The following is a 472,067-nucleotide window of genomic DNA, read 5'->3' as shown; positions in this document are numbered from 1 at the left end:
TCACCTCGGTCTGCCTGTCTTTACATGCCTGTTTGCATCTCCATTCTTCTGGTTATCCTCACTGCACTATAATAGACTGCATCCGGCCACAGATTTGAATATTGGAACCATCTGTGAAAAAACAGTTTCAAAATTACAAATGCAACAGAAATAGAATTTGTTCATAAATCTGAGGCAGCTCCAGTGCATTTCTAGTTCCATTAATTTCCAGTTTACAAATAAATTCCTTCCTTCTCCTTTTCCTCACTCAGTGTTTGATTTTGTTGGGCTGTGACTGTTCAACCATGACTCTCAGAGCAGTGCTGTGGCTGTTCTGCTCAGCAGTCAACAATTGCTCGGTTGTGTGGTTAAAAAGTGCCTCGTTGCCCGTCTTTTTTCCTGTCTGTTTGGAACACTGGAAGTAAGAAATTCAAATACGGCTGGAAATAGGTGGGCAAAGTTCATGCAGCCCTCCCCAGCATCCCTTAATCCCCCATATGTAGAGAGCATCAACCACCTAACAATTTCTGATGAAATAGGCCCCTTGGGCCTTCTGAGGGGTTCAAGGGTAATATCACTATATTTTTGCCCTCACCAATGTGTTTTAGGCCAGGGCTGGTTTTGTTGAAAACTGGATCACTTCAGGGTTTAAAAATCCTTCATGCCCAACCTAAAACAGGTGTTGGGACTGGAAAGATGATAGGGGAAAGAGAAATTCCTAGTTCTGCTGATACTGGATACCCTTCTGGATTGTGGCCATAAAGTCAAGGGGAAAGAGCAAGGCTGGCAGAAAGAGCAATCAGAGAAGTTTCTGAAGAAGAATAAAAGGGAAAGCAAGGTGATACAGAGGCACAATTTAGATTACTGAATGCCAGTAGAAGTGTGGAAGCCTTCAGCATTTTCTGACATTCACTCAACATTGCTATTGAGAAGTAAAATCAGGAATTTGTTATCAACTATCCAGATGGAGAAAGTCTTGGAAATGCTAAATCATATTTGGTCCAATGAAGTGTCATGTGTTTTATATACACCTGCATAAGATGTCAAAACTCTCATTTTAAGATCTCAGAAGACCTGGGTTCAAATCCTGATTTGGCTACGGAAACTCAATTCAAGGTGGTAGTGGTGATGTCAAGTCTGGGATTCTGACACCTCAACATCTCCCTAAGCACTCTACAGAACTTTATAGACCTCTAGGGAAAAATTTTAAGCCTTTGTTCATCACAGTTGGTATTTCTCTCAGTTAAGGGTTAATTTGAGAATGAAACCAGACAACCATTTCTAATCATATAAAATCATATAAAAAGCTAATTATATAAAAATCGGAGTATCAGATTATTGTTAGAATTATTTATTTATTTATTTATTTATTGGACTTATATACCGCCCCATAGCGCTACAAGCACTCTCCGGGCGGTTTACAATTTAATTATACAGGCTAAACATTGCCCCCCCAGCAAGCTGGGTACTCATTTTACCGACCTCGGAAGGATGGAAGGCTGAGTCAACCTTGAGCCGGTTACCTGGGATTTGAACCCCAGGTCGTGAGCACAGTTTTAGCTGCAGTACAGCGTTTTAACCACTGCGCCACGAGGCTCATTTTGGTTTATAATTATTGGTTTATAACTGGATATTTATTATGATCCTGCTTCTTTGTTTCATAAGCACAAAAATAAAATCCCAAATATTCAAAAGTTTTACAACTACAGAAAACATAGACACAAATGCTTTAAAAATTATCTGTACAACTTTTGAAAAGCTATAGGTGCGATTCCCATCCAGTATTCTTGCTGAACTATCCAGCAGTTGGCCTTGTTCAAGTTGTATTGCTGTTGATAGAAAGAAGGTTTGTTTGCTGCATTGCATCTTTACCTGTGAATCTCATGTCTGGACCAGTAGGATCCTTTGACATGCCTCTGGCAATGGAGGATCTGGGGCGAACAATGCAGCTGCTTTTGTGTTCTATTTTGTATTGTATGATGGACACCTAGAATATTTCACAAGCGCAGCATGGTTTAAATGTTACAAAATAAATACATAAAAACAACCGTGGAAGCATTAAATAAAAACTCTTTTATTTTGAAATGAATCAGGACCAGAGACTGCAGTTTCATAAAATAGACCATGATTTATGTTTGGCCCTCAGAGAACTTCTTTGCAAATGATTAGGGGTACTGACATTTAGAATGTAGGGTGAAATGTATGAAGCACTGCCTTAATACTGTACAGGGCTCTCTGTAGCTATCCAGGCATGATGGCTGATCCAACATATTAATAATCATGTGCCAACAAGTCAATTCTGACTATGGCAACCCTTTCCATGGTTTCCAAGGCAGAGAATTATACAGAAGTGGTTTACCATTCCCTTCTTCTGGGGCTATCCTGGGACTACGCAACTTACCCAAGGCCACACAGGCTGGGTCTACTCTTCTAAGCACAGATGGGAATTGAATGTTCAACCAATCCAAAATATCTTATTTTAATAGCAGACAGGCTTGTGCGTTTGAAAATGACAAATCCCATATAAACAATGAGAGACATTGTGGGATCATAATAAATATCCAGTTATAAACCAATGTACCTACCTGATGCTGAACACCTTATGGCAAAACCGTGAACAACTTTTTGTTACAACTGCAGCTACCAGCAAACCCTACAGACAGAAGAAGGAAGGAAGGAAGGTCAGTAGTGAAGTACAATGTTTGAATCTTAGATGAAACCAAGACAGAAGATTTGAGTTTTATTCAGAATATGGTACACATGCAGAAAGTAAAAGCATGCAATTCAGTACAAATTCAGTTTTCAGAAGTAAACTAAAACTCTAATTTAAAATGTCCATGACCACTGTTAAGTTTCATATTTCAGTTTGGAACTTAAATCATCCAAACGCCATCTAGATTATAGGATAACAGTCCAGGAAGGACTTCTTGATAAATTGTATCTATCAAGTATTACTACTTTAACCTGGCATTAAATTTGGTGCTTTGTGTCTTTCAGAAAATTTCCATACAAATTTGATAATATTTATACAATGGACCCTCGACTTACAGACGGCTCGACTTACAGACTTTTCGAGCTACAGACTTCTCTGGCTGCAAAATTTAAATTTGACTTGCAGCCGGAGAATCGACTTACAGACCAGAAAAAAACCAAAATGGAACAAAAATAGAATAAAAACTGCCAGTTGTGGGATTAATCAGTTTTCAATGCATTGTAGGTCAATGGAGATTCGACCTACAGACTTTTCGACTTACAGCCATCATTCCAATACGGATTAATTCCTTAAGTAGAGGGTCCACTGTAAAGTAAAAATAGTAAGACACAGGCTTCCCAATGTTTCTGGAATCTTTCTTCACAGGTAATTCAGCTTTTGAAACAGTGTGCACAAAAGCAAAGGTAGCTGTGTTGATCCATACAAGGAAAATAAAACTCCAAAATCAAGAGGTGAGCAAGACCAACTACACTTACTCAACAAAATGCAAGCTTCCAAGTTGCCTAGACCTCTTCATCAGGCTGACATTATTTAAAATATGGATAGAGGGAGTGAATAATAGTAGCCCAAAATCAGACTAATCCTCTTAAGCCACAAAGTCTGCGGTTAAACTAAGTCCGATGATGGACATGAATCTCTATGAGCCACTGCTAGAGCTATAGTTGTCACATGACATCTAAGCCGGGGTGAAAAGAATATGGTGGATGGATTCCCAGCACCTGGAAATACAAGACTGGTGGTATTTCAGGTCTCTCCCTTTCCTCCTTAGGCAAATCACATAGCTTCCTGATACAACATACAGCACAAATGCATAGAAATGACACAGTCGTTATATAAAGAAGGAAATTAAATTTTAGTTGATGCACTAGGACATCCCCAGATGTTCTTGGACTAAAACTCTTTACCACTAGCTGTGCTGACCAGGATTTCTGGAAGTTGTAGTCCAAGAACATCTGGGAAGCCAAGCTTGAGAACCACTGCAGCCTGAGAGATTCACCCAGCGTATTCAAAAGGCAGAGTCCACTTTGCAGTCCATCTAGGCAGCAAAAGGGCTCATTGGTCTTCCTATCCATCCCTTTGATGAGCATGGAGCGCTCAATATGTGACTCTCAGCCTAGTTCCAAAAGCCCTCAGCAACCTCAGGTCTCTGGCAAGAGTGAACTGTCCTTCCCCTCAGCAGTCTATTTGAGTGGGGCAGTTGATGGGAGGGAGAGCAAGCAAAAGGGGAAAGTGGGTCGCCTAAAGGGAGCAGTTGGGAGGTGCTTCTGCACTGCTGATTCAGCTCTGTCAACTCATGATATGTAGCCTCAAGCTCTGAGAAATTATCCCAGAAGAAAAACGTAGCTTTTATCAGGGTTGGGGTGGAAGCTCCTTACCCTGGCTTTGGAAACTTTAGTACAGGAAACATGAAGCTCAATCTGCAGGTTTTTTTTTTTAAAAGGAGCTAGTTCAGAAGAAGAACACAGAAGCAATCAAAACAAAGCAATGCAATGGGGAGATATTGGATCCTCTCCTTGCCTAATGTTTCCTGCTGTACATTGCATCTGGAAGCTTATCTCTCTTTCCTCCCTGCCTACGTATTCCATTACACATATCTAAACTATGTGTTTGTTCACATCTAGAATTCTATGGGGGAGGGGTAGAAACTGATGGGAAGGTGATTTGGAGTGGGAAAACAGCTGATCAGAAAAGAGCTAAGCACTCCCTTCCTCCTTCCATATATCTTACCATCAATAGTTCTCTTTCAAAGGATTTTTTTTTCCTGGAGAGAAAAACCATGCCAGGACTTTGTATGTGGTTGCATGAACTGCATGTAGATAACAACATGTGGTATGCAGACCTATCAATGGAATTTGATTTACGACTTTCATTAGTCACAAAATTAGCCATGGGTTTTGAAATATGTTTCACTGAAAGGAAGCCAGATTGATAGTGGTGTGTCTCAAATCACACCATATCCTTAAGTTTCTGCATGAGACAGAAGGTTTTGGTATTGTAAGCAATTTGTAAGAGCAAAAGGGCCTGATTAATGGAGTTACTCTCTGTCAGGGATTATGGCCAATCAGTGTGGAACCTTTGTTAGCCCCCACTGAAGACAAAATCAGCATTGCTGCTTAGCACATCTGATTTACCCATCCTCACTGACTATTGTTTGGATATTGGTCTTGTTTGCTCATCCCAGCCTCTCCTGTTCTCTGTAGGCAATGGCCACAGGTAGCCTTGGAATCCCAACTCAACAACATGCTGGTGTAGGAGATTAGGAAGAGCAAATGTCTCTTGTGCTAGCAGAAATCCACTTTTGCCAGCAGAAATGCCCTGGGACTGACAGAACACTTTCCTGCCAGCTGATCTTAGAGATCTGTCAGCAGAAGAGCTGAGAAAGGGATGGAATGAGGGAGGAACAAGGTTGTGCCAGATTCCTGCCCCCTCAGCCCCGGTGCACAGGTCCTTTATTCACATTTCCCAAAAGTCAGTTTTTAATTTCTGAACAGCTAGGTCTTCAAAGCTGGTCATTTTAAGATTCAGCTTCAGAGCTGTTAATCTTCTGATACATCAAGCAGTTCTCTCCCCGATTGTATCTTTCACTGGGACTCAGGTTATCTTCTCTTGACTGTCTTGCACAATGCCCTATATATCACTTGAGCTCTTCAGAAAGAGACCTCCACCCTTCCCACTGCTATCAGTTAAGAATAAGCCTGAGATAAAACAAGCAGATCATGATAAACAAACGTTCCCTATTAGAGAAGTTTACTAGGAAACTTTTTGGTCCAGTCTCCTTTCCATGGTGGAAATACGTTTGTGCAATTGTGTAAACACTTGGGTAGTGTCACAGGGGTGGGTGGGGGGACAATGATCCATAAAGAATGAACATCCTCAAAATTATGAGCTTTCTAGCAGAGATGATCTGGGATTCACTAGGCTGTTTCTGCTTATTTATTCAAATACATTTAGGTGAAACTGTTGCTTAAAATATCATGCTTTAACATCTTAACAGCTAGTATAGCTCAATCGGTAGAAGCACCTGGTTGTGGAGCTAGGGGTTAGGAATTTGGATCTCCAGTTTGCCTCCCAAGAGAAAACCAGCCCAAATCTCCTGATGTATTTGTGGTTTATGAGTTACATGCCCTGCCACCTTTGTGGCTGTATGAAAACTGCACAGTCCCAGAGTGCCACCAGAAGAAGTGACTGGCAAACCACTTCTGAGTACTCTGTGTCTAGAAAACCGCAAGAGGGTTACCATAAGTCAAAATCAACTTGCTAGCACACTATTCTTATTCTTATCTTATATCTGAGAGCAGAATGTTCCATTATATCAGTTATGAAATGCATTAAAAACTTCTATGCTTTATAGATCAATTGAGACTTGACACCTTGTCTCTGAGCCCGAGGCATATATTTATCAAACGAGTACGTTTCAGAAGGACCGATTATGAGGGTGGGTTTTTTTTTTTATTTGTTCAAATATTCTATTGCATATTTAGACTTTTTTTGTCCAGGTCCAAATGGATGGGAAGAGTCTTTGTCCTTGTTCCAATCAGATGACAATGGATGCAAGTGTCTCAACATGAATGGACTAGATAAAGAGAGTTACAAAAGCAGATACAAAATTAGGAGGGAATGGCGTCAAGAAATTAATTGGCTGAAAACAATAAGAATAAGAGAGATGCAGACTAGAGGAGGATTAAAAGTAATGACTAAAGTTATATCCCCCTGGGTAATTTTTTTAAAAAGCAAAGATATTGTGAAAGAATTTAGTCTGGCAGCATAAGTCACCTGTTGAAGCAAAAGTGTGACTGAGTTCCAGGACCCCGCTCCAGAATGGATCACACAGGTAATCTGTATAAATCAGGGGTCTCAAACTCAATTTACCTGGGGGCCGCTAGAGGCAGAGCCTGGGTGAGGCTGGGCCGCATCAGATTTTCCGCCAAGCGGAGCAAGAGCCCGAGGAAGCCGCCCAGGAGTTTCCTTAGCCAACAGACAGGTGGGCTGGCTGGCAGGCTGCAGTTCCGGATGGAGGGGGCAAGAGGTGCTGTCTTGGGAGAGAGCTGGCGAGCGAGGTGAGGCTTATTTTTACTCTTGACAGCAGAGGACATGTGGGTGCTTTGGGGGGCAGGCAAGGGGCAGGCAAGGTGGGGGCCGCAAATGATCATTTGGCGGGCCGCAAATGGCCCCCGGGACGCATGTTTGAGACCCCTGGTATAAATATAATGCTGGAGCATCATGTATTTTGTTCAAATTCTAGCTATGGTCCAAAATTAATATGTGCGCAGAAATGTGTTTTTGTGTGCATAGCCCTGGACCAGAGTCAGAATGTTTCAAAGCTCCTTGCTATATTATCTGTTCTTCACTATACATTTGAGGAAGACCCAGGTAATGGGGTAGTTAATTTTGGAAATGATGTGGAGCGGAGTCTATCAGATGAACTGGTGGACATGTGCAGTATATCTGCACTGCATAGTTATAGCCACTGTAATTGCCATGGCTCCATCCTGTGGAATCCTGACATTTGTACTTGGTGAGGGATTGAGACTTCTCTGCTAGAGCATGCTAGGGTATTCCTCTGAAAGGAAACAAAGAATTCTAAGTATTTCAGCAAATTTCAGACCCCAGGATTCTGGAGGATGGAGCCATGGCAGTTGAAGTGGTATCAAAGTGTTGTAATTACGCAGTGTAGGTAGTAAGGATAATATATAAACACAGTATGTTTAATGTGTATTTCATTAAATAGAGGGCATGGATAAGGAAAACTACACTGGAAAAACTAAATGATAAGGGTAAGTTGAACTGAAAGAAAAAAGTAATCTGGTGTAAGAAGTTAAGAGGACCTTCATGAAAACAAGCAAATGGGGAAAAACTTTATCTAGCTTAACTATAAATACGTATATAGGGTGGAATACATTGCCAAACACTGTGTGAATTAGTCTTCTACTGGGGATTGTAAGGTTCAAGCCAAATAAGGCAGAGCTCCCCTAAATTGCTTCTTTGGACAAAGATTCTTGCAGGAATAATTGACTTAATTCTTGTTGCTTTGCACAGTAAGTTGCACCAGAGTACACCCATTCAGCCAGTGGTACTTTTCTGAGTCAACTCCTCCATATGTTCCTTTGATTCAGATGGGCATACTTCATTTGTGACTTACTATGTTAAGCAACAGAATTTTATATGTGATGCTTGCCACGTAGATCAGCCCAACGATGCAGAGAGTCTCTGTATCTACATAAAGGCACCTAGAAAGGAAGTCTAATTGAATCCCAGGAAGCCAGTCGGTGATAATCTCAGAGCTTGGAAATAATGTGCTAGATTTAATGTGTTAATTTTAAAATATTTTCTTTTGTGTTAATAGGAGGATAAGCCAACTAATACATCGAAAGAATAAATCTTTTGAAAATAAAGTGTTTTTAACCTGTTTTAATAGTAAAATGTTATCTGGAGTTCTTTTTGTTGTTCATTTAAATTTTGTGTACCTTACCATGGTTCCTGGCAGTTCATTAATGAAAGCAGACCGTATCTTGGTTGCATGGTCAGATGCATGACCAGGCACATGACCAAGATGAGCCAAGACACCACATCAATTAGCCAGAATTACCCACGGCAAAATATCTGTGAAGATTCACAGTCATCCAAGTGAGGTTATCTGGACATTGAGTCATGGCAACCGGAGTTCTTTCTGACCTGGTTATTAGGTTGAAACTAAAAAAGTTACTTAGATGAGTAGAGAAATGTTTCAAACTAATATCCTAATCAGAAAGAAGTCCAGTTGTCATGACTCCATGTCCAGATACCCACAGCAAGTCATGCAATCATTATCTGAACACCAGAAGAATTTTGGCCAGTATTTTTAAAAGAGTAGATTCTTTCCTTGTGTTTAACTCAAAAGTAATGATGCTCAGCATGGTAAATCTAACTTGTTATTCTGAAACTTTGAGGTGATCCTTCCTTAAAATCTAACATACCCTACTATTTAAGGATTTTTAATATAAGACACTAAGTTCAACTTCTGTATACAGTATAAGATTTTGTGTACAGGAATTAATCTCAAGATATCTCTAGTGTTGTGGGTGTAATTTGGTGCTCATAAACAATTGCATCCACTGTAAACCACAGGTACTGCCAGTGGCTTCTGATGCCTAACAGCTTGTTAATTCACTCAGCAAATTACTGTTCAATTCATTGTGGTTACAGAATTACAGGCTCAATTTATTAGAGGTCACTGGTGAAAATCAGGTGCTAAATGAGCTTTGGATGGGAGCATTTTAATTTAATTTAATGTCCAGTGGAACAGAGCCATTTCAGACTCCTTACTGCTGATCACTCTGCTCAGGTTATTTGGAGGGTCTGTATTCTTTACTCCTGTTCTACCATTACTCTTCAACTTCTCCAATTGGGAGGATTTGGATTTGTTAGTATCCATGCTTATATATTCATGATCCTAGAGGATTTCAGGTGTAAATACAAGAATTTATCTGTTACAAAAATATATCTGGTCATTTCTCCTGAGAACTAAGGATAGCATTCAGGAGGTAATACCATTTTCTTCATGAAATAGTGCTGCAGGAAGGCTAGACTAATCAAGGATCAGCCAGTAGACACCATAGGCCTGGGTGGGGATATGAACCCAGGTCTTGAAACTCAAACATACCAACAGCACAAAACTGGCACAGATACTAGATTACCTTTGAAGCCTATTTAACAAAGCTCACATTTGTTACTCAGAATAATTAGCCCACATTGTTCAAAGTGGGGGATCATACCATAAGAATCTGCCTTCCTACCACTATCTCCTTCATGAGGTCTCAGTTGAAGAATAAAAGCAGTCTCATTTACTAGGAGTCAAACAATTGTGCTATTGCAGCAAAGGGAACTCATTCCTATCTCAGATTAGTTCAATAGCAAGTTCACAGCCTCACCAACAATGGAAGCTAAAGATGGTAAAACATACTGTACTTATGATTACTCTGGCGGTGACATGGGACCTGCAACAAAAGGTGGAGTGTGCATGTTCTGGTTTTCCTCCCCACCATCAAAGTCATGTACTCTAGGACTGTGCACAGGTCCCTTGTTTTGGTTCATAGGTCAAATCAGGGCTTCCCATTATATCCTGGTTCCACTTCTTGCTATTTGATTTGATCTAATTTAATTTGTGCTTCAGGTCTGAGTCTATTTGTAAATGAAATCAAAGATTAGAAAACAAATTGATTATACCTTTTTTGTTTCTTAATTGATGCACAGTATATCACAGAAGTGAGTACACCCCCTCACATTTCATAAATATTTTAGTATATCTTTCATGTGACAACACTGAAGAAATGACACTTGGCTAAAATGTAAAGCAGTGAGTATAGAGCTTGTATAACAGTGTAAATGTGCTGTCCCCTCAAAATAACGCAACACACAGCCATTAATGTCTAAACCACTGGCAACAAAAGTGAGCACACCCCTAAGTGACAATGTCCAAACTGGGCACAAAGTGTAAATATTTTGTGTGTCCATCATTATTTTCCAGCACTGCCTTAACCTTCTTGGGCTTAGAGTTCACCAGAGCTTCACAGGTTGCCACTGGAGTCCTCTTCCACTCCTCCATGACGACAACACAGAGCTGGTGGATGTTAGAGACCTTGTTAACCTCCACCTTCCATTTCAGGATGTCCCGCAGATGCTCAATAGGGTTTAGGTCTGGAGACATGCTTGGCCAGTCCATCACCTTTACCCCTGGCTTCTTTAGCAAGGCAGTGGTTGTTTTGAAGGTGTGTTTGGGGTGATTATCATGTTGGAATACTGCCCTGCGGCCCAGTCTCTGAAGCGAGGGGATCATGCTCTGCTTCAGTATGCCACCGTACATGTTGGCATTCATGGTTCCTTCAATGAACTGTAGCTCCCCAGTGCCGTTAGCACTCGTGCAGCCCCAGACCATGACACTCCCACCACCATGTTTGACTGTAGGCATGACACACTTGTCTACTCCTCACGTGGTTGCTGCCACACACACTTGACACCATCTGAACCAAATACGTTTATCTTGGTCTCATTGGTCCACATGACATGGTTCCAGAAATACATGCCCTTCGTCTGCCTGTCTGCAGCAAACTGTATGCAGGCTTTCTTGTACATCATCTTTAGAAGAGGCTTCCTTCTGGAATGACAGCCCTGGAGACCAGTTTGATGCAGTGTGCAGTGTATGGTCTGAGCACTGACAGGCTGACCCTCTACCCCTTCAACCTCTGCAGTAATGCTGGCAGCACTCATACGTCTCTTTCCCAAAGCCAACCTCTGGGTATGACGCTGAGCACGGGCACTCAACTTTTTTGGTTGACCATGCCGAGGCCTGTTCTGAGTGGAACATGTCCTATTAAACCAGTGTATCGTCTTGGCCACCATGTTGCAGCTCAATTTCAGAGTTTTGGCAATCTTCTTATAGCCTAGGCCATCTTTATGTAGAGCAACAATTCATTTTTTCAGATTCTCAGATAGTTCATTACCATGAGGTGCCATGTGGAACTTCCAGTGACCAGCCTGAGAAAGTGAGAGCAACAACACCTGCTCCCCCGTCACACCTGAGACTTGTGACACTAATGGGTCTCATGACACCAGGGAGGGAAAATGACTACTTGGGCTCAATTTAGACATTGTCACTTAGAGGGGTGTACTCACTTTTGTTGCCAGCGGGTTAGACATGAAAGGCTGTGTGTTGCGTTATTTTGAGGGGACAGCTCATTTACCCTGTTGTACAAGCTGTATACTCACTGCTTTGTGTTGTAGCCAAGTGTCATTCCTTCAGTGTTGTCACATGAAAAGATGTACTAAAATATTTATGAAATGTGAGGGGGTGTACTCACTTCTGTAATATATGGTATATGAAATTTGGAGACATGGTAGACACTAAAGAGTGGAACCAACCTCCCAAAGGTGTCTACGTACAAGGCACATGTACGTAGACAACCGAAAATCTAGGAGGCTGAGGAAATTTGTGCCCCATCCAATTTTATTTGTGCTCTAATCCAAACTGATTTGTAAACTCACTTTGCTTCACTCCAGAATCAAATGTGTTAATTCAACTCTAATCAGGACTTCATACAAATCAGTCAAAATCTGGTGGACCCGATTCAATATATGTGATTTATCTGAACCTGATATACAACCCTAATGTACTCTGAAGATTCTTACTGAAGATTCCGCATAGGCCCTGTGCCAGTGAACTGGATCTTCAGGGTGGAAAGTATCTGGTATGGTGAGAGTTGGATTTCGGAAGGTTTTAGTATAAGCACTTTGGGTTCTAGGTGCCTCTGGCACAGTGGTTCCAACCTTGGGTTTCCAGACATTCTTGGACTGCACTCCCAGAAGCCCTTGTCAGCACAGCTAGTGGTGAAAGGTTCTAGGATTTGTAGTCCAAGAATGTCTGGGGACCCAAGGTTAGAAACCACTACCACTAATATCAATAAGAATTGATATTATTATTATTATTATTATTATTATTATTATTATTATTATTATTATTATTATTATTATTATTATTATTATTATTATTATTATTATTATTATTATTATTATTATAATACTACCCTTCTAACCTAATTGGTTACTTTATGCAGGTAACATGAATAATAAAAACATAACAGAAACATTACCTAATCATTGGCAACATAAAATAAATAAAAGTTAAATTAAATAATTGAACAAGAGATTTAGAACATGTAAACCATTATTGTGAAAATTAAGAAAGGCAGTAATTAAATCAAACGCTAATGCACTCAAGCCTTAGTCTGATGCATTCTGAAAGGTCTGGATAAACAAAAATATTTTAAATAGCTTTTTAAAGGACGTTACAGAGGGGGCAAGGCAGATTTCAAGTGGTTCAAGATTTCAAGATCATTCCAAAGGCAGGGTGCAACCGCAGATAAGGCCCATATTCTTGTTCTTGTTTTCCGGACTTCCCTTGGGGGTCAGCATCCTCTGCCAGCCAGCTTGCACAGTGTGTGTAGTATGGGCAGTCCCTGTTGGGACTAGGTGTTCTGCCATGTACTGAAGGCACAAACCATTTAGGGCTTTATAGGTCAATATACCATGACCTTGAAGGTGATGCAGAAATGGACAGCCAGCCAGTATAGCTTGGCCAGAGTTGGGTAGATATGATGGTGTTTATTTATTCCTTTCACTAGTCTGACTGCTGTATTCTCTACCTGTTGAAGATTCTGCATCAGCCTCAGGAGTATCCCCAAGTAGAGTGCATTGCAGTAATCTATTCCTGAGATTACCAGTGTGTGAACCGATGTGGTGACGAACCTGGTATCAAGGAAGGGATGCAGTTATGCAATGCGCCTGAGATAGAAATAGATGGACTGAACCACAGATGCTACCTGAGATTCCATTAATAGTGCTGGGTCCAGTAAAATGCTCAAACTATTAACCTCTTCTTTCGTGGAGATAGTAGCCCTCCTCAAAGAAAAAGTTAGGGAAGCACCCAATCCACAAGCAGCAGGATTCAATTTCAACCTGTTGGCCCCTATCCATTTCAGAACTGTTTCTAGGCAGTGCTCAAAGGACAGGACAACACCCACTACAGAAAGGTGAAGAGAGAGATAGAGTTGGGTGTCATCCACATATTAGTGACACGGAACTCCAGATCTCTGAATGATCTCCCCTAACAGTCTCATGTAGATGTTTAATAGCAGGGGGAAAGATTATCGGTCCCTGTTATGGATGACACAGATTCAGTCAGCTTTTCTTTCTTTTGTGTTTGAATCCTCAGTCACTGAAGGCTAAGTTCATGACATTTAACTCCTAAGATCATTGACAAACAAGCTGAACCCTTAAAAATGTCAGGTCTATCAATTCCCATACCCATCATCAAATTAGATGGACTTCTTCCATAAGCAAAGCAGAGACCTACGAGTCATAAGATTGTCACTAGTACAGTGGAAACATCTAAAGCAGTGGTGTCCAACCTTGGCCCTCCAGATGTTCTTGGACTACAACTCCCAGAAGCCTTCACCACCACCTCTGCTGGCCAGGATTTCTGGGAGTTGAAGTCCAAAGACATCTGGAGGGCCAAGGTTGGACACCACTGATCTAAAGCATATGGGCATTGTCATAAAGCTTCCACTCCCCATCTAACAGTATGGGATGTCAGGTTCTACTATCATACCTTCTAATCAGAAGAGACTTGCCCAAGTTAATGACTATTTGAACAATCCTTTGAAGACCAGAAACATAGCAAATTCACCTAGGGGGAAGCAAGAGGTGGGGGGCTGCCCTCTGAGGAATTGCCAAGTTGTTTAAATTTTCCTACAGACCTTCATGAGAGCAATCCCTCTTCCTGCTGTTGCTAAGCAGTTGCAGTCATAGAACAAGGTCTATCCTCTATTTCTTCACATGCCAAAATCTATGAAAATGTCACTCTCTAACAGATGGGGTTGGTGGTGCAATAGGTCACCAAATACCAGCTTGAAGAGGCATTTTTTTGACGGCGGGGAAAGAAACATGCGAGGGAGGAACACTCCACCCCTTCTGGGAATGTTAAAATGAGCATAGGGAAGGCAAAATATAGAAACAATATACATCACAATATACAGGACAATGCAGAGATGCTCCCGGAATTCTGTTTGAAGCCATGGAGAAAGGCTACCTAGAACCTTGGAGTTTCTCTCACTACAAAAATATTTGTGACGTGTTAAATGCATCACAGACATTTGAGTATCTCAAAGTCATTTGTGAAAATTGGTTTTCACTTTGAAGGCAACCGTTTTTGTGGAACTGTTCTGGGATCGTGGGGGCAATTCTTGCTTGTTATACATTCCATGGTTTTGGATTCCCATATACAGCTATGCCACCATTATCAGTACCAAGGTTGTCGATCCTGAAGATGCCTAAATTATCAGCACCAATTTCTTTGCCATTCTCTTTGGAAGTGCTGTCAATATGGTATGGAAAAGGCAATTTTTGCTGCCTGCTCTGCCGTTCTGAGGGAACTGCTCCCACAAATATTGCCAGAGCTTAGATTTCCAAAGACTGAGGTAAAACCCTTACAGATCAATCAGGGTTGGGACTGGTGGGCTTCCACTAAGCAAAACGCGTAGTGTATTTTGGGCAGTGGGAGCCATACTCCCGCCATAGGAAGAGCACTTTTTAAACAGGACATGAGAGGTCATGCAGTTGGGCAAGGCCCACCAAATGGTAAAAAAGAAATATGATTGTAATTAAATAAAAGATACAAAAAATAGATGAAACAAAATGGTGCCACAGGGAAAATCACTAACAAAAAATACAACAAAACTAAGTGATAGTGATCTGAGTTCAGCAAACATTCCAAGATGCTAATGCTCTGATGGACAAAAAGAAATTGAAGAGAGTCTACTATGGTGACATGCACTGTGGGGAGGGTGGGCAGGGCTCCTGCTAAAATAGAAGGGGAAGGAGCTTAGCTGTAGAATATTCCAAGAATTGGCTCTGCACAGGCACAAACTCAATTGTGTAATTCACAGAGACCATGCTGAAGAACAGGGTGCATGAAATGGCAGTGCCACAAGGAAGCCATGCATTCCTTTTCTTGCAGTAGAGATGTCAACAGAAAAGATAAGTACCCACAGGGGTGTTAACAGGCTGGAGAAGCATGTGTAGGCCTTTAGGGAGGACATAGATGGTAGTGTCACTTGTGGGATGTATATACACAACTGTTGACTTGTGTGGATGGAGATTCAGCTGTACTCCTAAGTATAGGTTTCAGATCAGACAATGCCACCACAAACCCTTCTGAGCTGGAATAATTCATAATGAAAGTTATCTGGTGATGAATATCCATATCAAATTATCCAGGTGTCTTGGAACACAAGTAGAGACAAGAGTGACAGAGTCAATATATGACAATACTCAGAAGTGTATCTAATAAAGTAGTTTGGTTTTACATACCCTCAAAATAAAAATAAAATTATACACTGACACCTTAGGTTTCTACACAGCAACACTAAAAGTCCTAGTCTTATTCTTACTCTATATGCCAGAAGCCATAATGATCCAGGCTCCTAGTTATCTGCATGATTTATGGCTTCAGCTGAATTATAAATAACTTGTGCAACTTGTTCTACATTCTGGATTGTTTTTAGGACATCATCATATTCATATTCTCTGTTTCGGTAATGCTAGAATATCTGGAAAAGGTGTTTGGGCTCCCTAACACACTGTTTCAAGACCCTGAGTTATTATGATGAGTTATCAGAGCTATCAGCAGACACAGTATTTTAAAGAACATAGGAGATCTTCCTCAGGAAACTTACAATCTAGAATTCAACACAAAGTTAACAACAAAAGAATGAAGATAAAATGGAGGCTGTAGTAAATATGGGAATAAATGATTTTTTTAAAAGAATATACAATCTACACAGCTGTTTCAGTAGGATATGGATGATTGGGGATTTTGCCACAGGCTTCATGGAAAAGGACTTCATGGGTTTTAAAGAAATGATTGGAAGTAAGTGAGAGAAGTGATAATACAAAAGTGAAGACCTGGGCAGCTCATGGATCAAGCATGGGAGTGTCTCTTTTCCAAAATTTGGCAGAGCACCCTTGTGCTCCAAACACAAGCCATCCATGATAAAGAGATAAGGGGAACAAGGATATGAAGAGCTATGAAGATATGGAGGAAGTGTTTGTGTTGGGTCCATGGAAAAAGGAAACCAGATGTAGAAATTTAAGGAGCACCACACAATCACAGTAATGACAGCAGGGGGAGATTTGAGCAACAGAATACTCTGTAGATATAAGGAGACACAAAAATATGATGTGGTACAACAGAAGCTCACAGAAGAGAAAATCTCAAGTCTAGGCAAAAGATAGCCAGGTTGTGTTTCTGTTGAGGGAACAGGGAGCAAGAGACTGGACAACCCAGAGAAATTCTGAAAACTACTAAATTACTAAAACCTAGAGATGTGCATCCTGACCTGGTTCATGTCCAAATATGGGCAGAATATTTGGTTCCTGTTTGTGTGTTAATGTATCTCCAGGAAAATTCTCATTCTGGTAAATGGTAAAATGCAAAATGTTATTACTTGGTCAGGAATTGTACCGCACCCCCAGAATTATTTCTGGGAGAATTATTTGCAGGGAACACAAGAAAAAGAGCAGCAAAAGACAGCTGTTATGAATTTTGGCAATGACCCCAAACACCAAAAACAAAACAGAAATGGGTGAGGAAAAGCCATGAAGTGAATTTCTGACATATATACTCAAAGTCATATGGGATTGTAGGCATTTATATGAACACTTACTAGTAGTAGTGCAATCGTCATCGTTTAGTCGTTTAGTCATGTCCGACTCGTCGTGACCCCATGGACCAGAGCACGCCAGGCCCTCCTATCTTCCACTGCCTCCCGGAGTTGTGTCAAATTCATTCTGGTAGCTTCGATGACACTGTCCAACCATCTCATCCTCTGTTGTCCCCTTCTCCTCTTGCCTTCACACTTTCCTAACATCACGGTCTTTTCCAAGGAGTCTTCTCTTCTCATGAGATGGCCAAAGTACTGGAGCCTCGGCTTCAGGATCTGTCCTTCCAGTGAGCACTCAGGGTTGATATCCTTTAGAATGGATAGGTTTCTTCTCCTTGCAGTCCAGGGGACTCTCAAGAGTCTCCTCAAGCACCACAATTCAAAGGCATCAATTCTTCGGTGGTCAGCTTTCTTTATGGTCCAGCTCTCACTTTCATACATGACTACAGGGAAAACCATAGCTTTTACTATTCGGACTTTTATCAGCAAGGTGATGTCTCTGCTTTTTAAGATGCTGTCAAGGTTTGTCATCACTTTCCTTCCAAGAAGCAGGTGTCTTTTAATTTCGTGGCTGCTGTCTCCATCTGCAGTGATCATGGAAGCCAAGCTATGCCTCCATATCTTCCCCTTCTATTTCCCAGGAGATGATAGGACCAGTGGCCATGATCTTAGTTTTTTTTTATGTTGAGCTTCAGACCGTTTTTTGCACTCTGCTCTTTCACCCTCATTAAAAGATTCCTTAATTCCTCCTCACTTTCTGCCATCAGACTGGTATCATCTTCATATCGGAGGTTGTTGATATTTCTTCTGGCATTCTTAATTCCAGGATTCCTCCAGTCCAGCCTTCCGCATGATGTATCCTGCATATAAGTTACAATATACAGCCTTGTCATACTCCTTTCCCAATTTTGAACCAATCAGTTGTTCCATATCCAGTTCTAACTGTTGCTTCCTGTCCCACTTATAGATTTCTCAGGAGATAGATAAGGTGGTCAGGCACTCCCATTTCTTTAAGGACTTGCCGTAGTTTGCTGTGGTCCACATAGTCAAAGGCTTTTGCATAGTCAATGAAGCAGAAGTAGATATTTTTCTAGAACTCTCTGGCTTTCTCCATAATCCAGCACATGTTAGTGCAATAGGTTATAATAAAATGAAGCAAGAGAACAAAATATGAAAACACAAGTCCCAGGCTGCCTATATATAGTATGCCAAAGACTTCTCTTCACATTGCAGCGAAGCCAAACGGGAGAGAGCTGCTGCAAGGGACTATATGACCCAGTAACCTCATTCAGATACCTCTCCAATATTTCAGTGATTACAATGCAAGCACATTTCTTGGACTTCAGCGAAAAATCTGTTGGCTTCCTTCTCCTCTGCCTCTTCCCTATAAGACAATGGTTGTTGTGAGTTTTCTGGGCTGTTTGGCTGTGTTGTTAAGGTTTCTCTTCCTAACATTTCACCAGTCTCTGTGGCCAGCATCTTCAGAGGACAAGAGTGAGACAGAGTTTAAAAACCTTAAGAACATGGCCAAACAGCCCAGAAAGCCCACAACAACTATTGGATCCTGGCCATGAAAGCCTCTGAGAAATACTTTTTAAGTTCATTTGTTTTACATGTTTGATGACAGCATAACTTTTTTTAATTTAACTTTAAAAAAAAACTCATGAAATTTCAGATTTAATAGGAGGGATCCATAGGGAGTACCACTCTAATCCCTGACCATCCCAGGCTCTTTGTTACACATCATCTTTTCCCCAGAATCACATAAATAGTGCAGATTCAGTTCATATTTATTCAGTGGAATACCACGCAAAGCCTTAGTATAAACAATGCTGGCAAACTTCTGTTATCTGTGAGTCCTTGATAAATTGGCTTTACATGGCAGCTTTTATTGAAAGCAAGCAAGATAAAACTCATTCCTAAGTATAAATTAACATTTATTGCATTATTGAACATCATACCCCATTTTCTATAACTGTATCCAGATGAGAAGAAAATTATTACATTTACTGTAGTTCACAGAAATCTTTTTGGAAATAAAATTCAGTCTATAGGACATAGAATGAGCACAGAGCCTTCTATGCAAAAGCACCTGACAGTGACAGCGCAGAAATGTTATTGTCTATTTTGTGTAAACCTCAAAAAAAAGAAGAAGAAGAAGAAGAAGCTGGTTTTATCATAGATAAAATAAATTAACCAATTCCCTGAGAATGATGAACAAATTAAACTCATCAGGACTAAAGCACAAAGATGTTACCTACATACCACTCCTTTAAATATATTATAGATAAATTAGAGTAGCAGGAATAAAATATCAGTGAAACAATGCCTTTAAAATCATAATGCAAATTAGTGTGGGTATCATATTACACACTGTCTGTGAAGTGAAAAACCTGTTAACACTCTTGGTTCTTAGCCTAGGTGAAGAAATATCCAAGCAAGGCTACAATAAGGAAAAAAGATTTTCATTTCATTTTTATGCCACATTTCTCCAGAATTGGGATCCAACTCTTACCAAAGAGTTTGAAAACAACAGAAAATCAAAATGCCATAAAATTGCACGCATTAAAATAGAAACAAATTTGCTGGCCAAAATCCTGTTGCACAATGAGAACAATGTTATAATCAGTGGCAAATTGCCACTGACTAAAAGCTTCCTTTGGCAATTTTAAGGTGTCTGTATTTTTTGGTGTGTGTATTGTTTAGGCAGGCCTTTCCCCCAGTTAATTCTTGATTCTCTCCCTTCCTTTCTCTATTGTTATATATTTTTGTTTGCTCTCCATCTTGTACAATTGTTTAATTGTGTAATAATTCTTTTTTATGTTTATCCATATATTTTGTGTTGTAAACCGCTTAGAGTGGTCACAATGACCAGATACTGTAGGTGAGATACAAATAGAAAGAAAGAAAGAAAGAAAGAAAGAAAGAAAGAAAGAAAGAAAGAAAGAAAGAATACATACATACATACACACACACACGCACGCACGCACGCACGCACGCACGCACGCACGCACGCACGCACGCACGCACGCACGCACGCACGCACGCATGCATGCATACATACATACATACATACATACATACATACATACATACATACATACATACATACATACATACATACATTTTGGATTGTGTACAGGTCATGTGCACCATGAAATTGCTAAAGGAAATCTTTAATTTTGACTTTTTTGGTGCTGCTGCCACTCCCACCACCATTGACACAATTTCCATTATGTATGCAGAACTATGCAACAGGATTTCAGCAAGTGAAACATCAGTACAACAAATAGTTGTGCAAATTAGTTTGAACTAGAAGGTTCTGGCAGTGATAAGTAACAAGAAATCTACTTTTTCTCCCTCAACAGTATATAAAAACATCCACAGTGCACCTGAAAAACTGTTGCCCATTTAAGTGGTATTCATTGCTATAGATATAAATAAAATGCCTGGAATAATGGTGATGCTGTGGTGTGCCCCAAACAACTACAGTGGACCCTCAACGTACAGACGGCTCAACTTATAGACTTTTCGAGTTACAGACTTCTCTGGCCGCAAAATTTAGATTCGACTTGCAGCCGGAGAATCGACTTACAGACCAGAAAAAACCCCAAAATGGAACAAAAATAGAATAAAAACTGCCAGTTATGGGATTAATTGGTTTTCAATGCATTGTAGGTCAATGGAGATTCGACCTACAGACTTTTTGACTTGCAGCCACCATTCCAATACGGATTAATTCCGTAAGTAGAGGGTCCACTGTATCTCAATCCCAAATTCAGTTTTATTATAAGTGACCATTATAAGTTAAGCATGAACTTCCTTATAAAGGGATTACCTGAAATTGAAAATGAATCGCTGGATAAGAAAACTGTTGAGAAATATATTACAAAGTGACTGAAGTTCAAATGTTTTTATTCAGTGTAAGAGGCTTAGAGACCCCAGTAGTGTAACAATGAATCCAGGACATAATTAAAAGGGAAGATCATGTAATTATAAGAAAAGCTTTACTGGCAATTCAGATTAATTTATTAATTTATTATAAGGGATTAGGAAACATCTATTCTGCTCCTAAGCATTCTAAATGAAGAGGTGTAGCTCTAACGAAATATTTTGATATTACAACAAAATAAATTCTAAAAATATCCAAGGGGAGATTTCCTTTCTTCATATAATGTAGAAATTATGACAGAACATAAGTTAATAGGGAGAGTCCAGGCGAAGATACAAGGGTTTTCTGACCTATTATTCCAATAAATATGACATGATAAATTATTATGTCTTGGCTTTACACATTTTATAAATGATTAGAACACTAAATATAGGCCCTATTATGGCTGATCATACTCCCATAACATCTGTGGCAACTCAATTGGTTTATTTTCCAAACGCAATTGTGAAGACTCAGATCAAAAAGAGGAAATTAACTGTATTCTTAGACTAGATGTATCAACTGATGTGCTATGGCACATCAGTCTGAAAGGGCACTGAATAAAAGAATGAATCTGAAAAGAAAAGAAAACCAAGTATGTCCAACTGTTTACAAAAATATAAGAATTGGAGACCCTGCAAGAAACAAAAAGTAAACAAATGCTTGAAGAATTCAAAGGTAAAAGAATAAATTGGACTCATTGAGAATTAAGTGAAATTAATGGACATGAAGTACATGAAAATATTACAAATTTAGGAAGAAAAATCTAAAGCTTCTAGTATAAAAATGGGAGAGTGGGGACTCTAAATAATTAGAAATTATAAACTTGCACAATTCTTTCCAAACTGTTTAATAAGATCTTGTAGGATGATACAACAACAACAACAACAATAATAATAATAATAAATCTTCACAAATCTTTCTAATAACTACTGTTCCTGGTACCATCACTATTTATTTGTTTGTTTGTTTGTTTGTTTGTTCAATTTATATCCCGCCCATCTGGTATATTCTACCACTCTGGGCGGCTTACAGAATATCAAAAATTTAAAAACATAAAAACATTAGCATACAACAATATCAAATAGTGCAGGAATAAATAAATAATAAATAGCAAAGCAAAAGAAATCAGTAGTTGACAGGAGGGAAGGCCTGGATGTACATCCATGTTTTCAGCTGGCATTTGAAAGTACCCAGCGTAGGGGTCTCGCAAATCTCCGGAGCAAGGTTGTTCCAAAGGCGAGGAGCCACCACCGAGAAGGCCCGGCTTCAAGTCTTTTCCCTCTGGGCCTCCCTCGGAGTCGGGCTCCTCAGCCTCACCTCCTGACTCATGCGGGTGATCCAAGTAGATGTTGGTGGGAGCAGGCGCTCTGCCAAGTATCGAGGTCCTAAACCGTTTAGGGCCTTATAGGTAAGCATTAGAACTTTGAATTCAACGCGGATACGGATGGGCAGCCAGTGCAGCTTGGCCAGAACAGGAGAAATATGTTGGTGTTTTCTCACTCCAGTAAGGAGTCTGGCTGCTGCATTCTGCACCACTTGAAGTTTCCGCATCAGCCTCAAAGGCAGCCCCACGTAGAGCGTGTTACTATTCCTACATTCAAGCTGGAAAAGATGCAGAAAATATATTTATTTGAAATATTTTTATCCCATCTTTCTCCTTAAAAGAAGCCAAGGCAGCTTACTTCATTAAAAGACAATATTTACAGCTAAAAATAACACTAAGTACAAAAAAACCCAGACAAATACCATATTAAAAAATTGTAGACAAAAGCAACACCAAAAATACATTCAGACCCGTAAAGCACAACACTCAATTTTAAAACGCCAGTCACTAAGGGAAGCATAGTCACATAGACACATATAGATTCTTAAGACAATGAACTAGGACTTGACATTTAAAATAGACTTTTCTGCCTCTTTCTTTTCTTTTCTTTTCTTGTTTTTTCTTTTCTCCCCCCCCCCCTTTTTTGGTTCCAATGGGATGGGAATGACGTTTGCCCTCTCCATGATAGTTTGAGTTACTTTAGCTCCAAAGAAGCAGTTATTTCATTCAAGAGATGTATGGAGAGCACAGGAGGGCTTTGCATTCTGTAGATCCATAACCTTTCCTGGCATGCCTTTTGAAATCCCACGGGACACCTATTTTTTGTGTTTCTTGCTGGTAGAGTTACAATGCTGGTGGTACATTGTTGAAAACCCAAAAACTGTGGATGTGTGTGCCACCTGTCTAAAAGAGTCTTGTGAGGTTGTGTCTTCCCCCTCCAAAGAAAAGAGGGAGATTTTTTTTTAAAAAAAATACAGCCCTAAAATGCTCTGCCAGGCACCACCAGCTTCCAAATATATACAATCCAAACAGAAAAAAATTAATAGTAAATATTGACTGGATTGCTGCCTTGTCGTGGAGAAGGGGCTTGAGCAACTCAGAGAAGCTATGGGCTATGCCGTGCAGGGCCACCCAAGACAGACAGGTCATAGTGGAGAGTTCCGACTAAACGCAATCCACCTGGAGTAGGAAATGGCAATTCCACTCCAGTATCTTTGCCAAGAAAACCCCATGATCAGAAACAAAAGGCTAAAAGATATGACGCTGGAAGATGGGCCCCTCAGGTCGGAAGGCGTCCAACATGCTACTGAGGAAGAGCGGAGGACAAGTACAAGTAGCTCCAGAGCTAATGAAGTGGTTGGGCCAAAGCCGAAAGGACACTCAGCTGTGGACATGCCTGGAAGTGAAAGAAAAGTCCAATGCTGCAAAGAAAAATATTGCATAGGAACCTGGAATGTAAGATCTATGAACCTTGGGAAGCTGGATGTGGTCAAACAGGAGATGGCAAGAATAAACATTGACATCCTGGGCGTCAGTGAACTAAAATGGACAGGAATGGGTGAATTCAACTCAGATGATTATCATGTCTACTATTGTGGGCAAGAATCCCGTAGAAAGAATGGAGTAGCCCTCATAGTCAACAAAAGAGTGGGTAAAGCTGTAATAGGATACAATCTCAAAAATGATAGAATGATGTCAATATGAATCCAAGGCAGACCATTCAACATCACAATAATCCAAGTTTATGCACCAACCAGCATTGCTGAGGAGACTGAAATTGACCAATTTTATGAAGATTTACAACACCTTCTAGAACTGACACCAAAGAAAGATGTTCTTCTCATTCTAGGGGACTGGAATGCCAAAGTAGGGAGTCAAGAGATAAAAGGAACAACAGGGAAGTTTGGCCTGGGAGTTCAAAACGAAGCAGGACAAAGGCTAATAGAGTTTTGCCAAGAGAACAAGCTGGTCATCACAAACACTCTTTTCCAACAACACAAGAGGCAACTCTACACATGGAAATCACCAGATGGGCAATATCGAAATCAGATTGATTATATTCTCTGCAGCCAAAGATGGAGAAGCTCTGTACAGCCAGCAAAATCAAGACCTGGAGCTGATTGTGGCTCTGATCATCAGCTTCTCATAGCAAAATTCAAGCTTAAACTGAAGAGAGTAGGAAAAACCACTGGGCTACTCAGGTATAATCAAAATCAAATCCCTTATGAATACACAGTGGAAGTGAAGAACAGATTTAAGGAACTTGATTTGGTGGACAGAGTGCCTGAAGAACTTTGGATAGAGGCTCGTAACATTGTACAGGAGGAAGCAACAAAAATCATCCCAAAGAAAAGGAAATGCAAGAAAGCAAAGTGGCTGTCCAAGGAAGCCTTACAAATAGCAGAGAGGAGAAGGGAAACAAAATGCAGGGGAGATAGGGAAAGTTACAGAAAATTGAATGCAGACTTCCAAAGAATAGCAAGGAGAGACAAGAGGGCCTTATTAAATGAACAATGCAAAGAAATAGAGGAAAATAACAGAAAAGGAAAAACCAGAGATCTGTTCAGGAAAATTGGAGATATTAGAGGAACATTTTGTGCAAAGATGAACATGATAAAGGACAAAAATGGGAGGGACCTAAAATAAGCAGAAGACATCAAGAAGAGGTGGCAAGAATACACAGAGGAATTATATCAGAAAGATTTGGATATCCCAGACAACCCAGACAATGTAGTTGCTGACCTAGAGCCAGACATCCTGGAGAGTGAAGTCAAGTGGGCCTTAGAAAGCCTGGCTAACAACAAGGCCAGTGGAGGTGATGGCATTCCAGCTGAACTATTTAAAATCTTAAAAGATGATGCTGTTAAGGTGCTACATTCAATATGCCAGCAAGTTTGGAAAACTCAACAGTGGCCAGAGGACTGGAAAAGATCAGTTTACATCCCAATCCCAAAGAAGGGAAGTGCCAAAGAATGCTCCAACTACCGCACAATTGCACTCATTTCACACGCCAGCAAGGTTATGCTCAAAATCATACAAGGTAGGCTTCAGCAGTATGTGGACCGAGAATTCCCAGAAGTACAAGCAGGATTCCGAAGGGACAGAAGAACTCGAGACCAAATTGCTAACATGCGCTGGATTATGGAGAAAGCCAGAGAGTTCCAGAAAAACATCTACTTCTGCTTCATTGACTACGCAAAAGCCTTTGACTGTTTGAACCACAACAAACTATGGCAAGTCCTTAAAGAAATGTCGTGCCTGACCACCTTATCCATCTCCTGAGAAACCTATATGTGGGACAGGAAGCAACAGTTAGAACTGGATATGGAACAACTGATTGGTTCAAAATTGGGAAAGGAGTACGACAAGGCTGTACTGTATATTGTCCAACGGCTTATAGTCAAAGCTATGGTTTTTCCTGTAGTGATGTATGGAAGTGAGAGCTGGACCATAAAAGAAAAGCTGACCGCCGAAGAATTGATGCTTTTGAACTGTGGTGCTGGAGGAGGCTCTTGAGAGTCCCCTGGACTGCAAGGAGAACAAACCTTTCAATTCTAAAGGAAATCAACCCTGAGTTCTCACTGGAAGGACAGATCCTGAAGCTGAGGCTCCAATACTTTGGCCATCTCATGAGAAGAGAAGACTCCTTGGAAAAGTCCCTGATGTTAGGAAAGTGTGACGGCAAGAGGAGAAGGGGACGACAGAGGATGAGATGGTTGGACAGTGTCATCGAAGCTGCCGGAATGAATTTGACACAACTCTGGGAGGCAGTGGAAGATAGGAGGGCCTGGCGTGCTCTGGTCCATGGGATCACGAAGAGTAACGTTGACATCACCTGTCCGTCACGGCTGAAGCTGTATGTCATCTGCCAATAGCGTGATGGAAGGTGGGACATAAGGGTTGGAGCTAGTGTATATAAGGGGAGTGAATGGTGTGAGTGCTTTAGATAGGGATGAGATAGGGACAAGATAGGGATGAGATAGGGTCTGAGATAGGGACCAGATAGGGTTATGCTAGTGAGATAGGGCTTGATGATATTGTGAAGTAAGAACTGTGCTATCTAGTGAGGCTCTGTGAGAGAGTGTGTGTGAGTGTTACTTTATTACAGTGATTGCCTTATTATTTTTCTTCAAGTGATTTACCATTCCTTTTGTTGTACTCAATAAACATAAGTTCTTTTATTTTGAAATCATACATTGGCCTGAAGTATTATTTGAGGGAATGGTTGGTGGCAGCGTGAATTAAGTGTGAGTGAGTGTGACGTAATAGCCCCTTTGAGACGCATGAGGAGGCTGTTACAGGAGGGCCTGGCGTGCTCTGGTCTATTGGGTCACGAAGAGTCGGACACGACTGAACGACTAAACAACAACGACCTTATACATAAAGATACTGCTTTTTCATATGGAGCCTCATGCTTAGCAATTGTGGGAGGAGAGAAAATTTAATCATGAACTATCTATGGAAAATTAGAAACATTAAAACTGAACAAGTAGGCTTATGTAAAATGTGAAACAGAAACATATTTATAAGCATTGATTCTTCTGTATGGATTATGCAAATGAGCAGCTACAGTCCCCAAGGAGACGGTTGACTCCCTCCATCTGTGGGTGGCAGGGAACGAGGCTGTTATCCTCTTTGGCAGACTGGCAGCTCTGGAGCAACTGCAGGCTCCTGCTCTCTCGGTTCCCCAGCCAACCCATCAGTGAGGCGCTTGGTCATCCAGGGCCCATTTCTGATGGATTTGAACTGCACACTTTTCAGTCCCAGCAGGCAATGGAATATGAATTACTTCCCACTAAGCACGTTCAGCAAAGTGAGCTGGAAGTTTCCCCACTCACACTGACTCTCTCACTGGGTCTTGACAGTCTTCTGAAGATAAAATAGCTTGTGATTGATGGTAGACATTGTTCTGGTTGAAATTTACCGTATTTTTCCATGTATAAGATGCCCCCATGTATAAGACACCCCCCCACTTTTCTAATCCAAAATTAAGAAATCTAAATGGGGCTTAGCAAGTGTAGGGGGAAAGAGATAAAAGTGCTGCAGAATCACTTTGATCCCTGATTTCCCATCCACTTGTTTTTGTTCTCTCACAGCTTACTTCCATGTATAAGACGACCCTCAATTTTTAGTCTAAAGATTTTAGACAAAAGTATAGTCTTATACATGGAAAAATATGGTATACCTTTGATTCCCTGAGACCACCTCAATGAAATGTTTGTTATTATCTGTTTATTAGGTTTATATGTTCCATTACAGCCTGGAGTGCAATACGTAGATCCAGTTTTGAGAAGGGGGTGGGGGCTTCATCCAGATCACCTTAGGAGATCCTGATTTGATGGTTAGAGAGACATGTCAGCTTGAGGGTGAAGGTGTCCTGGCCTCCTCCTCAAACAGCAGGGGGAAACACACAGTGCCAACTGCCCATGTGGCTCCCATTCACTGCCACGTGAGTTTTCCCGCAGCAGACTCACTTCCCGGCTGGTGGGGTGCCTGATGCATGGATCTATTGCCTGATGATATACGTGTTGTCCAGGCAAGCCAGTTTTAATGAAAATAGTTTTGGATCTACTGCTTGTTCCACAGAGATTTGTCTGGTCATGTTTCTAGCCTCATGGACACTCCCTAGCATCAGCCACCAGGATGGAAAAAAAGGTAGGATGCTCTTTCTTCAGCTTTTCTATGTATGAGACCTTTGTTTTATGTTCATCAACCAACATTAAGTATCCATATACAGTGGTACCTCGACTTACGAACTTAATCCGTATTGGAACGACGTTCGTACATCAAAAAGTTCATAAATCGAAGTACCATTTCCCATTGAAATGCATGGGAACGGAATTAATCCATTCCAGCATTTCAAAAGGCAAAAAAGCAAGGGGAAAGGGCTGGAAATTTGAATTTCCAGCCCTTTCCCCCTGCCTTTTTGGCTTCGGAGGTCTCAAAGGGCTTCCTCTGATGTCGGGGGAAAAGCCCTTTGAGACCTCCAAAGGTGCCGATCGCGGCGGCGGGGACCCTCAGGCTGGTCTCCCAGGGCTTACGCGCCACCATGGGACACCTCCCTAGGGATCCCTGCCACCACGATGGATGCCTTCGGAGCTCCCAAAGGGCTTCTTCCAATGTCGGGCAGAAAGCCCTTTGAGAGCTCCGAAGGCAAAAAGGCAGGGAGAAAGGGCTGGAAATTCGAATTTCCTCATGGACACTCCCTAGCATCAGCCACCAGGATGATAACAAAGGTAGGATGGGGCCTACCTGGCCAATGCATGCTCTTTCTTCAGCTTTTCTATGTATGAGACCTTTGTTTTATGTTCATCAACCAACATTAAGTATCCATATACTGTATATGTAAACCCTTTATGTATGTATGTATGTATGTATGTATGTATGTATGTATGTATGTATGTATGTATGTATGTATGTATGTATGTATGTATGTATGTATGCATGCATGCATGCATGCATGCATGCATGCATGCATGCATGCACGTACGCACGTACGCACGTACGCATGTACGCATGTACGCATGTACGCATGTATGCATATATGTGTGTGTATATACACGTATGTATGTACGTGTATCTAAAGGGTTTACATACTGTGGGATGCTCCATATGGAGTATTTTAAAAGTTATCTTCATTTCGCTACTTTTCAGGTCAGCAAATGCTGGTATGAGATAGTCAAAAAGTATTTTTTTCCCCAAGAAGATCCCAGGCTGTAAGTAACATTATGTATCACAAGCATTAGCCAGCTCTCTGAAAGGCTGTTACAGAGTCTGTAAGTCATTTACAATGAATAGGATATTCTTTTGAAACAGTAAAGGCATTCTAATGAAACAAATAACTCTGCACAGAGATCTTGGAAGCATTTTGCATTTGATAAGATGCCATGATGTATAGGGCTGCCCCAAGTGAGACACAAATAGGTAATTTCAAAAGAGATACCATGAGGATGGGTAAAATCACAGTATTTAATAGTGGAAAAGAACATCTGTTTACAGTGAGCAAACAGATGAAACCAAATTTAACTCTGCCCAGAAGGTAAAAGATCTATGAGCCAATATTCCTAATGTTCCTCCTTTGATCCCATAATCTTAGTTCCTACATGGCACCTGCTTTATGGAAGACAAGTCCTTTTCCCCAGATCCCATTGAAAGAAAGAAAGAAAGAAAGAAAGAAAGAAAGAAAGAAAGAAAGAAAGAAAGAAAGAAAGAAAGAAAGAAAGAAAGAAAGAAATCCATACACATATGCACATTCCTTCAGCCTAAAAGCCCTGATACTACCTTCCTACCTCTCTTTTCCTTTTCTTCCTTACCTTCTGATCATCAATCCCTTCCCCTTTCCATTTTTCTTCCCTTCCAATCTGACTCCTCAGTTGCTGTTGTGCTCAGTTAGAACAGTTCTCTCTTTTCTCACTGCTGCTATGATCCAATTAAAACTCTTCCCTTAGTTACTCTTAGTATTTTCAGGGGAGAAAGCAGCAAACAGTTCTAATGGGTTCCTCTCTTCTCTCTGCTGATTGGATCCATTAGAACCATTCCCTCCCCCAGTTTTTCTCTGCTTCTGTCATCCAATCAGAACATTAAGAGGGTCTGAGAAAGCTACGTGGACGAGACTGAAATAGGAAAGGCTCAGGACGGAGCAGCTTGAATCTGAATTTCAAGGTCCTGCTGGGGGGCTTTGCAATCAGAGGGGCAATGTCCTTGAAAAGGTGTGCTGATAGGCTACTATATTGGGGCCCTATATTGGGGACCTCGCTGTGTATTTCTGACAATGGTTGGGCTGCTACTATTAACACTGCGTTCAATGCAGGAATGTCAATGCTTTTATCCCCTTGCCTATATGAGCCCCCTTAATATGTAAGACGTCTCCTGTTCTAAAAGGCCTTGTTGGAAGGGTGTTGTGGTTTATCCTAAAGTGCTACATTTGTGTGAACCATGTTTGCAAGATACTATTTGGCTCAGCCTGCTACTCCAAACTCCTTGGAAAAGCACTAAGATACTATTTTGGGAAATGTGTTTCCAGTCAAGTCAGTTTGAGTAAAGCTATCTCAGAATCTCTCTGCTGAGAAATGACTGCATCTACTTCCTTTCCTGTTGCTCTCTCTCCACAAAAGAAGAGACTAAAAGCACCTCTGCTATACCAGGGAGCCACGCATTTGAAGACTATGCTGGCAAAGATCACGTGGAGCCAAAAATGTGGGCAGACCAGATGGGTTTTCTACAAAATAGCAGGTGAGGAGGGGAAATCATCACCAAAAGCCCAGATGAGAAGAATCTCTTCTCTATCTAGGAATGAATGGAAAAGCAAGGTTCGAAACTTTCATTCCAAGGTTGTGATCAAAACAACAGCATACTAAAATTACTGTTGAGAGCTACAACAGAGGGCGGAATCGTGGCCAATATTGTTCAGTATAATACTCATGAAAAAATGCTATTACATTGGTTAAGGCAGTAAGCTATTCTGCCTAAAAAGGGAGAATCCAAAACCCATTTTAATGCTATTTCACTCCAGTCACTCACACACTACTTTCAAAGGCTGGCAAAGACTCAAGCAGGGTTTATTTACAGTAGTAACTTGTTCATGATGGACGATTACATGCTGCTGCTGCCGTCAAAGACTCCCCTGAATGCTCAGGTGTAGATCATATAGCTCTTAGGTATCCCTGTGGAAAGAGGCAGACTCTCAAGAGGTACTCTTGTTTCTGAGGAGGCTCTTACTAATGAAAAGACCTTCCTTGAAGCCAAATGCTGGTCTCAAGCTGAACAATTGCCTTCATCTGTCTCCATGATTAAAGAATGGGATCAGGGTCCAGCATCCTTTTTTTCCCCCAGCTTGGCTTTGTCTTCACTACAGGTCTTCTAGCAGAATAAGGAAATGCTCTAGAGGTAGTCCAGGTAGTTTGATGGCTGATCCTACTTCCTAGTCCACTGGTTCTTAACCTTGGGTTACTCAGGAGTTTTGGACTGCAACTCCCAGAAGCCTTCACCACCAACTGTGCTGGCTGGGGTTTCTGGGAGTTGCAGTTCAAAAACATCCGAGTAACAAAGGTTAAGAACCACTGTCCTAGACTATGAAGTTGTTGGAGAGGGAAGAGATGACAAGGTCTCTTGTTGTCCTGAGACATCGAGCCCTTATTTTTATGTTGAACAAAAAAGAGAGTACACACATCCTGTCCATTTTGGACAATTAATAACAATGCTCAGTCTAGCCATTAACATTATGCCAACATACAGCTTATTTTCTTAGGTATGTTCCCAATTAGATATCATAAAATAAATCTACAAAGAACAACAGTAATAATCCTCCCTCACAATGTTTCACATTAAAAGAAGGCAGTAAAATGTGCAGAGAAATGTACACAAGCTTTGTACATATTAAACAATCTGTTTCAGGATCTATGTTAGGCTGTTTCATTTATTTTTCTCCTGGTGTATGAATGTTTTCCGTGTCAAATATCCGTGACAATGAAAGTATCAGCTAAATCAGCTTCACAAACACCAAATGTGATATTGAGAAAACGGGCTTATTTGTCAAAACGTTACCTAGACGATTAAACATTTACAAAAATAAATAAGGAAATAATAGCTCTGGCAAACCTTATTCAATTGAAACACAGCATGAGAACAGAGACTTTAAAAAACATAATGTCAAGCTATATCATTTTATCCAAAAGCAGGGAGCAGGCAAAGAAATCAAATCTCCTCTGACAGAAAAATGAAAAATTGTCGTTAGCAATATGCAGACAGCCCCCAATGCTAAGCTTAATGTAAATATTGTTACAAGAAATTGAAGCAGTACAAAATAATGTATTGTCATCTTATATTTCCTGTGACATAATAGAGCTTGTGTGAGTGTGGGTGCAAGAGACAGAATGGGAGAGAGAGAGAGAGAGAGAGAGAGAGGGAGTGCGAATTGGATCACACATCTGTGAGAAATTCTTGCCTCTTCTGCTTTGAAATCAGACTGATTCTGTCATTATGACTGCATGATCTTTTCACCCTCATAACATTCAAAGGAACATTTAAACCTTTTACTGAGGCAAACCATATAGCCTAGGACTGTTGACTCTGAATGACAGGAGCTGTCCAGGGATTCAGGAATGTTCCTTTCCTGAATTTATGTGGAAATTCTTGAGATTCGTTGGTAGAATCAGATTCAACCCTGCTTAACTTCCAGAATCAGACGGGATCAGATGTGTTTAGCTGTAAATTACTCAACAAGTGATGTATACAGAGTTATATCTCATACTGCTATTACACCATTTCTTGGGCTTTTTTTCTGTCTGCACTGGCATGGTCACACACACGCATGTGTGTGTGTGTGTGTGTGTGTGTGTGTGTGTGTGTGTGTGTTCAGTCTGTCTTGATCTAGCTAGTTGTGAATTCAGTTTTCTGCCACGGTTCCCAGGAAAACAGCCAGTGTATGTGGTCTTCCACTATCTCCAAGCACCCTCAGAGGAAGGGACTTCTGAGTATTCAATACCAAGAAAATTCTGGAAATGGTCACTATAAATTGAAATAATCTCGGCATCCTGACTATAAGTTGGAATCATCATAATGCATATCACTGAAAGCTATTTATGTGAAAGCAGCCACTTGATGTTGTGTGCCATCCAATATAGACTGACCCTGTGAATTAATGGGAACTACTGCCATAGGGAAACCACTCTGTTTCTCTATATTCTGTCCTACCAGTAGCTCTTGTTTAGAACATAGGTAAAGGTAGGTTCCCCTTGACATTTAGTCCAGTCGTGTCCGACTATAGGGCACGGTGCTTGTAGCGTTCAGCCCTGCCCTCACCTGTCCGTCACAGCTGGGCAGTGGAACAGCAGCCAATGAGGGGACGGAAGGTGGTGCTAACGGGGGAGGAGCTGGGATATAAAGGGGTGTGTATGGTGTTTGTGAGGGAGATTGAGATTTTGTGGGAGAGGAGTGTGTCTGTGGGCCTGTGAGCCACAAGTCAGTGTGAGAAGAGTCTGTGTATTTTAGTGAATGAGAAACCTTGATTTACAACTGGTGATTTACCTATTTTATTTTATTAATCAAATAAACAAGTTTAAGTTTTAATGAAACACATGATTCAGTGATTTATTGGTATTGAAACAGCAATACCTGGTGGCAGCTGTGACAAACCCAGACCTACTGGGATCTGCCACACGTTAACTAAGCTGCCACCAACCATTCCCTATAAGAAGTCACACAGACCAGGGATGGATTTTCAACAAATAAAAGAATAAGGTTTATTTAAAACAACACACAGGGAAAATAAAATGATCAGGTGAATAAGATATAGTAACGTGGCTTAGTCTCATTCATACATGCATACAGTTTGGTTCACACAGAACCCTTAACTTGAAGCACAGACCCTGAACCTATCAGTTCTGGCTAACCAACAGACACCTGAACCTATCAGGTTGGTACTCTGACACACAGTAGTACCCTGTCTGACACACAGACTCCCACACCAGCTTCTTCTTCCCAGCTGCTGCTTCGTCACATCTGCGTCTGCTAACTTCTCCACACACGCTTCACATATATATACAGTACAGCCCCTCCTCCTGATGTCCCGCCTTCCACTCCCCATAGGATGGAACTTTCCCTCCAAACCCATGACAGACAGGTAACATCAGTGCTGTATGTAACACCTCCCCTCTTTATAAGTTGTTTTGTAGGGGGAAAGCTAAAGTGCTTTTTCCCAAAAAACAACCTGGATAAAACACACAACAACAGTTATACATACAATATCATACTTACTTATACTTACATTCTAAGTTAACCATATCAATTAGGCATTTAAACATTTACCATATACATTACATCAATTTACCTTTATTCATACAAACCAAGTTCAAAAAACAGGTACATTTAACTTTTTGTCATCAATATATATACATAGTCCATGTTTCTTTCGCCGTCTTCATTCTTCAGGTCTTCTTGACAAGGCGTCAGCAACACAGTTCACTGACCCTCTGACCACCTTCACTTCAAAGTCATAGTCCTGCAAGTTTAAAGCCCACCTCATAAGTTTGCTATTGTGGGTTTTCATTGTCTTTAACCATTGCAGTGGTGAATGGTCAGTGCACAGAACAAAATGTCTTCCCCAGATGTAAGGCTTGGCCTTCTGGATCGCGTAGACTATGGCCAAACACTCCTTCTCCACGGTTGCCAAATGTCTCTCACCTTTTTGAAGTTTCCTACTCAGGTAGGACACTGGATGCTGGTCACCATTCTCATCCTCCTGGCAAAGAACTGCTCCTACCCCGCTGTTAGACGCATCGGTGTAGATGATGAACTCCCGGTCGAAGTCTGGAGCACGCAGCACTGGATAGTTGATGAGCACCTGCTTCAACCTCTGGAACGCCTCCTCACAGTCACTGGTCCACGGGATGCGGTCATCAGTCTTCTTCCGCGTCAGATCGGTCAGCGGAGCCGCAATCTCTCTAAACCTCGGGACGAACTTTCTGTAGTAGCCCACCAACCCAAGAAATGATTTGACTTTTTTCTTGGTGTTGGGTCTAGGCCAATCACGAACAGCTTCTATTTTGGCCTCCAGGGGTTTTATCACTCCTCCCCCTACCATGTGACCCAAGTATTTTATTTCTGGGTTACCCAGCTGCAGTTTGTTCTCTTTGCAGAGCCTAGGCCAAAGCACTTCCTCCCCTGGATTAAAGCGCCTCTCCCCGGCTCTCTGGACACACCAGGCTTTCTTTCTGACCTTTTGAGCTTGCAGGGTCTCTGCTGCTAGCTCTAGGTTTCTCTTTAGGTCACTCCTTAAGGTGTCTATATATGTCACACCGTCCTGTGGGTCATCCTGGGTGATCTGCTCCCAATCTTGCTTGATCAAATCAAGGGGCCCTTTCACCCTTCTCCCAAATAAAAGTTCAAATGGACTGAACCCGGTACTGGCTTGTGGCACTGATCGATACGCAAACAAAAGGGATTGCAGCTTCTGGTCCCAATTGTTTGGATTCTCTGCCAAGTAAGCCCTAATCATGCGCATTAGAGTCCCATTGAACTTCTAAGTTAACCCATTACTTTCAGGATGATAGGCAGTGGTTTCCTTGTGCTTAATTCCACAGATTTGCCATAAGCGTTTCATGAGCTTTGATGTGAACGATGCGCCCAAATCTGTGATTATTTCTGAGGCAAATCCCATCCTGGACATATACCCCACCAAGGCATCTGCCACTGTGTTAGTTTCAATGTTAGTTAAGGGTATGGCTTCGGGGTACCTCGTGGCATGGTCCACAATGGTGAGAATGAATCTGTTCCCCCTCTTTGTGGCCTTGGGCAAAGGTCCCACAATATCCACCCCTATGCATTTGAACGGAGTGTCAATCACAGGCAAAGGGCACAACTTTGCTTTGGTCCTGTCACGGCTATTCCCCTGCCCTTGACACACATCACATTGTTTACAGAACTCCCTGATCTGCTTCCCTATGTCAGGCCAGTAAAAATTCTGTGTGATTCTCTGCTGTGTTTTGTTCACCCCTAAGTGTGCAGCAAACATGTCAGAGTGCCCCCTTTGTAAGATCATGGGGCGATACTTTTCAGGTACCACTAGCTGACTTCTGATCCCATCTCCCCCTTTTGAGATATTCCTCAGGGTCTCTCTATATAAAATCCCCTTTTTCTCCAGAAATCTCACTGGGGTTTCAGGTGTTAGCTGGGCGTCAGTCACCTGTTCAAAACACTTTTGGAGAGTGGCGTCTGCCTTTTGCTCTTGTCCAAATCTGCTGTCTGTGGTTAAGGTTTCCACCACAGCTTCTGAACTCCCCTCTGCTTCCGTCTCGGGCTCATCATTACCCCCTTGAACTGTCCCCGTGGTGGCTTGTGAACGTGTAATCACTAGCACCCTTTTCACATGTTCAGCCAGGTCATTTCCCACGAGCACGGCTGCTGGCAGAGTCGATGAAATTGCTAGCCGCCAAACTCCCCTCCAGCCTTGAAAGTTCACCGGTACCTCCGCTACTGGCAGAGAGATCACCTGCCCCTCAATCCCTGCCACCTTCATGCTCTCATTTGGGATTACATACTCCCTAGGAATAATATCTGGATGGCACAGGGTCACCTGGGAACAAGTGTCCCGCAGCCCCCGATACTGATGGCCAAGTATTCCTACGTCCACCCCTGCTGTCTCAAACAACTGAGAATCTGTTCTCACGAGCAGGCAGCGCCTGACCTCTACAAGAGGACCATTTTCCTCAGCCTGCTCAGCAGATGTAGCTGTTCCAGATTGAGTAGCCATGGCAACAGGCTCCCTCAGTGACAATGAGCCTTGCTCTTTCTGGACACAGAACACAGCTTTTGGCTTGGTCCCACTCGAATCCTGAGGCACAATTCCTTTTAGCTGCTTTAATTTCTCACACTCTGAGATTAGATGGCCCTTTCCCTGACAGAAATAACATTTTCTGGTGTATTTTGAGTCTTTCTCAAAAGACTCGGTGTCATCAGTATGCTGATGATACTCAGCTCTACATCTCATTTCCACCTTCCGCAGGAGATGCCGTTCTGTCCCTCCAGTGCTGCCTGGGGACCGTACTGCAATGGATGCAGGAGAACGGGCTGAGGCTGAACCCGGACAAGACGGAGGTACTAAGGGTGGGCGCCCCCACAGTCGGGGGCTTGGGAAACTCCCTCTCTTTTGGGGGGGTGACCCTTCCTGCTAAGGATGGGGTCCGCAGCTTGGGGATCCATCTGGACCCCGCGCTCACTATGGAATCCCAGGTGGCGTCGGTGGTCCGAACCGCCTTCTACCATCTTAGGCGGGTAGCCCAGCTGCGGCCCTATCTCGATGTTGGGGCGCTCACCACTCTGGTGCATGCGCTCGTAATCTCAAGATTAGACTACTGTAATGCGCTCTACGTGGGGCTGCCTTTGAGGCTGTTGCGGAAACTTCAGGTGGTGCAGAATGCGGCGGCCAGACTCCTCAGCGGGGTGAAAAAATTCCAACACATCTCACCCACTCTGGCCGCATTGCATTGGCTGCCCATCAGATTCCGCATCGACTTCAAAGTGTTGACGCTTACGTACAAAGCCCTAAACGGTTTAGGGCCTCGATACTTGGCGGAACGCCTTCTACCACCAAGATCTACCCGTGTCACTCGCGCGAGCCAGGAGGTGAGGCTGAGGAGCCTAACGCCGAGGGAGGCCCGGAAAGAAAAGACAAGAAATCGGGCCTTCTCGGCGGTGGCTCCTCGCCTCTGGAACAACCTTCCCCCTGATATTCGCGCGGCCCCCTCGCTCGGTATTTTCAAAAAGCAATTAAAAACATTGATGTTTCGGCAGGCCTTCCCTCCTAATTAATTCCGATCCCCTTCTCTTTTCTTTCCTAATGTTTTAACCCAACGGTTGAAAGTTTTTATTATGTAACTCTTTTGTTTTTATAGTGTCACCCCATGTTGTAAGCCGCCTAGAGTGGTCTATCGACTAGATAGGCGGGATATAAATAAAATAAATAAAATAAATAAATAAATAAATCTTGTTTTGGTTTTCCCTCCAAAATCTGAGGTCTTGGTTTCATGTCTGAGGGCTTCCCTTCACCATGGGCCCCTCCCCCTTGCTGGCTTTTCCCTGGTCCCTGAGAGTACTTGCTGTAGGTTTCTTTAGGTTTCCCCATCGCTTTCCCCTCACCCAAGGGCTTTCTTATTTGGGAAATAAAATCTGCGATCTCTGCGGCTTCTGCCACAGATTTTGGTTTCCTTTCCCTCACCTGGAATTTCAGTTCCCCATGCAGGACTGAATAGAACTGTTCCAGCGCTATCAAATCTTTAAGCTGCTGAAAGGTCTCTGTCCCCTCCTGAGATAGCCATTTCTCAAGCAGCCTCACCAATTGGGCCCCCACTTGGGTAAAAGTCTGCTCTGGTTTCTTTGTGAGGGACCTGAATCTTTGCCTCAGCTGTTCCGCCTTTATCCCATGTCTGGCAAACACCAGTTTTTTAAACTCTGCAAAATCTTTCATCAGTTCCTCAGGCATCTCGGCATAGACTTCGGCCAGGCTACCACTGATTAAAGATCGCATGATGGTCATCTTCTCAGTTTCCCTCACTGAGAAGTCCACAAACGCTCTTTCCACTAAGGAAAAGAACACCTCAGGACAATCTCCCTTGTGGTACACAGGGAATTTCTTCAGGTCAGCTTTAGACAGTTGGCCTCCCTCAGAATCCCTATTGTTATTATTGTTCTGGTTCATCATTTCCAATTTTCTTAACTCATACGCCATCCTTTCTTTTTCCAGAGCAATTTTCTCTCTCTCTAATCTTTCTTCTCTTTCCATTTTCTCTAATTCAAATTGTCTTTGCCTTTCCCTTTCCCTTTCCTCCACTTCAAATTGCCTCATCCTCAGTTCATGCTGTTGGGCTATGAGCAATTTTCTGAGTTCTGGGTTCTGCTCTCCTGTGCTGTCACCTTGCACTGAGCCAAATTCATCCTCAGAACCTTGGTCAATCTGGGGGTCTTTCACTTCACCCATTTCTGCCATCTGGCTTCGAGTCAAGGGCATAATCCCCCCTCAGAACAGGCTGCTTTAAAAAGTCAAGCCTCAAAATAAAACGACCACTTTTTTTTTCTTTTGCCTCAGAACCAGCTTTCCCTATAGATTGCTGCTGTCCTTCAGCACTACTTGCAACTGTAGCGAGTTAGAGTCTACCCCCCTCTGCTGGGCCTCTCAGCTGGCAAGCTAGCTCACTTCTATTTCACAGTTTTGCCTCAGCTTTTTTCCCGCCAAAAACAGGCTGCCTCAGAGCACCCTAATCTAGTCTCCCCAGTTGGCACGTTCTTCCACTAGTGCACCTCCCCGTGAGGTACACCTAGAAGATTACCTACGCGCCTCAGATTGTCCCTGACTAGACCCCCCTTGCTCTGGGCACACTTGCCAAGGCTTTGCTGGACCGCTGGACAACTGGACCAGTCGTATCCCACACGCTGGACACCAATCAATGTGACAAACCCAGACCTACTGGGATCTGCCACACGTTAACTAAGCTGCCACCAACCATTCCCTATAAGAAGTCACACAGACCAGGGATGGATTTTCAACAAATAAAAGAATAAGGTTTATTTAAAACAACACACAGGGAAAATAAAATGATCAGGTGAATAAGATATAGTAACGTGGCTTAGTCTCATTCATACATGCATACAGTTTGGTTCACACAGAACCCTTAACTTGAAGCACAGACCCTGAACCTATCAGTTCTGGCTAACCAACAGACACCTGAACCTATCAGGTTGGTACTCTGACACACAGTAGTACCCTGTCTGACACACAGACTCCCACACCAGCTTCTTCTTCCCAGCTGCTGCTTCGTCACATCTGCGTCTGCTAACTTCTCCACACACGCTTCACATATATATACAGTACAGCCCCTCCTCCTGATGTCCCGCCTTCCACTCCCCATAGGATGGAACTTTCCCTCCAAACCCATGACAGACAGGTAACATCAGTGCTGTATGTAACAGCAGCTACCTGAGAAGAGGAGTGAGCACATACTGGAGGCCTGAGTTATTATAGGCTCCAGCGTGCCCGCTACAGCGCTCATACCCGTTTCCAAGCCATAGAGCCAGCGTTTGTCTGAAGACAGTTTCCATGGTCATGTGGCCAGCACGACTAGACATGGAATACCGTTTACCTTCCCACCGTGGTGGTACCTATTTATCTACTCGCATTTACATGCTTTCGAACTTCTAGGTTGGCAGGAGCTGAGACAAACAACGGGAGCTCACTTCGTCACATGGAGTCAATCTTACGACTGCTGGTCTTCTGACCCTGCATCACAGAAGCTTCTGCAGTTTAACCTGCAGCGCCACCACGTCCCATATTATAGAACATAGATTATATCAAAAATGTGGGACTTGCATTTCTTTCAGAATGAGACATAGATTTTCATTCTGCAGTCAAAGGTTTTACTGGACTCTGTCAAGAACAAACTTAGTTCCTTCAGAATCTTTTGCTATATTCCAGTAGGCAATGAGTATCTGCAAAGTGATATCTGGTGCATCTTCCTTCTGTGAATCCAACATTAACATCTGGCTTTTCTTGCTCTATGTATGGTAAAACTGTATAAATACACAATAAAGTGCTTGGGTACTACTCCACATATTAAATCACAACATATCTAGATTTCCTGTTTAATGTCCATGCAAGGGGGAGATGAAGCCAGTATCAGGTCTCTGACAAATGTGCCTTCATGATATATTAATATAGCTTAAGTGTACTTTTATAAATGCCATGAGTTGAGCAATCCTAAATAACCTGGATTCTACAATGAGGGTAGGGTTTTTTAAAAAATCTTGTTTCTATATTTAGCTTACTTTTCTTTGAGAAGTCTGAGGCAGTGTCATGATTTTCTCACTCTTTTATTTCCTTATGTACCGTTTCCATTTCTTTGTTTCCAGAACACACAGTGATAAAGTGGTGATCTGATAACCTGGAGATTTCAAAGGTCTCTAGATATAGCAAGAATCTAGCCTGCTTTAACAAACATAGTTTGTTCAAATAGCTGTGAAGTAAACCTAGCCTTGAGGTTAACCAATCAACAGGACCACTTACGCAAATGGGGTATCTACTCAGCACATGTGAATGTATCTACTCAGCACATGTAAATGCATCAAACGGATGACAATTACCCTTTAAGTAAAGTCCATTCCTATGACTAGGAAGAACAGCAATGAAGGAATTAGAAATGATAATCAAGCACAAGGATCTGTCACTGGAGATCAAGACCAGAATTATCTGCACTCTTGTATCCCAGCCCTCCATATATGGGTGTGAAATCTGGAAAGTAAAGAGAGGTGACAGGAATTTTTTTTATTATTATTCATTTGAAATCTGGTGCTGTAAGAGAGCTTTGTGGACTGTCAGAAAGAGAAAGAAGTGGGTTCTAGATCAAATCAAGCCCGAGTTATCTCTGGAGGCAAAAATGTTGAAACTGAGCCTGCTCTACTTTGGGCACATAATGAAAAGGCAACATTCTCTGGAAAGGACCATGATGTTTGGAAAAGCTGAAACCAGCAGGAAAAGAGGACAACCAAATATGAGATGGACTGACTCCCTAAAGGCTTGGGTTTACAAAAGCTGAGCAGGTCAGTTGAGGTCAGGACATTTTGGAGATCACTCATTCATAGAGTCGCCATGAGTTCGAGGTGACATGACAACATATACCAACAACAAAGTCAATAAATACATTATAGCCAAGCAGAAAGAACCTAGAGAAGTGAACTATTGCTTATGCTCAACTTCCCTTGGAATGACATACAGCTGTCCATGCGCCTGGAATCTAGTCACGATGTCCCCATGGCTGGTATGCATGCTATATCAATCTTCCACAGAGCGATTTACTGCAGAGTTTTTGGACCACAACTCGCATCCATATGGGAAGTGGCAGAGATCTCTGGAGTGATAGTCCAAATCAACTAAAGGGCACAATGTGAGAAGGCAAGATTCTCTATATTGGAGAAGTTGACTGATAACATAATACCATTGTCCACAATGTCCTGGATTTCTAGAGGCTGTACTGTATTCTCCAAAAGTGTCTGAGCACTTTGCTGATGATATTGTCAGATGGCCAGTGTGAGAACATTCATCATTTACTTGCATATGGGAGTGGGTGATCACATATTGACTGCAACAGTCACAGTGTAATGGAGGGGGGGGGGAATCTGCTTCTCAGAGTCCACCTCCACTAATCTGACTCTGTAGATATTTATCTGTATCTATATATGGTCCATAATTAATTTTGCTCTTATTTCTTTCCTTTTATGCTTACCCTCCAGTCTCTCAGCATGGAAAATCTATTGCTAAGTTTTTTTTAAAATCAAGGAAACTGTATTGCTTTGCCTTTTCTTTCTCTACGGCATACTTTATTGTTTGTTTCATTTTTAATTTGTAATCCAAGCCGAGATAAACAGGTTTTAGCCTTCAGCCAATTTAAAACTTAGCAATAAATGCAGCGGGGCACCCTGTACTGCAGTGCCTAATCTGGTGGCAGACAATGAACAAAACAACAACAGAGACAATCTTGCAAAAGCACTTTTAACTCAGAGTTCCCCTGTAAAAGAGCTTAACTTTGGCTGGATCTTGTGCATTGTCGATTATGTTCCAAACAGGACATTGGAAGTGTGCTACCAAACCTACATTCCAGGCTAAGGCTACATCGAGACAAGGCTCGAGATGCAGGCTCTCCTGAAAAAGAATTTTACTCTGGGCTCCAAAAGTCATTGTCTTCAGTTGGGGGCCCTCTGATGCTTTCCCATTATTTCTTTCATTTGTTTTCTTATTGGGGTGGAAAACAATTGTTTAGGAGGGGGGAAGCATAGTGGGGTGGTAGGAGAGCAAGCTGCACAATGCCTTCAGAAGGCTAGTGGTACAGTCCCTGTTTCTGGGAGCACCTTAAGCCACTGTTTACACTCCACTGCACAAAGACAATTCACTGCCAGGACCAAAAAAAAAAAAAAAAAAGAATTATGCTTCCTGCTGAAGATTGAGGAGATGATGCTCAGTAGTTCTGGTGATCTCCATGCTCAATATGATGTGTTAATTTTGGACGATGCAGGCCTCCTTACAGCTTGCTTTGCAGAAACCCTTCAAAACACATACAACTCCATCTACTATTGCCATCTAGTGGAAAGGTAAGAATGCCAATGGTTAATTTTGAGATGTCCTGCTAATGTTGATCCCTGACTGTCCAGAGGGATGCCTTATATTTTAAATACCATCTGAAAAGCACCCCAGACCCTTTTCTTTATGAGCACCTCCCACCTCTTTCTGTGGAAAATAGCTTTTCTGTTTCTCTAAATGTTGACTGGCAACCACACAGAAAGCTCCTTCCTGTCAAAGCATCTCCCATTTGTCAGGACTTTACAAAATTTGTATGTTATACAGTAAGATTATTTGCCAAAGTTGTACCTGTAGTGAGACTAGCAAATGCCATAAGGTGTGAAATAGATATGTATTTATAAACTGAAGTGGGGCTTACAATAAGGAGAAAATTGGGGCTTTGTGATTTATTTCTGCATCTCATGTTCCTGTATTTGCAAACACATATTGTTTTTGCTTTATACCGTGAGATGTTTGCTGTCCCAAACACTGGTGTCTATGCAGCAGCCTGAATTTCATGCCCTGCTGATTTTTGTAGAGCAAAGCCATCCTTATATTGCTGGCAATGCATATTTAAGCACACAAAACAACTGGAGTAATAAATTTATTTAAAAGGAAGAATAGATGCAAACCAGGGAATCTTGAGGACTACCTGAGTCCTATATACATTCCCAGAGTTAGCTGTAAAGTTAAATAGAGTGAAATATGTTGTTTTGTTATTTTCACCTCAGGTTACCACAGTAACATGACTGGCCATGAGTAGTGTGCACCTGACTGATTGTGGGTTTACTGTATGTGTGCAATGTGCACCATTTGCTGCTCATCCTTAGGTAGCCAGATGTCTTGAGTCATCCCTGCTTTTCCCCTCAGAATTGTTAGATCAGGTGGCTGAAAATAAACCCAACAGGGTGGTCCTACAGCATTTACTCAATAATTTGATGTGACATTTTCTTTCTCTTGCAGCAGCACATTGTATTATTTATATTCCATTTTTTTCAGATAAACACTTTCAAGGTTGCTTACAAAACAAAATCATCCTCATCAAGGTACTAAATCACAACCATGAGATTTTAGCGTTGTGCTGCAAGCAGAATAAACTTGTAATGACAACAATAGAAGCTTTGGCTTCAATCCTAAAACTAAAACATTTCCCTCATCTAAATTGCCAACATCTGTGTCGTCGTCCCTCCAACCTCTCCACAAGGTTAATGCTAGTCGCCTCTCCAAAAGAGGAAGCCCTTGAGGGGGACAAGGAGTTGGTAAGATTTCTTAAGAGAAACTTAGCATAGGGCCAAGACCCCACCCCCACCAAAGCAAAACAGACAACAGAATTAAACTAGCACAGTTCACTTTAAAAAGCATAGGTGACAATTTATCAATTCTTAATAAAGGATTACCAAGCAAACAGTCCAGATAAGCTCTTCCAAATGCAGGACAACATGTGATGACCCAGTCCCCACATGCCATCTGCCTGTCTTTGCATTATTATGTAAAAGGGACTGTGTATTTCCTTCAATTAACCCAATTTCCCTCCCACAATAAGATTTCCTTATTGTCTCAGCAAACAGATTTGCCAGTTAAGTCCGTTTTTACTTCCCAGTGACCAATCACAAACCAAGCATTCTAATGAAAGATACATAGGTGAGAGAAATCAAACTGACATTTCCATCATTTGAGAAGCACCACACTAAAAGGATGCAACACATATTATCTAATTTAACCCAAAATCAGTGCTACCGTCACATTATTTTTCTTTCCTTGTGTTTCCTCTCTTTTAGATTGTAATACAAAAGGTGATGAGGGAGGGACTGTCTAAGTCTTCTTTTTAGTAAGCCATTTCAGGAACCTATTTAAGTTGAAGAGCAAAAAAACAACAACCCACCAAAAAACAAAAAAAGAAACCTGGACACAATCACTATGAGAATTGTCTGTGATTTTTAAAGGGAAATCTGTTGGCTAATGGGAGAATACTGAAGGTGTTCCTCACCCAGGATGCTGTTTATTTTCAGGTCTGGTCCTGTCTGAGGATTGACGGGTCATGGAGCATTAATTGCTGCATTCTTGCACACAAGAACAGGAAAGGGGTTGATACGATTCTGGTACCATAGTTCTCTACACGCACCATCTGTTACAATTTTGAACGAAGCTTCTGAGGGAGAAAGATCAGAGAGAATGCCGTCTGGTGCTTAGCATACATAACGATACACTCTCAGATGAAGCAGATTGTGTGTTTTAAAGTCAATTTTTGATCATTTGCAGTTCACCCTGAGACGCCCCCACATTTGGTTCTTGATGTCCCTCATGCTCTGCTAAATCTTGCTGCACCAATGTTTCCATAGGAATGTGCCCATTTGCCAAACATTCTCATGAACATTTCATTACGCTTTTTGGCTCCAATTCAAATATGAAACACTACTTTCTAGCAATGTTTCCCTCAGAAATATGCAAAAAAGGTGACTTTCACATAGTAGCCTTTTATTGTTGTTGTTCTTGATTCAAGAAATTACTTCCATGCCCACAAGGTAAAATATTATATTTTCCCTCCGCCCCTCAATTTTGCCACTAAAGCAGATGTATGCTTTTCTATTGACACTAAAGGGATTTCCATTTACACGAAAGGGTTTTTAACTAAAAGAGCACAGTTGTTTCCTTTTTAGAAAAAAGACACTTATTTTTGTTGTTGTTTAATTGTTAAGTTGTGTCCGACTCTTCATGACCCCATGGACCAGAGCACGACAGGCCCTCCTGTCTTCCACTGCCTCCCGGAGTTGGGTCAAATTCATTCTGGTAGCTTCGATGACACTGTCCAAACATCTCACCCTCTATCATCCCCTTCTCCTCTTGCCTTCAAACTTTCCCAACATCAGGGTCTTTTCTATGGAGTCTTCTCTTCTCATGAGATGACCAAAGTATTGGAGCCTCAGCTTCAGGATCTGACCTTCCAGGGTTGATTTCCTTTAGAATGGATAGGTTTGTTCTCCTAGCAGTCCAGGCGACTCCTCAAGAGTCTCCTCCAGCACCACAATTCAAAAGCATCAATTCTTTGGCAGTCAGCCTTCTTTATGGTCCAGCTCTCACTTCCATACAAGGAAAAACCATAGCTTTGACTCTATGGACTTCTATTGGCAAGGTGATGTCTCTGCTTCTTAAGATATTGTCTAGGTTTGTCATCACATTCCTTCCAAGAAGCAGGTGTCTTTTAATTTCGTGGCTGCTGTCACCATCTGCAGGGATCATGGAGCCCAAGAAAGTAAAATCTGTCACTGCCTCCATATCTTACCCTTCTATTTGCCAGGAGGTGATGGGACCAGTGGCCATGATCTTAGTTTTTTTTATGTTGAGTTTCAGACCGTTTTTGCACTCTCCTCTTTCACCCTCATTACAAGGTTCTTTAGTTCCTCCTCACTTTCTGCCATCAGAGTGGTATCATCTACATATCAGAGGTTGTTGATATTTTTTCCAGCAATCTTAATTCTGGCTTGGGATTCCTCCAGTCCTGCCTTTTGCATGATGTATTCTGCATATAAGTTAAATAAACAGGGGGACAATATACAATACAGTCTTGTCGTACTTTCCCAATTTTGAACCAATCAATTGTTCCATATCCAGTTCTAACTGTTGCTTCCTGTCCCACATATAGATTTCTCAGGAGACAGATAAGGTGGTCAGGCACTCCCATTTCTTTAAGGACTTGCCACAGTTTGCTGTGGTCCACACAGTCAAAAGCTTTTTGTGAAGTAAATCTTTTTCTGGAACTTTCTGGCTTTTTCCATAATCCAGCGCATGTTAGCAATTTGGTTCTAGTTCCTCTGCCCATTCGAAATCTAGCTCGTACTTCTGGGAGTTCTCAGTCCACATACTGCTGAAGTCTACCTTGTAGGATTTTGAGCATAACTTTGTTAGTGTGTGAAATGAGTGCAATTGTACAGTAGTTGGAGCATTCTTTGGCGCTGCCCTTCTTTGGGACTGGGATGTAGACTGATCTTTTCCAATCCTCTGGCCACTGCTGAGTTTTCCAGACTTGCTGGCATATTGAATGTAGCACCTTAACAGCATCCTATTTTAAGATTTTAAATAGTTCAACAGGAATGCCATCACCTCCACTGGCCTTGTTGTTAGCCATGCTTTCTAAGGCCCACTTGACTTCACTCTCCAGGATGTCTGGCTCAAGGTCAGCAGCCACACTATCTGGGTTGTCCAGGATATCCGAATCTTTCTGGTATAATTCCTCTGTGTATTCTTGCCACCTCTTCTTGATGTCTTCTGCTTCTGTGAGGTCCCTTCCATTTTTGTCCTTTATCATGTCCACCTTTGCACAAAATGTTCCTTTAATATCTCCAATTTTCTTGAACAGATCTCTAGTTTTTCCCTTTCTATTATTTTCCTCTATATCTTTGCAGTGTTCATTTAAGAAGGCCCTCTTGTCTCTCCTTGCTATTTTTTGGAAGTCTGCATTCAATTTTGTGAAACTTTCCCTATCTCCCTTGCATTTTGTTTCCTTTCTCTTCTCCACTATTTGTAAGGCCTCGTTGGACAGCCACTTTGCTTCTTGCATTTCCTTTTCTTTGGGATGGTTTTTCTTGCTACTTCCTGTACAGTGTTACGAGCCTCCATTCATAGTTCTTCAGGCACTCTGTCCACTAAATCTAGTTCCTTAAATCTGTTATTCACTTCCACTGTGTATTCATAAGGGATTTGGTTTAGATTATACCTGACTAGCCCAGTGGTTTTTCCTAATTTCTTCAGTTTAAGCTTGAGTTATGCTATAAGAAGCTGACTATAAAGCTGAGTTCTCCATCTTTGGCTGCAGAGAACATAATCAAGCTGATTTTGGTATTGCCCATCTGGTGATGTCCATATGTAGAATTGCTTCTTGTGTTGTTGGAAAAGAGTGTTTGTGATGACCAGCTTCTTCTCTTGACAAAATTCTATTAGCTTTTGCCCTGCTTTGTTTTGAACTCAAAAGTCCAGGTTTACCTATTGTTCCTTTTATCTCTTGACACCCTACTTTAGCATTTCAGTCCCCTATAACGAAAAGACCATCTTTCTTTGGTGTCAGTTCCAGAAGGTGTTGTAAACGTTCACAGAACTGGTCAATTTCAGCCTCTTCAGCATGGGTGGTTGGTGCATAAACTTGGATGTTTAGTCGGACTTCCTGTCTCATAACTATATTTAGGATTGCAGCCTAATGGATTCATAATTGTTGGATGCTTTCTTGTCTCTGGCATAAGTTTACTCAAAAACATCCTGGCCAGAATCTTATTGATGTCCATGTAAAGTTTGTGTCATTTGTGGAAACTGATTGCAGCTAATTGACGAGGTGTAAGGGCATATCTGAGTCCCACGCCTTGTCATGAGCTTGACTATGCAACTGAGATTTCCCCCTGGCCCCCAACACCTTACTAATCAGCTGTGACAAGTTTCAGAAACCTTATGCAAATACCAATAAAATCACAACCTCTGACTATTAATTCCCCCCATAAGTGTGAAAACTAACTATGTATATTACAGAGAGCACATCATTAGAAGCTGAAATCACATCAGTGTTCTGCGAGCTATGATTCTCACATACTTTTGTGTAGGCAATTATACTTGCAAATGAAATTCATATTCACTCCCCATGAGCAATGACAAAGCAAGGCAAGTTAATTCACAGTTGTTGTGAAAGACATCATGCTGTAACAATCAGCCACAGTCAGTACTTCAAGAATTCTCTCATGTATGCACATTGTCTCTAGCTTGTAGCTTAACTAAGAGCTGTGACAAGAAGTAGATGGCATAATATATGCCCCAGTATAGGGAAGTGAAGTCATGGGCACAATAGAAGGCAGTGGTGTGAGAAAACCAGTGTTTCAAACACAATGGACTATGAGCATAAACATAAAAAGAAACTAAGATTTCTCAGTTAAGTGATGTGAGAAATTTCAAACTGGCAAAACTGCAGACGGTACAGGCCGGGTAGATGGGACTCGTTCAGCCCTGGAAGGCTGCCCATCTAGGAGAAGGAAAACTCCAATTTCAAACCCCCACTGAGTCACCGCCATCACCATCCATGTCATGAGGGAACAGGCCGGCTAGGTGGGACTCATTCAGCCTTGGAAGGCAACCCATCTAGGAGAAGGAAAACTCCTCCACTGCCTTGCAGCTATATCCACTAATGGAAAAGGCTTCAGGAGTTAACCTTGAGGGAAAATCCAGAGCCGGAGTCCCGGAGGCAGTTCGTGTCATTCTGTCAACTCCTGTGACATCGCTGAAACCAGTTGTGTTGGCTCTTGCCTTTCCATTGGACTATTTCAGTGACATGGAGAGGGGGGATTTGCTGACTGAGTAACAGCCTATCCTCCATATTATTTTGCCCAGGCTTCATGCCCTGGAGAGGACACTCCAGCTTAGCATACAGCGTCAAAACACTAGATGCTGTTCCAAGTCCTCCATACAGAGCACATTACCATAGTCTTTCGAGAATGAAGGATACCTATGATGATCTTTGCTAGCAACTGTTCTCTTTTCCTGTCTGCCCCAAACCTTTCTAAGTATAGTACAGTAAAGTGGGTTAGAATATTTAATATTATTTTACAGTTCAAAAATTAATTTAGTTAGCATCTTATATTTACAGCACAATCCTATACAAATATAAAAACATCCCATTGAATTGATTAGAGTTCATTCCCAGAATGGGGGACACAGAAGGAGCCTCCCCGAAGAATGTGAGGACTGTGAACACATCTGGGCATCCCCTGGGCAAGAACAGCACCCTGTCAGCTGATCCTTCTATTCCAGAATCATCCACCTGATTACTTCTGACATGAGTAAACAAATGGTTCCCATTTGGATGGCAGCCTTCATTTTAAATAAGAAGCCATTCTGGACTGCAGTTAGGAGATTATCATGTAGTTCAGCATTTGTCACACAGCAGATCTCAGCTAGATCTTCCTTTTTTATTATCTGGTCTCCTCTTAGATTCTCTGAACCTGAGTAATTGAAAAAGCCAGATTTTTCTCTAAGGTATATAAAAATAATGTGTTTTGAATCTGATGTGGGATGAACAAAAAGCTGTCAAGTCAAACTTGTCCTCTGAGTCATATTGTTCATTTAAGGACTCATTTAAATGAGAAGCTCTGTTTAAATATCAGTGGCCCAGCATGGTTATGAAAGTGGACAACACAATGGGGCTATTAAATTATAAGACAAATGACAGCATTTCTCTTAACATTTCTCTTTTATGATGTTCATATATTTAAAATAGCAAGCAAAAATAAAGCCATTCTTTCAGTAGAACTGGAATTTTCCAGCTCTGCTAAACATAATTTCCAGCTCTAAACATAACATAATAATGAAAGTATCACCTTTTAAGCCTAGTCAGTACCTAGATGGCATTTTGAGGTTGGTATGACGATTTGTAAGGGACGTGGTGTCGCTGCGGGCTAAACCGTAGAAACCTTTGTGTGCTGCAGGGTCAGAAGACCAGGAGTTGTAAGATCGAATCCACGTGACGGAGTGAGCTCCTGTCGCTTTGTCCCAGCTCCTCACCAACCTAGCAGTTCGAAAGCATGTAAATGCGAGTAGATAAATAGGTACCGTCTCGGTGGGCAGGTAAACAGTGTTCCGTGTCTACCTGAGCTGGCCACATGACAACGGAAACTGTCTTTGGACAAACACTGGCTCTACGGCTTGGAAACGGGGATGAGCACCGCTCCCTAGAGTCGAACACGAAGGGGAAATGTCAAGGGGAACCTTTACCTTCATGACAGTTTGTATGTTACCCTTGTGTCAACATCTCGTTCCATAAAATGATTGGACTTCCAGTCGTGTTATCAGGCAGGATCCAACAAGGTGATTGTAACAGTACTGTGTCAGTCAATGGAGTAGGGAAAGGGTGATCTTGCTCCACCTATGCACCTCATTGTCCCCCTAGTTGGGAAACTCTCCTGACCAGGTTTTCAGGCAGCAAAGATTTTGTACTGGGGGGGGAATGTTTGCTCTGACTCTGACCCCCCTTCAACATAAAATAGGCCACAGCAAAATCAGTAAAATTAGGTAGAATAGGATATCTTGATCTAAAATGTTATCTTAAACTCAATTCAATAGAGATACTGGATGTATGAAAAGCATATGTGCAGGATTCAAAACACAATCTAAAAGTCTTAACCCATATCCCAACTTTACATGCATGGTGTCTGGATGCAAGCCAAGCTTCTAAAACTGTTATCATGTGAATGCTTCACAGGTAGAGATACACTCTCACACTTTATTCTGCAACCACTCCATCTAATAAAGATAACAACACTCTCTTGCTTTCGCAGTCATATTGATGAGAGTTCCCATTGATGCTTTCACCCCTTGAAAATCCTCCTGCATTTTTCTAGTACTTTTTAACTGTTATGTTATGTGAAAGGGGCAAAAGAGCATACAGCTAGCACAATTGTTGATGCTCTTAATGCTAATATTCCTTTAAAAATATTATGAGTATGATTATTATTAATCATAGTAGTAGTAAGAAACAATTACTAATAAATAGGTGAAGAAGAAAAAGAAGATTAGAAAATGGAAGATAATAATACTAATAATAACAATGGTTATATAAATTATAAATATACAGTATAAAAAGAAGATCAGAAAATGGAAGATAATAATACTAATAATAACAATGGTTATATAAATTATAAATATACAGTATAATTAGAACATTAAAATGTTGCATGATGGAGTAGCTATAACTTCTCCTACTGTTAAAGAGAGATTAATACTCTGGCAAAAATGGGATTGAATTTTGTCCTGGAATTTTTCGTTCCAAAAATTAATTAACAGCTGGTTTTGAATACATTTATTATGATATGGATCATGTTCTCCTCTCATAAAGGAGAGCTCTTCTCCAAATTTGTGTAAAATATTTTGATTCTGAGTGCTTTGATACTTTCAGTATTGAGCAATAGTCAAGGAATACCTTACCACCTTGAACACATTCAAATCTCCAGGGCTGGATGAACTACATCCATGAGTACTGAAGGAATTGGCTGAAGAACTCTCAGAACCGCTGTCCATTATTTTATTTTATTTTTAAGTCATGAGAAATGAGTGAGGTGCCAGATGACTGGAGGAGGGCTAATGTTATCCCTGTCTTCAAAAGGGAGGAAACTAGAAACTACAGATCAGTCACCCTGATCCAAGGGAAAATTCTGGAACAAATTATAAAACGGTCACTATGCAAGTACCCAGAAAACAATGTAGCAAAATCTAGAAGCCAATGCAGATTTGTGAAGAAAAAATCTTGCTAGACTAATTTGTTCTCAGGTAACCCCCTTATAGAGAGAGGAAATGCTGTACATATAGTATATCTTGACTTCAGCAAAGCTTTTGACAAAGTGTCCCATGATATCCCGACTAGCAAGCTAATTACAGTAGATTTGGGCTGGATAGATCAAGTGTCAGATGGATGCACTATTGGCTTCACCAACTTGGAGGAGGTCACAAGTGGGGTGCCTCAAGGCTCAGTCCTGGGTCTGGTGCTCTTCAACATTTTTATTAATGACTTGGATGAGGGAGTGTAGGGAATGCTTGACAAATCTGTGAATGACACAAAATTGGGTGGAATAGCTAATATCCCAGAAGTCAGAAACAAAACTCAAAATTATCTTGATAGGCTGGAGCACTAGGCTGAAAACAACAGAATGAAATTTAACAGGGATAAGTGTAAAGTACTATACCTTGGAAAAAGAAATAAAGTGCACAGTTACAAGACTGGCTCTGCAATACTACAAGTGAGAAAGATCTTGGAATTGTTGTAGATCACGAGCTTAACATGAGCCAACAGTGTGATGTGGCTACAAAAAAGGCTAATGCTATTTTAGGCTGCATTAACAGAAATATAGTTTCCAAATCCCACAAGGTGCTAGTTCCCCTCTATTTAGCATTGGTTAGGTCTCATCTTGAGTACTGTGTCGACTTCTGAACACCAAACTTCAAGAAGGATGCTGACAATTGGAAGAAGTTCAGAGGTGGGCAACAAAGATTATCATAGGACTGGAAACCATGCCGTATGAGGAAAGACTGAAAGAAAGACTGGGCATGTTTAGCCTTAAGAAGACAGATATTTGAAAGGCTGTCATGGCTGTCATACAGAGAAGGGGCAGGATCTGTTCTTGATCATCCCAGAGTGCAGGCCATGCAACAATTGACTCAAGTTATAAGAAACCAGATTTCAGTTGAATATCAGAAAAAATTTCCTAACTGATATAGTAGTAAGACTGTGGAACCAATTGCCTCGAGAAGTGGTGAGTGCTCCAACACTGGAGGCATTCAAGAGAAACTTAGACAGATATCCTTTGATTTGTATTCCTGTATCAAGCAGCAGGTTGGATATGATGGCCTAATAAGCCCCTCCAACCTCACTTTTCCATGATTCGATGCTTTGTTTTCTTATGTTAGCTAGTCCATATCCCACTCATAGATGGATAGCAAAATTGAACCTGAAAATACTGACAAATGACATCAAACCATAAAAGTTATTAAAGAGTTGTAACTCATCTGCTTTAATATTATTCATGATCCATTCTTTGATTGTCAAACTGTTATTTGGCTGCTAAATGCAAAAAATATCCTTATTATGGGTTTAAATTGGTAACAGGCTAAAATCCTGTTGCAATTACGCAAATGGCATAAATTTTAGACATGAACTGATGCAAGTTAAGAAATTTTTATAGGTCTTATCTGTTGCATACTGAATTGAGTGACTTAGTGTGCAACACATAATGCCTACAGAGATTTCTTAACTTAGAACAATCTGCATCTAAATGTTACACCATTTTTGTAACTGTGGCACAGGATTTCAGCCTTTATTAAATGTTAATGCTGTCAGTGAGACACTTGAATATTTCTGGAAACTTAAGCCAAACTATTAAGAAAATTTTTAAGATGTCAATAACTTGACATTAACTAAAAGATTTAATGAATGCAGTCAAACAGAAACTGTTAATCTTTTTCTAAGGTAATTTTGTTAAATTTTAATTACCTTATCTGATTGAAAGCAGTCGGTGAAAGATGCCAATTTTGCAGCAAACAGTAGTATCTTAGTGTAGGGACTCTTTTATTATATCTATATAAAGATACTGCATTGAAGCTATAATGCTGCTTTAGACCATTATGAGACTGCTGCAATGGTTTAAAACTATTTTTAGAAACACATCTTTCAAGCCAAAGACAGTGGTTTTGAGAGCTCATAGTGGGACAGACAAATAGAAAATGTCCAAGACCTCCCAATCGTGTGAAAAGTCAGTCGCTTCAATGTGTATCTTACAGTGAAAGTAAATGTATTAGCACTAGGAGTCATAATTATAAAAAAAAACCCTGAAAATCCTCCCAATCCTCCCTCTGCCTACATAGAATCCTGCATGACTATCTGTTTTTCTGAACACTCTCCATTTCATTAAAATTAAACTGTAGTAACAAATATGAAAATGAGCTGCACTAGGAAATAGCTCTTTGGGCTACGACCAAGGCAATGTTGTGAACTGTACAAGGACAAGCTGGTCCCCAAATAGCTCTTGGCAGCAAACTTCTTCTTCCGCGCAGTCTCTGATGCGTCCCATTGGATGCTGGGAATGGTTTAAATGGGTGGAAGACTACAGCTTTTGCAGCAGCTGCCATTCCCATGTGCTGTCTAGGGGGGGCATCAGGATGGCTAATGGGTAGAGAAGGTTTATGGCAGAAAGAGCATGTCTGTCTGAATGACTCAGTAGTCTATATGTGCCCCCACAGAAGAAACAAAACCATGGCTTTGGTATACAAGCAGTATATCTGCTGCTTGTAATGGGAGGGAACGCAATTAAAACCGTCAAACATGGAGCACCATTGTAGCTATGCCAGTAGAAAGCACATTGTGCCCCACCAACATTAGACAAGGCTTTGGGGGCAAACAGTTTTAGACTCTGGCACTCTGGGCTACATCAGCCAGTGGGGATCCCATGGTACATGCTTGTACTATTTCTGAGTAGTAGAAATCCTGAGACATTAACATGAAGAATAGCTAAAATGGAGAATATAATTTTAGTCACAACTCAAGAAAGTTTCTAGCCAGCAAGTTCTTGAACTTCATTTAGGTGACAAAAAGAAGAAACCCCCTGTCTTCAAGGTTACAGAATCATAGTTACATAATTTTGTAAAGTAATGCAGGAAGGGCTCTCTCCCCCCCCCCCCCGATAACCTACAAAATATCAGTGGTCAGAGGAGAGATTCCTCTGACTGTATAGTGTAACAACTTCTAACTTACTAGTTTTGACTAACGATGAAGGCAAGTGTCATGATTGTGTAGGAGAATGAAGTGAGAGTCAGGAAATACATCTACCAGTGCAAGGCTTGCTTTAAGTTGATAGTTCTGGTGCTATCATCCCCTGACCCTTTGTAATAAGGGAATAACAGTACTCTGACACACTGTTGTAATGACTACCATTACTGTATTTGTAAAGTGCTGCAATTTCCTAAATAACTTTTTAAAAAGTTAGCTGGTCACCTAATTTTTGTTAATGCAGAGGATCCCACCTCCTCAATCCAATTTATAATTAATGCAGAAAATAAACTGAAGTTGATGGAACATCTATCAGATACTCATGAATACAATTACTTTCAGGTCAAGGATAAAGCAGGCTGCACTCTTCCAAGTTACCTCCAGGTTGGTGATACAACAGGGAGCACACACCCCCTCCAGCACAATCTGCTTCCCTATGGCTTTGGTTGTTGCAAATTTGGTAGCATTACGGCAAATTATTTCAAATTATTCTTTGAGTTCATGATCATTAAAATATTGCTATTGACTGTGGAATTTTTATTATGGACTCATGCTTCTTTCTCAAAGGCAAATGGGGTCTTAAATCATTTTCTCTTTTAAAGACAAGAATCTTTCTTCCAAGACTACTGTGGGTGAGGACAGAATATGGCAAAAACAGTACATTAGCAACTAAGATTATACTCAAGTACAACAGGAAACGCTATCCTCTCGATTTGATTGTTGCAAGAAAAGCTGCTAAGGGACGATTCACATATCAAACAGGAGAAGTATATGTGTGTACTATAAGACAGCAACACCCTGAGAGAGTGAATGTTTCTTGTGGAAGCTGTCGAATGAACTTTATGTAACATGGCTCTTAACCTTATGTTTGACTCAGACAACTGTTTATTTTGAGATATTTGTGGCACTATAACATTGTTTTTCTTTAAACATAAAATAACCGGTTAGTTAGTTGTGTGCTGTCAAGTCAGAAGCAACCTATAGCGACCCTAACTGAGGTGGTTGGATAGCTCAGTGGCTTAGGTATCTGGCTGCAGAGTTGGGAGATGTTGGGAGTGTGATTCCCTACTGTGACTCTTGTGAACAGAGGCAACCTGTGTGGCTTTGGGCAAGCTCTACAGTCCCAGGGCAACCCCAGAAGAAGAAAATCCTGAAAAAGGGGTTTCCTTAAGTCAGAATTGATGGCACCTGATTATTAACAGGGTCTTCAAGGTGAGATATTTAAGGTGTGGTTTTACCAGTTTTGCTCCCCTAGTTAGCTTCTATGGTGAAGTGGAGATTCGAATCCTCATCTCCAGAGCCCTAGTCTGTCACTACACTCACTACACCACATAGGATATCTACTGAATGAGTCACATAGCCACAAATTAAATTCCTGAATTTCCAGTGTTCTAAAACATAACTGGACACAGAGTAACTTTTAATTTGAACCGTGTGACATTTAAAGGTGAAAGAGAACATGAAGGTGAAGACGGGACTAACACTATATGAAATTTGAGCTTAAAGCAACAGGAAAAAATGGAACAATTTAAACAAAACCATTTCCCCAACTATGTAGAAAACCACCTTCTGTGTTCTTTATTGGAGTGGGTATGATTGAAATGCTTTTCTCCCCACTAGTTGTATGTTGAAGTAAATGACCTGTGAGGAGATTCCCCCGTGGCATAGAGGTGAAGAAACTGAGGTACAAATCAGAATGTTTCACTATGAATCAGAAAGTTCCAGCTCTTGCTTGTTGGAAGTCACCCAATTTAGCCTCATTTAGTGAGGATGACAGCAATACTGGTGTTCCCTAAAGGGCAATACCTGCCATGATGTGAGTGAAGTCCTTTTTAACCTTCCAAATGACTATTTAAGGCAGTGGCTTCCTAATATTTATCACCATGTTCCCCCTAGAAATCATGCCTCCCCACCTTCCTTTTACCATCATCTAAACCTCTTTTAGATGAGAGGGACATGTTGACACTGCGGGTTAAACTGCAGAAGCTTCTGTGCTGTACGGTCTGTAGATCTTCAGCTGTAAGATCGAATGCACGTGACGGAGTGAGCTCCCGTCAATAGTCCCAGCTCCCGCCAACCTAACGGTTCGAAAGTATGCAAATGCGAGTAGATAAAAAAGGACCACCTCGGTGGCAAGGTGACAGCATTCCGTGTCTAAGTCGCACTGGCCATGTGACCATGGAAGATTGTCTTCGGACAAACGCTGGCTCTATGGCTTGGAAACGGGGATGAGCACCACCCCCTAGAGTCGAACACGACTGGAAATAAATTGTCAAGGGGAACCTTTACTTTTACCTTAAGCCTCTTTTAACACAATAAAATATCAGCTCAAAGTTTAACACTAAAAATAAGCACACACTATTAACTTAATTTCCTTGTGTGGAATTTGTAAATGAAACATTTTGTACAAGCAGATGTAAGAAATAGTGGTGAACATCTCAGGATTCTCTCCCTCATTTCTTCTCTACCAGCCCCAGTTTGGGGAAATTTTTTTTCAAATTCTAAGGATTGTTCTTGGGAAAGCTACCAAATATGTAGTAGCTCAGTGTCTACCATGACTATTGAACAGCGGTTATAATGAGCTTTGCGGTCACTAGAGTCCTGGATACTTCTTGAAACATTTCTGAATGACACCTAAATTAGAGAGATGTTTGTCTAAATCCTTCAAAATTGTTATGCAGATACAACCAACGCACCCTCTAATTTTCAGCCCCACCTCTCTCTCTCTCTCGACTTTGCCCCTGTATGCATGTGAGACTCTGCCCCCCGTGCACAGGGTTCTGTCATGATCAGAACCAAAGGGGCTGGAAACTATTGCTGCATGGAGCAGGAGCAAAGCTGCATGAAGGGAGGCAGAGTCGCATGCGCCCTAGAGGGAACCTCAGATATGACCCAGACATCTTTGTGTTCTCTTTGGGAACAGGGAAGCCTTTTTGAAACAGAGTTCCAACTGGGTTCTGGGACTGTCTATAAATTGGATCCAGAACCTGTTTCAAAGGGAGCTACTAAAAGAACAAAGGCCTGAAGGAGATTGAGGATTTATGTATAAGCTATTAGATGCTTTTCTTCCTCCTTCCACATCTTTGCTGAGTCAACATTGTGTGTACCACCTTTACAATAAGAGATACCACAAAGCTATCCGGGCATTAGAGAAGAATGATATTTTAAGAATCTGAGTTATTTCACCAGTCTGAGAATCCTTGAAGCTGGGAGATGAGCTGCAACAGCACCTGCTGCTTCCTCTTCTTGCTTCCTCATGAAAGTGCAAGCACTGCTCATCCGTCCAACTACAGTGGCTACTGACCTTGCTTTGTTAAAAGGTAGTGGCAACAAAGAGAGAAGGGAAGGCGGGCTAAATATTCTTCAGGCTTCTTTCCTTAGTTCATCAGATATTCATGCTGCTGCAATGTACTGTACTGGGGTCATGACGAAGGAGGCAATTTCCATGTGTCTCTCAGGTCTGATCTGCAAAGAGACATGTGGTATGTGGAAGGTCTTCCTAGAGCATGTGATCAATGATGTTGTCAACATACAACCATCGAGTGAAGAGAAAGACTGAAATCGCTATGGATGTGGTCTTTCCTTTGAATAGCAAAGCTATATACCATTTGGGTTTGTGAGTTAAATGTCCACAGGGCCGTATGACATTTTACTTGCATTCTGTTGTATATTTCTGCTGCTGTTAATGCCAGCAACGTAACTTTCATCAATGAATTCCCACAAGCTAAGTCAGAATATGCATCTACAATTGCACACCAAGTCACTCAACTGGCGTGTGATAGGAAATGCCTACACCAGCTTCCTAACTTGTGGCAATTTGCTATGGAATCTTTTGGTCTTACACCAGTCAACATAACTAGCAAGGTTCCGGCTTTTTGGTTTCATGGATGATGACAAGGATCTTAAATTGCTTTTTTCATCTTAAAGACCAGTGCTGATGCAAAGAAAAAAAAATGGCACTAAGGGAGGCTCAAGTCCTGAATTTAGAAATCAAGAAAAGCCATTTATAGGCCATAATCTGAAAGCATGTGGTTACAGCCGTCTCAACAAATAATGTCACTGAAAAGTATTTCAGAGGAACTTGTGGAAATTGAAGGGCATCCCAGTGTGTCAATAATGCAACAAGTATTTTAAAGACATAAGCTCCCATTAATGAACTGGTGAACTTATTTATTCTTTACTTGCCATGCATCAACAAGTCAGTCATTATCAGGATCCAGATTCAACTGAACCCTAAATGCTCAGTCCCAGACCATTCAGGGCTTCAGCTCCTGCAGGATATCCTGATAAAAACCAAAGCTCGTCAAGGTCCTATTAAACAGGGTGGACAAATGTTTGAAGCTTCATATACTTTTATCGTATTATGGTAGAAACCCATATGCCTATTAACTATTCTGTGTTTCAAGTAACTGAACAATTATCAGATGACTTGATGAGGAAATACAGCCAAAGAAAAACAACAGGGTGTGCAAGATGAATATCGAACTGTGTACTGTTGCACAGCATATAGAACATTTATTTTTATAAATGATATTGAATGCAATTGAAAATACACTGATCTATTAGATGGTCAAAGGCAACCTGTTTAGTGTTGAACTGAGCATACACAGATTAACATAGAACAACATTCTTCAAATACACAGGGCTGAAGAACAGTTACTGTTAAACAGATCATTAACGTGATTTGGAACATAGCATGTCTGCAGTTCTCCAGCTATTTACTTAAAATATTTCCAGCACCCAGGTCCCAAAAGGAAAGTTCATTCTTCAACATATAGTAAATTTCAATTAAAATATGTATTCTGATCTAGTTTTCTCATTTGAAGCACTTTGCTGATTGAACAATTGATTTTAAAAGTCTGTTACTATAAGAACAGACATAGCCACAGCAGCAGTTATCACACGGAGAAACACTTGCTTTTTTAGTTAAATGGTTTAAATGCTTATTGATTATACCCCACCTAGTGCACAGGAGGAGGTGAAAATCCTTACTGCAAATTCTTAGACATCAAACCCTCACTCTCATTAGATTGCTTGTAAAAGAGTGGAAGCATTTATCTATGCAAGTTTATCCATACTGACAACTTATCTCCCTGTTAACTAGTAAGGAAATTTCATTTTTAAAAGGATTTAATTTCAAATTACTGTTGTACTCTTTCATGCTCTTTCTGGGCTGGAAACCATGGAAAAAATAACAGTGAGTGTAGCATGCAGGGTATTAACAGACATAGATTTTTCAGTTGCACGATAAAAGCCATATATTTTAAATAAACTATTCAGCTAATAGTGCTAGTGTTGGCTTCGGACAAAGTGTACAAAAAAAGAATCAAAGAATTTTAAAACATTGATATGATAAATAAGCATAGGATAAATTACACAGATCAAGTACCACTTATCTCAATGTCCATGCAATATCTGTTGATTAACTGACCTGTCTAGTGAGCTCATTATAAAAATTCTATCAGATGCAATTCTCTTTTTCTTTCTGAAGCAAATATAAGGATGGCACCAGCAAATTAATTTGACACAAGGGGCAAAGAGACAAAGGCTAGGAAATATAGGTTGAATATCTAAATACTGTACCTCTTCTTAATTAGCCTGATTAGGTTTGTCAAGAATGAGGCTGTATATCTTCATTCCAGAATTTCTTTCAGCCTTCAAAAAAAAATCTACCCACAGAATCTCACCTAAACCTATGAAGGTTAAAAACTCTTTCATTTTCTCTTTGACAGATCTCAGGAGTTTTACCTGCTAAGCCCAGACCTGAGATTCAGTTACACACTTACACCAAGACGAGAAGTAACTCTAGTCATATCAGACAACTAATTCACCCTGAGACTTTTCATGCAGGCCACTTTTCAGGTGACCTGGCTGCAAAACCGTAATATATTTCACATTTCTTGAAACTGGGTCACCTAAATAGGCATCCTAAGTGGAAACCAACAATAAACACCATCAAAATGAGATCAGGAGAATCTTCCCTGTAGTCCACCTGTAATGTTTGGCAGCTCCTGACCTATACATGTACTGTATATGGAGGTACTTAACAGAGCTGTACCTCACAAGGTGGTACAGATGGTAAGATCTGGCAGCACCATATGTGGGTCACGGTCACAGCAGCAGCCACTTTCATAAACTGCTATGATGGTATAAATTACAATAGTGTGTTAGCTTGTCATGGGCAAGGGTTGATTATTAAACTGGCATCTCAGGCCATGCTGGATAGGCTGTGAGTCCTCTCATGAGCTCCCACAGATAGCGATGCACGGCTTACATTGAGCACGGAATAGTAATGGACTATGGCCCACGGCAGTTTTACCATATTTTGTGGCAACCATTTTTGTTTTGGTCTTCCTTATCTGGCCCAACATACTATGGGCATGTGCTTTTAAGACTCTGGAGAATGTGTAACATTGGTCCTATAGAGGTGTAATGTGATAGCAATGTTATTCTTATATTTCTATTCTAGTTTTGCAAAGTGAATTTACCTATTGGCATTATAAATAAGGCAGTGTTAGAGCTAAAACTTTCTTTACTTCAACAACAATCAAGGAACAAAGACTGTGTACATCACAACTTCATCACAATACCACAATTTTCTCCAACCTAGTTTTTCTATATACAGTAGGATTCCCATATCCGTGGAACTGGTATCTGCATTTTCACTTATCCACTTTGTTGCAACCCTATATACAACATACAAGGGCATCCCATTGTAGCCTTGGTCCTGCCCCATTGTATGTTGTTTATAGGATTCTCTCATATTTGTGGTTTCAAGCACCCACAGTAGATAGTGGAACTGATCCCTGGGGATATGGGGATCTTACTGTACTTGATGCAGAATTAAAACTCCTTTGGCAGTAATACATATTTTCTATTTTTTAAAGATGTAATAAATATTATATATAATCTATAGATTCTATTTCATATTCATTTCATATGTGATAAATCTGCATTAGAAATATAAGCTAGAATCTATTTATTTTGGACATGTAGTGATTGGTATGAAAACTATTCCACATTTACATTACATCTGCTTATAATATATGACTACTTAATATATGTAAAAACAGCTCTTCAGTTAAAACTAAGTCTGTCTACAAAATATATCTTTGTTCACTAATTTAGTTTATTTTTTAAAAAATTCCCTTCATCATCCCAAATGTGAAACCATTTGTATTAGTAATTGTTGAACTGCTGAAGATGGAGTCACAGCTGATTTACCTAGTACATGACAATATATCCACTCCATTAAAGGGACACCCAATCACAGAAGAACTCAAAACTTCTCAACATGGTACTGGATAATAAAAAGACACGAACACAAAAACTAGACAGAATATCCAACTTTCTTTTAGGATTTCCTGTGCTGACCTGTTATTTTTAAATTTCTTGTCTCCCTACCTTTAATGCAGCCTGCAAGTACCAGCTCCTTTTTGCAAATAGTAGAAAGCTACTTAAATTTATTACCTTTAGTTAAAAGTATCTGGTTAGTTCACAAAACTGACACTCACTCTTTAAAGATATACTTAGTGTATTATCTAGAAATCCATCTAAAACCTTTCTTTAGAAAATCAATCACTAGCAGTCACCACAGTTCCGTATCTTCATATCTTAATGACATGTTAGATATATTTTCTTCTATCTGTCCATTAACTTCATTGGATGACTCTGAATTCCAGTATTTAAAGAGGTAGGGAAATTCTATTCACTTTCTCCACATCATTCATGATTTTATAAATATAGAGAGTGGCTGAAGTCCTGTTCATGGAAGCTATGGTATATATGGCTGTTGACATTCTCAGCAAGGACGATTATTTTGGAAATTAAAAATTTCCTCCTCCTGTCCTGACACCCTCACAGTTCCTGAAGAGTCACTTTCATCATCAGAAGTCCATGGGGGCTGTAAGACAGGAGGAGGAGATCTTTAATTACCGAAAATCACTGCTGCCAGGATGAGTTTACCAGAAGTTGTGATTTTCAGTAATTGAAGACTTTCTCCTCCCATCCCATGGTCTCCACACATTACTGACAATGAAAGGGACTACTCAGGACCCATGGGGGCCAGTATGTACCTACAGCACAATTGTGTGTACATGCCTGTTGAAAAGTAAGTCCCTTTGGGTTCGCTGGGGCTTATTCCCAGCTAAATAAAACCATGTTTTTCACTGCTGCTTGCAAGTCAACACAGGAATCACATTTGGAGATGGAAATTCATTACTTGAGGTTCAGAACCATGCTGGTAATTTTACAGTGTATAGATAGAAATGTGATGTTAAAAGTCGCTACATAGCCATTCTGGTGCACAACCATTTCTCATGGGGATGAACCTGTTGTTCTCAGGTTTGATGGCACTCGGAAGCCTATCCATCTGACCTAAAAAGAGTGACTGAGGTTCCACAACCCCTTGACTGCTTTGATTTTTCTAGGGCTGTACTTAGTCTGGAAATGGCCTGCACTGCCAGATTTTTACTGGCACTCATACTATGCTTTTGTCAATAGATTGAGAGCAGAATTAGATATCAGAGCAACATAAATGGTAGTTATACTATAGTATATTACCCCATCTTCTGTCTCTCCAGCGCTTATCATATAAGAGAATGTTCAATTAAACATTTATAGCATACCAAATAGATAAGGTAGAATCACCTCCTGGTTACTTGCTAAAACAAAGACTAAAATGAAAATTTGCACTGGGCTATTGAGTACCTAAATATATTGTGATAGTTTTTGAAGGGTAATGGGCATGTTCTTATACAATATGAATCCTTTCACTTGCATTGCAGAAACCAGTCCCATATAAAAAAATTAAAGAAGCACATCAACCCTTAACAGAACACAAGGAATGTTTTAAATTAGCACCTTAGTATGTAATATAGAGAAAATGGTATCATTTTATATTTGGGTTTTAGATCATTTTTAGTGGGCAATACAGTGGTGCCTCGCATAGCGATCGCTTCACATAGCGATGAAATCGCTTTGCGACAAAGATTTTGTGATCGCTTTGCGATGTCCCCTATGGGGGAATTTCGCTTTGTGATGATCGGTTCCCTGCTTGGGGAACCAATCATTGCAAAGCAATGCTTTTTAACAGCTGATCGGTGCCGCATGCTACCCCCCGCGCACATTCTTGGGTGCTGCACAGCTCGTGCATAAATAGGGGATGGCGGGAGGGGGAGCGGGGGTGCCTCGGGAGGAGGGAGGGAAGGAGGGGTGAAGGGCCTGGCCCCAATCCCCGCACGCACCCCTGGGGTGCCGAGCCAGAGAGCCGTCGCGGCGGGAGGCGCTGCAATGAGGTGCCCGCCTGGGGCTGGGCGGCAGCAGCTGGACGGGGTGGCGGCGCACCAGAGCCCCCCTCGTTGCCTGGGCTCCCGCTTGGGCTGCGCGTCTTCCTGCACGTGGGAGCGGGACACGGGGCGCGTGTGCTTGGCTGCTACCCGGGTCCCCCCGGGGGCCTGCCTTGTCCTCCCTGCCTGGCTTGGGTTGCAACGGGGGGGGGGGTGTGGGGTGGCAGGGATGCCCTGGGAGTCGCAGCCTTTGGACACACTGGAGGCGCTGCGGGGGTGGGGGCGGCGAAGGCCGGAGCATCTGGCCGGCAGGGCACCGGAGCCCAGCGGTTTCAAAATGGCCACCCGCTATTTTCTGGGACGGATTCCTTGCTTAAGAGGCACCAGAAATGGCAGCGCTATGGAGGATCTTTGCTCAACGGTGAGTTTTAAGCCCATAGGAACGCATTAATCGCATTTTAATGCATTTCTATGGACTTTTTATTTTCGCATTGCAACGTTTTCGTTTAGCAGCGATTTCGCTGGAACGAATTAATGTCGCAATGAGAGGCACCACTGTAATTTTTTTTTAAATTGCTCTTACTCAAATTTTAGTATCAAGTGTGTCACATACAGAATCACAACGCAGTAAGCTAAGAATGTTCAGTTTCTTGGTATACATTCATTGGCAAATTCTGTTGCTCCAACAATACAATACCAATTGATTTTTGGTAATTTATGTTTCTCATTAATGTTAGCACTCCAGAGACCGAGATATGTAAAATAAAAATCTCTTTCAACATTATCTCTTTCAACAATATACACCTTTCTTTCTATATGCTTTCTATAGCTTGTTGCAAGAGATTTGCAGCTTTGAAACTATGGACACAATTCGTACCATTGCTTTTGTATCTAAAAAAGAATATCTTATTGCAGAAAATTCAATGATAGACCTTATACTAAATTCTCTGTACTGTTTACTTAAAATTTTTTTATGGATTGCAAACATTAAGGAATGGAAAATGAAAAGGAACATATGCATAGGAAACATGGTCTGGCTGCTGATAATGAAATGGTGTGGAATCTCATTCAGCCTGACAGCTCAATGCATTTTCAAAGATATTATCATGGGCCAGACCCCAGAAGCAGGTGGAACAAAAGATGAGGGCAGAACCTAACACACAAGGAAATTTTAGCTTAAAGCTCCTATTGCCAGTAACAAGGGCTTTGGACAGACGTTTCCAATTTTAGAATGGGGGAGAATTGACCAGAAAAGACGGAAAATCACCAAATGAAAGTGTCTTGAGGAAAAAGGGTAGACTATCTAGGGCACTGCAAAGGGCCAGGGCCTCAGTTGCGCCAACATCCTGGTTAATACGATACACATAATTTGGAGACACTTTTTTAGAAACTCAGATTATTCTGCCAGTTATGCTCTCTCCATCTGCATACATATACACACACACATATACTCTATGTTTTTTGCAATAGCTCTCGAACATCTTATGACCACAATATATCACCTCTATGCAATAAATACCTAATGTACACAGAATATCTTCTGCATCTAATTCTACAACTTAATTAAATGAAAACATGTCATGTACAACAATTCTATGGACTGATTTGGCTGATATGCCTTAAATAGCAGTCCTCACCATCAGAGCCTAGATAATTATTTTTAAAAATCAATTCCCTTTACTTGATACGCTGGCAAAACTCTTTACCCACAATAACAGGAAAAAACCTATATCACGTGTGCTGCTTATTACTTCTCTATTACATTTAGTTACTTTTTTGGAAGGAACAACTTTTAGGATTAAGAACAAAATGTTATAAAATTGGAATAGGTTTTATCAAAAATGTAAAATTTGGAAGTAACAAAAAGTGTCTTTTCTGCACATAAAGTAACTGTTCCTACTTTGTTACCTTACTTTTGAAATGCAACTATGTTACACTCTTCTTACCCAAAAAGTAAAGAATTAGAGGTAACTATACTGCTTGTAACTCATTATTTCCAGCTTCCAAAACTTAGTTACAAGTAGAAAAGAAAAGCAGCACCAAACCAGCAACACCAAAAGAAAGATGTATATGCATGTTGAAGAGAGGTGAATTCTGCAGAAAGACATGTTCTAACAGAGTAACAGGATTTGTGTTCACGAGCTTCTTGGGCAGTGCCTCAGCAGCGCTAATAGTAACAAGCTCTAATTGCTACTAAGGGCAGTTGCTTTTCTTAATATGGTTGTGGATCAGGTCTTGTGTCTGTGTTATTTGTTCTCCAAGAAATTAAGCAACAGTTAAACAAGGGGATAATGTGTATATCTTACAACAGATGTTCACTTTCTAACATTTAAAACAGTTCCAATTTAAAATATCCCATGCAAAACAAGCATTGCAAGAATACTCTGAAATGTAAGCCATCTTATTTGGAAAAAGCAAAGTGTAAAAATAAAGAATGATTGCAAAAAAGGTGTGGTTCTTTGATTGGTTCATTAACAGACATCTCTGTCAACGTACTTCTCTTCTTTATTCCACATTTCGGTATTTGGTGAAGAGATTGTACAGTACTCTCAAGGTTGACTTTAAGTCGCAATTTACAATATCTAAATGGAGAAGAAAAAGAGACAGAAGATAAAATATTTGAATAAGATAATAAGGGATATACAACGTTAAAGGAAATGGCTTAAATATGGAAAAGCTGTAATCACACATCCATTGTTACAAGCAAAGGTTGAAATCCTATGTTGTTTAAGTTATTGAAAATCCAATTGACTTAAAAAAAGAATTTCAGCATTTGCTCCTGTGAATATACTCAAAAGTAGCTAAAGTCCTGAAGAACAGATGTGGTCTATTTAGTGTCCAATTGAAGGTCACTAATTTTCTATGATTGCAGTTTGCATCGGACTCCTGGGGGGGGGGGAGGAAAGGAAAGATAGATAAGCAAGATATACAAGGATTCAAGCATTTCCCAGACTGCTGTGTGCCCTGTTTGCCACAGTGGATCATGTTCTGCAGACCTACTATAGAAGCTCAGGAAAATTAGGAGACTCTATCAATTACCATTCTCTAAACTCTTTCTCAGCATTATCACAGGAGAGTTTTCTGATATTTCAAATGAATAAAGATCCCTTTGCTTCTTTGGGACAGTAAATTTTATCTTAATGAAAATACAGAAAACTGTTTCTGTGAGATTCCCAGATTGTATTTGCCATAATTTTTATACATTTTCAGCACATTATGATACAGTATCATCCAAATCTTTTGTGCTTTCTTTGTGATATATGCATGAATTGCCTATCCCATATACCAGAGTGAAATCTACCTATGATTCTTCAGTTGTGCAAACTGTTGAAGATCACAAAGTACATTCTAATTACACCACTACCTGAAATATCTATGCTGAGCTGTTCCAAAGAAACGTAATTTGAACAACGTGACGATGGGAATTGTAATGGTTACAGATGAATCAAACAGTAGCTGCCACCAAAAAGTTTCTCTGTGCATGCATGTGCAGGCACACCAGCTGAGCCCTGCACATGCACGCATGTGCAGGAACCCAGCCAGCCCCAGCTGAGCCCTGGAAGCCACGCCAGCCAGGAGTTGACATCCCTAACTTGGGAATCTGGCAACCCCCTTCTTTCCAGAAATAACAGCAAGACCCGCAAGGGAGACCAAAACTTAGTTACACATGGTTCAAATTCTGGGTATATAGTAGGAAGTCCGACAGGCTAGATAATAGACTTAGGACCACCATTACCCAAAAAAACACACAGAAGTGGAGTATTTTATTTATTTTATTAAGAAAAGAAAAAGACCAAACTGCAAAAAAAGAAAAATATTTTCAGATTAATAAGCCTATCAATAAGAAAGCTCCAAATTGTAATGATTACAAATGCAGAGTATGTAAGAATAGATATAAAGCACAGAGCTCACATTGACTCCAATTCAAATCTGTGTAGTAATATGCTCAAATCCCAAGACACATGGTCCCCCTTTGCTCTGATCTTAACCAGTCTTATACCTTCTTCCTCTTCACTCAAACCACACTCATCAACCAATCCCAGCAGGCTGTCCCCAGAACATCCAAGAAGACAGCCAGTTCTACATGTGCCCTCTGTGATTTCTCACTGGAAGGCAGATGCAATTTATGGCTTTCATTTCAGATGGTTCAAGGTGATCTTGGGCACCTCCCTATCTCTAGAAAAACACAGAGGACTCAACTCTGGAACTATCAGCATTCCATAAAAGTATAGCACTAACCTCCCTCCCATCAGCCCTCTTGGCATCTCCAAGATGGATCCAGTCTGGCCTTTCACAATAATGCCACACTTCATACCTATTTGTTGTTAGGCTTTTAAAAGTTTTCTTTAGAGATGGGCACAAACTGTGGTTCAGCCACAGGTGCTGTGTGCTCCCTCCTTGCCTCCTCCACACAATCACTCACATAACAGATGCCGTGTGCTTCCCTCCTCAGTCTTCTCTGCATGACTATCCACTCGCCGGCAGTGCTGCCCTGCTCCACCTCCCCATATGGATGGATAACAGTGTGGAGAAGGCAGAGAAAGGAAGCACCCTGGAGCCAGTGAGTGGGCAACTGCCTGGAGGAGGCAGAGGAGGCAGGACCCACAGTATACCTATGTGGGCGCTGTGCCAAACTGTTCATGCCCATCTCCTATCCATAAGCCTATTAAATGCAACAAGCCTTTTCAGAAATGTTGATCAATTGGAATGGATCAGTCCATTTTATATAACTGTGGATAGAACTGTGCTACGAATCAATTGAGCTGCAAATTCTGGTGAATTCTGTTTATACTGTACTATTTAAATGAGTTTAAATATTACAGTATAATACAGTATAATATAAAAAACAGAGAGTTTTCCCCCTTTTTTAAAAAATGCCCGAGTATTAGGAAATCTTAGAGAAGCATCATAGAATATACACATTATTGGGAGTAGAAAACTTGAAAAGACCGCAGTGTACTTGACACATCCAATACTTGCAGATTACTGCCTGTGAGCAAAGTTTATTGGCTGATTCTAGAACTGGAGTGGGGAGGGGTGGGAGAGAGGCTTTTACACAAGACTTGTGTAAAAGTCTTGGGTCTTGCAACACATTGAAACCATAGAGTGATTGTTGTTGTGGGTTTTCCGGGCTGTTTGGCCATGTTCTTCCTAACGTTTCACCAGTCTCTGTGGTTGGCATCTTCAGAGGACAGGAGTCAGAACTCTGTCTGTGCTCTGGTGCAGTTTGTTGGATAGTGATGGTTTGCCAAGTTTTATCTCCAAACATATTTAATGTTCTGAATGCATGAATATCTGGATGCAGCAGTATTTGGAAAAGCTTCATGTAGCTTCTAGGACTAGAACCCTAGTAATAGCTCTTTGCTATTCCAAAAAGGAATCATTTCAAAATGATATACAAAAGGAGGGTTTGTGGCCCAGAAACCTGCTTGTTCTTTCTAGGAGATAAAGGAAATCCTAGTTACTTTTATATCATTCATTGGGTAATTATTCTTAAAAACCATTCATCAAAGCAAGTAAAGTATTTGAAGGCTACTCTGCATTCACAGATAGATTATTAAGTTCCCTTTCAATACTCTCATCCTTGCTGGAAATTTTAATCATGGGCATTCTGCCCAACGTAACAGCATATAAAACAGATGTATTTTTCCATTCACATTGAGCAGGAAGTTCCATATTAATCTTTTCAATCATTGCATGTGATATGTCTTATATGCACACAAATACATAAACAAATGCTAAAATGCCCATATTGTTTGATTTACACTGGATAATAAACCAGCCATCCCTTTAAGCCGTAAATACCTGGGAAACTGAAATGCTATAATGATATTAACTATTCACAAGGGAGAGGGAATGAGAGTAATTCTCCATTCACTTTCTTGCTCTTAAATTCCCATTCTAACTTCAAAAATTTTGACTGGGGCCATGTGTTAAAAGTTACTTTGACAGACAGTAAACGACCGTACACACCAACATTAATGATCTGCTCAACTTTTTAAACAAAGTTGCATCATTATGCCCACAGGTTTTTTTCCCCAATATTATTTATTAAACAAACAAACAAAAACCCCAAAGTGGTTGAAGCAACTAATGTGGTTTAAACATATGTTAGAGCACTGGTTCTTAACCTTGGGTTACTCAGGAGTTTTGGACTGCAACTCCCAGAAACCTTCACCACCAACTGTGCTGGCTGGGGTTTCTGGGAGTTGCAGTTCAAAAACATCTGAGTAACAAAGGTTAAGAACCAGTGTGTTAGAGTACCAACACAAAATATTTCAGACCACAGATGGGCAACTTGCAGCCTTCAAGCTGCTTATGGCCCTTGGCTTTTCACTGTGCTTCCAGCTACATTTTCACCAGTTCATCAGCCCGCAACAAGATTATGGAGAAAAAAAGGCTACTTTTTTTGTCTGTTTTTTGTCTGCTGTTACAGATCACTAAGATCCCTGGAAGGAAGGAATAATTAACTTATCTTCATACACATCATCCCATCCTCACGCAGACTGTGTTCCCTGCATCCTGCCAAACAGCTATTTTGGGAGCTAGAGGAAACATGGTCTTTCTATCTCAGCAGGGGTGGAAAGGGGTATGACCTTTTGTCCCACACTGATGAGAAGTATATAATAGAGAAGTAACTGGTGGCATTCAAGAGAAATTTAGACAACCACTTGACTGATATCCTTTGATTTATATCCTTGCATTGAATAAAGGATTGGACTCAATGGCCTGATAGACCCCTTCCAACTTCATTATTCTATGATGCTATGATTCAGCTATGAATTTTATTCCACATTACCAGGATCAAAATCATTCCAACCCTTTCAACACTGGTCAGGCCAGAAGATCATAGGTAGGAAACTAATGCAGTCATTTTGTTGCAAGGAAAGAAACGTACATCAAATGTGTTCATATCTTCACCCACTCAGATGGTGAGGTAGGAGCAGCGGTTGGTGGACCTTGGATAATGCTGGGTATTGGAAATACTGGAGTAAGGGGGATTCATTCAAGTTGTTTCAGATGCAGTTTAAAACTAGGTTCTTGGAGCAGGCCCTCTTCCTTCTCCTTTTGTAATCAGATGGCACTATCCATGTTTACTTTTTTCCTCTCCTGCTTTTCACTCTTTCTGACAGCCTGGACTTTTCACACCCAGGCAAAGAGGCTTACCTTGTCAAACATCCCTTCTGCTGCATTGAAAGGAACAGTCCTTTTGATCATTTGCACACTTTGGCAATCGACAGGTTACTCACCTGTAATTACAATTCTTTGAGTGGACCTCTGTGATTCACACCCTGGGTAATCCGTGCATGCGCTGAGCCTCATCAAAATATTCTATAGCTTCTGCAGAGCTGGTGGAATTGTATACAGTACCTACTTCAGACGATGGAGAGGACCCAAGTATCTGTGGTGATGCTTTCCCATGCAGGTAAGTATTTCCAGAGCGCAGAAGGAGAAATGTGAGAGTGTGTTGAGATCTCGGCTGGCTGGATGTCAAACATGATGTTTAGGCTTGGGGTCATTGCACCTGATCATCGTCTGTTGACGTGGCTTGGCCCGGTAAGACTGGTGTTTGTAGTAAGGTGTGTAAGATGTTTGTCTCTGAGGTTGGGATTTCTGGTAAGAGTTGTAAAGGCGCCATCATTGAGTGCACTAAGGACATTGTTGGTATATATGGTAGACACCCCAACGTCTGGAAGCTAATCTTTTCTCTTGGACATTTTCAAGGATGTCATCTGTTTCAGCGTTAAAAAGACCTGCCCCGTCAAATGGGAGGTCTTCAATACGCGCACGCACATTTTCAGCAAAGCCAGAGGTTCTCAGCCAGGAAAAGCGTTGAAAAGCCACGGAGGGAGCCATGGATTTAGCTGTGGCATCAACAGTATGTCTGGCAGACAGCATTTGTTGTTTGGAAACCGATAGCCCTTCTTGTTGGAAGGTTTGTGCAAGGACCTTTTTGTCCTCGGGGAGTGCATCAATGAAGGTGGACATACTGTCCCAAAGAAAATGCTGGTAGGCACCCATGGCCCCTTGGTAACTGGCAACCTTCATGATAAAGGCAGCAGACGAATATAGCCATCTGCCCATGGAGTCAATCCACCTGTCTTTATTAGGTGGTATGAGGACTTGTCGATGTCGGGATTGAGATTGGGAAGCCTCCACAAAGATCGAATTGGGGGCTAGTTGTTTTAGTAGAAAAAATGCTCCCAAGTTATGCACTCAATAAAGGTTATCTCATATGTGTGGGCTCACCCTTGGATGAAGAAGGGCTCACATCTCATCAACCATCCCCATCGCAGTCGCCAGAATGGGAGCAGTGAGTTGACTGGCTCACATCCTCCCCTGCTAACCCTCAACAATCTGGCTCTCCTAGTGAATCCTCCCTGGTTGCATTGCCCAATGTCCAAGGAGCCGAAGCACAACTGGACACTGTGCCCTATTCTGTCCCAAGAGGCCTACCACATTGGCCTCCGACACGTAATCAAGGGCACCAACCACATAAGAGCATTCGCTTGCCCCCACGTGCAGCACCAATTCACGCTCAGCACCATCACTGTGCAACCATTTGCCCTGACCGGTGCCCAGCTGAAACGCCTGCCAAGCAACATCAATGAGTTGTTTTTGCCTGGTTCAGCAGCAGTGCCACAACAAGGGCCTCACTCATGGCAGCCCTCAGTGTCGAAACAATCTTACTATCATGATCATCAGGGACAACATAGCACCTATTACCAGCCGGCACCTAAGAAACCCAGAGCAGCCGATCAATACTCTTTGGCTCAGGGTACATTTGCAGCACCAGTAAGCCATTATTTTCCAGCCCATCAAGAAGATTGGGATCGATAATGTGGTTTTTTTTGCTACCACAGAAGCTCTAGAATATTCTGACAAGGCTCTGCATATGCACAGATTACCTAGGGTGTGATTCACAGAGGCCACAAAGAAGAGCTTCATTCTATTACTGCTACAGGGCTCTTGAGGAACAGTGGGGGGAACCATATGAACTTCCAGGTATCTTTGGTAAGGAGGAGGTGTCTTCATTTCATCAATTTGGCAACTCCCGCAAATTTCTTCATCCAAATCTGTCCATACTAAAGAGAAGTCATAAATCCCACTGCTTAAAATTGAATTTGGGGTTACCTAACTTCTTCTGAATAATCTACTCAGAACAAGTAGGAAGAATATTTAAATGTAGGAGTTGGCATTCACTTTATGTGTTTCTAGTAACGTTAAAAGCAACAAAAAAGGGAAATAATCATAATTTCATTACTTTCAAAAGCAACATTTATCCTGCGTGCCCTCTCCCTCTTAAATGTTTACTACTTCTGTGACTTTAAAACATTCCTTTTGATATTTCAGCTGCAGAATGCTCAAGCAAGTACCTTCTGCCCTTGGTTTTGGTTTTTCCAGCCCTCCATCTTGCATTAGCTCAAATGCAAATGACACATTGAGTACCTGGTGAGTCAATTAAGAGAGAGCAATTACTTACAGTTTTAAAGAAAACAGCATCTTGTCCAGAGAAAGCAACTGTTTTGTATAAACACATTTTAAAAAACACTTATCAAAATAACTTGTGTGAATGAGATTAATCCTGCAAATTATGCTTCTGAAGAAATTAGTTCATATTTGAATTCAAATACAGATTTCAACAACAAAATTACCTTTTGTTCAAAACTATCAGGAGTCAAGAAAAAGCTGTGGAGAGGCACAAAATAGCCTTCAAGAAGACCCATCAGGAGCACCAGGTAAACTCCATCTGCAAACTTCAAGATGACATATTTTTAGCACCATCTCTCAGTGATCTCCCACTGTTATGATCAAAGAACACACTGCCTAATTTAGAACAGATAAACAGCCATTAGAAATTTTATTTGTGATATGTATTTCTCTTGTTTTCTTGGTTTTGAATCATCTTTACCACATAGTAAGAGTGTTTGCATGTTTGACATAAATAAATCTTCTGTATTGCAGGATTACATGCGTTACACCTGGACTGAATTATTATCATGTGCCAAACACAGGACTACTTCTGAATAATCTTTGGAAACTAAAATTGGTCCAGAACGTAGCTGTATGAGTTCTAGTAGATACTCATTTATGGAATCATATTTCAACTATCCTGCAAGGGACGTATTGGTTACCAGGCTGTTTAATTCAAGGTTCTGGTTGTGATCTTTAATGTGTTAAATGGTTTACATTTGAGGCATCTAAGGGACTGCCTTCTTCCACACTAACCTGTCCATACTATGAGATCTTTGAGGGAAGCCACTTTATGTGTTCCAGTGTTTGTAGACGTATGTTTGTTGGGGACAAGAGGAAGTGTGTTCTCTGTGACTGCACCTAGAGTCTGGCACCCTCTTTGATATGTTTTATTGTTTTTTTATTTTTAGTTGTTGTAGGTTTTTCGGGCTGTTTGGCTGTGTTCTGAAGGTTTTTCTTTCTAACGTTTCCCCAGTCTCTGCGGCCGGCATCTTCAGAGGACAGGAGTTAGAACTCTGTGTTCTGGTGTAGTGTGGTTGAATATTTGTAGCTGTGGGATCAGCTGTTTGTCCTTTTCAGGAGATTGGGTGATTATGGTGATCAGGGTGTTTTTTGTTATAGGTGCATTGTTTTGATGGGGGGGGAAGATGATCTGTCACTGTGATTGATGGGTATCGTTAGCTAGTCTTTTGTGTGCATTGATCACTGGTCCTTGTGGCTGGGTAGAGTTTGTTGACTTTTGAGAATACATTTTTTTAGCTACCATGAACAATTAAGCACAGACAGACAGAGAGACAGACAGACAAGACAGACAGACAGGTAGATAGAGTGATGCCTCACAAGACAATGTTAATTCGTTCCGCGAAAATCGCTGTCTTGCGAAAACATCATCTTGCGAAATGCGTTTCCCCACTGGAATGCATTCAAATCTATTTAATGCGTTCCAATGGGGGAAAAATTTGTCATCTTACTAAAATCGCCCATAGGAAAACCGTTTTGCGAAGTGCGGACCCAGCTGTCAAAATTGCTGTCTTGCAAAAAACCATCCCTAAAAAAAACGTTTTGCGAGGCGCGGACCCAGCTGTTAAAATCGCCGTCTTGCGAAAAACCGTCCTGAAAAAAATCGTCTTGCAAAATCATCTAGCAAAAATCGCCCATAGGGAAAACTGTTTTGCAAAGCACTATAGTGCTCACAAAAACCCATAATCTTGCGGATTAACCGTTTTGCAAGGTAATTGTCTAGCGAGACACCACTGTAGATAGATAGATAGATAGATAGATAGATAGATAGATAGATAGATAGATAGATAGATAGATAGATAGATAGATAGATAGATAGATAGATAGATAGATAGACAGACAGACAGACAGACAGACAGACAGACAGACAGACAGACAGACAGACAGACAGACAGACAGACAGACAGACAGACAGAAGTAATACCAAATTGCAGATCAGAACAGGTTGTTGTTCATATGTATATTGCTTTACAATAATAAAAATATTTTCTTCATATTGTCTCAACAGCTTTGTAAAACAAGCCAGCTACTGTATTATTAATGACACATGGCAGATTTGAAAGGTGGAGCAGAGATACAACAGCTTGTCCATTTAGTCCATGGTAATATCTATAGTTAAGCCTAACTCAGACTCAGGCTCTTAGTCCTTCATTCTGTGTAAAATGACAAACATGGCTGGTTGTAATCCACCAGCAAGTTTAAAAAACAGGAGGTAAGCAGGAAGCACCACATGATTTGGGGGGGGGGGGAGTGGAAAAAAACACAAACAACAAGATACATCTCTTCTTGAGAATCCCCCTCAGGAACACAGCCACCTGAGGTTTAGAATCCAAGGCTGCTGGATGCTCCTGACTCTGCAAAACTAAATCTGTGATCATCTTCCCAAGTTTGCCACAGCCCCGTAATTGCTATCTGGCATTCTAGAATGGACAGAAAGTTAATCTGAAGGCAAAATGTTTTTTTTTCTCATCTTCCACATTAAGGGATTGTGCTTACTATATAACTGAGCTCAGAAAATTGTGTTTTAAAAGTAATCTGTCACAGATGCAATTCCAGGTCTGATAGTTAAGTTACCACTGTAGTTAGTTTTTAGAAGTAATGTTCCGGTTATTTTTCAAACAGAAACAAACATGTTTTTTTTAAAAATTACTTTGAATGTTACCATTTGGTGCCTTGTGATACCAAAAATGTTTTCCCATCCAACCTGTCACTCCTGTACCCACCACAGAGCACAAGGCAAGAGCATGAGAGGCAGCAGAAGTGAGCAACTGAATCATGTGATATTCTTTCTCCACTATAAAGCCACAGCCCCATAGCTGTGACTAAAAGTAACTAAAACCGGTACAGCTATACAAATGGAGTGAAGTTATCCCTTATTAAGTAGAATCATAATATAAAACAATTATATCTTTGTTACAGCAAAGCGTGCTGCTTATATAAAAAAGCATGCTGCTTATATACCACCCCATAGCACTTCAAGCACTCTCTGGGCGGTTTACAAGTTAATTACGCAGACTACACATTGCCCCCCCCCAGCGAGCTGAGTACTCATTTTACCGACCTTGGAAGGATAGAAGGCTGAGTCAACCTTCAGCCGGCTACCTGGGATTGAACCCCGGGTCATGAGCACAGTTTTAGCTGTAGTACAGCAGTTTAACCACTGTGCCATGAGGCTCATGTAGCTGATTGCATTCAGGAATGCATAGGGGAATACAGTGGGGTCTCTACTTAAGAACGTCTCTACTTAAGAACAATCCAACTTAAGAACAGCTCCATTTGCTAAATTTTGCTTCTACTTGAGAACAGAAATCCAAGATAAGAACAGGAAAAAAACCTTTCCTGCTCTTTTTTTAACCTTAGGTCATCTTAGGTTAAAAAAAAAACTCCCCTTAGCGGTAGAGTACGTATTAACCAGCTTTGCATTAGTTCCCAATGGACGAACGCACCTCTACATAACAAAAAAACAGCCAGAACGGATTAATTGGTTTTCAGTCCATTCCTATGGGAAATTTTGCTTCAACTTAAGAATGTTTCAACTTAAGAACACCATTCCAAAACGGATTAAGTTCTTAAGTAGAGGTTCCACTGTAGTTTCTATGGACGGAAAAGAGCAGATACGGATTAAATGATTTTCAATGCATTCCTATGGGAAATGCAGATTCAACATAAGAACTTTTCAACTTGAGAACCACCTTGCAATACGGATTAAGTTCTTAAGTAGAGACCCCACTGTAAGAATTAATCTCCAGGTACTCTTTACTTTCCAGCCATGTAAATGGGATACTTTGAAAGTGCTTGTGTGCCAAGAAGCGAGAACTGCATGACTAATTGTAGCTAACTGACAAGGTGCTGGATATGGCAGTCGTGTACTTGCGAAGTACACAACTGGAATGCAATCAGCTACGTGACCTACATGTAATTAGTATCCTGGTCAATTAACTGCAGCAGCATCCACGATTGCTCTTGCAAGAGTATAAATATCCAGTGAGATTCAAACTCCCCATGTGGTCTTCAAGTGCAATAGGAACGGCCGGGATCCAATGGTTGCTGTAGGTTTTTCAGGCTGTTTGGCTGTGTTCTTGAGGTTTTTCTTCCTAACGTTTCACCAGTCTCTGTGGCCGGCATCTTCAGAGGACAGGAACTAGAACTCTGTCTGTGTTCTGGTGTAGTATGTGGGATTGTTGAGTGATTTTTCCCCTTTTCTACACAGAAATTTCTTTGCACTTTTTAAAAATTGTATTCACAGTTCTCATGCATTTTCTCCATTGACTAGAGTAAAGTTTGCAGAGGTTTTCCAAGTATATAGATTTTAGCCATGCATATTTCGTAAGCCTACTCATGGATTTGTTTGCTTTTTATTTGCTTTTTATTTTACCAACACATGCTGCAAGGCTTTTTGGCTGCTGGCAGTCTTGGAAGACATGTAACAACATTTTCATAGGGAAAAGTGAGCTCAACAGATTTATTTTCCATCCCTTGTGGTAGCTATGGAGATAATACGGTAGCATCCTTTCATTTTTCCTCCGTGCAGTTTGTAAAATTGGGTGGTTCATTAATCAACTGCCTGCCAGGTACATTTTGAACAAAAATTGTTCTCAGTTTGTTGTGGAGAGGGGAAAGGTGTACAAACAAACAGTTCTTGCACACACACACTCTACTTTCCAGCCCCCCACGATAAAATCACTCTTTTTCAAAGACCATTTCCTTATGAACCCTCTAATTTTGCAGCCTGCAAAGAGAAAATAAAAGAGCTTTGACCTTTTGTCAAGCAAATTGCCCCTTAATGCCCAGTGACTGGTAGATGCCTTCTCTATGGGAGCAAAATGGTAAGGAAATAGCTGGAGATCTTTCTTGAGAGATTTGAATGAGAAAGATAACTCTGGAATGTCTGGAATTTGAAAGCTCTCAGAGCAGGGGGAAGGTAATGACCTCCTCCCTCCACTTCCAGTCAAAGCAGCACTGTAGAAAGAAACCTCACTGTGTGGGACAGAAAAAGACAGAAGCCGGAGCAGAGTCTTCGCTCTTGCACGGGTGGGGAGGATCCTAGTCTGCCTCTCTCAGTCCCTGGGAATTTGATACAACCCAACACATGTGCAGAGTGCAGGCCTCCACCCATGCTCTCCTAGCACATCTCCAAGGACAATAAAAATTATAATAATATGTTGTCAGGTCCATTCTGATTTCTGGAGACCCTTCTTCGGGTTTTAGGTAGTAAAATATTTAGAAGTCGTTTACTATTCCTTTCTTCCAGTTGTGCTCTGGGACTGTGAAGCTTTCCCAAGGCCACACAGACTGGCTTTTTTGTTTTGTTTTCAGGTCCCCTCTGAGGTTTTTGTGAAACCACACACTTTTTTGCTTGTTGGAATTGTTTTAGTTGTGCATTTAGAACTTCTCATTTTAGAAACTCGCACAGTTCCTGGACTCCTTTTCTTGTTAGGATCTCCTGCCATGGGACCTCACTTATCATTGTCCTGAGTTCATCAAAATTAGCATCAACGCCAGCTTCATAGCTAATCATTCACTTGGAGTATTTCCTTTTCCCTTTCTATTCCTCTTCCAAGGATGGATGAGAAAAGGATGGTAGGATGGATGAGAAAAGTATCTGGGTCCCGAAGTCCTTAAGTTTCTTCTTGAGAGCTTCAGAGTCTGATGTGATGTATTTTCCTCTATGAGACCAATCCACACAAAGACTGAAATGTATTTTTGTTGAACTACACTGTGTAAGGCTTATAACATCATCGACCATGACAAATTTTTAGATTTTTTAAAATTTCCATGGCTTGCCCATGATAGAATATCATCTTGCATTCTGAGCTCATACTATGCAAACATACTTCTCTGTGGTACATTTGTTATTCAAGCTAAATTGGCTACTGCCACTGTCAAACCAACCTGGTAATATATCGATACCACCTAACCTCCATGGAAATGGTATAAACAGGGGTGAGGTGGGTGAGAACATAAACAAATGTCGCCTCTTCTAAATGCAACTTCATAATCCTACCTGGGTTTCCAGTTCTGTAACTTCCAAATTCAGCTTATTCAAGTGTTTATTCACAAAAGTTATGAGGGTCTGAAAATTGAGAACACATGTAGGTGACTTTTTAGATCAGCAAATTCTAAAATTTGAAATATATGAAAATAAAAAACATATAAGCCATCAGCAGCCTCTCTGAGATCCAGAGGAGGCTGGGAGGAGGGAAGTGCAAATGTCTCTGGGAACAGTGTGATGAGAAGCACCTGGCAGGGAGGGAGAAGGTTCTGTTACCAGGTTTAAAGGAGGATAGGGAGGAAGGTTCAGGGTCTTCTGCTGGGTCTGGGACACAGCAGGGGACCCCACAGAGGAGGAGGAGGAGACTTAGAGCTCAGTGACGGAGGAGCTGGGGCCTATCTTTTGTGCAGGAGCAAGCGGACAACGCCTGGTAAGAGTTCCGGCAAGCAGCTTTCAGGCAGCTAGAGACCATGGCCAAGGAAAGTGGAACTACTGCCACCAGCCTTGGAGAAGGCTCCTGCTTTACCAGCTCCCTGGCACCTGAGATACCTGATAGGTTCTGCAGTGCCCTAAGCCACTCAGGTACTGGCAGGCCAAATGCCAGCACGAGAAAGAGAAGTTTCTCTGAGGAGCAGGGGTGCAGCCAATGCTCGCTGCCAGCTGCCTCCACCAGCCCTCATTGAAAGGCTCCAAGGCTGGTCCTGGACTGGGCTTGTTCCTCATCAAAACTTCACTGGCATCAGTGACAGGAGATGAGGCTAGTACTGAACTGACTGTTTCCAGGGGACTACTGCCAGAAACTGAGTCCCCCGGCGTGAGGGAGGGCAATGACAGGAAACCACTGTTGAAGGTACCAATGAAAGTAAGACGCTGCTCTACCTCCTGCTTCCATAATTTGGCCTGAGGGTTCCCACCGAATTATAGCACTAGGAGTTCATTTTTTCAAAAAGTCCGATCCTGAGTGCACATACTTGCACTTGCTTGATGTGTGCTCCAGAATCCCGGTGGAAATTCAGTAACTGCCAACTAGAAGTGACCGAATGGTATATTGTTTACATATCCCTCTCTGAACCACTCTATAACTGGGCTCTCATTAGTCTTAAAGCTGGAGATAGGAACTTGTGGCTTTCTATGTGTTGTTGGGATTCCTCCTCCTCCTAGCCAGCATAGTTACCCATGCACGAAGGAAAAGGGGTGATGGTATCCACCAACATTGGAAGGAAATACAAATTCCCCATTCTCAACCTAAACAAGTGATACTAACTACTGAAGCAAGCATTTGTGGGAACCACATAATTCACAATGTCCACTCTAGCACAACCTTCTCTCTTCAGGGATAACAGGAACTATAATCTGGAAAATGCTGGGTTCGGGATGCTTGCAGGTGTTTTATCATTAACATAAGAAGAGGACATACACACCATGCATAAGGTACAGAAGGAAAAAGAAATGCATTTTTGAACTAACGGCGAATCAGACATCCTCTTTGGCCACCGGGCAGGAAGGCGAGATGCAAAATTTTCAAATTATGCTACCTTGACTGACTTCCATCTGATATCCAGAATTTATTTGTATCAGGCAGCAACAAACATGCAGCAAACAAGATAACAGAACTGAACCATGTGAAATTCCATGGCAAATTTGAAGAATTTGTTTCACCTATATCCAGTCTATTTCTATGCTATTTAAGTAATATGTATCAGACAGAGGAACACAATCCCAACCTTTTTCACAACATTGAGCTTGTCTGGAGCATGGTCAAACAGTGTGTCAAAGGCATCTCGTTCTGAAATAGAGGAGATGACAGCAACTTATTACCTAAGGTACCACTGAAGAATGAGCAGTCCAGGTTTCAAGTAACTTAACTACACAATAACAGAAGAGTCTAACATCTTTAACAGAATCTTAAGCAGGAATTTAACAACTACCAACATTTCAGTCCCTGAGATTCTCTATTATATCAGATTTGCACTAAGGACTTAGAAGGAAGACATGGGAAATGAACTCAAAAGAACTATAACATAGTAGACATAGTCTGTCTTTCTTTAAGAGACACCTGTTCCCAAGGCGAACATCGAATGCTTTCAGAAAAAAATGTCACAAACCATTCCCTAGTTTGATGAGTATAGGGTTCCCAATTATTTGCTCTTTAGAAACTGCAAGTTGCTGTACAAAAAATTAGGAGGACTACCCCTGACCCATGGTAAAAGTAGTCCTTAAACAAAGTATCTCTTGTTCATCATGTACAGGACTACAGAACATTTTTAGTCAGTTCTGTACCATGGTGCTACTTCCTTACATATCCAGGTTCCATGGATAGTGTAGTCTATTCTATTCAGAGGAATGACATCCATGGGTAGATGGATGCTCAACTGATGTATTCTGGACATTCTCAAGTTAACAATAAGTCTGCACTCAGCTGGTTTTGAATTCAGTAAGGAACATTTAAAAAAAACCTCTGGAAAACACTAGAAACAAATGAGATTTACCGTGCCGTCCTGACAGTGCCCTGTAGAAAAAGAAATAAGGCAATTATACATGAATAAACTATTACAATAATTTAATGTATTTTATTCGAAGCCAAAAGGCTAATGTATACATGAAGTCACCTGGTCATATATATGGCTTTGAACTGATACCAAATGAAATGTAACCCTGCAGGACTTTCCATAACATACCAAAATTTCTACTGACCTCAAAAAAAGTGGATGCTTCATCAAAATTATAATTCCCCCCCACCCCTGGTCTGGCTAAAGCCTAATTAGAGGAGAAAAGGTGATAAATGAATCTCCCCTCTACTTAAGATGTAAAAAAGGTTTTGAAAAAAAGGTTCAGTTACTTGGTCTCAGTTTCAGGACACCTTTTCTAGGCTATAATTTGTTAAAATCAGACATCTAGATTTGGGGAAAAAATACTCAGGGCGTTCTTCATAACTCCAAATCAGATTTTTGAGAGGTATAGGAATCTTCAAGGTGGAGGGAAGATTAACCTTTTCCTTCCTCCCCACCCCAGTTCTACAGACATTAGTTCTATCCATAGAAAAATTTCATTTGATGTCACTTTTTGTCAAAAACTGCCTTCTCTTAGAACACCAGGTAATTAATATTAAATATGGGTAAATATTTGAAATTCAATTAGGCAATGAGGTTGACATACTCAGTGTTACCAGTTATTTCCTCCTGGATTTGTCGAGATTGAAGGATCCCTTCACGCTTCTGGGGAAAAAAAAGATATATGTAATATTTATACTGTATTATATAATAATTTACAAAATGTATAGCCCTGTACAATATTTGTGTGAAAATTCTGAATTGACTTTCATGATAAACATCTCTAAATCCAGCAATATTTTCCCTTCCTTCAATATAAGGGGAGTGCAAACTTATATTTAAATATGAGTAATAACAGATAGCCAAGTTTGTACTAGAAAAGTTTCTGGGATAAGAACTTGGTTCTACCTGCTTGGAGTCAGATTACTGTATATACATTTTTTCACTCAACTTTTGTAAGAGACACTGTATATTTTTCTGTTTAATAAGTCATCAAATGTGAGAACAAGCTACCAACTGAGTAGCATAATTTGTTATATTTGAAAAATGATACGAGAAGCACTATAACAGATGGCCAGAATTATCCATGCATTGGTAACATCCAGATCACCTGTTGTTTGAGAGGAATTTTGTGGCAAAACTTCCACCAGAATTAGAAATTAAATGTCACAGTATAAAATTTACAGGCCTGACCAGAACAAATGTCCTAATGAGCATCCATGATGTTCAGGTGTGTCAAAATGCTGAGTCACTGTGACTCAGGAGGGCTGGCTCAAAGATGATGCAACATCTGTGCTGATTGGACACAGCCAGAGGCATAAGTGTATATATGTGGACTGTGCAGAGAAGATGTATTCCTGCTCTTCCGATGAATTCATGGTATCATGCTGTCACTCTGTATACTTGTAAATATCCTGTAAATATACGTCTGGTGGTGGAAGAAGCTGATCGTGTTTGTGTGATTATTTTGCCACAAGGGCCTTGAAGTTACTCTGCTGAAACTTTTCCACCTGTTCATGCACTAACATTAAAAGTGATTGTTCTGCAGAAAGGTATCCAGCAGAAAAATGTGCATGCACCAATGTAGAAGGCAAAGCATTTCCTACTGGCTGAAGCCCTGTTGCTAAGTGCAAGAAAATGCATAACTTTCAGTCTATTCCTAGCTTGGGGGGGGGGAGAGAGACCCTGCCACATTTTGTGGGTGCGGCAGGCATACTGGCTTGGTTCACGTGCATGTGCGCCCAAGAATTGTGGTGAGATAGGTATGGGCTGAAAGTTACAGATTTTCTTATAATAAGCAACAGGATTTTGGCCATTCTTTATACCTGAGTGACAGGTTTTCACTTGTGCATATTTCAAAGAAGCCACATTTTGCATTAGGATCTATAGCACAAGACCAGACAAGTAACATACTGTACAAACAAGAAAAAAAGGACAGGAAAGGAAGAGAGAAGATGTGTCCTGCTAGAAGAAAAGGAAGCCAAGCATGACTGAAATATAGCACAATCAAATAACAAAACAAACTTGCCACAAGAACAAGAAACAACTAAATCTAATGAAAACATTTTTAAAAACAAGAACAGAACAAGCTCAAAGTGTTGGAATGGTAGGGTTAACAGTTTAGAATTACTGTACATAAAACTAGAAAGGGCATTACCATTGTGCTGAGTGAATGAACATTGGACTACAGATTGTTTAGCCCAGTGCTCCATCAGAACATTTAAAGCAGAAAGGAGCAAGTTCATGAAAGTAAGAATGTGAAATGTTAAGAATACCATCTCCAGAGAGGATTTCTTGAAAACTGCACTCAAAATTTACAAACTAAACTAAAGCCATTTTTTGAACATAAATACTGTATGGAAATGCATAAATATGGAAGTTAAGGTGCTGTACTATAAAACATGGTAACAGTGTACTAAGCTATACCTAAGGAAATACTTCTTTTGAGTCTTCCATATTGAAGAACTTCCTGCAGGAGAACCAACACATGCATTTCAAACTGATTGATTCTACACTTTCTCAGTTCGTGAGAAGTGCACAGAAACTTAGAGATACAGTATATATATATATAATTCGTACCTGGACCACCACAACTTGAATAGACACATGATCTGGCAGTCTGATTGGGGCCCGAAAGTATTGTGATAAGGCAACCAAAAGGTGCAGTATTGCAACTAGACTTTTAGCATGGACAGCTGAAATAAATTAAGAACTCAAGTTACATAAAAGAAAACTAAAATAAGTATTTATTTTTACATGAAGTGCCTCCTTCCATAGTTATGTGGGATATTTTATCCTTCCATGTCGTTCCCCACTAGAGACTGCTAAAAAGGTATTTTCCTTGAACTATTTCTCTTTCCTGCCATAAATCAACTAGTCCTACGAAAGCAACTTATATTCCTCAAGGTAGATTTTGTTGCCTGGATTCCATTGGCTTGAAAGATAGAAATCTAAGCTTGATTCAAAATGCAGTTTTTTTTTATTCAGCTGTATTAAGTGCTATCTATACACTCCTTCCATTTCTTTATCCTTGCTATTCTAGTGTCAATGTATGAACTATGCAAAGGGCATTTTTGTATTCATAACATGCACTTAATTCATTTTTAAGTGTCACAATGTCTGCAGAAAGATGAATGAGCCCATTTAGCTTGTACCCTTGAGCAATAACTTACTAAACTGAATGACTCAAACATTCCTCATGAACTTCTTAAGAGTTCTTGTTATTGTAGCTTATTCACAGCAGGTATTGTACAGTTAACTAACAAGATAGCAAGGTATTAAAAGGCTTACTGCAGGAAACTTTTAATCTATAACCAAACACCTAGCATCAAAGAAAACAATTTACAACTGTATTATAGAAGCAGTACAGGTATTGTTGCCTTCTTGTAACAGTATTACCATCAACTTTTCAGGCACAGTTCTACCACTTTCAGATTTAGCTATGTTATTAACCCATTGCTGCCTTTTAGACTGTTCACACATTGATACATAAGCAAAAGAACAGAAGAGCCAATAAACTGGCCTCTTTTTCCTAGTGGAAAAAGGGATCCTTCCATCAAGAAAGAATCATGAAGTCCAACATTCTGTTTAACATTTATCCCTTTTATTGCAGAGACTCTCTTACATATCTACTACAAACTTTACATGCTTCTTACAGGGTACGCATAACTAACTAACTAACTAACTAACTAACTAACTAACTAACTAACTAACTAACTAACTAACTAACTAACTAACTAACTAACTAACTAACTAACTAACTAACTTTTTAATTATATACAACCCCATTAGTGCTATGCATTATTCTGGGCAGTTTACATATGTTAAAAACTAATCATCATCATCATCATCATCAAACATCACTGAAGGAAAAAAACAGTAACCCATATGAGCTAGAACACAGAAAGACAAAGGCTCCCCAATTTCCGCCAATTACAAAATAAACTAGTAAAAGATCTACTGAATGATGCAAATGTTGTCATCAGAACAATCCCAACCAACACACTAAAGAAAACAAACCAGCTCATGTATAGCACAGCTACCATAATAACCAAGGAACTTGGTTACAAGCTGCAAAAAGACAAAAACAAACAAACAAACAAAAAACAAAAAATGAAAAAACCCACAAAACCCAGAAACTCCTGGCACCCCACAATGGAAAATTTGGCAGGAAAGAAAAATACACAAATTACGTGCATACATCAGCAACTTAAAACATTTGAAAGATTGAAAACTTAGACATGAAAAAGTAAAACCCAGACTATGCAAAATGACTTAAAAAGGAAAACAATAGTTGAAACTATGGAAGAATTAAAACAACGTGTAACAGTTATAGCAAAGAAAATTGAAATATATGATGGCCGCTTGAAATAATATAGAGAAAACACGCAATTTCAAAAGAACCAATGATAATTCTATACATCACTAGGAGAAAATGCAGAACAAAAGAAATTAGGCCCATGTAAAGATGATGCTCCAAAATTTTGGAAAGAAATGTGGGAAAGCACAACAAAACATAGCAAAAATGCTTCATGGATTAAAGACATTTGTGAAGAAACTCAGGGAAAACAAATGGATGATATTGTAATAACAACTAAAATTATTAAGAGGCAAGTAAAGGCTCTGAAAAACTGGAGTGCACCAGGTCCAGATGAGCTGTATAGATTTTGGTTAAAGCATCTAACAAAAGTCTCCATCAATGTACAGTAGTGCCTCACATAGTGACGTTAATTCGTTCCACAAAAATAGCTGCAGAACGAAAATGTCTCTATGCGACATTAAAAAACCAATAGAAATGCATTGAAACCCCTTCAATGCATTCCTATGGGCTTAAAACTCACCATTCAGCGAAGATCCTCCATAGCGCAGCCACTATCGCTGCCCGATAAGCAAGGAATCCATCCCTAAACACAGCAGGCGGCCATTTTGTTTACCCGGCAGTCATTTTGAAACCGCCGATTAGCTGTTAAAAAAATCATCGCTTTGCGATGATCGGTGCCCGAAGCAGGGAACCGATCATCGCAAAGTGAAATTCCCCCATAGGGAACATTGCAAAGCGATCGCTTTTGCAATCGCAAAAAAAGCGTCGCAAAGCGATTTTGTCATAAAAGCGATCGCTATACGAGGCACCACTGTATAGCAGTGCAATTTAACCACTTAATTCAAAATTCTACAACTGAAGACTGAATGACAACAGGCTGCACATTTCTGATAATAAAAGATCATCAAAAGGGCAACAACCCAGTAATTATCAACCAATTACATGCCTTCCAACAACATTCAAGTTCCTCACAGGAGTACTTGCAGGATCAATATATAATTACTTAACTGAGAGCTCCCTGTACAGTACCCAACTGAACAGAAAGGGAACTTTAAAAAGTCAAGAGGCACAAAAGATCAGCTGCTTATTTATAAAAATCATACTGAAGAATATAAAAAGATAAAAACAAACCTTAACATGGCCTGGATAGATTATAAAAAGGCATTTGATTCATCGCCACATATCCGCCTAAAAATGTTTGGGATTAGTAAAAACATTCAGAAGAAAACTCAAGAAAAAGACGGAAAAATGGGAAACCGTCTTAATGGCGCATGGTGAAGAAATTGGGAAACTTAGCATCAAAAGAGGAATATTTCAGGGGGATTCCTTGTCACCACTGCTGTTTAACATCTCACTAATCCCCATGTCAATAATTTTAAATAACAATGGATTGGGCTACCATATTTCAGAACAAGCAGGAAAAATCAATCATCTGTTATACATGGATGACTTAAAACCATATGCAAAAAGTTCCACAGAGATACAATCACTGCTAAACACAGTGCAAATATCTAGTGAAGATATCCAAATGAAATCTGGAATTGACAAATTTGCAGCTCTGGCTATACACCATGGCAAGATCCAAAAACTAGATGGAATAGAATTAAAAATGGCAATATTATAAAATCACTATGAAGTAATGAAAATTATAAATACCTTGGAATACTAGAAGCAGACAACATCATGCACACAAAAGTTCAAGAACTGACAGAAAGAGATATCAAAAGACTACAGAAAATCTTAAAATCAAAATTAAATCGTGGAAATAGAATTTAGGCCATAAACACATGGGCAGTTCCAGTCATTAGATACACAGCTGGAATAATAGATTGGACTCAAAATAAATTAGAAGAATTGGATCGAAAAAGACAGAAACGTATGAACATGCATCACAAACTACATCTAAAAAGTGATGTAGAGAGATTATAATTACCACAAAAAAATCGGAGATTGTGGATTACCGCAAATACAGCAGATAGTTGAGGAGGAAAAGAGAAGCCTAAATTATTATATCAGTACAAGCAGAGAAAAATTACTGAAAGCAGTGAAAATGGAGAATATTTTGAAAACGACAAAAACCAAGGTTCAATATAAGATACAACAACTGGAAAATAAATTAAACAGCTGGAAAAATAAACCACTACCAATAAGAAATATTGATAGAAAGCATGATAATAATTCAACATGGGCATGGCCAAAACTGGGGACCCTTAAGAAAGAAACTGAAGACTTGCTTTTTGCTGCACAAGAACAAGCACTCCAAACCAATGTGATGAAAGTTAAAATCCAAGGAATTAGTGCTAACAGCAAATGTTGACTCTGCCATGAAAAAGGTGAAACTGTGTCACACCTCATCTGTAAATGTCCAAAGACTGCACAGACTACAAAGTTAGACATAATAAGAGTGGAAAAGTTACTGCACTGGTCATTATGCAAAAAATATAACTTGCCAGCTTCCAAAAACCCATGGGAACATCAGGTAGAAAAGTTGTCAGAAAATGAAGAAGAAGACCTTGTGGGATTTCTGGATCCAAACGGGTAAAAACCTTGAATATAACACACCAGACACAGTAGTAATAGAACGAAGAAATGTCCGGATCACTGACATTGCAATTCCAGCAGAGGATGCACAAGTTGAAAATAAAGAATTGGAAAAACTAACAAAGTACAAAGACTTGGCAATCGAAACATCTCGTGTCTGGAAGAAACATATTTCAGTGGTCCCCATGGTCATTGGGGCTTTGGGAACAACATCAAAAAAACTTCACACAGTACGGTAAACAGTTGCAGATCTCAGAAATCACAGCATCAGAGCTACAAAAAACAGCAATATTAGAAACAGCATACATACTGCGCCAATATTTAACAGATACTTAGGTTTTTGTTTAAAAGTTGCATCTGTTATATAATACCGGTGAATTTTTTAATAATTTTGACTGTGCCTGGTGTTTGTAAACAACAACAACAACAACAACAACAACAACAACAACAACAACAACAACAACAACGTTAAAAACCACAAAAACTTCAAGAGGCATAAATTGTAAGAATAAATTTAAAAAATTAAACAGGATATCACCGTGAATGATATCCTCTCTGGAGACCCTCAAAGAAACTGTGAAGGAAGCCCTAAGAACCAGCAAGGAGAACCAGCAAGGATTTCTAATGGCTGCCACCTCTAACTGTAGCTGCTATTACTATCTGTTGTTTCATAGAGGGAGAGGGCAGGCGGCAGCAGATGCTGCCCCTCCTTGCTGCTGATTTCCTGCCTACCTGTCACAACACATTCTGAGTCTTTAAAATTGCACCCCAGAAACATGGGAGGGGAAAGAGTATATCTGTTGTTTTTTCTCTTCCTCAGAGTCTTTTAAAGCTAAGAATTTCTCTTCTTTGCTTAATTATGTCATATGCCACCTCACAGTGGATAGAGCACTATGGTTTACAAGTCAAAACTATAATAATCATAATTTTCTAGAAACAGGAAGTGACCCCTGGTTGGCTCAAGAAAGGCTTGTGGGAGGGGGGAGATGACAAATTTTCATCACAGTGGCTTCTGAGTGAACAGCTCTCCCCATTTTTTGTGTGGCTACAAACATTTAAGGGAGGGAAGTAGAGTCCAGAAGCCCCTGCAGAGTTGTACGTGGGGGGGGGGAGAGGCTGCACAGGGAAGCACATGCACCCCTGCTCAAGTTCCATAGGGAGATGTTACAAAAATAATGCAAGAATTTCCTCTCTCCACCTGTTGCAAAGTACATGTAAATGCTGCACTGACAGTTTTAAAACCTGTTATTTCAATTTGCATTTCATTAATTTTATTTGTCCATGGATTTTTAGTACTATTCTTTTGTTCATCTATTTTTTTTTCCAAAATGATTTTACATTTACATTGTTATATTTACTGTTTATACATTAACTGGTAAAATTTGCAAGCCAGTTTAATACTCTTGTAATAAATAAATAAATAAATAAATAAATAAATAAATAAATAAATAAATAAGAAAGAATTCCCTCACCCCCAAAAGAGTGAGGGAAATATGTCATTCCTTACCATGTGCATTCAGTACTGTGCATGCAATTCAGCCTTTTCAAAATCTAGTACAGTATTTGGTGCATGATTGCTTTACTAACCTGACACATGTAATTGCCTACAGTTCTGCTCAAAGCAATTCACAACTCTAGGTGTAAAATATATGCACACTTACACATTGTTGAATCTCTTTCAGGTTAAGAGTATAGGCCAGATTTTGTCTAATGTGCCTTATGTGGTGCAATGGGAAAATATAACTGCTAAAATAATCAGTAAGGAAGAATTCCACTATAAAATGCATAACTCACAGTCAACGTTCCACTTGATGCTCCTTGGGGGAAGTTTAAGAGTCTCATTGATCTTTTCAAGTACTGTCTGTAGCTTCTGCTTCTGAGCTATTTCAGACTGTGTGACTTCAGCAACATTGAGCTTCTCGCACTCAAGCTTTTCTGAAGCGATAATGGAAGAAAAAGCACCCAGAGTACACCACAACTCCATGTACCAAGTACAGTGTGAAGACATTCTGTTCCACATACCACAATGGATTTTGTGTATATAACTAATGGGGCATTTCAGAATTAGCTACACCCAATTTTTCAGGTCCAACTGGTCCTGAGCACATTTGGTTTTTGTTAGAGATTCGTATTCTTTTAACAAAGCAGAAAGATGTCATCTAACCCACCTTCCATCTACCCGGTATTTCTCTTTAAACACTACATATAGCATAATGGAGACACAATATTTGGTGCACACACCACCATCAGTACAATTTCAACTGTATTTGATAGATTGGTATTCAAGATATTTGAGATGAATTGGGATTAGAGCTGATTGTACTACCATTCAGATGTGTCCCTGTATATAAAAATGGAGTGAAGAGTCACAGGGGAAATTAAATCTTATTTCAAATTCCAGCTTGCAAGTTTTGTGATAAACTGAGCAATGCTTGGCTGAAATTCTGTTGCTTCATTATGTATGCAAAAGGCAAACAGAAGAATGTTCAGTGACTTCAAGCTGGCAATTAATGAGTTGGCACTAGGATTCTTAGGGAAAGCACATCCTTTGTTTGGCACATATTCAAGAATCCCAGCAGGGACACGTTAATTGCCACTTAGAAATGGCTTAGAAATGGCTGAAAGTTATGCTATTTGCCTTTCACATGTGTAACAAAGCAACAGGATTTCAGCCTCCGCTTTTAACACAGACTAACATAATGAGCAGTGTAAAGTACATAGGAATATAAACCAGTTACTCGTCACTCTTAACTATGCCACTCTCAGTAAAATGACAAAACTTTTCTGATAGTACACATAAAATTACCTCTTACCAAAGAGTTTCTGCAGTACTTGTCCATCATACAAGTCTTCGGCCAAGTCTTTTACAATTATTCGTTCTCCTACTAATACATCATTAATCCAGTCAATTAGCACCTGTGTAAGAGAGAAAGATCTAGCAATACTACACACACCCAATTATAAACATATATGGTATTAGAAACAATAGTAAAGGCTTAAAATTGTTCACCAAATGCAGAATGAATAAAGAAGCTCTGATACAAAGTTAGAAAGTTTAAAAAATCGATATACAGTGGTGCCTCCATTTACGAAGGTCCCTACTTACAACCAATTTGACTTACGACCAGCTCCAGCTACAAAATTTTGCTTCTACCTGGAAGCAGAGCTTCCACTTACGAGCAGAAAAAGGCAGGGGAAAAAGGTGGGGAATTCAAATTGCTAACTGTATGTGGCGAAAGAGGATGCTTCTTTGTAGCTCTTTCATCCCCATGGTTAGAATGAGTGTGATTGAGGAGGGACTGCCTGGCTTCTGCTTCACAGTGAGCATGTGTGTGTTTGCAGGGAGGCTTCGGACTGCCTGTTAGGTAAGGTAAGGTGCTATTTTCTGCTTTTAAAAACTGTTCTCTGTGTTTTTGCAACATGGTTTTAGGCTGGGGGTTATGTTTCTGTGCTTTGATGGGTCTTGGAGTTTTTTTTTGGGTTCCCCCGATTTCTGATGGATGTTGGGGGGTTAGGTTGCTTTTGGGGTCCCCCCCCATTTCTGATGGGTCCTGCATGCTTCCCTTGCTTTTTCCCTTGTTTTCTCTGCATTTCTGACCTTGTCTATCTGTTCTATGTGCATTGCCAATCTGCTCTGGTTTTTTTCTGTGCATTTGCAATGGGTCCTGCATGCTTGATTGCTTTTCTCTCCCCCCCCCTTTGGCTGGAAGGCATTAATTGCATTTCCAATTAATCTTGCAGTGATTTTTTTTGGTGATTTTTTTCGTTGGCCGTAACAGATAAATGGGGTTTCAATGCATTCCTATGGGAAATGGTGCTTCGACTTACTACCATTTCGACTTATGTCCATCTTCTGGAACCCTGTCAATGCGTTCCTATGGGGAAAAAACTCACCGCTATGCGGAAATCCTCCATGCGGCCGCCATTTTCGCTGCCCGGTATGCAAGGAAAGGGCGCGAAAACACTGCGGGTGGCCATTTTTTCCCCGGTGGCCATTTTGGAACCACCGATCAGCTGTTTGTAAAACATCGTTATGCGATAATCGGTATGCAAAACGCTTACCGATAATCACAAAGCGATTTTTACCAATTGAAAACATTGTTATGTGATCGCTTTTGCGATCACAAAAACCTCATCGCTATGCGGATTCGTCATTAAACGAACTGCTCGTTATGCGGGGCACCACTGCATTTTCTCCAATTAAGCCTATGATCCGTAGTCCAATTGTTTCAGAAGACAGGGAATAAGGTTTCATGGAGAAAAAGACATGCGGAAGTAGTGAAGGTAGAGGTTGCATCTGGTTCACTGGTTTAAACTAACAGTAAAAAAAATAAAATTAAAATAAACTGGTATTATCAAGACATCCTACTTTGTTTTTATAGAAGAATATTAAAGCATTATACAATTACCTTCATTAGCTCTTGCAGTTTAGGATCACTTCTTGAATTAGGATCTATCATGGTTCGGACTTCATTTTCCTCTTTTAAAAAAATGTGCAGATAAAACGAGATGTCCATTACAAAGCAGTTACACCAAAAACTTTTTTTTTACATCAATCATTTGGATTAAAGCTAAACTTTATTTAAAATTACCTAGCATAGTATCTTCAGGATCTAGTTCAAAAGGAATCGGACTGAGTGGCAAGTTAATGGCATTTATGCCTTCTTCTTGTAGTTCAGACACTGGGGAGGAAAAAAAAAAGAAGTTAATTCAGTGAGATTTCCCTTATTTTTCTCCTTGGTGGTATTTTTCACTGGGATGAGTTTCCAGGAGACCAGAACACCAATTTTAGAGAATATGTATTCATATGGAATTGTTTCTGTTCCAGTAACTTGCAGTCCTCTTAGATTAGCATATTCCATACCATGGAATGAATAGTCATCATTTCTCAACACAGTTCAATAACTTCAAAAACAAAACAAAATCCAATAGGTATATCTGGAACAACCTTACTTCAAAAAATGAGGCTAGGTGGATTATTTTGCATGCTAATTAAACTACTTGGATATGCTAACAAGCCTATGCAGCACCAAGCCTGGTCAAACAACATCCTTCTTACAGCTACAGAAGCCTGTTCTGCATGTTAATCGGCTAAAGGGTATTCTACGGAGAGGTACTGGAGATGGACCACAGGTCATGCCCCTGACACAGCCACATAGACCATGGGTGTCTGAATATAGATGATGCCTAAATGTGTATATTTATTTACTTGCAAGTTTTTATGTGCAGCTTTGTATGATCAGGCTCACAGACCTAATGGAAGTCTTTGCACCTACGGTAGCTTTGAGAACAGGGCTGAGGAAAAGATGCAATGCTCATCCTCATGCAGTCTTTTTATGCAAGTAATGCATGAAAAAAAGATTTCCATCTCTGTGTGTCAGAGGCAAAACATGACAATGACTAATAGGTAAAACTGCAGAGCTTAGAAAGAATACATTGGGTTAAATATGGTGGCATAAATTCATTGGCCATCTGGATAATGTCAGCTATACAGTGCCATATTCTAAGTTTAAATTTATAAGGCTGAAATCGCTATTTTCAATATATTATAAATGAAATGTAATTCATTTTACTATGCCTTTTATTAAGCAATGTAAGAGGAGGAAATGATGGTGACCTCATCCACATGGTTCCATTGCTGTGCCTCATGTCACTCTGCCTATTTATGTGTTTGTGTTCACTAGAAGAGCCTCGTGGTTAAAACGCTGTACTGCAGCTAAAACTGTGCTCACGACCTGGGGTTCAAATCCCAGGTAGCCGGCTCAAGGTTGACTCAGCCTTCCATCCTTCCGAGGTCGGTAAAATGAGTACCCAGCTTGCTGGGGGGGCAATGTGTAGCCTTTATAATTAAAATTGTAAACCGCCCGGAGAGTGCTTGTAGCGCTATGGGGCGGTATATAAGTCCAATAAATAAATAAATAATAAATAGATGGTCAAGCATAGGAGACATCAGATGACAGATTGAGGCAGAAAAGCAGTATCTGTATACAACACTGGATGCAAAGAGATTTGAGAATAGGAATGACAATAGGTGGGCAGAAATTTACAGCTGGAGAGAAGAGAAGAAGAATCATCAAGAGGAAGATGTAGGCGAGAAGAACTTCAAGAACAAACAGAAAATCCAGGGGAAGAAGGACAGAACAAGATGATGAGAGGCCTCAAGCTAGACAGCAATGCAAGTGATGTTAGGGCTACAAGGGCAGCAAGCTAATATTAATGCAAGTTCTGTTCATTATGCTTTACTTTTAGTTTTTTCTAATTTCCCTTTTTTCTATTTTGCTTTATTTTTGCTCTGTTAGAAACTGGAACTCTGAAAGTTCTCTCAGTACAGAAGGCAAAATTAAAAACAACATTCAACATTAAAAAAAGTTTTAGGGGTGGTGGAGTTCCCCTTTTTCATGTCAGATTTCAAGGCTTTCATACAATGTAACCATTATTTTCAGAGCTCCCTAATCATTAATGAAACTAATATAAAATAACAGAGCACAATGAACAAGCTTTGTAAAATTGTCCCTAATTTGGTGAAGCTGACCTAAAAAAAAAACAAAAACAAAAAGACTGTGTCTACTGAGTCATCCATTGTTGGCTGGGTTGAGTTCTTATTGAGAAAATGCAGAAATACACAGTCAGAAGTCTATTATACAAAATCTAAACAAGCCACATTTCCCCCTTGAATGATGTCCATGTAGAAGTCCCCCTGAAGTCACCAGGGTCCATAAGACAGGACAAATACTCCTGTACACAAGGCTGTTATTAGTTTAATTATTTTAATATATGCAGACATGTGCTCCACACTAAATTTTATTAGATTTCTTCATGTGTTATGATATCTATATATGCTGTGATTTTCACATTTGCTATCTTGAAGGCTTACAGTCATGCCAATCTACATTATCAGAGATGAGACAGGGAGGGGAGCCGCTGCTAATGATCCCTGCTGACCTGTTTTCCTCAGCAGCTGCAGTCAGCTATTTTAAAAGAAAGCAGCAGTTCCTACTTTCCCCTGGTAAAAGCTAATCTTTCCGGACTAGGCAAAGACAGCTGCTGATGGACTGAGCCAGATACTGTATATTCCCTTAATTATGTAAATATGATCTACATTTTAAACACATTGGCCATAATGCATTTGGGAGCTGCTTTTGACAATTTTGCACAAGCGTAACTTTGTGGATTTCTGTTTGCATTACAGTTGCTGGGGTGGAGCAGGCCTCCCTCATGAGTTCCAGACAGATTCGAGGAAAAGTGAACAGAAGATAATAAAGGCATTCTGTTTCTGTATCCATGAATCAAGATGCCAGGAAATGCACAATATTGTGCCCACATTGCCAGAAGGAATAAGGATCCCAAACTTTACATAGCAAAGGTCAGCCTGAATTTCGACTACACCCATGTCAGTAGTCAAAATGGTCTACAGCAGTGGTTCGCAACCTTAGGTCCCCAGATGTTCTTAGACTAAAACTCCCAGAAGCCTTCACCACTAGCTCTACTGGCCAGGATTTCTGGGAGTAGTAGTCCAAGAACATATGAGGACCCAAGGTTGGGAACCACTAGTCTACAGGAAGATAATAAAAGCCTTGTGTTTTTGTGTTCACTACCACTATCTCTAGGCATTTTGTTATCTAGAGCAGTGGTTCCCAACCTTCGGCCTCCAGATGTTCTTGAACTTCAACTCCCAAAAATCCTAGCCAGCAGAGGTGGTGGTGAAGGCTTCTGGGAGTTGTAGTCCAAGAACATATGAAGGCCTAAGGTTGGGGACCACTGATCTAGAGAGCTTGTCGGAAAACAGCCCTGACAACTAATTTGTGTTTGGGTGACAATGAAAACTAATGAAAACAAAAAGGAGTCAGGTTTTTGGATTTTCCTCTGCTTGGTGTATCTTTGTGAATGATAGTACGCACAAGACGCAAGAACTTTTTGTCAACTACAGTGGAATGCTTAGGTACTGCAATGGTGACTCCTATAGACCAGTGGTCCCCAGCCTTTTCAGAATCAAGGACCGGTTGGGCAGGGGTTTGTATGCGGGGGGACGGGGCACCCCCCCGTGCTTGTGGGTGGACGTGGCATGTTCGCAACTTGGAAGTTGCATGCTGAGTTGTTTTCCACAATATGGATTTTCCACTCTGAAGAGGTACTGGGATATGGTTCCTGGATATGTTTTATAGCTTGCTGCATCAGTCACATCTCTTTTATTTTATTTTAATGTCAACTTTTTCCCCACTGGGCTGCTATATCTGATAGGATGGGCGAATTTCATTGGGTTGTCCTACTCACAAGTTGCTGTTTCAGGTTGTTTTGTGGAATATCGATTTTCTGCCTGGAATGGGCACCAGAATGTGGTTTTTGGGGACATTTTTTACTTGCTGAATCTGTTCCTTTAAGTGACATGAAACATGAATTTTGGAGGGCTGTCCTACTTGGAAGCTGCTGTTCCAGCTTGCTTCATGCAATGTGACTTGTCTGCCTGGAACACTTAGCAGAATGTGGGCTTTGGGGATGTTTTGTGGCTTGTTGTAGTAAATAGCTGCTAGTCCTCTCTTGTCTCATGGGATGGCTAAATTTCATAGGGTTGTCTTGTTTGGAAGTTTATTCTCTCTGCTGATCTGTCCAATGTGAATTTACTGCCTGGAATGGGTATCGGAACACTCCATTCTGTTCTGGTTTTTACCTAGCCTCTCTAGTTTTGTCTATACAGTTTATGTTCCCTTGGCTAGAAGTCAAAGTATCAGAAAGACTCATCAACACGCCTGCTCTTTCAGTGGGGCAGGTGGGGTTAATCTATAATGTGAATTTCTTTTCTTCTGGGGATACAGCATCAAACACAACTTTTTATTGAAACTGAAGGTTTTTCTCAGTAACATTCAAAACAAGGCTCTGGATTCTATGTGTATCTAGCATGCATTAATTTTATTTTATTTCAAACATTTTCAAGCCATTTAGAACTACACCTTGCCAAAGCATCAGAGAATGAAAATGAGAGTCTAGGTACAATGTAGAGAGGATAACATCAGATCAAATGTCTAGAATCACCATATTTCTGTTCAGATAATTAAAATTTATTCAGGACAGCAGGTGAGGAGGAGAGGGGATGACAACAAACAGGTAATCTCTGCCCCCTTCATTAACATTCTTATCAATCTGTTCTAGAGAAACAATGAAGGGAGATGTCTTTTCTGTGGCAACTTTCCCTATGTCATAGAGTCCACAAATTTATTTAAGGCAATATATTCACGAAGGCTTTCACGGCTGGGATCTAATGGTTGTTGTGGGTTTTTTGGGCTCTTTGGCCGTGTTCTGAAGGTTGTTCTTCACCAGTCTCTGTGGCCGGCATCTTCAGAGGACAGCACTTTGTGCTCTGGTGTAGTTGGCTTGGGAGTGCAGTATTTATGGCAGTGAAATAGGCTTTTATCTTTTTCTGTAGATGGGTGATTAGTGTGTATTGTTGTGGGTGTATTGTGCTAAGGAGAAGAGATTAGCTGTTCCTGTGGTTGATGGGTGTCATTAGCTGGTCTTTTGTGTGTAGTGATCCCCTGTCCTTGTGGCTAGGTAGAGTTCGTTGACCTTTTGCACGCTGTATTTTTGAGAGCTGGGAGCCAAATTTTGTTGAGCTTCACACTTTCCTCTTTTTTGTTGAAACTGTGCTGGTGCTTGTGGATTTCAATGGCTTCCCTGTGCAGTCTGACGTAATGATTGCTGGTGTTGTCCAGTATTTTAGTATTTTGAAATAGAATTTCATGTCCAGTTTGTTTCAGGGCATGTTCAGCTACTGCAGATTTTTCTGGTTGTTTTAGTCTGCAGTGTCTCTCATGTTCTTTGATTCTGGTGTGGATGCTTCATTTTGTGGTTCCAATATATACCTTGCAGTTGAAATCCACAAGCACAGGAACAGATAATCTCTTCTCCTTAGCACAATACACCCACAACAATACACACTAATCACCCATCTACAGAAAAAGACAAAAGCCTATCTCACAGCCATAAATACCGCACTCCCAAGTCAACTACACCAGAGCACAGAGTGCTGTCCTCTGAAGATGCCGGCCACAGAGACTGGTGAAACGTTAGGAAGAACAACCTTCAGAACACGGCCAAAGAGCCCAAAAACCCACAACAACCATTATTTAAGGCACATGATAAGAGCTAAAGATATACCATATTTTTCTGTGTATAAAACGTCCCCATGTATAATACGCTCCCCACTTTTCTAACCCAAAATTAAGAAATCTAAGTGGGGCTTAGCAAATGTAGGGTAAAAAGGATCAAAGTGCTGCAAGATGGTTTTGATCCCTGCTTTCTCCCTTTCTGCTAAGCCCTTGTGGCTTAGCAAAAGGAGGGAGAAAGGGATCAAAGCAATTATTTTGATCCTTTTCCCCCTTATACAGCCACAGGATTACTTTGATCCTTTCGCCTCCTTTTGCTAAGCCCCATGGGACTTAGCAAGCAGAAGGAAAAGCAGGCATCAAAGCGATCCTACAGCACTTTGATCCCTGCTTTCCTTTTGCTAAGGCTTAGAAAGTGGAGGGGAAAGCAGGGATCACAGCTCTGCAGGATCACTTTGATCCCTGCTTTCCCCTCCACTTGTTTTTTCTCCTCCGTTTATTTCCATGTATAAGACATCCCTCAATTTTTAGTCTAAAGATATTAGACAAAAGTATAGTCTTATACATGGGAAAAATGTTAAAATGTGTTTCCCAAATCTCTTGGTCTTGTTTCTTTTCAGGAGGACTAAAAATAAATTCTTTGGCAACTCTGGCTGAAATTCTGTTGCTTGGCATAGTCACAGTCAGAGTTGGCCCACTGAATCAGTGGGGATGAGGTGAGTCAACCTCCATAAGTATCATTGGTTTAATGGGCCTTCTCTAGTTGCATTTTTAGTAAGCAAGGAGATTGCAGCCTCTATCTTAAAATTTGAGAAATTTTGTATGAATGAAAAGGCAACCAAAGTAATTAGGAAAAAGAAGATAAGACATATTCACTTGTGGCATAAATCCACAAAGGTACGTACACACTTAGCTTTGTTTAATGTATTACAAATACAGCGGTGTCTCGACTTACGATTATAATCCATTCCAGAAGATGGATGTAACTTGAAATATATATATTTGGTGATTTTTTTCCCTTCGGCTGGAACGGATTAATTGCATATATATAAAATCACTGCAAGACTCATTGGGAACGCGATTAATCCCTTCCAGCCGAAGGGGAAAAAAGCGAAAAAGAAAAGCAATAAAGTGTGCAAGACCCATCGCAAATGCACAGAAAACAAACGGAGAAGATCAGAAATGCACAGAGAACAAAGGAACCAGGTCGGAAATGCAAAGAGAACAAAGGAAAAAGCAAGGGAAGCATGCAAGACCCATTGGAACCCCCCCAAAAACACCAAACCCCCCAAGACCCATCGGAAGTGGGGGGGAGCCAACAAACAAACCCCCAAGACTCATCAGAAATTGAAAAAAACAATCCAAAAAGCACCCAACCCCCCCAAGACCCTTCGGAAATGGGGGGAAACCAACCAACCAACAAACCCCCCAAGATCCATCACAGACAGAAACATTACCCCCCAGCCCAAAACCATGCTGCAAAAACATCCAGAACAGTTTTTAAATAGCGGAAAACAGCACCTTACCTTACCAGGCAGCCTCCTTCAATCACACACTCTTTTAACTGCTGGGGCGAAAGAGCTACAAAGAAGCAGCCTCGTCACCACCTACAGTTAGAAATCTGAATTTCCTGCCTTCTTTCCCTGCCTTTTTCTGTTTGTAAGTGGAAGCTCTGGTCACAAGTAGAAGCAAAATTTTGCAGCTGGAGCTGATCATAACTCGAAATGGTCGTAAGTCGAGGCACCACTGTACATGAAATACCTCATATAAATGCATGATTTTAGAAACACAACCATTGTATCATGTGCATAAAGATTTTTTCTTGGAGAAGTAATGAAATTGCAGAACTAAGAATTAAACGTTTGATTGTGTAACTAGAAATTGAATATTGATGTCACCAAACGCATAAAGGTGTGTGTGCAGCCATGCAGCCATTTTTATAAGGTGATCCTTCAATGCAGTGTCTTCAGAGTGTAAACCTTACATTCTTCAGCAACAACTATGTACAATCTATTCATTCTCAAGATACATGAGAAATAAAAGAGGAAAATCCAAAAACGAACACAGATATGCTTACAATTAAAAATGTTTTTCAGGAAACCATCTGTATCAGAGCACTGTCCCTAATCCATTAACTACTGTCTCCAAGCCAATCACTTGTAAAAGTGAATATGCAAACAATGTGCATCAATCTGATGGCGATGCATTAGTAAACATTCTAAAAAGTACCTGCTTTTCTATGGCTGCTTCATCTTTCTCTTAAATAAAACATAACAAAAAAGGAAGGAAGACAAAACAACACAATCTAATTGCTTAATCTATAATACAAATTAAAGGCCTAATGCCTTGGACTTCTCTCAACTGCTCAGAGTTGTTCAGTGGAACAGTATTTACTGCCATCTGTCTAATCTATTACCTTTTCCCACTCTTCAGTTAAATGGAACCAATAAATATTACAAATTTGTTGATCAAAAGAGGACCATAACCAAAAGATGTCCCTTATACAATTATTTCTGTGGTTAGATTTCACAGAGGCAAACTGATTCATTCGGCTTTCACCATAGCCATGTTATCATTTCATCCGCACTACACCTACAATTTACCCCTATCTTCTCTCAAGAGGAAGAATACAAAGCCAACCATTTCCTCTTTGCACAGAAATGAGGCTGCAAATAGAAACTTAGAAGCAATTCCACTCCCAGCAGTGAAAACCCCATTTGCCTCAGAGGTGTCAAGTACGGATGCTCTGCTAAAATAGCAGAACAAACTGGAGATCCCAGAGGCTAGCAGTGAGGCAGTCACTACATTGCCTCTGAAATCTCACCAATCTACAGAAATCTCCTCACCATACAGAAGGTCTAAAGTAGCATGCTGCTGGTACCATTAAAATCATTAAAACAACTACGCAAGAAGAGAAGTTATAACAAGGTGGCTCCGCTGCATAGCGTCAGATAATCTGGAAAAGGTAAAACAAGCAGGATAAATGGTTTTGAGATAAATGGCTTGTGTCTAGGCTACTTGAAGGACTATATCTCCCCCTATAAGCCTTCTCAGTGCTTAAGATTGTCAGAGGAGGTCCCCCTCTCGGTCTCATTGCCAGTGCAGGCACAGCTGATGGAGACACAAGAGACGGCCTTCTCTGTGGCAGCTCCCAGGTTATAGAACGCTCTCCCTCGGGAGATCAGGCTGGCCTCCTGCCTTTTATCCTTTCGCCAACAGCTGAAGACCCACCCTTTCAGGCAAGTTTTTTTTTTAAAATCATGACGACTAAATCCCTGAATGTACTTTTTTAAAGTTAAAACAGTTTTAAACATTTTACCTGTTTTTAGTCATACAAAGGTATTTTAAGCAGCTTTATAGTTTAATTGTTTTTAATGTACAGTGGTGCCTCGACTTACAAACGTCCCTACTTATGACCATTTCCAGTTACGACCCGCTCCAGCTGCAAAATGTTGCTTCTACTTGCAACCGGAGCTTCCACTTAACAAACAGAAAAAGGCAGGGGAAAAAAGGCAGGAAATTCAAATTGCTAACTGTAGGTGGCAACGAGGCTGCTTCTTTGTAGCTCCTTCGCCCCAGCAGTTAGAGCAGGGGTCTCAAACTCAATTTACCTGGGGGCCGCTGGAGGCAGAGTCTGGGTGAGGCTGGGCCGCATCAGACTTTCTGCCAAGCGAAGCGATTTATACGATCTGAAGAGAAACCAGAGTACAGTGGTGCCCCGCATAGCGACGATAATCCGTTCCGAAAAAATCATTGCTATACGAATTCATCGCTATGCGGGGCAAAAAAAACCCCATAGGAACACATCAAAACATGTTTTATGCGTTCCTATTGGGAAAACACTCACCTTTAAGTGAAAATCCTCCATCCAGCCACATTTTCGGTGCCTCTAAAGCGAGGCAACACAGCGGGTGGCCATTTTGGAACCGCCAATCAGCTGTTCGGTGTTCTCTCTCTCTCTCTCTCTCTCTCTCTCCACCCCTTGCAGGTCCAGCCTGGGCAGGGAGACTGAGGCACCGCGCCACCACGGCCAGGGTGGCGGCGTGGTGCCTCAGTCTCCCTGCCCAGGCTGGAGTTGTGAGGGGGGGGAGAGAGGGTGTGTGCGCCGAAGTCAGCGGGGGGTTTGCGAAGCTGGCTTCCCCGCGATCTTTGCAACCCCCCCGCCCATCACCTGTGCTTTGGGCTGGCTCTGAGGCCCCACTGTATTTAACTCCCACCAAGCGAAGCAACAGCCTGAGGAAGCCACCCAGGAATTTCCTTAGCCCGGCTGGGGCTCCAAGGAGGAGGAGGAGGAGGAGGGGCGCGTGAGTGCTTGTCGCCAGCCACGACCCTCTCCAGCTCCTTCTTCACTATCACCATCAGCAGCAGCAGCAGGACGAAGAAGCAGAGAAGGGAGGGAGTGCTGGCGAGGTGGGGGAGAGCACAACATAATTTTTTTATTAAAAACCCTCACAGAATCGTCTTGCCATCAGTACCCGTGAAATTAAACAGGAGTGGGGGGCCCCACAGGTGCGCGCATGTGCATGCACACACACACATACACGCATACACACACACACAGAGGTCTGGCAACCTTCCTCTGAGGACCCCCCTCAAAAAAAGGCACACTCAGCAGCTGCAGCTACCCCCACCACAACAGAGGAGCAAACTTTGCAAGGCGAACCCAGGCAGCCTCCAGAGCCGATGCTCCCAAACCCAGTGCAATGCAATCACTGTGCTTCCTCAGCAGGAATACTGGCTGAAATCCTATTGCACGGCTCTGTGTGTGCAATGCAAAGCTGTGGCAATCAGGGGAAAGTGTGGCAGGCTGGAAGTACTGAATAAAGCACATCTGCATGCATGCTGCACAACAGGCAGCCAGGCTTTCATGGCAAAAGTGAGCCAAATAAGCAAACAAACAGCAAGCCAGACCGCCCTTTCACTCCTGCCTCATTCCTGTCCTCAGTCTGTTGTTAGATCAGTGATCATGTAAAGCTAATTAGAATGGGGGAGGGGCACAGAGCAGAATGCAGCATTTTTACACTGATGTTCCTCTAGGGAAGGTTTCTAAAAGTGCACAGCCCACTAGCCCTTCTTCCCTCTCTCTCTCACACACTCAACAAAATGTACTTCCCTTCTCACCTCCCTGGCATGGTTTCCAAATCCCTCCCACCCCCTCCAAATCAGCTCAATGAGAGCCAGCTAGTGCTCTTACTCTGCTTACTTGCCTCCCTCCCTAATTAAAAACAAAACAAAACAAAAGCTGCATCATCTAATTGCACAATCTGAACTGCCTGGGCACAACACCCACATAACTGTGGATTTCAGCCACAGCATCCAGATCAAGGTAAGTAATAGTGCCACTCTATTCTACTTTGGATAGACTTCACTTGGGAAACTGTGCCCAGGTCTGGACACCGCAAGGCCGAGTGGGGCGACCAATAGAGCAAAGGGTCTGGGAATCAAGCAAAGTGAAAGCTTGAGCTGGATATGTTTAACCTGGAGAAAATGAAACTGAGTTATGAGGGTCATCTTTAAATAATTGACAAGCCACTATATGCAAAAAAGAAGCAGCTTGTTTTCTAGAGTATGGCTCTAGAGTAGGACCTGAAGAAATGGATTCAGATTTCAACAAAAGGTGTTTTTTTTTTTTTAGTGAAACATCAGGCTGAACTTCTTGAGAACCAGAGCTGTCTGGCAGTAGAGTGTTGTGGTGGGCATGCCTTCATAAATCATGTGCTGTCAACTCAATTCTGACTTATGCCCACCCTTTTCAGGGTTTTCAAGGTAAAGAATACTCAGAAGTGGTTTACCATTTCTTTCTTCCGGGGGGGGGGGGGAGCACCCTGGGATTGTGCAGCTTGCCCAAAGCGACACAAGCTGGCTTTCTTCGCAGGAGGCACAGTGGGGAATAGAACTCTCAACCTCTGGCTCTGCGGCCAGATATCTAAACTACTAGAGGTTTTCAACAAATTTGGATGGCCACCACTTTAGCTGTGGAATTCCTGCTTTGGCAGAAGACGGAACTCCATGGCCCTTGTGGTGCCCGAAGGCATTCCCAATGCTATGATATCGATCACTTCTTCCAGTACGGAGTTACCGTCTCTGATAAAAGAAACAGATTTATACACTCCTTAAATATGTGACAGTAATCTGATTTCCAGCCTATTTGGTATTTTCTTTATTGAAGGAGAGCCCCAAATGGCCAGTTTTATTGCCCCATTTTCACATGGCCAAAGGGGAAGGATTTTATTCATTTAAAAATTAGGGTTGCATAATTTGTTGGGAGAGAGGGATGAGGGGAGCCTTTCTTTCCTCAGTGTCATTGTAAGTGCTTTGGTACTGCAAGCAGCGATGACAGAGTTGCATCCCTAATCTGGCAGCAGGCTGCCATTCTCCGCACACTAGTTTCCATGGATCCATTGTTGGGGTGGGAAAGCTGGCAGGAGCAACTGAGAAAAGAATATATATATATATATATACTGTATATATTTTAAAAATTATGCTGCTGCCTAATTTGATTCCTTTTTTAAAAAATTCCCACCTTTTGTCCTGCTTTTACTTTTTCTCTGAGGAAGCCTCTATAACATGCTGTAACTTCAAGTACTGCAAAGGAAGGGGGAGGATAGAGGGGGAAGTAGTATAAAGTACTCTTGGTAAAGATTCTGTACGATCATTGTCCGTTGTGCTTACAGTCTATGGACTAGTATATTTTATCTGCATTGTAGAGTCTGGCATTCAGCTTCTACCTGCCAATGGAAGAGAACCTCTGAGACTGGTTACTCGGGTCCCATAATCCATAGCCATCAAGGCCTATGATCAAAGAAGGTGAAAGCTTTAGGTCAACAAAATTTGGAATCATTGTTCTAGAGTAAATTACATTTAGATTGTAAGGATACAAACAAGTTCATTTCATTTACATGAAGAGTGGGCAAGGTGTGGCTCCTTAGGGTGTTTTTGCAGGCCCTGGTCCCATCAGAACATCTCCTGCACCTTGACCAAAAAAAACCAAACCAAACAAAAAATAAATATCCCCGATGAGTAAAATCCCAATAAGCATTTTTAAAAACCAATGAGTTCATTACATCGTCTGAGCAGTCTGTGCAATCCCTGGAGGCAAAAAACTGCAGCACCCCCCTCCCCACCTGCTGAAATTGCTTACCTCTCATGTAGGGCAAGTTCCATAGAAAGTAATGGGATGAAATCCCAAAGAGATTTAAAGAGAACAGTAGCCTAAATGTTAACTTTAGTTGACTTTCTGATAAGAAAAGACAAGCAAATAAATAATTATGTCAAAAATGGTTTATTTGAACCTTCCTTAACTTCTTGAGGATACTGCGACAGCAGACACAAAGATAAATAATTATTTATAGGCAGAGGCTGATTTGGCTAATTAGTGAATGATTTCACCATCACCATTATGACTGCCACCATCTAAGAACTGTAGAGTTGAGAGGATCATCAAGTCCAGTCCCTGACAAGGAGACATAGTGAGAAATTGAAGTCCCAACCTTAGGCTTCGCAGCCAGAGACCTAAACCACTGAGCTATTCAGCAGTTCTTTGGGAACAGAACAACTCTATCCAAGATTGCCCCATCAGTGCAAAAACCTTCAGGATCATTCTTTGAAACCTCCAAAACCTAACCAAATGGGTAAGTATGGGCTCACAGGGGATACGCGCTTGTGGTTTAAACACATAAATATCCTTAGTCTTCACTCCTAATTATGGTCAGCTTCAATGTGCCTCAACACATGCAATATTCTTTCATATAGCACCATACATTTATTTATTAATTTTAAGGTAACTATTCTGCTGAAGAATGTTGGACTTGAGTACTGTATTCCTTTGACAACGTGTAAGTAATTAAGTAAGATTCCCAGTGTGGTGTACTGGAGAGGATGAAAAACTAGAACCCCGGAGAACAGGGTTCAAATCCCCACTTGGCCATGGAAACTTACTGGTAAAACCACTCCTTAAATATCTTACTCACCTTGAAAGCCCAATTAGGGTTGCTATAAGTCAGTTCTGACTTGATGGCACAGAACACACACACAAACACAATTTTACAACTGAATAGGATAACAGATTTGCTGAGCCAAAGGTGAAACAAAACACCCGGTAGCTCCAAATTTCAGTTTGTTTGAAAACAGTGCCAAAGATGAAGTGGTGCTAATATTCGCTGTTTTTCACTGGCAAAGGCAACCTTATACAGAGCACTGACCCAAAGAAATACAGAATCGCTTTGGGCTAAATACAAGATAAGGAAACATAGCCTTACAGTCCTGCATATAGTTGTCAGCAGTCCCCTGGTTTCAATTATGTCATGCATATCTGGGTGAAGAATCAAGTGCTTCACTCGCATATAGGTAACCTTTAAAAAAAATTCTGGGTTGGATCTAGAGCTGCCCTTCTGCAAATGAAAAGGATTCCTTCCCTTTATGCAAATGTCTGATAGCCTAGATGCTCTGCTGGAGGAAAGAGAGGAGGAGACACAATGTAAGTGATTTCACCTTTCCCTTGCATTTTCCAATGCCATCATTCATGCCATTTTGCAGTCCCTATGCTCTCCTGAGTATCTTCACACAGGGCATGGAGATCACAAACAGAAGGAGAAATTGTGAATAATCACTTCCACCCTTCAACTCATGGGAAATCTGGATCCAACTGCTGTGGTAAACAAATCATTCAGAAATGAATTTCTATCTACATTATTTCACAGTAGTAGCAATACTGCAGAAAAACCTCAAATAACAGGAGTTCTGTCTTAAGAAGCACCAACTCTGAATGTCGTAAATATGAATTTACAAATGTATGCTATAAAATTCACCAGCATCTCCTGTGTTAAAACACACAGAACACATCTAGCTGTCCACAGTAAAGGCTCCTGAACACAATCAGGTATTCTCCCAGACACTCACATTAAGGAATGTGGATACAAATGCCAAAAAATAAAACATACATTGCAATAACGAGAGGTTATCTTTGTCCAGAACAAAGTTTTTCAGCTTTGGAATTGAAAGCCACTTTGTCTGAAAAAGGCTTTTTTTAAAATCATAAATATAAAAAATACATTTTCATGGGAGAGATTTTAGAGGGCTAGATAATGAAAAATACAGATTTTAAAGTTCATTCTGTATTATTGTATAGTTCAGATATTGCTGATCTGAGCTCACTATAATCAACTTTACAAATTTCAAAGGAATTTTTGGTATGCTCTCTGTTAATATGTCCATTACAAAACTATCAAACATTACACAGCCAGAATGGGAAATCTAATTAAAGTTGGAAAAAAAAAACCCCAAACCTGTCACTCAGATTAAATAAATAAATAAAATATAACAAATCAAATAAAGCCATTTCTGAAACATCTAAATGCTTAAGAGAGATAAAGATTCAAAGTAACAGTTATCAACATGAAACAAACCATTGCAAGGGTTATCACATCCCTTACCTTTGGGGCAAAAGGCTCCACATCCCATTGTACAGTAATGAAGCCCTCATTTTATCAGCTAACCAAAAAGGCTCCGACTTTAAAGCTCTCCCTTCTGCTGCTCTCTATAGCACTCTTATGCTTTCAAGACTGGTTCTTCACAGAATACTCAACCCACATTACAACTCTCATCTCAATGCAACGTAGAGAAACTGACTGACTGCCTATATAATTTAATATGATGCCACATGAGACTCACAGACCATCTGCAAAACAAACTAAGTTTGCCATTTTCATCTTGGCAAATGTCATCCTGGGAAGCTGAAGGTCTGGGCTTTTTCCGATTAGTCAACCCATTCAACCAAATGACAATTTGGCTCCTGGCCTCAATTGCCAACATAACTGCATAAACAGAAACCCTGACAGTCAAGATACAACTCCCAATAGTTTGGAGGTGTTTTGTTTGTTTGTTGCCGTAAAAGCTATCAGCAATGTGACTCTGCTGTCTCATGCTGTGCCTTACATTTCACGTGGGGGCATCATCACTGATCATCATTCAGAGGAGGCACATCCTTACGTTGCAAGATGTGGCTGGAGTTCTCAGTGCACGGATCCTCCACAAGTCACAGGTTCATTCTGCAGCTCGGTGTCAAAAAATTCCCCGGGATGTGTAGGGAGAGACTCTTTTGTCAGATAAGTTATATATATATATTGTGTGTTTACTCTTTTTTACACTTAGCACTTAGATGCAGGCTTTAAAACCCAGAAACTATTGAGCAAAGTGTTTTACATAACAGGCTGCAGAGCCAGAGGTTGGGAGTTTTCTCTCTCTCTCTCTCTCTCTCTCTCTCTCTCTCTCTCTCTCTCTCTCTCTCTCTCTCTCTCTCTCTCTCTCTCTCTCTCTCTCACACACACACACACACACACACACACACACACACACACACACACACACACACACACACACACACACACACACACACACACACACACACACACACACACACACACACACACACACACACACACACACACACACACACCCGTGCCTCCTTGACAGAGGCTGGTCTTGAGGGTCCATAGGCTCCCTTCCAGCTCTGCAGCTCTAAGGCGATGATGAGATCATGAGATGTAACAAATCAGTCAAACAAAAGAAATCAGTAATTTTCATCCCTCCCCATAAGAGAGATGATAAAAGTTTTAAAACCAAGAAAGCCACACACTAAATTTTTTATACAAGCAAGGATGCAGCATTAGCCACAATCCTCTGAGAAATCGGTACATTATCCAGAGAGTGGTTTTCCAAGCACACCAGAGGCAACTGGAAAAAAATAAAAATCTGGGGTTGACAATAAATAAATAATAACAGGGGCAATCAACCCTTCCATTCTTTCAAAGATTTTAAAAAATGTGAGCTTTGGTTAATGCATACAGCATATCCGGAGATCACTCCATAGCAGCTCTTTCCCTTCGGTGGTTCTTTACATCCCCACCCTTGACAGATGGCGTGGTGTGACATCTGATGGGGGCCCAAAATGAGCAAAAAGGACAGCGGCACAGCCATTCTCTTTTTGCACAGCACACATAAGGTCAGAAGCAGCGTGAGAAGGTTTTCTGATTCTATGCCCTGACTTTTCCATGTATCTCCATTCCCAAGCCATTTTCTGATGGGCTTTCTTTCTGGAGACACACTAACCACAAAAATACATATATACTACTGTAGTACAGTAGGGCCTACTTATCCGCAGGATCAGTATCCACTAATTCACTTACTGATGGTGTGAAATTATTAAAAATAGTAAAAGAAAAAATTATATATATATGGTCTATAAAAAGATGTTATCAGAACTGGCCACTAGAGGAAGACAGAGAGCACACTATGTGTAGCATTCACTACAGCGGACCCTCTACTTACAGAATTAATCCGTATTGGAATAGTGGCTGCAGGTCGAAAAGTCTGTAGGTCGAGTCTCCATTGACCCACAATGCATTAAAAACCAATTAATCCCATAACTGGCCGGTTTTGTTCCATTTTTGTTCCATTTTGGTTTTTTTCTGTTCTTTAGGTCGATTCTCTGTCTGCAAGTCGAACCTAAATTTTGCAGCCAGAGAAGTCTGTAACTCAAAAAGTCTGTAAGTCGAGGGTTCACTGTATTAAAATAGTGTTTGCTGTAATCCGTGTTTTTCAGCATTAGTGAGCGGCTTGGAACCAACTCTGTGGATATGAGGGTCCTACTATATAGAGAATAAAAGAGCCCAGCCAACCTAGCAGTTTGAAAGCATGCAAATGTGAATAGATAAATAGATACCACCACGGTGGGAAGGTAACAGTGTTCCATGTCTAGTCACGCTGGCCATTTGACCATGGAAACTGTCTTCGGACAAACGCTGGCTCTACGGCTTGGACATGGGGATTATAACCGCCCGCTAGAGTTGGACACGACTGGACTAAATGTCAAGGGGAACCTTTACCTTACAGAGCCCAGCAAAGAAACAATTTAATTAGGATTTTTTGATTATAACACCTTACATAGTACAGGATGACAAGATAAATTATGCAAGTATTTTCAAATTTAAGGTAAACAGACATGATGCCATGACATTGTGCGTGTTGTGTGTCATCAGGTTGGAAATAACTCACAACAATTCTACTAGAGTTTTCAAGGTAAGTGAGATATTTAAGAAATGGTTCTACTGTTTCAACCTCCATCCATAGTGAGCTTCTGTGGCCAGGTAGGATTTGAATCCAGCTCTCACAACTCCTAGTCTGTCACACTGTAATTAGCAGAGGAAAATCATTAAGGGTCAATTTTTGACACAGGACAGAACTTGTCATCCTCAGAGTTTATACATTAGCATGCTTTGTTTTGTGATTGTTTCTTAACAGCTCAAGCACAGGTCTGATTTCCTGAATGGGAAATACTGACTTTATCAGTCAGTCAAATATTTTATTTACTTTATTTATCCAGATCAAGCGTCCCTCCAGTCTAAATCTGGTGCTGTTAAATGCCAGATCTGTATCCAAGAAGCCCCAGATTATCCAAGACCTTATTCTGGAAGAGGATGCAGATCTGGCAAGCATAACTGAAACCTGGTTGGGTGGGGAAGGGGGAGCTCCCTTGACTATTGCCTGTACTCCCAGTTATGCAGTCCAACACCAGGGTAGACTGGAGGGGCGGGGGGGGGGGAGAGAATAGCCATTGTCTGTAAAAACACTCTAAAGTTTGTGAGGCGCTCTGCAGTGGAGAAGCCAGGTCTGGAGGCCCTCCTCGTGTTGATTGGGGCCAGGGATGGTATCGGGATCTTGCTGGGTTACCGTGCTCCCTTCAACCCAGCCATTTCCTTACCAAAGCTGGCAGACTTTGTCTCTGTGGCACTGTTGGAATCCCTGAGGCTTTTGGTCTTGGGAGATTTCAACATCCTTGTGAAGGCGGAGGTTTCTGGTACAGCTCTTGAGTTCTTGGAAACCAACATGTCCCAACATGTCAATGGCCCCACCGATGTGGGTGGTCACAAGCTAGACCTGGTGTTCTACCCTGAACAAACTGAGTGTGATCTGATGGTGACTGACCTTGTGTCAGTCCTCTTGTAATAGCCAGATCACTGCCTAATCAAATGCAACCTCTCAGTGACTCTCCCTCCCCGCAGGGAGCAAGTACCTATTTTAGTGGTTCACTCTCGAAGGTTACTGGATCCTATAGGACTCCAGGACAGGGATTCCGGCTGATCTGACTGGCGCTCCTGTTGAGGCTCTGGTTGATGGCTGGCTTGCTGTCGCCACCAGGGCTGTTGACACGATCACTCCGTTGCAGAGCTCGGCCAGTGCCCTGGTTTAACCAGCAGCTGCGAGCCATGAAGCAGACTAGGAGAAGGCTAGACTGCAACTGAAGATGGAACCCAATGGAATATAATCGGAAAGCTGTTAGGATCACGACTAACCACTACCTTACCAGGGTAAGGGCTGCTAGTTGAACTTACTTCGCTGTCTGGATAAGTGAAGCTTCAAACCAGCAGGGGGAACTTTTCTGTATCATCTGCGATCTATCCGGAGTTGGTCATAGTGATTGGCCTCCCACTAACATCTCACCTGACCGATTTGTAGCATTTTTAAAATCCAAAGTGGAGGCCATCCGCCAGGATCTTTTTCCTTTTTGGAAAAGAGTAGATCGAGCAGAGACATGCAGCGCTCCACCTTGCCCAATGAGATGCAATCATTTTCAGCCTGTGATCTCAGATAGAGTGCCTGATCGCTGTCATGCCACCACCTCCTCCCTTGACCCTTGCCCAGCCTGGCGAATCAAAGCAGCCAGGCATATAACATCAGAATGGGCCATGGCAATAAATAATGGGTCTCTCCAGGAGGGCAAGGGGAAATTTGCCTTCAAGGAGACACTCGTTAGGCCCATCAGGAGGAAACCAAGTTTGTTGGCAAACGATGTTGGCAATTATAGGCCTGTCGCCAATGTTTCTTCCCTCAGTAAAGTGGTAGGCAGGGTGGTGGCTGACCCGCTCCAGGCCCTTTTGAATGAAACCAACGCCTTGGATCCGTTCCAGTTGGGCTGACTTGTTCTAGTCAGGATAGGAAACTGAGGGGCCTAATGCCAAGGAGAGAAAGAACAAGAAACCGGGCCTTCTCAGCAGTGGTCCCTCGCCTTTGGAACAGTCTACTCGCAGAAATCTGCCTGGCTCCCTCACTGGGTGTTTTTAAGAGCAAACTTAAGACCTGGCTCTTTAGACAGGCCTTCTCTCCTGTCATCACCTATTCGTTGCTGTCTTGAATTATATTAATACTGTTGTTTTTATTTTAAATTGCTTTTACTTTTATGTACTGTTGTAGCCCTAAACGGTTTGGGACTTCAATATTTGGCAGACCGTCTTCTCCCACCCAGATCTACCCGAGTCACCCAACATAGCCAGCAGAGCGGCTGAGGGGTCTGACGCCGAGAGAGGCCTGGAAGGAAAAAACAAGAAACCGGGCCTTCTCAGCGATGGCTCCTCGGCTGTGGAACACCCTTCCAACAGAAATTCGGCTGGCACCCTCGCTGGGTGTTTTTAAAAGCCAGTTAAAAACTTGGTTATTCAAGCAGGCCTTCCCTCCAGTCAATTAAGTCTTTCTCCTTTTTTCGTTTCTTTGCTATTCCATCTTGGTAATCCTCTCTTTAAATTAATTGTTTTAAACTGAAATTGTAATTGTAATTTTATGATTTTATATATTTTTATACTGTTCTGTTTTATTTTGTAAGCCGCCCCGAGTAGACATGGTCTAGAGGGGCGGGGTAAAAAAATCAAATAAATAAATAAATAAATAAATAAATAAATAAATAAATAAATAAATAAATAAATAAATAAATAAATAAATAAAGAGCCACCCAGAGCAGACTTTGGTCTAGATGGGCGGGATATAAATTGAATAAATCATCATCATCATCATCCCCTTCCAACAGCAGACTATCTACAAAGTCTGTTTCTGCCTTTATAACATTCAAATCTTGCTTCTCACAGAATTATTTATACAGAACTTTATACAAGGGTAGAGCACTAGGATTCAACAAAACTGGGAGAGAGGAAATACCCCTCTTCATTATTGTCCCTAAAACCATCTGGAGGAAGCTGGGAACACCCCTCCCCAGCTATTTTCAAACAGCAGAGATGGTTGAAGGGGGGAGAAAAAGAAAGTTATGCTCTGACCAATGGCAGAATATTGGATTTAGCCCTTAGAAAGTATTTATTTAAGATATTTCTCCTGGTAACACCTCTTTTCCTAATGAAGAAATGCATAATATCTGTTATTGGTTTCATTTAGAATAAAGGAGGTCTTTGTCACAATCTTATTTCAAGCAGAAAAGAAAGTCGACAGAATTATTTGTATTCTGGTCTTCCCATCCTTTACAGGTTTTCTCAGTTTTACAGTTTTCAATTTAATGGAAGCAGGATTTTTACTTCCTTTTAGCAAGGAGAATAAGGGACATTTTATCTGGTGGCTTTGCCCCTCAGTTGAAGAAACAGATTAGAGGCAACATAATACTAATAGATTAATTTGTGAAAATGGGTAAATACTCTATTTGCCACATAACACATTTGGTCACATGACAAATAAATACAGAAATAGCACTGGAATGGTCAGTTAAAAGGTTTTGTTCACAGAGAAGGAGGAAATTTAATTAAACCATGACAATTACTGTCATTTTTTATTATATTATACCTTTCTAGAAATAATGCAGATGCGGAATTCTAAAGTTACCTGCATGTTTGATGTTAATAGGATAAATTATCTAGTGCATGAGAAAATCCAGACAGCATGCGCGCGGGGGGGGGGGGAATGCATTTTTGTCTAACATCGTAAGCTGCCTGCTTTACTTACTAATAGATCGTTGAAGTGATGATTACAGAACCAATACTTAAGAACTCTAACCTGTAGGTAAACCAATATCAAACATTTAGCATCTTAACTTTAAAAAAAAATTAGCGAGGAATTTTCTTTTCATAAATTATAGGTAAAGCAAAATAGAAACAATAAGTTAAAAAAGACAAAACATGGTGCATTCTTAAAGACTAACTTTTATATTTTTTTAATGTGAGTTTTCATGGACAACTCCACTTCATCAGACATAAGAGATCTTCATCAAGGTGCCAGAATCACATCACTTCTATGCATTTGATAAGATTCTTAGCCGCCCCGAGTAGACGCTGTCTGGGGGGGGCGGGGTATAAATTGAATGAATGAATGAATGAATGAATGAATGAATGAATGAATAAATAAATAAATAAATTCTCAGCTAAACTGGAGGCGGGGGGAAAGAAATGACATAACAAAGCAACCATTTCTTCTTTTAATCATCATAATTATCTTGGAACTGCAGAGCTGAAAGGACCATATGGATCAGAGTCCAGTCCTAGTCAAGGAGGCACAGTGGGGAATTCAACACCAGCCTCTGGCTCTGGAGGCAGATACCTAAACCACTGAGCTAGACTGTTGGTTACATAAGCAGATCTCAAAGTAGCGCAGGAAACTGCAACACCATCGCTGCAACGGCAAATCAGTGAGATTTATTTCTATTGGGTAAACACAGCGTGCTGTAGTAGTTAGACAATTAGTCATGAGACCCAAGTTCAAATCCCCATTGATCTTGGAAATTAACTAAGGGGTAGCAATGATAAACAACTTCCTAAATATTTCACATCACTTGGAAACCCTACTGTTGTCTTAAGTCAGAAGACACACATAGACCTAAGGCAAGACTGAAATGTTACTCTAACTGTCCAGAATTTTCATTTATAAGCATGTTCAGTGTCTTCACTCCTTCGAGTTTGTTACTGAGTATAGTGAAAAAAGACAGATGACAAAGTGTGATTTATGAAGCAAGACAATCAGTTAGCTACTACTTGATTAAAAGCCAGCAATATACTATTCAGCTCAAACTACAGTTGATTCCCATCCCTGATGGTGGTGATGATGATAGCTTACGATGAAGTCAGTTCTGAGTTATGCTCACCTTTCCCAGGATTTCCTAGGTATACAGTACTCAAGGTTGGTTTACCATTTTCTTCTTCTGGGGGTGCCTCCTTCCCTAGATTTGCTTAAAATAGGATGTAAAGAGAGAGAACTTCTTGGCAGACAGAGAGGAAGATGAGAAAAATGTTTCATTGGTAGGTACCATATTGTGAGGTGCCTGCTCTTACTATATGCAACATGACAAAATAATAGCTACAGAAAGAGAAATGTCATTTTATAGCACATTTCAGATCTGGGAGGCACTTCCATTATGAACTGTCAAAGTTATAACAGGAACTGTGTCTGCTACAGGTATTTTGTGTATGTGTGTTTGGACTGAAATTCCTGGAATTCTCCATGAAGGGCAACCCACAAATCCAAATCTGAACAGCTATAGTTTTTGCCACCCTACAAAGGCTTCTGAGTTATTTACCTACACATTCACTTCTTGTTGTTCATTTGTAAAAAAAAAAAGGGGGGGTGAGGGGCAGGGAGTACCTGCTCCAGTTCTGCCTGGAAATCTCTTCCATAAGATCCAAGAAACCAAAGGGAAACCTAATTCAAGATTAAGGATGCTGAATTATCAACAGAGAAGTATTTTATCTGATCAGGCTAAAACAAAAACAAAATGGCAACAACATAGTGAGGAACTATGCAGGAGAGAAGTGGGGGAAACAGATTTCTTTAATGAAAAATAGTTTGATGAATAACCGTCTGTTTTAGAAAGTGAACAGTAAGCAGCTCTCAAAGCACTTGGAAGAAATAAATCACAAAGGGTAGATAGGAAATCAATAACTATTTCACATTATAGGAGTCACCCAGAACCACCTTGAGTTCTCCTCTCCAGGAAAGACCAGAGCCACTGTAGAACAGTGCCTCAAATTCCCATCCCAGTGAGCTGGCCCAGAAGGACACTATGGTCAATGGCATTAAAAGCTGCTGAAATGACTATTGTTGATGATTTTAAGCAGGAAGTACAAAATATGAAAATCATGACTGTAGAGGAATTACATATCTTTAATGTTGACAATGAGGAAACCAAAATAAAGATTTTTTGGATCTTAGTTCAATCATCAATCCAAAACAGCAATTACAGCCAAAAAATCAGAAGAAAATTGAGACTTGAAAGGACCATTATGAAGGAAGTAGAAAAGATCCTCAAGTGTAAGATTGTGTCACTAGAGAACAAAGCTATGATCATTCATACTGTGATATTCTCAATTATAGTATACAGACATGAAAGCTGAATAGTGAAGAAAGTTAATGGGGGAAAAGCTCTATTGATTGAGAAATACAGTATTGGAGGAGAGCTTTACAGATATCCTGGACTGCTGGAAAGCCAAACAAGTGGTTGCTAGAGCAAATCAAGCCTGAACTCTATAGAAGCAACAATGACTAAACTGGGGCTATCACATTATGGGCACAACATGAGAAGACAAAACTCACAAAAAAAATATAGCAATGCTGGGGAAGGCTAAAGGCAGCAGGAAAAGATGAGGACGAAATAATGACAGGACTTTTGGAGGTCATTTATTTATACAGTTGCCATAAGTTAGAAGCAACTTGACAGGAAATAAAGATTACCACAAGAAAGCTGGGAAGGGCGCAACAAGGTAAGCAAAGCACTTTTCTTTGTATGGGTTATAACATGGGGGAGGAGGGGTTGGCTTAGGAAGAAAAGGTATGTAAAGAGGCACATGATGTGGGTATATAACATTATTCACAGTATAGAGAAATTGGACAGAATTACTGTATACCTTACAACATTAGAATCATCTGTTTTCACTGAATAGTGGGAGATTCAGGATAGATAAAAGATAAATAAGGAAAAGTGACTGCTGCCCTTTGGAGAAGCTTAAAAGAGGACTAAATGAATTCATAAAGGATGGGATTATCCCCATCCCCAGCCATGAAGCACATCTATTCTTGTAGGTACTGCATGTAATAGGACTGAGCCGGTCCTTTTCCGAGGGGCAGAGGCTGCTTTGCACCCCTGTCCTGCTTATGGACTTCCCATAGGCAACTAGCTGGACAGAGATTGGACAGAATGCTTCAACGGATGGCCCTTTAGTCTAAGAAACCATGTTTTTTTTCCTTACACTTTTAAGGCATTTTCAGATCTCAGGCAAAATCTGAAAGGCGGAAGAAAAATATACTGTTAATTCAACTTCAATTTGTGGTGATGATGGAACATAAGAAATTCTTTTCTGTTGTGTTTATTGAATTCTTACGTCTAAGGATCTGAACAGTGGTTATGGAAATGTCGTTTTATTAAGATGTTTCTTTTGACCTTGAGGAAGGCACAAAGTATTCTTTCAAACTGAAGTTGTTGTCTAAGAAATTGTTTAAATCTGTTTCCATGTCAATGGAAAATTCTGAGTTAGGAAAACAATGTGCCAAAGGCAGCCAGTCCACATCACTGTAGTGTAGAGGGAATGTGAAAGGCGAGAGACATGAAATAATTTTGTGAATTTAAGAGCATTTCTATGCTGCTTTTCAGATTTAAAAAATTGTCATATAGTTTACAGTAAAAGCAAATGCAGTAAAACATGTGAGGGGCAAAAAGGATACAATAAACCTAGGAAAAAAATAATGAAAACAAAAGCAAACCATTAACAACAGGGAAACTAGTAGGGTAGGAATTAGGATCTGTAATTTTCTAAGCTCTGTTTTCTTATGTAATTATGTAGACTACCTGAGTATTATCACTAAGTCAGGTGGTCTAGAAGCTCAATAGATAAAGAGAGAGAGATTTTCAGCAACAACAGCAATTTTAGACTCCTTCTGAATTATCACAAACTCTATTGGCTAGTACAGTTTAGTAGTTAGTAAGGATTCAAGTCAACATTAGTCTTGACTAAAACAGATCCATAAATTAATGGATTTTGTGTTACTTTTGATTAATGAGTTCCATTCATTTCAATGTACCTACTCTAAGCAGGACTAACACTGGATTTCCCCCTGTTTGTTTCAGTCTTAATATTTACTAGACACTAACACTGACTACCGTGGTTCCCCGAAAATAAGACAGGGTCTTATATTAATTTTTGCTCCAAAAAACACAATAGGGCTTATTTTCAGGGGAAGTTTATTTTTTTCGTGTACAACAATCTGCATTTATTCAAATACAGTCATGTCATCTTCTTCTGGTTGCTGCAAAATGGTGGAGGGCGGGGTTTCACTTAACTGTGGCTTATTTTGGGGGTAGGGCTTATATTTATCAGCATCATGAAAAATCATACTAGGGCTTATTTTCAGGTTACGTCTTATTTTCAGGGAAACGGTATGACTAGGTAAAATGTTCACTGCTTCTCTAGGTAAAATTTTCACTGCTTCTCTAGATCCACAGTAAGTTATTTACTGACGAACCATAGTTCCTATGCAATTTTATCAATTAGACCACATTATTTGTATGTTAGAGTGACCACTGCTCTTTAAATCATTTTAACAAAAATGATAAAATACCATTGAGGAGACAAATCATAATACCATAATGGAATTTGTTTTATCTTGCCTTTACCAACAAACCTCCTGATCCATTTATACAACTTATATTAACAATCTAACATTTTCCATGAGCATCCAAACTAGGAAAAGCTTGTTTTCTAAAAACATTTGGCAAACCAGCACTCTTTCTGTATGCATGTGCACACACACACGAACGACTGTGTGGCCACTACCAACACTGAAAACAGCCTTTTTGTGTTTTTTGTTATTGTTCTGCTGTGTACATTATCCTAAACCTTTCATCTTAGTAACGATCTGAGGCTGAATACCAAAGAACGTGTGTTTTTCTTAACAGACTAGCTAGAAGATACAGCCATCAGAGTTTCTCTAGGTAGTCTTTCACCCAGTGTGGTTTGATAATTCTGGACTGTAAGGAAACAGAACAGGAGGAAATTAATATAAAATATTATACGTATTAATATTTTTCCCATTTGAAGTAATGATGGAAAGAAGCAGGTATAAGTCACTGGACTTCTCATTTTTCAGAGGTCTAAGAAAACTTTTGAACTGTTAAGGAAATATATAGCCCAACCCATCTGCAAACAGTCAAAACAGTTAAGTACACTTTCCCCTTTTTAATGGCACAATCTGCTGCTATTTACATAACATGTAGCTTGTTATCCAGTGGAAATCAGAGAGCGCGAAGAGGTATGTTCCAAGTAGGATGTGCATATTCCACCTTATCCTTATTTTCCCAAAATATACAAAATCAAATCTACCATCTGGCATAGCTGGGTAAATATTTAAACAGTAATCTGAAGCACTGTAAATTGAAGAGGGAAAGCTGAGTACAGAGCAATTGAACCTTTACGGCTACATTCAGAAAGAGATTTAGAACACAGGTGTGTAATATCTCACGGTAAATCATTGTTCAACTTGCTCAATGCCAGTGCCATTTCTTTAAAAAAATGTTCCCCCATACAACTCCCAGCCTCTTAAATCATTACAGCTGTTGAAAACTAGCATTTTTCACATTATTCTCAGGAAGCTGCGCGGGGGGGGGGTTAGCCAATGAAGTGGAGGGGGAGATTTTGCAAAGGGCAAAAGAGGCACCTCTCACAGCACAAGTGGATGTCAGGTGATGCCACCTTTGTTGTGTCCCACCCCTTTTCAACAGGGGTCCCCGTGGTGCTTTACAGAGAGACCGTGAAATCACATCAGCATTTCAGAGGCATGCCTCCAGCAAAGCTTCATGTCTGAGAATCAAATCTCCAAACAAGCCCATTATTTGTTCCCAAAGGCAAATCACAAAACTAAGCAAATTAGTTTGCAAACGAATGTGTGGAAACCTCCTGCTGTGACAATCAGACACTTTCAGCACTTAAGGAAACTATCAGTTCTAATGTGTTTTCTGTAATTTATAGTTTGGATTGCCATGGTGACTGTCCCAAATGAGGAAAGGAAGGCAATGATATTTTGAGGCTGCGCCCGCTACATTAGAGGAGGAGGGCACAATTGGGATGCCTTTCCTTTTTTTAATCAAGTGGCAGATGGTGCAAGAGCAGCTTTCAACTGGAAGGGAAGGGACCTTGCAATCTAATGTTTCACCTACTGGGCAAATTTTTTAAAAAGGGGTGTATGTGGTTAATCTGGGTGAAAATTTAATGGTTAGAAAAGCTTCTGTGTGCATAAATCAAGTCTTCTATGTGCACTGGCATTAATAAAAATACCAAAATCAATTATTTGAGCAATACTCACATTCAGGTACAGATGTGGCTGGTGCCTTCAACTTTTCTTAGCATTATTGTCTTTTCCAATGAGTCTTGTCTTATGATGTGTCCAAAATACAAAAGCTTGTTTTGTCATTTTTGCTCCACAGACATTTCAGGCTTGATTTGCTCTAAGACCCATTTGTTTGTCTTTCTTGCAGTTCAGGTATCTGCAAAGCTCTTCTCCAGCACTATTACTTCAAATAAGTCAATTTTTTACCTGTCACATTTCTTAATTCCAACTTCCACACTAGTACATAATAACTGGGAATACAATAGTGTGGATTATCTTGGTCTCCAGTGACACATCTGATACCTGGATATAAACACAGCTTTAGAGGTGAATAGGCCTGTCACATTTAGCCAATTTCCCCCTTGGCAGAATGTTAGGATGGCCAAGAGTGGTTGTGGATGCGTTCCCCCTGGCCATAGCCACCCAACAGTACAGATTATCTTTTCTAATCCCTTCATGGCTGCGCTTCCAAGTCTCCTTCTGTTTTCTTGGCTGCAGCCTCCATTTCGATTGATGATTGAATTGAGGTATCCAAAATTCTTAACAATTCCAATTTCTTCATTGCCAACAGTAAAGTATTGTAGGTATTCTGCAATCTCAATTTTTGTCTTCTTAATGTACAACTGTAGTCTTAATTTTGCACTACCTACTTTCACTTTCAATAGAAGTCCTTCAAGTCATTGCATCTTTCTGCAAGCCAGATGGTGTCAGCAATTAATGTTTCCCCAATTTTCACTCTCCTTTCACTTAATCCAACTTTCTGTATGATATATTCTGCACAGAGACTAAACAGACAGGGAAATAAAATACAACTTTGTCTGATACCTTTGCCTTTGTGATAGCATCTCTTATTTTTTGGAATCCAGCTTGAACATCATGCATTTCTCCTACAATACAGGGTTTTTATTACAACACCTTGAGCACCAGTCTGCTTGCATGGGAAATTAATGCAATGTTCCTATAGTTATTGTATTCCTTGTTATCTCCTTTCTTAAGAATTAGAATGTATATTGAACATTTCCAGTCTATGGATCATAGCTCTGCTGTCCACATTTGTTGGAATATTCTTGTTAAGATTCAGTCTCTGTAGCTTGGAATATTTTTATCAGTATTCCATCTATCCCATGTGAGAATTCTTTGATGTTTTTAGGACAGACACTTTGACTAAAGCTTTTTTCACATTGGAAATACATGTAAGATTTCTTGCTGTTGATTTTTTGATGGCTTTTAAGATGTGTTGTGATTGAAGTTTCTTCCACACTATAAGCATCCTCCTATATGTGAATCCTTTGGTGCTTTTCAATAGTTCTGCTGTCACTGAAATTGTTTGCACACTTAGAGCATTTTTACAGGTTCTCCCCCATGTGAATCCTCTAAGAGTTCTTCTACAAATGAAGCTCTACCACAGTGATTTACTTCTTTCAAGTACTTTCAGAGCACTTTTCACTCCACTTTCTAAAACTGCAGGTTCTTCAACATTGGATTCCTCTTCTCCTGCTTCATTTCTGAACTCTGAACCAAATTCCTCGACATTTGGTTCTGCTTTATTTTGTGTTCCATTCACCTGTAATTATCAGCATGTCTTGTTTTGGCGTGTGATCAATTTCTTCCTGGATGTTTGGATAAAAACTTCCAATATCTTCTTCTTCTTCAGCATCTGTAGTTGGAGCACAGACTTGAATGATGGTCATGTTGATAGATTTTCCTAGTAGTTTGATTGATATTATTTGGTCATACCTTGCATTGTAGACCTTACCTGCTACATCTTGCACCAATATTAGAACCACTCCATTTCTACTGAACATGCCATTTCCAGAATAAAACTCTTTATAGTCTTGTGACTGAAAATGTCCCATGCCAGTCCACTTTAGTACACATAAACACCAAGTAGTACAATATTTAAACATTCTATTTCTTGCTTTACTGCTTCCAATTTGTCTTGATTCATAATCATCAAGTTCAATGTTCCAATTGTTATGCATCATCAGCCTTTTCTTTCACCTCTGTGCATGTTGGCCACTAGACATCCTTTCAGCTTTAATCTACAGTAATGCCTCAAGTTACGAACATCACAACTTACGACCAATTTGAGTTACGACCAGCTCCGGCTGCAAAATTTTGCTTCAACTTCCAACTGGAGCTTCGGGTTTCGATCGGAAAAAATGCAGGGAAAAAGGCGTGGAATTCAAACTGCTAACCGTTGGTGGTGAAGAGGCTGCATCTTTGCAGCTCTTTTGCCCCAGCGATTAGAGAGTGTGCGTTCAGAGGAGGCTTCGGACTGCCTGGTAAGGTGCTGCTTTCTGCTTTTTAAAAACTGCCTGTTCTGGGTGGGTTTTGCAGTGTGGTTTTTGAGCTGGGGCGGTTATGTTTCTGTGCTGTGATGGGTCTTGCAGTCTTTGTTTTTTTGGGGGGGTTGCATTTCTGATGGGTCTTGCAGAATTTGTTTGCTTTTTTGGGTTTTCCCCCCATTTCCGATGGGTCTTGCAGGGTTTGTTTGCTTTTTTGTTTTGTTTTTTCTTTTACATTTCCAAGGGGTCTTGCAGGGTTTGTTTGCTTTTTTGTTTTCTTTTTCTTTTTGCATTTCCAAGGGGTCTTTGTTGGGTTTTCTTGGTGATTCCCCCCCCCGGCTGGAATGGATTAATCATTTTTCAGTGCATTCCTATGGGAAATGGTGCTTCAACTTACAACCATTTTGAGTTACAACCATCTTATGGAACGGATTAAGTTCGTAAGTCAAGGCACCACTGTACTTTAATCATTAGCAACCGCGCTATGTGTACTTGTCCTTCCCTCTTCTGGCTGACAGAGTGTCTTCCAACCTGGGAGTCTCATCTTCCAACATTACCTCTTGTTTAACTTTGGACTCTCTCATCCCACAGTTTTCAAGATAAACGATATTCAACAGTGGTTTGCCATTGATATGACTTAACACTTACAAATAATACACATTACATGTGATTTAAATATTGCTGAATACTTAATACCTAGAAAATCCTATAGGGTTTTGTATAAGTCAAAAACAACGTGATGACACATACTTTAATTTTCTCCAAAAATTTGACTCAGGTTTGCTCACAAACATAACTAAAGAAAGAAAACCTAAAATACACTGCTGAATTAAAAGCAATTTAAAAGTATGTAAATAAAAAGCACCCCCACTCACTAAAACCCGCTATTTAAGCAATTAGGAAAAGTTCATGTGAATAAAAAATGGAGGGGCAGTGCCTGCTAGTGGATGGATAACAGGGATGGACAACAGCCTAGCCTTCCTATAGATGGTAGATTGGCTGACTTATTTGAGGTGCCTATTCTGCCTGAAGATTATTTCATGCTTTCCTGTTCTGGCGGAGCAACTGGGTGAATACAGAGAAAAATGTTTTAAGAGGTTTCAATTTACCAAAACTGATTCAAGATTTTCACCTTGGTAGCTTCAAATACAGGTTCATGCATTGGGTCTCTACTCCTAAGAGTCATACAAGTAGGAGCAGCTGTGTTTTGTGGCAGCAGCACCTGCATGCAAATACTGTGTAATGTCAGCAACAGAACACTAAAAGGGAGCACAGTCACAAGAAGGAAATGCAGTCTGACATTATCTATCAGTAAGAGGAAGGAAATGAAGGATAGAATGGAAAGTGATAAGAAACAAAAGGACTTTATAGAACAAAGTCCCCAGCCTTTCATTTGTAAATCTCGTTTATACCATTGTAAATGCTCTGTATTCAAGCTCAAGATCTGACCCAATCCAAGAAAAAAATACATTTTTATTCTGATACCTCTTTGAAGTTGCACCATGAATTCAGTAACACACAACTAAAAATAAGAAATGGTCTAACTAATTAATCTGGCACAAGCTTAGCTTCTGATAGCAATCAAAACTGTATTAATAGGGAGGGTATGATCTCTTCTATACAGGATTAAAAAAATTAGTAAACAATCTCTGCTTCATTATGAACTGTTCCTGAAGTCAATATATTTGGCTTTTCCTCCTATATGCTTTACAAGTGTCGTAGGGAAAGAGGTTTTTAAAAAAAAAACCAAAAAAAACACAACACACACACATACAAATCAAGTGTTATTCAGTCATCAAATATATATTATGAAAGAGTTTAAATGTAATGAAACATTGAAGTAAAAAGAATTACATTCGGTTTACGGAAATAAGAGCTTTAGTAATTTGGAGATCTAAAGTAAAGACTTAAAGAGGTAATGCTACAGAATTCTCAGGCTGCTTGCTCACATTTCTGTATTTATTTTTTATCTGTGAGATCAAGTGTGTTGGAAAAGGAGGCCTGGTAAGCATTGCCTCAGCCATCGTTCTTTGCTGAGTACATCTGTGGTCAATTTTCCACACTTTCTTCCATAAAAGGTAAACGAGGCACTGTACTTGCAACAGGATAATCTAAACAATATGAACAATGTTACTGTTAAGGACCATCTGGCTCATCCAGCACCGCTCTGGATTTTTAACTCCTTGAGGTAAAATAAGTTTAGGCAGCTGTTTTTTTGCTACCTGAAATCTACTTTTAAAATGAAGGGTTCACCACACACCAGGGATTTTTTTTAAAATATTCTTGTTCTATTCTGATAGGCTAGTCTCTTCAGCTTACTATAAACACCACTGATAGAAAAAAAATGATTACACAATGTTTCCTGAAAAGGCCTCTGCATTGTTTTTAACAGGACACTCCCATAATTCTAATTTCATATTGTTAACTGTCTATGGTTTTTTTTAAAAAAGTTTGGCATTTAATTTTAAAATGGTAATAAAATCATTTAAAATTGTTTTTCTTCTCTGCCTCTCCAAGAAAAGAGTAAAAGGATGCACACATGTGTGTACTTTTACACACTTACCCCCACATTTCGGTGGTTCATTAACTTTCAATCCCGCCCCCCCCCAATGACAAACTCCTGTGCCAATGGTGTCCCTTCCTCTCTCTTTGGAAAAAAGTGGCTCTGCTAGATTCCTCTGCCACAGGAGAAGAGTCAGCGGTGGAGGCAAGGAATAAGAAGGCGTTTTACAGAAGCAAACTTAGCTGCCTGCTACTGGGATCCAAGTCTATAGTGAGAGTTTTGAGCACAGTAATTCACAGGTGAGGCATGCGTGTAATATCCTGGCGTGGCTGGCACTCACGGTTGAGAAGGGGCACATATTATTACTAAAGAACAGTCTTACGGCTGATGTGGCAAGAAAAGGGTTAAAGTTATCACAGATGCAGCTGTGTAAACTTTGACTGCCAGGCTTAGCAAAACAGAGGAATTTGGCTCCTAAGTGTCTCTCCCTTCCCACATTTTAATTATTTTGTTAGAGAAAATTATGAAGTACTGCTGTAACCATTTCCTAACTTTTCTCCCCTCCATTCCCCCCCCCCCAAGTAACTTTGTTTTGGTGGAAACCAAACAAGGGTTAATTGAGAACTTATACATTTTCTCCTAATGTAAACAGCAGCACAAAGGCAAATTTTCATATTCATTGGGTTTCCGGCTTTAGTTCCCTATTGCCACATTAAATAGAAACACTGCCATATCTGATTTCTAGGCAGAATGCAGATGCTGCTAAGCCCTGACGTTCAACACCAATCTGTTTTTTAACCTACTTCCTGATCTCTGCAGTGCCACCTTCTGTCCCTTGCCCATGGCACTCAAAAGTGGTGTTAATGTTATCCACATCGAAACCATTCTCTTAAATTAACTGTTGTGTCAGACTGCAAATATCCAGAATTTTTTTCTCCCCTCCCCTTCCCTTTTTAGCCATGTTTTCCTTTTAACACATGTTAGGAAATATAATAATAAACTTAATGACTTTACAGTAATATCAATATGATTAACAAAGTCCAAAACTGGTATTTGTAGATTCAGTTGATTTTATGGTCTTTAAAGTACTAAGTAATAATACAAAAGGATATACATGTGAAGAGAGCCAGCATGGTACCATTTTTAAAGAGCTGGATTGGGATTCAGAAGACCAAGTTTCTGGTCCCCACGTTTTAGCCATGAAATTCACTGAGTGACTTTGAACTAATCACCATCACTCTCTCAACCTAGTCTACCTCTCAGGGATGTTGTGAGGACAAAAGCATGAAAGACAAGAGATTGCTGCCTTGAGATTGTTAAAGACAAAAAGCAATAACAACACAAACATTTGTTGCCAGGTTTGGAGGGTGTGTTTTATTAGAATGTCTGAAAGCTTATTTAGACCTCCTTTAACATGCTGCTATTTCATACTGCCCTTAGATCCAAACCTGATTAGTCAAATCCTACTGAAATCCATAGAAAACTCAGTCATAGCGAAATCTAATTAATTCCCCATGATTTCCACAGAACTGAAACACAGAATTGAGGAGGTGGAAGGGTTAACATTCCATGTTATGTCACGGGGTTCCTCAGGGCTCGAAACTGTCCTCCATGCTGTTCAACATCTACATGAAACCGCTGGGAGACGTCATCATGAGTTTTTGGTCTGAGAAGTCAGCAATATGCTGACGACACTCAGCTCTACCTCTCATTTTCCACGAATCCAGGTGAGGCAGTTTCTGTGCTGAACTCGTGTCTGGACCTGATAATGGACTGGATGAGGATTAATAAATTGAAACTCAATCCAGACAAGACTGAAGTGTTGTTAGTGGGTGCTTCGCCGGACAGGTTGGAGGGCTATTTCCCTGCCCTGAATGGGGTTACAACCTGGGGGTGCTCCTGGACCCCAGTCTAACTCTGGAAGCCCAGGTCGACTCGGTGGCCAGGGGCGCCTTCCTTCAGCTGTGGAAATTGTACCAGCTATGGCTCTACCTGGATGAGCAGAATCTCATGACAGTTACACACACACTGGTAACGTCTCGTACAGTGGTGCCTCACATTATGCCGTTAATTCGTTCCAGCGAAATCGCTGTAGAACGAAAATGTCGTAATGCAAAAAAAAAAAAGCCCATTGAAACGCATTAAAACCCGTTTAATGCGTTCCAAAGGGCTGGAAACTCACCATCCAGCAAAGATCCTCCATAGGGCAGCCATTTTTGCTGCCTGTGCAGCAAAAAGCAAAGTGTGCTGCTTATATACTGCCCCATAGTGCTTCAAGCACTCTCTGGGCGGTTTACAACTTAATTATGCAGGCCCCCCAGCGAGCTGGGTTCTCATTTTACCAACCTCGGAAGGATAGAAGGCTGAGTCAACCTTGAGCCGTCTACCTGGGATTGAACTCCAGGTCGTGAGCACGGTTTTGGCTGCAGTGCAGCGGTTTAACCACTGTGCAGCGAGGAATCCATCACAGAAAACAGCACGGAGCCATTCTGTTTACCCTGTGGCCATTTTGAAACCACCGATCAGCTGTTTTAAAATCATCGTTTTGCGAAGAATCAGTTCCCGAAGCAGGGAACCAATCATTGCAAAGTGAAAAAACCCATTCAGACCATCGTTTTGCGATCGTCGTAATGCAGTTTCAATATAAAGCGAGGCAATCGTAAAGCGAGGCACGACTGTATAGATTATTGCCATGCACTCTATGTGGGGCTGCCTTTGAAGACGGTCCGATGACTGCAACTGGTCCAGAATCGAGCTGCGTGGCTGGTGAGTGGTGTGGCCGCTAGGGAACACATCAAGCTGATTCTGTTTAAGTCACATTGGCTACCAGTTGCTGCCCGGGCCCAATTCAAAGTGCTTGTTTTGACATATAAAGCCCTAAACGGCTTGGGCCCTGGATACCTGAGGGACCGCCTCCTTCCATATGAGCCTACCCGGCAGTTAAGGCAGTTTATTGTGACAGCCTCCTCACATGTCACAAAGGAGGTGCCACGTCACACTCTCACACACACTTTATTCACGCTGCCACCAACCATTCCCTCAAATGACTCTTCAGACTAATAAATGATTTTGAAAATAAAAACTTGTGTTTATTGGTTATAACAAAAGGAATGGTAAATCACTTTAACAACTCAAATAATAAGGCAATCAATGTAATAAAGTATCACTCACTCACACACTCTCTCACAGACCCTCACTATATAGCACAGTTCTTCACAATAGGAACAAACCCTAACACCCTAACCGGTCCCTAACCAGTACCTATCTGGTCCCTATCTAAAGCACTCACACCCATTCACTCCCCTTATATACATTGGCTCCACCCCTTATGTCCCACCTTCTGTCACGCTATTGGCAGATGACATGCCACTACAGCAATGACGGACAGGTGGCTTCCAAGCTACCGTAACAAAGCCCTAAACAGCTTGGGCCCTGGATACCTGAAGGACCGCCTCCTTCCATATGAGCCTACCCGGCAGTTAAGATCTAGCCAGGGGGCCCTCCTGAAGGAGCCATCCCTCAAGGAGGTAAGAGGGACGGCTTGTAGACAAAGGGCCTTTTCGGCAGCTGCTCCCAGACTATGGAATGGTCTCCCAACTGAGATTCGTCTGGTGTCGATGCTGATGACATTTCGGCACCAGGTCAAAACCTTCCTGTTCCAGAAGGCTTTTAATTAAAATAACACCAACTGTGGGTCCTGATGGCAATTTTTAGAGTATGTATTTTAATTGTATTTTAATCGTTTTATCTTTTGTTGTATTTTAATTTTATTTTAATTGTTGTAAGCCAACCAGAGACCTTTGGGTAGAGTGGGTGGCATATAGGTTAAATAAATAATAATGATAATAATGATAATAATGATGATGACAACAACAACAAGAACAACAACAACAACCAAGGAGTCATAAAGTCCAACCCCTCACCAAAACAAGATATCCACAACTAAAATATGCCTGGCACCTAACCTTTGAAAGCCTCCGCTGAAGGAGAGTCCACTATGTTTTCAGACAGTCCATTCCACTGTGGAACAGCTCTTATTGTTCTTCCATATGTTTGAAACCTCATTTGAATTGAACCTTCTGTAGGTCCATAAAACAAGTTTCTCTCATCTTCCAAATTACAGGCCTTCAAATATTTGAAGATGCTTCTCAGTCTTCCCTTCTCTAGGCTAAGTGTACTCAACTCCTCCTCATAGCACTTGGTTTTCAGTTTGCCTTCTTGATCACCTTCTTTTGAACACTTTCCAGCTAGTCAATATGACTCTTAAACTGCAGAGACCAGAACGGGACACCATATTCCATGTGTGGTCTGCCAAAAGCAAAAACTGGTTCTGTTATTTCCTTTGATCGGGACATTACCTATATTCTTCTGATGCAACCCAGAATTATGTCCTTCCTTCCTCCCTCCCTCTTTTTGGCTGCTGCATCACCCTATTGACTCATGCTCAGGTTGTGGTATATGAAAATCCCTAGATCCTTTTCACATATACAACTACTAAGCCAAGGGGATGTGGCCAAAAGGCAAACAAGATGTCTGTTTAATCACTTGGCTTCACAAGTTCTTCACAAATATTAACAACCAGAAGAACAAAATGAATTGCAAACTGTGGAACCTTTGGAATGAAAAGAAAGGCCGGTATAAATTCAAAAAATAAATGAACAAAAACCCACCAAGAACATATTTTTCTCCACAGAAGCCAAACATAAAACTGAGAGGACAGTCACAAGAAGATGAAGCCAAAATGGCTCCAGCTGAGCCCAAGGGCAAGAAAAATTGAAAACTCCCAACAGACAATGGAAACAGCAAAAAAAAAGAAGAAGAAGAAGAGATATTCTACAACTCAAAGAGGAACTAAAGAAGATTGAAAATAAACATTCATCCCACTGAAGTTAAAAAAATAATAATAATAATAACTCACCAAGCTCGCTGATGCTGGCCAGTATCAAAAGAACAATGAAGTACTCATTCTGGGAATCGGTCATGAAACAAAAATGAGCTACAAATTACTAAAGGAACGACAAATTTGCACCAAATGCTGGAAAACAGAAATAGAAGAAACCTGAGACGTCATGGGTCCCAGGAGAATGAGTCTTGGTAAGACAACAGCCTCCTTCCTCATAAAATAATTAAGCAGCCCCCATGTGGTAAGGAGGTCTATTTTTTCAGTCTGCTGTGGCCATCTTAGATCCTGATTCTGTCCGCCAAAGTATTAGCTAGCCCCTCCCATCAGTGCCATCTGCATGTTTGATATGCATCCCCTCTATAAAACTGTTGAACAGTGTGTACTGGGCCCATGATGAATGTTGCAACACCTACCTTGTTGCTTCTTTCCAGAATGATGGGAATCACTGGCCAACACTTTTTGGCTATGGCCCCTCAATTATCTTATGCATCCATCCAACTGCAACAACCCACATTTTAACAGCATAGCCACAAGAAACCTTCTCAAAAGCCTTGATGAAATCAAGACACACTACGTTAACAGCAATCCCTTGATCCACCAACCTTATAACTCAGCCAAAAAGGAATGAGATAAGATTAGTCTGGTATTACTTGTTTTTGACAAACCCATATTGGCTCTTAATAATCATCATGGTCATTCATAACTGATCACAGACAAACTATGTAAATACCATGTTCCTGTAATAGATGTCAAGCTGATTTCTTTAGTATCTGCGCAGATCTTTTTTCTTCTCCACTTTTAAATATGGGCACATGTGTTTGCCTCCAGTTTTCAGTGACCTCAGTTGTTCTCCAAGAGTTCTCTAAGATTATCACAAGAAATTATTGAAGATTTCAGAGAGATTCTGAAATTATATCTGCAAATTCCTTTCATATTCTTGGATGCTGTTCATCTGGCCCAAAACACTAAGTGTTCCCTTACAAGTCTGAACATTAGAGTCCTGATTAGAAATGGGTTTGGAGGTTCGTACCAGTTCATATGCACACCACTAGAGATGCCGGATGTTCCCTTCCCTGGCTTGATCCTCCACTCACCAGCTAGTGTGCGCTCCTCTCCTCCTTTTCTTCAGCTATCTGACTCGTCTCCAGCAGGAGCACGTTCTTCCCTGCCCTGCCTCTTTGGTTGATCGCCCACTCAAAGAGACAGGACAAATGACAGAATCAGGATTTAAGATGTCTATAGGAGATTGAAAAGGAGACCTCCTTACTATTCCATACCACAGGTGCCACACATTCCCTTCCCTCACCTTCCCAGCCAATGACCCACTCATCAGTCAGAGCACACTCCTCTCCTCCTCCTCCTCCTCCTCCTCCTCCGCGACTGTTTGACCAGTCCCCAGCAGGAGCACAGGGTTGCCTGTCCTGCCTCCTTTACTGAGTGGTGATCAGCCAAGGATGTGGGGCTGGGAAGCCTGTGCTCCTCCCAGAGACAGGTCAGACAGATAAAGAGGAGCATGTGCTGGCTGGTGAGTGGGGTATCCAGCTGAGGCGGCTCTACTCCTGATTATCTCCCTACAAATAACTGGCTTGTGGCTACTCCTTTGTACTCTTCCTTTGTGATTTCTTCCCCCCCCCTTCAATTTTTCTACACAAATGCCCCTTTGACATTTTAAGCTCATGTGAATGTCATCCCATGTTTCTTTAAATGCCTCCTACTTTTCTGTCTCATGAGAATTCCTTCTGAGTTTATCTTTCTCAAAATACAGCGTACATATTGGATTACCCCCATCTTTTTTTCTCCTCAGTATAACTACTGTACCCCTATAGGGCATGGTTGGTTGAAAACATCTCTATTCCATCTTTCTCTCCCAAAGGACCCAAGGCGTTTTACATCATTAAAATAGTATTTAAAAGCTGGATGCTATTATTCCCACCTCAGTAGGCCATTCATTTCTCTGGTAAGGAACAGGTACATGATAGGTGGGTGACCTCTTGTCACGTCTCCCATCTTCTGAAGTAAAAGTTCCCATCAAGGCAGGTGGGGATTTCATTGGACTTTATTTCTGGCAGAGATACTAAAGTAGCTGAAGCCTCTCATTACTAGTATACCTCTTCTTTTACTTGCTCAGAATTAAGTATGAGTAACTTAGACTGGATACAAATGACAGAATGTGCCTCTGTACCAGAAAACGTAGCTTGCTCATAGTATAAGTATTCCTCTGACTATTATTTAATAAACCAAATAAGTGAGATATTTAACATGGAGTACAGTGGTGCCCCGCATGAGGATGATAATCCGTTCCATAGAAATCGCTGTTTAGTGAAATCATTGTCATGTGAAAAGCGTTTCCCCATTGGAATGCATTGAAACCCGTTTAATGTGTTCCAATGGGGAAAATAGTCGTCGTCCAGCAAAGATCGCCCATAGGGAAGCCATTTTGCGAGCGCCGATCAGCTGTTAAAATGGCTGTCTTGCAAAGCATGGGTCCCGAAAACACAGGGAAGCCATTTTGCGGAGCCACCGATCAGCTGTAGAAATCATCATCTTGCGAAGAAATGGTCCACGAAGCACGGACCAAATCGTCCAGCAAAAATCGCCCATTGGAATGACCTCATCGTCATGCGGATTCGTCATTTTACGTCTAGCGAGGTACCACTGTACTTAATATTTTGTTCTCAGTCAAAAGCTATACACTGTGTGGTGGGTATTCAGTCCTTGTTCCCTATGGACTGTACATATGTGCAGTCTGTGAAAGAGCCGTTCCCAAAGAGCTATGTGGGGGCTGCCTTATAGGCTTTTATTAATTCCTTGTCTGTGCTTCACAGCAAGATACAAGAATTTTAACCTTCGTGGTACCCCTATGTTGGCAATACTGTTTGTGTTACTGATGTTGGTGAAGTGGCGATACTTTGATGTTTTTGTGTGGATAATGCAGCACAGTATAGTTAGGGCATGTCTTCAGAATATCTCTCTTTGTATACTGTTTTCTGATTTTCTGGAATGTTTTCTTTGTGATTCTTATGCTTTATGATTCGGTAATTTCTGATACTTTATTTGTTTCAAAAATTGTATTAAAAGTCCACCTGTTGCATCTTTCATTAAATCAGGTCAGGCAACTTCTTCAAATTAGGAGGCCCAAATCCTTCACCCCTCAATCCACCAGGGGACACATCCAACTGCCTTTGTATTCATTACAGAGGCAGCAAACATTAACCTCCCTCTCTTATTTTTACTTTTAAAAGAAGTTGCACAACACTCTTTCCATCTTTCAAAAGTGAACAATGCCTTTGAAAGCCCAACATAAGTGCTGTTTTCATTGGAAAGAAGGTATGTGTGCATGGAGTGTGTGTGTGTTAATACAAACATGTTTACAATTTTAGCATCCTGGAAACTTCTATAGCCTCAGAAAGAAGGTTTGTGCACCATACAGGATTTCTAGAGTAGAACAAAGAGGAAAGGGTTAATTTCATCCCTATGGCAAGTAGGAAAGCATAGGGGGGGTCTTCAGGACTCCACAAAAACGGACTATGGACTGCATATTGCCCACCACTTCATTAATACTAGTATGCTGTAAAGAAAATTGTGACTCTGTTGTTGATAGTTTAGCTATCAGATTATTTAAGTAATCCTCTTCTTCCACAGAAATATCTGTAAAGCTTTTTAGCTTGTTTAGTGGAGGAGAGTGAAATTTGCAAAAGAGGAGTTTTACCTTTGTAATCAATTCTTGGCTACACTCTCTTAATGTTACAAACTGGATTATGCCTCCCCATCTTTTCAAAGCATATAATAACCTGCACTTTCATCTACCTCTTATCCAGTAAAGTAAAAGAGAAAGGGGGGAAACAACTTCCTAATTAGAAAGGGAGTGGAAAAGACTGTTGCAGACAAAGTGTTGCCGCTGACAGACTGCCTCCAAATTTGGATATTCATTATTTACGTTGAATGCATATTATGAAACCCTGAAGTGTACTACTGACTCATCCTCTTTAATTTTCAGTTTCCGATAAAAGGATCCATTAGTTTTTGGCAAGACTGAAGTTACACAGTATTGCACCAAAAGGACAGTAATAAAACTGCATTCTTCTCTTCTTTTTAAGCCACAAGTTTAATTGGAACAATACAGTATATGAAGATAGAGAAATGTACAGGGCAATCCTACACATGTCTGCTCAGAAGTCACTCTCTTGGGAACTCAAGGGGTCTGACTGCTAGATATGTATAGAATTGCAACCTAAGTTTGGGTTCTTGGCTATCTTCAAAAATCAAATTTGTCCAGCATATAACAAATAAAAGCAGTCTCTTTCAGGCATAATCCTCCAGGCAATCATAGTCACCGGAAGGAGAACAGTGAAGCCCACTGGTCTTGCCTTCACATTCCTGTTGTCCACTTATAAGGAAGAAAGGTCTGAAGTGGACAACAGGGATTTCTCCTATAATGAGTGATATATAAGTTTTGGAACTATCATGTCTTTGTCAATCAAGGATCAAACCACACATTAAAACAAATGTATATTTCCTCCTTTTACAAAGTTTCCCCCCATGCTGCAAATCCCTCAGTATTAATGTGCTTAAGACGTCAGTCATTCAAGCAAAGTCACACAATCTCCCAACTGAGCAGTTTGAAAACAGAAGCAAGCTAATTTTCCCAACGCATACCCTGTTTCCCCGAAAATAAGCCCCAGTTAAGTGAAACTCCACCCTCCACCATTGTGCAGCAACCAGAAGATGACATGACTGTGTTTGAATAAATGTAGATGGTTGTACCTGAAAAAAATAAAACATCCCCTGAAATAAGCCCTAATGTGTTTTTTGGAGCAAAAATTAATATTTTGGAGCAAAAATTAATATTTTGTCTTATTTTCAGGGAAACACGGTAGCAAAGCAAGTCCATGTTATAATAAAAAGTCTTCTCCTCTTAGGCTGCACAGCTTTTAGATGTGGAATCAGCATCTTGTTTAGTTTAGTCCTCATATAAAATTCCGAGTCAAATATGGGTAAGTACTGTTTCAGCAATTATCTATCCCTACTCTAATTCCCTTTATCTACGTGATCAAGTCATTCAATGAAATATGAAACCTAGGACAATTTCTGCTCTAATATGTGGATAGGACCACCTGTAAAAATACCTCATCAAAATACAAAAGCCACACAAATTTTGCAATAGGAAGTCAGCAAAATCTAGTTCACAGCTCATGCACATTTCCTGGACAATTTTATATGGATATTTCATTCCAACACAGATGTTTTTGATGGATATTCTTCCAAGGAACAACAACAACAAACGCTGCACTGGAATCGGTCCTTACAAGCATGACAGGTTTTATATACATTCACATTCAAGTGTGGCATATGTATTAGTTTTCTGAAGTGGTGCTGATATTTCAGATATGTCCTTTAAAAATACATCATCTGTTACATGGGCACAAAATGCTTTTCTCCCTGTAGCAAATTTCCTGTTCTTTACAATATGCCCAGAATAATGGTGTTACAAGAATTAACTTAGCTATTCTACAGGAGTTGGAAAAAAGGGGGGGAAAAACATATTACACAGAGGTCTTAAGATTTAGTGACTTCTCACAGTACTATCATTTTTCCTCAGAGCTTATTTTAATTTATAAGAAGAAAAATAAAATGTGGCCATCCATACTGACTTCCTAAAAATCTAGGCTGCAGCAACACATTGGAATAATGCATATAGTTCTGGGTGCAATCATCTCAACAACTAGGGGGAAACACAAGGTTTTAAACAGTAATGGACGGAGAATGAAAACATTCAGGTGGCCTACAGCTAAAAGTTCCAACAACGTACAGTGGGGGTCTTGACTTGAGAACTTAATCCGTATTGGAAGGCGGTTCTCAAGTCAAAAAATCTGTAAGTCAAGTCTCCATTGACTTACAGTGCATTGAAAACCGATTAATCCCGTAACAGGCCGTTTTTGTTCCATTTTGGTTTTTTTCTGGTCTGTAAGTCAAATCTCAGTCTGCAAGTCAAACCTAAATTTTGCGGCCAGAGAAGTCTGTAACTCAAAAAGTCTGTAAGTCAAGCCGTCTGTAAGTCAAGGGTCCACTGTAAGTGATTTTTTAATTGCAGTTGTGGCCAGATATATATTATGATCGAAAAACTCAGCATCCACATCAGAATCAACGAACATGAAAGATACTGCAAACTAAAACAACCAGAACAATCGGCAGTAGCTGAACATGCCCTGAAACAAGCTGGACATGAAATCCTGTTTCAAAATACTGTACAGAAGTACTGGACAACACAAGCAATCATTACGTTAGACTACACAGGGAAGCCATTGAAACCCACAAACACTAGCAGAGCTTCAACAAAAAAGAAGAAAGTCTAAAACTCAAGAAAGCCTGGCTCCCAGCACTGGAAAATACAGCTTGCGAAAGGTCAAAAACTCCACCCAGCCACATGGATCAGTGATCACTGCACACAAAACACTAACTAACGACACCCATCAATCACAGTGACAGTCCATCTCCCCCATCACAACAATACACCCATAACAAAAAACACCCTGATCACCATAATCACCCAATCTCCTAAAAAGTACAAAAAGCTGATTTCACAGCTACAAATACACAAATATCCTTCACCAGAACACAGACAGAGTTCTAACTCCTGTCCTCTAAAGATGCCGGCCACAGAGACTGGAAAAATGCTAGGAAGAAAAACCTTCAGAACATGGCCAAACAGCCCAAAAACCTACAACCACCATTTATTTTTTAATGTTGTAAAATTGGCAAGTGGTGTGGGACACTGGGATTTATAACAATAGTTTTCAATCACTAGTATATGTACTAGCAGTAGGACACAAATGTAATCTAGGTTGGGTGTAGGGTTTTTACATATAACAACAAAATGCTTATGAATACATACATGTTTTGGGGAAAAGTAGGCAATTTTGGTGAGAGTCAGTAACTCAGCAGACTTACTAGTGGCCTATGAGATACAAAAGGTTGAAAACCACTGGTTTCTAGAAGTATGCATGGTGATTTGGGAGGGGAAATAATAAATACTGAGGTGTGGAAGACTATATTGGATGAAAGAATACTAACATGTATATCTATCTACAAAGACAAAATAAATGTTCTACAAATTAGTTTGCAAATGGCATTTAATGTTGATAGGAAATATTCTAATTTATGTTGGAGATGTGATCAGAATGTAGTTACCATATTTTTCCGTTATAAAACAACGCTTCTCCCTAAAATAAATAGAAGAAAAATTGAGTGTCGTTTTATACATGGAAGGAAGCAGTCGCTTGGGCATCTCTTGCTCCATCGCCACCATTGCCCAATTGCCTCTTCCAGAGCTCACAGCTTGTCCCTTCTGGTGGCCGAGGCAGCAGCGGCAGCAGGAGGAGGCGGAGACGAAGGAGTATTCACACATGCTCGGGCGCCTCTTGCTGCTGCCTCCTCCACCCACCCAATCACTGCCTGCAGTGGGACCGATGGGCTCAGCTCACGTCGCCACCTTGTCCCCTCCAGGTGGTGGGGGCAGCAGGACTCAGAGGTGGAGGCAAACAAGCACTTGCATGCACTTGGGCACCTCTTCCTGCTGCCACCGCCAGATCACCTATCCATAGGAAATTCAAGACAGATAAGAATATTCTTCTCCACACATTGTATTAACCTTTTATAGAACTTGCTACCACAAAAAGGTAGAGGATACTAGCTTACATGGTTTTAGAAGTAAATTATACAAACCCAGTCTATCCTAATTTACTAGTAATTATGGTTATATGGAACCTCTATGTTCAGAGGAAGATCGCTCTTATATTATCAGTTGCTGGGTGCAAGAATGCCCTTCATACCATACTGTGACTGGAATATGGCTGTCAGCAGGCTTTTGGTCTAAGAAAACAGTGTTCTTCTGTTCAGGTGCCAACACGCCTACCTCCTGAGAGACAAGAGTGCCTACTGGTTGAATGCTCTATAACGTCTGTCCAGTATACTGAAGCAAATCACATCTGTGTCAGTCCATATGTTTTGTGGAGAGCTGCCAGGGTGTGACTCAATACATGACTGGCAAAATAGTTCAAAATGGCACAGCTCTGTTTATACAGTAGGTGGTAGCAGCTAGTGATTCATATCATATTTTAGGCTGGTTTAGTTCCAGTATGAATGCTGAGAGCTAGGCTTACTTAATTACCTACTCTTCCTATATATCATGTTAAGGATTCTCTAAATAGCTCAAGGGGCATCACATCCGACCTACTCTTTGTGCCAAATTCAAAGAGCTCTGAATTCTCTCTTGTCTTCTTCATGTTACAAGCAGCAGACATAAGTACCTATGGATCACGGGACATGACAAACAAGTCAACAGGTGATTTGTAATTCATTTTAATCAGAATAATATAAAACCAAATACCCAGTCTCCTTTCTTTCTTACTACTTCCTGCATTATGTGCTGATCATTCCTGGAACTCTTGAGTACTATTTGTTAACTGTAGAGTATGATTAACATACAGGTGCACAGCAGTAAAACAGGTTTCTTCTTGCTTAAAATGAAAGAAAAATAAAAGACTTCTAAGTAAGTGTGTTTCACACTGGACTATGAAGGAAAGGCATTTCCTTGATCTTCTTGCTATCTTGGGAACACAAAATTTACTCACATCTGCAAATTAAATTACATGGAAGGCTTAGTGTAGTTTAAAGTTTAGGCTACATTCTACTGAATGAAGGGTTAGCGCAAAAAAAAAAAAGATCTTTAATCTACAATATTAGTTCCTTTGACAAAATAACAGCTAATGTCTTTCACCCCTACATAGCTTAATACAAAGCTTAACCCATCAGATGGAAGCCAGCTAATTAAAATTAATATTAAGAGCCAATTCCAACCAACATATTTGGTATGCTGCATTTCCAGATCTATTATTTAAACAAATGCCATCCGATTTTTGATAACTTGTATTTTATTCAATAGTTCATGAAAACAGCAGTGTTTTGAAAACATATTTTCATTTCTCAGTCACAACTGATTAATAAATACTGAGAAGACAATGCAACTGCCAAGTTTTCCACAAATTTGGTAACATTGCATATCACAACATGATCACAGCTAATGGGGAGGGGCATGGAGGAGGGAAATAAACCCTCTTGCTCAAACCAAGGCATGTAAACAGGGATGCCACACACAATAGACTTTCTCTGCAAGAAAAGTAGAGCAAGTACATCTTGGCATGCTGTCTATCACATCTAATCTCATTAAAAAGAGTACTACCAAACAGAAGACAGGTCCAGACTTTTATATTTACAACTGAATAATGAACTTTATAGTGGAATGATAAGTATAGATATGACAAGCCAATTTGCTCTATGGTAACCCAGTACGTCTAAGATGTTAAAGTGACAAATCATCCCCAGATCTATTCCAACCATGCCCATTCATCACTCACTACTACACATAGCACCGCTACGTTGCACTTAATAATGACATTTCTTGCAAATGTTGGAATACTGGGAGACAAAAAATGTGCCGGGCAAATATCTTGAACCTATCTATGTTCAATGGGCCATGAGGTTGTGCAGTAGACACACTTTACTTGAAAGTAATTTTTACCATCAGAAAGACTAAATTAGTTGTAAGTATATTTATAGGGGGACGTGGTGGTGCTGTGGGCTAAACCACAGAAGCCTGTGCTGCAGGGTCAGAAGACCAAGCAGTCGTAAGATCGAATCCACGCGACGGAGTGAGCTCCCGTCGCCTGTCCCAGCTCCCGCCAACCTAGCGTTTTGAAAGCATGCAAATGCGAGTAGATAAATAGGTACCATCTTGGTGGGAAGGTAAACAGCGTTCCGTGTCTAAATCACACTGGCCATGTGACCACGGAAAGATTGTCTTCGGACAAACGCTGGCTCTATGGCTTGAAGAGCGGGATGAGCGCCGCCCCCTAGAGTCGGACACGACTGGACAAAAATTGTCAAGGGGAACCTTTACCTTTACCTATATTTATAGGTAATTTTTGATATTATATTTTAGGGGACAATTAACGAATATTTATTTATTTATTTGATTTATATCCCTCCCATCTGGTCTATTCGATAGTTATAGCTCACATGTCTGGAGTAATTTAGTACCACTGAATAATGTTTACAGTGGACCAAAGATTAAGGATTCTGAGTTACTATCTACTGCCACCATTCCACTGCCATGAAATTATCGCAAATGTATTTATAATAGAGATGGGGATATTCATATTTGAATACGACTATCCCTGCACAGCTGGACTTAATGAGGGTCTGGCCTCTGGGGCCAGACCATCCACTCACACGTCCAGTGGCGGCAGCAGCCTTGCTCATCCTTCCAATCACTCCCGAAGCACCACTCTCTTCTTGCTCGGCTGCCCACTCAGCAGCCGTGCAGGGAGACCCGTCCTCCTTCCCCCTGCCTGGAGTGGCTAGCCGAGCAGGAAGAGAACGGCACTCTGGGAGCGATTGGCAGGATGAGCGAGGCCGCCCCCGCTACCATACGTGTGAGTGGATGGTCCAGCCCCAGGGGCCAGCCCCTCATTAAATTCAGCTGTGTGGGGATATTCGTATTTGTTTATGAATACCTCATCTCTAATTTATACTACCGTGTTTCCTCAAAAATTAGACAGGGTCTTATATTAATTTTTGCTCCAAAAACACATTAGGGCTTATTTTCAGGGGATGTTTTATTATTATTATTATTATTTTCATGTTCAACAATCTACATTTATTCAAATACAGTCATGTCATCTTCTGGTTGCTGCACAGTGGCGGAGGGCAGGGTTTCACTTATTTTTGGGGGTAGGGCTTATATTACGAGCATCTTGAAAAAATCATACTAGGGCTTATTTTCGGGGTAGGGCTTATTTTCGGGGAAACAGGGTAGTATAGTCAGAATCAACTCTTTTAAACAAGGACCACAGTGCCCACATAATATGTCCAGTAAGAATTACTGTCTTGACAGAGTTGCAGGAAGAATAGGAGACAACCAGTAAACTGTTCCATTTAAAAAAAAAACACACACACACAATTCTTTTTAATGTATTTAAAATATTTTTACCCTGCCTTTCTCCTTGAAAAGGACCAAAGATGGCTTAAAATAATGTAGGACAATATTTAAAGTTGAAAACAATGAGTATACAACAGTGGTTAACATCATTAAGTATTAGGCAAAGGGCTGCATTAATCTTCTGCAATACAAATTCAACACAGATTATAAAATCAAAATGCCTTGGGCTTAAGGTTATAGTTTTCAGTTGATTCATGTTTCATAGTATTTTGCACAAGATTAGTAAAGAAGCTGTACACTGTTAAGGTTTCCACTTAACAATGAGTAAGTCTTGTTAAACATACTAAGAATCATGTCTGAGTAAGATTTTACTGCAACTTACACAGCAAGACTTATGAATGGATAGTATCTTTCATAAATGCTTTGGTAGTTACATTCATTTTTACTGTTACCTTCAAAACTGAAGCAGACTGAATATTTATTTATATTCCACATATATACAGACATGTATCACAATATCTGCCTTATCTGCACATTGGGTCTCTAAGACAGCTCAACTCAGTTTGCAGCTAATTTAAACCCAGATAAAAACAATGTGACCTAAAAATCCACACACAAAAAACCCAACAGAGTTAAGTTACTGCTAAGTGAAAAGGTAGAAACATGTAAATTTATCTGGTCTTGAGATAAATGGAGGTTATCTCAAGACCAGATACACTTCCAAATAAACTTAAATTAAAATGGCATTAAAATTATTTTCCAACATGTAATCAGATCCTATGAAATCCACTCTACCTACCATTTAAATCCACCCAATCTTTCCTTGTGTATTGGTTACTGGAGCCACCTTGTGCCCTATGAAATACCTGCAGTTTAAAATCCTGGGTTAGAAAACCCACCAGACGAAAACATATCTCAGGAAATAAGTCTGTACAAATAATTAGCTCTACTCCAGAAACGTTAATTAATATGAGTCATCACCAATATGAAATGTAGCAATAAATCAGTACTAGTATATAAAAATATTCCTGATAAATGAATTATAAAATGAAGACACACAGTCCAATCCTATATGCATTTACCTGGGACTAAATTTCATAAACACAGTGGGGTGTGTATGAATAGATATGCGTATAAAATTGCGCACATACTATGAAAAGCATAATCTGGCATAAAACTAGTGAAAACAGTAAATATTCTTGGATATAGTTTTTTTTCCAAATATAATGATAAATTGAAACAACAGGCTATTTGGTAGCACATCACTTGGGAACATAACATGACACGTAAGAATTGGAAAGCAATGTTGCTTTGGTCAAAATCCTTTTTCATTGTTATGGGGGTGGAAAGGCAAGAAATTGTTTTTAATTAATGTGTCCCTGTTTAGATTCCTCATTGTGCAACAGTTGGGGGACTTCTTACATGATCAAGAATCCAAGCAGGGGTCTTGTTAATTAACAGCAACTTAAACCTGTGAGTTGTGCCATTTCCCATCTGCTGCTATATGACTGGGTGTGATTTTGGTATTGCAAATTCCTATTTTGGCCTTTTTAAACTTTCTGGGAATACTGGTCTTGGGCAGCTGCCAAGACTAGAGGGCTATGACAAGAAGGATGGAGCCCATTACAGGAAAGATTGTAGAATATAGATGAAGTTGAATGTTATACTATGCATATATGGAGAACTTGTCTCACTGTATTTCCTTTCTCTGTTCAGGAACGAATGACTAGCAGATTCCTGAACTTTCAGTAGAGTTTTCTGTTGTAGAGAACTTAAAAAAATCACTGTCATTCAGGTTTGACCATTAGTTTTGGAAATGTTACTGATCCTTACATGGATGAGATGTTTTGATCAATAGGTACTCTAATGGCTTCAGACACAGATTACCAATGCAACGTCAGTAGAAAAATGGGGAGTAGAAATATCATGGCCTATCAATCACTTACCATATTTGCCGGTGTACAAGACAACTTTTTGGCCCTGAAAAATATGCCTCCAGGTGTGGGAGGGGGTCATCTTGTACGCCGGGTGCATGTCCAGCAAACCCTCCCTCTCTCCCAGCGAAGTCACTTACCTGGTAGCAAGACCAAGTAGAGCCCTGCTACTAGCCTGGGAACAGCCTGACTCTAGCGCCGAACAGCTGTCGGAACAGCAGAGAGGCGGCAGCCATTTTGAGATGCGACCACATGGCTGCTGCCTCTCCAAAAGGAACACCTCTCTGCTGTTCCTTCTTCTAGCAAACCCTGGCTCTCTCCGAAAAGGAACCAAAAGGAGCAAAAGGAACTCTCCCCATGATGCAGCCAAAGCAGAATCACGCATGCGGAAGAGGGGGTAGTCTTATACAGCAAGTATATAACAAACTCTACATTCTGAGTGGGGATGTTGGGGGTGGTCTTATACGCCTAGTCGCCTTATACACTGGCAAATACGGTAACTGTGTTACATGTGCAACTTGAGTTCTGGAGATACAAAATAGCAAGGAACCTTCACCACCATTTTGTGCAGTGAATTTTGCTGAGTGGACCTTCTTGATCTTTTAAAACCATCCATTTTGAAGGAACAGGGGTTTAACAAAAACACATAGTAAAAAAATTGGTCTACACAGTCAACTCATACCTGGAAGAAAAATCCGAAACAGTAGTGATAATAATGCTTGTGTTCTCCTTGGGGCTCTCCTCTGGTATTTCCCTGATAAAACTCCCACTCAGTGTACCAGGCAAATGGAAAAAGATCATGTAGAAATTCAAAAGAATGTGTATGCTCCCCTCTCTTTTCATCTAGTATGTGCCCTACAATATTTGCATTTATTTCTGAATGTGCAGTGATATTGAGGGGTAGGGATGCTGAATGCAAATACCCTAAATCAGGGAAGATGACATAAAAATGTAAAAAAAAGTGCATATAGGAATAGCTTCACTGAACTTTCACATACAAAGTGTCACTGTTTTGGGTTAGCCTTGCTAACTCTTCAAATACTGTATCTGTTCATGGTAACAGGAACAAGAGGACATCACAGGAGTTCGTCCCTCAGTGGCTGATTTGCAATTGGCCTAATTAGAATATTGGCACTGTTTGAGGCAGTTTTTGTGACTCTGACCCTTCTGTCCATGCTTGTCTTGAACTGCCACACCCAGAAAACATCTTTCTGATGGGGAAGTGGAGACATCCTTGTGATGTGAACAAGAATTAATACTATTGGCATCCCTTCCTTTCCATATGATTTGTGATGTGTAGCGACATGAAGTTCTTCTACCTGTTGTACAACAGCCTTAAAATTTTATCTCAGTACATACTGATGACCCTTGCCTCCTTTGTCCTCTGCTCTCTAGCCTTCCTCAAGATCACTCACTCAGATGGTGATACCAAAACACAACTATGTAAGAAACGTAACCTCACACTGATTGTGAAGGCAAAAGGAGCCCACTTTAATGTTGAACATCTTCTCTTTCGAACAGTTGCTTACAGTCCTGCTCCACATTGCAAGAAGACAGTGAGAGGGAAAGTAGGGCCTCAATTCTGCTTCTGTTGGGGAAGCCATGGCAACAGCCAAAGAATTCCAAAAGTCTGAATATCCAGGGGTATCCTAAACCCCACCATTGGATCTTCCACTTATATCTTAGAACACAGGAGAGCATCCAGGTATAGTTCAAAATCCTTCTGATGTTTCTCACTCATAAAATGGCAACTGTGCAACAGTTCTTCCCCTCCAGCAGCCCACTTCCACGCCCATGCAACCAATTTCATGACGAGGTGCACAAAGAAGCACCTGCAGGGAGGCAGCAGGGAATTGTTATGTTATTATCCTTACATGATCATTTAAATAAGTAGGATTCTGGACATACATTTTGTATTAATTTATCATTAAAACATAAGTGGCCGCCTAGAGTGGTCGCAAGACCAGATAGGCAGGATATAAAATAAAATAAAATAAAATAAATAATTAGAATAGGAGTATATTTTGCATGGAATGGGTCTCAGTGCTATTTGAAAATACATTCAACTGAAAGGCAAAAATCATTTTAATCTCTTACTAACCTTCATACCCATATAACTACATAAACAAGACATAACCTTCTGAATTCAAATATAGTTTATCTCCATTTCCACTGGAACTCAATTATACCTTTGCCTAGCAGCAAACAGACCTATTGTAATATTATTTTTCTTATGAATAACCTGAATTATTTAGCATCTTTCTGTCTGTTTCATTAGTGCATTTTGTCACCCATATTTCAGTATTGTGCTACCTGCTTCAGAGCTTTGCAGAATTTAATTCAAGTATCCTTATTCTTTATGTAAATCTTAAGTAAGATGATATAAAGAGTATTTTATTTTATTTTATTATTATTGTTGCTATTATTTTGCATCAGACAAAAGCAAGATTAATCATCTTTTTATCAATGTTTCATCAGGGACGAATGCTCAATTTAGTACTTTCCAAATGAGATACAAATGAGGGAAGTAAAAGATGTCTGAAGTGTTGAAATCTAATTGTATATTTTCAGCACTTAACCAGTTTTCTACTCTAATCAAGCTATTCCCAATATTCCTTTAATTCTGTCTACAAGTAAACAAGCCTACAGGTGGCTTAGCTCTAACACAACAGTGTTCAAATTTATTCAAAGAATCTTGATATTAAATCCTTACACTTGAAAAACATAGATATCCTTCTTAAAACTTGTTAGTTTTCATACTATTAACTTTTATTTTGACAGTGCTGGCCACACCTTCCAGGAAATACAACCTCAACAAACCGGAGATAAATAGGTCAGATATCATTCAAGAAATCTGTCATTTTCATATGCTCATTTTTAAAAACTCCAAAGTGGTTGATAAAATTAAATTGCAAAAACAAAAATCACTCCCAGAATATTTGATTACACCTTGCTGGGTGCGGTTTAGGTATATGGCTGCAGAACCAAAGGCTCTCTTTAAGAAAAGCCAGTGATGAAGAATCCATCACATTCCATAATAGCCCACTCCCAATATTTCCTAAGTATTGCGTAATATTTAATGATTTCTTGTAATTTCAATCCTTTGTTTTTGGTGCTATGCCCTTGAGACACAAAAAACAATGTTTGCTCTATCTTCCATGTCACAGCTTTCAAATATCTGAAAATCAGGCTTAACATCCTAAGTACTGTACATATTGCAGTATCTTCACTTTTCACTTTCCTCAGCACAATGCAGGGTAAACAACATGCACCCACCCCCAGGAAACCTGGCCACCTACCATCCCCACAGTCCAAAAAAAAGTCTTACTGGACTTTCTAGAGGACGTGTGTAACTGTTCTGACACATTTTGAATGGCCTCCAGCGTCACTGCTCCACCAAATACCCAAACATTTTTTAAAAAATGAAAATAAAAATGTTTTTCACCACTAGAAGGAGAAAGGCAGCTTTTTAATATTAAAAAAAAACATTTTGAGGTGGTAGCTACAGGAAAAGATATGGTCCTTCAGTGTCCCGCAACTGATATGAGCAGTTCCCATCCTTCTGAAGATTACATATCTCTTGTTCTACTACAACCAATTGCAAGAGGGCATAGCCACTTGCATCTAAAGTTCCCCATGTTTTCCACCTTGTTGACCTGTTCTTTTCTGTTAGCGAAGATCAGGTCCAAGATAGCTATCCTCTTGTCACTTTTCTCATCTTCTGGAAGATAATTTTATCAGTGAGACAAATGAGGAGTTTGCTGGCCATTACACTCCTGGCTGACTTGGGGGACTCCACAGACACCACGGTACAGTGGACCCTCGACGTACGCACGGTTTGACATGCGTACTTTTCGAGGTAGGGATTTCTCTGGCCGCAAGATTTCAAATCAACTTGAGGCCAGAGAATCAACCTACGGACCGGAAGGGGGACGTGAGGAAAGTGCCAAATTCAAATTTGGCGCTTTCCCCGCCTCCCCCTTCCAGTCCATAGGCCGCTGTGCCTCCGGATGCCTTCCAGGGCTTCTCCGCTGCCATGGGAGGCATCTCGGAGGCCCCCCTGCCGCCGATCGACCCTCTGAAGCATGATTGGCGGCAAGGGGGACCTCTGAGAGGCCTCCCATGGTGGCGGGGAAGGCCTGCGGAGGTCCCCCTCACCGCCGATCTTGCTTCAGAGGCTCGATCAGTGGCAAGGGAGACCTCTGCAGGCCTTCCCCGCCACCATGGGAGGCCTCTCAGCGGTCCCCCCCCCCACTGATCGTGCTTTGGAGGCTCAATCGGCGGCAGGGGAAGGCCTGTGGAGGTCCCCCTTGCTGCGGATCGAGCCTCCGATGCAGGCTTTCCCAGGGTGGACCGGGCCTACCAGGGGAGTGCTTTCCCCGGTAGGCCCGGTCTACTCCCCGGGAAAGCATCGGCAGGGAAGCCCTCGGACCGTGGTGATGGTGGCAGCGAGGGACCTCTGAGAGGCCTTTGGCAGCGACGGGTAAGCCCTCAGAGGCCTTGGGGAGTAGTGATGGCGGCCGGGGACCCCTGGAAGGTTTCAGAAAGGTAAATTCTATTTATTTTCAAATTTTTTGTGTGTGGAGGGTTCTTGGGCCGGTTATGGATTAAATGGTTTTCAATGCATTCCTATGGGCAATGCATTTTCGACCTACGGACACCGTTCCAATATGGATTAATTCCGTAGGTCAAGGGTTTACTGTAGTTGAAGTCTTAACTAATACACCCTTGTGTTCAAGCAGCCTGACCTAGGAGAGCATCATACAAGTGTTCAGCCTGACTCAGATGTCTGCAGCAGATCCCCATAGTTTTCTTCCTCCATGATATTTATGCAGATATTCCCTACCAGCCCTCCACCTTACAAGTCATGAATCTCCTTGCAGACACATGCATAAATTACATATAACACTGCTCCTCCATGTTTGTGTAGTATATTCTTTTTGAGTAAGTTGTCCCTTTCAGATACAACATTCAATTTAACTCTCTCTGTGGGAGTTCCTAAGATGGATGCAGCAATGACACTGTGCAGCATTTTAAGCAATTCCTATCTACTTAGGCATTCAACAGACTACTTTTCCTGCTTAATATACCTACAACTCCTTCAAGGATTTTTTTTAAAAAAACTAATGAACATCTAAGAGGACAAAATAATTTCTGCATTTAAAAATACTCTTTTGCATGAAGCATTTTTTCGTTTTAATCCACGATTAATTTAAGAAGCTCAGTCTGAAGGTGAGTTTACTGACACTAACTGTAAAGCCTATTACCATATTACCATGCCCCTCCGCCTCCTTCAAGGGTCAAAATTAGGGGGTCGTTTTATACCTTGGGGGTCGTATACACGGGAAAATATGGTATGTAGATTAGGGAAAACATAAACACAAATACGCAAGAAAATTGCCTCCTGCAATTTTCACTCCTTTGGAGGTCTTACTGAAACCTCAAAAGGAGTGAAACATATCCTCATTCAAAAATGGAGAAGTGCAGGCCTAAGACTAACAATCACAAGCAAACCAAAATTACATGTGCAGCTATTTTTAAAAATCACTTTCCCTCTGAAAAGGCAGCTCATGTATTTCACCAGCATTTTAATCATAACCCAGCTCTATCTTTATCTGTCAATTTCAATATGTCTAATCCTTCTAAGGTAAACGACTACCTCTGCCTTGTGACTGTCACTCGACAGCCAAAATTGGCAGGGAAGAGAACGGAGAGGCGTTTCTTGTGTTGCCATTTAGAGCTCTCTGTAAGAATTTGGAACTGCACAACATTTTATTAAAAACAAAGAGCAATGTTGTTTACTCATCTATGGAGAGTCACATTGGTAGCATCTTGATGATTTGTATATGAATAAGAGCTGCAGAGCCAAGTATGTCCTGAACTTGGATCTAATTGCATTGACCAGAAGATAAAAGGGGCGAGGAAGGGATGGGACATTCTAACAAACTTCATATCCACATAAGCTTTGATGCTTCCATGATAGAAGTAAAATCATATACTGTATCTCTAGTTTCTCGTGATGAAAATACGCACCCAGCGTTGTTATGGCAGCCATTGCCCATTAGCAGTTTTCAGAGAGGAAGCTGTTTTAGTTCGTTTCACAAATAATAAAAAGGAGCTTTAGCAGCACCTTAATACAAACTTTATTTCATTGTGAGCTTCCTTACATACCATCCACTTTCTCAAACACAGCATGCACCTGCACCAGTGAACTCATACTAAAATAAAGGTGTTAGTATTCAAAGTGTTACTCTTTTTTGTCTCTGCTTTATTTAAGTTTTTTTGTTGTTGTTGTTGCCCATTATGAGATACTGGGTAATAAATTTGGTAAGTCCATCGAAATACATAAAAATGAAAAAGGAGGTTACAGAAGCAATGCAAGTGATACTAAAATACTATTAGGAATTGCTGGGCACAAACTGACAAAACAATTAGCACATCAACTAAACCAACTTAGTCCTGTAGCTCAAATGTTCCTTTCCCTTCACCAGTATGGTGTCAAAAGTACTGTAATTTCATTTCACAACTCAGAAACAGTGACAAAGATTCAGTAAACTATTAAGAGCATCTTACACCTCAGTCCTCAACTACATTTATTTTGCAGAAAGTCCTACTGATTTAAGTAAAAATAAGTACTGGACTAATGAGAAATGAAATGTTAACAGGCTTCTCGACTGCCTTGTACCTTCAAATGACAACAGCAACAGAGATGAAAACATAAGCCTAATTTCTGTGAAATATGCAGCACAATTAACTCTAGTTCCTCCCTTTACATTGAACAGTAGTAAAACAATACAAGATGTTTGTCCCTTGCAATCAAGTGGCCCTGCATAAGATCTTGTTATTACCCAAGATATAACAAGGACATTCTGCCCCACCATGTCATCCAATTGTCAACGCAAGAGACCTAATTTATTATAATTATCTGATACTTTTATGAGCTCGAGGCTATTTAAATAAACAGGAACTCATTTTTACCAAGACCTCCAGGTTCACTTCTTGATTACACCAAAACATAACCTTCAACAACGCAGCAGCAGCTGCAAAAAGCCAAAGGGAGCCATAGAAAGCAAGTGTGTGTGTAAGCGATTTTCGCCCACTGGAACCGTCGGTATGCCTTCGCATTAGCGATCCAAAAAACCGGATCGCTATGCAAATTCATCGTTATACGGTGCGCTCGTTAAGTGAGGCACCACTGTATATACTAGCATTTAAGTTTTGACCAAACTTCAGGAGGCAGTGGAAGACAGGAGGGCCTGGCATGCTCTGGTCCATGGGGTCACAAAGAGTCGGACACAACTTAACAACTAAACAACAACAACAAAAGCATTTAAATGTTCCAACAAAAAGGTCTTTTGTTGTTTTTCCATTATATAAATACATAAATATATTCATGATATTTTCAGAGAATGAAGTTTTATCTGCCCTCTTAATTGATATCAGGCCAAAACCAAAAGAAAATTTTTAAAAAATGCAAAAACATTATGGCAGCTTACAGACTAACTTATATTTTCATGAGGGCAAGTCCATTTCAATAGATAATTCTTCATATAGATTCTACTTATTTTTTGAAAAAAATGTTTACAAGGTTTCATTCTGTTTCGATTTCAGGGCTGCGTACAACATAAAACATGAATCAAAACATAAAATAAGACCAAAATGATGATTACAAACTATTACAAATGCCCTAATACCTTGTTTTACCAAGAACTGGGGGGAGGGGGAAACCACTGCAACAGAGGTACCAGCCAGGTCTCTTAAGGAGAGCATTCCATAATCAGCCCCACTCCCTTAGGAACAATGTACCTTGCATAAGAAGGCACAACCCAGTACAATAAATACTGCAGTTTCTTGAACTACATATAAGCTAAAAACATATATTGACTTTGCCACCAAACACTCTACTCATAGCTTTTTTTACAGGAAGACACATAATAGCAATCAGGCTCCCCTAAGAAACAAATTGCCTACCCAACTGTTGAGTAGTGCTTTCCAACTCTAGCTTTGAAAAGCATTGGGAGCAGTCTTTGTTTATGTGTGATAAATCTGCGCTATGCCCGCATTTCAGACGTTTATTTGAGGCTAGTATTATTATACAATTGCTATATACATAAGGAGGGATTGTTGCTGTTGTCAAATTGTCAAATGGCAAGGTTTTATTAACATCCTGAAAGGAAAATAGGTACTGAGGGACATCCATGGTTTATCAGGATTATGAGGGTGAGCAAGGAGAAGAGATATCACTGGCTAGGAGATTTGAAAAGGAACATTGAGACTTAGAAGAAAGACATTTAGAGGTAAAATGTTTCTAGTCAGAAGAACAGACATATGTCAGGAAACTGCTACAAAAGAACAGTTTTGGATAAAGGGAAAAATAAATACTGTAATTAAATTGGTAGGAAAAGCCCTCTCCCCTCTGCCTTGGCTGTCTCTAGCAAGCACGTAGTTCCTATGACCTCGTAGCACCACTCTGGCAGCCATTGATGATGATTAAATCCTCTGCGAGCCAGCAAAAAAATTAATGCAACTTGCTAGGCATGTTGGACACCTTACTATTCCCTATACCACCCCATGGCTGGTGTGCAATATGTTCCAGCAAAAATAGTGCACATCTTTATTAAATTTGGTGCATCCTGCTAGTTCGGTACACAGCCTGTGTAGATTCAATAAGATTTTGAATTCAAATAATGTATGATTTCCTTCCTTTCAAATCAACGGGGTAATGTCGGTGAATATAAATCTTTTGGGGGATAAAAGGTAAAAAAGTTCCCTGGCCCCTGCTCTAGGTCATGGGTTCTCAACCCCGTCCGTTTTTTTTTGCTGGAACAACAGTTGGGTAGGCAATTTGTCCAGTACCAGGCCATGGCCTTGGCAGGACTGGACCATGGAGACAGATCTCTCCCCCCACACGCATGCCCCCCATGCACGCACAAATGCACGAACGTCCCCCATGCACACACACACCCATGCATGCACAGACGTACACATGCCCCCTACATACACGCATGGACACATGCACATCCCCCACATGCATGCCCAGATGCACGCACACACCCCAAATGCACACACAGACACCTGCCCACCAGCCCCACATGCATGCTAAATCAGTCTGTGGTGCCCAAAAGGATGAGGACCGCTGCACTAGGTGGTAGAAGGACCAGTATTAATCGTGTCTGGCAGGATTAAGTAGCCTACCTAGATCCACATGGACATTACGTATGTGAAGTGCTATTATTAGCCATTTATCCATATTCATGTTGACATCCAACAGAACCTTGTGTGTGTCTTAAACCTGTACAGTGTTTACTAAACTAGCAAACTGAACATAACTGTGCTTTTCAGATCATACTAGGAAACACATGCATCAGATACATCAACACCTATAGATATTTAACGCAGTTATTGAATAACATGTTTTCTTTAGCATTTATGTGTCAGATCACACACTGAAAGCATACGTCCCAAATAATATTTTTTTATTCCTTGAAACAGATTATTTGATTGTTTAAAACTAAAAGCCAAGGAGGCTTATATGGCGTGACACAACCCTTCAGATAGCCTGGACCCAAGCCATATAGAGTGATATAGGTTATAACTGACACTTTGAATTGAGCCAGTAAATAGAATTTGTTGTAACAAGGAAGGTATATGCTCCCTTTAACTAATGCCAGTCATCAGTATTATTGCAACATTTTGTACCACCTGAAGTTTCTGAACACTCTTCAAAGGCAGCCCTACATGTAGCACAGTGTTCCTCAACCTTTTCTGTAGTGCGGACCAGCGGAGCCTCTGAGGGAGGTGGGGCCGCCCCTTGAGCTCACGCATTCCCCTTCCTCCCGCCCCCGCAAGCACTTCCCTCCCCACAGTTGCTTTGCAAAGGAGCTCTGAGGAGGGGAGTGCATGCAGGGGGGGCAGAGGGAGGTCTTTGCAACTTCCTGGCTCTTGCCCACCCCCGCCGCTGCCGCTCCTGGGAAGAGAGCAGCCGGAGCACCCGGCCATGCTATTGCCTCTCGGTTCCTGGCTATCCCACCCCCCTCCTCCGCTGCTGCCGGGAGGAGAGCAGACAGAGCACCCGGCCATGCTCTTGTCTCCCGGCTCTGGCCCACCCCCACCCCCCGACAACAACACTGGTCCGCAAAGGCAGACCTTCCGCCCGCTCCGCACACACTTCCCTCCCCACAGTTGCTTTGCACACGCAGGGCACTTGCATGAAAGGGGGATGGAGCGATCACGCTGGCAAGCACGCCCGCAAAGCAGCTCTGGGGAGGGGAGTGTGTACGGGGGGAGGTCTGTCTTCGCTGCCTTACGGTTCCACCACCCCCTCTGCTGTTGGCTCTTGGCTACCCCCCGCCCCCACTGCTACGAGTGTGTGCAGGGGAGGGGGGCTGGCGGGAGGTCTGTCCTCACGGCCCAGTCAGGGTTAAGTCACGGCGGACCGTCAATGGGCCGCGGACCGGGGGTTGACGACCTCTGATGTAGCACATTATAATAATCCAGGCAGGAAGTAGTACCAGCTTTAACTATGCAAATACACTCCTGGCTACTCCTGAAATGTGTGCCTTAAGATTCAGGGTTAAATCTAGGAATATATCCAAGCTGCAGACCTGAATTTTCAGGGTGGGTGGGTCCAGCCCTGTCTAGTACAGGCTGAATTGCTATTTCCTAGTCAGTCTTTTGACTGCCCAGGAGTATATCTGTCTTGTATAGATTAAGTGTCTGTTTGTTTAACACTATTAACACCAGACATTGATCTAAACCGAGAATGGCTTCCCTAGAACTGGATGGAAATGAGTGAGCAAGTTGGATGTCATCAGCATACGTGTGGCACTAGTCCCCCAAACGCCCTCTACAACATCTCCGAGGGATTTCATTCATAGATTAAGTAGTGGATTTGCTGGTGGATTTGCTTTAAATATAATTGATTTAAATTACAATTTAAATTAAATAATCAGTTTTTGACTAATTGACTTTAATCCACCCTGTTAACAGAACTGAACCCATAAGCCAATGGAGCATAGTATAGATTTCCAGCAGGACTACCTTCTGATCTCAACTCTCAAAGAAGGACTGGAACAGTCCTTCCTGGACAGCTGTAAAGCAAAACCTCCAAGATTCATCCCACAGAAACAGCCCAGAAAGATACCATAGTACAGTGGTGCCTCGCTTAACGAGCGCACCGTATAACGAAGAATCCGTATAGCGATCCCTTTTTGGGGATCGCTATACGGAGCTGCCCCAATCGCCGCACTCGCTTTGCGACGATGGCCGTGGACGACCCGAAATGCCCCCCCCCTGCAGCGTTTTCACGACCTCGGTAAGCAAGGGGAGGGCGCGAAAACACTGACAGGGGGCCATTTCGGGTCATCCGGCGGCCATTTTGGAGCCGCCGAACAGCTGTTTGGCAGCTCCAAAATGGCTGCCAGACCAGCGAAAACATCGCTGGAGGGGTAAGTTTTGGCGCCTATTGGAACGCATTAAACTAAGTTTAATGCGTTCCAATAGGCTTTTCCTGCCCCGTACAGCGATGTTTTCGCATAGCGAAGGTTAATCCGTTCCAGGTTAACCCTCGCTGTGTGAAACATCGCTCAATGGAAAGTAAAAAGCCGAATACTCACCGTTGTGCGATGTTCCTCTATGGCCGGCAGCCATTTTCGCGCCCTCCCCTCGCAGAATGAGGGCGCGAAAAGGCTGCGCACAGCCATTTTGGGGCGCGCGGAACAGCTGATGGGCGGGGCGCTTCGTCGCGAAGTGGGCCCCCTCTTAGGAGCTTTTGGTGGCGCGTTCTATGGTGTCTGCTGCCGGCCACGCTAGGTAATTGTTCTGTTGTGTTGTGGGGGGCACTGCACAATACTGAATGCAAGTCTGCACTTTAATTTAATTATTAAATAACCTCCATGGCTCCTGTTTTACTTGTGGCTGCCTATACGGGTACAGCTGATTGGCGGGTCGCAAAGCGAAGATCGGTAAGCGAACCGCTTACCGACCTTTGCTCTGTGATTTTCCCCCTATCTAGGTGCCGTTTTGCGATCGCATTTTCGATCGCAAAAACGGCATCGTTGCGCGGATTCGTCGCTCTACGGAGCGACCGTTGCGCGAGGCACCACTGTATTGAAAGCTGTGAAGAGGTCCTGGAGATCCAGCAGGGCCTCAGTCCTCCTCTCCAGTTCCTGCCACAGGTCATGCACCAAGACAACCAAAACTGTCTCCATTCCACAGCCAGGCCTGAAACCAGACTGAAATGGATCTAGATAATCCATTTCATCCAGGAACCTCTACAACTGAGAACCCAATACACACTTCAATACCTTGACCTAAAATGGAACGTTAGAGACTAGATGGTAATTGTCCAGAATAGTGGGATTCAAGGAGGGCTTTTCAGCAGCTCTCCTTTTTGCAGCATGTGCAAGTGAAATGCGTGCTGCCGAGCACCCTAACATGCAGAAGTACAGAACTGGAGAAAGGAAAGAGAAAACCCCTCAAAAATGGACTAGTACATAAGGCATCAGATCAGTCATTGCATCAGGAGGGAGAATGTTCCCCATGTCCCAGGACAGGAGGAGGCACCAGGTGGGGTGGGGGTAATTACAACACTCACTTGTTCATCATTCCCTCCACAAACAGACTCTAATGCAAGAGGAGAAACTGCAGCACTCCAGATGTCGCTGGAATTGCCCCTATTGCTCCTGACCAACATCTATGTTGATGGTGACTGGAATTTAGTTTCCACCTTACTCAGGGATTACCCAATTTTTTTTTAATTTAATTCACCAAGTCAGTTTTTTGCCCTATTTTATTTGCACTTTCCTACCGAACCACCTGGGTTGCTACCAAGCAATTCCCCAGCACTATCCCCAAACCAAGAATGGAAAAGTTTTTGCTTGGTTAAAAAAAATACACACAACAACCAGCCATCAGACTCCTGGCATACCGTTAGAACACTGTCTCCTGCTTCTGTGTTTAGTGGGAAAGTGCCACTTAGTTGGGCCTCTCATTACAAACTTCCTCAAGTTTGCATATAAATGAAGGAAGCCAACAAATGTCATTCAACATTGGCCTTCTTTCCTAATATCTGCAATAAATACACTTGTCATTGTACAACTCCATGGAAGAGAGAAAGGAGAGACCGCCTCTATGTGTGCCTGTACTGCAACAGGCGTTTTAAAGTGTGCTTTCTCCACCTCTGATTGCGTCTGGACAACACTGAAGCCTGCCAGCGCTTCACAAAGCGAGTGTGGCGTAGCTGCCCGCCCTTCGTGCCAGGGCTCATATAAAATGCCCTTCAAGCACTGCATTCCCATTCTGGGGTGGGGGAACGGCTTCAGCTCGCGGCCTCCCAGAGACAATCTGGCCTCGGAAGATCTCCAAGGCGGGCCAGGAACAAAGATGCGCCTGGGAGTTCCGCCAACCCCGCCCGCTGCGCCCCCGCAGGGTCTGAGAGGTCCCGCCTCAGACCCCTTCGAGGAAGAGCACGGATGATGCCTAAAACTGGAAAGAAGTCTAAATTTGGCTTCCGGAGGCGGAGAGAGTGAGAGCGAGCGAGCGAATTTCCCGGGCTCCTCAGACCAAATAAACAGAGGAAAGCAGCCCAGCCCAGCCCAGCCGCCGCTCGCTCCAGGCGGCAACATTTTTCAGGCATGACGCAGGCGGGCGGACGGGCAGGCGAGCTCCCCCGAGGCGGCACTCCCAGCCCGGCGCCCCCAGACCAGGCGCCCTTCGGCGCCCCACAGACCGCCCCCTCCGCTCGGCTGGAGGCCTGTGCCTTCTCCCTCCTTCCCTTCCACGCCCCTCCCCTTGCCTTCTTTTAAAGGCGCCGCAGTGTCTACCCGGCGAGCCTCTGGCCCATGTGGGGCTCTTCCCGCCCCGCTTCCCTGCGCTTTGCCTCCCGCTCTTTCGCCGGGTACCTACGTACCTTCTTTCGCTTTCTTCCTCCTGGCCAGCGTGCCCCCGAGTTTGCCCAAGAAGGAGTCGTCTTTCTTCCGGGACGGGGGCGACTTCGGGGTGGGCGACTTGGGGGACGAGGGCGATTTCTGAGGAGACGTGGCCATGGCGGTGGTCCCGCAAACGCGCGCCCGAGCTCGGCGAAGAAAGAACCGGCCGCCGCTCGAGTCAGTCACAGGCTGCTGGTCCTTATTCCCAACGGAAGCGGAATTATTCCAAGCATTTGAGGCTGTTCTTGTTCTTGCTCGCCCTTCCTCCCTCCCTCCTTTCCTCCTCCTTTCCTCCCTCCCTCTCTCTCTTTCTCCCGCGCACACCCAGGGAAGGGTTTTCCTGTTCCTCCGAGGCGCGCAAGGGTCGAAAGCAGCCTTTCGGGAGCTAGAGTTATTATGGGGCCGTCCCCGGTCCCTTCCCTCCCTGCCTCCGCCTCACCCCGAAATTGTAAGCTCTGGTCTGCGATAAGTTTTTAAGTCAGACTAAATCGGAACTAGAAGACGTTGCAGCCCTTGTCGTCCCCGTGCAAGTTCACTGGGGAACGAATCCCAGAGTGTTTTCCGTAGGGTTTAGGAGAACAGCTCGATCGTATGTATGGTTGCTTTACTTGGACAAATCCCACTAAATTTTATTGGGATTATAAAACAGGGTTGCCCTCCTAAGCATTACTAGTGTTTAAATTGGGCTCTTTTTGAAGGCTGAAGTCAGCACCTTTCTGAATTCATAGTTGGATCTAGGGTCTGGGTAAAAGGAGAATGCATGAAATAAAAAATGGGTCCTCATGATTTATATCATTTTTAAATGGGAGAATCTTTATAAAAACACTAGCAAATCATACATCTCCTCTAAGTCGACGGACTACACCACAGAAATTATGCGTCCATCAAGGCATGGCTTTGCAGTGGCGTAAAAACATGGCTATGAGTCACGGATCCTCATGAGTCCACATGATTTTTATGTAGGCTCATCTCCAAGCCATTCTCCAATTACAGAGCCTATTGGTGCCAAGAAGCTACACCACAGAAACCATGGATCCATCAGCACATGGCTGTGGTACAGAATCCACCTGATTTTTACATAGGATCTCCCCCAATCCACTCTCCAATCATAGAAGCCAAGGCCCACAGATTAAAAACGAAATCGTGTCCATCAGCATATAACTTTGCAGTGGCACACTAAGATGGAATGCCATGGATCCACATGATATATAGGATCCTCGCCAAAGCACTCTCTCCAATCATATGCACCATTTGTGTCTGTCGGCTAAACCCAATAAATCATGAGTTCAACGGCCTGTGATACACAATGGAACTGGAGGAATTGATATGTCTTCTACTTTTGATACCTGACGAGTAATTTCTATGTTGTAGTCTGTAGACACATGGTCTATGAAATGACAGTGGTTTAGGGAGAATTCCATCTAGAAATCATATGAACACATGTGGATCCCTGCCTTGAATTCAAGTTTTTGTGTCACAGCAAAGCCATGTGTCAACAGATCCAACCATTTATGTGGCATAATCTGCCGGCATAGATGGGATCAATGATTTGATGGTGATTTGACAAGGATCCTGTGTAAAAATCATATGAAATCCTTAGGATCCATTCTTGGTTTCATGGATCCACTTGTTACCCCAACCCCATAGATCTCATCTATGCCCACAGACTACAACACAGAAGTAATGGATCCTGCAGCATATGAATTTGCAGTAGTGCAAAAACATGAATCTAAGGCACTGATCCTCATGATTTCCTACTATTTTTAGATTAAATTTTCCCTAAACATCCATCAGGTCTTGGAAACAAATTGTACCCACAGACTAAAACACAGAAATTGTGCGTCCCCCAGTATATGACTTTGCAGTGTCACAATAACACCAAGGCACAGATTCTCATGGATCCAAATGATTTTTATGTAGGATCATCCTCAAACCGCTGTCCAGTCATAGGTTTCATCTGTATCCACACACTACAACCCAGATTTTCATGGTTTCTTCAGCATGTGGCTTTTCAGTTCTACAAAAACATGCATGCAAGGTATAAATCCTTTTTGATCCACATGAGTTTTATATCAGTCTATTAGCAGAGAAGTATTCAGTGATTCAGCATGGTAATCAGTATTCCCTCTAAAGAAACGAAGAGGGCCCAAGAGGATTCTTGCCATGGTTTCTTTTTACTCTAGTACAGAAGGGAAGTATAAGAGTTATAGTTTCAATAGTTCATTTTTTTGAGCATGAGTGCTGCATAAAGAACAAGCTGGGCCACAGTTATTGCCCAGGACCCATGCTCATGGGCCATGGTACTAGCGTCATCTGGCAATTTGGGATTTTGATGTTCAGTCTATTAGCAGAGATGGGATGTGTGACTTGATGTTAGTTTGGGGAGAATCCCAATTTAAACTCCTGTGGTCCATGATCTGATATGTGTTTGGTTTTTTTATTTTGTTTTTGTTTTTTTGCATCATGAAGATACTGTGTTTTTTATGCTTCACTCTATGAGTACAGATGGATCCACAATATCTATCTACAGTGGTGCCTCACTTAGCGATGTTAAACTGTTCCGGAAAAAACATCGCTAAGTGATTTAATCGCTAAGCAATATTAAAAAGCCCATAGGAACATATTAAAACGTGTTTAATACGTTCCTATGGGCTAAAAACTTACCTTAAAGTGAAATTCCTCCATAGCTGCGGCCATTTTGGGTGCCTCTAAAGCGAGGCAAAACAGTGGTGGCCATTTTGTTTTTGCAGCGGCCATTTTGGAACCGCCGATCAGCTGTTTTAAAAAGTTCGCTTTGCCATGATCGCTTTCCCGCGATCATCACAAAGCGAATTTTACCCATAGGGGACATCACTAAGCGATCGCTCCAGCGATGGCCAAAAGTCCATCGCAAAGAGATTTCATCGCTCAACAGCTCTATCTGTCTGTCTGTCTGTCTGTCTGTCTGTCTGTCTGTCTGTCTAATCTATCTATCTATCTATCTATCTATCTATCTATCTATCTATCTATCTATCTATCTATCTATCTATCTATCTATCTATCTATCTATCTATCTATCTATCTATCTATCTATCTATCTATCTATCTATCTATCTATCCTTCCTCCCAACTAGTGGCGAGGCTACTATGGGTACAAGTAGCATATTATAAACATAGGTTAGGCATCCTTCAGTCTCAACAGACTATGGTAACGTGCTCTGTATGGAGGACTTGGAACAGCATCTAGTGTGGCTGAGAAGGCCAATTCGAGAGTGACAATCCCTTCCACACTGAAGACAAATACAATCTGTCCCCTGTCCGGCTCCCTGATTTTGCTGCTTTTGTGACTTCCTCTTTGCCTCGGCCTGCTGAACAAGTGTCTCTTCAAATTGGGAGAGGCTATGCTGCACCGCCTGCCTCCAGGCTGAACACTCAGATGTCAGGGTTTCCCATCTGTTGAGGTCCATTCCTAAGGCCTTCAGATCCTGCTTGCAGTTATCCTTGTATCGCAACTGTGGTCTCACTCTGGGGCGATTTCCCTGCACCAGGTCTCCATACAGGAGATCTTTTGGAATCCGACCATCAGCCATTCTCACGACATGCCCAAGCCAACATAGACATCGCTGTTTCAGTAGTGTATACATGCTAAAAATTACAGCTTGTTCTAGGACTACTCTATTTAGAACTTTGTCCTGCCAGGTGATACCAAAAATTCATCGGAGGCAACGCATATGGAAGCTGTTCAGCCATGCACAAAGGGTCCAGGACTCACTGCAATACAGGTATGCGCTCAGGACACAGGCTCTATAGACCTGGATCTTGGTATATGCCGTCAACTTCTTATTAAGCCATACTCTCTTTGTGAGTCTAGAGAACATGGTAGCTGCTTTGCTAATGCATTTATCCAGCTCGACATCTAAGGAGAGGGTGTCCAAGATCATTGAGCCAAGGCACACAAAGTCATGAACAACTTCCAGTTCTTGAGTGGAGAAGGTAATAGAGGTGAGTCCATGCCCTGGCCCATGATTTGTGTTTTCTTCAGGCTGATTGTTAATCCAAAATCTTGGCAGGCCTTGCTAAAGCAATTCATGAGTTGTTGGAGGTCTTCAGCAGAATGGGCAACAACAGCTGCGTCAGCGGCAAGGAGAAAGTCCCGCATGCATTTCAGCAGGACTTTGGTCTTCGCTCTCAATCTAGAGAGTTTAAAGAGCTTTCCATCTGATCTAGCCTGGTGATACCTTCTGTTGCAGTTCTAAAGGCGTGCTTCAGCATAACAGCAAAAAAGATCCCAAAAAGGGTTGGCACGAGGACACAGCCCTGTTTCACTCTGCTTCAGATGTCAAAGGGATCTGATGTTGAGCCATGAAAAACTACAGTGGGGTCTCGACTTACAAACTTAATCCGTATTGGAAGGCGGTTCGTAAGTCGAAAAGTTCGTATGTCGAATCTGCATTTCCCATAGGAATGCATTGAAAATCATTTAATCCATATCTGCTCTTTTCTGTCCATAGAAACTAATGGGAAACTAAATAAGAAGCTGCTATTCCGCCTTCTGCCACTAGAGGGGGATATTTTTCTTTTTTTCTTAGGTCAAGAAAAGTTCAGGAAAGGAGGGGGGAGGCAGGGAACAGTTTTAAAAGCACTTTTGAAATCTTTTTTTCCAATGAAGCCAATTTTAGAGCATGTCTTAAAACATGTTGTGCTGATGTTTTCAGCACAAAGACACACAGGCAGGCTTTTTAGGTGGTGATCAAGTCTCCCCAAGCCTCTTCAGAGCCAGCCGATCAGCTGTTCGGCGGGGAGAGGAGGGGGCAGGAGCAGAGAAAAGCACAAGGCTGCCAGGCTCCCTTCTGGGTGTCAGCTTTTATCTGTTTGCTGCTCTTTTTCCTGCAGTTCGGGTGCTACCAAGGCCTGGTAAGTTACTTTCTTTTATTTATTTTTAAGTTGCTGACCTTTTTTCCCCCTCCAGAAGCCTCAAAGGGGAGGAAGGGGGCACTTTTTTTCCTGTTCATAACTCGAGGGATGTTCATGTGTTGAGTATGTAATTTCCTATCGGGCGGGTTCATAAGTTGAAAAGTTCATATGTAGAACCGTTTGTAAGTCGAGACCCCACTGTATAGTGCCCTTCATTTCCTCAGGAAAGGACCTGATGATGTTAAGGAGACGAGGTTCACATCCAGTCTTGGAAGTATTTTACAAAGGCCTTTGTGAGATCTATGAAGGCAACAAAGAGCAGCTGTCGTTGTTCCCTACCTTTCTCTTGCAACTAAGAGAAAATACCATGTCAGTGGTGGATCATTTAGCTCAAAATCCACACTGTGATTCTGGATAGACTCCGTCTGCAAGCACCTGGAGCCTCTTCAGCACAACACGGGCAAGCAGCTTCCCTACAATGCTGAGAAGAAAGATGCCATGGTAGTTATTGCAGTTGCCCCTGTCTCCTTTGTTCTTATACAATGTGACAATGTTTGCATCTTTCATGTCCTGTGGTACTCCACCTTCCCTCCAGCAAAGACAAAAAATTTTATACAACTCGGTGGTGATGATCTCTTTAGCACTTCAGAACTTCAACAGGGATGTTATCCTTCCCAGGTGCCTTGGCAGAGGTGGTGGAATCCAAGGCCACTTTTATTTCTGCTAAAGTTAGTTTGATGTCCAACTCTTACAAGACAGGCAGGCACTCAATGTTATTTAATGCCTCTTCAGTTACTACATTCTCTCTGGAATATAGCTCAGAGTAGTGCTGCACCCAGTGTTCCATCTGCTGTGCTCGGTCCTGGATGATCACACCTATAGCGGACTTCAAAGGAACAGATTTCTTCTGTATTGGACCTAAAGCCTGCTTGATACTGACATACATTCCCTTGGTGTTACCTGTGTCCGCTGCTATCTGTATCTGAGAGCAGAGCTGAAGCCAATAATCATTAGAACATCTCCTGGCAGCCTGCTGGACTTTGCTATGAGCAAGTAAAAGAGCCTGCAAGTTGTACACGCCAGGACAGGTTTTGTATGCTGCTAGAGCTCTCCTCTTTTCCTTGATGGCTGGCATCAGCTCTTCCGAACAGACTTCAAAGCAGTCTGCCGTCTTTTTGTTCTTCTTGACAAATGTGGACAAGGCAGTGTTATAAACAGCGTTCTTGAAATGTTCCCATCGTTCAAGTGCATTTGCATCAGCTGGGCCTGGAAGGGTTTCCTCAAGCACTTGGTCAAATTCCTCCACTTTTCTTTGATTGCGAGTTTTGCTGATGTCAATATGTGGTCTTCCTTCCTTTTTTATGTGATACAGTCCCTTTGTTTGCAGTTTTACTCTACTACACACCAGGGAGTGATCAGTGTCTGTATACTGATACTATAAACATACAAAAGCAATAATATCATGTGAAACAACAAATAGAAAACATAATCAATACTATTAAAGAAAAAAGTACAAAAATTGATTAAAAATATAGTAATAATAGCCAGCAAACACAAACAAATTCACAGGCAGAAGAGAGGGAGAAAAAAGAAAAACCAACTTCTCAAGATAGGATTAGTCTGGAGTGAGGCCATAAAAATCTTGTGAAAACAGCCAAGTTTTAATTTGTATCCTAAAACCAAGGGATGGATCTAGTTGCACCTCAGATGGGAATGAATTCCAGAGTGGCCACCACAGAGAAGGCCTGGTTTGAGGTGACAAATTTCTTAGCCTCTCTCAGGGTTCCCACAACCCAGTATATGAGTGGCAGGTAGACATTTTGATGGAGAAGCACTCAAATAGATAGCAAGTACTAAACCGTTAAGGGCTTTATATGTCAATAGAAACACCTCGACCTTCACCCAGAAGTAAACAGACTTTTAGCTGTACTTATATGGTAACACCCTACAACAGTCATATGGATCAATAAAGAGCTGTGCTTTGGATTCATGTAGTCATTTGGTTTCCCCTTCACGTATTGCTGCCTTGTCGTGGCGAAGGGGCTTGAGTAACTCAGAAGCTATGGGCTATGCCGTGCAGGGACACCCAAGACGGGCAGGTCATAGTGGAGAGTTCCGACTAAACGGAACAAAAGGCTAAAAGATATGACGCTGGAAGATGGGACCCTCAGGTCAGAAGGCGTCCAACATACTACTGAGGAAGAGCGGAGAACAAGTACAAGTAGCTCCAGAGCTAATGAAGTGGTTGGGCCAAAGCTGAAAGGACGCTCAGCTGTGGACATGCCTGGAAGTGAAAGGAAAGTCCGATGCTGCAAAGAAAAAGACTGCATATGAACCTGGAATGTAAGATCTATGATCCTTGGGAAGCTGGATGTGGTCAAACAGGAGATGGCAAGAATAAACATTGATATCCTGGGCGTCAGTGAACAAAAATGGACAGGAATGGGAGAATTCAATTCAGATGATTATCATATCTACTATTGTGGGCAAGAATCCCGCAGAAGGAATGGAGTAGCCCTCATAGTCAACAAAAGAGTGGGAAAAGCTGTAATGGGATACAATCTCAAAAATGATAGAATGATTTCAAAACGAATCCAAGGCAGACCTTTCAACATCACAGTAATCGAAGTTTATGCACCAACCACCAATGCTGAGGAGACTGAAACTGACCAATTTTATGAAGATTTACAACACCTTCTAGAACTGACACCAAAGAAAGATGTTCTTCTCACTCTAGGGGACTGGAATGCTAAAGTAGGGAGTCGAGAGATAAAAGGAACAACAGGGAAGTTTGGCCTTGGAGTTCAAAATGAAGCAGGACAAAGGCTAATAGAGTTTTATCAAGATAATAAGCTGGTCATCACAAACACTCTTTTCCAACAACAACAAGAAACGACTCTACACATGGAAATCACCAGATGGGCAATACCGAAATCAGATTGATTATATTCTCTGCAGCCAAAGATGGAGAAGCTCTATACAGTCAGCAAAAACAAGACCTGGAGCTGATTGTGGCTCTGATCATCAGCTGCTCATAGCAAAATTCAAGCTTAAACTGAAGAGAGAAGGAAAAACCACTGGGCTAGGCAGGTATAATCTAAACCACATCCCTTATGAATACACAGTGGAAGTGAAGAACAGATTTAAGGAACTCGATTTGGTGGACAGAGTGCCTGAAGAACTTTGGATAGAGGCTCGTAACATTGTCCAGGAGGCAGCAACAAAAACCATCCCAAAGAAAAGGAAATGCAAGAAAGCAAAGTGGCTGTCCAACGAGGCCTTAGAAATAGCAGAGAGGAGAAGGGAAACAAAATGCAAGGGAGATAGGGAAAATTACAGAAAATTGAATGCAGACTTCCAAAGAATAGCAAGGAGAGACAAGAGGGCCTTCTTAAATGAACAATGTAAAGAAATAGAGGAAAATAATAGAAAAGGAAAAACCAGAGATCTGTTAGGAAAATTGGAGATATTAGAGGAACATTTTGTGCAAAGATGGACATGATAAAAGACAAAAATGGGTGGGACCTCACAGAAGCAGAAGACAAGGTGGCAAGAATACAGTGGTGCCTCGCTTAACGAGTGCACCGTATAGCGATGTTTCCGTATAGCGATCCCTTTTTCGGGATCGTATACGGAAACATACCCGATCTTCGCAATGGGGAAAACCCGCATTGCGAAGATCGGGTATTGCGGCGGCCATTTTGGAGCCGCCGAACAGCTGATCGGCGGTTCCAAAATGGCCGCCGGAAGCCCGGAAATGGCTGCCGGCAGCCGTTTTCGCGCCCTGCCCTCGCTTAGCGAAGGCGCGAAAATGGCTGCCGGCACCTGGAATCCTCGCTGAACGGGTAAGTAACGAAGGTATTGGAACGCATTAAACGAAGTTTAATGTGTTCCAATACCTTTCCCCTACCCGTTTAGTGATGATTCCGTATAGCGAGGCACCACTGTACACAGAGGAATTATACCAGAAAGATTTGTATATCCCGGACAACCCAGATAATGTGGTTGCTGACCTTGAGCCAGACATCCTGGAGAATGAAGTCAAGTAGGCCTTGGAAAGCTTGGCTAACAACAAGGCCAGTGGAGGTGATGGCATTCCAGTTGAACTATTTAAAATCTTAAAAGATGATGCTGTTAAGGTGGTACATTCAATTTGCCAGCAAGTTTGGAAAACTCATCAGTGGCCAGAGGACTGGAAAAGATCAGTCTACATCCCAATCCCAAAGAAGGGGCAGTGCCAAAGAATGCTCCAACTACCGTACAATTGCACTCATTTCACACACTAGCAAGGTTATGCTCAAAATCTTACAACGTAGGCTTCAGCAGTATGTGGACTATGAACTCCCTGAAGTACAAGCTGGATTCCGAAGGGGCAGAGGAACTAGAGGCCAAATTGCTAATATGCGCTGGATTATAGAGAAAGCCAGAGAGTTCCAGAAAAACATCTACTTCTGCTTCATTGACTATGCAAAAGCCTTTGTGTGTGGACCACAGCAAACTATGGCAAGTCCTTAAAGAAATGGGAGTGCCTGACCACCTTATCTATCTCCTGAGAAACCTATACATGGGACAGGAAGCAACAGTTAGAACTGGATATGGAACAACTGATTGGTTCAAAATTGGGAAAGGAGTATGACAAGGCTGTATATTGTCCCCCTGCTTATTCAACTTATACAGTATGCAGAATTCATCATGTGAAAGGCTGGACTGGAGGAATCCCAAACCGGAATTAAGATTGCCGGAAGAAATATCAACAACCTCCGATATGCAGATGATACCACTCTGATGGCAGAAAGTGAGGAGGAATTAAGGAACCTTGTAATGAGGGTGAAAGAGCAGAGTGCAAAAAACGGTCTGAAGCTCAACATCAAAAAAACTAATATCATGGCCACTTGTCCCATCAGTTCCTGGCAAATATAAGGGGAAGATATGGAGGCAGTGACAGATTTTAGTTTCTTGGCCTCCATGATCACTGCAGATGGAAACAGCAGCCACGAAATAAAAAAAAAAAAAAAAAAAACGCCTGCTTCTTGGGAGGAAAGCGATGACAAACCTTGACAACATCCTAAAAAGCAGAGACATCGCCTTGCCAACAAAAGTCCGAATAGTCAAAGCTGTGGTTTTTCCTGTAGTGATGTATGGAAGTGAGAGCTGAACCATAAAGAAAGGTGACTGCCGAAGAATTGATGCTTTTGAATTGTGGTGCTGGAGGAGGCTCTTGAGAGTCCCCTGGACTGCAAGGAGAACAAACCTATCAATTCTAAAGGAAATCAAGCCTGAGTGCTCACTGGAAGGACAGATCCTGAAGCTGAGGCTCCAATACTTCGGCCATCTCATGAGAAGAGAAGACTCCTTGGAAAAGACCCAGATGTTAGGAAAGTGTGAAGGCAAGAGGAGAAGGGGACGTCAGAGGACAAGATGGTTGGACAGTGTCATCGAAGCTACCAGAATGATTCCATGTAAGCCTCATGGCTGTATGCTGACCCATTCCCCTAATACAGGTATTTGTGCCAAGGCAATGCCCATACAGTGAGGAATCCAATTTTTATAGCAGAGCCACTAAGATTAATCCATTTTAAGGCCTCCTCTTACCTATACTACGAATTACTTACAAATAGATCATTCTCTTTACTATGACACTGGCCTCCTACACAAACCACTCAGGTAGAGAAACAGCACAAATAATTCTTTTTTAAACATTTCTTTTTTATTTATTTATTTTAACTACAACATAAACATAAAATACATAAACCAAAATATAAATCGACTGTGTTTCCCACCACCATATTTGGGAGCTCTTGCAGTTATCCTCTTCTTCCTCTATCTTTATTCTTCTTCTTCCTTTATTGTCCTCTTTTTGAGAACTGCATTGATTCTTGATTTGGAGCTTTCCCTTTTCCTCTTGTTAGCACATATTCCAAAAATCTGCCCATATATCATAAAAATTATTCTTTTTCATCTCTCCTTTCTTAACCTTTAAGTTACAAGTTAACTTATCATTTATAGCAACGTTCAAATTTCATTATACTGTACCATTCTTCCATTCGAAATTCAGACTTTAATTTCCAGTTCCTAGTTATTATTAATCTAGCTGCTGTTAATTAATAGGTAATCAGTTCTTTGGTCATCTTATCATATTCCACATTCTCAAATATTGATAACAGAGTTATCTCAGGATCAAATTCTATATATTTTTCACATATGTCATGGTAAAACTCCAGGCTCTGATGAAATGGGATTAGAATATTATAAAGCTTTTAAATCAATACTGATCCCCAAGTTAAAAATACTTTATAATGGGATATTGGAAGGAGAGAAAATACCTGATTCTTGGAAATATTTATTAATAACTGTTATTCCAAAACCCAAAAACTTGAAAGACCCAAGTTCGTATAGATGTATCTCATTATTAAATCAAGATGCAAAGATATTTACTGCAATCTTGGCAAATAGAATGAACAAGTTTATTACAAAATATATTAAAGAGAATCAAAATGGGGTTTTAAAGGGAAGACAAATGGAAAATTTAACTAGGAGGGTTTTGAATATTATATATAATATAGAAAAAGGTAAATCAAAGGCAGGTATTTTATCATTAGATATTTTTAAGGCATTTGATTGTGTAGAATGGCCAACATTAAAGATCCTTTTAAAGGGTTGGGGTTTTGGAAATAAATTTAGGGGCATAATAGACCAATTATATTTGGAGAATACTTCTGCAGTAATTGTTAATGATGGGATGACAGAGCAGATAGCTCTAGGCCGAGGCACCAGACAAGGTTGCCCTTTTTTCTCCAGTTCTGTTTTGTTTGATTATTGACATGTTAGCAAAAGTAATAAGGAATAATTGAAGGTATGGGTGAAAATAATTAAATAAAGATTAATTTATTTGCTGATTATACCCTATTGACAGTGAAAAACCCATTAGAAAGTATAGATAGAATTAAAATTTATTTAGAAAAAATTGGAAAAATTACTAGATTGCGTGGAAATTGGCAAAAATCTGAAATAATGTTTAATCATAATAAATTAGAACAAGAAAAAAAATTGTTGATAAATATGATTTTAAGATATGTGAATCAGTTAAATATTTAGGTATAGATTTAGTAAAAGATACTAAAAATAAACATAATTATAATAAGTTAAAAGGATATATTAAAAAGAAACTACAGGAATATACTAACTTAAACCTTTCTTGCTTTGGAAGGATCACACTGATAAAAATGAAGATTCTACCAAAAATTAATTTTTTATTTAGAAAGTTACCAATACAGTTAACAGAAGATGATTTTAAATTTTGGCAAGGAATGATTAATAAATAAATATTGTAATGAAGCGAAGAGAGCCAGAATAAATAAAAAGTATTGGTATAAAACAAAAAAGAGGCATACATACCAAATATTAAAAATTATTATTTGGCTACTCAGTTGAGATTTATTGGGGAAATTATATCTAACCCAGAATGGTTAATTTGGTGGAAAATTGAATCATCAGAATTAGAGGTAGATATTGAAAACATCTATTTGGTATGATTAAGAAATATAAAATAAGTGAAATTAATAACCCGTTTTTAAAGACTGTGTTAAACGTCTGGTACAAGTATAGAAAGAATTTATGTCCGTTTAAGTCTCCATTAGGATTAGTGAATGAAATAGAGAATTTTTTTGCCAATAGGAAAGTTTATGAAGAATTATTTAAAGAAAAAAAGTGATTAGATTAAAAGACTGGTTGTATAAAACAAGACTGAAAGATCAAATGAAACAAATCCTTCAGAATAAGAATATATCATGGTTGAATTATATGCAGTTAGAAAGATGGACTAATGAATAGGTAAAGTTATATAATAAAGGTAGAGAATATGCAAAGTATGAATAATTTCTATTATCATATGAAGATATTCAGATCACCGTTTCAGTAAAGGGTGCAGTGAGTAAAATTTATAGATTCCTGCTTGATCTAGAAGAAGAAAAGACAGAAAGAAGGATTGAAGTTAGTGTGGGAACAAGACTTAGGAAAAAGAATAAATTATGAAAATAGAGGAAGATGTGGAAACTGAGGGTTTTAAGATTTATGTCAGTGAGAATAAGAGAATTTTTTTCAAATGGTTTCAACAAAATTCTGATTGCTTTCTTATAAACCAAGATTGCTGTTGTTTAGTCATTAAGTCGTGTCCGACTCTTCGTGACCCCATGAACCAGAGCATGCCAGGCCCTCCTGTCTTCCACTACCTCCCAGAATTGGGTCAAATTCATGTTGGTAGCTTCAATGACATTGTCCAACCATCTCGTCCTATAAACTAAGATAAGAACCACTAAAAAAGGGGCAACCCTGATGCCTATGCAAACTAAATACTGAGGCTAGCTACAGCACTAGGTAAAAGAGGGTCTGGGTAAAAGACAGATCCTCAGGAATTTCATATGATTTTACACTATCAAGTCATAGGCCCCATCTATGCCAACAGATTATACCACAGAAATTATCAATCTTTTGGTGCATGGCTTTGTGATGGTGCAAAAACTTGGATTCAAGGCATGGATTCATATGATTTCATATGATTTTTAGATGCAATCCTCTCTAAACCATTATAGGTAAAAACAAAATAACTCTAAACCACTGTCATTTCATAGATCCTATCAGCAATCATTCGAGGCAGGTATCAAGACTAGAAGGTATCAGTCCCTTTAAAGGTTGCAGTAGGAGAAAAGGACATATTTTATGGAAATGTATGCTGCCAGCTTCCTGTGTGCAGGGACTGTTTCATCAGTCTTATGAATGAGGCGATATTCCACATAAGCAAAACAGAGAGAGAGAGAGAACACACTGATGAACAACATCCCATGCAAGGGGAGCTTTGGATTTCAGCTGCAGCTGCTACTCTTTGCTTCTGACTTAAGAGAAAATCTCTTGTGTAAACAGCAATCGGACTCCATCACAACTCACAGTTGTGTGAGTGATGTATATAGTACAATTTGAATGATCAAATCCTAGGAAATTATGGGAAAATAATTGGTAAAAAGTGCAAGTTGTGATTTATCAGAGCAGGTACAATTCTCTTCTCTGTGAACTGTATTGATGCCTCTGTTATAGATGAAACTTTTGCTTTTTTACAAAAGGAACAAAATACAAAGGAGGCTCTTTCTCTCTTTTTAGTTTGTTTTTGTGTTCTTTCATGGATTCCCAAAAGAGCTTCACACACACACACACACACACACACACACACACACACACACACACACACAATGAATGATTTATGCTAATAACAGACATGTACACAAAAGTTTCATGTACAGTGGTACCTCGACTTACAAACATCTCCACTTGCCAACAATTTGAATTACGAATGGCTCCATTTGCAAAAAGTTGCTTCAACTTGCGAATGGAGCCTTACGAACGAAAAACAGAAAGCGTGCTGCCCTTTTTTCCCCTAAGTTCATTTTAGGTCAAAAGAAGAAGAAAAATCTCCCCCTAGTGGTAGAGTACGGATTAACCTGCTTTGCATTAGTTCCTATGGGAACTAATGCCTCTACCTACGAACAGCTATGGGAACTAATGCCTCTACCTACGAACAGTGCCTTGACATATGAATGAAAAACAGCAGGTATGGATTAAATGGTTTTCAATGCATTTCTATGGAAAAGTTTGCCTCGACTTATGAACTTTTTGGTGTACGAACGCCGTTCCAATATGGATTAAGTTCGTAAGTCAAAGTACCTCTGTACTTTCATGGTCCCCTCTTTCATTTAACATTTCTTTCACCCTTTGCATGTCAGATCAGCCAGCTTTTCCCTCCCCATCCAACAGCATTGTGGGGGCTGCTTTAAGCAACCAATCAGAACATCCAGGAGAGGGGAAACAGGAATTTTGAAGCTATAAAATGGTCTTGATTGTTTGGAAAACAGTACGAGTGCATTTCCTTTGTTTCACTATTTTATTTATTTATTTATTTATTTATTTATTTATTTATTTATTTATTTATTTATTTATTTATTTATTTATTTATTTATTGGATTTTTACCCCACCCCTCTTGACCATGTCTACTCAGGGTGGCTTACACTAGTTCCTTGTGGGTGCAGGAGCTCTCAGTGACCTCCATCTTGAATTGTCTGGCTGATTGTACTTCTGCCTCTGTTGTGGGTCCTTAGATTTTTCCCTTTTTTTCTGGTGTTTCCCCACCCCCAGATTCGTTGGATTATTTTGGCTGCTGCCACTAGACAGTATGCATGTGCCAGCATGCCTTCTTGGGATTTTTTAATTATTATTATTTTCCCTCCCTTTTAATTGAAGTGGTGGTTCCTTTCATATTAAGCAAAAGTACTGGTGCACAAAAAACAAAAAACAAAAATGAAGGAGACATCCCTTTCCTGAAAGATACCAAAAGGGAAGAAAACAAAGGTTTTTGCTGTGCACATCACTAGCCTCTATATACAAGTAGCAATATTAAGGAAACTTGAGAACTGCCCTTTTCAACTGTCAAAAAAGAGGGTGAAATCCAGAATCATACAAACTAAGAGAATCTCCCCTTTTCTGGAGTGCTAACGGAAGCTGTACAATTGGTGTCAGAGGCTGATTGAACAACAGTGAGATTCAGCTTCAGTACTGTTTTCTCTACCAGGCATAATAGGGACAGAATCTATATGCAAATCAATAGGTGCCTTTAATTTCATTACATATGTCCCAGGATGCAGTATTATGTTACTTTTGATGTTGCTGTTAGGTGAGAAATTTTAAGCAACTTTGATTAATAAATGTATTCTCGAAGGCTTTCACAGCCAGGATCTGATCGTTGTTGTGGGTTTTTCAGCCAAAGAGCCCGAAAAACCCACAACAACCATTTGATTAATAAACTTAATATGGATCTGGATTTAACATACAGAATCACCTTGTCAACAGTAAGCATTCAAATTATTCAAATATTTCAGTTTCAATACAATTTTAATATCACAGAAAGCAATGAACACTACAATAATATGTGACTCACAAGTCACAATACACATATATTGTGAGAAAAGTAAATCCAGTATATACAAATGCAAAACCCAATATCCTGTAGCTCTCAATTTTAAAAATAAATTTGGTACAATTCCCTCTTATATGATAAAGCAGCTCTGGTGTTTCAGTTACTGTCTGAAACAGGAAAGGGCAGACATCCAGATGTTAAATATGTTTACAAATTACCCCGTTATGCAAATACTACACAAAAATAAATACATAAGTATTGTATTTGTTTCCCCCTCCTCTCTACCAGTCATAGTGATTTTTCCAAATTAGGATTCTTTGATCCTTTTTAAACATCTTCAAAACATCAAGAATGAAACATGGCCTTGTGTAACCTCATGGTGCTCCCCTTTTCTCATCCTCCATGTACAAGAAGAGAAGAAAAAATGCTATACCTTCCATTGTGGAGCAAATTGTCATGACGCATTGCCTATAAAGTCAGGGAAGAGTGGTTTGTTCTAAGCCTCGTTAGCTGAAACAAAGCACAGATCCCTTCAACTTCAAAGTGAAAGGGGACCTGCAGTTGTGTTTTAGAGCAAAATTTACCTTTTCTCCTCTCGTAGTCGAGAGGATGGCAAGAACAAGGCTTAATGCAACTTACTCTAATGCAACTCTAAACTTCCTGGGTCTGAATTGGGCCTTCATTTTCATTGCATTGGCCAGACCTTGAAAAATTTACTGTTTTGTACTATAGCTCCCCAGTTCCATGGCCAGACTCCATTCTAGCTGGGGATTCTGGGAGCTGTAGCATAACAATTGCCAAGCTTTCTAAGTTAGTTTACACATTATTTGTAACAAACTCCATTTGTATCTGTCTTTAGGTCAAGACAAAAAAGGTTTTACTGAGTGCCTTCAGCAAACATATGCTATTACTCAGCAATAAGCAGCATCAACTATTAAGTGTATTACACTTTATTATACTGTATAAAGCTTAATCTTTCCTATTAGAATATAAAGTAAAAACATTTTTAAAACCCTATTTTTGCAGATCCTCATAATGGGTTTTTTAAAAATCATCTACAAAATGCAATGAACATATTATAAAAGACTTTCCAAACTACATAAAGTGATAAATGGAAGTTTGAGTGATCTGACTGCATGCCAGTTGGCCTGAACCGCTTCCCAGCATGCAGAAGGTCCAGCTGTTTCAGTAGAGTTTCAGTGTGTGTGGACTGAGCCCATCATAGCAAACCTGTAAGCTTATTTGCCAGTGTATTGACCTGAGATATATTATTTGTGCATTAGTCTCCAGCAGCAGCTTAAATACAGATATGTTTGTACAGATTTTCTACTGAATACTGTCAACATCATAAAAAAGAACAGGATCAGTTTTGTCTACAGGTGTATGTTTGTTAATACACAGCATCATAATTCTGATTTTTATATACAACCAAATTACGATACCTATATAAGTACAATCTATGATGTGAAAATATCTTGAAAATGCATACTTCTGCCAGTATGTTGTATGGCAAATATTCACTTGATCCTTGTGCATTTTATTATGAAAAATTCTGTTGATATTAACTTACACTGTTACAAATGGCAGTTTTTTACTACTGTTATTTCATTTACTAAATACTATGCCTTGTAAACAAATTATGTAAGTTACATCCATTTAACAGTGCAGTAACACTTTCTCTGATTATTTACAATATACACATATAATTTGTAAACACAAACTTTTTCCACTACTGCATCTTTTTTTTAAACACTGGAACATTTTTTTCTTTTCTACCTATGAAATAGAATATATACAAAGACACAACCTATCCACTTTTCTGTATCAATGAATACATTTAGCCAGCTATAGTCTTTAGGGCAAACTAAGCTGTACCTGTGTAAATTTTGAAAACCCAGAATTAACATTGGAGGAAGTGAAAAGCCATGACTTTCAGTACCCTTTCAGTACCCTGTCCTTAGTGGAGGTATACGAGATAAGGCATCCACAGAATTCATTTATGCTTTCTGCATAAAGATTGATGGAAGTCAGGAGTTATTTTCATAATGCTTGGTAGAAGCACCATTACTTCCATTTATACTCACAGCACACAGTTCCTTCTTCTGCAATAATATTTTAATCAAATCTTGCAAAGCAGGTGTTCATCATACTGGAAGGACAAGGATTTGTCTTTTTGAATTTGTATCCCAATAAGCCTCCAAAATGCTGCCTTTCATATTTCTTTACCACCTTCTGTTCTTCCAAGGAAGATGTTTGTCTTTCTTCTGCTCCTTTTATCCTCCACTGTTTCACATTCAACCATGTAGATCCTTTCACAAATTTAAAGAGAACAGAATGTTTTGCTCGTTACAATAAATCAGGGATGAGAAACATGTATCCCAATAGATCAGTGGTTCCCAACCATGGGTCCCCAGATGTTCTTGGACTAAAACTCCCAGAAGCCTTAACCACTAGCTGTGCTGGCTAGGATTTCTGTGAGTTGTAGTCCACAAATGTCTGGGAACCACTCCTCTAAATGTTGTTGGACTGCAACTCACATGATCCTCAGCCAGAACAGCCAGTGGTTCAAGATGATGGAAGCTGAAATTCAACAATAACATGAGGGCCTGATCCCTGTGGTATATTGCTTAGTTATTGCATAATTATTATTTGTTTCTGTATGTCAGAAGAGGGATTCATTAAATCCAATATGAGATGTGAAATGTTCCTTGGGATTGCATGGTCTAGCCTTTCTCCTATCCTGGACGGATCATAAGAAGCATTCTCTGCAATGTCTAGATGTACACAAGCACAGCTTTTCCCAGCAGGACAATCACTGCCCACTCAGGATTCCTTCTCAGTTGCAGGAGCTCTCAATGCAAACAGCTGCCATACACCAAGTACTTTTCTCAAAAATACCCTTTCAGACAAAACCAGTTTTTCTCTTTGAATAGGAGAATCCCATGCTACATATCCCATATGTTTCAAAAGCAGATCTCTCTCTCTCTCTCTCTCTCTCTCTCTCTCTCTCTCTGTGTGTGTGTGTGAAATAGAAAGAAAATACTGTTTCTTGGGAGATGGTCTGAATGCATGCCAATCTATTAAAGAATGCATAGCTATTAGTTAGAGCCGATGTCCAGGAAATGACTCTTCCATTATTTACTTGCTATTTTAATGTCGTACTGTGAGCCAAATGCATTTCCATTGTGTCTATTAATATTCAGTATCCCCAAAACATGTGTAATATAAGCATTAAAGGTGGATCTTATGTCTTGATAAGGGATGCACAGGATAGTGTTAGCTCACTGTACGGGTTTTTTTTAGTAGCGGCTCAGAGATGACCTGTTAAGCTTTTTGAACAGTTACAAGAAACCAAGAGAGGAGGTTATCCAAAGTTTCGGAGTAACTTGCAGACAGATTTTGGCAATAATTCACTGATCACTGTTTAAGTTTAATTTGTTGGGTTTTTTTTAATGAGCTATAATTTCAGTTCACACTTAACACTTTAATCTATTTTAATGATTTCAGTGTATCATTGCAGGTTATTAATTATCCCCCCACTATCTAAGATGCCATGAAGTGGGCAGTTTTCCCTTCATTGTTACAGGTTTATTTGACATGCTCATTCCTCTGTTTTCTAATTGAAAGGTGTGTGCTATTCATTCCTATCTATTAACAGTCAGAAATGAAAAGGCAGTGTAGCCAATAAAAGTCAAGGAATTGGGTTTAAATCCTGTTTGGCTGTGATTTAATTTGGGCTGTTGCAGATATCAGAGCTGTAAGGATGTCCATGGCACGACTCTTACATGCCCAAGTACTTTACCACCACAACTACATGTACAATCTAATTGACTTGACATACAAATACATATTGAATCACAGCCTACAATACAATTAGTAGTAATTTGCTTACCATCAGTTGCCATCTTTCATTCTCAGACCTCTTTGAGTCAGTTTTGATGATCCTCTAATTCTAGCTCTTTGGCTCTGGGGACAAGAATAAAAAAGACTCAGCTATGACAACTGATCAGTCGTCCATGTTCACAATAATGTTATGGAAAAGACAGTATAAGGATTCCTGTCCTTTTCCGCCTCAATTATGTCTAGGCAATCAGATACAATTCAATTTACTACCAACTCCTCCATGATTAAAAATACATATAATATCTAATGAAGTCAGTGCTCCAAAAATCTGCATGGCACACATAAAAGAACAATTTCTGAGTGAAATAAGGACCGTTCTCTGTGTGATAGACACTGTGTGGCAGTGCAGTGTTTGAGAATTGCTAGGTTCAAACCAAACTCCGCCAAGAAGCTCTGAAGTTATCCACAGAATGATGGCATTTTGATGAGTAGTTTCTCTTGTAGTTTGGGTGGATGAATGTAACGAAGCTCCCCCCAAAAAAGAATTCCACATTTCTTAATGAACTATAAATCCCACAGTTCCATAACAGTTACATTATAATAAAACACATTTATTTATTTATTTATTTATTTATTTATTTATTTATTTATTTATTTATTTATTTATTTATTTATTTATTTATTTAACTTATATGCCGCCCACACTACCCAAAGGTCTCTGGGCGGCTTACAGCATTTAAAATACAATAAAAGAGCAAAATAAAAGGGCAAAATAATTAAAATGCAATTAAAATATATATACTAAAAATTGACATCAGACCCACATTTGATGTTATTTCAGTTAAAAGCCATTTGGAACAGGAAGGTTTTGACCTGGCGCCAAAATGTCATCAGCGTCGGCGCCAGACGAATCTCAGTCAGGAGGGCATTCCATAGTCTAGGGGCAGCTGCCGAAAAGGCCCTTTCTCTACAAACCGTCCCTCTTATCTCCTTAATTGTGCACAGTGGATCAGTGGTTCCCCAACTTGAGACCCTAGTCTTTCTCAGATTACAGTTCTGGAAGCCCTGACCACTGCCTGTGCTGTGTACGGCATCTGAAAGTTGTGGTCCAAGAACATTTGGGGCTTCTGTCATTTGGGACTCTATATTCTGGGTTGTTAGGTGAATGTAACGTCACTATTAATGCTGCACTTTGGTGAAAGTTTGGAATATAAATGTAAAATAAAGGAATGAATGCAAATGTGTTGTCCACCATCAGCTCCTTGGCATATCTAAGCCCCACCAACTTATGACTGAAAGCACACATTTGTTATGAACACAATATTTATTATGATTTTGATGGTTATGTAAACAATTTTTAGCACACACCTTCAAAAACTGACATGTGAACCAATGCCCAAAACTACTGTATAAAGTGTCACTTTAAAAAGTTTTTTTTTTTTTTGCCTTGCCCCCTTTTGGAAGTGAACTGTAATATGTGACATTAATGGACAGTTGACAAGGAAAAAATTATTTTGGCACCCGAGTGTTCTGTGTACCAGAACTTACTAAAGAAAACAAATAAATAAAATAAATCTTTCCCACTTTGCTGGTCTGAAGATCTCCTAGTAATGAAACCTGTGCAAACGTGGGAGAGTCAATGCATTTTCGTGTGTTTTTTTTATAATCTTTGAGAAGCAATAATCTCTCTCTCTCTCTCTCTCTCTCTCTCTCTCTCTGTAAAACAGTGCCTTGCTGCAAGAGCCTTCCATCCCCTTGGCTAACTCTTGTTAAGCAATGGCATTACTGATTGGATTGAATTATGGGTGGCCAGCTGATTTTCATTTGTTGTGTTATTTATATACATTTATATGCTACTTTGCCTACAAAGTAGAATGAGTAGAGTTTCTGGGTGGTCTCCCATCTAGGCAATTCAAGAAGTTACAGCAAATATCAGTAAATCCCCTCTTCTAACACTACTCCCAGGCATAACTTGCAACACTATTCTGATTATCTTTGTAATTACTGTCATCTGCATTATTTTGAAGACCAAACACTTGAGCTACAATCCTATGCATGCTTCCAAAGCAATGAAGCCACTTCTGAGAATGATACATTTGTACATTGCCTTGTCTTCTTTCCCCCTCATTGAAAAAATTACAGACAGTGTTGAAAATTGTGTGCATATGTGTTTAAGGTGCTCATCTGGCACTTTCACCCTTTTTGTCTTCCAGAGAATTAAGAGTATTAATGATTCATTTGGATTCCACACAGGCAAACAGTTTTGCCATTACTAACACTACCTTTGTGCCACGGAAAATGTATGTTTAAAACAGATTGTAGCTTTTCGATGCATTTAAAATAAATATTTCCTGCTGCAAATGACAATAACGTAAGAAGCAGAATACTCCACATTGGTACACTAATGGTGATATGCTATGCAAGGCATAATGCAACAATTTACTTCAATAATGGACATCTGCATGGAGCAGGAAGAAAATCCTCTGCCTGGAACTTGAGCGTATTCTCTCCATCTTTGAGATTTTCTCCACTAATGGCTAACTGTGAGTTCTTACTTACATGATCAACAGTTCCGATTCATAGCGCATTAATTTATTCTTTTCCAACACCAGGCCAAACCATTCATGTAGCAGCTGAGAGTCGTCTTGTGTGCTTGAATCTGTTTAAGAGATTTAAAAAATGTGTCTAGCAAGATTGTGTTTTCTTCCTCATGATCTGAAAAGTTACACCATGCAGAGACCCAAGCAAAAGCGTCTCTCTCTTAAAAAGTATTGAATGCCTTCCACCTTCACATTTGATTTGCTGGATATTTCTCTCAGTAGTCAAACACTACAACTAAAACTACTAGTTGAACTGTAGAAGACATATAAACAAGTTATATTCTATATCTCAGATACAGATGACATTAGGCTACCCGGCCCTGATCCTTTGTCTTGTAAATGTATTGTAATGTCTGGCATATGGTGTCAAAACCAAAGCTCCAGCCAACCCAATCCTGTCAATTCCAGCTGACAAGTAGGTGCCCAGAGCACCCTTGATTTTAAGGACCCCAGGCAGAGTACTTGCCTTGTAATGCTTCTTTGGATCTTTTACCATAAATACTGAAAATAAGCAGGGAAACCTTCTGTCTGCTAACTATCACATGATCAAGGTGGTGGTGGGAACGCATGGCCTGCTAGGTGTCATTGGACTGCACTGTTCCTTGTTGTTGGCTATACAGTACTGACTAGGGCTTATGGGAACCACAGCACAACAACATCTGGAAACACCACCACCAGCAGCCCTGTCTTCAAGGCAAAAGGAAGTTAGAGGAGCTGGTGTGCACATCATCCTATATGGTGTGCTTTCCTTAGGAGCCCTCATGCCTGCTTGCCAGGGTTTGCAGGTCCAAGAGAGAGGTAGCAGCAATCACTTTGTGCCATTCAACTTTCACTTCTCACATTCCATACCTGCTTCCCACTAAGATAAAAAGCAGGCTTACAAAGAAAAAGAAAAAGAAAAGAAAAGGAAGAGAAGGCAAATTAGCAAAACAGTTGAAAATGTCACAGTACTCAGAACCATTTAAACACCACAATACAGGTTAAAAGACTGAGATACGTCTTTTCTATAAGCAGCAAGAGTGAGAGCAATCCATGTGTTCATACTACCACTAAGACTGCAATAAGGCTAATTTGCCAGGTGCTGCCTTGTCAAGCTGAGAACTTCATTCCACCGCAGGGAAACAAGTAACTCCCACGTCACCTCCACCTTAGTCTCCGTAGTGGGCATGGTTTAACTCCTAGCATCCTCCTCGCTTCATGGGCCTGTATTCTGGGGGCAAGTGTCCACTGTGGACATTTCAATTAGAGTGTTCTATCTGTCAGCCCTGATTGAACAGTCCTGTTAGATCAAGACCATCCTTCCATCTATCATATCGGCACTGTTATTTCTGAAATGGTTTTTCACCAAAGACAACCTTTAAAGTGTGCTTTTCCACAATTTCCAGATGTGGCTGACAGGTAAACCCCAGGCAGAATATAAAGTCTTCCTCCTGTACTGATTCTCAACAGCAGCTAGTATGTCGATGTGCACTTCTCTCAGAACATGGAGATTAAATCAAGATGTGCCATGCATGCATTCTTAGTAGTTATCCAGTTGCCAGATCCCTACAGTGTTTTGCTAGACTCTTGAAAGTTGTGGTCATTGGTCACATGGACCAGATACCTATGTGGGTGTGGCTGCTGAATTGGTCAGGGCTTTCAGCCAAATGGTAAATCTGATCTTAACCAACCATTTTGGGACAAGCAGCTGAGTCACTCAGAATCGTTCCCACTCATAGTGGAGTTGGAAGAACATGCCATAAGTGGAAACTGAAATACTTTCTGTTTGGAAACCTGAATATGTGAGAGCAAGTGTATCATTGTGGTAAGAATGCTAGTCTTCAGGAGTCAAGGTTCTAGTCCCCACTGAGCCATGAAATTCACTGGGTGATCTTTCACTGACCTACGGTACCTCACAAGGGTCAATATGAGGATATAATTACAGTGGGGAAAGGAGAACCTCTATGTGAAGCCTCAAGCTTATTAGAAAAAAGTAGAATATCTTTATTTGATACAGAACATTGTACAATTTAAAATTAGGGACATATATGAAATATAGGTAAAATTAAAAACAAAATGTTAAGACAATGAGACTATTTTTGACTGGAAGCGGGCTTCAATAGCATTATCTAGGCCATTTGCTAGATCTTCTTTTGTACATGTGATGAGGCATAAATTGCATGCACATAAGTGCTGCATAGGTTAAATTTCTCCACAGTCACAGAAGATTTGTCATGTATCCAAGTAGCTCCGTTTTACTTAATTATTCTTTGATCTTTCAACTTTGCTTTAAAATCTATTAAGTAACTTACAAATGTCTGGTTAGAGTCTTTTTCTGGTGGGAGAAACTCTTCAGTATTCATCCATTTATATAGACAGAAGCGGGATATAAACGTAACTGACAAATACAGTACATAACATTGTAGTTGATAAGGACGTATCAGTTTTGAAACACTACGGTAGTCTGGAAAGTGATGCAAAACTTGACTTCTGAAACAGCAACAGTTTCCAGAAACAGTCAGAACAAAAGACCAGCTGATTTACAGATCTTCATCCTTTCTTCTAAAGAATTGTATTAAAATTGGTTCAAGTGGCTTATATTCTGTACCTTGCCCTGGTATCTTTAAATATAGGGCAGAATACAAATGCATTGAAAATAAGGGAATAAACAAATAATAAACCAAGCTGATTCTACGGCACTATTAAAATTGAACAGGGCTGACATAAAATTCTTGCTAACACAAAAGGGCTGCCCAGCAAGCTAAGTTAACTGGCTCTGAATTTGAAAAAGAAAAGTGGGACACAATAATAACAAAATAAATGATGAACATGCCTACATACAGCTCACAGTCAACTCAGTCTTTTCTCCATCCATAGTCTATGTTATTCCAAGGACAAGATTATTCCAGATTCTTCTAATGTATATCTGCTTGTTTGCTCTCATGAAATCTTGAAGCCACGTTTCAGGCGTTGCCTTTGGAGCACTTTGTTCTGCCCCCACATACACTTTCTTCTTTTTCAGTCCAGTAGCTAATGAATAACTCCCACTAACAAAAGAGCTTTTCATCCCTCACTCACACAATTATTAGAGAGAAGTTGCATTAATGTCACCGAAGACTAGTGTTTGCAGGGTTCTCTCTAAATTTGGTTATTCAGAACCTTTGCAGCTCAATAATATTGCTTGACTGTGATGATTTTCTAATTACTGTAATAATACCTATTAAATCAGCTGAACTCCATAAGCAGAGCCCTGCTTAAAGACAGTTTAACCTAATAAGAGCCAGCCATTCGTTAAGTAACGAAGCACATTGTTTTTCAAAGACTGAGTGAATGAAATGGTAATGGCTGGAATAATACATTAACAACATAAATATTGTTATAAGCAAAATAAAAAAAATAATAAGATTTCTAGGGGCATTTGCGGAGTCTATGAAAAATTCTACACGTAAGACATATAAACGAGGAGTAATCACTGCCCTTCTGGAACACCAGCCTCTTTATCTGTCTACCAATCAATAAACAAGGGGACTAGCCAACCTTAATAAAATGAATTAAATGACTAAGGACAGGGATAGGAAAAAGGAGCTTCATTTTTTAAAGGCACATCTAGTAGGTAAGACCATAACATCTTAGTGAATCTTAGCAAAACAAACACAGAACTTACTTCATGGACTTAAGTTCCCAGAATTTCTCAGCTGGAATCATAGTGAATAAAAGGAGCTTGTTCAATCTCTGTGCGCTCATAAGTACCTTAGCACTGAAGGAGGGAACCCCTTCTGCTCAGACCCTTAAAGCCCCAGTGGAACATCACAATTCTCATGGTTGATGTAGATATGATACCACAATGAGGAAGTGCATCCACCCTCCCCCCATACCGTCCCTTTGTATACTATGCATTCCCATTCTCTGCTCTCCCTTCCACACACTGGAGGTGTTTGACAATTATCTTTGCTTGGATGCCAAAACCTTCACATCTCAAGGGCCTTGAATCAGGCCCCTGTACTGACCAAGGATGTTCACACATTTTCTTACTTCATTGGGAAAAGGTATCTTGCATCTGTCAAAAACTAGAGTGCTTGCTTCATGACAGCAAAAAATACCAGTGTGGTTTTTTTTTTTGTCAGCAGTAGAATTAGCAGAGTCATAGTATTTCTCTCCCTCACCCCCCCCCCCAAAAAAAACCCTTTTTATTTTGTGCCACAAACCTTCTGGTATGTTTTTACTCAAAACAAAACAGAAAAAACCCACCTTCTTTCTAAATTTTCATCCAAAAAACTCCTAAACAAAAATTCAAAATGTAAAAAATATATATTTTACTCTTGTAGTTTCACCTAGTGATGACAAAATATCTGATATTTGACTTGGAACTATTTATTAAAAATTCAAAAGACAAAACCAAATAAACACTCCCCTTACCATTTAGGAGTGATAACAGAGTGGCTTAATACCTGAAAAAAAATCTGTCAAAGTCCCTCTAAAGTTTCTTAAAACACTTTCGAAAAGTAAATTTTGAAAGTTTATGGGTATTATTTGTAACATTTGTAGAATATAGCTGTTACTTGTTGAAACTAAATAGTAATTTTGTCACTACTGATTACATTATTGTTACCCAGAAAGTCACCCGTTACAAGTACCTTCATTCTAACTAGTTACTGCCAAGCTTTGGTCAGGGGTAGGTAACCTGACCAAAAGATTCAAGCACTAGTGGGCATTTAGATTGGCTGATGCAAACAAGAGAAGACAGCACAAACCTAGTTACTGTATGCCAAACTATTGTGTTGATATACAGAGCTCCTGCATACTTCTCATCTGAGCAAAAAATCATTTTAAAAAAAAACCCTACAACAGGTGTAACTTGTTCTTCACTTTATACAATTAACAAAGGTTCACGAGCCTTGTTTTCTATTGCATCTCATTATCCTAGTAACAAAAAACCACTGAAATCTTGTATAGGGCTATTCAGGAGGAGGTTCCACTGAATTAATTGGGGCTTATTCCCCTGTTGACTCACTGCCTTGGCAGGGTTCCAAGGCGAAAGGGCTTAGAACTCACCTGATGAACGAAGATACTAATTTCTAAGTAGTGCCAACCTCTGAGTAATTATATTCTTGGGGAGCCTTGTAAAAGTGGGTTCAGTCAATATAGAAAGTCAGCCTGTTTTTTGGTACTTTATTTATTTATTTACAGTATTTTTTTAGCTGCACCATTACCAGTGCCTTCTGGGCAGCTTTGTGGTTTGCTGTATACCCTACAGTGTCCATTTTGTGCATATGACCGCTTCTCAAATTCTCAAGTTTCCCCAAAAGCATGAAAAAAGACATGCCAATGAAGTTTTCTAACACCAGTTCTAACATCTTCAGGAAAGTAGCATATTCTGTGACTACTGGCAAATTTCCAGCTCTGTTTACCTGATTCTCCTCGTAGCTCCCTCTCTAGCTGAACACCATACACCTCCACAGCTTTCTGTTTTTCCTCCACTTCTTCCAGTAACCGCTGGATAATCTGGACAAAGAATAGATTGATTAAACTAAAAGATTCATCAAAGAAGCATGGGGAACCTATGAACATGTGGAACTGTCTTGCTGGTCCCTCTATCCTGGTGTTGTCTCTTCTTATTGGCAGAGAGTCTCTAAAAGTCACAGGAAGGTGTTGATATGTATGCATCTCTCTTTCTCATCCAATCAAAAAAGACTTAAAAAGGAGATATTGAGAGCTGGACCTGGGACCTTGGGCATGCATAAGCCTGTGCTTAGTCCCTCCCCATTTCCCTTACATCCTCCTCATCACCTAATGAAAATACATTTAAATGCAAGCAACTTTACTTTTCTAAATGGCTCTGGCACATGTGAAGATGATGCTGAGAGGAAAAGAAACTGCAGAAAATTACTTAGTGATGTATAAATATGCCTACATTGTTGACTACTATCAAAGTCCATTTGAGAACAAATATTTACATTGGCCAGAATCTTAATGTGATTCTACACCAGCGTAATGCAAATGACATAATGTTTTGAGGTGAAATACCTTAGGTTAAGAAATCACTCTAGACATTGCCAGTTATCTCAGGTCACTCAGGTCAGCACACAACAGATAATGGCTACAGTGATTTCTTACCTTGAGGCAATTTGCCTCTAAAAGTTACACCAGGTGCATTGCACTTGCTGGCACAATGAACAGAATGAGTTGGTAGTTGTATGTCTACGGCAACATCTTATCCTCAAATTGCTCATCCACCACTACTGCATAAGAGAGAATGGGGTTGAATATAGAAAGGCATTTCCATTACAGTACTCAAAAGAAGTCATGTCTTGTACTGTCCTGCATGATACATGTTAAAAGAGGCTCCAAAAAGTCCTGACTAAGCTCGCAACAATGATATTTTGGTTCCTTCCGCCAATCTGGGGACACATCCTCTGTTTACCAATCATGTCAGTAAATACATTTGGTTAGGTAATTTGTTTCTTGAAGAAGAGGTCTTGATAACCTGTGCTTTGTGAAGTCTTTTCCGTTCTTCTTGTTTAACTAGTTGCTTTGTTTCCTTTTCCAGCTTCCTCCTTCTTCTAAGAGATCTTTTTATCTAGAAAAACCGAACAAAACACAAAAGTTAATCAATATTTTGTACTTAGCTACAGCTTTTCATAGACTTTCCCTTTAATGTGGATGCTAAGTAGTTTTTCACTGTGTTGGCCGGGCACATTCCAAGTCATTTGTCCTCATCAATAGGGACCTCCTTGCAATCTTAGCTAGGCATTAACATTTTCTGTCGATAAAGCCAGGAGTAATGCTCCATCAGTGACAATGAATCTGCACATTTATAAACCTTAGCCAAATTATCCTGATGAGCAAAAAGTAAACATTTGGAGAGCATAGTGTTTCTGTTCAAAGCTTCCTTGACCTACTTATTACATCTGCAGATGTAACAAGGACGAGCTGATCCACTGTGAATGAACAGATACAGAGTGTTTTGAGGTGAATTGTAGTCAGACTGAAATTACCATGGGTCCTACTTTAAGGAGGGTACCTCCTTGTTTCAAGGACAATCAGAAGGCAAAGCAGTCTCCACTTGGAAAGGCCATTAGGTGTGAATGTAGAAATAATTACTATAATTTAAATAGAAATACAAGTAAACGTCAAGGCCTCTTATGATTTTTAAATCTTTAAACTGGAGCTTACTGGATGGCCCTTCCAAGTGGAGACTGCTTTGCCTTCTGATTGTCATTCAAGAGGAGGTAACCTCTTTACAGTAGGACACATGGCCACTGTAGTTTTGTCCCACTGAATTCCGTGGGGCTTACATTTGAGTAGACATGTTTGCTACTGTGTAGCACTTTTATAGAGGTTGTCATATAAGCGCTACGTTTAAAAGAATGAAGGGGCAGAATTTTATTCTGTAGTAAGAAGGCAAAAAGTTTTCCAAAATATCTTTTTCATTGTAAATGCAGCAGAAAATCTTCTCAAGGCTGTAGTTTGAATGTCAAAAGAACTATCTAAGGTGCTGAAGTGACTGGCAGAACAGGGCTCAGCATGCTGCGAAGTTCAGACCAAAACACAGATCAAATTTACTGCCTCAGTAACCCTGGAGCCCCCAGCTTCTTACAACTTTACAAAAACAGCATTTTGTTTTGTCCTTTTCACAGAAACATTTGTCAGACTCAGCTCTGAGTTAGAGAAATAAGTAACCTTACTTTTCCCCCCATAGAAAACATTCCATAGAGGGTGAGTATCAAGAAACAATTATTTTTAAAAAACAGTCAAGCTTCTGTAATGATATATTCACAGCTCATGAATGAAGATCAGCCAGTAATTCTGCCCCATCGCTTGAATTCTTCTTCGCAAACCTCAAAGGGTCATCAAGGATTGTTTTGAGGCAAGCTCCTCTCTCACTAAGGCTACCCTGTTCAAAGGTATTCATTTCGTTCATGTATTTTAGATTTAACACATGTGACATCCATGCCAACTACTTCCTACATCCTCAAAGCAAAATGTGAGTCATTAAAACAATGCAACAGTAAGTGGCTAGCTGTATCTTTGGGAAGCTGTTTTTCCCATTTTACTGGCAGCATGACCATTACATTATCCTGCATGTTAGAAGTTTGTTCAACAGCAATCTTTTGACTGCAGTTTTATTCTGGTTGGCCCACAAACCTTCAATGTAATGCCAGCCACTCTGCCAATCAGATTAATCTGTTAATCTGTACAAATAGTGCAGATTAGCTATTTATACACTTTGCCTCAGAAGCCAAATAAATATTGCAGGGTTAGACCAAGATATTTCACTGCCTGGGGCACAGCAACAACTGCTGCCCTCAACTCAGCCAAGTAAGTGTGTGCAATATTACCCAAAGCCAGCCCAATTATTTCAGCAACAATAGCAGGAAATCTCATGAGCCCCAAGTATCTAATGCATAATTTGCTGTCTCAACATTAAACCCAGAATCTTGGGCTTGTGGCTGCTTTTTCACACTGCCTATTGATAGAGCTGACCCCTAAAATCATAATTAATGCTAAAATATTATTAGGAAACATGTTCCATCATGACAAATAGTCACTTTTAGCATAGTGCTCTGTCACAAGGAGGGTCACATTCACCTACAGTTTAATAAGAGTGTGGACATGGTACAAAATGGGGATACTGGATGAGTCCAGCCTCTGGCTTTCATTGTGTTGATGAGGTATTGATTTCAACTGTGGCATAATGCCACCAAGATTCTTGTCCCCACTGAACCAAGGAACTCACCAGGTAACTTCAGCCTGACCTACCACACAGGGCTGTTGTGACATTAAAGGGGGAGAGGGGAAGATAGAAAAGATGTGTACACCAATTGATCTCACAGCAGGTAAAGCAGGCTATAAATGTAAGAAAACAATATAACAAATGTTTCTAACCCAATAGCTACAAAGCTGTTTAAAAGTGTGTGCCTAAATTTATTTGCAGGCAGAGATGTAATTGAGTAAAATCTTAATTGACTAAGGACAGGGCTTTGGTATATTTCGACTAACAAAATTGTGCCCAGTTTGCAAAACTGGATGATACAGCAGAAGAATGTTGAATAAATAAAGCAGAAAAGAGACATGATGTAGATTTGTTCATTCGCATAATTTGCATAGACTGTGGGACTGAATTTTCCATGGTTCAGAAGAGGCCTTATCTGAAGAAAGAATATGAAATTTCATGTACTTCTTGGAGCAGCATACAAACCTACTGATACGTGACCTCCATCTTCCAAATTATAGGCATATAAATTGTGAGAAGTTACTGGGATAAGACAGAACAATTTTGGGAAGGCTAAAATCTAATTTTTCTTGGTAAGTCTTTGGCTGGTGCACACCCTGTGAGGAAACCGGATAAGCTATGTCTACCTCAGTCTGTTATAGGTGGTGCTTTAGCTGCATGAGAAAGAAGATTTAGTTTGCTATGCTTCAGGCTGCTTCAAGGATAGACCAGGCAGAACCTAAGCACTGCATTCCATTCTTGATGGCTCATTAGCAAAAACTCTCATGAAAACTGAAGGGAGGGATTGGAAGAAGTTACATTTTGAGAGTGAAGTTGCTGGGCAAAGGACTTGAACCTGATTGGGTAATATCATATTGGGAGAACTAGCAATAAGTTAGGGGATGCTGGCTTTTGTCAAGCTACCTATCTTTTCACCATTTGACCAGGCAGCAGCCTGGCTTCCCTGCTCCACCTCCCCTGTGTGCGGCCTCTGAGTGGGCCTCCTGCCAGAGGAGGTGGGCCTTTGAAGTGTCAAATACCTGTTCAGCTGATAAATGAACCTGCACAAACTGCAGGTTTGTATTCATGCCATGTATAATTCTAAAACTTCGTTCCCTGATGGTTGTATACCGAAAGGAAACTATGCCCCCCATGCAGAGCTTGGAAATAGATAATCACAGGCAATGAGTTACCCATAACTAGTTATCTGCCCTGCAGTGATGAAGGTATCAGTACTTTAGGAGGGAGAATTTCTTTTTGCCATGTTACTCTAATTCTTTAGCTAATGCTATAGTTACAGGGATGTAACTCCATTAAATGGTGCGAGTCAAATATCACATGACTTGTGCTGCCTTGTGGGTATTGTGCTGACCTCTGAGGGGTTTGGGGGGGAGGTTGTAATGATAGATAAATTAAACTTACTGCTTTTGTAAGCAAGGGGGTGAGAGGTAGCTGTCTCCCACATATGTGCCATCTCCTCTGCCCTAGAAAAGGAAGGGCTACCCAGAGAATCAAGCCATCGGTCAAGAAAGCAGGGAGAAAGTCACCATAGAGGCAAGAAAACTGATCATGCAGGCTTAAAGGAAACAGTGGGGAAAAGAGAGGAGAAAAGAGAGGGGAATATTCGCTCCATAAGACGCACCTTTCCATAAGACGCACCAATTTTTTAGGAGAAGAAAACAGGAAAATATAATCTGTTTTCTTCACTCCATAAGACGCACAGACTTTCCACCCCCCTGTTTTGTGGGGAAAAAGTGCGTCTTATGGTGCGAAAAATACGGTATATAAAGGAGAGAGAATAGGAAGGGGAACAGAAGAGCCAAGGTGGACTGCGAGTGAGAAGATGAAAAAGTTCTACCTGAGGTTTGAGAATGGACTGAGTTAGGGAATCCATGGACAGAAGAATGGGAGAAGTTAATGGTGCCTAGAGAAGAAGCAAGAAAGAGACTCCAAAGTGGTTGTATCAGAGGAGTAACAAGGGGAAGGCATGCCCATGAACCCTCATGACTTTTGAGAACAGAAAAAGAATTTAAAATGTGTAACAATAATGATAAGTACTTATTTTGCAAAAGTGCTTCGGACTTTAGGTACAAGAAGCCACTTTCAGGAAAAAATAATAGAAGTTCTGCCTGCAGCATATGAAACTTAACGTTGATTAGAAAGAAATAGAACTCCATCATACAGCAGAAGATAGCATTGGGCTGAAACTCAGTAAACTCCTCCTTAGGAGCAAGGCTTGTCGACTGAGTTCATTAATTTGAATGAGACATTTCCTAGGAAATTGGGGATAGGATTGCAGCTGTAAAGGTAATCTCATAATCATGATCGCTCAGAGGAAATTCCCACGTGTTTCAACAGGATTTCCTTCAAAAAAGAATCATGGACCTAAACTCTGAAATATTGCAGTTGAGTTTATTTGCTTTGAGTATAGTTAGAAATCAGATTTCCAACATGTTCATCCAAAACTCCAGCAGGTCAACTGAACACATGTTATTTTGCCAACAGCTACTAAATCAACTGTGCAACATTCATACCATTCTGACTTTTTTATTACAGTAATTCAAGAAAGCCATACAAGTACATTACCAGTGTGCATACGTGAGGGAATTTCTATGCTCTTAGCATAGCATTTTTTTCTTACTTTGTAGTCGGTTAACCCCATTTTTGCACTTCATAGTGCATTCTCCCCTTCTTCCATATCATTCCTCACTCTTTTCACTGTGAGATTCTACCCCATCTGTATGCATGCAAACAAATTTTGCTATTGTCTCATTCATGCTTAAGGCAAGCTGTTACCTCCAGCCCCCACATATCTCATATCCAGAGCAAGATACAGCATGTATTTTAGTGCTTTCTGAACTGACACAAAATGTTTCTAGCATATGTATGCTTAGCATCTTTGAGATGCTAAGCATACGTACGCCACAAGCACAACAGACAGATTGCTTATAAGGATGCAAACAAACCATCCCATGCTTTTGCTTTTTAACTGTCCTGTTTTAAAGGACCATGGACCTCACAACTACAAGATATGTATTAATACAGATGACAAGTATGAGAACTCCATGTTTCTGAGGAAGTGCATTTTGATCCAACAAAGCTTACAGTGGAACAAACTAGTCTTTACGATGCCACAATATTGTGTCCTTTTTTTTTAATTTTGCCAAGAAGCAGATGTGGTTGATCAATCATAGTTGCAAGTCTTGGCTTACCTTCTAATAACCAGTCACAAACACACACATAGAAAGAGCATAAGTTAATTTGCAAACCTCTCAAGGTGTGAAAAGCTCCTCCTGTGACAATCCCATCTCTTTCAGCACTTGAGGAATTCCCTCTACAAAGGATGGGTTATTTGTAATACATAATTTTAACTAGAGATGGGGGTATTTGTATACGAATATGAATATCCCCCCACAGGTGCAGATAATGAGGGTCCGGCCACCTGGGGCCAGACCAACCACTCACAATTTTGCCACTGCTGTGAGCTTCACGGAGCCTTCCTATTGCTCCATTGCTCGTGATGGATTAGCCACTCTGCAGCCTGACAGGGAGGCTCATCATCCTGTCTTCTGCCAGGACTGCCTAATCTATCGTGAGCAATAGAGCTATAGGAAGGTTCCATGGAACTTGCAGCAGCGGGAAAATCGTGAGTGGTCGGTTTGGCCCCAGGTGGCTGGACCCTTGTTTTCTGCACCTGTGGGGGGAATATTCATATTCCATATACAAATACACCCACCTCTAATTTTAACTGAAATGGGGTTCTAGAAAAAATACCTGGCTAGTTATGCCTGCTCAGCAGAAAATCAGGACGATAATAATACAGTATTTTCTAATCTGGAATCTTCCAGATCTGATGGACTACAACTCTCATCATCCCTATCACCATGGCTTCCAAAACTGAATGACAGCAGCTCACGAAAAACTACTATAATACATTTTCGTAATCAACATTCATTAGTATCTTTCAAGGGGAAAACAATATGTTGATTTTAAGGCAATATTTAGATACTTTAAATAGAGTGGCAATCAGAAGAGTTGCAGAGGATAATGTTGAAAAGGTTACCGTGGGTGAAAGTAAAGGGCTGTATTCTAATTCATCATCAGAAGATGAAGAACAATAGTCAGTTCCTTGTTTTCCGACAGGCAGATGTTCAGAACCTAAGGAGGAAAGAAAAGGCTTAATGGTGTGGCTGTTATTCTCTTCCAGGATTTTGAATGGATGGTCACCATAGCCACATACTCAGCACCTGCCCATAGCTTTGCAAAGCTATATCTAACAGCGGTTTGAAAACATGGCTGATTATATTAATTAGGCTCTTGGCTGCTGTTCAAGGCCTTCACTCCTCGGCAATGTTGTGGCTGCCCCTGGCCCCTCAAGCATATCAAGTTTTATGTCTAAATCTGTTAATTCCAATTTCTACTTCATGATGGCTCAGACCGCATTCAATAATCAGATCCGTTATTAAAATGCATATCTAAAGTTAGCCATGTTATCTAAATGATTGTCTAAGAGTCACCATGTGGTGTAATTGAATGCATGGAGTCTGAGCCAGCTCTTAAACAAATTACCCTTATGTGGCTTGTAGCATCTGGCACCCATTTTTACTCAGTGACATCTGCTTAGTGTAAAATAGCTGGCGTCAGAATGTCTGGTCATATATATAAAAAAAGTCACAAATATAATCAAAAGCAAATGGACTTCGTGAAGAAGGTTTTATCGTATAGTCTCATGCAACATAAATATTTCATTAATTAGGCCTAAACGGAGGCCACTTATATTTTCCTTCTTCTAAGATTATCACACTGTTGAACCATAAATGCTGTGTAGAAAAACATACGCACAGCAATAATGGATTCTTAAACAAAAACCTACGCAACAGATATTTAAGAAAGACCTCTGGGATAAATCAGTCTTCAAAGAGTCACATCTATTTCATCCGCGCACCTTAAATCTATTGTTGCTGTATTTGGAGCAATGCTTGAACAGGTGTGAAACCTCTCCTCTGGACAACTCATTTGTCTCATTCATTTCCTTCTCTTCTCTTTAGAAAACAGAACAGGGACCAAGACCAGCTGCTGGTACATTTCACTTGCTGTGGGATTAATTATTAACACCTGGATTAGACTCTGTTCTAATAAGCAACTGGCAAGAGCTGTGTACGATGACTGAGAACTTTTGCTCAATGTAAACTCCAGACAACTCTTTATTTGCTACATACTGTAAATGTATACTGCATGTATATATTTATTAGAGAACTATGGAAGAATCCATGTGTCACTCTAGAAGGCCAAAACATCTAGGCCTCAAGGTAACACTTGTGCAGGCAATAGGATATTTTGCTCCTCCTTCCCTCACTCCAGCACCTGAGCAGGGGAACAATTCACCCTCCCTCATTGCTTTCGCCATGTCAAGAGTGAGATAGGGATGCCGTTTTTATTTTATTTTTTGGACTACAGATGCCACAGTCCTCATCCTGGGAGTTCTAGCTACCTGACAGGAACCTTACAATCCCCTCAATGTTATGCACTTGGGAGAAATGCTGAAGTCGGAAAGCTCTGAGGCTTGGCTGGGCATCCAGCTCTGCCCAGGTGTCCTGTGCCCGCCCTGCTGCTAACTGGGAATTGTTTTTCCAAGCAGGAGGCTTGAGCAGAGCTAGGCCTAGGTCAGCCTCAGGGCCTTTCTCCCAAGTGCATCCCATTGAGGTGTTCGTAAGGCACCTGTGAGGTAACAAGAACTCCCAGAGGATTATGGTATTTGTAGTTAAGGAAATCCAAAAGTCCCATCCCTGATGTTGGAGAAGGAAGAGTTCTTGCTCATATGTAGGGTCTCTAGGCAGGCAAGAGCTATAAACATGGGGGCCCTTTCTCGCTTGTGTGGAATGCCAACATGAAGACAGGCACTTCTCTGTAGATGCCCCACTCTTCAGGCAGGGAAAGCAACAGTGGAGAGGGGAAAAGACCATAGAATCATAGGAAAGTGGAGTTGGAAGGGGCCTACATGCTGTAAGCAGCCCAGAGACCTTTGGGTAGTGTGGGCAGCATATAAGTTAAATAAATAAATATAACGCTATAAAGTCCAACTCCCTGCTCGATGCGGGAATACAAATCAATGGCTATCTGCCAGGTGGTTGTCTAAGTTTCTCTTGAATGCATTCACTACCTCTTGAGGTAATTGGTCCTACTGTCTTACTGCTCTAACAGGAAGTTTTTTCCTGATATTCAATCAAAATCTGGTTTCCTGTAACTTGAGCCCATTGTTGCGTATCTTACACTCTGGGATGATCGGGAACAGATCATGCCCCTCCTCTGTATGACAGCTGCATTCTGTACTTGAATAGAATTAAAAAAACTAGCCCTACAAATTAGGCCAGTAGGTGCAGAGAGAAAAAGTGATCTAAAGAATCCCAATTAATAGTCTCAACTGGAGCAGACTCATTAAACCAGACATTTATATATATTGCATTGGCCCAAATCTACTTGCCTAGCTATGCTGGCATAACATAAGCAGCATAAGCTTGGAGGTGAATTGCCTTAAGTTCAGAAATAACTATAGACTTTATCCATTGTATACTGAGTTCTATGACTCTGTTTGCAACCTGGCAGAGTCTACAGTGTTTCCTTGTGGAGCAAATGTCTGTTAGAAATCAGACAGGCCTCCTCCCTAAAAACATTTAGAAGATTAATTAAGACTGAACAGTTTAGGGAGGCCTTTGGCAACATCCTATCTTAATTTATCTCAGAACTTGTATTCTCTTATTTTCTTATTCGATTATATTCTCTTATACAGTATTTTTATTATATTTGGTTTATAATATTTTATGCTGTGCTATTTTTGTTATGTTATGTCTATCCACTCTGGGTGGTTTATTGCAATTTTATTAGAGCCTATTTATTTCATGTGTCATCAGGTGTCATGTGTCAATGTTTTTGATTTATTTAGAGATGGTGATGCTTTGATTATTTTTGGTTTTTGGTTTATATACTTTGTTTCATGTGATGTAAACCACCTCAAGTAGTGACTTCACTAAGTCAGGTGGTATATAAATGTGAATCGAATTGAATTGAATTGATTTGGGGGAGTTTGCCTCCAACAGTTATACCATTTGAGTAGCTATGCAAGAGGATTTTGACCATTCAGTCATTTGAGACTATCAGGTTCAGCTCCTGACTTACACAAAACATAACTCAGAGCACCACAGCTTGGAAGTAAATTCTTACAACTACAGTATATAATTACTTGTGCTTGATTCATCTCAGGTAACTAGTTATTTGTAAGCAGCCACTTTGATTAGTTCATTAATTAATTAAAAAACAAAAACATAAGTGTATTATATTAATAATATGCAATGTAACCAACTTTTAACATTTATAGTTTGTGGGTTGTGCCCTCACTATATGAGAAAGGAGGGTCGTTATATAGTTCGTGTTAATGCCCTTTCCTTCTGAATTTATTTATTTCATTTACAACCCACCTTTCTCCCAAAATTGGGACCTTGGCTTACAGGACAATTTAAAACATTGGAAGATTTAAATATTGTAAAATCACAAACAATAAAGTAGAATTAAATTAAATTGGGGGCGTGGTTTGGATCATCATGGCTGCGGTCTAACTTTTCCCGGAGCTCTCGCTTTGAACATCAAGGAGGCTGCAAAAAAATCAAACTTTCTGATATGTAAGTGACTTTTTAATCTTGCGATATCCTCGGGCAACGGAGAAGAAAGTAAAAGTAGCCTGTTTCATTAAAAAAGTTATACAGCCGGCCGTGGAGGGAGGAACAGCAATCTCAGCGGGGGAATCCTGCGGACGAGAGTTTCCCACCAAGGCTTGCAAGAAAGCTTGTTTTCTCTTGGCAAAGTGGCATAATGAACAGGCGGTGTTTTCATTTTACCTTTCGAAAGCACTAATTGGAACTTTTATCTAGTTGCCGAGGAGATTATCTTGGGAAAAAAGAGAAAGAGTGGACATTAAACGCAGCCGGGAGTAGAGGGAAATAAATCCAATAAAGAGAAAAGGCGAACTCATTAATCTTTGTTATAAATGCTACGATGGTGAAATATTTTTGGTAAAGAGCTACATCGCAAGACTTTAAGAGTAAAATAAAAATAGACTCTTTCACTTTCGCTTTTGCAACGTGTTTACAAAAGTGAAGCCCAAGCCCTCAACTCTCAATAAGATACATAAGCGCCATCTGCTGGTAACAGCGAAAATAGCAGTCAAAGCTTCAAAAAAAAAAAAAAAAAGCTAATGAAATCTTATTGAAAATACATGCAGAGGCTTGAGGAGAAAGGAGTTAGAAGGCGGGAATCTTCAGTTTCAAGAAGTAAGCCTTCAGATAAACGTTTGGAGAGTTTGTTAAAAGAAGAAGCAGATTCAGAGATGGCCCAGAAGGGGGAGAAATCAGAGATGAGGCTGGTCTTGGAAGAAATTACTAAGTTGTCTGAATCCATTCGGCAAATGAATCAAAAAGTGGACAATATAGAACAAAAAGTGGATGATATGTCAAAGCAGATTTCAGCCAATCAAGAGTGAAGTAAAGAAGTTAGTAAAAAATTAGACTCTCATGTTAAAGAAACTGAAGAACATTTACAACAGCTGCGGAGTCAAGCCAACAGGAACTTTACTAGAATCATGGATAACGAGCTTGTGACTACTGATCTACAGCATCGGATGGTGTTAACACAGGATTATAATCGCCGTAATAACATCAGAATAAAAGGTCTTCCAGATTTGGGCCCTAAAGAGAAGGAACTAACAGAGCTGGTACTGGAATGGTTGAAAAAGACACTACCAAAAATAGATTGGACTGTGTACGATCTAGATAAAATACATAGAGTGGGCCCTAAACGCAGAGATCAACCCCGTCATATTTTAATTAGATTTTCAAGCTTGAGAAAAAAAGAGGAGTTAATGAAAGCGTTACGGGAGAATCCAGGAAGCTTGGTGATTGCTAAATATCCAGTACAGATTTTTAACGATTTTTCGCATGAGACAATGGAATTTCGCAGAAAAATGAGAGTTATCACATCTATTCTGCAAAAAAAAAGTGTGAAATACAGTTGGGGATACCCTTTGTTCCTAAAGATTCATCACGATGGAAAATTTAACAAAGTTATATCCGTTCAAATGGCTTTGGACTTCTTAAAGGATTCTGGAATATTAACAAGAAAAGAGTGGGAGGAGCAGATGAGGCTGATGAAGAAATCAGGGTCAAATCAGGAATCTGAGGAAGATGAAACAATGGAGCGCGATTCAATTGAGAGCGATAAGGGCGAGGGAGAACAAGAACAAGATCAAGAAGAAGAGGAACGACAACTAGAAGAAGAACAGGAAAAGGAAAAACAAGGAGCAATTCCAAAACAACCAAGGAAGACTAGGGGACGTGGAAAATCAAAGGAGTAAAAGTTTTTAGGCATAATTTAAAATGTAATTGAGATAAATGGAGAGGGTCTGGTAGGATGAATTCTTAGTAGAAGAAAAAAAAAAAGACAAGAATCAATGGGTAAACCAGAAAGAAAAAGAGGGAAGAAGGGATGAGAAGGGAATGATATCGTAAGGAGAAGATACAATGGGACATAAAGGGAGATACCCAGTGAGGGTAAATTTAAGTGGAAAAAAAAGAGAAGGGGAGGAACAATCGGGAATAAATAAGAGCAAATGAGACACAAAAAGGAGAAAACCGAATATAGAGGAACAATATGGAAATAGATGTATAGATCTAGATGGAAAAAATCTGGGAAGAAATATTTATTTAAAAAAAAAAATTCTATGAAAGTTAGATAGTGACATTCCCTTCTCATCCTATGTTTTAAAATAATGTTTTGATTATTATTATTAGTTACATTGCCTTTCCTGTTTATGTGATAACAGTACATATTATGAAATGTATACGAGTGTATGGGTAAGGATATATATATATACATATATGTGTGTATGTGTATATATATATATACGTATGTGTGTGCGTATGTGAGTATATAAATATATACAGTATGGATTTATATAACATTATAAAGCGAGAGAGGGAGAGAGCCGAGGCGGAGGAGACAGACATGTCCCCCCCCCCAGGGTCAGTAGAGAAGACCGGAAGAAATTTTGCGAAGTATGGGGGGGAGAAATATTAGTAGTGGGGGGTGTAGGTAAAGGTAGTAGGATTTTATGTTTATGCTTATTTTTGTGTTTAGTGTTTTGTTTAGTAATAAGGGGGGCAAGGGTACACCAATCAGGACTAGTATTAGTAAAAAAAATAGTAACTAGTAAATTGAAATATGGTTAAATATTTAAATTTTCTTACATGGAATGTAAAAGGCCTTGGATCTAACTCAAAGAGAGCTAAGATACAGAGTGTTTTGAATAAAAGTAATAATGATATTGTATTTCTGCAAGAAACTCATCAAAAACAGGAAGGTGTCAATGAACTGAAAGGTAAATGGATTCAAATTTATGAAAAATCATTTGGAACCTCTAAATCTCGAGGCGTGGCAATATTAATTTCAAAAAAGTGTGAATTTCAGATTGAAAAAATAGAAAAAGATACTCAAGGAAGATACTTGATAATACAAGGGAAAGTGAGAGGGGAAGAGATTACGCTTGTAAATGTGTATGCACCTAATGAGCGACAAGAAGAATTTTTAGAAAATATATTGGGAAAGTTGGACAAATTGAGAAAAGGGTCAGTAATATTAGCAGGAGATTTCAATATGGTAATGGATTTGGCGAAAGATAAATCAAAGCTGCAGACTGGGGAAAGGAAATCTAAAACTACAGGTTTTAATAGATTAATAAGTAGAACTGATTTGAAAGATGTATGGAGAGAGTTAAAAGGGGATGAAAGAAGATTTTCTTTCAGCTCACAGGTGCACAACACATATTCAAGGATAGATTATATATTTGTGTCTAATGACTTGCTTCCTAGAGTAAATGAAACAGTTATTGATGTTATACAAATTTCAGACCACGCCAGAGTGAAAATGGAGTTGATGATTAAATGTGATTATAAAGTGGCAAATAGGTGGAAAATGGATACGAGTATATTTAGAAATCCAAACCTAATTGAAAAATTTCAAAAGGATCTATATGAAACATGGGAAATAAATGAGAAAGGGGGAAGTCAAACTAAGGTAATATGGGATGCAATGAAATCTGTGGCAAGAGGGTATGCATGTAAAATGTCATACATGATAAAGAAAAAACAGGGGGAAAGAATACAGGAATTAGAAGATAATATAAAGGAATTAGAAAAGATAGTTATAAAAACTAGGGATAAAAAAGCAATAATAGAATTACAAGCAAAGAGAAAGGAACTGGAAGGAATTCATTTAGAAAAGGTACAAAGAAATTTAATATATTTAAAAAGAAATTATTTTGAATTTAGTAATAAGAATTCTAAATTACTAGCTAATGCGTCTTCTAAAAAAAAGAATAAAAGTAATATAGGAGTAATACAAGATATGAAGGGGGAAAGATGTAATAAAACAAAGGAGAAGCTTGAAGCTTTTCAAATGTTTTATAAAACTTTATATAGCAGTAAAAATCCTTCCACTATAAAAATAGAAGAGTATATTAAAAATAATTTTAATAAAAAAATCTCAGATGATGATAAAAATGTTATGGAGCAGATGATTACGGAAAAGGAAATAGAGGAAATTATAAACAGTTTAAAAGTAGGAAAGACCCCTGGAACAGATGGACTAGGCCCAGAGTATTATAAAGTATTTAAAAAGATCCTTATACCAAAATTAAAAGAGTTATTTAATAAGATATTAAAGGGAGAAGAAATCCCACTTTCATGGAGAGAATCACTTATAGTTTTAATACTGAAACCAGATAAAAACCCTGCAAACATGGATGCATATAGGCCAATATCATTGATAAATCAGGATGCTAAGATATTTACGGCAATAATGGCAAAAAGATTGAATAGTTTTATGTGGAAATATATTGAAAAAGACCAAAATGGATTTATACTTGGTAGGCAAATGTCTGATTTAATGAGGAGGGTACTTAATGTAATGAACTTGGCGAAAGAAAGTAATTCTAAGGCGGGAGTAATATCACTAGATATATTTAAAGCTTTTGATTCAGTGGAATGGGAGTCATTGAAGACATTAATTAAGTATTTAGGGTTTGGATCTAATTTCAATCATATAATTCACCAACTTTATTCTCAGAATACAGCTAAGGTTATAGTGAACGATGGTATAACTGAAACAATATACTTAGGTCGGGGCACTAGACAAGGTTGCCCCCTATCTCCAGTACTTTTTACAATGATAATTGAAATTTTGGCACAGATAATTAGAGAAGATAAACAAATTAGAGGGGTAGATAATAAAGAGAATGGTAAGATAAATTTATTTGCCGATGATACATTATTAATAGTTAATAATCCAGTTGAAACAATTGAAAGGTTGAAAATACATTTGAAGGAATTTGAGAGTATAATGGGATTAAGGATAAACTGGGGGAAGTCCGAATGTTTATTGTTAAACCATTCAGAAGAAGAGGAAAATAAAGTGAAAACAATATTTGAAGGTAAAATAGGAAAGGTTATGAAATATTTGGGGATTAGTATAACTTGGAACCTACAAGAAATAATCAAAATAAATTTGGATAGATTAAAAACAGAGATAACTGGAAGGATAAAGGAATATCAGAAATTAAAAATTTCATGGTTTGGTAGAGTTGCATTATGTAAAATGAAAATAATCCCTAAATTAAATTTTATATTTTGGATGCTCCCTATAAAGATTACAGAAAAACAATTAAAAGAATGGCAGATAATGATAAATTGTTATTGTAATGGAAATAAACGAGGGAGGATTAATAAAAAATTATGGTATGTAGCACAAAAAAAGGGAGGTCTTGGATTACCTAATATAAAATTATACTATGTAGCGAATCAGTTTAGACATATCCCAGATATAATTAAGGATAATAAAAATTTAATTTGGATGGATATGGAGATGGAAGGAATACGAGAAACTGTGGAAAGTATCTTGTTTAAAAAGAAAATTGCAGAAGGGATAAAAAAGATTAAAAATCCGTTTTTAAGAAACATGTTGGAAAATTGGAAGGAATTTAGAGAGGTATTGAGTCCACAGATATCTCCTTTATCTCAGGTAGTTGATTTAAGGAATTTCCCAGAAAATTTAAAAAATCTAAAGAATGTATTAAAAAGCAAACAGATAAGTAGATTAAAAGACTGGACAGAGAAGATAAAAGAAAAAGGGGATATAAAAAAGATATTAGGGGGAGAAGGGTATTCATGGTTAAATCTAATTCAATTAGAAAAGTGGACAAGAGAATGGTATACTAAAGAAGGGAAAGGTAGAAATATGACAAAATTTGAAGAAATTATAGAAAAAAGATTGAAATCAGAGGAAAAAACAGAAAGAAAAGGAACTGTAAGTCAAATATATAAATTATTAAATCAAGTAGAACAGGGTACTGTAGGGTTAAAAATGCAATGGCAAAATGATTTGGATGAAGAAGTAATAGGAGAAGAATGGGATAAAATATGGGATCAGAGAATTATGAAGAACATGTCAGTAAGGATAAAAGAAAACTGCTATAAAGTAATATGGAGGTGGTATTTAACGCCGGTTAAAATGAATATGATGGATAAAACTGTGTCATCATTATGTTGGAGTTGTAAAAAAGAGAAGGGGACGTATTTACATATGTGGTGGCTATGTGAAAAAAGAAAGAAAGAATGGAAAGTAATATTTAGGGAAATAACTGAAATTATGGGATTGAATATTTCAATGTCCCCAATAACAGCTTTATTGAATTTGAGTAAAGAGCAATTGGTGAATGAAAATAAGGATTTAATAATAATAATGATTACGGCTGCAAGGATAATTATGGCAAGGAATTGGAGAAATGAAAATCAATTTAACCTTGAGGAATGGTATAGAGAATTGTGGGATATGGCTATTAATGATAAACTGACATGCGATATGAAAATAAGCAGGGGCCAAATGAAAAATAATGACTTTAAAAAAATATGGAACGTATTTTTAGAACATGTATTTCGGAGAGGGAGGGGGTATACACCGAGTGAAGAAACACTGAAATTTTGGAATGAAAATGGATGGAAAGAAGTGTAATGCTAGTCCTGAGGGTGATGGGTTCACTGTTATGTTTTGTAATTTATAGTCTCGTAACTTACAGTTTGTTTTTTTGTAGTAGTAGGTATTTTGTATTTTTTAGGTTGTTTTTATTATTTTTTTTTTTTGTACTTTTTAATTATAAATAAAAATTAAAATTTAAAAAAAAAAGAATTAAATTAAATTAAGTGGTTTAAATATATTTTAATATCAGATTAAAAGAGTAGAAATGAATTAACATAAAACAGTAAATGTCAGACATTGAACAATGGAAAAACACTATCTAAAATCCTGTTGTGCAGCTGTGTGTGCACAATGGAGATGATGTAATCAGCAGTGCCACATTATTACTGATTGAAGGCTTCCTTTGGCAATTTTGGGGTAAAGTCAACTTTGTCACGTTTTGTATTGACCACATGCATATCTAAACCACTTTTAATTGGTTGTGATTTCCTGATTGCAGTATAATCAGTGGTGATTTGCTGCTGTTGATGACATTATTTCTGTTGCACACACAGAGCTGCTCAACAGGATTTCAGCCACTGTTTCTTTTTTAAAGATAATGCTTCCATGCTGTTTGAATGCTAGAAAATAATAAAGTCTCCTTCCATATGTGGAGAGTGACTGAAATGACCACGGAGAGAGAGGAAGCGTGGGGATTTCTGTTTTGGCTCATTTTCAGTACACCTGAACAAGCACTACAGTAATGACCTGGACAGATATCAAGCTGCATTGTTTTCTCTTTCTTGTGAGAGAAGGTCTACTCTGCAATTCCATTTGCCCACAATACCGTACAGGGAAATAAACCAAAGAGCACTAACCATTTGGAGCATTGAGCAATCAATGCAGCCTGCCTGCCAGACTCCAGTAGCCTCAGAATCCCTGGGTTACGTGGAGGAACTCTTAATATGACCATCACTCTGATACATTAACTCTGCAGTCATTGCCAGGGTTCTCATGCCAAAAAAGCAGAAATGGGGCAAGTTTCTTTTTCTTTTCTTTTTTTTTTTTTTTTGAACTGCGCTTGCTGTGGGCTCTGGACAATGGTAGAAGAGAAAAAGAAAACTTTTCCCATTTCAGCTTAAATGTTAACCTCAGAAAAATCACATCAACCAGCCAATCATGACTTTTAGATCAGCAGGAGTTCTTTTTACATTTCTCCCACACAAACAACTCACTCTCCCCTTCCAACTCAGTGACCTGATCAGATCAATCATTGTGGTTGCCAGATCCATGAAGTCCACGGAGAACCTGAGATGTACAGGTAGAACATCAAACTGTCGCTTATTTTATATCTTTTATTGTACTTTTTCTACAAAAGAGATAGAGAAGTTAGGTGTTTGTTGCTATTGTTTGAGATTTTGCCTCCTGCATCTAAATAATTGAGCCGGCTGCTTAACTTAATTCATTTGCTACTCTGCCTCAGGCAACCGAATGCTTTAGTCTAGCCATAATGAATTTTTTAAAAAGAAATGAACTACAATCCTCATGATAGTTAAATGTAGTTTTGAAACACAGCCATGGTCCTTTTCCTGTCACGCAGCAGCTATCTGCAAACCCTTCTTCTTTAAGTGGTCTCAGCCCTTGTAAAAGTTTTAAAGTTATACACACCAGGAAACTGGAAGTGCGCAGAAAGGCACCTGGAGCCAGTTGATGGTCTGGTTATATATATTCCTAATGGCCAGTTTCAGTAAGCAATCTAATGGTGTTACAGCCCAGCTGTGTTCCCAGCTAATTGCAATTTCTGAACCATGGTCAAAAATAATCTCAAGTACAATAATCTCAGTCTAATGTGAAGGTTACTAGACCTGTCTAATGGCTGTCAAGCTATCCCTGTCTAGGGAAGGTTCCAGGGGTGGAACTGTGGGCTTCTTCCTCAGTGTGGCATTTTCCTTTGATCTAAACTTTGACCCAGTCTGGTTGTAGACATTACCTCACACATTCTTGTTTTCCAAACATGCAGTAAAAATATGATGAATAGGGTTGAGCCCATACACCCTGAGCATTTGTTCAGCTTTCATTGCATTCATGATATCAGTACTGCACCCCGGTGTCCCCACAACACAGGGCAGAAAGTAGTGTCAACAAAGTCAAAAGGGGAACAAAATCCCACAATTTCTGGGTCTTTTATGCCAATGCCACCTGGTAGCATATTTTTGTTCTCCTTTGTTCTGGTGAAAGATCTGCTCATGTGTACACGGGTGCAGGATTATTCCATTCTGATCCATACACTCTGTGGGCAAGTGTTGTTTGATGATGTCTTCTTCTCGGCATGCTTCCACACACCACATATGGGTAGAGGAAGGAAGAGAGGCAGAAATGAAGTAGGTGGGAGTGATGCATTAGGGAGCGTCTCAGACAGTATTGGGACAACTCAGTTTATCCCAGTACACCTGGAAACAAATACCCCCCAATGCGTGGATGGTGAACACTGGTGTGATCTGTTCAAACCCGCAACAAAAAATACCGGAACAATCCAGAATAACAGGAGTCACCACCACTGTGCGGACACGTCTTTGTTTCAAAATGCAATTACATTTTACAAAAGAGCCTTTGCTTACCCAAGTGTCCTCCTTTTGAAGAATTATTTAGTACTTCATCAACATCAAAGATAGTACAGGGTGACACCATTGGGGCTGAAGAAGGGTTGTTCAGTTTATCATCTACTTTACTCCTGAAGCTGCTGAACAGGTTCCACACATTGTTCCTTTGTACACAACTTTCTGAAGTGGCACTGGCAGTTTTATCCCTGTACTGTAAAGAAGACTGCATTGTGTTTTTCTGATGATGTGCATGCCAGTCATCTTTGGCAGACCTCCACAGGTTCTCTTTCAGGGTAAACTTTTCTAGAAGTGTTGGCACGTCTTCCACATCGGTAGAAGCATGTTTAGACTTATGGGGATGCTTGGAAAGGCTGTTATGCACACTGTAAACAGGAAAGGCATCCCATGAACATTCCTCTTTTGGATTACTGGCAAAATCAGATGTATCTGAACTTCTGATTCCATGTCTTTTTCCTGAATGCCTCAAAATATGAAGTTCTTGAGTTTGCACATCACAGTCTGCACTATTTTTGCTGTTTTTTACACTTACAGAGTCAGTTGGGCTAGGAGGGAATTTGAAGAATGTGTTTTCCGAATGAATTTTGGCATGTGTATCAGGGCTCTTTTTTAGATTTTCAGGAGAAGACATAAAAGGTTCCAAGATAGATTTCTTTATAGCATTAGCAATTAGCCTCAATGGTGATTTGGGCTGGGTGGTCGCAGATTCTTTGGAAGAGTTATTAACATTCTTTGGATGTTTGTGTTCAGGAAATAAAATTGGCCAATGTTTATCTGAGACTGTAAGAGATGAATCACTGCTCGACTGCTTTGGTATGTTCTCATAGCTATAAAAATAAGCATTCTTTTGCCCTGGAATGACTTCTTCACCTTGCTCTCCTAGGCTTGTCTCTTCTGGTTCAGCACCATTTATAGCAAGTAGTTTGGGTTGCTGCCCCATTGAAAGAGTTAATTTCTTCATTATCTTGTTTTTAGCTTTGTTTAAATGTCTGTCCTGCTGTTCCCTGGCAGGCGGTGAAGCAGTCCGATCTCCCACATCAAGGTTTACAGAGGATGTATCTGGATCCTTTGGAAAGAGTTCCGGGGCCAGTTGCTCTCTGTTCACTACCTGGTTTCCTAAATACTGGCCTTCTTCAGTGCTACAGGCTTTGACTCCAAGCTGAGGAGGACAACGTGGAGCTGATGTCTGATCCTGGTGGCAAAAAGATTTGCTATGTGTCAACAGATTGCTGTCATTGTGAAGTGAATAATGAGGAATATAGGCAGGGATTTCTCCAGATATATCTGCGGCTTTCCTTTTCGTATGAAATGTTGAGCGGTGGGCCTCAAAACGCCTGCCTGTAATTTCTGGGATCTCATTGGGAGAAGTCAACTGTAAGGAATGCACAAAATAATTATTTTTAGAGGAGAAATGTAGCTGTTTTTCACCCATGTTCTTATTTAAAGATCATTTCCAAACAAATACATAAGATGAAACACCACCCATGTGTTAGTATCAAGATGGAGATGGACTCTGAAAAACATTCCAGCAAGTATGAACCAGTAAAGTAACACCGGATTATTGTTTTTATCCAAAATACCCCAGGAGGCATCCAAGATATTTTGATAATCAAATGTACATGGGAGTTCTCTTGAGAATGAATTAACATGGGGTCTAAGAGACACATGGCTAGATGACGTGAAAAGGCATTCCATGGTAAAATAATTGGACAATGGAGTTCTAGTGTCATGGCATGGGGCAGAAAATGCTGAAATTATAACTTTCACCCAACTTTGAGAAGGACCAAAATATCTTTTCCCTTTCTGATTTCTAGAGAAGTGGGTGGTCCCAAGAAGTAAAGGACCTGCATTGAAGGGCAGAAGAATGGAATCCAGGCTTAAAGAGCTCCTCAGAAGGATTCCTGATTTACCTACAGGACCACTCAAATACAATTCTATCAGGAAGGGAAGTGCATGGAGCCTGGCCATCCGGATGTGGGGATCCTCACCAACCTGGAGGTGCATGCACAGAAGCCTGCTCTGGCAGACATTTGCTCCCTAGCTCTGCTGAGCAAGTCTGTATTTTGGAATCTGGAATCTATATCCAAATAAGAGGACGTGCAGAAGTCACCAGGCCAAAGTCAGTGTTCCTTGAAACATGATGCTAAGTCTACTCTGGTCCTGATAATATCTGACTGCAGGACATGATGTCATTACATCTAGCATTATATCCTTGTCCCATGCCTTCGAAAAATAATACCTTCTGGATTACAACTAGAGATGTGTATATATGTGTTCTTGGACTACAGTTCCCTGAATTCTCCAGCAACTTAACTGGGAGTTGTATTCCAAAAACAAACTGATACTGGCCAAGATCATTCATGACAAAATTAACTAGTTAGTGGTACAGATGAACACACATAATGTTGGGGGCTTAAATCCAACTGTTTAGTCCCATGTAGGTGACAACCATTGAATGAATGGGGCTTGTTAGTTCAACACTTCAAGTTGGTCATTTTGATTTAGTGGGTTGGGACTAGATTTAGCCTTATCATATTAAAATACAGTTAGGCAAGCTATGGAACTGAAACACAATAAAATTAAAAGCATATCATTAAAGAAGAGCGCTGGATCTGCCATTAAATGGTTTTTCCTCAGCAACCAGCCATGTGTCAAAAAACCCACTTGAATCACAATATATCTGCCTGCCTTCAGAAGGCCAGTATGTTAAGCCTCTCTTCAAAGGGACATTCATAGCCTGGGAATGTGTCTCTCCCCCCCCCCCCCCCAATGTTCCTATCATCTTTAGTTTCTAGGTTATTCTGAAATCAAAGACTTCTATTAATATGACTTCCACAGAATTCCACCACTGGGAAGTGGAACAAAGTGAAGTGGACATATGAAGGAGTCCAGAACATTTTGTGGGGCCCCTGATACTCTTCCATCATGACAGATTCTCATCATAGAATTATACGAATGGACAGTCCTCAGACTGAGGAATAGAACCTACAAGGCAGAAAATATGTTTCCAGTTATTATAAATAGATTGTCTGGTTAAAAAAATACCACAATATGTCAAAACAAATGAAGTGTAATTCTCAGCAACCTTTGCTCTTCCCTACCTCTTTCTCTAAGAGATCATCCACAGCAGCATCACTGTGAAGGTTGGCAGAGGCGTCCCTCAAAGATGGACCATGCTTCTTGCTGTACAATAGAGGGAAATCTACAAAATGAAAAAAAATGTCTACTCAAACAGTATGTTATAAAATCTCATTGATTTCCCCACCACCACCACCACCACCAACCCACAGATCAGAGAATACTGGCTGCACTGCCTGTAGAGGCTAGATACAGCCCCTGTCTTGTGCAATGAATATTAGTCTACATTACTTCTATTACTATTTACAATCCCGATTTATTCCAGAGAGCTTGAGGAGATGTTAATCACTTTCTTCCTTCCCACTATATCCTCACACCAATCCCCTAGGATCAGGCTGAAAGCCTAAATCCATTTCAGTGAATTTTCATGACTCAAAGAGGAGTAGAATATGGACCGTCCAAAACTCAATCCAGTGGCTTACACCATATCATTGGAAACTTGCAGGATATTGTTTTCCCATACTCCATTGGGGGGTAAGCTGGGCTTTTAAAAATTCTAAAATGGATGCTGCCTTTGCAAGTTGGCCATCACATTTTGCTTCCCCAACTGCTAATGGGGGTTTAGTCTCAGCCCCCTTGCCCCAGTAATGCTACTAGAGTTTCCTGAGAATTCACCAACAGCCACCCTCTAAGAATTTTTACTGACTTTTCTTACACCTTAACAGCAGAGCAGCAGAATTTCGATGGTCCTGTTACATTCTCTCCCCCCCCTCCCCAATTTAGTCTGCCACACAATGGAATTCCGGTTTTTGTCACTGACTGAATGGCTGTGCTCTGCTCCTGGTAGGTCCAATTAAGCTCAGCAGGGGACAAGAGCAGCAGCTGTCAAAGACATTTTAAACAAGAACTCAAATGCAATAGAAGAAATGTATCTGTTCCCTGCAACACAAGAGGCTGTGTTTCCCCCTCTGATATGGACTGGAAGATCACATAACTTGATATTGAATATGTGTGTGTGTATATATATGCCAGGAAATATTTCTATAGCTTTCGATAAAATCAACACTTTGATCAATAGATGTGTTATTGCAAGCCCAAGGTCCCGAAAAGCGGGCACAATTACTTTGGCTGATGCCTGCATTGTTAATAAACAGGTTATGGCCTGGATCCTGCAAATTGTCCTGCTCATATAATTCCCTATCACCTTCATTTTCTTGTGATGGGAAAAGGCTAGGAGCATAACAGCGTGCTCTTTCATCCAAGTCAAGGTACACAGTATTTAAAAAGCAATGGGTTGCACATGTTGCCGTGGGCTCCCAGTGCACCCCTTTAAGCCCCCTCTGATCTGCCACCCCCCCAATAAACACCAAAAGGAATTTTTGACCATCAAAATGCACATTCTTCTTCCAGAAGCTGCCCATTCTGGCATACTTTGGAGAGTATCCGGTCGGAGTCTATTGTTGTAGGCCTGAAGGAAGCTTCTTTTAAAAAGCCTGAACTGACCTTGAATAACAACCTAAAAGAAGCCGGGGAAAAGAATGGACCACAGTGTGCCCCAAAGGCTTCTGGAAGTAAACTGGCCTTTTTTTATATATAGCCTTGATGGGCGTCATGGCAGAGCTTCCCTGGAAATGGTGAAAACATGGACTTCTGCATGATCTTCCAGGGCCTGCGTGGCGGTGGTGGTGATGTTCTCTTCACCCCGCCAGTTGGCTGCCTCTGACTTAAAACCATCCAACATCAAAAAATCTCAAAATCTGTTGGCTGAGATATCTTGCCTAATGCTGAATGGGAATAACTATTTTCATGTTACTTATAACAGATCACCTTTCATAGTGATTTGTAGTTTTAAATAAGCAAAGCAAAAAAGCAAAATGTGTTGCTTATACAGTATACTGCCTCCATAGCACTTCAAGAACTCTCTGGGCGGTTTACAAGTTAATTACACGGGCTATGCATTGCCCCCAAAGCAAGCTGGGTCCCATTTTACCGACCTTGGAAGGATAGAAGGCTGAGTCAACCCTGAGCCAGCTTACCTGGGATTGAACCCCGGGTCGTGAGCACAGCTTTGGCTGCAGTACAGCGGTTTAATCACTGTGCCACGAGGCTCTTAAGAAGGAAACCCACCCGCCCCCATGTGAAAACAAGTTACATAAATGAATTGTATTGCGAAGAGGTATTTTGTCTGTCCCAGATCTGCACCCAGTTCATTGGATTACGCTGAGCTCTAGCACTGAGAGAGAGAGAGAAAAAAAAAATTTTGTATCTCCACATGCCTCTAAATCTCTAAATGATTATTAGATCTTGTTTCTCCTGTCTATTTTTCCTCAAACATTTTTTTCTCATTCTATATGCTATTTAAAAAAATATCCTGGAAAAGGGTGACTTTTTCAGGTTATCTCATTATGTACTCCAGCAACAGTCACAGCATGAGATTCTTTTCGCCTGCATTTCTTCTTTGCCACCCAGATGAATGCTAAAATTCAGAAGCAGGAATGTCAGGAGTCTTCCAGCATGAATCCTGCATTAAGAGGAGCTTGTATTTCACAGGGGGGTGAATCAATTCATTTGAGAGGAACACCTAGACCTTTGAAAATGTGCTTCACTACAAAGCAAGAGAAACCCTGTTTGTTTGATTGACTGACAGAACAGCCAATTTGAATATTAGGTGAGTATACTCGATACAGGTACTGGGGGAGAGATCACAGTTGCCCACAGTCCTGTGGGGAAAATGGATTTGATAGTAAGAATGCCCTAGGAGGGGAAGGAACATAACCATTTCACTGTGAAATGTGCTTTTTAAAGCAAAGTCTATATTTAGCTCAAGTTAATTTTCCCTCCCCTGACAAGTGATAGTGTTACAATTTCTATTTGTTACCAAGAGACACTGAGTTTTAGACAGATATTAAAACCCCAGGTTGCTTTCTGTAAGAGAAGGGATCATAATATAGCAGCTGTTGGGACCCTTCCAGAGTGCATTAGAATTACTTTTTACCTGGTAAATTGACTGTGGTATTCTTAAAATTCACTACCTCCTTCCAATAGTCTTTTAGCTCCCTCTGGAGATACTTCTTGAGGCACACATGGGCTATTTTAATCAAGTAACAGAAAAATTTAATAGGCGGAACATTAAAACAAACATTTAATTATGAAGAGCAAGCTTAATATTAAGCTGATGGTAGTCCGCCATCTGCCCATCTCTTTCTTTAAAAGGGGAGAAGATTTTGTTTTTCTTGGCCTTCTAGGTCACAGACTAAAAGTGTAGCTAGTTCAGAAAACCATGGTTTTATGCTCTTCAGCCAAAGAACCAGAGGCGAATCAGTTGGGGGTGGGATGGGGGTGGGGGTGGGGAGCACACCTCTGTTTGTAGAGGCTGCAATAATGGGCTAACTGGTGAAAGACAATTATAGGAGATAAATTGTAGCTATTCCTATACAAATATCCTGCTCAAGAGCTTATTTCAACATTGCACAAAGCACTACCAACAGTATGAGAACAGAAACAGAGAAGACAGCAGCTTCACAGTTAGAAAGTGATGAAACATTATCACTCCAATGATGCATTCGTCAAAGCTGCTGTGGCTGCACAATCAGTATGTAATAAAGTTCCATTATTTACCTCCAAGTGACCAATCATCAAACAAAACCACTTCCAGCGTCTATGCACAAGTAGATTCAAGAACTCTCTCAGCTACAGAGCTCTGTTTCCCTCTCTTATGGCTTTCTCGCAGTCAATCCAATTTTTCATCAAAATAAATTAAGCTAGAACTCCGATAGGCCCATTTGTGTGCAACCAGCACTTTGCCTGTCAGCTAACCTGAAGTGAATAGTAATAGCTAGAAGAGCTGGAAGAGTACATCAAAGGGATATTTTAAAAAAAAATTCAAAGTCTTACTTGACTGGATTTTCTTTTTCCAGTGTTGGTATTTTCTCGATGTAGAAGTGTCTCGAAGACTGTAAGCTCGTTGGAGAGCTAAAGAAAAAGACAGAAAAGAGTACTGTAAAATCACAGTTCACATACACAAAAAACCTCTTTTTATTAAGACCAGCCTGTTTTGCTTAGATACACCTTTTTTTGAAAAATAAAACTGTTCTAGTCCTTGACCTCAGAAGAGAAATTTCAGAAGCTGCCCCTCTTTGCAGCCCAGCTCCAATGCTTAGGAAACCCACCTTCAAGGCTTCTGTGACAAGGTGGCCAGAGCAAACCTGTTCCCCTATCTTCCCTCTATGGCAGGAGAGATGACGCAGACAGTGTTACAACTCGGGGGGGGGGGGGGAGAGAGGCAGGACCCACTCCTTTTCGGCACCTGTGCTGCTAACCACAAAGCTGGATTGCCTTGAATAGACTCTTCCGTTGTCATTGTTCACACACAAGCAGTACGCCGGAGACAAGAGGAAGATCAATATAGCACACAGTTACATGTCAGTTCCTCTGCCCTGTCTCCATCCTGTGGCACCCTAGAATTTGTAGTTTATTTTGAATTCTCTGCAAGAGTGTTCGGACACACTATCCTGAACTACAGCCCTTGAGCTTTTTAACAGGACATTCAAAGCTCCTCATCAAAGTACACCTCTAAGGATTCCTTTGGATGGAGCCATAAGTGATATCGAACTGCGTAGGGTAGATATATTCTTAATGCCAGCTTTGAGAATCCTTTAATTGAAAGTAGTATAGTATTTGCCATTTATCTTTTGTGACACTTTGTTCCACAGGGAGTACTGTAATTTCAGGCAGATGAAGTTTTAAATATTCATTAACCACTAGGGGGCAACATTTGCCAAGCTGTATTCCTCCAGAAGGAGATGTTCTAATTTCTCACCACAATTTTAAATTAGTAATTTTTGAGCACTCATACATCGTAAGAGCTCATTTGTGCACTGCCATTTCTAAAGCTTTTATTGATTCTCTGGCATGTGGGCTTTCACTTACAAAATAATAATTTTAAAAAAAATAAGGGGAAAATGTAACCCTTGCTTTTTTTTCATGATGAAAGATACCACCCTGACCATTCCCACGGGAAGACGGAGAACACAACAAACATAACTCATTACTTCAGGGAAAAAGCTGGTCCCATTGCTCAGCGCAGCAATGAGAACATGAAACATTTTGCAACGTGAGAGTTAATCAGAGGCACAAGACAGCTCCAGAGAGCAAGCAAGGGCAAGGAAGGGAAAAGGGTGTGACATAACATGTGACCCTGGAGAAGACAAATGAAGAGGTTGGAGACGTGTGTGTGTGTGTGTGTGTGTGCGTGTGTGCGTGTGTGCGTGTGTGTGTGTGTGTGTGTGTGTGTGTGGTGGGAACATTCTAGCCGCCTAGAGTGGTCATATAGACCAGATGGGCGGGATATAAATCCAATAAACAAACAAACAAACAAACATTTGGAACAGAGTTGGAGCTTGGAAAAATATTAAGCTTCCACTGAAGAAAATGGCATGGGGTTAACTCTATTTTTGGACAAATCTATCACTGTTGTTTCACATGGGTGCTTTTTGCTGGGCACCTCTTCAGTTTCTTATTTTGTTTCAAAAGTCAATCTTTAATAAAAGAATAACTCAATTCATACAAGGTTCCTTGCCTAAGGAGTTTGGCTTACAATACCGCCTTTTTATCAAGTTTATTGTTCTACAAGTGTATCTTTGAAATGCCTTATCAGAGGGGGGGGGGAACCACATGACGTTCCTCTGAACTGCTTCAGATCAAAGGTAATAGTATCTAGAAACCTGTGGATGCAGAGCAAAGAGGGGTCAAGCTGAGAAACCAAGGCGTTTGGAAAGAAAACAAGGCTCTGTTATGGTAAAGAAGAATGACATCTCTTCAAAATTCTGTCAATATTATTTCGTTTAATACCACAATTATAATTCTCAATTTCAATAACATATGGTTCTGTGGAGTTATATTCACTTGTTAAATTGCAGTGTATAGTGTTATTACTTTCCCCTTCTCCCACAGGATGTCTGAGGATTTTGTCCCACCTCAGTTTTTATCAGAATACACAAATGCTCACACAAATGTCTTTACATTTGAAAAGGTAGCCGTGTTAGTCTGTGCCAGCAGAAGAAAAATTAAAAAATAAAGAAAATAAAGACGACAAAAGTGTTGTGGCACCTTAAATCCTGACTGCTGTATTTTAATATGAGATTTTGTGGAAAGGTCTATTCCCTCACACATATAGTATATTTGAAGATACTTATGGAAAGAAACCAAGTTTTGGAAACTGTATGTGGGGAAAACAAAAGGAAACACATGCGTTCATCTAGTTCCAGGGTGTTGAGTGGACAGCTGTTTAAAAATTCTTGGCCTAAAACCCTTTTTAATCAGTCATTATATCACAAAATTTGTGCCCTAACCCAAGAGGCTCATCTTTTATACTGATACAGCAAGCAGGCAACACATGCACCCCCCTCTAGCTAGGAACAGTTTTACCTTTTGAATTTGGCTGGTACAAATGAGAGAGAAATTGGTTCCAATTTCTTTGAGATGAATGAATGAATTTTCCATCGTGCATTTTATCAGTATTTCCAAATTTCCTTTTATTCGATAGGGCAGGGTAGGGGCATCCAGATATGATATTAGGGAACCTACCACTTACTCCCTGGGAAACATGCATGTGGGCAGGGACTCTAGTGAGCAACAGAACTGCTGGATAGCTCAGTGCATTAGATATCCAGCTGCAGAGCCAGAGTGTGGGAGTTCGATTCCCCACTGGGCCTCCTTGGCTGGAGCTGGACTCGATGATCCTGTCCATCTCTATCGTTCTAAGATGATGATGATGGTGTGGATTTCAGTACTGCAGGGTTATGACAAGGGCCAATGATATCCATTGGAGCTTAGCAAAGGGGCTTTTGCTTTGCAGTGGGCCAGAGCAAATGTTCTTCTGAACACCTCCTTCCTTGGAGGGTGGGTGAAAAAAACTTGAGCTGTGAAAAATGCAAATGTCTACTTTGACTGCCATTGTTTTAACTGTTGTGATGTCACAAAACAAGTAGGGTAAACAAAACATCTGAATGCTACAAGGGAATTTGGGGGAACTTAAAACCCCAAAGTTCACATAAATTGTTTTGAAATTAAGCCATATGGTCAGACTCTGCTACCAATAACTGATAAAAGACACTCTGTTCGTAGAGATTGGTTGGATTTCTGTGTGTGTGTATGTGTGCGCGCATGCACGTGTGTAGACACTTGGGGTAAAAAAAACCACGTAAACTCACTTACCATGCATGGCTTTGGACTCTTTCTCTCTCTTTATCAAACTTGTGTTTAGCAACAGAGGTGCTCGTGAAGACATGGCGGAGCTCCTGGCCTGAGGCAATGGCCTTTCATTCAGTTCAGAAATGGTTGGATCGCCATTTAAATCAGGTTCTAATTCTGAGCTAAGAAGAGATGAAAAAAGGGAGACCTGCCATTAGGGTTAAGTATGGCCAGCAAATGGTACAAAGCAGCTAATCAATGTTTCACAGCTCTATTGGTTACAGCTCATATGCATCAATGAAAGCGCCACTGGTTGCAACTTAAATGTTCCCAGTGACAAAATAACACTGATTGAAAAGCCATGCCACTTAATCCTTTTTTAGGAATCTGGAGTTGTGTGCCTTTTAAAGAGAAGTCAAATTCATGCCATGCGCATTCACCTTGATATAACACAAGGCAGAGCTTAAAACCAGCTAGTGACAAGTAATATGGTTATATGTAACCAGTCACCTTTGGGAAACCAGCACTGTAAGTAGTTCCTGACAGTTGTTTTCAGGCACAATGAGCAGCACCTAAATTCCTTTGATTTTTGCCTTTTGTGTTCATTTCTAAAGTGCAATATAAAAATTGGCCACTAGAGAGATCCAGAGAGTATTTCATGGCCTTTTAACTCAGTGAATCATCTGGAACATGGAAACAACCACACAATGACAACCAGAATATCAAAGTAATGAGAAATGCAACAAATTCTTTTTAAAATGTAATGTTCCTAACTCTGGCCCTAGGATTTTTTTAAATTATCAGAACTGGAATCTTTTTCCGGTTCCAGTCTATTACCTCCTTAGATATATAACAAGGCAAGACAGATACGTCACATCACTTTCCTATCTGAGGTCAGTAACAGAATCAACAGATTTGCCAACCACTTTTGCAAATATCGAGTTATTCATCTTCTCATTTCTATTCTGGCAACCCCATTTACTCTTTCCTTTATACAACACTAGTTCATTTCTTTCATTTCTCTCTCTCTCTCTCTCTCTCTCTCATTCTCTCTCTTTTGTTTCTCATGTTTGCCTCCTTTAATGACAATGGACAACCAACCTCTCCTGTAAATTTGGAGAATTCCATTTCATTTGCCATTCTCAGAATCCTCTAAAATATCAAACCTGCTGTGCTTCAGACAGAATAGACAAAAGACCATTGTTTCATAAGCAATTAAATACAGGGCAACATCCCCACTAAGCCAGGGATGACATGAAGGTAGATCTTTGGCTGACTTGCAGGTCAGCATAAATTTCTGAAGGGCAGCTATTTAACTGTAGCATTAATTAGATGATCTCGTCTAGCTCCAAGGACCACTGTTGGAATGGAGAAAGCTCAGAGTAACCAGGAGAGGGTTATTGGGCAGGAGGATTGGGAGCCTAGCTCAGTTCTAGTGCCCAGCACAAATCCCAGAGTTCTTTAATTTGACCTGGAATCAAGGTTGCATCTGCATAAGCAGAAGTGGCCAATCATGCAAGCAATGTCTCCTGCGTAGCCATCTGCCCATCCATCACGCTCCCCTGCATCCTCAGGCTCCTACTTGGTGGCAGGAAAGACAGCAAGCAAGGGGAGAAACAAGCTCAGGGGATTGCCCTTATATGCATGGTTTTCCTAAACAGAATGTGGACCTAAGTGTTTTGTTTCTTACTCCGAAGTGCCAGCTGGTGGACCTTGGATTTTTATAGTTGTTTTTTTTAAAGGGCAGGTGTTGCAAGTATGGCATCTGTTCACACTTGTTCTCTCCTTCCTCTTGTTGTCAGTTCCAAGTGAGACAATTACTGGTTTCTCTCCCTTGTAAGGCGCTCCCGGATTATTGCTCTCCTGAATAGGCCCCGTATTAGGGCTTGGATCTACTCACAGCGAGAACCCCTGTTGAATCGGGTTCTGCTTTTTAAAAAAACCTCTCTGGTCATTTTCAGTCTTTGTGTTTCCCTCCTTGGCAAGCAACCTTTCTGGTCAGCTTTAGCCCCTGCCTCCCTGTTTACTCCGGCTGTGTGTGTGCAAACTGTGGTTCAAACACCACATGATGTCACATGACTCAGAGTCGATTTAAATTTACCCCAACACATATTCCAGACTATTGCTGTCATGTAAACAGGCCCTTTGTCTGCAACCATAAGCAGCACAGCTGTTGCTTTGTCCATTTGAGGACTGCCTTCTGTGAGAAAGAAATGAGAGAAAGGAAGTGGATCAATCTGCTTCTCCAATTTATCTCTATGTTTTAGCTGTTTCTCACAAATTAAAAACTAACAGCTTAGACGTGTTTCATTTTGGAAGAGAGGCTGGATTCCATTTTGGGAACAGGCACACTCTCCTAACTGCTTCTGCCATCACATATCCTTTCATTCCCTACTTTGATACTGAATGTAATATGGAGACTGAAACTTCATGGAGCTCATCTGCCTTCCTTAAACCACGTGTATAAGTTTCAGATAGTTGACCTTGAGGGCAATACATGGGATAATATTCTGAAAACCCCTTAGCTCTGTTTGCCCTTTATATTTTGCACACTATAATCTATGCACAATCCTTACTTTAAGCAGAACTCTTCTGCTTTTCCCCTTTTGAGTTGTGTTGTGTTAAGGATGTTTCTTCATACTGCAGAACTGTAGCTAAATTGCTGGGAGGAAACAAGCAAACCTCAAAGGGGGTGGAGGCTTGTACGGATGTCTCATGGTGATTACTGACCTATAATGTGCTTTTATTGTGCTATATGCTCCATTAGCCCCTCAAATATTGTGTGTGTGTGTGTGTGTGTGTGTGTGTTTGTGTGTGTGTGTGTGTGTGTGTGTGTGTGTGTGTGTGTGTGTGCTTTTAATCCATCAGTCTTGATTCAATTACCTCCTCCTTCATGTGACTCAGAACATGGTGTGGGATTGTAAAGATTTCCTGTGGATGAATCATATGCCTGTAAGAGGTTCACAACAACTGTAAAAATTAATGCCCCTGGTTCATTCTTTCTTCTTCTGTATTATCTTTTGGGTTTATTTTAATAAATGAGTTTCATGGTGCCTGCATTCTCCTTAAAGTTGCTTCCTCTTCCTTCTGGGAAATAGGCTGTTTTCAGTTACCAAACAAAGAGACCACCACACACCTGCTCCCATCACTGGTGACCATCACCCGAACAGCCAGAAGGTTGTGTTCAGTCATTTCTTCCTCTGGGACAACTTTTACTGATGCCCACTCAGAAGACACAGAGGAACATCTGCTTTTAAAGCTCAGGTCAGGGACGTTCCTGAGCTTCTTTGGGAAAGCAGGCCCATCAGCTGGACAGGTGTAGCAATCTAGAAACAAAAATAAAAGATATGAGAATCTGCCTCATTGTATCATAAGTTAGAGAGACATCCCGTCTTTTTTTTTTGAAAGGATGCCTCAGTAGTAATAACAGTGGAAAATGTCAACATTGCCTCTTCATTGCTGAAAAGGTGTTCTAGCATTGCTACAGTATCTCTCAAGTAAAAGTTAAATTAGAAACAACATCTCATGTCCAGGCTTAGTTTCAAAATGTGCTCTCTCTCAACAGTTGAAATCACTTAGGAGAAAATATATTTGTTTTATGGATGGCTCACACTCATACATTCCATTCTCTATTCAAGCATAGCTTTGAGGACATTCTGTGTACGTTGCATGGGACACTTCCCGAATGCCTCAACTTGCCCAAGATGGTGATGGCTGCAATACACAATGTCTTGTTTGTTCACAGAGCCAGCCATCATATGATATCCCAGAATAAACTCACCCAATGGGTTTATGTACAGAAAGACATTATTCAATTAGATAGTTTGCATTTGCATGTGTTTCATCCTACAGAACCCAGTGGGACTAAAGGCCTCTAATGCAAGTATTTTGACTGATATGGATCACACATAATTTCAATGTCTTACTTCTTCAAAAGACCCTTTCAAGCTTGTGTTTTTAATCACATAAAGCCAGAGATCACATGGATAAAGCCTTCATGGCACTGTGTGCTTTCTTTTACATGTGATAATATGTTGTTGTTCTTGTTATTCAAAGAACTGTGGTACAGTATTTAAAAAATGACACCATGATGAATTAGCTTGAAAGTTTAAACACAAACATGTGGAAAATATTAGAAATAGTATTCTGTGGGTAATCATTTAAAGTGTTAATTCAGGATAACATTCTAACCCCCTACCCAGGTTTAATAATTGGACATATGCAGTCTGCATAAGGTACCTACAAGAAGTTAGTCTGACAAGAAACTGACATAAAACACTCCCTTCCCAAAAGAACATAAAAGTTCCCAGCATTCAATTTCTCCCAGACTGTGAAATATTGTAGATGCCTCTGGGAGCTCATAGGTAAGGTCTGAAAGTAGATAGTCACTTAACATGGAGATTCCATTTGATTATCACTGGCAGCTGACATTGGAATGTCTACTTTCCTGATTAAATGCCATCTAAACTGGGACGTGGTGGTGCTGCGGGCTAAACCGCAGAAGCCTGTGCTGCAGTGTCAGAAGACCAAGCAGTCGTAAGATCGAATCCACGCGACGGAGTGAGCGCCCTCCCGTTGCTTGTCCCAGCTCCCGCCAACCTAGCGGTTCGAAAGCATGCAAATGCAAGTAGATAAATAGGGACCACCTCGGTGGGAAGGTAACAGCATTCCGTGTCTAAGTCGCACTGGCCACATGACCACGGAAGATTGTCTTCAGACAAATGCTGGCTCTATGGCTTGGAAACAGGGATGAGCACCGCCCCCTAGAGTCGAACACGACTGGACAAAAATTGTCAAGGGGAACCTTTACCTTTACCTAAACTGGCAACCAGTTTCACATAGTGTCTGGATGTACTATTCAACAAGGGTTTCACCCTATGGCTGAAATGCTGCTCCAAAGGTTCTGCTACTTAAAGCAGATGATATTATCAGCTGCAGCAGTTTCCCAATACAACACCCCCAAAGGTTCCCAGATTTTCTTATGATCTCTTTCATTGTGGAGAAGATATTGGAGGCCATGGCATGGCATGGAAGACTTTAATTTCCAAAAACCTCTGCTGGCAGTAAAATCTAAATAAAATCCCCCCTTCCTAATATTTTTTCCACAATGGAAGCATCAGGTTCTTCAGAGGGAAACTTTTTTTTATTTCTGAAAAAACACCATCGCTGATGACATCATCAGCCTTATGCAGCATAACAGCACAAACAGGATTTCAGCCTATGAGAACTAGAATGAGTAGGCCTTGAGCTCTGGCACTCCCCTTTCCTCTCTTCCTCCAGTGTGGCTGAGGAGATCAGAAGCTTCCACTTCCTTTAGATTATCCATAGCTGAACACCTTAAACTGTGATTATTCTTAGCTAAGTCTATTTCAAACAAACCAGCTTTATCAGCTCTGGATTAACAAATTGTTTCAAATACATATACTGTAGTTAAGATTCATGATAACTGAGCACAACAGCTCATAGTAACTGATTCTTAATGTCTAAACCAATCCATTCCTATAGTAAATGTCTTACACTTTTCATCCACTGGTATCATATAAACTGCACACCTGTTAACACAAAAAAGAAACGCCTGAAAAAGAAAAATCCTAAAGGCCAAAGGTGATAAATTTAATTTCTTTCCATGGAATTCTCCACATGCAATAAGGAACCAAAACAATGACCACCCAAAGTCAGTATTGTGCTATTTGCCTTCCTTCGGATAACATTCCTAGGATTTTTGCAAATAAACAGAAATGGAAGATTGTTTTAATCAGCCAAGGTCCGAGGCTCAACAAGAGAGACATTCTTCTCGCCAGCAAACAAGTATCTCAAATACTCTTGCATAGCTTTCAGGCAGAGAGTTTTGTTAAGCATGGACTGAAGGACAAAACAGTACACAGTACAAGCGATCTGCAGAGATCTTTGTCGCTGTGACATCTTTTTTTCACCAAAATATAAAAGCAGCAAAAGGGAGGGTTCTAATTTGGACTGGGGAAACTCCACTAGGGAACGTTGTAAAACCCTTTATCCACCCTCCATTTCCCTGATTTAAAATGTTCTGCTCTCCCTGGATGGGCAGATGGGTACTACACATTCCTTGTCTTTTACAGCTCATCCACATACCCTATTTGCTCCTGTTGAAGAGGTGGTACCATTACCCCACTGATCCAGCTTCCTTTCCCCAGTCTACACAACATACATACTGGAGATTTAAACCCGTCAATCCCTTCTATTTCCTTTCTGCTTCTGGGTGATTTCCCCTCATGTGGGAACTGTGGAGCTTTTTATAGCTTGGTTCATTCTGGGACGACGTGTCGGTCTTTAGAAGGCAGAAGAGCCACCTGGTGGCAGAGCTGTGCAAAGACTGTGAAAGGCAACCTCAAAGGAGGGAAAGAGACCAGGGTGGAGACGGGGCATGAGAGGGAAGGAAGAGGTGGGAGGAGGGAAGAGATGGGGTATATTTCTAGTATAGAAACTGAAATCCTAATGGAAGCTTGGAATGAGAGATTCCGGATCTCGTGTGAATGAGCCCGCAGTAGGTCTGATAGACTTTGGGATTTAGATTTGGGCTACTGCAGAGCAGATAAAATGCTAAACCCATCTCTCCTGGCCATGATCCAAATCATCCTCCGCCCTATGACTGCATTTAAGAAAACAGTGTTGGGAAATCCAGTCCGCATCATTGATTCTGTACATGTGCCAACAATGGAACCCAGAAGTGGGACCATGGTTACTATGAGAAAGTAATTTGTTCTCTTTCCATCTCTGTGGTTAATGGAGTGATCTTTCAGAGGTCACTAATTCATAGGGTCACCCTAGCCCAGAAGCAATTTAATGGCATATAAGTAAAATCTGCACATCATCTTGCCAGTGTGACATGTCACCTCCTGTTGTCCCTACCAGCCACAGATTATCCACTGATGGCCCTTAGCTGTGGTAGGCATAATCATTCTGGCCACTCAGCCACTCTTCACTTCCTGTTCTCTCTGCCCACCAATTTTCCCCCTTAATGATTAATGTAAAAACCCATAAAATATATCCCTTGTGTAGGGAGGTCCTTTGATGGAGACACAGAAAAGCTCTAAAGAGGCAATGAGGCCTTGAATTTTTATAGAGAAAAAACACACACCAAATTACCAGCATAAACAAGTTGCTGTGATATATACTGTATTCTTACTGAAATTTAGGATTTGTCAGGGGGGAAATGGTGCTTCTTTTCAGTTTAAAATCACTGTTATTTGCTAAAAGGGGATAGGGTGATGGTAAAGGAGAGGTCATAAGGCATGAGGGTTTCTCAGAAATTGACATGGAGAGGTGATGTCTTAATGTTTGAGAACTGTTTCTGTAAAGCATAGAAGTGTCCTTTCCAGGAAAAAAAAATCATTTCTGTTATTGTGGAACTCCAGTTTTCAAAGAGTGGTTATTGGGCCAGAAGGATTTTTTAAAAGGTGAGAAGCACAGACTTAACAGGTTTGTATGAATTACATACTGTTTTTACCATGGCTATATGGTTTTATTGTTTTCTTGATTTGTGATTTTACTTGGTCATTTTATTTTTCATTTGCAAGTTGTGCAAACTGAAAGATGGTCCAATGGATGAAACTTCTTTTTGAAACAAGGTCGTCAGAGGTGAAGTCAAGTCTGGGTAGAACAGGAGGGAATAATGATGTTGGCTTTTAAGAACAGGAGGAAGAAGAGCTGCAACATTTGTTATCCCAGGTAGGGGTAATGAACAAAAAAGAAACTACTTGGATCATTTAAAAATATTTCTGACATACTTTTTTCCTGTTGCAATTTTCTTAAAACTCTGTTTTTCTTTAATAAGCTGCTCTGCTATATGTAAAAACAGGTCGTGAGGCTATACATGCTTCAGGAGACTGCCTAAACAGCATTTTTGTTGTTTAGTCATTAAGTCGTGTCTGACTCTTCATGACCAGAGCATGCAAGGCCCTCCTGTCTTCCACTGCCTCCCGGAGTTTGTTCAAATTAGCCCCAAATATTTTACTGCCTGAGGTAGAAGAGATGGTGCTTCCTCTCTCATCTCACCCCCAGCTGACATATGCAGAAGTGCCACCCATTTGTCGAAGATGGCTTGAACAATGCTTTGGCAAATGCTCAAATAGTACGTGCTGTGATGGATTTGCAAATAGCAAGTAGAAATCCACTTGAAATGGCTGCTAAGCAGATGACAAGAGAATACACTTTCAGCACCACTCTTGTGTTTCTCGTGTGTCGTGGCTTCGTATTGGAACCTGAAGTGTCGATAACACGATTTGTAAATAAGGAGGAGAAAACCAGAGTTAAAAGGTGCAAAGCATGAAAGCGTCCCGCGTAAGGACTGAGACACAGGCGATTATGATGGAGCTCAAATGTGGCCAGGGTGGTGGGGGACAGTTCTGAGCAGCTGTTCCCTGCCTATAATTATCACAGCTCTCTCCTTGCATTCTCAAACTGCCATCCTACGTCTCTTTTGGCTGGGATACAAAAGGCAGGCTCCGAAAATCTTTCCAACTGGCAACAGAAACCTATTGCAGGGCCATCTATGCCTAAGCAGAGCCATCATCCAGGTTGAAACTGGAACCGGGGACAATGGTTTGCCCTTCAAATTGCTCTTCCCTCCTCTCAAGACCCGTTTTTCTCAAACCGCCACTTATGATCACAAGCCGCTGCGGTGCGCTTACTCTGTCCTTATTTTCAATGACCTCATGCAGCCTCCTTGTTACAAGTAGAGGCCATCTCAGCAGGTCACAGACAAGGGAGAGAGGGAAAACTCTTGTGTCTGATGATTGGGATGCTTTCCCCTCTCTCTTCCCAAAAGAGGCAGACAAATGTTCATTTTGTTCACTTGGCAAAAACGGGTCAAATCTGAAAGGAGGAAGAAATCAATACTCAGCAGCCAACGTAATTTCCAAGAACAAACTGCAACCTTATGTTCCAACTCAATTAAGCACCCCTGCTCACTGCAACAAAGAGGCTGAGCCGTAAAGAGGGCTTGATGTAGACCAGAAATAGTTAAAGGGGCTTCTATAAGCAGCAGGATTTAAATGTGACCTGCACACTTCAGCTCCATGGAATGGAAGGAGTTTAAGCTGAATTTCAGCTTCAGTGATTGGTATGGAAAGCTCATTCCATTCATCCCCAACATTAATCATGTCTATGATTACCATCTGTATGTCCAAGTCTCAGTCCTGTGGAATTCAGTGGGGCTAATGCTAGCAGAGTAGATGGGACAGAGCAAAGAAGGGCTGCTGATGCTCTCCAGTTCTTGTTGGAGAACACCTCTCACGAGTCCTGCCTGGCACAGTCAATGGTGAGAGATACTGGGAGTTGCACAGTAACAACATCTGGAAGGCCACCAGTTGCTCATCTCAAGGGTAGATATATTGTTACTTGAAAATATGCTGAAGCGATGTCTCTTTAAAAGGACATAAGTATCATTTTATTAATTACATTTAATTTGTTAGCATCAGTAGGAAATTTAGGTATCTATGTTACATACATTTCCCCATAATGAAATTAATCCATTTCGAGGTCACACTCAGAATAACACTTAGAGTTTGGGCTGCCACATCTCAAGAGGGTTATTACAGAAGAAAATTATAATGACCAGAGGGCTCTGATCATTTTCCCATTAGTAAAAGTCATGGGATGTGAAACCTTTCAGTTTAGAAAGAAGGCATACAAAGGGTGCTAGAGGTAAAGTGATACACACCGTGCACAAGGAGACATTTTCCCAATACTGTAATACTAAAACCAGGGTGTCATCCATTTAATCCAAATTATGAAATATTCAGGACAGACTCTGCACAGTGCAGAGTTTAACAGTGGAATCTGGTAATAAAAAGATGCACTGATGGCCACCAGTTTAAGTGGCTTGAAAAGGGGACTGGGCAAATCCAGGTGTGCTAGTCACGGAATGTGTGCTAGTATATGGAATGTAGCTATCAGAGACTTCGGCTTTGTGCCTCTGAATACTAATAGCTATGAACAACTGCAAAAGACCCTGCTGTTGCCCTTATATCCTCCTTGCAGATTTCCCAGAGCCCTATGTCTGCCCATTGTAGGAAGCAAAATTACTATCTACAGACTTTAAGGCTTTGCACTGGATTTGGACAAATATCAAATGTCAAACTGAACTAGCTTGAGCCAGACCAGTCTGGATCAGGGTGAAATGGCCAGAATCAGTAAGCTTGAATCTGGAATATAAAAGGAATCAGATGGAGCACAAATCACTCTGGACCAAATCAGGATACATTCCAAAGCCCTGAGCTAACTGACCTCCAAATCCCCTTGGTGGACTCATGCCCAGCTCTAGTAGACACAGTTCCAGCTTACTCTATGATACCCAAACCTATGGCATAAGTGCTTCTTTTGATCTCCAACTTTGGTTACTGGATGTTTTCAGAGCATGGAGGCCTTTTCACTCACATAGATTCATGCAGTTTAGATCATGACCCTATTACTTTCATTTTCTGCAAGGGAGATTTAAAAAAACAAAAAACAAAACCCATCCTTCCCAGCAGTTCCTATCAAATACAGAGGTGAACAGACACACAAAGTGTAAGAGATTCCAGCTTTGAAAGTAGAAACTAAAACACTTCTGAACCCCATAAAATAAAAATAAAAATGCCTTGAAAAACTAAGAGAGTACAGGAAAGCTATAACTTGGCAGAATCATCTTATTGCAGCTTAAGGAAGCAAGAGATGGGGAGAGCCAAGTCAAAGTCTGGAGAGGGGGTACTGGAGACATGGATTACCAAATAAGAGGATGACACACGTCAGAAAGCCCTTCTTGGTATTAGCATGCTGCCAACCAAGGAAATCCTTTAAAACCAACATCAGCTGTATTTGTTAGACCTAAGCTTGTTGTCTCTGAAGCACCTGCGAACAATGATGTAAGCAGAATTAGACAAAGAAAGAATGTGTCCCACATAGAATCTGAGTAGGTATATAAACTGGAACTTAAAGTCACACATAGTATACAGTTACCATAAGATTATTAACAAAGTAGCTCTATATTGCATCAAAGTGGCAGATTGAAAACAAGGTAGCAGCTTGCCGTGAGGCTTAATGGTGGCTGGTCAAAGGCCGTTGAAACCCTTTGTATCTGTTTGTTCACTCAGTGTTTGTAGCTCAGTGCAATAAAGTACGGTGAGCCACAATGACCAATAAAAGGGCCAAAGTACAAAAGATTTCAGCTTTGAAAATAGAAACTTTCTTATGAGACAAATTATGTTTGCTTATCTACCACCTGATTTCAGATGTTTTGCAAGTTACACCTTAACTTACTTTTATTTGATATTTCATCATCAGAAGGTAAACAATAGGCATTTCCAAGCTTGGAAAGCACATTAAGAAGTGATTTAAATGACTGCACCTCTGTAGGAATTACAATATAGAACCTTTTAATTGTGAAGCTAGCAGCATCTCATATGTTTTGGCTCCTAGATTTCAAAGCCCGGACACAAGCCCCATGGCACAGTGGTTAAACTGCAGTACTACAGTCAAGCCTCTGCTCACATCCTGAGCTCAATCCTGACAGGTTCAGGTAGCTGGCTCAAGGTGACCAAGCCCTACATGCTTCCTAGGTTGGTAAAATAAGTATCCATCTTGCTGGGCGGGGGCAAAGTGTTCCTTGCATAATTATGTTGTAAACCACCCAGAGACTGCTCTACTGCTATGGGGTGGTATATATATATTGAAACAAATTAAACACCAGTACTCTTCAATATATACTACCATTGTCCTAACCCCAGAGATAACTCCTCTTGGTGCTCTCTCTCAAACATGCAGTCAGAATGATATTACTGAACGCATATGATTCTGGAGAGCCCAAAGTGAAACATTTGTCCCATGAAGAAACATTGATACGTTATTGCTTCTAACAATTTCTCCACCACACACTTGCAATAGGGAGCCATATGGTCTCCTTTGGAAAAGGCTTTCAGGATTCTAGTAGAGAAATTAGAGATGACATCTTCCTGCAGTGACAGAATCTACAAAGCTACCAACCTCGTGGTCACAGCAGGACAGCAGCTGGGATGCTAAGGAGATATTGTTAATTACATTACAAAGAATGGTGTGATCACCAGGTGCTCTATAGATTTTTGGAAATATTCTGTACAAGAAGCTTGTATGAATTACACAGTGACTGGGCATCTGAGGTACAGTCAGCTTCCTTTGTTTCACACTTGATCATATTTGTGTGTGTCTGGACGCATGTAAGGAAAATATGAATTTCGATAAAGAAAGAAAGATTCTCATTTTCCTAATGTTTACTGTGGTTAGTTCTACGAGTGCTTAGGTATTAAGTCTACATAAAAAATGTGTACATTTTTGCACCTTTCTCCTGATCCATGCACTTCTGCATCCCTCTGTTCCTAATACACACACACACAAACACACACACACACACACTTCTTTTGCTTAATACATGTTTACAATATTGTGGTATTTGACACAGACAGCTGTGTGTGCTTTTCCCCTCACAGATGCTGGCCCAAAACAACAACTGAGCCAAAAGGGGGAAAAAAACATTTTCCATTCTGCAGTGGCAGCTAAATCTTGCTTCAATGCTAGAAATTGTGCAGTGTCCTCTATTGCCCGTGAAGGGCAGGATAGATTTAGACAGGGATGCTGGCAAGTCTTGGGACCTGAGTCCCAAGTCCAAGAACGAGTCTTTGTTACTACTGTAACTCCCAAGCCCCAAGCTCCAACTCTGAGTCACCAGTCGCTTGCCCCACCCCTCCGAGGCTTGGGACTCGGGACTTGGTACCAAGGATTCAGGCCTCCCGCTGCCCACCCCACCCTGACCCTTACTGCCATTGGCCTACCTCCTGCTGCTGCTGCCCCCACCACCATCTTCAACGGCAGCAAGCCTGGCTCCTGTTCTGGTTTCCCTCAATCTTAAGCCAGCTTAAAGGCCAGGGCGAGTTGGCCCTCTGAAAGAGGAGGAAGGCAGAGGGCCTTTCACTGTGATGTTCTAACCTGCCATACTCTGTGGTCAGGTCCTCCATCCCACCTCTTCCTGTAAGTCACCCTGGTGATGATCTGTGGCAGGCTGGAGCATCACTAGGGAAACTTACAGATAGATGCAGGTTGGAGGACCTGCCCTCTGACTACAGCAGGCTAGAGAGTCATCATGAAAGGCCCTCTGATGGGCTGCCTTTGATTGTGGTGGTGGTGGTAGCAGGTGGGCTAGTGGGAGGGCACAGGGACTTGACAATGCAACTTGGACGAATGGGTCTGAGTCACTAGTCACCCCAGAAACCCTCAAGTCAAGTCCAAGCCAAGTCATGGGTGCAACTTAGGACCATCTCAATAGTAAGTAGTGAGCCCCCATCTCTGGCTTTAGAGGGTAGAGGGTACAGGTCTTCTACAATCTTCTACAGGTAGACCAGAAGAAATTTGTCTGAATGTAGGCTGAAAAGCACACAATTACCTCCTTCACTCTCCAGCACCATTGCCTCAGGTGATTGTCTCACTCTGCCTAATGCCTCAGCCATGCCTCTTCCCAAATTCAGAAAAGCACACCTTTCAAAAGAGAACTGTTTCATTTCACATATCAGTTCAAAAGGGTGAAATTGGGTGCTTTCACACTGCATGGAACAAATTGGTTTTTGTTTGTTTTTTAGCAGTGGGATGTTGAAGTGCATATAAACTGGATCTGTAGCTTGCTTGGTGTTAAAGGACTGAGATGACTTGGAAGAAAATGAAAGTGCTCCCAAAACAATATAAACCCAGTCAGTACACAGACAGGGCTGGCAGAGGTGCAATGCCTCACATTGAATCTTCACTGATATCACAAATGGAAACCTTGGCAGGATGCAGCTGGGAATCCAGGGAGGAGTAAGGGAGAAGTTGAAGAAACTATGCAACAGGATGGCAGAAGCCTGATAGAAAGCAGGGAAATCTCTGGTGGGAAAGAAAGCCATATGGTGGGACAGTGAGGCAAGGAAATCTGTGATGCAGATGTGTTATGCTTCCTGCCTTGTTTCCAGCTGTCCGCTCTTCAAAGCTTCCTGTGCGCAAAAGAATGGTTTGCTTCCTGCCCCTTCTATGTGTCATTTGTTAGCCACATCCCCCTTTCACTATTTGACACTGAGGAAGGAAGCAATCTTCGTTTAGTCATGATGTAGAGCTAACCAGATCCTTTCCTATGCAGGCAAAAAAATAAAATTAAAAAACAAGGAAAACAAAACTCCAGTGAAACTGTCAGCTGCCCTGCCCTGAAACAGACACATTTTAAAATCATCAGTGCTGGGAAGAATCTGTGTCAATGCTGCATTAGAAGGACTTTATTCTTTGGTGGCAATAGTCTTTCAGAATCCAGAAGACATGCAATCTCCCTGCCTTATTCCCAAACCTTTAAAAGGGGAGTTGACCTCAACTTCCATGTACAGTGGTGCCTCGCATAACGATGTTAATTGGTTCCAGAAAAAAAAACGTTATGTGAAAACATCGTTATGGGAAGCACCATTTCCCATAGGAATGCATTGAAAACCGGTTAATCCGTTCCAACTGGAACGGATTATCCGTTTTTTTCCCTCCCCCCGCGGCTTGGATCTGACCCATGGCGGCTACCTCAGCCATGGCTGGACTCCCTAGAGTCCGGCCATGGCTGGGGTAGCCGCTGCGGTTACCCTTTAAGCGGCGGAGACAGGCTGGGGGGTGGATCAGGGAGCTTGAAGCCTCTCCGCGCTGCCTACCCAGGTCGTTCCCGGACTTCTGGAAGTCCGGGAACGACCTGGGTAGGCGGCGCGGAGAGGCTTCAAGCTCCCCGGTCCACCCCCCAGCCTGTCCCCGATGCCGGTAGCCTCCCCCGCCGCCTACCCAGCCCGTTCTCGGACACCTAGGTGTCTGAGAACGGGCTGGGTAGGCGGCGCAAGGAGGCTTTAAGCGGCGGGGACAGGCTGGGGGGGGGGATCGGGAAGCTTGAAGCCTCCCCGCGCTGCTTACCCAGGCTGTTCCCGGACTTCTGGAAGTCCGGGAACGGCCGGGGTAGGCGGCGCGGAGAGGCTTCAAGCTTCCTGGTCCACCCCCCAGCCTGTCCCCGGAGCTCGGAAGGGAATTGTCGGCAGGGGACGGTGGCTTCGGGGTCCTTCCGAGGCCTCAGCCCACTGCCGACATTTTCCCCCAGCTGAGCAGCGGGGCTTCAAAGCTCCCGCCGCTCAGCTGGGGGAAAATGGTGCCTATGGGGAAAAATCGCAAAGCGATTTTTCCCCATAGGCAAGATCGTTGTGCGATCGCAAAAGCGATGGCAACAAAGCCATCGCTACGTGATTTTTTCGTTAAACGGGGCACTCGTTAAGTGAGGCACCACTGTATAATTACCCTGTTTCCCTGAAAATAAGACCTAACCTGGAAATAAGCCCTAGTATGATTTTTCAGGATGCTCGTAATATAAGCCCCACCCCCCAAATAAGACCCAGTTAAGTAAAACCTCGCCCTCCACCATTATGCAGCAACCAGAAGATGATGACATGACTGTATGTGAATAAATGTAGATTTAATGAAAAAAAAACCATCCTCTGAAAATAACTCCTAATATGTTTTTGGGAGCAAAAATTAATATAAGACCTTGTCTTATTTTTGAGGAAACACAGTAAGGAATGCTGGGCATGGAGGAGAAATTCATTCAGTCTTGCATTAAAATTAACCCAATTTCAGTTTTTGACCCAATATGTGAAATGAAACTCACTTATTCTTGAAGATGTGAACCGTGAATGTATATACATATACAGAACAGATACACACAAACATCACAATAATAATAAAACTAAAATGCATTGGATTAGGCAAATTGATTGCAAAAACTATATTAAGCAAAATTGCATGCCAAAATATGTATTTGGGTAAATGTTTCCCCAATATAGACATATTTAGCAGTGAATGTATATAGTTATAGTTATAGATATGCATCAAATGTTCAGGAGGAACTGACTGGAAAAATGCTATTTGTTTGCAGCATTTAAGACTGGAAAAATGAGAAATGAAATGAAACTGAAATTGACATTTTCATCCTATTAGCAGCCCTTCTCACTTCTTTCTCTGTCTCTTTCCTGTAAAAAGCCACAAGCAAACTTTAAGGTAGGAAAGACAGAAAAGCTGTTCAACATCTTTAGCTATGCTGTCCTTCTGGAAGCCCTGCTTTGTGGTTTTGCTGAAATGGGCAAATCCTCTGGAAATGACAATTTTATTGTCTGTATAATTTAGATCCAATGTTCAAAGTAATTATTGTGCATTGGGGAGCTTTAGGAATCAACTTGGCTTATTTCTAGGGTGGAAGCCCAATGGGATAGGCATCTGGTTGCAAATAAGGCTAGTCTGTGTGGCCTTAGGCAAACTGCACAACCCCAGGATGTCCCCAGAAGAAGGGAATAGCAAACCACTTCTGAGTATTTTGTAGTACCTTGGAAACCCTGCAAGAATTGACTCTATCATGTCTACTTTTGTAATCTGTTTGTGCAATTTGGGGGCATTCTGAGGCATTCACAGATGAAGTGTGTGAAACAGTTTCATCAGGACAGGTGTGTGGCAGACACAGCTCTGTCTTCTGAGAGTGGGCAAGAGCTAGCGAGTTTAGCAAGTAAATCAAAGCAGCATTGACAATTGCTTCATTCAATCTAATGGCTAAGTAGGCCTTACCTTTTGAATACTAGGGATGATTTTAGGGAATGGATGAAACAGAGGTGTGCCATTCTGTGTTTTTTGACAATAGCCTCCAAAATTCCTCACGCAGCATGGGCAAGCCTGGAAGTTATAGTTCAAAAACACACATCTGCACACCTCTAATGGGGAAATAAAGGGCCTATAAAGGCCATCTCTTACAGCTTGTGCTTCCCCTTTGAACTCAAAGGAACAGGCCCTTAAGGTTTTCACATAATCCTAATGCCTCATGTCAGCCCCACTACTTAATTTTGAGAGAGAAAGGACAATAAACCAAGCTGACATTTCATAATACTGTACTGCTGAAGTTTTGCTGAAGCTCAGCAGTTAGGCAGGAAAATAATGTCTATAAGTTTAGGAAGAAGAGTGGAGATTCAGCAGGACACCATTAAGGCGGGTGTCTTTCTCTTCCTCCTCCTCCTGCTGCCCCTTGGATGAGGAGTACTCCTTTAAACAGCTGCTGTCCTCAGTCTAAGAATGATTGTGGGATGATACTCTTTCTTTTCTGAAGAGGCTTGTGTGGGGAGCAGACCAATAGACTCACCAGCATCTACCATATTTCCAGGCAATATTATGCATAATTCACAGGCATTCAGCCTTCTGTGTATATAAACGCCTAACACTGTGTGTATGGACATGGACACATTCAGAAAGCAAGCGTTGAGAGGACCCTGCTGCTCACATTGCTGGGAGTAAATATGAATCAATGCTATTGGGAAGACCATCCCTTGAAAAACTGGGCAAATGCTCCTCCTCAATTATCATCTCCTCAGAGATGAGAACTGGCCAGTTATCACGGGTGGCATTGACTCTCCTCTAATGCCAGCTTCCATTCACTTTAACCCTTCCTCACTATTGCAAACTAAAACAACACATCATCATCATTTTATAACTGTAGAGCTGGAAGGGACCCTATAGATCATCAAGTCCAGCCCTTGTCAAGGAGGCACAGTGGGGAATCGGACTCCCAATTTCTAGCTCCACAGCCAGAGGTCTAAAACCACATTCAGCACAGAATAGATAGCTGTGACATAAGGGGCCCCCTCTGCACTTCAGCTGCTTGCTTTCTGTGATGTCATGGCTGATAATTGATCTCAAATGCTTGCCCAGATTATTATGCCTTTTTAGTTGGCCCAATAAAGGTGTATAATCACACTGTGGAATTTTGAATTTTTTGCAGTTGTCTCTACTTTGTTTATAATTTTAATGCTTTTGCAGGAGATTTGTAATGTCATGTTTCAATGTACTGAGTAAAGTAAGTCAGAATTAAATCAAGCCCATTTGAAACAATGGAACATATTTATTATTTATTTATTTATTTTTAATTTACATATGGAGGAGCTGACTCTCCAAGTACCCATTGATCCAATGAGCTTGCTGTAGTGCGATTTATTACACTCTGCAACGGGATTTTGGCCATTGCTTTTAGGTAATCATTTCCTGGGAATAGCATATAGTGCTTAAACTTATTCTGTGTAAGGGAACATTTTAGTAAGATTCATTGTTAATGGATGTGCTCTAATTAAGTAAGTGAACAAGATTTCTGTGTTAATGACAGAAGAGCATCAAGACTAAAACCATTTTGTGGATAATAATAATAATAATAATAATAATAATAATAATAATAATAATAATAATAATAATAATAATAATAATAATAATAATAATAATAATAATAATAATAATAATAATAATAATAATAATAATAATAATAATAATAATAATAATAATAATAATAATAATAATAATAGCAGCCGCAGCAGCATACTAGCAAGTTAAATTCTGACTTACGGCAACCCTCTTCAGAGTTTTCTAAGTAGACAATATTCAGGAATCATTTACCATTCCTTTCTTCTGTGGGCCCAAAGCCACACAGGCTGGCTGTACTCACAGGAGGCAGAGTGGGAAGTTGAATTTCCAATCTCTGGCTGTGCAGCCAGATACCTAACTCACTGAGTTATCCAGCCAGCTTCAAATACAGGCAGGGTCTGCATTATTAGTGGGGCTGAGGGCCATTTTTCAGACTTGCTGGCAGTCGGAGGGCTGCCTCCGTAAGGGGAGTGTGGCCAAAGAAGCTAATTTACATTTTCAGTTTTGAATTTTGTTGTAACTTTTGCTACAATGCTACACTGTGGCTTCGTAAGTGTTGCAACAATGTGTTTTCATTAACTTAAAAAAGGGTTCATTTCAACATAATTCCTCTAAAAATGTTTCCTTGCCCTCTCCATTTTTTTTTAATGTGGGAAAAAATGGGGGACTGGGATCAGCTGTGCTGGGAAGGGGCTCAATAATATTCTCCTAGGAGGCACAAGAGCAATATTTTTTTCCCAAAAATATATTTGTGGGGTCTGTGGGGAGCTGGCAGAGGTGCTGGATGCTGCAAAAAATGCCCCTATGTGCTGGGTGTGACCTGTGGATCATGTGTGGCCTTTCCCCTGGCATAGGATGAAGAACCTGTTTGGGACCCAGAAATCCCACAATAGCTCTCGCCCTCCCATTGATACTGCTTTCAGGATATTCAAGCTTGGCATCTGGGTAACACTGTGCAGGCCAGGAAAACGTTCAGTTCTCATGGAGCAGAAACAGCACAAACCATTTCAGCTGTAGTTGCTAGGCTCCTGTAAACATTTCAGCTCCGCCAACTCAAACAAAAGACTGGATCCTGCAAAGATCTGAATCCTTGTGCTAAATTGTTATCTATGCTTTCACAGCAACAAAAATAAATCAAATTAGTTATTAATCTGGACAATAGCCATTCCCTCTTGTTGAAAGAAAGGGATATTAAAAAGGAAAACAATGGCATTTATCAGAGGTAAAGCTTTCAAAATAACCTCAGGGATGTTTTTCTTTTCTGCACCAGGAGACTGGGAACATATCCATTCAGTTAGACACTCTCATACAGGACCTCATAGGCTGTCCTATCAGTCCACACAATAAATACGAGGGAGAGGAACAGCAGAAGAGATGCTCACAGTGAAGGAGGAATGCTGTTAGCATACAGAACTCCATCTCACCCTGTTAGCTCCCCAGCTCTGTTATCTTGCGGGATGGGCCACATAGCTCCGCCCCCCCTCTGTGGGAGGGGGACAAAGGAAAACATGTCACTGAAAAAGACAAGGTGTGCATAAAGCTTGCATCTATTAGTTTGTGTTCATAATATGGAAATATTTACTGTAATTAAAGCAGAAATGCCAGACATCTCATAATGCAGAAGACTAACCAAGTAAGTATCACTGTGCTGGCTCTTATCAATGTGAAGTCTGTTAACTGACAGCTTCAGGGTTCCTTTCTTATAGGCCTTTATCTTTAAAGTGAACTTGCACAGACGTTTCAAATAGAATATTCTTCACTAGCAGCCCTTTAAATGGAGGGCTGTCCTTTTTAATGCAGGAAACGTGGCCACCCTAAGGGAGAATGAGGAGCATTTTAAGACCGAGGCTAGGAAAAAAAAAGAGGCCCTCAGTTTTCCTGGTTATTCAGACTCTGTGAGATGGCAGGATGGATAGGAGTTCACATCTCTTGCCAGAGATGTTGTTCAATTCACCCTGGAGGACGTAGGCATGTTGTGAAGTTAGAAGGTGTTAATCCTCCAGTGGAGCTTCCTGAGCTGAAGCTGGTGCCTAATTGTGGTCAGGCCATTTGCCAGTTTGGCAGATGGTATATCTGAACGAGAGTGGCAGCCAGCTCAAGAATCAACGCTCAAGAATCCAAACCTACCAACCTGTTTGCTGCCTCCAAAGCTTGCAAAGATTAATATTATTAAAATCATATCTTAACAACAAAATTATCATTTTAGTAAATGAAACCATATGTATAAACACATGAAATAAGGAAGTGCTCCTTGAGGTTAGCCATTAGTGTTTTCTAGTCACACAGTATATTTAGAGGAAGGATGGGAAAAAGATTGATGTGAGGGCATGCAATTTGCCAAATTGTATTTATTTATTAATGTATTTTAAATTTAATCCCTCTCTCTCTCTCTCTCTCTCTCTTATCTCCATGGACTCCTCACCAAGTCCCCCCTCCTCCTCTGCCCAACCACAGTAATTGCAACAATGAATACTTGAATTTCCAAATTTACCACACACCACTGATGGCAAGTTAGTTACCTTGGTCAGAGTAGGTGCAACTTTATAAAATATGCTAAACTTTAATCAAATATCTCCTGCTACCTAAAATGCAACCTTGTAAGCTTAAAACTTTGCCAGAAAAAAGTTTTTGAGTCACATTCAAAATGCTAACGAGGAAGAATGTCAAAGAAAAAATAAACAGCCAGCCTGTGTTTGATCCTTATTCTCTGATGGCATCCATATCTTTTCAGTTGAGCTCATCTGTCACAAAAGATAGTAAAGTCTTTTTATGCCCACAGCTGCTTTCTGTCAGTTAACCTACAGCGATGAGGTCCTTGCTCCTAGCTTAAACAATGTTCCTAAGCTGCACTCCGCTGGCACCAAGTACACCAATGGGAGAAAAAATGTTGTAACGGCAGTACAGCATACCTTCCAATAGCGTTTCAAGTCTGGTTGCATCAGTATGAAGATTTTCATTAGTTTAGTAGTTATGTATGACCAGTGTTGTTGTATCAATTAGTCTACCATACTGACATTTGTTCTTATTGCTCCTTTTCTTATTTGGCCTTATCCTTATTTTGCTGGAAAATTTACAATAGTAATTAAATAGTAGCTAAACAAAAAAGAACAACTTTAGGTAGCTAGGAGGCCCATAATATCACCTGGCTCCTCTTTGTGTGGAAAATGCTCCACACAAAGAGGAGCCATAAGTGATCACCATAGAACTGATGAGAATAATTGTCATTACATGACCTTGACACAACCAGATATTTAATGTCAGACCAGGGCAGAGTGTCCCTGGAGTGAGACACATGCTGGCTTGACTGGTTTTAATTCTGTTTTGTTTTTAATTCCGAAAAAGAAAGGCGGTGGATAAGAACACATTTGAAACAGTATCTCCTGCTATTTCCAGTGTTCTTGTTTAAGAATTAGTCTTTTCTGGCATTCTGAAAAAGGAGCTTTTAAAATGTTTTAAATAAATCCATTTCACTACCTCAACTACATAGTCTAGAAAGAAGCCCCCCCCCCCCTCAGCAAAACCACTATCCTTTGAGGGCTAAACTAGACGGCCCAAATCCTGTTGCAGTTTTCTCTGCAATAGGGTTTGATGTTGAGGGCAACATTTTTCTATTTCTAGGGGTTGCCTGTTATGGGTCTGGATGTTCAATCAATTGTGCAATGAAGATCAGGCAGTCAGGCACGTGACAGGAAACAGGTTAGGCCTAGTAAGTAGTTGCTGAAGGAGAAACAGCACAAATGCTATGGGAACGGATGCTAGACTTTAGACTATTCCATTATTCTGGCAGCATCTCACCTCAGACCTCTAGTGAGAGCCCCCTTCTTGTAAGGAGATACTTCTTGGAGGGAGCAAGAGAATGGAGTAGGAAGCAGAGAGTCAGAAATTCCTGTGCACAAACATATTTTGCTTCCACTAGCACTGGATGCAACCTATAGTTGCAAGCCATTTCCATTTATTTTTAAAGAAGAACTAGTAGGAAGGCGTAACTTCTGAACAGTGGAGGAAAAGCATCTCTGTGTTCAAGCTTTTAAAAGGCTGGGTTGAATGCTGCTTTTATTTGAAGACAGTCATTACACAGATTGGAGCATTCTAACTAAGTTTGGTACCTGAAAAAACCTTTAGTTGCAACCTAATGACCTTGGAGCTGTGATGTTCAGGGCCATTACATTTAGCAATTAGTAAGAAACAAAAGAAAATCAGTCACTGTAGACTAAGGGCACAGCTGCACTGGCAGAATTGCTCGCTATTTGGATTGTTTTTTGTGCAGTTTGGTTTATGGCATAACCACATATTTTGACTTAGAGTAATCCATCCTACTCCTTTTTAGAGGAGTCCTTCTTCTCTTTTGACACAGCACTAGGGCTACAGAGTGGTCCGGTGGGCCAGATAGGCGGGGCATAAATTAAATAAATAAATAAATAAATACAGTTTCTCTTTTTTGGCATGATTTGGAGTGCTCCTAATTAGCCTGTTTTGTTCTATGTGGATAGTTAGTCTGCAACAAAATAGAGTTGTGGGCAGTGTTATCTGAGGTGACAACCTTGTGACGTATCACTGGGCTGTAGCACTGAATGAAGCCCCTCTCCTCAATTTTCATCTACTCTACCATTTTAAACTTTAAATATATCTTCCTATCAATGTAGTGCTATTCTAGATAAACAAGATACATTGGTAGTATTGTGTGTACCATGCTAAGTAGACATATTGTTGTTTCGCTATGTCACTTAATTTATTTAACAAAACAAAAATTGCCAACTGAATGATGACTGTAGGAAAAGGCAGGGGAGTGTCATTAATTGGAAGGGGAGGAAATTGGGGTGATAAAAAGACCTATATGGACCTTTCTCATGGGGAGAAATAACATCTCCAGTTTGAATGGAAGGATTGCTCAAGTGAGAGATGAAATCAATTGCAATAAAGAACCTTTTAAACATGGATCATACAGCTCTAACTTCCCCCATCTGAACATACCCTAATAAGTGTCAGTTCAGTTAGATGACAACCGTGTTAGCTACAGTGAGATCCAAGTTCAACACCATACATCCATGCACTAGGCTAACACACCAACATCTCTATTCCCCACAATTCTCCAAATCACATTTATACCATTCCCCATCACATTTTAAAGAAATATCAACCAACAATCTAAATGCTCAAAATTGTTTTCCAAATGACATGTCTCGAAGTTTATTTTGTTGGCATATTTTAATAAAGGCTTCCAATTTTCAGTAAATTGTTTGTGGCTTATTTCTCCTCTATATAACCTAACTTTATTTGTCATTTTTTCCATCAACATCGTATGCCATATCTTATTTGTAAATGCTTGTTATGAGAGATCTTGGGCTTTTTTCCAATTTCTAGCGATTTCAGATCTTGCGGTGCCTATAAGATTTGCAACTAATTCTTTATTTTCTAGTTTCTCATTTCCCCCTGTGAATAATGAAAATAACAATAATGTTTCATTGATATCCATTTGTTGATTAGTCAGCATCTCTATCCATCTAATTACCTCATGTCAGAATGCTTCTATTTGGGGGCAAGAAATCCACATATGTTCCAGAGTTCCTTTTTGTCCACAGTTCCTCCAACATTTATTGGATATATCTTTATTAATTCCATGTAACTTTGTAGGGTATAGATGCCACTGATGCACTACCTTCAGAACCATTTCTTTCACATTTGCTGATATAGATTTATATGGGTACTTTTTCCAAATTCCTGTCCAAATTTCCTCAGGTATATTAATATTCTAAAGGAAATCAACCCTGAGTGCTCACTGGAAGGACAGATCCTGAAGCTGAGGCTCCAGTACTTTGGCCATCTCATGAGAAGAGAAGACTCCTTGGAAAAGACCTTGATGTTAGGAAAGTGTGACGGCAAGAGGAGAAGGGGACGACAGAGGATGAGATGGTTGGACAGTGTCTGTGAAGCAACCAACATGAATTTGACACAACTACGGGAGGCAGTGGAAGATAGGAGGGCCTGGCGTGCTGTGGTCCATGGGGTCACGAAGAGTCGGACACGACTAAATGACTAAACGACAATATTAATATTTAAATTTGTTTCCCACACTGTTTTAGATCCTCCACCTTTTCCATATTCTTTCTCAATAATGCTTTTATATATTAGTGAGGTTAGTCCTTTTTATTTATCTTTTTGAATACAATATTGTTCAAATTCAGTTAATGTTCTTAGAGAGCCAGTTTTTTTGTTGTAAGTGAATAACGAAACTTATTTGCTTTATTTGTAGCCAACTAGTTTTTATTTGCTTTGTTTTCTCTTCTATTTGCCTAATAGTGACTGGTTCCCCTGAATCTAATAAATCAGTAATTCTATGTATTCCAATTTGTTTCCACTCCTTAAATTGTACATATTTCTCTTTAGACTTAAAATCTGGGTGATCCAAAAGGGGACATAAAGGGGATACTGGGGGGGGGCAAAGTTTTACTATGTTTTTGCCATATCCTTAATGTTTCAGAAATGAATGGGTTCTGTACTGTATTTGATTTCCTTTTCTAATTATTTTAGTGGTATAAATATACTTATTTACTATGTCCATTTTCATTTCAGTTTCCATTTCGACCCAATCAGAATTCTTACATGTCTCTTTGATTTGTATAAGTTTAATAATTTGATTTATTTGTGAAGTTTCACAATATTTTTGGAGCTGTGATATCCCTAATCCCCCCTTTGACCCTGTCTATATTTAACACTTTTTATGAATCTTATCTTCTTTCCCTTTCCTGCAATGAAATTTTCTAGCTTTCCTTGCAATAGTTTTACCTTTTTTTGTATCTGGCTGTAATGGAATATTTTGGAATAGAAATTGAAAATTTGGTAATATATAAGATTTAATCAAAGCGATTCTTCCCAGCATTGATAGGTTCAAATTGACCCACTTTTGTCACTTTTTCTTTTGCAAATTTAAATATATGTTTATAGTTTCTGTAGATTAATTGATTAAGGTTTTTTGTTACCCATATTCCTAGGTATTTAAAACTTGAATAGCATAACTCTAAATGAGATGGGGAATAGCTTTATATTTATTATTTGTAATATAATGGATTGTCTTTTGATTTCTTTAGAAATAAAAAAATTAAATTAAAGAAAACACATCTCTATCTAGGGCCTACATAGCAGTATTTGAGACTAAGGTATATAATATGTTTAGGTTCTCAGCAAGGTATGTAAATAGTGAAATTATTCTGACAGTGTTTTACAGTCCCTATAGTAGAGTAACACAAACTTTACTTTAGCCTTTTAGCTTGATACTTAAACAGACTTTATCAGAAAACAATACACTCTTTCCCTCTTGTACAGCCAGTCATCTTACAGTCTGTGGTGGAATTAGAAATATGGAACATCAAAAACCTAAGTATAGTTCACGTGCGAGTGCAAAATTGCACTATACCAGAATTGCCTTTTTGAGAGGGGGAAAAGTGTAAACTGCATGCTTTTCAACTAAAGAAAACCAAGGTCTGCAGAAGGTGATGCATATGGAAAAGGTTTATGAAAGTGTCACTTCAGTACAAAAATATATATAGCTTTAGATTAGTATTCTGTGTTGAGAAGTAGTGGTGTTTTATTTTTTATATGCTCTTATTCTTTGCAAACCACTAAAACAACCTTGACAATTGCACGCTGCCAAAAGACAGGCCTGAATTAAGCTAATATAAACATTATATTGAAGAACGTCATGATATTACCCCAATAAGGCTGGTTTCTCTGTTGAAAGCATGAGCAGATTATTCTTAGAGGTAGAATGACTACCTCTAAGAGCATTCACTTCCAGTCAACCAAGAAGGGAAAACTGCTGCTTATTCATGTGAGCAAAAGTTAAGAGTAGACATTTAATGAGCTCTCCTCGGACAAGGAGAGGAAGGAAAGAACAGTCGTGGAAAGAAAACAAACATGTGAAAGAGCTATCTTTTTCTCCATGGTGTATACAATCACATGAAAAACAAGAGATAAGATTAAGAGCTGTGGTCTGAGAAAAGAATCCAGACTTCCAGTGACTTCATCTTGTTTTAGGACAGCTGATTCCAAGAAGTGGGTTGGGAGCCAATATATAGAACCTTTAGTACCTGTCAGCATCAGCAGTTTGTTGGGTTAGAGACTGTAAACAGCTAGCTGCTCACTAGGATGTGTTCCTGAAAAAAGGGCAACAAGTATGGAACTGATAATTACCACATGGTAGTCACTGTTTGAAATCATATAACAATAATCCAACAAGGAGAATTCCGAACTAAATCCAAGTGTTGAACTAGGGATGATTTTTAGCTCCCATTCCTTCTCTCACCGGAAATCAGCAGCTGGGCAGGGGAATGAGTTGAAAGAACAAACTGAAAGAAAATTTGAGAAAATCCCCTCTCTTTGAAGACAAAGAGAGACTGGGGTTACTAAGGATAATGGAAAAATGGAAGGCAAGAGCAGAGACAGAATGTTTTCTTTGAGCCTCTGGAACTGGCCAGAGAGCTTATGTTAGGCCACAGAGAAGTCATCAATGCTGTTCTCTCACCTCAACTACCAGGATATCATGTCTGAATTATGCCAATAGTTAGTACTTTCTCTATATAAAGTGTGATACTTATATACCACCACCCCCATAACACTAACTGCACTCTCTGGGTAGTTTACAATTTAATTATGCAAGGTAAACATTGCCCCCCCCCCAGTACTCAATTTACCATCCTCAGAAGGACAGAAGGTGGAGTTAATTTTGAGCCGCTATCTAAACTTGTCAGGAGTGAACTCAGGCCATAAGTGGCATCTTGGCTGCAGTACTGCAATTTAATCACTGCACCACAAAGCGCTCCCACCCCCGCCAAATTCCTGGGACGTGACACAGAATTATTCTGTGGATACCTCTATTTTTCTACAAAGTTACAAACCATCTCCCGGAAATATTCTATGAAAGGGCAAAATGTGTGGTCTTTTTTTCACCTGATATACTACACTCTGATGGTGCTCAGGGAACCTTCTGTGACCAAGATTTTCCCTTGTCCTTGTCCCTTACTTACCCTCTACATATGAATAAGTACGTTTAGAAAAGGAGAAACAAACTACAATTTACTTAACAAGCACTGTAAATAGTTTTGCAAACAGTGTTTACAGCCAGTATAGGCATGTAAGTATTGTCAGACTGCCACTCCCCGTCAGCCATAAGGAGCATTGCCAATGATGAGAGATGACGAAAGTTGAGGCTCAACTATGTCTGGAAAGACAGACATTTCCCACACTTGCTTTAAGCAAACACACGTTAGCTTCATCCTTATACATTCCATCCTCTCAGACATCTCATCCACAACAAGAATATCTCTCTCTCTCTCTCTCTCTCTCTCTCTCTCTCTCTGAGTATTTTTAACCAAGGGAAAGTATTACATCAGCTCCCTCAGTCATCATGGTTGAATCTAAAAATCAAGTTCATCCAAAATAAGAGACTGTAACTGGCCTTTTAACAGATTAAAATGGTACACATCTTAATTTTAGCCTGATTTTAACCTGCTTTAAAGGAGAGATGCATTATTTTAAAAAAGCAGTGATAAATATATTACAAGGCACAAGTTTTTCCAAAATCCAGGTGACAATCTGCAAAGGGCAAAGCAATGAATTGCCTCAATACATTTTTTGTTCAACCCAAGTACGAAATTGGAGTCCCCCGAAGCAGACAGGAAATGGAACTTCCCTTTCCAGGCCTGCCCCCCATCCCTCCCAGTAATCCAACAGGTTGACTGACCGACAGCTGTGAATAGTCCCAGCCCATACCGTAGCCACACTGCTCTCTGGATGAGCCAGCCCCACTGCAAGAAAAGGAACAGTGGAAATGGTTTCCTGAAGTCTAGAGAGATAAGAAGCACCACATGACCCATTGTGAGAGACATTCTAAAATTTTACAATTCAGCAAACTTTTAAATGTCTTCAAGTTAAAGGGTAAAAAAGTAAACACGGAGCACAGTTATCACTGCATGAGGACCTGAACTACAGGTTTCAGTCTGACTGAAACTGTCTCCAGACAACACAAGTTTCTTTTAAAAGGAAGAGAAGATGCAGTAACATTTATGTAGAACTACATTTATTTGTTTACAGCCAAACTAGGAAGTTAAACATCCACTGTGTGCAAAATACAAATTTCCATGTGATGGCTTTAAATACAGAAAATGTATTTTTTTTTTTAAAAAAAAACACAGTCTAATAAAATGTTCAGTTAAGTTCCAGAGGCCAAATAAAATAAAATAAAAATTTAAATACTTAGGAGGAGAGGGACAGAATCCTCATGGACATTGCTTAAGAGATGAAGGATCTGCAACAGAAATGAATAAAGTATAGCAATGTACAGAGAGATAGATCTTTTCTTCAGAAGCCTCAAAGAGCTGAAACATGCAGAAAGCTTAGGTTAATCACAGCAGCAACAACAAAAAAGGTCACTCTGTTAGGAAACATCTGGATAGCTTCTTAGCTCTTCTTTCTGATTGTGGTGATGGAAGAGTTAGAGAATGTAATGGAGAATTGCTGCATCTAATTTTCTTAAATTAGATTTTCAGTGCTTTGACACTGAAAGCATGAGTTATAACAAAAATATACAAAAATCCTATGCAGTTGCAAATGATACCAGAGATTTGTACTTTTCCTCCTTTTTTAAATAAATGGGCAGCCTCTCATTTAACCCTCAATCTGTTTTCTTAACCCTGTCCCTGCAGTGTCAATGAGACTCTACCCTCACCAGAAAAACTCACAAGATCTGTAACTATCAAGGGAGAAAACCTCACTCCATCATACTGCTGCTGAGCTAGTTTGACTTTGGGTTTAGGTCACAGTCTTGCAAAAATTATAGAACTACATGCAGCACAGAAAGTGGTTAAGTTCATTGCTTATCACCAGTGGAGTCACTGGTATTGTCCAACAGGTGCTCATGGTAACAGCAGGCAACACATTACAAGTCACTGTGTTTCAGAGGCCACGAAGCTAAATACTTTGAGGAGCCTGAAAGGTCTTGTGGGGAGAGACAGCAACTTGTGAGTGACAGCCTTGCAACTGAATTGTACGCACACCATTTAATAATAAAGTGCAATGGGAGGACAACTGTTTTTCCGTCTGAGGCTGTGTTCTGCAAAAGTGCATGCCAGAATAAAACTGTTAGTCTTTAAGCTACAACAAAGCTCTTGTTTTTTAACATAACTACACTTTTAAAAGATACATGCACTGGAAGTGAATGGTGCTTCTTTAGCAGAAGAGTTTGATTGTCACTCTCTTACATCTCATTTCTTTTGACCCACACAGCATTTTACAGAGTTGGATTTAAAGCTCTCAGTGAATTCCCTTGGCCTTTGCTTTAAGCTAGACAGTGAGGTCATGAAGGAGGGAGAATTTCCTCCATTCCATGCTTGATATCCTAAGGGCCTTTTAAACACCAGAAGCTGTAGTAGCCAGCCAATATAATCCAGTCTTAACTTGTTAGGATAAAACTCTAGAATGTAGAAATCAGGGCTGGCACATACACACTATTTGCAAAGTCTGCTTCTGCCTAATCGCTCCCTATTCAACAAGGGGTCAACAGAAATGCCCACCCTCAACAAAATACATGCTCCCCAACAGCTGTGACAGTATAACCCCACAAAATCCACCGTATGCTGATGTCCTGGCAACACTACATTGGCATTTGAGACTAATAATGCACTACAAAACTCCAATATAATGGAACACAAGATGCCTCAAAACTCCCCAAAACTGGCAATTTAATGTTAGAAACAATTATGTTGTATTTGCATTTTATGATTTCATTCTAGAATACTGAGTATTCTGGAAAGTTTTGTCAAATGACAATGTATCGAAGTATCTATTTGATTCTAAATGATTTGCCATCCAGATATTTTTAGAAGTGTTTTTTAAAGCTAAATGGCAATTCACCATTCGCTCCTAACACCAGTAGTTCCACAACATCTTAATAAATAAACACAGACTGTTACTTGAACTAGGGCACACTTAATCTTTTAAACATTCCAGAAATAAGGAAATAACACCTGTTTATTATTCAGTTTAACTAACTTGTTAAAAGTCTTGCATGCATGATAAGAAAAATCATATGGGCAAGGGTTGGGAGAGAGGCCATATGCTTTGAATGTTGAACTACAAAACAGGTTAAGTGATCATGCAGAGACATTGCATCTTAGTAACCACAAATGCACATACACACAGAGCTCCAAATGGTCTTTGTATCGCTGACAGAAAGTATTAGAGATTAGCCACAATACTCAGAAAATGGTAAGAATCAGAACAAGCATCTTACAGCAGAAACTGCTCAGCCAATGAGAGGGTGTAGCACTGGAATGTTGAAATGAACTAAAGACAACAGAAGAGATTGGAAGAAAATACAATCAAAATAAGCTAACAATAAGCCTATGATCAGAGAAAGGGACACTAAAAAAAAAAGTGATACAGCAAAGCAGAGGAAAGTATGACCCAGTGAAGTTATTTTCCTTCCTTCTGATAAACCAAAAGGAGCATTTAACAAACATACCAGATAAAATTCAAGTATCAGAGTTAGAGAAGACCATCTCTTAATGAACAAAGATGTAGATGTGAACAATCATCCTGACACAAACCTCTGTCTTAACTAAACAATATTCCATTTGTCTGAGAATGATTTTGGACATGAGCTGGCCATACAAATGGAATCCCATTTTTTTTGTTTCCCAATTAATCTTGAAAGCTATGCTTTCTATCAAGCCTCCATTTAATGTGCAAATAAAAGCACCAAAATAATCAAACATACATGTATTTTTGGTGGATATGTGTTTGACATTATGTATGTCACCAAACGCATATCTACCAAAAATACATGTATGTTTGATTATATTAGTGATTTTTTTTTAGTGCCCCGTGGCTTCCAGGACCAGTTAAAATACAAATCTGAAATGACCTTGGAGTTCTGATTATCTAAATTTTTCAAAACTGGCTTCACCACCAGCAGAATTTGAAATAAAATTGCACGGTACTGTAAACTAATGTGGGTTACTTTCCAAATACATTGATTGTATTAAAACGCTAATACAAATTAAATTTCAAATAATTAACAGCAGTCATATTACAAACATTTGTTAAAAATAATTTTGATTGTTTACCTTAGAGAATGCTTTCCACATTTTACATGAAAATCATGACATTTTTTAAAAATACCACATTGTATAGTTAACGAGTATTACAATGCCCAGGCAACATAAACTGTATGAACTTTCTATTTGTTTTCTTTAAATAAAAAGCCTTGCATGAACAGAAGAAAAAGAGGTCTTAAGAATAAGGATGGATCTACACTTTTATCAACTGGATCAATATGACTTACAATCTCCCCTTCAAAACACTGCATATGGGGTGATATCACATAATATCAAAACAATCTATGGAGTTTCACATGGTTATTTTTCCACATGTGCAAACCATTCATTGATGCTTTAGTCATCAGTTGATGAACATGCACATATATTTTGGGTATGAAACAAAAACAAATATGAATCAGACTCAGTAAGCTGGGAGCAATGCCTAGGTATTTCTTTCTTTTTAATTTAATTTTACTATGCAACTACTCAGACATCTGGGATGTGATGAAAACAGGACGTACCAGAAACCATTCATGCCTCCTGTTCTTTCTGCAACTTTAAGTTGCTATACAAACATCTGGGTGCACAGTAGCCACTTGAAGTTTTGTTTCCCTGAGAGTTTGTTGTGACAAGTGGATTGACAAGAATGGTTGGCCACATGCAGGAAGCCAATACATGGCTATTATGTGTCATAGTAAGTTAACTCATATGGACATTTACCTCATAACTAAAAGAAACCAACGCTACGAACAAGCACCTTCCACATCCTTACCTATCAAGCTTATAAAAATTCTTATATGTAAACAAATCCATAAAGGTAGAACAGCAAGGATAAATGGTTGAACTTTTCCACTGTGCTCCTAATAATTCTTTTTGTCCTGCCCACTTAAATGGAGTTTAATTTCAAGTGTGCTTAATATTAAATCATAAACGTTCCAGTGAAACAAATTGGGGTCTTCCCCCCCCACCCCCAAGTAGGAGTGCTTATGACTGAAGTCTACGATGGAATGGTGTGTCACCCCTAAAAAACATCAGTGTACCTGTTAATCTTTTGAGGGGGGAAAACCACTATAATATGCTCAAGAAATTGAAAACTTTCTACATAAGTAAATGATTAGGAGAATTACGACGGTATGTGTATCCTGTTTAAGGGCAAGCAAATGTTCCAAATGACAATGAAAATACAATTCAGCAAAGGAAAACCCACAGAAACACTTCATTCACCAAAACCAAGAACCAGCAGCCCCACCTTCTTGTAAGTGAATGGCAAAATGGCTTCTATTGGCTTCTCTTTCAGAAACTTAATGGCTGTGAGCCTTAGGGCCTGATCTTCTGATATGTGTGTGCAAGGTCTCACAAACAAGTAGCAAATATATATATTTGAAATATATATATTTCAAAATAAATTACTTTTGGAAGTTCTAAAAAGCCCAGAACTCCTTCTCAAGTGGCACAGGAAAACATGGCTGCACTACCCTCAGCAATGAGTAAGGGCTGCAGGTGGTACTAATTTGTGTGTGTCATATTTCTTGAAAATGTCTTTAATGTAAGACCTCAAAACAGAGTGGTGGCACACACAGAAGTGGAGAAAGGAGGCTGCCCGTGGTCAGGTGTAACCACTGACCTCTAGGCCTCCATCCTGCCTATACTCACAGCAGCTTTCCATGGATTCAGACGGGAATTGCTTCTTGCTCTCTATGTGGAGACAAGTAAGTCTGTGTTATTTACCCTCTCTCTCTAAGGTGAAATTCTGTTTCCAAAAGAGCTCAAAAGTGAACTCTCAGCCTAGGGACAGTAAATTAAAAAGAACAGTTTCTGGGTCATGAAACTGTTCAACTAGTTTTCTGCTAAGAAATGTTCATTTACAGGCACTGTGAGCCTTCACCAGACTTCTAAAAGAAAGAAAGCCTGTGCTTTAGATTAGCACTACTACTGTCAAAAATGGCATATAAAATTTTGTACATAGTAGTTTAACCTACAGAGATAATTGGTATCTATTACTTCTCAGAGCACCATCTTAATGTCTAGGAGACCTTCTCATGTCTGAAAAAAAATCCCACAAGGGAACTACTGACTCAATTCTAGAATCTTTCTTGGATGTTGTATATCAGTTATTTCAACACACTTAAAAATATCAGAGGGATTATCTAGGTGAAGGCTTTTACATTATAACATAGAAGCTGGCCTCGTCAATATCAAATAATCTCTCATGATGTGACAGATAGAACTGTTCCATTACTTGGAGATAAAAAAAAATAGGCTAACACTGTATTTTTACTTTAACCAACTGAGAAGTCCATGATTTGCTCTTTGAATTTATTCACACAAGTTACAGAAAATGCACAATATTTTGAAAAGGATTTATCAAACAGGAGTCAATAAAAATTCTGGGCTTGCAGTACTTTTTAAATTTTTTAAAAAAACCTAAGCAAAATGAACAGACTTTGTAGCCCCCACAGCAAAGATAAAGCAAGAAGAAAGGGGGGAGGGTAAAGTATGTGCCATATTCAGTTTTCAAACAAAAAACCATAGTAAGCATTTACTGTTGCTCTAGAAATGTATGAAAGAACTTTCTTTCACAGTCTTTAAAATAAGGATAATAAAATGTAAACCCAAAGGAATATCTGGTCGTAACTAGAAACACATCCAGATTTTTTTTAAAAAAATCTATCAAAAAAATTACAAATCCTTCATATAATCTCTATGGTCTGGAAATGCATCTGGACACTGATCTTCATGATCCAATAACAAAAACTGAAATGTTGTAACAATTGCACCATGATTATGAAATGAAAGTTTTGGCTCATTTAAAGCACATACTGAATTGAAATGTGTACATTTGTGTGATCGGAAGGCTGTTTGTTTTGGAAATCTGAAAGGCACAACACAAGTTTAGGAAGAACTTTAAACCCTGAAGAACTTCTTCACCAGTTCAAGCACGTTCTCACAGGACAGCTCCACTTCCCGGTAAATATGGGCAAGTAACTCTTGAAGCGCAAAAAAGAATGGCATACTGAAGCTTAGGAGTTCATACAAGTAGGCATAGTTGTATGCATTGTCCCTGAAATGAAGTCTGGTAGTGTGCAGGAAACCATGCATCCAGTTAGAGAGCCGTCTTGGAAGGTCAAGCAGATCCCTTGTCACCTTAAGAGGCCAGCTTAGAGTTTTCTTAAAGAATGAAGGCAGGATACCTGGGGACTGATCCTCTGAGCTGCTACTGACAGCACAAGCACTGTCCTCGGTGGTTTCTGCAGACATGGATTCTTCTTGCGTCCACTGTTCTGCTTCCTCCTTGAAAGAGACACAGCTTAACATTGCACCCATTCACCATTGTCTCAAGTCAAAGATAATAAACAAACAAAAGCTTAGAAAGGAGACGAATCATACTCTGCTCTGGATGCTTCCTGATCAGTCAACCCCTCACCCCAAGATAAACCTTTAGCAAGGGGAGGGGCATGGGGTGGTGTGCACTATGTTTCCCATGTTTTTTTAAAAAAAACACTTTCAACAGATGGCAGCATGAGAGCTCAAGCAGATATAATGACTGGTTCTCATTTCATTATCCCACACTTTATTTTAATAAAGAGAGAAAAGCAGCCTTGGATGCTGCATGAAAGGAAAATGTGTGAGCCAGCAAACGTGTGCCCTTCCATCACTTATATCATTGTACTACCAAAGCTACTTCCCTGCCCTGCCCCTCACTATTTCTTCCTCTGTCATCCACAATGGCTTCAAGTCTTACCACAACGCAGGGGGCACCTTCATCCAGTTAAAAGGGAATAAATATGTTGAAACATTTCATTTCGCTACTCATCCAAGTAGTTTCTTCAGTCTGAGGAGAGATGGTAGGAGACCCCTCAAAATTGGTTTCACTTCCCCCTGGTCTGAATAGGCTCATTAGATGGACAAAGGGGGGGGGGGTGAGTGAAAATTGCACTTCTGCAGTCCTTCTCCACCCACTGTCATGGGTCATTAATGGTCATTTTGGTGGGTGTGGTCCTGATCTTACAAGCCTATTCAGACCAGGGGAAAGTGAAACCAAGGTGGAGGCTTTACCAGGGGTCTCCTACCAATTGTCCTCAGACTGAAGCTACTTGGATGCATAGCAAAACATTTCATCTGAATAAGAAAGAAGTCCAGTTGCCATGGCTCAATTTCCAGATAACCTCACTTGGATGAATGAAAATCTTCACAGAATAAAAATCTTGTGCATGATTTTTTTTTTTTAAAAAAAATCTCTTGGAAGATAATGGAGTTGATCTCTTTATTTTCAGCAGCAATTCCACAAACAATCTCATTGGTAATTTCTTGCAAAAGGCAGCTACTGTATATCAGTCTTTTGCAGGGAGGACAGCAAAAAGTCAAATAGCACTTTTAAGACTACGAAGTTCACTATGCCATATGCATTTATGAACTACAGCCCACGTCTTGTCTCATCTGTTGTTTTTAGCCATCCTACCTACTGCAGGACATTCTAACAGTATCAAGGTACAGGGCAAGAAGCAGTTGCAAGGGCCATCTAGTTCAACCTCACAGAAGGTAAAACCACAGCAGAAGCATTGCTGACAGACAGTCATGCAATATTTGTTTAAACAGAAGGAAAGTCCAACAGCTTCCAAGGTGGTTCATTCCACTGTCTCACTGTGAGGAAATTCTTCTCAATGTTTAGTCAGAAACTCCTTGTCTGTAATTTGAAGCCATTCATTTGGGTCCTAATCTCTGGAGCTATAGAAAACAAGCTTGCTCCATCTTCTACAAAACAATCCTGTAAATAATGGAAGATGGCTATCCCATCACCACTCAGCCTTCTTCAGGCTAAACAAGTCAAACTCCTTCAAACATTCCTTACTAGCCATTTTGAAACTGACAAGTCTTAGTAATGAAATTGTCCTAGTCAATATCTTTTGTATTTAAATTCTCTCTGCTCTCACTGTTAACATCCCACTCCCAGTGACATGCAGTGTATATGCCTGGAGCAATACAATGCTAACCCAAAACATCTGCAGCAATGGGCTGTAATCCAGGAACTCGTGCTATAACAAACCCGTTAGCCTTAAAGGTGTCGCTTTATCTGTACCTTGTGAATTTAAGAATGACAGCTAATCAAAGAGTCATATACAACATTGCAAATGAAATGCTGCAAATAAAACTTCTTTTCAAAAGGCCACTCTGTTAAAGGTATGCGGCCATCCATTTTGAGCTCTGGCTCTGAATAAGCAGTGGCCTTAATGGATTCTCAGTTCCCTTAGAGTGGACTAATATGGGGATGATCGTATCACTTGAGCTCCACCAAGAAGAGTCAATATAAAACTCCACCATTCCCAATAATATAGAGTAAACATTTCCGTATGATTTTCCCATCAATTGACAGTATTTTGAACCCCACAAAAAATATATCTACCTGTTCATGAGTCTTTGGCATGGCTCTCCTCTTTCTGTGGGCATGCTTTGGTTTACATTGTGCAAAATGAAGCTTGCAGTAAAATTTACCTGGAAGACAACAGCAGTGTCATTATTTGCTTTCTCCCCAAATGGAATCAATACAGAATAACAGAATCCAAAGAAACCCTTTAATGTAACACATCTGTTCTGGATGAACCACTTCATATGCTATGCAGGAAACTATACCAATATTTACTTTTATTCTATATTAACACTACCTAACCTCACTGGAACTGTCATGGGGTAAATATATATTGGCAAAGGTACCAAAACTCCTATTATTTTGGAGTGGAGTGTTTTATTTGAGTTTCAGATCAGAACTGCTATCAGAACCAAACATAAGCATGTCACTTGTGGCAAAAGACAAGATGTTGCCTGTGCTCGGCACCAAAATCGAAGCGCATCTGGAATGACAGAGCTGCTGATCAGGCGATCGCAGTTCTGGGAGGAAAGATGTGCTGAGAATGCACACAGACCCATGGAAGGCACAGAGAGAGCGGAAAGGGGGTCTGGGGAAAATTGGAGGCCGCCAGTTATCCCTTGGTAATAAAAGGGGATTAACTGAGGCCTGAACCTAGCTCATTGGCTGGTCAAGGGTCAACCTAGAATCCAAGTGGGAATTTGAATCCACACTACAGCAGGACCCCCCCCCCTTTGCCAAAGGATCAGCAATGTTCATGTAAATGGAAATGAATTCCAATAAAGTGTGGCCCATATTTAACCCATTCACCGGGTCTCATGTGGTTATTTGGGATAAGTGGGCAATGAGCCTAGGAAAGCGCTGGAGCTGTGAGAAGGACTTTCCCGGGAGAGCTTAAGAGTTGACAAGGCTCATCTGACTTGACAAGGTCCTTCAGTTACTGTGGACAAAGCGGTATAGGGCTTCCAAAACAGGCTGGCAGGCAGTGAAGTTGTTGTAATAAGGGAGTTATGTACTCCCTGTAATAACATACAATAATACTGAAACAACTACACTTTAAAAACACTTAAATATGCACACACACTTAATCACACTTTTGTGATTAAATTGTCCAGTTTAGTTGCTAAAGAGTGCTTTCCCTGCTGGAGGAAGGACAATAGAGAGGGGGGGGCACCTTAGCTTCCTATGGGACCATATTCCACAATCTGGGAGTGGGCACGGGAAAGACCCATGTATGAAGAGGCCTTTTCCATGTACAAAAGCCTAGCGGGATGGCAGTTAAGTTTTACTTCAGCACAGATGATAAAACAGAATTTTTAGGTGTCCTTGAGGCAGGCCAGCTATCCTAGAAGCCACACAGGACACACAAGACCAAAACTCTTCTACACTTTTCTGACATTTGCTACCTAAAGTGTTTGTTCCACTGAGCCTGAGAGGAGAGCCTGTTTGGAGTGCCACTGCCATTTGGTTAATGCCAGTATCCGTATTACACAAGCACTTGGAGAAGAAAATATTTCCAGTTGTGACATCCCAAGGCCTCCCTCAGTTAGGATGTCACCATTAGTTAGAATTCACTTGATGGCACACAATTATTCTAAATTGTATCTAAAATCCACAGCCCTAACTATCATTCCCATTCCAAACTACCCAATATCCTAAATATTCTTGTTATACCCTCTCTCTGCTCCCACTAAGACATCCCGAGGCCTGGGATGTCTTAGTGGGAGCAGCCAATCACAACAGAGTTTTGCAGGGGCATATTCCTTTCCTCTCCCAACTGTCAAAACTGTCTCAACTGTCAGTCAATCAGCACCCATCTTTCATTCCATCATGTAACCAATGACCTTGCCTGTGCATGTCATATGGCACCAAGTCACATCCTAACAGGGTTTTCAAGGCAAGCGGGTTTTAAGGCAATCTCGGCTACTGCCCCCACCCCCTGGTGAGTTTCCATGGCTGAGCAAGGATTCAGACCCAGGTCCCTGGTGTCCTACTCCATCGCTCCATTCACTACGCTCCAAATTAACTGTTCAGAAACAAAAACAAACCAACAGAAGGGGACTGACACAGACCCACCAATGATAACATCCCAATTGCTCACGCCGGGGGGGGGCTAAGGGAATCCCCCCCAGAAGGTGTGTCTTTGCCAGCTTCCCGGGAAGCCGCACAATGCTACAAGGCTGTCCCGAGAACAGCCGAGGGGCATGGGAGAAGCAGAGGGGATTTAAGGGGATGAACCTCTGTTATCTCCCTCTTTAATGATCTGAGCGACAGCCCACGTGCCTGCCCATTATTCTAGTGCAAGATTAGCTGGTTGCCCTTTGGGAGCTGGATAAGAATTTTTGACCCATCTCCCGATTGGCTGGTGGAGGTGGGGATTTTTCGCCTATCCCGCACTGGATTAGGAGCGTTAGCCTTAGTAAGGGTGGTAGTAGAATTCCGTCACACTGGGGAGGATAGTGTGGATTTGAAAGGTATTGGAACTTGGATTCTATGGGAATGGCAGGAAATTGCAGAGTATCTGAACTTGCAGCACTGCCGATCAGGCGATCTCAGTGCTGGGAGGGAAAGATGTGCTGGGGGACGCACCCGGACCCACGGTCAGCACAGAAAGAGGGAAAGAGGGTCCAGGGAAAATGGAGGCCGATAGTTATCCCACGGTAATAAAGAAGGGGATGACTGAGGCCGGAGCACAGCCGGCAGGCTGTGCCATGGTCACGTGATAACCCAAGAGCAAACCTGAATCCGCACTACAGCAGGACCCCCTTTTGCCAAAGGATTGGCAATGTTTATGCGAATGAAATGGACTTTAATAAAGTGTGGCCCATATTTCAACCCATACATTTGGTCTCACGTGGTTATTCCAGGGTAAGAGGGCAATCCTCATTACCTTCTTCTGCATCGAAGGCATACATTGCTAGGCGGAGAGTTGTAGCACACACCACACATTTAAAGCATTCTCGGTGGAAAAAGTGGCCTTCTGCGCTCAGGCGCTCCATGACGTACACCCTTTTCTTACAAAAGCAGCAGATGTCACTCCCACCTATGGATTGTGGAAATTCTTTCCTGAGAGAACCCTGTTAATGAAATTGAAACATAGTTGTAACATTATTACACAACAGTATATCCACAACAGCTTGACCAAGTACTCCACTCATTTATTGAAGAGAGTTAACTATTCTATACTGGCACACAATCAAGGGCTGCCCTGAGCAACAGATTTCATGGTGAGATGTTATACCATGAATGGAGCTCAGCATGGGCATGATATGTTTCTCCATGTTTTTAATCAGCACCACAGTGCTGATAATAAACATATCAGATTAATTCCCCCCCCCCCCGTAGAAGGGAACATCAAGAGCATTGAGGGCAGCTAGCATTAAATCTTCCCTAGTATACGTTCCACCACTGGACGATTGACTGCTTTCACTATAGGCCTGGGGATGCACACATAAGAGAGAAAGAAAGCACATGGTCAGCATTGGTAATGGATGATTGGTTTATGTTTAGTTTGATGGCTAACAGATTGTACACAATACTAGATTTGATGTGTGAATTCCAAACTTTAATTCATATTCTCTGGTTATCCTGGGGGAAAAACAAGGGGTGGGCAAGCTGTAGCCCTCTAGATGGTGATGCAACTTCTGTCGGCCTTAGCTAGCATCACCAATGGTACTGCAGTACCGGGAACTGAGGTCAAACATCATCCGTTGGCCTACCCCAGAACATCAAAGTAAAAAAAATTTAAAAAAAATCTAGAGCTGAATGCATGTATATACCTCTTCAGTATATGGATATATCCAAATGTGAAAATGATTATTCTTTTTGTCATGTGAGAGAATAAGGCATTTTGTTGTGCTCGCAATAGGAGAACAAGAATGAAATATTGTGCAAGTTAACCAAAATTGTGCAAGTAACACAAATAACACACTGCACAAAATAATGGTGGCTGCTACTTTGATGCAATTAGGTTAAAGCATTAGAAGCAGGGGGGGTTCTGTTTGCATGTTTAACTATCAGCCATGTCATTTCATGTTTGCTGTTTCTGCGTGCGTTTTGCTTCTCAAAGGAGAGGTATGCTAGTTTTGTATGGAATCAGTGAATGCAAATTACAGAAGCCTTCCTTGGCAAGAAAAAGCATTAGCATTTTGTTCCCCTCTAGCTTAGAGGCAAGGAAACCCGTATGGCTTGAAAAATTCTTGCTGAAGTGTCTCATCAAGCAAAGATAGCCTACATCAGTGATAACAACAAACCAGTTAAAGTGAACTTTCCTAACATCTCTACTTTGGGAGAACTGCTATCAACAGGATCTATTAGATTGCTTCTGGAGATTCCACAGTACAATGGGGCCACTTTTTATTAATTCACTCCAAACACTTGTAGGTACAGGAGCAACTCTCAGGAATCTTCCAATATCTTTCATAGGAAGTAGATTAAACCTGCTTCTGCATCTCAAGGGCAAGAGCAACAGAATGGCTAGATCATAGCTAAAGTGAAGTTTTCCTATTTCATATAAGCCATGCTAAAATAAAGAATTACCTTTCACATCCAATCACACACACACACACACACACTCCAATCTCTCTCTACGTGTACAACATCTGGTTCCACTCACTTATGAATATTGATAAGAAGAGACACAATGAGTAACATTTTGTAAAAAATATATACACATATATGTTTCAGAATGCCCAATGAGATTTGCTTTTTCCCCCCCTAATGGAGTAACACCTGTGATCTATTATGGGGAAATCTAAACAAACAGATGGAAGAAAGGTGACTCCAAGATATAGACAAATGAGAAATAATAACCAAATTGGCAAAGGGCTATTTATTCTATGACTAAAATAGTTTAGTAAGAACTGTATTAGAAATTTAGTAGAGATTCTTTCTATTTTGGTTTTGCCTGCAACAGTCCCAGACTTCCACCCACTCCTGGGGACAGCTTCCTTTTCCTACAGGAAATGTGGTTGAAATTCGGCCTGTCCCACTTCATGAAGCCTTCCAAGCCAGTCTTTCTCCAGGTGAGCACAATTTAGGTTTAGGTCTAGCAGATGGAATCCCCACAATGCAGAATTCTGGGATCTGGAGTCCACAAAATAAGAGCAATACATCACTAACAGGGTGCCCACTGTTCCATCACCAAGGAGGACAGACATCGCCCAAAAGGATGACAAGGAGGGCAAAAAACACCAGAAAGGAGGACATAATTCACAAAAGGGGGGGATATTTTTGCATTAAATTTGCATATGCTATTTGAAACCCATATATGCAAACATCATCAAAATTAGACATCATTACTACATTTGAGGTAGAAATACAATAGTGCTCACCATACTGCACAAGACCATAAGGCACAGCGTCAAGGTAAAGACAGGATATAAATGAAATAACTTTTGAAATGCCCCACACCTTGTATTTTCTGCAGTTTACTAAAAATGAACGCATATAGAAAGAAAATAAACCTCCTCCAGAACAACTTCATTTAAAAATTGAAAGAGGGTTGATTAGATACATTTAACAGTCAAGCTTCTACCTTCCCTGCTTAGCCAGGGAGGAAGACTGGCTACTTACCAAAAGCTGTACAAACGAGGACTATTTTTCTAAAGGAGGACATATGGCCATCCTAACCCCTAATGACTGCCAACATACAGAAGAAATAGTGTGAAATGGAAGTGGACTCGGACTTCCATCTTACTGAGAGATGCAAAAGGGTTAAGAAGTTAATGGACCATGAAATATCAAGTATATAAAACGGAGATGTTGGATAACTGGGGATTTCTTTGAATCTAATTCCACAGAATATTCTTTGCATCATAAAAATGAGTCTGATCTTGCCCTTCTTCCTGAAAATCTGTGCAACGCCAGTAAAAGCATTTTTCACTGTGCTGACCATGTTTGTGCATGTCTGACTAATACCTGACAGCTCTGAGCAGGAGAAGGAAAAGCTTGAGAGGTAGAAGAGGAAGCAGGGAAAGAAACCGCAGCAGGAGATCCATCTTCAGATGTGTTCTGAAGTCAATACAATATTAACAAAATCAATAATGAGTTTATTCCAACAAAATGCATTTATTAATTTGCACAATTCTATTCTGGAGTAAGCTGCAACTGAAAATTTATGTGTAGCATTAGCTAATATCCAATAAGGCCCTTTATGGGCACACATCGGCCAAAGCACATGCAATGGGGCCGGTTCCTTTTCAAACATAACAGCAGCCCATCTCCCTGCCCCCATAAGCATTGACTAGAAGGCAATTTTAAAAGCACATTAACCTAATCACATCGAGAAGTCACTCTGCATCAGTGATTCTCAGTCTTGGGTCCCCAGATGTTCTTGGACTATAACTCCCAGAAATCCTGGCTATCACAGTTAGTGGTGCAGGCTTCAGGGAGTTTTAGTCCAGTAACACTTGGAGAACTAAGGTTGGGAACCACGGTTCTAGATTATTAGGTGCCTAGAACCTATATGTAACAGAATCCTATGTTGAATCCATACCATAAACAACAAAGAACAGGACTAAATAATGCAGCTTTATTGTTATGCAAACTTAATGTGGCAGAGTGTAGAAAATATTGAAATCTCTAACAGAGAAGTCTTGGAAAGGTTACTCTTTCAGTTCAACAATCCCATTCCAATATTTCAAGTTTTAAGCCTTACCGGTTGCCAGGATGGAGGCAATGGACTAGGCCTGTGATCGTTCATGTACAGATTGACAAGAACTTGCGCCACAGCACCTATCGAGCGTGACACCTTCCCTACCGTCATCTGTCGCCAGCAAAGAAAGAAAAAGGGGAAACAGAACAGGTGGAGAATGGAGAGCTTTTGTTCTTGAGAATATGATTTGACCAAAATGAAACAGGAAGAGATAGCAGATTGTAGCATGCTACACAACACAGCAGTGGTAAAGAAGCCTTAAGTCAGAATGACACAAAAGCAGCAAGATGAATTCTGGGATATTTCATGCACTACGAAGCACAAATTGCTCAGCTCCTACCATCATCCTTGTGCTTTGGAAAGTATTTAGAAATGAAGGGATTTTGTTAATTGTTAATATGGAGAAATGTGTCTTAGAATGCAGGTCAACCCACAGAATGACCAGCTCACTTAGGCAAGTGAAAGGTTTTGGTATTTACAATACCCGCCATGCTAACCAGCAAGTCAATGTCTATGCTTGCTGAGAATGAAAGGATCTGTAGGTCAACATATCTTGAGACTGCCAGATTTGATGAAATCAGCTTGTGGAGATGTTTGCTATGTAGTCCTAAAACTGATTTGGTAAAACAGTTTGGGAAATGTTCCATTTTGAACTGGAAAGTGCATGCACGTGCAGATTTGTGTTTACATGTACAGCATATAAATTATTCCTGACATATATTTTCAGTGTCAGGAAGCCATGACCGCAAGGAATTCTGCTTAAAGCATATTAAATAGGCCTTTTAATGTAACAATATATAATCACCTATAGAACCCTACTCATATGTCACACATTTCTTTCATTTCCCCTTCTTCCTGTATTTCCACCATAACCTGTTCAGAAATTGAGATGGCTGAATTTTATCTTGGACTTTGCCATTATGGATAGAGATCATTATGAATAAAGATCACTATTCCACAAAAAGGTTATGTTATACCAACTTTACTATATAAGCCATAGTCTGTCTAATCATTCTGTTTCCACTGGAGTAAAACATTTTTCCAGTTTTTAGAAATGAAGTTTTCTTTTCAATAGTTAGTGTGCTATTCAGATCCATTTTTCTTTTATATATAAAACCTTACAATTGCATTCTTATTGTCAATATTCATATTAAGTCCCACCTGCTCTGATTTTTTAAACAGTTAATTTACAACCTCAAACCTGGACAAATGATGATTATAAATTTAATTGTCTAAAATACTACAATATCACACTGAATGAGAAAGAATGCAACAAATGTCATTGAAGGCAAGATTCTTCTTCTAAATGTGATTAAGCAAACATCCAGAAAACATGCATGACTAAACTAAAGATGGGCTGTACAAGCTGATTTCCATCCTTTGAAGTCAATTCGCTGTTACACCCAAACAATCAATGTCAACTTTTCATTAATCATGATGGCAGGTAGTAGAGCAGCATACCTATGCTTATTAAAATAGTGGGCAAAATTAGCCTTGCTTTTCAAAAAGCACAATCAGATTAAGAAGAAAAGTTAATCAAACTCGAACCAAATGATACCAGTCATATTTTTGTACAAATAATATTTTTACACAACTGTCTAATACAGCCATTTCTCAAAGGGGAAGGGGGGCTGGTAGATTTGAATGGGAGGAGCACGGATTCATCTGTTCATATTGTATCCTTGTTTGCACACAGCCAAAGGCTTTCCTTGCTTGATAGGGGCCCCTAAAACTTGAGAAGAACTCCCAAAAGGGCTGGGGGGGGGGGAATTGAGAACAGTTGGTTTAGTAATTTGAATACAACGAAACCTTGATTTTTACATTTTCAGTTAAGGAGGATCCATTGAAATATTTACAGCATGAAGTTTGTAATCTCACGAAGTTTTACTCAAGATGCAACCACTTCTTTAAACTATAGAATGTGTGCTTATTTATCTCACAGCAGTTTGCATGTCTGTGTTTTTAAAAGAAAATTAGATATTGGAAGTGGACTGCAAAGAAGATATATGCCCATCTGTACTCTGAAGGGTTATTTCTGGATTTCTGTGTATAGAGCGACAATCTTTACAGGCAACAGAAAGACCCATGGAACCAAATGGCAGCAGATTAATAAACAGGCTTTATATCGATATATTAGTGTAAACTTATGTTTCTGCACTGTGTAAGCATTAACATTTCACCATTCCCAGTTCTAGCCTACAAAGGGAATCAAGGGATGAAATAAAATGAGCTCCCAACTTTAAAAAAATGCTAATGATACAGACTAGTACAATGGTCAATTAACTTGAGCTGGGCAAGTTAAGATCAAGAATGCAGGCATTTCTTCTTGAAAAAGCAAGCTAGCTAGAAGTTTCCAGGACCCCAAACAGGCAAAAGAACGAAGCAAACCTATGTGAGTATTGAAAAGCCAAGCAGTGCCATATGGGCTTTTCATGAGATGCAATGTCCAAGGAAAAAATGTGACCGGGAAGAAGACCCTGAGAATATCTTGTTTCTTTGAGAAGTTACCTGGCATTGATAAAGTATTGCAGAACCTTAAGAAAATTAGATGCAGGGCACTGAGTAATATTTCCAGAGTTTAGTGGAGGAGCACAGTGCTCTGTGGGATTGTTCCATACAACTCCTTGACCTTCTCACACATAACCAATTAAATAAAATGGTCTGAAAACCAAGTCACAAAATATATGCTAATCTTGGTGAAAATTTAGATTCATTCAGCTCCATGTATTCAACTATCCAAGTCAAAATAACAAACTGATCACTTTATCTCCCTATTCGGTTGCAAGTTCTAGCACACAAGAAGTAACTCACACTTGAGCAAGCACAACTATGGTCATGCTGGCTGGAGTATTCTGGGAGTTGTAGCCTGAAATGTGAATGTTTCTGATACTTTTTGTCTGTGTAAACCGTTCAGCACTTCGTTCCACAGTCAACATCCATCTCCCTTCCTCTCAATATTCAATAAAGTAAGAAAAGTTACTTGATTTCTAATCTAATTAACTTTTTAAAAAGTAAATGGTGAAAGGATGATGTTGCGGAACAGTGCCTCACACTAATGGGGCAGTATAGAAATCAACCAGATTTCTATATTTGGAGGCAAATATAAAAAGAGCTGGCATCATTCTCCTTATCTTATTGATTACTCTCATTTATTCTATATTTGCTAGCATGCAAACTGACAAGATCAGCCCTCATTCTCGAGAAACACAGCATAACACAACTATCTTCTGTGCAAGCTAAATCTGAGAAATCCAAGCCAGCTGTGTGCAGACTTGTTTTGTTAGTGATGATATGAATAACACATGGAGACCTGTTAAGGAGGAATACCTTTTTAGAGTGAACAGCAGGGGAAGCAGAGTCAATGGATGAAGAGGAAGCAGTTGAATCATGAGAAGGAGGACAAGAGGGAGATGGGAGCTGAGAATGGGACAGACCTTTAGTAGGAAGCTTATTCTGTACAGAGCAGAAAGAGGAGAATTACCTCAGAGGATGTTCCTATTAATGAATGTTAAACTAATGGCATTTCACCACCATGCACTAAGTTTTAGGAGAGACTTCAGCCACAATCTAATACAGAGTTAATTGCTTTCAGTGAGATTTCAGTTGGCAAATCCTTGTATCAGATTGTGCACTAACTTCCTATTTGCTCCTCATTTTTCCACTTCTGTTTAATGAAACGAAACAAAAATGTATCAGTTGCAAAGCAGTATTTTTCTATTTGAGAAGAAATGCAGCAGCACTCCCCCGTGTCCCTCTTAATTCCTCTGCATCTGCAAAGCAAACACAGCATTCACCTTCGGGAGGTCGACATAACCAAACATGGAGGCGAGATGAGCTGCTTTATCCTTAATGCTCTTTTTATGAAATTCTCTATTTGCTATGGACTGAGCTCTCCTCTGCAGCAACAAGGAAAAGAAAGGAAAGAGAAAAAGGAGTTTGGTTATTGAGAAAAGAACAGAACAGTAGTGTTCAGAAATATAGCTGGTTGGACGGAAAGTGTTTCAAATAGAAGGAAAACAGAAGAACAAAACACTGGCAGTGAAAGGCAAAGAGCGGGTTTATAGCTATGTTCATGCTTCAGTATTCTGTAGCTGTGCATATGTCAAACCACATATTATATTTGAAGAGATGTCACAGCAGGTTCTTAACTTCAGCTGCTTCAAAATATGTAGCTCACATTCTGAATGTAGGGTCAACACGATATGTTACCTCTAACATGTTAAGTTGGCGTAACATGTTAGAGGTAGTAGACTTAGCCTTGCCCCCTCCCCTGCACCACCACAGTGCTTTGGACAAAGGACCCCCGCTTCTCTTAATTTATAACAGGCTGGAAGAAAACTGACATAGTTCGTCCTTGGCTTCTCTCCCCAATTTTATTTGAAAAAAGAGGAAGAGGAGGAAACAATTGGAAATCTCTTCTGATTATTGTTAGGAAGTGTTCTTGATTGAATCATGTGTATATCCCCATTTTCTATAGATTAATGGAGTGAAATGCCTTGGAAGCAGCTGAAAAATACTGTGAATATACTTGCAAAACTACTGCAAAATAGTAAAAAAAAATAAGCCAGCAAGGGAAGTGGGGTGAGGAGGAAAATAGAGGAAGAGCTTGTCACCTGGTTTATTTTCTCTTCCACATACTGAAGGCGTTGAAGCACACCAGACAGTGCAAAGGCAGCAGGGCAGGAAGACGCAAGGGTTTCAGAAAGGTTGGACATCAGCTCAGTTCTCTCTGTACAGCCCAAATGCCTGGCCACTGGAGGAGGAGCAGGCAGAGACTGCATGGGCTCCCTGGCTGGGCGGTCAGCCCTAGCTATGGCCTGAAACTGTGAAACACTTGAAATGAAAAAAGGGATCCCATTCGTCCATCAAAGCACAGATTGCATGCATGTTGGCATGACCATGCTGGATATCAGACTGCAACATGCACCCCATGTACAGCAGCACGCTTTCCCATAGGGTTTATTTCATTTTCAGGAAAGAAGGCAGGAGAGCACAGAACTCATGCAGTGGAAACATATCTGATAAAATTAGAACGGTACAAACAACTCTGCACAGCTTAGGAGTTTTAATGGTGTGAGCTACCTTGGGTCTTTTTTGGGGAGAAAGGTGGGCTAGAAGGAGTTCCAGGGCCTTTGAATTAGACACACTTTTAATTTTTGTTTAGTCAAGTTAAGGGTAAGTGAAGAAAAACTATGTCCCCAATGAAAATCCTATCTCAGCCACTAACTTCACTGGTGTCTCTAAGCAAGTTTTCCACTCTCCTGCAGCTTCAACTTCATCCCAATGAGCACTGCAGAGATACTAATAGCAGCTTTTATGCAGAGATGCTACACGGCCCACTGAGATAATGTTTGTGAAATTATGTAAACACAGAAGTACTGCCTAAAATGCTCAGTTTGCAAGATCTGCAAATTCAGCTCCATTTCCCTAGCAGACTATCCTGGTTTGTGTGGTGTATGCCAATGGCAACAACATAATCCAGAAGTGGGAGACTTAAGGGCAGGCTATGATGTACAGGAAACTTTCAGACAGTTTTGGTAATGCAGGATAACTGTGCTTGTTACTAAATATTTCCTGACAGTATGCCCTAGAACTTTTATAAACTAACCATTAAAAAATCAGTGTCTACTAGATCAAAGACTCTGATTTCCCAAATAGTTTAGCAGTGTACTTAGGAATATGTCACACCTTTTGGCATTCTCCAGAAGATAAAAATATTGCACATACATAAACATTTATACTTATGCAGAACCCTACTCTTGTATTAGCTTTGCTTTGTTAGAAGCATAAATTTGCCCTGAACAAATATTCTGCATTTATCCAGAAGGCCTTTTAGCATAATAAAAGAGGTAAGGGGAACCTGTGATCCTTCAAATATTTCTGGACTACAGTGCTCTTCATTCCTGACCACTATCCATGGTGGCTGGGGTTAATGGACATAAAATCCCACAACCTCTAGAGCACTGGTTCTTAACCTTGGGTTACTCAGGAGTTTTGGACTGCAACTCCCAGAAGCCTTCACCACAAGCTGTGCTGACTGGGGTTTCTGGGAGTTGCAGTTCAAAAGCATCTGAGTAACAAAGGTTAAGAACCACTGCTCTAGAGCACCACAGGTTCCTCAACTCTGATTAAAAGTAAGAGATAACACATACAGTACTTCCGAAATGACTTTACTATGGAATTGTCAAACCATATATTGCCGCTAAAAGGATTATGTGAGAAAGGCCCTGACCCTTCATTAAAATCCAAAAATAGCAGCAGCACACCCTGAATAGGCAGTCAAGCACCATGAGTCCCAATGCATCTCTCTCTTTTCAAAAATGTTCTTCCTTATTCTTAAAGGCAATCAGGCATAATCTACAATGCTCTGCAGTGCCAAAGTTAGAAAGAAATGACAGTCAAACAGGCTGATGTCCAGGCGGAATGCCTACCTGACTTTTTGGTGGAGGTGATGGGTTACAGGTTGCCTCCTGGGGTTTAGCAAAGCGATGATTTACAGGAGATTCGGAAGGAAGGTGCAAAGCTGGTTTAGCTATTGGCTCCTTAAGTGAAGAAAGGAGAATTGTCCAAGGAAAGAAAGGAATATTGTATGAAGTGGAACAGAAGGATTGAAAGCTGTTATAGGTTAGAAGGAAGGAGAAAATGCTGAAGCTCAACAGCACAGTCACAGAGCCAAGAAGATGTAGCTGGAGTTCCAAAAAACCACCACAGTTGAAGTTTGACATATAAAATTGGAAGGATATTTAAAACACACAAATTCACCAGTCATTGTTCCAGTGCAAAATGCTATGGTTGAAGCTGTACGCCCAAAACAAGGACATTCAAACTTCAGAGCAACATCCCAAATCATTCAAAACATAGGCATATTGATGCATCCTCCCTGTATCTTAATTTCCGCCCTTTGAAAATATAGAGGTAAACTCTATTCTTTGGTTTCTCAAAGAGAGCAAAAACAATCACCTCACCTCTGCTTATCTAGCAATAAGCCCATTAAACATAACGTATTTCCTTCTTCCACACAAGAATCAATGGAACTGGCTTAGTAATAATTACTTAATTGTTGATAGGACTACATTACAAATTTGCTTATAGGTGCTTACACTTTTAATGTCTGTGTCGCATTTCAGCTGTTCTGTGCCACTGGTGATGCACAATACAGGGAGCGGAGTGGCTAGTGAGATTACGTGATAGTGCTTACTCAGGGTAAAAATTAAGGGGGGGAAGAGCCCACATTTTGTGAGTATGTGTGCTTATCTGTGATCTAATTTTATTTTCAAAGTTACAGTTTAAAACATAACTTTTTCTTTTTAGTGAAGACTTTTATCTCCCTTTTGGAATTTGCTTGCTTTTTTAAATGTTGGAATAAATAAGCCATTGTAAATATAGACCAAGTGGTTAAAGAGCCTCGTGGCGCAGTGGTTAAAACGCTGTACTGCAGCTAAAACTGTGCTCACGACCTGGGGTTCAAATCCCAGGTAGCCGGCTCAAGGTTGACTCAGCCTTCCATCCTTCCGAGGTCGGTAAAATGAGTACCCAGCTTGCTGGGGGGGCAATGTGTAGCCTTTATAATCAAAATTGTAAACCGCCCGGAGAGTGCTTGTAGCGCTATGGGGCGGTATATAAGTCCAATAAATAAATAAATAAATAAATAACTGCAGTAAAAATACTGTTTGGATTCACCAACTTTTCACAAACAGATGTATCGCTAAGGATACCATGGCTACTCACAAAGGAGAGGGAATTGCCATTTAAGCCTCCCTCTGAAAGAAACAAGTTCTGTATATTTATTTATTTATTTATTTATTTATTTATTATTTATTTATTTATTTATTTATTCATTCATTCATTCATTCATTCATTCATTCATTTTATATCCCGCCTATCTAGTCACTTAAGACCACTCTAGGCGGCTTACAAGGTGTCACTCACAAATCTATTCCCCTTCCCCAAAATAGTTAATGTGCTGTTCAAATGTTTTCCTTGGGAAAGATATGACAGGGTCGGACATTCATTCATTCATTCATTCATTCATTCATTCATTCATTCATTCATTCATTCATTCATTTATACACCGCCTATCTGGTCTACTCGACCACTCTAGGCGGCTAGACATGTTCCACCAAAAGGTCATCCTAACCAAGGGAGAGGAGGTAACCTCCCCCCCAAACACAATTTTTCACCCCACATATGCCACCATATAGGGGAAAGGCACAAACAAGTTTTCAGAAGGTGGCAAAACTGATACACAGAATGAATCCGTGAATGGCTATAGTAAAAAGCTTGCAAATAAAGAAGTACAGATCCATCCTAAGTTTCTATGCAGGAGATAACTTAGAAAGCTCTCATCAACCATAACTATAGGGTGGCCAGAGTCACCATATAATTGTCACAGATTACTCAGTCGGTTGGGAAAATTTGGCTCAGTCTTAATTAACAATGTACATTTTTTAAGAAAAAAATGTGCAAGCAGCAGCAATAGAAGGGGCTGAGCAGAATATGCAATCACATCTCCGGCTAAGATTCCATGTGAATGAAGATGAGTCTTCTTACTCTATAACATATACATCTGTGGGTGAGATTTATTTATGTAGGCTGTTATATTCTCCCTTTCAAAAAACAACACCCCCCCCACACACACACACTTTCTTGCTGCTGCTGGATCTCATCATGGATCCTGCCAAAAAGGCATACTTACTTCCAATTTGGATATATTTTCTACATGTACTCCTGCACAGCAATTATTCTAAAAACATTTGTGAGGAAGAAATATGACGTTGCAACTAATCCAAAACAGGGGAAAACATATTTTTAAAAAATGCCATAAAAATATGCAACTGGCCCATCACTGTCCTGTACTACTGTAAAATCCAAGTACTGCACAATGTAAATTATCACCAAACTATCAGACTCTGACTGACATCCCATTGCTGATTTAGGCATATGTTCAGTTAAACTGTGTAACTCATTGCAGCAAATTGCCGCTAACTAATGGTGTGCTGACTGCATTACTAGGTGTGCATCGGTTGCACAGTCAGGCATATACCATGTAATGCAATCAGTGCCCCATTATAGTGGCAATTTGCTACAGTGAGGTACAGATTTTAATTTACACAGTCATTAATCATCAACATGATTCTGATAGACGAAAATTCACTTCAAATTTTACCGACAATATGGCAGGAAAGGTAGCATAAGAATGTTATTTCCCTTAGCAACTGAAATACGATTGCATATATTTCAGCCTGCGTTTATATAGTAATTAGAAAGAAAATGCAAGCTGTTCATGTTTTATCCCCTTGCAAAGCTTCTATTGCCATTCAGATGTATCTGGCTAACATGAAATTCTACGTGTTGGCAAAATTAAAGGGGAAAATGGAAAAGAGAGAAAGATAAAGACGAAGGTTTGTTTCAGTGTGAGGTTTTGCGAATCAAAATCCACGCCTTCAGACACAATAAACTAAATAAATCTGTTGGAATAAATGTGAAACAAATCTGTTAGTCTTTAATGTGCCACAAAAGAATGCTTCTCTCTCTCTCTCTCTTCTGGTCCCCCCCCCCGCAATTTTGCCAACACATTGAGACAGACCACCACGATCACTTCTTTGTACAAAACTCCACTGCTCAAGAAAAACTGTTCAACGAAGATTCAGCTCTGTCTGAACCTTGCCAAAAATTGCTGGTTGGGAGCAGATGATAGTTCAGGAGCATATGTCATGCACTAAGTATTCGCAGAAACCCTACTAGCCGTTTTCCATTTGCAACAATTCAGACTTTGCATTCAAACCAAAGTAACGGGTTATCAGCTAGAAAAACTTCCTTCCATTTCTCAAAATGAATTTCATTTTCTTCTTCTTCTTCTTTTGCCTACCTGCCTTCGTAGTGAGCTAGTAGGTGCATTTTCTTCAAATTTGGCTAAAAGTTGGGTTGCCATAGATTTCACTTTATTCCGATTTATTGCTTCCTTCACTTCAACTTGGTTACCAGAATTTGTTTTCCGATCCAAGGAACCTGAGAACTGCAACAAACAAACAAAAACAAATGATTGCGGTTGACATTTTTCATCAGATGTACAGAGAGAGACATGAAAGTTTAATTGGGTTCAATGGCAGTTCCTTCTCTAGTTATCCTTTAAAACAGCGGTCCCCAACCTTTTTGCCATTGTGGACTGGTTGGGGGTGTGTGGGTTCTGTGCGCAGGGAGACACCCCCGTGCTCGTAGGGGGCATGTCACGCTCACACACGCAAGCACAACACACCCCTCCGCAAGCGTGACACGCCCACCGTGCGTGCGTGCGGGTGGGCAGAGATACATGCCCGCGGCCCAGTTCAAGGAAGCCCATGGATCGGCACCGGGCCGCGGACCGGGGGTTGGGGACCACTAGAAAAAAATGGCAGTTCTGATGCAGAAAAAGGACCATGCTAATACTCTTAAAGAATCATCATTTATTCCCACTGCTTAGAGTCATGTTGCATTTGCCATATATTTAGATGTGTTCCTTCAAATGGTAAATTACGGCTTTTTTTCACAGCACACAATATTTTTTATCCAAGTATGTTGTATTTAACCTGTTCGGGTTTTGACTGGTTATTGGAAGGTAAACACGCGCTTAGTTTGTAAGTTCGGTTGTTAAGCCATACATACCTGTTTTCAAAGGAATAAATAATAACAATGTGCCCTCAAATTAATTTTGACTTATGACAACTCTTTCCAGGGTTTTTAAGGTAGAGAGCACTCAGAAGTGATTTACCATTCCCTTCTTCTAGGGGTGACCTGGGACTGTGCAGCTTGCCCAAGGCCACACAGGCTGGATCCCTGGAGGCACAGTGGGGAATTGAACTCCTAGCCTCTGGCTCCACAGCCAGATACTTAACTCACGATTAACTATGATTAGGTTAATTAAGAGGAATACACGTTTTTCCTTAAACTTCTAGTTAGGTTCCAGTTGTTGATGAAATCCTGTTAAAATAGGTTAATTGGAGACTATATACACTCCCACTAACATTGCCATTCAGTGGGAAACACCCAAGCTGAAGCACTGCCTAAGGGTTGCAACAAAGTGGGGCTCGAACAAGGTTTGTTCCAATCCAATTGTGTTTTCTTTCTATGGTCCCAAAACATATGACAAGAATCTTGCTTTTACAGAATTGATAGCTTAAAAGCCTAGATGTGGAAGCTATACTTCATTTTTGCTGTAGAAAAAATATGTATTATTACACAAAGAAATTTAGCAATTTTAATTACCAACCTCTTCAAAATTAATGAGACTCTTACGCCGCCTTTTACTAGTTTCATTTTCTTCTGCCTAAAAACAAAGAGGAACACATCATTCACAACTGCATATATATCCAGAATCTATCAATCTATCATCATAGGGACTGTTGAAATAAAGATAACCCCATCTGTTAAATTTTCCAATCCATTACCAAATGAACAGAGGGATTTGTAAATGTTTCCACTGATAAAGGTCTGCAAAACTAATTCTAGGCCACTGTCAGTTGCTATAAAAATCAGTTGAAGTCAGTTTTCTCCGTTCCATAAACACCCTCTCTCAGCAAATTTTGTTACCCAGGGATAAAACCAGATGATGAAACAGCAACATCTCTGTATCTCATCTCTCTCGTTCACATATAACGTAATCCTGTTAGTTATGCCCATGGAGTCAAAGATCTTTGTTTGGCTCAAGGCCATATAAATGGGTTATATCTCATGTTAAAGAAAGCCCACTGACATGAATGGAACTTGTTAGTTACCAGTAATAGAAATCCCATTGATTTCAATAGGTCTGTTCTACTAATATTTGATTTAACCTATAGAGGGTTTTTTTATTTTTAGAAAAAATGCTAACAAATAAGAGTTATAACTAGGGCTTTGCTCCAGGGCACCAAAAGCTAGAGGGTGGCCATTTAGAAGTAAGTTGAAGTGAAGTATCAGTAATATACCCCAGCAGGGCTATAACTAAAGAGGAGCAACTGGAGCTTCAAGGAACCAAAATTTGGAAGGCACTAAAATATAGAGTAAGTTGGATATTGGGAATATAAAGGACAACACTTCCTGGCCCACTATGCACTTTCCTTTTCTTCGGAAGTTTAAATGCCCTTTCGTTCAGATTGTGGGGCAACACATTAATCCTCCTTTTTCACAGAGGGCTCACCTACAGAAGTCAGAGTAGAGCGGCTGAGAGATGGCACACTTGCCAAAGTGGCTAGTTATAGCCCTGTGGACTAATACCTTTAGACATGTAGATACCTCAGCATTCTCCATTTACAAACTATCAGAAAGCCCTGCCTTATGTCCTCATGCCATGGAAGTACTGAAGTGCATAGATTTCTAAGTGCAACATATTTCAATGGTGGCAACTTATCTCATAAGAGTGAAAATACCCTGCAACCTAATTTAGAGCCCACAAAAGTCAACAGATTCCACTCATAGTCATGGGATTTTAGAAGCTATCTGTTATGAATTAGTGATTTAACACCCATTAAACACATCACGGGCTCTGGATCATTTTACCATAAATAGACTGATGTGTTTCAAACAAATATAAATTATAATATTTCAGGCCATTTTTTTCTGCTCCTGGACATTTTCAGACCTGCCCGTATCTTCTCTGTATATTGTCAGGATCAATCATCAGTTGCAGTCTTATAGGTTACAGTGCCAACGTTACAGACAGAAAGCAAGATCAAAGAAACACAGGCTTCCTTTTATATTTTCATTGCTTATAATAAATTGCCAAGGAGAGAACAGGCATTATCCCAGCCCTAACTTTTGGGTCAGTCCCAAAAGAAACAGATGACTGAATGTTAAAGTACTAGGCTTTCCAAGTACCAGCTCTTGCTAACATAGCATGATGTTCTACGTAAGCCTTAGTCTGCCCGAGAAGACTAAACACTGTAGTGGCACAATCTGTTCTACTGGGGTCCACTTGTTCTCTTTCACAGGACAATGGCACACTGCTTTCCAAGATCTTAAACAGGAGTAGTTTGAGATTTATTTTATTTTCCACCTAACGAGATATCAGCCACTTTGCCCTCTTGCTTAATTGTTTTTCAACCGAAGCACAGCTTTCACTTTTTATAAATGCTGTACTCTCCCCAATCCACCTAATATCTGTGATATGTCTTAATTCCTACTGAATATGACAGACAGAAAGAAAATGCAGAATTTTATAGAGACTAAGACACACTTCTTATTAACAGATAAATCACTAAAAACTCTTACATTGGCTTAAATCCAAGTGTGCAGCTCTGCATATGCAAGGAGAATAATGTATTCAGCAGCAGCAAATACCTGGCGATTAAAGATTTGGGGGTGCACATGATTTGCACACAATGTGATGAATTTGCAGGCTCCACAAAATTACCAAAGGAAGGCTTTACAGTGGGGTCTCTACTTAAGAACATCTCTACTTAAGAACAATCCAACTTAAGAACAGCTCCATTTGCTAAATTTTGCTTCTACTTGAGAACAGAAATCCAAGATAAGAACAGGAAAAAAAAACCTTTCCTGCTCTTTTTTTAAGGTCATCTTAGGTTAAAAAAAATTCTCCCCTAGTGGTAGAGTACGTATTAACCAGCTTTGCATTAGTTCCTATGGGAACTAATGCTTCAATGTATGAACGCACCTCTACATAACAAAAAAAAAACAAAAACAGCCAGAACGGATTAATTGGTTTTCAGTCCATTCCTATGGGAAATTTTGCTTCAACTTAAGAACGTTTCAACTTAAGAACACCATTCCAAAACGGATTAAGTTCTTAAGTAGAGGTTCCACTGTAGTTTCTATGGACGGAAAAGAGCAGATCCGGATTAAATGGTTTTCAATGCATTCCTATGGGAAATGCAGATTCAACATAAGAACTTTTCAACTTGAGAACCACCTTCCAATACGGATTAAGTTCTTAAGTAGAGACCCCACTGTAATAATAATTACTGTACATGTTGTCATGTCAATTCCAACTTATGACAACCCTTACAGCCTTATAGTACAAAATACTCAGCAGGGTTTTACCATTCCCTTCTTATGAAGGAATCCTGGGACTGTGCCATTCTCTCAAGGCTACAGAGGCTGGCTTGTGCTCAGGAAACACAGTGGGAAATGAAATCACCACCTTAGAAATGCAGAGCTGGAAGGGAGGCTATGGATCATCAAGTCCAGCCCCTGTCAAGGGGCACCGTGGGGAATCAAACTCACAACCTCCGGCTTCGCAGCCAGAGACCTAAACTAAGGAGCTATCCAGGCTTTTATCAGCAGCAATTTGACACTGTAGATGAATTGTTCTCATAGTCCACATGGGCCTGCACAGGATTTCACCCATTGTGTCAATTGTTGAATAAACCTCTCACAGATGAGAATCAATAAAAATATGGTATTTGTAACTATCTCTTAAAAAGAGAGGTGCACTGAAACACAAAATAGCATATTTTATTAAAGTCAAATCATAGGGACCGACTATCTTCATCATGTCTTTGTGAATTTCCATGTCATATTTGGCTGGAGACAAGAGAAAAATACTAGGTGGAGCATGGTCTCATATTACATAATATTATAACCAGTATTTTTCTTTTGAACTACCTTAGTGCTTAATGCCACTGAAGTCCAAAGTTAAAAGTTAAGGTATCCATTTTCTTTGATGTTTTTCTACATCAAGATGCATAGGCTTAGGTCCAAAGTTGCCTTGGGACTTGTGGAAAGACCTTTTGCCAGCGCAAGTACATGTGGAAGGGAGGGGTTTTTAATCAGTGCATCCTTTCCTGTTTCTACAACTTGGTGCTATTCGGAAGAACCTCTTGACCCTTTGGAGTGGTGGTTCCCACATGTCTCCCAAATTTTCTTGAACTACAGTTACCAGAGATCCTGGCCATTGACTGTGCTGGTGTAAGAGGAGCAAAGGATGTGTGCATGTCTCAGAGATCATTCTGTAAGCAGAATGTTTGATCAAACCCTTTAGATTTTGGTTTTGAATTTAAACTACAAAATTCCAAGCACGATTTTGTCTATTGTAATTTTTAAAATACTGTTGGATAGTTACAAACATAGAAATTCTACATGATTTCCATTTTGTTTGTCTGATCAGGGACAAAAAACATTTTTAAAATTAAGAGGAAAGTAAGTTCAAGATGCCGTTCTATATCTTACTATGCAACACTAAGAAAAATGAGGGCATACATTTAGGAATTACATAGTCTAGTAATAAACAAATGCTAATACTGTATTATCGTTACAAACCAAAATGAGTGATGCCTTCAAACACACCATTGAATATCTTTAAACAAAGCTAAAAGATTACTTAGGACGGGAAATTTGATTTTCGTCAGTTGGGCTTCTGTTGAGTAAACGTGCCAGCTCTGTTTTGTTTGCAAGGCTGAGTGAAGAAACACTGCTTCCTAAAAAGGGCATGAGGTTACTGGCTGGTAGCTGAACATTCTTATGATTTGAGGATGTTATTTATAGAACTGGAAACATACAAATGATCTTATACTTTGTATTAGGAAGGGTGGCTCTAAGCTTTAACAAACAAAGATGCGACTTTAAAATCATATAATTCTTCCATCATTTCCAACCCTTTCTTGCTTAATAGAGGTACTGTATTTCTTAAAAAGGGATGCAGTGGTGCTGTGGGTTAAACCGCTAAGCCTCTGGGCTGCAAGGTTGTAAGATCAGCAGTTCGAATCCACGCAACGGAGTGAGCCCCCATCGCTTGTCTCAGCTCCTGCCAACCTAGCAGTTCGAAAGCTTGTAAAAATGCGAGTAGATAAATAGATACCACCTTGGTGGGAAGGTAACAGCATTACGTGTACAGTTGGTGCTGGCTACGTGACCACGGAAACTGTCTTCAGACAAATGCTGGCTCTATGGCTTGGAAACGGGGATGAGCACCGCCCCCCCTAGAGTTGGACATGACTGGACAATTTGTCAAGGGGAACCTTTACCTTACTTAAAATGTTGCAAAATGTATATGTATGCTTTTACCTATCCCGTGCTGCTCTAGGTTTTCAGCCACTAGGAAACAAAAAACTGTATTCTAGCAGTGCCGTAAGTACAGAATAAAACCATAACATTAGTAACACAAATATAAACTTATAGTAATATGAAGGGATTGAATACAAAGTAAAACCATAAAATTACATTACAACTGTTCTACTAATGGGAACAGTTTACCTCAGAAGACTAGGAAAGGGGAAAGATTCTGTTTGTGGCTCTCTGTGGAGTCTCAAACTGTCTTCTTTAAATAATTCACTCCCCCCAACCACAGTGACAAGTCACCATTTGCAAATTTCTTGAGGAGTCATTTTCTAACATTTCAAGGCAATGCTTTGTGATATGAGACCAATGTTCCATCTGGTACATCACTCTCATCTCCATATATGCCATGGAAATTCACAAACAAGACATGAAGGAGACAGCTATTCCTTATGATCATCATCTGACTCAGAATAATAAATCTTATTTGAAAGACAGAAATAGCCCTTATCCATGTTATCTTCTAGTTACCATACTGTTTTTTTTATTCCAAACTGGAAACTTACTTTAGGCACTCTCTTCCTTGGAAATGTTAAATTGATGTAGTTATTAAAGATGAAGTTGGTTGCTTTAGCAGAACAACTATCACTTCTTTCCCCATTTTGCTTCGCCACAGTACCTGTTCAAAAATTAAAACAAATAAATGAAATTAAGAAAATTGACTGAAAAATACATATTAGGCTACAGACATACTCCTTAGGCAACTAGACTGGAATTTACACCCCAAAGGCAAAAAGCCAACTTATCAAAAATGTTAACTAAATACTCTACTGTTTGGGCAGCATATTTTATTCATGCCTACTTTGAAGTATTAGCAAGTCCCACACAAAACTGCAGATAGTTGCACTGACTAATTACATCACCAAAATGCAATGTCATGTTCCAGTATTGGAAATGCAAAGGCCAACAATCTGTAATGGTCACCTCATTCCATTTTGGTCCAGCAAGCTCTTCTCTGGTTCAGATTTTAATAACAGTTGGAGGTGGGGAAATCTTAAATTCCTTTTCTTTGCACCCATATTTACCTTACTTTTAATTCTGTTGCTCTTCTACTTCTGCTATCAAGTCAGAATCAACTTATAGTGACCTAATAGGGCCTTTCAAGGTAAGTGAGGCATTTAAGGAGTGGTTTTATCAGTTCCACTACTCCAGTGAGTTTCCATGGCTAAGTGGGGAATTGAACCCAGGCCTCCTGAGTCCTAGTTGTCACTCTGTCCGCTACATCACACTGGGTACTTAAATTCTAGACATGGTAATATGGAGAAATGGTTCCATCATCTTGATGGCTCTGTGCAAGACCAGATGTACACTGGGACATGAAGGATCTTTTTAGTACAACAGCACATTGAGACCACAGAACAAGAGTAATCAAGTGTGGAACCAACAACATTCTCTGAAATACTACAACAGCAGTTTCCAAACTCTGGGGCATCATGGATACCTACTTTTTATTTAGAAAACCTTATGCTTCTCCCTTGCATTCATTCATTCATTCATTCATTCATTCATTCATTCATTCATTCATTCATTCATTCATTCATTCATTCATTCATTCATTCATTCATTCTATTTCCCATCTGGCTGCCAAGGCCACTCTGGATGGGTAACAACAAAATGAAACACTAAAACTGACATCTAACTTCTTTAACAAAAATATTACATAATTAAAAATCCTAAATAAACAAGACTTAATAAAAATTGAATCAAAAATAAATGTGTGCGGGCTTTCTTGCTACATAAAGTTAATGAACATGTGTCTATCCACCCCAGAAATTGGTTTAAGCTGACAAAATATTCCTTTGTCTGTTTGTTTGTTTGTTTGTTTATGAAAATCTCAGTCTCTTGCCCCCTTGGAATTTCTCCACACCTCTCCGGAGAGAATACTCCACTGTTCAGGAACCAATCCACTATTGTTGTTGTTGTTTAGTCGTTTAGTTGCATCCGACTCTTTGTGACCCCATGGATCAGAGCACGCCAGGCCCTCCTGTCTTCTACTGCCTCCCGGAGCTGGGCCAAATTCATGTTGGTCGCTTCGATGACACTGTCCAACCATCTCATCCTCTGTCGTCCCCTTCTCCTCTTGCCCTCACACTTTCCTAACATCAGAGTCTTTTCCAGGGAGTCTTCTCTTCTCATGAGATGGCCAAAGTATTGTCCTTCATGGATTGCTGCCTTGTCGTGGTGAAGGGGCTTGAGTAATTCAGAGAAACTATGGGCTATGCCGTGCAGGGACACCCAAGACGGACAGGTCATAGTGGAGAGTTCTGACTAAACGCAATCCAGCTGGAGCAGGAACTGGCAAGCCACTCCAGTATCTTTGCCAAGAAAACCCCATGATCAGAAACAAAAGGCTAATCCACTATTACGACTTCCTAAATAAGGAGAAATAATGCTGACTATGACATCCTGCAGTCCAAAATAATTTAAAGAAGAACAGTTTAGGAAAACTATAATACACAGTTAAATACATTAAACATTCCAGAGCAGTTGTAATGAGGCTGGAAGACAAACTTTGGCTCAACTTCAGAGTCAGTCATACAGGCTGTAAAACAATCAAAGCCTAACTTCATTTTTTAAGCATAAGGGCAACCTAGGCCAACTTACCCACTGCTCTCAGAGGTGTTCCTCTGAATAGCTCATAGAATTTCGAGAGGTACATGACCATACTGAGTTTATCAGGCTCACCACCAGACACCATCTCTTTTCCAGTAGTGACGGGAGGAATTCCAAACTCTCGTTCAGCAATGTCAAATGCCAGCTGGTTGTTTCTGACAGCATCTTCTTCATTCAGTGAGTCAAAGTCACTTGGGGTTTTGTAAGAAAAAAGTCCTACAGTGAATATTCTTTACATATTTAAGCAACTTCTTTCCTCTTCAATAACTTGCTCTATTTCAGAAATATTTCATAAGAATGCCTTGTGTCTAAACTAGAAGAGGGCTAGCTCCTCTGACTTTGTTACTATCCATATGTACATCGATTCCCCCTATAGTCTGAAGGCATGATCCTGAAGAAGAGAACATCTCCACATGGAGCCTTTCCATGTGACTGGGGTCCCTGACTTTTGAAAGCTTCCTTATGTAGCGGGCTGTCCCACCATCACCACCAGACTCCTATTCTCCATATGCACAAAATTACTACAGAAAAGAGAAAGGTGCTCCCTCTCCTCACATGTTCAGATTTCCCCTTTCACACGTGCATTATGGGAGAAAGTAGATGAAGACTGCACACCACTTGCTGCAATGAGGAGACATTGGATTGGCCTAGATTGTATCTGCTGCCAAATGAAAACAAGTCCCATGCCCTTATAATGTTAACGATTTCTCTTTCCTGTGCAGGAAGTTTCTCTCCCGTATTGTGGAAGCTTTTTAATGTGAACAAATTTTCCACATATATCTTTTATGATTAAATAAAAACTTTTATGGAACTATGTGGGAGGTAAATTAAAGACTAACATGTAGGATATAATATTCCCCAGGTAAAAAAAAAAATTCAAAGCACAAATGCAAAATATTCTGGTCCCTATGCCAGGACCATTGAGAAGTAGAAAGTTCTGAGTAAAAAGGTGAAAAGACTCTCATCAGCACCCTGAAAAGTCAGCAGAGACAAACTGGAAGCCCATCAAAATATTCTGCTGCCAGCATAATGGCACAGTTACAGAAATACACGGTTTAAAAGAAATCCTTACTGGGTATCATATTCAGAACCAGATAGCATTCTTCCATATGATTTAAGTCCCATGTATAATGCATCACAGCTATAAACACTGGATACAGAAGGACTGCAGTATCCACAGGATCAGTACCCATGGTTTCACTCATCCACTGCCTGAAAACATTAAATAGTCTTCCCCATACCCCAACCCAAAATACATGTTTCCAAGTGTATTACTAGAACTAATGACTATAGGGAACCAGAGAATATGCTCTATACAGTGTTTCTATACCTGCATTTTTTGGCATCTATGGGGGCAGGGGGAGAGAGCTTGCAACCAATCCCCCACGGATTCATTGGTCCTACTGTATTACATTTTTTTAAAAAAATATGCCTTTCCACTTCCAAAGCCCTGGAGAAATTCAAGCTGGGTAAGTCATCAGCTGCATCGTGGATAGGTAACCTTTTCTTTAACAAAACTTTATGGTCAGAATCTGACTGATTAGCTAAGCCAGCCTGCATGCAAAGGTATAAATGGCAGCAGTGATTTGCCTTCAGTTACCTAGTTGCCACTTAGGAATACCTCATTGCACACCCATGCTTGCAACTGGAACACAGCAAAGGATAACAGAGGTGACCTGGTAACAACTGGCAATGCGCTGCTGCCAAGTCATATCATTCCACAGAGGCTGGTATAACTAATCAATGGGATTCTGGCCAACAGTAAGTAAAATAAAAACCACAGGAAAAGGAAACAATTACAGTGACTACAATAAACATGCACCTTTGGAAGGCATAGACAGGAAAAAGGCACAACCGACTATTCTCGGTGTGTGACCAACAGAGAAATAAACAAATGGCCAAGTGTTCTGTTGGATGCCTCCCAGAACAGAGTTTAAATACTTAACATGGCAGCCAGTACTATCAAACTGATCATCCAAAACAAATTCTAGAATTCGTATGTATTTATTCTGAGATGTTTTAAGTTACTCCGAAACGTTTTGGTACAGAAGTAATAAAGTAATAAAAATATACTCTCTTCTCAATACACAAACATCCTCTTCTGGTGTATGTTTTCACTGTAGTGATTTCTTCTTTTGAAAAAAACATTAAAAACTTAGATTCTTACTGAAGTAAGCAAAAATTTGATATAGTTAACCTCTAAGTAGTTATTTGAACACTATAGTTTTAGAATTGGGCCAAGATCATCTGGAGGGGGAGCTAAGCACAGACATGCATACAGTTGCAAAAACAGATGTTAAAAAGGGAAACAAACTCTATAGCCTATACTTTTTAAAGGAAGCTGGCACACCCTGCAATTACCAAGCACGACACATACATAAAAACTTACATGAGGTCAGGTCTGAAGTGATGTATAATTGCGCATAAAGCAAGTCCACTCCTCCATGAACTAGTGAGATTCATAACAGAAATATTCCTGTAACCCTCTGTCTGTTTCTGGCACCAGGTTAAAAGTTTGTTTGGCCTTATATCTGATTCTGAAATGAGAGAGTCGTTTTACAAGTTATGTTCACTTGTTTTTAAGTGACAAGCTCTTTTGTTATAAGTGGTAAAAGGCATGCTAATAACGGAACATTCATTTCAGACCTTGTCTTGAAAGACCAATTGATCTTCTAATGGAGGCTGTTCTTTCTAGGAGGCAAGGCTGCAACTCATTTGTGACATACAAGTGCTTCACCTAAGGAAAGACAATGACAATTCCACACAATAAGCATCAGCTGCATCCGACATGTCTTTTATAGATCTGGGAAAAGTTACTTTTTGGACTACAATGCCCAGGATACTCCAGCTGGTATTCTAGGAGTTGTAATCCAAGGAACCAATTTTTCCAAGGTTTGGGTTTCATTACTGTGGCGTCCGCCCAGGTCATGGATATTCATATACTATCTGCATAGACCAATGGGAGTGCTGGAGGGACGGAGTCACAAGATATAAGAGAGCAGGAGGAGGGAGAGTTTTAGATTGGGAGATTGAGAGGAGAGAGAGTTTTGGAGTTTGGGCAAGAGAGTGGTGGTTGAGAGTGGACAAAGGAGGATGTTTGTTTTAGAGTTAACACATTGCTTGTCCTATCAGCATCTGTAACAATAAATAATGACATATGGCCTGGACTTTGATTATTAATAATAGGTAATGTTGATGTAATCAACTGGTGGCAGCTGAAAGACACATAGCGTGAGCTCTTAATTTGGTGAAACAAGCAGGGGCCACGTGAGGATCATGACAACTACCAATCTCAGACTTTCCAATTATTCATATTCACAATAGGAATGCCATGCCAACGTTATCATACCAGCTAATAGCTGGGTATAATCTTTACCCACACTTTTGATTTCACTATTTCATCCAGGAAAAAATGGATGTTTGTTCATTACGAGTTTCAATGTTGTCTCCAAAGTTGCATTTAGTGCATGCAAGCTATTTTTTTTCCTGAGGAATTTAAAACTGAGCCAAGTGAGGTTTGACTTCTTTTTGTATAGAAGTCCATCATTTCTACAGCATTGTTTTGCTGCACTTTCTTGTTTCAGATCCTGTTTCAGCTCACCTGGTGTGGGCGAACACAGCTTGAGTTCAAGTTTGGATAGCGAGTGGCAGGGTCAATGGTGTACAGGTCAAAGTTCTTAGCTATATTTTCAGGTGTTGTCTGGGGCAGCAGTCGATAAATGCTTTCTCTGGAAGGTACAAAGAAAGAATTGTATGCAATTTTTAGATGCATACATTCTCTTTTTTTAAACCCAAAGTTTGCAAAAGTTACTTGGCACAATCTAGAATCTATTTGAAGGATCCTGGCAGTTAAAGTCCCACAAGGCAAATTTTCCAAGCTCCATTGTCACCTTACATGCTCCTGCCTCTCTTTAGAACGCTGGCACTTGGGAACAGTCAGCCTAAGCAAAATAAACATTTAGGGCAGGACAAGTAGAAAGGCAGACAAAAGTATGCTTTCCTGAGGCACAAAAATAACTATGAAGACATGAAATTACATCATCGAAAATCATCTGGCTTTGATTTTTATTTCTCACACAGAACAACTCCTTTAACCACAAAAGAGTATTGGAGACAGAGGCACCCAACCATTATTAGTCAGCCAGACTTCCATTTGTGACTGAACTGCGCTTACTGACATCTACAAACATGCCTTTTCAGCCCTTATATGACCCCAAGATCAGCTCTTGACTTCATCATTACCACAAACAATGCCTTTCCCAAATAAATACACAGCTGCTCTTTCCCCTGCCATAGGAAGGGACAAATGTGCAGATGAAATCATAGAATGGCAAGAGGGGGAGGAGAAAATGAATGTGGACGAGGCAAAACCCAGAAGTGGAATAGTTAAAAGAGAGAAATAGAGGGACACTGCATAGCACCAACACCAAAACAACAACAACAACAGTACTACTACTACTACTACTACTACTACTACTACTACTACTACTACTACTACTACTACTAGTAGTAGTAGTAGTAGTAGTAGTAGTAGTAATAGTAATAGTAATAGTAATAGTACTACTACTAGTTGTTATTGTTGTTGTTATAGCTGAGATACATTGAAGAAGGAAGAGAGTAGTGGAGCTACTGGGCATCTTATACATCTTATACATCGATTGCTTAATATTAACACTCAAACCTCCAAGCACATAGATTTGAAAAGGAACTATTAATGATGAAAAAACACTGACAACATTAAAGTTATACTGCTCTTGTGTGGAATTTAGTGTCCCATGAGTTGAGTTTCCCACACCCAACAGCATTTTCAACTTCTCCCCTACCCCACTTGGTTCTCCGAGAGAAGCCATGCCATCAGCAAGGTAAGCTAACTGGATTTTGTTACTATAACAAGTGAACAGTATGCAAGAGTTAGTTTCTTCATTCCAAAATAAACCATAACATGTTCAGTTAAATGTGTTCCACATGCGTGCAACAGCAGCAGCAGGAAATACAGTTCCGCATGTACAATGTTTTGCATCTATATACTCCATATCCCAACAGCTATGCAAAAACATAAAACTATGAAAAGAGACAAAGCATTCAAAAGCTGATCTCACACAGTTCCATCAACTGGAGAGATCTATGTGAATAGGCATTCTCAGCCTGGATGTTCATATTCAACCAACAAAAGTGACAGTACAGGAGAATTATGTGGCCTCAAGGGTGAGGTGTAAGCAGAGGCCCATTCATGATACGTATATATGTTTGAAGTAGGCTTATGCTGCGGAGTATGATGCTTTGCCACCACATGCAAGCAGAAAACTATATTATCTTATAAAATTATTCACACATTCTTTAATAAGTGCTTTAACGTGGTCTCTTATCAGGGAAAAAAGTACAATATACCACAGCTGGAGGTTCATATCTAACTAAGATGGGGGACAATGGAGGTTATTGGTTTAGGTGGGAAAGCAGAGTTTGCTCTATTTACCTGGAATGCATGGGGAGAAAGAGACAGGCATGCCTACCTTTCTGCAAGAATATCAAGAGGGAGCTTTCCTTGTGCCCAGCTCTTCACCATCCACGCTGTGTCAAACGCAGCCAGGAACCCTCTTGCACAACCAGTGCCCATTGGCCAGAATGGCTGCAAAGTGATATTTATACTTTAGACATTCACCTCCATTAGCACTCTACAGTTGTATTATGATCCACTTTTTTCAGAAGAGAAGAAAGTATGCCCAGTGGCATTATGACACATTCCCACTCAAAGAGGTGGATTTAGTTGACAGCACTAAAGATCTGGCACATTTCTCACTGGTAGAGAAACTGTACCTGTAACTCATAAACCACAGAATGGCTCATAAACCCATGAACCACTGGTACAACCCTCTACTTGGTTGTTTCATTCAGACCAGCTGGAATAGGTTCTTAATTCAGGTCCTAAATAATCTCTTTTGAACGGAATGAATATTTAGCACTTTACAATATTTACAATTAGCAAAATCATTTAGTGCAATTGAAACAAAGTAACTCATAGCCAATAGGCTAAGTTAATCCAGTATGCTTTATACTGACCTTAAAACTTCCAATTTTAAATTAAGACAGAAAATTTGCAGCTCTCATGTATCACCACAAATATCTTAATATACAACAGCTACAAACACTGAAGTATTTCTTGCTGTCAAACAATGCTTAGTGCAGTGATTCCTAACCTTGGGTCCCCAGATGTTCTTGGAATCCAACTCCCAGAAGCCTTCACCACTAGCTGTGATGGCCAGAATTTCTGGGAGTTGCAGTGCAAGCATGTCAAGGGACCCAAGGTTGGTAATCACTGACATAGTGTTTAAATTGTCTTTCAGAGAGAGAGAAAAAACACACACACACACAACTTACCTCTAACAGACTGTCTCCAACAAGAGCGACCAACAGTTGATATCTGTGCCTCTCTCGTATTAATGCAGCATTTTCAGAAGCATACATGGAAGTGAAATCGAACATGGCTACATCTGGCTGCCCATAGTGATTAATTGCAAAATCCAAGGCAGGCAACTGGTAATCAGTTGCAAAGTCAGCAGCTTCTCTTGCATAGGAGAGCAGATTGTCCTGGTCTACATTTTCTGAACAGAGCAGCATCTCAGTGTCGATATAATCCTAAATGAAAAGACAAACCTGTACCATTAGGTTTTCAGAGCTTTCCAAGACAGTCACATAAAATAGACTATCTTATTCCACATAGTAAGAACAGCCAAGATAATAATATTCATCTTGAATAATTTTTAGTTATTTTTATTAGGATTTTTTGCAAAGAAAACCTCTTATCTCATGCTACATAGTAAACATAGGTCTAGAGATAGACAATAAATAACCTGAAAATTTTATGACTTTTTTTTTACTTTCTTCTCAAAACAGAACTTTTTAAAAAGTCAAATACAACCCACAAATTCTTTACAACAAGAGACAAAACAGGTCAACATTATCCAACAGAAGTCTAAATAAGAATCTGAAGAGTTCAATTTCATCATGTCTTACTTTTCTTTCTCTGCCACAAAACTCTTGAAATGCTTCCCTATTCTTTTAGTGCAAAACATGGAAACGTTCAGGTACATACTTGCTTAGAAAGTGATGTAACACATAACATTATGTGTCTATGCAGGAATGCAACCATTCTACTCTGATAAGCTGCTTTATTGGCCTGGGAACAATTCAAGTGTCTGCACATTCCAGCCGTACCATTTTCCATGTCCAGCTCATGGGACAATAGGAACTAAGACCACCCTCTTTTCCAGCTTTTCAGTAAGTGTACACAGCTCTGTTCCAAATTTGGACCAATTCATAAAGACAAGAGATAATTACATCTGCACCATCTTTTTAAATTTAAACATTTCCATCCCCACAGGTGAACTGAGGTTCAAGAAAGAAGAAAATTCTACAGGCACCCATGGAGAGGATATGTTTAAAAACCAAGTGGGGAAAAAGTGTTTTTTTTTTTTTAAAAAAATGAAAAGCAGATAAATAAATTTTAAGCATCTCCCAGATATGTGGATCAATCCCCATCTAGACTGCAGCCACGCATACCTACTCCAGCATAGAAAAGTAAGTAGTCTTCAGATATACAGTGTCTAAAATCCAACAGTGTAATTTATACCACATGAGACTGACAGTCATCAACTGCAGCATTTTTTCAGAAATTACAGATAAAGAAAGTAAAGTCCCAGCAGATATACTTTAGGAAAGAAAGACCCAAAAGACACATATGTGAGAAAGATTTTCCAGAAGAAGTGATTTTTAGAAATTAAAGACTTCTCCCCCATCCCTTGGCCCCCAATGGCACCCTCATAATGTAAGGAAACCCAAGGAAGCCTCAGGCCCTGGGTAAGAGATTGGGGATGTTTAATGTCCAAAATAACAAATCGCTACTAATATTATTAACCTTAAACATCATAAGTTATACTGCTGGATTTCAGCCACAGTATCTTCAAGACACTGTAAAATCTGATCCTTAAACTGCAATACTCTGCAACATACATATGATCTATGGTTTAAGGATTTCTCACGGATCAGAAATCAGCATCGAAATAACTTATACAGAAGGAAGGCCATAGTCCATATTTGGATACATACATTAATAATGACTCCCTTGTCCAGAAGGCTCTGTTTTTTTGCAGTCATCACAAAATAGTGGGTGCTGTCTTTATAGTAAACAATATTCTCCAAGTCAATTCCTAGGAAGGAGGAAAGGAAATTTGTTACAAAAGCAGATAAACAAGGACAGGGGAATAAGAAAAACAGGAAGGTACACTTTTAAGTATACCATCCAGCATACACTCCAGGAGGCAGTGGAAGACAGGAGGGCCTGGCCTGCTCTGGTCCATGGGGTCACGAAGAGTCGGATACGACTTAACGACTAAACAACAACATACTTAAAATACAATTTTTCCTCAACTACTGCATTAAGATTCAGTCAATCTGGCATAAACATATTTCTTTGCTGAAAGGGGCACAGTCAAAATTTGACCTTATGTTAATTTCAAAGCACACTGTGAATCAAAATGATTCTTCAGTCGTGTGACAACAGTCGCTTTCGAAATCCATTAAAATAACCTTTCCCATCTACAGAGCTCTTGCTCATTGGAATTTGTTCATATCCAAAATATGCTTAATTGTACATTTAAGAAAATTCTAATGAGGAGGAGGAAAAAACAGTGTTTCGGCATCTTAAAGCCTAACAAATTGCTAGACTCCTGTCTGAATTGCATTTTATAAATCATAGAAAAATACAACTCTTGAACTATTTCCAGTTTCCTTCAAAGCTCCATTTAAGGGGCTGGTTTTGATCTGTAAAGCCTTGGTGTGTTTTTCATCTGTAAATGCCTTGGGCTGTTGAAGTCTGATGCCTTGTATGTATTTGCCTGGAGTCTGAAGTCCTCAGCAGAAGCTCTCATATGTATATCTCCACCCTAAGAGACCAGGCTAATGTCTACACAAGAGAGAGCCTTGTGGTTGCTCGTAGATTTTGTCATGTGCTGCCCAGAGAAGTCAGATGGGGCCTCTCCCTTTTGTCCTTCCATCATCGGGCAAAGACCTACCCTTTCAAGGCAGGCTTTTTAAGCAACAAGTGGGAGGGGGGGTTTCCTCAGGAATGTTATATGTATTAGACTTAGAGATTTTTAAAAGTTTTAAAAAACACTTAGACTTTCTGGCAGTCCAAGGTATCCGCAAAGCTCTTTTCCAGCACTACATTAAAAAAAATTGATTTTGTTTTCCTCTCAATTTTCTTTACTGAGATAACACTACACAATTAGCACAGAATACTACTGTGCAACACTAATATTGTATATGATGCTAAAGAATTAATTAGTGAACTAAATCTGCTGAGAAGCAAAGAGAAAATACTATGTTCATGAAAAAATGTTTTCAACCAGATGATGTTCTAAGTTTCTAGAACTTTCTTTCCCTTTATCAAGTAATACTGCGTGCAAAAGCTACTTCTAAGTTCTAGTCTAGTCCAGAAGGGGAACTGGCATGGCAACATCCACACATACCATGGTGGCAGCCTGAAATCAGTCTGCTTGTAAAATTCCATAGGCATGGGCCAAGGTATGTGGCTGATTCCAAGAGTTTTATCCGGGAACTGACCATGAATTTCACCTACAGGCATAGAATTTTCAGGGAAGTATTCAGAAGGCTCAACCTCTTATCGCCAGGGCCACCAGACTGGCTCCATGCATAGAGTCAGCCTGGAACATTCAAGTATTGGTTGAAACAGCCATCTATGCACATCTACTTGAGAGTATATCTTGATAAATCCCATGGGGTCTGATGAGGTTTCAGAAAACATAGTCTATGCAATAAGAAAAATGTGTGCTACCTAAAACACTTTTACAGTGGTGCCTCGCTTAACGGGTGCCCCGTTTAACGAGGAATTCACTTAACGAAGAAGATTTTGCGATCGCTTTTGCGATCGCATAACATTGTTTCCTATGGGGAAAAATCGCTTCATTTCCCCCAGCTGACTGGAGGGGCTTCTCCCGAATCTCCCGCCAGTCAGCTGGGGGAAAAAGTCGGCGGGCGTTCGGCAAGAGGGGAAAGGAGCCTTCCTTTCCCCTCCTGGCCGATCGCCGGCACAGACGCCCCTGCACGCTCGGCAGGAGGGGAAAGGAGGCTTGCTTTCCCCTCCTGCCCGGTCGCCGGCCAGAGAAGCCCCTGCGCGCTCGGCAGGAGGGGGAAGGAGCCTTCCTTTCCCCTCCTGGCCAATCGCCGGCACAGACGCCCCTGCACGCTCGGCAGGAGGGGAAAGGAGGCTTGCTTTCCCCTCCTGCCCGGTCGCCGGCCAGAGAAGCCCCTGCGCGCTCGGCAGGAGGGGGAAGGAGGCTTCTTTTCCCCTCCTGGCCGATCGCGATCGCCGGCCAGAAGGGCGTTCGGCAGGAGGGGAAAGGAGCCTTCCTTTCTCCTCCTGGCCGATCGCCGGCACAGACGCCCCTGCGCGCTCTGCAGGAGGGGAAAGGAGGCTTCTTTTCCCCTCCTGGCCGATCGCCGGCTGGTCAGCCGGCTGAAGAAGCAGGGGTGAGCTGGGGAGGAGGGCGGGGGAGCCTTCCCCCGCCCTCCTGCCCTAGCGCCGGCCCCATTTTTGGCCAGCGGCCAGCTGATCGGCGGCCGCAGCCATTTTCGCGCCCTGCCCTCGCTTACCGAGGGCGCGAAAATGGCTGCCATTATGAGGAAACATCGCTTTACGGTGAGTGTAGAAGCCACTGGAACGCATTAAACGATGTTTAATGCGTTCCAATGGCATTTTCCTATCCGTATAGCGATGTTTTCTCATAGCGATGGTTAATCCGGAACGGATTAACGTCGCTATGCGGGGCACCACTGTATATCATTCAAGAAGGCACTGATGCTCCAACAATGCCCATGTAGAACCTGAATGTGAATAAATGAATCTGCTTCCATAAGATTGAAAGGAAATGAGAAAAGCAGATTTCAGTTTCATAACTGAGATATACCTGTGGCAGAATGAGATCTACTGACTTGTTTTACTTTCTCATGTTGCAGAATGAAAAGATCACCTACCTGTTTCTTCTTTCAGATCTTGGAAAAATTTTTGATTGAAGATGAAAGCAACACCACTGATCTCCTCCACCTTAGCTTCTGCTGTTGTGTTTCTGTTTATAAAGTTAGCGGTGATAGCAATAGCCAGCTTTCCACGGAATTCTTTTCTCTTAAAGCCTTACAAGGAAAATAAGCCAATACAATTTGTCGATTAATCAGGCCAAACTGACAGCTGGTAAAAAGATCCCCAATGCTAGAGACCAGCCCTTTCCTTCAAAAGCTAGCATCAAGGCTGAAAAAAGTCTATGTCTAAAAGACGTGCAACTTCTAGCAAAATTCTGAATCGTAGTATTTTCATCTGCTTTGACTATTGCAATCAGTCATTTCTCCACTTCTCTCTACCACACCGCTTATCAGCTAAAACTACAGCTAGTACAAAAAGCCACATCATTCTATAAGTGTAGATGTTCCACTCAGGGTGAATAAAAATCAAATACTTTTTAAAAATCAAATTGATTTAAAGTTTCTAAAAAATCTTTATTTAAATCATTTTTAAAATTCTGATTTTTAAAATTTAAAACATTATCTAAACTGGGATTTAAATCAATCAAATCCACCCTGGTTCCACCATAATCAACATGTCAAAACTCACTTCTCCACTTTTATTACACCCTTGCTCCTCTTAAAATCAGTTTTTGGCTCTGCCTTTACAAATATTTTTCTTCTTACTCCACTGCCATTCTTCCTTTTCTTTGTCAATGATACCTATTCACTTTTCCTCCATTTGGTTAACACCGAACCCCAACAGATAGCTTCTCCTAGTGGTTTCACATAGATATTAAATAGCAAAAGGGACAAAACAGGACCCTGAGGGACCCCACAGGCCAACAGTAAGAATCTATATTTCCGCAAAGGACCAAAGAACTATTTGTATGAATGCAATAACCAGTCAAGATTTTGCTTAGGCAGGCATAGCTTCTTGTAGAATAACCAAGCTGTAAACTGCTAATATGCAGATTAGTACTGCTTGACCGAAGGAATTTAATATGCACTCAGTGCAACACTAATGGAGTGTTATAGAAATGGAATTAATTAACTAATTAAAGCCAATGAGAGCATATACATAATTAAGTTGATTGACATGATATGGCAAGAGATGCTTAGCTAATGTCTCATTCAAAAGCAAACTCAGGCATGTGAGAACAATACTGCCCCAAATCCTGCTGCGTGGTATAAGGCAAGGTATACTAAAGCAGACCCATTGAATCTGTGGGGATTTAGTGAGTCAGTCCTCCATAAGTCCCATTGATTCAAATAGGCTTGCTCTAGTATGACTTACTGCACTAAACAACAGGATTTCTTCCACTGAATAATTACTACAGTATTTTGCAGTCAGTATAGAATGTTCTTTCTTTCCTTCCCGCTTTTATATGCCATCAAATATTTTTATCAGAATTTATATTGTGTCTTCCTAAAGTAATTCCTTGGATTATCTTTGTGAAATGTCTGGCAGATAATGGATGTCTTCATTCTGAGCACTCAGGATTGAACAAGAACAAGGTGTGCCCTTGCAGATCAGACTCATCAAATATTTGACTAGTTCTTATGCCATTTCTTTAGATTTTTATACATACATTGCCCAGAACAGTACTGTGCACTAATGGAGTGGTATATAAATGTCAGAAGTAAGTAAGTATGTATGTAAGTAAGTAAGTAAGTGCGTAAGTACGCAAGCAAGCAAGCAAGCAAGCAAGCAAGCAAGCAAGCAAGCAAGCAAGCAAGCAAGCAAGCAAGCAAGCAAGCAAGCAAGCAAGCAAAACCTAGCATGTTTAGTATCAGGTTTTATTTTGATGCAATATCAATAAGTGCATGACAATTCTTCAAATCAGCAGGAAAATTACAACTTGCCACATTTTTCTAAGACTATAATGCTACAAGTTGTAATCCAGTTTAGTACATCATGAGCTGAAAAGCAGGCAGGCTATCTGCCATTAAGCTGCAATGTTAACATCATGTGTAACTCACCTCCCAAAGTGTTTCTACGGCCATCAGCCCCAATAATGACATCAAATTCAAATTCTGATAGATGATGATCCACTGGGAGAAATTCAGCCCGCCAGCCTATTTCTGAAAGCAACAAAGCCTGGCGATCAGAGGAGTGTCTCAAACCTTGTTAAGAATATTCAGTAAAGCCTCCCTTCTATGGATGGAAGAACCATTTGTTTTTGGTCCAGTTAATATGTACTTTCTGGCTTAATACATAAATTAGAATGCAGTTATCCTTTGGCACACACGCTTGTCCAACTGTTGCAATTTAGTCCTAGACTCAAAACAAGATGAAAAAAAATCCATACACTGGAGGAAAAGTCTACAAAAATATTTCATTTTATTTTGTGAGGTGAAAAATATTTTAGAAGTGTGCTTTAAGAGGAAATATGTACAATTTAAAATGTAATTTTCTGTATTTTCATTGCAGAAAGTAGGTTGTAACATTCTAATAACCAAGTGGGCATGAAACATGACAGAAATCTATCCGTGCCTATGAGTGTCGGCACAATCCATCTGCTTCCTTTTCTTTCATATTTAGACTTTTTACATTCTGCTGAATTCATATTAAAAACAGACTGAAATGAATTTAAAACACTAAAGAATCTTGTGACCGTTGACACAATTCAAAGGTTCTATGCAGTATAAGTTTCATAAGTTATTGTTCATTTTATTTGATACACAGAGTGTAGCTTTAGGATACAGACACTTATTAACATGCAGCTGGAGTGGGGTGGGATGTAAGAAAAAAGTTCCTTTCCTTTAATGTGTGTGCATAAGAGTCTGCATAGTGAGGCTACACTCCAACACCCCATGAAGAAATGAGCTGCAGTCCATGAAACAGCCATTATCAAATAACATTTCAGAGAAGCCTATGCAAAGACTGTCACTGATCCATACAGAGCTCCAGAAACATATTTGTCACATTTAGGGTTCAACTAGACAGCCCAATTATCCTGGCCTGGATTGGTCTAAATTGTATCAAACAGGATCACTTTGAGGTGCAGTACGCCATCCGGGGTGATAATTGCAATCACATGCAAGGATCAACCACATCACATCTCAAGCAACCCCATTTAGCCTGATCTAACCTGATTTTCTTTCCCTTTAAAAGGAAAGAAAACAGAAACAAATAAATCCTTCTCCTGTCTCCTCCTCTCTGAGTTGCCTACAGCTCTATCTTTATGTAATTACTGTAATCAAATATGCAAATTAGCCTCTTTGACCCTCCCTCTGTCCTTTCAGCTTTGACTCTGAGAAATGTGCCCCTTGGACCACTGGATTATCTGAAAACTAGCTTTTGGCCTCACTGAGGTCAGCCACTTGAATACCACTATAAAGGGATTATTGATCAACATTATCAAGCAGGAACAGGACAGGGAATTTTCATGCTAAGCATTAATATTATCAAACCCCTTTCTCTCACAACAAGGTAAGAGAGTTTCCTGTGAATTAAAAGTTCAGGCTCAGTTCTAGTATGCATTTAAGTCTGACAACAGATATTTGATATAAAGTTTAGCCAAAATGTTAACAAAATATTTGCAAAAGATCAGAAGCACACATGCATTAGGTAAAACATGCTATATTCTAGATAGGTTTTAACTGATGAGCTAATTTCCTGTACAGTTCTTTCTCAGTAAGTACAATAACATACTTTGATTTTCTTGATCTTCAGGAGGTTCCAGAACCTTCACAAACTCTACATTTACATGGATTTCAACTCCCAACATCAGTGCAATCTTGAAAAGGATAAGTTGAAGCTGCCTAATGCCTATGGGAACAGAAATACAGTAATTGAAAGATATAGTCCATCCTTTTCTTTTTAAGAATACACATTCAACTTCTCTCTTTAAATAAGAAGAGGGGGAAACCCTGCTTTTGTAACACACTGAAACCCCTTCAGAAACAACGCACATCTTTGCTGCTATTTCCTGTAGAGGTAGCAATTTTATTTTCTTTAGAAGGATAAAAATTACTGCTAAAAAGTGAACTAGATGATATGTTAACTTGTTTGACATTCATGCAAGAGTATATTTGGCCGAAATCCTGTTGCTTTGCGTAGTAATTCACAATTAAAATGGGCCCATCAAAGAAGTGGAATCTACAGAGGAGTTGACTCACTAAGTCTCTGTGGGCTTGCTTTATTTGCAGTTTACTATAATAAAGAATAGGATTTCAGCCACAAAGGACTTAACGTTAAAAAGCTGCTTGTTTAGGACAGTTTGGGTTTGTATGTGTGTTACATTTACATCCCGCTTTCCTCTTTATAAGTTCAAGGTGACCTCACTTTTTTGTTGTTTTTGGTTTTTTTGAAAGAATGACTGACCCAAGGTTACATAATGGGTTTCACAGTTCACCAGGAACTTAGAACTCCCTTAGTTTAACTACTATTCTACACTGGTTCTTCAAACACACATACACCACAAATAGCCATTGAAAATTTCCTTTAAAATTACCTGCATAGCCAAAATAAATGTTTAGGAGAACAATGCTGATAGGCACAGTACTCACAAACACAGACTATGAAGGAGTAGAGTGCAATATTCAATTAACTGTCTCCCACAGCATCACCTTCTTCCAAAAATACCTGCCATAGACTGTTTTCTGCAGTGAATACTGACTTCAGAATTTGAATGTGCTGTAATTGACTGACACACCATATAAGAACAGGAACTGTGACCCCCCCCCCCCCGACACAAGTTCAACAGAATTCAGCCAAATGTGTCTGCACACAACTGTGTAATGAATAGCAATCAATATATCTGCCATATCACCACAAAAATATTAACCATGAACCTTCATGAAATATGCATCTTTACATGAAAGAAAACAAACCTGTCACTTGGAATCAATTATACTTACTTATATGATCAATGGATCCTGCACAGAACTTTCCATAAAATTTTTTTGCTCCCAGACTTCGAAGGTCATGAATAGTAAAAGGCCAAAGGTGAAGCACATTGTTTCTTGAAAATGTGTCCCGCTTTTCCACAACAACAACTTTGGCTCCTAAAAAGGCAAGTTCTATGGCAGTTCGCAAACCACAGGGTCCACCTCCAACTATCAGACACTGCAGAAAGAAACACAGAAATGTTCACTGTAATGACCAGCAGAAATATATTTTAAATGCTGAGATGTTCCACAAAAAGCTGACAACAAAGAAGATCTTCTGCAACATTTGGGGAAGGTTCATCCACTGAAGGCATCAACACCTCAGACTTGCATTACAGTACATTTACTCAGAAGCTGGCTATCAGTTGTGCTCGAGATCTCTTGCCTTCCCTGCAAAGCTTGCCTGCTTTTAGAACTCACAGAAGCAAATGTAAATGCTATTCTTCAAGGGCACCCACCCTGTCCATATGGAGCTGGCATACTAAAAACAATTATCTCAAGTAATGATGATCAGAACCTTTAACCACATGGTAATGCCAGCAGAAAACTGCTTTGGTTTGAACTTGAAATTCACTAGGAGCCTCATAATTCTCTGTAAATAACATTGATCTCAAAACACAGTATAAAGGCACATAAAGCAGCCACCATGAAGAAACTTAGTAGGTTTGGGGTCAGTACTTGGGTGGGAGAAAACATGGGGATCCTCCATGCATGTAACTGCTTAGCTGCTTCAAGTTTAATTATAGAAAACAAGAGAACGAGAGAGAGAGAAAAAGAGAGAGAGAGAGAGAATATTTTGTTTTAAAAAACTTGTTCTTGGTTTTAAAATATGAGTACATTAGTACACAAACCTATTTCAAATTACATATCAAGTAAAACAATTCTAGCCAGCTAAGCATGTACTTTGTGAGAACACACAGCTACCAATCTGATCTACAAAACTGGATGTGAAGTTGCAAGTGCTATTTTTAATAAAGCCAACAAGCCAAGGAGGCAGAAAGTGTGAAAAACTTGTACTTTGACCAAAGTCAAGAAGTAGTTACAAAGCTAAGTGCTTGTGTTTGTGAATCTCTGGATCACAACATGAAGCACAAACCCATCTAGTAGAAAATTTAGTTGCAGAAATCAATTTCTGCACACCTTTCTCCCTCTTAGTGGATAAAGCGTATGGTTTCAAAAGCCAAGATGGTTGCTACAGAGAGCCTCAGAGTCTCTTCACTGCCCTGGTTAGCTACTATACTAAGAAAATAAGCCAACTGACCCAGTTATACGGATGGGGATAAAAACCTAGCCCACATGCTATCAACATGAGGGGAGCCAAATGCTTGGCTGAAGGCTTGTGTAGTTGGCTACAATTAGTATGGGAACTCTACATTCTGACAAACAACACCCTTAAAATGGAACAGTTGTACACAACATTTATCTGCTCTCAACAAATGAATACCATAAATGGTTTAATCCACTTTGGGGCTCCAAGAGAACAAAGCTCCATATATAAACAAGACCAATTAGAAAAGGTGACTCATTCGAGATGATGCTTTCCAAGGAACTACTCCTTCATCCCTATAATAAGCTCTGGTTCTTTTCTGCAGTCACAAGACAAGAAGAAAAGTTCCTCCTGCTGTTTCCAAAGCATCATTGATGGAAAACCCTTCAAAGTTCTAGTCTAACAATATTCATATTTTCCGTCATCGGCTTTTTTATTTACACGTCAGTGTATCCATTCTAGTATGTTGCTTATGTCAAAGTACTCTGGAGACAAAGAAGCAGGACTCTTAATAAAACTGAATTCAGTGTTCTTTGCAGTTGTTGTCAAGTTGGAGCCAATTTATAGTGATCCTAATAGGGCTTTTCAAGGTAAGTGAGATGTTCAAGGAGCTGCTTTAGCAGTATCACATCTTCGGTGAGTTTCCTTGGCTGAGCTGGGATCTAAACCCAGGCATCCTCAGCCCTAGTCTATCCCTTTATCCACTACAACATGGTGGGTTCCCCTCGGTATTGTTAAGGCTTCTACAAACAAGGTAAGTGAAAACCTGACTATTCTCGTGCTTTGGACTAGAACAGAAAACCCGGGATTCTTTCTCTCCCCCCCCCCAACTTCTCACCAATCTTTGAAGAAATACAGTCTGGAGACACAGGGCTGAACACTGCTGTGAAAACCAGAAACGCTCCAAAAAGAAGTCCTCCAGCACCACTGAGGAGTCTTCTATGGACATGGCCCTTCTGTCCCTGACAGGTGCACTGAGCGGGAGTGTGCTCTGACTTCAGTCTGCTGACAGAAAAGCTGCCTTCCCCTCCCGCTTTGCTTATTCACTTCTGTTCGAGGGACTGGACTTTGTAAGAGACAGAATTATTTTAATAAGGAACAGTGTATGTTGAGATAATAACAGCCTTGCATGCTTTGTAACAACGTATTATCAGAGGGAAGGAGGTTTTTAGGACCTCAAGGGATTTGCTGCTTTTCACTAAGTTATTGCTAGTTCTCCTTCCTGCCTCTGGCTTGCACCTTCTCTCTCTCTCTCTCTCTCTTTTTTTTATCTCTCTCTCTCTCTGCTTCATTTCCTTTTGTCTCTTTTCACTCCTGATCTCTGGTCAGCATGGAAGGTCTCTCTCCTATGTGGCTGAGACACACATCTCTGTTTTTAAAACCTTCTAACTATAGACAACAACTGTAAGATACCTTCTCTAATTTCCCCAACAGTTTCTGGCTTGGATACTGTCCAGCATCCAAGTGAATATTTACTCCTGCATAAATGCGCTGATTTAACTCAGAGCAGCAACTGGCCTTTCAATGGATTTCTGATCAAATTACTAGTCACACATCTGGTGTGATACTATGAATCCAATCAGGATTTGTTAATTAGTGAGTACTCACCACCACTGCAGGTGTAAATATGCTTGGATTCTAGCCAATGGCTTTTAACTTTAGCATGCTTGATATCAGAATAATTTTGTGCTTCCTTTCTATCCGTTCCTTCGGTGGCCATGTTCGTTAGATGATACAACCAAGCCCAAATCACACAAATAAAATTTATTTTGATATTACTTCTATTATAATCATTTGGCAAGAAAAGCATGGCAGAAGTTCAGAGTATATCAGTGTGTCGATATGTAAATAATGGAACAATTTTTAATAGATGATCACTTTCCTATGCCAGCCCAAGACACCTTTTGCATGGTGGCTCTGGTTTCCTTGACGCACAACACTATATTGCAGGCTGAAGTCACGGTCTGTAAGCCATAGTCTGTAAAGTTTAAACTATTTATTTTATCCAATTAGGTCTGGGGACCAAAGCTTCAGGACTACTGCTGTAAACTGTTCAACACTCAATAACAATACAGTAGCTCCTGATAAATCTGATTAATAAAAGAACACCCTTCCACTAATTTTCCACAATCTATCAGACACAGATGAATACCAATCTGACACAATTAGTATCTTAGATTTTCCATTTCATTATTACATAAAACAGTATTTACCTTGCTCTGCAGACACCTTCCACATACAACGACAGGAAGTGGTTGGGATAATACTGAAGAATCAATAAAGAAACTAGTTCACTAAGAACCTTAAAACCAGAAAAATGTAATAGTTCATTGCTGTCACAGCTCTGTGTCTCCACCTGCTGTAGACGTCTAAGAGGTGTGTGGATTATGTAGCCACAGTCACCAGATAACTCTTTAGATCTGAATCTACAAAACTTCTCCTGACATTTATCAAATCAGGCAAAAGGGGGGGGGGATTGTTCCCAGTACTTTACAGGTCATTAAATTCACAGAACATTAAACTCATCAAATCATTTCATTTTTTTTCTGCCTTGGGTTACATTAGAAAATATACTATGGCTGTCCAACAGCCTGCTTCCCTAAAATATCTTAAATAAATATTAATACAGATCTTTAAAGAATTTTAGCTATTTTAGCTGTTGCTTGAACAAAGATTGTGTTCCTGTGGCATTTAATGGCATTCCTGGTTCCAGCTGAATATAAAGCAATAAGCACTAATTACATCAACAAAGACATAAGCACAACATCTGGATAAAGTCTCATGCCATATTCATCACTGACAGACCCACTTCCATCTGCATGATTCAGTAGCATTGTCAAATTATCAAGTTCCTACGACAAGGAATATACTTCTAGGATTAGGCCTAGCATAAATGTTAATTTTCATCTGTTCTTTCTGTGATAAGTTTGTATGTCGCTCTCTATGCATTTATATGCTTCAAAACCCAACAAGGGCCAGTACACAATGACTGGTGGATTGCCAAAGCTTTTATTACCACTGCTCTGTCCTCTAAGTTTTCTACATGCACTGGAGGGTGGGGCACAGTTTTCACTATATGAAGCTTGGAAGAAATATTCCCAGTGAAAGTGTTCAGCAAGGACAAACCAGGGATTCACAGTTTTTCATCTTCGAAGTTTGGTAAGAAGTGAGAGAGCAGCTTTTGACAGCAGGCTTGGAAAAAATGTTTCTCTTGTGGCAGAGTCCAATAGATACTTTATCTGCTGGGCTGGATCCATATATTGAAATAAAGGCATGTCAAAGCAGAGTGAGGGTCTTCAAAATTGACTATTGGTTGATTGACTGATTGATTGCACTTCTAGACCTCCCAACTTAGTGAAATACTATTGAGGGCGGTTTACACAATTAAGCAAAACATGCAAACAAGAGACCGCTTAGTTTCAACTGTGGGGAATTTTGGCATCCTACGCAAGCTGGACCTGCCTTTGTTTCTTCCCCACCTGCTGCTCCCCAACCACTGCAACAGAGGATCAGGGAATCATTTTTCAGGGATAGGGCAACTGCCAGAGAGGACTGTGAGGGGGAGGTTAAATTCCCCAACAGCATGACTGGGGGCTCCTCCTCCAAGTGCCACTGGCCACCCAAGATTGGACAACCAGCAGTGATTCCCATGGAGTCCCACTGCCGTTCAAGGGTGCCCATGACGACGACATCCAGTATGATTGTGGCAGCTAGCAGTGGCCCTCCTCCCAGACTGAATCCTCAGCAAGCACACAGGGGGGCCCTGGTATAGCTGAAAACAGAGCCTGAGCTTGCTGTGGAGGACACAACTTGAAACTTGGGTCATTTTAATCCAGAGTGTTGGAGTGGAATCTGCAGACTGAGGAAGCATTAAATGGGCTGTATGGATCTAAACCTGTCATCATGTGCCTTGACACAGTTTCAGTTATTTCTACCCAGATATGTGCTTAGAAACTTACAGTGGGGTCTTGACTTGAGAACTTAATCCGTATTGGAAGGCGGTTCTCAAGTCAAAAAGTCTGTAGGTCAAGTCTCCATTGACCTACAGTGCATTGAAAACCGATCAATCCCGTAACAGGCCGTTTTTGTTCCATTTTGTTTTTTTTCTGGTCTGTAAGTCAATTCTCAGGCTGCAAGTCAAACCTAAATTTTGCGGCCAGAGAGGTCTGTAACTCAAAAAGTCTGTAAGTCAAGCCGTCTGTAAGTCAAGGGTCCACTGTATTTCTTAGCAAATACACCAGACCTCAAAAGCTAACTGCACAATTTGTGAATAAAATTGTTCTCCTATAAAGTGACTGTGACGCCCAATGTGGTGTTGCAGACAGAGTACCAAAAACTCCCCTCTCCCTCCCATGGTAATTCTAGACTAACAATAGGAAGGGGCATGTTCATTTAGCACTCCCCCGCCTCCCACCATCTCCCTATCTAGAACAGACGTCCTCCCAGTCCTGTTTAAATGGGTGTCAGACATGAGATTTTTTTTAAAGTTTATTGAAAGGACATATGATCAAAAGAAAGTTGAGAAACATTGCTCTAAAAATTACAGGTAACAAGTCACTTTTACTGAATTAATCTGAAGCTCTGGTCTTGAAAAGACAGTTTCCTATTTCTGCAGCAGATAATTGAGTGGTCTCTCTCACATTCTGTGCAAATTTCACCATCCACAAAATCTCATTCTGACAGAGAAGCTTATGAACACTTCTTACTGCAAAGATAACTATTTTTCTACTTAATAATTCCACTGCTTTGTTGTTTTTCAAAAATTCCCTGAAGATAATTCTGTTTTTTTCCTGTTAGTTCAGATCTAACTAATCCAGAATGCACAGTCAGCAAGCCAATTATAAGCTTGTGAACACTGAAGTATATTACGGTAGAATGTATACATTTGGCCAGACATTTTCTGGTGAATTCCCAGGATAACCTCATAGCACAGTTGCAATAAAAAAAGCAATCACTTCACAAGATAATTACAGATTATTCCCATGGTATTAATCCAATTTGTCTGCAAAGAAGAGCAGCTGTTAAAGCATCTAAAAGCAGACAGTTAAGTAATGCTTCGGCGAGAAGTCTGCCTTTACAATTTTTCTCACTATGTTTTAACCTTACACGTAAAAATGAAAGATTTTTCACAAAAGTCACAAATTCTATATATATGCATATGTATATGTATATGTGTATATATATATGTATATGTATGTGTGTGTGTGTGTGTGTGTGTGTGTATAAAACACTTTCAGCAGACACTTCTGTCTTAGTTGAAGCTTCTGTTTTATTACATAAGCCAACATACACTAAATCAAATACTGTATAATTTTCACTGTAGAGAGAGAAATGCAGATAATCAACTTTTCATTATGAAGACATAACATCTACATGTCAAGTTTTCTTTGACACTATAAACCCAAAACATTTTTAATTCGAGTCATCAGCAGATAGTGTATTGAGGAATTGTTGAGGTAACAGACAACAAAGCATTTAAGTACATAATCCTGTTGGAAGTGTGGGAGACTGAATCTATTCTATGCAAAGTTGTTACTGCTACAGTGGGGTCTCGACTTACGAACTTAATCCGTATTGGAAGGCAGTTCTCAGGTCGAAAAGTTCTTAAGTCGAATCTGCATTTCCCATAGGAATGCACTGAAAACCATTTAATCCGTATCTGCTCTTTTCGTCCATAGAAACTAATGGAAAGCTGCTATTCCGCCTTCTGCCACTAGAGGGGGATATTTTTTCTTTTTTTCCTTCTAACCTAAGATGACTTCGCTTTTAAAAAAAGGAAAAAAAGAGTTCGTAACTCGAATCTAAGTTCGTAAGTCAAGTCCATATATTCCTATGAGAGCGGTTCGTAAGTCGAAACGTTCGTATGTTGAGCCGTTCGTAAGTCGAGACCCCACTGTATCAAGGATTAGGATATGCATTTTACAAGTGCTTTCTGGCTAGAGCTTCTGGATTTATTAGAAATAAATACAAGAAATAATAGAAAGCATCATTACCTGCAACTGAACATCTTTATCACTTATCATTGGCCTCCTAGAATGATGTACAAGTAAGGCCACCATAATATGCAAGGAGGAACACCTTAAAGATGCACAGGTTTTAGCATAAGCATTGACACGTAGAGTGCAGTCACTTGTTTAGATGCATATATATTTATTTATTTAAAATATTTTTATCCTGCCTTTCTCCTTCACCCAAGAACCCAAGGCGGCTTACATCATTAAAAAGACACATCATGTTCTCTCACAATAGTAATATCCATGAGGGAAGGACAGTCTGGCCCAGCAGAGAAAAACTGATGATGTGATCTTTCACCTCTCCCTTATAACTTAAGTTATTCAGTCCAATTAAAATTTGTCAGCCAATGTCACACAGAGTAGACACCCAGACTTAGGGGATCCACATTCAAGGTGTCATGTTAATGACTGTGTTAATTAGTGGGTGATCTTGGGCCAATCTTTCTTGTTAGCCCATCCTAGCCCTTAGGTTTGTTGTGAGCATAAGCAGAGAGAAAGGAGAACCACATTATGCTGTCTCAAATTCAGTGGAGGAAAGGAGTGCAATAAACAAGAGAGAGAAAAACATCAATCCTTACTATCTGCACATATGCATTTCTAGGAGCTTGTTCTGTACCTGTTATGCAGTGAAAAGTACTTAGTGCAGAGAACTAAGGCTATAGATGAAAGATCTGACTGAGGAGGAAAACTGTCTACATGAGAGCAGGACGTGTATGGCAAGGCCTACTGAGCTGGGCTTCCTCCAGCAGTTTTTACAGACACTGAACTAGAAACACGTTTACAATGCAGGGGGACAAGCCTTTATTTGGCATTCCAGCTTGAAGACTGGGCAAAGGCCAAGTGGAAAATCATTCTCAGAACATAGGGCCTAATTATAAAATACACTACAGATTGGGTGTATATTCTTTTCTACCTCAGTAGATGTTTACCAAGGCAAAAGGACATTTAGAAGATCTAAGGGTGTTCTAGTAACTTATCATTTGTTGAAAAAAGGCTTTTAAAAAACACAGAGCTAATAATAAATAAACCTGTACATCTTAAGCAGGGATCCCAGTACACCTGGAAGCACAGGCTGAAACTCTTATATCAGAGAAGTGTGCAGAAGGAAAGTGATTTTTGTGACAGGAATACATGAAGTGGCATTTCAAATGCTGAGGCAGGTTGGACTGGTTTTAAACGGAGAAGACTGGCACTCCTAGTGCTGAACAATATTTTTTGCCTCTGAAGAATGCCTCTGAAAAAAATCCAACTGCTTCCTGATTTTGAAGAATCCATGAGGCTGTTTCTCCACTTTTTAAATAAGACAATCCAGTGAAACAAAGGTTACTTGTCCTCTTGTATTAAAAATACAACAATGGATTAAAAATACAACAGTGGAAAACACTATCCAGTAAGAACTATATAATAAGTAGAAAGGGTTAATGGAAATCAGACACTGATTGCTTTGTTTTCAAATATTTACTTTGACTAATCTTGTATTTTTGAAACACGGACATGCGTGGTGCTCCTATTTCTTCTGAAACAACTAGGATTTCCAACTGGTATTGTGGCTGGTAGTAAAAAAAAGAAAACATTTATTTTAGAAGACATTGGCCAAAACTTTGTTTCTCTAAACAGAAAATCATACTAGAGTAGGTGCATTAAATCAAGAAGGGATGTGGTGAGTCAACTTCTCCATAAGTTCCAGTCATTCAAATGGGCCAACTTTAACTGCAATTTACTATATTAAAGAGTTATAGTTAAGAGTAGGTCCATATGAATTATTGGAACTTACAGAGGAGTTGACTCACCAAATTCCTATTTGAATTCAGTGAGCCTACTCTAGTGCTTTTTGTACTCATCACTGTCATGAATGGAACAAAAGCAAAGCACCAAAGACAGCCCCATGCATGATCTTGGTGGCTCAACCACAGAGTTGAGCGGCACAGCATCCCTAGGGAACATGCTCTTAATTGCCGTACTCCACGGTTGGGATCCCAAGCTTGTGAGCATATCAGTCTTCCAGCCTCTCTTTCTGTTCTCCTGGTGGCTCAGTGTCTGGTAAGCTGGATAACACACTGACAACGCAGCAAATCCTTGGTGAGAGAGAGAGGTAAAGCAGGATGAGACAGACAGAAAAGGGGAGAGAAAGATTTGAGAAAGGAATGGATGCATGTGTATACATGAAAGAGGAGGAAAAAAGGATGTTTGGGGTGTATCACTCCCAAGCTTGGGTTTTCACAAATGTTGCTAATAACTGGCCACACTAGCTTAAGATGGAAATCATTGTCTTACAGCATCCACATTTGTCTGTCCTTATACAGATGGCTATTAGTTAAGTCCCTAGGAAGATTGAGTTGGTGATGGCAAGAGAACAGCAGTTTTTATTCTTACATTTTTCAAAACAATTTATGACATTAAACCATTTTATATACTTTGTGCACTCATCAGTCAAATGTTTAGTCTCTTAAAAGAAGGGTTAGGCTCCATCTTATGGATGCTAGGCACTACCTGTGAGAGGCATATTTATGAACTGGCTGGGCAGAATTTACTTTATCAGACACTCACGTCAGCATTTTGTTAATAGGCTTCCACTTTTAGTTTAGCTATTAAATAAAACAGAAGCATGTTGTCGAGAAGTTAAATATAATAGAATGGAAGTACTAGAAAATACACATTTAATTATCATAGAGGACAGGGCATATAATTACACAGGCCACACTTTCAAGGATGTTAAGTCAATTACAAGAATTTTTCCTTGCACCTCCTTCACTGATTTCAGATTCATTAGTTATCTTCCCACCACTCAGTTCTCACTCCAAACATAGCCGTTAATTAACCTGCATAGTATACCTTTTTTTAAAAACCAACCAAACAGAGATTAGATGATAATCTCTAGGCCATTTCTATTTTGCCACTGACAAAATACGGAGCTCTCAGTTGGAATTTTCCTTGACAATGAACAGTTTAAAGAGGCAAATTGTACTAGCATATGTACTGTAATATGATATGCATTCATTAATAATTTCAAATTCTATTATGTCTCATCTACCCCATGCTTGAAGGTCTCCCAGTGTGCTTCACATATTAAACACAGCACTCCACAAAATTAACATTCATTTAAAGGTGAAACTACTGGATTAACAGGTCAATTCTAAGCTAGACATGAAGTATTTTTCTCTGCCTATCAAATCACATCTTTTTGCAGTTCCTCAATTAAGTTCAGAATTCAAGGATTCAGCTATTCTGTGTAGATCCAGAGATGTTATCTAGGAATTCCAAATACACCTAAGTAAGCAACTTCTAATTAGGTTTTCAAAGATAGCTAATAAGGCCTGTGGTGTTCTCCTCTTGGATCTGGGAGTGGCAGCATCAGCTTCAAACAGGGCAAATCATTGCTTACTACCCTAGTCCCAGAGTCAGAATTCACTAAGGTATCATGTGCATTATCCCAATACATTTATTATCTATTCTCATCTGTGGAGCAACGAAGTAGACCTATTTATGTTATTAAGTGCTGGAGACGACTTGGTGGCAACAGGCACTGAGATTTCAGTTTGCACAGTAATGTGTGTATTAAATACAGAAGGTTTCCATGCCAGAACTCCATGACGTATGCCACTACTATCCCAAAAGCACAAGAAGAATCATCTCCAATATGCCAAAAATCATATAAACCCATTTTGGCCAATGAATCAACAGTATGTGTGGAGGAAGAAGAATAAACCATACACTGAAAAGAACACTCTGCCTACAATTAAGCATGGTGGTGGCTTGTTGATGGTCTGGGGCTGCTTTGCATCCTCTGGCACTGGAAACCTGCAGCAAGACAGACTGGGGTTCTGGAGATCCCAAAGAATACTAACCAGCATAACCAGGAACAGTTTCCAAAATCATATGAGGTTGGTTGGTATGGTGGTAGAGACAGAAAGCCCATGCACAACACTTTCATCCACTCAGGTTTAATTCAGTCTTTTTCCAGCAACTATCTAAGTCAGGGGTCTCAAACATGCGGCCCAGGGGCCATTTGCAGCCCGCCGGATGATAGTTTGCGGCCCCCGCCATGCCTGCCCCATGAAGTGCCCCTGCGTCCTCTGCTGTCAAGAGTCAAAAAAAGCCTCACCTTGCTTGCTGGCTGTCTCACAAGACAGCGCCTCTTGCACCCTCCATCCGGAACTGCAGCCTGCCAGCCAGCCTGACTGTCTGCCGGCTGGCAGGCTGCAGTTCCAGATGGAGGGTGCAAGAGGCGCTGTCTTGGGGGAGAACTGGCGAGTGAGGTGCACTGCTGGCCCTTTTCCCAAGCGCCTGAGCTGCCGACGAATGATGCCTGAGAACGGAGCTCGTTCCCAGCCTGTCCTTGAAGAGCACCTCCAATAGCACCTCTTCCAGGGAAGCAGCTCTCTGACTCTCTTTCTCTCTCAGCACCCCCAGCACCAGCCTTTCCAGTGGCCGCCTCAGCAGCCAGAGGTGCTTCCTCCTCCTCCTCTTCATCCTGCTTCAGCCGCCTCAGCTATGGAGGCTGCCTGGGCTCGCCTCGCAAAGTTTGCTCCTCTGTCATGGCGGGGGTAGCTGCTGCTGAGTGTGCCTGTGTGTGTGTGTGTTTGTGCATGCGCGCACGCCCGTGCACACCTATGGGGGGCACCCTGTTCTGTTTAATTTCATGGGTACCGATAGGAGCTTTTCCCCTTTGGCAAGGCGATTCTGTGTGGGTTTTTTAAAAAAATTTATGTCGTGCCCTCCTCTCCACCCAGCTAGGTGGTTGCCGGCGCTCCCGGAGGGCTCTTGCTCCGCTTGGCGGAAAATCTGATGCAGCCCAGCCTCACCCAGACTCTGCCTCCAGCGGCCCCCAGGTAAACTGAGTTTGAGAGCCCTGATCTAAGTACATACAACCAGCTTCCCTCCCCCCCATTTTTAAATCAAATTTTTTTCAACAAGAAAGAAGATTTTACAGATGTGATGAAATATATTCCAAAAAAAATGGTTACAAGACCTCAATTTAAGCATTGAGCTGCAAGCCTTGGTGCTACTGATGTGCAGTCTTTGGAAGCATATAAGAAATCGAGTTACATGACAGCGATTGGGTGTGAAGACCAAATGCCAATGAACATATTGCACCAGAAGAAAATACCCATTTCACAAAAGGGAAACCAAATAAGTAGAGGAAGATATACATGTGTTGAGGCATTATAAATAGTTTTCCTTGCTTTCAGGATTCAGAACATTTTGTATCCTCTCTCTCTGCCAAGATTCTGAAATAATTTGGTCTATGCCAAACTTATGCACCTTTTGTTAAGGCCTTCAGACTTCTAAACTTTTTGTATCCTCAAATACTGTCAACCTTAGCAGTTCCTCTGCAGTTTAAGCTCAGAAGGTGCTGCTCTTTCCTGGCTCTCTCCCACTCTCTTTTCTTGACTGCTAGCCCTAATTCATTCCATTTTCCCAGACACACCAACATTATTTTGGCCACTTTCTTTACACTTATTCTGCTTTTCTCAGTAACATAAAAACTGAGTGTGCATCTCTACCCCTTTGCCACACCCTTCTCTAGGATGTGAGCATCCACCCCTGAATGATGCACTGAGACACTTCTCTTTGAAGTCCATTAATTAAGCCTCAAATGTTCTGTCATTGCACTGTAACCATCACCTTCCACTACTTAGTTTTCATTTAGCACCTGAACACACTGTGTCCCCTTCTAGGAACAGTGTAATTTCTGTGCCACATCTGGCACAATGATGTTGCTAAACAGAAATCAGTTCTGAAAAAAAAAAAAAAGCATTTACACTGATTTTGCAAATCGTGAAGAAGCAAGCTGAGCCTTCTGAAAAAACAGATACTGTACGTGCTTTTCACAATCAGTGTTGGGAAGATGTGAACAGTGTCCTTACAAAAGGATGATCTCTAGTTACATCACTAGATAATAATCAAATGCCAAAAAATAATCTTGCTCTCACAGATGTAATTTAGTCTAATTTAATCTCTAAATACAAGATGTTCCAAGAGTCAAATATGTCATTCCCTTTCCAGAGAATGTTGTCTCCTATGCACCATTTCATCACTAATGCTTGCTTAAATAAGAATCAGTTCCTAAAATAAAACCTGAGCACACAGAAACCAAGACATAAGCCAATATAAACATTAAAAAGTTTATTTGATTTAATGTTGTACCTCTGCAAGCAATTTTATCTCAACAACTTAATGGCCTTTCTGTCTACTGACTGCCAAGACAAAAGGAGCTTCTAAGCATTTCTTTTATTCTCTTAACCTATAATCTCAGCACCCCTGTCATCCGTTACAAAGTACAGTGATAGCAAAATCTCTCACATAGTCTAGTTTCTTTTCAGGTACCACTAGATTTTAATTCTGATCTCTAAATTCACAAAAGTATCCCACCAAGCTCAGAAATGTTCAGCCTATATTTGTCAATTGGCCACACTGACCACATCAATGGGTATCAAAGCTTGAATCTTCCATAGCACAGTTCTGTCACAGGATGAGGAGGCAACAGCTACTTTACTTTGTGACAGCCATGTCTCCTTCATCTTGCTTGCTCTGCAACCACTGCATTCTGTTTTGCTATCTGCAGTTTTGCACAGAATCTCTTGTGTTTGAAAATGGCTGGAAAAGGCTTCCCATCTTTCTTGTTGCCTCGCAGGCTGTAGGAAAATTCCTGCCTTACTCTGGACTAGCACTTTACATTTATTGGCACCAAACAACCACTACAGTTTTGTTTCCACCTAGGTGACATATACCGTGCTCTTATGATCCTGGTTTTTGATGAAACAATGTGCCAGCGCCATTGGAATCCTTACTCCCTATGTCCTCAACAGAACTGGAACAATTTATTCCAAGCAAATATGCTAATTTTTAAAACGGATTTTCAGAGTTGCTGAGTTCCACTTATATTGCTAGATATTTTTTTTAAAAAAAATCTCTTAACTATTAACAACCTCTGAAATACATTTTGAAAACTTCTAACCAAGGACTGTATGCATCCTTGACAGTTAAGAACATGTATCCATGAAGCCATAGGAATCAAATGGAACAGATGCTTCAAATTTCAAAAGCTATAGTGATAATGTGCCCAGTCTCTTAGAAAACTTTGACTCATTCCTTAGTTTCAAAAATGTTTTAACTTTCATTAGAAACCATCCACGAAGGAGAAAAAAAATTGGCCTTAATTGAATACAGTAGTTTCAGAGATCTTTATATCTCAGTCAACTCCACACAACCCACCCCCAATATCTTTAGAACTTTCTTTACAATGTGTCCAGCCACAAAGATTAATCAAGTATCATACACTTTGTGTTCAGAATTTTCATTAGAATAACACCTCTCAGAAAATTAATAACATGTCATCTAACTTCTGCTTCATCAAGACACAGTTACGAGTCTAGGATATGGAGACATGTACCATTTTATTCACCTTATAAGAAAGGAAAGTAATTTGCCTTTCTTCCTTTTTATGATAGCAAAACCATTATGCTGATTTTTGAAATCAAATGTCTTCAGCTATGACCACAAATCAGCTAGTATCACATTTGGTATCAGAACATCTTACTCTTCTTTATCATCATCCAAATATTCTGTTTGGTCTGGACAAACCACACTGTCATTTTACCCCTTGAACAGGAAATGAATCAGTCAACATTTTTAAAAAGTCAACTGACTTCACATTTCCTGTAAGGTTAAGCTATGGCTTTGTCCTACTAATTCTCACAGAAATAAAAGGATAACATCTATAGAAATCACAACAGCCTGAAACAGCACAGCAAAAGCCAGGACTAGCAGAGCCTGCGCTTCACCATGTTTTCTACTTGTCCCACTGAAGCATTCTGAGGAAAACATCAAATTTAGTAGCACAGACATTTGCCAGGTGACACATGATCAGGCAACCAATCAGAGTTGTAGTGGAGCCATAGCTTATGGAGTTGAAATGTACTGATTTTTCAATAGACAAAGACAAACCTATATGCCATCATCCCATTCAAGGTTCCCTAGTCACTCTGAGGTTAGCTGAAATTCTCAAAACTCCAAAAAGTGAGATTTTCCACCTACAGTAGCTTCCTAAATGTGATCATCTATATTCACGGTGGTATGATGGTATTGTTCGACTCTCTTTGGAAGTGCAATTATGGGAACTGTTGCATACTTGCATTTCTTAATGTACAACTATGCCACTGCAAGCAACACTCCCACTATTAACTTCCTCTAACTCATGAATGAGAACAAGTTATTCCTACTACCACTGCCAATCATGACAGCTCCACTTCATTCAGGTGGTTCACCTACTCCATACTTCTTAACTGGAAAGATCCTCAAGGACCTGCTTAGTCTTTGTCTGCTAATAACGATACCAAACAGAAGAAGCCCTCTGTAGTGTTTACATTTTAGAATTAATTTGACAAGTAATTAATCCCCCTTCCTTGCAGCAGCAGTTCTATTGTTCAGGATGATGAAATTGCCTGAGTAATATTGGAGGGTGGGTAGATACTATGAGATCAGCAGAGAGTTAACTATACTGGAAGGCATGAGCAAGTCTCATCAAGGCTGCTTGTCACCTTGTTTGGTTACAAGAGTAACCAAATGTTTTCTAAGTGTATCCTTTCACCAGATGGGAGATTCTCTCAGGGTCAAATTATACAATGCCTTAGAGATGAAGCTAACAGCTATATCTTTTTCATGCTTGATACGAAAAACAGAGTACTGTATCTAATATAGATAAGGTCACTATGTGTAAGCACAAAGGCCTGAAATTTGTATGAAACCAAAATGGTGAACATAGCATTAAAGCCCTCCAACTATCAAGCTTACTTCAGAGTAAGGGAGAGATGGCCCAACTCACTCCTATGTCATTGAGTTCAAACTCACTGGTCCCAAGAGTTCTGTGACAAGCTAAACCTTATGGAATGGCCCTTACTGCCTTGAATAGGAATACCTTTAAGCAACCCTGAACTCATAAAAAGCCACAAGAAGAACTGGCAGCTTCTGTGTTCACACAGTGCTTTCCATTCTTCCCAGAATACCTCAAGGAAGGTTGAATTCTACAACTCTCTGGAATATGGGAGAATACTATATATGAACCAGAACATTATGAATAAAGCCAATTTACAAGAGTTGCATTCCTCTGTGTTACTTCTAAGTTCAAGGATCATCACGGGAGGGGGGGAAGGCAGGGTGAACAATGGGTGAAAGGAGGAAGAACACCAGATGAACCAGACTCCAAGACTCAGAATTACGGAACCGATCTTCCCATACACTCTTCTGTACATTCTTCCATCACAAAACTCAAAAGACATCTATGGGCTTTCCCAGGTCTGCTCAGCTCCAAGAAAGTGGCTGTATCTTATATCATCCAGACCAGGTCCTGGTCATTTCAGCCAATATTCACTAGCAGTTTTCAAAGAGAATCACTCAACTTCCAAACAATATTTCTACCTATGCGTTTATTTTCTCCATCTCAAATACCTTTTAACCCTTCTTCCTGATTTCCTGACCAAAACTAAATTTGACACTCCTGTACTACTTGTGTCTGAAGCATTTATTTTCCCACAGGATTTTGTTTTGTTTTGTTTTCTTTTTTGGTTCTTGTCAATTTCAGTTTCACTCTTAGAGTCAGCTTCCAATACAGTAGTTGTTTACCAGACCATGAATATTTGATCAGGGTAAGATCCTGAAACTGACAACACCAACAAAGAGGTTAAAAACCACTTACCCGCTGTAGGTTCTGTCAGTCAGGTCAAGAGGACTGAAGAGAGAAAGAGGTTTTCACCTTGTCTACCTTCCCTCCGAGGTGGCTGCTTCCTCACTCAATTAGGACCAAGCTGGCTGCTGGTGGAATAGCTCAGCAGATGTGGACCAGCTCTTACTCCCACCAGGACCTTAACGTTCGTGGTCAATCAGTCCATCCCACCACATGTTTACTAGACCCTTGCCCATTGTGGTTGATAAGATCTAGCAGGGTGTCTCCAGGTGTTGGTAAATACCTAGTTAGGGCAGGAAATGGTGCCTTTGGCCTTAAAAGAGGTGGTAGTGCATCCTCTCCTGTAGAGGGCCCTCTGGATCCAGAGGTATGTGACAACTACCACCCCATTGTAAATATCCCCATTTTGAGCAAGATGCTTGAATGTGAGGTGGCTGAGCAGCTTCAGAAGATCCTTGAAGAAGCTGATTGTCTGAACCAATTTCAGTCTGGTTTAAGGCCAGAAATGGCTTTAGTTAGCCTGACTAATGACCTGCTCTGGGCTAAAGACAGGACTGCAGCCCTCTTAATTCTTCTGGACTTCTTGGTGGCTTTTGATACCATTGAACATAGCAACCTCTTGGAAAAGCTCAGCGGAATGAGGAGGCAGTGTACCTCAGTGGTTCCATTCTTACCTTTGGAACCAGTTCCAACAAATGGCCTTGGGGGCTTCTGCTCAGTGCTGTGGCAATTACCCTGTGGGGGTACCACAAGGTTCCATTCGATCTCCCATGCTGTTTAATATCTGTCACTGGGAGAGGTCATTATGAGTTTTGGGGTTGGGTGCCATCTGGAAGCTGCAATGGGCTGGACGAGAACCAATAAACAGAATCTGAATCTTAAGAAACTGTATGATTTGGTAGTTCCCAGGACCAGGAGTTTGATAAGAGATCTGTTCTGGATGGAATTGTGCTCCTCTTGAAGGAGCAGGTACATAATTTGGGGGTACTCCTCGATTCATCTTTGTCATTGGGGGCTCAGGTGATCTCAGTGCCTCAGAGTGCTTGGCTTTGACTGGTCCACCAGCTATGACCTTTTCTGGACAGCATTAAGCTGACTGCAGGAGACCATGTCTTGGTAAGTTCCTGGTTAGACTACTGCAATGCACTCTACATGGGGCTACGCTTGAAGATGATACGAGCACTGCAGCAGGTGCAGATAGCTACTAACAGGAACACCTTTTAGATCTCACATGCCACTAGTTCTAATGGATCTGCAGTGGCTGCCACTACACTTCCAGTCTGAGTTCAAGGTCTTGACAATGACTTATAAAGCCCTAAATGGTTTTGGACCTGGATATTTGAAGGAGTGTGTCTCCCTATATAGACATGCTTGGTCAGTAAGATCTGCTGAGGGGGCACTCCTCCATGTCCCACCACTGAGAGCAGGTCATTATGTGGAGACACGGGAAAAGGCTTTTTCTGCCATAGCATCACAGCAATAACGTCTATGCTGGCTCAGACATGTCATGAAAATGGCTGACAGTCAGATTCCAAAAGATCTCCTGTATTAGTGCAGGGAAAGCGCCCCAAAGGGAGACCATAGCTGCAATGCAAGGACATCTGCAAGCAGGATCTGAAGGCCTTAGGAACAGACCTCAACAGATTTATTTATTTATTTATTTATTTATTTATTTATTTATTTATTTATTTATTTATTTATTTATTTATTTATTTATTTATTTGATATTTTTTTTACCCTGCCCCTCTAGTCAACGTCTAGATGAGAAACCTTGACATCTGAGCGTTCAGCCTGGAGGCAGGCGGTGCATCACAGCCTCTCCCAATTGAAGAGAGCCTTGTCCAACAGGCCGATGCGAAGAGGCAGTCCTGAAAGCAGCAAAATCAAGGAGCTGGGCAGGGGACAGATTATATTTGTCTTCAGTGTGCAAGGGATTGTCACTCTCAAATTGGCCTTCTCAGCCATGCTAGACGCTGTTCCAAGACCTCTATTCAGAGCACCTTACCACAGTCTCTGAAGACTGAAAGATGTCTACCTATCTTTGGAGGCTCAATTGGCAACCACACTGGCATAATTTTGGTACCGAGTCTATATGTACAGATTTGTTAGAGTCTTTGGGGGTTGAGGATCATCTCTTGCATACGTTTTAGTGCCAAAGTTTTAATGTCTGGATGTTGTAAACATTTGCTGTTTTGATTTTAAATATCTTATACTGTATTTTAAAATAGTTTTCTACAGCTTTGTAACCCATGCTGAAATCCTGTGATATACAGCAGGCTACATATGTTTAAATAAATAAATAAACGCTGTTGATGGCAATACTTAAAACAAAAGCAACACAGAACTATTAAACTAACCTTGCATAGGAAATTTGTAAGGAAGGCAAAAATAACCAGTGCTCAACATTTCCTGATGTTGCATGCACTCTCCCACTCTCCATTGAGGTGCTAGAAGAAATCCCTGACAGGGCAAAATGTCAACAATTGCTTGGATTAAAACAGAACAAAAACAAAACAAAAAGCAAAACAGGTGGCTTGCATGAACAACCGCCTACTTGTACAGTGTGAATCAAAGAGAATTCTGACCAACTAAAAGTATTTTTAAAAGGAGAAAATAAACTGGGAAGCAAAATATGGACGAGATAATGCACTGAGGGCAGAAATAAATGTCATTACATGTCACTGAAATTGAAGACACATTCACTGCTATGGCATATTTGCAAAATCAGATCTCAAAAGTATCAATGCTAAGTCATAAGTCACGGATCACAAAACAAAGCAAGCTAATTTGCAATTTTCTGGGAGTGAGAGAAGTTCTTGCTTTGACATTCACACCTACTCAGCCCTTATAAAGTTTCATCTTTTAATGCCAGATCCTAAGTAAAGAATTTGATCAAACTTTGGGAGGCAGTGGAAGACAGGAGGACCTGGCCTGCTTTGGTCCATGGGGTCAAGAGTCAGACACGACTTAATGACTAAACAACAACAACAACAAGTAAAGTGTATGCAATTCAAATGGAGATTTTCAAGCTCACCAGTTCTTTTACACAACACTTGAAATGCAAATACACCAATTTGCATTAGAATTGCAGGAAATGAATCACCAGTCTGTGCAAAAGTGAGCAAGAGCCTTTCCTCCAAATACCAACTGCAGCACAGGAGGAGACCACCACAAGGAGATTTTCATTAGGAAATACATATTTGAAGGATTAGGTCTCCCTTCCTTAGGTGCCAGCTGGCTGGAGAGCTCAGTGAATTTTGTATCTGGCAGAACCAGAGGTTGGGAGTTTGATTCCCCAATGTGCCTCCTGTGAATAGAGTTAGCCTGTACGGCCTTGGGCAAGCTGCACAGTCCCAAGGTAACCCCAGAAGTGAATGGTAAACCACTCTTGAGTACTCTTTACCTAGAAAAACCTGGAAACAGTCACATTATTTTAGAATTGACTTGACGGCACATCATTATCATAATATTTATGTATCACACCACTTATGAAAAGGTGCAGGCTAATATTAAAGTTCAAAATTCAAAGCACAGAATTAGAATAATGCCTTCTTTGATTTTCCCTTATTAATGGCATTCACACTGTATTTTTAATATTGTAAGAACAGCTAGAGAGGCACTCTAATCAAGAATTCCCCCTGAAACTTTGGCAGTTCTTGGATAGATAGCCCAAGACCTGTCCGACAGATCATGCATCTAAGCTAAGTTTTTCATATATGAGACCTCTTGATTCTGACTGTTTATAGTGCCCCTGGAAAGCCCAGATTGGTAGAACAAAGCAGCATTCTACACTACCTTTTATAATAAAAAGTACCTAAAGATTCCTTTAGAACAAAGGATGGTAGATACATCGAATCCTTGTGAATTCTGATGCAAATCCATCGGGTTTACTTGTCTCACACTAATGTGAACATTCAAATGTAATTATGCCTTAGATGTTGCATTCCTTCAAATTTCACAGTGTAGTTCTCAGAAAGTGCTCTAAAATGCATATTTTAAATGCATGTTAAAATGTATCTAATGCATTAAACATATATATCAAGATAAATAGATTTACAAATGCATATTTTGGGAGAGCAGCTCACCCTGCTTTTGACCCATACTTACTCATAATTGTTTCTCCAGGGAAATAGCCACCAAAGGCCATAGTTTCATTTATCCTGGATTTCAACTGCTCATAATCTTTTACAAAATTTCAAGTGGTCTTTTTACAAAGAACAGATCTATTAATGACTGCCTCAGTATATTATCAAGATGAACCATTCTTTCCCTCAAACACAAGAGAAGGAGGAGGGATTATTTGTTTCTATGTAATATGGTTTCCAAAAACAACTAAATAACTTTAGAAATATTGTTATGAACACCAGCTTATAGAGCAGGGCACAAGAGAAGTTAAACCTACATTGGATTACTACAGTGTTACATGGTACTCGATTTTATTTACAATATTTTATTTATTTACAATATTTTTAGCCGCACCATTACCAGTGGCTTCTGGGTGGCTAAAATTTTTTATCCAGGTGTATGATTTTAAATCATACACCTGGATAAAAATGCAGTAAATATGATAACTACAATAGTTAATGATGTATGTACTTACCCTTATTCAAGCAAAACAGAAATTGAGTCATATTTGTTCTATTTGTTTACATTCTAGCTCAGTGGTTCTTAACCTTTGTTACTCGGATGTTTTTGAACTGCAACTCCCAGAAACCCCAGCCAGCACAGTTGGTGGTGAAGGCTTCTGGGAGTTGCAGTCCAAAACTCCCGAGTAACCGAAGGTTAAGAACCAGTGTTCTAGCTCACAGTAATTTGAGGTACAATCTATAAAGTTAAATAAAACACCTCAAACTCTCTTTTTTATGTTTGGAAAAATGTTTCAATATATTTTGCTTCACATCCTTGCGATAAATCAAAGGAAAGAAAAGTAAGAAACCTTATAAAAGGCACCCTGGTCTGAGATTTGAGCTTAAACATGAGCACTCTGATTTTCACACCTACATCTCCCAGAATTCCCCAGCCTTGTCTAGGGGATTCTGGGATTTCCATTCTGAAAAAGCAGCTTTTCCAAGTCCTGCGCTCTCTCAGACTCAGCTCCATAACCTCTTTCACTGAAACTAAGATTTGTGCCTGTCCTGTCCAAATACAAAAGCTTACCCTTCTTTGTCACTGATATCTACGTGCATGTCATCTTGCCATTAATAATCTACTAGCTGCTGGTTGACAAGTTGTTACATTTAGCTCTTCAGTACCACCATTACGTCAAAGTAATAACCGATGCGTTGTTCTTGCCTGGATGTGCTTCCTACCACTCATATGCCATAGATATATTTTACAGCACACTATGAATCATAAGTAAGGAATGCTTGCTTGATAGCCACAGTAAGCCTGCAGTCCATAGTGACTGTTTTCATTTGCATTCCCCAGATTAAAAAGTTTTATACATGCATCCTGCTTACTCTGATAATGGTGCAATAACAAAAACACAATTTTGGCTCTTTTATGTGATTTTTAAAACTTCATCTTCATGCATTATCTGATATGCATTTATTCAATTCATTCCAAAGTTCACCAATGTTCTATGCATGGTTCTTATTTTCATCAGTATCAGGTGCAACTGTTATTTATATGTATAAATCCTACAGAAGCTGCCATATTTTAAGCAGCAAAATACAAATATTACAAAAAAAAATATGTCTTCCCATAACTGAAGAATGAGGATCACTGAAAACCCACCCAAGTTCTTTAAATCTAAAAATATGTCCCATGGGCTTAACTTGTGCATTTCACATCATCCTAATTATATCAGGAACATTATTCTGGCAAATGAAGTCAAGTACACATTCCTAAACCTGTAATCCATTAATAGAATCATTGCCTTTTTAAAAGGTGTTTCCCTTTAGGTAATGATCATTCACTGACAGCTTCCTGTTTGGGAACTTCACAGTGGAAACTGCAAAGCTGCTATCGCTTCTTATGCGTCAAATGTGTTTCCCACGCTGGTTTTTTCCTGACTTCGAACTCTCATGGTGTGAAATATGCTGATAGTGCCAGTTCAGAAGATGAATGGATGAGGCGACAATAGGCAGATGGGCACATTTCAAACAATTTAAGATCTTGTGGCTACATTTCACTCCACCACTGCAAAGATTAAAGTAATGGGAAACAGACAGAAGCACATCAAATGTAACCCTTCTGATGATGGAAGGCAACCCTTACATTATCACACAGTGTCTGTCTTGTGAGCAATGGAAAGAATTACTGGTTAGCTATCTGCCAAAAGAACTTCACCCCACACACAAAACCTGTAACAGACAGGGAAGTTAAGCATTATCATTCGAAGTACAAAAGACTGATAATATACAGATGGTGGTCAAATGCATGTCACAAGGAGCAATAGACTCGGTGAATGTCACAGCTCCCCAATTATATATGTCTGTCAACACTGCAAGTTGTCAGTGATGTAAAAAGACATTTCTAGGGCAGCCATGTTAGTCTACTGTTGCAAAACCAACCGTCTTGGAGATTAAATATTTTTATTTGGCATGAGCTTCTGTGAGTGCAGCCCACGTCATTAGATGCTATAGGCTGGAGTCCACTGAAATGTAGCCCAAATGACATCATTAAGATGATACAGGACTTGTACTGATTTTGTTGCAACAAGCTAAAGCACTAAGCCTCACTTAAATTTCTGCACAGGGGGAAGCATGTAGAGCCATTTACTGTGGAAATCCATCAACTAGCATCTTAGGAAGTGGAATGAAGTCACAAAGCTTAAGCCAGTTAACATCTATTAACCAAACATTTTGCTGCTCTTTTTTGGAAGAAGACATTAAGAGCCATTTTTTAAGAAAGTAAAAGATCCAGTGACCCCCTCCTACCAAAAAAACAAAACAAAAAACCCACCAGGGCCCAAATCAAGCACCTTACCTTTGTGTTTGTACAAGCTTTTCCGCGCTTATATTCCTTATGGCTTGCTCTTTTGTCTAGCTTGTTCCACAAAGCTTTGGCCTTCCAACTGGTCACCTTTGATTTGAGTTTTGTATAAAAGTTCCTGTTGTCCAAAGGATCTAGTTCAAGCTGGCGAGTGAGGATATTAAAGGCCTGAATTGTACCTTTACATGTAGAGGCTTGGACAAAGTTTTCGAACATTTGGCCTCCTTGGTTATATTTTTCATTCTCTTTTTCCCCCATGTTCCAAGAAGAGAGTGCGGGGTATCCTAATGGCATGCTCCTGGGCTGAAGTTCATCTAAAGAATGCTATCAAGTTTTCCCAAGCACACAGTATCTGGGAAGAGACAGAAATAGGTCAAGTTAGTGCCATCTCAGGACAAGATTCGAATCCTCATAAACTACAAGTTAAGAAGCCAGTTGGATAAAATGGAGAACATAGAAGAATAACTTTCAGAACGAGATGAACACAACAGACGACTGTCAGGACAACCTTACAACTTCACTACAGAAAGTGTACATCCCACAAATTGTATTCTACAAAAGAGAAACCACCCACCCCCCAAATTATTCTCCAATAGATGCATATTAACAACTGTACGCTCAGCTTCAATAGAGTGGATAAATTATCCAATTTCCCCCACATCCTCCTTTTGCTAATGTTTTTAGGACATGGCTTTCAAAATATTTGACTTAAAAAAACCTGAATCCATTGGAAGTTCTATCACATTTTAAAATATTTTTCTTCCCATAATGGCTGCTACCACAATGGCTAGATTTCTGTCGCCCATTTATGCTTGCATAAGGAAAATCACATAAATCTTAGTGGGAAATGGTCTGTCATCCATCAGGTGCTGGTTTTATTCCCGGACATGGGATGCACGCCTAGGAACACAACTGCCACCTCATTAATGAGCAACAATTTGCCACCAAAATATACACAGTTTCCCTTACACAAGCCTGACAATAAGATTTTGGCTAGTAACCTTTAAATGAAGAAACATGGCATTCTCAACATTCTTTCTGTCACCCAAAAGTAATCTATGGACAATATGCTAACAAATTCTGTCTTATGTATTTATTTCACTTAACATATAGGAAAAGCACAAACTACTAAGTAGTGTTCCTTTCCCTCAGCTGTTTTCACAAAAAGAAGAGCAGACCTAGAGGCTACAACAGACAGCAAGAAGAATGCCAAATGAGGGGCTCCTTCTCTTTCTCCATCACCACCACTTGTCTATTCAAGCTGCCTTCCCACAAAACCAGTGATCCCACCACTCCCGAGGAAGCCATGCCATTGCCAAGGCATGTCAAAAACCAGCAGACAGATGGCAAGAATAATCTTTACATCCCTCCTTCACAAAGGTACAATTGGATATGTTTATCTTTTCTTTCCCATTCAGCAATTCCGTGTGAGTAGGGTTACAATTTAACAATTTTTTGGAATATTGTGTAAGTAAGGACAAAGTCCAGTCCAATTATTTACTCATGGCTTGCATCTTTTTTTTCTCCGCAGTGTGCAAAAGATGAAGAACAAACATGTTGGATTAAGTGGGTGTTTGGTCTAATTCAGCAGGATTCCTATTATTTTCTTATTATAAGTGATAATATTAAGGCAGCTTGAAAATCACCGTTACAAGAGACAAGTTAACTTATGGTCAGGCATTAGAATAACAAAAAGAGTCCTCCCACACAAACTTTACTTGTATTTATTGGCATGAAAAATCTATTCATACAAGAGCATCGACACTCAGCCCCACTAGTATCACAGGAAATTCATATTTTAAATATTTATGGGATGTTGAAAGTCAAGCTGGAATCTCAGGGAAGAATTTTATCAACCTTGCTAGGGGTTCTGAAGTCTGCTTGTTCATACTAAGCATAATTAATGTTAACTCTATTTTCATTTTGGACAATGGTAAAATACTGTCCAGAATGAATAATTATTTCTTCCTCCTGGCTGCATGGGAGACTGTGGGTAAAAAGGGAATGAATGAGCTGAGAAGAGGCTAGTTTCAACCAAAGGTTACTAAACTAGGAGTGAAGGACCTCCATGGGGCAAAGGACAATTTTTCATACTTTCCGACAACCCTAGGGAAGGAGTTCAACCAAAAAGGTTAATTTGCTTTGAGAGAGAGGTGTGTTTTTTTGGGGGGGGGGGGAATGAATTTTGGTTTTAATGCAGAAGTTATATACTATAAAGAATGCAAAACCAGGCTTCTATTAAAAGATTTTAACAAAAATTAAAAATGGGGTGTTAACTGAAAAAGCTTCCTCATACTCTCCCAGTAGCAATTGTTTTTAATTTTTTTAAATGGGACTATTGAGCTCCCCAGAGGGCTGGGTAAAATATGGCACCTTCAGAGCCCATGTCTCCCTATATAGCTCAAAGGGACTTTGCGCAAAACCCTTTCCCCAAAAAACAAATAAATGAAAAATTTGGACTGTGTGGAAAAGTGCCCCTGGGGGCTGCCTTATAATTGCCCACCCCTGAACTAAACCACTTTATTGTGACATTCAAAAAGCAAAGTGTGTTGCTTATATACCGCCCCACAGAGCTTAAAGCACTCTCTGGGTGGTTTATCAGTTAATTATACAGGGTACACACTGCCTTCCCCCACACACACACACCGAGCTGAGTCCTCATTTTATTGACCTCGGAAGGATAGAAGGCTGAGTCATCCTTGAGCCAGCTACCTGGGACTGAACCCAGGTTGTGAGCACAGTTTTGGGTGCAGTACAGCAGTTTAACCACTGTGCCACGAGGCTCTTATTTGTGCCACAAGGCTCTTCAAACACCACCACTGTCTGCCAGGATGCCCTAATGCACTGGTTCTTAACCTTGGGTTACTCAGGAGTTTTGGACTGCAACTCCCAGAAGCCTTCACCACCAGCTGTGCTGACTGGGGTTTCTGGGAGTTGCAGTTCAAAAGCATCTGAGTAACAAAGGTTAAGAACCACTGCCCTAATGCATGCCAAGAAAGTGTGAAGTGTGCCCTATAAAATTATACCTTCGCCAATCCAATAGCAGCAATTGCATTTTTGCACTGTGGAGTGATGGATCAATGAACTGTAACATCACTCTTGACTAAGGAAGCAAAGATATGCCTCAGTATCTCAGCATATATCACAGCCAACAGACTGAATCCCCATGAGTGCCTAGTATTGCCAATTTCTTACAGGAGCAGGCCTTGTGGTATCCATGTTTGCAAGGAATATTATGTCTTCCAGTTTGGGAAACATTACACATGTAAGCTTTTCTCTGAGTACAGAATAGGAGAAGGCTAGAGAGTTTGGAGGCAGAACCTGAGGGAAAATAACCTAAAATCTACCAATGTCGTCACTAACCTCTATCTTGCTAAGGTAGAGGCTGCTAGGAAAGCCTACTTCACTGTCCAGATATGCGAAGCATCCAATCAGCAGACGGAACTTTTCCGTATAGTATGCGACCTATCCGAAATTGGCCACAACGATTGGCCTCCATCTAGCATTTCTTGTGACCAATTTGCAGCATTTTAAAAATCAAAAGTGGAGGCCATCCACTTTTGCACCCTATTTGAAAACAGTGGATTGAACTAAGACATCCAGCACAGCGCCTTGTCCATTGAGAATTACTCAGTTTCAACCTGTGACATCCGCAGAGGTGGACAAGGCCCTTGATCCCTTTTGAGCCACCACCTTCTCCCTTGACCCTTGTCTGGCCTGGCTAATCAAAGCAAAACCACTATGCCCTCAAGCCAGAGATCTAGAAAACAAAGAGCTAGCCCTAACACATTTTTGTAGAACATTATCCTCCAGTGCGTATTACATAATATTCTCTATTAAAGAGGGTTTTTTTATTATTAAAGAGCTCATGTTTGTTTGTTTTTTATTTGTTTGTATGCTGCCTTTATCACCACAGGGGAACCAAAGTGGCTCACAACAATTAAAAGCATACAATGAAAGGTTTAAAATACTGTACAAACCTATATGCATACTTTAATTATTAGGCTGGTTCTTGTGAGGAAATTGAGGGAAACTGGGAATTGTACTCATACAAAGATGGGGTTTGTTAGGTCCTGTATAAGATGAATTTAAAAGCAATGTAATGTTCTCAGGAGACTGTTGTGCAGGGTTGCTTTGCCTGGTACACGAAGATAAGGAGCAAGAACAAAGAGGCCCAGGGGAAGACGCAACACCATACTACTATAATTGGGAGAAAGATAAGCCTCCTGATTTGGAATCTTCTCATGTGAAATCTGGGCGATGAACTGTGTTACACCCCCTTGGACTCCATTGGTTTACACCTTGGAAAATGTCATCAGGGGGATGGTCCAAAAGCATGTAGGAAAATGGTTGTTCATGTATGTGAAGAGTTCGTTCATTTTGGGGGGGATGTTGTGGAATGTGAGAGAAGAGAGGTTTGCTTTTCGAAGAAGAAGAAGAGGGGGGAGAAACAGCCCAGCTTCTAGGTGCGAATATGTAGTCAGAACAAAGATGATTTCTTAGCATAGACTTAGTTGTTCTTATTTTATTTAGAAATAGCAGATTTATTTAATCATTGTAGTAGCTGGATACGCCAAATGCTTTTGCCTTAAAGCTACAACTGTATTCTAATGAAACTACTTTATTTTCTTAATAAAAACAAATATATTTCTTCAACAGAGGACTGATCTCTTGAAACAGCAGGAATTGCATCTAAATCCAGTGTGAGGATCTGAGAAGGTCACTAAGTTGCTACTGTAAATTGAGAGGTCCTATTGTCCTACTTTACAAGGCTGGTGTGTATTCTAAGGAAACACATTGCCTAGGTTTTATTGCTTTGGAAGCAATCCAGGTTACTTGTTAAGGTTCAGGCTTGTCTATGGGGCTTACTACGCACTTCTGAGGCCTAAATGACCTACCTCAGGAAATAAAGGTGGTAGTTTTGCACCCAGAGGGACTCCCTGACCCACAATCATCCTCTCTTTAGGGAGAGGTGATTGTTACAGTTCTTTCACAGTACTTTTAAAACTTCTGCTTCAGTTCCCAGACAGAATGTTTTTCCTGCATTATATTGTAGGGATATTGTCAGTTCAACGCAAACAAGTCCCTGTACGGTGCCCTGATTTTTTTCTGTTACAAAAGAAAAGCAAATGGTCTGTCTTTTATTTCCTGTCTTTGCTTTAAATCCTATCCAAGACACACCGTTAGACCAACTGAAGCTAGCTTTAAGGCTACAGTAAACCTTTAATTTTAAAAGTTTTAAATAACCTTCACGTTTATAAGAAAGCTATCCAAAGTGCTTTTATGCTGAACTAAGTTTGTCTTGTACAGTATTATCACTCCCATGGGAAGCACGTTCAAAACATGTAGCAGATCTACTCTGATGAACTGCAAACTTGTAGCTACAGAAATAATTTGCTACAAACAAGCAAACAATGCTGGACTAGCAAAGTATAGCTTTTAAAAACATATTTGAAAGGCACACCAATATTAGCCCTGGTACTTGAGAACAGAGTCTTGGTAAATCAACACATTCCTTCTGGTGCAAGGAGATGACGAATTAAAAAATGCAGAGGCGTGAGAACAGTTTTTGGGTTCTTGTAGAATGGGCCTGTGTTGGAAAACACTGTATGTGGCTTCAAATAACAAGTTTAGCTAACCCAGCTGAGATCTTCATGTAGAAAACCTGCTTTCCACCTGCAAATCTAAAGATCTGCTTATCACTATGTTGCAAGGGCAGATGACTGACTTAAAAACCACAAGGCACCGACCACATCCTGATCTAATGCCGTATAAAGAGGAAGTAAGTCCATCTGGATGGACATCTTTCATCACCATCTTGATCTTCTTAAGAGAGGAAGAGAGACCAAAGATTTTGTGCTACACTTAAGGTTATAAAGCCCCGAGCAAGAAAAATGTATTATATACAGTATATATAGCAAATCAGAAGAAAGCTTGAGAAATAGCTTCCTCTAATCCCACATTCTGCTTCTCACTTTGTAGTTTTATGTGCTATCAGTTAAGGTATGTGAGAAGTGTAAGAAGTGGTTTACTACAGACACCATCCACCATCACCACCCTGCAAGTTACTATGGCTGAGAAGAGACTGGAAAGCAGGTCTCCAAAATCTCATTCTGACTCCCCATCACTTCACCATATAGTCAATCTGCAAAATAAATTACCAGTTAGCATAAAACATTATCTCCTCCTGTGTCTGTTATGCTAATATTTTTAACATCAATATTTTCATAAATATGCATCCTATTTTGATAGCGGCACCAGATTTTAGTTCTCCAGAGTGTTATATTTAATTAGCTCGAAGTTAGAAATCATGAACTGCTTTGCAAACATGGTACTACTACCAACTATGCATATAGTGAATACAATAGGAAAGCTGCATGCAAGTTCATAAACAGCATTCTGAATATCTCAACAACGCTGTTTTTAAGAAGTCCACTGTAACAAAAGTCAACTGAGGTTCTACAATATTTAGTGGACATTTTTCAGGTTGCGCAATGTTTTTTTTAAAAAAGGACAATTCTATGCAGGCTTACTCAGAACTAAATTCAGCTGGGTTTAGCCTTTAAGATTACAGCTTGGATGCCTCATTAAAGAAGAATACTGTTACATTAATTATACAGTATCTGCAATCTGCACTCTTAAGATTAAAAGATAACTTGCCATCCAATGGTATAAAGATCTCAGTGGCTGCAACATTTCTAAACAGTTGTCAAAAACAAGTCTGGCACCAACAAAAGGAGGACAGCTCCAGCCTTCCCAATCATTTCTTCCACCTGCAGGTGAAGCTGGTCTTTCCAGATGCTTCAATACCAACCCGTAGGCAATTAACAGAAAGGGGGAAGTAGATTTTAACAAACCTTGCACAGACAGGAAGCCCTATGTTCCCCTTTTGCTCCTGAACCTGGAAGCAGTAACGCTTTCTATTTTTCTCATATCAACACTCCCAACTCTTCAACAGAGGCACAACGAAGGAAGTTTGAAATCAGCAATGGGAAAAGCAGATAAAGAACAACAGCGCCCTAATTACTGCTGATTTGTGCAACTGATTAAAATGGTGTCACAGATATATGAAGATCAAGTCCTAGCAACACGGGCAGGACCTTTTCCACAGCAGTCCCTAGTTTAATAGACCTCCTCCCCCACCCGGCATATGATATCTATTTGCGCCCTCATGCTAGCAACCTTAAAATATTTTTATTTTAAGAGTTTGGCTGGTAAGTGCTGCTGCAGAAGGCTATGCTGCTTGGTTTTTAATTAAGAATCTATGGGATTTGAAGTGTGTTTTATATCTATGTATATGTAGTCCCAAGAGACTCTATATTTAATTTTTGTGCATGAGGTCCCTGAAGGCAAGGAAATGACCTTACCAAAAAGGGGGTGGAGAAGGATGAGAGAAGGTTCAGACAACCATCAACTAGTTAGTTGGAATTCAGTACCAGGGAAGATTCTTGAGAACTTAGAATACTTTGATTTTTAAGGCCTAGCATGGGTTTCTCGACCCAGAGTGATCCAACTTTTTTGTCAGAGTCACACACTTGATATGCTGCATCTACAGTGTATACTGATTTCAGCAAAACGTCTGAGAAGATCCCTCAGCCAAGCTGTAAAAAGTGAGCTAGACTAAACTGTTAGGTAGACTTGTAGCTGACTGATGGGCTATAACAAAAATGGCTCATTAGTATTCAATATTTTTTATAAATCACTAAGATGAGGGGGTGGAGAAGATGATAATCAAATCTGCAGATGATATCAAACTGGGAGGGGTACCAAAGAAATCAGAGTCTTTATGAATTCCTTATTTCCTTCAGCTTGCTTCTTCTAATAGCTAACCCAAAATCCCATGGACTTGGTATTATACCAGTGCACATACTTGTGCAGTATGACTTCAGCTGTGCTCATAGCTGTAAACATCAGGGAGGATGGGGAAGGATGTTGCAATCTTTATTAATAAGAAGCAAGCCAGTTCAGGAAATTAGTTGCTCAATAACTCTTAGGTACGTATTCAAACTTGCCTAGAATTCTCAATCACTGAGTGAGCACATGATATTAATGTTGGTAAAAGTAGGTCAGATAAGAACAAGCCATGTTCAAAATCAAAGTCACTGTCGCTTGGTAATGCAAGAACACTCTGGCTGAAATCTTGTTGCTTAGCATAGTAAGTTATAACCAGAGTAGGCCCATTGAATCAGTGGGGATTTCATGAATCAGCTCTTCTGCAAATTCCATTGATTCAATGGGCCTACTTTAGCTACAGTTTGTTACTCTAAGCAACAGGATTTCAGCCTCTATCTCAACATATTTAAAATGTGCCTGCTCCATCTCTCTTTATTCCAAGTAATCTAATAATACAATGTTCCCTTTTTGATTTAATTAATGGGATTAAATTTAAAAAGTGAACAGGTTAACTCTGTTCCCCCTCCTCCCTTGCCAAGTATTGCTGCCAAAGGTTAATTATACCTCCATCATAATAACTTACCTCACCTCTGGAGTAACTTACCCCGATATTCGTGCAGCTCCCTCGCTGGGTATTTTTAAAAACCAACTAAAAACATTGATGTTTCGGCAGGGCTTCCCCTCAGCCAATCACTAAGTTCCAATCTCCCCTCTCTTCCCTCTTCCTAGTGTTTCTCCCACTTTGTCTAAAAATTTCCCTTTTTTTACATAGAATTGCTTTTAACTATGTATATTGTTATATTCTGTTGTAAGCCGCCTTGAGTGGTCTTAATTGACTAGATAGGTGGGATATAATAATAATAATAATAATAATAATAATAATAATAATAATAATAATAATAATAATAATAATAATAATAATAATAATAATAATAATAATAATAATAATAATAATAAAAAATAGTTTACTTTATAATTTTGTATCAAAAGTAAAGGGGGAGTATATTTGTTGTATGCCAGATTTTAAGAGACATGGCCTTTAATATTATAGAAATTAAAAGAGTCCTGCAAACAGTATATAAACAGTAAATGAAAAGAAAGAAAAGCATGCCCCATACTGCTTCAAGCACCCTCTGGGCAGTTTACAAGTTAATTATGCAGGCTATACATGCCCCTCCTCCATAAGCTGAGTACTCATTTTACCAACTTTGGAAGAATCGAAGGCTGAGTCAACTTTGAGCCAGCTATGTGGGATTGAACTCCAGGTTGTGAGCACAGTTTTGGCTGCATTACAGCAGTTTAACCACTGTGCCACGAGGCTCTTCAGTAAGCCAATTTGGAGGGAAGCGTTGAGTGATTGAAGTAAAAGGGAAATTTACTGGCTTTCAATATTCTACCAATACAAAAGGAAGCCTTAAACATGTGCTTACTACATGATATCCTGTTAATGTACAGGCAGCACATGAACATGAGTTCAAATCACCAAAAAGACCTATTCTGTGAGTAGATGTTTGAACCTGGATGTTCCAGATGCCAAAGTGGATGGTCAGTAAATAAGAAGCTCCAGAGGTCTCAGGCTTTCCTACGATCATGTAATTGTCGGAGGAGGAATTGTGGATACTTATGGATATAGAAGTATTTCTCACACATAAATTACGAACTAGCCACTGATAAAAATGGGAACATTTTAAATAAAATATTACATCTGAATGCCTATGCTGAAGATGAGCAGTCATTCCCAAACATATTATTTTGTTTTCTCAGAGTCAAAACAAAAACTTTCACTTTGAAAATTACATACCCTGTTTCCTTCCCTAGACTTTTTTTCTGATTAGATGTCTTGCATGAGGGACTTAGTGTGGTGAAGCAGACGTAGATAATGACAGACTAGGACTCTAGTGCTGAGTTGGAATCCCCACTTGGCCATGGAAACTTACTGGGAGAGTGGAACTAGTAAAGCCATTCTATAAATATTTCATATATCACAAAAGCCCTATAAGGGTCAATATAAGTTGGTTCCAGCTTGATAATACATAAATAACTATACTGCATAAATTTGATTTTTATTACTGTAATACTTGTGTTATTTTTTTAAAAAATATTTGTATCCCTACTGTTTTTAGCTTTTTAAGTAAAACAGGTGAATAGTGGATTCCACCCACCCACCCACCTCCACCAAATATATCTGCTTCTAGATATGGGGCAGTTAATCATTTTCCTTCTTTTCTTCCACTGTATGTTCTGGGAGAAAAGAGGAAGCACATATTCACTGTCACTTCTGGATTCCTGTAAAATTGAAGACATTTTCCCCCAAGATAGGATCTCAGCAACTATGCAGGCGCCTCCTTAAACCACAGATAAGTTGTGGTTGTGTGCTTCAATACTTCCCTTCTACAGCTGTACAGCACGTGAGGCTTCTACACCTGATTTCTGTTTATTATGAGCTGGAGGTTCAGGGCCAATGGCAGGCTAGGTGTAGACAGATTGTTTTGCAACAACTGCTACAAGGTTGCCGTGCCTGTTTAGACTCATTTTCATTTCAGTAACATCTCACTTTATTTCCATCCAGAAAACATCCGTAAAAATTCATCTTGGTAATCTGTGCATTTATCTGAGGGAAAGGATGGTGTTCCCGCCTCTCTTCAAAATGTTTAGACCCATTTCCAACCCTTAAGTGATCCTAAGCCGAACAACTCGCACCTTGTTATTATTTTGATTCTTAAACTTCCCAGCAAGGCTCCAAGACAGAAGACAATTGTGGTTAAATGATCCAAATAAGTTGTTTTCTGCTTTTCTATGATTATCAGCAGTTTACAATGTGCCTACTGTTTCCTGCTGCAACAAAAGATGCCAAGTATTTCTAATAAAGCCTTTGGCATGGAGAGAGAAATCAGGCCATAAGCTGTAGTCACATGACTCCCTGCCACAACCACTTCACTTGTTTCCCAACATAGAATTTATGTCAATTCATAAGCCAGGCCAGTCTTGAAAAAAAATTAAATGCAGAAAGTGGGAGTCAGCAACAGGCAAATTAAAATCAGTTTTGTTTCGGCAATTTTTGTACTGTGTTGCTGATCGGAGTGTCCTTTTAGCATTCTAGTCAGAACTTTTGCCTTCCAACAAAACCTCTGAGCCTCCACAGGTAGGGAAAGGGCAATAAAGCTTCCCTAACACAGGGCTGATTCAGATGTTCATTCCAAACTGTGTGACTCTCATCCAGACAGGATGAGAATGTGTGTCAGGCTCATGCATTACCTCCTCACTATTGCTTTCATCGGTATATCAAGCCCGGCTAGTGTAAATGACACTTGTTATTAATCCACATTTACCTGTTTGGATATCTCACTGTACTGACTATGATGTTACATTAACATCACATTGTGCTCCAAAATCCTAACAAATAAACCAGCATAAAACCATGCTTGCCGGTTTGGGGCATAATGGAGAACTATAAACTAACCAGATGAGTAGGCTTTAGCAAGCTGAGATTAGTCTTTGAACTAATCACACCAATCATTAAATTAAACGATAAAAGAGATGTTTTAAAAATATGACTGTGCATGACAGCAGGCCTTTTTATACCCTAATGAGCCAACAGGCTCACCAATAGACCAGGCTGGCACACCTGGATGACAGAACCATGAATAAATTCACCCATTCAAGAAACAGAATTTGTCAGGCTCATGGGAATTTGCAGAGAATGAAGACATCATAGATATGAACCTTTATTGTCTTTCTGAAAAGAACTTTAAAAAGCATGAAACTCAAAGAGCGGGGGAGGGGTGCCTGTTCATTCCCACCAGATTACTGTGCAGCTGAGAGAGAACATATGCAAGAAAAGCAATGCAGAGGAAGATGCCTTACACTAGCCTGTTATGCTGGATCCTCTTGAGATAGCAACCCTGTGGAAGAATTGTATAACAAAATCCATTCTCTTAAGTGCCGTTTTTGTGGTCAAAGTAGCCCAATTCACTCACACAAGAAAGGCATCAGCAGGCTTGGAGGCAACTCAGGATATACAAAACAACCAGCAAATAAAAAGAAAGCCGCCCCAAGCAGACATGGTCTAGAGGGGCGGGGTATAAATTAATTAAATAAATAAATAAATAAATAAATAAATAAATAAATAAATAAATAAATAAATAAATAAATAAATAAATAAATAAATAAATAAATAAGAAAACTTTGTGGGGTGTGGACCATGAAAGAAGCCTAGAAACAGCCTAATAAAGATGAAGATTGTGCAGTGATCACTTAACGCTGACAAGTATGGAGGCGGCATGAGAACTGGAAAGCCTAGTGGAAAATGGAATGGAATGGTGTATTCTGAACAGACAAACTTCATACTGGGAGATGCCACTGCAAGTGTCACTTGTAAATCTTCTCAGGAGCCTGAGAAGCACTGGTTTCTGAATTCCTCCTACATCATTCTCTCATGTTGTTCACCTTTGTTGATGTGAACACAGCCTTGCTGCTGCCTGTTGAACATTAGTCATTGTCAGGTTAAACGGTTGGTTACGGTAGGCTAGCAAGCTTCTTAATGAGTATGCCTACAAGGCGAGGCTGGCATCCAAACCAGGTCATCATCTAATTAGGACATGAACAATAGTGAAGCTTTTTTTTCTTTTTAAAATTTTGGCAAGGCTTGTTTTGACAAGCTATCAAGGAAGTTCAGTGTGTCAACTGAACCTTGATACTAAAATGGATGGGTGCATTGATGATATGCACAGACAGAGGGTCAAGATATGAGAGATAATGATGTGATCTTCCGTAACCTTAGAGCAAGGCACATAATAGCAACATACAGGCGAGCACAGCAGACCAAGTGTGTTTACATTTCTCAAATGGAGATTTTATACTAGGAAGCTAGTTTCAGTCACAGAGTACAGCCCTCAGTTCCCTCCCCATTCATTCTTCAGTGCACGTCTATGAACGCTTCTGCTCATCATCACACATGACTGGTATTTCCACTCTGAGAATCTAATCCATAGTTTTCAGTAGCTTAGTAGGATCATGACACACTGTGTCAGCTGGAAAGGGGGTAGATGAGTAGAAGGATAGGCATAACTTTGTGTAAAATGACTGATAAAGCGTCCCTTTTCAAAACAAGCAGAACTATGTTGCTACAGAACTATGTTGCAGTGAAGATCCACCCTTAAAAACACACAGCTACTACCTACCTTGTTTTGAGTTCTCCTATGTCCTTGCATTTAATTAGTCAGTGTTAAAACTTTGCACTAGACCTTAGATGTAACTGGTTAAAAACAACCAGTCACTTGTAAGTAGTCCCTCTCTCAGTAAGTAAGGTATAGTTATAGTGGACCCTCGACTTACGGAATTAATCCGTATTGGTCGAGGCTCCATTGACCTACAATGCATTGAAAACCGGCCATATTTGTTTGATTTTGGGTTTTTTTTCCGACCTGTAGGTCGATTCTCCGGCTGCAAGTCAAATCTAAATTTTGCGGCCAGAGAAGTCTGTAACTCGAAAAATCTGTAAGTGGAGCTGTCTGTAAGTCGATGGTCCACTGTACAATACATGATGGCCCACCTAGCTCTTATAGTAACTTAAGAATAATTATATTTCAGAGCATAGTTTTAGTTACCTTTACAATTATGGGCTGTGCCTTCACTAAATGGTAAAGGACAAATATTGTACAATTCAAGTTTTATCTCATAACATGCTTGTGTTACTTGAACAAAAAGCATTCTGTTCTTTTAACAAAAAATAAACTCTAAAGGAAGTATTTTAGTTACTTTCAGGAAATGGAAATAGTTGCTTTTTATATTGTACCTAATGATAACTAACCATTTTCAGGGTTCCTTTCAATTATAAATGGAAATTAATTACTTTTTAAAAGTAATTTTCCACACTCGCAGTAAATACCATTCTACCATATTTCAGAAGTTAAAGCATTAAGGAAAAGATGGTTAGCCTGGAAAAGAAAAAGAAAAACAGGAAGAAAGAGTCAGGTGAAGTTATATTAAGCAAATCAAACCCCAGGATTAAGGTTATACTCATTTGTATCTCTACATATTAATATTATAAGTGAATGTCTTGTGCAGAATACCAAATACAGGAAATAACACATTCTTTAAGTACTTCACATTACTGCAGGGCGGTTCTAAGGATAAAGTGCAAAAGAAAGCAGTCTTGTATCCAGTCTTGAGCCCACTGGTAGCAAATAAATATTAAATGTTGATGAAGCCCTGTTTTCAAAACAAGGCACAGCCACAGCAAGTATGTCTCTGTTATTATATTGTTAAGCTACAATGCTAAGAAATAAGTATTAAAATTTAGCATTTCAAATCTGAATATAAAATGGGTATTATAAGGCAAAAATAACAGTTGTACAAATGTGTGTTGGCATCCTTCAGTCTCAAGAGACTATGGTAACGTGCTCTGAACAGAGGTTGTACAGATGTAAACAGAAAGAAAATGTATCCCCCCCAACCCACAACTATTTATTATATTCCAAAGCATCAAAGATCAGCAACTACTTATCTGTCAGCATACCATATTCTATTCATTTGTTATAATACTAAGTTTAACGTGTGTGTGTGTGGGGGGGGGAAATAATTCTTCAATTTTTTTTTTGCTGTGCCATTAATTACAGTATCTAGCATTCAGGTGCTTTATGTACAGCTGAACAATATTCAGTGTCTACTAATTAACACTGCATTGCCCACTCATGAGTCAGTAAGGGCTAGAATTTATTACTTATTTATTTATTATGTTTATACACTGCCCATCTGACCTAAGGCCACCTGGGTGGTTTACAACGTAACATAAAACAATAAACAATCAAAAACCATAAAAATAATAGAACTACATATAAAAAAATACACTATAAGAAAAATGAGACAATTAAAATACATTCTACAATGTTCTAAATAACAAGAGCATTTAAATAGGTGGCAATCTTATAATAATTCAGCTGAAAGAACCAGATCTTAAATTGTTTTTTAAAAGTACCAACGAGGAGGGCTGGCAAAAGCAGATGGCAGCTGATCCACAGCTGAGGACTGACCACTGAGAAGGGCCCGTTTCTTGTTTTTTCTTTGTGTGCCTCTCTTAGGGGCCAGCATCTTCAGCTGTCCTGCCTGAGAGGATGGGCAGTCCGAGCTGGGAACAGACATTCTGCCAGGGATCCAGGTCCCCACCCATTTAGGGCTTCATAGGTTACTACCATCACCTTGAAGCTGGAATGAAAATGAGCAGGTTATCAGTGTATGATGGCCAAGATTGGGAAGACATGTAGAAGCAAATAAAGCACTGTGGAGGAAGTTTCCTGAAATCTGTGATCTTCACTGCCATTCTTATCTGCTTCAAACTCTGACCCTGTTTTTCTCCTTCACAAAGCAGTGGCCCACAACTGGCCTGTCTCAACTTGTGCTGCTCAAGATGATGGCCAATAAAGATGTACAGTTAACTTTACAAATTGGGGAAAGGGTTTCAAAATGCATTCTCTTTGTCTGCTTCCTCCTTGTCCACCACCAACATACTTAGCACAACAAGCACCTATGACCAAGACAAACAAAATTCAAATCAGGAAACACTTCTCAAACTAATTTTTATTCAGGACATACAAAACCAGGACCGTAACTAGGGCAAAGGAAGTGAGGCTTTCTCCCGAGGCACCAAAATTTAGAAGGCACCAAAACCTACAAATATCAGGAAAATAAATGGCAACACCTGCCAGATCTATTCTTACTATTTCTCTCTGAGGTGGTGTTGCTAGCCTTGGGTACCAAAGTTACTAATTACAGCTCTGGACAAGACAGAGTGAACATGGTAACAGGGAAAGTCATGGAGGGCCTCAATGAAATGACTTCTGTCCTTTTTTCAGTAGTTTGCATTTAGAATTATGTTCCAGAAGTTTGGCAGTAACAGAAAGCACAGTGAAGTCCAACTCATTAGCTTCTTTCTTACTACTAGTGGTCTGCCAGGAAGATCCTACTCCAAATAGACCATTTTGTGTGCATGCATGTACATGTGATTTTCTTTTTATAAAATAACTTGATTTTCAAATATATTGTGCAATATCTGGAGGTCATATGTTTATCTATAGACAATCTTTCACAGATCACCATCTTTGGATGTGAGGCTTGCCTTGCAAAGAGAAAAACAAAGATTAAAAAAATTCAGTCAGTGACCAAGTCATATGTTTGGTGCCTCCTAACAAGGCCTATAATTGGCAGCAATATAAACTTAAAATAAAAATAAACATAAGGCAAAGATCTGTAGAAATATGTAGCGAGTCACACTGACTGAGAGTGGGAAATGATAGTCAGTGGTCCATAAAGCAGAGTGAGTAAACGATCAGTGTCAGCCATTTAAATGTGGTATGCAGATCACTCACCTGAAAAATGGCCTGTCAAGCAGAAGGGCAGTGTGGGGGAATGCCCCTCCCCAAAGTTGCTAAGCTGTTGGCTGATTCTACAGTAAGTAGAGAACACTCTCCTGGATGATGTCACAGCTGCTTCTGAGAGGAGGCGTGGCTACCCATTCTTCCTCTTTCTCATAGTGATAGGGAGCTAGCTTAATTGCCTTTCCTTGGGCCAATTATAATGGCATTATGTAACCACTGTCCTATCTGAAACTCTCTCAACTATCTGTATACTATCAACTATCTGTGGCCTTGCAAGGTTAATAAACACAGTCCTCCTGGGGGGCAGGGCAGGATAGTCTTGATGTTCTCCTTCTAAGACTAGTCGCCCATCAAGAGCACTGCTGGCAGACATCCCTGTGTGTGGCTGACTTCTTTAACTTCTCCAAGACTATTTGCTATCCTAATTACTTGTGACTACCTAAACTATCAGCCTTCTCATTTCGTGACTCCAAAAGGCAGGACTGGTGTGTTAAGTTCCCTCAGATCAAGCTACACTTTGAAAGTAGCTTTAAAAGGATAATCTTAAGCAAATTGCTCTGTAACTCTTGAAACAGCAGAGCAATCACTGACATGGTTCCACATCAGTACCACAAACTGAGATAGGAGACACTTTGAAGTTATTAACAGTTATGCTGATAAAGTTATCAAATGTGAGCAGGCAGACCAGGTCAAATAACAAAACTGGCTTTTGGAAGATGTGTTTGGAGATGAAAGTGGCAGAATAGTGGGATAATTCACTTTCATGGCTGGGTTACAAGTTTTTGATTCCTGCACCGAGCAGGGTGTCAGACTCAGTGGCCTAACAGGCTCCTTCCAACTCCATGATTCTAAGATTCTAGGTAGTAGGATAGAATCTTACTGGGATTTTACTCTGGAAAAAGCAAAACTGCATAAACTATGGTAGTAAATTACAGCTAATCAGAAAGATGTCTTGGCACATGACTGGCAGGTAGGTAGGCACCTTGTTAATTAGCAGTAATTTCCTTCCAAAGTTTATCCAATTTTGGTTTCTCCAGAAAGCAAATGGGATTTTGGCCAACAGAAGGTAGAAAGGTCGCTGTGTTTGTGGCATTATTCCAAACTGTATATGGCAGGAACAAAGTCGATACACAGCTACTAGACATCAGTGTCTTAGCAGTACACAACTTGCTATCCTTTCATGGTCTGAATGCAAGACTGTTAAAGAGAGCCATGTGAGACCTTTAAATTCACCTCTTAACCCAAGTACTACAGACTAGTGTCCCACAGACCATATCTAATCCGTAATGGCAATCATAACCATTCTCAGGAATTGGTAGGTGAGATCTGATAATGTTTCTGTATTCTCAAAGAGCACTTCTAAGAACATAGGGGTTGCTCATTTCTTTTTTTAGCACAGTGGCACAGTCAGGTAATTTGAGAATTTAATGGTTTCCTTGAATAAGTCCTAATTAAGTCAGACAGTCCACATTATTATGTATTTCAAAATGTGGTAAGCCAGACTTTGTGTTTTTGGAGCCCCATCTTCTCATTCTCTGAAAGGAAGCCCTGGAAGAAACAGTCATGAAACCCTTCCTTCAAAAAACAAACAAACAAACAAACACCCTGGCCTTGCCAAATGTTCAAGCTAATTATTGACTGGCATCACAATTACCTTTTTCGGCTAAGGTGGTTAAGAGGGTAGTGGCCCCGCAAATCCAAATGGAACCAATTTCAACTGGGCCTTTGCCTATAATATGGGACTAAGGCTGCTTTGACCACTTTGGTAGATGACCAGATAAGGCAGTACAACTTAGTTCTTCTGGACCTTTCAGTGGCCACAACTGGAACACCCAACTAAGCTGTTGGATCACCTGAATAGGCTGGGTACTAAGGGGATTGTCTTGCAATAGTTACGAACTTCCTATCAGGATGCATGGTGTTGGGGGAGAAATGTTTGTGGTGTTCCTCAGGGATATACCTTATCCCCTATATTATTTAACATCTACATGAAGCTGTTTATTAGGCTCAATTCAAAGTGTTGGTTTTAACCTTTAAAGCTTTGAAGTGTGTGTGGCTTGTCTATTTAAGGTACCTCGTCTTGTTACCAGCCTCTCTGGATCTTAATATCTTCAAATTTTATCCTCTTGATAATACCAACACCTAACAGACACAATGGGAGAGGACATGTGATCAGTTTTCAGTCTGACCACTTTAAAGTAGTATTTAAAACATATCTTTTAAACTGGTGTATTATGTTAAAATGACACAGCAAGTACCTTGCCTGTGGCAAATTAAACTGTGCATTTATTTTATTTCAATGGTTTTAACCCACTCAATTGATTTTAATGGTAAGGTTGGTTTTGCTTGGTTTTATTATTCCATTTCGGTTTTACTTTTAAAATTTCCTTTCTGATGACTCTATACCACTTTATGCAGTACTTTGCAGTGGTAAGGTAACAAATGTAAAAAATAAATCAATGCATTTCTGCCACCACGTCCCCCCCCTTATGACATCACTGTTCCACCATGCACCCAAGTTGCTTTGCTTGTCGGGTCTGCTAAGTCATTATAGTTCTTGCCTAGCTGGCCAGGGGTATCCTCACCAGAATATTCTCCAAGAGTCATTAAAAAGCACAAAGGATTTTCCTGTTCTATAAAGGGCAGAGAATGTTCTGGCACTGAAACTCAGGGAAAGACTTTAAACATTTTCATAAATATGCCTTTATCTGAGCTTTTATCTAGGAAAGATATGCTCTCCCCTATTCTAGTTCAAGATGTCTCAAAGGCAGACAAATAGGCTTTCAATTACATCTTTGGTCTCCATGTTGATGCAAAACAATAAAAGCACAGGGCAGTAAATTCACTTAGTTAGGGTAACGTGGACATGTTAAGCACAGCAAGTACCTTGCCCTTGGCTGGAATGTCAGCACCTAATTCCTTGACACTCACTCTACATACGCAGCTAGCACTGTGCCCATAGGCTTTGCATTCCCTGCTGCAGAAATCTCAGGGTGGTTAAAGCATCTGACTATCCAACAAAGAGCTCTTTTCCATTGGATTTCCACCCCCACAGCAACCGGAGATGTTACAGAACAGAGAGAGCTGAAAATAAATTCTCCACCCTACAGCATGAGTACCTTGTGCTGCTCAGACTCTGTGTAGCAAAAGTGGTCATGATATAACCCAAATGTCATTTAGCTAAGAGAAATGGCTGCCCAATTTTCAAATGGTGTGAAGATTTATTTATTTATTTATTTATTTATTTATTTATTTATTTATTTATTTATTTATTTATTTATTTATTTATTTATTTATTTATTTTTATTCCTTCCTTCCTTCCTTCCAACCTTCCTCCCTTTTCATTATCTCTGATCCCATCCTTTTTTTCAATTATGATCTACTTTGTATAGCTGTCCAACCCATTGCAGTGCATCCTAAAGAATATGGAATCAGAACCGTACTATGTCTGCTGGCAGAAGTCTAATGGTGTAAATTACAGGGTGAATTCCCACTAAAGGAAATTATTGTTCTCCTTCATACAGGAGTCACGTAACATGGTGTGTTATGGAAAACACCAGCACCAACTGTTTAACTAGTGGCAATTTGGCACTAGGATTTACACCATTGGACTAAGAGTAAATACTGTAATAGGATTCTCGTCACTATTTCTTAAGGTGAGCTTGTATCGCTCACAATCTGCAAGTTAACTTGCTTTTATTTTGTAACTGGTCCTCTGGGAGACTATTTGCATCTCACTTTGCTTGTCTGGAGGAAATGCACATTAATCTTAACATGTGACCTGACAGCCATCCTCAACCAGTCTTCATGAACTTGATGAAGAGACTGATGAGTGAAACTCTAATCTTGCAACAAAGCTTTCTTGGCACCGTCCCCTTAAAGCCAAGCTCCTTTATGCTTCCCTCACAGGCCTTCCAGAGGATCACAGCATTTTTTAGAAAGGTCTGTGCTCTGTGCTTCCCCAATTGATCCTTTGATATTTGTGATGTGGGTGTGAGATTATCGCTCATGCCATGCTAGCTGTGATGTCTCTCATTGTCTCTGGCTTGGTCTTTATGTTGTGGAGGTGAAAAGCATTCTCTCAGTCCATTGAAGATGTTGTCACAACTTGGCTCAAACTCTTATTTCACAGAGAACTAGTAGGAAGCATTTGATAATCTTGATTAAAGCCAGTTTGCCCCTGTTTGTTAAAACAGCAGCGTCTTCCTTTTTTCTTTCTTTTTCTTTTTTTTTTTGCCCATGCCCTTATCCCTACCTAGAGCAGACAGTACTGTGAGGGTGTGGCTATGTATCTTACTTCTTTTTTTAAAATTACTATTAAAATCTGGATCCTTTGTTGTGGTCCCCAATGGAATCTAGCCCACTGTGTCTGAAATTTATATAGCTATTTACAATGGGTCTCTATTTTTGCAGCACATGTTATAGTTATGGTGTGCCTGGTTTGGATCTGGACCATAACAGGGAATGCTGAAACCATTATGCTAGAGTCTTGGATCTATATCAGGATCCTGGCATTGATTTTAGAGTAAAATGTAGTGGGGGATAATATTGCTAACCTTAAAATGATGACTCCTTTGGCCCTCAGTCTACATACACAGAGAACAGAAGTGTAAGAAATGCTGGAAAAGATACATGATGGAAATGAAATAAAATTGTGGCAGTTGCTAGATGGCTTGAAATATGCTCCTCAACCTTCTCCTACAGATTTTCCTTACCATCGCTGGAGGCTAATGGTCTTTGTGAGATCATCTAGAAAGATTGTATGAGATACTAGTTTCATTCCATGCAGAGGTTCCTTCCATCTGGTGTAAAGGAATCAAGCAGGACACACACAAACAGTGCCAACGTTGTAGGTTGCTCAGGACCATGTATATAATCTTTGTCTATTTTCCTCCATTATTCAAAGGACGGGTCACCATAAGTCAGAACTGACTTGAAGGCAAACAATTATTATTATGATTAGGAACATTCACTTTGATGGTTTTTCAGAACAGCATTTTAAGTATGTGGCTTCCTGTCAAAGAAACTAACTGAATGATTCATTTTACAAATAGATGTCTCAAACTGTGCTGTACGTTTGAAATTTCTAAATTAAAAATGTATACCCAGAGGGTTGTATTATTCCCCCCCACTACTAAGTCCTAATGTTTTGTTCCCACTCACCCTCCCCCCCCCCGAATCTTTGGTAGATTAAGGCTGAAAGACAAACAACCAGGAAATAATCTGCAGGTTTAAATAGTCTGAGTAGGGTTACCGTATTTTTCCTCCACTAGTAAGCCCAACAAATTCGCTTCTTTTTCTCTCACACACACCCACACATCCTGGCAGCGAAAGATGGTTTCAAACCTTTCATTCCCATATTGGCCTCAACCCCATAATCGAGCAATTCCATAAGCCTACTTCAAAGGTCTCTTTCATTTTGTTTACTATTCAACATTGCCTTTGTGCATGGGTGAAACTGCAAATTTATCCTCTGTGTATATGTGTTTGTGTTCAAGTAAGAAACAGTAGCACATCACTACGTAAGCATCCAAACTCTGAAATAAAATGAGGCAAAATGCTTCTGGGAAAATGATCTGAGTTACTTCACTCAAGACATTTTTCCTACAGATACCAGTTCTGTGTCAGGAAAACAGGAACCCATAAGGGGAAACGATTACTTATAGAAATCACATACACACAACAATTTGCAGATATTATTTTCTTTCATACATTTTCTCTTATACAAAGATTTTTCTATGCAGGGAGAATGTAGGAGTCCATGATTTTAAAACAACTCTTTGATGTTCTAGTCTGGACCAAATATAGCCCACGCATTTTATTCATACCCATGAAGGTTAGAAATTCAACTAGTAAGTATGGTATCCTCTACTACTAATCCTCTAAACTAGGCTGGATAAAAACCATTTAAAAAAATCAAATTAATTTAAATCATGATTTAATATTTTGAAAATTACTAGTTTTATTTAAATCAACTATCTAAAATTTTTAAATCATGATTTAAACCATGATTTAGATCAATTTGATTTAAATCAAATATATTCTGCTCTAAACAAGGGAAATGGGCAATAATAGGGGAATTTGGCTAATTGTTATTTAATGTCCATACCTGAATTCTTTGCTACAAGTTATTTTACAAGCATACCCTACCATTTATGGAAAAATGTGGTGAGATCACAATACAGGAGGTATGTAAAGAATACAGAAAGAAGTGCATTTGAAGATCAATGTTTCAGAAAAATCTTTTGCCTTGTGCAAACTGTACCATAAATATGAATTCACTTAGGCTATGACAATATGCAGATTAAGACCATCATAGGTAGGCTTCAGCAGTATGTGGACCGAGAACTCCCAGAAAGAAAAGCTGGATTTCGAAGGGACAGAGGAACCCAAGACCAAATTGCTAACATGCGCTGGATTATGGAGAAAGACAGAGAGTTCCAGAAAAACATCTACTTCTGCTTCATTGACTATGCAAAAGCCTTTGACTGTGTGGACCACAGCAAACTATGGCAAATCCTTAAAGAAATGGGAGTGCCTGACCACCTTATCCATCTCCTGAGAAACCTATATGTGGGACAGGAAGCAACAGTTAGAACTGGTTGTGGAACAACTGATTGGGAAAGGAGTATGACAAGGCTGTATATTGTCTCCCTGCTTATTTAATATATATGCAGAAAAAATCATGCGAAAGGCTGGACTGGAGGAATCCCAAACTGGAATTAAGATTGCCGGAGAAATATCAACAACCTCTGATATGCGGATGATACCACTCTGATGGCAGAAAGTGAGGAGGAATTAAAGAACCTTGTAATGAGGGTGAAAGAGGAGAGTGCAAAAAACGGCCTGAAACTCAACATCAAAAAAACTAAGATCATGGCCACTGGTCCCATCACCTCCTGGCAAACAGAAGGGGAAGATATGGAGGCAGTGACAGATTTCACTTTCTTGGGCTCCATGATCACTGCAGATGGTGACAGCAGCCACGAAGTTAAAAGACGCCTGCTTCTTGGGAGGAAAGTGATGACAAAACTTGACAGCATCTTAAAAAGCAGAGACATCACCTTGCCGACAAACGTCTGCATAGTGAAAGCTATGGTTTTTCCTGTAGTGATGTACAGAAGTGAGAGCTGGACCATAAAGAAAGCTGACTGCCAAAGAATTGATGTTTTTGAATTGTGGTGCTGGGGGAGACTCTTGAGAGTTCCCTGGACTGCAAAGAAAACAAACCTAATCATTTTGAAGGAAATCAATCCTGAGTGCTCACAGGAAGGACAGATCCTGAAGCTGAGGCTCCAATACTTCGGCCATCTCATGAGAAGAGAAGAATCCCTGGAAAAGACCTTGATGTTGGGAAAGTGAGAGGGCAAGAAGAGAAGGGGACGACAGATGACACGATGGTTAGACAGTGTCATCGAAGCTACCAACATGAATTTGACCAAACTCCGGAAGGCAGTGGAAGACAGGAGGGCCTGGCGTGCTCTGGTCCATGGGGTCACGAAGAGTCAGACACGATTTAACGACTAAACAAGGACAACAACAATTCCTTCTGTTTAACAAGACCTGACACCATTATATTTTATTGTTTGCCTAAAGAACGTGATGAAGTGATAAAAATGAACCAGAGCAGAAGATAAAGTAAACATACTACTTAAATAAAGCTCTCAGCTTCATTCTATTGGATAAAGCAACTGTAGATTAAGAGAACAATTATTTTGTGATAATCAGATTTGCTAAGAGATGCAAAGGTTATGCATCAGCTATTTGTTCTCGCAGGAGCCTTTACTTTGACAAGATTACATTAGAAATGGGGTGTGGGTGACATGTTCCAAAGGTACAGCTCCATTCATCAGGCTGGGCCACAATGGGATAGCTGAGTGTGAACTCAGCATTTTGAGAGGAACTTCTGACCTACAAAAAGTAGATCAATTAATTGCTTTTGAATCTTGGGAAAGAAGAGAGGAAGGCCAGGAACTATTGTGCATCTCTAACAATGTGGTCTAATGCACCTCTGTGGGAAATTCTGTGGAATCTACTTTCCCAGTTAAGTCTAGGATTGCAGCCTGAAGGTGAGGTTTTTTTTTGTTCTGTTTTGTGTTTTTGCTTCTTCAAGAGCAAGAAAAAAATATTTTTTACAAGTACACTCTCTCTCTCTCTCTCTCTCTCTCTCTCTCTCTCTCTCTCTCTCTCTCTCTCTCTCTCTCTCTCTCTCTCTCTCTCTCTTATTCTGGAACTGGTCAAATGGAACTGGACTAGGAAGCTCCCAGTCTCAGAAAGGTAAGGGAAAATCACCACTACAAAGGTTCAGAAACCATGTATTTTGATGTTACAGAAACATCATTTTCTAGCTGAAGTTGTTGCACTTCCTCTCCACGCCTAATCCTCTGTAACCTGACATTTCCCCTACAGCTCTTGCTAAAAGTTAAACCTACCCTTGGTGTGGCACCTCTTAAAAACAAGTCTGTCAGAAAACATAGTTTAATTATACCAGAAGTAAAACACACCCCTCCAGAAGAGACCTTGAAGTCACCAGGGCAATCTTCCCTCTTGATGGCACTCTTTATCCTTTTTAACATTTTAATTAAAGATCTGATGAGACACCAGGAGTGCAGGCACTGATTTCCCCTCCCCCCCCCCCAAATATTAATAGTTAAAAAATAAATCCAGGCATAAAAACAGTGCAGGAAGCAAAGGAATTTTAAGAAGTGCTAAAAATATTATTAGCCAAGGAGTATTCATGTAGATATAGTAATCTTTCAGTTCTCTGTTTCGCTACCCACTTTTTTTCAGGCTGCATAGCCTAGGAACATATGCATTTATTTTATTAACCCCTAACTGCTCTTTAACTGACTTATAAGCCATATAGAACTCTTTTTCCTCTCTTTAACATCTAAGTTCTTTTATCTTTTAGCCATGCTTTTATGGTATTTGCCCCAGGGCTTTCTAGAGTATTCAGACATGGCTCAGGTGGGGCTTGAGGACCATGCAGTATACCCAAGACTGTACAGGAAGCAGAACATGTAAACCTACCTACGTTGGGTGGTTTCAGCTATCTCCACTTCAGGAGGCAGAGTAGAGATTTGAACTCCTATCCCTAGCTAGACACTCCAACCCACTGAACATTTATGAGGTATTTGGGTGAGTATTAGTGGAGAAAATAATCTATCATAATGTTCTCCCTGTAACTCTCCTTCCTTGTCCCCTAAAACCTTGCAGTAATCTTTGGTCCATTTCCACCTCCAAAATCTGCTTAAAACTCCCTTCCTTTATTACCTCATACCACCACCACCACCTGTTTACACCATCATCATGTCAAAACTCTCGAAATATATCTCACTCACATCAGCTTTTTCACCGTGTTGCTCAGTTCCATATCATATTATATACATATCTCTTCAGGAAAACAAAGCCTTGCATTATCATATTTCTTTCTTAGTAAAAGAAGAGCAGCCAACCAGTTGCTTGTGATAAGTCACTTTTGCATATATATGACAGAATTACTAGCATTGATGGTACTTTTAGTATCTGTTTAACTATATACAGTAGGCACCGGTTTTCAGTTCAATGCTATGATTTAATTTATTTATCTTTAATTCATACATTCATCCATTCAATTTAATTTATATCCCACTCCCGTTAGTGTTACAGCACTAATCTGGATGGGTTACAACTTGTAAAATAGAAAACAAAAATAAAAATAGAAATATTAAAACTGATAACAATGACCCTAAAAAAATACCAGATGGCGCTGACTAATTTCAGAGTGAATGGAGGAAAAGAGAGGAGGGAAGAAGAAGAGGGGGAGAGGAAAAAAGGGGAGGAAAGTGGTCAGCTGGGGTTGGTGTGGAAAGCATCCCTGAAAAGCAATGTCTTTAATTTTATTGAAAAATAAATGCAAGAACAGGTTTGTACAAGAGAGATTTGAGTGTCAGGTCTTTGCAATAGATGCCTATAGCTATGCATTTACAAATTTGAATAAAGATAGCTTATAATTTGTTTCTGCACACAAGACATATTTTTCTCTACAATTACTGAGTGGCTTAGCCTGTAAGGGCAACATGATACTTATATAGCCTCCTCTGCCAACAATATTCTGCCTTGTTAATTAGATCTTACCATCTCCTAGAATCACGCCCTGCAAGTCTTATTTCTGCACATAAAAAGCAGGCACCAAGCCAAGCAGGTAAGCAGTTTGTCTACAGTCCTCAGTAAGCAGCAGAGAGGGCATCAGAATAAAAAGCCAACAAGTGTTCAGAGTTATACAAAGAGTTTTTCTGGTCCCTTGACTCCCTCTCAACTCTGAACTGGAATGGCCATCTCTAGTGGTGAGAATGTCATTCAGATCCCATGCTCAAGTTGCTTCTTGGCTGCAATGATAGGCTAAGGTGCCAAGAGAGTTAGGGACATGCTGCATTAGGATGTAAAGTGCTTAGATATGTGCTTGAGGATAGTGACAACTATGGCAGTACTCGGTAAAAGGACCAAACAAAATCCAACCCACAAAATCTGCTGAGTGCTGCAGGCAGATCAGGATTCAGGATCAAGGTGCTAGATTACGTTTCTCAGTGCACATTTAAATTATTAGTCCACTTTTCTTTCTATAGTGGTTTTCAAGATTTAAGCACTAAGACCACTTCATATATTATACAGTGGCAGCTCTGATTCATCAGAAATTGGATATCTAACAACAATATAAAGCCAGCCCTGGTTTTCAATTAATGCATTTTATGATATATAGTTACAAATATTTGTTTACAATATTCATATGCCTTTACTGCTTAACATCTTCAGCATAGAAGCACATTTTAATGCATATCTTTTTTTAAAAACAGCTGAAGTTAAATAGGTAAAATCCCACCCAGACATGGAAACTCACTGGGATGGCAATAGCAAATGAATCCTTGAATACTTCATTTACCTTGAAAACCCTATTAAGATTGTCATGAGTTGGAAAAGACTTGACAGCACATAACACATCTATCTTGGCACAGAAATCAACAAGACCTTAAGCTGCTTAACTTTGGCTCAATCACACCTGTAACGTGTGACAGTGGCCCCAAGATTTTCAGTTACTCACAGAGAATCAGAAGGCCAAGTGTTCTCAAAGGAAGCCAGCTTAGCCTAGTTGAACAATATTCTAGAAGTTCAGCTAATTTTAGTTGAAATTCTGAGCACACAGATACACGTGCTTCATTAGGACCAATACATTATTTTGGAAAATGCACTCCAATGCTAAAATAAACTTAATTTCAAGCAAAAATATAGAAAATTGCCTTACACGTAAGAACACTGATTTTTCTTATTCCCGTAATGCCAAAAACTATCTGGGAAAGAATCTCCAGGGTTTCAGGACTTCCTATGTTCAGAGCATTGAGCTGGGATCCTACTGTACAAATAACTGTTTTGCTATGTCATTACAACAATGGAGTTTCGGATTAAAACTGTAATTTTAAAACATGTTTGAAATCACATTCTTTTCTCATGTTACTTCATATTCCATGTGGATTTTTTTTGTTATTGTGTTTAGAGAGAAGACAAAAGCCTTATTCAGGTGTTTTGCACCTGCATGCTAGAAGAGGCTAATGGGAACATACAACATTGTCCCACCCCCAGGTAGCAATGCGTGTACCGCCAGATGCCTGCAATGATTCTTGAACAAGGATCTCTTCAAGGATCAGTGAGGTTTCTCATTCCTGTAGAGGGAGCTACATATGCTTAGGACCTCTTCAGACCACTGCCCAGTATTACAGCATACACGTGCAATGCCATCAAGGGGCAGGCCTAACCTATTTACACCTTTAGCACTAACAGGTATCATGCCTGAAAAAGATTACCGTTCAACGTGTTCTCGCATCCCAACATGTGCTGAAATGCAATAGACCTGTGTAACTTACTCCTACTTCCACCACCATTTTTTTAAAATGGTGCCCACCATGCCAATGTGGATCAGACTGTGAATATTCTATGGTGAATTTAAATCAATAATGTAAAGATAAAATACCATTCCACTGCTTTTGCTCTGCCTAGACATGGAGACCTATATGCATATGTGGTGGACATGTGAAATAAGAAAGAAAGAATGGGCACTGGATTTCAAAGAAATTAGAAAAATTATTGGATGAGATATTCAGATATCACCAATTACCACCCCCTCCTGAGTATAATTAAGAATGACCATCTGAAAAAAGATCAAAAACAGTTGTTACAGTAGCAAGATAAATTTTTTGCAAAGAATTGGAAAAGCGACAAACAAATTAATCTTGAAGACTGGTATAAAGAAATGTGGAGCTTAACAATTAATGATAAGTTAACATGTGAAATGAAAATCAATTAGGCCCAAGATAGAAAAATTGGAGTGTTTATAAATGAAGAGCCACCTCAGAATTTTAAAGATCAGACTAATGTCATTTTCGTGTCACCTGCAAAATACAATCTGATGTTCAGTAAGAATTGGAACAGAATTATTACTGCTAACTAAACAGAAACTTTGACAATTAATGCTGAGAGGAAAGGTGACAGGAAAATTAATGTGTGTGTGGTATATGTATATTTTTTGGGGGAGGGGGGAGAGAACAGTATCATCATTCAAATAAACAAGTCCTTTTTTCAGAACTGATTTTACAATGACTTTTTTTCTTTTCTGAAGCCATGGAAGGCATTGGGTTTGTTGATAAGAGTTACCTACTCAAGCAGCTGCTGTTAACCTACACAGTAGTAAATAATAATAATAAAGACTGTCAGCAGATCTTATTTAAGTAACTGGCAAGTATAAAGGAAATACCACCTGCTGCAGAGTTGATGAAGGAGCATAACCTAAGATTTACTCACAACATACAAAATAAATAGTTTGGGGAGATGACCAAAAATACTGAGGTATTAAAAAGGACGCAATGTTGGAACAATACAGATGGTATTGAAGAAAATAGCATTAAAGAAATAGGAGAAAAAAGCCAGACATTTTGAACATGCCTTCTGGTGGCCATTAAAGGGTAAATTTCTTAGGGATGCCTCTGTTTAACCCCCAAAGTCTGGCAGCAGAAACAGTGCTCAGAGTAAGAAAGACTCAACACTTTGATATTTGGGAACTGCCATATAATTAAAGTGATCTGATGAGGAAAAAGTAACCTCTTGGGCTAATGTGAGGATGGGAACTTAGCCATTTGCACTTACTTGAATGTTGCAATCATCAACAATTTCAGCAATACCAAAAATGCTCAGTTTAAATACACATTTTGTGAAACAAAATGTCTCTACACAACAGGGATTTTTTTAAAAAGATGAACAAATCAATGAGCAGACGGTCAGAATTAGTAAAGGCATGCAACACCAATGCAAACTGGAAAAAGGAAGCTATCTGCCACAAAGCTGAAGGACGATACCGCAAGGGGGAAAGACGAGGTCCACGGCAAGATACAAAGTCCTTTCCAAACCACCAGTTTTCCTCCATATCCTGCAGTAGGGGAAGACAGACCTGAGAGGGATTAGGAGGTGCTTAAAGAGTCTCTCCAGCCCCATCCAATGGCTAAGACCCGCACCTCCTTAGACAGATGCTTCATTCCATGCAGCGTAACCTATGCCTGACGAAGGAGTGTGCTGACAGAAAGCTTAATTAAAGAGTGCATCAACAAGTGCAGTAGTCAATTTTGTTCGTGTTTCTTTGGAAGTTCATCTCCTTAAAATGTGCAAGCCTGGTGTTTTACCCAGGAGGTATTTGCTCCGAATTATACACTGTGGCAGGCTTACAGAAGCTGTTCCACTTGGAGTAGAACAAGTCTTACATTGCCAGGATTCCTCACCACCATGTTTTGTTTTATTATAAGGATGTGCTACTCCTGTGTACTAGTATAATAGCATGCTATTAAAGCTGCTCTCCTTCACCCCTAGCAGGGAACATTATGCTCACAGCTGCTGGTAAACAACCTCCTGACTTCCCTTCCACACCCAGGCAGCTTCTATCTACATTCCCAATCTACTGCACCTTCTTCTCCCTGTTGCTGCTTCTACTACTACTACTAAGTGCTCAGCCAAGGCTTCCTACCAGCAAAGGCAAAGCTTCCAGCAAAAGTTCAAGAAAGGTGCCCTGGTTCTGGAGACCAAGAAGTGTCTCACTCCGATTTTTGCAAATCTTCAATTGTACAAGGATTTCCAAGATCAGGACCACAGAAACCTGGTCCACCTGCCCTGGGACAGATCGGCTTCTCCTCCTTGTTCCTGGGTTCCCAAAGGCAGGCCCATCCGGCCCAGGGCAGGTGGCCCAGATTTGTCTCCACAAGTACAGGAGACACGCCTGTCCACTGAGAGTAACGCTTAACGCCTGAAATGGAGCCTATCCATGTTACTCGGCCGCCATCCTCCACCCGCTGATCTAGAAAGGATTCCCAATGAGCTCAAGGAGATTTACTCGAAATTCGAGGCAGAAGGGAATGCCCGAGTCTAAGCAGCGCCGGCCCCGCAACACCGAGAGAGAGGCTGGGGACCGACTCGCCTTCAGTCCAAGGGGCGGCCACTCACTCACTCGGCTTTCCCTCGAGGGCAGCCGGCGTCCCGGTTTTTTCCTCCCCTCTTCTTTTTCAAGGCAAGCCCTTCGTGCGGGTTTGTTTGCGCCCGAGAAGCGCAGGCGGGACAATGGGAACCTACCTCAAAAAAATCCACCTGTGCCTCGTCAAAGACACACACACACACACACACACACACACACACACCCCGAGGAGGTTCGCGCAAAGAGCCGCGAAAAGCAAGACGCTCAACACAAGAGGACCCGCGTTTATTTCCGCCCCCGTCAGGCGGCGGTTTGGGGTTGCCTCTATTTTAAAAAAACCCAAACCTTCGAGGGGGGAGCCAAAGAGGAGCCTCCTCGGCCGCGGGGGCGAGAGAGGAGAGGGGAGTCCGCGCCGCCGCCGCCGCCACCACCCCAATCCGCGGGGAAGGGAGCGCGCCTCGCTCCCCGCCAACCCCGCGCCACCTGCCTCGCCACCACCACCACCACCACCCCGGATCCGGGACGGAGTTCGTACGGCCGCCGACCAACCTCCGCCCGGCTCCGGGCGCTGGACCCGGGACGCCCGGACGACGCCCGGCGCGGGTCTGCTTGCCCCACGCCGGTGGGCGGCGGCTGGCTTCCTCCTGCCTTCCTCCGGGGCGTCTCAGGACGCCGCGGGAAAGACGGGGCGAAGCGGGACGAAGCTCCCCTCCACCGCCAGCACAGGACTCACCGGAAGCGCCGCCGCTCTCGGCATGCTCGCTCAGGTGGCGGCCGGCGAGCCCGGGACGGAGGCGGGAGGGGAGGGCGCCTCTCCTTCTGGCGCCCGCTGGGACTCTGGCATCGCCGCGGCCCCGCTTCTCTCTTTTCTTTTTTTTTTCCCCTCCTTCTCTTCTTCTTCTTCTTCCTCCTCCTCCTCCTCCCCGCGCCCGGCGCTGCGCGGAGCGATAAGCGCGGCTCTGGCGGCCGGCTGGGCGTGGCCGGAGAGGCGCTCTTTCGCCCAATGGGAAGGCGGCCGAAGGGAATCCTGTCAGGGCGAGCGCGCACGTGGGGAGCCCGGAACGCGGCGGCGGCGGCCGCCGCTTCCCTCGCCTCGCCTCGCTCCGGGCTCGCCAAGGTCAAGAGGGGAGGGCCTGGAGGAGAGGCGTCGCCCGCAGAGGCCGAGCAGCTGATGGGAGTTCTCGGTTGCACTACCTGGCAGCCCTTTTTTCTTCCCAAAAGAAAGGTTTTTTTTCTCTCTCTTTCTCTCTCTCTCTAAGTCCCAGAAAACTTAAGACCTGCTTAATGAGTTGTCGAGACATGGCACTTCTCCTGTCTGTGGCTAAAAATGAATGATAAAGATGGGACAAAGAACCAATCTAACAGAACCAAGAAATAAAATATTTTTTGAGTTTCTCCTCTTTTCTAGAGTAGTGCCTTGGAACTAAATGGGCAGGATATACTGTAAATGGCATGAAGCAATGAATCTTCCACTTTCTGGACCTTTTTTTTTTTTTACGGTATTCCCTGAAGGGTAAAGAAACTGCCAGCACGCATAAACAAAACAGCACATCAGAGAATGAGCTTTGTTTTATATGAGCATGTTGCCTCTAGTAGATGTGCCTGGGAGAGATCTTTCTGGACTGGGGTGACTGTCAATCTATCCAGCATTAACCAATCATTCTCTTCCACCTCTGCTGAGTGTTCTTTAATATATTGGAAGCAGTCAGTAGTTCGTTGTTGATCTGTTTCCAACTGTAAGTAATAAATCATTTTTATTCTTTCTCCTACAAATGTCTCAGAAGGAATTATTGAGGCCTTTGTTGTTGTTTAGTCGTTAAGTCATGTCCGACTCTTTGTGTCCCCATGGACCAGAGCACGTCAGGCCCTCCTGTCTTCCACTGCCTCCCTGAGTTTGGTCAAATTCATGTTGGTCGCTTCGATGACACTGTCCAGCCATCTCATCTTCTGACGTCCCCTTCTCTTCCTGCCTTCACGCTTTCCCAACATCAAGGTCTTTTCCAGGGAGTCTTCTCCTCTCATGAGATGGTCAAAGTATTGGAGCCTCAGTTTCAGGATCTGTCCTTCCAGTGAGCATTCAGGGTTGATTTCCTCCAAAGACCTTAATGAAAAAAGGGTGGGTTATCTGGGGAAATTGTAGCTGTTGTCCTCTGTGAGTCTCTGTACTTCTAAAGCATAGCAAAACAAATTTTATCAGAAATTCAAAGCTCTGCAACATTCCATGAAAAGCCAGCTTTGTATGCTCAACTCCTCCAAACATTTATCCTCATCATGAGGATGGGGTCTTGTGGCATCTTGTGTTATGTGTCATCAAATTGGAACCAATGTATGATGACTCTAACAGGGTTTCAAGGTCAGTAAGGTACTCCACTAGACGATGCCAAGTATCTATGGCATCTTGGAGACTGACAAGTTTGATTCAGCATCATTTTTAGTGTCTATAACCTACTTTTCAGATGCATGAAATGGGGATCAAAATTCATGAAAGTCAGAACTGTAAGTAGCAGTTCTGGTATCAAGTCCAAGGAGCACCAGATGCATCCCCAAATCAACTTTGCAATACATTATGCGAAATTAATACAAGAAGTAATTACAGCATGGAATACCCTGCCAGCATCTCTCCTGGCTCCCACAGAGTACCAGCAGCACTACCAGAGTTACAAATACAAAAGCAATACAAATACAGAAACATGAATTTTGTTTAGCATACCATATATTAATATGCACATTTTTTTATTTTTGTTCTGTCCAGCTTAGAGGAATGTCTACCAAGCTCTGATAGGCTTGATCCAGAAATCTAGATAGACCAGTGAGATCCTGATTCTGATGCTACCTCATCTGGTCTAACAAGACGCTTGGTCTACCAAGCCTTGGAGGTAATCTGGTCTGCACATCATCTGGGTAGAACAGCCCTCTATCTGGATGCCATTGCCACAAACCATGAAGGAGCATGGTCTGGTCTACTCATAATTCTGGTAGATCAGCCATCCATCTGGATGCCACCTCCTCATCAGGGCCAGAGGCCTGGTCCATGAAGCTTCAGGTATATACTCTCTGCTTCTTCAAAAGGCCAATTATTGTTGTTCTGCACCTCCCAGTTGCTAGCCAAAAATTAGCATTTGTCTTGGAGGTCTTTATGGTGGGAAATCAAGTCCATCTGGAGAGTCAGGGGAAAGGGAATGTCCTTGAAGTTTGATACCCTGGAATAAAGCCCAATTGCCCCATCCTAATGACAGGCCCAAGAAATGCTTGTACCGAATGGAACTTTTCAATCAACAAGATGCTTTTTTGCTTTTGGTGAAACAGGCTAGTACATGACTATTCCATTGGAAATATCTTGGACTTAAGTATTTCTACAATACTTGAGCCAGCAGCACAGGACAGCAGCTGTGCTGCTGGCTTAGAGGTTCCAGGAGTCATCAATTAAAAGTTACTTTTCCAAACTCTGTACCCTTGCATAAATAGGACTGTGAGCATGCAACTGAGTCTTGTATATTTTTACTCTGAAGTCCTGCTGACTACAGTGTGCTGATTCTACGACTGGCACACAGAGGATCATCACCTTAAATTGGAGTAAAGTTATCTTCCACCTTATGTGAGTGTAAGCAGTTAAGCTCTGTTCCAATGGAGGGAAGGCAGCAGTAGATTATAACCACAACACACAACTGTTTCATTAAACAGTAAGCTTTCTAAAGAAGGAAGATTGATTTTTGGAGTCACTAATGTTGCAGATCTTAAATGTACTCGAGAGTTCATCTACCAAACTCAACTGAACTTAGTTACCTAAGTAGGAATATATGGGCTTATGCGTTAAATCTATGGGTAACTGATGTGTAAAATTTTTTAGGGAATATGAGGACTGTGTGAGTGGGGATTGTCCATATATTATTATTAAATTTAAATATATGCAGATTTAAACTGCAGCTTGAAAAACACTACATTGAAGATTCGTAGGTTGTTAAACAGCTGTATCAGGGATCTCCTAGCAACTCTCCTTAGACTGAAGAAGCTACTTGGATGAGTAGCGAAATGTTTCAACCTAATAAGAAAGAAGTCCACTTGCCATGACTCAACTTCCAGATAACCTCACCTGGATAAAGGAGAATCTTCACAAATAAACTGCCTGTTACTGTACATGTAATACAGAATCATGATTGATTCCCAGCCATTTAGCTATTTGGGATATAGATAATAATAGCCATGTGCTATGAAGTTGTGTTATGATGAATGGCAGGATTTCCGAGATAGAGAATACAGAGTAGTGGTTCACCATTCCTTGTTCTGGGAGCATCCTGGGGCTGTGAAGCTTGCCCAAAGCCACACAGGTTGGCTTTATTCACAGGATACACAGTGGGGGGATCAAACTCCCAACCTTTGGCTCTGCAGCCAGATACCTAAACTACTGAGATATCCAGCCAGCTGGGATATAGATGCTGGAGTTAAAATAAATGTGAGAAAATCAATTCAAATTTGAGATAATAATATCTTAATGGTAATTTAAAAATTAAAAAAACATCCAAAGCAAACAAATCTAGACCGTTTAAATGTTTTGAGAAACAAATCCCCACAGCAAATCCTTGTTTATAATGTTCTTCTTCTAATGCTGTTCTTGTATTCCAGTGACTCGTACTTATCAGAGCTCCCTTAACTACTTACAAAAGCATCCAATCTTGATTTTCTTGCTTTGGAATGCTTGTGTCTTATAAACAGCATGAGATCTCATGACATGGCCTTCCATTGTATCTGACCAGTAATTTTAACTTGTCTTTGAAACAATGTTGTTTATTGTGGCCATCTATATCTCACTTTCATTGCAGACAATGCTGAGAAACAGGTGATAAAATTATCCAACTATTCATGGAATGTTTTGCATTATCCCTTCCTAGAAATAGCTTAGAAGCATTTGTATTCAATATCACTTTTGGACATAAATAACCATTTGTGAGTCCAGGAATCAAGGTCATTCTCCCAAGATCAGTTGCATTTAAATAACAACAGTTTCTGATATTTGTTTAGTTCCATCAGTTAACAGAATAGAATCCAAAGCAGTTGAAACAGATTAGTTTTGTGAAGCCTAGAACATCGATTCAATGTTGTTTCTAATCTTCAGCGTTTTGGTGCATAGGAACGCAATGCACTGTAAACTGCCCATGGAGATCAGTAATCAAACACCCAGGGCAGCTGCTGGGAAGTCCAGGTCAGGCCTTTTTGTCAAGAGCATCTTCATGATGCAGTTCTTTCCTAAAGGAAGATAGACAAGCCCTGTACCTAATTAATTTTAGCTGGAAACATCTGTAATCTGCCTAGGGTTTTTTTTTCTGCTCAACTCTACAAAGTGTTGTTTTAATTTTGCTGTTGGTGCATCTGTGGCACCTAGTTGTATAAACTGCCTTGGGTGTGATTTTTAGGGTTGAAACATGCCATAGAATGGTATGTAAAACTAAATGAGCCACATCATTTCATGTTATATATGAAGGCAATTTCTGTCTATGTCAGATACACTCATGTACTTGTGTCGGGTTTCCCCGCTGGGGCTGGACTCAATGATCCACAGGATCCCTTCCAGCTCTGCAGTTCTAAGACTGTTGTTGTTGTTGTTGTTGTTGTAAATCCATTTCCCTGCTTCATGGAGCTTACAAACAGAATTCGCAGCAAAAGCCTACTTCAGCAACTTGTAAGGAGAGGGAACGTATTGGCCCTGATTCCATCACTCTCTATTCATGGAAAGCAATGAATCTCTACAGTGAACCCTAGAAAAGCAGGGTTCTCTCCTTCTTATGGAGAGCTCCCACAGATGCAGAAGGGTCTTCTTTTCAAACTCGTGGTCCTCTGCAATATATCTGTTACATTGACAGTGATGGATATGATGACAGAGGGGGCAGGGCTATAGAGAGCACTCCTCCCCCCTCCCCATGTGTTCTTGAACATGCTCAGAAAATACCTAGATAGGGCTACAGCCAGACAGAAATGTCAGGGACAGGGGTAACAAGATATTAAGATAAGCAAGGTCTGGTTACACACTTTGGGAGTGCACACGTATACGTGCATACTTATCAGTCCCTGTGAGTGTCATGGGACTTCTTTCCAGCTGTGTATATATCCAATTTCAATCTTTGGCTTTATTTCAGCCAGAGAAACTGAGGGTTAAGAGACAAGAGAAACTGGAAGGACTTTTAAAGAGAGATATGAAGTATGAGGTAGTGCCAAAAAGTGGTTTAGAGAGGGCAGCAAAAAAGAATGATAAAGGGGAGCAGGAAACTTGCGAATGGCTCAGAGTGGGGCAGCAGAAGGCACAGGAGTCAAAGGGAGGGAAACAACAGCAGGGAGGTAGGGCAGGAAGAACAGGTCATTAAGGGCTGTGTAAGATGTGTATAGCGTTGAAGGCCAAGGAGCTTGAAAGTATGACTAAGTGCCGGATAGATACACAAGAGGTAGAGAAGGAGATGTAGGAAGATTTTTGTGTCACAGAGCCCACCTGATGATTCTTTGGGCAGTTCTGACATGAGCTCAAAGGCCTGAAGAGTTGCAAAGGACACCTTAAAAGAAGAAAGTTGCCATGATCAAGTCAATCTGGGAAAGGGAAAAATCCAGAATATGATTTTCTTATGGTTTCAGCCAAAAACCTGGAGTTAAAGGGCGTATTTTAGTAATCATGAACAGGGGAATTATTTAGTGGTAGGGTGAATATTGGGAACAAATATGAGGTGCAATAAAAATAATGGGTCGTGGGGTTTGTGCTTGATTTACAGAAGAGATACAGTGATCTTTTCAGTGGATTTAAGAAATGCTTGAGGAGAGGCTCACTTGGCAGGAAAGATGCAGAGTTTACTCTTTGGTATGCTTGAGTTGGATCAAGTTGAAACATCCAAGCTGACAGAGCAGTGGTTCCCAACCTTGGGTCCCTAGATGTTCTTGGACTCCAACTCCCAGAACACTTCGCCACTAGCTGTGCCGGCCAGGGTTTCTTGGAACTGAAGTCCAAGAACATCTGAGGAACCAAGGTTGGGAACCACTGTGATAGAGGAACACAGAGACATGGGAATCAATGGCAGGAGCAAAAGGCAGAGAATACAATTGGATATTATCAGAATGCTGCAAAATTTGACCTTGTCGCCAGTGGCCGTATGTAGAGAGAGAACTATATGGTGCTGAACTGAGCCAGCCAAGGGGGAGGGAGAAGGGTGGTGCAGGAGGTTCCTGAAGTTAAATGACTAATTATCAGACAGGAGATTAGTCAGTAGAGAAAAGGGTCATAGTGCATGGAGCAAAAGAAGGAGGAATGGGTGAATATAAGAAAAGTGTGTGAGGATAAGAAGAGAATAATTATTTTTGATTTTGGCATTGAGGAGATTTGTGGCATTTTATTATCTGTTTACTTTAAAATAATGTTATATCATCACTTATCACAGGAGATCCCCAGGTGCTGTACAATATTAACAGCTAATTATTTCAGAAAATAATGCAATACAATAAAGTTACCATCTAATTAACATTCATAAGGAAAAAAGGCAATAAAAAATTAAATTACAGAAGCACATAGAGGTTGCACAAATTAAAGTGTCTGGGTGAAAGGGCACATCTTAATTTAGAAGCAAAATATTATAAATTAAGTACAAAGCATATCCTTTCAGACAGGACATTATAAAACAAGCACTTTATTACAGAGAAAACTCTGTAAAAGAAAGTAATTAGAAAGTGTAACTGGAGTAGGATCTGAATGAAGAATCACAGGATGAGTCATGTGGCTAATCAGGGATAAATAAAAAGTTTTAGCGGAGTATCAGATTACTGGCAATCAAGAGAATAAATGAAAATGAGTATATGAAGGCAGCTTGAGCAGAAAGGACTGTTTAAAAGTTTGGAATCTGTCAGGATCTACTGGGACTCAAACAGATAGCCTTTGGATGTGTCTGCAGCTGCTCCACATACTGCTGTAGCATATAGTCTAGGATGGGGTTGGGGGGGAGGAAAGGCAGGTTTATTTTTAGATTGCAATCACTATGGGCTGTGCTTTTAGGCCTGAGGGTCCAAAACTAGGGGATGGCACATTCTCCTCTCAAGTACACTCAATTACGCTTCTTGTCTGTGTCTCCTTGTCTTCTCCTCTCAGCCTCCAGCACTGTGTCATGAGCATGAGCCGCCTTCCTAAACAAGAAGCAGTATACAAGGTCTTTTTGTTTCAACTTTATCTCAGCAACACGGTCTTCATGGCCATGCTGTGTATCTTTTGGTTTGGCTCCTTGTTTGTGTTTCAACTTCACCAGCTGGCCGGTTCTAGCTTCCCTTTTCATGTCCTGGTGCAGGTCGTGGCTCACCTCAAGCTACTGCTTATGGTTCAACACTGAGGAAGCTGAAGGCAACGGAATGGTCACCTTTTCAGAAAATACAAGCGACAGAGAAAGGATCTGCAACAAAATAAAATATTATTGAAAACTGGTTTATAAGCATGGAAGTCCATGGCAGCTTTCTGCAGTATTTGCTAGACTTTTGTTTCAGTTCCAAAGAAAATAATATCTTGGACAATAAAACCGTAATAACTGAAGACATTATACGGTCTGGAAACAATAATGATTTTTAACGAGTCTTTAGAGATATCTTCTGAAACATGCACCTGCCACACACATAGATATTGCTGTAAATATTGGGATGTGGGGTTTATGAGGAAGCCCTAATGTATCTGAAAGAACTTTTGGGAACTGTCTTAATGGTCAGGACAATTTGACTAGAAGAATATCTCTTGGCAGAAAAATTACCAGGAAATAGCCAATAGTGATGAGCTACTATGAAGCAACTGGGCATTGATCTGGAAGACAAGAGTGATTTTGGTAGAAGACCATGCCTCCCCTTGGGGAATGCTGCTGTCCAGAGAAAAAGCAGAAGGGATGGACTGAAGTTTTGAAACAGAGGCTGAGGGTCAAACTAGACATTACGAGGAAAGCAAAATTCCTTGCTGTAGTTTTCCCTCTCACAATGGTACTTCCTGAAAGACTTGCTAATTAAGCCATTCCCTGCTTCCTAATGACAAACCACAAAAGAAAGCATATATATATAAAAATGCGTATGTGGGGAAAATCATATGTTACAACAGATGTTTATATTTGTAAATAAACTCAAAGATTTCAGCATGTCAATAAGCCACCGGTGGTGTCCTTAATATGAGAACTAAACTTGAGTAAGTCTTGTGCTCTTAACTTTTCATCATCTATGGCAGTGGTCCCCAACCTTGGGCCTCCAGATGTTCTTGGAGTACAACTCCCAGAAGCCTTCACAACCACCTCTGCTGGCTAGGATGTATGGGAGTTGAAGTCCAAGAACATCTGGAGGCCCAAGGTTGAGGACCACTGATCTACGGGATAAGAAACACTACATAAATATAAATAACTTTCGGGTTAAAAGGAAGGTTTTAAAAATGTATTTGCAGTGGGTGTCTAGGGGTAACTGTTTCCTCCATAATTGCTACTTATAATTAATGGGAGATAATGTTAATTGATAGTCTGTAGCATGACTCTCCCTCTGTAGCATCCAGCCACCCAGAAGGGCAGTTTTCACACATCCTTAGATTTTTTGTTTTGGGTGAACAATAGAAAGTGCTTTGAGATGTTGTGCTCCTTAAGGTTAAATGATAAATAATGACCACTCAGCTATATAAAGTAAGTTTTTTCTTTTCTTTTTATAGGGCAGTAATGTAATTTGACTTTAACAGTGGCAAAACAGCTTTATGTGTGGCAGATGTAGCTAACAAGAGAGCTATTGAGGGAATTTACAAGTGATTCACCACACAGACCAGAGACACTTATTTGCCTAAGCTTGTTGTAAGATCTTTGTCAGGCATCTGCACAGTGTAGATTAGGAGCAACATGCTGTTTTCAGTTAGCTTAATCTCTGTTTTATATGCACAAGTGGCTCTTCTTTGGTTTGAACACTTTATTATAAACAGTGAGCACTGATGGGAAATGTATCTGGCCAATAATCCTTGTACAAACCACCTTGGGTGTACTTTCATCACGAACATTCTCATCATGGCATAGATACCTCCTCACGCTACCAGAATATATTTTTTAACTCCTTAAGGTTAAATGTCAGACTAATAATCTAAGAGGATGACCCTCTTGTCCTGTCCAAAGGAACTTAGACTTATCAAAATTTCCAAGCATCTCACTATCAAGGTGACATGACATATTTTATGAAAAGTCACATTGGAACTGTACCAAAATGATCAATGCCATAGGCTAATGTCTTGCTCAGGACAAATAATGCAAATTAGCTGCTCTGTGTTACAATTTAGCAATAAAAAACCAGAGCAAAACCAAACCAAACCTGTAGTCCCCTACAGCCACTGTTCATTATTTTGATAGGATGGTTGTACAACATCAATCTTGTAGACTTTGTTTTAGTTATTAAACAAAAAATGTGCATATGTGGGGACCATGTTTTTATGTCCAGTGAGGTAGCAGTCACATACCAAAGAATATCTCAGTGAAAAGCACTGCTGTTTTTAAAGCTTTCATTCACTCTCTAATCCAAATGAGAATCAACCCATTGAGTCAATGGGGTTTGGTAAGTCAGTTCCATTGATGCAATGGGCTTACTCCAGTTGGGACAGTCAGCTTTAGTGCAAAATGTTTTGTTGCACTACATTGATTGATTGATTGATTGATTGATTGATTGATTGATTGATTGATTGGATTGGATTGGATTGGATTGGATTGGATTGGATTGGATTGGATTGGAATTTTATACCGCCCACCTGGCTCCCAAGGTCACCATGGGCAATTTACAAAAACAGAATAAGACAATAACATAAAAACAAAGATAATCAGCAATGACCAAACAAAATATAAAAGCTACTAAATGAATTACACTAAGAAATCACAAAATGAAAGCATAATAAAGTAAAATGAAAGCATGACGGTGGGTTGAATTTTAGTTATTAAAAGCACTATTGTATCAGGGTGTTTTAAAATCCAGGAAGGCCAGTCTGAATAACCACATTTAATCAATAAAAATAATAAATAATGGCTAATATCCTGTTGGATTTAACATAGTGTAAAGTTATTCCTGCATAAAATCATAAGGGATTACACCCAGGAAATCAATGTGTAAGCTTGCACAATTAATTGTGCAACTGACCACACAACTGACTGCTCAACTGCACCCATTGAACTGCTTCCTAGATAAGACTTCTGCCTTGGTGCAAAATTCACAATCACTTGCACATCTTCAGGTTAAGTGCAATTACACAACGGGATTTTGACCAATAGTCAAAATACATTCTGCTTTCAAGTGACATTCACAAGCTGAAGGACTGAAGAAAGAGACATGGAGTGCTTAATTGTTTTCCTTATAATAGTCCTAGGTTTTGTTATGGATCTCGCAAGATATTTGTAATTCCCCCCTCCCCCATAAGTGGCTTGTATTGCATCCTGCAATGCATCCTGCCTCTGTAAATTTGTCAACAGAGTGACTGGCATCTCTCTCTAATTCCTGAGCTTGCTAAGACCTTATCTCGTATTTCAGTAAGGAATGAACTGAGATCTAATTCCATAAGAGTTCCTGAGCAAAAGGGCAAGTACGTTACTTTGAATTTGCTGGAATGATTGCAATGGTGTTCTCTGCAAAAAAAGAAAGAAAGAAAGAAAGGAAAGGAAAAGGAACGGAAAGGAAAAAAGAAAGAAAAAACCAAAACTGAGCACAGGGAGGTTTTTTTTTAATGACAAAAAAGAATTTGAAATTAAGTCATTAGGCAACTGACAATATTTTTTACCAGAATTCCTCTTGAATAGGAACTTAGTTTGCTAAATTGACACTATTGTTACATTAAACTTCTGGAATCTATTAAAATGCTCTCCAAAAGTATTTCAAACTTAGCTCAAAGCCTGACCTGTAAACTTTACAGCCTTAATAACCTAAACTTAATTCCTTTTCTTCTTTGTGGCTTATCCTCCTTATCCTTAGGATAATTTTTAGTCCATGTGTGGTACAATAACAATATTATAGCTGAAACTGTTGTATGCTTCCCATGAGCAAAAGATTGATCAAACTGTGCTTTTGAGGCTACAGTTCTCCTAAGTACTGTAATAAATTTGAGTAGACATAGTTATATTTGGATTGTGAGCTTTCATTTGGACCAAAAATGTACCTTAGTATTTGGTGATTAGACCCAGACCACAACTTAAAATAATTACCAATTCAGCCACTAGTCATGCTGAGGTTTGATAGGAGTTATGTTCTAAAACGTAACTTCTTCTATATAGACTGCATCCATTTACCCCTTGTCTTTAGTGTTGTTCATGGATGTTGAGTGCATGTTTAAAGAACCCTATGAAGGGAGCAGATGCTCAGGACAACATGGGGAGAACTTGGCTAACCCAGTCTCAAAGACCTGAGGACCACAATACTCAAGATATGGATCAGTGAAATGTTGGTTGGGAAGTTTATTTCATCATAATCATTTATGCCTATGAAAAGCATGTGAATCAGGTGTATCCATCTTGTTGTGTCTTCAGTTCAATATCATTAACTTCATTGCTTGGAATGATATGGTCTTGGAAAAGTATGGTTTTAGGGACTACAAATTTACAGACACCATGGCCAGTGAGCATGCTGGCTGAGGGGAAATTCATGGAGTTCTAGATTCTACATGGTCATCAGCTCTTAATTTCTTTTTAAAGCTTTGAAATACTAGGCACACATACAATCATCCTTGCGCCCAATATACCTGTCCACCCTTGTGAGGTTTGAAGGTAGGCCAATATCCTCTTAACAAGATCACCGGGGGGGGGGGAGGAGGACCTGGAGGAAAGTGGCTAAAGGAACAGAGACTGAGAAGAATAACCACTACCTTCACCTTTGGTATCCTGGAACTCTTAAACTAGGAATATGGAACTTGCAGCTTTTCATGAATAGCTGCAGGCCAATGAATAGCTGCATCCCATGATGCCCTGCCATGAGGCAGGTAGTTATAACTGATGGAAATTGGGAATCCCTCAACATTTAGCAGGCCCCAAGTTTCCCAGGCCTGCTTTAAAGGCCTGGGAATTGTCTGCTGTGAAGTCACAACTGGGCTTTAGGATTCGAGGTGCAGCATTTTTCTCTCACTGTCTCTATAAAATGTTTCTGCCGCTGCATTTCACCTGTACTTTCAGCCACTTAAATACCTAAATGATTCACTGAGATTTGCCATTTCACCTAATGCAAATGATACAGTCCTAAACCTTTCATATATTGTATGTAAATCTTTTTCTGGAAATGAGGCTTCTGTTTATATATTGATATCTGAAATATGGTCTAGAAGAGCAAAATTCCCCAACTTTCTTAGCAAGAACAGCACACACTTTATACCACCTGCTCTCTCGCCTCCTATGGCACAGATCACCTGCCCTATCTTTTTAAAACTGTGATTTCTTTTTTAAAAGACAAACCTGCCATTTTAAATGGCAAACCTATTTAAACAGTCCAATCTCAGATATGTCAACAGTACCTTCATCTTTCTTACCATAAATGACAAGATTTCAGCTGCTTCTCTTTTCAGCCAGGCTGTCACTTTCTTCTGTTGACATAAGTAGGTGTCAGGACGGAATACTGTATGGTCAAAGTTTCCAAACTTTTCACCTAGCTACCGCCAGAATAACACAGATAAGAAAGAAATTGGGATGGTGGGAGCCAACTCTATATTATCTATTCAGAAGCTGTTTGGAATAGAATAGGGCCAAGCAAGAAAATATGGTGAATGTCATAGATAGACTTCAACAATTCTTTGAACCAAACACAAGGAACAAAAAGAGAGAGTCCCTATGGGCCAGTAGAGAGGCAAAGGTAATAGCTTTAGGAAATATTTGCAAGCTACCTATGATAAAAACTGAAACCACAGAGGCAACAATCTCTAAGAATCCATGCTTGGGCCTGTGAACTCATTGGAGGGCGGGGGTGACAAAGGTAAAACCAGTCCTTCAATATCTCACATCCCTTGAAAATCCTATTAGGGTCAGATGTGACTCGACAGCTTAAAACAACAGCAGCAGGACTGGAAAAAATAATCATGGGGGTGGGGTGTCTGCCAGAGACATCGCAATAAAGGCTTAGGGAAGTTCCCATAAAATATATATACAGTATACATTGCATTCATATATTTTCTCCTGAGAGCTCAAAACAGTTTAACTGTTTCCCTTCCTTTCCACTTTATCCTAATAACAAAGACAACAATAAATAAACAAACAAACAAACAAACAAACAAACAATGATGATACTTTGAGGTAGATTAGGCTAAGACAAAGTGACTGACCCAAGTTCATGGCCCAGCAGAGATGCAAACCTGGACCTTTGAAGGACCAGTCTAACACTCTACCCCACACCCACTCTTACACAAAAAGTGAGCCTATCTTCAAGTTGTCATTTGGAGATATGAATAGGACAACTTTAGTCCACCTGCACAATTTAATAATGTTGCTGGAGTATATACGTAACATATCTCAAGATAGGGTGGTGAAGAACCCTGGGAGGTTGTGGTGTAGATCTAAAAGACTGTGCTGCACCATGTATTTTGCCACCGTTGCTTCCCATTTCCACGCCCTGTGTCATCTACTGATGCCTTTGCTGTGCTCAAACTCTGACCCACTTAGCTTCCTTTTTAAAAAAAGAAAAGAACAGTTCTGGTGGGATATAGTTTGGTGAAATCTGAAGGATGTCTTAAGTTGCAGCTTTTATAGCATTCTATCTTTCCTAGGGACGTGGTGGCGCTGCAGGCTAAGCCGCATAAGCCTTTGTGTGCTGCAGGGTCAGAAGACCAGCAGTTGTAAGATCGAATCCATGCAACGGAGTGAACTCCTGTTGCTTTGTCTCAGCTCCTCACCAGCCTAGCAGTTCGAAAGCATGCAAATGCAAGTAGATAAATAGGTACCATCTCGGTGGGAAGGTAAACAGCGTTCCGAATCTAAGTCGCACTGGCCACGTGACAACGGAAACTGTCTTCGGGCAAAGGCTTTCTCTATGGCTTGGAAATGGGGATGGGCACTGCCCCCTAGAGTCAAACACGACTGACTAAAATGTCAAGGGGAACCTTTACCTTTACCTATCTGTGACAAGGTTCATCTTTTGCCGGGGGGGGTTGCGTTGTAAAGGCGGGAAAGAGACGCGGAGGTGAATCCGATTCTTGAGAAACAACAACTTTATTCGCATGCACACTCAACTCCACCGGATCAAACGGATCCTTCAACATTTCGTCAGTTAACAAGGTGTATCTTTTTGGTCTAACCACCGGCGCGTTTGTCTCTTCCCCTACCAAGGGGCCGGGCCGAAACGTTCGCGGTCCGTCAATGGTCTTAGGGGGGCACTCCGCACGGCACATATGGTCCCACAACAGGGATGACGGGCCCAATCCCCCTCTGGAGGCTTCTGTTGGAATTCTGGGCCCGGACGGATAACTCTCCGGCCCCTACCATGGTAGCCCACCGGGAAAACTGAGACCCTCCATTCTAAGGGCTCATAAGCCCTACCGCGTCCGCTGGCAAGGGTAGGCTCGGGCAGCAGTCCTCCTTCCTTCTTTAGGCTTGGAAAGCCTTGAGCCAGGTCTGCCTGGCTTCTCGCGTCTATCAGCCAGTCCGTCAGCACCCCTCTATTAGTACATCTGCCCAACTCGCCTTCTCCCAGCCAACTGAACTCCCGCGCATTTGATCCTTCCCCTTTCACCTCCTCCCACATGATCAAGTCCATTTCGGCTCCTCCCTCATCAACAAGGCACACTTCAGTTGGTCTCCTGGGTGACTCTTCCTCACACTCTATTTCTACCAAAATCCCCTCTGTACAGACACTCTCTTCTTTCGGGCTCTCTTCTTCTGAGGACGGCACACTTGGTCCTACTCCTTCACACTATCTTTCCTCCCATCACAATTCAAAGTGCTGGTTTTAACTTAAAAAGCCCTAAACAGCTTGGGGCCAAGCTATCTAAAAGACAGCTTGCCTGCCCGGGCATTAAGATAATTAGGGGACATCTTTCTCTTGGCCCCACCACCCTCACAGGTGTAAGTGGGGGGGCATGGGAGAGGGCCTTTTCTATTGCCACTCCCAGACTCTGGAATTCCCTCCCATGGGAAGCCAGCTTGGCCCAATCTTTGCTTTCATTCTGCAAGCAAGGGAAGACCTTTCCTTCCAGGTAGTCTTTTCCTTAGTGACTGGCTGTCTGAGAGGGTTTTTTAAAGGGACTGTTGTACTCTGTTACTTTTAAATATGCTTTTAGTATAGATTTTATTCACCATTTTTAATATAGTACTAGGTTAATTCTTTTTAAATATTTGAATACTGTTTAGCTTCTAAATATTGTCTTTTCAATTATGTAAGCTGCATTGGAGAAAGGTGGGGTGAAAAAATGTAAAAAAATAATATGAAATCATTACGGTCCTATTGGCATCTTCACGTGGTAAGTGGCTGATAGCCTTTCAATTGTGTCATCATGCTGGGCCTCAAGGGAAGAAGTCTCAATAAGGTGTGGGGGATGTTTCCCCCCTCCTTTGGGAATCACCCTGCAAAAGAGTAATAGCTGAAGTGATATCCTCAGAAGCAAAGGCCCCAGATCAACACCCTTCACTCAAAAACTAGTCATGCTGATGTATTTGTTTCCATCCCAACAAAGCACTACAGATTAATCCCTCTTGCTGCATGTCTCTTCTGTAGCACATCTCTAGTGGTGTGGAAGAGCTGAAATGGAATACAGGCTTTGATAATGCTGGCATCTACAAACAATAGATTTGCAGCACAGTCTCATGCACAGTGGCATAATCTATATACTAGTCCGGTCATTCTGTATATTTGGAAAAAAGCAATCTCATTCTCTCTAATGGGCTAAATCCAAGGTAAGCAGAGCTTTCTTCTCTTTGGAAAATCAAAGAGCAATGCTCCCCAAGTAAACACTCACTTTTTAAAAAAAATATATTGATTGATTGATTGATTGATTGATTGATTGATTGATTGATTGAATGAATGAATGAATGAATGAATGAATGAATGAATGAATGGTTGCTTGAGATATATAACCCCAATTAAAAACTGAAAGTTTTCTTTTCCTTCAGGAATTACTGTATCCTGCTTTCTGAAATTTAGAAATGTAGAGACATCAGTACTGGAAAAAGAAAGTCTGTCTTTATTGAAAAAATAAAATAGTTTTTTTAAAAAAAACTCTCTATAAATAATAAACCAACCAGTCACAAGCAACATCTAACCTCAGAGTCAGGGTGGAAAGCAGACCAGTTTCTCCAAGTCAGTTCTGTCCAGATCTGTAAGGAAACCACACCAAGTCAGAAAGGAGAGGGATCTGGCATTTTGGTTTTTCTCTTACAGAGACAGATTCATAGGCATCCTTCAGTCTCGAAGGACTATGATTATGTATACTAATATTGGTGTGGGGCTCAACGTTTTCTCCGATGAAACACATTCCAGTATCAGAGGTGATTGACCCAAAGCTAGCCCTACATTTGGAGCAAAGGGGAATATAAAACTACAATTTCAACCCTCTAATTTCCCTGTACATTGCCTATTTGGATAAAAGGCACAAGTAGAGACCTCAAGCTTTCAAAAAGGGGAAAGACACTACAGTCTCCCATCATTTGTTTATCTTGGGGAGATGATCAATCAGAACTGCAAAGTGGCAACAGCCAGCACAGAATAATGTCATTTGCTTAATACTTGAATTGCAAAGGGGAGTGTGATACTAATTTTTATCTGTGTATAAAAAAACAGCTTCTAAAATTCAGCACACACTCCACAAAGAAGGAATGGATCCCTCAAAAGCGCCTAGGAGGAAAAAATAGCAGGGCTTTGAGAACTCAAATTTCACTTTAGAAATTAGACTTATTTTTCTAACTATTACAAAAATATCAATTCCAAATCAAAACACTCTTTGAAAACTTAGGAATACCTAAATCCTGAACCATCACATGTAATTAGAGAAAACCTGGGTGGTGGAGTAGGAGTGTACTTCCTATTGTGGTTTCTCCTGTGGCGTGTTACGCAACAGCTGTGTTAGGAAACAGATATAATCTTCTCTAATGGGGGCATCTGGCCATCCAGCTGTCTCCGCTGAACAATGTTATATCACCGTGGAAGTTTGTCAAGTCCTTGTGTGTCTTGGAAGACAAAGTCTTAGGTTTTTGGCATATCTCTGTGGGTGGAGTAGGCCGTCTGCTCCAAGACTGTTATTTTTTGGTCTTGCTGGAACAAAGTCATAGAGTCACCAAAATCCCTCTTATTTATTTATATGGGCCTATTGCCCGGCCCATCTACAGTTCAATAAGCTGATTATATACAGTATTCTTATAAACTCACATTTGCAGAATAGCAGTCAAATCATTGCTACAGGTCAGACTTTTTTTTATTCATTCTTTGAGAAAGTGAAGGGGGAAAAAATCTCTGCTTATTCCCATTCATATGACTGGGAATTTCCCAAATGCTAATATTTTCCAGGCTCATAGTGTGCTTGTCCTCACACACATTACCAGTTAATCCCTTCTCCCTACCCACAACCTACTTTCCTCTAAAGATTCCGCTGCTCCCACCATCCTCACAAAGGAGACCCAGATCACAAATACTATTTTGATATTACTAGTGGATAATTTCATGGGCTGTTTATTACCTTGGAAATAAGTTACTTGAAGGACTTTAGTTCCTGCATAATCCTGCTCCTCCAGTCATGGGCAAGGTTTTGCTCTCGTTACAGCTTCAGCTGCTATCAGAGATACAGGTGGTGGGATGCTTCATAGAACCTTCTCCCTCATGAAGTACAAGGTATGCTACTCCTTGACTCTGGGAGAATGAAATCAACACCCTTTGTCATGGAACTTAGACCCAAAGCAGTTTTCATACCACAGTATTAACAGCATGTCTGATTTCTAAATCTTATGGGTGAACAATATGATGCAATCTTACGGATGAACAATATGATATGATATGAACGATATGATGATTAGTTTTGTAATATTCTGCTTAATGTTAGTTTCAAAACTAAAGGACAAGAAAACCTGGTCATTTGTAGACAAGGAGATGGTTAATAATTCCTGACCAAATTCAGTTTCCCCAATAAAGCTAAGGGTTGCCTGCCTCTGTAGCTGCACCAATTGGTTGGGTGTATGATCAGCTGATGAGACTTGTTTTCATACTTTATTCAGTGTTGGAATCCTTTGGTACCTGTGATGGCCTCCCAGGGGCCACAGATAGGATTGTTCTGTCTTAGAGTGCTGAAGACTTAAGAAATTCATTAGGTCTAGGGAGGAAGAAATCTCAGGACAGATGTTGGAGGAGGTTTGATGTTTGTGTGTGCATGAGGTGCCTTTGGACACAAAATCTAGATAGGTATTGTGCCCACTGCTGCAAGTGTTGAATCCATATTGCTGACTTACCCAAAGCAGGGGTTCCTCCTTGACTCTACATTGCATATCCCTCTATGAGCCTGCCTGGGCTTTATCATCAGGGGAGACTTTTCTGTCAGTCCCACCATGCTCACAAGGGCACTTGGTGGGGATACGGGAGAGGGCCTTCTCTGCTGCTGCTCCCAGACTCTGGAACACCTCCCATGGGAAGCTGGGCTGACACCATCATTGCTGTCCTTCTGTAAGCAGGAGAAGACCTTTCCTTTCAGGCAGGCTTTCCCTTAATAATACTGGTGGTATGAGAGGGTTTTTTTAAATAAACGGTTGTGCTCTGTTGTTTTAAATGTGTTTTAGTATTGATTTTATTACTGTTTTTAACATAATACTTGTTTAATTATTATTTTTTATTTATTTGTATACCTACTGTTTTTAGCTTCTATATATTGTCTGTTTAATGATGTAAGATGTCTGAGGTTTTTTTTAAGGAGAAATGTGGGATAAAAATATTTTAAATAAATAAATAAATGACCATATTACTTGGTTAACCGCTATTGACTTAGATTTGGGGCCCATTTCCATAATCAGCTGTCACAGAAGCAGTTCTAGCTCCACCAACTCCTGCCTGCCCCACCTCCGTGACAGCACAAGACTCACTCCTTTGACATTCATATTAGACCAGCCCTGGCAGGAGTCTAAGGGAATTCCCTCCAATCATGAAAGCAACAAAGAAGAAGAAAGAAAGAAAGAAAGAAAGAAAGAAAGAAAGAAAGAAAGAAAGAAAGAAAGAAAGAAAGAAAGAAAGAAAGAAAGAAAGAAAGAAAGAAAGAAAGAAAGAAAGAAAGAAAGGGAAAAGCCAGAAGAAGAATAGCAGGATATGGGAAATCTCAGGGATCTTACTGAACTCTGGCATTGGCTAACTAGGGACACCAGTGAATATTATCATCCGGAAAAGACCACAGTTACTGCCACAGTTCTGTGTACAGTGGACCCTTGACTTACAGACGGCTCGACTTACAGACTTTTCGAGTTACAGACTTCTCTGGCTGCAAAATTTAGATTCGACTTGCAGCCAGAGAATCGACTTACAGACCAGAAAAAAACCAAAATGGAATAAAAATAGAATAAAAACCACTGGTTATGGGATTAATCGGTTTTCAGTGCATTGTAGGTCAATGGAGATTCGACTTACAGACTTTTCGACTTGCAGCCACCATTCCAATACGGATTAATTCCTTAAGTAGAGGGTGCACTGTACTTTTTCAAAACATAATAAATAAATATATAATGGAATACATACTGAACTGGAACTTATGTCATGTAACACTGCCGGGAGAAGCTTTAAAATACCTTCCTGGAATTCATAACATACACCCAGAAAACAGTGAGAGTGAGAGAAAGAAGCTGCCAAAAGAAATTTATCTTAAATTTCAGTGTCGACTACTGGGTTCCTTGGGGTTTCTATGACTATCTTAATGAACTGACAGAAAGCTTCCTTTTCTCTTCTTTCTTTACCAGCCATGGCCTATTTTTTTGTGACTGTTCTTGCCAAAAGCTTGTAAAATGTGTTGTCCTGAAAGAAAGAAAAAACATGAGCAAAACATGTGCTATTTATAGTTTTCATTCCTTAAGCTTTTTGCAATATGTTTCCTGTTCAGACAGACGGCGAGTCATCAGAACAGTGTCTCAAGTTGTATATCCGGTCCCTTCCCGGTTTCTGTGACAAGAAAGAGGATTCCCAAGGATCCTTTGTAATCATAAAAAGATGGTTGCATCCAGAGGTTTGCCTGCAGGAACTTTTTTCTCCTTTAGGCACCCACTGGCACAGACCCTCCAGCTCCAGGAGACAATCTGGGCAGTTTTGTCGTAAACTGATAATGCTGGTTCTTTGGCTGAACTAGAAAAGCACGTTTCCCTCTGCGCAGATCTGGGAACCAGTTTAAAAGACTGTACTGTCCTTTCCTGCTTGGGGTCACCTCATGCATCTTCCAAGAATGTACTTCGACACTATGGAATAATAACTCATCTGGCATATGAATATAATGTTTTTCCTACTAAACCAATTCAAAGCAAAATGAGACATATAATGGTTATGAATCATGGGAATTCACACAGCACTGAACATGTGACTGTGTGCTGTTTTGATTGCCCTTCCCTGTACTGCACTTTATTCACAGCAGATGGGTGGTGTAAGGATGTTACCATAGGTCCAGAGCTTCTGGCGTGGATGTACAAACCTTCAAAAAACAACAACTTCTATTGTCTTGATTTGTGGTGCAGCTTCCACGAAACAGCATAACTAGATGTTTGGGGGGAATAGGGTTAATTAACAATGCCATCAGTAGCTATAGACTTACAATATTAATGGAAGAAATAGTTATAACATTCCTTTTTAGGTGTAACAAGCACTGTTTTATAATTGCTTTACAAAGTTACATTTTAATGCTATTTAGAGGCATTTTAATAAAATTCTTTCAGGTTTTCTGATATCCTATCACTTCCCCATGGCAGGGAAGTGTTCTCTCTTTTTTCTTTTGCTATTTGAAAGATGCAGTATCAGAACTGACCCCTTGAGGGAACCAGAGAGCATGACCTGCATTTTGCTGAGTTGCTGGGAGACAGTGTAATGTGCTGATAGGGAACAACACATTAAATCATTTACACAATGGGAACAACAACAATTTTTAAGGGAAACCTGGGTTCCAAGAAGTAAGAGAAGATCCAGCTTCTGTGATCTATCCAGACAAACAGTGTATGAATATTTAATGAGAGGCTGTGGAAATTGGCTCACCATGATTTATACATAAACATTTGAAAGGAGAGACAACCTAAGTAGCTGCTTCTAGGACTGTGCAATGAATTCTCAGTTCTGCGGTGCATGAGTTCCAATGCAGTTCAAGACCATCTTTGATAACAATACAGTGGGGTCTTGACTTGAGAACTTAATCCGTATTGGAAGGCGGTTCTCAAGTCAAAAAGTTCTCAGGTCAAATCTGCATTTCCCATAGGAATGCATTGAAAACCATTTGATCCGTATCTGCTCTTTTCCGACCATAGAAACTAATGGGAAGCTGCTATTCTGCCTTCGACCACTAGAGGGGGATATTTCATTTCTTTTTTTCTTAGGTCAAGAAAGGTTCAGGGAAGGCAGGAAAAATACAGTCCAGGCAAGTCCAGTACCAGGCAGTCCGAAGACTGTCTCCCAATCCACTCTCTAAACGCTGGGAGGAGTGAGGAAGCAGACAGGCACCCTTTTCACTGGCCAACAGTTAACTGAAAGTTCAAATTTTGCACTTTCCCTGCCTCCCACGTGGTTTTTTTTCAGTTCTTAACTCTAATATGTAAGTCAAGTCAATATTTTCCTATGAGAGTGGTTCTTAAGTCAAAATGTTCTTAACTCAAGCCGTTCTTAAGTCAAGACCCCACTGTAACAGCAAGCATTTGGAGGGCTGAGGGTTAAAAAAAAAGATATGCTGAGAAGCAGGGAAAGGGAAACGCAAAATTAGACCGCCATATAAGGCAGACACAGAAGTATTATGAGATGATGAAATCGGGAAGGAGTTGTGCTTCACTCATGGACAGATTTCTGTGTGTACAATTCCTAAGACAAGGAATTCTCCTGCTCTTTCCGGTTGCTAAGAGTGTGGGTGAAGTCCCTGAAACATCTCCTTTGGGCTTGCTTGGTGCATTTCCACAGTTTGCCTAAGTGCCAACTATGTTTAGACAAATGCTACATCCACTTATTTAGTTTCACTTTGACTTCGGATTGAAAGCATATGTGACTTTTCTGGTGTTTGTCTGGGCTTTAATCGATTAGGTTTCAGTTAATTTTACCACAGTTGGATCCATTTTTCTTCTTTCCCTTCTTTTTTTCTTTATAGGTTTTGAGAGTCCTTCTTTCATTGGGTTGGAGTCTCTGCCTAGTGTTATCCAAAGCAACTATGCTGTTGCTGCTGCTGCTGGATGAACAGAGCCCACCTCCACCCCTGACTTGACAATCTGTACAAAGAACACTCATCTATGAACTGGCAGGACTAAACAGTCAACAGCAGCAACTTAAGGAAAGAAGGCAAGAGAAGACAGAGAGAGTCAATAAGGAAACCATGGTGAAACGGAAAGTAGGCCATCCCCTAGTCACATGACTGTTCTCCAGCCCCACCGTCACCACCATGTTTTGCAAAAGTCCTGAAGCAAGGGACCTGCACTACCAGAGCTTGGGAAAGTTACCTTTTCAATCTATAGTTCCCAGGAAACAAATATCTTGGTGTTATGGCATTCTGAGAGTTGTAATCCAAAAAAACAACTTTTCCAAACTTTGTCTTCTTCTCAGCCAGTTTAGAACCTTATGCATCCTGGATTATAAATCACATAAGGATCTCCCACAAACACAGGAGCCCTGCTGGTTCAGATATTATGCTCAACATGGCAACAGTAATGGAAGAGTAGATGGAATTTTGTGTGGAGCTAAACTACTTGCCATCTGCCAACTCATGTGAGCTCCATGTGATTAGGAAGGAGTTTTGTAGGCATCCTTCAGTCTCGAGAGACTATGGTAACGTGCTCTGAATAGGTGTCTTGGAACAGCATCTAGTGTGGCTGAGAAGGCCAATTCGAGAGTGACAGTCCCTTCCCACACTGGTTTTGCTGGTTTTGGGACTGCCTATTTGTTTGTTTGTTTGTTTGTTTGTTTGTTTGTTTGTTTGTTGGACTTCTACCCCACCCATCTGGACCAAGGTCTACTCTGGGCAGCATTACAAATTTTTAAAAACAGTGAAACCAATAAACGTATACTTTGAATCCAAGATGGCAAAAATATCAAAATTTAAGATACAGCAGGAGGGAAAGCCTGCCCAAATAGCCCAAACTTTACTCCTGAAAACACCCAGAGAGGGAGAAAGGTGGATCTCCATGGACAAGTTGTTCCAGAGGCAATGGGCCACTGCCAAAAAGGCCTGGTTCCTCGTTCTTTCCTTCTGGACCTACCTTGGCATTAGGCCCCTCAGCCGCCCAACCTGGCTAGATTGAGTGACTCTGGCATAACTGGGTGGGAGGCACTGTGCCGGATATTGAAGTCCTAAACCATTTAGGGCCTTATATATCATTGTTAGGACTTTGAATGAGGGATGTGGTGGCACTGCGGGTTAAACCGCAGAAGCCTTTGTGCTGCAAGCTCAGAAGACCAGCAGTCGTAAAATCAAATCCACGTGACGGAGTGAGCTCCCGCCGCTTGTCCTAGCTCCTGCCAACCTAGCAGTTCAAAAGCATGTAAATGCGAGTAGATAAATAGGTACCACCACGGTGGGAAGGTAATGGCATTCCGTATCTAGTCGTGCTGGCCATGTGACCACGGAAACTGTCTATGGACAAACGCTGGCTCTATGGCTTGGAGACAGGGATGAGTATCATGCTCTAGAGTTGGACACGACTGGACTAAACATCAAGAGGAACCTTTTCCTAGAACTTTGAAATCAATGTGGAAATGAATGGTCAGCCAATGCAAGGTGGCCAGAGTGGGGGATATATCCCCATAAAAAGTCTGGCCTCTTTGCCTTGGCCTGCTGAACAAGGGTCTCTTCAAATTGGGAGAGGCCATGATGCCCCACCCGCCTCCAAGCTGAATGCTCAGGTGTCAAGGTTTCCCATCTGTTGAGGTCCATTCCCAAGGCCTTCAGATCCTGCTTGCAGATATCCTTGTATTGCAGCTGTGGTCTCCCTCTGGGGTGATTTCCCTGCACTAATTCTCCATACAGAAGATCTTTTGGAATCCAACCGTCAGCCATTCTCACAACATGCCCAAGCCAATGTAGATGTCGCTGTTTCAGTAACATATACATGCTAAAAATTCCAGCTCATTCTAGGACTACTCTATTTATAACTTTGTTCTGCCAGGTAATACCAAAAATGCATTGGAGACAACACATATGGAATGTGTTCAGCTTCCTCTCCTGCCGTGCACAAAGGGTCCAAGACTCACTGCAGTACCGGACACAGGCTCTATAGACTTGGATCTTGGTATATGCCATCAGCTTCTTATTAAGCCATAGTCTCTTTGTGAGTCTAGAGAACATGGTAGTTGCTTTGCCAGTGAGTTTATCCAGCTCGACATCTAGGGAGAAGGTGTCAAAGATCACTGAGTTAAGGTACTCAAAATCATGAACACCCCCATTTCTTGTGGAGATGGTAATAGAGGGAGGTGAGTCCACACCCTGGGCCACGACTTGTGTTTTCTTCAGGCTGATTGTTAATCCAAAATCTTGGCAGGCTTTATTAAAATGATTCATAAGTTGTTGGAGCTCTTCAGCAGAGTGGGCAACAACAGCTGCATCACTGGTGAAGAGGAAGTCCTGCATGCATTTCAGCTGGACTTTGGTGTTCACTCTCAGTCTAGAGAGATTAAAAAGCTTTCCATCTGCTCTAGTTTGGAGATAGACACCTTCTGTTGCAGTTCCAAAAGCATGCTTCAGCATGACAGCAAAAAGATCCCAAACAGGGTTGGTGTGAGGAGAGAGCCCTGTTTCACTCTGCTTTGGATCTGATGTTGAGCCATCAAAAACTTACAGTGCCCTTCATTTCCTCATGAAAGGACCTGATGAAGTTAAGGCGTCGAGGTGGACATCCAGTCTTGGGAAGTATTTTAAAAAAGCCATCCCTGCTAACCAACTCAAAGGCCTTTGTAAGATCTATGAAGGCCACAAAGAGTGGCTGTTGTTGTTGTTCCCTACATTTCTCCTGCAACTGTTGGAGAGAGAATACCATGTAAGTGGTGGATCTATTAGCTTGGAATCCACACTGTTATTCCGGATAGACTCTGTCTGCAAGCAACTGGAGTCTCTTCAGCACAACACCGGCAAGCAGCTTCCCTACAATGCTGAGAAGAGAGATGCCACGGTATTTATTGCAGTCGCCCCTGTCTCCTTTGTTCTTATACATCTTAGCTATCATCTGCATTAAGCATCCCAACCTTCCTCCACTGCAGAGCAAAGTAAGAGGAAAATGTTTGTCGTTTATAGGCTGCACTCCTATCTCAGGGTTACAATTCTGACTAACCACAAGCACTTTTGTTATGTCTGGCTCTAGTCTTAAGCTTGTCTGCCCACATCTCCTCCCACACGGATCTCAGATTCTCAGAAATTTCACAGCCTTCCTGAACCTGAAAGAGTGGGCAGAAGACCACAGGGCAGTTCAAAGGGTCAGATAACTTACCTGTTAAATGGCATGGGACAGAAGTTGGAATTTTATGGAATATCATAAGCCAGTATACAGCATTTGAAACCTCAATCTATTCATACTCAGCTAGCTTCTAGATCAGTCACACCAAGCATTCCACATTCAAAATTAACTGTTATATTTTAATGTGAAGTTTTCTGTATTTATGTGTCTGAAAAAGTGGGTGTATCCATGAAAGCTCACATTGAAATAGAAGAGTTAGTCTTTAAGTTTCCACTACATTTTTGGTGTGTGTTTTTCCTTTCCCTTTTTATTTTGATTTTCAAAATTTATTGTTATTTGATATATTAATTTATTGAAAGTCCCTGAGGTACAGTCCCACGGACCATCTTCCACAGTAGATTGTTTACTATAGTAGCTGGGCTGTCAGATGAAAACCACATTTCATTGCATCAGATGAAAATCACATTGAAACAAGGCCAAATAATCAGCAACAGAGAGGTGAAAATAGACCACCTAAATACTAAGGAAATGGTTAACCACTTCTGAGTACTGTCTACCTGGAAAACCCTGAGAAAACCCTGTCTCCATAAGACAGAATTGACCTGAAAGCATATGATCATTGCTTTAAAGTGCTCATTCTGGATGAAATGTGAATGTATTTCAATACTGCTTTATATTGTCCTCCAGTGTTGATAGCATTGGATCTCCTCTTTGGAGGAACTTTCTTCATCATCAGATACAAATGATGGAATGAAAGAAAGCATGTGGAATAGTATCAGTCTGCAGAGACAGGGGCTGGGAGTCCAATTCCCCACTGTGCCTTCCGGGAATAGAGCCAGCCTGTGTAGCTTTGGGCAAGCTGTAGAGTCCTACAGCCCCACACCATGAAGAAGGAAATGGGAGACTACTTCTGAGTACTGAAAAAGGGTTGCCATAAGTCAGAATTGACATAACTAAGCAAAATTAATTTCTAAGATGTTATATTTAAAGCCCACTTCAGACTTCTTGCTTTCTTTGTGGGCATTACAGTTTCCTATCTCTATGGGGGGGGGGGGGGGGAGGGTTAAGCCATTAATCCTATAATTATTTACAGTTTGCAGAGTAGGAGCCTCCTCGGCAGAAGGTATGTGACTGATTCATCATTTAGATCACCTTCCATCTATTTATATTTCCAGTCATATTTACTTCTAGAATATGCATTCTGTATATAATGATCAAGCTCTACCAATAATAGAATAGTCTACTCTGAGTATTCAGGGGGGGAAAAAGCACTTGACAAGCCGGTGAGCTGCTGCTTCAACTCAAATTACATAATACAAATGGAACATTCATGAAAGCTGGATGTTCATTTATATGACATTTTAATGGACTGATCTGGCAGCCTATTCCAGATATCAGGTGTCGCAAGTCAGCAGTTAAGTTATCGCAGGGTGGCTGTTTGCTGAAGTATAACCCCACAAACATTATCTAGGTTTCTGGATCATGGCCCGATATATTGTCCAAACCTTAATAATGTTTAATAAATATCAATCTCCCTGGCCCTAAACACTTTAACTAAAAATAAATTATTTTGAAACAAATCTGAATAACTTGCAATAAATGAATTTAGCACTAAAATGTTACAACTTTTTCTCTTATTTGTTTTTCTGATTTCTGCCACACCTTCAGAGTAGGAAAAGTAGATATTCTCGAACTGCAGCTCCCAACAGCTCCAGCCTGAATAGCCAGTGGTGGGGGATCATGGGAGTTGCAGTCCAACACTATCTAGTACATCTTCCCAAAGTGCATCAGCCAAAAAAGGGTACAGACAGAGTTACATAAATGTATATGTATAGATGCAAAATTAGAAGCACTTACCGTAACTGGAAAAAAAAAATACAAGGCATTTCACCCTACTGGGAGAGGCTGTGATCAGTCAGCCCACCCTCCAGTTATTAAACACTGAGGAACCATTTTGGAACTTGAATATCTCTTTTTGAGATTCTTTACCTTTGTATGGGACTTGGACTGGATTGGTCTTCGTGCAAGGGATATACTGTCATACAAAAGAAATGCTTCATTCACGTGTGCCCCAATCATGTATAGTTTTTACAACAAATATGAATTGTCAGTTTTCTGCCTTGCCTCACTGTGAACACTACTATTCTCCGTGGACTCCCTTCCAATATCAGAGATTGCCTGGGAGAGAAGCGATTCAGATGACAATGTGAGGAAAGATAACATGGAGGAGATGATAAGGTTTGCCTACTCTTCCTACCCAAAGAGCAGCTTTTGCTTGGTCAAGTGGGGCCTGTACCCCAACTGACATGTTAAGAGGCTAGAAATATGACGAAAAATGTGGTTACTACTGCCATTAGGCTGCTGAGGATCACAATCCAATTCTTTAATCCTCCAAGGGTTTGATAAAACAAAAGGACCAGGTTCTTCCTGAGGGCAGTTATCACAGAGTAATCCTCTTGACATCAGAATGTGCTCAGTAGCAGTGAGTGACTTCCAGACTGCAGCCTGGACTGGTAAATATTCACCTTGGGGCATTACTGGACTGACCTTTTATCCATAACAGGCACTCTCAATGGTTCCTCAAAGCCTACCTTTTAAAGTTTGTCTTTGCCTCCTTAATCCCTTTGCTCCTCACAGAAACCAAAGCTTTAAAGTATGTACACATATACCCATGTTGTTTTTCTCTCCCTTTCCTGGTATCCCCATTGTCTGTTTTAGGGCAGTGCAGTGAATGTTCAGTCAATTTAAATTGGGCTCAGTGGCAATAAAAATACCCTTTTCTCCTCTTTGTCCCAGTTCAGGCTCTTTAAACGTCAAGCTATATGTTAAAGAGATTGCACATTTTCTCCAATCCATCTTCCCTCCCACAATGGAATTTTCTCAGAGAGATGTGCCACAGCAATCAGACTATCAAACTGGATTTGTGTTTACTTCCCAAAGACCAGTCACAAAACATAGCGCAGTAAATGCAAGATACGTAAGTGAGTAAATGTACATTCTATGAGAAAATGGACATCCTCCACGACTTGAAGGAGCACCATTTCTAAATATGGGCTAAACATATGGTCCAATTTTTCTCTCAGAGCAGCCTGAAGTTGTTTAATTTTCCAGGAAGCAGGCTATTATTAATTTAGGAGAAAAATGAGGAAAGCAACTGACAGTCTCTCTCGGCAGTTTCATGTACATAGGTGTTAAATAACATTGACTTTCTTGCCTTGAGTGAGGGGATGTGTAAGGGAGTGTCTACCTGGGCTTAACAAGTAAAGCAGAGTCATCAGTTACATGAAGAACTGTAGCTAGATGCAAGCAAAGACAAGAAGACACTCACATCCGACCATTTCTCCCTCTACATAGGGAGGTTGGTTGGCATCGGACTGAAAGCAAATGGGGATACTAAGGATAGATCCTGCAGGTACAGCTGTGTACGCTCTCCACTTCTAGCCCTTATGTAAGCAGGCAAAATGTCCTCATAGGGCCAGGGTGTAATTAACTTCTGGGACTTCCTATACAAGATGTAGTACTGACCTCTAGACTAGATGGCATTAAAAGAAAATAGTAGAGAAAGGGGAAGATATAAAAGATACCAGTTCATGGAGAATAGTTGCCTAGAGTGGTCATAAATAAAATAAATAAAATAAAATAAGGTCACAGTGGCTTTTAATTTGTGATTATATGTTAACAGCCATAATCAAAATAATTATCCTTCTAAATATTAGATCCTGAAAAACAAAATTGGGACCGGCTCCTGCACTCGTGTCCTGCCTCTGCACTTATCTCAAACATCCAATTGACTCTTGTGATGAAGAGGATGCCAGGCTACATTGTATGTTTATGTTGAAATAAGGAATGTGGAAATTTTGCTAGATTGCCACTCTCACAAATCCTCTATGTTGAAGAGTAGGGTTCCTGGGATTTCCAGGAGGGTCCCTTGTCCCCTGTCCCCACAACATTGTGAAGCAATGTTTAGTTTGGGCTGGACAACATGGGGCACTCCAAATGTTGTTCAGTTAACATTTCTGCCATCCTTTTAAGGCACAGAGAATGATGAGGTATCACAGGTCCGGCTGTTAGCAATAGCTGGAGAGGAGGCTTGTTTTCCACCCGTAGTTTCATTGCCTCGGGACAGGACAATGAGGTGTTTTCAGGCTCAGTAATGCCATTCTTTCAATCCCCAGAATTATTAATTAAATAATCTATCTTCTGAATATTTCCAGAAAGTACCTCAGGATTATAGAACTGTTATCTAATTTGCACCAATAACTACTGTCAACAACTTGCCTCCAGTACAGAAGAACCTTTCAAAGCTACATATTGGTGACTAGCACCATTGTATGCTGACTGAATAGGTCAGTGGTTTAGGTATCTGGCAGGAGAGCCAGAGGTTGGGAGTCCGATGCCCCACTGTGCATCCTAGAAGAGCCAGTCTATGTGGCCTTAGGCAAACCGCACAGTCCTAGGATCCTGCCCAAAAGGTAAGGTAAAGGTAAAGGTTCCCCTTGACAATTTTTGTCCAGTCGTGTTCGACTCTAGGGGGCGGTGCTCATCCCCGTTTCCAAGCCGTAGAGCCAGCGTTTGTCCAAAAACAATCTCCCATGGTCACATGGCGAGTGCGACTTAGATTCGGAACGTCGTTTTACCTTCCCACCGAGGTGGTACCTATTTATCTACTCGCATTTGCATGCTTTCAAACTGCTAGGTTGGCGGGAGCTGGGACAAAGCGACGGGAGCTCACTCTGTCATGTGGATTCAATCTTACGACTGCTGGTCTTCTGACCCTGCAGCACACAAAGGCTTCTGCAGTTTAGCCCACAGCGCCACCATGTCCCACCCTGCCCAAAAAGAGAATGGCAAATCACTTCCATGTATTCTCTACCTGAAAGACCCTGGGAAGGGTCTCCATAAATCAGAATTGATTTGACAGCACATAATTATTATCATTTTATATGGAACATTTCTAGCAAATGGTCACAACATTCAATTTGAGTTCCACAGTCTGGCTTCTGCATCAGCTGTGGAAAAAGATGAGGTAATAACTTCAGGGAAAAGCACAAGCAGACTTCATGTTTCACAGTGCCTTGTTCTGACCGCTGAGTAACCACAAGCAGTTCCCACACGTTGGGTGCAAAGGGAAGGAATGTCCAGGTCAGGGAAGAAATGACTCCAGAAGAGAGAGAGAGATCTCATTTTTAAAATTAAGCACTGATGACTGTTTCTCACAGCTTGCCGGCTCCTGTCTGACTCAAGAAAAGATCACACTTGTTGCTGCTTTCAGAGGAGGATATTAAGGAGGAAGGATTCCCACACAGGTGCTGCAATAAGCCTTTCTCTTCCTCTTTTCTTCAATACCTCCCATGTAGCTAACATGACTTTCTGCTTCATTAATGCTTTTTAAAATTGTACTGATTGCTGTGCAATAAAAAAAAGCTGACCAACCATGATGTGTGCATGCCTTGTAAACCATAACTGTAAATTGTTTATAGGGCAAGCACAAACCACAGTTTGCTAATTCAGGTGCCATGGTGAAATAGAGTTTGAGATAAACTAGCAAGTGACTAATTACAAGGAGACTGTTGGTTCACTGTCAAAGTGCCACAAAGGAGCTTAGTATTACCTGTGATGCACAGATTTCAAATGAATGGGCAACTGTAGCCTTCCAGGTCTTATGAGATTGCAATGTCCATTAGTCTATTTACCAGAACCAATGGTGAGGGATGCTGGGAGTTGAACAGCTGGAATGGTAAGCTTTTGGCTCTCCAGATGTTGGGTCTGCAACTCCCAGAAGCCTCAGCTAGGATGGTTGGTTATGGGACCGGTAGTTCAGCAGCATTGGTGGGCTAAGAATTCTTGCTCCTGGGTTTACAGGGCCTGGATAAACAAAGCTGCTGGAATAGATTAGATTGTTCATAAGAATAAATAGTAGAGAAAGGGGAAGATATAAAAGATACCCTTCCACTTTGGATTCTCTTGCAAAAAAATATCCTGTAATTCAAACGTCTCCAACCAGCTGTGATCCAGATGCTTTTGACTATAGTTCCCATCACGCCATCCAGCAGGCTCACTGGGAACAATGGGTTTGTACATCTGGAACATCTGGAGGTTGCCAGTCTAAGAAGGCTAGTGTAAGTGTTCCAGAGTGAGTCTTCATTGAAAACAAAAGTGTTTTGAAAACATTCAGATACCATTACCTTATTGATACTGGACAAACAGTTGCTAGAGCCCAATGGCTCAAGATATTTCTACTTAAAACATTCTTTTATATTAGGTTTGGAAAAAAGCCAACCTATAAATGCATCACTTCTTGCTTCAGAAACAAAAAGAAGTGAGACTGGACCTCTTTTTTTAAAAGCCCTAATAATAAACATAAGGTAGAATTATTGAAAGAGCTAGACAAACCTTAGCTTATTTTAACTGCATTAGAAAACGCGGATTTGGTAAGCTATGTCGGCTAATCACATTGTAATTAAATCTTTCAACAATGTACCATTTTGTTCAGTGTGAAGGCCCAAAGCCAGCCTCTCGGCTTATTAAAGGGCAGATCACAAACAACAAGGCGAGGGGGGGATGTGTCTGCATTTAGAAGTTCACTTCTTTGTTTTAGCTTTAAGGGCCAATTTTGTGGAAATCTTGGAGAACTGGAACTATAACTTCCAGAATCCTGCAGTGGTGGAGGGAATATTGGGAGCTTTAATCCACAAGCATCCCTTTTCCAACCTAGAAAAGGTGCGAGAGGGCATAAACCAGCCTTTCCCGACCTGATGTCCTGCAAATGACTTGGACTTCAGTTCCTAGAATCTCCCAGACAACTTTACATACAGAGAGAACACACCAGGCCAGGCAGGGCTGCACTGAAACACAATATGGGATCATAGGCCTCGTAAACTGGGGTAGATATTTTATTATGCAGAAGTCATTGAAGGACATTTATGAAATGGTGGCCATTAGGGAATGAAAAGTAATCATCCATCTTGCTAGAAATAAATAAATGCTAGATGCTGAAACAAAAAGAAAATATCTAGTATTATTCCACAAATATTTTTTAAATGATGAAATGTTTGAAATGTAGCTCTCTGACAACAGATGGGGATGGTCCCAAATAACATTCCTGTTCTGAATGAGAAAGGACAGAAGTAGTTGTACACAATATTCCAAATAAAGGAAAAAATAAAAACCAGTAAATTTAGTAAGGTTATATTTAGCAATCTCAAGTGTCGCTAATACTTTTTCCCCATAACGAGTAAGAACTGAGTCTCTTTCTATTTAAAGGTTTGCAGAGCATCACAAGAGGCTATAAAATATAGATGATTGGTTGATCATTAGTTTTGTCTCTTGCCTTTGCTTCTACTTTTAGATTGATGTAAATGCATTTTATTATTGACTATAATTTTATGCTTTTTAAAGAATTTTGTAAGTTGCTTTAATGGTAATCATTTTAAACAATAAACACCATAATTATTTCTCACTTAGTCTTGTGGCTAAAAAACCAACAATTATAACAGAATTGCCCATTTTTTTTGGTAAAGATATTTATTTTATTAATATTAACAGATAATCTTTACAGGGATATTAGCATTTTAAGGGAATCTAAACAGGTTTCTCTATAATTACAGGAGGGATTATATTCAATAATGCTACTCTTGATGATGCCCAGCAGCAGGAAATCTGTAAACATTAACTCTAATAGTGCAGAACGCAATCAGGGCAAAGCAGAAGATAGAATGCCACTTCTGACCTTGGGAGGAAGGGGGGGGGAAGCACAGCTCTGCTAGGAGGCCATGGGCCTATCAAAAATCTACCGACACAATTGTGGAGCAAGACTCTGGGGACATCCAGACATCCATTTTGGATTGCAACCTAGAAATATCAGCCAACATGGACAACAGTTGGGTTTCTGGGAGTTGTAGTCCAAAATATTTGCAGAGTACTAGGTTGTTTGTTTTGTTCCCCAAACCTGATGCTTCCCTGTGGTGGTGTTCCATCCCCCAAACTCCATACCCTTTGTAATTCGTGTAGCTAGTGGTCTCCAAAAATGGACAACTTCTTGCTCAGGTTCCTACTCACAGAACACAACTGCAGCTTCTCCTCTCCTCTTTTATACTTTGTATACCTCCTGTGGTAGAATGCTGCTTGCCTGCCTGTGGGAGGAATCGGTAGAAGTGATGGCTACTGTGAGTCTACACTGCACACAAACATCAAAGCAGGAGTGGGAAAGGTATAGTTTTCTAGATGTTGTTTAGCTGCAACATCCAGCAACTCTAGAGATGACGACTAAAGGTCAAGGAGGATGGGAGTTGCAGTCCGGAACCATACAGAGGGTCCCATATTCCTCCTCCCTCTTCCACATTAGAGGCATAATTCATGCATACATCTTACAGTGGGTAAGAGGCAGGAAAACTCAAGAGAATCTTCATGTTGTAAGGGGTAGTTTGCCTCATCTAAGCTTGAGTAAAAAATTTGAACCACTATTTCCAGAGTCCACTAGCCAGCATAGTTACTAGACATGCTGACTTTGGAGATTCTGGGAGATATAAAATCAAGACTTACCTTTTCCAAGGTCTGCTTTCAGTGGGATGGGATGAGCAAGGGAAAGGCCATCAATTTGAAGTCTCCCTAAGGGCTTCCAGAAGTCTCTCAGTGGCTGATGTGGAAAACAGAATGCTGACCTAAATAGACTTTAAGACTTGCTTTCTCAAAATTATTCTCAACCACTTTTTTAAAAATCTGGATAAGTTTCATTTTTGTGCCAGATTCTAACTGCTGTGATGGAAAAGCTAGAAAAGGGCCCTCTTCCATTTACTCAAAAGGTAAACACTTTAAGTGTAAATAAAATAAATACCATTTACCACATCAGAAGGGAGGAAACAATTTCACTGTTCGTTTCTCCAAGCTATTTATTTGGGTATCTTTATATGGACTAAACTTTGGGATATACAGTGGTGTAAGTCTGCAGTTGTATCTACACTCTACTAGGAGAAAGTCCTATTGAACTCATTGAACTTGTTTCTGAGAAGATATCATGCTGCATAGTAAATCATTTACATGAAACAAGAGAAATTTCATAGGATGAGGCTTTTAGGGAAAGTGTACGTTCTGATGACACACCCTTTTCATTAATAGTAGTATTCATGATAGGTGCATTAATCATGGTATGTAAAATTATTGAACAAGCCAAACAGAAAACCATTGATGACTAGCTAAGAATAAGCATTACTCATAGTAAGTGAAATCTATATGACCCTCCAGCCCAAATTAAGCTTGTAACTACTCCATACTGTGTATCAGCATGATCAGAAAACTTTTCCTTCAAAATAATTTTTTCTACTTTCTAATTTCTCTGTGTGTATTACAGTGGGGTCTCTACTTAAGAACTTAATCCGTATTGGAAGGTGGTTCTCAAGTTGAAAAGTTCTTATGTTGAATCTCCATTTCCCATAGGAATGCATTGAAAACCATTTAATCCGTATCTGCTCTTTTCCGTCCATAGAAACTACAGTGGAACCTCTACTTAAGAACTTAATCGGTTTTGGAATGGTGTTCTTAAGTTGAAACGTTCTTAAGTTGAAGCAAAATTTCCCATCGGAATGGACTGAAAACCAATTAATCCGTTCTGGCTGTTTTTTTTTGTTATGTAGAGGTGCGTTCGTACATTGAAGCATTAGTTCCCATAGGAACTAATGCAAAGCTGGTTAATATGTACTCTACCACTAGGGGGAGAATTGTTTTTAATCTAAGATGACCTAAGGTTAAAAAAAGAGCAGGAAAGGTTTTTTTTTCCTGTTCTTATCTTGGATTTCTGTTCTCAAGTAGAAGCAACATTTAGCAAATGGAGCTGTTCTTAAGTTGGATTGTTCTTAAGTAGGGACGTTCTTAAGTAGAGACCCCACTGTATCTGAGTGGGTATAGTTGTGTAGGTGTGCTACCAAGGGTTTTAGGGTGGGCAAGAAAACCTGGTTAGATTTGTGTGTGGCCCTTGATCATGACATGGACACCTAATAACTCTGTTTCTTACAATATCATTATTTGAAACAGATGCTAATAAAATTTTACAAGGTCCCATGCTCCATAGCATTATGAAGTAACTAAAACAGTAGATATCTGTGGGTGATCACAGAACAAAGGAAGACTAATTGCCTTAGAGAGAGAACAAAGGTGATGACAGCAGAGGTCCGAGCCAGCAGAGCCTACTGGCAACGCCCTGAGAGCTCTTTTATTTACTTAGCATGATTACATAGTATGTTATGAGAGAAACAGATAGGACACTAGTTACCTAATCATAACTAGGATTGGCTAAAATAACCCTTTCATCTTATGCTTTACCTCTAAGGGAAAGGGCAGAAGAAGAGGTTACCCCACCTGCTGGCAGCTATCGCTTCCTGCCAGGAGTGTTTGCACATCACTGGAACAGAATGCACCTACAACCTTTAAGCAGAAGTTTCCCACAGATATTTATGCTCCTAAAAGTATATCATTAACACATAAACAGAGTAGCAGCTACTGGAGCCATTATAAACCATCAGAGTCATGTTTATGCAAGGAATAGGTAAGTAATAACACATGTCGTTCCACTCACTCTGGTTGCTTAAGAAACACTCTGTGCTTGGGAGAAATAGTTTATTTAAGTTGCTTATAAAACAGCTACTTCCTTTACTAACAAAGACTTATCCAATAATTCCCTGGATTTAAAGGGGTTTCAGATCAAGCCTTGATAGTCATTTAAAGTCTGTACTCATAGCCACATACTCTGTTTCTCTAACATCTTTCAAGTTCATTATTTGTTTGCACTTCAAATATTTCCAAAGATAGATAAAGAAAGGGAAATGGCTCTGCCTCTTCAGAGTGATAGTTGATAAACAAAGGCCCCACAAACTAAGGAACAAACAAAGATATTGTGGAGAGCTTGCCATCAGAAACTGAAATCCACTAGTGTGTATAAAATGTGATCTTGTTAGACCTTCAGAGTGTAAAATTGATGTGTAAAACCGGGTGTTAGACAATTGTCTCTCAGTCTTCTGTGTGTGATTTGATTCTCCTGCTTTTGTGATGACGATATTCAGGTTGTTTCTGAGGCAATGGATGGCCTCACACTCCATCTGGCTGAGACCATGTGGCAAATTATGTCATATGTTGATTATTTCCATGTGGGCATGGTGGCAAAAATATTCAATATAAAAGTCCAATCCTTTTATATTCAATATAAAAGTCCAATCCTTTGTTTCAAACTTCAGGAGGACACTATTTAGATTTTTTTTTCTGTAGTGATGGGTAGTGAAGAGCTATATTACAGTGTGTTATTCCTCATCCTGTTTAGTAGCCAGGGTCCTTCTATGCAGTATGCAAAATCAAGTAACCTTGAGATGGCTCATTGTAGTAAGTACTGGTACCATCACCTCTGGGATGTGTGGACCTTGTCCTCGAACCATCTCTTCCAACACCCCCAGCTATATAAGAGATTCGTCTGACTTCTTCAGTTGACAAACTGTCCTGGATAGCTGAGGACACAATCCTGGCCACAATGGTTATACATAGTTGTAGTTTTAGAAGATATAGCTGTGTTTGTCTGTCCTAGCATATCATGCAAAAAACAAACAGAAATTAAAAAAAAGTAAGTAACCCTGATGGTCAATCATAAAGCAAAGCATGCTAATCTGCCAAAATTAAATGAGTTGTCAAATGACAATCCAATGTTTTCAGGATTTAAGGATTTCCCTCTTCTAATATGAACTCTCAGTACGTGCACCCACTGCCTTGTCTGGTGGGAGGGATGCCTGAAAAGGCTCCTCCTGCATTGTTTCCATGGACACACTGGAACCAAGAGGTCCTTGAACAGTCTTTATTAACTGAAGCAGTGTTCCTCTCAACCCTGCAACATACTTGCACTCCCCTCATTCAATCCATCTGTTCCCCTTTGCCAGGGCTTAGTCCCACTCACTAGCCCCAGTTTGTCTGTCACTCTTAGATGGGGCTTAGTTCCATTTACTAGCCCCATCTCCACAGCTACTTTCAGGGATGGTTGATAGTTCTGGACAGAGAACTTTTTTTCTGCAGACCTTCTACAGCACCCTAGAAAGCTGCAAGAGGTGCAGTTGCTGCTGGTGGCATTGCCAGCATCTCCACTTGGTGGAGTGAGTCCAGGTGGCACATTGGGTTGTTGGGGTCAATGGTGCCACAGTTCCAGAAAGGAGAGAATGGGTGTGCCATCCATGGGTCCTTTTCCCCTGGTCCCACTAACCAGTCCGATGGTCCCACAAAACATTGAGGAATGCCTTTGCCAGCTCACAGTAGACTTCTGGCAGCTCTCTCCAACCTTCTACCCACAACTCTCCCCTATCTTCCTCCTCCCCCTCCTCCCCCCTTATTCCTGGCCCTGTTCTTTCCATCCCACCTGTGTGCACCTCCATGATGTGTTTCAGGTCTGCACTCTCACCAGTCTCTCCATTTCCTTGCCTGCATCTCCTGCAATGCTCACAGTCACATAAAACAGACTGGTTCTCTTAGGACAGTCCAAGCATGAGATTTAATTTTAAAGAGTGAAAGGGTAATCAAAGACCTCTTCCCTAACGTGTGACAGAATATTATTTTGCAAATGCTCAGAGGCATTTGTGATTACTGTCAATGACAATGATTATAATAATCATTCACATGCCATTGCAGAGCTAAATGTCTTTCTGAGAATAACTGGTTGGGCTCTTGTGTTTCATATGCACTGGATGGGCCCAGTGATTCCCTCCTGACTTTGTTAAGTGGCCATAATTAATTAAAGCTGCAGTGTGAAAGCCACGACCCCACTGAATTGGGTGGATCTTATTTCTGAACACACACATAAAGAATTGTGCTCTAAATGACTTTAATCTCCACTTCTTACGTATGAATCCAATTTTAAATGTGTGGGACATTTTCCTTTTCAGTCACCCAGATAACGATTACAAAAAGTGTGCTGTCAGTCTCTCACATATCCTATGGGACTGTCTCCTTTTCTCCATCTTCATTCTGCCCCAGGTGATCATCCAAATTTCCAGATTATGGTTTTGAGGAGCCCATGGAAGTTGCAGCTCACAGAGGCGGTTCTTGTTCAGCTAAGGGATGGACACTGTTGGGTACTGTCGTCATGACTCTAATAGTCTCTCTGTTATTTTTCTATACAAAAGCAGGGGAGGAAGTATTCAAGTCTATGACCCCCCTCCACCAGTAGCCTCCACCAGTAGGTAGTGCAATCCAGAAGCAAGCAAGCTGATCTGAAGTCTGTGAAATGTAGGCTTTGGGTTTGACAAGGCTGGAGATTTGAAAAATACAAATCCTCTGAATCCTTACCTATTGTTCCAGAATAAGCCTTTTCCTCTTGGCTTCCTGTGTCCTGTCTAAGCCTTCTCTATCTATACCTTTTAACTGCTGAACAAATTATATAGCTGTACTGCCTGGCTCTGCAACCGGTGGGCTTGTTAACTGAGAGTCTGTTCAGGGAAACTTATGTCTGCTTTCTTTAAAGCAGAATAATGATTGCGGAAGTGTTAGGCACTAAATTACTGTAAAGGAAAGGGAATGTCAGACTGGGGGGCAGATGGAGGGAGAGAAATAGAAGCACAATCAGCCCGATATTAAGCTTCCACTGAGAATTCTGATCAAATTGGCACCATGGCAAGTACACAAGCATTAGGAACTGACATTTAAGGATCCATACTGGCACGCTTGGGCAACTGTAGTTCTCCTGCTATCTCTTTTAATTTAACAGAGGAGATATTGGATGCATTGGCTCCTGGATCTCAAATACACAGCTGCCATATTACAGTTGTGAATGTGTCTATTGTGACTCCTGCTGAGTCAGGACAGCTTGCAAGGACTGGGGCTAACATCTGGCAATAGCAACCCACTGACTTCCATTGTTGCTCAAACCAAAGAAGCAGAGTGACTGCTCTGGAAGCTCTTATAAGGAAGAGCCCTTGTCATGTGAACTGTTTGGTTTAATTGGTAGTCAAGCAATTTTAGATGATGATGATCATCATCTATCTGTCAGACCTAAAGGTGCTTCCAGGCAAGGCTTTTGATTCCTGCCTCATTTATTAAAGTTTAAATGAGGTCTGAACGATGTCCTCAGCCCTCTCTTTCCATCAGAGGGAGAAAAAGCAGAAGAGCTGCATAATGCCCATGAATTGCTGGTACTGGGTCCTCTCTCTGAAAGCATCTTCAATTTCCCTCAGGGGTGAATGACATGGCTATATTGCTGCACTGCAACCCACACCATCCCTTACCATTAACTGCAGGTTGTTGACAGCAGATGAACGAAATGGCAGTCCCACAATATGAGGAACTCCACAAGTTGCTCCACAACCCAACCTGTCTCTGCCTGACACCACTTAATTTCTAGGTCCAGGGCATGACAATGATGGCTGGAGTAGCAAAATAAAAAAATTGAGGAAACATCTAGCTTTATTTAGTCTCAAACATTTTTAAAGTCTTGAACGTATTACTTGTCAAGTAACTGTTTTCAATGTGAATTCACTGACTGTTTTGTTTTTCTTATCTTTGTAAGCTTTCCCAATACATTTGCTGGGCATTATGCCTATAAATTCAACATGTCAATGGATCTAGGAGATGTCGACAGGAGTTGTGGGTGGTGCAGGGTATTATCACAGCTGAAGAGGGGACTTAGCAGTACTCGTTTTTATAGGACAAAGTCCTGTTCCCATAAAATAGGTCTTTGCCACTCAAAAGTTGTCATCAATAACAGTTTAACTAAAGCTCGCACCTATGCCTTAAATAACTTAAATATATAAAAATAATACTTACATACATCCACCAGCAAAACTTAGAACAAACTAAAGCCAAGCAATAATTTAAGCACAAATCCTTTTGCAGCATCTTGAACAATGTCTGTAAATTCAGGCTTGTTTATTCCCAAACCAGCAGATTCTGTCAACTGCAAAGACAACCCGTAACCATTGCATAACAGTTTAAAGCCTTTTTATAGGCCTCAGGGCCATGTAGCTTGTAAATCCTGGGTTATGAAATGCAAACTATTTCACAGCAGCATGTGCCTGCTGTCGGAAAGTCGCTTCAGCAGCAAATTCACATCTAAAAATGTCTTCTGCATCTGTATATATTGATTTCACTGCTGCTACATAAGCAAAACCTCCATGCCTTGCTCCAGAGAGGCTGTTCAGGTTTAAGCTGGATTTGGCCTTGTGCCACTGATACACCGGCTGTGAGGCTCATTGTGGATTTTTTTCTGAACAAACATTTAAATAAAGAGGAGTGCTTTCTAGTGAGAAAACAATTTAACTATGAAGATTTTGTAGAACCCTAATCCTGATTCAACCCAGTCTAGTGCAATTGAACAGTTATGTATAAAAAGAGCAGCTGTTTATACATAATAAACACAAACCATTTGATATGGATGTCTGTGGGGCTGGGGAAATGCACACTTGTAGTGGACAACTTATGAGGCAAAATACTCTTGACCATATGCAGTTCACATATTTGCAATCTTGCACTTAGCCCTATGTTTTACAGTGACTAGCCATCATACTATATAACACAGCTTTGGCTTTACTTGAACACCATGTAAAAATAAAAATGAAACACATATCACACAAGATTATACAAGGCCAGCATTCTATTTAAATCAGACCAACAGTTCTGGCACATGCAGTTTTAGAACTCAGGTCAGTGTGTCCACTAGCCTCTATTCCTGTTTTTGCTAATACTGCAGTACAGTACTAGGGAAGGCATCCACTACCAGTAAGTTTCTTTCATACCTTTTCTGCCTAGCATCAAAGCTTCCGACCCATAGCTTGGAACAAACAGTGCAGAAAGATCTCTAGCATGATACCAAACAAGGGAACTTTTGACTGTTGTAGCTGAAGATTATCTTGTGGTTACACACTTCTTGCTGTATAGTTACAAAAGAGAACCTTTGACCTCAGGTGCCTAATTAAGTCAAACTAGCCGGTCTGTCGTAACCCTTAAGACTTAAACATAATGCTTAGACGTTGATATTACAGCCTTATTTGTCCAAACGTAGTATCAGAATAAGTTAAACATACTATCATATATTTTTCTCTCTGTGTGTGTCAACCTCTCTCACACACACACTCACTCTCTCTATCTCTATCTCTATCTCTCTCACACACGTGTGTGTGCTTGTCTGTTTGAGGCCAGCAGCATATTCTACATTATATGGAGTTGCCCTTGGGTAATGCTCAGAAGCTGTTGCATTGTTACTGGTTACAATGACTGCAGCGTCTCATGTCTGGTCTATCTCACAGCTGGAGATCGGCCTGTGTTTCTGGATTCCAACATCTCCATCCAGTCATACCACTGGCAAAGGGCCAGGGAATACTAATTCATTGATATCTGAAGAACTATTGATCAAAAGTAGACATGTCAGATATTGCTTGGCATACTGCTTGACTCAGGTTTTATCCCTTTATCTTGCTCCAGAACTCTTCAGCCTAATAATCTTATCACACAGGCTGTCTCTGCCATGGCAGAATGCAGGTGTGAGGCTGAGGCCTTTGGACCATGAATGCAGCTATCCTTTGAATGGTCTTCTCCAAGGTGGAGAAAACCTTTCAGCCATTCAAGCCAATGCTGGATTGGAGAAAATTATGTTACTGTCAAAAGGAGTCAGCAAGCTTCTGAAGAACCTGAGCATCCATCTAGGTTAATTATACAGCAACTGGTTAGCCAGTGGTTTGTTTATGCCAGGATTTTGAGGCATACATCTAGGGTCCCATTCAGAAAAAATGAGCAAGATCTTTCCCACATGATCCCAGGGATGTATGTAAAGTAAGATAAATTACAATCTAAAGAGATGGTGGGGGGGCTGGATTGACCATTATGCAGAGTGAGGTAGGTGCCTGAAGAAGACAGCACGTTATTCATTATTTACTTTTAAATTCTCACAGTATAGCAGTTTTACTGCCAGGGCTTGAGATGGGTGCTTGTGGGATTTTTGAATTTCTTTGCTGGAATAACTTGTCTAACTTGGTGTCCAATGAACTTCAGGAAGGGTCAGCTCTGGAGATATCCCTTTAAACCATTATATCCAGTCAGAACCAGACACTGAAACATTGGTGGTAAGATGCTGCCATGTACATGTCACCACTTGGTGAGTGAATTGCCTCCTATGTTCTGTTACTTCTCCTATTGCAAATGAGCAATCTGGAGATATAAGAGAGGTGGCAGTATTATCACAACTCTGCAAGACAAAACATATGAGTTGACCAAGTGGTTGCAGTTGGTGTGCCATGACAAGTTATGACATGCCAAAGGGTCAGCTATAGTTACCTCCTAGAGGTGACGCAGTGCCAGTGCTTTTTGTTTATTTGTTTGCTAGCAATTTTTGAGTATTTTTCATGCATATCAGTGTGAAGCAGCACTGGCAGAGAGAATTAGGGAGGTAAGGTTCAGCAAAGATGATACAAAAGCATAAAGAGAAGTAGGAAAGGAACCTGATCAGGTGACACTTTTATTGACAAAATTTATTGGGAACCTTTGTAACTCAGTATCTCTTGAGCTAGCTAAATAAACAGGCTTCATCAGTCACCAAGCATCCTGTAGCCCATGAATGTTCTAGTACTCTGATGTAAGCCAACGGCTGAAAACTTGGACAACGAACATACCCATCTTTGGGCAATGAAAGAGCATGTTAGGTCACACACAATGTGGAGCTAAATTACCAAACACACTACCAGAAGATGTAATGACAGCCACTAGCATGGTCAATTTAAAAGGGATTAGACAAAATGTCTGCCAGTCATGATAGTTTGGTATTAACTGCAATGCTGAAGGCAGTATGCCTGTGAGTGGGTGAGGGGAGGTATAGGCACAAAGGTGCTATTGGCCTGATATCCTCTTGGGTATCATCCTTGAGACACTGACTGAAATCCAATAATTAGCTGGAGTTAAATAGGTCAATTGAATCAATGGAAACTGTGGAGAAACTGACTCATCAAATGTTCACTGATTCAGTGGGCCTCCTCTACCAGTGATTTATTACTGGACTTTAGCCTCTGTCTTCTTTCTCCTTGGAGTGACAACAGGATCAGCCCCAGGCACCAGTACAAAATTCTGCTAAACCCAGAAAATTCTTGGCTTGACTATTCAAATGGTGGTTGTGCCCATTCCGACTCCCTAGAAGTTGTAAAAGTGCAACTTGCTGCCATGAAGTAGTTTTGTGACTGCCTGGTATAAGGAGAAAATGGAAGGCACAAAAAGTGACGGTCTCCTCCCCCTACCAACCCCCATCCTCTTTAACCAGGGTGATAGAGTACTTTAAAAAAACCCACCAACTTTTAATTCATTAGATGTCCCCAAGTATTAGTTAAACAATCCAGGAGGTCTAAAGAAACACATGATGTGTAAGGTCTGCAAAAGGACTCCACCCATTATTTAATGTTACCCTTGCCAAAATTCTGATCAAAGTTGCTATTCTGACAAGCACACACGTATTTCAGCAAAGCATAATCCCCATGACTATCTACTGTTTACAGTACAGACTCTACTTAGTATTTGCTTATTTAGCCTGCTGTCAGTCACAGTGCACCAGTATGATTCCATTAGTCACTGCACATCAGAATGGCCCAAGCTGCAAAATCAAAAGAGGTTGATACTCCACCCTGGATGCTTGTGTTTGGTCTGTTCTTTGCTAATAGACATAATCCTGGCTTATTTTTATACAATACTGTATATAATAATTGCTGGATCAAAACAAAGGCGCCTTCTTCTCTGATCTGTTTTTAAAGCTATCCAAAGTGGCAGCCACTATCACTTCTTATGGAAGCAAGTTCAATAGTTTCACTAAGTGTTGTGTGAAGATAGATTTCCTGTTATTAGCAGCTCATGAGAGTGCAGTGATATGATTGTGCTGGCAGAGCAAGTCATAGTACAAGGCAATTCTAAATATAGGGGCAGCCTGAAAAAAACTGAACTTTGGATCAGCATCAAATTTGGCACATGTAGAGCAGACAATTTGCTCTTGTGTTGTGTCAATTTGGGGAAGTTTGGGCAAAGGGTTTTTGAGTTTTGAGGTTTTTTTTAAAAAAAAAGTAAAGCAGTTTCCCCTCTGTGCAGAAACAAGTGATCATTAAATGTACCCAGGTTTAAAACAAATCAAATAAATTGAAAAAGATATATTTTGCTTATCTTTAAAGAGAATGGTTCGCCCTGCCCACCTTTTTTATTTGGAAGGAATCCAGGTTGCAGGGGCTGAAATGTTGATCCTAAAAAAAGGCCTTTCAAAAAAGGAAAACCAACCACTTTGTTATAAATTAAGCATGTATAGGACAAGTTTACCACTAAGAGTGTTGCAAAGTAGATACATTATTGCAGCTTCATGCAAGACTATTTATTTATTTATTTATTTATTTATTTATTTATTTGTTTGTTTGTTTGTTTGTTTGTTTGTTTGTTTGTTTGTTTGTTTGTTTGTTTGTTTGTTTGTTTGTTTGTTTGTTTGTTTGTTTGTTTGTTTATAGCCTGCCTATCTAGACGAATGACCACTCTAGGCGGCTATTTACATTTGTCAAAAAGCAGTCCTGAAAATTGCTTTGTGTTTGGGTGAGAAGTGGTTAACTGATGAAAAAAATAGCTTCTGGAATTTTCCCTTTCTTGGTGTCACTTTGTGAATGATAATGAGCACAAGAGGGTATCCTGTAGACTAGTGGTTCTCAAACTTCAGTCCCCAGATGTTCTTGGACTGCAACTCCCAGAAATCCTGGGCAGCACAGAAAGTGGTGAAGGCTTCTGGGAACTGCAGTCCAAGACCATCCAGGGACCCCAGTTTGAGAACCACTGCTGTAGACCATGTTGCTTGCTGCCATTGGGGTTGTCAACATTCAACTGCCCTTTGCTATGTAAAGTTTGCCATCCTTTTTCCTGCTGGCAACACCAGAATGATATTGTGCAGCAATATTGGGCCATTTCCTGGCTTTTTGAATCATGGGTACAGTAGCATAATATTCCACATTCATAAACCAGACATTTTTTTTTAAAAAAAAGAATTTAATCTGTCCAAAATGTTCGCACCCCCTCCTGCATGTAGCTTTAGTGGATGGCCTTGGGTTCCAGGCCTTGGGTTCCAGTGTGATGATGGAGGTGCAAAACTCTTAGCAAAGTGGTAGTATTTACAACTGCAGAATCTGCTGATATGTAAATATGGTTCTGTAGCACTGGGTGCACTGAAGTCTCCTATACTTTGGGAAACGTTTGTAGAATCAGTCCAGAAGACGAATCCTATGTTGTTTGCTTATACAGTACGTATTTGTTATCAGTTGATAAATACGAGATGCAAGTTCTTAGAGATGAACAAAGTGGGAAAACAGACTGCTCTATATTGCCTGATTAGTGGAAGGCAGTGTTAATTAGTATACATGAGACATTTATGGGTCTTAAGTTACAATTTATGTTTAGAGTGCATTGGACACCAAAATGCTTTTGAAGGAAGGGTTGGAGCAATTCACTGAAGTGCTGGCACTGGAGTTCTCCTGCTGTGTCACTTAGTCTTATGCTACGTTCATATCCTAGTATAGGCTCATTTTAGGGGAAAGTTATCACGCATTTTAATTTGGTTTTGAACCACTTTCTGATCTTCATTGACGTTTGGTACTTTGACATTACTTACCTATTTCTTGGAGATTAACCACTGGGCTGTGTAAATGGATTCTCTGGGCCCATTTGTTGCTGAAAGATTTATATTTGCAGCACTAAAAAGACAAATACACGGCCACAGTAGATGGAGCACTTTAGAGTGTGTTATTAACATATGAATGCATGCATTATAGACAACAATTATGTATGGATAATTATTTTAAATATCTGGAGGCCTTTTATAGAAGTTTATGTATAAATGATCTTTCTTCCCCCCCTTTTTTTTCCTTTGCTTTTCCTTTCTCTTTCTCTTTTTTCATTTTCTTCCCCCACCCCTTAGGTTACTGATATCATTATGTGTCTGCTTATATTGTATCTTCTCAGCTGTTCTGGTATTTTCTGTTAGTAATTAAAATGTTTAAGAAATGGCAGAGGTTGAGAAGCTTCTCCCTATCCACTTTCTCTACACAATGCAGAAATTTATCATGTGTCTTCTTCCTCACCTAAGATAAATAACCCCAAATGTTATGATCTTCCCTCAGGGGGGAATCCTCCACCCCCTTGATCATTTTCTTTGCCCTTTCTATAAAGGGCAAGCATTACGCACTGCACAATATAATGTATAGCCATATTCTGGAAAATATTAAGTCAGTGGCCAGCTGCAGATCCGGGGGGGGGGGGCTGAAATGACCTTTATAAAATTATCACACCTGTGGTCAAGCACCGTGTTAAAGACAGAACATACATACGGAGCCAAGACTGATCTCTCATGGAGACAGACAGTCCACGCCATCAGCTAACCACTTCTGGACTCTGAATCACAAATAACTTTACAGGAAGCAAGCAACTTCAGAAAAGAACAAACACTTGACCCTTGGCTTTAACCTTTACAAGCAAATATCAGAGGAATAATTAAGCAGGAAAAGCAATGCAGTTAAGCTGTAAGCCCTTGTGCATGGGATATTAACTGGAAGAAATGCATTAAATGGAATAAAAGCTCCTTATACTTTCTTATTTTTTTCACAGTTGAAGCAGAGAAATATCTTATTGTAAACGTGAAAGTTGGAAAGGGCGCAGTCCTACACACAGTTATCTGTTTTATTCTCCTCAAATGGACTTCTCAGTAAGACACATGTGGGAGTGCTCCAGCCACAATAAACACTGTAAAAATCTTAGTCTGTACACCTGTGTACACACACACACACACACACACACACACACACACACACACACACACACACACACACACACACACACACAAATGCAAATAAATGCTAAGATTTTTTAAAAAAGAAATACCCAAGTGCATATCTGTACATTTAACAATTTCTTTAAAACATATCCAACAATGAGAAATATTCTGACAGGATCTGTCACATCTGAAAAATGAAAGCAATGCTCTCCCTGGTTCTGTTTTGTTCTTTTTCCAGCTGTATCCAGCCTCTTGCATTCAGAAGTTCACAAGCAGGGGATGAAACCTAAGAAAGTCTATTTCTAGGCCACAACACTTCTGCATGTGTTAATTTCTAAATCTATTCAGTCCCATTTCTGCATTAATTGTTTGTCTGTTTTTTTAAAAAAATCTCTGCTTGAAAATGTATATTTAAATGCAAATTCAATATATTTTATGAATTTTTTTTGCAGAAACACATTTTTAAATGACTTTCATTCTGATGGAAGCATTTTAAAATGCATTTTCATGTATTTCTTGAAAAGCATTGTAAAATTCATAACACTGCAGAAAAGAACAAAATTTAAAGGATGTTTATATAATTTTATGTATTATTTATTTAAAATATATCTATGCCATCTTCATCCCCAAAAGGACCAATATATTCCAACCAATAAATGCAAATCAAAAATGGTTTACACTGGGATTTGCAGGAAAAATGATCCCTCAGGCACCCCTGGTGAAGACACAGTTTCATTCTGTTGTCCATGTGCAGCACATGATGTTCAGAAGTATGGAGGCTCCATTGAGATATTTGATCAAATAAAACTATTCTCTATTAATCTGTCTCTCTAAGTGCTATCTCACTTAGGCCATTATCAATTCACCATGACAGTGAGTATCATGTTAGAGGTGTCCAGTACACATAAATCCATCATCTGCCAAGCTTAAATATACCGCCTTTGAACCTTCTCTGGTTGCTGGCAAGATAGATTAGATATGGGAAGGAATCATTCTTTTCACACTTTATTTACTTTATTTGTATGTCACTTTTTGTCCAGAACTGGGACCAAATGTGGCTTCCAATAGAAGAAGAGAAAATCAGAACACAATGAAGTAACAGATATTAAAATAAAATTAGGTCCATTGTATTATAAAAAGACAAAATCTCTCAGTTAAAATACTGATACTAGTGTTTTAAAAGAACTCCCTTAGCCAAGAGAAGTTAGGGTTGCCCTCACTCCCTGCTGGCTTTCTGTTGAAAGGCAAAGACTTTTTTTATTTAGGCAGGCCTTAATAGCTTCAACCCTTAGCTGTCCAGGTTCTTTCTCTTTTTAAAAAAACCTGGACGGCTAAGGGTTGAAGCTATTAAGGCCTGCCTAAATAAAAAAAGTCTTTGCCTCTCAATAGAAAGCCAGCAGGGAGTGAGGGCAATCCTAACTTCTCTTGGCTAAGGGAGTTCCAGAGACTGGGAATGACCACAGAGAGGGCCTTTTCAAAGTCCCCATCAAGCAGCCCTTTGAAGGCGGAGGGATCATGAGAAGGACCTCTCAGGCAGATCTCAAAGACCAGATGGACTTTTACAGAAGAATACAAATTGATGGGACTGACATCATACAGAGCACAATGGGTTATAGCCAGTACAGTACTTTGAATTGGTCTGGAAATGCATTGGCTGCCAATGAAACTCTTATAAGGAATGAGTTATACGTTCCCTATAATTCTATTATGTCCCTTTTTGAGTTGCCCCACTGTGATAGACTCACTTGTTTGCTTGTAAAATTGCTATAACATGATATCAACTACAGAACTATAGCAATGAAACGCCAGAAAAAAGATTCACCATTTTTATTTAACAGTTAAGTTAAGGAAAGCAGTTAAGTATCAGCAATAATGATATTAATTGCTGTATAAAATAAGTGCTACACAATACCCCATTAAGGGTTGGCGGGATCTTAATTTTTATTTTTATTTTTGCAAAGTATGTGACACAAAGTGAATTTTGTAATGCTGTTTTTGCTTTTAAAGAAACATACTGAAATGCTTCTTTTAAATTTTACCTTTCTGGTTATTATTTGGCACCACCCAATGGATACTCTGAAGAACTAATCCACTAGAATTTTACAATTTAAAACTTGGGCTATGACAGCAAACGGCCCTTCTCATATTTTACAGAGCCTTATATTGGTATTCTATGGTGTCAGTGTTGACATGTGAGCAGTAAACACCAACAGAGCTGTGAATTAAGTCAGAATACTTGGCTACACGTCAGTCATTCATGAATTCTGTCATGGACTGAAACCTCTATAGCTATATCTTCTACATATCAGATTGGGTTTTCAGTGTCTATTAAGATCAAGTGACACTCAGTTATTCTCAGTGTGATGTAGTAGATAGAGTGATGGATTAGAACTGCAGGGAACAGGGTTAAAATCCGTGTTCTGCCATGGAAACTGCCTGGGAGAGTGGAACTATCACTCCTTAAATATCTCACTTACCTTGAAATCCTTGTCTGAGTCACTATAAGTTGGTTCTGACTTGATGGTACAGAACATGTGCACGCGTGCGCGCGCGCGCACACACACACACACACACACACACACACACACACACACACACACACACACACACACACACACAGTGACACTCAAGGATTCTTTTCTCTATTGCTTGAACATAGATGCTGTACATTGCCATGGTTGCAGCGCAAAAGAGGTGAAAGTAGGTTCCAGGATGCTAGTGGCTACTTTATCCTTCTTGGTGTTAAGGCTTGTGCTGTGTAAACACCATGGGCTTTTGCAGTCTTGTTCAAAACCATGTTTTTAGCTTGCATGCTTCCTCTCCAGTCTTGTTCAAAACCATGTTTCTAGCTTTCATGCTTCCTGCTGGCATGCACTCATTTAAGCTTCCAATCAGCAAGCATGTTTTGCCTGTAATGTATTACTAGAATGCTGCTGGCGGGGTGGTGTTTATGGGGATAGGGTTCCATGGCCAAAGTTGTTCTGCCTGCTCCCAGTGTATAAGCAAATGGCACCCGTAGTAAGCACTGAAAGTCAGTGTGATTTACACCCAATACTAGTACAGTGGGGTCTTGACTTGAGAACTTAATCCGTATTGGAAGGCGGTTCTCAAGTCAAAAAGTTCTCAGGTCAAATCTGCATTTCCCATAGGAATGCATTGAAAACCATTTGATCCGTATCTGCTCTTTTCCATCCATAGAAACTAATGGGAAGCTGCTATTCCGCCTTTGACCACTGGAGGGGGATATTTTGTTTCTTTTTTTCTTAGGTCAAGAAAGGTTCAGGGAAGGCAGGGAAAATACAGTCCAGGCAGTCTGAAGACTGTCTCCCAATCCACTCTCTAAACGCTGGGAGGAGTGAGGAAGCAGACAGGCACCCTTTTCACTGGCCAACAGTTAACTGAAAGTTCACATTTTGCACTTTCCCTGCCTCCCACGTGGTTTTTTTTTCAGTTCTTAACTCAAATCTAAGTATGTAAGTCAAGTCAATATTTTCCTATGAGAGTGGTTCTTAAGTCAAAATGTTTGTAACTCAAGCCGTTCTTAAGTCAAGACCCCACTGTAGTAACAGTTTTACCATTTTTTTGGTCAGATGCTGTCAATCTTGCCGAAATTTGTGCAAGATTAGCCCAGCTTCATTCCGTAATGCGGGGCTGAGGTACAGCTCTAGATAGCTAGCACTATAAAGCTGAAATGTTACAGATGTACATAGGAGAGGTGGGAGGAACTGTCTTGAGAAATGCATGGTTTAGGATCAGCAGGAGTGATGTGTCAATAAATATATCTTGGGCTTTCCAATTACAGTACTTGTTCAGTCTAGTACATTTTACACTAGTAGTGCCCTAATAATGCATTGAAGTTGGAAGTACTGCTGTCAGTGTTTCTGTTCCAGACTGATGGAATATAATACCGATAAATCTGTAGTTACTCAACTCCTGCTAAAGATGTCACCTCGAGATGTGAAATCTCCTCAGAGGTAACTACACCTTCCTGACTTCCTTTTTGGGTGAGAGTTACTGATTGTCTGACCAGCAGATTCAGATGCTTGACCCACAAGTCCAGGTGTTACTGGACCACATGAAGTTTTTGTCATCTGTCTTCCAACCTGACACATAAGAAAGATTACATGATGAGCAACCTTTGCTTGAGACTGACAGCAGCAATTGTACCCTGTTGATCTTATTACATCAATCAGCTGCATTTGATACTGTCTGATCATGAGGTGCAGGTGACAATTTCAAAACCCAAAGGCTATTTGTGAAACTGTTATGGAAAGACTCTGCTCATATTTAGCTAGAAGATCTCTACAAGATATGACACATTTCATCATCCCCTGTTGATATCTCTTGTTTGGATCAATGGATTTCCTTTTGTTTGTCTTCCTGTTATGATCAACGCATGAGGAAAAAAAGGAAAATGAAAGGTCATAGCAGAATTAATAATACAGTGGAACCTCTACGTAAGAACTTAATCCATATTGGAATGGTGTTCTTAAGTTGAAATGTTCTTATGTTGAAGCAAAATTTCCCATAGGAATCCACTGAAAACCGATTAATCTGTTTCGGCTGTTTTTTGTTCTTATGTAGAGGTGCGTTCATATGATGAAGCATTAGTTCCCATAGGAACTAATGCAAAGCCGGTTAATCCATACTCTATCACTAGGGGGAGAATTTTTTTAAAACCTAAGATTACCTAAAGTTAAAAAAAGGGCAGAAAAGGTTTTTTTTTCCCATTCCGATCTTGGAGCTCCGTTCTCAAGTAGAAGCAAAATTTAGCGAACGGAGCTGTTCTTAATTTGGATCGTTCTGTAACCAGCTCCTTTTCATTTACATCCAACTTCAGCTGTGCATGCCTTTTTAGGCTTACAGGGCATTCTTAGGAAGAAAGAAAGCTGCATATAACAACTGTGGACTCTTGATTGGAAGGAGCTGTGCTAGGTTTTACATCAGAGGCTCCTCCCTCTCCGCTACCTGATTCTTTAACTGTAGGATGCAAAAATCTGACAGTCTGTTTGCAGTGCCCTGAAATGCAGATCTATCCTTCAACTACAAATTACTTCCTGTAGCACATGTATTAACCACAAGGTACACAAATATTTACTTACAGAAATAATAAAATAAAAAGACAAACATAGATTCACTATTGGTGGCCTATAACTTGTACTTCCCCAGAACAGCAAGAAAGCATTTCTACAAGGTTGTACAGATTTTCATTTTAAAGTGCTAAAATCTGAGTTCCCTGCAAACAACAAAACACTCTCATTTGCAAGGGAATGTATGTTTGTGGGAAGAATCTAGAGGCTTTCTTCTGATCTCTCAAAGTTCACAGGTAAGCAGGTAGTGTGGGAGAGCTGAGGATGGGGGTGGATGGGAATTGGAACCCTATATCTGACATTACGTCCCTACTGTCCTGAATATACTAGATACTTATTTCTATTCTTTTAATTTATCTGGTCTTTTCTCAGTGTAAAACCCCACTTGTTCCTACTTTCAGTATTTAAAAAGAAAGCAAGAAACAAAAGGCCACAGCAGACATGAATGATACAATCCCAAAACCAAGATGGGTAGTACTTTTGTTAGAGCACCAGAATCTCATCAACAGGCTGGCTTTCAAGTCCTGCAGGGTCTCTACCTCAAGCTGGGTGTGACAGAGCCGGGAAGGGGGTGCAGAAGAAAAAGATCACCCTTCAGAATCATGGCCAGGTGTATTGGCCAGGTTCCTGATTTATTTTTTAAAAGCAAATTCCAAAATGGAAGCTGCAGTGTTGTAGAACCAGTTCCAAGAGGGAGGGGTTCAGGTTTCATCTCAGGTGACATAGACTTCAACATCCAAAGGAATTTTGTTTATTGCCACTCCATTTTCTTTCTTATTAAAGATGGAACCTTTGTGAACATATGTCAGATATCAGTATAGTGCATGTTCTCTGTGTGCTCATATAATGGGCCAACATGTTTGGTTGTTTTGAAAAGCTTGCTATCATTTATCAAAGAGAGGGAGAAGCCCGAAAGCCTAAATACAGTATGAAATGTTTGATGCAAACTAACGGAACTCATTAACAAGGAGGAGGAGGAGCAGGCTCCATTAGCCTTTTCCTGTATCCAGTGTGGTGTAAATTTATTTATTTATTTATTTATTTATTTATTTATTTATTTATTTATTTATTTATTTATTAGATTTATACCCAGCCCCTCTAGACCATGTATACTCGGGGCAGCTTACAACATAAAAATCAATATAATATATATATAATCATTAAAAATACAGTTACTATATTAATTAAGACAATTAATTTTAAAAAAATTTACCAAGATGGGGTAAGATAAGGAGGGAAGAAATAAAAAGACTTAGCTGACTGGAGGGAAGGCCTGCCTAAATAGCCAAGTTTTTAATTCTCTTTTAAAAACTCTAATGGATAGAGTGATGGGCTAGCACTCTGGAGATCAGGTTTTGATTCCCTGCTTGGCCATGAAAACTGACTTGGGGGAAGAAACTGGTAAAAACACTCCTTAAAATACTGTATATTGAAAGCTCTTTCAAGGTTTCTATAAGTTGACAGCACATAACAACAGCCTTTTCTTTCCTAATGAAAAGTTTTTAAAATTATCAACTCCAGTGCTGTGTGTAAACTACGATGTGATGAGTATTAGATTACAGAAACCCAGGCTCAAAACCTCCTTCAATCATTACACTTACAGGGTAAACTTGGGTCATTCACTTTCACTTTATATTGTGAACTCTGTTCAAAACCATCCAATACATATGTTGACTCACACCAAACTGGATCTCTTCCTTGCACATCAACACATACAGTTTTTGCATATATATCGGCTTTGCAGAGAGCTGCTGGTGCTGGTGTCACTGAGGCAAGAATGTGTAAAGCATAGACAACCACAATTATTCCTGACCTGGTGGCAGCTTATCATAAGCATTGCAAGAAACAACATTTGGCACAGAATGGTTAAGGGACACATGCCAGCGATGCTTTGGATCTGGGGAAGGGTGGGATGGATTGGGCTGAACGTGCTTTGGCAAAATGAAGGAGAGAAACAGCACAGCATCTGTCCATCTGCTAAAGGCAGCCTGTCAACTTGTGTAACCACTAAATTCACACACAACAGGAAGTTACAGAGGACCTTAAAACTTCTAGAGATAAACCCGTGTTGGAGAGCTGCCTGCTTCACACTTGTGTATATTCTCAGTCAAATTCATTCACTACATTTCTTTAATGTAGATTAGAATGATGGCTACAGGTCAACTTTAAGAGAACACAAATGTTGATTCCCAAGGGGATGGGTGAGCTGATTCAAGGGGTTTTCTAGGACACAGATTCCCAACCTGTGGATCATGACCCCCAAGGCTGTCACAAAGTGTTATCTGGGTCTGTGTGTGTGTCACCCCAGTTATTTTTAGTTGAAATTATTTTTATAGGAAATTTCACCATGAATGTTTTCAACACATTGTTATTCTCCAGATGTGAGCACAACCATCACATCATATATTAGGTTTTATGTTCTGAAAAATGTATTTGTAATATGTTTTCTTTACCCCATTAAAATATGTTTTCATACAAAGGGGGTGAGGGCTTGCAGGTTACTTGGCTATTACAAAAGGAAGTCACAACTTTAAAAAAAGGTTGGGAAACACTGTTCTAGGGATTTTAAGATATAATTTAAGAAGTTTATCTGTTTGTTTTTATAGCATTAGTCTGTGCAAGCATGTCAGACAAGATTTGCAAACAATGTCAACGATGCTATTTGCAGTCTGATGACCTATTCCTTTACTAATGAACCAGAGCACAGAGTCCTCTGAAGATGCCGGCCACAGAGACTGGCAAAACATTAGGAAGAACAACCTTCAGAACATGGCCAAAGAGCCCGAAAAACCCACAACAACCATTGTCATTTTGTTCATTATCTTTATCCCCACCATGTCTTGCGGCCATGTATCAATGTAACAGTCACACAGTCTCAATCTTATGTTAGAGGAAGTGGCCTTGGCCCACAAAAGCTCATGGTAAAATATTGCAGTTAATCTTTAAGGTGTCATATTTTGTCTCCTGTTTTTTGCTTTGTTTCTTGTCTACTTTTTATTGAATTGCATTCCACTTTTCTCCCAAATATGGCACCCAAGGAAGCTAGCAATAAAGGTTTTACCAACCACACCTCATACTTTCCCCTTAAAGACCTGTTGAAGGGTTTTGTGGATTTTTTGGATGTTGAAGTGCCCTTGGGAGGGTATTTCACAGCATTTTCACTGTGAAAACAGCCCAGCATTTATGTGTCTAGGCTGCTGAAAACAGATCATAATATAAATGTATTACATCATGAGACAAAGAGACTTTTGTTGCCACTGAGGAATGTTTCAGGCAACTGTTACAACTTCAGTACAGTATTTGTGTGTGTATTGTTGTCTTGGGCCTTCAATTTCATTCATTGTACTGTATATTGAAACTAACTACTCATTCCACTAGCTTTTCTTTACAACAGACAATGATATTGTATGTTACTTGTAAACAGATCATGTATGTTAAAGCTCAAGAAACTTTTACACCTGTTACATGCAAAGTCCACAAGGTGGCACTGAAGTAAACACATTCTTAAAATTTAAAATGAATATATATATCCAGAGAATCTTCGATAAAATGAATAAATATATAGAACAAAAATCTTCAAGGAAGCTTTAAAAGTTATAAATACAGTCTAAGAAGGATGAATGTAAACTTCCTCCTGGTCTCAAATTAAAGCTTTAAGTGCTGTAAGTAATGCCAGGCCAATCAGTTTATATCCCCAGATTTTTCAGGAATCAAATATGACAAGAAGATGTGATATTAATTGTGTGAATATAACTGACATGCAACTGTGGAGGGTTATGTAAATAACAGCCAAGAGAGAGTGTGAGGAGTTTTTACAATGACTTGTGGTGGAGAGGCAGGAATTAACTGTTTTTCTCATTCTCTGAAGCTGCTCTTTGCATTTCAGAGAAAATTTGCCAATGTCAATTTTTTTGCAAATGGAAACAGAAAGGGATAAACTCTCCTTTCCTCATCCCACACAGTTTAGATGCTGCTTCCCCTTAGTTACCATTTACCTAAAAACAGACAAAAAATTCACATCAGTTACAATGTCTGTTTGACTGGCCCACAGCCAGATTGACAGATTAGGCATCCTTCACTCTTGAGAGACTATGGTAACGTGCTCTGAATGGAGGACTTGGAACAGCGTCTAGTGTGGCTGAGAAGACCAATTTGAGAGTGACAATCCTTTCCACACTGAAGACAAATACAATCTGTCCCCTGTCCAGCTTCTTGATTTTAATGGGTTCGGGACTGCCTCTTTGCCTTGGCCTGCTGGACAAGTGTCTCTTCAAAATGCGAAAGGCCATGATGCACCGCCTGCCTCCAGGCTGAACACTCAGATGTCAAGGTATCCCATCTGTTGAGGTCCATTCCTAAGGCCTTCAGATCCCACTTGCAGATATCCTTGGATTGCAGCTGTGATCTCCCTCTGGGGTGATTTCCCTGCATTAATTCATCTTTTGGAATCCGACCATCATCCACTCTCACAACATGCTCGAGCCAACATAGATATCACTGTTTCACTAGTGTATACATGCTAACAATTCTAGCTCATTCTAGGACTACTCTATTTGGAACTTTGTCCTGCCAGGTGATACCAAAATGCGTCAGAGACAATGCATATGGGACATGTTCAGCTTCCTCTCCTGCCATGCACAAAGGGTTCAAGACTCACTGCAGTACAGGAGTGTACTCATGACACAAGCTCTATAGACCTGGATCTTGGTATATGTCATCAGCTTCTTATTAAGTCATACTCTCTTTGCGAGTTTAAAGAACATGGTAGCTGCTTTGCCAATGCGTTTATCCAGATCGACATCTAGGGAGAGAGTATCAGAGATCGTTGAGCCAAGGTACACAATGTCATGGAAAACCTCAAATTCTTGTGTGGAGATGGTAATAGAGGGAGGTGAGTCCATGCCCTGGCCCATGACTTGTGTTTTCTTCAGGCTGATTGTTAATCCAAAGTCTTGGCAGATCTTGCTAAAATGATTCATGAGTTGTTGGAGGTCTTCAGCAGAGTGGGCAACAACGGCTGCAACATCAGCGAAGAGGAAGCCCCACATGCATTTCAGTTGGACTTTGGTCTTTGCTCTCAGTCTAGAGACATTAAAGAGCTTTTTATCTGACCTAGTCCGGAGATAGACACCTTCTGTTGCAATTCCAAAGGTGTGCTTCAGCATGACAGCAAAAAAGATCCCAAACAGGGTTGGTGCGAGGACAGAGACCTGTTTCACTCCACTTTGGATGTCAAAGGGATCTGATGTTGAGTCTTCAAAAACTACAGCCGCCTTCATTCCCTCATGAAAGGACCTGATGATGCTGAGGAGTCGAGGTGGATATCCAATCTTGGGAAGTATTTTAAAAAGGCCGTCCCTGCTAACCAAATCAAAGGCCTTTGTAAGATCTATGAAGAGCACAAAGAGTGGCTGTCGTTGTTCCCTACATATCTCCTGAAACTGTCTGAGGGAGAATACCATGTCAGTGGTGGATCTATTAGCTTGGAATCCACACTGTGATTCTGTACAGACTCTGTCTGCAATCACCTGGAGCCTCTTCAGTACAACACAGGCACAGAGATGCCACAGTAGTTATTGCAGTCACCCCATCTCCTTTGTTCTTATACAATGTTACGATGTTTGCATCCTTCATGTCCTGTGGTACTCTATCTTCCCTCCAGCAAAGACAAAAGACTTCATACAGCTCGGTGGTGATGATCTCTTTACAGCACTTCAACACTTCAACAGGGATGTTATCCTTCCCAGGTGCCTTGCCAGAGGTGAGGGAATCCAAGGCCACTTTTATTTCTGCTAAGGTTGGTTTGATGTCCAACTCTTCCAAGACAGGCAGGCACTCAATATTATTTAATGCCTCTTCAGTTACTACATTCTCTCTGGAATATAGCTCAGAGTAGTGTTGCACCCAGCATTCCATCTGCTGTGCTTGGTCCTGGATGATCACACCTGTAGCGGACTTCAAAGGAGCAGATTTCTTCTGTATTGGACTTAAATCCTGCTTGATACCATCATACATTCCGATACCATCATACATTCCTTTGATGTTACCCATGTCCACTGCTATCTGTATCTGAGAGCAGAGCTGAAGCCAATAATCATTGGAACATTTCCTGGTGGCCTGTTGTACTTTGCTACAAGCAGCTCGAAGAACCTGCAAGTTGTACTCGCTAGGACAGGCTTTGTATGCTGCTAGAGCTCTCCTCTTTTCCTTAATGGCTGGCATCAGCTCCTCCAAACAGGCTTCAAACCAATCTGCCATCTTTTTGGTCTTCTTGACAAATGTGGACAAGGTGGTGTTATAAACAGCATTCTTGAAATGTTCCCATCGTTCAGGCGCATTTGCATCTTCTGAACCTGGAAGGATTTCCTCAAGCGCTTGGGCAAATTCTCCACTTTTCTTTGATCATGAGTCTTGCTGATGTCAATATGTGGTCTTTTTTCCTTTGTCGTGTGATACAATCTCTTTGTTCACAGTTTTACTCTACTATATACCAGGGAGTGATCAGTATCATAATCAGCACTCTGGTAACTGCGTGTGATCATAATACTAGGAAGGGTAGAATGTCTGTTTGTTTGTTTAGTCGTTTAGTTGTGTCCGACTCTTTGTGACCCCATGGACCAGAGCACGCCAGGCCGTCCTGTCTTCCACTGCCTCCCGGAGCTGGGCCAAATTCATGTTGGTCACTTCGATGACACTGTCCAACCATCTCATCCTCTGTCGTCCCCTTCTCCTCTTGCCCTCACACTTTCCTAACATCAGGGTCTTTTCCAGGAAGTCTTCTCTTCTCATGAGATGGCCAAAGTATTGGAACCTCAGCTTCAGGATCTGTCCTTCCAGTGAGCACTCAGGGTTGATTTCCTTCAAAATGGATAGGTTTGTTCTCCTTGATTAACTGTGCACATAAATACATTTAATTTCAAGAGCACTTAAGCATGATTTAATTGAAACCCATCAAGCTCAACACTGTTTTACAGGGTAATTTTTGGGCTATTTCAGCACTTCTTGGTTTTAATCACAGTTTGAAAAAATCAAGAATGCTATCTTAATGAGGGAGCTTGAACCAGATAATCATAGTGTCTGTTTATGCATTTTCCAGGCATTATGCCTCAACATGGATAGAGGGTATATTACAGTGTCCCACTCCCAAAGTTTCCATTTCCATCTGCTCTGTTCATGACCCTCCTGAATTGATGAGAAATGTCAGGAAGGGGCTTGCTTCTTCAGGGTTTTGAACTATGTAGGGGTCTCTTATAGCAGTCAAATGTATCCCATGCCTTTCATGACAACACAAGGAAGGTATGGTTAAGAGGACACCTGGCAAATACAGAGAAATAGTGGTAGGCCCAGTATACATAGCCTTGTTGTCTCCTGCATTCATTGATACACCCTGTTTTGGCTCAACACTTCAACAGAACTTTCCAAATCTTTGCATCATTAATAGCAACTGCAACACTAGTGCTTCATAGAAATACTAGCTGGCATTACCTATAACATTATCTTTTGCAGTTTCATTTATTTGCTACTCTTTTAGACCAGTAAGGGTCTAAAAGCTTTTAAGGTAGCTCCCAACACAAAATTAGTGGAGTTTTAATTAACAGAACAACCATCTTCTTGTTTTGAATTTACATTCCTGTTTATTTCAACTGAGAATCAACACATTGCCTGTTTGTTTATACTTACATCCTGTAGAATAAAGAGTCCATTGTTGTTTCTATTTGAATTATAATGTTTGTAATAGTTTTAAATATGTTGTAAAACCAGCTTGGTGCCGCATAAGCTATATAAGCAAGGAAGTTTTCCCAGTTGCTTTTCATGTCTGCTCTTGATAAAAAGTTTGAGTTGTCAGCAAACAGTTATTTCAGTAACATTGTAAATAAGTATTTTTAAATATATTTTTTCTGCGGAAAAGCAATTTTGCTAGAACATGCCATACTTTCATTAATGTTTCCGATAACCAGTGTTTGATGCTGCAGTGATGTTGCTTTTTAATGGATAAAATATTTTTTTTTTCAAATTGTCCAGTATGATACAACCAAATAATGTAAAATGCAACCAAGGAGAAGCGATCAAAACAAATAATGTTTAACAACAGAGCTTCTACCAGTGGTTACCATGGCACCTGCAAAGTTCCACAGCTGCCCTAGGGGGCAGCAGTGGTTCCAGATACAATTGTTAAAATTTCCAGGATGCTTGGCTTGGAGGATTTCAGTTTCCATTGTCAGATTCACTTCGTGGGCATCAGCTTGCAGTTGTTTGGCTGAAAGGAAAACCATGAGATTGCATCATAGTATTATCAGTCCAACTCATTTTTTAAAACATATACACTTGGCCTGATATTCAGAGCTATGTGTTGTGACCTAGAATTTGATAAAAGTCTCTATAAGTCCTATTGCCATTGTCATTTGAAGCATCATGGGGACAGTGTTAAACTTAGAAACCATCTCCGTGTCATTACAGCCGGAAGAGGGAAAAACCAGCTCATTGAAAAAAACAAAAACAGAATATTCCCATTCTTGTTCGAATACTTATATCTAAGAGTGAAATCTAGGGCACTTCCATATCAGAAAGATTATCTAATGACTCTGGTCCTGTGGAATGGCAGCATACATAACAGCAGGTTACAAAGAACCACTGATAGTCACAGTGCAAAGTACAAAAGATGAGATGAAAGATGCTTACAGCCTAGAAAATTAAATAATGGAAATGACCAGGAAGAGAGGGAATCTGTAAAAGGTAGTTGTAGGAAACATTCTTTACATAGCTCTAACCCTAACAACATATCTTTGGGGACTTTAGATCAGTGGTTCTTAACCTTTGTTACTCTGATGTTTTTGAACCTCAGCTCCCAGAAACCTCAGCCAGCACAGTTGGTGGTGAAGGCTTCTGGGAGTTGCAGTCCAAAACTACTGAGTAACCCAAGGTTAAGAACCAGTGCTTTAGATAACTAAATAGTGGGGCAATGCTAACAATGCACAAGATCCTGTTCTGATGAGTGTGTTGGAGTAGGACTTTTTTTAAAAAAAATAACAAAGCTTTATTTTAGACAATCAATGACATTACAAACAAATAATACAATTAAATATTTGTCTTACTTCCTAAATATTTTAACATTCTAAACACCAGCTATTCACACCATTTAACAAAATTACAGTTAATCTTGAATCCCCATTCCATTGTAGAAAGTTACCGACCAACAATCTGAGCAATCTAGATTATTTCCTAAATCATGTGTCTTCTCATTTATTTTGCTAGTGTATTTTAATAAAAGTTTCCAAGTTATGAAAGAAATGGACTGTGCTTCATTTCTCCTCTGTATATTCTGAACTTATTGGTCAATTTCTCTATCAAGAGCATTTGCCACGCCCTATTCAAAAATGTCTGTAATGAGTAGGAGGACTTGAGTGCTTTGATAGGCATAGGCAAGTAGCATCACTTTCTCAAGTGCCCCTCCTGTGGGAGAACTCAGCTTCTTAGCTCACATATCAAGCTGATGTGAAAAATAGTACCATGAGTAAAGGGGGCTGCAGCATCTCTTTATTTTGGGGGGAAGACTATTAACAAGCACTAGATGGAGTAAAGAATATAATATGTGGCTATATTTTTCTCACACCCTCCTCCATCATTTAAATTTGACCTATTCTGGCAATCATTTCAACTGAAGAGCAGAGTATAAGGCAATAAATGAGTAAATAAAGGGTCTCTTGTATACCGTTCAGACTCTTGTTTTCTTCCTCCAGGTAAATTATTCTCAAGTTGCATAATATAAGGGCATGAAAAGCAGATGGTACAATGCCATCTGGCATTGCTTCTTAAGGGGAAGAATTCCCGTGTGGCCAAAAAAAAAAAAAAAAAAGGCTTAGAAAAAGAGGAATGAGTGATACTAAAGATATAAGGCTGCCACTTATTGTCCTTTTATCTCAGAGTTTGGCTTGGTTTGGTTTTTCTTTGGTTTTTGCTGAATTTATAAGCACCCTTTATTTATGCAATATAGTTGTGAGAGGACACCCCTTAAATATATCCAGTATCAATTATGTTCATGTGAGAGCTGCTCCTTCATTTACAAACATTTCAGTTCTCTTGCAATGCATCAAAACACTGTGGAATTATGGTACAAATGTTCTTAAAATGGAACTGCAAATCAGCAGACAACTATACATATTAATTTGCTGATACCATCCACAAGGATTGCCTTTATTAGGATATCATTATGGCAACAGAGTGCGGCCTAATATGTTAATATGATTCATCTCTCTTTCTATTTTGGACCTCAAAGATAAGGAGTGAGTTGCCAGGCTGGCACAGCTGTACTTCCACAGACTCTGTCATAATAACATAACATGGCTGTCATCAGTGAATCTTTGGCTGACCTACTGAGTCATCTCAAACTGAAGCCACTAACACTGTCCAGATGTCATATTATTTCCTTATTTTAATTTGGTGGAAATGAACCATGCAACTAAATATAGTGTTAATGACTTTATGATTATCCAGGATCTCATTGATTTTGTTTGTATTTTGTTCATTTTTACATTAATGTAACATGCAATCTGGAGACTGTATGTTTTATATACACACACACATACACACACACTGCGTGTGTGTGTGTATGTATGTAGATAGATAGATAGATAGATAGATGATAGATAGATAGATAGATAGATAGATAGATAGATAGATAGATATAGATATAGATATAGATATAGATATAGATATAGATATATAGATATATAGATATAGATACAGATATAGATATATAGAGATATATAGATAGATATAAGGCTTTGCCAGAAAGTATATGGGTTGGTATGGACAGGATGTCTTTCTTTTTCAATTAAAGGAAGACTCTCCTCTCAACATGTTTATTGAAAATCTGTTTTTATAGACTTTTGCCAGATGGTTGTTCACCAAAGCAGATAAAAACTGACTGCAATTCTAACATTTATCTGTACCATATCTCTTGAGTACGCTTCCATGGATAATTTTGTTCCATTCTTCACTTAAATGTATTTATTATTAAATGTATTATTAAATATTATTTAAGGCTGCAATCCTGAAAAGCCCTGCGAGTGGAGGACGTGGCAGGAGCTCTACTCTATTGGCAGAAAACCAGATATGCTACTTTGATGAGAGCTACATCTCAGAGAACACAACAGGAGCAGAGCTGTTCCACTAGTCAGGATACTCTGGCAGGAAGGTTAGAACAGGGATGGGCTGTCAGTGGGACGTGAAGAGTGGGGAACAGGCACAACATTCCTTTAATGCACAGAAAGTAGACCTGGCCTATGGGAGGGATGGACCACAGTTCTCAGAATCCCATAGCCAGCAATAGTCACACTGGCTGTTTGGTTCTGTGTGGAATAGTTATAAAAAAAAAAGGTACACACGTTTCCCACCTCTACTGTTTCTTCTCTTCTTCACAGGTGTTTCTCATCTTGTACATCTCTGCGTGTTCTCTACCATCGAGTGAAGTGCTTAGAATTATAACATCAGATGAATATAAGAGTTTCCTTGCTGAATCATGTCAATATTCATGTTAGATCCTACCATGTGTTCAACGGCAGCCAACCTCATGTTTCTGGAATTTTAGGAGCAGAGACACAAAGACAGGCAGCTACATTTTCAATATGGCATAATTGTTAGAATTCAGGGCTTGGAAAAGTTACTTTCCCTAGCTCTCTTAGCTATGAGCTGTGAGCTGCCTTATTGTAGATCTCATCCATCCTGGTCAGTACTGTCTTGCACTGATTTGTAGCCAGTTTCAGACAGTGGTTTCTTCTGGTCCTACTTGGAGGTGCCAGGGGTTGCCCCTGGGATGTTCTTGTTAGAAAGAATGTGTCATACCTTCAAGCTATGCACCCCTTCCTTTAATGTAGCTCCCACTGTGGAAATAAAATGTATTTCTTGTTTTCACTAAGTTTCCTTCGAGATTGCCCTCACTGCTTCTGCGCTGGATCTAGACACAGCAAAATCAATGGAATTTCAGTAAGTCATGTCATTAACAAATTCCATTGAATTTCACTGGATCTCCTCTAACTTGGATGAAGTGTGACTAGCACTATATAGTTTTGATGAAACTGGCTATTAAAATTAATAGTTTTATTATTTTGTGTAATACTGGGAATATAATATACACTAAAGAGTGTTATTTATCTTGCCCCATAAATTCTACCTCTCATTCCTCCTTTGTAAAATGAAGCAGTTAATGACCTGTCTCACAGAACTCTAATATAAACAATGAACTAAGTGTAGCTCACTTCACATATAATAGAACTTAATAATAGTTGTTTGAATGTTATAATTGGATTTTGTTTGTACAGCCTGTTTAAAAATGACCTCATTCATTAAAATATGCTAAAATGATTGCCTTATAACTCTTTTCTGGTGGCTCAAACTCAACCAGGCTCAGATTTCCCCACATGTAAGAATCACATGTAGAGAGAAACATTTTCTTACATCTATACATAAACTGCCAGGTTTCCATGGTCTGGCAGACTGAAAATGATTCAGAGGTTTAATATTTCTTTGCAGTTAGCTGCATAGCTCTTGCAGTATATAATGGATGACTCATTACTCTGTCTCCCCAATCTTCTTTTATGTCCAATAGAACTAATAATAATGTTAGGTTTCCTTTTTAATTTCCAACATACAAGATATGGAACTCCAGGAGATACAGAACCACAAACTACAGTTAAAATTCAGAGAGCGTAATTCCCCCCCCCCCCCCCCACTGGAAGAGGTACATTTCAAACCAACATGAGATATTTGTACTAAATCTTCTGCAAACTTTAAATGTGATGTGGAAGTTCCTGGATGCTATAATTATATTTGAATAAGATTATGCACTGTTGTTTCAGCAAACTGTAATAGAATATTTCTCATGTGATATCATTTAATTTCATGTGGAAAAGCCAAAGCTTTAAATCTACCTGGTATGTAAAGAAACATGATGATACTCTACCTTTAAAAAGCCCTACAAATCCTACATTTTCTTCATTACAAGAGGGATGGTGAGAAAGAAAGAAAAATTACAGTCCATTTCAACTCCTATTGGCACATCAGGTTTAAAATGCAACTGGTCCTTCACAATAACATCTCATGTTACTGGGTTTTTTTTCCACAGAAATGGTATGGCCTGTATTTATAGCTCATTTTGGTCAATATAGCAGCTTTGAATGGTTGTGTACCATTCTACATATCTGTATTTCATCATATGCAAAATTACATGTCTCTTATATTTTTTAAAAATCCTATGAACAAAGAGAAGCATACTTACTTGAAAACCAATCTCAACAATGTCAACACATTCAAGTCTGCATTCTTTATCTGCTTGATTCATGTGCGCACAATTATGTCTTTTCTGGAGAATCCTGCCTTCTCATGATGTGCTCAAAGTAGGACACCCTCAGTTTCAACATTTTTTGCCTCCAGAGATAGCTTGATTTTTGTTTTGTTATTTATGTAACGATATTAGTGAGATTGTCTTGGATGCTTCAGCATCGACAGCTGTATATTCCCTTTAAAAAAACACAAATCCACAACTATATTCAGACCTAATCACTGAAAAGCAAACTAGTTAATATTTCTTAATGTCATTGATTTTGAATAAGTTAGGCTTTGATGCATACATCTTAATTTGCAAGATGAATTTTCTTCATTAAAAATGAATAATTGTGGGGGATGCCTTGGAACTCTCTTGATCTTTTCATTCATCTGCAAAAAGAAGCACATTCTTATTTAGATATTGATTCATTTCCTTTAAATAAATGTGTATGAGCAACATTTTATACATGCATGTCAAACTGTAATCCTGGTTTTTTGAAGGCACACAGATACAGGTCTGGCTCCTTTCCTATCACATGTACTAAATTTTGCAGCCAACATGTTCATGGTAATATCTGTGTGGGTTGGTGGGTGGAATCAAGATTCAGTATTGTAAGAAAACAAAGAAAGCACATTTTAAAATTCAAAATAAAGCCTATATTTGGATACATAATTAATCATGCTCAGAGTTTTTGTTACATGTTGTCAAGTTGTTTCAAACTTACAAAGACCTCATGAATGGATAACATCTGGAAGGTCCTGTCATTAACACTGCTTATGTCCTTATAAATTCAGACTCCACTACCTGAATTGTTAGATTGCCTAATTTTCAGCTCATTCAACTTCATACATGTTTTACTCTGTGGCTATTTGCTGATGCAGTGACCTTGCCCTGGCTAAAGTACATGCTATGCAAAGACCCATGCAGGGAATATCTAAATGAGTGCAATCTTTCTTCCTTAGCAAAAAGGTGAGGAACCAACTATGTCAGGGATGGGTGGTGGGTGGGGGAATGTTGTCTTCCAAATGTTGTTGGACTACAAATCCCAACACCGCACACCACAAGCTATACTACCTTCAGATGGCAGGAGCTGTAGTCCAGCATCATCTGGAAGCATCACAAAGGTGGAACCTTAAAGACTAAGCAGATTTATTTCAGAGTGAGCTGAAATAAGTATATAGATCCGGAAAATCACACATTTCCTAGCTCTGCCCTATGTGGACCTGCCAGACAAGCACAGAGGTGGACAGCCTGTGATTTTCAAAAGACAAAGGGGGAAAAGACCTGCCTCCAGCCTTTCAAACATAGGACGGTCACCAGAGGAACAGCTTATTACTCCGTGCGTGCTGAGAGGTATTCTGAACACTTGCGTTCCACCTTTGCTCTGCCATTAGGGGAAAAGCTCCTGGCTATGGTGGGCTATGTTTGAACTTTAGCTGAAAGGGGTGGGGGATGGGGAATTAGTGATCTTTTCTCTTAGCCCAGGTTCCCTTCAATTAAGTACTATGAAGTACACACACCCTTAGATCCCAAAGGGTCCCACTGAAATTAGGAAGCCTTACTTACTTTGCTGTCCTAGCCTCCAGGAAAGGCATGCACGTATTATAACCATATTCCACCTACCCCACCCTCAACTCTCTCACCTTTCCTGTCCCGGCAATAAGCAAGGAAAACGGAAAACTTTTGCGCTCCTGCTCGGGAGAGGAGCCCATCACCATTCAAATCCATGGGGTAAATCGAAAAGGGCTCTCCTTCCCTCACGCCTTGTCAATCACGCCCCCCTCTCTGCCTCGAGGCCACGAGCTTTCCTCCAGTGACGTCAAATACTCATCCTCCCCCCCCCCCCCAGTGACGCCTCTGCTCTTTCCAGGGCTTTATCTCCCTCATCCCCACCCCACCTCCGAGGGCTCAGCGTGGCGCGCGGGACGGCTTGCAGCGGAGGCGGCTAAGTGCGCCCCCTTCTCCCCCCCCTTCTTGACTGGCCACCTGGCCCCTCCTCCTTCATTCATCTCCCGCCGCCGGTGCCTCATCCCCCGTCCTGGCCTGCGGTTGGTCTCCTTGGCTTCACAGCCAATAGCGGCGAAGGTTGCGCAGGAGCCGCCGCCGCCGCCCGCTTTTGTTGGGCTGAGGAGAACGCGAGGGGTTCGGCCGCGCACCGGGAGGGGTGAGTGGACTGGCCGCCGGTGGCCGCCGGGGAGGCGGCTCGGAGGTGGGCCAAGCATCCCTCGCCCTGGGGCGGACCCGCTGGAGGCGGGAGGGCGGCCTGTCCCGGGACCGGTGCGCGCCTGCCTGCCTGGCTCTGGAAGGCGAGGACCCGGCTTTTCCGGGGGGGGGGGACCTTTTACGGCGAGGGAGGGGAGGGCTGGGCGCTCTCTGGGCAGCCGCCCGGCGTGGACGGCGCGCAGAGCTCAGCCGTCCGATGCGAAGGAACTCGGCAGAACTTGGTTCAGGGTGCAAGCGCGGAGGACCGGGCTTGGGTGGGCAGCTTTGGCTCCCGGTTCCGGGTGCTTGTTGAGGGCTGGAGCGGGAGGGCAGGTGGCTCTCATTCTTCCCAAACACCGACAGAGTTGCGGCGCGGTTAGTCTCCTCCCCCCCCCAATCATTCCTCTCCCCCCCCCGTTGTTTCTGCCACGGTCCCCCCCCCGCGCAGGATGAGGGTCGTTCAGGGCTTTGTCCGCGCGTGCCGTCTGCAGGCGCTTCTGGTCCACCTGGGGGCGATTTCCGTGCATGAGAACCGTTGCGGACCTGTGGGGACTTCGTTGGCCGGCTCCATCCCCACCTGGCCGTGACACTCCTTAGGTGACCACCTTCCAAGGTGGTGGTGGTGGTGAGGATCCATCCCAGGGAGAAAAGGAGAGCCGTTGCCTTGAGCTCCCTGGAGGAAAGGTGGAGCGTAAATGTAACAAACAAACAGTGCTAATTAACTTCAGTGCTAATTGGACCACTTGGCAACTCGGGTTGCTTCTGTTCTCACAGAGGCATTGTCCTCTGATTCGGTGCAATTTGGGTGAAGAGCACCCATCCTTGCCATTTAAAGCTCAGCAATGTCGACCTTTAGCCTCAAGGCTGCTACTTAAAATATACTTTACTCAGAAATAAATGCCACTGTTTTCTCAGAAGGACTTCATAAGGCTCATTTTCGTTAAAGAGGGGGAGAGAGAAATGTTTGGGGTTGAGCATCTGTTGTGAGAAGGGTTCACGGACTGGTCAGCTAAGGAAGGAAAAAAAAACATGGAGGAGAAAGGAGTGTGTCCAGAGAGAGGACACAGCTGGACCCCTGAAAAAGAACAGTCCCTATGGCAACATTTTATTGCAGATCTTTTGTTGCAATCTTGTGTTCAGCCTTCAAGGGGACACTTGACCCTGTCAAGATCAGGAGCTGCTCTGCTCTGAATGGGAGTGGGGTATATTCCACCTATGTGATGGGTTTAGGTATTCCCTCACTTAAACCATGGGCCGCTTGTAGTTATGTTACTAGTTTGTTTTTAGTTAAGTGCCTTCAGGTCACAAATGACTTAGTAGCAACTCTGTTGGGATTGTCAAAATATGAGGGATATTTTAGGAGCAGTTTTATTGTTGCCACCACCACCTACCCAGTGAGTTTCTGGGGCTGTGTATGGATTTGAACCTGGGTCTTTTGTGTCCTAGTCTGTCACTTTATCCATTGCACTACACTGGCTCTCACTGATAATAGTTGCTAGCTGAGCTTCCAGATGCAGTACAGACCTACAATTCTAATCAGTCACCGGTGGGATGTTTTTTCTGTTTATTTGGCCATTCCTAATCCTAGTGCTATTTTGCATAGTCACAGGCCACTTCTGTACAATATCTGTAGGTTCTCTGGAAAGTGTTTCTTATCTATGTTACTATGCAAGGGAGCAGTTTCAAAGAGGGAATACAACTGGGGACAGTGGGCTAGTCCTACCCTCCCCACATGACAGAAATGCTTCCTTCTCCCTTTGGATGACAGCTAACTTTTTAAAGAAGCCCACATTCCTTGGTAGCTGTGGGAGCTCCCTGCCCAAGCCATAATAACAATTTCAGGAGAGGATATTTCCAGGACAATGCTACTAAGAAGCCCTCTTTATTTTTTTTCCTTCCCCTGCATCCTGCCCACCTCCATAGCAACCCTGTGTGTGTATTGGGAGCTTAACTGGTGGAGTCAGTTTCCAACAGGAAGGGGATGGGCGATGATAGGACAGAGAGAAATTACAGATTTTTAATGAAGATGAACTGCTGTTTTGGGCTGATCTGAGCCTTGGTGCAAATTAATTCAATAATTTATCTGAGATGATTTGGCAGGCAAATTAATTTGCTGTCTTTGCCTTCCATGAAATAGAAATGCATCCTAGTAATTATTTCTAGTATATATATAGATGTAAATTAGCAGCATCTGCACATCTTAATCCAGACCTCTATGGCTCTGGCTCTCAAATCAAAGCTGAGCAATGTCCCTGCTGCTTTTGTCTCAAAACCAGCCCAGTTCTTTGTCTTTTGGGCTTTTGTTCGCAGGGATTGAGTGAGGCACTGCTGAAGATGTGGCAGCTTGGCACCGGATCCCTGTTCTTTCCCATCCTTCTCGGACTGGTGGCAGTGTCTGCTGCTCCTGCTCCCGACAACACTGATGAAGACAAGCAGCCCAGGGAGGAGGTTCTTCTGAGCTTTCCCAGAGATGAAGCCAGTCTGAATGAAATGTTCCGTGAAGTAGAAGAGCTGATGGAAGATACTCAGTACAAGCTAAGGAATGCCGTCAAAGAGGTGAGGTGCTCCCTCCAAAGCGGTTTGTATAGTTTTGGAAAGCAGCAACTTTGAGCAGCTCTGCTGAGTCTGGAACTGGGCTGCCGTCCCCAGAAGCTTATGCCAAATAAAATTATTATTCTTCAAGGCACCACAATGTTCTTTTTTGGTGCAACCAATTAACGTGGTTAGCTAACTGCCCCCTCCAGCATCTATCATTGTTACTAAATTAATTATAGCCATTCTAGCAGAAAGGGTTGTTTTGGGTCTGACTGGGAACAAGGGAAACCTGGAGATACTGTGACTAGAGCTTCACATTTTGAGTGGTTTGCTGTACTTTTTGTCACTCGGAGCACTAATATCTTCAGGATATAAGTGGTCTGGGTTTTGTATTATAATGCCTCTGTTGATTGATTGGTTCTCCTGAGCTGCTTGTCTGGGGAATGGGGGTGCTGCGATTTGAAGCATCTGAAATAAGTTTCCTGCTGTCTCCGTGTTTCAGTAAGGGTGAAAAGTTACTTCCATTCATTTCTAAATGGCCAGGGTTCCAACAGCTGAGTGTTATTTATATTTGTTCTCTACAACTTTTAAAAATTTCTGCAGGGTAGTTTCGAAGGATCTAGCAGCATATCCTAGTCTAGCTTTTGTCAGTCCTGGTAACAGATGCCAGAACCATCAAGGCTGGGGAAAGGCTGGAGGGGAAATCAGACCAGCCACTGTAATTCTAAAAGGTGTACCATATGAAAAAGGCTAATCTCATACAAAGAAAGTATTCACTTTTGTTCCCATGAATTCAGGTGCAGCCTTTGAACAAGCAGGCTTTAGGTCCTGTCCACAAATCCCTTCTTTAACTTGGCACAAAGAGAGAGTTTATTTCATTTCTGATCCTGCTCCCATTTTTCTTTCTTTGAGGTTGAATGTCTGTCTTCTGATTAGTACTGCTAGGGTGGAGTGTAGTTTGAACTTGTTTCCCAGCCTCATTAAATATTTTGTCAAGGTGAAGGGTTTGCTGCAACTCTTTATCCTGTCACAAGCTTGAAAAACTATATGGAGTCTCCCTAGAGTTAATTTAATGATGGATACAATAAGCAGGGAGATAACAGTCTACTTCCTGAACAATGTTGCTAAGCTTCCTTTGCAGCCACATTAAACTTTACACACATTTTTACATTGCCATTAAGTTTTAAGAGTTTCTAAATTACTTTTTCTCTGGCTGGTATAGAAAAGGAAAATGGTTTATTAACTTTGTTCCCTCCTCCCCCCCTCCCCCACAAAGTAATCTTCCACCAGTATCATGATGGTAGGAGAGTGGCCAGAGTTGTGTTCTGACTGGCAGCAAAGACCCTGACAAACATGATAGGGAAGATTCACAAACAGAGCATTCTAATAAAAGTCACCAAATTGTACTTGGGCTGTTGGGTAGGGAGGAAAGTTGCTATTCGCTTCCTAACTTGCTGTCTGCCAGGTCTAAAGCTGCCTATTCAAGAAGACTTACAAATGCTAGATTGTTTGCTATTCCCACAGGTTAAATGGGAGTTTGGTGGCAGGTAAAGGTAAAGGTTCTCCTTGACAATTTGTCCAGTCGTGTCCTACTCTAGCAGGCGGTGCTCATCTCCGTTTCCAACCCATAGAGCTTGCGTTTGTCCACAGAAAATCTTCGGTGGTCATGTGGCCAGCGTGACTAGACACGGAATGCCATTTACCTTCCCACCGTTTACCTTCCTACTCGCATTTTTGCATTTTGCATGCTTTCGAATCGCTAGGTTAGCGGGAGCTGGGTCAAGCAACGGGAGCTCACTCTGTCGTGTGGATTCGATTTTATGACTGCAGGTCTTCTGACCTTGCAGCACAGACGCTTCACCGGTTTAACCCGCAGCGCCACCACGTGAGAGGTTAAATGGAGGGCAGGGTATACAGCAGTGGTTCCCAGCCTTGGGTTCCCATATGTTCTTGGACTATATCTCCCAGGAATTCTGGCCAGCATAGCTAATGGTAAAGTCTTCTGGGACGTTTAGTTCAAGAACATCTGGAGATCACTGATATAGAGAATGGATTAATTCCTTCCTCTAGCTTAAGGTACATGACCTCCTAAAGACTTGCTTTGTTAAGCCACAAGCATTTGCAGACTCTTGCATATCCCGTTGTGGGTAAACTTCAGAGTTTCGTAGTGCATGGAAAGCATGGAGTTATACGGTCAGAAGGATCTACAAACAATGAAGAAAAATCTGACATGTTGAAAGACTTTACAGCAGGGAACAGTGATTTCCAGAGATCCAGGAGCCACACATGGTCATCTCTGGAGCTGGGAGGACCACCTCTGCTCCGTTCCCCCCCCCCCATCATTACTAATTTGTTTTTACTGGGCCCCCTTGTGCTCTCTAGTGAACAAAATATTTAACTTTTAAAATTTTTATTTGGGGCTGGAGAGCTGGGTAAGTTCTGGAATTCTTCAAAATATGGCAGAACTCCCTCTCTCAAGCCCCCATTTTCAAAATCTGGAGGCTAGGGGCAAAAGCCAGAGAATACATTTTGGTCCCTGCGCAGGGAAGGAATTTCTTTTTAGTTTGCTCTCCCCAAGCCACTATTTTTCAAAGTAAGACGGCTGATTCTTGCACAGTGGTTAAACTGGAGGAGTTATAATGCTGAAGAGGGAGCCACAGAACTTTGAACAAATCTGCACTGTGATGTGTGTAAGCACACTGCTGAACGCAGGCTGCACCAGTGTACTCAATTATGCAACAGTTTTATATTTTGCACAGTATTCAAGTCTTTGATCAGCACCACATTGGGTTGGATTTTACATTGTTGTTATTAATAAGTGCCTGTATATGCCATTGACTTTATCAAATGGTATCTTCAGAGCTTCTGGTTTAAAGGATTAGGGTGTTTTATGTATTTAGGTAGCTGACCTTTTTTGAAAAGACTTTGAGAGTTAATGAGCCTCTTTGGTAACAAATTACAGTAAAAGCAGTGTATAAATTGAATGGAATTTAGAGATATCTGCTTGAAACCAGACATGGGGATGAATTTATTGTGTGTGTGTGTGTGTGTGTGTGTGTGTGTGTGTGTGTGTGTGTGTGTGTGTGTGTGTGCGTGCGCGCGCGCGTGCGCACACACACACACCACCCATCTGGCAGCCAAGGCCATTCTGAGATTTCACAAATAACAAAAAACAACAGAGTAACACAATAGCAAATAGTGACATTAATACATGGGGTAAAAATCATAAAGTGAGGATAAAATTATAATACAATAGATACAATTAAAAGCATAGAAAAAATTAAAAACATGGAGCATGGCAGTATGATAGAAATTATATTATTGGACACCATTGTATCAGAGTGTAGTTTATTCATGAAAGGCCTGTCTAAATAGCCAGGATTTTAGTAGCTTTTTGAAGGTGCCCAGTGAAGGGGCAAGGCAGACTTTGGGCAGAAGAGCGTTCCATAATTGTGGCACTACCGCAAAGAAGGCCCGATTTCTAGTGGTTGTTTTCCAGGCCCCTCTCAGGGTCAGAACTCTCAGCCGCCCTGCCTGCAATCATCTTATAGGATGAGCAGACCTAATTAGAAGGAGGTGGTGGCCAGATATCGAGGTCCCAAGCCATTTAAGGCCTTATAGGTTAGTACCATCAGTTTGAAACTGGAACGGAAGTGAACAGGTAGCCAGTGTAAGGCAGCCAGGGTGGGGGAGATATGTTGGTATTTTCTAAGCCCACTCAGAAGTCTGGCCGCTGCATTCTGGACCCATTGCAGTCTCTGTAGTAGTACCAAGGGCAGCCCCATGTAGAGAGCATTACAGTAATCTAATCTCGAGACTACCAGTGCATGGACCAGCGTAGTAAGGGACCCAGTGTCGAGGTAGGGACGTAGCTGGGCAATCCACTTTAGGTGGAAATAAGCTGAGCAGACCACAGACACTATCTGAGATGTCACTGATAGTGATGAGTCCAAAAGCACGCCCAAGCTACAAACTTTATCCTTCTTAGAAAGAGTGCCCCCCCCAAAAAAGAGAGGGAAGCACCCAGACCACAGACACTAGGGGCCTCCACCCACTCCAGTCCACCCACAGGATTTCAAGCAGATGTATAAATAAAATGAATTTTAAAAAGCATGGTATTTTATGAATTAAAAAGCATGGCAATATGTTAAAAATTGCTGATTTGTTTAATATTTGTCCCTTCGTATCTGTCAATTCCAGAGACACCAGCAAATACAAAGGGACAAATATTTCTCGATTTTTATTCAACCCCCCCCCCCAATAGGCAGAGAGGGAAGGCTAGCCCTCCGCTCCCACAGACTTCCTCCCCTTCCCCTCCCTCCTTTGGTTGCTGTGGCCTCCGTCCTCCACCACTGCCAGCTTAGCAAAAAGCAAGCTGCTGTAAGGGAACCAGAGCCACCCTTAGGGCAGGGAAACAGGAGCAGCCATCTTTGCAAAGGGCAGCCCAGTTTCCCTTATGAAAGGTCTTGGCAGTGGAGTCAGGCCACAGTGCCGAGATGCGCTGGATGGCAGTGGTGCAGGCTGTGGCATCAGGCCATATCGCTGGGCTATGGTGGCAGCAGATGGTGGCGGCCAATGTAGGGAGGTGATGGGGGCAGTGGGAAAGGGGCAGGTGGTGGGGTGGGCTCAGCTTTTCTTTTTTAAAGGCAGCTTTGGGTCATCTAAAACAAGAACCGACAAACTGATTCATGGTTCATCAGTTCAAGGGTAAGAAATTAACGGTTTATCAACCTTGACAGACCATGAACAAGGACGAACAGCCATTTTGGTGATTCATCTCCATCCCTGCTTGAAACATATCTATGGGACTGCATAGCCCATGATGGGTGTGAGAAATTTGTGGCCCTCCTCATTGTTGCTTTTGGTCTATCTATTTTCTCAGCCCTAGCATAGCCAAATGTGAAGGAGGATAGGAGTGTGGCATGTTTCCAGTCTTGACTGATGCATTTGTTGCTTCATGAAGCTTTTAATCCGCCAGTCTGTTTCTTCTACTGAATTTAGTGAGACTTGCTTCTAAGAAAATGCAAGTAGGATTGGCCTATAAATAGGATGGATTTTTTATGATTTACATTTTTTAAAAATCAATTTTTAAACATTTAAATCATGAATTAAATCCATTTGATTTAAGATATCATTTATTTTTATCCACTCTACCTATATATAAAAGTACCCGTGAAACAGTTATTTGTTCCGTGAAAAGATAACCACATTTGAAGGTTATATGAATGCTTGAGTGGCACTTCAGGGAAGTGGTCTGTGGGCCTAGAAAAGGCTTTTTCTTTTACACATGCTTCTTCTACCAATGTAATAACTTTCTTCTTGTTATAGTGGTACAGCAATATTACATATGCATTTGATACGTTAACAGGAAAACGCACCTTTCCAATGTTTGAAGGTTAAGAGGACTGACAACCTGTAACACCTTGAAACTGAAACCCTTTTCTTAATATAAGGTGCTGCCCTGTTTCTGTGTCTGTGCTGTCTGCCCCAGCCCACAACAAATGCATAATCATAGAGCTGAAAGGGATCCCAAAGGTCTTCAAGTCCAGCCCCCTGCCAGTGTAGGAAATCTACACCTTAAACCATCCCTGACAAGTAGCCATCCAACTTAAAAATCTTCAGTGGAAGTGAATCCACCACCTCCAAGGCAGTCAATGCCACTATTGAATGGCTCTCACTATCTGGAAGTGCTTCCTAATATTTAGTCAAAATCTTCTTTTGTTTAATTTGTATTTATTACTTCTGGACCTATCCTGCTGAGCTGCAAAAAAGCTGCCACTCCATGGGAGTTTTATCTTCTCCAGGCCAAACTCCCACAACCTTTCCCCCATAGAGCTTGGTTTCCAGACCTCTTACCATTTTGGTTGCCCTCCTCTGGACATCTTCTAGATGTCACTATCTTCATCAACTGGTGCCCAGAATTGGACACAGTACTGTAGGTGAGGCCTGATCAAAGCAGCTTACTGGAAAGGATCTTACTGAATATTTGTCTTACAACCTTAAATCCTGTTCAATGTTCTACTGTTTATAAAAGTGGGTGTGGAAGCCACCCTTGCCTCTTACAATACTGAGCTGAAAGAACTTCTCTGCTTGAGAGAATACCATGATGTTTGCTTGCCAGGATTTTGAATGTTCCCCTCCTCCTTTCCTGCTGCTTCACAAGAAGGCAAATTGTATGCTGACCAGTCCATTTGATTGTTTAAGTGAGCTTCTGGGGAACCTCCTCCCACCTAAATGCCTGTTCTTCTGGGGAAACAAGGGTCCAAAGCTGCATTCGTAAATGTCCATGTCCTAAAAAATCAAGCAACTGTTGTTTATTTGTTTAAAAACCAATTTCCATATCCCTGTTGTCTTTTTTCTCTTTGCCAGAGAAGTGATGGGAGGAGAAAACTCTTTCAGGGGTTTTTAAAATCATTTGTGTTCAGGGAGAAAGCAATGAAGTGGGCAAAGACTTTGGTGTGTGGAACCATGGGTTGTATTTTTGATATATGGGTGCAAGGGGTGTGGGTGTGTTGGGAAAAGCCCAATCTGTCTTGTGGAGCTCAAGTAGTAGACGTTCAGTATTTCTGAGGGGGCCTAGGAAAGAGAGAACAAGGCCTTTGTTTGTATAGCTGAAAGTTGTCCAGCTGTTTCAGATTTGTTTTTCCTGAGAGACTGAAAGTATATAGTTGCACTTTTCTTTGTGCTGATTTCTAGCAACTTATACTTGCACAGTTATATTTGCTTCTGTGAACTCTCGGCTGGATCTATTTCAGCCATATGTGAAATCTCTAACCTCTTATTTTTAAAGTACTCTGCGCACATGTTACTTGAAGCTCTGCAGCCTCTCTCTAGAGTTCAGGCTTGGAAGATGGACAATAATGAATGCTGTACACAGAGCTATCTTTCTTCTAGACGGCTAGTAGTTGTATATGTGGGATTTGCTAAAAGTGCTTCCATAGCTGAAGGCATAATGTCAAGGCAAGGCTGACATTTGGCACCTCATTTCAGATTACATTGAGGACGTGCTAGAAGCACAAGCTCCTTTTGCAAAACTCTTTGTACTTATAAACCATCTCCACATAACTTCTGCTTCTGGCCTCTCGTAAAGCATTCTTTACTGACATGGTGGTGACAGGTTTTTGTAGGACTGCTTTCCATTACTCGCACCTCTCACTGCTTGGAAATAAATGGCACTAACATCCGTCTGCTTGCCTTGAGGATGGAAGCATGGGGTCATGATATAGTTGTCACTTGTAGAAATCTTGGAATTCATTGCTCTTCCACTTCCACCCTCCAGTATTTACTTTGAGCAGAGAGAACAACCATAATATTTTCTCCACATCTTATAAATTCTGATTCTCTTCTTATCAAGTACTTTCGAGGAGTCTTGTTCACATAAGATGAATTGGATCACTTTGACTGCAAATTCTAAAATAAACAATAGCAGTCTGTTTTTTAAGTTCTATTATTTCAAATGTAACATTTCTATACTATATGACTTCCAGGTAACATAATCTTATACGATTTGGTATAGCCTAGATTTTATCCCTATTTCACCTTAGTGCTTGAAAAGGGCTCTGTTGTAAAACAAAGTGTGCTGCCTATATACCACCACACAGTGCTTAAAGCATTCTCTGTGCAGTTTACAATTTAATTATGCAAACAACTACTCCCACCCACCCCAAGCTGGATAATCAAGTTACCAACCTCAGAAATAATAAAGGCTGAGTCAACCTCAAACCTACCTGAGCCCATGACTGAACTCAGGCCTTGAGCAGAGTCTTGACTGCAGTACTGTAGTTTAACCACTGTGCTACAAGTGTAATGTTTATTCAAATTAATTAGTAATCAGTATTAAAACTTGATTACTGATTCATACACATTTATGTACATCAATGCTTTATTCTGTTTACTGGAACAACTTACCTCCTGAGATTCGTGTGGCCCCCTCGCTGGGTATTTTTAAGAATCAATTAAAAACATGGATGTTTAGGCAGGCCTTCCCACCAGATAATTCCTGACGCTCTCTTTTTTTTCCCTCCTCCCCCTTTCCTTCAGCTCTCCCATTCCATTCAGTATTTCTGTTATGTAAAATTGTTTATACGTATACTTATTGTATTATCTTTTAATTGTTGTTAGCCGCCTAGAGTGGTCCTGACACGACCAGATAGGTGGGATATAAATGAAATAAATAAATAAATAAATAAATAAATAAATAGTACTTTGCTCAACAGTTTGGATAAATTTTGCTATAAAATGGAAGCTGAAATGCTTTAATTACACAACAGGAAGCTTGCTCATTGTGTGTGTAGATTATGCCTGTCATTAAAATGTGTTATGAAACAAAACCATATTGAATGTAAATACACTATGGAAATGATTATTTATTACTTGAATTTGCATGCTGCCCTTTGGCATATCATACATAGTAAGGTAGGTAATAGTAACAATATGAGCAATTTTTAATTAAAAAAACAGATAAGATTAACCAGGACAAATGGCATATTGAAACATTAAGAGGAGCTATAAATCAAGTTAAGTCAACCTGATGAGCCACAGTTCTGTCTAAATAAAACAGGTTGCCTGACAGTAAAAGGACATCACGTTGAGGACTCAGCTAGTCTCTCAAGGGGTTGTACATTCCAAATATGCCTCAGGTATTAGAGGAAGAAGGAAGATCTCATTACTAGAGGTGACTTGCTTGACCAGAGGCTGTTTTTCAGGTAACTTGGCTTCAAGCTCCCTTGAGCTTTGTAACGGACACTTTTGATTATTTTTGGAAAATATCCCAGTGGTGTAACCCTGAGGATGTATTGCTAGGTTTACTAATTTGTGCATAATTGTAGGCTGAAATCCAGTAATAGGTTGCAGTTAAAGTAGGCTTATTGAATTAATGGGAATTTGAGAAATTAACACCTATGTAAATTCCACTGATTCAATAGGCCTACTCTACTTATGCTGTGCTACTGAATTTTAGCCATTGTGCATTATTTTGATAAAAATATAGATCAGGTACAGGGAAATCAAGATTTGGAAAATTCAATTTTTTTTCTTTGTGGCACTTAGAACTGGGTGAAAGAGGGAAAAGAGCCTTGGTGGGAGGTTAGCTACACTTAGAGATCTTATAAAGTCCACCTTAAAAACCTTATGAAGTCCATCTTTAAAGTGGAATGGATCAGAGGTTAGAAATACAGTAATGTGTTCAGAACAAATTGGAAGTAAAAGCATTCACAAAATATATACCATTTTCTCTAAATTCTAGTGCTTCTTTAGAAAATGTTACAAGTATGACAACATAACAATTTAAAAAATTCCTCTACCATGATATGTTATATGTCATCATGGTGATTCCAATTCATGTTAACCTTAGTAGGATTTCCAGAGTATGTGATTTATTTAAGTGGTGGTTTTCCCAGTAACCATCACCCCAAAAATTTTCATGGCTATTCAGCCAGGGGAAATTTGAATTCAAATCTCTTGAGTCCCAGTCTGACATCCTGTCCACTACTCTGTACTAGTTTTCATTAACAGCATTAATGATAACAAATGAAATGTTGGACCTAGTTAAAGAATAACAGAATGAATCAATTTTTAAAGTTAATGTTCGAATAATGTTAGGAAAAGTTAAAGACTGCAAGAAAATAGGACCAAATATGAGATGAATTGACTCCCTAAAGAAAAAAATAGCCTTAAGTTTTGCAAAAGCTGAATAGGGCTGTTCATGACAGGATGTTTTGAAGGTCACTCATTTGTAGCATTGCCGAAGTCAGAGCCAATTTGACAGCACACACCAGCAACAACAAACATTTAAATATCTGAAATTAAGGCTATATGTTTTGACCTACTTCATAATTATGCTGGCATTATGATCTTTCTTCATTTAGAATGTTGCATAATTTAAAATTATGGACATATATGAAAATAACAAAAACAGCAGCAGCAGCAGCAGCAGGAAAAATGTGCTGTCAAGTCAATTTTCACTTATGGCAATCCTTTTCAGCATTTTCCAGGTATAATCCCTCTCTCTCTCTCAAATCTATCTCAGTAGACTCAATATAAGCTAAAGTTTCTTAGGCTATTATCAAATGCAAAATATTTTGTTGTATCTGCTGTAATTCCTAGCTATTTTTCCTGGCTATGTTTCCTTACTAACTAGCTAGTGCTACCTTACAAGCCCCACTGATGTTTAGCGATATTCATTACAATGTTGTTCCTGCTCATTAGCTAGAGCCTGGGATTAATATAGCCTCCAGTCATTTTCATGGTTTACATAACAATGTTTCCTGGGAGGGGAACTGAATATCAACAGAGAACTTAAAAGACTATTGCCACACTATCAACAACTTGTGCCCAGTAAAAAAAATGTTTTGGGCCAGGTATTAATGAGTAATTATTTGCCCTGTAGCCCCACTTAGAGAAGGACATGAACTGCGGTTCAGCTATTCCGCAGGTACCTTGGCTTCCCTTGCCCTTCCGTGTATGGCGGGTGCCCCCTCAGAGACAGTGGTGTGACTTCCCAGCACTGCCTCCTCCAGATGCTGCCTCGGAGTGGGTGCCTGCCAGAGAAGGCAAGGCAAGGGAAGCTGGGGCAGCCGCTTAACTGGGCAGTTAAACTGCTGAACTGAGGTTTGTGCCCATCTCTAGTCCCATTATGTCTAAAGATGTGGATTCGTCCATGAAAGCTCACACTAAAATATAGCAATTAGTCTTTAAGGTGCCACAATATTTTTGCCATCTTTATTTTTTATTTTTCTTTCATTTTTGCCTGAGAAGTTAGCACAGACTAACACAATTACCTATTCTAAAACTACATCTAACCCGATTATACTCTGCGTAAACACTTTTCTTTATAATGTGTGAATGATCTGTCTGTGGAAAACAGACCCCTTGAGCAGTTTCCTGCAATGAGACAAGGGTGAAATATCATTAAGCATAGGCCAGCATTTCCATATGTGTTTCTTGAATGGTTTATATTTACATTTTAAGAACATGTTTTCTCCTTAACTTTAAAACTTAGTTTTCAGTGTTTCAGGAGAAAGTATGAATGTTACACCAGTAAATAGTAGTAGGCCAGGGAATATAATTTTATTTATGACATATTAAAAGTGAGCTGAACACAAACAAATGATTGTATTATTATCATTAAATATGTTATTTTTTCTTTACACATCAATAGTATGTCATGGATCAAGCTAAGGGGTAGTGGCATTCAGATCTGCATTAATGCTCTGCTGCTCATTTTCCATTATAGCTGACTGATCTTTGTCATGTCAATGCATGTAAAACTTTGATAGCCTCATTGGATGAGCAAGTATGCTTTGGGTGCCCCCTTGTTCTAACCTGCTCAGCCTAGTTTCTCTCACTGAGACATAGCTGAAAATATGGAGCTGAATTTTACTAATCTTTTGGAGTTTCCTATTGAAAAAATTGATGGAAAGTGTCATCAAAACTACCAGCATGAATTTGACCAAACTCCGGGAGGCAGTAGAAGACAGGAGGGCCTGGCGTGCTCTGGTCCATGGGGTCACAAAGAGTCAGACACGACTTAACGACTAAACAACAATTGAAAAAATGATGATGTGTTTAACAACACAAGAATTAGTGCAGCCGTTTTCTGTTTCCATCATTATAACCAAAAAATACATCAACTCATTCTGTTGATTATCTTGCTCCATATCCTGATAATTTTAACATTCCAGTCTAGCATGCCTCTGTTGGTTTAAATGAAATTTAATCCCAAATTGCCATTGCCTGTTAGTTGAATTCAGCAGGTATCCCAACAAATCCATGTCTTTGTATTGGCTGTTAGTTACACATTACTTCCTCAGTTAGAGGCTCCATCACTTACGTTGTGAAAAATGGTTTCATCTCTGAAAAGAGAGACAATCAGTTCTGTGTATCTTTTCCAGAGGAACTGTGCAATGCATTTATGCACAGATCAAACATGACTATTCACTCATGGGTAAAGTTTGACTCTTGAAGAACTTGTCTGATTGATAATATTCTGGGCTACCAATAGGATATTTTCTTGTTTAGAATGATATTTGTTTTCACATGTGATCTCTAGTTGCTTGATAACCTCCTAATAATTACCTCTACCCAAAGGGTCTGGACCATTGCAGTGGCTTTCAGTTGAAGCTATGAGTACAGTAAGATCAGGGGAGGGGAGGGATAAAGCAGATAATACTTTTTACATTAATAAAGTTGTTATTAACTATTAAAAGGGGCAAGGAGTTTGGGATGAACTTCCCTAGCTTTGTTCATGCTTCCACCTCAAATAATATAGAAATGTCTGATACAACTGAAACAGCAGCTCATGGGATTGTGGTGTGTGATCAGTAATAAGGTGTTTCCTGGTGAATGGATAATTTTCGTTTGGGCTCCAGATTGTATTTAACCACCTGCTCCAACTTGGTTACAGGCTTGTGCCATGTTTGCTAAAAGCAAACAGAACATTGTCCTTCCGCTCTCTTCTGTTAGGACAAGGAAGGTACCAATGTGTGAAAGCGCAGGAATAGATGATAATGAGAGTGGATTATTCTGTCCTTTGAATAAATGAATAACCAGCATAGCAAGGAAGCTCCTTTTTAAATGGCAAACAAGATAACAAAATAGACCAAAGAAAAGAGATCTTAGTGTAGAAGTCTTTATGCTGTGATTATGATCAATTTCTCCACCAAGCATATGAAGCTAAATGCAGTAGATGTCTGCTCAGGAGTAAGACCCAGTCCACTAGCTTCCCTGATTGCAAAGTGCATCTCAGTTCTGTTTTAAAGCTTTCCTGCTTTAAAAGTACAATTCAGTTCCCTGCAAAAACTGTCTTGGATTTGGTGGTGTGTTGCCATAACCTGGTAACATAGGGCCAGACTGGCATGTCAATCTGCAGACAGTAAACATTTGAACAGGGTGAGGGTGTTTCTGAGCATACATATTACAGCTTTGTATAAAAGAATGCTTTGTTTGCTTGTATGTTTGTTGTATGTATATTTAAAGCACTTACAGCCAACCCTACGTTGTGAGATACTGTATTGGGGTGGGTTACACAGTTGTGTAAGACTATTTAAAAACATAAAATCTTTAAAACTATTTAAGATTAAACAGTTTAAAACACATACATTTAAAACATTGTATTAAACATTTAAAAAATTGTATTAAAAACCTGCATAATCTAGCATTCTCAACCTCCAAAGGCTCTAATAAATAGGCATGTTTCAACATGGCATCAGAATGATGTCAGTATTGGTGCCAGTCTGGTGTCCAAGGGGAGAACATTTCACAGTCAGGGTGGTACAGCCGAGAAAGCCTCTCCCCCATCTCCACATAATGGATGGTTCTCAGTGGTGGAATACAGAGGAGTCCCCCCCCCCAACATATCTTAATAATTGGGCAAGTTTATATAGGGAGAGGCACTCCTTTCGGCGAAGAGACTAGTAATGAAAGAGTGAAGAGTGCCTCGCACCCACGTGGGGAGGGAGACTAGGTAGGTAGGTAGGTAGGTAGGTAGGTAGGTAGGTAGGTAGGTAGGTAGGTAGGTAGGTAGGTAGGTAGGTAGGTAGGTAGGTAGGTAGGTAAGATATCACCTCAGGGAGGTGGGTGATGATAACTTCCTCAATGGCTCAAGGGGGCATTTCTTTCAAAAAGGTTAAGAACCACTGGTTTAGATAATATATATTATTTCTAACATGATTTGATCATGAATTTGTTAGATGGAGGCAGAGGAAGAAGGCGTCAGAAGACTAACAGGAGTTGATTTTGAGAAACTTCCTGCCAATTACCACAATGAAACCTCTATAGATACAAAAAGTGGAAATAAAACCATACATAGCCACCAAGAAATTGATAAGGTAAGAACCTACATTTGTATGCTGTTTATTTATTTTTATTTCCTTTCTTTATTTTTTCATGATTTAATCACCTGAGCCTGCCTTGTCCCTAATTGTTGAATCAATGTTTTCTGTCTTTATATTGCCTGCTTTCTTTATAAATATATTTTTACATTTAAAACAAACCCAAACCAACATTTTGGGTGGTTAGGTGTTTATGTATCTGTAAAAATGTATGTCCTTCAAATGATCCATATGTAACATCTGTCTGGGTGGTAGTTAATGTATAGCTGTAGTAGTATTGTTGTATTAATTTAGGGTATTTGTTTTCTTTTTCCTTTTCTCTTTCTTTCCTCTTTTCCTTTCTTCTTTTTTCTCTGATATGGAATGGAAGGCCTGCCCTCCCAGTGAGGGGCCTTTGATTATGGGTAGAGGGAGATATGGCATTGACACAGTTCCTACCCGTGTTAGAAGAACGATGAACAGATGTCTGAAGGCTGTTCATTGTTCTGGGACTGTGACCAACCATCAGTATCGAGGTAGCCAGTCCAGCCAGCCCTCCACTCTAAAACTGGTGCTGTTGAATGCCAGGTCTGTATCCAATAAGCTCCAGGTGATTTACGATCTTATTCTGGAGGAGGATGCAGACCTGGCATGCATAACTGAAACGTGGATTGGCGGAGAGGGGGGCCCTCCCCTAGTGCTCGCCTGTCCACCTGGTTATGCTGTCCAGCACCAGGGTGGACTGGAGGGGTGGGGGGAGTAGCCATTGTTTATAAATCCATCTTGAAGGTTACTAGGTGCTCCTCAGTGGTAAAGCCGGGTCTAGAGGCCCTCCACGTGTCGATTGGGGCCAGGGATCTTGCTGGGTTACCGTGCTTCCCGCGACCCAGCCATTTCCCTACCGGAGCTGGTGGACTTTGTCTCTGCGGCATTGTTGAGATCCCCAAAACTCTTGGTTTTGGGTGATTTCAACATTCACGTGGAGGCAGAGACTTCTGGGCCAGCTCTTGCTTTCTTGGAAACTATGGCTTCCTTGGACATGTCCCAACATGTCAACGGCCCCACCCATGTGGGAGGTCACATGTTAGACCTGTTTTTTTTCACCAATTGGAGTGAGTGTGGTCTGATGGTGACTGACCTTGTGTTGGTCCCCTTGTCATGGTCAGATCACCACCTAATAAAATGTAACCTCTCAGTGGCTCTCCCCCCTTGCAGGCAGCAGGGACCTATTTCCATGGTCCGCCCTCGAAGGCTACTGGATCCTGTTGGATTTCAGGATGACATGAAAGGTGTTATGGCTGAGCTGGTTGGCGCTCCTGTTGAGGCTCTGGTTGATAGCTGGTTTACCACCGCCACCAGGGCTATAGACACGATAGCGCATAATCGCCCTCTCCAACGCAGAGCTTGGCCTGGACCCTGGTTTAACCAGGACCTTCAAGCGATGAAGCGGCTTAGGAGAAGGCTAGGCCACAAGTGGAGGAAGAACCCAACAGATTATATTGGATAATAGTCCAATATAATTGGACTAACTTCTACCTGACTAAGGTAAAAGCTGCTAGTCGTGCATACTTCGCTAACCGGACAAGCGAAGCTTCAAATCAGAAGGTGGAGTTATTCCGTATAGTGCGCAACCTATCCGGAATTGGTCTGAGTGATGGGCCTCCCCCTAGTTTTTCACCGGACCAATTTGCAGCATTTAAAAAATCTAAAGTGGAGGCCATCCGCTGGGAGCTCACTCCTTTTTTAAATACAGTGAGTCGAGCAGAGATGTCCAGCACTCCGTCTTGCCCGGTGACTCTTGATTTTTTTCAGCCTGTGATGCCAGATACTGTGGACAAAGCGCTTGATCGCTGTTGTGCCACCACCTCCCTTGACCCTTGTCCGGCCTGGCTATTCAAAGCAGCTGGGCCGACAACAACAGAATGGACCACAGTAATAATTAATGGGTCTTTCCTTGAGGGTAGGTTTCCACCTGCCCTCGAGGAGACACTCATTAGGCCAATAAGGAAGAAACCTAATTTGGTGGTGGAAGAAATTGGCAATTATAGGCCTGTCGCCAATGTTTCTTTCATTAGCAAAGTGGTTGAGAGGGTGGTGGCTGACCAGCTTCAGGCTCATGCCATGGATCTGTTTCAGTCGGGCTTCAGGCCATGCCATGGTACAGTAATGGCATTGGTCTCCCTGTACGATGACCTGTTGAGGGATGCGGACAGGGGTTAAACATCTCTGTTGGTCCTTCTCGACATCTCAGAGGCTTTCGATACCGTCGACCATGGTATCCTCCTGAGGAGGCTCTCCGGGTTGGGAATTGGTGGCCATGCTCTTGCATGGCTCCGATCCTTCCTCGGGGAGTGTCTTCAGAGAGTACATCTTGGGGAGAGGTTATCGGCCCTGTGGACCCTCAGTTGTGGGGTTCCGCAGGGCTCAATCATTTCCCCAATGCTGTTCAACATCTATATGAGGCCGCTGGGTGGGGTCATCAGGGGGTGTGGGGCATAGTGTCATCAGTATGCTGATGACACTCAGCTCTACATCTCCTTTTCACCAACTGCAGGAGATGCCATTCTGTCCCTCCAGTGCTGCCTGGGGACTGTACTGCAATGGATGCAGGAAAATGGGCTGAGGCTGAACCTGGACAAGACGGAGGTCCTGAGGGTGGGTGCCCCTACTGTCAGCGGTTTGGGTGTTTCTTTCTCATTTGGGGGGGGGTGACCCTTGCCACAAAGAGTGGGGTTCGCAGCTTGGGGATCCATCTGGCGCTCACCATGGAAGCGCAGGTGGTGTTGGTGGTCCATACTGCCTTTTTCCATCTCTGGTGGATAGCCCGGCTGCAACCGATATGGGGGTGCTGACTACCTTGGTGCATGTGCTCATAATCTTAAGATAAGACCACTTTAATGCACTCTACATGGGGCTACCTTTGAGGCTGATGCGGAAACTCCAAGTGGTGCAGAATGAGGTGGCCAGACTCCTTAGTGGAGCGAGAAAATATCATATTTCTCCTATTCTGGCCGCACTGCACTGGCTGTCCATTCGGTTCCTCAAAATCTTAATGCTTACCTATAAAGCCTTAAACAGTTTAGGGCTTCGATATTTGGCGGAACACCTACTCCCACCAAGGTCTACCCGTTTCACCCGAGCAAGTCAGGAGGTGAGGCTGAGGAGTTTGACGCCGAGGGAGGCCTGGAAGGAAAAAACAAGAATCTGGGCCTTTTCGTCGGTAGCTCCTCGCCTCTGGAACTATCTTCCTCTGGAGATTCGTGTGGCCCCTTCGCTAGGAATCTTTAAAAACCAATTAAAAACATGGATGTTCATGTAGGCCTTCCCTCCGGTTAATATTTGATTTTCTCTTCTTTATTTATTTTTTGCTTTCTTTTTTCCATCTTGAAGAATTTGTTATTTGATTTAATAATATTTTTCTGTTATATTTTACATGTCGTTTTATGTATGTATTTGGAAGTCACCTTGAGTGGTCGCAAGACCAGATAGGCAGGATATTAAATAAATAAATAAATAAATAAATAAATAAATAAATAAATAGACAGACAGACAGACAGACAGACAGACAGACAGACAGACAGACAGACAGAGACAGTGTCAAAACCATATTTCTGTTTGTGGAACTAAAAAGAAAACCCCACAGATTAATATCCAAATATAAAAAAGGATTTCAAATGCAGGTTTAATGAGCTGTGCTTCTTTGCAATATTAGGCAACGGATAACAAAACGGGATCTACCAGCTATTCTGAAACAATTATTACATCAATACAAGAAGACGGGAGCAAGAGGAATCACGTAAGTAACTTTATTTGGAATGTAAAATGAGAATCAAGTATCTTTCCAAGGTAAAGCTTGTCAAAACCTTAAGAGAAAGTTAAAAACAATAAGAGCCCTTCGTTTGGAAGTTCTAGTGGGGGTGTGGTTATTGTATAAACTTGACTGAAGAACTATATACTCCTTCTATTTGAAAAGGTTGTGCTCTTCCATCAAGTGTGCAGTTTTGGGAGTGATCTGCAGGAGGAAGGGAGATCAGTGTTCGATTTGCAATATATCTTCTAACTCTGACATTCTAGGACAGTTGTTTGGGTCTCCAGAGGTTATTGGACTACAGCTCCCAGAAATCCTGGCCGCTGCAGCTAGTGGCAAAGGCTTAGTGGGAGGTTTACATCACTAACATCTATGGTATTCATATACAAATACGAATATCCCCGCACAGGTGGCATTAACAAGGGTCCAGCCCCATGGGGCTGGACGGTCCACTCACCAATCCACATGGATGCGGATGGTGCGATTCTACGAATGACTCCGCAGCGCACAATCCGCTCACCACTCTTCGACCCTCATTAACGCCACCTGTGTGAGGATATTCGTATTTGTATATAAATAGCCCCATCTGTCCTAGGGACGCAAGGCTGGGAACTACAGTACTGTTCCAGGAGAACAGAGGTTTGAAAATTGGTTGAGAACCAGGAAAAAGAGAGTAGGTGTCAGTGGGCAATTTTTACAATGGAGAGAGGTGAAAAGCAGTGTGCCCCAGGGATCTGTCCTGGGACTGGTGCTTTTCAACCTTTTCGTAAATGACCTGGAGACAGAGGGATAAGCAGTGAGGTGGCCAAGTTTGCAGATGACATGAAACATTTCTAGGCGGTGAAGACTGGGAGGCATTGTAAAGAGCCCTAGTAGGATCTCTCCAAACTGGGAGAATGGGCAGCAAAATGGCACGTGTGTTTCAATATAAGAAATCTAAAGTAATGCACACTGGGGCAAAAAAAAATCAAATGTTTATCAGCTGATGGGTTCTGAGCTGTCTGTGACGGATCAGGAAAGAGATCTTGGTGTGCTGGTGGACAGCTCAATGGAAGTGTCATCACAGCAGCAGTGAACGCCAATTCCATGCTTTTGTTGTTGTTATTTAGTCGTTAAGTTGTGTCCAATTCTTTTTGACCCCATGGACCAGAGCACGGCAGGACCCCCTGTCTTCCACTGCCTCCCGGAGTTTGGTCAAATTCATGTTGGTAGCTTTGATGACATTGTCCAACCATCTCATCCTCTGTCATCCCCTTTTCCTCTTGCCTTCATCATTAAAAAGGGGGTTGAAAATAAAACACCCCATATTATAATGCTCTTGTACAAAACGCTGGTAAGGCCGCACCTGGAGTATTGCGTACAATTCTGGTCATCGCACCTCAAAAAAAGACATAATGGAACTGGAAAAGGTGCAGAAAAGAGTGACTAAAATGATCACTGGGCTGGAGCACCTCTTTAGTCTTGAGAAAAGGTGCCTGAGGGGGGACATGACAGACGTATAAAATTCTGCAGGAGATGGATAAAGTAAATAGAGGGAAGCTCTTTTCCCTCTCACACAATACTAGAACTAGGGGCCATTGACTCAAATTGAGTGTTGGGAGAGTGAGAACAGACAAAAGAAAATATTTCTTTACGCAGTGTATTGTTAATCTGGGAACTCCTTGCCACAGGATGTGGTGATGGCATCTGGCCTAAATCCCTTTAAAAGGGGATTGAACAGATTTCTGGAGGAAAAGTCCATTGCAGGTTCGAAGCCATAATGGGGATGTATAATCTCCAAGTTTAAAAAGTAGGTACCTCAAAATGCCAGATGCAAGGGAGGGGTATCAGGTTGTCTCATCTGCTCCCAGAGGCATCTGGTGGGGCCACTGTGAGATACAGGAAGCTGGACTAGATGGGCCTTTGGCCTGATCCAGCAGGACTCTTCTAAAGGCATAATTTAGCTCTCAGTCACGAAGGACATCCCTTCACATCACAGTTTGGGTGATGGCTGGGCTAACATCCTTCTGGCCTGGGTGATGGCTGGGCTAACATCCTTCTGGCCTCTCTGTGAAAATATCTGTTGCTAGAACAGAAACTGGGCTTTCTGCCAGTACAGCTCAAAAATCCAGTTCTTGGAAGGTGCTGTGCTGTTGAGTGGCGCCATTTACATACTCAGACTAACTATTCCTCTCTCAGATTTCATTTGGGAGCGATAGGCACTAACATAGATGCTAGGCTGCCATCCAAGAATTCCATGGACTTCAGTTGTCAAATGACAAGACCCGTAATAAGCAGAGCATGCCTCTTTGTCTGTGGAAATTAGTCTGTTTCTCTTAAATACAAAGAGTCAGAATGTTGCCCATATTTAAACTGAGAGAAAATGGACTAGATCCAATGCTCTGCAAAAGATCCATGTGATCTTTCTACTTTCTATTTTTGCAACCTTTGAACCCAAGCTATAAACTTTAAGGTCAGTAAATATACCCTCTCCAAACAAACAAACAAACGAATTCTGGTGACAAGATTGGAGTTATAAAGAGTCTTGTGGCCTCTTGAAGACTAAGATGTTTTGTCATAAGATTTTATAAGATTTTTGAAGCATATGCCAAATAAGCTACCCATGTAGCTTATGCCAGACAAAAGTGTTAATCTTTCAGATGCCACAAGACTCTTTGTTGTTGTTTTTATTGTGACAGACTAACAGAGCTACTGCCCTCCAGACAGGCTCTGAAGGTCTCATCTTTCAAACAACATAGCTGAAATGGAAACAGTTTCAGTTCCATTTCAGCCCATTTCTCCAGAAAATAATTTTCTTCTCCTTTCTTTGCCTTACCAGCCAGAACTAATTATCTGCAGGTTGTTTGATGAGAGCTTCGTTAGGAAAAGGTACCAAGTCTCTCCATCTTTTCTAGAAAGCTTACATTAACTGAATCCTTGGTAGCTTGGGAACGATAGCTTCTTTGTCTCTGAAGTGACAGGGTAATTCGTGCCATGTTGGGACCATCCTTATTCCTCCATTTATGTGTTGTTTTATGAACTGTTTATTATTTTATAATATTTAGGCCACTGTCTCATTCTTCAAATACAAATAAAATAAACTAGATTTGATGTTGACTGACTTTTATGAATTAAAGTTTCATGTTAATTTTAAAACAAAATCTCAAGTATGTATGAGATTGTCTTTATAAGAAAAATGAGATATGGCATTGTTTTCTGTATGTGTTGTTTGTGTTTGCAGTTTGCTCTGTATATGTGTGCTAGTCCATATACTGACTGGGGAAATAACAGTAGTTGTAAGTAGGTCTCTGTCCCAATGATAGCGTTGTTACAGTTTAAAGCTAGGATCCAAAAGCCTCATATGCAATAGAAAATCCATTATTTCATACTTATTTCAACAGTGTGAGATTTTTACTTTGGTAACTTAACAAAGTAGGTTTGCATAGTGAAATCTTAGTACATATCTATGTTGTTTTAAGAACTATGGACTGCTGTTAACATTAAGGAGAAGTTTTTGTGACATGCAAGCATGGGTGGAAACCAAAATTTGTACAACAGCAGTATTACTAGAAGAGTTCCCAGCAGAAACCTGATCATCTTTCCTTTCTAAATCTGGTGTTACTTGCTAGCCAGGGTAAGTGCCACAAAGCAAGCTCCCATCCTGGCATGTAAAACGAGTATTAGCCTCCTTGAAGTGATCTGATGTTTCTCCAACCGTGGCTTTATGGGATGGGAAGAATTGGATCTTTGGGAATGAGTGCTTGACAGTGGTACCTAATGGGACAAATCTTTTTTACACCAATCTGCTTTTGTGGCTCTTTCAATCTTTATTGGTTTGCAAATTTATGAAGTTCAGAAATACACCTAGCATATCCTAAATCAAATGAACCCTAACTCCTTCTTCATTATGTGAGAAGAGCCATAATCATGAAGATTAATTAACAGTCGAGTTCTTGAATCAATTGCTTACAAGAGTTATACCTAGAATCAGATACCATCAACTCTTTCTGTGTAGTCATATCAGTGGGTCTTGTGTCTTTTCCAGTTCATTGTCTCTTCTAATTGTTATGGTGATGGGGTGGAGTGAAAGTGTTGCCTGCATATCAGAATATGAGGGTGTAAACTGGTGTATGGCAAGAGGAACAGTCTGTACCATCTCAGGGAATTATTGGCTTATGTGCTGTTTTAATGTTGTGATAGGAATGGATATGGGAAATTGACACTTGATTTTCCATTTACTCATCACTTACCGCTTGCTTTTGCTGATCCCAAATCAAGGCAGCAGGTGTGTAAATAATGTTGAAACCTGCAGCTGCTCTAGCCCATCAAAAAGAATGCTGGCACACTTGAATTATTGATTCATTGCTTGTTTCTCATTTAAAATCTAGCCTGCAGCAATATACCACAAGGATGGTCAAATAATCAAATAACAGTAATAAAGTAAAAACATAGCAGCAAAAATTTAAAAACAATATATTCAGGTAATGTTTAATGGGAGTAATTAAGACATGTTGCTTGGGGGAGGGAGTGAGGATCAAAATACTTAATAGGAAGAAGAGATAGATTATAATGATACAAACAAGTATTGTTGAGAAATCAATCCCATCAGGTCTCAGCAGTGGTTAGGCTCATTTGGGATGATGGAAACTGGAGTCTAGTCTCTAGTCTCAGTCTCCACTTTGTTTGAAAGCTTTGTTTCCAAAGAACTGCATGACGCTACTCTTGGTACATCTCAGTGCCTTTTCAGGAATTGGTTCTCAGACTGTGCCAAATACCACTAACCTTCTGTGTGCAATTCATGTGGTATTTTGGTGTGAAAAGACCACGGAACAGAAGCATACTTCTGTTTTAGGCTGGATTTTCCATTGTCATTATTTGCTATAGCAATATGTGCGGGTTGAGTTCAGTTACATGAAGCACATCCATTTTATTTCTTTGCAGATGACACTTAACTGAGCTGTATCCTTCTCTAATTATTTTCAGTAGAGTACAGTATAAAGAATGCTAGTGTGATGTGGTGGAAAGTGGATTGGACTAGGACTCAAAAGACCTGGGTTCAAATTACTGCTTTGCTATGGAAATTTGCTAGAAGGATGGCAATGGCAATCTGCCCCTTAAAAACCTTATTGGGGTCACCGCAGGCCAGAATTGACCTAACAGCACATAGCAATCACAAATAATATAATAAAAGAAAGATGTAGGCATGCCCATTGCTGATAACCAGTGTAACAGAAACTATCAAATGATGAAGGAGACAGCTAATAAAAATGCTGAAATACTTTACATAATTTTGCTTTACTGGAGTTTACTATATGCTTGCTCAGCATCTTTGCTTGAAATTATTCTGATAGGCAATTAAGTGTTTAACCAGGTATTGTAATAATAAGGTATGCTGCCTGGTTGAATAGCAAACTGTACATATTTATTCTCTCTTAAATTACATGTGCCCCTTACTGTGTTCTAGATTTAAGTACCTCAGCTATTTATGTGCACCAAGACTGTTGTTGTGATTGTATCATTTCCTGTATTTGATGCTAGAGGCTGAGCATTGGTAACCTGGCCTTGAGGTGTTTTGGACTACAATGCCCACAATCCTCCCTTACTCTCCTTGGTTGGGGAGGACAGGACCTGTGGTCCCAATACTTCTAGAGGGTGTTGGATAGAGGAAGGACCATGCAAAAAAGAGCTGCTCATTGCCTTGCAGAGGTTGACTGAATGAAGTGTCTTCAATGTCATCAGACAGAAAAAAAAGTGGGGTTAAGGTTAGTGCTGCTGCTCCCTACCAGTGGGCAGATGTACTCCCCCCCCCCCATGACTCCTGTGAGCAGTCTGGAAATACCAGCACTGATAGCAGTGGCTATCATTTTGAACAGAATGTTCTTGGATTACAACTCCCAGAAGCCTTCACCACCACCTCTGCTGACCAGGATTTCTGAGAGTTGAAGTCCAAGAACATCTGGAGGCCCACGGTTGAGGACCGCTACCATAGAAGAAATGGAGTAGCCCTCATAGTCAACAAAAGAGTAGGAAAAGCTGTACTGAGATATAATCTCAAAAATGATAGAATGATGTCAATAAGAATCCAAGGCAGACCTTTCAACATTATAGTAATCCAAGTTTATGCACTAACCACCGATTCTGAAGAGGCTCAAATTGACCAATTCTATGAAGACTTACAACACCTTCTAGAACTGACACCAAAGAAAGATGCTCTTCTCATTCTAGGGGACTGGAATTCTAAAGTATGGAGCCAAGAGATAAAAGGAACAACAGGAAAGTTTGGCCTTGGAGTTCAAAACAAAGCAGGGCAAAGACTAATAGAGTTTTGTCGACAGAACAAGCTGGTAATCACAAACACTCTTTTCCAACAACACAAGAGATGACTCTACACATGGACAGCACCAGATGGGCAATACCGAAATCCGATTGATTATATATTCTGCAGCCAAAGAAGGAGAAGCTCTATACAGTCAGAAAAAACAAGACCTAGAGCTGATTGTGGCAAAACTCAAGCTTAAACTGAAGAAAGTAGGAAAAACCACTGGGCTAGTCAGGTATAATTTAAACCAAATCCCTTATGAATACACAGTGGAAGTGAAGAACAGATTTAAGGAACTAGATTTGGTGGACAGAGTGCCTGAAGAACTGTGCATGGAGGCTCGTAACATTGTACAGGCGGCAGCAACAAAAACCATCCCAAAGAAAAGGAAATGCAAGAACGCAAACTGGCTCTCCAACGAGGCCTTACATATAGCAGAGAAGAGAAGGGAAACAAAATGCAAGGGAGATAGGGAAATTTACACGAAATTGAATGCAGATTTCCAAAGAATAGCAAGGAGAGACAAGAGGGCCTTCTTAAATGAACACTGCAAAGAAATAGAGGAAAATAATAGAAAGGGAAAACCCAGAGATCTGTGCAAGAAAATTGAACTCCCAGAAGTACAAGCTGGATTTTGAAGGGGCAGAGGAACTAGAAACCAAATTGCTAACATGAGCTGAATTATGGAGAAAGCCAGAGAGTTCCAGGAAAGCATCTACTTCTGCTTCATAGACTATGCAAAAGCCTTTGACTGTGTGGACCACAACAAACTATGACAAGTCCTTAAAGAAATGGGAGTGCCTGAACACCTTATCTACCTCCTGAGAAATCTATATGTGGGACAGGAAGCAACAGTTAGAACTAGATATGGAACAATTGATTGGTTCAAAATTGGGAAAGGAGTATGACAGGGTTTTATATTGTCTCCCCGCTTATTTAACTTATATGTAGAATACATCATGCGAAAAGCTGGACTGGATGAATCCCAAGCCGGAATTAAGATTGCCGGAAGAAACATCAACAACCTCCGATATGCAGATGATACCACTCTGATGGCAGAAACTGACAAGGAATTAAAGAACCTCTTAATGAGGATGAAAATGGCGAGTGCCAAAAATGGCCTGAAGCTCAACATCAACAAAACTAAGATCATGGCCACTGGTCCCATCACCTTCTGGCAAATAGAAGGGCAAGATATGGAGGCAGTGACAGAGTTTACCTTCTTCAGCTTCATGATCACTGAAGATGGTGACAGCAGCCACAAAATCAAAAGACTCCTCCTTCTTGGGAGGAAAGCGATGACAAACCTTGACAGCATCTTAAAAATCAGAGACATCACCTTGCCGACGAAAGTCCGCATAGTGAGAGCTATAATTTTTCCAGTAGCGATGTATGGAAGTGAGAGCTGGACCATAAAGAAGGCTGACTGCCGAAGAATTTATGCTTTTGAATTGTGGTACTGGAGGAGACTCTTGAGAGTCCCCTGGACTGCAAGGAGAACAAACCTATCCATTTTGAAGGAAATCAACCCTGAGTGCTCACTGGAAGGACAGATCCTGAGGCTGAGGCTCCAATACTTTGGCCATCTCATGAGAAGAGAAGACTCTCTAGAAAAGACCCTGATGTTGGGAAAGTGTGAAGGCAAGAGAATGGGGCAATCTAAGCTACCAACATGAATTTGACCCAACTCTGGGAGCAGTGGAAGACAGGAGGGCCTGGCGTGCTCTGGTCCATGGGGTCACAAAGAGTTGAACATGACTTAACAGCTAAACAACAACAAGCTGGAGGTTTTGGTTTTTTTTTTTTTCCAAAAAGCTAGTCTTCTAAGGGTTTTTCCACATCTTCTGCTAATGGACTTTTATTTATGCTTTTTGAGTGTCTGACTCAGCAGTAGTTGTTATGAGGAGTGCAGTCCAAAAGAATACACAGCCATCAAGGCCAGCATCTGTTTGGAATAGATGTAAATAGAGAACCTTTGTAAGCTATCTCTGTTTCAGTTGTGCCTTGCAATATCTCCATGGAATTTCTGCTGTCCTTTGAAGCATTCCCTTTTCAATAGTAATTGAAAATGGCTCAGTTTTCTTGTGTAGCAACTTTGGTAGTTAGCCCAATCCAAGGGAACATCAAAAAAGAACCTCCAGTAATGCAAGGAGAGCTCTTACTCATTTCAGAGGTGCAGGGAGTGTTAAAACCTGGTGAAAAAAAATAAGGCCAAGTGAAAGCAACACTAAAGATTTAAATGGCTTATCTCTGATATGAATTCAGAGCAGGTAATTTTGGCTGTGACATCTCATCTCTAGAACTCAAGAGTCCTACCTGACAAATATTTGTTTTTTAAGAATAGGATGAGGATCCTTAAATATAATTCCACTGTATTTCTATGTGTGTCTTTAGACTGTATCAAGTGGTGCACCACTGTTGGCTGAAGTGGCTTCTGCCAGCCTCCCTTTCCCATCCTTCTCATTTCTCCTGCAGCTCCCTGTACACTTAAAAAAACTCGAGGGTTGGGAAACCCTCTAGAGCAGCTATTCTCAGTGAAGGCCACATGGCTCCCTGAGAGGCCCTGGCACATTTGAAGGAGGCCACAGACTGGAAATAATTCTCCATGTACCACATTATAAGGTTTATTGTGCGACTCATACAATCCTGATCCAGACTATATTTCTTTCATATTGTGTAGCCCTGGCCCCCCACCTCAAAAAAGGTTGAGAATGGCTGCTCTAGATGATTTTTTTCTGAAGTGGAGAGAAGGTCTTGATGCTACTGCTGATTTTCATATTGGACTTAGCCTGATGTGATACAACCATAGATAACTGGATTTTGTCTGTTGCCAAGCATTCCAGTGTGTGCTTACTCAGAAGCTCCACTTTATTAATGAGGCTTATTTCTCAGTAAACATGTTCAGGATTGAAGCCTTAATCTGTTTTCTTTGGCTGGGACATCAAACTTTTTGGGCATGTGGCTAAAATATTGCTTCCCTCACCTCTTGTTTGATTTGTTTTGTTCTCATGATATTTTCCAAGCTGTGTGGATCACCTGAATGCGTGACCAGTGTTCCACAGCTGTGAATTTCATGAACTTTTAATTGTGAATTCCCTAAGTTAAGGAAGCAATAACACTTAATGGTTGAAATTTTGTGTATGGAGCTACGGCATATAAGGCTGATGACATCAACAGCTGCATTAATTTTTTTCAGAAATAAACATGTTCTGATTTCCACACTACCAAGTCCTGAGACTTTCTTGGGATCTCTTTCATTGTGAGGACAATGAATTGGGACCACAGGATGGGGGAAAGCCTTTAATTTCTGAGAATCGCCAGAGATGGAAAAGGCATATTTGTGGCAGTGATTTTTGGAAATTAAAGATTTTTTTTCCACCCCTGATCTTGTGGCTCCCTACCATTTTCCCACAACAAAAAGGGATTCTGTGGAAGCCTCAAGATTTTCATGGGTAATATGATTTTTTAAAATTATTATTTCTGAACAATCAAGATGGCAGGTGATATCATCAACCTTGTGCAGTGCAAGTTAAAGCAGGAGGATCTCACCCGATGCCTAACTATGCTTAGAAGTTTCTCCTTGTGGTTGGGGAAAAAGATGAAAAGGAAAAATGAAGGAGAAGAAGACTGTCTTTTCTTCCTCTCTTTGGAAAACAGATGAAAGCAGTTAAAAAAATAATTTAGATTACTGTTACAACATTCTGTGAAGCTTGAAAGCACTTTTCTCCATTCCTCTCCATTAATGGAATTTGTTACCATTAGGATCCTTCACATGGTCATGCTGTGAAGACTACAGCATAACTTAAAATGATTACAGATGGCACATCACAAAATTCCCTTCAATTGTTAGAAAACTAGCAGTACAGATTGTGACTATTTTCTCCATTCTGTAGTTCTGAACATGAAAATAGCAGCAGTTGGGAAGGGCTGTTCAGAAATACAAAGAAATACAAAGAACAAAGCACTGAGATAATTCCTCATTCCTTCCGTATGTCCAAGTTCAAGAGGAGGGCTAGGACTCTTCCCTGTTGAAGTGTATTTTATGTACAGAACCCTGTTTGTAAGGCCTCAGAAATGCAGCCTGAATAAAGACAGCTCCTCAGATCCCTCCACAGCTTGTAAGCAGGAACAAATTCTTTAGCCTTCCACCACTGGCCAAGGTCATGGAAAGAGTGGGTTTGGGTGGGCCTGCTGTGAAGTGACCAAGTTTAGGAACACGGCTGTTGGCAGCAGGAAATCCGTCATACCAATGAAACAGTATTTTATGGAAGATGAGAGAGAAAGTGGGTGGGTGAGAACCCCTTGTTCCTTTTCTCTTTTTGACTGATTTCTAATGAGAAACATCTGACCAAGAAAAGAAAATTAAGAGGTTTGGCCCTCTTGATTTTTTCACCCAGTCTCTCCCACTCCCACTCAGTGACCACTCCCATTTTCTATTCAAGTGGGAAAAAAATCAGCAACAAAGTGGTTTAAAAGTAATTATAACTGATTTTTAAAAATTTTCATTTTTATTTTCTGCATTTTATTCCTCTATTTCCTTCTGTATTTCCCCAAGAAAGACACTAATAACCAGAAATGTGCAACTTACTAATGTGACTACATCTCCTCAGATGGTGATTCTAAGAACTGTGGTCCAGAAAGGAACTTCTTCAAGCTCCTCTTTGTGTTTCAAAGGCTGCTTTGAATTAAACACAACCATTTCTTGTGCCACTTTTCCACCAGTGTTCAATAACGCTGAGAGGCTTTAGTCTCTCTCTTAAAAAAAAAAAGTTTCATAATTTCCCTTCAGCGATGAATCATGGAAAGTTCCAATGTAGTTTGTAACAGAAGACGCGAAAGTAAACCAGACCATTTTCATATTAGAAATAGCAATGCAGTGTGGTTTTCCAGGAACAGCCTTTTGTACCAAAAGTTATAAGCATAATGTACAGGTGTTCCGTTTCCTTTAACATTTCTAGTCCAGTACTTTGTATAGTATAATAGGTGACTTCCACCTGTGTGTGTGTGTGTGTGTGTGTGTGTGTGTGTGTGTGTGTGTGTTTTTGCGTGTTTCTGTTCTTAGGCAACAGATTTTCTGTGTCATAAAAGAATAACACATTATTATCAAACTTGTGTATCTTCACTGCCAGATATGAATAGAGATGCTTAAAGCGTTTTCGGCCTCCTGTGCCAAAAATCTAACTGGTATTGGGTCATAATATCTGCCTTGACTGAGAGGAATTGGGGGTTGGCACTGTTTCCTCCCCTGCTTGAAGTGGCTGAAGGTCTCTGGCTTACCTTAGGCAAGCTGCTATTATAACTTTGTAAACAGCTGTTTTCCTGTCCTTTATCTTTTCAATGATTTTATTCTCTGGAGCCATGCCTATTGCAACTTGTCTTTAAATAAGGAGTTAAATTTAGATGTTTGCTAATGGTTTAAAAATGAATATTTTTATCAATCCCAGAAACTTGGGTCTTTTTGGCATTGGCTTGGTTCTTGCCTTTCATGTTTCTTTGAACCTTAATGCCATTAAGGGGAATTCCCTGGCCATTGTTCAAATCAGTGGAAGGATTAGGAACTCAGCTTCTTTCCCTCTTTTAGTCTGGACTGAAGAGGAAGCAATACCTTTACTTCCCTTCAAGCTAAGCAGCCTGGAAGGGAGTGAGGCCCTGTGGCCTGTTGGTTGGTTGCCATTAGAGATGCGGACGAATTGCCATTTTGGCAATTTATCCTCCCCATGAACCAATGAACCACAAATCAATTTGTCAGTTCATTAGAGGAGGGAAGCTGACACCCCACCCCCACAGCCTACCCCCCTGCCCCCTTTTCTCTACCCCTGTCACCTCCCTACCTTGGCTGCTGCAGTCTGTGCCACCGCCGCCGCCACCATCTGTGGCGACCTGTGCTACAGCAACCTCCGCAGTCACCATCCACCGCCAATTGCTGTGACGGCCTCCACCACTATGATCTGCCTTAAGGGAATCCGGGCTGCCCTTTGCAAAAATGACAGCTGCAGCTTCCCTGTCTAAGAGAAGCTATAGCTGCCATTGTTGCAAAGGGCATCCTGGATTCCCTTAAGGCAGGCTAAGGTCAGCCAGTGTCCCTTATGGCAAGCCATGGTGATGGAGGTCATTGCAGTGGGAGGTGATGGATGGCGGCAGTGCTGGGCAGTGGTGGATGGTGGCAGTGGCTAAGGTAGTGCTATATAGTGTTATAGACTAAGTGCTATGTTTTAATGTGAGCTTTTATGGAAAAGTCCACTTCTTCAGACTTGTCACTGACTTCTTTCAATATGAGGCAGTTCAGAAATGAATGATTCTTCTGTACTGGAGTTAGGTATTGAAAAACAGTTTGTGATATTAAATAGATTCATTCTGTGTTATACAGAAGCCTATATTCTTTGCCAATAAGTTACATTTTTTGCATAATTTAAAATGAAGAAATAAAACATTCCTAAAATGCACTAATTCTACATTTAAATCATTCTTTTTGGCATAACATTATCATCTATATAGTTACAGTAGTATAAATGGCTCTTTATGCCTTTTTTCTGGTTCACTTAGCATTTCTTACTGTCTGCAAAAGTACTTGGAAACCATTGCAGCCAAAACGTGTCTAAGATTCCTAGTAATATTTCTAAGTTGTTAATCCTTCAGGATGCTGACTGCTGATTTCTGGAAATGTTTGAAATTGAAGTCTGCTCCAAGCTCGAGGCATAGCACAAATAATTAGTTTTAAATGCACAATAAATTGCTCTGCCATCATAGTCTAAAACCATTCATTACTCAAGAGAATGCAGTTCACAAGATTCAGGATTGGCATGTCACGTACAGGCTGTTGTTTGCTTATAAATTGTATGTCTGTACTGTGACGTAGCTAAAGCTGTCTGGATGGTGCCCCAAATAAGATTAAAACCATAAAATAGACAAATGTCATAAAGTAGAAGTAAATCTAAAACAGGCATATATAGCATGACCAACATCAGCAAGTAACAGCAGTTATAAGGATCTGAAAAAGCACGATCACATCTTTTAAAAATATATGTAAACTGTTAGAGATAAAAATGGTCTGCAGACGGAGCTGTACCAACTTTGAAGTTCTCCAGAGAGGACTTTCAATAAAGGGTGGTACTTCTGGAAAGACATTTCTGTTTGCTGGTTGCCTCTCCTCATTTGGTGGGTAATTGGACAAGAGACAGGAGGTGATATTAGGATCATGTGGGGAGAGGCACCTTCAGTCATTCTGGTGCAAGGGGAAGTTTTATATTATTGAGGGGGCATGCCCCACATGCCAGTCCCCTGTTTTTAGATTTCTCATCTCTGAAGTGTTCTCTCCATCTATGATTACCATGGTGGGCTGCTCACAGTTTTCTTCAGCTCAGCCTCATCTTCTAGATGCCTTCCTTGCTTTCCTCCATAATGCCTTATTGGCGGCCCTTACATGGTCCATGGACTTTTGTCAACTAAGGCTTAGTATCTTGGGGGAACAGGTTTGCTTTCCCCAGTTTCATAATGTGGATGAAGCGTCTGCAGGAACTGAGCAGAGCATCTCCTAGAAAGCTCTACTTTAGAATTAGTATTATAGGAATCCTGATCATGGCCAGTTTGTAATGGACAAAATCCAGGGTCACCAAACCTTGGAGGCATGCAAGAAAGCCACCAAATGTAGTTGTCCAGTGCAGCTGGCAGCAACTACATAATATATAGACATCTTTCTTTTCTTAAACTGGTGGCCCAGGTATGGGGTGGGGGTTCATGGGGTGGGTGTGTTCTTGGAATCTCAAAATGCTCCTTACCTCAATTTTTTACTGAGTGTAGTGAGGGTGCAGCAATGACTGTTGGTTGTCCAACTGAACTTCACATGTTTTCAACCCACTTTCCTTCCTACTTTATTCCCCCCCCCAAAGTTTACCTTGATATGTTGGGGGTTTGGAAGTGACTCTGTTTGTGTACAGTATATATATGTGTGTGTGTGTCCTTGAATCCACTTACAAACAACATTTCTTCTGCTTACAAAAGGAGTCTTTCTTCATTTTTAGCCTAGGCTCACTTTGCTATTTCTGTGCCCCTGATCACTGCTGAAATAGAAAAATATCTTTTGGATCAGCTTTGTTTCTACTTCACATTCATGATCCTGAAGTTACTCTGTCTTTTGTGCACATTTATATCCACCCTAGGGACGTGGTGGTGCTGCGGGCTAAACCGCAGAAGCCTGTGCTGCAGGGTCAGAGGATCCAGCAGTTGTAAGACTGAATCCACGCAACAGAGTGAGTAGATCAATAGGGACCACCTCGGTAACAGTGTTCCGTGTCTAAGTTGCACTGGCCATGTGACCACGGAAGATTGTCTTCAGACAAAACGCTGGCTCTATGGCTTGGAAACGGGGATGAGCACTGCCCCCTAGAGTTGAACACGACTGGACAAAAATTGTCAAGGGGAACCTTTACCTTTATATCCACCCTGCCCTCTATCCCACAAACCACAAAGGCTACAAGTCAGTGCTGCCTATGCCCAACTGCTAAGGTTGTGAATACTGACATCAGAACATTTCCCAGAAAGAGACTGGAAGCTCATACAGATAGCAGAGTGCACATGGCATAATATTACCATATTGCCCACAACTGATTTGAGATGGGTCCTTATCCTATGGCTCCTGGGACATATTTTTACTGAACGTTGGTTTGGAATTTATGAATTGCGAAGAGCAGAATCCTCAAATATTGTGTAAGGTACAATAAGATAGTCCTGGTGGTGTGTACATGATGACTAATATGCTTTACAAAAAGTAATGCAAAATACAGGACTTCAAATGTCAAAAGAAATTGTAGAGCCTCATTTTAAATTTGTAGTCACATTTAAATGGCCAGGTTTCCTCCCATAATCCATGGCAGTAGGAATTCAGTCCTTGCCCATTTATTTATTTAATTGTAATGGTCTTGCATTAAACCTGTGCCTTATTTGGCAAAGAGTCAGTCCCGAAACCAGCAAAATCGGGGAGATGGAGAGGGGACAGATTGTATTTGTCCTCAGTGTGGAAGGGATTGTCACTCTCAAATTGGCCTTCTCAGCTACACTGGACGCTGTTCCAAGGCCTCTATTCAGAGCACATTACCATAGTCTCTCGAGACTGAAGGATGCCTACAGTACAATATTCACAGTGGGCGGCACTATAACCTTTGCATTTAAGACAAAAAAAAATCCTTTATTGGTTTATTTATTGAGATTTAAATGTGGATAAGCCAGTAAAGTTTCTGTCTAAATGCTCAGTTGAAACCAGCAACACATCCAATCTGTCACTTCACTCTTTTTGCAGCTTCAGGGCAGTAACCTGCTGTGCTAGAAGCTGTTTCATGCTTCCACCCTTATTTTTATGTGTCTAACTTTGGCATTTAATTATTTATTGAAATTAAACTAATTCCTGTATGCTAAGTACAGGAGACACCAGATGTTATATATTTGCAAAAAGGTTTGAATAGAGATGACTTAGCTTTGCTAGAATTTAAGTAAACTAATAGAAATAACTATAGCTTGTTCCCTGTCTAGTCATGCTGGCCACGTGACCACGGAGGATAGTCTGCAGACAAGCGCTAGCTCTATGGGTTGGAAAGGGAGATGAGCACTGCCACCTAGAGTTGGACACAACTGGACAAAATTGTCAAGAGCTTTACCTTTATAGTTTGTTTATTTGTTTGTTTAAAACATTTTTACTCTGCATTTGCCTTAAAAATGACCCAAGGTGGCTTCCATCATAAAAAGACAGTATTTAAAATCTAAAAACAGTAAGTAAACAAATATTTAAAAGAATCAAACAAGTACCACACTAAACATGGTAAATCAACACCAAAAACAGATTAAATGCAGCAGGGCACAACACTCCATTTAAAAAAACCCTTTCAGACAGCCAATCACTAAGAGAAAGGTCTTTGTCTGCTTGCAGAAGGACAGCAAAGATGGGGCTAACCTGGCCTCCCATACGAGGGAATTCCAGAGTTCAAGATTTAAGGTTGGGTTGAACAGCTAGTGGTCATCATAATACTTTATTTATTTGTTAGTTAAATTTCTGTCCTGCTTTTGTGCCACAGCAACCTCGTGAAAAGCAAAAGCAAAGTGTGTTGCTTATATACTGCCCCATAGCACTTAAAGCACTCTCTGGGTGGTTTACAAGTTAATTATGCTGGCTACACATTGCCCCCCCCCCAGCGAGCTGGGTCCTCATTTTACCGACCTCGGAAGAATGGAAGGCTGAGTCAACCTTGAACCAGTTACCTGGGATTGAACTCCAGGCCGTGAACACAGTTTTGGCTGCAGTACAGCAGTTTAACCATTGCACCATGAGGCTCAGTGAACTAGGTGAGGCAGAGGGAGAGCCATTGACCAAACTCATCCCATGATTTTCATGTCTTAGTAAGGGCTTGAACCTAGATCCTGCAAGTCCCAGTCTAACATTTTTTGCACCACATGCTCTCGGTATCTTTGTAATGCCTCTCCCAACATCACTCACTGTTGACTCTGGCTCTTGGACTTCATCTCCTAGCACTACTGGTGTTGTGTTTTGGAGGCTATGCTGGCTAGATATGATAATTGTAGTAATCCAGCAACAATTGAAGGCTCATACATAGCTCATCCTTCCCTGATTGAGCTGCCTCTACTTAAAACTAGACTGAAAAACGGGTTTGGTTAAGTGTAAAGGGCTGGCAAATCAAGTCAGTCTTCTCTGTAGGGTATTTTTCTCTCCAGTGTCCCTCTTATTCAGGAGTATGGAAGATGTCATGAGAGTGATGCAGTTAGTGACAGTGAGGTAGCTACACTTCTTAGGAGTCTAACAACCTGGCAAAAAGGCCATGGCAAGTGTGGAGGTGTCTGCTGTTGTATTGACAAATGTGATGTGTGTGGAGTAGTCTCCCATTGACAACAAGAATATCTGGCTAGGTCAGGTCAGACCCATGTATAGCTGCTCATTGGAATAGCCAATATCCAGTCACATGGTATTATAAAAATATTCTTGCACTAAATTGATATAGGATCTGTGCTGCCAAGACCTTTTCACAGCTGACTGCATAGGTGAGAGATTCATCCATAGAGGTTTGCCAGAGCCTAGTCAGGGTACATGTTTGAAATGTGGAATGTCTTAACAATAAAAATACTCTAGCAGGAAGAAGATCACAGTTTTGAAGTTATTTGATACAGCATCTCAAAAGAATCCAGAGCAGGGCATGAGAAAAGACATTAAACAATGAAGAACTGAAAATATTCGGTTCTACAAATAAGTCAAGCAGGATGGGTGGAAAACCTTGCAGCTAGCAACAGGAGGTATATTCAGTCTGAGCATCAGACTGCTGTGGAAAGTTAGCACTGCAGTTGGACGGCCTGTCTCCTGTGTGGAGCGAGGACTGGAAAGACTGACAGCACGAAACTTGGCTACAGAGCGAGAGCATACGGAACACAACGGAAACAGTGGCTGTCTCAGACACACAGGGAAAGCCTAGTGGGAAGCACTGATCATTGCTGTTTTTCAAGCAGAGCTAAAGATGTTACCCAAGCTCAAGTTAAGAAATACCACAAAAGTTTAATCCTGCCTAAACAGTGGTAACTGGATACATCCTGTTGCAGAGATGGACTGCAGGCCCACACACAGTAATAGGGCTTTCACAGTTTATATTTTTTCCACCAAATGATCTGAAAAAATGTGCCATGAACTCCCATTATATGATGCCTCCACTGCGTAGAATGGTGCTGCTGTTGTAAAACTGATGGTAAGCACAGTTCCATATCCCCAGGATAGCTCATTGTGCAGAATTTAAAATTTTGAGGGGAAAAAAAGTGAAGTCACATTTTCAGTTAAGTGTTAAGGCATATCTTGGGGAAGAATTTTGCCACATGACCTATGTTCAGGAAGAAACGGTGTAGCTCAGTGGATTGGAGTACCAGGGACCAGGAATTCAGATCCCCACTGTGTTTCCCTGGGAAGGGGCCAGCTGAGAACATCCAAATCATGTGTTCCTAACATCCATATGTTTTGTATTTGTTAAATATAATATTTCTCCCCTCAGGAATGCATTATTGATGAAGATTGTGAGACTGGAAAATACTGTGAGTTCTCTGGACTGGAGTACAAGTGTCATGTGTGCAAAATTCAACACACAGTGAGCATTGCATTTTTTAAATTCTCACTCTATCAATCTGCTTTTAAGGTGGTGACTATTATTAGTTATTAGCATTGGTACTGGATATTACTCATAATAATTAGTGATGCAATTATAAAATAATAGCAACGACAGAATTAAATAAGGCCTTTATAGAGCTCCTGTCCTCTGAGCAAAGAATTTGCTTCTGTTTCCAGAAATGGGCTCCAGCGCCACCTATCACCTGCAATCTTTGACAAGAAGTTGCCTTAAAAACAGACAAGCAAGCAGTGTTAAAATGCTATACTTCTCAGAAGTTGAATTATGAATACAATTGAGTTCAGTGGGGCTTACTCCTGTGAAGATGTAGGTAGGAGGTAGTGAAGCCCGAAAGATAATATGATTCCTGAAGGAGATGTTTACCAACAACTCCGTTTCCCCTTCTCCTCCTTCCCCACAGACTTTTCCCACAGGAAGTAGATAAAACATAGGTAAAAAATACAAACTGCTGTCAATTAGCCAAGGAAGAGAAGTATGTCCTAGGAAGCAGCCATTGCAGTTTTCCCTCTTTCTGTATTCGTGAATTTACACAGTGCCTTCCAACTGCCAATGAACCCTTTATGGCTGACTCTTCTCTTACAGTGGAACTCAGATATCAGTGGTGGAAGGAGGGGAATGACAGAGAAAAAGGTCTACAAAATGATATGCCAGGAAAAGGTGTGGGTCCAAAGGATTTTTAGTACTTCTGGTCCTCAGTCTATCATCCTGTAGCTTCAGATCTATGCTAGTCCTGGAGCTGCTGTAGGTTATTTCACACTTATTGAAACCAAGAGAAAAAAAAAGTGGCTAAAAATGACTGGGAAAAGAGGCAGCCACAAAAATGCTGTTCATTCCTCATTTCTGGTCCACTCATATGAGAGTGGTAGCACTTGGGATAGTACAGAGTCCCTGTTTGAGCTCCATCTCACTAAATCTTCACAATAACACTTTGCCATACTTGTTCTTCCCCCCTTTCTTTTCTGAAAAGACAGGTTTTCTTTAAAGAGCAAAAAAACAACAATCTAGCTTTGCTTTAAAGAAAGTAATGGAATGACAATCCTCCAGAAGGGGGTTATTTTGCCATTCATCATCAGTAATCATTCTCTCAGGATTTCTGAGACCAAACTGTCTTCTCACATACTGTATGTTTTCAAAGGGGAAATCAGCTCCATGTTTGGAGCCCTGACAATTGCTTTATGTTTTGGTGACAAGTGGTTTAAAAAAGGAGTCCAGTTCCAGGATTTTAGGATTTTTCTCCTGCTTGGTTTCTCTTTGTGAACAATAGTGAGCACAAGAGAGTATCCTGTAGACCATCTTGACTACTGACATTGATGTCATCAGCATTCACGCTGTCCTTTGCTATGTAAAGTTAGGCATCCTTTTTCTTACTGCCAACATGAGCATGATATTGTGCAGTGATATTGCATCATTTACTGGCATTTTCAATCATGGATATACAAGCAGAATATCTCGCATTCATAAACTGCTGGTTTTTTAAAAATATATAATTGAATCTACTTTGGGAACTTCAGTCAAACCTGCTGTATCTTCATGACTGAGGTGGATATACTTGTGAGGCAATCTGCTATTTTGTTATAGAATTACTGATGTAATGATGCAGTGTTTTTCATAGCTGAAAACACTGATGATTATTTGAAGCAGGATTAAACTACACAGATTTAATCAGTTGTCATAACTAGAGTAGATATTTTGAACCAGTGGAATCTTATGGAGTTGTTGACCCACCAATGCCTAAATTTACTGTAAAGAGATTGTATTGACTGGATTGATTATATCTACCAGTTAGTTGTTCACCTGTGAATTTCCTTCATTTTCCTGCTCTGCCCTCAGCGTTGTTCTCGAGATGTAGAATGTTGCGGACACCAGCTATGTGTCTGGGGCGAGTGCATAAAAACTGCCTCTAAAGGAGAAAATGGAACCATCTGTGAAAACCAGCATGACTGCAGTCCAGGATTGTGCTGTGCTTTTTCAAAAGGTCTGTCACTTCAGCATACATTCTTGTTCCTATTCTTTCCCATGGATGAGAGATCAACCAGCTAACTACATCAGTCTTTTGTGTTTGAATTTCTGTGTATCTGAATCTGTGTCTGTTACTTAATGATTGATACCAAAGAACATTACAGCGAACATAAAATATCCATGAACTATCTGTAAGATGAAGTGTGAGCAAATGGACAAACATTTGCCTTGGCAAAATAGCATATTTTATTTCTTGGTGATTCTTGTGTGTTTACTGAACACTGCTGCAGAGTATCAGAATATGTGATATAGCTGGCATGGTGGACTATCACCACTCAGAAGGGGTGTGTGCTGGTCTTCATATTGTGTATTTTCAACCTTAAGGAATCCCCTCTTTAAAAACATGAAGGGAAAACAAGAAAAAGAACCCAAACTGCTATAAGAATGAAGTGACAAACTGGAGTGCTTTCACTGGGACAGCTTGCCTGAATCTGAGCAGTAGACCTCTGTCTCGGTTCATATCCCATACAGTACTAGGGTCTGTGTTTGCTCAGCAGCCAGAAGGAAGCTTTCAGAGAAAGAAAGTTTACTGTAATTGTTTCAGTTTCTTTTCATATTCACTCAAGCTCAGCCAGAAAGTGATTGTTCTGTACAAACGTATCATAGGATAGTTATTGTACGTGACCCACTTGCTTATAGTCTCTGGCCAGCTATAAAAGAGGACACAGGAAGCTGCCTTAGACTGATTCAGATCACTGGTCCCTCTAGCTCAACACTGACAACTCTAGCTGGCAGCAGCTCTGCAAATTGTTGAGCAGGATCCTTTCCTATACTAACTTGGGATCTCAGGTGTTGCTTGCTCATTTGCTATCCTTTTACTAACCAGACTTGGCCTTGCTTGACTTCTGAAATCAGACAAGGAAGTGGACTTGTTCATGAAAGCTCACATTAAGATATAGCAGTTAGTCTTGAAGGTGCCACTACATTTTTGTCTTTTTCTTTTCGCTGTGGCCCCAGGAGCAGTTTAGGCAACTCCTTCTTTGGTGACTGATGGTAAAGATGTATTTTTCAGCAGGAGAAAGGAAGGTGATGCTAGAAAAGGTATATATGGCCAGTTCCACTGGGCAACCATGATGACTGAGATTACTTTGCATCTGCTTGTTATTAGTGGTGTATTGTGGCCTTGTAACTGCCATGAACATTGAGAACATTTTTTCTAACTCAGCAGTCAGATTCTGCCAGAGAAAAGGACAGGTCATTAGCTTGGAAACATAGATCAAATTTGATGTTAAAGAGAAGGTATATTATGTGTATGTGTATCATTGCCTGAAAATTGATATATGTGTGTGTGTGTGTGCACAGAACAAGACAGATGACATCACTTCCTCTAGACCTGGCTGATGCAACTGCACTGCAATACTTGATGAACACACCTGAGTAGATGAGATCACCACTTTATGATTGGACAGACTAGGCTGGACTTATGTATAAAAGTAGTCAGAGAACACTGTTCGCTCTCTCCTCTATTACTCAATTTCTGCGTGTCACTCTGTCGGTTTGAACACTGTATGCTGATGCTGTTGATGATACAAAGCTGTATGTATGTCCTGTAAATACTGTAAATTATTTGTAAATACACCACCGAGAAAAGGCAGCATTGTGGTCGTTTATCTGCGCTGTACTCTGCTGTACTCTGCAAAGAAGAGATAAAGACGCACCCGAACCACACACGTTCCCGGGTACTGAGGTTATGGGCCCAGCACGCTCCCGCTGCGCAAGATAAAAGGTGGTGAGTAAACGTTGTGCAACGTGGGAAGAATAAATAAATGAAAAAAGAGGAGGAGAGCAGTGACAGCGAGACAGAAGCTAGTTCGTCTGTGGGGAAGGTACAGAGAACAAAAAGGCTTCAGAGAGACAGGACAATGGCAACATACAGCTCAGGAGTTGGTGCTCTGGCTATAAACAGGCTAAATGAGCAGAACTATAAAACGTGGGCAATTAAAGCGGAGATGTTGTTGAGAAAGGAGGGTCTTTTTCGCTACATTATTAACCCCCCAGCGCAGCCCGATGATGAGGAATTGGAGCAGAGTGAGAAAGCTCTAGCAACTTTAGTGTTGTCCCTTGAAGATACCATTTTAGTTCATATACAGGGACTAACAACAGCCCGGGAGGTCTGGAATAGACTAAAAGGGATTTATCAGCGAGAAACAACTGGAACAAAAATAGCACTTACCAGAAAATTGTTCCAGTGCAGAATGCAGCCGGGGCAGAGTGCATCGGAGCACTTAAAAAATATGAAAGACATGTTCAATCAGCTTCAACTCATGAACGTTGTATTTCCCCAAGAGCAGCAGGTTTATATACTTCTTAGCTCGTTAAATGACTCTTATTCTATGCTGATAACAAGCTTGGAATCGTTAACAGATGCTCAGCTAACTTTGGAATATGTTTCGAGTAGAATTTTGCAGGAGGAACAGCATTTACAGGAAAGAAAAATGAATAAACGCCAAAGCCACGTGGAGGCTGGACGGGATGGATATCCGGAAGCCAGCAGACGTGCCGCGGAAGAACAAAGGGGGCGAGTCCTGATGACAAAAGCTTGCTTCTTGTGCGGTTCCACCAATCATCTCCGGAAAGACTGTGATGCAACAAGAAGTCCTCCAAACCATAGAGGTACAACAGGAAGTCCTCCAAATCATAGAGATGTGACCGGAAGTCCTCCGGACCATAGAGTCTACAGAAAAAAGGGCTCCAGGAGATTTCAAAGAAGAGACAACGTGGGACAAATCTCTTCAGTAACGAATGACACAAGAAGCAGCAACAAAACAGAAATGATTAGATGGTTGTTAGATTCTGGAGCTGCAGAAAATTTGTCTAATTCTTTAGAAATGTTTTCTTTTATAGGTAAATCTGATCTACGGCATGTGACGATGGCGAACGGCCAGCAGGTGGCGGTCAAAGGCAAAGGAACTGTGTACGTCTCTGCATTGAAAACTGAGATAAGGGAAGTCTATTACACTCCAGGTTTAGAATTTAACATTATTTCTATTGCGTCTTTGGTAGATCAGAAGTTTGCTGTAAGTTTTGAAAAACAGGAGTGTGTGATAAAGAAAGAGGGCACTTTAATTGCAAAAGTGAGGCAAGAAAATAAATTGTATTTCTTACAGAGCCAGGCACATGAAGGTGCAAACACATTGCAAGTGAACAGACCACAACATGATAATTGCATACACTTGTTGCATAGGAGGTTGGGTCATGCAAATTTTAGAACAATACAAAAGATGGAGCACTTAGCCAGGGATGTAAGTTTGAAGAAATGTCATAATTACCTGGACTGTGCAGTTTGCAAAGCAAGTAAAACATGTATAGCTCCAAAAGGAAAGAAAACTGAAAGAATTACTACTAGACCTTTTGAATTAGTGCATACTGATTTAATGGGACCATTCCCACCATCGCTAGGGGGAGCGAGATTTTGTATGGTAATTACTGATGATTTTTCGAGATTTTCTTTTTGTTATACGTTAAAGTCTAAGACAGAAGTTTTTGACACATTCAGAAAATGGTTGGTTGCAACAGAGAGAAAATTTGGCCTCAAGGTAGCTCAGCTACAAACAGACAGGGGCACAGAGTTTACAAACCACAGGTTTCAGAGGTGGTTGGAGAGTCTAGGCATTAGACACAGATTGACAAGCCCTTATAGTCCCTTTCAAAATGGTGTTGCAGAAAGAAGGAACAGAGTATTGCAGGAGATGAAAGACTCAATGCTTGCAGATGCTAAACTGCCACATGGGCTTTGGAGTGAAGCAATACTCACAAGTAATTTTATTGTTAACAGAATCTATTCTTCTGCCATAGATGAAACGCCATACTTTCTATTATACGGTAAGAAGCCATGTATGAAGTACTTACGCGTGTTTGGGTGCACGGCTTTTGTGCACATACCAAGACAGCTACGAACAAAAGGTAAAAGTAAAACGAGAAAATTAATTTTTGTGGGTTATGAACCAAACAGCAAAGCTTACAGGTTTTTTGATGGCAACAGGGGCGTGATCATATCAAGGTCTGCTAGTTTCAATGAGGGTGAGAACTGGGACCAAGTACATGCCAATTCACAATTATACATTCCTCTGCACTCAAGAAGAAACCAAATTAGAAAGGCAGGAACACAGATGCGAGATGAGGAACCCTATGATGAAGATGCCACAGATAACGAGGCAGATGTCGATGAAGAAGAAGAAGCTACTGCAGAAGAAGAAGGGCCTGCTACAGATGATGAAGGAAAAGAAGATGAAGAACATGAAGCTCACACAAGTAGGCAGTCAGAGAATCAGACACATAGTCCCAGAAGGTCTCAGAGGGCTAACAAAGGGGTTCCACCACAAAGATACGGTTTGGGTGGTGTTACAGTATGTAATGTGTATGTTGAGCCTAAAAATTATAAAGATGTCTTAAAGCTACCTGATTTAGAAAAGAAGAAATGGATGGAGGCCATGGATGAGGAAATGAAGTCCATGAAGAAACACAATGTATTCTCTGAGACCAAACTGCCAGCAAAAACAAGGTAATAGGATGTAAGTGGGTGTTTAAAAGGAAGTTACAAAATGATGGAAATTACAGATATAAAGCAAGGTTAGTGGCACAAGGTTTCACACAGAAAAGATTTGAACATTATGACCAGGTATTTTCGCCAGCAGTTAGGTCTGAAACACTAAGAGCTGCACTCACATTTGCTGCCGCCAAAAATTATGTGATTCACCATTACGATATTACTACTGCTTACTTGAATGCAGATTTAAAAGAAGAATTGTACATGGCGAAAGCACCAGGTTTCCAAGGTGACAAACCAGAATTAGTATACAGATTAAATAAATCCATTTATGGCCTCAAACAATCCGCCAGAAACTGGAATGACTGTTTACATCATGTATTGGTAAATTTAGGTTACAAAAACAGTCTGGCGGATCCTTGCATGTACACCAAGAAAGTAGGTAATGAGTTGAATGTACTGCTTGCTTATGTAGATGACCTATGTTTCATAACCAAAGACCACAGTCAAGTAGAGCTATTTGAAAGACAATTAAAAAAGAAATTTGAATTTAAAAATCTGGGCCCCATACAAAATTACCTAGGCGTACAAATAAAGAAAACAGAAAAGGGGTTTGAGTTAAGCCAAGAACTAAAAATAAAACAAATGCTAGAAAAGTATAACATGGAAGATTGCAAATGTGTAAGTACACCTATGGTAGTAGATTTTCAGAAAGAAGATGAAATAAGCAAAGAATTTGAGGACCAAGAGTTATACCACTCTGCAATTGGCAGTTTAATGTACTTGGCCAATTGGACGCGTCCTGACATTGCAGCGTCAGTAAACATCCTTAGTAGATATGTGGCAAATCCAAAAGAAAAACACTGGCAAGGTGTGAAAAGAATATTTAGATATTTAAAGGGAACGTGTAATTACCACTTAATATTGAAGGCATCAAAGAGTTTAAAGTTGTCAGCCTATGTAGATAGCGATTGGGCCAACGATGAAACTGACAGGAAATCAATGACTGGGTTTGTCGTCAGACTTGGAAACAGCATAATTGGTTGGAAGTCAAGGAAACAAGGGTCCGTGGCTACCTCAACTTCAGAGGCAGAATTTGCAGCTTTGTCTGAATTATGTTCAGAATTGATGTGGTACAAACAGTTAATAAAAGATCTGCAATGCAAAACTGATGACACGATAAAGGTAATGGAGGATAATACAACATGCATACACATGGCTAATTCTGATAGAATAAAGAGCAGAAGTAAGCATGTTGATATAAAATATCATAATGTGAGGGAAGCTATTAGAGAAAAGTTAATTGAGTTACAGTATTGTAGCACTGAAGAGAATGTGGCAGACATTTTAACAAAACCATTATGTGCTCAGAAACATGAAATGTGCATAGATGCAATGGGAATGTGTAATGTTTAATAAGTAACGGATTCATGCAATTCAAAATAGGGGGAGTGTTAAGGTATATTTTTCATTGCCTGAAAATTGATATATGTGTGTGTGTGTGTGCACAGAACAAGACAGATGACATCACTTCCTCTAGACCTGGCTGATGCAACTGCACTGCAATACTTGATGAACACACCTGAGTAGATGAGATCACCACTTTATGATTGGACAGACTAGGCTGGACTTATGTATAAAAGTAGTCAGAGAACACTGTTCGCTCTCTCCTCTATTACTCAATTTCTGCGTGTCACTCTGTCGGTTTGAACACTGTATGCTGATGCTGTTGATGATACAAAGCTGTATGTATGTCCTGTAAATACTGTAAATTATTTGTAAATACACCACCGAGAAAAGGCAGCATTGTGGTCGTTTATCTGCGCTGTACTCTGCTGTACTCTGCAAAGAAGAGATAAAGACGCACCCGAACCACACACGTTCCCGGGTACATTATATGTTTTTCTGTGTTCTGTACATGAAACTAAAGTGATAAGAAGCACAATTGATTCTCATAATCTTTATGTACAGATCTTCTGTTTCCTGTGTGCACCCCATTAGCAGGCGAGAGAGAACCTTGCCACGATCCTTCCAACAGGCTTCTCAATCTCATTACATGGGAACTGGAGCCTGATGGAGCCCTGGATCGCTGCCCCTGTGCTCATGGATTGAGCTGTCAAATGCAAAGGTAAGACTCTGAAATAAGTAGCATTAGCTGGGTGTCATTTGACCAGAACTGCTGGCCAAATTGGAGAGTGAGTCCTGAATGTGAATGAGGGCCAGAATAGTTGTGAATGTCATGAATACAATCAACACGCTACCCCTGGTTAGGCACTTCCCTTCTCATGTGTAGGCCTATGTTCATGGTGCGGGATGGGAACACACTTAAGAGGCTCATCTACAAACATCTCACTACCCATAAATTAGTTAGACCTCCATACACGGACATGAATTGTCTGAAAGGGACTCTGTAAGAAGCCCTCTTCAGGTGTTAAAAGTATGTATTGGAAAGTGTTCTAGCCACTTACTCCTTTAATTCCATTGCCCTCCACAGGTAGGAGGGTAATGGAAGTAACAATGTCTCTGAAGAGGGACAGCCTGTGAAATCCATAGGAGTTCTTCACTTGAGTTGGGACTTGATACATTAGGATCTTGAGCCCCATGATGAGCCTTCAGAGGCAAAGCTCTTCATTTTCCGCTTCATCAACTTATTACACCACCACGTCCCTCTACTTATTACATAGGGGGCAGCAAAACTGGATGTGGAGGAAAATAGGGCTCAAGTGCTCCCTTTTACACATGGCCATTCTGCAGTTTCTCCTGCCTGAACATGACTAGTGAGTTTGAGTTCCTGGGATGAGGAACCTGATCAAATACACTTTGCCAAATACACTTCAGGCCATCTGTTCAAACCTCCATGCCCAATGCATGAAGGTCTTCAGCATGGCTGGTGCATTGGAACATTTGGTTTACATACATCCTACCACAAATTTAGTCTTACCTGAGTTCAGTCAAATGCTTGGATAGGAATATTTAGAGTCTTTTCATTGTATAAACAAGAGGAAAGTGAAAGGAAAGGTTAAGCAGACATAGGACTTATTAATACCAGTGGAGGTTTCTCACGTAATGCAAATAAAATAGTTTTGCTGGGTAGGGAAAAGGGAAAAGGAAGAGTTAAGCTTCACTCTCCACAATCCCAAGACTTTCCCCTTGGTTGCTGTTCTATAACCAAGTCATGCATGGTAGTCACATTCCCAGGATTAACTTTGCGTACAGTTTGGCCTTAAAAATGAATATCTGATCCACCTCCCAACTTTAGTGTGGATAATATTGGAGATTCTTGTCTATAGCATTATTTTTTTAAAGATCTCACACCACATATTGTCCAGAACTTAAGCAGTTTGAGGAAATTTTTTACAAATTAAAGAGTTGGCTAAGTTTTTTTTATCACTATTTTCATGTGAAATAGCAATATTTATTTTTAAATAATTATAAATTTTTGGTAATTCTGAATGATTTTGTTCTAATTTAGCAATTTGGTTATTGTTCTTATTAAGGATTGTTATTTTCTCTTAATGCTTTTATATTTCAGCATTAGTTTTCTGTAACCATTTAACACTAAAAAATGCTGACATTTCCTGGCTCTAGTTTTACTAGTTTTAGGTATAATAGCCTTCTTAGCTGTAATATGAAAAATGCCTAGTGCTCACCCTTAACCCCTTCTCTTGGTAAGACCAAGAGCAGATTTTATCTTCCTGAAAGTATTTCTTCTGTACTGAAGACAAATGAACACCCACCTAAACCTACCCAGTGTTTACTTATTTGCACAAGTACTCCTTTGTATGCATTAGTTCCCATGTGGATGACAGTGTTATGACCACCGCCACTGTACAAAAACCAAAATAACATAGGGGTCCAATTCTTATTGGTGTGCCTGATTGTACAAACACTCTGACAGCAAACATCTGTGTGAGTGATGCTAACAAGCAGAATGTGTAATTTCTCCCCTCAGTTCCAGCAGCGATTCTCACTGTGTACTCCCATTTAATAAGACCCAATCTGATGAGAAGAACCCTTCAATAATGGATGAAATAGCACTTCTGGATTTCGTAACACAAGATATTCCTGGTGACTATGAAGACAGGCTGGTCAAAGAAGTGCAAAAAGATCTGGAGGAAGAAACAGCTGACTCAAGGGAGCTGGAAGACCTGGCCGCTGACCTGCTTTGGGGAGATGAAATCTAAGTGAATGAAACAAATCAGTGGATTGTTCACACATTTTTAGCAATTGACAGGTGTATTGTTTGATGTCCCTGCACAAAATGAGCCGCCCAGAGACCTTTGGGTAGAGTGGGCGGCATATAAGTTGAGTGAATGAATGAATAAAATAAACACATGCATCTACATACACCTACCTTCTCTTTCTGCTGCATAGAAGTGCAATAATCAAGAATATATTTTACATAGTTAATAGCCCTCTGCCCTGCATGACAAGCTATTTTCTTTTCTAAAGCTCAACCCAAATTCTGCTTTACCAAATACGACCAGTGGCTTTCTGTACGGACAAATTCTTAAAATTTAAAAACAAAGCGTGTTTTGAGCTTGTTAATCAGTACATTAATTTAAGTCTATTTAAGATTATTGGTGGTTGTTTGAGCACTCTGTTTTCTGTATATATTGTTTGTTCTTTTAAAAAAAATTATCAGAGGAAGAACTGGTGTTTCGACTGGATGCTGTTTTCTTTTTTATTCCCTTCTCTTAAAAATATAATCAGTGAAATTGCAATAAATACTGTGCTTGGGTTGTTGCTGTTGTTTTTAAAAACAATTACAAGGCAGCAAGCTCTCAGATGAAGTAGAAAGGACAATGGCTTGAATATTTCTGCTCTTTGAAAATCCAGGTTGAAAGGCACCATTGACTTTAGCAAGAGCAAAAACAAGTACTTCCGAGGGTCGTTTCCAGTGGGAAAGGGTGGTTAGCAGCCAGTCCTTTGGGTAGCTGCATTTTCTGTCCCAGGATGTGTATCTTGCATGTGCCAATCTGTAAATGAGCACAGTAAAGCCACAAGGTTGGAGTTACATAGGTACAGCCTGTTGCCTTTCCAAGAAATATTGCATTTATTACTAATAGAGCTATGAATATAAATGATTGACTCCATAAAATTATTTTTAAAATAAGGTAGTGCTTTTGAAAAGATGCAGCCTGCTCTAAATTTCCTGTCAAGAATAAAAAACTGTCAGTTAAATCTACCTTTTAGTATTTCTTGGTTTTAATCTGGACCAATCTGCTTGTTCTAGAATTAGTTCTTTGAAATTAAGATTCATTATCTTAGACCAATGAGTTTATTCTTTGTAATAATATCAAAGCACTCAGAGATGCAAAGTGGGATTCTAGCTTACGAAGTTTTACGTGTACAGTGGTGCCTCGCATAGCGATGTTAATCCGTGCAGCAAAATCGCTAAGCGATTTCGTCGCTATGCAATTTTAAAAAGCCCATAGAAATGCATTAAAACCTGTTTAATGCGTTCCTATAGGCAAAAAAACTGACCTTAAAGTTAAGATCCTCCATACGGCGGCCATTTTCGCTGCCTCTTATGCGAGGAATTGGCGCGAAAACACAGCGGGCGGCCATTTTTTTAAACCTGGCGGCCATTTTGGAACTGCTGATCAGCTGTTTAAAAATCATTGCTTTGCGATGATCGGTAAGCGAAACAGGGAACTGATCATCACAAAGTGATAAAACCGCATAGGAAACATCGCAATGCGATCACTTTTGCAATCGCAAGTTAATCGCTATGCGGTTTCGTCGCTAAACGGAGCGCCCGTTAAGCGAGGCACCACTGTACATAGGTCTGGGAATATGCCTCACTCAATTCCTACTTAAGAGAGTTTTTTAAATTACTTTCATGATGTTTCAGTAGGCCTTTCTAAGTGCATCATGTCTCTTTTGGTCATTGTAAATAAAGATAGAAATGCAAGCTGATAGTTTCAGAGACAAACCATATACTACTATAGGTTATGGGAACATTCTTTCAAATATGTTCACTTAAGATTCTGTGCAGAACTCAATTTAGGGTTACTATTCCCCCAAATGTCCAGAAGTGGGTGTGGAGTTGTTACAGGCTTAGTTTTCTAAGCATTGCCAACATGTGCAGGCTAGACATTGCAGATGTGCTCACTTGTCAGAAGAGTGTTGTTAGATCACAAGCCAAACATGAACCAACAGTGAAATGCAGCTTAAAAAAAGCAAAAGCTTTTTGGATTCCAAATTGCATGAAATACTAGTTCCCCTCTATTCAGTGCTGGCTAGGCTTCATTGTGAGTACTGTGTTATCCTGGACACTGGACTCCAAGAAGGATGCAGGCAAACTTGAACAGGTTCAGAGAAGAGCAAGAAGTTTGATCAAGGGACTGAAAATCAAACCCTATGAGGAAAAAGTGGAAGATCTGGGCATGTTTAGCATGGAAAAAAGACTGATGCAAGATACGATAATGCTCTTCAAGTACTTGAAAAGCTGTCATACGGAGGGAGTGCAGGGTCATTGCAGAATACAAGACATAATGGGTTCAAGGCACAGAAAACTGGATTTTGGTTGAATATCAGTGGAACTGATTACCTCAAGAGGCAGTTAGCTGTCCAAAACTGGAGGCGTTCAAAACAGACAAACATTTCAAATGTACTTTTAACTTGCATTCCTTCACTTAGCAGGGAACTTGATTGCCTTTTAGGCCCCTTCCAACGCCATTATTCTATAATTCTATGAGTGTGGAACTCTCTCATCTCTAACAAGACGATTGTAAATGTGGAGCAGCTTGTGTGTTAATGCTACGAACACCTTTCCCCTTCTATGGAGTGATTGGAGGAACTATGATTAAGATTTTTCTGTGCTAGAATACAGATCTGGTAATAAAAAATAGGAAGTGATCACCTTGGGCAAGTAGTAAAAATACTATAGGTAGGAGGTGCACCCTACTTTTTCACACTACCCCATGGCATAGTGATAAACTGCAATACTGCAGTCAAGCCTCTGCTCATTACCAGAGCGGGTGTGTGTGGGTGTGTTGTTTGCAGAATTATGTTGTAAACTGCCCAGCAACTGAACCTCTTCATGTTTTCCCAAGGTTACAGATTCCCAGTGCTTGCTATTTTGAGAAGTCACTTGATTGTTGCCGGTTCACTGGCAAGCATCTGCAATAGTTCTAAGACTGCTAATAAGCAGCTAAAGAGGTAACACACAATGTCAGAATGTTGCCTGTAGGAGAGCAAAGAGACATTGCAGTAGATGAACTTTCATCCAACTTGAGAAGTCATACTCTTAGTTTTGTCATGACCAGGAAAATTCATTAAAATTAATTTCCACTGGCAGTTTTTGCTAAATGAACACAGAAATGCTAATTTATCAGAGTAGCACAAAATAGGCTGTACTGTACACAAATACAACTATAGCTGATAGTTGTTGCCATGTATGTATACTTTTATCAACAAATTAAGCAAGGTGCTGGAGTGGGTTGTGGCTTCTCAGCTCCAGGGGTTCCTGCATGGGATTATTTAGATTTATTTACCCTGGTTTCAGCCAAAGCTATAGGACAGAGACTACTCTGGTCGCCTTGGTGGATGACCTATGCTGAGAACTGGATAGGGGGAGCATGCTTCTGCTGGACGTCCCAGTAGCTTTAGATACTATTGACCATTATCTATCCGTCTGGCCTATCTCTCTGGGATGAGACTTGAAGGTATTTTACAGTGGCTCTGGTCCTTCCTCGAAAACTCAGGTGGTGATGCTGGGAGATTCCTCTTCAATACCCTGGCTGCTGGCCTGCAGGGCTCCCAAAGGTTCTGTTTTGTCACCTACTGTATTTGCCGGCGTATAAAACAACTGGGTGTATAAGACGACCCCCCCAACATTTCCACTCAAAATATATAGTTTGTTATATACTCACCGTATAAGACTACCCGCTCTTCCGCACACCTTGCACACACCAAATAAAAGGTGCTATTCATTGTCACCATTGTACGGCCACAGCACAACCGCAGCGCCTTCGGCCCGCCCCTGCATCTCCCTGTGACCGGCACTAGTGCGCAAGTGCGCATATGTGAGCTCTGCGTAGACAAGGGGTGTGCTGGAGCGCCGCTGCTTTCCACTGAGCAGAACGGGCTGGTCACATCGAAAAAGCTGACACCCCTGTCTCCTGTGGGATACTGGATGGTATGTAGAATGAGATGGGCAAGCATCGGGAGGGTACTATGGGCACCGGGCGAGCATCGGAAGGCCACTATGGGCAGCTATGTCTATCCCAACTGAAGTGAACCCGGTGTATAAGATGACCTCCCCATGTGGAGGCATGTTTTTCAGGGCAAAAAAGTAGTTTTATACGCCAGCAAGTACAGTATGTTACTTAACATGTATATGAAACTACTGAGAACGTCGTCCAGAATTTTGGGGTTCAGTGTCACTGGTATTAGGATGAAACCAAACTCTATCTTTCTTTCCCATCTAAGTCCTAGGAAGCTATTTTGGCTCTAGATTAGTTTCTAATGTCAATAATGGACTGGATTAGGATGAATAAATTGAATCTTAATCCAGACAAAACAGAGATGCTTTCCAATTATTTGTGAACACAGAAATTTCAGAGTGGAAACCATGTCATTGAATTTCTCCAGCAGGAGAAATTCTCCAAGTTTCTCAGAGGTGGGGTTCACCATTGGTATTGGTTGCAGCATGCCTGGCTGGATTACTGCAATATGCTCTCTGTGGGGCTGCCTCTGGGAAGCATTCAGAAACCAGCAGGTTCAAAATTAAACTGCCAGATTGCTAACTAGGTCTGGTTGCAGGGTTCAGATAATACAGCAGCTCCAGTGGGTGCTAATACATTTCTGGGCACAATTCAAAGTTTTAACCTATGAAGGCCTAAACAACTGGGGTACAAAGTATCTCAAGGACTGCATCTCTCTTTATGCGCCTGCCTAGCTATTCAGATCAGGAGAGACCTTTCTCTTGGTCCCATCACCCTCACAGGCATGTTTGGTGGGGACACGGGAGAGGGCCTTCCATGTCGTTGCCCCCCGACTTTGGAACTCCCTCCCACAGGTGGCCAGGCTGGCCCCTTCTTTACTGTCCTTCCGCAAGCAGGCAAAGACCTTTCTCTCCAGGCAAACTTTTCCTTAATTGGCTGCCTGGGTGGGGTTTTTTTAAAATGAATGCTTATGCCTTACTGCTTTGGATGCATTTTAATGTTGCATAGTGTGGTATCTGATCCTTTTTACT

The 472,067-nt window shown here is 40.5% G+C and overlaps 3 protein-coding genes and 1 long non-coding RNA gene across 37 annotated transcripts; 1 reads left to right on the top strand and 3 right to left on the bottom strand.

Annotated features, from left to right (window-relative positions):
- Positions 1-65,290: 65,290 nt before the first annotated feature.
- On the bottom strand, positions 65,291-158,589 carry PARVA (parvin alpha). 2 transcript variants are annotated; one of them, XM_020797225.3, is made up of 13 exons: positions 158,304-158,589; positions 94,135-94,224; positions 93,952-94,022; positions 92,356-92,458; positions 91,337-91,477; positions 85,261-85,376; positions 83,288-83,346; positions 82,621-82,640; positions 81,856-81,917; positions 80,144-80,212; positions 74,301-74,402; positions 74,022-74,094; positions 65,291-67,226 (listed from the first exon to the last, which is right to left on the bottom strand). In XM_020797225.3, the coding sequence occupies exons 1-13, from the start codon at positions 158,437-158,439 to the stop codon at positions 67,150-67,152; spliced, it is 1,119 nt and encodes a 372-aa protein (XP_020652884.1). In that variant the 5' UTR covers positions 158,440-158,589; the 3' UTR covers positions 65,291-67,149. The 2 variants fall into 2 exon arrangements, with proteins under 2 accessions (XP_020652884.1, XP_020652885.1); XM_020797226.3 differs by lacking the exon at positions 158,304-158,589 and adding an exon at positions 109,071-109,704.
- Positions 158,590-174,129: 15,540 nt separating this feature from the next.
- MICAL2 (microtubule associated monooxygenase, calponin and LIM domain containing 2) lies at positions 174,130-349,718 on the bottom strand. Of its 30 annotated transcripts, XM_072985774.2 has the most exons (36): positions 349,577-349,718; positions 318,094-318,451; positions 294,171-294,378; positions 292,963-293,079; positions 291,288-291,389; positions 289,284-289,439; positions 286,338-286,438; positions 284,610-284,867; positions 283,745-283,860; positions 281,836-281,962; positions 280,881-280,971; positions 280,624-280,771; positions 278,226-278,425; positions 276,128-276,240; positions 270,844-270,900; positions 269,467-269,613; positions 266,030-266,140; positions 264,212-264,421; positions 263,393-263,494; positions 262,926-263,051; positions 259,602-259,709; positions 258,863-258,955; positions 255,834-256,020; positions 252,983-253,071; positions 250,773-250,872; positions 219,384-219,573; positions 216,272-216,429; positions 212,951-213,028; positions 209,080-209,180; positions 205,979-207,350; positions 193,372-193,466; positions 187,080-187,172; positions 186,004-186,097; positions 180,576-180,675; positions 178,066-178,139; positions 174,130-176,482 (listed from the first exon to the last, which is right to left on the bottom strand). In XM_072985774.2, exons 2-35 carry the CDS (start codon positions 318,391-318,393, stop codon positions 178,103-178,105), a joined length of 5,685 nt encoding a protein of 1,894 aa, XP_072841875.2. In that variant the 5' UTR covers positions 318,394-318,451; positions 349,577-349,718; the 3' UTR covers positions 174,130-176,482; positions 178,066-178,102. The 30 variants fall into 30 exon arrangements, with proteins under 30 accessions (XP_072841875.2, XP_072841874.2, XP_078240071.1 ...); XM_072985773.2 differs by lacking the exons at positions 174,130-176,482; positions 178,066-178,139; positions 180,576-180,675; ... (6 more) ...; positions 216,272-216,429; positions 219,384-219,573 and adding an exon at positions 244,546-246,826; XM_078383945.1 differs by lacking the exons at positions 174,130-176,482; positions 178,066-178,139; positions 180,576-180,675; ... (6 more) ...; positions 216,272-216,429; positions 219,384-219,573 and adding an exon at positions 244,546-246,826 and having other exon boundaries at positions 250,773-250,869.
- Positions 349,719-409,835: 60,117 nt separating this feature from the next.
- On the bottom strand, positions 409,836-417,370 carry LOC110080911 (uncharacterized). 2 transcript variants are annotated; one of them, XR_013540886.1, is made up of 5 exons: positions 417,189-417,370; positions 415,850-415,934; positions 415,498-415,738; positions 413,618-413,799; positions 409,836-410,481 (listed from the first exon to the last, which is right to left on the bottom strand). It is a non-coding gene; the product is annotated as an uncharacterized LOC110080911 (long non-coding RNA). The 2 variants fall into 2 exon arrangements; XR_013540887.1 differs by having other exon boundaries at positions 413,618-413,695.
- A 188-nt stretch (positions 417,371-417,558) lies between these two features.
- DKK3 (dickkopf Wnt signaling pathway inhibitor 3) lies at positions 417,559-468,050 on the top strand. 3 transcript variants are annotated; one of them, XM_072985766.2, is made up of 8 exons: positions 417,559-417,709; positions 420,058-420,303; positions 433,971-434,108; positions 437,803-437,886; positions 456,226-456,318; positions 458,188-458,332; positions 464,834-464,990; positions 466,815-468,050. In XM_072985766.2, exons 2-8 carry the CDS (start codon positions 420,082-420,084, stop codon positions 467,044-467,046), a joined length of 1,071 nt encoding a protein of 356 aa, XP_072841867.2. In that variant the 5' UTR covers positions 417,559-417,709; positions 420,058-420,081; the 3' UTR covers positions 467,047-468,050. The 3 variants fall into 3 exon arrangements, with proteins under 3 accessions (XP_072841867.2, XP_072841868.2, XP_078240067.1); XM_072985767.2 differs by having other exon boundaries at positions 417,691-417,754; XM_078383941.1 differs by lacking the exon at positions 417,559-417,709 and adding an exon at positions 417,947-418,022.
- The last annotated feature ends 4,017 nt before the right edge of the window (positions 468,051-472,067 follow it).

The sequence above is a fragment of the Pogona vitticeps genome, chromosome 1 (genome assembly GCF_051106095.1).
Source record: "Pogona vitticeps strain Pit_001003342236 chromosome 1, PviZW2.1, whole genome shotgun sequence".
In the NCBI taxonomy this organism is placed as follows: Eukaryota; Metazoa; Chordata; class Lepidosauria; order Squamata; family Agamidae; genus Pogona; species Pogona vitticeps.
This window is presented reverse-complemented; position numbering and strand designations above follow the sequence as displayed.

Excerpts from the sequence above, each read along its gene's own strand:
- MICAL2 (XM_072985774.2), bottom strand. The coding sequence starts at position 318,393 with ATGCCATTAGGATACCCCGCACTCTCTTCTTGGAACATGGGGGAAAAA. Across the intron at positions 291,390-292,962 it reads TGAAGATCAAGAAAATCAAA|AAATAGGCTGGCGGGCTGAA; the intron begins GTATGTTATTGT and ends TGTTGCTTTCAG. Across the intron at positions 193,467-205,978 it reads TTCAAAAGGAGGACACTTGG|GTTCTGAACATCTGCCTGTC; the intron begins GTAAGCAAAGGC and ends TTTCCTCCTTAG.
- PARVA (XM_020797225.3), bottom strand. The coding sequence starts at position 158,439 with ATGGCCACGTCTCCTCAGAAATCGCCCTCGTCCCCCAAGTCGCCCACC. Across the intron at positions 92,459-93,951 it reads AACTGCAAGAGCTAATGAAG|GTGCTAATTGACTGGATTAA; the intron begins GTAATTGTATAA and ends TCTCTTACACAG. Across the intron at positions 67,227-74,021 it reads ACCAAAACCAAGGGCAGAAG|ATATTGTAAATTGCGACTTA; the intron begins GTACTTGCTTGA and ends TTCTCCATTTAG.
- DKK3 (XM_072985766.2), top strand. The coding sequence starts at position 420,082 with ATGTGGCAGCTTGGCACCGGATCCCTGTTCTTTCCCATCCTTCTCGGA. Across the intron at positions 420,304-433,970 it reads TAAGGAATGCCGTCAAAGAG|ATGGAGGCAGAGGAAGAAGG; the intron begins GTGAGGTGCTCC and ends TGAATTTGTTAG. Across the intron at positions 458,333-464,833 it reads GTGCTGTGCTTTTTCAAAAG|ATCTTCTGTTTCCTGTGTGC; the intron begins GTCTGTCACTTC and ends CTTTATGTACAG.